The sequence below is a fragment of the Copidosoma floridanum genome, unplaced genomic scaffold (genome assembly GCF_036245765.1).
Source record: "Copidosoma floridanum isolate Cflo_tuat_1 unplaced genomic scaffold, Cflo_Japanese_pri ptg000040l, whole genome shotgun sequence".
In the NCBI taxonomy this organism is placed as follows: Eukaryota; Metazoa; Arthropoda; class Insecta; order Hymenoptera; family Encyrtidae; genus Copidosoma; species Copidosoma floridanum.
The window spans coordinates 3,340,444-3,915,440 of NW_028321917.1; the positions used below are offsets into that span (position 1 = coordinate 3,340,444).

At 34.4% G+C, this 574,997-nt stretch overlaps 8 protein-coding genes and 1 long non-coding RNA gene across 13 annotated transcripts; 3 read left to right on the forward strand and 6 right to left on the reverse strand.

The window, feature by feature from the left end:
• Nucleotides 1–2,260: 2,260 nt before the first annotated feature.
• Nucleotides 2,261–296,948, reverse strand: dpy (fibrillin-like protein dumpy). The gene is given in 117 exon segments (XM_089597931.1): nt 2,261–3,116; nt 3,208–3,403; nt 3,494–3,732; nt 3,843–4,113; nt 4,204–4,427; nt 4,649–4,792; nt 4,878–5,072; nt 5,158–5,532; nt 5,639–6,060; nt 6,377–6,902; nt 7,004–7,591; nt 7,732–7,914; nt 7,999–8,211; nt 8,356–8,544; nt 8,627–8,838; nt 19,055–19,427; nt 31,384–31,578; nt 31,662–31,859; nt 32,010–32,210; nt 34,907–35,272; nt 35,420–35,608; nt 36,665–36,928; nt 39,457–39,468; nt 67,481–67,804; nt 68,740–69,060; nt 70,612–70,922; nt 71,138–71,441; nt 71,574–71,894; nt 72,050–72,367; nt 73,154–73,444; nt 73,547–73,885; nt 74,087–74,404; nt 74,487–74,792; nt 74,868–75,167; nt 75,459–75,782; nt 75,862–76,161; nt 76,241–76,561; nt 76,646–76,975; nt 77,057–77,362; nt 77,518–77,820; nt 77,911–78,240; nt 78,315–78,629; nt 78,708–79,031; nt 79,155–79,472; nt 80,048–80,356; nt 80,491–80,790; nt 85,707–86,030; nt 86,111–86,422; nt 86,487–86,785; nt 86,869–87,187; nt 87,283–87,600; nt 88,661–88,969; nt 89,054–89,383; nt 89,458–89,763; nt 90,172–90,501; nt 94,677–94,994; nt 95,542–95,847; nt 95,978–96,283; nt 96,662–96,985; nt 112,542–112,841; nt 112,951–113,571; nt 113,708–114,325; nt 114,435–114,758; nt 114,859–115,161; nt 115,370–115,696; nt 124,358–125,644; nt 128,097–128,411; nt 128,647–128,961; nt 130,060–130,076; nt 133,454–133,766; nt 133,844–134,146; nt 134,541–134,858; nt 134,935–135,234; nt 135,317–135,628; nt 135,732–136,040; nt 136,160–136,492; nt 136,611–137,369; nt 137,490–137,870; nt 137,965–138,285; nt 138,449–138,631; nt 139,056–139,136; nt 139,477–139,620; nt 142,442–143,236; nt 145,020–145,148; nt 145,352–145,495; nt 145,595–145,997; nt 146,164–146,432; nt 146,519–146,896; nt 147,012–147,653; nt 147,730–147,912; nt 148,018–148,206; nt 148,287–148,809; nt 148,910–149,624; nt 149,698–149,848; nt 150,057–150,472; nt 150,559–150,940; nt 152,615–152,803; nt 155,022–156,785; nt 157,409–157,657; nt 158,289–158,582; nt 158,690–159,124; nt 159,196–159,633; nt 160,399–160,920; nt 161,055–161,288; nt 161,372–161,509; nt 161,595–161,717; nt 161,818–162,055; nt 162,138–162,271; nt 162,648–162,767; nt 162,895–163,143; nt 164,244–164,493; nt 165,070–165,317; nt 167,551–167,667; nt 168,783–168,887; nt 191,961–192,165; nt 193,690–193,745; nt 296,898–296,948. Coding segments are annotated over 117 exon segments (37,254 nt in total). The 5' UTR covers nt 296,914–296,948; the 3' UTR covers nt 2,261–2,898.
• A 73,890-nt stretch (nt 296,949–370,838) lies between these two features.
• On the forward strand, nt 370,839–385,573 carry slim (scruin like at the midline). Its single transcript, XM_089597932.1, has 3 exons — nt 370,839–372,251; nt 372,464–372,790; nt 385,496–385,573. The coding sequence occupies exons 1-3, from the start codon at nt 371,574–371,576 to the stop codon at nt 385,571–385,573; spliced, it is 1,083 nt and encodes a 360-aa protein (XP_089454058.1). The 5' UTR covers nt 370,839–371,573.
• An 11,435-nt stretch (nt 385,574–397,008) lies between these two features.
• Ttd14 (TRPL translocation defect 14) lies at nt 397,009–479,712 on the forward strand. 4 transcript variants are annotated; one of them, XM_089597917.1, is made up of 9 exons: nt 397,009–398,053; nt 416,171–416,238; nt 422,994–423,031; nt 424,725–424,762; nt 470,524–470,652; nt 475,201–475,674; nt 478,515–478,722; nt 478,850–479,031; nt 479,145–479,712. In XM_089597917.1, the coding sequence occupies exons 1-9, from the start codon at nt 398,014–398,016 to the stop codon at nt 479,279–479,281; spliced, it is 1,314 nt and encodes a 437-aa protein (XP_089454043.1). In that variant the 5' UTR covers nt 397,009–398,013; the 3' UTR covers nt 479,282–479,712. The 4 variants fall into 4 exon arrangements, with proteins under 4 accessions (XP_089454043.1, XP_089454044.1, XP_023247827.2 ...); XM_023392059.2 differs by lacking the exons at nt 397,009–398,053; nt 422,994–423,031 and having other exon boundaries at nt 416,207–416,238; XM_089597918.1 differs by lacking the exons at nt 397,009–398,053; nt 422,994–423,031; nt 424,725–424,762 and having other exon boundaries at nt 416,177–416,238.
• Nucleotides 479,713–482,233: 2,521 nt separating this feature from the next.
• Nucleotides 482,234–485,893, reverse strand: LOC106645150 (uncharacterized). Its single transcript, XM_014360936.2, has 2 exons — nt 485,562–485,893; nt 482,234–484,736 (listed from the first exon to the last, which is right to left on the reverse strand). The coding sequence occupies exons 1-2, from the start codon at nt 485,636–485,638 to the stop codon at nt 484,181–484,183; spliced, it is 633 nt and encodes a 210-aa protein (XP_014216422.2). The 5' UTR covers nt 485,639–485,893; the 3' UTR covers nt 482,234–484,180.
• A 25,797-nt stretch (nt 485,894–511,690) lies between these two features.
• Nucleotides 511,691–515,252, reverse strand: LOC149373124 (uncharacterized). The gene is made up of 4 exons (XM_089597933.1): nt 514,788–515,252; nt 513,884–514,094; nt 513,412–513,796; nt 511,691–511,817 (listed from the first exon to the last, which is right to left on the reverse strand). Exons 1-4 carry the CDS (start codon nt 515,250–515,252, stop codon nt 511,691–511,693), a joined length of 1,188 nt encoding a protein of 395 aa, XP_089454059.1.
• A 9,580-nt stretch (nt 515,253–524,832) lies between these two features.
• On the forward strand, nt 524,833–532,532 carry LOC106640183 (ribosomal protein S6 kinase beta-1). Its single transcript, XM_014354127.2, has 13 exons — nt 524,833–525,535; nt 525,821–525,864; nt 526,410–526,584; nt 526,763–526,846; nt 526,929–527,062; nt 527,144–527,206; nt 527,278–527,406; nt 527,486–527,576; nt 527,646–527,762; nt 527,927–528,058; nt 528,137–528,244; nt 528,369–528,550; nt 528,633–532,532. Exons 1-13 carry the CDS (start codon nt 525,437–525,439, stop codon nt 528,706–528,708), a joined length of 1,434 nt encoding a protein of 477 aa, XP_014209613.1. The 5' UTR covers nt 524,833–525,436; the 3' UTR covers nt 528,709–532,532.
• Nucleotides 532,533–543,327: 10,795 nt separating this feature from the next.
• Nucleotides 543,328–546,930, reverse strand: LOC106640168 (corepressor of RBPJ and splicing regulator). 2 transcript variants are annotated; one of them, XM_089597825.1, is made up of 7 exons: nt 546,460–546,930; nt 546,221–546,315; nt 544,677–544,927; nt 544,464–544,599; nt 544,244–544,375; nt 544,110–544,166; nt 543,328–543,935 (listed from the first exon to the last, which is right to left on the reverse strand). In XM_089597825.1, the coding sequence occupies exons 1-7, from the start codon at nt 546,529–546,531 to the stop codon at nt 543,587–543,589; spliced, it is 1,092 nt and encodes a 363-aa protein (XP_089453951.1). In that variant the 5' UTR covers nt 546,532–546,930; the 3' UTR covers nt 543,328–543,586. The 2 variants fall into 2 exon arrangements, with proteins under 2 accessions (XP_089453951.1, XP_089453950.1); XM_089597824.1 differs by having other exon boundaries at nt 543,328–544,166.
• A 1,408-nt stretch (nt 546,931–548,338) lies between these two features.
• On the reverse strand, nt 548,339–552,963 carry Etl1 (SWI/SNF-related, matrix-associated actin-dependent regulator of chromatin, subfamily a, containing DEAD/H box 1). Its single transcript, XM_014354120.2, has 12 exons — nt 552,380–552,963; nt 551,834–552,021; nt 551,558–551,757; nt 551,244–551,475; nt 550,832–551,165; nt 550,470–550,744; nt 550,258–550,395; nt 549,864–550,187; nt 549,494–549,795; nt 549,194–549,406; nt 549,010–549,116; nt 548,339–548,927 (listed from the first exon to the last, which is right to left on the reverse strand). The coding sequence occupies exons 1-12, from the start codon at nt 552,501–552,503 to the stop codon at nt 548,764–548,766; spliced, it is 2,601 nt and encodes an 866-aa protein (XP_014209606.2). The 5' UTR covers nt 552,504–552,963; the 3' UTR covers nt 548,339–548,763.
• Nucleotides 552,964–554,742: 1,779 nt separating this feature from the next.
• Nucleotides 554,743–562,112, reverse strand: LOC149373125 (uncharacterized). Its single transcript, XR_016293450.1, has 3 exons — nt 561,944–562,112; nt 554,944–555,053; nt 554,743–554,788 (listed from the first exon to the last, which is right to left on the reverse strand). It is a non-coding gene; the product is annotated as an uncharacterized LOC149373125 (long non-coding RNA).
• Nucleotides 562,113–574,997: the final 12,885 nt, after the last annotated feature.

Sequence of the window (574,997 nt, forward strand, 5' to 3'; positions counted from 1 at the left end):
TTAGTTTATCAGATAGTTTATCAGTTACATTTTTTACAATTACTTGTATAATCTCTTAATATATCTTAAATATTTGCCATTTCAGTTTTTTCATCAAATCTGGATGAATTTGATGCAACTGATCGTTGCTGTAATTGCTGGAAGCGAAATATTAGTAAAATGTCAGCTCAAATTAAATTTATGTTTAAAATGAGAAACAGTACGAACAATTTGATGTTATTGTTACTAAATTAAAAAAAAAATACAAGCTAGGCTTTCAGATTCAGAAAGTCACGTCTAATTGAAGAGCTTCTTACTAACAACCTTTCTATGGCATTACATTTTTGCCATGACTTTCACCAATTTTAAAACTTCGTAACTTACCATATACTACCTGTTTGTGTCAGCGCCTCCTATTATAAGTAATTAAAATTTATCATTTCTTTAATGCATATCCAAGGTCACTACCACTTATTAACTAAATACATAAATAAATAAAAAACAATAAATTTATTTAAGTAGTCATATGTAAGAATCATGTTACCAGATTTACTGATCCAAGACTGAAGTTCTTATTTTTATGAGATTATCAGCTTAAAAATATTAATGTGTTATATTTTACATATTTATAAGTTTTTAGAGATTTTCAAATAGTTTTTGAATAATGCAAATAGGTGTATTGTAATTCGTGGCTACAATGTTTTAACTGAAATTCCAAAATAATTTAATATTCAAGAGCATGAAAATGGTTTTATTTTTTATCCTGAACTATTCTGATGGGTTCCGTTTTTTTCTTCAATTATAAAAATAGTACGACTTCAATAAAAAAAAAACTATGCTTTTAAAATGTGTCTAGTCTTAGTTATAAATTGTTTAAAATAATTTCTTTCTTATTCTTATTGTTGTCTGAAAATAAATTTAATGAAAGGTCTTGAACAATTTTTTGTATACTCACACTGATGCTGCCTTTTTTATTTTATTTTTGTTCTTCATACTGATAAGAATATTGATATTTAGTTATGTGCTGTAGACTCTGACTATTGGACTCTAATTTTAAATGCAAGCAATAAAAGATGTAAAAGAGTAGCTGCCTACCACAAATCTTATGATTTTTTATTTTTATTTGTGATTTTATTACCTATTATTTGTGATATTATTACAAATTTTCAATTTCAACACGAATTTATTTTATTACTTTTTTAAACGTAACAGTATGCAGCATTTAGCGCTTACACCTATCAGTTAAAACCTATACTATTATGTACGGAATCTAATATGACCATAAAAGCAAATAACTGTTATTGGCTCGGGGGCAAATTTGATCACAGACAGACAGTTAAACTTGGCACATTCATCAAAAATATTTTCCAATGATGCGTAACTCAATTAGTAGTTTTTTAGTTTACAAATTGTATTGACTGTTTTATTGTTACTTTTTCCGTCAGTTCTTAGTACTTAATTTTTATCTTACTTAAAAAAATACTGTGTAACGTACTTAACCTACATTGCGTTATAACTATTACCGTTACTTAACATATTACTTTTTGTCTGAACCAAGGATGGGCAAATAAAATTGTGATTTCAATTATATTTTGTAGAAACAAAAAATGGTTGTAGTAACAATTCTTAAACCATTTATTATTGACCAGAGAATTTTGTTTGAATCATAACCACGTAATCTCAGCTTGAACCAATAATATAACGAGTAAAAGACTTTATTTGAAATTTTTTTTTTTTTTTTAAAGAATGAAGTAATAAATTTTTCATCACTAAAAATTTTGCCTTTGAAAATTTTAATTCTGTATAAAAATAATAAAATAAGTGAAACTAACAGATTAAACTTTTTATAGGTCAAAAAAATTAACAGGAAAAAATATTTTTAGAAATTTTTGTGCTAATTCATAGACAACGATTTTTTTTCTTATTTTAGTTCATTGAAGAGAGAAAGTTTTTCGCTATAAGAGTATGAAAAAATATTGCTGTACACCTAAAACTTTGAAATTAACTTTATTTTATAGTCACAAATCTTCGCTGGAAGTACATCAAACCTCTAAAATTAATAAATAAGAATTAATTTGCCTCTTTGACACATGAGTGTAATTTGTTTTTATTGTTTCAATACACTTACTTGCTGGTTCGAAATTTCTGATTGTCTTTTTTAATTTTTTTTTGAAAAAAGGCTCAAGAAAAGATAAAACTTTATTATTATTAATTTAATTAATTTTTATTAAATAAAATGTACAAATATCACTAAAGTGACTATTATATATACGTTTGACAAGGCTACTAAATCGTTTAATTGTCTTTACACAGGAATGAAATTCTTGTACAAATATTTATACTTATTTATATTTATTAAACAAATCCTCCATTGACTAGAGTGTATTTATAAAAAGAGTTAATAGGTATACAGGAGCTGAATAAATTAACATTTTGTTAATAGACGAACTCGAAGACAGATAATGGAATGAAGGACCATCACCTAAAAAAAATGTACGCACTATATAATGATGGCTCGAATACGATGAAAAACACTTCGCCTGATAGTGCAAATCATCCATTCGTGCATTATGATGAAAAAATTTAAAGCGTTGTAGAAGTATTAATTTCCATGTTTGTCAGTCACGTTTCTCAATATTTGGTTTAAGAAAAAGTAACAAAAAAATATTGGAAACTAAGTACACCTTAAGAATGAACAGGCAAACTGGATTACAGAGTAAGGAGTTGGTTAAGTCACTGGAGGAGATGTGTCGGAAAATACTGATACTACAGCATCCTCAATCTTTAGGATGAATGAAAGCAGGTTCCGTAGCGCATTTTCCCCATATTCGTCTATTATCTTAATAGTTAAAGAATTCTATTAATTTAAAAAATAATGTATTAAATTCTAAAAAAGGATGGGAGGTAGACGAACTGCATTTATGAGAGGTAGTAGTCCGGCGAAGGCTCAGCTACCGACTCGGTTGTAAACAAGGGATTGGGAAATTCAGGTGGGTGTGGCAGTGGTCCGGCTGTCTTTGGCTGGCGTCGATATGCCATAAGCCAGCATGATACGGCAATAGCCACGGCGACTAGTGCTAGTAATGTCGTGATTATGAGTGATACAACGAAGCCAACCATGGAAACACAAATGTCATCTTCGGACAACCGTGGCGCAGGATCTAAAAAAGAAAAAATTTTTTTTTAGATTTAGCACTTCTTATATTTGTATTTTTGTACTTTTATAACTAATTAACATACCGTTCGGTTGATAAAGTGAATATTTGTCGTCTCGTCGATCTATTGTTACGATCATGTTGGAAGTGACATTAATGTTTCCACGCTCGTCTCCTATAACGTTTTCAGGTAAGTTTCTTGAACTGTTATTGGCGCTCGATGTATCTCTACGTCTTCGACCGAAGGCATTATAACCTCTACAGTTAACCTTCAAAATACATAGAGAGGTAAATATCATATACTGCATGTTTGTAATTTATTTTGATTTATTCGAATAGTTATAATTCACGAAACTTACCGGTTGACATCTACCAAAGCAGACGCGAATGTTACATTGGAAGCGAATATTATCACTGCTGGGGAATTTGAATGCATTAAAATTAGCCATGAGTGTTTGAGTTTCAGTATCTTGTTCCCATTCACCAAAGATCGTTGGATCTGTGGCACATCCGTTTTCATCAGTTACCACGTACTCATTTTCTACGCCGTCATCAGTTGTTTTGGCGACACAAGAACGTGCAAAACCGCCGTAAATTGCTGTAAATTATATTTTCAAATATAGTCGAGAATAAATAATGTCTACACTATAATGTAAGATTTGCCAATGACTGATATTTTATTTTAAAGTAATTTTTATGTCAACTTACACGTTGGACTGACGTCTACTTCGAGTTTCAGACCATCTCCAATTTCGGCTTGGCTTATCTCATTTCCACTCTGACTAACAATCTTCATTCTACAAGTAGGTGGGGGTCCAGTGTTGGCAATTGTACCAGCAGTAGTCATCATTGACACGTTAAATCCAAGCGTAATATTTTGTTCTCCGATTTGGTACAAGCACTTAATGCTGTAAGCTTGGGCGTTGTACGTCATGAGTTTTTTGTGCCTCTGTATGACTAAAGTGAAACTGGCTACGCCCTATGAGTAGAATAAATTAATTTTTACGTTTTATTTATTCTGTATTTATTTAAGTCAATAAATAATGTGAAATTATTTTTAGATACATACATTTACGTGGGTTAATCCGCAAGTACCAAAAGTCACCTTGAATTCTTCAATAACTATTTTTTCCTTGGGGAAAATCAAGTCTCGTCTACATTGTTCATCGGAACTGTAATATTTCACGTAAATTATGCCATTGAAAGCTTCTCCTTGTCCAACTAATGTAACTAACACTCCGTCTGAGAGACATTTCACGCTCATGGATTTCTTGAAATCTTCAATCTTTTTAGCTATTGATTATGTAATTGTAAATAAATAAATAAATTGTTTGTTAAAAAACGTAGATGTAATCACAGAGAAGCAATATATTTTTTCTGTGTTGCATATATTGTATGAGAAATACATTAGGCATGATAATTCAAAAGTGTATAAATGAGAAAGTGAAATAAAAGATGCTAAAAGTCTTTACTGCAAAGATCATACGTAAGTTGAAGGTTACTTTCAAACAAACCTCGACATATGCCGTTTTCATCAATCATAACTCCAGCTTCCGGGTAACATGGTATGCAAATTTCTTTGTCATTTTTTGCATGGTTCGGTGGACAGACACATTCACCGTATTGATTTCGGATCTGGCCTTTTTCGAGTTGACAAACTGAAAACATAATCGTATCATATTATATTACGAATGCAAAGGTGAATATTTCTGCATTATTAGGTTTTATAATTTAAAAACTTACTTGGTTCACATTGTTCAACAGCATTACCACGGTAATCTGGTAGGCAATCACAAGTCATGGTTTTTACTGGATGTGTATCCAAAACCGTACATATGGCATTAATGCCACAAGGTCTTATTTCATTGCATGGATTTACGCACTTCCTGTTGACACAGGCTTGCTGTAATGGGCATTCATCATCGCTTTTGCAACCCACTGAGTGAGAGTAACGTAATCAAGACAAATTCTTATATAATTCTTGTATTTAAATATAGAAAGTGAGCAAATATTTTTGTTTTACCCGGTATACAGCTAGAAATTTTGGTGTCTATATATCCTGATGGACAAGTGCACTCGACAATATGGTTATAGACGCTGCACTCAGCATTCCTTTCACAAGGATTTTCAGTCAAACACGGGTTTTTGCATTTTTCATTGATACAAGCTTCAGTAGACGGGCAGTCACTATTCTTCCGACAGCCGATTATTGGGACACAAGCTACAGTTGGATTGTCTGTATATCCTGGTGGGCATTCGCAAACGGCTCGATGATTAAGACCGTTACATTCAGCATCCTTACCACAGGCTTCCAGAGACGGTGAGCATACAAGCACGCAGTTATGCTGTAAACAAGCATGAGTGCCAGGACATTCGTGATTCGATCGACATACGCCCACTGTGAAAACATCGTCAGTAAAATTATTGAATCATGAAGATGACTTATTACGAGGTGTAAATATAGTTCTAAAATTATGATAATTGGAGATGAGCACGTTATTAACCTGGTATACATTCGACATCAGGATTTCCATAATAACCAGTTATACAAGAGCAAATTGGTTTATGGTCAATGACGTTGCAAATAGCATTAGTACCACATGCGCAAGGATCTTTGCAAATGGCATTTACGCATGAACGTTCGGATGGACAATCACTGTCACTCTTACATTCAACTCTGAAGATCGATGAAATAATTTCACATGTGCCACTCCCACTACTAATGTAACCTGATGGACAAACACAGACCATCGTCCTCACGGGAAGGCTTGGTAGAACCTTGCATTTTGATGGCTCGTAACATGGTTCAATAACTTCGCAAGGATTTTGACAGTGGTTATTTAGACATGCCATTTGGTCTAGGCAATCACAATCTTCATGGCACTCTGGCTGTTCTTCAGGCTGGCAGGCTATGTAGGGATTACCCCTGTAATTAAAAGAAGTGACATAACCCGGCCAAAAAAAATCACGTTATTTATTACGTGACGTTATTGAATTGTAACAAATCACGTTATAAATCACGCAAATAATCACGTGATGTGCAAAAATCACGCTATTTATCACGTAATAATTAACGTGACATTATCGATTTTGAGCTGGGAAGTAGTTTCAAAGTTTAATCATATTTTAATACTGACATGAGTATAAGCTAGACAAGTGTTTAAGAAAAACAAAAATAAATCTCAATGTATTATTGATTGCCTTGAAGCATATACATATTTATGGATTAATTAATAACATACATGTATCCTGGTGGACATCTACAGACGGGTAGATGATTTCTAACGTGGCATTCAGCCCTGTGAGCGCAATTATTATCTCTCAAACAAGGATCAACACAAAGCATGTTAACACAAGCGTGTTTACTTGGACAGTCGCTATTGCTGTAACATCCAATAATTCGACAACTGAGTTGTACATCACCATAATAGCCAGAGCGACAGCGGCATTCAGTGATATGGTTCACCACGTAACATTCAGAATGAGGACCACACACATCTGATAATAGACACGGGCTGATACATTGTCCATTCACGCAGGATTTATCTGAGGCACATTCTGAGTCACGCTGGCACTCGGCACTTTGACAAGCTAGATCAGGATTGCCCTCATAGCCTGGTTGACATGAGCAGATAGCTCGATGATTTTTGACTTGACAAACAGCATTTTGTCCGCAACTGCATGGCTCACGACATTGACGATTAATACATGACTCATGATCGACACAGTCATCATCTGAGGTACAGGCTTCGCGACTCTGCAGTTGAACTAAAATAAATTTTAACATGATTTGTTAACTACATCTTTAGTATCTGACTGTAAATTTCATTTAAATTCAAAATTTTCTTGATAAAAATAATTTAACGTACTTGGTTTACATACTCCATCAGAGTTGGTGATCCAACCAGTAGGGCAGGTACAAATCATGGTTCTTACAGGCACAGTATCAAGAACTGTACAACGTCCACTTTCTGTGCATGGCCTAATTGTCGAACAAGGATCAACGCATACTTCATTCATACAAGCCAGTTTAGTTGTGCAGTCAGAGTCCCTTTTGCATTCTGGCTGAGGTACTTCTTCGACCAATGGACGTTCACAGTATGAATAAGGGTTGCCCATGGAAAGATTTTCCGGACAATGACAGGCTGCTGCATGATTGGTCACATAACATATTGCGTTCTGGGCACATGGTGACTGAATAGCACATGGGTTGATGCAAAGATTATTTTGACATGATAAGCTAGATGGGCAATCATAGTCAGTAGTGCACTCAGTACGCTCGCATTGAAGTTCTGGATTGCCGACGTAGCCGACCCGACACTTGCAGTTAGCTCGATGATTCTGACCATAGCATTCAGCATTTATAGTGCAGTGATTTTCCAAAATACATGGATTGATGCACTGGTTGTTAAAACATGTATCTATGTATGGACAGTCCGTGTCTGACTCGCATTCAACTGTTATTTAAATAAAAAATGTTTACTTATTTTATGGTATGAAAATAATCAGATAAAAATAACATATTAGAATAAAATAATACATCATTAACAATTCTGTGAACTGTGAAAAGTTTAAAATGATGTTTTAGTAAGCTTACGTTGTATACATCCGATTTGCGGATTACCAGAGTATCCTGGTAAGCAAACGCATGATGGGTAGTGATCAGTGACTGTACATTTGGCATTTGGCCCACAATTACACGGATTAATACATAAATTATTGAAACAAGATTCAGTTCCCGTACAGTCCTTGTTTGATCGACATTCAGCAACAATGGCAGCTAGAATGAGAAAGTCATAATTTAAACATGTCTTTCTTTGTGTGCGTTACTCAACTATTATTGAAATTTTATTAGTCAACTTACGTGGTATACATTTAAACTTGGCATCCCCCATATAGTTGTCAGGGCATTTACAAACTGGGAAGTGCTTATTAACATGACACAAAGCGTTTAATCCACAGACATTACTCACCACACATGGGTTCGTGCACAACGAGTTTGTACACTGTCTGTCATCGCTACATTCGTCATTAGAATAACATTCTGGTTGCATTGGTTGGACTGACGTGATTGGAACTGTGATCAATGATAATAGATTTTATACTTTCGTGATAAGAATTACATATTTTATAACTTTGAAATCGATGCTAATCATTGAATGCAGGCAGGTATAATGTACACCTTTTATCACTGCTGTGAAGAAAAAAAAAAAAAAAATACCTGAAGAACACTCAATATGTGGATTTCCAGTGTAGTCTTTAGGGCAGAAACATTGTCCGACATGATTTAAGGGTTTACAGAGTGCATTATAGCCACACTGAGTAATATGACAGGCACCAATACATGTACCTTTGAAGCATTTGTCATTATCGTGGCATTTGTCATCTGATGTGCATTGTGGGGTATATTCTGTATTTAAAAAATTTTTTTAAATTACTTTTATTGGAAAACATGAGGTAATATCTATTTTCGATGAACAGAATAAGCGTACCGATCCGTTTGCATTTGCCGCTAATATCGATGACTGTGTCTGGGGGACATTGGCAGATCATTGTGCGTACTGGCACTGTACCAAGAACTCGACACTCTTGTTCTTCACTACATATGTTAGATAGAGCACACGGATCCTGACAAATGGCGTTGATGCAGGCTTGGTTTGATTGACATTGGCCATCAGTAGAACATTGTGGTTTTGGTAGTTCACTCTTACCATCTAAAAAATATTTTTTCGATAACAATTGAACACGAAATATAAAAAACCAAATTAGTTGGTAATCAGTAAATTTTATTAAAAAAACACCCGTTGTCAAATGTGTAGTTCATTCCAGTAATAACAAGGAAAGCTGTGTGGATTACTTATTGATGCAATAATTTAATTATAAAACATAAAAACAACAATTTTATCTGATAAAAAAATAACAAACATTAATTTTATATTCGTTTTACGTACAACTTTCTTTTTTAAATTTCAGCTATTAATCAATCATCTCAAATCATAATATTATCTTCATGCATTGGCATAAAACATGTCATTTGTTTTACGATAGGGTACAAGTTATCGAACGAGCTCACCTTATAACCAAGTATCTATGAAACATACCCTTTCTAATAACAGCAACTACTTGACCTGATAATTTTTGGGTTAAAATTTTATTAAATACTTTTGTTGCACAAAAATTAAATCAGAAAAGTAATTTATAACTAACGAAGTTTGTACTATCTACATAATATGTCAAAAATCCATAGTGTTTAATTTTTCTTGGTCTGTTTTTACTACAGAATTCTTTTATTTCACCTTTTAACAATGGTGTAACTACCGAAACAACTGTCAAGCTATTATTATTGATAAAGTAACTGTAAAACTGCAAAAAGTTGTAATTATTATTGATAAGTTAATTACACATTGAATCTAAGGGTATGAGTACGGTATGAGGGAAAACAAGGGAAAACAATTTATATTTATTTATTATATTATTTATAATTATTATATATTTATAATTATTTATAATTAATTTAGTCTAATTTGACGAATTTCACAAAACCCGACTGACATCAGATTTTTATTTCACATCTTTGCAAAATTTTATTTCAAATCATGTAACTCATTGCCTCTTTTAAAGATTTGATAAAACTAACTGAAATATTTACTTTTAACGCACTCAACTTGTCTGACTTCAAGTTTTTGCTGCATGATGATTTAAAGAAGATCGGTTTGCAATGAAAAGGTTATAATAGTTATTTTATTTGACTATCAAATTAAATTTTTAGTTTAAGGAATTATGAATCATTGATAAAATATATTTGTTTATTATAGTAACAATTAATAAGGGGCTGAATTTTAATTTTGTATTATAACAATTGAATCATCAATTTAATTCAACCCCAAGAAAAAAACTTTTAACAAAATTAGAAAGAAAACATGTTTCTTATGCTTACAATTACTAATACATATACTTTTTATCAACAAAGTTAATGGTTATTTAATTAAAAAAAGAAGTTACACCTAAAATGTATCTATAAAATTGTCGGCTAACAAATTCATGAAATTAACAGAACACTGGCATGTTTCATTCGTTACAATTTGATCATAGAAAACTTAAGAATAAGTTACTATTATAATTGATTACAAATACTTAACTATGTTTTTTATTTGAGTAACTGATACACATTAAATAATTTAAAAAAACCTTATCTATAAAATGTTTGGCTAGTAAAGTCATGAAATCGATAAAAAAACTGACATTTTCTATTCGTTACAATTTTATCGTTCACAACTACTTATACAATTAACCATTTTATTACAAACACTCATCAATATTTTTTTTCATGAAGTAATAAATATGTAGATTCATAAAGTCGAAGTAGACGGTAAAAATATTGCAAATGTTATATTTATCAACACAATTTAAAAAATGTGCATATTTTAGAGATCTAAATAAAGAAACAATCAATGCCGAAAGATACATTTTCATTTAACATAACAATCAGTAATTTGTCCAGTAACATCAATATAGATATTATAGAAGTATATCTGTGTTGGTGGGGGATGTGAGAGACAGGTCCGACTTTTTGTCTCTTTTAAAGTATCTTCTGTTTATTCTTTGGAATATATATTAATTACTATCGCATTATCATATGTTTAAGGTCTATATGAATTTTCGAATAAGTTTTGACACTACAGCTACAGAACTTGATGATTTGAAATTTAATTTTGTTTATCGACATCAACCTTCATTATTTTTAATAATACAAATACACACATAGACTGGAAGTCACTGATTGTTATTTAGGAAAAAATTATTTAATATAATAAATAAAAATTTTTTAATATAAAATAATTATTTAATATTGACTGTTTAACAGAGTAACTTATGAGATAACGTGGTTACATTACCTTTAATTGTAATTAGGGTATGTTATAAATGTGCTCAAAAAAAAAAAAAAAAATGTTTTTTTAGATACCTTAGTACTAATGTAGGATGCTTGACAAAAAAATAAAACCGTGTCAGACATTTTTCAAAAATATAATCAATTACATTCGTCCAGTTTCAAGCTTGTTGAGTGCAAGAGGAGGTGCGCGGAAAAGAGGGTACATCTGCACGGGCCGGGGGAACTCCCCGTTTCTCGATTCTCTAAATGATACTCCCAAACCTCCTTAATTTGTGTTGATAAAAAAAAACATTTGCAATATTTGTAACTTTTACTAGAACTTTATAATTATAAATCTACATATATGTTACTTCATTAAAAAAAAAATATAGATGAGTGTTTGTAATGAAATGGTTAATTGTATTATTAGTTGTGTACGATTAAGTTGTAACAAATAGTTTATGTCAGTTTTTTTATTGATTTCATTGCTTTGCTCGCCAAAAATTTCATAGATAAGATTTTTGTTTAATTTTGTTACTTACTCTTTATGAGTTAACGTATTTGTAACTCAAATAAAAAAATGTAGTTGAGTATTTGTAATCAAATATAATAGTTACTTATTTTTAAGTTTTCTATGATAAAATTGTATCGAATAAAAAATGCCAGTTTGCTGTTGATTTCATAGATACGTTTTTGGTATAATTTTTGTTCAATTAAACAACTGTTAACTTTGTCAATAATAATTATAGATACTAGTAGTTATAAGCACAAGAAACATGTTTTAAGGGAGTTGGATCGCTCCCGCGGGGAGGTGAAGGGGAGCACGAGTGTGGCTTCTCACATCTCTCGCGCTTCAGGCTCTACTTGCCAGGTGGCCAAGCCCCTAATAGTTCGCTCCCGTCAAGCGGCGAAATTCACGCACGATTACTATATAAGCGCGATCGAGTCAGACTAAGCCCACACCTCTTCTGTGTCTAAGGCAGGAAGCACGTCATCAGCCTTACTGATGAGTCCTGGCGTGCTCTCGGGACGAAACACCTTTTTCTCTCTCTTATAGATGACCTCTCGATCTCTATACGTGTATGTTCACGAGGCACCGTGCTAAAGTCTGCTGTACTAACCTAGCCTAAAAACATCCGCCCTTTCGATTACGGAAAATGCATTTGTGTTCCACTCGCCAGTACTCGTTAACGTTTAAATAAAATACTTCAAAAAAATTACAGAATATTCTTCAAGGTATCTCGTTTCTTATGGTATTAATCAAATAGCCTAAATACTTTCTCTATGAGAGATAAAAAATAAGGAGTAAACGGTATAGTCAATCTGATCTTCTTTTAATAAAAATGTGCTGTAAATTTTCGAAATTAGAGGTTTTAATGGTATATCATTAAAGTATAAAGTCTCATTAAGGCCTATACCAAGTTTGAGATCATAATTTTGAGTAGAACGGCTTCTAGAAGTGATATTGTGAAAAGCTATCGCGCCACGTAAAAAGTCGAGCTGACAGCAAACAGTGTACTCAGTGCGTCCTTGTCTGCCACGTGAATGAAGCATACAAGCAGGAAACAAATTTGTTGATGTTTGTGCAAATATCTCCATAACTGCAGACGCGATTTTATTAAAACTTTGCTCGTATACGAATGAAGTTGTCATAAATAACATATCAGTTTTTCAAAACATTCTCATCGCTGTGTCAAGAGTAATAGGTATTTTTTTTTTTTTTTTACAACTTTTTTAATAACTTACATTTGAGCCCATGTTAATGACGACAAAAAAAGGACACTTCATGAATTTTTTTCTCGAAATCTGTAGACGCGATTGTGCTCAAATTTGGTGACTACATCCACGCAATGTTTCTTTACAACATATATTTAAAAAAAAAAATTTTCATTGTTAAGTGAATTGCAACCCAACTCCCTTGAATTTCATTTAAATGGTATGCGATTATAATTTTTCAACTATGATTTTTTTTTTTTTACCACTTACAATATTTCTTCTGGATTGTTCCAGCTATCATCAAGTCTACGAAGGAGACAAAAATGGAAAAAATTCAGAAAATAAAATTCATACAACTTTATTGTTTTGAGTTGAATAAAAAGTATAACAATTTCGAGTAGTATGTAAAAATTTTTGATAGTTGTAAAGTCCAGAAAAACCATTTTACGTGTTGAAAAAAATCAACTCAGGTTAAAAAATTAAAATTCCATGCTAGCGGCACCTGTTAACTCAAAAATTTCATGGTACGAATTTTTATTTTGGAATTAAATAAAGAGCTTTAAGAGGGTATATGGCAAAAGTAAATTTATCAGTATTCATGTTGTAAATAGATTAAAGTTAAAATTAATATACTATTAACAAGTACAATGATTAAAATATCAGATATTTTCGTTCGTATTTTTTTGCATTCTTAAATTTTTTAAACAAGTTTCTGTTACATTATGATAAATGTAATTTTTACTTTTTCATTAATCAAAACGTTAACTAAACAAGGTTAAGATTATTTTACTTTCTTATACAGGACGCTTGGTAATAAACGAATTATTACATGGTACAATAACTTGATATAAATGAAATTATAAGGTTTTGAATAAAGATAAAGTATTCTAACAAAAGTATTTGTCTATTTCTGTCTTTCTCTTTCTGCGTGTCTGTGAATGTGCGTATGTGTGTGATAAGTCATAACTCGGAATTTCCACGACCAATTTTGACAAACTTTGCACATTTTTTTGTTTTTTTATACCTATCACCGCTGCAAAATAGAAATTAAATTTTATCAGTCGATTTATTTTTCATTTATTTTGGGTTAATCGACTTCAGAAAATAAATTTTGTTAGTAAAATTGATAATTTTTTTTTTTTATCGTAGTTTTGTGATGTTTATGATAAATAATTCATAAAAGTGGTGAATTTCATACCAAAAATGTTACTAAGATAAGAATAATATACAGATGAATGTGGTTGTGCGTAGAAAATGCATAAGTTTATACGTATAAAACTGACCACTAAAGATTTTCTCGACCGATTTTTTTTAATTTTCATGAGTTCACTGTACACATTACTGCGTGGACACACGGGATTTTACATTCAAAGTATATATTTCGTCATTCTTTCGGTAATGATTTATTCTTTAGTGTCATTATGCCCTTTCTTTACATGTATAAATTTTTTTGTTATTTTTTATGTCCTGATATTTCTTACGATTTTTCAATGTGTTTTTAAGTTCATGAAATAAGCTTGTCTGGAAGCTAGTGTATTTTTCGTAGCCAATGGGGGTCCATGGCTGCACCAAAGTTTTTTTACGTATTTTGGTATACTGAATCTGATTATTAAAGGCACTTGGCTGTAAAATTGGCCAATTCATTATTATATATATTTATTCTAAACAAATGAGAAGTTTTTATTTCATTGACTTAAAACAATTTTTTGGATAGTTTTAAAAGTAAAAGTATTCTTCTTTCGATTTTTTACGAAATTTGTTAGGTATTGCACAGTCATTAATGCACAGTTTCAATCCAACAAAGTTTAGAAGTTTCGTATGACATAGTACTATAATAATGTGGCACGAGCCATTTCATGATTTAAATTAGATTTTTATTTAGAAACCCCTCATCGTTAGGCCTATTTTGTCACTTACGTGGTAAGTATGTATTGAAAGCCATACATAAGACTTTGTTATGCTTATTTATAAATAGCTGCATTCAAAATTTTTTTCGGTATTTCCACTTCTTACTCTAATGTATGAGGGTGCACATCATGAAAATTGTCAGCTAGAAAAGTTTGAAGCAATTTACATGAACAAAATTTTTGAAGTGAGAACTTCTTTAGACACGCCTTGGTTGGGGACCAAAACGCTAGAAACGTACGTACACCAGGGATGAGTGTGTCATTTATGTCATGTCGTAAGTTCATGAGACATAAAACATCATATTTACAACGGGTCATGAAAAAATCAGTTTATTACATTTGGTGAATTTATGACACGTATTGCGTCGTTATCACAAAGAGGGTGTGTAGACATGCAAAAAAGTACTTAGAGTCATTACTCTAGTAGACAACAAAAAGGGAATCAAGTCGGACCAATCGGCCCAGTGCGCTTTTAGGCATCGTTAGAGAAGGGCTGTGTGATCTACGTACAGTATTATAACAAATATTTATGCAAAAATATCTGATCTTTCTGCATTAATTTTCTTAAAATTTGGGTGAAATTAAAACTTCATTTGACTAACGGACGTACCAGAAAAAGTACGTTATAATGAAAATATGCAATGTATTCATACTTCCTTAAAAAAGACGTCAGACAAAGAGGATATGTTTGAAATAAAACCTCTCTATTGCATATTTTTAAATGAATTTTAGAGTTGAGTGGCCTTCCTTGATTAATGTATCGTCGACTTGCGAAATTCCATTCGATTATACTTGGTAAAAAAAGGAGTAAATTGTGAAACAGTAAAACAACTTTTGATTTACATAACCTCTACATCCAACCTCTTTTTAAGACGATTAAAAAAAATAAGTTACTCGAGCGTGTCAGTATATTTTGTCATGATTCCATAACCAGAAAGTCCCGATTGCAGTAGATTACGAGTCATAATACCGGCTGGGAATCTTATTTATACATAAAGCAAAGTCGCTAAAACCGTTGTGATCGCTAACCGCAAAAACTACTGAACCGATTTTGCTGAAATTCTAGACACTGATTCTTGATGATTCCGAAATGGTTTTCGCATAGTTTTTTTCTTAAAAAAGTTCATAACAATAGCGATGAATAAGCTCAAAGTGTTGCTTAAATGAGCGAGATTTTCACTTTAGTTCAGTACGATCCACTAGGTGTCGTTGATGTAAAATTGAAGCCATCCGCAATCAAAGATCGTGAAGAGTGTTTATATAACATGCCCCATCAAGCTGTTAATTATCGTAGTCGTTCATCAGTGTGACCCAGAACAAAGTTGTTAGTCGTGCAGCTGGGCATCCCGGCTACCGATGACACTCCTCTTTCATGGGCAAGTAAAATAAGTCGGTTGTACTCCGGATCACCAAAATAACTAAGTGACACGGAAAAATATAGGGGTTCGGAACATCAACGTCTCCTGGAAAATACCAGGAGACGTGTCTAGCTAGAGCACAGTACAAACTGATCCATTACTTCAGAGTTCACGTTCAACCATCCGGCCTGGTGCCCGCAGAAAAATTTCTACTTCAAATGCTAGCCAAGGAAGACAGCACTGAAAAGTACGGGCAGCCACAACGGCTTCCTTCTAAGTGGTCGTCCCAACGGTATACCTACACAGAAAGTATCTTCCAGACCCACTTTGCCTACTAACGATGAGCGGTTGGTTATATGGGGAACGACCTAAAGACGAGATATTCTTTGGTTAGCGTCGTACCTCCAGTACGGTCTCCGGACACAAAGACTCTAAGGAAAAAAGTTAAGCTACCCGCTGCTGGCTTTCCATCATCAAAAACAATAATAAGGAATAACTGGAAATTTCACCACTGGCCTTTTTCAAGGCCATTAAAAGTATTTACGTTCCCTATACTGAACCATCAATCTCGTCGGTCCTTTTAAGGGCCACCTTAGATTAAACTAACTTGCCAACAAATACACAACAAATACATGTTTACTACCATTTTCGGAAGCGATTCGTTGACTAAAAGACTATGTAAAGCCGGATACTATTAAATCAAGTCAGTTATTTACTGGCAGTCGTCACGAGCGGAGTTGTTCGTCGCAAAACTGAGAACCCCGGTGACTGATAACCCTATATTACACTTTTGACTCTTAGTATTCAACTAGGAATCGCCAATCTTCTCCAAGATCTGCGCTAAGAGAACCTAACAGGTATGAAATAAAAATAAACTTGAGCCAATGGGACAGTCTTCAACGAGTAAGCATCACGAATCAATCTCTCCACCTTTTAGATTATCAAAACAACTGAGTCTGCAAAAAAAGAAGGTGCTTTAGACACTAACGTCTTCGACAGTATACCAGGAGACGTCGAGGAAGAGCTCTACAACTAGCTCCAAAGCTTCAAACGTTGTAGTTTTCCTCCCGATCAGTGTGATGCTACAATAATAGGCCAGAGAAGATCACCCTGAGGTATAGAGACAATCACGTTTTCTGGAAACTTCAAACAAAAAAGAGTTTACTTTAGAAGCTTACTGGTCCTTTTCAGGGTCATCAGACGTTGAACTACTTTAGCAAAAAATATATTACAACCTAATAAAGTTGAAAAAACATAGCCTTCAGGGCTCACAAAAGTCTCAACTATGCTAAAAGTTGCAAGAAGTCGGATTGGAAGGAAAACTTTGTATGCATCTAACGAATACAATTTTATGCGTCAAGAAAATGACGCTGAACATTTATTAAGATTAAAGCAACATCAAAATTTATCAATACAGAATTTAATAAATGAGAGATAAGCTTTCCACTATAACCCTCAGTAATCTCTTGAATTTTTCAGATTTTTAAATAGGTAGGATATGTATATTTGTATATTTGTATATATTGTATATTTGTGGCGATAAAAATTGTAGAGATTAAGTTCAATGATTTTGTTGCTATGGTAATCAAGTTGTGAGATAAGAGAAAACACATTTTTTTATTATATGTTTTTTGTGCGTTTTAAATCTTCACAGCTTCAAAAAACATCCCTGCTTATAAATTATACGGGAGAAACTGCAAGTCAACGGCCTCTTAGGGCCAACGATTATTTTGTGGCATAAGGAATGGATGGTACTAATCATAAATAAGAGTTCAATGAGGAGTACAAATTATATAAATTTTTGTGTCGAACTTTCGTCGGAGGTGTAAGGAAATAGTATATTATACGTACCACGGCCAAAAAGTGGAGCTACTATTGATGGCGTATTACTAGCCTCGCCGTTGGCTTGGCCGATAATATAGCGTGGTCAGTAATAGTCCCACTTTCTGGCCTAGGTACGTAATATACTATTTATGTCTGAAGCTTGTTTTTAATACCCGTGTACGCGTGTTTGCCTATGCTTATTTGTATGTCTCATGCTAGGGAATAGGAGAAGAAGATAGAGAAATACATCCGGTAAAATGAGCAAAGAGGAGAGCGAGAGTGGAAAGCGAGAATATAAAGAAGACACTTGTATGTAGGTGTGCGGGTGTGGGGGTATGAGTGCAGGAGTGTGTGTATAAATAGGTAGCGTCAGATTAATTATAATTCCTCACAATAGAAAAGTTAGTATAGTAGAAACTCCAACCGATGTACTGAATGCCCTTAAACCACATTTCATCCCTACAGTTGCAAACTGAATTTTCGTTTTAATCTTAGGTTAAAATAAGATCAGTGCGTTCAAATATCACGTCATATGGCGGTTTTTCTGATACTTTTTACTTATTTTTATTAGTGACCTTAGTTGGACAACTATTGATACGTGTATCTTACCATTTTGTATCTACTCAGCAAAAAGTGTTAATTGAATTAATTGTTATCTTATCACTATTTTGAGGATCGCCACATTTTATTCCTTGAGCGATGTGATCATCCTACTAACAAATATTTGCAGTCGTCACAACAATTTTAAGTACATTTTATCCGGTGCCGAATTCATAAGATTTACTTTACCTTAAATATCTATTTTACCGAGTCAATATTTAAAACTATTTGCTATTTTATTATCTGAGTGCTCCATGTATTGACCTTTATAGAAAAAAGCCCCTGAAATTCCAGACTATCATCCAAGAAATTTCAACAATATTTATCTTAAAAATCAGATGGGCCTTTGTCAGTGACCTCAGATTATTTTTTTTACCGTAAAAGACTAAGAAACAAATCTTAAATACTTTTAGGAAATAGTCAAATCTACAATCATTTGGTCTCTTTGACCAAGAGATTAGTACGGTACCACTAAGCTATAAAAGCTCCTTGTTTTTGTTCACTTCTTTTTCCATAATATTTTATTTGATAAACTAGCTTAATATATTATAATATTTTAAACGATACGTTATTTGGAACCTATCGGGAGGAAGTGTTAGTTACAAGAATAGTTAGAACTAAAAAATTAAACAAAAAGATTTTTACTTACCAATGCACTCAACATAAGGATTGCCATGAGTACCATATTTGCAATGACATTTTGGCTGGTGCGCTTGAGCCTCGCAAATAGCTCCCTCAGCACAGCTATTGTCGTCACAGACTGGTCGACATATCTTATTAAACCTTTCGCAAACCTCGTAATCTGCACAGTCTTCATTGTATTGGCAACGGGCCATAGTGCAGGCGATTTTGGCGTCACCTTGAGTTCCCGTAGGGCATGTACATTGAGCTTGGTGATCAACTGCGATGCATTCAGCACCCCGACCACAAATTATGTTATCAGCTAAGCATGGCGTTATACAGACATTGTTTTGGCAAGATTTATCATAAGGGCAATCGCTGTCCAAGTTACACTCAGCTGAAATGTAAAATAAGATTATAATACAAACAGTTACGTTTTTGTTTTTATTAAATTCATGATTCAATAATTATTATGATAAATTGAATTTCACCGTGGCGTAGGTGGCGGTGGCAACGAGATCTACTTAATGTAACAAGTAAATAAAATATGGGTGAAACTGTTGGTGAGTGCCAAATATACGTGTACGCAAGTCGATTATGCGCCCGAGCCGTATAACAATTAAAATAACCATTAATGTCGCTGTATTGGCAGAGATAGGCAGTATTTGACAGAGTTGAAATACTCTAAAATGATTCATTTCAGCTTTAATTCAAGTTTTTAAAAAATGTAATTACTTTATTTTAATTCAATATCTTATTTATATTGTTTAGTCGAACAAGACTAAAATCGAGTACTCGAGTAGAATTGAAGCTCACAGCACGTTCGTCCTCATCAACACATAAAAACGCGCTTAAATTCATTTACTTCACACACACACGCGTTACGCGCATTTCTTATTTTGCTCTAGATTCTCGTTCTCTCTCCCACTTCATAACCTACTTTTTAGCCTGTCTCGCCCATCTTCGGCATTGTTCTCGTCCCGACGCCCGATTGACACTCGAGTTGAATAACACCTCCACTAATTGGCGAGCATCATTAGAAAGGGGGGATGGGTTGAGGGAGAAAGAAAAGGTAGCGCCACTGGAAAAACTCGGTAGGCCTCGTCCAGTCCGATACTTGCTTTTTTACAGAGTTATCTCCAGTTTTTTTTCTGAGAAATTGTGTACGTAGCTTGTCTTGGGTAATTTGTGCTCGTTTGAGTTTAAGAGAAGTTTTTCGTTGCGCCGCGACACATTAACGTGTTTTTTGCATCAATTCGTCTTTGTTCATCTAAATCTAGAATACAGCCACGTGCCGCGTCAATATTCAACACGTGCTGTGAGCACCTACGGCGAAAATCCGCACTCGCCGAACCATGGTACCAAGACGAGAAGGAGAACAGTGTGGACACGTTCTTACACTCACCCTCTTACACATTTACACCTCCACATCTACACACCAATTCAAACCAGGTTATTTTTCTTTCTATTCAATTTTTTTTCGGTCGTTTTTTTCATCTTAGGGGGTTTTCTCGCAAGAGTTTCCTCCTTTGAGCCACAAATTATTTCTATACATTTTATCACATAACTATATCACTTGCACTCACACTCTTACACATTTACACCTCTACATCTACACACCAATTCAAACCAGGTGATTTTTCTTACTATTCAATTTTGTATCGGTCGTTTTTTCATCTTAGGGGGTTTTCTCGCAAGAGTTTCCTCCTTTGAGCCACAAATTATATCTTTATCAGTGGCTCATGAATAGTGTTTTTTATTTAGTACGACCCAACCTATCCTATCCCTCATCAATTAACGTAAAGGCTTTCACAATTAATTTCCTATGATTTTAGTAAAGTAGTTTCATATTTTAGTTGTTTAATTATTACCGTTAAATTTATAAGTTTGTCCTGGGCTTCCGCATCATAGTGTTACCTTTCTCGCGTTTTATATTATGTATTTTGTATTTGCTTCGTGGTTTCCCTATTTAATATCTTAGTAACAATTTAGATGGCTTCGTCGCTGAGACGCAGTCATTAGGGTGGCATAAGATCCCTGTGCCACAATACATGTATAACTTAATACATTATTTATAATTATATTTGAAATAGTAATTCAAACAAAGTACTTAAATAAATATCTTATTTCAAATAAAATGCTTCAATCATTAAAAAATGTTTAGAAGAATATTCATTATTTTTATTTAAAATATAGAAATTAAACTATTTTATTTCAAATAAAAATATAAACTACGTTTGTATTTTAAATGAATTTGTAATTAAATACAACAAATATTAAATACAATATTAAAATAGAAAGTAGTTCAAATACTTTATTTAAAATAAAGTGTACGAAATACATTTATATTTGAAATACATTGTTTCAGATATAATTGTATTTGATAAAGTATTTGAAATAATTTGCTTAAATACATTTGTATATTAATTATTTAAAATACCTTGATAAAATACAATTGTATTACAAATTGTATTTTAAATACAAATGCATAAAATTAAAGCCCTTCGGGGCCGCTCCAGTATGGGTTGTTCCCGAGTGATTTCCCCACTCACAACACATTCTCCTAAAAAATGCATAGCAGCTCCCTACATAATTTTAATAATTTATGTATGTACAAACGCTGAGGTTGATAAAGATTTTTTAATTAAATGATGTCTCACCAGGTACCAGAATTTTTTTTTACAGAACACAAAAGCTCTAGAACTAGAAGTAGCTCTATTCAATTTTCGGCTTAAAAACGCTTTATAATGATTTAAATTAAACTAAACTAAACAAAACAAAAATTTAATATAAAAATAAGAAATTAGAAATATTTATCCTCATGACTCAAGATCTTGCAATGAATTCACCTTAAGTTCTTTAACAAAAATTTTATATGGTTGGGTTTGGGTAATACTAATAGACATGATATAATAGTGTTGATTTTTCTTTGAATCATTATATATTACGTTTAGGTATATGGCCATCGAATAAGACAAAAATGTAAGCTTTGAATTTCATGGTAACGCAATTTGTCGTGTTCAATTATGTTTTCAATTCCAACACGTTGAAAAATGATACATGTATTTGCCTTCATTATTTCAATTACTTTATCAAATACAAATGTATTGAGTCAAGTATTTAATTTAAATATTTGAAATACAATTAATTAATGAAGTATTTCAAATAAAAAATTTGAAATACAATTGTATTTGTAGTGAATTATTTAAAATACGTATGTATTTACATAAATTAAAACACTTACATTAAATACAGTTGCATTTCAACTACATTATTTGAAATATATTGACCAAATATAATTGTACTTCAAGTTTTTTATATTTAAAATATTTTAGTTGGAATGTTCTATTTGAAATAAAGTATTAAGGTTTTTTGAAATTTGTTTAATGTATTTAAAATATTTTTATTACAACATCATTAGTATTTGTTAAAGTAATTTCAAATACTGTAATTACAGGTTTAAGTAATTGTTACTTTAGTTTGAACAAAATTTCATTTAATTAATATAACACTCTTTTTTTTCAAATAATAAATACGACCTTGTCCAAGTCTCTGTATTGGTGTGTTAATACATATGCATACTTTAAGAATATTTACAGGAACATTTTTTTAGTGTGCTAAGTATTTGATTTCCAATCAAAGGATCTTTTCAATTGGTATACCTATTGCTTTAAGTACTAAACTATGATTAACCATTTTACGTAATCGACTGATAGATTCAAACTGAAACATTCAATTAATACACCTTGTCATCTGTTGTTGAGTCAATAATCACAGAAGAGTCAAATTGCTCAGTGTTATATATTTAAATTGTTTTATAATTTTTTATTTTATTTTTAAATCCTTTTTTTCGGGTTTGGTAGACTTACATTACATACGTACAATAATACTTTGACAATTAGATTCAAATCATTGGTATCTTTTCATGTATGTTCTAATAGATTTTAGTAATAAATACAATTTAGCTGTAGCTAGCCAACGAACCTAGCTGACGTATTATATGGAGAGCTCCACGAAAAAAAATCAACTAAACGTACTAGAAGTCACTTATTCTGTTTTTAAAAGACTAAAATATACGTACAGTCAAACAATTAAACGAATTTAAACAACAAACAAATTAAAATTAAATATTTTGACTCAGTCTTAGTGATGTGGAGCATGGCTATTTATTCATGATTAAATTACATAATTCAATATTTCGCTGTCCCTCTGACAGCCTCTTCAGGATTAATATTCTACAATCATACAGTCAGTTTTCTTAATAGGCGGAAGAAAGGTGCACAGGAATCCTACTTTCAAAATCTCCATAATGCGATGCAAGAGGGGGTTCTGGGTTCTCGAATAGGTCTGGTTTAAACAGGAATGTGTTCCTTGCTGTTCCTTATTTCCGACCTATAAAAACATCTGTCCGTAAGGCCCTGTCCAAGTACAACATACGGGTGGTCTATACGGGTTCGGGTAACTTAACTCATATTATCTGATTGGGAAAGGACTCTATAAATAAGTGAGACATGAGTGGCATAGTCTATAAGATAACATGTGGGTGCGGGATGTGCTACACTGGCCAAAGTAAGAGATATTTACGTGTACGTTTGCACGAACACGAACGTTACATAAAAAACAAGGACCAAAGGTCGGCCCTCTGCTGTCATTGTCTGCAGTGCTTCGAATTCGAGAGAACAGTGATTCTTGAACGAGAGCCTAATAGGTACAAACACGAATTTTCTGAAATGATTTTTATAACATTAAATAATAATAATGTTGATAGACAATTAGATACACAAAAACTTAAAAATTTTTATAAAAACTTAATATTTCAAATAAAAAATAATATAAATATCAAATCATAGGTTACAAAAGTAAGTTTTTTTATAAAACAACCTAGAAATTCTCATATTTGTTATAATTAGGTTATATACAATTCCACATAACTTTCTACATCCTTGGCGGTGTTGCCTTCAGGGCTCATTGTTCTCTATGTGACGTATGATAAGTACTAGCAGCCCCCCGTCACGGCTTCACCCGAGACTTACTAAATAAAACACCATAGTGTGTTGACATGTAATGTGAAACATTTTCAGTTAGAAATTTTACACAATATTCCTGATACATCTCAGAACAAAAGTCTTCTTATTAAAAACATATTTTTTCGGAATCCATATAGTTTATTTGGTTAAATAATGAGGTGTAAAAATTAAAAAAAATAATGATGCTGAAAAGTACCGTGCGTTCTTTATGCCATAAAATAATCGGTGGCCATAAGAAGCCGTTGATTTACAGTTTCTCCCGTGGAATTCACGAAAAGGGCTAATTTTTAAAGCTGTTAAGATTTTAAACCCCCAAAAAATATATATTAAAAAAAATTTTTCTTCTCATATCTCACAACTTTATTACCAGAGCAACAAAGACCTGGACCTTAAACCCTACATTTTTATTGCCACAAAAACACAAATACAATATCTACTCATTAAAAAATCTGAAGTAGGATCTTTAAAGATTTCAGAGATTGCTGTGAGGGTACAATGAAATGCTGATCTCTCACGTAATGGACTCTTTAGTTGTTGATTTTGACGCTGCTGTTTTAATCTCGATAAATTTTCTGCGTCAGTTTCTTGATGCCTAAGTAAAATTGTATATATTAGATACACTTGAAGTTTGTCTTCCAATTCACCCTCTTGCGACTTTTGGCATGCTTAAAATTTTTGTAAACACTAAAAGCTGTTTTCTGTCAACTTTGTTAAATTCTAATATATTTGTTGGCAAGGTAGTTCGACGTCCGATGGCCCTAAAAAAGACCGCTGAGCTTCTTAAATTAACTCTTTCTTGACTGCAGTTAACAGCAATTGTGACTGCCTGAATACCTCAGGGTGATCTTCTCTAACTTGCTGTTGAAGATTCAGACTGATAGGGAGAAAAATTACAAAACCCGAAGCTTTGGGGCTAGTTGTAGTGCTCTTTCCCTTTCTTCAACGTTTTCCGGTATAACGTCGAAAACGTTGGTGTCTAAAGCACCTTTTTATTTGCAGATTCAGTTGTTTTGGTGATCTTAGATGGGGAGATTGGTTAGTAATACTTGTCCAGTGGAGGCTGTCCCGTTGGCTCAAGTTTTTTTTCCTTTATAGCTGTTATAGGTTTGCTCAGCGCAGTCTTTGGAGAGGATCAGTGATTCCTGGTTGAATGCTTAGAGTCGAGAGGGTAATATAGGGTCGTCGGTCACCGAGTTTTCCAGCCTTGTGAAGAACAACTCCACAGGTGACGTCTGCTAGTAAATGGCTGACTTGGTTTAATAGTGCCCGTCTTTAGTTAATATAAACCTTTAGTCGACGAATCGCTTCTGAAAATAGTAGTAAAAATGTATTTGTTGGCAAGGTAGTTAACACTAAAGTTGCCCCTAAAAAGAACCGATGAAATTGATGGTTAAGTAGGGAACGTAAATTCTTATAATGGCCCTAAAAAGCGCCAGTGGTGAAACTTCCAGGCTATTCTTTATTATTATTCCTGATGATGAAGAGCTGGCTACGGGTTGCTTGATTCTTACCCTAGGAGTCTCGATGTACGGAGACTGTGATGGAGGGAGGTACGCCGCTGACCAAAGAATATCTCGTCTTCGGGTCGTTCCCCGGATAACCAACCGCTCATCGTTGGACGGGAACATGTGGGTACGCGCGTTGGGGACGCGACGACCAAGAAGGTAGCCATTGTGGCTGCCCATGACCCTCAGAGCTGTTTTCCCTGGCTTACATTTGTAGTCAAAAATTCTCTAACTGCACCAGGTGGGATGGTGGGACTGCCACACAACTCTGAAGAGTTGGTGCAGATTGTGCTCTGGCTAGATATGTCTCCTGGTATTATGCCAGAGACGTCATCGGTTGAGTTATTTTTATTTTGATCGCACTCGTCGAGATTCAGGGTGAACGAACACCTAGGTCCCTTCCCCCTTACAGAAGAGTGTCGCCCGTAACCGGGATACTCAGCTGCAAGACTATCATCAGCATGCCTTGTACAGTTCGTTGAACTGCCAGAGTACAACTTCATGGATTTTGAGACGCTCCGGCTCATTATAACCACACTTATTCAATTCTGTTGCAGGTAGCCTTGATTTTATGTCGACGCCACCTAGCGGATTTTACTGAACTAAAGTGAAAAGCTGGCGTATTTTTACAAAATTTTGAGCACATTTATTTCTATTGTTATTAAATTTTCAATGATAAAAACTATACTAAAACCATCTAGGAAGTATCATGAATCAGTGTGCAAAATTTCAGCAAAATCGGTTTAGTAGTTTTCGCGGTTAGCGATTACAACGGTTTTAGCGACTTTGCTTTATATATTAGTAAGATGTGTACCGATCTTGATTGGCTTTTATATTTTACTTGTCAGCGCGGTCTCAGTATGACTTTTCTAAAAAGATTGTTATAGCATTAACTTAATTTTTAAGAACTTGACTGTTAGTACAACTAAGTAAAGAGTTGCGATATGTGGACGAAGGAATAGGCGCCATAGGTGTCCATAATGCGTGCTGTCTTGGCACCTGTCTGGTATATTATATTTATAAATATTATGTATATATCTTGTTTATCTTACGTATTAAATTTTCATTAAGTTTTATTCCTTATTCTGTATGATTGTAGATTATTAATACTGAAGAGGCTGTCAGAGGGACAGCGAAATATTGAATTATGTAATTTAATTATGAATAAATAATCATGCTTCACATTACCAAGATTGAGTCTAAATATCATTTGATGACAAAGGAGCAAGTAAAGGGAGTTTGCAGATATGTATAAAAATTAAAATTTGATTTTAGAATAAAAAAATAAAAAAATATTTATAGTCACTTTGTGAATTTCAATAAAATGTCGTTAGGTCTATACTATTATGTAATTGAATTTAATATTTAGTATTTAATATAATTTAATATAATTTAACCTTCTTTTCGTCTATATGTCTTTTAAACCATGCTACACTGCAGTTTATTAAGTGTATAACCTTCCACTTATATTCACTTTACTTTGACACTTACTATCCGCAACTCTTATTTTTTTTCTCATGCAAACTAATTCTCTTCTATGTTTTTTTCCAATTACTCTTTTTAGTATTTATATTCCTTTGGCAACTTCAAAAAATATTTTGTTTATTTCTTTTCCATTCTTAGATTTTTTACGCACCTTCAATATTAGTTAAAGGTTCCCTAGTTATAATTGCAAACTCTGCATTTTATATCCTCTTCTTTATGCTATTATTTTTCTTTACATTTACTTTTACAACGAAACTTTATGACTATTTTCCTGTCCTTCTGTGAAATTTCTGTTTTTAGGTTTATTAGTTCATGTTCTATTTTTATATACTTCGTTTGTAGCTGTTCTTAAATATTATTTCTCCTATACTCTATGCATTTATATAATATATCTCGAGTATCTTATTTCATCGATACCTTCTAATTTTCCACTTTTCTTGATTCTTTACAGTTTAATCGGTTCTTATGCTTTGTTTTCTTGAGTTTTTTAGCATAACTTCTTTTTCGTTTTGCCTTTCCGCTTTTCCATAAAATGTATTCATAAATCCTCTATTCCAATATTCTTGTTTATCAATTTTTTTTTTTTTTTTTCTAAATCTAATTATGCTCTTTTAAACTCCTTGTACTGATATTGCTTTTCTCAAATTTTCTTCTTTTATTGTTTCAAATCTCTTTTTTTTTGACTCGCACCAGTTTTCATACCCTCTTTTCTTGCTCATAAAATGATTTTTTCAATTTTTCTTTCTATATTCTCTTTATTTACTTTTTTTTCCAGAGTTTTGTCATTCTTTTAAGTTTCTTCTTTTTTATTTTTCTTTCCTTATCGTATCATTTCTTCCAGTTTTAACCGTTTTTGATAATTTAAAGTTTATCTTTTTTTAATTTTTTATTGATTGTGGGTTAGAAGGTGATTTTCTATATCTTTAAATGATAAATCAGATTTTTCATTTAAGGACAAAGTAACATTTGTTATCTTTTTTTATTTTCAAAATTTGGGGTTTTCTGGAAAATCAATTGATACTATGGATGTCTTTCTTACCAACCACTTCTAGTAGTTTTCCTATTGGAAATTAAGCCTAAACTTGGCTGCCAAGATCCCAATATTGGCCCAAGCTTGTCAGTGAAACGGTGCGTTGGTCAGGGTACAACTTGGCCTGACTCGGCTTGACTACTTCTAAGTTACTGCTAGAATTCGTTTGAATATATATGTAATATGAATAGATATTCAACACGAAAATAATGTCTGCATATGCCTCGCAAGAATTTTGGTGAATATATCTATTCATATTATAAACATGCGTGGACTAATATTGGTGATGGCTTGGAAGTAGTCAAGTCAAGTCAAGTCAGGTCAAGTTGCACCCTGACCGGTGCACCATTTTATTGCCAAACTTGGACCAATATTGGTTGCCTGGATTGAGCTCAGCGATCAAGCTTGGCAGCTTGATTTCTTTTCCAACCGGGTTGCTGTTTTCCTTCCTTCTTACTTCTTACAACTATTAGGGAATTTTAAACCTACTATACCAACTTGATTGCTGCTATCAAGTCCGGCTTCTTTATCGGTTTTACTCGCTATTTCTCTTTTTTTTTGCCAATTTCCTTCGTTTCTGACTTTACTTAGTTTTACTGAACTCATCACTTTTCTTAACTTTTTCACTAATTATGAACAGTTTTTTAGCACTAATAAGTTTATTTTTATCTTACTTTGTCTGTAATCTATTTAGTTAGCACTCGTTCTGTTTCTTTGGCAATCATTCTGTTTCTTTCACTAACTTGATGTTCAAAAACTTTACGTGCTCTCACTGTCCATCACTTTCGTGCCCTCTTATCTGTTATAATCTTTCGAAATATTTATAACTCTACTTTCATTGCCTATTTTTTATCACTTCCTACTAATTTATTTATTTCTCTATATATTGATACCTGTAATTAACTTCTGAACGCGTTACTATTTCTTAACAAACTCTCTGAGGCACGTCCACTCTCCTACACGTTGTAACGGGCGGTTAATACTCAAACGCCGTTTACACTTATCTAGACTGCGCGAGAAGAAAGGCCAGAGAGAGAGCGAGAGGAGAAGGGAGCGCGATAATGCGTGAGAAAGAGAGAGAGAAAGAAGAGACAAGCGTCTTGATATGAGTATTAGCGAGGGACGCTCTTGGCCAGTAGGCCAGAAGGGATTAGGTATAGGTAGGGAAAACACGTGTGCGTCTCTCGCCCGCTACGTTTGTCAAGCCACGAGAGGACAACCTCGCCATCGCCTCGCCCGCTCCTGCAGCCACGTTCCGTCGACGAAAAGGTTTACCGACTAGACACCAGGTCGATTATTCCTGCTGAGAGGCCAACTGCTAGGCGAGCAGGTGCAAATAAGAGGCTGCGAAAAGCCAGGTAAGCGCAGTGCGTGCGCGAGAATCATAATAGTCGCGTAATCTCTCTCTGTGCCCGGTCGAATTATCGCTGGCCGTCGGCCCCGAGAGGAAAGCCTTCCTCCACCGTACAGGCTTTGCCGTCAACGCGATCGAGCGAAATACACACACACACACGCGCGCGTATGCTTTTGTACTAGTGCAGACAATATAGTTTCCGTTCTTTTGATCAGTAAATGTTTGTTTTTCTTTGCGTGAGCCTTCCCTTGCACGAAGCCCTTCCGGCTACTCTTTCCTTACAGGTTTTATCCATAGCAATCTTGGCGTCCAGAAGGGAGCTGTAAGCCGGGCATCGGCCTTAACCTGCGGCCTCCGCGGGCTCACGCATAAACACCAACGCGCGAGAGTCCTGAGCTGAGCCAGAGCTGATCTGGCCCCTCAGCAAGCAGACGTGAACGAGGAAAAGCGGACTCGCTGTCCGCGTTGTAACGCGAGTGTGTCTCCGCGGGTGCCCGGAAAACACAGTTCCGGTCCGAGTATCCCTCGTATTAATTTGTTGCTATCAAGGCCATAAGTGAATACGGACACCCCGTTACAACGTTCACAACGAAAGTCTATTATTTTATATATTTATTTTCATATTGTTTTATTGATTCTTTAATCGATTGTTACAGTTAAAGAGGGGTAAGATTGTCAAAGTGAGCGTTCACTATGTGAAATGCTTATTATAAAATTTAATTTATCTATAAATACATATAATGGCTGCTTGTAATACTTGACGTGAACAAAAATAAAACTTTAACCAAATAATTTTATCATAACGTAATTGATAGTAGTCAAGTATGTCGATAATGTGATACTACCATCGTTATATCTTGAATCACGAGCAGGTTAAAAATTACTGTTAATGTAAATTTTCATTAAAATTTCAAAAGTCAAGACAAAAAATAAATCAGCTTAATTTTTTACTTTATAAGTTAGTACTGGGTAGACGAGTCAAAATTGTCGGCGTCGTGCTGGATCAATGGCAAAGGAATTCTTTTGCCTAAATATGTTCATAAGATCCCACAGATTAAGAAACTTCATGTTGCCACCGCGCAACCTGGTCACAATTTGTTTAAACTAACTTTTTTTTAAACAAATTAGTAAAAGTGATTTTTCCGATCTGAAAAAAATATATTCAGTTTCTTTGAGTCATTCTGAACAAAAAACCAATTTGGAGATATATATATATATATATATATATATATATATATATATATATATATATATATATATATATACCTAAACCCCACAGTTTTCGAGCAAAAAATTCCCAAAGATCTGAAAAGTGCGAATTTTTCAATTTTCAGAGCGTCGGTGAGGAATGAAAATAAAATATTTTTGGAAGGTACACTACGAAAACATGAAGTGTTAACCTTCCACTACAACTTCCAAAAAACGAAAATTAAAAAAAGTAATGGCAACATTGTTTTTTTACAATAAACATTTAAGCTATTTCCGCGCACGCCCGAGCTAGCTCCCAATACTAGTGTATGACTATATATTTCATCGACGTGGCCGGCGCACTGGGGCTCGATGACTCGATGATATATATAGTTATACACTAGTACTAGGAGTCAGCTCGGGCGTGCGCGGAAACAGCTTAAATGTTATAATATCCAAATTGGTTTTTTGTTCAGAATGACTCAAAGAAACTGGATATATTTTTTTCAGATCGAAAAAATCACTTTTACTAATTTGTTTAAAAAAAGTTAGTTTAAACAAATTGTGACCAGGTTGCGCGGTGGCAACATGAAGTTTCTCAATCTGTGGGATCTAATGAACATATTTATGCAAAAAAATTCCTTTGCCATTGATCCAGCACGACGCCGCCAATTTTGACCCGTCTAGGGAGGTGTATCCGCAGCCAATAACAAATGCACGATGTAAGTGTATATTTAAACAGTAATAATGATTTTTAAACTTACTTTCAAAACATTGAATTTGTGGGTTTCCAGCTAATCCTTGTTGGCAGTGGCAAGTTGGATGATGATGAATAGTAATACATTCAGCATTTAAACCGCACCGGTTGTTCATACATGGGTTTTGGCATAAGTTGTTAATGCAAGCTCTTTCAGCTGGACATTCCGAATTTGATGTACATTCTGGATGAGGTATTGTATCTGTAACTATAAAAATATAAGTACAGTTATCACTAAAATTATTGTCTATGACAAATTATTATTTTCAAGTAAAAATATAATACCTGGATAACAGTCGATGTATGGATCTCCAACAAAGCCGGGTGTGCATTCACATACGTGGCGATGATTTTTTACTTGACACTCAGCAGTGTGTGCGCAAGGATTGGCAAGGCAAGGACTGACACAATGTCTATTTAAACAAGCCTTATCGAATAGGCAATCGGAGTCTGATCGACAGTAATCATCTATCGATGTATCCACTAAGTAAAATATAACGTTATTATTCTTATTATTATTATTATTGTTATTATTATTATTATTGTTATTGACATTAATAAATTAAAACATGCAAATAAAAGTTTTAACATTTGACAAACATAAAGTGATAAAATGTAGATTGTTCTCCATACCCTTAACGCAAGATTTCGTTGCGTCTCCGATGAAATCAGATAAACATCCGCATATCATTGTTCTCATGGGTAAAGTGTCGATTACGGTGCATTTGGCATTTTTTATACATGGTTGCGACACCACACAAGGGTTTTTACAAATGCTATTGAAGCAGGCCAATTTGCTTGGGCAGTCTGCATCTACTTTGCATTCTGCGTATTCTGTAACTTCTGAAAATAATAGTTAAATATTTTTATAGTTTTGTAAACTCAAGATAAAGACAAATTAAATAAATTATAAGTTATCCGAACTTTCATGCGATGGTACAATAAATTCAGAGTAGTTACAGGAATATTAACAAAATTTTAAAAAACGCGTGTTGTGGGTGTAATTGTTCAGAAAGTTAAATGAGAGTTACACAATGGATTACATTTATGTTTTATATGAACTCAATGTATGACAACAGATTGTAGAAAAAAAAACTAAGGTGTGTGTCTTACGACCCTTCGAAGAAGTGACACTTTAAAACAGTTTGGTATGAGACTCAACGTAATAAAAACTGAAAATTGTGAAAATTGTCACTTTTGCCTATCTTGTTTTTCGTTTAAGATATAAATATTTTCTTTTTTATTTTAAAGGTAATATTGTCATGAAATTGATTAAAAATATTCTTTACAGGTTTGTATTAATATCATAGACGTGCTATAATTTTTTACTTCTATTTTATAAATAAACAAAAATTTTGATGTTACATTTTTTCATTGATCTATTCATTTTTATTTATGCATCTCAATGATCTTATAGCTCTTACGAAACTCGTAAAAATTGTTATATTTTACGTTTTTGGCTTTGACTTCTAGGCATGCCTTTTTTGTGTTCGGAAGGTTCTAAAGACAACTTTTGAAAGAAATTTATGCATATCTGTACTTATTTTTTCATCATATTATTTATATTTTTTGTAAGTTTTTTTTTAATTCTATGAATATTTTACTCAAACACAATGAATAAGAGGTTATATTTTTAAATTGACCTTCTGTCTCGGATACATGTATCTGATTGATATCTGTAACAGGTGATCAGTACAGGAGAGTCATTTGCGTTTGTCTAAACACTGCGCAAGCCACGAGGAAGAAGGTCTGGAAAGAGAGGGGAGCATCATAATGTATGCGAGAGAGAGAGAGAGAGAGAGAGAGAGAGAAGGAGAGACAACCCGAACAGAAATGAAAGTCGGTTGCCTCTCTAGTTCGTGAGGCCCTACTTAGGCAGCCTACTGAAGGCACAAGTAGGCGCGTCAGGGGGCGTGCGTGAGGTACTCATTAGGCAGCCTACATAACCCACCTTTATCTTATTTCTCGAGTAGTATATATAGTTGTATCAGCTACAGTTGCAGTGTAAACTGTAGCATAAAATTATACACAGGTACACAAGTTACAAGTCTCTTTCATTGAGTCCTATACAAATGATTAATGAGTAGTCTTATACATATGAGACTAACAAAATCAATCGACATTAACTTTGTTGTCAACTAAACAAAGTTTTCCAAAGTACTGAATTAGAAATAATAATTGTTGCTTCAAAAAGTATCAATAAAAACTATTTGAAAACCGTACTAAGATTGTGAAATTTAACATTCAACAGCTTGTACACTGTCATTTGGATGTCCACCGTCAAATCAAGTTCATCTGTCATTTCATTGAATCAATATGTTTTTGCATGAAAGAAAAGTGAACTGCAGTGTGAGCATTTAATATGTATTAGTTTCTTGGTGATTTTTTAATAGTTCCTCAGAATTAACTCACGAATCACATGTTCATATTGTAAACTTAATATCAATTGTGAATGAGATATTTTCAAGGTTACATTTAAATCTTCATTCACATAAAATTTTGTTTATCTTAGGGTTATATTTTTGTAAGTACACGTGATCAACAATACCGTGATGGAAAATTTTCATGAAGAAATTAAATATGATTCGTTTGAAATAAAGCATGACTTTTGTTCAATTATAATACACTGTGTATTCTCATATGTACATATCTATATTCATCGATTGAAAGGTGTGGTTATGTTACGTCAATGGAGGCAGCCTACTTAGGGCCTACCAAACGCCACCTGACGTTGCCAATGTAGGACCTCAGTTGGCAAGAGAGGCAGCCTAAGTAGGCCCTACTGATCGCCTACTTACAATTTCCGTTCGGGAAGCGTCTTGATATGCATATTAGCGCGAGATGCTCTTGGCTATTAAGTCTGAAGAGATTAGGTATAGCTATTTGGAAAGAAGTTGTAAGCCGAGCGCTGGCCTTATCCTGTCACCTCTATGGGCTCGTGCATAAACACCGACGTGAGAGCATCCTGAGTTAGTCTAGGGTTAAGCTGGCCACTGAGCAAGCAGACGTGACCGAGGGTTAAACAAACTCTCTGTCCACGTTGTAACGTGAGTATGTCACCGTGGATACCCAGGAAACACAGTCTTGGTCATAGCACTTCAATTTTATTAATTAGTGGCTATGAGAGCCGTAAGCGAGTGTCGACACCCCATTACAATACATATACGCACGCTTATGGATGTACAAGTTATTTCTTATTACCAGCAATGTTCTCCGACGGGGATGTATTATGAAAAATGCACACATTATTTATAAATATATGGATATACAATATGTTTTAATATTATATATGTCATATAATATATGAGAGAGAGAAAGCGATACAGTAAGCATCTGATGTAAAATCGTACAAAACGTTGAGAAAAAAAAGTATCTTTCAGTTAATATTGGTTCGTTAAGTTATAAACTATCTGTTGCCAATTTTATTAGAGTTGTGCTATTACACTAACAGAGTACGGTGCTTTAAAAACAAGATAACATAGTTTAAACGAATGATTTAAAACAAGATCTATATATTAAGTTTCAAAAACGAGTTATTTTACCCTTGATACATCCAGAGTAAGCATCACCAGTATAACCAGGTGGACAGCGACAAACTGGTCTGTGGTTAACTACGAAACACTCAGCACCGTTAGGGCAATCACAGGGATCAACACAGCGCTGATCTCGACAGGCCAAGTTATAAGCACACTCTTGATCCATTGTGCACTGAGGTCTCTTACAATGCTCGTAAGGATTGCCAAAGTAGCCATCCTGGCAGTAGCATCGGCCTTTGTGGTAACCATCGACTTGGCAAAGTGCGTTTAGGCCACACTGAGTAACCAAACAGGAGTCGATACACTGGCTATTAATGCAGGACTGACTGAGAGGACATTCGTCATTGCTACGGCAGCCAACTGGAATGTAATTTAAAGTCAGTTTTTTAATTCTTTTACAATAATTGACTCGGTATGTTAGTATTCACAAAAACTTAATCTTTTAAATCGCAATAAAAATATATTTTTCCAACGTAGTTATCATTACATTTGAATAACGTTTCTTACGTTCTCTACAGTACTGATGCGGATTTCCAGTATATCCTTCTGAACAAATGCAAACAGCCCTGTGGAGTTGAACATGACACTGGCTGTTTTGTCCGCAGGTATCGAGTGAGCACGGACTGACGCACTTTTGATTGTAGCATGTCTTATCATTTATACAATCCGAGTTATCCCTACATTCCGGCTGTATCACTGAAAAATGAAATAATATTTTCGTTATACAGAGCTCCTTGTATTTTTACAAACGCTAAAAGTGTAAAATTTTATCACCTAGATTTTTGATCTGTGCATATAGCTCTAAACAATTGGATTACTTAGTATGTTACTTAATCTATTAATCTAATTAGCTAAAAACTGTAATTAAGTTAAGGCTTTTTATTAAGTACCATATTCACAGTACACGAGAAAAAAGGCTCCATTATTAAAAAAAAGAAAAATAGTTTTTAAAATAGCTACAATTGAGATAAATTATAAAAAATAAGGATATGTTCACGATTACAAAACAGTTTTACTTAAATTAAACAGAATTACTTGTATCATTTAAAATGTCCCACTTTCACAAATGACTTTGCCGGGTTCCGGTTTTCCGCAAAAAACTACATTACTAATACAAATACAAAAGTTTAAGAATTTACGTCATTAGGCCAGAATAAAAACAAATACGATTTTTCTGCTCATTTAGTAGATATCCTACATAAATTTACGTTAGAGTATCTTTATCGTATAATTTCTCGCTACTTAGCATTATAAGTAATATATGTTGAAAAAAAGGTATGGATTAAAATTTAAGTATTGAAACATTAAATTCTTATAAACACTTTATCAGTGTATTTCATTTACAATATTAGTATATAAGCTTGAAACTTTATCAAAATAAAAATGTTATAATACTAAATACACGTGTCTATTTGAAGCACCATTCCTCGTATACTTACAAAACGACAGAACCGCAGGAGTACAATGAATTACTAATTTTTTTTTTATTCAAATCCGTAAGTATATTTAAATTTGAAGAATACTTTTCAATAGAAAAACTGATATTGTACAAATTATACAATTGTGCCTTGCATGCAGTAAGCTTGTCTATTACACTAATTAAACTGCTATATCATTTTCATTTCTATTGTATCATTAAATTATTGGTATATTTTTGCATTCAAAAATTTTTTATAAAAATGACAACCGCATCGATAGTTTCAAAATTTTTTCATCAAAAGAGAGTAATATGTGCGTGTTTAATACACTTACGTTGTTCGACTACAGCTCGACATTCTAAGAATGCATTACCCATGAATCCTGTTGAGCATGAGCAAATGGCCTTGTGATTGATGGTACGGCAAATCGCGTTGATACCGCAAGCACCGATACAAGGATCGTGACATTTTTGTAAAAAGCAAGCTCTGTCTCGTGAACAATCAGAGTTAACAACACACTCAGGATATGTGCAGTATGGTACTCCATTGCGCACAAGGCATTCTCCGTTGCTCGAGCATGGACTAGGATTACATGGATCTGGCTCTGTTATATGGAAAAATTATTTATTTTATATAGTGGTATGTGCTACTTAATTTTTTATTTTTCGTGATATAATGATTTTTATAAGAAACTAATACTAACATATTATTAGAATATAGTTTTCTAAAACTTTTTTTTGTTTTTATTAAAATACGTATTATAAGAGTTACTTACAAACGCACGAGAATTTTTTTTAAGTAAAAACAAGGTAAAGAATTTTTTAGTTTTGTTTTTAATAGAGTATTAAATACAAAATGAATTTAAAGACTTCACATTGAAAAGGAAGTTTATACGTACGATTTGTTTCTTGCTAAAAATTTAGGACACATTAGACATTGTTATGTACAATAAATAAAAAACTTTCTACGTTAATAAGGGTTTGAAATCGCTCTTGAAAAGTCACATACAAAAATTTTATTATGTATCAAATCAGCTAGCTCAGAAATATTGCTATTTAAATATTTAATATGCAGTAAGTAAGAAACTACACCTTGAACGTAGACCTAGACATTGATCATGAAATTAGTTATTACTGTACTATATGTTTATGTGATGTTTATAGTAAAAAAAACCCCAAGGTATCATACAAAACTTTTTTTTTTTATTCGGTTTTAATTGGTTACATGTAATTGCTTACACAACATACAATATTTTTCTTTCGATTGTATCAATCTTTATTTACTAAAACAAAATTGCTCATAACTTTTTTCCCAAACAATTTAAGAAGAAATCGTTTTAATGAGCTTATAACTAAATCATATATTTACAAAAAGACAAACTCGTAGTGAAAATTTAATGTGCCATCTTCTTACTTTTTCGCTAAATTTTTAAGTAATTTACCTGTCCAACCATACAATTACATTGTTTTATTATTATCTCCGATATTTTAACTGAATAGTAAATATTCTGACTCTTCAGTCTTCTGACAGAAACTTACTTTTTTTATTATGAAGTCAATAAGTTATGAAACTTAGTGAAAGAGTTTAATGTCCAAGGGTACGTATTTAGACAGAAATACAGAGGCAAAAATTTAGAAATGTGGAAATATATATATGAGTATTCTGACTTATGCTGACACTCTACAAACAAAAAGCTTATTTATGCAGACTTTTACTGACTTACGCTGACTGTCGGCATAAGTTTTGAATGTTATAAGTAAATATCTTAAAAGTGCGTAGAGTTTGCATAAGTCAGTTTTTACGTGTGCACGCACGCACATACCCATACTCACGCACATACCCACATGCACGCACACACACGCATATATATATACAAAGAGCGCGCGGTGGCTCAGTCAGCTAGGTCGTGGATTGGCACGCGGGAGACCGTGGTTCAATTCCCGGCCAGTGCGACTTTTCGGGCAAGTACCTCTGTGATTTTTCACATGTGCTTTTTCACCACGCAATGCTCCTCGAGGAGAGTTTAGGTGACCTTCTCGCAGCAATAATTGCCTAATCTTCCCCTACCAGTAATGGGAGGCCTCCCATCCCTTTCCTTGTCCCTTTCCCAAGTGCTAAGTGCCCATAGTAGTGCCCTTATTAAAAGGAGCCAGACGTAGAGCACTATAATATAAAAAAAAATATATATATATATACAAATAACAATATTAGTATAGACATGAGTTTATTAAAAAAATGTATGGGTCAGAACAAGAAAATAAAGGGTCTAACCTAGTAAGGGAGGAAGGGTTAAAGTGCCCTTAGCGACTTTTTGACTTGAGCTTTGTGGATCGAAAATTAGTATAAAAAGATTTTTTTTATGCCCAATTTGTGGTCTCTTGACCACTCTCGGGAGGTGTGATCAGTCAAAACGTGTTTTTTCGTTTTTTTAAAAATATTCTTAGCTAATCTGATATGAAAAATCGAAAAAAATTTAAAAAAAGGCACTTCACATAAAACATGTATAAAATTTTCCGAGAAATTTCAACACCAAATTAACATTTTTGGTTACGTTGAAATGCTAAAAATATTCAAGAAAAAACCCTTGGTATGGCAAAAAACAATTTTTGTTAAATATACATTTAGTTACATTATCGTAAATTTTTTCAGCTTTTTACAAATGGTGGAAGTGGACTAAAAAAATTAGCATGTAATTTTTCACGTTTGTTTATTATTACTACAGTATTTAAATACATTGAAAGGCTTTGTAACGCAATAATTAATATCCTATTTTAAGCAGTGTGGAGTAACCCAGCAGTAACCAAGAAGTTCTAGAACGCGGAGTATATATACAACATACATATAAAAACTAAGATCATCGTCTGTTACACAACAACCACTCACAAAAGGACTCATCATCAAATTGTTGACTAACGTTGTACTGACGCTCATCATTTCGTTCTTTGCCTGAAAGTAAGTAATATTTTTTTTTTATTTTACTCAAATATACCCTTATTGTCCTTCGGGGTTGTTTCGTACAGGGAGCAGCGCATTAATAAATTAATAAAAAAATAAATAAACTAAGTACCACTAGTTCCAATCAATCTAATAGACTAAAAAAACGAACTATAAAATGACAACGTTTACTCACGCTCTTCTCTCCGTACGTAAACTGATCTCGACTAATTTAATTAAGCACATACCAGTCCTACAACAACAGAAAAAACCGTGTGACCTCGAGAAAGAAATAGACAACATAAGAGCTGGTTTTAACGATGCGTTTTCGTGACAAAAATAATCAGATACAATGACGATGATGCTTAAACATTACCCTGAATCGTGTGCACTCTGGGAAAAGATAGATGGAAAAAATCAAATCCTTAAACTTAGAATTTTGAAAAAAATGAAACCTCAAACTTAATTTAAGAAAAATTCCATTGCGAGATCAGTGAAGGCAATAAATGAAACAGCAGTAATAGAGGTGTTGGAAAGTGGTTCAGAAAAATTAGAATTAAAGAAGAATGCGATCACAAAAAAAATAAGTGTAGATAGGAAACTTAATCAAGTAAATATGGAAGGGCTAGACCAAACAAGTTGGCAGAAAAAGTGTACCATAATGCTAGAGAAAGAAAATACGAATTTTAAACAAGCTTTTGTCCCATTCTGCAATTGGTCACCTCCGTATTCAAAGGACAAAAATTATAACTATCATACATAAAAAAATAAGACAGATAAGCTAAGGTTTAGATAAGAAGAAAATTACCAAAACATGTGTAAAAATAGGGAAAATCCTTTTCCCTTGTTTGACTGACTAACCACTTCGATCAATAAACAGTCGTAATTTTTTCACCAGATACAAAGTATCATACGGGAAAATCCCCAGCATCAAGCTATGCAATTTGTCTCTAGTACTAGGCAGCAAACAAAAACACCGTTGGCTCCAAAGCCGAATTTCAATACATTAGGATACTTAAACAACGCAGCAAAAGGTACCCTACATTGAACGGAGACCCCACACATTTTCCGTTGTTCAAAAAAATAATCAATATGACAAATTAGGCGGTCCCCTATCAATACAAAAAATATTTTATCGGAATTTCAGGAAGCAGATTAAGAGGGTAGTGTCACAAAATAAAAAAATTTAGGAAACCTTTGAAAAAGTTTGTACAAGCTAACAATTATATGTAGAATTAGCGCCCCCCCCCCGTTCACTAAATGGAACACCGTGATGTGTTGAAATGTAATGTGAAACATTTTCAGTTAAAAATTTTACATCTATTTCTGACACTTCTCAGAACAAAAATTTTCTTATTAAAAACATGTTTGTTTGGAATCCATATAGCTTATTTGATCAAGTAAAAAGCTGTAAGAAAGTGAAAAAAATATAATTGTGCAGAAAAGTACCGCGTACTCCTTATGCCTCAAAATAATCGTTGGCCCTAAAAGGCCGTTGATTTGCAGTTTCTCCCGTATAATTTATAAACAGGGCTGTTTTTTAAAGCTGCAAGGATTTAAAACGCACAAAAAATATATACTAAAAAGATGTGTTTTCTCTTATTTCACAACTTGATTACCACAGCAACAAAGTCATAGAACTTAATCTCTACAATTTTTATAGCCACAAATATACAAATACATATCCTCCCTATTTAAAAATCTGGAAAATTCAAGAGAATACTGAGGGTTATAGTGGAAAGCTTATCTTTCATTTATTAAATTCTGTATTGATCAATTTTGATGCTGCTTTAATCTTAATAAATTTTCAGCGTCATTTTCTTGACACACAAAATTGTATTTGTGAGATGCATGTAAAGTTTTCCTTCCAATTCGACTTCTTGCGACTTTTAAGACTTTTGTGAGCCCTGAAGGCTATTTTTTTCAACTTTTTTAGGTTGCAATATATTTGTTGCTGAAGTAGTTCGACGTCTAATGACCCTAAAAAGGTCCGGTAAGCTTCTAAAGTAAACTCTTTTTTAGGAAATTTAAATGAAAAAACTTGGAATCTTGGAGCATGGCTATTTAAGTAGCCATGCTCCAAGATTCCAAGTTTTTTCATTTAAATTTCCTTAATTATGGCAAAGGAGCAAGAAGACAGTAGTTTTATTATCAAATTAAACTCTTTTTTGTTTGAAGTTTCCAGCAAACGTGATTGTCTCTATTGGGATTGTGCCTCTACCACGTGACCTCAGTATATATATGACTAATATAGAGGAGAAATAACACCGGTCTTATGGGAGGAATCTTGTTTTTATTTTTTTTCGCACTTAAAAAGATATTGAGCTTAAAAAGATTGTTAATTCCATGTTACTGACATAATGAGAGTTACGTAGTTATTTTTTTCCTTTGGTGAATTCGTTCATGAAGGTTGAAACAGCGTTTTGAACGTATATGGAGTGCCGTTTAACCCTACTTTGAGCTGTTTGTTTATCTCTGAGCATCAGCAGCAGTAGCGCAGCAGCAGCAACAGCTGAAACAAACAGCTCAAAGTAGGGTTAAACGGCACTCCGTATACGTTCAAAACGCTGTTTCAACCTTCATGAACGAATTCACCAAAGGAAAAAAATAACTACGTAACTCTCATTATATCTATACGTATACGTTTAGATACACAGAGAGTTTTCTCCTCATACGGTACATTTTTATTTTATTATTTTAGTTGCCACATTTATTTTCACTTGTCTGTTTCGGAACACATAATGTATTTCAGAACACGCATTGACTGTACACAATGACACTACCTTCTTAAGAGGACTAACAGAAAATCAGTGCGGCACATGTTTATCTCTATTTAATATTTTAATCATACAGACTAATTTTTATCAGCCCTCTTCAGAAAACTCAGCAACACAGAAGGAATCAACAACTTACTGTCTCAGATTAAAACAATAACGCAATGTGAATAAGAGTCGGTTGTGAATTATTGCGGATGCGTCCAACGGCTTTATAACAGTATCATGATGTCACACGAGGTAAGCCCCTTATATGTCACAGACTGAAAAAGTTGCGGCAAAAACAAAGCCAGATAAAAAGGCATTGTGACACTTTATTTGTGGCTTAAGTACTCCCTGTAGCTAAAATGTACTGGGCTGTAAGCCAGACCCATTAGAGAAAGCCATTTAGGCAGCTATCACTATAGATAATGAAATGAGTCTGTGGAGGGAAACAATAGGCAATCAGGAAAGAAAATATAATGCGAACTATCTTAAAAGACAACGAAATGTAATGGTAGGCCTCATCAATAGCAAACCACCGATAGCAATAGCGGATATAGATGAATGAAGTGACACCCGTAAAGACAAATATTGGTACACGCTCTATCAGCAGGTACGAACAATCATGGCAAGACATGGAGAAAAAATCTAAAACTTTCTGAGGAAATAAAGAAAGAAATCAGTTATGAGAAGCATTACAATAAAAATAATGATTGTTACGAATGAAACTCTTTTCAATTAAAAAAGTAAGGACCTATATAGCTAAGGGCTAGAGTTATAGGGACTTAGCTATATACGATAGTCAGTGAAAAAAAGTATGTTCTATTTTTTAACTTATATGTAACTTAAGTTGTACACGAGTGACGGACTAGAAACTGGAATAAAGCACGAGAAAATTTAGCAAAGCACCGGGATAGTGTGCCGACCAACAGGGTAGAGTAAAGTCTTTGCTTGCTGTTACGTCATAAGTTAAAATTATGAGTTCCTGCGCCCTAAAGCGGCTAGTTAATTAGGAACGAAACCTGGATAGGAATGTCATAGACAGACTATGCCGTGTAGGTGACAGGTACTCTACCTCAGATTTAAGGTAATGTAAAATACACGGGTGCGCCGGTCTCAGTCCGTTTCTCGTATGGTAATATAAAATAAATGTAAGTGTGTATTGTAGTTAAGTGTGCTGGCGTCGACAGATAGGTAATTTTGTATAAGCGAGGGTAGAGGGAAAAGGGAGAGTTCAGTGGCGTGCGGGGATGAGGAGGCGTGCGAGCGAAACGAGCAGTTGCTCACTGACTGCGGTCTAGAAAGGTAGGTGTTGGCGTCAGCCCCATTTAATAATCTAACATGAATAAAAGAAATTCGTTGATACTAGTTAACTCCTTTGGTTTAGTTTTTTTGTTTTAATTCACGCATGTTCTATCACTTCCCTCGGTCCTGTCGTCAATAATGATCATGATAATTAGAACTGCCAAAGGGCCAATGACCATAGAAGTTTTGGCGTGTACCGAGGGCAATATAATAGAGGTACTTATAGAAGGGATAATTATGATAAACATAACGACAGAAGAAATGATAATTTTGGCAAGGGAGGAGGTCACAGCCCTTATGGGATCGGTAATAATAATTACTATGATGAACATTATATAAATAAGCAGGATACTAGGTGGAACGGCTCCAAGAATAAGCATTTAAACTCTCAGGATATTTGACGTGTTCTTTAACAGTCGAACATAACAGCGCAATAAATAAAGAATTTAACGAGAGAGTTAAGTGCATTCAAAAAGAGTGTAATTAAGAGTAAGCATAATGTATTGGAGACTTATACTATGTGGTGTACAGTTGGGGTAGTCGCTGACAACATAAATCAATTGATGCACGATTGGGAAGCAAAGGAAAAGACATGCGCTGTTCACAATGTGAGCCCGCCTGTTGTGCCGCCCTCGTGACAATCAGTGAAACTGACTAGAGGCAGGTGAACAAACTGAAACAACATAGGAGCCGTTGGAGAAAAAGTTGAATCTCTAATAAAAAAACAGCCGAGAACAGCCTACACATTGGTGCAGTGTTCTCCAGTATAAATTTAAAAGAGGATCCTACGTACATCGATTTTCAAAAGATAAAAAACAATGCCAGAAGTGGATAGTTGCTTGTAAGATGGGCAAACGCATAACCTCTAAAATGATAGTGTGTGGCTGACAGTGGCATCAGGCCATGTTATTTTGGTTTGTTTACCTGCCTCTCGTCAGTTTCATCGATTGTCACGAGGGCGGTGCAACAGGTGGGTTCACATCGCAGATATGTCGCGTCACATAAAATACAGGGAGAAAATATGTATGGAGCTCGAACGTAATGAAAAAGCTATAATGAAATGACTTACGAGTGAAGGAAAAAATTCTAAGTCTCAGAAAAACGATAAGCACCAGTTATTTTGCACATCAAGAATAAATTGATCTAAGATAGGGTGTACACCACCTACAGTAATTTTAAAAAGCCCTTCTAAATAAAAGGTGCTTCATTTTATATGTGGACGTGGATATCTCAATAATTTAAAGAAATTTTTTTGATTTCAGAGTAGCGTTAGACAGTAGGGAAAAATTAAGAAAAAAAGGCGTAACACTTGGAGCTTACCAAATGTTAGGATCTATAAAGTTTTTCCTTGAAAATTTTTTGTGTACCCTACATGTGGTCCCCCATGACTTCTTTTTTACCAGTACAAAAGAATGCCTATGGGTTAAACCAACTCTCCAAACACGTTTTTACGAGCAATAACACTAGTACTAGCAGGACTGCAAATCCACGAGGTAAAATTATATCTAGACGATATAAATGCGAAAAAGATTGAACAATTTTTCAGATTTGCTGGTTATTATAGAAGATTAATTAAAACTTATGCACAATTGCCCAACCTCTATCCATGCTCTTGAAGAATGGAACAGATTTGAACTGGTGGAACAACAAGATCAAGCATTTAATATACTAGTGGACGCTCTTTTCAACAAACCTGTTTTTACAGCTCCTGACTTATAAAAAACATTCATCGTAACAATAGATGTGTCAGATTACGCAAAAGGGACAATCTTCAGCCAAGGTGAAGTATGTAAATATCACCCACGTGAGTATGCATCAAGATGCTTGAAGGGTAGCGAGCTCCGGTACCCAACATATGAAAAGGAATGATTAGAAATAGTATTTGCAAAGGAATAATTCAGATCCTATCTGTTGGACAGCAGATTTACTGTAATTACAGACCACGAGCCGCTTAAACATTTTTTTACTTAAAAAAAATCTGAAATAAGATTTAATAGATTAAAAACAGAGTTGCGAGGCTACGAGTTTGATGTAATAAATCGTCCAGGTATTTCAAATAGATCACCGGATGCACACTCTCGAAATCCTGTAATAGAAGAAGGACAGAAAAATTCGTAACTGTCGCACCGAGAATTGTATGAACTGGCGGAAGAGCAAAAGAAAGAGGGATGTTGCGACGTGAGTGCACCACCCGCACGAATATTCAAATTACGGACAAAAAGGGACAAAGACGGTAGGTACAGATGTTATAAAAATAAATGTAAATAAAGATAGGCGCTGGGGTCATCACCTGGCACTCTGGCTGCAGAGTTGGTCGACAAGAAAGAGAGAATCCTCGACCCTACAGATACCTAGAGAAGACAAGTGTGGGCGCAGGTATGTCAAGTGAGAATGAAAAAAAAAAAAGAGAAAGAGAATAACCGAAAGGCCTAAGCTTACGTACAAGGTGTGCTCCAACAAAATTACAAACAGCATCCAACTATACCGAGTACGGTCAGATCGAGCCGACAAATACCGAAAAGAAGGGTGTAGAGTGAGCCACCTGGTAAGAGTGTAAGTGAGAAACAGATAAATAAGATACGACGGTGTATACGTGAAAAATAAAGCCCAGAAAATGGTGCCAAGTTAAACGAAAACATTGGTGTGATACTTGACGACTCAATAGACAATTTTCAGATGAAAGTTAGCCTATATGTTTGGTGCCAAGATTTTAAAGGTTTCCAGAATAGATGCTTGGGAATCTGATACTACCTCCAATCAACTTCTGAGCTATCTGACGGAAAGTACGGCTATTAATTCAAACAGGCCTGGACGGATTTCGAAGGAATTAAAGAACAAGCTCAGGAGATAAAGATAATTACGTAAGCAATGAAAATATTCTACATGAGCTATTACAAGTAAATATGAACACATCGGGAGACGAAAATATAATAAATGATATAATGGAAGGACATAAGAAAAAAAGAAAATAAAATAAAAGGTGAAAATACAACCACGCTTAATTTGAGATAGAATTTCGTGGAGTCTAAATACTATTTTGAAACCTATCGAGGAATTTCCAGTAGTAATACCGGGTAACTGCCTGTTTGACTCACTTATTGTTTTCTGCAACTTGCTATTGAGAGCACAAAAACTGCGAGATATGCAACGGTATTTAAAGTGGAATAATACGTGTGTTGACTTGGAGAAGGAAGAAAAAATCTTGCAATCTGATATACAATGTAATAACAATGACTGTATATTTCTGTTCACGTAGGAATTTAGAAAAATGTTTGTATACATCTGCAGGGTTACTAAGAAGGGGTTGAAATGGTAAATTTTCAAAAGTCTTACAGTAAATGTCTATGAGGAGTATGAACACTTGCATCTCCTTAATAATCACTTCAGGCCACTCGTTGCCGTAAATGAGCAAAGTGAAGAAGAACAAAATCCAAATGGGACGGGATCGCTGGTCAGTGATAAACCAGACGTTGAGATGAATTGAGAAATCGAGATAAACAAGCCACTAGAGAAAAAAGAGAAAAGGGATAAGAAAACTGAGTAACGTAAAAATAGCTCCATACACGAGGGTATTCACGAAGATGGGGACACGCCCCCACCCAATCTACCACCACCCCCTGTCTCCTTGAGTAGCTCAGACTCACTAAACAATGAAAGTGTACTATCGAACGTTTTAGGGCTTAAGAAGTACACAGTGTGCAGAACAGAGTTACCACACGAAAAACCACCATGGCTACCGAGAGACGATTTAAATATTTCATTATGTAGATAATCTAGTATTCATGACGATGACAGAAAGCGTGCTTGATACAAAAAAGATAGTATGCACCATGTCCTAACAAAATACTTGGAAGCTTACATCAGTGAGACCGAAAAATGGGACGATCTACTGCCATTGTGTATGATTGCTTACAATACGTCAGAGCACAGGATACAAACGTTGCAAACTTATATTTGGTCAGCAGACAAAACTCCCATCAAGCCTAGAGACCAGAGGCAAGCCCAACATACACAGAGTTATTGCAAAAAATAGCGAGAATACTCACAATATCACGAACATTAGAAGGAATGACCCAAAGACAAAACAAATACCGGTCGAAGTACTACCATGACAGGACGCTGAATACAAATTTTCTTATGAAAGACAAAATGGTATATAGCATATTAAAAGAGCTATCTAAAGAGAAATACGACGATCAGTACAGAGGCCCGTATAAGACAGTCATTACAGGAACCATAATGTGAAATTACAGAGAAACGAGGAAATACGAATAAAATTAAAAAGGCCTGTACATTAAAAGAATTTGCTCTTCACCTTAACGTTAACTTACAGATAGTATAATTATAGAAAATTATAGGGCAAGAATAGACTTGAAAATAAGCACTTCTGCTCTCGAGAACTTTTTCTCTTCCATGGACCTCGGACGCGCCACGAAATTTGATAATTGATTTAGAAAAATGAGAGTCACAAAAAAATAGTGCATACGTATTTGTAAAAAGGAAAGAAAACACATGTAACCTACCTTTTAGTATCCATGGCCCTCGAACGCGCCACGTAAAATAAAAAAAAATGGAAATTGAAATTTAAGAATATGTATAAATGTATAAATGTATAAAATGCAGAAATAATAATAAACAATTGCAATACAAAAAAAATGAAATTAAAAAGTATGCTAAATGAAACATACATGCGATTTATTTTTATTATACGATACCCCAGTCATCCCCTATTAAGTGCATTCAAAAAAGAGAAAAAAGAGAAGAATACGTAAGTCAAAAATTTTTATAAGGTAATTGGCTGTATAAAACATTCGGAGAGATAGATCATTGTACAAATAATTGGTTGTCATATTTTGCAACCCTTAAAAATGAATTGTTGAAACTATTGTATTCCCATGTAAAAAAAAAATTTTGGAAAAAATAGCAACAAATGAAAGGAAAATGCAACTGTCAAAAAAAAAAAAAAAACAAATTAAACAACGTATTTAAAAATACACTTACGGATAAATGGTGTCCACTCATGGGCCCAAACTGCAACTGCCGCTTTGCACCCTCGGGTCACACTTTGCGCCCTTGGAATTACTTTGGGTCCACGGGCAAAAAAGTTATTTGCGCCCCCCGGGCCCAAAAGTTATTTACCGGGCGCAAAGTATGCCCACGGGCACAAAATTTCACTTTGCGCCCTTGGTAAGAAAAACATCATACGCGACTCGGGCACCAACATACAACAATCGCGCCCTTCGGGCGCTCATATTTGTACTTGTGCCCTAGTGACGTAATGTACCGTTATGCCACTAGAGCACAAAGTTGCACTTTGCGCATGTGGGTGAACTTTACCAAGTCCTTTGGGCCTGGAGGGCGGAAAAGTACTTTGCGCCCAAGGGCCCAAAGTAGTCGAAGGGCGCAAAGTTCGCACAAGGGTGCAAAAGCTTGCGCCCGAGTAGTGTATAATGTTTTTCTCCTCAAGGATGCAAAGTGAGGTTTAATTCAAGCATGAGAAGCTTGAAGTAAATTATACGATACTCATATGTATAATTTTTTTTTTTTCATATTAATTAAAGAAAAACAATAATTTGCGATTGACGCATACTAGTGGTGAAAATTGACAAGAATGAATGTGTGATATAAGTTTGATTACGTCCGCAGGAGTTACGTACAAGATTTAACGTAACATGTGCGACAAACATTGTTATACAGTTTAAAGTAATTAATTTAAAGAACGCGTTGAAGGCTTGTGCACCTGGTATTATTTGCACGTACATGAGCTAAACTTAGTAAATAATGGATGTAAAGAACGTTTTTCCGTTGTTTAAAGTTGCGTGTACTCAAATTGAGGTGGTAAATGTATGATTCGCAAGAAAGGTTGTACGGGGTCCAGGGACGGCAGCCCATGGTAGGGGATCAGGAGGCAAAGCCCCCCGACTACAGAACAATGAAGTGATTGTTCTCAAAAAAAAAAAATCAATTTCAATTTGTTAAAAGCTATCATCAAACTCAATTTTATTAAATCCAAAAAATTTTATTTTGACATTTATAAGATAGTATAAATTAAATGTTTTTTACACTCATTATATTGCTTTGAATGACTAAAACTGTTATATTTCACTTGTGTGTATTAGCAAATTTACTTCTTTAACTGTCTGATTACTTTACATTGAAAATAAACTGATTTTAATTTACCACAGTTCAAAAAGTAAAGAGTCAGACTCCACGAGTTATTTGTATTAGATTCTCCATCTCTATGTATGCATTCATGATTTGCTAGTTATTTTTTGTTTGAAGTTACTACAGTTCTACAAAAAAAAGGAATTTTCGATATGATAAATCCTTTGTCACACAAGTAAAAATTTTTTCCACACACTTTTTAGGAAATCAATGTGGGAATTTTAATTTTCTGCACAGAAAATAATATAGAAACCACCTATTATATTAGCTATACAGTGTTAGGAAAAAAATTATCGACACTTATTATTTTACTGCGTCTACATCACGAAAAAATACATTTCTGTGCTTAAAAAATTGAGATTACTTTGCACCCAGAGGGCAGAAAAGTTCCACTTTAGGCCCGTTACGAAAGCACAAAAAGTACTTTAGGCCCTCACTTTGCACCCGATAAGGAGAAAAAAAAATTTTTCAAGTATTTTGATTTAAATTATGAAGAAGTACAGTTGCAATTAGAAATTTTTACTAATCGGGCACTCAGCTATATTCCCTCAATGATTTTGTGCATAAAGATCCTAATAATCCTCACCCACCAACAAAATAAGCGTCAATAAAAATGTATTATTGTTCAACTTAAAAAATCGTCTGCTTTGCAAAAAAAGTTATGATTGCGTGGGATCGATGTGACGCAACGGTAGAGTTGCAGTTCCATCGATCTCCAAGGTTAAGCAGCATTTAGCGCGGTTAGTACTTGGATGGGTGACCGTTCAAGTCTCGCCATTTCGCCTGTGCTGTTGATTCTCGTGGGTCGATTAACTGTTTCTCTGATGCTTCATCTACGTGATCATAGGTATGACTGTATTGGCCCTCGTGTTTGTACGTGTTTATACTTATAAACATCTGGTTATAACTCAGGTGTACCGATGGCTAATAAACACTATGCTTGTGTTAAAGCCTATGGGCGATGATGAATAAAAAAAAAAAAGTTATGAATGCGTAATTGATTATGATATTAAACTTAACAGTGATTGACGAGTAATAACTACTAAGATTTGTGGAAAAATAAAAATAGTTGTATACAATAAATCTGGAATTAATCTAAACAAAAACGTATATGTACACATACATACATATCTGCAAAGAAAATAGTACATCCGTCTCACAAACAAACTCAGAAAATTTTAAGAGCAGACGCAGTTCCAGTGAAGTTCTGAAAAACCTGCAGCAACCATAAGCTTTAAATTACCAGAATAATTTAGCAAAACTACTACTGAAACAGCAAATCCCATCGTCAGTGAATGTCAGACAAACCATGTCAGGAAAAGAAACATACATACCAGTGCAAAAAAAAAAATAGCTTGCTAAATGATGCCGTGAAAGGAGATCCGAAACCCCAGCATTGAAATGTTGTTGAACAAGAGGGAAAAAATAAGAGGTGCCCAACGTAAACCTTTCATCCTGGATTGAAAACAAATAACCAACAAATTTTCAACTTAAAATTTTAACAAACTGCCTATAAATTTCTAATCCAAAAATACACACAGTTAAAGGTAAAAAAAAAACTAGATAGCAGTGAGTGCTTGGATAGCCAAGTCTCAAGTTATACTTCTATGAAATTGTATAATTATAAATATACCTTATATAAAACGATATTGTGTACAAAGATGCTGCAATTATCGTTGGAATTAGTATACTTACGTTAGTTGGGTGTAGTTCCAATAAATATTATAATATTTAATAACTGAACAATTATAAGCAATATATTATGGCACAATACAATATAAACAATATGCAGGCTGGCCCGTATAAGTCTTGCAGTTTCATCGAATCTTTCGATAATTTAAAAACAACTTTCTACCGCCTATAATGCTCATTAGATCTCTAAATTCATATCTGTAACATACGCTCATACACTTTTTTCATATTTGGTACCCAAAATATAATTGTATCTAAAAATTTAAGACAAACCATACTGTAGTACCGTTTTCTTCAATAGTATGGTATTACATGCTAGTGAATATCCCTTTAGGACGTTCATCACACATAGGTTTTTTTGACGGATATTGTTCAAACATTAAACGTATACTCAAAATAGGATAATACCTAAAAAATTGCAGATCATTCAAGTGTACCCTTTTTTACATGTTTAATTTTTAAAAATTGCAATTCAACGTGCAACAAACTCATAGAAAATCACTTAAAATTGCATTTATAAAATTTGTATGAATCTTCCAATTTTTGTTTGTATAAAAGAATACTTTTAGATACACCCGTTTCGTTTTCAAATAGATGTCTACCTTTTTTTTCTTAATAACACAAGAAAAAAGGAGTCAAATATGCGTATAAGCGTGTATTCAAGTACATCCATGTAAGAAAAATAATTTCCAGCGTTGCTGTATATATTTGCGCTCCTCCTACCTCTCTGAACTTTGAGCTAAACTTTTCCTTTTCTAAAGATGTGATAGACGTCTTTAAGTGAAAAAATCACCTTAATCACAAAGGAAAACTTGGGAAAGAAGAAAACGCAATTACAATCAAATGCTGTATTTGTACAGTACAAAAAATTTTTTTTCTAATTTTTTAAAATTTTGAAAAAATGTAAAAAGATTTTATAAGCAATCATTTAATAATTTATTTTAAGGTAACAAATTAATGATAAGTTTATTTATACATTGGAAAGCTGCTCTGCTAAAATATACTAATCTCCAAGTTTTCGAAAAAAACGGTTAACTAAAAAAACTAGTTCATTAAATAAATTATTTATTTATTACTGTTATTCAAAATCAAACCAAATTAATTAATAAACAGTAAATAAAAATTGACACTAAAAATAAGTTGTGAACCATACCATAAGAATAAGTCATCGAATTTATTATGTCATGACCGCTCATGGCAGAGTGGATAAGGTATTCGGCTCGTGTACAGAAGATCGGGGGTTCAATTTCGAGAATCGGTTAAAGAATAAGAAAATAAGAAATGAAAAAAAAATTTGTTGAAATTCAAAATAAATAGTGTAGTACGGTGTGGAGGAGAAAGAACTGGCGCGAAACAGAAGGTCGGGGTGCAGTGCGGGGTGATGTTGAGGAGACTACATTGCTCACTATACTGGTGTAGCACTGCAGCACGATGAGACGGGGTGGCGTACAGGGGACTGGTGGGACGAGGTGAGGGGAAAGATAAGAAATTCACCTACGTTACACATTTTCTCAAGGTCACTCATCTAAAATCGTTTATTTACTTTGCAATGCAGAACGCGCCTATAGAAGTATAATTTTTAAAAAATCGTTTGAAATAGCTATGAGACCACCGTTATTTGATATCCAACAAAGAAATTAACGCACGTAAATGTGATTTAACCACTAATAGAACTAACACATCCTTTATGGTCCACTAAAGTATGTAACGTAAATTGTGACTTTACAATGATACGTAATGAGAAAACTAGTGTAAGCATTGTTAGTACACAAAAAAAGTTGGCTATGGAAAAATTTGAATTTAATGTACGCCAAGCAAAACATATGTGTAAGAGAGGTGAAAAAAATAATAACCTAATGAAAGAAATCCATTAACATAATAAGTAATCAACAGTTGATTTTTACCCTAGTACGTTGGATGCAAAGATTCAGTCTGGTTATTCTACACACCTTCGCTTTCTTCATTTCAACGTTTCTTATCAAGGTATTTTTTTAAAGAAGGGGGGGGCTCTGATTATACTAAACTTATCTATAATGTATGCAAGTACAAGAAACAAAAACAACAACTTGAGAAACAAAAATACAATAAATTCTATGGCGCTGCGACAAATACTCATTTAAATACGGGGTAATCGGCAATAGGAAGATCAGTTGGCCAACAGTAACAAACAACTATCTAAGTAAATAATAATACTGTAGCTAAAATGATTGCTAGGCCTTGATACCAGAGCATAAATAATAATTTTTTTTAACAAAATAAAAGAAGAAAAAACCAGGTGTGGGTCTCGGGAGTTCGAGCTGAACTAAAACTTCAAACTTAAATGTTATTAAACTTGGTAAAATAGTAACAAAGAAAATTAAAGTACACCTAATTTATACAGGTTTTTAAGAATCCTATATTAAAACAGTGCGAAAATTTTAGTATTAATGTGTATTCAAGTACGCGCGTGCGTATAGAATACATTTACCTTAATATACTACTTATGTTATGATTCGTGCATTCTAAGTACTTCCATGTTTGTTATGATATATGTAATATATGTACGAGTTGTTGGTTATGAAATGCAGAATGAATCAAAAATTTTCACCATACTGCGCCAAAAGACGGTACTTTTGTCCCATTACGTGGAACAAAAATTCATTTCATTTAAAATTGATAATCGTGCATTTGATGTGACATCATGTATGTACAATAAATTCTTGTTGGAGTCTTTGTATCAGACAAATAAAAGTTTTTTTAATTTTGGCTGCCATAAAAGTAAAATAGTCCACTGCACCTAATTGAGATTAAGGAAAACAATAGACACATAGCTATTCTTTATTGTAAAATTGTAAATTTTTGTTCTATTCGTTTTCTATGATAACTTACAATTTAATATTGAAATTCACCCATGCTTAACTAATTTCTACTAATCTCAAAATTAACAAAAAGAATATAGGTTTTAGTCAAGTGACAATTTTTCTTATAATACATTATAGAAAGCAGCAAATAAATCAATTTATAGATAGGATATAAAGGTTGTAGCTTTGCCTTTGAGATTTAACTCATTATTTTTAGAATTATTACGATTACTTGTATGGATCTGTGTAACATATTATTGAACGTCAATAATTATTTTCTATACGTGAAATTATTTTTGGCCTATCTGGCTTCCTTTTCGAGATACGACTGTTTTCCTAATTTTGGGAGGTTATGTTGAAACAAAAATATTTCGAAGATTTCGTCAACGTCCGTGTTAACTTTCCAAACATGCCATACAAATAAAAAAATTGTTTTGACTTGTTCTTTTCAAGATACAGTCGCAAAACCAAAAAATTAAAGTTATGTTTGTGTATAGTCTAACCCCTCTCTATTTGTGTGGGTCGATCATGTAGATCCCCTTTAGGAAATCCGTAAAAATTGTTATTCTTAGGCAGTTTTGCTTCCCTTTCGAGATGCAGCTTTTTTTCTTGTTTTCAAAAGTTAAGTTGTTGTATTATACTTGATATTTTACGTACTTTTTCACATACATATATAGATATGAAAAGATAAATAGGAAAAAAATGATTTTTACTATGTTTTTCGAAAACTTCAAAGAGATCAAGCAATGTTTTGTGTCAGACATTATTTACCTGACAGTACCTTAACTGTAACAGAGGCCCAGTTTAACCCGTAGTACAGCCCTGTTATGATTTCCACCATGCAGCAGTAGGTATATCTACTGTATATATAGAGTATATAGAGCACTATTAAGAGAGAAGCTATATCGTATAAATATATATATTTATATTATAGTGCTTTACGTCCGGCTCCTTTAATAAGGGCACTACTGAGGGCACTTAGCACTTGGGTGAAGGAAGGGAAAAGGGATGGGAGGCCTCCCATTACTGGGAGGGGGGTAGGGGGAAATTAGGCAATTATGCTGCGAGAAGGTCGCCTAAACCCTCAAGAGTAAGAGATCTACCTGCTGTGGACCCCATTCTGAAAACTCACAGATACTGCAGAAAAAAAAATTTATTCATACACAAGAAACTTAGACTTTTCAATATCCGTCTTCCGGAACAGCTGATTTTTAGTGAAACATTGTTAAAAAAATTCGGATAGTAGCAAAAAATACCAAATTTGATATCGCGTGAAAACTTTAAATCATACAAAAAAGTGGTTCAGACAAAAAATTTAGCTCTTAAAAAGACCTACAAGAAAAAAAAAATAAAATAAAATCGGTTATTTCATTCGTCCGCAAAGTTAAAAAAACCACTAAAAATAGCGTTTTTTTCGAATGTTAATAACGAGTACCCCCTTAGATAAAATGTTTCCAAAATAATTGAAAGTTGTGCGCCTTAATAATGTTAATAAGCCCTGAAAATTTCAAATCGATCGACTCAATAGTTTTTGCAAAAAGTCAATTGTTTATTAAAAAGGTGCTTTGGTAGAATCGCTCTCATTTTTTTTTAAATAACTTACACTACTGATTTTGATTTGATTCTCTCCCTTAAGAGTTACTTTATCAACTAGAAAGTGGATTTTATTGATTTTTACATATTTTATTGTTGTAAAACGCTACTGAAAAACAGGTACGTTTTGACAGTATAAATAAATGAAATAACTGTTGCATTTTTAGTCATACAACAACAGGAGTAGGCGCATATTGTAGCTGCTATTTTTTGGCATTTTAACATTTGTCGGCGAACGCAGACATCGTTTTTCTCGCTTTAAACTTATCTGACAATTACAATTGGGCAAAAAATTTCCTTTTACTTGTAAAAAATTACATACATTGTTATTATTATATAGTGCACATACAATTCGCCGACAAATGTTAATTGTTAAATAAATAATTTGCAATAAAATTTTGAAAATTGACATTATGTTCAATGTTATTATTTTGACGAACTACCCCAAATTAAAAAAAAAAGGTGTTCTATGACCTATGGTTCCGGAGATATCGCTAATTTTTTCGGCCGCTGCTGTTTTGAAGCTGATAGAAAGATCTCTGCGTGCCGCAAGAGTGCGGTTGTGACGTCATCACTCGAAAATCCGCCTTTATCGATTGAAAAATCATTGCTTTTGAATAGGCCGTTATGCAACAATAGCCGATTTTATCAATCTGTAATTTTAATATAAGAAAGATGAGCATTCAATGCATGCACTGTGTAAATTTAAAAAGAAAAAATTTATTTTTCACCGAGATACAATAAAAACAAAATAAAAAATGATCTCAGCTTCTACGTTACGTAGAGCGACTTTTTTTTTGTAAATTTGTAGAAAAATAGCAGCTACAATATGCGCCTACTCCTGTTGTTGTACGACTGAAAATGCAACAGTTATTTCATTTATTTATACTGTCAAAACGTACCTGTTTTTCAGTAGCGTTTTACAACAATAAAATGTGGAAAAATCAATAAAATCCACTTTCTACTTGATAAAGTAACTCTTAAGGGAGAGAATCCAATCAAAATCAGTAGTGTAAGTTATTTAAAAAAAAATGAGAGCGATTCTACCAAAGCACCTTTTGAATAAACAATTGACTTTTTGCAAAAACTATTGAGTCGATCGATTTGAAATTTTCAGGGCTTATTAACATTATTAAGGCGCACAACTTCCAATTATTTTGGAAACATTTTCTCTAAGGGGGTACTCGTTATTAACATTCGAAAAAAACGCTATTTTTAGTGGTTTTTTTAACTTTGCGGACGAATGAAATAACCGATTTCATTTTATTTTTTTTTCTTGTAGGTCTTTTTAAGAGTTAAATTTTTTGTCTGAACCACTTTTTTGTATGATTTAAAGTTTTCACGCGATATCAAATTTGGTGTTTTTTGCTACTATCCGAATTTTTTTAACAATGTTGCACTAAAAATCAGCTGTTCCGGAAGACGGATATTGAAAAGTCTAAGTTTCTTGTGTATGAATAAATTTTTTTTTCTGCAGTATCTGTGAGTTTTCTGAATGGGGTCCGCAGCAGGTAGATCTCTTACTCTTGAGGGTTTAGGCGACCTTCTCGCAGCATAATTGCCTAATTTCCCCCTACCCCCCTCCCAGTAATGGGAGGCCTCCCATCCCTTTTCCCTTCCTTCACCCAAGTGCTAAGTGCCCTCAGTAGTGCCCTTATTAAAGGAGCCGGACGTAAAGCACTGTAATATATATATATATATATATATATATATATATATATATATATATATATATATATATATACACGATATAGCTTCTTTCTTAATAGTGCTCTATATACTCTATATATACAGTAGATATACCTACTGCTGCATGGTGGAAATCATAACAGGGCTGTACTACGGGTTAAACTGGGCCTCTGTTACAGTTAAGGTACTGTCAGGTAAATAGTGTCTGACACAAAACATTGCTTGATCTCTTTGAAGTTTTCGAAAAACATAGTAAAAATCATTTTTTTTCCTATTTATCTTTTCATATCTATGTATATATGTAAATAAATTTTTTCTCTGCAGTATCTGTAAGTTTGTGTCAAAACCGTAGATCTCTTACTCTACTCCTCGAGGAGCATTGCGTGGTGAAAAAGCACATGAGAAAGTCACAGAGGTACTTGCCCGAAAGTCGCACTGGCCAGGAATCGGACTATATATAGAAAAAAAAATATAGATATATAAATACATAAATATAGTAATTGCGGCGTACTTTTGTGCGCACGCGAGAGAGAGGGAGAGAGAGGAAGAGAGACAGACAAACAGATCCCCTACCTGCGGCGCAGTCAGTGCTGGCTGATATACGTACAGATAATATACATAGATACTTTTGTGAACTGCAGTGTTCGTTGGCTCTCTCGTTCGTTTTACGGGTTAACTCCCCATGTAAGGCACGCCTAAAGAAGTTTCATTAAAAAAAAACATGTGTGATTTGGAGCCCCCTGGTAAGAACAAAGTATCTGTATGTAGAAATCACATGTATACTATAAAATACAAGGTTCGTAAATACATGTAAGTTCAATATGTATTTTTTTTTCGTGGGTTACGACGGTATATGTCCTCCCTGTACATTTGTCTTTTATGAAAGGCTCGAAAATCCATCAGCCAGAAAGCATTAACTTCTATTTTCTTAACCGAGTTATAATTCTACTGGTCTACTAAAAGTAACGATTACTGATTATAAAATATATTATTTGGTTAATAAAAACGAGAAACAAATAATGAAATTCATAAGAAGTAATTTGTTAAAAATATTGTTAACTTTAATTATAAATTATAAACAACAAGTCGCGTGTTGTGTGTCGGTAAAACTTGAAATCGATGAAGTATATCGTTTACCAAAATCAATCTCCTGGTAGTACACTGGAGGCAGTTTAATTCGTTCATAAGTGGGAAGTATAAAATTTACCAATGAAAGAGGTTATTTGATGGAATCAGCCAATGGGAATCGAATATTTGAATTTCCCGCTCAACGAATTAAGCGGCCTCCACTGTACTTGTTCCTCTACCAGCGATTGCGCAGAAGTATATGCTCATTGCGTAATAATGTTTACCCAGCAACGTGAGGGTGCCAATACATATACACACATTCAGTCTCCTTAAACACCTTTTTATGGGTCGCTTAGTATGTGCGTACACGCGTATTCTATGCTTGATCTCTCTATTTATGTTTTTAATTTTAATATTCAAATTTGCCACCAATTTCCTGTTGGTTATGTGACTGTGGCACCTGGGCTTGGACGGGTATGATTGTTGTGTGTATACATGTGAAACAAAAATTGCTCCCATTTAATCTCCTCAATTTGGCTTTTTTTTCTTTTTTTTTTTTTTAAGCCAGCGGAAATAGGGGTGCATACTTTTTTCTTACACTTTCTGGTGGATAGGTTACTGCGCTGGCTGGCTTTCTCTGTTTCCGCTACTACTTTGCTAATCTGTGCTTCTCCCTTCCCTAAAAGTGCTCGCTTTTTTCTTACAGTTTCTGGCTGATGGGTCTCCACTCCTAATCGTCCTTATACACAGGAAACACACGGGAAGTATACATCCCATCGTAACCTGTGATAACGAATCTCGTTCTAAAAAAAAAAGAAAAGAAAAGAAAAAGTGCCTTTCTTGACAAAAACATACATACATATGGAGAGCAATAAATAGATAAAGAACTAATTAGTAGATACGTACATAAGAATCCCTGGTATACTTTGTGTTTTTTAGGGGATGCGTTCAGTAAATAAACGTTTGGAAAAGAATACATATGTATAAATAATAGAGGAAAGAAAATTTTTAGTTATGGGGTGTAATAGATTCTATGTAGGAATAAATAAATAGAGTAGTACGAAACAAAAAAACGGGAGAAAAAATATACGAATGTACGAAACATCTATTAGAGTTAATATAATACCGCACGTGAAACGAACGTAATAATAATAATTAAAATTATACACATATATCATGAATATGTGAGGAACTATTCAGAAAACGGCATGTAAGTAAATGTTGAGTTAGGATAAGAGCGATACATCATAATCAAATAATTATAAAATTTAAGACCCACAAGGGCATATCTATCATGTTACTTTCTAAGAGGAAGAACGAAAACACGAACAAGATATGTAATAATACAATTATAAACTTGCGGAAAACTAATGAAAACCTGGAAAGAAAAGAATAGTTACATCTATATCATACATTCGTGGGAAACGATTCATAAAACGGCTTGTAAGTAAATATTTAGTTCGGGTAAAGGCGATACATTGTAATCAAATAATTATACATAAAATTTCAGACCCACAAGGACATATATAAGACATATTATAAAGAACCTCGGATGTACATAAAAACACGTCATTAATTTTCTTAGATGATTAATATATGTTACAACACGAACAATATAACACAAACACTACTTAAACAATCACACTAAAGATGGTAGAAAAAACAACGCCGTCAAGGACGACGACGTAGCGATCTTGGATGTATCACGTACAGTATGGCACATATTACGTGGGATGAGCCACGTCTTATTAGTAGAAGAAAGGTGGATAAGTGGAGGGAGGAAGAGCATAAAAATACCCGCAGCAGTGGCTTGGAGACTCTAGAACGTAGGGACTAGAAGGAGAGTGGTTGCAATAAGTAAATCGGGACCACCAAGCGCCTTCCCTCAAGGAAATATAACAATTAAGTAATTTATTTCTTTTCAATTTTCTTGTTGTTATTAACAATCCCAAGTCATCAGAATCCTACGCAACAAAGGGTTTTACAGAGAATTTTTTCCATTTATTTGTCGTAGTGACAATGCAAAAAATAGCCAATAATAGCAGTTTTTTATTTTTTTAGACTTATTCTACTATTTTCTAAATTTTAAAGAAATGCTCTGTGATAGAAAAGAATGTATGTTTGGGGTAAAAATTTTATTATTAGGGTGGGCTTAGTTACATATTTCAAATGGGTTTTTTCTAGAATTCTTTTATAATTATGAATGTCTTCTTTCATAGCAATTTTTACATATTTTTCATTGACAAGTGCCTTTTTGTTAAAATTTTTCGCCTTTCTTTGCTTACTGGTCCAAAAAAAAAAATAAAAAATAAAAAATTCTTAAAATTATGTTATGGCTGATCACACTTACCTAGAGTTGTCAAGAGACCTGAAATTTGTTATAAAACGTCTTTTATAGTACCTTTCAATCTAAAAAATTTAAGTGAAAAAATCTTTTATATCAGAGTAACAGAAATTTAAGTATGGTAACAACTAAATTTATCAAAGATACTGACAAAACAAAAAGTTGGCATCAGAAATTTGTGACGAAGAAAAAAAAGATACACTTCCACTAATAGAGAGATAAAAGTTAAAACTTATAATAATAAATCATAGACCAGTAGTCAGATAATATTGAGCAGAAATATAGAAACACAGATATTGACAGGAGTATGAGGAATTAAAGATTAAATAACAGAAACTGGGTTCTGAATGGTTAAAATTTACATGCAAAAAACATTTCGTAAAAACTATTTTCGATTATTTTTCTGAATATTATACTGGCTCAGATTTTGATGGAAACTAATATTTCTTAAAGTTTCTATCAAACTACAACACATTGCGACGTAATAATAAACGTTATGATAGTGTTTGTTATAGAAATAACCGTTATATTTACTTATTATTTGTAATATTTTCATGTTACCTAGAAATTCGATATGCATTACAATTTGTCATTATATATAATGGCACAAAAAGTTACACTTAAAAAAAATTAAGTGAAGAAAGAAGAAAAGACAAGGGCAAATATTTTCAGGGATGGAAATAAACAGCTTAAATCACAAAAAAGCTAGCTCAAAACGAGGTCAATAAGTGAAAATAGAAAGTTATAGAAAGAGAGTACAGAGTACAGGAGACAATCAGTAATTAAACGGGATGAAGATGTTAAACTATGTATTTTTGCTGAGAAGACATGTGTATGGATGTAGAAAAAGTATAGATATAGATACACACATAATAGTGAACAATAAAAATACCTAACATCAAGTAAACAAGCAAAGCCATGAACTGAGATTAATGAAAAGCATGATCTGGTGATGCACGAGCTCTCATTCTGTTGGTGTTACTATACTGACTATACTGATTTTTTTTGCTTTTGGTTGGTAACTGATTGGTTGAATGAGAATCTGTAGTGATCTATAAGCTCTTCACTCAGATACTGTGTATCTGTTAGTGTGTCTCGAGGATGGTTTTTTTTCAAAACATAGCTGTTTCCTAGTGTGACTCATGTACCCTGTAAATAATATTAACTAATGTCCATCTTATATCAAAAATCTTGTGGTTATTAAAATTATACATCTATTATGCGTGATAGTAAATCAACGATTTTAGAATTCTGACCATGAGAAAATAAGTGAAGCAGCACAGCACAGTACACTTGTTAAATTTTATTTCTTTTTCGTTAATTAATTACAAAAAAAAAAAAATTTCTTCCAGATTAAATCCGGAAACCCCTCAACACGAGTCCAGTACCTTACCCACTCTGCTGTGAGCGCTCATGACATTAGAAATCTGGTTACTTCTTGTTAGAGTGTGATTTGTAACTTATTTCCAATCTCAAAATTCATTTACTATTTGTTAATGAGTTTGATTTAAATATAAATAGCAGTTAATACTAAATTATTTATTTAGTATACTAATTTTTTTTATTCAGTAATTGTTTTCAAAACTTGAAAATTAGTATATTTCAGCACAGCAGATTTCCTATATTTTAATTAGTATTTATTTATTCATCATTGGTTTGTTACTTTTGCAATAAGTAAATAATTGTTCATACAATGCTTTGATTTTTTTTTAAATTTTCAAAAATTAAAAAGAAATTTATTCTGTATTGCATAAAAATACTATAACTGATTGTTATTGCGTTTTATTCTTTCATATTTGTTCTATTCGTGATTGACGTGATTCTTTGACTTGAGGACATTCATCACAGTAAGCGAAAAAAAGTTCAGAAAAACGAGAGGAGCACAAAAATATTTAGTAACGCTGGCAATTATTTTATATATATATATATACTTACATACACGCTTTACACGCATTAGTGGACAGTGGGGGCTTGGGTACCCAAGTATAAAGTTATACTTCTATGAAATTCTATGGCAGACAATATATGAATATGAATATACCTCCAATTAAACAATATTTTGTACGAAGTAGATGGTGCAATTATTGATTATAAACACAATACTACATGAATAAGAAAAGTTTTAATTGTAGTTATGGCACGACGTGCTACCACGATCACCAGTACAAGACTGTGTGCTTTCATCGAATCTTTTGATAATTTTAAAAGAACTTTCTACCACCTACGCTGATTACATCTCTAACTTCATGCTCACATCTGTAAGATACGCATATACACTTATTCCTAGTCCATATTCAATATCCAAAATATGATTGTATCTTTAGATTTTTCTGTAAGGTTAAGAAGAACTATCCTGTAGTACCGCCTCATCTTCAATAGAGAATAGTATTTATTTCATGCTGGTAAATATCACTGCCGGACGTTCATCACACATAGGTTTTTTGAAAAGTAGGCAGCTCGTTTAACTATACCCTTTTTTTATACATGTCTCCTTTTAAAAAATCTCAATTTTAAATGTAACATTATGAATGGATCAGGTAAAATTTCATTTATATGATCTGTAGAAATCTTCCAATTTTTTTTCCATGAAAGATTACTTTGAAATAAACCTATTAAATTTTTAAATACATTCACAGTTATTATTTTTTAATAAAACAAGAAAGAACGTGTCGAGTATGCGTGAAAGCATACATGTAAGTATATCTATGCAGGAAAAATAATTGCCAGCATTGCTCCATATATTTGCGCTCCACTCACCTCTCCAAACTTTTCTTCCGCTAACTTTGATAAACATCTATAAGTCAAAAAATCATCTTAGTCACAGATAAAGAAATTGTGAAAGAATAAAGCACAATAAAAATTACCTAATAAATTCATAGAATACAAAAAAGAAATGTACAGTAAATAAATATTGGCATTCAAAATAAGTAACAAACCATATCATGACAAGAAGTAGGGTAGGATGGGGCATTCGGATCACTTTTTCACAGCCTCATTATTTAAACACTATTACTGGAAAGATATTTCATTTATGATTGCTACACGAAAGCCGCTCCGATAGCCCCTTTTTTTAAATTTTAAATTTTGAAAAAATTGTTGAAATTTTTACGAGTAATTGAATTTATTGACATTTCCCACCCAATACACGGTTGCAAAGGCAACTAAAATTTTTCAGTTAAAAACTACAGTTTTTATAAACATTGTCATATTTAGCAATTGAAAAAAAGTGCCACCTCAACCAGGACTTGAACTTGGAACTTTTTTCTTGCCAGGATAGCGCGTTACCAATTTCGACATCGAGGTCTCGGCGACTCCTCTTCTCAATTGCTACACTTTATACTTTTTCGGCGATTTTTTCAGTCTGACGCTTTGCTCATATGGTATGTAAGAATATTAGAATTAGAATTAGAATTACACGAACTAATTCATCGATCGCACTCCTGATGGACTCTATTGACGACTCTTGTACTTTATCTCATAGCTGCAGAAGATATCCTAACTTGAGTTTATTACTAAGAAAAATAAAAGTAGATGCAACGCTACATTGTTTGAAGGCATAAAAAAGTCGATTAGCGACTTCTTAGAATCTGATAACTAGAATATCTCAATTAAACGATATCTTTTACAAGTTTAGTATCGACTAGTTCACTAAAGCAAATGTCATCAAATCGAATCTCCAACAACAATTTACTCTTATCTGTCTGGTGTAGCTTCTGAGGACAGGCTGATTATATAATATTCTAGATACTAAAAGCCGTATGCATCAGGCTGTTACGTTTCTTATACCAAGAGTGTATACTAATATCAGAGCTTATTTAAAAAAAAGCAGTCTCCATTTTTAGTGCTTCATTAATTACGGCTCAGGACAAAACCAAATTTCTCCCTCTTAAAGCCTTAATGTGGTATCAGCTACTTTACGATAGAGCTGTACTTCTCGCCAAGCACTTTCGAATCTTTTTCTTTCAGCATTCCTCCACCGCATTTCTCCTTCTGTTTTTAGCCAAAATACTAATATTGTCTTTTTCGATGTTTTTCGAATCATGTCTCATCTGACAATGTATTCTTAATTTGGATTCTATCTATATTTTTCAAAAACCGCTCAACGTGTTTATATCCACCACTAGGATGATTATTCAATGAATCTTTAGAAAAAGAAACTTTTTATGATGCCTTGAAATTTTCAGTTATCTATTTCCTACTTAAATCTGGTGAGCCTTAACTAGTCAGTGACTAACGACCTATCACAATTCTTAGTTGCATACTAAACATTTTTAATTGTCTCGTTTACCAAAGACTCTTTTGCATATTATACCCTTTGATCTGCCTTGAACGACATGGTTTTATAAAAGGGTGCTCTATAATTACAAATCTTCTATTATTTACTACCCATGCAAGTTGATTCTACTTTCTTAGATATGACAAAGGCCTTCGATAGTATCGCTCACCATGCTAATACATCTGGAATGACAAACTCGAACTGGGCAGGCCAGAACATCACTGGAAATAGTTCTATTTCTCTTCCTACGTCTCATACTTCATCAAAGAGCTTTATTTTCATTGACGACATCAAACTGTTAAAAATGATTTTCTTTTCTGATAATGTACTAGTCAGGATTCCACTTGTACCCAGATAAGCGCGTTTCAATTTCTATTTCTAGGGAGAAATCACAGCAACTTACTTACTATATCATAGAAAACATACCGTTATGTAATGTTAGCTCTATCTAACTTGGACGTTACTCTTGATTTCGAATAGTCCATACATCAAATCATCTAGACACGATGACAGCTACTACCTTCAGAATACTTGGCTTCACCCATGGAACCACTCGAAATTTCACGAAATAAGAATAAAAAATATACACTTTTAAATATTAATGTATGCCACATCTTACATATTCATCTACAATTTAGTCTTCCCTAATAATAGTCCAATATCTCCCAACCCAAAAGTATACTATACCGAGTCCTTCACTGGTTAAAATGGCTATTTCTCCGATTGTATCGACCACAATCGTACTACTCTAATGTCATGTATCTCTTTCCTAGATGCTCGTACGTTGCATACCTATTACGATTGTGTATTTATATTTAAACTCAAAAACAGTTTTGTATACTGTCCAAAACTTTTATCTCTTTTATCTTCTAAACTTATTGAAAAAACTCACTCTTTGAACTACACTTATTATGCCCCAATCCTTCATCTAAGAAGATTTTAAAACTCCACAATCCAGAACTCACCTAAAATTCACAACATAAAAGTTTAGAATTAAATCTTTATACATGTTTGCTAGCTGTTTAGTTTTCATACTCAATGTTAGAAGCACTCTTCCAATCTATATAAATTCTACATTTTTATAGCTTTATACGTATTTGTTTTGATATTTGAATTACGTAATAAAATTTGCGAAAACTTTTTTACTTTATTTTTAATTTTTCAACTATGTAACCATGATATGTTAGCATGTGCGTCTCCAAGCGAAACGCTTACTTTTTCTTCAATATGCAATCGGACTCATGAGCCGTTAATAAGTAAGTAAATAAATAAATAACTGACATGAAGGTATAGTAACTTACAATAAGAAATAGACATAGATAAACGCTGGGATTATTTTGGAATGTGAAAAGAGAATCCAAACATCTTTGAACCAGAGTCTGTATCTTAATTTCAGCAAAGATTGTTTCTAACACTTAAGGAGGCTTGGGCCATTTCGAATTAAATGCTGGCTAGGTCTGAAATTCAGAGATTATATAGATAAAGTTTTCTAGATTTTTTTAGGAAAACAAAATAGGTAGGTCAACACATTTATTTTCGAGAAAATCGCTTGTGAAAATTCGTCATTTTAACACGCAACCTTACGGAACCCGAAATTCAATAGACTACCGTACCGCAATAAAAAGCTGTGGGCCTACACATTTAATTGGTACATGTACTTGAAAGTGTAAAGAATCTATTATTTAAAAAAAAGAATAGGATCAACACGTTAAATTTTGAGAAAATAGCGAGGAAAGCATCGAACATGAGAATTGTTTTGTTCAGGTACTGTAAGTGCGCATGCGCTGTACATTCATAAACATACAAGCATGAAAATTTAAGTCTAACACAAGTATAGGTATATAATAGCAGATGAGAGCAAGAGAGTACAGTGTTGTCAGCTTTATCGTGGCAGGGCTGTCATCTTTACACAAGGTACCTCGGGAAAACTAATAAATTTTTTAAAATCGATTTTCCCAATGACTTTTCCGCGTATTATTGCTATTTTGTTCACACATGTGTATAATCAAAATGATTATAAAAAAAATATTACAAAGAATCATTTGTATGACAAGTACCCCACAGCGGCCCCTCAAGAGATACGACACTATACGCCCAAGCCTCCTTAAAAGACATGTAAAGAACGATCTTGGAATACATATAAATATATGTATGTATGTATGTATGTGTTTCATATATAATATATGTAATTATGTGTGCATGTGTGAACTGAGACCTATAGATGTAAGTTTTACTTTCAAAGATCGTCTAATACAAATGTTTCAAATAATGCTATATGCAAAGTTTTCCTCTTTGAAGTTAGTAAAAGATTGATCAGTAGATCAATTGTTTTAATGAGCATAAATGATTAGATTCTTATCATTATATGTTCTAGGTGATGAATGCATAAGTAATTATAACTTTAAAACAAAAGAAACACTATGAACAACGTCAAAACAGAATTTTAAGCAAATTGTAAATATTAAAATAATAAGTCAAGACGACATACCTTCTTTCAGATAACACTCAATGAATGGATTGCCAATATGTGATGTTGGACAGCTACATAGTGGACTGTGATTGACAGCTTTACAGACGGCCTTTACTCCACAGACGTTCTTCTGACAGGGATCTTTGCACCTGTAGTTCACACAAGTTTTGTCACTCGGGCAGTCAGAACTAAGTACGCATTCTGGATGACAGCCAGCCACATCTGCTGGATCGCCCTGCATCCCGGGTAAGCAGTGACATATTGCTTTGCCATTGTCATTCTCGCATGTTGTTTGAGGTCCACATATGTTCGGAAGGCATGGGCTTGTCAATACTGTGAATTCTTAAATATTTATCTCAATGCTAACAATTTATAAAATTTTCTAAGAAAATAATTTCACACTTTTCTTTTAAGTATTTCATGATTTGCTTTCGATAACTTTTACTAGTTTCATGGTTAAATAATTGTTTCAATAATTTTGACTTCTAACGATTCTAATTAATTATAATGGAGTCAAGAGCACATATACTAATTTAAGAACTTGAGTCTTTAAATTTTTTAAATAAGTTGAAACTACCTAATGCCTACGGCTCTCTTCTGACTTGAAGGAGTACCTAAAAATGTGAGCTGCTAAATTATCCTAACAGTTTATAATTAAATTTCATCTAATGGATTAGTTGCCAATAACATTTATTATTATTCAATTGTGGAGGAATTCTTAGTACTACAAATGAGAGAAAGCTGAGCACGAAGTGACTAGTACGGCATGGTTTGGTGTGAGTGCTCGGCTAAATCCAACGCAACTAATATCTCTTTAACGATATGGCTGGATCTTTTCATTTTAATAGAATTCTTTATGTATTATTAACCATAACATACTTTTTTTTTTAAATAAATTTGATACAGTAAAGACTTCATGTCTCATGATAGCGTTTCCGTAAGATCCTGTGTATAAGCATTGAACCTTACGATTGATTTTTCGAAAATCATGTGGCTAGCCACTCTCAAATTTTAATGTTAAAGGAGGCTTCAAATTATAAGTGTTATATTTTTTGAGCCATCAAGAATTTATTTTTGCTCCAACCCTCTGATTAATTCATTACAATGAACTTTAAAGTTTTAATTAATTTAAGGCAAAATTTGTTTTTGACCTCGATTTTATAAAGTTAATCAGCTTATAATTTAAAGTTGGTATATTTTCTTTGACTAAATAACCTTACTCTTTTAGAATTTCTAATGAATCGTTGAAAGTAAGTAATGAAAATGTTTGAAATTACCTTGAATTGGAGTAATGCAAGCATTAAACGGATCCCCAACTTTGGGGTAAGGACAGCTGCATATAGGCTCATGATTCGAAATGCTACAAATAGCGTCAATGCCGCACGTTCCATCGCATGGATCCTGGCACTTGTGTCGGAGACAAGCTTGAGAGTTTGGACAATCGCTGTTGACCAGGCATTCAGGGTAGCAGCCAACATAAGGGTCCCCTCTATGATTGGGTAGGCATTCACACAATGCCAAGTCGTGCTGTTCGCGGCAATAGGTATTAGATCCACAGGGTGATGGTGAGCAAGGTCGTTGTAACGTTGTCTGTTGTCCTGGTTCTGTAAAATTTTAGCAATGGAGTTTAAGATCTATTCAGAATTTAAATGTTTACAAGCAGTATCATGCATGCTAAACATGAAGGATCAACGCAATAGTTTTTATGTACACAAAAATTTGATGTATGTGCACCTTAATGAATTAAAAAAAACTTTTTTGTTTAAAAATTTTTTATCTGTTTACTTTCAAGAATCTTTGATAAGCATTGTTTCAAGTCTTTAATAGAATAACAATTCATCGTTATAGCAGGTAAAACAAAGTGACCGAAGCGCCTATGGTGAAAGAAGAGCGTAATTTCGAGACATTAAAAGCCTTAATGCATTATAGGCTGTATATAATATGATTTTTAAACTTATTTAAGTTGCTGAAGATAAATATAGTAAAAATCATGTGAAGCGTATGTTTTACAGCTCCTTTGTTGAGAATAAATTGAAGTGGATAATGAAATATATAAAACAATTAGTAAACAAAGTAAAGCCGACATGAAATCTTACACTAATATGACTGAGAAGTATGTCATTTACAGTAATATCAACTCGCGTTACTTTTCAGTAGTGATCAGTGCGTACTACTGCAACCCTAAAAAATAGAATTTATGTTACTAACTTTGAACTTATCTTCTTTTCTTTGTAATGTATCATAGTGTTAGTTTATTTTACATTAAAACTAAGGGATAATTAAATCATTTGCTTCAATTATGATTCTCATAGTTTTTACGTTAAGTAGAGTTATTAAGTAATCTACTTTTATTTTTTTTTAATCTATACCCAATACATTAGGTCCTCAAATGTCTCGAAACTACTCACTGTTCTGGAATTAGATAGCGCCAATATACTCGCCAATATACTCGCACACAACAAATACATTGTAGAAGTTATTCATAACAAGAAAAGGTTTTTCTCTAAATTTAATAACTTTTTGAGTTTATACTAAAATCTATGTTCTATTATGTCTTACTTTAGGATCCGTCTTACAATTATAAGTAATTAATAGTTATTTTTAAGTGGATAAATTTGGGTGTAAAAGAATATCTTTTCTGATAAACAATTATAATACAATCATGTAAAATATGAGGAAATTCTAGAATGCTTATTTTAACAATCTTCTATCGTCAGTATGAGCAATTCTTAGTACGCTATTATGGACATAAATGAACATCATTTTTATATACAAATAATACACTTTTAAATAAATTTTAATACAACTTAACTATAAACATGCAAATATGTGCAGTTGACATTTATATAAATATGAAACAAGGAAAAATTGTTGTGTTTAAAAAAGTTACATGCAAAGATAGAAGAGAAAAAAGTCATATATTTACAAAACGTAAAGCTGTATATTTGTTTTTAAAATTAAGGAAAGTATGTGTAAAAGTGCGCTTAATTTATATGATAATTAGATTCATGAATATCTGAAACATTGAAGGTATATTTTCGGGAGTAAAGATACATACTTAATATGCATATAAATTCTTATCAAATTTTATAAAAAATAAAAAAAATAAAAAGAGTGTTTAAATTGATGGATATTAGTTTAAATCTTACTTCTCATTGGACTACAGACAGTAAAGGGATCGCCTTCAAATCCTTTGGGGCAATAGCAGCGGGCTTGGTGGAGTACGGCTGTGCAGAAAGCTTGAATGCCACACTGGCCGGGACAAGGGTCACGGCATTTTAGTTGGATGCAGGCACGATTATTAGGGCAGTCGCTATTGACAGAACATTCAGATCGACAGTCTTGATAGCCTGAACCAAAGTAATCAGCTAAGCATGAGCAAAGGGGCTTCGTGTCATCGGGTGTTAGCCTACACTGACTGTTCGCCCCACAGGGAGAAGGTTTGCATGGGTTTGCAGGTCTTGGGTACTCCGGTGCTTCTGGACAGGATAAAAACATTTTTTTGTACTAACACTATCGTTTTGAGAACGATTGTATTATTTTTTTACTATTTGCAATTTTTTACAAAGTAATGAAAAATATCATAGGTTTTTCTAATTGTCATTAAAAAAAAAAAAAACTTTTTTCCAGGATTAAATGAATGGGGTTGGGATCAAAGCGTATACAATAAATTACTTACTGATGAGATAGCAATTAAGGAAGGGGTCCCCAGTGTATTCAGATGGACAGCTGCATATGGGATTATGATTGCGTACAACGCATAATGAGTTTGGGGCACAAGAATTGACGCAAGGATTTTGGCAACGCTGGCTTATACAAGCACGTGACTGTTCGCAATCTGAACTTATAAGACATTCAGGTCTACAATTTGGTGGAACACCAAAGAAGTTAGGTAAGCAAGAGCACGATGCTTGCTCAGAAACTTCGCGACATACGCTGTTTGGTCCGCACGGTGATGGTGTACAAGGCTTGGTTTTTGCTCTTTCTGTAGGTCGTAATAAAAAAATATAAATTGAATCGCCATTTTCTAGCTCGTTTTTCATTGAAATAAAAATGTTAACTCGATTTAACGTAATGTAATCTTTTAAAACAGAGGAAACTGTAAACTTACTAATAATTAATTCACACAATGTGAGAGGATCGCCCTCATAATTATCAATACAACTGCAAGTTAGTATGTGATTAATAACATTGCATTGAGCGTTTTGTCCACAAATTCCAGGACAAGGATCAACACACTTGTAATTGATGCAAGTTTTGTTTGAAAGACAATCGGAATTTTGGATACATTCAGGTCGGCAACCTTGATTAGGGTTACCAAAATATCCAGGGATGCATGTACATATTCCATTATTGCAAAGAGTATTAGATCCACATGGTGAAGAGTAACATTTGTCTTCTTTGACGGGATCAACTACAAAATTAGGAAGGGCTTAGCTAAAAAAGTACTTGTAATAAAAAATTATACATGTGTTTATGCATTATAAGTGGAATAAGTTAGTAAGAATCCAATTTATTTATTATCTTTGCTGGAGTTATAATGCTCAACAAACAACTCATTGAACTATAAAAATTCACCAAACTTACACTGGGGTTGTCTCATTTGACAGTTAGTAAATGGATCACCGGTGTAACCATCGAAACAAATACAAATAGGATTGTGATTGACAACATAGCAGTTAGAGTTGAAACCACACGACCCGGGACATGGGTCTTTACATTGTCCTCGTACACAAGCTTGATTACTATTACATTCTGAGTTTATTTGACATTCTGGTCGACAGTTTGGTGGTGATCCTATGTATTTTAGAGAGCAAGAACAGAATGGATATCCACCTGTATCTCGACATATCGAAAATGGTCCACATGGGTTGGGAATACATGAGTTCACTTTTTCCACGGAAGCTAAGATGCACATTAAATTAGTAAAATTATTTAACATGGCGTAAAAATATCATACATATGTATTAGTTGACATAGTATTTCAAGGATGTTATCGTAAATCCCTACTTATAATTTCTTCATTAAATAACCTTTGCCATAATTTTTGTATTTAATTTTGGAAAATCGTTAAATTAGGTGTTGAAATATCTTACTACTGTACATTTGAGGGGCGTTAATTCCATTCTATTTTATCTCAAAAAAGCAAAGATTATAATAAAAAATTCTAATATAAAGTTGCAACCTATGGTACATCTCATATCTCTGGCATTACCCTTTTCCGCTGCGTATATACCAGAATTCGTTCTTACGGGTACATTGTTTAAAACTAAAAAAATGCATGTGACAATTCTAGGTAACTGTTTTTTTCCACTTTCTAACCTCAAAATAGCACCTTTGCTTTTAGATTTTTATGGGGAAAAATAGTATACGAAACTCGTTTGAAAAGGCTTCTTCTCGTTACGAGGCTCACCTTTGGCTCATGCCGTAAGCCTTTTGACTTTTAAATCAAGGCCTTTTCAAACTTGTACGTAATATAAAATATATGTTTTATTAAAGTCTCAATGTATATTTAGGTACAACTTTCCAATACGATGTAAAGTTACCATAATCAAGTAAATCAAAAACTCAAACGACTAACGAGTAATATTTAATCTTGACCATTAAACTGTTACTTGAACAAATGTTACATAAGTTTTATTATATCAAGTAAATGTCAAGTTCATGTGTAAAACAATTTCAGAAACTTACTAGTTTGATTAAAGCATTGTACAAATGGATCGCCGGTTTCATTAAGCATACAGCTACAAATTGGGCTGTGATTAATAACTTCGCATCGAGCGTTTTTACCACAAACTTTAAAACATGGATCTATGCATTTTTTGTTAACACAAGCACGATTTGAGAGACATTCTGCGCTCACAATACATTCTGGTCTACATCCATTAGGCCCTTCACGATAAGGTGGTAAACATGTGCAACTTGCTTTACTCCCATTATTGCGGCACAAACTATTAGGCCCACATGGTGATGGAATGCATGGGCTTGGTATAAAAGTAGCTGTGTATAAAAAAATAAGTTGAAAAAAAAAGATTTACAGCGAAATAAGCAAAACATAAAAAAAATTTTTTTTAACTTAAAAAAAATCAAGCTTACGCCGTAGTGCAGTTTCAACGCAATGAATGAAAGGATCTCCACTGTAACCGGTAATACAATTACATAGGGGCAAATGATTAACAACTTGGCAAACTGCATTTATTCCACAGCTTCCAGGGCATGGATCTTGGCATTTCATTCTACTACAAACTAAATTGATGGGACAATCCGAATCAACAGTACATTCAGGTTTGCATCCTTCGTATGGATTCCCGTAATAATTAGAAAAACATGAACAGATGGCCACACCGTGAGTTTCACGGCACATGGCATTGGCACCACACGTTGATGAAAGACACACTTGTTTACCATTTAGAAATGGAGTTACTAAAATAACAGGAAAAAATAAATTATTACTTCTTGTACTTGAATAACCATTAATGTCTATAGTATCAATAAGTAAAAAAGTGTGCTATTATTAAAAAAATCTTCAGGCTTTGAATAGCACTATATCTTTTTAAAAATTTATAAATAAGTTAAACTCAATTTTTATTTAACAGAAATCACTATTATTTGTTTAATGCTCACTTGTTTCCTTAACGCATTGTATGAAAGGATCTCCAGTGTAACTATTTATGCACGTACAACTTGGTGTATGACTAATTACTGTACATTCAGTATTAATACCACAAGAGCCAGAGCAGGGATTCTTACATTTATAATTAATACAAGCTAATTGACTAGGGCAGTCACTATTGCTAACACATTCAGGTCGACAATTTGGTGGCATTCCAATAAAGTTGGGTAAACAAGAACACGATGGCAGATTGTTCACTACCTGACACTGTGCTTTTGGACCACAAGGGGAAAATTCACAGGGATTTTCTAGTACATCAGTTATGATTGCTGAAATATAAATAACTTAGTTTCCTAACAAGGATTTTAACAAAATGGTTTAACACAAATTTCATAACACTTATATCCTTACGCAGTAGTAGACAATGTATAAAGGGATCACCAGTATATTTAGGAGGGCAGCGACAAATTGGAGAATAATTAACCACAGTACATACAGCTAATAAGCCACAAGATCCTGGACATGGGTCAGTGCATTTTAAATTAAGGCAAGCTTTGTTCCTTGGGCAATCTGAATTCACAACACATTCTGGCCTACAGTAGGGTGGAATACCTACATAACCTGATATACAGGTACATATAGGTTGGTTATTAACTTGTCTACAATGACTATTTGGTCCACAAGTCGAAGGATAACAGACATTTGGTACATCAGGAACTAAAAATTGTATTTCATAACTAATAACAATTATGTGAACATTTAAATGTAACCCAATAGTATATCTAAGCAAACCTTCAGTAGGTATACACTTCAAAAATGCATTGCCAGTCATATATTTTGGACAACTGCACATTGGTAAATGATTTAAAACTATACATTCTGCATTTGATGCGCATATACCAATGCAAGGATTTGTACATTTGTTACGTATGCACGCTTTGTCATGTGTACACTCATTATTGTGAACGCATTCTGGACGGCAAATTTCGTATGGATTACCGTTAAATTCAGGTAGACATAAGCAAATTCCATTATGACATTGTGCATTTATTCCACAAGGATAATGATAACATTTATTTTCAAGAACAGTTGCTATAATCACAAGTATATTTATTAATTGTATGGATTTTTATTCTTGTATGAGGCTGTATCTTTGGTTGTATAATTATATATTTTATGTTTAATGTAATAAGCAGAAACTGTGCAATTGAATACGTGTTGAAAACATTATTATGAAATTATGAATCATGCCACAAAAATGTGTATTAATATCTTCTCGAACACGTCTTTATGACTAATTAGTCATAAAGCTTGTAGCAAAAAAAATATTTTTAATAAATTCAAGTTAATAGTTTGGTTGCTTGTATGTTATTTAATACTTACATTCTTGATACGGTTTGATGTGGCAACTAGTAAATGGATCGCCAGTGTAGCCGTCTAGGCACATACAATTAGGTGTATGGTTTACTACAGAGCAGTGAGCACTCAAGCCACATGAACTGGGACAAGGATCTCTACATTTTTCTCTGATACATGCTTTATTGCTAGTGCAATCTGAATTGATTGAGCATTGTGGCCGACAGTTTGGTGGCATACCAATATAATTTTCAATACATGTACAAATTAGCCTATCACCAAGTACTTTACACAGTGCATTAGGTCCACAAGGGGATGGAATGCATAAATCTTTATTAAATTCGGGTTTAACTACACAGAAAACATTAATTTAGAATCATTATTTGTTTAATGTAAGAGTAAAAATTAATTACACATAGTTGGAGTTTACCGATGAGTTCATAACAATTCCTGAATGGATCACCAGTCATGCCATTTGGACAAATGCAAATTGGACTATGATCGATGACTTTGCATTGAGCATTAATGCCACACGTTCCTACACAAACATCCTTGCATCTCTGATCAATACAAGCTAACTCTGCATTACATTCTGAGTTTAAAATACACTCTGGCCTACAGTTTGGAGGACTGCCACTGAATTCTGGTCGACATGTACAAACTACTTGACCATTATTTTCATGACACATGCTATTAGGTCCACAAGGAGATGGATTACAGGGATTGCTGACTTCAGCTGTCGTTGTTAAAACAGTTTAATCCAACATCGGTTATTAGGAACTTTTAATTGAACACTATTGTATACTTACGTTCATTATACATTTCAAAAGTACATTGCGTATATGGGTTTCCAGTGTAACCTGGCATGCATGTACAAAGAGGAAAATGATTGACAACTTGACACACTGCACTTATTCCACATCGACCTATACATGGATCTTGGCATTTAAATCGAATGCAAGCCAAATTTGCTAAACAGTCAAAATCTCCTATGCACTCTGGACGGCAGATCTCGTAAGGGTTTCCAATATAGTCAGGTAAGCATGAACAAGAACCAACAGCAGCATTGTTTTCTTTGCAAACTGCATTTATTCCGCAAGGTGAAGGCTCACAAGGTTGAGAGGGATGTACTAAAATTTAAGGATATTTGTAAAAGTATTTTAAATTGTAGAACGACAAATCGATAGATTTATACGTATGCTAAACTTTCTTACATTGGTTTTTGGTACATTCTATGAAGGGATCACCGTTTAAGCCATTGAAACAAGTACATGATGGAATGTGATTTACTACCCGACATTCAGTATTTTTTCCACACGAATTAGGACAAGGATCTTGACATTTTTTATTAATGCAACTGAAATCTAAGTCACAATCATCATTATTTATACATTCTGGCTTACAGTTTGGTGGAGAGCCAATAAATTGTGGAATGCAAGAGCATAAATAACCGGCTTCATCATTTGTCACTTGACATAGTGAATTTGGACCGCATGGTGATGGTGTACACGAATCTTTTGTATCTGAAGGAGAGATTTTGACAGCTAAAATAATAGTAAAAATGACTAACAAAGTAATGAAGTGCATTACAGTAAAAAGAAAAAAAATTTAAGTAATTGGCTTACGTTTTGGTTGACATCGGACGAACGGGTCACCTGTAAATTTTGGTAAACAGCTACAAATAGGATTGTGATTGATGACTTGACATTGGGCAAAAACTCCGCATGCTCCTATGCATGGATCTCCACATTTTTTATTGATACAAGCTTGACTTTGAGAACATTCAGAGCTTATAAGACACTCAGGCCGACAAGATGGAGGACTACCAATAAAACTAGGTGCACATGAACAAACAGCCTGTTGATTATTTTCTCGGCATATACTGTTAGGACCGCAAGGTGATGGCAAACATGGATTTGTTATATCTGGAGCTGCAATAACATTTATCGGTAATCATATTGTTTAAAATAAATAATCTAGTAGTGTTTTAATTATTTTAAATAATAAATTTTCATAACACAAATGTTTGGCGTTGGGTGATATAAGCATTTTGATTACCTTATCAATATTTAAAAAAAAAATTTACCTGTAAATTTAGTACAAGATAAAAAAGCATTTCCCGTTGTACCATCAGAACAACTACATATAGGTATATGTTTATAAACTGTGCAATCAGCATTATCAGCACATACTCCAGAACATGGATCTTTACATTTTCTTTTGATGCAAGCTTCATTGAATGGGCAATCCGAATTTTGAGCACATTCAGGTCGACATTCAACATACGGATTGCCTAAATATTCTGTGGCACATGTACAAATGCCATCTTTGCACTCTGCATTTAGTCCACATGGTGATGAATTACAGAAATCATTTATGCTTGGTTGAACTATAAGCATTAAATAAAAAAAAAAGATAACATCGTCAGGTTTTTAATCATTGAGCCATCTTTGATTACAAAAGTCGAAAAAAGTCTTACTTTCCAATGGTTGTGGGACACAATTCGAAAATGCGTCTCCAGTATATCGTTCAGGACATGTGCAAACTGGTATGTGATTTATTGCTGTACATTTAGCTTGTAAACCACAAGAACCTGGGCAAGGATCTCCACACTTTCCTCTTATACAAGCTAAATTGCTAATACATTCAGAGTTAATGATACATTCTGGCCGACAGTTAGGTGGAGAACCAATATAATTATCTAAGCAAGTGCAAGCAGGAACACCCCTGATATTTTGACATGTGGCAAATAAACCGCATGGCGAAGGTAAACAAGGATCAGTTGACTGATATATTATCATTTCTGGACCTGATAATTAAAATGAATAGCTCATTAAATTTATCCAGCTTATATTAATAAGTAAGTATTAGACTTTTACTTACGAGAAAATTCAGAGCACACTGTAAACGGGTCTCCAGTAAAACCGTTTTTGCAACTACAAATGGGACTGTGATTTATAACATTACATTTTGAATTTGCACCACATAAGTTTGGACAAGGGTCTGTGCATTTTTTATTTATGCATGCCATATTTGTAGGACATTCTGAGCTAACAGTACATTCAGGTCTACAGAAAGGGGGAGAGCCAATGAATGATGCCAAACAAGTACAAGCAGCTTGCCCATCAAAATCACGGCATTTACTATTGGAACCACATGGTGATGGACTACATGGATTTGAAGGAATTGCAGTATCAACTGTAATAAGAATAAAGCTTATACATTTTTTTCATGATTTAATTGCATTTATATTAGTTCACAAAACAGTTGAATTACAATCTTTATTGAGTGTACAAAGACGGAAAGGATCACCACTATAGTTTGTATGGCAGATACAAGTTGGCAAATGATTTATAACATGGCACAAAGCATTTTGACCGCAAGCTCCTAGACAAGGATTTTGGCATTTTAACCGAATGCAAGCTCTATCAGATGGACAATCTGTATTAATGACACAATCTGGTCTACACCCTTCGTAGGGATTTCCAATGTAGTCTTGTGAACAAATGCAAGCTCCTACTCCATTTTGATCACGACAAATTGCATTTGAGCCACAAGGTGAAGGTATGCATGGTGTTCTTGGAATTGATGTGTCAAAAACTACAATATCAATGCAAAATGTTTTAAAAAATTTCAAATAAAAATTTTTTTAGTGGAAAAATAATTAGTGTAAAATTTTTCAGTGTTAATAAAAAAGAAAATAAATGACTAAACATTCCTCACTTGGTTGAATTGTGCATTGTGTAAATGGATCTCCGGTGTATCCTATGGGGCACATGCACATGGGTGTGTGACTAACGACTCGACATTCAGCTGAAGATCCACAGGATCCTGGACAAGGGTCTCGGCACTTTTGATTAATACATGCTAACTGATTGGAGCAGTCATTGTTATTTGTGCATTCAGGTCGACAATACGGGGGAAATCCTCTGAATTCTGGTAAACACGAACATGATGGTATATTGTTTATTACTTGACATTCTGAATTAGGACCACAAAGTGTAGAGGTGCAAGAATTTTCAGTTGGTTTTTGTTGAACAGCTGGGAGTAGAAAAAGATTTAGATTACTGTTAGCTATTTAATGAAAATATTTCATTTGTTTTTAAGGTGCTTTGCACTGAAGAGGTGGCCCATCTAGTGATAGTTTTATAAAATCTACTCTTGTTATAAAAAATTTCATATCTCTTGGATGTAAAAGAGTTGAAAACATCATGTAATACACTTCTATTTTAGATTTCTTACTACTTTACAGTTAAAATTTCTTGTAGAAGAAGACGTACGAATTTATTGAAAATTAATTAAAAGATTTCCGAAACTTTTATAACGAAGAAGAAAGTTTGTGATTCGTAGAAAATAAATTTTTTTGCTAACAATCTTTAAAACAGGGCAGCAAGCTCAAAGCTGCTTTTATAATAAGACACCGACTTTGAGACAAGAATGCACATATGATTTTATCGGATTTTGGAAAGTTTTTTCTATAAAACTAAATGCATAATTGATTTCATGTTTATAAAAAGTGTGTATTGGTACGTAATCTATCGATAAAAAAATTTACAAAAAAATCCACAAAAATTGACTTTTAGGGCAAAGCATCTTAAGGTTATATTATTGCTTACGTATTGGGCTGCATAAAATGAATGGATCGCCGGTTAAATCATCCGAACAACTGCATATTGGATTATGATTAACAACGTGACAGACAGAATTGATGCCACAAGTTCCACGACAAGGATCAATACATTTTTGATTATTACAAGCTCGATTTAAAAGACAATCTGAGCTCAAAATACATTCAGATCTACAATTTGGTGGAGTGCCTAAATATCCAGAAACGCAGGAACATATTGCTTGTTTGTTCATAACACGACATTGACTATTGGATCCACATGGTGATGGCTTACATGGATCTTTTAGTGTTATAATTTCTATAAAACGGATATTGATAAAAGTAGGTTTTATTGTTATAATTATTATTATTATTATTACTATGACTTTTATTATTACTCTTATTATCAATGGTATTGTTTTTATTCGTGAATAGTTTAAAAAATTTTAATACCTTGGTCTGAATTGCATGCTATAAATGCATTTCCAAACATACCAGTACGACAAGTGCATGTTGGAATATGATTTACTACTGTACATAAAGCGTTTTGTCCACAAATGCTAATACATGGATCAGTACATTTTTTCCTGATACATGCTCGATTTCGTTGACAATCTGAATTCATAATACACTCTGGACGACAGCCAATGTACGGGTCACCATGATAATCAGGTAAACAGACACAGGCATTATTTATGCAAACAGTATTTGAACCACAGTTAGTACATGGATCATTTGGACGTTTTGTAATACCTAACAAAAAAACGTATGTAACTAACAAAAAGAAACGAATATTATTTGTCTTAACATTAACTTGAAATCAGTTTCCATTGCAAGCGTCATGAAAGTATTTTTGATGTGAAACATCTTGTGGCGGGCAGTGAACAGCCGCGTGAAGGGAAATATGCAACGAAAAGTCTGGTTCGCTCCTCCGTTGCTGTTCACCCGACCACTGAGCAGTCCTCTCTCTCTCTCTCTAAATGTATACATGCAAAAAAAATGCTAGCTCTCAAAGCCTGTTTGCATACGCTACCAGTGTTCAATTGACGCTAGGGCTCTTACTGCATGATTATTTGGATCTGCTTGCGCCAAAGATCGTTTCGTACGGGCACAAATAGGTGTTGAGCTGCCATAACACAACGATAAGTATGTCGGAAGATATATTTCGGATGTGTACAGCGCGCCATAGCGGTGAGCTATTAAAGCTTGTTAGGAAGAGCTGCGAAAGCCGGCTGATTGGGCTTCCACAGCACAATGTCAAAGTTCAATGTGCAGGCTGCTTCTCAAAGCTTCCAAGTTCTTAACTTTGGTCTCTAATATTCATTGTTATTTTTGAAATGTGATTCCTTAAAAGGCTTTCAGAATTTTAAAAATTATGTGTACATAAAAAAATTATATAAATACATAATTGATAATTGCTAAGTCGTAAATTTTTTGATTTATTTAATGAAGAGGCTATAAATTTGGCAATTACAGGCTTTGAGAGCTAGCATTTTTTTTTCGTTTACATACGGTAGAACTTATATATATATATATATATATATATATATATATATATATATATATATATATATATATATATACTATATATGTGTATAAATGGTAACTACATAACTATTGACGTGTGTATATAGCCTTTGAGTCTCACATGTGCTTTTTCACCACGCAATGCTCCTCGAGGAGGGTCTAGGCAACCTTCTCGCAGCAAAAATTGCCTAATTTCCCCCTACCCCCTCCCAGTAATGGGAGGCCTCCCATCCCTTTTCTTGTCCCTTTCCCCAGTGCTAAGTGCCCATAGTAATGCCCTTATTAAAGGAGCCGGACGTATAGCACTATAATATAACAAAAAAAAGTATATAGCCTTTTTCATATTAAAGTGACCGAACAGAAATGGAAGTCAGTTGCCTCTCTAGTTCGTGAGGCCCTACTTAGGCAGCCTACTGAGGGCACACGTAGGTGCGTCAGGAGGTGTGCGTCAGGTACTGATTAGGCAGCCTACATAACCTACCTTTATCTTATCTCTCGAATTGTATATACAGTTGTATCAGTTATAGTTGCAGTGTAAACTGTACCGTAAAATTATACATTGCTACACAAGTTACAAGTATTTTCCATTGAGTCCTATTAAAATAATTAATAAGCGTTCTTATACATAAATATGAGACTGACAAAATCAATCGACATTAAATTCGTTGTCAACTAAACAAAGTTTCTCAAAGTACCGAATTAGAAACAATAGTTGTTGCTTAAAAAAATTTCAATAAAAACTATTTAATTTAAAAACCGTACTAAGATTATAAAATTTTTACATCTAACAGTTTGCACACTGTCATTTAGATGTCCACCATCAAGTCAAGTTCATCTGTCATTCAATTAAGTCAATATGTTTTTGTATGAAAAAAAAAAAATCTGCAGTGTGAGCACTTAATTTGTATTCATTACTTGGTTATTATTTTACAGTTTCTCAGAGTTAACTCACGAATCATATGTTCATATTGTTAACTTGATATCAATTGTAAATGAGTAATATTTTTAAGGTTACATTTATATCTTCATTCACATAAAATTTTACTTATCTTAGGATTAGATTTTTGTAATTATTACACGTGATCAACAATACCGTGATGAAAAATTTTCATGAAGAAATTAAATATGATTCGTTTGAAATGAAACATGACTTTTGTTCAATTATAATGCAATGTGTATTCTCATATGTACATATCTATATTCATCGATTGAAAGGTGCGGTTATGTTACATCAATGGAGGCAGCCTACTTAGGGCCTACCAAACGCCTCCTGACGCTGCCAACGTAGGACCGTTCAGTTGGCTAAAGATGCAGCCTAAGTAGGCCCTACTGATCGCCCACTTATAATTTCTGTTCGGGTGTACTATTGTGTACTAACCGTATATCACGTATATACAGCTATAGCTGTATAGAAGTGTGTGTGTGTGTGTATATATCACGGAGGGAAAAATCATGGAGCTAACGCTTAGCGGCGATGGAAGTGCCCCCCCTTTTTTGAACCTATGTGATTGGCTCATGACGCGTGTGCCTTTAACGCATGTAAGCTATAGCCCACAAGCATAAGCGCTAGGCCCAAAGCAAACGCATAAAGGCACTGGCTTTTTTCCATCGTGCTTATGCGTTTTCGGGAGAGAGGGGATACCGCCCTATAATCAGCTATAGTGCGTAGCAGACAAGAAGTGTATACGTATCTACCTATACAGACCGCTATATAGAACGGTATCCCCTCTCTCCCGAAAACGCATAAGCACGATGGAAAAAAAGCCAGTGCCTTTATGCGTTTGCTTTGGGCCTAGCGCTTATGCTTGTGGGCTATAGCTTACATGCGTTAAAGGCACACGCGTCATGAGCCAATCACATAGGTTAAAAAAAGGGGGGGCACTTCCATCGTCGCTAAGCGTTAGCTCCATGATTTTTCCCTCCGTGATACATATATTTATATTGCTTTACGTCTGGCTCCTATAAAGGGCACTACTCTGGGCACTTAGCACTTGGGAGAAGGACGGGAAGAGAGATTGGAGGCCTCCCATTAATGGAAGAGGGGTAGGAAAAAATTAGGCAATTATGCTGCGAGAAGGTTGCTTAAACCCTCCTTCGAGAAGTATTGCGTGGTGAAAAAGCACATGTAAAAATTTACAGAGGTACTTGTCCGAAAAAGTCGCTCTCGCCAGGAATCGAATCGCAGTCTCCCGCGTGTAGACCCACGACCTAGCTGACTGAGCCACCGCGAGCTTATATATATATATAGTGAGCACATATTATATACATATATTTATGTTGGAAAAATTTTCAAATTTTTTCGACTCCGAGAATCGAACCCCCAAATTTCGGATTGGTAGTCAGGGACCTTATCCGTTATGCATCACGCAAATCTGATTTCTGTTCTTCTGCTTATATATGGATACCAATCGAGAAACTTCTGAGTTAGAAAATTGATCGATAATTCGGCGTTTTTTATATAATATGTAATTCAGCCCACTAATGGCGAATAAAATAGTTATAATTATTTTTAAGTGGTCGAATAAAGTTAAAATCGTGTTTAAAAGTTCATTTTGCTTATATCTGATGACGGTTTGAGATGCAAAAAAAAATAAAAATACCAGCGTTTAGGGCAAACAATTTTTTATCAACAAGCACTTTTTTTTTGTTTTGACAAGTGCAAAATCTTAAGAAAAAAAATTAAAAATGCATTTTGGCAGTACCTGTAAGAGTAAGATAGAAAGAGCCATTTATCGTCTCCTGTCGTGGGCTCTCTCTCTCTATCATCATCATCTCTAGTGGGATTCCAAAAGGTCACGTGACTCTCGTGGTATATATAGTCACTTGGGGGAAAAATAACACAGGCCTTATGGGTGCAATTCTAATTTAATTTTTTTTACACGTTCAACGATTGTAATACGATAAAAGCCTTTCCATAACATATTTTTGAGGAGATGACAATACCTTAGCTATTTTTTCCCAACTCAATTAGTTTTTTGCAGCTTAAAACTTTCCTTCGAAAGTGCGAAAACGCACATTTAACCTGTCCAAAGTTCTCTCGTTCCCGACTATGTATAGGAAAACAAGCAGGATTTTGGTAAGGTTAAATATGCGTTTTCGCACTTTTAAAGGAAAGTCTTAAGCTGCAAAAGACTAATTGAGTTAGGAAAAAATAGCTGAGGTGTTGTCATCTCTTCCAAAATATTTTATTGAAAGGTTTTTATCGTATTACAATCGTTGAACGTGTAAAAAAAATAAAAATAGAATTGCACCCATAAGGCCTGTGTTATTTTTCCACCAAGTGACTACATATATAGCGAGAGTCACGTGACCTTTTGGAATTCCAATTGTACTCATACAGGTATACCTATTGGCCCTTTTCATTGCTTTTGTCAATTTTGCATTTGTAGAAAACGATGAATTAATTTTAAAATTAGTCATATTTTTTCATCACTTCTTAAAAATTGCTTCTTGGTGAATATGATTATTTTAAAATATGAAAATTTAACCACAATTCAAAGTTTTTCCGGAATCTTTCAATTCTGTTCACTCAATTCCTGCATGTTTATCCGTTTTTAGTAAGGAGCCAAGGATGCTCGTGCACGTGCACAATTACGTACAGGTATCCAAAAAAAGACAGAGAGGAGAGAGACAGAAAGAAGTACACATGAATGTACTGTTAAACATATGTATGTACCTGTGTGTTGGTAGGTAGTTTAGATACTATTACCATATACTGTTAATTAATAAACAAATTGTAACATAATTTATAATTAAATAATGAAATTTTAACACAATTATTTTTTATTCGATTTTTCCTAACGTATAATATTTACTGATAAAAACGCATATTCGTAAACAAACTGTCTTTTTAATATAAAATTGAAATTATTTAGGGTAAAAAAAATGAATACTTTTTTATCATAGCCAATTAAATATCATCGATATCAATCACGTATTCTTTGATGTTTCACATCCGTCGGGGTCCCGAGACCCACACCTGGTTTTTTTACACCTTATGCATATGTTATGCGTATATCTGGAATCGACACTATCTCTTGTTTAGTACGAATTAAAAGTGTAAAAATATGAACTTGTTAAGGGCACTATTAAAGACTGAAATTATTGTTTTTAAGCATTAACATTCACACATTAAATCTTACTTATTTGAGGTTGCAAGTAACACCCAGAAAATGCGTCTCCTGTATGTCCTTCTGGACAGCTACAAAGTGGTATATGATTGAGAACATTACAGTTTGCGTTAAGCCCACAAGATCCCAGACAAGGATCCCTGCATTTATTTTGAAGACATGCTTGATTGCTAGAACAGTCTGAATGAATTGTACATTCCAACCTACAGTTTGGTGGCAATCCAAGATACGTAGACAAACAAGTGCAAGATGCTTGATCATTTATAACTTTACATTCGGAGTATGGACCACATGGCGAGAGTGTACAAGGATTACTTTTTGATATCTCTGATTGAGCTGGGTGGAATCAACAATAGTTTGTATTTTATACTGTTAATTTTAGGAAATTATTTATTTTAGAGTTAATTTTATTTTACTTGGCACTTTGAAGCAGTGTGAAAATGGATCTCCTGAAAAACCTATTTTACAATAACAAATAGGGCTATGATTAATAGTTTCACATCTTGAATTTGTTCCACAAATTTCTGGACAAGGATCCACACATTTTTTATTCACACAAGCTTTATTCATAGGGCATTCAGAGCTGACACTACATTCTGGTCTGCAATTTGGAGGTGAACCAATGTAGTCTAATAAACAAGTGCAAACAGGTTGCTCATTAACAACACGACATCGACTATTTGGTCCACAAGGTGATGGATCGCAAGGACTTCTAGATGGTTCAGAATCTAAAAAAGTGTATTTTTTAAATTATATTGTGAACACATTTAGAATGGCAAAAAATTGTTCTACCTAGTTGCTTAAGTGTACAATAAGTAAATGGATTTCCAGTGTATCCTGATGAACAAGAACATATTGGAATATGATTAATAACTTGACATTCTGCATTCTTTCCACAAAATCCAGGACAAGGATCCTTGCACTTGTTATTAATGCAAGCCAAATGTGATAAGCAGTCTGAATTGACAATACATTCTGGACGACATACTTCATATGGGTTACCAAAATAATCAGAAATACAAGTACAAGACCCTATTCCATTTTGCTCTCTGCAAATTGCATTTGATCCACATGGGTTTGGCTGACATGGACTTATAAGTATATGTTGTACTACAAAACATAACATAAATATATAATGACTAAACTTCATATAAAGTTGAATTTAATCGTTTACTTGCCAGTACTTATAGGACTGCATAGAATAAATGGATCACCACTATACGACGCAATGCAAGTACACATTGGAGTATGGCTGACAACATAACAATTAGTATTTCTACCACAAGAACCTATACAAGGATCTTGACATCTCTGATTCACACAAGCTAACTGACTAGGGCATTCTCCATTACTGATACACTGAGGTCTACAGTTTGGTGGACTTCCGATGAATTTAGATAAACAAGCACAAAAAGGAGAGTTATTTAAAACCTTACACTGAGAATTAGGACCACAAGGTGACGGTTGACAAAAATTTTGGGAAACCTGAGTTTCTTTAATCACTAAAAAATAGGATTATTATAGTGTTCAGAATAGTTCTGTATAGCAATAAAATAATTATATAGTGCATAATAATGATTCCTAAAACCCTGATACTTACAAATAGGACGACAATGTACAAAAGGATTCCCTGTGTATCGTATAGGGCAAGTACAAATCGGATTATGGTTTATAACTTCGCAATTTGCACTAATTCCACAGCTTCCCAGGCATGGATCAATACATTTTTGATTACTGCAAGCTTCATGCTGCAGACAGTCAGTGCTAACTATGCACTCGGGTCGACATGTTGGAGGATTTCCTAAGTATCCTCTGACACATGTGCACACTGCTAGACCATATATAGGTCGGCACTCACTATTAGAACCACAAGGCGATTGTGTGCAAGGGTTTATTGCAGACTCAGCTAGTGTAAAAAAGAGTTATAGTGTGACTGTCACAATGTTATTGATCGCTATGTTATTTATCCAACTACATACATATTTTGTAATAAGATTGGTAAATAGTCTGAAATTTACTCATTTTCTTACCACGGGCGCAAAGTGTAACTGCCGCTTTGCGCCCTCGGGTCACACTTTGCGGCCTTGTAATCACTTTGGGCCCACGGGCAGAAAAGTTTTTTGCACCCTCCGGGCCCAAAGTACTTTTCTGCTCTAGGGCCCAAAGTGATTTTCTGGGCACAATTTTGTGCCCGTGGACACACTTTGCGCCCTCGGTAAGAAAAACATTATACACGACTCCAGCACCCCTTCGGGCGCTCATGTTTGTACTTTGTGCCCTAGTGACGTAACGTACCATTTAATGTGAAAACAAATAAAATTCATACAAAAATATTGTTAAAAACATGTAATAGTTTCTGAGACAAAAATATAACTAGTTTAGTCTCCTTAAGTATTATACTAAACATCAATTTTACCAGTTTGCACACTTATGGCAAAAAAAACTTCAATATAAAAAATTGGGTGTCAATACAGATTGCATGCACAATTGAAAATTCATCAATATTTTTTTAAATTTAAGATTCTTAAGTAAGCTAGTAATAAAACATTTCTTCTATCTTAAGTAAAGTGATGGTCATAAAATCGTAAAGTAATATTCACTGTTGAACATAAGCATCTTTTTTTAGGTATAAGAACTCAATTTTGAAAATGACTCGGTCCAAAGATGCTATTATAAACTTACTTCTAACTTTATTGAATGATTTACTTGTTTTTTTAAGGTTTTGCCTACGATTACTTTTTTAGGTTAGGTCATATACATATATACTGAAAACTACATCAAAGATTTTTTTATCAGTATACAAAAAAAAATTTTGAACAAAAGAAAATTAAAAAGATTTTTAGAAAACTGAAGAAGTCTTGAAAATTGTATTAAATTTTAAAAAATTGTGATTTGTCTAGCAGAAGGTTTTTTTTTATTATGTATGTAGATGAACATATTATCATGGAAAATTGAAAAATATATACTTGGCATAGGAACACATTGACTAAATGCATTTCCTGTCATTCCATCAGGACAACTACACATCGGTATGTGATTGTTGACAGTACATAAAGCATTTGTAGCACAGGCTTCATGGCAGGGGTCTTGACATTTTCTTCGTGAACAAGCACGATTTTGTGTACAATCAGAATTCAAAATACATTCAGGACGGCATGATACATATGGATCTCCTCTGAATTCTGGCAAACAACTGCACACCCCATCAGAACAAACAGCATTTGCACCACAGGGTGATAGATTACACTTATCGGTATCATTAAAAGGATTGTATGCTAGAATAATTCATACATGTTTAAAAAATATTTACTCCTAATACCAGCAAATTTTAGCATGTTTCATAAAGAATAATGTCTTACTTATAGGTTCTTGCACATTGCATTGTGTAAATGGATTCCCGGTATATCCTTGAGGACACGTACAAATGGGAATATGGTTAACTACAGAACATATTGCAACTGCTCCGCATGATCCCGGGCATGGATCAAGACATTTAAAATTCATGCATGTCTGATCGCTGGGGCATTCTGAGTTAATGGAGCACTCAGGTCTACAATTTGGTGGCTGACCAATATAATTTTTATTACATGAACATGCAGATACTCCATTGATGTTGTTGCACTCAGCATTGTTGCCGCAAGGTGAAGGAACACAAGGATCAGAAGAAATTTGAGTAATAACTTGAGGTACTAAAAATACAATAGTTCCAGTATTTTTTAGAATATCTACCACAAAGATGAAGATTTTAGGATAAGAATCTTACATAAAAGAGGTAAGCATTTAGTGAATGGATTTCCGGTATATCCTGTTTTACAAGTACAAATTGGACTGTGATTAACAACAATGCAATCAGTGTCAATTCCACATGGGTTAGGGCATGGATCAATACATTTTTGATCTTCACAAGCTAAACTTGAAGCACATTCTGTACTTGTAATACATTCAGGTCTGCAGTCAGGTGGGCTGCCTATGTATGATGGCAAACAAGAGCATATGGCTTGTCCGTTTATTTGCTGACATTGACTGTTTCGTCCACAAGGTGTTGGAGAGCAAACGTTTTTAATTACAGCTGATAATAAATATTAAAAATAAAGCTTAAAAATTTCAACAGATAGTGTATGAATCAAAAAATTTTATTTTATTTGGCAAATTACTCCATTGTAAAAAGTGGTATCATTGAGATTTTGTCGCATTAAATAATGTATCGTGTACTTGAAAATTTAGAATAATGAGTTTACTTTCAAATTTTTTAGAGCTCAAACAAATGTATCATTTCGATACATTTTTTTTATTTTGAAATTTTAGAATTTAATACTCAAGAATAATATTTCAGGTAGCAGAAGAGTTTATTGGTGATAAGATAATTTTTCCAAGATTATAAATTTCTCATTTTAGATTTTCCAAACTCATATACGTAAACAATCACAAATTTTTCATAAGAAAAAAAATGGAATAGTAATATTTCGTGTTCACTTACTGATATTTACAGTAACTGAACAATATGTGAAAGGATCTCCTGTGTATCCTGGACGACATGAACAAGAAGGTAAATGGTTAACAGTAATGCAACCAGCGTTTTGACCGCAAGCGCCAGGACAGGGATCACGGCATTTTTTCTGTACACAGCTTAAGTTAGATGAGCAGTCAGAGTTGAAGATACATTCTGGCCTACAGCTATCATAAGGGTTTCCAAAATAGTCTTGTATGCATGTACAGGATCCAACATTGTTCTGTTCTTTACATTCAGCATTAGCACCGCAAGGTGAGGGAGTACATGGTCTAATCACTTCTTGGATTGGGAGCTCAGCTAAAATTGTAATATCGCACCAGTTAAACGGATACTGCATAGCAAATCAGTAAGAACAGTAAGCTGGTCAAAGACTGTTTATTTAATGTAGCTGATATGAATGCTTACTAATTATGGTAAAACATTTTTAAAATTTATGTAATTGTAATATTAGTTTTAAATAATTGAATGACAACGTATCTAGAAAGAATTACAGCTCAGATAACGTAAGATACCATTGTAAAAATGGAAATTCACTGTAGGAATTGTCACATACATAAATTGCTAAGTGACTAACAACACTACGTATTGCATTTGATCCATAAGGGTCTTTATGTGGAATTTTGTATTATCTATTAATGCATGCCTCTTGTGTAAAACATTAGAATTTATTAACCTATTCAGATCTGCAGTTTTTTAAGGAGTCAAGATAATCTGACTCACAAGAGCATGAGAGCAGGTCGCTAACAATTTGGTAAATCGCATATAAACCATAGCGAGAGAACTATAACAATGCTTATAACTCGAATTTAATTGGCACTCTGATTGAGAAATCCCAGTTTAAAAAAGCTATTAATAGTATGTTATATCCAGCGTCTGTCAAAGAAAAGAAATTTTATAATTCTGTCACATATTTTGGAAAACTCTCAGAAACTATTGCAAAAAGATTGAAGATACTTAACATATAAATAGAATTTATGATGACAATAACATTACAATTATTAATTAAAAATAATAAAAGCAAAATCAAAAAAGGTAAAAAATCGGGTTGATATCGTTTGAAATGCGACTTATGCGAGAAAGAGTATTTTAGAAAAACAGGTAGAAATTTTGATGTACGTATTCACGAGCATTATAAAACTTTAATACAAAAAAGTTTTTTAATTAGTAACAAATGTATATAGTGCTAATTACATGTATTATACATGCTTTTATTGCCGTAGTGTTTATGCACTTATGATCATTTGTATCATATGGATGACGTGTAAAGCCGAATACGTTCAGTTTGTGATCTTTTACGTCTGATGAAGGTATAGTGCACTGAAACAGCTATTACGTGTTTATGTTCTACATAAATAAAAATGTAAAGATTTTTTGAATAGTAAATGTTACGTTGTTGTGTTTAGTATTTCCTTTACCATCATTTTATAACGAGAGGATTGACATAGACTTACTAGTGGCAAATTTTTCTGATGGATCTGTGCATACAAATTTCTGATCAGTATTATTATTTTTTGAAAAGAAAAATTTCAGGGATGGATGATACGTACCAAGGGACGAAAACACGGCATTCTTTCTCGGGAGATGATGCCGCGCTTTCTTACTGAGGCCTGTATATTATTTTTTCTTTTCCTCCACCAAAAATATAACATTTTACTGTGATTACCGGGAGAAAAATGCAACGTAACTTCTCAAGTAAAAATCGCATTTACTGCTTATTAGGAAAAGTTTTTTGGCATCCTCTGTGAAGAAATTGTCTCCCGAGCAAGCGAGTCAAGTTATTTTTTTACGATTTATTGTGTATTGTATACATGGTTTTTCTACTCATTTTTTGTGCAAAAACATATGGGTTTACCATTTCATAAAGCACATTAATTCTGCATAATGTAGGATACGGATCAACGGGCTCATACATTTTTGATTACGCAGTAGTATAGTAGTTGTTGCAGAGTAATATTTGTAATGCAATCGCTTACTAATTTTAATTGAAGTTTCAATCTCGAAAGCTACTCTTACACGAACCTGGAAGGCTGTGTTATGACCGGTCAAATGAAGGCCGGGCGGGGGCACCTGTTTCTTTTTACCAAACTTACTTGTAGCTAAAAAAAGAGGAAAGTTACGGAACGAGAGGAAAAAACGGTTCTCTCGTAGACAGTTGGCCAAGAGTTAGATTTCAAGATAAAAATTAATCTTGTTATCTAGAGAAACCGTGATTTTCTTATTAATTTTTCTAGTTGATGTAGCTGAGTGAACAAGCGCTACCTACCAATAGTAGTTGTTAAAAAACTAAATCTTGTAAGAATATAAACAAAGCTCGTACTGAGTTATGAAGCCATTGACAAACTGCCTAGAATTTTTTGACAAGAAACAAAAGCTTTGCAATTAGTACCAACTGAGCAGTTACATGCTACAATATACTGTAAAACTGTAATATGTGAAATTCAGTTATAGGTGAGCATTTTGGTCACACGCTCCAGGGCAAGGACTTTAAAATTTCATTTAAGTGCAGACCATTTGAGTATGATACGCTGTAAGAATACAGTATACATTGAGGGTAGTACTTTTTAGAGAGCTTCCTAAAATAATCTAGTAGGCATTTGCAAAAACCTTAATACTTCTGCTCTTTGAAAATGGTATTTAATTCACACAGGGACGGTATACAGGATGGAACTTGAATTTATAAGCCTGAGGTATCCAGGTACCGAGATACAAGAGTCACAGCCTTAACTACTATGTTATCGTGAATACTAACAATTTGTTATCAACTAGTATTCTAGTTAATAATCTGATCATTCATACGTTCTTATTTCTTTCTACCCGACTGACGGTAAGTTGTTACTCTCAAAAAGAAGAATTATAAGTTGGCGTTATTAAACAAGAGCGTGCAAATCCATTTTAAAAACTTTCATCTTCAAAATTAACCATGTAAATATTGAACAGAAAACATCTTTGATAAAGAGTTTGACATCGAATTAGATCTTAATTTTTGTAAATGATAAAATGATAATTACAGACTTGGAGTAAACAAAAAATCTTTAAAAAACTAAAATCTTCCACTTTACCTAGGAACTTAAAAAATTTAAATTTTGTATTTTTATCATCCTCCCAATTTTATATTATTTAAAAAATCATTGAGTAAATTGTTACTAACAATTTTATCGTTAATTACTATTGCACTCTAAAGTACAACTTTGAGAATGTGCTGAAATATTTTAATTAAAATTATCATCATCTTGTACAGCAAAAAACAATTTTAGTATTTATACATAATTTAGTAAAATTTTTCGTTATAAATGATTTTAACGATTTAAAAAAAAATTACTCTTCTACTGGTAAAAAACTCATTAGAAAAGAGCTTCTAACGAAAAAAATATTTTTTGCTTATATTTAAAGTTAAAAAAACATTCAAGGTAAAAAATCCGTGGGCCGAGTTAATCAGGCGAGTGAAGTGCGCCATTTATCGTATTATTAGTCTCATAGGTTATGCCTGTATGCTTTTGTAATGGGAAAAGTATTAATCAATAAACTTATTTTTATTTCATGCTGACATACCATAGTTTAAATAAAGTACAAATTTCGGTGGTTTGTACAGCATGTTTTATAAAACAGTTTGATTTGTTACATATGGCTTTAAAGCTGTCATTGCTATACCTTATTACAGCCCATGTCAATACAAGAAAAGTTTGATTTGTTAGTGGTGATGAATTTTCTACCTTAAGTTAAACTATATTTTTATTTCATTATTTTATTTCGTTTAGTACCCCCTGCAAAAGTTGTAGCTGTTTAAGGGGGAGTGATAAAAATCACTAGAAACGAGATTTCGTAGATTTTTGCCAAAAATTCATAATTTAAGAAAAAATTCTTAAAACTTTTGATTGATGCCACCAAATTCAATAAATTCTTTTGTATTCGATAAAGCTTCGTTGCAGCAGTTATTTGAGCCTATTTTAGACCACCTACATAAGTGCATTCCTTCGCTACTAGTGTTGAAAGTGGAATCGATATTCATCGATATATCTTACGAAAAAGGGCCGATTAGACTAAACGCCGAGACACGTGTTTCATATTTTTCCCAACATTAATGGAGAAAAAGTTTCGTAAATTTCCGATGCATAAAAGCTAGAAAAAGAGATACTTTTACCATTAAGAGGTACGGAAGTGACATTTCGAGCTTTGGAGTACTATTGAAGTTCGTAGACTTGATATAATTGATTTTCCGCTTACAAAACAGCTTTTGTCAATAAATAATACAACAAAAATATAAATATAACAGTAGAAGAGTAGTAGAAACACAATTCAACAGAATAGTAGACAGAATTTTATGTTTTCCTGGTTCTTACCTACCTCATGCAAAGAAGCATGCAAAAATAAACGAAAAATAATGAAAGAGCGAGAAATACCATGCCTTACAGACACCACAAGAAAAATAATGTCGACCACTGCAAAATGAAGGGCTGATATAGTTGCGTACTTACTCGTTGTAATAAGTTGACAGAAAGAGAATGGATCTCCCTCATAGTTTTCATTGCAAGAACAGACGGCATTATGATTAACAACGCTACATTGAGCATTGATACCACATACTCCGTCACAGGGATTGAGGCAGCGTTGTTGCATACAAGCAAGATGAGGTTGGCATTCCGGATTTATGGTACATTCAGGTCTACAATTAGGTGGCACGCCGATGTAATTTGATGAGCACGAACAAGCAAAGGATTCGTCACGCACTTGACAATCAGCGTTGGGACCACAAGGAGATGGTAAGCATGGATTTTCTGGTTTTCCTGGTTCGACTGAAATTATATAAATACATTTAATAGCCAGACAAAAAACTAATTAAAAGTGGAAATGACAATATTTCAAACGAAAGCAGAATGAACTTTATTTAAATTAAATGAAAGATACGATTATTTTGGAGTTCTTAACAGTGGTTACAAACTTAGAGAGCATGAATCAAAAGTTTTTAGACTGCATGTACATCATCTTCCAAGTTATTGTTAACGGGCGTTAAACATACAATTGAGAGCTTTTTTAATGGCTTATATGGTATGTATACTGGTTTTTGCCTACCTTGACTAATGTACAACATTACTATATGCATGCATGTGTGTTGCTAATAAATCATTCAGTTAAAACGTAATTTAAAAAATTTAAAACTTCAAATAGATACCATGATGTCTTCTTAACTATCAGTTATTATTATTCTGGTTTTAAGATACATGGATAGGACAAAACAATTTTTAAATATGAACCGTCTGAAGATAGTGTGAAATTAAAACTACTAAAAAAATATTTACTGAGAATAAAAAATACATATAGCTGAAATAAAATAAGACTTACTTGGAGTAAGATAACAGTTTGTAAAAGGGTCGCCAGTAAATCTTTCGTCGCAACTACAAATTGGATTATGATTTATAACTTGGCATTTGGCATTCCGACCACAAGAACCAGGACAAGGATCTTGACACTTATTATTTAAACAAGCTTGTTCTAAAGGACATTCAGCACTGACCACGCACTCGGGTCTACATGTAGGTGGACTTCCTGTAAATGAAGCCTGACAAGAACAAACCGCATGATTTTCTACAACTTTACAAAAACTATTCGGTCCACATGGTGAAGGCGAGCATGGTTGAGTAACTGGTACTGCAATGAGTTTTTTTTTACATTAAAAGAAAATTTAATTTCTAGATATGGTATCATTATGATTATAATAAAGAGTTTCATTTATATCTTAATTTTAACTGAAATGTAAAATGTGAGAAAACATTTCTACCTTTGATAATTAGTTTACATTGTGAAAAAGGATTGCCCGTCATATCAGGAGAACAGCTGCACATTGGAATATGATTGACAACATTGCATCTTGCATTGTTACCACAGGTCCCTATGCAAGGATCGCGGCAACGCTGGTTCATACAAGCTTTGTTCCTCGAACAATCTGAATTCATTGTACATTCTGGTCGACAAAATATGTACGGATTTCCAAGATAATTTGGTAAACATTTGCAGATGCCATTCTCACATTCAGCATTTGTACCGCATTGACATGAGTCATCAGACTTTGGTGGAAGTTGTATAACTAAAATAACAAGTACTGTATAAACATTGTAAATTGAAGTCATTCGATCACTTAGGAAAACAACAACACATGATCAGTGCAATATGTTCTTTTTATGGGGTGCTAATTCCAAATTTAAAACTCATACTGATCCACCAAATCATAATCTTGCTCGTATATTTGTATATGAGCTTATTACAGTGGAGATAAATAATAATGTCAAAGCATTACCATATACGAACGTGTTTTGTTGATTAAAAAAAAAAAAAAAATTTACACAAGGTATCAATGTGAGCCTTATACTTGTCTTTAGTGACCCAAAAAATTTTTTTTCATATTAGGCTATTCTTGAAATCTTTTTTTGCGATCCTGTGTTATGATATTTTTTGAAATTCGTACCATCGGTTGGAGAACAAAGAGTGAATGGATCTCCTGTGTAGTCTGGTTGACAACCACATGTTGGGATGTGATTTTGCACGTGGCAGTCTGCATTTTTCCCACAAGAACCAATACATGGGTCTCTACATTTTTCTGAAATACATGCTTGGTTGGAAGGACAGTCTGTGTTAACAACACATTCTGGGCGACAATTTGGTGGTGATCCTATGTAATTAGCCTTGCAAAAGCATGCAGCTTGAGTACTGATTTTTCTACATTCAGAATAAAGTCCACAAGGATTTGGAATACACGGGTCGCTAGCTGGTGCTGGTAGTACTGGTGTAGCTGAAACAAAAAAAATGTTACAATTTCTTAACTAATGTTACATCCGGAGTTGATACAGTTAAATCATATTGTAAGTAAAAACGCAATTAATCCGTAAAATTCATACAAGACGTGATGTGTATATACATAAGCTCATATGACAAATTAATGCATGTATGCATTAAAATTGTACGTTACATGTACGAATGCATAAATTGTACGAATGTACGAATGCATAAATTGTATTGTATGTATGAATGAATAGTTTACTTGCGAATTGATTGTCCATTTCCAATAACGTATACTAACTTAAAAGTTTTAATTAGCACATTATTTCATTATATGCAGAATTTATAGTAAAATTTTCAAAAGGATTACTTGCGAAATGTGTAAACATATTTGTCACACTTCAACTTGTATTTGGTGTTTCTATTATTGCTGATGCGAATTGCGAGCTTGCATCATCAGTGATCCAAAAATTTCAATCGCACTTGTCAGGAAAATGTGATTAGTACTGTTGTATTGTTTTTTCCTAATATATGAAATCATAACATATAACATTATCGTGCAAGCCCACTATTTTGCTGTTAACGCAGTATGCAAGAACATCGCTCATTGGTCGACCTAATTCAACCAAAGGTCTCTTTCACTTGCTCTGATACTATAAAAATGTACCATCAAGAGAAACAATCGCTCTTTTTACGTCTGTCACCTGTTCTCTAAAATTTTAATCAACTCTTGACTCTCACGTCCCGTGAATACATTATACACGTGAGGCATAACTTGTTAGCTGAGGTAACTTGGGTATATTTAAAGGACATCAATAGTGTCAGACTACGCGAAGGAGTGAGGTACAGCGAAGGAGGCCCGTCAGAAGTGATTTCGGCGATAACAGAAAAAGCAGAAACCGCAACATCTACCCGGCCACGAACTCATTCGTGTACTTTAAGGGTCCACTGAAAATTACTGCACCAATCATTAGAGAAGTCTGAAGCAGGAGTAATAATAATCAGTGATAGATGTAAGTTATTAATCAGTAATATAATTAATACCAAACCTTGTTAAAGTGAGCCGAGTAAATTGTGTTTAAAAGAATAACTTTTAAATTGTTTCAATAAAAGAATACATTAATTAAAACTATTCATATCATTAGGCACGACTGATACTCAGGAGTGCCTTATATTTTTACCAGAGCAAAAAGTATAAGTACCTGTAAAATTAATTGTTTTTGTGTAAAAAAAGTATTGGTACAAAAAAAATTGCGATCGCGGACCTCAGCGTCAGGCGTGTTATATGTATGTATGGGCGTAATCAAGTTTTTTGATTAACTTATGCAGTTTTTGTTGGATTGGGCTGAAATTTGACAAATAGCTTCGTCTTTTATATCTTACGTGATGGTTTAAAATCCATAAGGTTTCCTCTTTTAGAAAAAAATGGCAGTTGTTTTAAGATGGTACTTTCAGTGAAAAAAAAAGTTTTTTGGCTATAACTTTATAACGTGATATTTTCAAGGTTCACTGTGAAAGACAAAGTTGTAGATATACTGGAAATACAACTTTTTCGTATTTAAAATTTTCGTCTATGATGTAACCCAAACGTTCTGCGAGCCAAAAAGTGCTCAAAAATCGCAAAAACGTATTTTTTTCCTATCTAACTTATTTGTTTTGTACTTTAAATTGTGATATTAAAAGTAAAAATTGTAGATCTTATTAAAATACAACTTTTTTGTGTAAAAAAATTTTACCTAGGATGTAACGCACACGTTCTATGAGCCAAAAAGTGCTTGTAAAATGAATAAAAAGTTGTATTCCCCTATCCAACTTTTTTGTTTTGCACTTGAGATAATAAATTAAACATGATAATTCAAAGTCTCATCTAAATACATCATTTTTGTATTCAACATATTTAATTATAATATTAAATTTGGTATCTAAATCGCAAAAATGCTGAAAAATTGTAAATTTATCGTTTTCCCCTATCTAACTTACTCGTTTTTTTTATTTACATTTTAGATTAGAAAGTTAACGTAAAATTTGTAGATCTTGAAAAAATATATCTTTTTTTTAACTAAAATGTATGCCTGTAATATAAAATTAACGCCATAAATCGCAAAAAATGATATAATACTAGTTTGTTCAAAATACATACGATTGACACTCAATCCAAAGTTAAGGGCGATTATCATTGTGTTCTAAGGCTTTTTTTTTCCTTCCATGGGAATGTGTACATTTTTTTACCAACCCTACATCGAACAGTACCAGCTTTTTACACAGTGTAGTAATAAAAGTTTAATGTTCTCTTGTATCAGTCGTGCCTTAAATGCAAAAACTGGGTTTTTGCATAAATTTAGCCGCTTGTTCAAATAAAGTTTTTTACCCAACTAAGAAGAACAAATAAAGCTCACGAGCTGAACCCTAACAGACCCACGAATGACACTAAAATAAAACGGTTAAGATCATACTCTGAACAAGTCCGGTCATAACACTAACATTAACGACATCCACATTTCTTTGAGCAAGACCAACTTTACTTCATAAATTTTTAACGAAAACTATTAACACTCTACTGAAAAAACTTCGATGAAAAATATCAGTCTTACTTTATTGCATGAACCATGCAACTTCGTGACAGAACAATTTCTCAGCTTATTATGACTTGCACTGCCCTTTAGATTTAGATTTAAACTATTACAGTGTTTAGTATGTGCAAATCGTTATTTTTTTAAAATATATATTTAGCAACAATTGTCAATTAAATTTTATTACTATAACCTTATTGTTAAAACTTTAGTATACTTCTCACTACATTTATATACATTTGTATTTTGTTCATCATAACTGTTGATTTAGTAGAATTTTTCGAAACTATAATAAATATATTAATACTCTTGTCAGTACTGCATTTATATTTACATTTTCTAAGTCTGCTTCTAATGTTATTTTTATACACTACGAGTCTGTTTTATACCTAAATCTCCAAACTAATAGTGCTTAGTAACTAAGTAATGTAGAAAAATATAGATAAAAATCTTGGCAGAACAAAAATTAATTAAAATGTATGTATGAATTTTAAAAGTCTATTTTTTAATCAGTATTGGTTTATATAAAACTTATTAATATAAAATTATATAATAACAATAATAATAATACATAGATTTACACTACTTGATTTTATTTATTTAATTATAATTTTTTTTTTTTTAATAAGAAAAGACTTTCCTAAATCAACATAAATTTAAATCACACTTCATACACAGTTGTAATTTCATAGCATTGGAGATACATTTTTATTAGAAAATTTTTTTACATTCTTTATTTGTATAGAAAAAAAGTATCGTGATTGATAGCAGCAAAAGAATTATTAACGATGTACGTAGTACGTTTGTTTGTAGAGACAAAAAAGTTACTGTGCTTAGAATACCTCAATTGGGATGTTTAAGTTGTATTAAATATTATCTTACTATTATTTACAGAGAAAGAGTTTGAAAATTAGGTGTATGTACGGCAATAAGAAACTTGTGTTTGTGTAATGGCGGTCAGAGATGACGAGTGTACTAAGTATGCATTACGCAAAAGCTTATTTCGTTAGCATTCAAAAAAATTAGAAGATATAACAGCAATCAATTCAAAATTAAATATTGAAATCAGCAAGTTAAAAATAGAACTCAATGCAATGGTTAGGCAAGGCATAGTTGCAACCATGGAACCATTTAACGATAAAGAAAACAGCTGAGAGCTATGGATTGATCAACTGGAGCTGTATTTTGGAGCTGATTCGATAAACGAAACTAAGAAGGTGACCCAAATAACTCTATTCTTGATATTTCTTGGTAAATAAGGTTACACTTTGTTAATAAATATATGCGTGCCAGACAAGCAGGCTTCGAAGAAGTTTAAGGCCTTGGTGGATTTGATGCAAAAACATTTACAGCTAGTACCTAAAGAAATGATCGAGCGCTTTAAGTTTAAGAAAAATATCGCAAAAAGAAGGAGAAGGGATGAGTGAATTTTGCTCGAGGCAATTAGCAGAGCATTGTAATTTTGCAGTAGAACTCAACAGTCACCTGTGTGATCAATTTGTATGGGGAATGAGTTGTGATTATACTGAGAAAATTCTCTTACGTGAGGGAAATTTGACTTTCGATTTATCAGTGAAAAAGGCTTTGGCCATAGAAGCAGCGACTCGTCACGTAACCAACATGCTGCGAGTGGAAAATTCTGTAAACTTTGTAAAGTTAACTAAGCCGCAGAAGAAAGCAAACAAAGGCCAACTAAATTCAAAACAACAAACGTTCCAAGGGAAGTCAAGTTCCAGTAAGGTAAACTAGAAAGAATCAGGCATCAAGTGTTTTTGTTGCGGATATACAATTTAATGGAATTTTCCGTTTGTATTTTATTAAAACCTTTTACAAAATCTATACAGTTAAAATCATTATCCACACGTAAAATTACTCCTACATATTATTTGACATCACGTGATTGTAACAAAGCGAAGCGTTGAGCACTCGACAATCGGCAGGGCAAAGTAGTATCGACGGATGATAGATATAAAGTGGTTGAGTTTGTATCCCCCCCCTTAAGTATCTCTGTCATGGCTCTGCCATAAGTCCGAAAATATCAAAAGATTGGAATTCGATAATTTTTACTTTGTAATAAAATTCGTTGTATTTACAATCTTAATAAATCTATATCTATTGAAACTTAGATCAGAAAGTATTTTAATTATTTAAAAGGGTTATGGTACAAACATATGTAGAACGTCGTAGAATCAAATTTTGGTCTTGAACATTAAAGTGCGATTCTCTGTTCATCCTTATCCCTCTCATTTCAGTAATAAAAGGATGAGAGACCATCGCACGAAGAAGGATTTAATTATCTCGACAACGAAGTGTATACGGTTACATATGCTGCGATAAAGCATATTTAGTCAGTACACAAACAGGAGAGGGAGATTTCTTACCTGACTGGTGGGTGTCGCTTGCAAACACTAATATCGTGAACACTAAGATACCATAATTTCTTCCTTATTCCTACCTCATCTTGGTGAACCATAGAAAGGGGTGAGATTATAGATATCGTATTAAAAATGGATCTTACACCAATGTTTCAAATTAATCACTTTTCACAATAAAAACATCGAATGACAAGTGACCGAAAGCGTCTTTATATCTACGGATTTGGAAGGCAAACCAATATATTATTATCTTAGACTATCATCATTCCAAGTATAGCGATGTATTTATATATGCATACATATAATAGAAACAGATATATTTCAGACTACTGCATTGTTAAAAATCTTATAACAAACTATGTAACGTCAAATTGTAGAGGCTGTAAGTATGTATGTCGTATAAGTTATCAAATAGAGCACTTGCCTCGCATGTGTGAAGTTGATCGCAACAACGTTAAATGTAGGAGGAGCCGCTCGAGTGTCAGGCGAAAAAAATATTATGCACCGGATAATGCGTCAAGTGAAAGTGAGGATTACGTAAGTGATAATTTGCATTCAATTTCGAACTATATTAATGCTAATACAAAATCCCTTACGATAACTTTGAATATTAGAAGTTTTATGGATAAATTCGAAATTGATACAGCTTTGGTAATTTCAGCGGTACCAGAAGATTTTTATTCCAAAAATATGGCTCACTATTGTAAGCTAAGCTCATCCTCACGCACCGCAGTGGGGCTGATCATCAAAAAGCAGGTCAAAAATAGAAGAAAAAGTTTTTCGTTTGGTTTTTTTCTGTTGGGTTGGCTGCAAGAATACCCTATGCATCATAAAATTCATAAAAAAGTGTCAATCTACCTCTACCTGTTTTGGAATTTCAGTTACAAGATACCTTTACTTGATGACCAGTCATTAGATACAATTGTTACAAAATTATAGTAGTGCCAAATTTAGTGTAAAATTTAAGAATCTTATTGCACTGAGTAATGAAGTAAATGAATCAGACTTCTGGAGTTCTGGATATTAAAAATTGAGGATTGATTAGCCGAGCAACAGCGAAATCCGAACAAAATTTTTTTTCCACATTTTTTTAGTCATGTAATCTTAAAATAATAATTCTATTTTCCTAGATGTATAGCTACAATACATACATATCTGAGTTACATGAATGGATTTGCATGGGTTATTTCACAAAAATTAAAAAACTTTTTTTAGTTTCATAATAATGTAAGAATTATTTTTTTCCAATAATTTATTTCTAAAACAAATGTACACTCAAACATAAAATTGAGCATTTACTTATTAACTCTTTTTTAACAGTTGCTTTATGGAATGTTAAAGTTTATATGGAATTACCCATGTACATACATATTGAGCCGGTATCCCATGCGTTAGATGTAAGATAAGCAGAAAATTTAAATTTGAATTTGAATTTTTGTAATAAATATGCTACAGTTAGGTATAAAATAAATAAATAATCTTAATCATTTTTCTTAATTTTAATGAAAACATTTATGTCAATAAAAATTAAATTTTTAATACGTAATATTCAATGACAGTAAAATTTTTTACAGGGTTCAGTGAGGCCGAGTCAAATTAATCTGGTAGCTTTTCAAGAAAAAAAATTTTTTATGTTACAAAAAATCATTTTTCCGAAGATACGTATGCGAAGATTGAAGAATTAATGGCCCACAAACTTAAGTCTCCATGTACTCTCCCTGATTCTATTCAGCAAACAGTGAGAAAACTATTTTTCGATTTTAAAGAGAAATGACAGAAAAGTAATAGAACAGAAATAAGGTTCCTCATAAAGAATGGTGATTGGCTACAAGTATTTGTCCCTGTGATGCCTGATAAACAAAAAATAAGTTTTACACGCAAAAAAAGGTAGGTCTACTGTCGATTTTGAAAGTAGTACTGAGAGAAGTAAGCGCTGAAAAACTGAAAATTTGCGTTCGCTAACAAGTACTAACGAATTAACTTATGTGACGCAAATGAAACTTAGATCAGAAGGAAAACAAGATGCTGCAGCACTATTATAAGAGTTTGTTGCAGGATACCCCACAAAAGCCAAAAAAAGCCGGTAAGTCCTTAAAATTAGACAGCAGTTATGAAAAATTTACGGCTGATAAAGCTATTTCGTTCTACATAGAATTGCAATTTTTAAAAAGCAAATATCAGCAACTAAGAAATGCTGTTTTCTAGAAAAAAATAATTTCTATTCCCTCCTTACAAATTAGTGTTTGTATACAAAAGTGTGCTATCCGAACATTCCTATTATTTCAAGTGATATTTCCGCTGACATACAATTACAAACTCCTGATAACACTGTACGTCAAATATCAGACTTTCAATGAGATGTGATTAACACTTTGAGTGCTGAGCAGTTAGGAAACTTAGTTTTGATTAGAAAATGGGAATAAATTCAAGACCTTCGTCCCCAAGATTTTTCAGACCAATTAAAACGCTGTTTGTATGCGAGGCTACAGAAATAATTTGGGAAGAAACCAATAAAGTAAAAAGAGAACGCGATTCACTTGTCCCTTTTAAAATCAACGTGAAAGGAAATGATACCGTCGTTAATTATCAATTATAATTAGCATTGACCATGATTGATCACAAATTTGCAACTCTATAACAAGTACTTTATCAGCCTAATGTTGTTATTTAGATGGCATAATATCAAAAGATTTCAATAATATAGATTATATTATGTGTAAGCAACTAAATAAAAAAAATTAAGAATTTGGAATTTCCTCTTTCCATGCTTGGATTAGAATCCTCGAACGTTGCTTACATTTATCTTATAAATTAGACAAACGAAAAGGTAAGTTTATTCTGATGATGATAAAAAGTCTGAACAAAAAAAAAAGAAAGTATTCAAAAGGTTTTCAAAACAGAGTTGGGCCTTATAGTCGGCAGACCAAAACAAGGGTACGGAAGTACCAATGATGGTAATACCGCTCGTCGCTTGTTTGAAAATTACAAGGTTTCTGCAAGAATAACTGGTGTTGACCAAACTATAATTTACAAGTTTTACGTCCTTTTATATGTCTTATCGTCTGGACATAACGTTGATATTGAGGAGTTCGAAAAATACTGTTCATTACAGTTCATTTGTATGAGTGGTGCTACATGCTACAGCTCACAAATCTTAATCCATGGTCCGGGGATCATATCTTACTCCCTTCTAACAATAGGACAAATGTCCGAAGATGCTCAAGAGTCATGCAATAAATTCTTCAAAAAATCCCGTGAAAACTTTTTTCGCAAGTCTTCATGAGCAAAAACTATGCAAGACTTCTTAAACAGATTTTTAATTTCTTCAAATCTATTCATTTCGAGTTGTTGGAGATTTCCTGCAAAGCTAATGAAATTTTTATCAGAAGATGTTGTACATCTATTATTACTGCCATCCGTTATTATACAAGATGAAAGTGTATTATATGAGGATTTACCAACCATTGAAGATGTTACAACAGATGCAACTGAAAATTCCACTGATAATGAAACAACATTCTTTTTATAATAAGATGTTAAACGGAGTTATGAATAAATAAATAAATAAACGAATAATTCTTATTTGCCAACTATATCGTTTATTGAAGATACGACATTTAATTCGTAATCAGTGCCCACAAAAATCTTGAAAATGATATATCACTTGGTTGCACTATGAAACAAGGGATATTTTATGCAAGGGGGTGGTAATTCAGGGCTCAAGTAGATGAATTTCCGTGAATACGACATCAAATTCGTAATCAGTAACCCCAAAAATGTTCGAGTTAAGAATAAAAGATAAATTACTTGATTTTTGGATTTTTGGCCAGCTTTTCAGCCGACAGACCCATTGCGCGCCGGTTTAAAAGTTATACAAGCACGGTGATGCCGCCATTAGGCACCGTTAATGTGATTGTCACTCATAAATTTAGTGTTTTTAGAAAGCAATAAAAAGGATAGCAATTTGGGTGGTATTTGCATAAATAAAATTGATGAAGTATCATTGAAGTCAGAGTTTTCAAAAAGTTTTTTTAAAAAGTTAGGATTATACAATGTAAAAAAGTTTGAAATTTTATTAAAGGAAAAAGCCAGACTGATTTAAAAAAAAAAACTCGCACCGTACTATCTATGGTAAGACCATTAGTTGAAAAAGAGTTAGATCGTTTAGTAAACAAAAGAATATTGGTACCAGTGCAATCTGGCGAATGAGCTACTCCTATTGTTCCTTTTTTAAAAAAAAAGATCGAATAAGAATTTTTTAGTGAATTTATAGTCACACTGAACTATTTCATGAAAGACAGTCATCCACCTCGCATTCAAAATGTTTTAGCAACCCTACAAGGTCACACAGTACAATCAAAATTAGATCTGAAGCAAGCGTATCAACAAATTGAGCTTCATGCCACGTTACAAGCGTTAACTACCATCACCACACCCAAAGATTTATTTCATTATACTCATTTGGTTTATGGTATCGTATCGGCGCCTGTCTGGTTTCAGAAGGTGATGAAAACGATTTTATCAGATATTCCAGGGGTGGTACATGTCTTTTTTTATGATATTGGCGTAGGAGGGAGTGACCAAGCGAAACACAACAATAGATTCAGACAGGTTCTACTTAAATTACAAGAGGTAGTATTGACGTTAGCTATAAGGAAATTTGAGCTGAGTAAAGCTAAAATCAATTTTTCAGTTTATGGCTTAGATTTTAAGGATGTACATATAATTAATAAAAAATAGAGGCGATTGTATAAATTTCAAGACCAAAAAACGTTCAAGAATTACAAAGTTTTTTGGGCATGATGAATTTTCATTCTATGTTTATAAAAAATTATGCTTTGTTGGTAAGCCCTTTATATGATTTGGTAAAAAAATATAAAAAATGGTTCTGGTGAAGAGATTGTGAAAATGCTTTTAGCAATGCAAAATGTAGATTAGCGTCCTATAAAGTGTTGATGCATTTTGACGCCAAATTACCTATTAAGGTAACGTGCGATGTGTCACCAACAGGTATTGGTGCTGTTCATTCACATGTAATGTCCGATAGCTCTGAAAGGCTAGTTGCATTCAAATTACGTACGATTACCAAAGCTGAGAAAAATTACGCATAACTAGATCATGAAACGTTAGCAATTGTATTCGCAGTTCATGAATTCCATTAATTTTTTTTCGGCTTTGGTTTCTTTCTTAAGACGGATTATAAACTTCTTTTTTTTATTTTCTGGAACAAGTACGGTAATCCGCAAATATCTGTAAAGGTGGGCAGTTTCCTTATTGAGTTACAATGATGAAATTCGACACATTATGGGGGAAAACAACAAACATGCTGATTGCTTATTAAGATTTAGTTCAAGCAGTTCAATTGACAGATACACGGATTGTTACTCTAACTTAAATTTTGTCTCGGAGATAATTGATCTTTGATCTCTGTCAATGATTTGCGAGCCGCATATAATGATTGTCCAGTGCTCAAAATTGTTCAAAAATACTTTAGAATTGGTTGGCCAGATGTGGTCAGTGATGTATTTAAAGTTTTTAAAAAACAGAGCGTCTGAATTGTTGTTAGAAAACAATTGTATTTTATAGGGATCGATTAATTTTACCAACATCCGTGCGTGATACGGTTTTATCCGGATAACATAATGGCCATATGGATAGATAAGATAAAAGCGCTGGCCTGATCCTATGTGTGGTGACCCGAGATTGGCACATACATTGAAAACGTAACTAAAAGGTGTGAACTATGCTTACGACATGGTAGTGATCCACCGAAGGCTAAGCTGCATGTCTGGGAATGGCCAGATTCCCCTAATGAACGTATTCATGCGGATTTTTTAGGTCCAGTTCAGCGCTTTATGTACATGATTATTACTGATGCTCATTCTAAATAAGTAGATGTAAAAGATGCGTGACATTACGGCTAAATCTACAATCTCGGCTATGCCATGTCCAATAGAAGTGTTAAACCTAAGTATTCCTGCTGCATCGGCTAGTCTCGATTCCGTTGCGACTCATAAAAGTACAGTTAAGTCACTACCCAAAAAAATCGTCGTTTCAAATTCTGAAGGGTCAAATAAAGATAGCGAAAATGTATCGAAAAAAGCGAAACCACCGGACAATATTGAACCGCTAACGCGAATTATAGCTAATTATAACTAAAGTCAATTGAAATGACATTTCTCTTCTAGGGGAAAAGGATTGTAGTATACGTAACTATCGCCATTTAGTGGCTAAAGTGAACGTTGGCACTGTAATGAGCGAGCAACAGCAAGCGAAAGTCTCTGCGCATTTCATGTTTGACTGCACATACAGTCAGGCGTAGTTGTCTCGACGTTACTCTGTACATAAATATACTGGCCATTATAAGTAACAATAAACGTTTGCCTCAAACTAGCGTGTTTATTTCTTAACCTTAATACATTACACTTATGTTGCTGGAAATTATAAAAAAAGAGAAAAAAAGACTTCTGATACTAAAAATGTATCGAAAACTTTTAGAACAAAAAATTAAAAACCACAAAAAATCGCGTTTTTTGCCATTGTTTTTCTAAGTCCTCATGGTGCTTTAAAAAAGGCCGTACGGAATCGACAAAAAAAATTCAGCAGTAAAATTAAAAAAAAAAAAAAATCTGATTTACAAAGAGTTACTTTACAACCTCTGTATAAAAGTCGATAGTGCATAACGATGCAAAAACAGTCTCCACGCCCGTGAGACGCCCTTGTTAATGCAACATATATACATTTTACATAGCGGATAGGCATCTCCGATTTTGATTTTTTTTTCGGGGACTGTTATATACGCTAAGAGGAGAAAAAGACGATAGCTGAGGTTGAGTTGCTTCCTGTAATATAACGCTGATGACTGCAATGGTCGAGTTGCATCCCAAAGAGATGTAAACTTGCGTTCTGTTCTTTAAGGATGATGGTCAAATGGCGTCCATGGAGATAATGTACATAAAGTAGGGCAGCTAGTTCTACTCGTGTACGGTTGGTAAAGAAAAAAAGAAAACGAGTGGCATTGCATCTCTCTCTGCCCTCTACGGTGATTGGTTAAGGTGGCTTCCTTGTCTACTGCTCTAGTCAAGTAGGAGAATTTGACTCTTGTATTATCTAATATCATATATTATATAAACAAATATCCAAAAGATATTTGTCTAGAAAAACGGGAAAATCAGTTTCACGTTTAGAAAATATATATATGTACATACGTACAAAAGTGTCGGTATACTGCTACCGTCTGACACATAACCATGAAATTGATTTTCACGTTTTTCTCGACAAATATCTTTTAAAAATGACTGATTACCAGCATTTTCCAAAACAGAATTAAAAAGAATGGAATTTTTTCTACAAGTACATTATAAAATGTCTGCTCAGGTTTTTGATTTTGAGTCGAAAAATGCTTGTACAGCTGATTTTTTAATGCTCTTCCATTTAAGGTCGTATTAAGGTGGCTCCTCACTATAAATCCCACAAGAAGAGTAAGCATACTGCAACACAGCTTTTCATTGGCTGTGGAGGTTCTTGACTAAAAATGGATAGGTATCTATAGTCCCTTCAAAAAAAGTTTAGTCACATCTACACCATTGACCTATATCGTACAATACAGTGACCCAAGCAGACGTGTGTATGCAAATCTGACAACATAACCCTTGTATGTAAATAATAATAAGCTGACGATAAGTACCTAACAAAAAAGACAATGCCCCCGATAAATCGTCGTGCTCGTCGTACGAGAGGAAAAAAAGGACAATTTGCGGAAAAAAAAGTAATAATAGCCCGAGAGAAGTTGTTAAAAGCTGACGTACAACTTTCTGACCAATTCAAACTACGCGGCCTACCGCTCTTCGGTGTAGCAGACGCCCCACACTTTTCATATGTTCCGTGACTTGCACAGTTATTTACTATTTTCACAAAATATCCTATTAAACCCATGGTAATGTCCAAGTACCTGAATGTCGTTGAAAATATTCTGATTTCTTCTATCTGCTACATAGTTTTCTATTAAGAAATACAGTATCTTTGCTGAAATATCATACAACCTGCGCCACCAATTTGATGACCCTCCATACGAGGCTATGTTACAGAGTCTATTTTCCAGTTAGTTTTTTTCAACAATTTTGGTGGTGACGAGGTCTAAAATTTTGAGAAAAGACTCCTTGCACCTTCAAGAATCATCCTTTAAAATATCATTTAATACTCCAGTGTTTTGATTTAGTGAGGAGCCACCTTAAACGGTTTAACTTTGAGCTGAAATTTCTCGAGATTTTGTCCGATTTGAAGTATAAACAGAGTTACCATTGGATTCAGCAGATTTCAATCTACCAAATTTAACATATTTTGTTTCTCAGGTTTTCGCAAGGGAGCTACCTTAAGTAAATCATTAACTAGGCAAGGGGGAGCAGACTGCAAAGGAGAATAGAAAGAAATGTAATGCCAATACTAATTTGGAAAAATTACAAGCATTGGTACAAGCTGAACTGTTACATGTTGAATTCAAAACAATAAGCGTAAGTACTACAGATTTACGAATTTACATTTAGCAGTGGTCTGTACAAGGTGTAACTAAAAAATTCGTATGGATCACCCTAATGATGAGACGCAACTCAACTATGGCCGTTAATGACTGGGACGCAACTCGGACAACCTATTGAATTACCGGGACACAGGTCGAGTCTTTTTATTAAAACGGGATGCAACTCGACAACTGCAAAGAGGATGCCAATAAGAGAGAGTTTTTGAGAAGGTGCATAGAGTGTTGATGACTAGAGATGAAGAGAGAGAGAGAGAGAGAGGATAGTGTGTGTGTGAAAGTTTAGCAGTGATCGCGTTTTCTTGAGTCGAGAATCTATCCAATAGTTGAAGGCAACGGAAGTGGCCAGGACCAGGAATAGGGTAAGAAAGCAAGTGAGGTAAGAGAAGCCAGAGGATGGACGATAATCTAGAGGACCTTGGAAGTTACCACGTTATTACGACTTATGGGCGTTTTGTCAGAAGATCAGGCTAGCTAGAGTAAAAGAGGTTTGGCATGTGTGGACGTAATGAGGAAGAGTACGAGGGATCGCGAAGTGCATGCATGTGAGTGTCGCCATTACTGTGTCCTGCTGTGTAAGTGTGTAGGGACAGAGGGAGAGAAAATAGAGAAATTGAGAAAACAAGATAATAAAATTTAGGTAGAACATGAGAGAGAGGGATAGGTAGAGTAGTTTAGAGTAGAACCAATAAGTAGAGTAGTGTACAGTAGTTATCGAAGTGCAGCAAAATGACGTAGAGTATTTGAGAGCAGTGTAGAGTAAAAATTGGAAGAGATAGCGAAGACGAGAGAGAGAGACAGAAAGGGTAGTATAGAGTATTAATGAGCAGTGGAAAGCAGTTATAGACGAGCGAGAAAGAAAGAGATTTTTAAAATTGTTTAGATACTTATAGTGCCTTGGGGAAGATGCTCATTTAGACAAAGTTGAATTATAAAAGTAATAAACAGCTTACAAACAGTGATTACATGATAAAAACAACAGTGAAGAATTTAAATTAAAAGTAAAGATATAACTAGTGATCTTAAACGAGAGCTAATTTGATGCAATTGAAAGCGAATAGAAGGCTACGTGATTGTGAAGGCTAGAGCAGGCTAATGAGGTAGGTGAGCTGGATGTAGAGATGGCAAACGCGAGATTAGAGTGGTGAGCAGATGGTAGTGAAAATGACGCGTGACAGAGTTGATAAAATAGCAGAGCTCAGAATGAAGATTGGTAAGATGTATGAGGGTGTCGAAGAGAGAAAAGAAGACCAATCAGAAGATGAGTAAGGAAAAGGACAGAGAGAATGAGGTTGAATGAGTCGAGGGCAAAGGGTGAAGAAGAGGAATGAGACTAAGAGTAAGGGTACCTCTGGCCTAAGTGGACCAAGTGGTGCATGATAGCCAACAAGGAGGCGACCATATCACCAAGACACCCACACTTCTGGGGAGGCAGACAGAGGGGCAGCCACTAATATGCCTTCGCTCTCTATACACTGGTTCCACTCGGTCCAATCGCGTTAAAGGAGGACATTTTGAAGCATGGATTTGAATGTTGAGTATGTCAAGTTGAAGAGGTTGATGGGTGCAAAAAAATTGAGAAGGTCAAAGGCCAGTAACCGATTGAATCACGCGTAAAAACTAGAACGAATATCATTACTCGTAGTGGTATTTGTATAGATTCTAGACCCTTCGCGAATTAAAATACAATCGGCTCCTTTTACGTAACCTCTAAAAACGATACCTTTACTCATAACGGTACTTGTTGTTCTTAGATCACGAACGAGACTTCATTCAATAAGCCCGCGCTGCTCCGAGTAGCATTGATAAACCTTCGGTGTGCCGCGAGTGAGTGCATCGAGATACTGCACAACAGCCACTTTGAGTCGTTTCATCTTGATTCCCTTCACTCGAATATAGTCGTACCCCTTTGCAAATACCCTCTCGCCTAATTTAACTATCCTATAGCCTCGCGTCTCACCTACGCGCTCAGTGTGAGTCTCGAGTTGTTAAGAGAAAGCTTAGACTCAAATAAATCGTCGCACCGACGTAACAGTAGAATTAAAATTAGAAAATTTTTAATTTTAATGACAATAGTTGAATAATCTTTACCTTTTTCCTCATAGCATCTTGAAAATGGATCTCCTGTTGAGCCAGAAGGACAACTACAGAGTGGATTGTGGTTAATCACTCGGCACTGTGCTCCAAGACCACAAGTTCCAGGACACGGATCATTGCACTTATTTTTATAACAAGCTCTATTTTGTGGGCATTCTGAATTGACCAAACATTCAGGTTTACAGTTTGGTGGTGAACCAAAGTAAGAGTCTTGGCAGCTACATACAGCCTGGTCATAAATTTGTTTACAAATGCTGTACGGGCCACAAGGAGATGGATTACACAGCTCAGTGGCTCTAGTTGGTTCTGTGACTGAAACAAATAATAAGGTATACATTTAAATTACACTAAAGATTTAGATAATGTACTAAAGTAAAGACAAACGTATATGGACCATATTTACCTGGTTCATAAATACACCCTGAAAATGGTTCACCAATATATCCAGGTTGACACGTACACGTTGGTATATGATTAACAACCGAACACTGAGCTTGGGGGCCGCATATTCCTGGACAAGGATCTACACATTTGTTCCTCAAACAAGCTTTATTGGTTTGACAATCTGAGCTGTGAGTACATTCAGGTTGACATCCTTCATATGGGTTGCCATGATAGTCTTCAATGCAAGTACATGCGCCGGCGTTATCTTTACGTTGGCAAATAGCATTTGAACCACACGGAGAAGGTTCGCAAGGATTGAGGGTTACTTCTACCAGTTGAACACATTGTATAAAAGGATTACCAGTAAATCCAGTTGAACATGTGCAAATCGCTGCATGATTTATCACTGAACATTCTGCGTTTTCTCCGCATGAACCAACACATGGATCTTGACATTTTTTATTGATGCAAGCACGACTTGAATGACAATCAGGATTAATTAAACATTCTGGGCGGCAGTTAGGCGGAGTTCCCACATAATTATTCTGACAAGAGCAAACTGGGCCATCATTAACATTTTGACAAATAGAATGTGGCCCACAAGGTGATGGATCACAAGGTGATTCTATTTTTGGTTTCACTGTTGCTAAAAAATAATAACTTATATTACAGATTATTGCATAAGATCATTAAGAATCTTATTTAAACGTCTATGAAAATGTTATTTTACAAATTACTGTTAAATTAGATTTATTTAAACATTAGACTACAGTCACCTGAAAATTCAAAGCAGCTTTCAAATGGATCTCCAGTTTGTCCAGGTAAGCAGCTACAGATGGGAGAATGATTAATAACCTCACAACGGGCATTAAGACCACAAGAGCCAAGACATGGATCAGTACACTTGTAATTTACACATGATCTTTTTGCGGAGCATTCTGAACTAACAACACATTCTGGTCTACACGATGGTGGTGTACCAATATATCCAGAAATACAAGAGCAAACGGCATGACTTTTAATGCTTTTGCAAATACTGTTAGTTCCACATGGAGAAGGGTTGCATGGGTCTAGCGAAGGTTTAGATCCCTTACGTAGTACTCGACAAGTAATAAAAGGATCTCCTGTGTATCCAGTTGGGCATGAACAAACTGGAATATGATTTATCATATCACACTGAGAATGTTGGCCACAAGTACCAGGGCAAGGATTTCTACACTTATTTCTTATGCACATCTTATCACGTGAACATTCTGAACTGATTGTGCATTCTGGGCGACATGCTTCAAAAGGATTGCCTATGTATTCAGGTAGGCACTCACAATCGCCATTATTACATATCGCGTTCGGTCCACATGGTGATGGATTGCATGGATTTTTTGGTATAGAGGGAGCTATGATAAAAATTAATTATTATTCTTAAGGAATCACAATATTTTGAAGTGTACAAAAAACAACAGTATGAAAAAAATAGACTTTGATTAAATATTAAAAACCTACTACTTAGTTCTGGAGAGCATTGAGAAAATGGATCACCAGTAAAACTTTCAATACATGTACAAACTGGAATGTGATTTAAAACATGACACTGAGCGTAAAGACCGCAAGAACCACTACATGGATCATGGCATTTGTTTTTTATACAAGCTTGCTCGCTCTTGCACTCAGAGTTAAGGATGCATTCAGGTCTACAGTCTGGTGGTATACCAATATAGTTTGGTAAGCAGGAGCACGCTGGATTTCCAGATATTACTTGACACAAAGAATTTGGTCCACAAGGCGATGGGGTACACGATGGTGGTTTTTCTGTTATCGTATCATCCCGAGCTGAAAGGTTAATAAAACCGTAGTAATATTTTGTACTATTTATATTCAGATTTAATTGCGCGCAAATGCTAACAGTAGTTTTGCAAGATCTAAAAACTACCTTGTTCAAGGCATTGTGAAAATGGATCTCCAGTGTAACCAGGTGGACACGTACAAATAGGACTATGATTTTTTACAGCACATTGAGCTCTTAAACCACAAGTATTAGGACATGGATCAGCACACTTGTTATTTATGCAAGCCAAATTGATAGGGCATTCAGCGCTAACTCGACACTCAGGTTTGCATTGTGGTGGTTCACCAACATAATTAGGTAAGCATGTACAAACAGGTTGGCCGTTGGCTGCTCGACATTTACTGTTAGGTCCACAAGGTGATGGTGAACATGGATCTGTTGGTGGAGCTGGTGCTGAAAAAATATGGCAAAAAAGTGTAATGTAAAATACAGACTATGTTGGTGTATACAATCATAAAAATTGTATTATTACTAGTTCATTTATATATATAAAAAAATTTAGTATGAATATGTAAAAAGATTTTTGTTAGTGCAATCTAGAAAATAATGAGAGAGAATAATTTTTATTTGTTTTATTAGAAAAATCTGTATTTACTTCGTCCTTCTTCACACGCATAATATGGATCACCAATAAATCCATTGGGGCAACTGCAGGTTGGTATATGAAGTTGCACAATACAATTGGCAAAAATTCCGCAAGTGCCTGGACATGGATCAATACACTTATAACCTGTACAAGCCAAATGTGGTAGGCAGTCAGTATTAATTTCACACTCTCGTTGACATCCTAACTGAATATCATATGGATCGCCAAAGAAATCCGCAAGGCAGGCACAAGCACCTGCTCCATTTTTCTCGCGACATTGTGCATTAGGCCCGCATGGATTTGGTACGCACGGGTTTGGTGGTGGCTCTTCCGTTGCTGAAAGTGTTATCATATTCATTAGTATTACTGTCAGCATTACTGTTTATTTTTTTATTACTATTATTTTAAATATTATTATTATTAATATTAATTTTCTTATTATTGTTCTTATGATTATGATTATAATTATTATGTTTATTATCATTGTTATCGGTACCATTATTATTATAATTATTTTTACTATTACTATTATCATTATTATTATTTTTATTTTTACTATTTTAACCATAATTAATTGGTAGATGTACTATATGTAATAATAAAGCTTTTTTTAGTCCAAAAAAGCAACCTGAATGATACCTTCACAAAATCTTTACGTATATAATGCTCATAATTTTGTTTTTCAATTCTTAAATTTATTATATATTTATAACAAATGATAGTCATGTAATTAATTATGCAACACTACAAACTCACATAATAAATCACGGGATTCATCATGTCAACCCACTAGTAGCGCTGCGTGGGAGATTGAAATATAATCCTAGTGTGCCGCGTATTCGTATTTTGAATTGTTTAGGAAGTAAATTTTAATTTTAAAATGAACAATTGCCAAAAACGAGCTTATAAATACACGCGCAGTGTCAATGGTTGTGGTAAACAATCAATAATATTTTTATTTTTAACAATACTGTCAGAACTATATCCAAGCCATGGTAAGGCTGAATTAAATAATAAGCCACACTGGTGTACCATCTCTCCAGTGATCTTTTCATACAGTTCTTTTGCTTTGTGTTCCATCTGGATTCCATGAATGATGCTTGAGTTTCTGCGGAATGAACTATTTAAATATTTGACCATTTTGTTTTTTAAATAAGGACTTTTAAAATGAATCAAGTACATAATTGAATTTTCTTTGATTAGGAAGTAATATTGCAACTTAATATCGTTTAACAATAGTCTTTTTCAATACATGGAAAAACTGAAAGAGTAACTGTTAAAGGATGTAAGGTTCTATATCCCATTTGAAGTTATGAAATTATACTATTCTATAAAATTTTGATCGCTTATGAAAAACATGTAGTGAAGTTTATTAAAAGCTTATCTAAAAAATTTTTCTTGTAAATGAGTATACTTTCCAATAGTATTAAGCTAGCTTAACTAATGTTTTGGAACTTATTCCTGGAAATTTGGAGATTGCATCTATAATTTGTAATTCTTTCACGTCAAAATTTTTTGAAAGGAACAATTTCATACATAGACTTTGTTTCTTTTTCAGACTTTTTTCTACACACTTGCTTTACATCAGTTCATGCTGCAGTTTAAATATGGTACTCTTCAGTTCTATACCATATAAAGATGTTAAAACAAATGTAGGTTTGAAAATTAATTTAAGATAACATGTATACCTCGTTAAAAACATTAGTACTGCGAAACTGTATTTGCATGTTCGATTCAACCCACCTTTGCAACTACGTACAAAATGTAGTTGTTTGCCCTTTTTTCCACAAGCTAAGATAATTTTTACTTCATAAGGGCTTCATACATATCACTTGATTTTAAAACAAGAGACATTATTCGGATCTTATTTTTAGTTTTAGAGGTTATGCCACAAAATAAAACATGAAATTTTGTTTTACCATCACCTACATAATTAGTTAAATCAAAAAAAGATATCGAATAAGATATATTGGAGGTTGATCGAGCTATATATTTTAACACATGATTGCAGCCCATTAGGGTTCTATTTTACTCCACCTTGATGGCGCTAGTAATGGGATAACATAATGAATATTGTTTTATTTCCTGAATTATTTGCGTGATTTTATTGATTTGTCCACGAGTCAATAGACTATCCAGTTCAATAAAGTTCAAACCACTGGGTAATAATTGTGATGAATAAGTTTTCCTTACATTTAAAGGTAAAAGGTTAGAACATTTAAAATATTTGGTAAATGTAAAGCTATTACGTAACGTAAAAGTAGCAGTGATAGAAAAATTTTTGAAAAGGTTCTATCGCTAACTAAAATAAATACATGGATTCAAATTTTTTTAATTTCAACTGATATTTTAAAACTCAACAGTGAAGTATTGCTATAGAATGCTCACTTTTGTTTTAATTTTCAATAAGCTTATCAGTTGTGTAATAAAATGTTAATAAAAATATCATATGGTGAAATGATAATGACTAAAAGAAAAAAAAAAATTATTTCAGAATATTTCTACCGTGAATCTCGTCACTATCCCTATACAAGACGTAAAAATCATCTCTCCCTTTTAAGTGAAATATATTTATTGTATATAAGAATTTTTTAAATCAAGTTTAACCATTTGTCATCAACTGATGATTTTTTCATAGTCGTAGAAAACGTAAATATTAAAGAAAATTGTGTTCTATACAAAATCAAAGGTAATGAAGATGCACTTTTTGTATTTATAGTCATTTCTGGTTTGAAAACTTCCGTTCTAATTATTTATATGTTTATAATTTTTGATGGATTGAAAAAAAAAATCGTATAGTAAAAAAAGGAAAATAATTTAAATTTGAAGAAAACATATGTGGTTAGTAAAAATTTTCCAGTAAAATATACGTAACACTATTTTTTTATTTTCTATTTTTGGTAGTGAAAATCGTTTATTTTAGTATGCGTAGAACTAACTTTATAGTTATAGCTTATCTCAAAGATTGTCGTTTCTCAATTATTTTGAATTTGGAAAAATAATTTTTTATTACAGCAAATATCAACATTTAGTTCTAAAATACAAAAATAAAACCAACAAAATAGTTGCAAAATAGATTTTTATGACCATGCTTCGATTAATTCTTCTCAAATTGAGAAGCATTCACGATAAATGATGCCCTTAAACTATTAATTTGTTTCTTAAAAATCACGTAAAGTCTTATATATTTAAAGCTTTTGTGGAATCAAAGGAGCCTTATTCCATATCATACAATATCCTTCTTCTCACTTGTGTAGTTCTGATACTTTTACAACGGTTTTCCTATTTGTTAAATCTCGAACTAAATGAAAAATTCTATTGTTGGTCACACTTTTTGGAAGTTCAAAGGATGCAATGCCAGTCCAAGCCATGGGTACATTTTTTTCTTGAGAGTAAGAAAATAATTTTTTGCAATAGTGTGCGAAAAATATGTGTATTCCGCTCTATATTTAGTGTGAAAAATAGATTTTTCCACGTAGTATGCGAAAAACATGTGCGGAAAAAGTATGTGGCAAAGATTTTTCTACACACCTGAAATAAATTTTCTACCCACCGGATATCTCTGTCATAAGCTCTACAATTTTCTCAAAAAATACTTTGATGCTATTTTGAATAGCTTTCCAAATATTTTACTATCGAGCTTCATTACTGGCACGCAATAAGCACCAAATAACATTTCTTATGATAAGTAGTAAACTCTATACACGTTGATATACAACTATTATAACCCTACTTGGTGTAAGTTTTAATTCTTAACTAAAATTCCTTCCATATGACTTTTTTTTTTAATTCCATTATACATTGTATAATTTTTTTGTTCCTTTGATTTCGTTACAATCATATATAAGAAGGAACTCTCCAGGAACCCACGTGTCTCCAAATTTTAACAGTACCATTTTCATGACTTTATTCATTTGTAGATAATTTTTTATCAATTTCTCATTGTTAATTCTGTAACCGATAGAACTTTGTTAAGTAATTTAAAGTTTATTCTGTATCATCAACATTTTTAAAATAAAAGTTCAATTAAATCAAATTTTTGCTTCTACATTTGAGGCATAAAAACACATTTTTTTTTAAGAACAATCATTAGGTATTTTTGCAGTGAGAGGGGTTCACCCCCCTCCCCATATCCCCAACAAGTGTCCCATTAGCTAGAAGCATTTATATAAAATCCAATAGCTATTCATACATGAGCTATAAGATTTATATAAATACTTTTACCTGATTATTCAGGTCCGTCTGTAATTAAAGTTTTGTCATTCTGTTCACACATAATTAAAAAAATTCTTTTCAGTTACTATATCATTAAATAAACATTATATAAGAAGTTCATCCATAGAATATCACTAACATAGTGTTTTTACGTTATTATGAGGTATCTACTTTAGGCATTCATATGTTAAATCAGTGACGAAATGTATCTTCTAATGAAAAAATTTCATTTATACAGAAAAGCTTACACCATTTGTTAATTATATGAAAATCTTCCGCAAAATAATTGCTATAGTTTTTTCAACTAAAAACGAAACAAAAATTATATCAACTTAAAAAAAAAATCTACCGTCATATAATTTTCTTTAAAGGTTTTGTTAGTAATATTATTACATATTCTCTAACTTTTAAACGATGATGCTCCTCTTATGATCATGATTATGTAGTAAGAGAATCAAAAAAAATTTTTTTTATAAAGTTGAAGAAATAAAATTATAGTTTGTTACTAAAAACAAAGTTTACCTATTATTTAAAATGACATATAATAGAAACATTGTTTATTTGTAGATTCTAAATGTCAAAGTTGAGGGTATTTTGTCATTTTTCATAAAAAAATCAAAATTGTATGATTTAGTTAAGATATTGTAATTTAAAGAAAATGTTATTTATTATATTTAATCATAATATGATAGTTATTCATTATATTCAATCAGTACATGGTAGTTGTTCAATCATTATCTGGTAGTGGGAGCTTTGCGTGCGGAGTATGGGGGTGGTAAAGCCCCACAAGTATATGTATAATACAATAGCATGTAACTATATTCTATCGTATGCAGCACAACTTTTTATTTTGGATATGTTGACAGTATAATACTGTGTAATTTTTTTTATTACTTACTGGTTTCAAAAATCTCAAGTACCTGAAAGAACTCTCTCTCTATCCATCTGCAGAACTTAAAAATAAACATTGTTTATGATTTGGAAGACCACGCAATACACATTTCCAATAAATTTTCTTACAGTGAAAATGTTGCAGGTATTACAAAACTTTAGCTAGAAAATGATTACCCAATAGATATTATTAATAAAAACACACACTTTTAACTGCACAACCTCAAATTTTAGAAAAATTACAAAGATTTAAACAGAATCTTATTGGCAGTATATTTAAGTATTCCATGTAATAATAATTATTTGAAAAAACTACCACCTTTTTAAATCCTTGCAGGATTTGCACTGTACCCCCTATTAATAACAAATTAAACACTATAGTCTACTTGAACTGGAAGAACTTTAAAGATGTGGATTCAGGAATACGTAAAAATTAAAAGTGTAAATTTGATAGTTATGGCTCATCAACGCGAGTTTAACCACACATTTACCTAAAATAATCCAAAAATCGTGGGTAGAAAATCCAATTATCATAAAAGATAAATTTCAGAAATCATGCATATCAAATATAATACTAATAACATTAATAAATAAGAAGACATTCATTTACTCGCTTCGTCTTATTTTCCGCTATTTAGAAAATTCTAGAATGGTCAGAGCTCATTGGTTAATGGACTTAATTTATAAGTTTATTGCCCTTACTCTCTGTTTGAGAAATCATTTTCATTTTGCCTCTAATTAATTGCTTGATATGTGTCATCTTCACATTAGAATGGAGGGAACGGATACCCATACAATAATTGCTATTGATATTTTGATACATCAATTGTATGGGTATCGATCCCCTTCATTGTTATGTCAAGATGACAAATATCAAGCAACTAATTAGAAGCCGTCTTATACCTATAATGATATCTATAGAAAAATACACTGAAAAAATGGTAAGGGAGTAGTGATTTAATCAATTATTTTGTCAGGGACAACGACAAGTTTCTGGGATTGTCCCCGACAAAGTAATTGATTAAATCACTGCTTCCTTACCACTTTTTTAGTGTAGTTTTATTCTATGGATATCATTATAGGTATAAGGGTGGCTTAATTAAGTATAGTAGAAAACATAAAAGCTAAGAAAAAGTGTTAAAAACGAATGCTGAATTTTAGATGTCCTCTTGAAAAAACGTTGAGAATACGATTTTAAAAAATAAGTATTTTTGCTAGTACATCACGAATTTTCATTAGAACGTCATGAAAAACGTTGTTAATTGCTAAGTTTAATGAAACATAAAATATAGCCAGGTTGCTAAATGGATTCAACCCAAGCAACACTTCAAAAAAGTTGCGATTATCTTTTAGAGTAAACCGTACTTTTATTTCAAATTTTAAAAAATTTTTAACTTTTTCTGATAGCAAATAAACATAATTCTACAAGAGATTTTTGTTCTTAAAATTGACAAATTATTAAAAAAATATAATTTAAACTTAAGTTAATATATTTTTGTATTCGTTTTAACATCTGTATCTTAAACAAATCATACGATTCTGGCGAGTTTTTAACATGTAAATTAAGTTGATGATACATAGAAAAAAAAAAAAAATAATAATAATAGTTTATACGTTCATGTTTTCTCTTAAGCTAGTTTATAGAACAAGTAAAAAAGTTAGACACTTGCAAGTATTATTATTTAATTGTTGCAAAAGTTTTATTTTTTAACCTTGAGTGGGACGGAAAACTAATATGTTGGCAAAAAAAAATTCCTAAATTTTTAGTTTTTGATAAAACTATTATATTTTTGATATTTCTACGTGTTTTAGTATAATTTAATGCAAATTAACCACTTTCTACCGTTTTTAACCCACTCCTTACCCCGTTACTTTCTAATTTAAACTTTTTTTAAATATTACTTTAGTTTATTTGCGTAAAGATGTAATTAAAAATAAATTTCTATTATAGGAAGTTTTTAATGTTCCTATTGATGAAGTATAGACTAGTTTACCCTTCCTCCACACCCCTAACCTCTCCAATCCCCACCCCTCATTTTTAGCGTGGACTATTTATAAAAAATATTGTTTTGCTTGCATGAAAATGTAAAAAGATATATAATTTAGAATAATTTAGAATACTTAAAAAACATATATCTTTACTAATACATTAAAAATCATTTAATTTTCCTACAAAAAGGGTCGTTTTCACCCCATTTTAAGGGTTGTTTTAGTGTTTATAATATTTTCGCCACCAAATTCGAAGTCAGCGTCGAAAATTACATAGAAAACGTACATCTGCACTTAAAAAAAAAAATTTTTTTTAATTCGAAATTTTGAATACAGACGAGCAGTTTCCGAGCGGGCCGGAAAGCTACTATATTGACAAAAACCGAGATCGACACTTCGTCTATGACCAATCATTGATATAGGGTATCTCTTATACCACTTTCCTAAGGGCAAAATGCCCCCTGAAATCCTGGCCCTCTAAAGGTTAATGTCATCCTGATAGTTTTCAAAAATTTATTACAAACAATTATCACTAACACGAATAACAAAAAGGTTTTGTGACAGAGTATTGGTTGTAAAAGTTTTAGATCTTGGTAATTACAATTTAAGTGTCTTAAGATCGAAAAAAACAAATTTTTTTCGTGAACGTTGTGAACATAAATAATAGTACAAAATAGTAGAAACTATTTAATTAACGTTTATTATCGTCTTTTATAAAAATTTATAACTCCTTTAGCAAGTTTAACAAAAATGATAATCAATTAATTTAATTATTCATCATATAATTTCATATTTACGTTTTTTGATGGATATGCTGTATAAATTGAGCTAATTATTGTTCGTATCCTTACATTAATAGCAAATAGACAACCAAGAAGGAAAAAGACCGTTCGGAAAATATTTCTTAGCAGCGATGGCAGTTCCAATTTTCGATTTTAAAACTAGATGAAGTTTGCTGTCAAATTGAAATTATGTTAGTTAAACTATTTTTGTACTGCATGTCTTTTATCACAGTCAAAAAATTTGTCTCAGTTTCACTAATTAGAATGATTTTTTTAGTACCTATATTTAAAGTAATTTTCAAACTGTTCTAGCTCTATCTCCACTGACCTAAACGATTATATTAAACTGAGAAATTCACAACTTTTTTTATTATTACTTTAGAAAAAAATTTCAAGAGATTTTTTTCTCAAAATAATTAAAACAAAACAAAAAAAATTTCTGAATCAAAATTGCAAAAAATTTTTTTTTCATTGAAATAACTGCTTATAACTTTTGAAGCACTTAATTTAATATGATAAACATTAGTTTATTTGATAACGGACTTTATGACAAGACTTAGGAGATTTTTATTTTCTTGATTAAAATAAGTTTCTGAGATACATCTTTTTTAAATAGAGTCTACACAACAGTACGGGTATGGAAACAATGGTATAACGAAAAAATTTTGTTTTGTGAAAAAACTGAAGATCAAGTATTTTCGTAATTTATTAAAACAAATACTGTTTTTATCGTCTTGAATTAATTTTTTTCGAATGCAAATCATTAAAACTTGTTTTTGTAGCTGTTCCAACAATTAGGGAATAATTTCCAAGTTGTTTCTAGACTGATGCTTTTACCTTACTAGTCTTTATACTTTGAGCATAGATTTTGTGTTTTTACTTATATATGTTTTATTACTGTTCAAACACAGTAACGTGATTTATAGCTTTAACTTGAAAAGGGTTGTCTACTATGTAACAAAAAAGTAGTCGAATTATTTGTTCCTAAACACTCTTTAGAATGGATTTTTATGTGAATGTATTTGAGTTATAATTTAATTATAACAGTAAAAAAGTATTTTTGTTAATAAGTATGAACTAGACTCCGCACGAATTGAATTTATATCAGCTTAATACTCACTTGTGATTAAAGATGGAGTACACTGTATTTGGGCATCTCCGACGTAGCCTTCAGGACAACTGCAGATGGGTACATGATTATGTACTGCACATCTAGCAGACTCTCCACAAGCTTCTTGACAAGGATTTTTACATTTTTTATTGATACAAGCAGCATTGTTAGAACATTCTGTATTATCTATACACTCAGGTCTACAGTTAGGAGGTCTACCTATATAGTTCAGCAAACAAGAGCAGGCTGGCTGAGAATTTATTTTCTTACACTGAGAGTTTAGCCCACATGGATTTGGTGTACAAGGATCACCACGTTCCTCAGGTGTGATGACAATTTTCGTACAAAATTTAAATGGATCACCACTATAACCACTAGTACAGCTACATATTGGATTATGGTTGAGAACAGTGCATTTTGCATTTCGACCACAGTTACCAGGACAAGGATCATTGCATTTATTGTCCATACAAGCTTTATTTTGTGGGCATTCAGTACTAACAGTACATTCTGGACGACAAGTTGGCGGTGATCCTATAAATCCTGACTGACAGGAACAAACTGCATGTCCATTAAGTGTTCGACAAGCACTGTTTGGTCCACAAGGTGATGGATCACAAGCATCGATGATTGGTTGCTCTGTTACTCTACCTCTTAAATTACATCCTATAATCGGGTCTCCAGTATATTCAGGTAGGCAAGCACACGAAGGTGCATGAATAATGACCCGACATGTCGCCATAGGCCCGCAAGCATTATTACAAGGATTTACGCACTTGTTATTTAAGCAGGCAGTGTTACGATCGCAGTCTGAATTCGTTACACATTCAGGCTTGCAGCCTATATAAGGATCGCCAAAGTATTCTGGTAAGCAAGCACATGCACCTACGCCATTTCTCGCATTACAAACGGCATTAGCACCACAGGGTGAAGGATTACATGGTGTTGGATGCTCGGTTATTATTGGCTGCTCATAAACAGCAGTGCATTCACGGAATGGATCTCCAGTAAAACCTTCTTTACAAATGCACACAGGATTATGTTGGACAACGTTGCATAGTGTGTTACTACCACATGATCCTGGACATGGATCAATACAGCGTTCATTTTGACATGCGAGATTTCCTGGACATTCTTCGTTAATAAGACATTCTGGGCGGCAGTTCGGCGGTCTACCAACAAAATTTGGTAAACATGAGCAAGCAGGTACTCCATCAACAGTTCGGCATTGAGAATTCGGACCACAAATTGATGTTGAGCAAGGATTTTCTGGTGGTAAATATGTTGGTGTTTTGCCTGAAACCAGAAAAAAATTTTAAAATAAGACTTTAAAATACATTTAAGTGAGAAATAACATTTTTATCAAGCTTGATTTTTTATTGGTATTTTTAATCCTTGGAAATCACAAACAAAACGTTCAAATATTTTACAATTTTTTTTGTGTAAAGACTATTTGTATTAAAATATTAGGCTTGTTTCAGACTGTTTTAGAAATTCTGATGATTAGTAATCCTAATTTGGGGACGATTCCGATTTCTGCGGCACTGAGCTGTATACAGATATATTTGGTTATTGGATAGTAAAAGACAGAAATATTGGTCGCCACAGAAATCGTAATCATGCCCTAATTTATTTTCCTTATTTAAGGTGATTAATTTTAAACGATAGCGAGCAAGAAAATATAATTTTTTTATGGCAGTGGCTTGGCAGTTTGCTGCGCAGGCAGGGATATTCACTTTTTGCCGGCTGGGGTTTGAAAAATCGTATACACAAGGTTCAAAATAAAAGAAGCCTCGAACTGTCTGTTCATCATCTTCGGCTTCATCTTAGAGGACAATACACAGATGATCTGAGACTTTCTTGACTTTTCTTGCGTAGAGGCGTAATATTCTACTATGCTTGCTAATAAAGCAAAGAGCTACATTTTCTCTGTGTTGTGAAGTTTAAATCGTATGAGGTCCCTACGGACTAAAAAATTATCATAGATGGCGTTCTGTAGCTAAGAGAAAAATGGTGTTACATTGACAAAAATGGACTAGCCGTGATCTCCTGACGTCAGCGTGACGGATATGTTGTCACATAAGTAAGTCCACATCATTGTCTAATAAATACATAAGGTGGGCTCTTCAGGCACCGTACCGATCTGCCAATCAGAAGGCTTGGAAAAGCGACCTTCCATATTGTATTTTCCACCAATGAGTGCAGAGAACACGTTGTTCAACTACTGCTACACGTAAACAAGAGTTCAGGGTAAAAAATTTCCTTGATAAATAATATGATTAAAATTTGTTAGGTGCAATACTTTATATATAAATATAATTCTATGTAATCATCTGAATAGTTGTGAGATATACAATGAACACAGTAGATTAAATATTTCCACAAACAAATTTTACAATTTTTTTTTTCTTTTTATAAGAATTTTTAACATCAATAATCAGTTGTTTTGTTCATCTCTTGCATCTTATTCACGTTATTGTACGTACGAGGCTTTTAATTTAATTTTGCTTTTCGAGGTAAGTTGTATTTATTTTTAGCAATAAAGTGTAAGTAGTAAAACAACGCGCTTTCTGTACTCATTAGTGGAAAATAAAATATGGAAGGTCGCTTGTTCCGAGCTTTCTCATTGGCTGATCGGTACGGTGGCTGAAGAGCCTACCTTATGTATTTATAACACCATGGCCCACATTACCGTATATTGTCGTCACTTACAGTAACAGTGTGTTAGTAACGCCATTTTTCTCTTAGCTACAGTACGCCATCTATGCTGAGATTGCTTATAGTAGCGACCTCATACGGATCATGCCTGGAAATAAAGAAGTTTCAATAACTACGGATACCGTCGTTTCATGTGTTTCATTTTTCCAGCCTAGGTGCGAAATACATTATTATTCTATGATATAAGTTGAAATTATACGTAAAATATACTGTAACTGTACGATTGTATTTCTATATCAGAGAGTTATAAGCGTGCAGTCATCCTGAGAAAGAAAAACAAGGACCTGAGAAAATTTGTTGTGATTGTATGTAACTACTGTCTTAGTTAAATCTCATCTTACTTAAAATATATGATTGAGTCGTCTATAAAAAAATCGTAAAACTTTAAAATACACCAAATCTAGTTAACGTAAGCTTTAAATCTATTAGAAAAATTGGAAATTAATTGCAAGTACATTTAACAATTATTGCCACATTACTTGAAAGAAGTGTGTACATTTTGTGTTTCGATGCAGTAAAAATATTTAAAATTTGTTAGATCTTCAGTAAAAATTCTTGCCAAAAATGTTTATTGCAAAAAAGTCGTTTGTGATTGCAATGTTGAATACATTTAATGAATACGTAAATCTTTTAAAGGTTTAAAAATTATAGCTCCATTTAAAATAATAAAAGACTTTTCCATAATATTTTTTTAGAAAAAGTTTTACAAAAAAAAAAATCAGAAGTTGTATTTTCCAATAACTACTAGATCTTTTCAAATGGGGTTTGGAGATTTATGGTTTATCTTTCAAAAGAAGCCAATACTTAGTCAACTTAGGTGGTAAGACCATTGATAGTTTGTATGGTTTTTTAAAGGAATACTATGCTAAAATTAGTCAAGAAAAGAGTTAAATGTGTAAAAGGAATGTGGAGCTGGGATGAATATCCTTATCTGAAAGATTTATGAAGTATCCATGAATCCTATTGGTGGGGTAGAGTAAAGGCGAAAAAAGAGAATTGAACATTTTGTGAGATTAATATTAAAAGTTACCTTCAGCAGCTACGCAGTTAAATAATGGGTTCCCGGTGTAACCTTCTGGACAAGTACAAACTGGATTATGATTAATTACTTGGCACAGAGCACCAGCACCACAAGTCTGTGTGCAAGGATCTTCACAGCGCTGTACTATGCAAGCTCTATTCTGTGGACAATCAGCGCTAACAAGGCATTCCGGCCGACATGTGGGTGGTGTTCCAATATACGGTTGTTTACAAGTACAAGCTGCATGACCGTCAACTACGCGGCAGTTACTATATGGCCCACAAGGTGATGGATCGCATGGTTTTGAATCAGGTTCTTTAGGTACTAAATATACAATTTTCATTAGTGAATACCATTGAAAACATATAAATACAAATCGTACGATTACGATTTATGTGGCCCCAATAATCCATACATACGATCTAAATAAGTGAGGCCACAGGAGTCGTAATCTCCAGCAAATTTAATTATGTATATAACAGTAAAATGAATATCGCTATTCAGTATTGATAACGTAAAAATATTGTATAGAAGTATTTTTACTTTGTTGTAATCTTACTTTGTTGCGGAACGTGACAAGCGCTTAATGGATCTCCAGTGTAACCAGATAAACAAGTACACGTTGGTTGATGATTGAACACATTACACTCAGCGTTTAATCCACATGTACCAGTACAGGGATTTTTACATTTATTGTTGATACATGCTTTTGAGTATGGACAATCTGAGTTCTGTATACACTCTGGTCGACAGCTAACATATGGATCTCCAATATAATCAGGTGGACATGTGCATGAACCAGCTCCATTTCTTTCAGTACAAATGGCATTTGAACCGCAAGGAGATGGATTACAAGGCAAGTTTGGTATTTCGGCTATAATTGCTAAAACCAAAAAAGTTATTTAACTTGATTATGAGAATAATATTCAAAAAACAAAAAGATAAACTTAAAAAATTACTAGTCCGAAAAAAATTGTAGCAAAATTGTGACTGGTATACTTAAAAATTTAAAAATCTCACTCTACATCCATAAAGTGGCAATTACTACACAAATTTTTTTGAAATTTTCAACGTTTTTTTTTGCATAAATTTAATCATGAAATTAAAAAAAACATATTTATAAATTTTGTTTAGAATTATTCTTCATAAAGTTTAGAGCAGTGGTGTCATCTGATAGTATATAAAGATACCAAATAACTTTATGAAAATAAAGTATGATGTTTTTTAGGAACTATTGTTAAGATTTTATAAATGTCCCTTATAATTTTGTTAAAGGTTGTATGTTAAAAAAAACTTAAAAAGATTCAACAAAAACTACTTAAAATTAAGAAAAAATGGAAAGGGGACCTTGTTGAAGAATACAAAAGAGAATATATTCTACAGAGTAAGTTAAGTTATGTAGAATCAATTATAATGATGAATTCAACTGTAATAGCGAATATATTCATAAAAATATGATTACAATTTAAAGCATATACTATTTGGCTGTGTATTGTAAATGGGGAAGAGACAAGTTTGCAATGTTAGCCTTTAGTTAGCCTCAATTTTTATCGAGTCGTACTTGATGTATGCAAAAAGAGTTTCAGTATTATCAATAGCAAGAAATAAAAATATATTAATATACATAAGTAAATAAAAATTGCATTTTATATAAATAAACAATCTGAAATATAAGAGTTCAATGATCAAGAAATTTTTTAAAGCGTTTCCAACTATAGAAAGTTTTATGATATGATAACGATATTGAAATTTAAGAGTTGAATTATTTTTTGTTTCGATACCAATAGATTTTTTACACTTTCTCTTTCCTTCTTCCAAATGATCATCTCAAATTATAAATCCCTACTCGAAGGGATCGTTTGTAGTGAGCAATCGGAGCTGCCACTGCAGAGAGCAACAGCTAGTCGCAGCCTCACGTACAGTTTGTGTATACATCTAGCCTATACAAATAAGCTATAGATTGAGCTACCACTACCTGCAGTGGCGGCTCTGACTGCAGTGACTGCTCACTTTCAGAAGTATGAGCCCCGTTAGATAGCGCTGATGCTGATTTTAAAGTACAGAAGGGACAGTGTGGCAGATGTGAGAGCTTCTCCTGATTGGCTCTGCTACATGCAGGACCAACACGCACACAATCCTAATCAACCAATCACTAGCTCGGAATCTCATATCTATGAGCTTTATAAGTTGAGTGTTGAGTGATATACATCAATATGTGTGAGTAATATACGTAATTTTTTTTTATATATATACATTATAGTGCTCTACGTCCAGCTCCTTTAATAAGGGCACTATACTATGGGCACTTAGCACTTGGGAAAGGGACAAGGAAAGGGATGGGAGGCCTCCCATTACAGGAGGTGGGTAGGGGAAAATTAGAAAATTTTTGCTGTGAGAAGGTCGCCTAAACCCTCCTCGAGGAGCATTGCGTGGTAAAAAAGCACATGTGAAAAATCACAGAGGTACATGCCCGAAAAGTCGCACTAGCTGGGAATCGAACCACGGTCTCCCGCGTGCCAATCCACGACCTAGCCGACTGAGCCACCACATGCTGAATAATATACATAAATAAACAGTTTTTAAAAAGAGTCATGAATATGGCGGCCCATCTGCCACACTGTCCCTTGACCCTCTGTATCTCAAAGTTATACTAACACCACGTAATACAGAGCGGCAAGTACAAACTTGTTTACAATATTGGTAGGTTAATATTATATTATTGATGTTTACCAAATTTCATGTCCTATAATAGAAATATGTAAGTGAATTGAATATGTTAATGGTGGAGTTAGGCCTTTTAAAGAATGCAGCAGAATTTTAAATTCGAATCATGTTTTACTATGTGGTCATTATGAAAAAACTAAAACAGGATCAGATAAATACTTTGCTTTGTGTTTGCAATCGTCTTTTTAAATAATTACCCCCACGAAATCGTTATTGATATTATAACTGACAATAAGAAAGAAATTAATGCAGTGTGCAGTTGTAAAACAGGGAATTCTGGTTCTTGTTAACATATTGTGGGATTATGGGTGCATGTTTATATTCAAACAGGTAAGTATTTAATATTAATTAATAGGGTGTTGTATCATTAATAAAATTAATATTAATAGGGAAACGAAGGATGCCGTAGAGACATTGAGTTGCATACATTTAAAGTAGCAATGGGATCATATTGAACAAAAAATTAGCAATGTATACGTAGCAACACCATTTGAGAAATTTTGCCATGGATCAAAAATCCACCTAAAATATGACATCTCCTGCGCAGTAAAAAGTTGAATATTTAAAATGCGAAGCACCGCAGATGTTATAAGTGAGTTTTTATATGATACATGTTTTGTACAAGTTAGCGTACACTACTGTCATCTGCTTTGTTTAGTATAACTTCGATGTCAGCATCAGTGCCACCTGACGGGACTCGAACTTCCGGATAAAAAATTTTATCTCAGTTAGACAATACTTTATCAATCGTATAAGCTCTATTTAATTTTGCATATCATTCATGCTTTGTATTAAATTTATTTGTAATTTTAATCCAAATCTCAAAGACCTAGTTCATTGATCTGAATCAATAATATGAAACTTATGTCGTTTGTTGAACATGTCGTTCTGTTCTCAGTTGTTTCCATAATGACTTGAGGGTCAGTCCCTAAGCACACGATTAGTAAGAGCTAATTTTGGGAGTACGAATAAAAACTCTAAAAAATCAGGTGTTAGTTTAAGCAACGTTTCGTTGGTCTTAACGCCAACCTCATCAGGCTCACTTTATTAACAAAGAAAACAAAAATAAAAAACACAACAATTTTTGTAAATTACGTTGTAGGGCCACACTTTATAAATATTAATAATAGATACTCACGTCTATATCGTTAAGACGATCGTTACAGACTGTTGGTCCCCTTAAACGAATAACGTAAGTGTCGAAAATGTATGTATTTCTATATATACATATAAACGATAAATGTACTGTTCTTTTCTTTTTGTCTATTTGGTTCATGGTCTAGAATTTTGGTTTAAGAAAAATTAAAGTTATGGTTGAATTCTTTCATGTGTGAAACAACAACAAGTTCATCTTTCTTTGTACTTTTGTGTTTGTTTAGCCGTTTTTTCAATGCTCTCTTTGTCTCACCTACGTATGATGCAGAGCACAAATCGCAAGAGAAATGATACACGACATTGGTTTGATTGAGCTTATCAATTTTATCCTTTCCAAGAATGATAACACTCTAAAATTTGTTTTGTCCACAAATCTTCTTGTGGAAGGATTTATTAGATAAAAGAATGGAATTGACAGGAAGAATGTTCTCATGGCTAAAAGAATTTTACGCGATGATGACTATACTGAACTTTTTATACAAAAATACATCAAGAAATGACTTCACTAAATTAACAATACTAGTAATGATAATAACTTTTTACTAAATGACAATCTAAGTGCTAGAATAAAAATTTCTATCTCTTACAACCCGTTATTTTTTAAATTTTGTTAAAAAACTTTGAAAAAATTAAATATACAATTTTACACAACTATTCAAAACAAATTTTAGAGTGTTATCATTCTTGGAAAGGATAAAATTGATAAGCTCAATCAAAGCAATGTCGTGTATCATTTCTCTTGCGATTCGTGCTCTGCATCATACGTAGGTGAGACAAAGAGAGCATAGAAAAAACGGCTAAACAAACACAAAAGTACAAAGAAAGATGAACTTGTTGTTGGTTCACACATGAAAGAATTTAACCATAACTTTAATTTTTCTTAAACCAAAATTCTAGACCATGAACCAAATAGACAAAAAATATTAATATCAGAAATGCTACACATACACTCGACTAAGCAAACAATAAATAAAAAAGAGGATACCTTACTTCTCAATAACATACATAAAGTTTTTATAAGTAATCTCTTTTACATACGTACACACGTTATCTATATTTGTAAGAAAAGTACATTTATCGTTTATATGTATATATAGAAATACATACATTTTCGACACTTACGTTATTCGTTTAAGGGGACCAACAGTCTGTAACGATCGTCTTAACGATATAGACGTGAGTATCTATTATTAATATTTATAAAGTGTGGCCCTACAACGTAATTTACAAAAATTGTTGTGTTTTTTATTTTTGTTTTCTTTGTTAATAAAGTGAGCCTGATGAGGTTGGCGTTAAGACCAACGAAACGTTGCTTAAACTAACACCTGATTTTTTAGAGTTTTTATTCGTACTCCCAAAATTAGCTCTTACTAATCGTGTGCTTACGTACTGACCCTCAAGTGATAATATGAAACTATTACAGTTCTCCAATATTATATAAAATCAAGATTATCTATAATTATGAACGACTGTGATGAAAAAAAAACCTACGTTTTAAAATACATCCAGAGAAAGGATCCCCTTCAAATCCTTCATAACATTGACATTCGGGTCGGTGATTGTGTACACTACATTTTGCATTAAATCCACAAGATCCTTTACATGGATCAGAACATTTATTATTCTGCCCACAAGCTAAGTAACTAGGACAGTCTTGATCAATTGAACATTCTGGTCGACAGTTTGGAGGAGCACCAATCATGTCTTGGTTACATGTACAAATCGCTCTGTTATCTTGAATACGACAAATGGCATTTGTACCACATGGTGATGGTCGACATGGTTCAACACGTTTGGTTTCTTGAAATGTATTAGATATAAAATAGCCTTTCTGTGGTTTTGAATTTGAAAATTTTGAAGTTACAATATATAAATACCTTCTTTGATACATTGGGTAAACGGATCTCCAGCAAAGCCTGTCGGGCAGCTGCATATTGGGTTGTGATTGCTTACTATGCAGTTAGCATTCAAACCACATGCACTGCGACATGGATCACTACATTTCTGGTCAATGCACGCCATATGTGGTAAACATTCAGAACTAACCAAGCATTCTGGTCGACAACTTGGAGGGGATCCTTGATATCCAGGGCTGCAAGAACATACAGCACGATCACTTTGTATGTGGCATATGCTGTAAGGTCCACAAGGACTTGGGGAACAAGGTGAAGAGCTGTCGTCTACAAATGAAATCAATACTTTAGAATTTTGAGTTTTAGTCACTATAAAATAACAATTTTAACACTAAACCACAAAAATGTTAATGGCATCTTATTTCTTAATTATTTTTGAGAGAACTCAATTACTTTTATTAAAACAACAAATTGTTTTACTAAATCATAGTTTTTTTAAATTGGATAGTATGTGGTTTTATGGTCTTAGAGCTGAATTGATGCAGTTGAAATGTTTTTATTTATAGACATATATTATTTTTTAAAAAATGTTAAGATGGCAGAGTAGTACAAGCGTAGGATTTGAGCTCATCATCTAATACAATATCCTTTACAAGGTATAATGTTGTTATGTATTTGACTGTTTTGTGGTTCTGAATGATTGTTGAAAAAATTAAGGTACTTGTTTTTTCTGCAGTACATGACTGGAATGGCTCTCCTGTATAACCTGGCATACAAGAACAACTTGGTACATGGTTTATAACTTCACAAACTGAATTAATGCCACAAATTCCTTGACATGGATCACGACAATATTGATTTATACAAGCCATATTACTGACACAGTCGGAATTCATCATACATTCTGGTCTGCATCCACTATATGGATTACCAATGTACGGTGGTATGCATGAACATTTTGGTACTCCATTATTTATTGTACAAATAGCATTGTTTCCACATGTTGTAGTATCACAAGGATTATCTACTATAGGTGGTGCTGCAAAAATTATGCACTTAATACTTATATAAACGACATATAAATGTGTTTTCATTTAAATAGATTTTAACCATACCAAGCTTCGGAGTACAACCGACGAATGCATCACCTTCAAATCCAAGTTTGCAAGAACAGTAAGGAGTGTGATTTATAACAGCACATTCGGAATTAGGTCCACAACTATTTGGACATGGATGAATACATTTAAATGATACGCAAGCCATATCAATAGAACATTCTTGACTAATTAAACATTCAGGTCTACAATTTGGTGAGCTACCAATAAAATTACTCTGACAAGAACACACAGGTCTACCCATTTTTACTTGACAAACTGAATGCGGTCCGCATGGACTTGGATTGCAGGGTGTTAATACTTCAGATTCTTTGGATAAAAATAATAGCTTATCAGAACTTTTTTCTGAATCAATTGATGATCATCAGAATTTGTTACTTACTTTTTTCATCTTGATAGCATTTGAAGAAAGGATCACCTGTTGTCTCACTTGGACAACTACATATAGGATTATGATTAACTACTGAGCAGACTGCACCATGTCCGCAAACTCCATTACAAGGATTTACACATTTCATATTAATGCAAGTCTGAATTTGTAAACAATCAGAGCTTACTACACACTCAGGATTACATGCAGGTGGAGATCCTCTGAAGCCAGGCATACAAGAGCATATTGCATACCCTTGAGGTGTGACTATACATCTACTGTTAGGTCCACATGGCGATGGATCACACTGAATAGGAATTGCGGCTGGTGGACCTTATATTTGTAGTTCAAAATAGAAAAAAGGCATGTGAAATTAATAATTATTTCAATGTTTTTCAAATAAGTAAGCATGTATCTCAGAAAATACCGTAGGGGATATATGTGCAGTGAACGAACGGATTTCCTGTGTACCCTACTCCGCAATAGCAAATCGGTAAATGATTAATGACATCGCAAGATGCTGCATTACCGCATGCACCATCACAAGGATTTACGCATTTGTGGTTTACGCAAGCTTGATTTAAATTACAATCAGTATTTTGTATGCATTCTAAGCGGCAAGCCATGTATGGATTTCCGTAATAATGTGATTCACACTGGCAAGTAGTAACTCCATTTTGTTCAACACATTTTGCATTAGCTCCACACTGAGATAAACTACAGGGATCAGCGTTGACTGAAACAAAAATTTTGGTTATTATTAAAGTTAATATTTTTAATGTAATGAAATTTTGATACTAATTGAAAAATGGTACGATACATATCGTTAATACTTTGAAAATAAAAATAATCAACCTGAAGTTTCATAGCATCCTTTATATGGATCTCCATTCAATCCAATTGGACAGCTACACACTGGAGTATGCAAGACAACGTGACAAAGAGCATTCTCACCACATGAACCAAGACATGGGTCCGCACATTTCCAGCCTATGCAAGCATGATCAAAAGGACAATCTGCATTACACAAACATTCTGGCCTGCAGTACGGATTATTAAGGTTTTCTGATGAGTTGCAGCTACCACACATTGCAACTGAACCACTAAAGTCTATACACGTATTGTAATCTCCACATGGCGACTTCTGACAGGGTCGAGTAACGTTTCGACCACTAGTCGTGATGGATGCTGTAATTTGATTATTTAAAGTAAAAATTTACGAGGTTATTTTTGTAAACATGGTTTTTAAATATATCTAAATAGAATATTCTGAAAACGATGTACATTAGTAGTTTATTCAACTTACGTTTTGGTGTGCATCTAATGTAAGGGTTACCGAAAAAGTTATCATTGCACTCACAAAATGGAGTATGATAAGAAACTCTGCAATGTGCATTTAGACCACAAACTGTTCCTAGTGAACAAGGATTAACACATTTATTGTTGAGACAAGTTTCACCGAGTAAGCAATCTGTATTTATGGTACATTCTTGTTTGCATCCTGCATGTGGATCTCCTAAGAACTCAGGTAAGCAAGAGCATACAGCTCTGTTATCGATAACTTGACATACTGTATTTAAACCACAGGGGCTTGGCATGCAAGAATTTTCTTTTTCAATTATCGGTCCATAAGGCTCCGAACATCTATACAATGGATTCCCTTCAAAACCTTGTCGACAACTACATAATGGATGATGATCTTTTACTTGACATTCGGTATTAATGCCACAAGCACCCAAACAAGCATCTTTACACTTGTAAGCAATACAAGATTCATTTGTAGAGCACTCGTCATTCGAAAGACATTCAGGTCTATCGCACCCACTTGGACTAGTAGGATCACCAGCTGTCCCGGGTAAACATTCGCACAATGCTTGGTTGTCTTCAGTTATTTTACACTCAGCGCTTCGCCCACAAGGATTTGGTTGGCAGGGTGTACGAGGTGGTTCATGACAACCCTGATAAGGGTCACCGTAAAATCCATATTTGCAGTAACAATGCTCTCTATTGTCAGAAATGTAGCAATCTGAATTTACTCCGCATGGTCCAGGTTGGCATAGTGATTCTCTTGGGGCTGAAAAATCAATAAAGTATAAAAAAAAGCAATAGCTAATATAAGGTATCATACATTATACTAAAATGTATAATACTAAATGTAATAATAATAAGCTCAAATAAATTGTACCAGAACAACTTTTGTATGGATTTCCGACCGTTCCAATTGGACAGAAACAAGGTGGCATTCTGAAGGTATCACAAATAGCTCCAGATCCACAAATATTAGGTTCACATGGATTTGATTGTAGTATACACCCTCTGACCGTATTAGGACTTTCAACAAATCCGGGTAAACAAGTACATTTAGAAAAGCCACTATCGAGGACTGTACATAGCGTATTTGGACCACATGGTGACGGATTACATGGATGGTTCTTGAGTTTACACGGTGTTGCAGGTGGATGACCTTCATAACCTGGCAAACAGAAACATGTTGTTTGACCAGTTATAATTCGGCATCCGGTATTCAGGCCGCATGGATTGTTTTGGCATTGATCTCCTTCAGGAACTAAAACAATAAGTATTTTTTATTTATTTTTTTTTTTTTTTAAACTATTTATTTATTTTTTTTTTATTTCTATACAATGATAAATTTCACTCACTACATTGCTCAAAAGGATTTCCAGTTAATCCCTTTGGACAATAACAAATCGGGCTTCCATTGTCTACTTCGCAAAGTGCACTTATACCACAAGGATTCAAAGAGCATGGATTGTGTGAAACTTTACGACAAGCAATTTGAGGACTACCATCATATCCTGGCAGACATTTACATTGCGCTTGGTGATTTTCGTAGTAACATTCTGCATTTTTACCACAAGTATCTGGTGAACAAACATTCACGCATCGTCTGTTCAATCGATCACAGAGTTTATCTGGAGGACAGTCCTCATTATATTGGCACACATTTTTTGGTCCTTCAACTGCAAACATAACAATGAATAAAATTGCTGTAATCTTTTATACCTAAAAATTCTTCACTCTTGGAATAAACTACTGTTGTATATAAAGATTAGATACGTAACTGACGTATTCTTCATGAAGAAATATTAAAAACCTTACAATGGTCTTTTAACTATTTATTACCTGGAGAACAATCTATAAAACCATTTCCATGATATCCTTCCTCACAATTACAATCTGTTGCATGATTTTTATTGATACAAACAGCGTGAGTGACACATGGGTTTCTAATGTGACAAGGCTCTTGGCAGTTGCGTTCAATGCAGGTCTTCGTCAATGGACAATCTCTATCACTTGTGCAACCCACTAAAGAAAAGACAGGGAGAAAAGCCATACAGCCCCAAAGAAAGGTGCATAAGAATGAAGTGTGTGAGAGTACCAATAGATTTCATGGCAAGCGAATATAATTCATTTTTCAGAAACACGTGGCTCTATAATGTATACAAAGCGTGGCCAATAAAAGGTTCTTGATTTTAAGATTCATGAAACGTTGCGGTAAATGTGTCATTTTAAAACGTCTATTCAATAAAAACAGATATGTGCGAAAGATTCTTAAACTACACGAGTGCTTTCAAAAACTGTATTTCAAAAGTAGTTAAATGGTTTCGTTGTAAAATTCTTGTATATTACAATATTTACAAATATGAACCAAAATTATTAACAAATGTTCATTACTATACGATGTGAATTGTGTTGTGTAACATTTGATTCTAGTATTTATAATACAAACCTTTAACGCACGTATTTTGAGTAGGATGGCACTCTGTTCCTGTTGGACAATAAGGGCATCCAGTGTCGTTTCTTACTGAAACTATATAAAAAAAACCATATTCCATCAATACTTCCGTAAGTTTAGGAATAAACTAATAATTGAGAGTATTTACTGTTAGCTATTAAAATTGCTAAAGCAATCATGAAATTTTTAGTTTTTAAATGAATAGCTATAAGAAGGTGGTATTCTTATAGGAAAAGATAATTGTAACCGATGTGAAATATTCTTAGATATCCGACTTTTTCTTTGAAGAATTTTTATATTTAACCTGTGGCTAAAATTCATAACATCGTACTCAATATAAAATAGTACATTTTAAAATTCACATCTGTAATAAGGAAACGTTTACATAAATGAACAATGATATTTATAAATTTACCTGTATAACATAAGGCTCTGTGAGCTTCAACGGTACAGTCATTAGTATCGGAGCATGGGCTACCAATAATGCAAGGGTTCATGCATTGGTGATCCACACAGGCCAGTTGTGTTGGACATTCGTCGTCGGATGTACATGTTACATCTAATCAGAAAATGGTGACTTAAGATAATTTTAATTTTTTCTGCCGCAAAGATTGCATTATATAAAATTAATTGCAATCTTAATGAGCACTTTAAAAAAATTTTCTTTATTGAGCTTTATACTAAGTTTTAAATAAATCAAAAAATTTGTAATAATAAGAAATACATATTTATAATGGTAATTTTTTTTTTTTTTTTTAATATTTTATTTAATAAATGTTAAATAAGCTGTTAGTGCATTTATTCTCGTTAAAAAGGTAAAGCATTAGTTACACCATTTTCTCACCCTACGAAAAGCTTTTTTAATAACATTGAACTTCAGTAATTTTTATAGTTTGCAAAATAATACATATAGAAAAGCAACTTAAGATATTGAAATTTTTAATAAAATAAATATTTTTGTACTACTTTTAGGTTAATGTATACTATATAATAGGTAATAAAAAAATAGCATGCAATTTGAAATAAGAGAAGACGAATATTATTGAAAAATAAAAAAGTTTTCTACGTACAAAGTGTACACATAATAAATTAATACTTTGATTCAACATTCTTCAAAAAAAAATTTCCATTCGGAATTCTGTACATCAATTTGTATTACATTCACACATTTAATATTTACATATGTATTATTTACATAGAATATAATTTTAAGTACGATTTTTGCTATACACTAAAAAAATTCATTAATTGTAACATTTAAAACAATTTAAAGGGCTGTAAGGCTCCATTTCAACTTATAGCAAATATATCTTGTCAGTATACGTCCTTTTGCTTCATCATAACAGGTGTTTTGAATATAAAATTCAGTATGATTTACATAATACAAAATATAAAAGCCCTCGACAAAAATTGTTTATTAGAATAGAGACAGATGTAACGGAAAAATCATTTAGTATATAGTGAAGGTAAATAATTTCATACTACACTCAGAGAATATAAAGATAGAGTATACATTATGATAAAAAAAAGGGAAAGTGTCTCTTATATAGGTGAATAACATAGTATGTGTGTTAATTTTCGAACGCTAGAGATTATAATACGTATAGTTAAAGAAAATTGTAGAGAGCATAGGATAGTATAAAATTGCCAAGTACAGGAGTTTAGATAAAATAGTAGAATTTTTTTACAAATAATTTAAATATAGGTCTGTACTATCAAGTAATCTAAAGTATAATACATATTAATTAGATTCATTAGCTAAGAAGTCTTAAGCGCTTCAAGACCATGAACATAAGTATACATTTTAACAGCTAAGGAACACTTGGTGTGCTATAAGAACTTTTTAATCAGACCATTGTATTAAACAAACTCTTATTTTATTTAACTATAATATTATTTTCAAATCTACAATCAACACGAAAAAAAAAAAAACATTAGACTTCATTATTAAAAACACTAATTAAAAATTAAATACCGTTTTCAGAGAGGCAATAATCTTTTTTCTTTATAAAGTAAACTTAGTTTACAATATCATTTTCATAACACATGCGCGCGCGTAGACACATACAAACACGCACACACAATGATTTTCAAAAATCGATACTTTTAAATATCATATTTGAGTTATATTTTTTTTGTCATTTCTGTCGAGTGTCTAAGTATCATGATAGAATGTTGCTGTTGTCATTGAAAATTATGTAAAAGTCAATATTATTAGTATTATTCTTAGTAGTCTAAGTAATAAAAAGCTCATATTTAATGGAAATTAATTATTCATCAAATAAATAATTGACAGCCTTTTGGTACGTACTGTTTTTGCTCCATATTTAATACACAGTTGTTTCAATAATTCTGTTTTATTAACCAGATCTTTTTTTTCTTTCTGCAAAAATTACTAGTTTCTGTTATGTAACTTTGAACATCTCCTCTTGGACATTATGTGTAAACTAAGTATGATTTATCGATTAAGTAGATGAAAATGTCTGTAACAAGTTAACTGTACAGTTTTTTCAATAGAAATTTCCATAATTATTATCCCATGTAACAAGTCTACTCAAAAGTATCAATACAAGAAAAAGGAATTTCATTGCATGAAAACTAATTTACTGTGAATTTCATAACGTTGAAATATTATAACAATAATCATAGTAATAAGAATAATAATAAAAATAATAAAAACACCAACAATAAAAATGATAAGAATTATAATAATAACAATAATAATAATAATAATAATAATAACAACAAAATAATGGTAAAAACTAAAATACAAGTATAAAATACTTTAACAAAAATTAACGTCCTTTTCATTGATAATTACTTAATAAATAAAGCCCCAAAATAAAGTTTCATTGACTTCATCCACACGTCAATTAAGACTAATAATACGCAGAATATTATAAAATCTTTACAGAATAAAAGAACAACCCATGTACAACTGGCGGTTATTATATGGTAACGTACGAACTGTATAGTATATTTGTACCACAAACTATAATAACGTAAAATATTTGCATAGTCATGGAGATGAACAATTACGCTGGGATACAAAGAGCGCAAACAATAGGTAGGACTACAGAGCAGTGGATAGCAATAGAACTTAATGGTAAAGCAACTAGCGCTACATCAGTAACAGAGAAAAAACGCTAGAGGCAGAGTATACAATACTTTAAAAGTAGCTTAAAGGAGAAAAAAAATTGTAATAGATGCAGATAAACCAGCAAACAAACCTATGAAGAGCAAGTACACATAACTATATGAAGAGTAGAAAGAAAGAAAGAGGAAGTACTAGAACAAGTCCGGTCTCACTTGGAGAGCTGTTTTTTTTTTTTTTTTTTTTTTTTTATGATGGTGCTTTGATGGCTCTGCTGCTTCATTACCTTTTATACATCCATATTTCGTGTCTGAAATAAAGCCATTGGGACAGAACTTGCAGATAGGTTTGTGCTCTTCGACGTAACAAGGTGCATCAGCGGGACAGATGGCTCCTTCGCAAGGGTCAATGCAGCGATAGTTGCGGCAGGCTAAATCGGCTGAACAGCCACTATCTCGCAGACAGATCGACAGCGTAGGACTGCAATTGCGCAGACAGACGCAGATTGGCTGATGATCAAGAACCTCGCAACTTTTATCTTCAGGACAGAGCTTGTCCCGGTTGGCACGCGCACTGCAAGGGTTCTGGCATTTACCACCGATGCAGGCCTCGTTGGACGGACAGTCCACGTCCTTGTAACAACTTGGCATGTCTGGGGCACAGTTCAGCTCACCCAACTCATTGACAACGAAGCCGTGCTTGCAGACGCACAACGGCCGATGGTTGCGTACTTGGCAGCGTTTGTTTACCTCACAGCTGTGCTTAAAATCGGCACATGGGTCACGACACTCACGTGTCTGTGCGTGACAGGCCAGCCCGGCTGAGCAATCGTGATCCGATGAACAACCGATACTCGGGATCTGTGGCCGCGAGCTGATCGAGTCGCATCTGGGGTCGGGGTTGCAGGCTGTCTGTGGCATACCAATATAGCACTGCGGACATGAGCAGCGCGGCTTGTGCAGGACAACGTGGCACAGGGAATTGATACCACAGGCCCCACGCAGAGTGCATGGGTCCAGGCACTGGGCGTTTATGCAAGCTTTTTCGCTCAGGCACTCGATGTCACTTGTGCACTCTTGTTCTGAGTTGATTGGTATTTGTTTAATTTTCATGATTTTCGTCGTCATTATGATTTCCAGTATTTTTTTCATTTTCGTTGATATCATTTTATTCGTTTCCATAGATACGTTGGATGTCATTGTGATGGGTGTTGGGAAGATTCATAGGATATCAAAAAATTAAAATCAAAAGAATAAAAGCTTACATGAGAACTGTGAAAGGAAACGTTCTCAAAGTAAACAAATAACCACATGCTTTGTTTGGAAATAGACCTTTGCATTATCATAGAATTGTAGCAAGATATTTCAGACTTACAAAATTGATATACACAAACTGAAGCTACGGTAAAAAAGATTTTATGTATGATGACCACGTCCGTAATGTGCTATTGGGATTCCAAAAGGTCAAGTGACTCTCGTGATATAATTATATAGCCAACTGGGAGAAAAATAAGACAGGTCTTATGGGTGCAATTCTGTTTTTATTTTTTTTAAACGTTCAACGATTGTAATTAGACAAAACCTTTTAAATAATATGTTTTTCAGGAGATGACGATATCTTAGCTATTTTTTCTCAACTCAATTAGTCTTTTGCAGCTTAAAACTTTTCTTTGAAAGTGCGAAAACGCACATTTAACCTTACCGAAACCCTACTTGTTTTCCTATAAATAGTTGGGAACGGGAGAACTTTGTACAGGTTAAATGTGCGTTTCCGCACTTTCAAAGGAAAGTTTTTTGATACGATCTCAAAAATGCATTTAGGAAAAATTGGTTTACACTGTTTAAAAAAAGTTATTACTCGAAATAATTCGACCCGTTATTTTTAAACATAGGCTTCATGGAATATCACATTTTTTGTAAAATGATCCATGTATATTTTTATCAAGTTGTTTCCGAATATAAATTTCAGACATGATTTAGTTAGCTGTTGAGGTAAATAACAGGAAACTCAAGAAACATATCATGATTCTTGGACGGTCTTTTATAAAACATTTTAATCTAGAGATTAAATATTAAAAGAAAAATAAAATCAATTCAAGCTGCAATATTTACATAAAGCCATTAGAAATTTTACGTATAAATACAGAAAAATGTATGTAAAAAAAAACAAGCTCTGACATAAAACATTCCAGTAGTAATCAAGCATGGGTATATGAGAATGTCCCTTTTGCAGCTCCCAATCTGTTATTTTCAAAACGCTTAAACCTAAAACCGCAGAGAGGTATCATGTTAGCTGGGACTAGATGGGTGTACCCTATTTTAGAAAGGTACTTTAAATAAAAAATTAAGAAAAAAAAAAAAAAAAAGAAAAAAAAATGTAACACACAAAACTAAATGATAAAAAAACAGATTGGATACTGAAATAAACATTCTGCATGTGTATAAACGTGTCAAATGAATTTGAGGGGGTTGTATTTAAACTATTTACAGTATATGTTTATATTGAAATGCAATTTTTTTGCGTATATATACAAATGTTTAAGTGACTTTTTTTTATTTGCAAATAGTGCAATGAGTTTGTATGTGCAGAACATTAGATTTACATTAGCTCCAATCACATCTGTCTCTCATTGTTAACAATTAAACGCATTAAATTAAATTATAAAATGTTGTAGCAGTGGCTACTTTTAACGAAACACAATGGTTATTTTCGACAGAGCGATATTTTCTGGCGTTTTTTTTTTTTTTTGAGTAATACTAATGAATATTCATTTTTTATTTTCGATATACTAGTCACAGTTTATGCACATGTAAGAGTTTAAAAACTAATGCTGTTGGGCTTAAATGAGTTGTTGCATATCTTACCTGTCGTGCACTCAATATCTGGGGATCCAGTTGTACCAGGAGGACATCTACATACAAAAAGAGTGCCGTCACGTATGCATTCTGCATTTTTTCCACAACCAACTGTTCGACAATCAGGAGCAGATTTTTCTGGTTTACCTGACATTCAAATTTATATCACAGTTATAAGATTTTTTCTATTTTGCTTTAAGTGATTAATGGTTTTAACTTTCATGATATCTAACTCATTATTCTTTACTTACAAACATGGTAAGGATCTCCAGATGGATAATTTGGAGGGCAATAGCACTGTGGTTGATTTTGATGTATACGGCACACAGCGTTAATTCCACATTTTGCATCCTTGCAAATATCGCAAGTGCATCCTTCATAACCATTTCCATTACAATTGGGTTCACAAATACATTCAAAACCACTTGATGTTTCTCTACATTTTGCGTTGTTACCACATGGCCGTCTTAAACATTCGTCTCCACCTGCAATTGGAGGAAATTTATTTTTACAAATAATGAGCTGAATATTTATCTTAAGTATTAAAAACTTGTTTATGAATATCAAATGAATTGATAAAATACCTTTTTTACAGTTTATTTTCGAATTTCCAAAGTGCCCTGGAGGACATGAACATTCTGCTTTGCGATCAACAACGCGGCATTGGGCGTTAAAACCACATACTCCGTGTTGTAAGCATGGATTAGTACAGACACCAGACTCGCTACATTGTTTATTTGACTCACAGTCTTCATCGTCATGACATTCAAGTTGATAACATTCTTTGCTAGGTTCACCTTGAAAACCATCCGGACATAGACATACAGTTCTATGGTTTGAAATTTTACATAATGCATTTATGCCACATGGCGAGTGGCTTGAAGCGCATGGATCAGTGCACTGGCCATTTGTGCACGACAAAACGGCTGGACAATCAGAGTGGCTGCGACAGCCAATCAGGCACAAACCTCCATTGCAAAAGTAACCCTAGAATAATCAGTTATTTGGTAATTTAAAGATAACTAAGCTTTCAAAAGAAATATACGTCATATGCTAGTCAGCGTACTATAAAGTTTAAACAATTTTTTTAGCTTTTTCATGGTAGAGTCCACTATACTTTCGTTACTAGAATAGTTTTTTAAAATATACTAACCTTAGGGCATTCGTTGTTAACGTCACATTTAACACGACATTTTCCTTCGTGACATTGTTCCCCACAAGAACAATGATCTTGTGCTAGGCAACTATTCACGCAAAAACCTGTTTCATCACATTCACACGATCCATCACATGAAGTCATAGTTTTTGCACAACTAATTAAGGCGTTGCCGTAATAGTTTTGTGGGCAGCTGCATTGCGCAGTATGATTTACAACACGACAGCCAGCACATTCTCCGCAAGCTCTTCCACCTTCACAGGGATCTAAAAATGAAATATTTTATGCTAGATTCTAATTGCAAACGTATGATTTATTTAAAACTATTGTAAACAGTAGCTATTTTACTTACTTTTACATTTATTGTTAATACAAGATTCGTCAGATGGACACGAATTATCACTTCGGCATCCAATATCACACAGTCGGTTCTGACATACTTCATTAACGGAGCACTCTGCATCACTGTTACATATTAATTTGCATACACCATTATCACAATGTTCGTCATTCATGCAATTAGATTCACTTCGACAAGTTGTATAACAAGAATTTCCGTAACATATCTGTCCAGGTAAGCATTCAGAATCTAATGAGCACGGTAGGAAAGATTGTTTGCAATTGTTAAGCGGATCTCCAATTAGTGGTGCAGGACAGCTGCACAGTTTGATGTGATTCGATACAGTACATTGAGCATTTGTTCCACAAGCGTTAGTGAGAGAACATAAATCTGTTAGGAATATTCATTTATTATTATAATTTTTTTTATTTTATCAGTTTAACAATTTAGATTCAATTCTATAAAATTAATTTTTAATAAAAAAAAGTTGTAGAAACCTTATTACCTGTACATTGATTATTAAAGCATCCAAAATTGTCTTGACATTCAATATCAGATCGACAACCACTCGTGCACATTAAACCTTCACATATTTCGCCACTTCGACAATCTTCATCTTTCCTACATAGAGCTCTACATATTCCAGATTCACAGCGTTCATTACTTAAGCAATTAGAGTTCGAGGAGCATACAGGTTTACAGTAGTTGGCAATACAAGAAAAACCAGTTGAACAGTCCCTGTTAGCAAGGCAACTGGGTCCTGGTGCTCTCAAACATGCAATTTTAGCTGTAGGGTTTGGTATAAAGCCTATTGAACATGAACAAGTTGCTCGTTGATTGATAACTGTGCATTTTGCATTAGGTCCACATGGTGTTACTTCACACGGATTGGCACATTTGTTAGCCACGCAAGCTTGATTAGAATTGCAGTCTTCATCACCAATGCAACCATCTGTGCAAATACTTTCGAGACAAATATCACCAAGGAAACAATCGTTGTTAACTTTACAAGTTAAAAGACAGTTTCCACCCATGCACTTTTCATTGTACGCGCATTCACTGTCATTTGAACAAGTTGGTAGACAAACGTTATTACGACATGTATTACCTTGATTACAATCATCCATATTGCTACACGATACAGGTACTATAAAGAAAAGTTTTAACCATAAGTATGAATGTTTAGAATAAAATTTTTTTATAGCAATTATTGAACAACTTACATCTTACACATTCGTGCTCTGAATTTCCTGTGAAGTTTGGTGGACAACTACAATGTTTCATGTGATTTTTTACTTGACAATATGCATTGATTCCACACGCATTTCTTAATTTGCAAGGATCTAAACATTCACCGTTCGAACAAATATCTGATAAATTACATTCTTCATTTGAATTACAGGGTGCTTCAATAAAACGTTATCATTAGTTATTACATGTATTGATATAGTTTTATTCCAGTAATGTATTGATATAGTTTTATTCCAGTAATATATAAATAATGCTCTTACGTCGACAAATATTTTCATAACAATTTCCAACGCATTCAGCCGATGATGTGCAATACTTTGGCTTAGGCCTGCAACCAATGATCAAATCATGAGCGTCTCCTTCATAATCAACTAAACACTGACAATCTCCCCCATGAGCATTGGTGACACAATCCGAATTTGGTCCACATTGTAAATCAGCACAAACATCTGTGATATAAGTGTAAATAGAATACTTAATTTCCATTCTTTATATGACCCTAATATCCAAGGCATGATTATATACGTACCAAAACATTTGTGTCGATTATTTATGTTCACACACTTTGCTGAAAGTGGACAGTCTTCGTCAATTAGACACTTTTCTGGCTCATGACAGCCACTATTATATGGATCTCCAACAGTTCCTTGTTTGCATTGGCACCTGAATGTTCCTCGTGAATTTTCACAGACCGCACCTGGTGCACATGGTAATACAGCGCAATGATCAATCAGATAGCACCCTTCTGTGGCATCACCAGTATAACCAGGTTGACAACTGCATATTTGTGAATGATGTTTGGCAGAGCAAATAGCATGCTTTCCACAAGGGTTGCGTGCAAGACAAGCGATTCGGCATCTATGTGATTCGCATAATTTTTCATCAGTACAATCTTCATGTGAACTACATTCAATAGGCTGGCATCCAATTTTGTCATTTCTAGGATCACCAAAAAATCCTTTTTTGCAGGAACAATACGCATCGTGGTTTTCTGCTTTACATTCAGAATTTCGGCCACAAAGTATCAAATTACATGCTTTTTGACATTCCGACTAAAAAAATCATTTAAATAAATTGTAACCGAAATAAATATGCTAAAAATATATGTAACTTTAAATAATATCTTACAAATACTAATATTTTACTACTCACTTGCCCTACGTTATTATTAATACATTTCTCATCCTGATTACATTCACTATCGGAGAGACAACGATGCTCTTGTACACAAATATTATTTAAACAGTACTGATATTCTGGACAACTTGAGTTATGTCTGCAGGTTGGTTGACACAAACCTCTTATACATAATTGATCACCAATACAATCCCTAGTACTTGTACATAACGCCGTACATATTCCGCCATTACAAGAGGATCCAATTGGACACTGATGGTCAACTTTGCAATATTGCACTGGCGTACAACCGAGATTTGGATCTCCAGTACCTCCAGGTTGACAAGTACAAACATAACTATGATTAAGTGGAGAACAGTCTGCCCCGATTCCACAAGCATTTGGTACAGAGCATGGATCTATACACTTGTGATCATAACAAGTACTAGATGATCCGCATTCACTGTGGTGATTACATTCAAATTGTATGCACTCTATTTTAGGATTTCCAAAAGTATGTCCAGGACATTTACAAGTTGGTGTGTGGTCACGCATTTCGCATTCAGCGTTGTGACCACAGGTTTCAGAAATGGAGCATGGATCACGACAAGTATTATCTATACAAGCTGCAGTATTAGGACAATCAGTATCTGTAAAACAGTCACCTGGCTGTTTGCATCCTTGTTTGAATGGATCTCCAACTAATCCACGAGGGCATGAACAAGTAAACGAGCCTTCATTATTGTGACAACTAAAACAAAACATATCACCATCATGTTTTAATCATTAGTGAATAAATAATTCTTTGGCAATGTTTAACGTACGTGGCAGTATTATGACAAGGTTTTTGTAAGCATTCATTGATATCAACGCAGGATCCTCCAATAAGTTCATATCCCTCGTAACATTTACATATTGCGTCATGATTTGCTGTTGTACAATTTCCGTAGCCACAATTAATTTGATTACAAGGACCTATAAAAAAATGTTTTTTTATTCGTTTTAACGTAATTGAAATCGTAGTTGTACATAGGATTTAAAATATGCATTAACAATCATGAAAGAAAAATTTAATTTTTTCCATCAAAACATTTTTTTTAAGTTTTCAATTAAAATATGTAAATAAGCCATAAGCACAAATAGAAAAATGTCAAACGTTAAATATTATATAAATAGTTCTTACTTGTACATTTATTTGTATCAATGTTGCAATACTTGTCAGTAGGACAGTCATTATTTGATGAACATTCAACTTTAAAGCATCCAGAAGCATCGCCAATATAACCAGGTTGACATTGGCAGGTAGCGACGTGATCGATCACAGAACATATAGCATTAGCGCCACAATCGGCAAAAGAGCATGTATCAGCGCAACTATGCTTTACACATGCTTGTGTATCAGGGCAATCTTGATCAGTGTTACATTGGTATGGTGTAGAACAACCTGTTTCTACGGAATCACCAGCTGAACCAGTGGGACAGACACATCTATAGCTCCCATGTAGATTAATGCATTTTGCTGATGGATGGCAAGGATTGTCCTCACATTCATCAATATCAAAACATTTTTCTAAATTTTTTAAGAATCCCTGAGCACATCTATTTGAAAAAAAGTTAACTTTTAATAAATTGCATTCAGGTACAAAATCATAAGTTATTTTCTCTGAGTTAATTATCATATTAACCTGCACTTGTTATTAATACAGACTTTGTCAGTATTACAGCCAGTATCTGAAGTACATCCAATTTCACATTTTCCGTCAACACAAAGTTCACCAGGTAAGCAGTTACTATCACCATAACAAAGTTTTATACAAATTTCGTTATGACAACGTTCACCTTGAGCACAACTGTTGTGTTCTTTGCATTTGAGTTGGCATTGTCCTGATACGCATAGGTGTTGGTTGGAACAATCGCTAATACTTTTGCAGCTATTTGGTACTCGAACACAACCTTGTTGAGCAGTTGGATTACCTTGGAAGCCAATTGGACAAGTACAAGTAGTAGCATGATCAAAGCAATTGCAGATAGCATTCGGACCACACACATTTTCCGTTTTGCAAGGATCTAGAGAGAGAGAGGTATTTACGTCATCTAATTTCTGAGAAACTGTTGTCTGACAAGTAAACCTACCCAAGTGTCAGTCACCGATTTTGATGAAACTTTGCATAGTGGTAGAAAATCAAAAAATAAATAACACGTGTTTTTTTTTCGGTGGAGAACGGTTCCTAAGGGGTGAAATCTACCATTAAGTTTTTACCCTTAAAACACATATTCTGTAATATTTTCTTTTAAACTCAATGTTTTTCAAAAAAATTATGTAAAAATTGTTCCCATCAAAAAGTACTTATAATTTAAGAAATATTTTACAGTCAGGGTTGCATCCCCTATATTTTAAGGGTTGAAACTATGTTCTCTATAGTAAGTTTTTTTTCCGAAAATTCTGAAATTCGTTGAAAATTAATCAAAAAAATTTTTTTGCATGTTACATAACATGTGCAGCTAACCAATATTTGTATTTTTCTTAAAACAACCCCCTATAGGGTTAAACAACCCCTATTCAAAATAAATTACTAAAGCCGTTGAAGATAACAAGTTAAGCATAAAAATTTATGTACAGGGTTTTTTCGGGTCGCTGATTGCGTATTCGTTGTCAGATTTTGGAAATTAAAAATAATAAATCCAATATGGTGGAACACAGATAAAAATTCAACACATCAAGGACAGCAAGGGTTTCAAAATTAGAATTTTTAACAGATTTTTATACTTTTCAATAATTTATTGATGAATTCTCTTGGTAAATACAAAATACATAAGAAATGTTTTTTATTAAGAACCTAATTTTTTTCTTCGTGGTTTAATTTACTGAACTATATCTTTCTTCAAAATACCTTCCGTATTCTTTTTTTAACATTTTTTTTACTTTACTTTTATTTTAAAACGTATGGAAGCTCTTTTTTTGCTGTACAACTAGATAACGGATAACTTTACATAAATGTTTAATGAGTCAATTAAACTAGAATTTTCAAAATTCATTTTGGAAAAGAGATATTCATTGTCAGAAACGACTCAAATTTATATACTGTCACTTAAGTGTGTACTGATATCCTATAAAATTACTCCTAACTGAAAAATAACTACATATAAAATTCTAATGTATTATTTTATTGACGATACTAATGTACGCTGAAAAAAGCATTGGCACATAAATCGTCTAGGTTCTCCGCAAAAATTCACAAAATTTTGTTGGGTTGTTTTAAGAAAAATACAAATATTGGTTAACTACACATGTTATGTAACATGCGAATGTTATGTAACATGCAAATGTTATGTAACATGCAACAACATTTTTTTGATTAATTTTCAACGAATTTCAGAATTTTCAGAAAAAAACTTACTAAAGAAAACATCGTTTCAACCCTTAAAATATAGGGGATGCAACCCTGACTGTAAAATATTTCTTAAATTATAAGTACTTTTTGATGGAAACAATTTTCATATAATTTTTTTTAAAAATATTGAGTTTAAAAGAAAATATTACAGAATATGTGTTTTAAGGGTAAAAACTTAAGGGTAGATTTTACCCCTTAGGAACCGTTATCTACCGATAAAAAAAACACGTGTTATTTATTTTTTGATTCTCTACCACTATGAAAAGTTTCATCAAAATCGGTGACTGACACTTGGGTAGGTTTACTTGTGAGATATATCTGTAAATAATTCACATAGGAGATATAGTACCTTTGCATTTGTTATTAATGCACGATTCAGATGAGTGACAATCTCGATTGCTTCTACAACCCAAGACACAAATATTGTTTGTACATGCTTGGTTAATTTGGCATTGATTATGATTCGTACAAGGTATCACGCATTTTTTATCAATACACTTTTCTCCCTCTGCACAATCAGATAATGAGCGACACACAGCTAAAAAATATTGAGATATGAATTTTTAAATCATTGTATTTACTATATTTTCAAACAATATTAGTTTCTATGATTTTGTCAATACTATTAAAAATGTTATTAAAACATACACATGTTATTAAATTTCAGTTATCAACAAAATGATGGATTCTAATAAGATATTAACATTATAAGTCCAATAATTTAAGTTAAAGTGTACATATAGTTTTTTTACGTTCTGATATGTTTAGTTTAAGTGTGAAAAAATTAATTAATAGCATTAAAGAATACAAAAATTAAGATGGTTCGATAGTAAACCCAAATGTCTCATGAACTGCATGAAATTGTATGAAGTTGTTATTGTTGTCCCAATGTACCTACTACACTGAAAATTTCAGACCCGCTTAATGTGGAAAATTTTGCGAAATTACTGTATGTATACACCTTACTTACGAATTCTACAAATTTACATACCTAGCTGGTCGGTCATGTCCCTAATTACAGATGACTGGTTAATTTTTCTGCATAAATAACCATGTCATCTATTTGGAAAATTCATTTTCACGTTTATTGAAATAAATCATTGTAAAATTTTGCGACAATGACTTTAACCTCTCACTTTGCCGCTTTGTCCCCGATTTGGACCAACTGGTCAGATGTTTCAGAATGTTTTGAAGAAATCTTCCAATTAAACGTAGCATTAGTCTTAACGATATCGGCACCAAAATTTGGACGTGACCTCCCGTACTACAGGAAGAATTTGCGATGCTTACACTACCTTACAGCTGAACTGTGTACCATAATGGTAATAAAAATGCAGTAATTTAATCCTATTTAAAGTAGTTTTTTCTAATCACGAAAGTACAACGTTCCGATGGATTAACTACGTATCTAGAAATCGCAATAAGCGTACCTTCAGCATCATATTTTATTCAGTGTGAGGGGGTGCTCTGATAACTCACCTGGTGCAATTTTCAACGTTAGTTGCGTGTCCATGAGATAGATTTAGTTCAATGAGTAAGCTTGTGGTATTTGAATATGCAATTTCACTCGTATGAACATGTGATAAAGAAGTAAAAATGGGTTTTGTTACTCATAAAATATCCTCTAACGCTGATAAAATGTCATTTTAAAGTGATTCTTTTATGACTCCCGAGTAAAAAGTGCCACTATCAAAATGATATTTATTAATACTGCTTAAATTTCAAACGGCTATTAGTAAATATTATATATGGAGTCGAATTAAGTACTGATTCAAAATTTTAGATCATGATATCTGATATTAAAGTTCGTAGGAATAATTATGTAAAATCGGCGCTTAACCTCAAAATACCAGCAGTTGATGCTTGCCTATGCTTTCAACATGGGAAACGAAAATGTAGGACTGTGTTTATTTTAACATCTTTTGATTAAGTCCGTGAACATATATATTTCTAGACGGCAGTATTTTTAGTATAACGTAAGCTTTATTGTGTCAATTTTTACTTAATAATGTTCAGTAAATAAATAATTAGGCTACAACTTACAGTGAAGAAAAACTTAGTTGCACATATTTAGGATTTAATTCTCATTCACCATTTTCTTGCGCTTATATTCGTCAGCCTACTCTACAATTTTGAGAGGTAGTGTACTGTAACTGAATAAATTATTCCTCAAGATTTCATGTTATTCTGTTTATAATGATCTCATGAAAGAACCACCTTAAAGGTACATTAATAAAGTTTCTTGAAAAAATCCATCAAGAATATCTTTTATTTGACCGACCCAATGCAAAGGTAAATAGTGTTGAAATATGCATTAAATATAATTGTTAGCAAATTAGATTGTGTTGCTTGTAATAATAAAAGAAATGCTAGAATTTTACTGATTATTTTAAATTGATATTTTTTGAAATTTATGATAGTTATGTGTGTGTGAAGGCAAGTTATAAGCTCTTACATATTTATAAATTAGATTATTATAAAATATAACGAAAAATATTCTTTTGTTAAAAAATTTTTTTTTCCAAGTAAACGTGTATTGTTGTGGTACTCAACATACACATATTTTTTTTAATTAAATGAAATCGTATTTTTTTGTATGTAATAAATTAAATATTTGAAAACAGACATATAAAGCAAGAAATAGTATTACTTTACTAGTTTCAATAAAATACTTACACACTTCATAACTTTGTAAAAAATACACTTGAGCTTAAATTTTTATAAAAATTATTTTATTAGAAAAATGTATCACTTACCTTTACATTGTCCATCTAGACAAACACTGTCATCACATTCATCATCAACCGTACACTGGTTTGTTAATCTAACGCAGCCATCCTTTATGCCTTTGGTTGAGGGGATAAATCTATGCATACACTTGCAAATTGGCTCGCTGTTAATAATTTCACAAATGGCGTTATGGCCACACGCGTTTTCACAAGGGTTAATGCAACGCCGATTTTGACAGATCGAGTGCACCGGACAGTCTCGGCTAGTATTACAATAACCCTCAAGTTGACAGCCTTTACCGCCTGCGTATGGATCGCCCACCTGATTCAGTGGACATTGACAGACAGGACTGTTAGAGGCATCAGTAATGCAAATAGCTGTTGAGTGACAAGTATTGGATTGACAAATGTCGATAGCTGCACATTCGATGTCAGCTACAGGATTAGGCTTAAAACCTGGTGGGCATTGACAAATTGATTTATGGTCATCGGCTATACAAACGGCATTAAGACCACAAGAATTTACGTCACAGGCATCATAGCAAGTGTGCTTCTGCAAATTACAAAGCTGCGTTGGTGGACAATCAATGTTGTAAACGCAGGGTACGCTCTGACAGCCTTTATTTGAGTCATTAGGATCACCAATGTATAGACCAGGTAGACATTCACAGTTAGCTACATGATTATTTACAACGCATAAGGCATTTGGACCACAGGACAAGAAATTGCAGACTGGTTGACAAGATAAAACGCCATCGTTACTAGACTTACAAGTTTCATATTCTGGACAATCAATGTCACTTATACACTGATCTTTACTAGAGCTTATACAGCCATAGCGGTCATTCGGATTTCCAGTAAATCCTGGCAAACATTCGCATCTGGCCTGATGATTATTAGCTATACATTGGGAATTAGCTGTGCAAGTGAAGCTCTTGCAGATTGATTTACATTTGAGTACACCTAGAGCATCTGGATGACAGACTTCTGTGTTGCGGCAATCACTGTCGTTAGTACAATCAGGTACAGAGGGTTTTTCGCAAGAAGAGCTTACTGGATTCCATTTATAGCTATTAAGACATTTGCAAGCGGCTCGCCCGTTCTTATCAGTTTCACATTTTTGATGGGACCCACACGAAATTTTACTGCAAGGATTTATGCATTCTCTGATACCATTTGGAGCTAGTAAGCAGAAATAGTCAGCTTCACAATCGTTATTATCATGACAAGCAATGTCACCAACTGTTTTTCCAGGTTGGCAACCTTCACTGAGATTACTTGGGTTCCCAGAGAAACCATCAACACAGAGACATGATGATATATGATTTTCTGAAACGCAAAGGGCATTTGGTCCACATTGCAGCTTACTGCAACCATCAACACATTTTCGGGTACCCTTTCCAATTTGAAAACAAATTTGTTGTGCTTCGCAATCAAGATCATTAGAGCAGTGGCCACGTTGTTGACATCCACGTCGTTGGTCGTTGGGATTTCCATAATAACCGGGTGGGCAAACACACGTACCATCTTGGCAGATGGAGCGTGGACCGCACTTGACATTGCTACATTTGTTGACACATTTGTCAGAAATACAAGTGTAGTCTAAGGGACAATGCAACTCTTGGTTGCAAGAGCAAGAATTTGGATCTTTGCAAGTGCCAATTTCCACGCGTTGGCAGCTGGTGAATGGATTTCCGAAGTAACCATCTTTACAACGGCAGTCATAACTACCAATAGTATTAATACACACTGCATTGTTGCCACATGCGTTTCCATTACACTCGTTAATGTCTATAATATGTGGGGGAACAAAAGATAAAAAAAAGTTATTAGTGGGATTTTATTTGACTATGAACCGTCAGTATCCCAAGAAACGAACTGCTACTATTAGTGATGTTAGTATCGGATTCACATTAAAACTAAATATATACTGCCATTCAATTAAAAAATTTTCAAATAAAGTGCATAAATTTGTTTCCGTGTATTACGTGTTAAAATGCAAAGTCTAAGGCAGTTTCTCAGCTTTTAAGATTCTTAATGAAATTTTCTTGTCAGTAAAAACTACGTGTCTAAATATTTATGTTTAAAAAGTATGTTATAAAATTAATTAAAAGCCTTTTTTTCATGTAAAAATCTCCAATTCTTATGAAATTTGAAGAAATATAAAAACGAAATACTCAAATTAAACTTTATGGTGGAGAATAATATGAATCTTAAACATAGAGACTCTAGTGCATGTGTGACGTTTTAATGGTTCACCTCTTACCACTTATATAACAGGTCGTTGTCCTGGTACTGGCAAATAGGGTTAGTTTAGCAAATATTGGTTTACTATTATTAATTAGTGTTTGTTGATAAACACAGAGTTATTAAGCTTAAAGCTTTAGTTAACAAAGCTGGATTAGTATACTTGCCAGAACACTGAATGTATGGATTTCCGGCATAACCTTGAGGACAAACACATTCAGCGACGTTAGGTCCAGTGTTACATTGTGCTCCAACGCCACAGTGAGTTCTAGAACAGTCTGGTTTTTCTTGAATGCCACAACTCAAGTAAGGATTGCCATTGGTGCCTGGATTACATACACACTTTGATTCCATCAGGCCATACTCGCAGTGTGCATTAGAACCGCATAAGGGATCACATTTGGGTGGTTCAATTGCTGTGTAATCATACATTTTTTATCTTACTCTAATTCCATGAAAGTATCTTTCGTTTGCAAACTTTTTGTAAATTTAATCACATAAAAAATATTATTTGGCTGATGATTTAAGTATGTTTGTAATGTTAGTTAGAATGACAAAAATTGTTTCATAAAAGTAATCTTGGGAATGAAATCGAGCAAAAATCTGTGTAAAAAGTATCCAGAGGATCCTTGAAACCTTGAGATTTGAACTTATCGAAGTTTTTTTTGTAAATTTCCAAAATTTTAAATCTTTTAGCCATAAGTATATCATTGTTGCTTATAATTATACTTTTAATGTAATGGAAGTGAAACAGTCTTTATAAATCATTAAAATTATGAAATTTTTCATTTTTTTTTTTTTATCACAGTAAAATTTAAAAATACAATAATTCAGAGTATCATACATAAAAAAAAGTGTCAGCAAAAGTTTATTTGTAGTACAAGATACCCACGGAAAAAATTGTTACTTTAAAACAAATTAAGAAATTTCGTGGAATTTTTGTCTTAAAAATATCTGTCAATTTCATTATTTTTATAAATTATAAGTAGATAAATAACTATAAGAAGGTACAGTTCTTCAATTAAGGTAATAATGTGTTTTACTTACGTGGCATGCATAAAAAATCAGGATTTCCCACAAAATAAGGATTGCAAATGCATTTATTGGTATTGGGATCACACATGGCTCCAACACCGCATACGACACCTTCACATCGTCGTTTACAACGACCTCCAATGCAAATACTAGGCTCAGCACATGGTACTTCAGGCGAGCAGACGTCTGGAAAACACTGACCACCTGGAAACGGATTGCCCATAAAGCCTTCAATGCATTTACATGTTGGGCCATCGTAACTGACGATGCATTGGGCTCCAGCACCACATACGAAACCATCACATTCTACAAAATATAATCGGTATGATCAAATAGATATTAAAATAAGTTAGAAAATACTTGTATAAGTATTTTTTACGTTAAATATTAAAAATCTTTAAAAAAGGACTTACGAGAAACACATTCATTGTTTTTGCCATCAACGAAACCAATGACACAACGACACCAAGCTGCGTGCTTATCAGGCTCACAATAAGCATTGGGGCCACAAGGTACGTCATCGCAAGGATTAACACAACTTCCTTGAATGCATGCCAAGTAATTATCACAATCGTCATTAGCTGAACATTCTTGTTTGGCCATAGGACCTCCACCGGCACATCCACTTTCATACGGATCACCTGATGATCCACGAGGACATTCGCATACAAAGCCACCTTTTGTATTGAAACAATAAGCTCCTCGACCACATGGATTATTGATACACTCATTTACATCGACACAACCATGTTGAGGATCACCTTCGTATCCTGCTATGCACATACATTTAGGGGGGTCGCTTGGTGTACATTTTGCATTCATTCCACACGGAAACCGATCACAGGGGTCTAAAAAAGTTATTTATAAGTAAATAAGTCAATTCAACTGCTAAAGAAGCATATTTATAAAAGTGTCTAACTTTTGCAAAGGTTTCCATCCAAAGAATCCGTGTAGAATGGCGGTGGACAAATACACTCTCCTGGTTGTACACATTTTTCGTTGGCTTTACATTCGTTATCATTCGTGCATCGCTTCTGTGCTGGAGAACACAGACCATTGTATGGATCACCACCATACCCGTGAGGACATACGCATCGATATGAGCCAGGCTGATTGATGCACTCTGCTCCATAACCACAAACCTCACGGCCTTCAGTACATTCGTCAATATCTTCGCAAGATCCATCTAATTTAGTTCCATAACCTTTGGGACACGCACAGTAGCTCACTCCACCTGCGATCTTTATACATTCAGCACCTTGTGGACATCTCTCTCCTTTCGAACAGTCAGCCAATATACATTTTCCATCAACAATTTTGTATGGTGGCTGACATTGACATTCAATACTATTACATTCTGCAAATCGTGTAATAAAAAAACAGTTTCGTGGAGTAAAACGTAAAAAGTAAAGTAAAATACATCAAATTCCACGTTTAGTTCAGTTGAAGTCAGTTAACTAGTGGAAAATTTTCTATTCAAATAGTCCATATAAATTGGTAGAGAGTGTGCTTACTAAAAGTAAGAAGTAAAAAATGTTTAGATGGTGTGATCAACATGATTATGATGGTGCATACTGCCACCCGAGGTATAAAGCCTCACTTAAGTAATCAGAAAATAAAAGTGTCAATGCACATGTGATGAATCCTCTACTTTCCTATCTCTAAAAATATGTACTATATTATTTCGTATTTCTCTGATTGACAACTACAATATAAAGGTTTAAACAAGAAACAAGATGTATAGGGGTGTATACATACATTCAAGATGTCATTGCACACGTATTGAAGTATACAACTTTTACGTATTTTTAATCGTTAACTGGAGTATTATTAGTTTAAAGACTTCAAAAAAAAAGAACAAAAAAAAATCAAATCTTAAAAAAATTATAAGAAAGTTTCTCCATTTTGCACAGAAAACAAAATTCTTACGAAACCAAAATTTGGGTTTTAAATTTTGTTTAAAGATTATTATATACGTAATAGCGACCACATTTTCGAATGTCAAATAATAATTTTGAATTAAGTGAAACATTTAGTATGAGAGTATATCAAAAACTTCTATACAAACATCCTCCTCTTAGCCACTGATTTCAATCAGACTAATATTAGTTATTTCACATACCTTCGCAAAGAGAAAATGGATTTCCATTAAAACCAGGTGGACACTGACACTCATAGCTGCCTGGTAGATTCTTACAAATAGCATTAATTCCACAGGCAGGTTTATCTCTAGATTCTAAGCATTCATCAATGTCACGACATTTTCCAGACTCCAAATCGTGACTACGAGCATATCCTCTTTGACAAATACAAACGCTACCCCCGATGAACTCATCTTTGATGCACTGTTCGCCCAATGGACAAGGTGTATTAGGTCCACAGACATGAGGTAATCTTGATTGTTCGCAACCACCGGCGTACGGATCGCCGATCATTCCACTCGGGCACTCGCATGAGAAGGAGCCTGGTTCGTTGTGGCAAATAGCTCTCTCAGGACAAGGATTGACTACACACTCGTCGATATCTTGACAACCATCCTTTACTCCTGGCCTTCCAGTAAACCCATTTTTACACAGGCACGCAGCCACATCGTTCAGCAGCATGCAGTGTGCGTTCGGTCCGCATGACAAGTCTTCACAAGGATCTAATCAGACAGAAATTTCTATTGGATCGTTTCGTACTTAAGTTATTCGCAGTACGTACCACATTTTGTATTTGATTGAAAAATTAAAAAAAGATATCGAGTAGCAAGTAAAAAAAAACTAAATATTCGCTCACGTCTACAATCGTTTCCAACGTTTGGTTCTGGACACAAGCATCGTTTTTGGACATCGCACACGGCATTCCCTGGACAATCGCTATCCGTGTCGCACGTAACAACTCCAACGCACTTAATATAGGGATCGGGGTCGGGAATAGTTTCTTCTGGACAGGAGCAAGAGTACGAACCTTCGGTGTTTGTACAAATCGCTCCCTGTCCACACGCATCAGGCCTAGTGCACTCATTAATATCTGTCACGCCAAATACAAACAATGTTATGTATGATCACGGAAGAAATATTGATTAAAAATCAATTTACAAAAGTTCAACGTACCTAAACATTGTTTGAAGGCATTACCAGAGTAGCCTGATTTACACTGGCAATTAAATCCACCAGGGGCGTTTGAACATATCGCATTATTACCACAACGCCCTGATGGTCCGTTTATCGTCGGATCACATTCATTTATATCTACAAATTCAAGAGTACAAATGATAATCTGATTCTTATTTTATGAAAAAACGTCGCAAACGTTTATCCAATTTCGAGTACAAACCAACACATCCAGCAGCTATATCGTTTGGATTGAACGTCCATCCATCTTCGCAAATACAGTAAGCTTCATGTCCGTCAGCTTTACAATAAGCATGCTCACTACAGATCACATCGTCACATGGTGCTAATGATGTAGAGGATAAAAATTTTATTCAAAACCATCATTCCAACGTGTCTATGTATATATATATATATGCGATGATTCATTTAAAAGCTGCAATTACCCTTGCAAGGAACGTGTGGTGGAGTTCCAGCAAATCCGATTTCACAGGCACACTTGAAGCCACCCTTTGTGTTCGTACAAATAGATGACGATCCACATGGGTCCGATGCACACTCATTTACGTCTTCACATACAGCACCTATAGCTTTGAAGCCATCTTTGCAAAAGCACTGGCCATCGGTACACTCAGCGTCATTAACGCAGTCGAAATTCGATTTACACAATGTCGTAACGTCCGTCTGAAAAATAAACATCACTTTTTTTGTCACCTATGGTTTTTCAAAACAAATAAACAAAATGCGTTTAAAATCGATGGTTTACCTGATCACAAGCAACTTTAGGACTAGGGTTGGCACTGTAACCCGGAGGACAGTCACATGTATACCCGGGATCAGTGTTCCTGCATATCGCGTTTGAACCGCACGGATTTTTGTATGCCATACATTCGTCGATATCTAAAATTTTAATACAATTAATAGTGTGCTTTCATGTCATCGCTGATACATCCTAAGCTCTACTAATATGTTTGTTTTCATCCAGCTGGATTATCGTTTTTATTAGAATTCATTCTTTTGGTTTAACATTTGAAAAAATAAAATATTAATGTGTGAGCAATATTGTCGATAAAATAGTTTAAAATATTGTTATCTAAGCATCATTGGTTATTAACAAATTATTATGAAAGGCCCGTGTTTTTCCATTGCAAATTACCTGTATGCTTAAAAAAAGCAATGAATTTTTGAAAGCTCATGTAAGTATAGTGTTACGATTGATAAACTTAATATACGCTACTTAAATAATTACGAATGATGAATGTTAAGGTATGCTAACCAGAGCAGCCTTTGAATGGATCGCCAGTATAATCTGCCTTACAGTTACAACTGAAACTGCCGACAGTGTCGGTGCACTCAGCATTCTTACCACAAGGTTTTGTCTCACATTCATTAACATCTGTTAATATAGTAAATTTGAGTAATTGCACGTGATTATTAATTAAAAATAACAAGAGATTAGTATTAGTTAAAAATCGGGTGTGGAAATTAAACGGAAGAGGATATAAAGCGTGCAAGCAACTAACTTTCACACTGAGTGAGTCCTTGGCCCACGAAGCCCGGCAGGCATATACACTTGAACGAGCCTGGGATGTTGATGCATTTGGCGTTAGTGGCGCAAGCGTTAGGCCGTGAGCACTCGTTTACATCGATGCAACCATGCACCAGGTTCAGCTCGTAACCCAGTAAACACGAGCACTCGTAGCTACCCACGGTGTTAATGCACTGGGCAGCCACATCGCATGGGCTTTTGGCCGACTTGCACTCGTTTATATCTACAATGATTGTGACAATGTTTTCTTTTTTTTTTTTTTTTTTTTTTTTAATGCCATGAGTTAGTTTTAGTAGTTGCTCGTATATATTATAATAGTGGCTTTTATGAATTAGTGCATCTCACACGTTGTATGATGTATGATGATGCGTACAATAGATTATTTATTTTTAAGCTCTAATGAATTGCTAGTTATTTTTACTGCATGGTTAAGTATTTCTATAATTATTATTCGAGTGTAGTATTACCACATACCTTTTTTTATTTCCAATTAATTATCAAACAATTAACAGAAATAGCATCCTTTGTATTAATTTGTTTTATTTGTAAAAATATTAGCAAAAAAACTATGATAAATTTGTGTAATGCAGTATAAAAAATATCTAAAAAGTCTGTAGTAACAATAGTATTTAATCTCCATGTATGCGGTCCTCAATGGTAAAAAAGTTTAACCTTTGCATAAAGATGTGAGTACGGCAAAACTTTTTTACGTTCTAAAGGTTTTCAATTATCCATTTCCACTGTCTTCCCGAATTTTATGTTTATAGCCCACTTCTTGGAAATAATTTTTTTCCAACCATGTACTAAGTCATCATCATTACTTTGATTTTACCAATACATACGATTTTCTCATGTCAGATGAATTTTACAATACTATTGTTTTTATACTGTAGCAACAGTCTATGCAATCATGAGATTTTATTAGAATTTTTTGCAAACGACCATACTTTGTAATGAAAGTCATACAATGATCGGCTGTCTCTGAATTTAACTTTCACATCATTGAGGGTTTTAGACATATGTATAATTTATACTTTACATTTATGATATAACTTAAGTTTGTCATTATGTTCTGAGATAACAGTACGCAATTTCATCGACTATGTGAGTTCAGTGTTTATTTGGGATCTCTGTTTCAATTAATATGATACTTTGTTATATTTTATTTGCTTGACATGTAGACTTTTTCTAAATGTATTGTGCATTTTGAAATAACTTTTTTCAATTTGCAGCATGCCACGACGTATGCTATACTAACGTTTTTTGGACATAATGTTTGCTCATAGTTTTTTAGTCATATTATACATGCAAATAGTCACTTACCCTGGCAACCTGTGACTGGATCGCCTTCCATGCCTTGGGGACAGGTACATCTGTAGCTGCCCTCGAGGTTGCTGCAGAGAGCGGCCCGTCCACATGGGCTTTTCAGGCACTCGTTGACGTCGGTGCACTCGATTTCAGGATTTCCTTCATAGCCCTCGGGGCAGATGCACTTGTGACCACCTGGCAAATTAATGCAAAGAGCCTCTCGTCCACAGGCTCCCAGGTAATTGCATTCATTCACGTCGATACACTGAGAATGGCACAAAAACAGTTCACTCAATGTCATCGTTGAATACTTGAAGCTTATGACTTTATTTCCATCACTCTTTGATCTCACGATTCGATATATAAACTTGAAAAAAAATTTAAGACGTCTTATCGTCTCGTATAAGTTGCAGGTTTTTCATGCCCTCGATTTTCTGGACTTTCTTACTTTTTAAAACCAACGTAACAACAGCCTAAATATTATTGCAGTGTCTGTTTTTAAGCGGATAAAGTCGTATACACGATCTACCTTACCAACAATCGTAAGTTTTCCAATAGAATCGAACATGTGTATAAATAACAGCATTAAAAAATACTCAACTCGAGCAATGCATGTCCCATTAGTGAATATTTTTAATTGACAGATGAGTAAGAAAAAAAATAATGAACTACTCCAGCATTTCGTACCTCATTTCAATCGTTGTACGATATTTACAATGAACGCGATGGATATCGACTATAAATACATAGTACATGTTACTCGTGAAACTGTTTGAAGCTTTGAAGTTACGACAGTCCAAGAGAAATTAATTAACGTAGTCGTTCCTTGAATTATATTCACCTGGTTGAATGGGTCTCCTGTAAAACCAGCTGGACAGGCACAGGTGTGGTTGCCAGGAGTGTTAAGACAGAGTGCACCCTCACCACAGGCGTTGGCTAGGGCGCACTCGTCAACATCCTCGCAGTGAACCTCACCGTCACCGGTAAAGCCGGGGTTGCATTTGCACAGGAAGTTAGCCGGCAAATTGCAGCACTCGGCATTCTCGACGCAGCGCGAGGCAAGTGTCAGGTCGTCGCACTCGTTGATATCTGCAAAGAAGTAATATATCTTTCGTTATATATATTTAAGGTAAGTATGCGTAATACCCATCAAACAGTCATAACCAATCGTTCCTTTGGCTTCGTGCTTTTGCACAGGTACACTCATTAAAATTGGCAACTATTGTGATCTTTAACGTACACTTCAAACCCAAAAATCTAAAGATTTAACCCGAAAAGTGTACATTTTCCAAGAACGTTTACACATTTCAAAAGTGTAGTTTTCGTAACTTACGCTTTACGAAAAAAGAAAGTTCATAAATGCACATGTTTAACATTGGACATAACTCTTACGTATTAATTGTTATTTTCACCACACTTCTCTCAAAGTAGTAACTTTCTATCCATTTCGCAAGAATAAAATTTCTTCTCTCGGTTCAAGATTGGTGAAAAATCGTATACAACCCGCGGGATGAAAGAAAGAAAGTCTTGGATCACATGTTACCGAATGCTTGAAATTTGAGATTTTCTCTATTTTTCCTGACTAAGTGAGTTATGTCCTATTAATATCATACATTAAGGTACATAATGCGCTAGAGTAAGTCAACAATCTCAGAATTCTGAGCTTGAGAAAATATCTATTAATATTATAAAAATATATAATAAAGAAAGTATAAGAACACCATCCCGTGCCCCTCCCCTCCACACCGCACTTTACCGCTTGACTACACCACGCTACCACAGTACATATTTAAAAACGTGATTCAATTTAATATCATATTCTTTAACTAATTGTGAAAAAAACTTTGATCAAGATTAGAGCCGGCAATCATCTCCTGTACCATCGACCCCTCGACCCCTTCTTTCTTGTTTTATTAAAAAAAAAACAACTTGTAAATATATTTGAAAATTTAATTGGTTTATCTAAAATACATACAATCTTTTATACTACAAAAATTATGAGATTTCTACAGATCATATAATTGCAGTTGTAGGTGATTTTTCCAAAACGTTACATGTGAAATTGAAATTTTTTAAAGTACAAAAAAAAGCATAGAGTTAATCGATTTGCAATTTCATGTAGGTGTTTTTTATGCTACTGCGAATGTACATTCGATGTTTGAATAATATCTATCGAAAAAATCTATGTATCATAAGAAAAATGAAGCGTTTCGAGCTTTTGAACAATCGTCAAAAAATCGAAATTGTGACTCACCAATTGAAAATTAAACTTAGCCTTTGAACTGATATCATATACATAATAGCTGTATTTTAAGTCACCACCTTCCGAGTCTATAATTAAATGCCACGCAAAGATACTCATCTTCTAGCATTACGGGCTCTTTATTTTTATTTTGGGAAGACAGAATTTACAAATTTGCGAGTCTGTAGCACTTATAGTTTATCAAGATGTAAAAATCGGAAAAAATTTATGTAACATCTTCAACCTCCGTAAAATATGAAACGTCCAAGAATCAACGCCCAAATTTAATTGTTTGTATTTGTGATAACATTTTTCATAGAAATATTCAATTTAGCAGGTTTTGGTGCCGCAACTTTAACACCATCAAAGTCTTAGATACATTTTTTTGGTTTTTTTTTAAATGCATAAAAATGTCATTTACGTTAATACTTTTGAGGTTCTATGCCAAAAAAAATAAGAAGTCTATATTTCGTTTTCAGGTACTGGAAAAACTATGTATTTTTCAGTGAGATACGAGCCTATAACGCTAATTTAGCTTTTTTTTCATTGAAAACTAAAGCCGTACTTTTTTAAAATCTAGATTGTGTTATACCTTCAGCCAAAAAACTTTCTTAAGTATTTGAAAAAGTTTTTAGGTCAATGTCTCTTTACACAACGTTTTAATAGACTGGGACATACAATATATTTAAGTTCAGATATACGACGAGTAACATCTCTGGATTAAATTTTTGATGCATACATTTGGTTTACAGAAATAAGACAAACATCTAATAAGTTTTTTATAGGTATCATTATGTGCTTATTTTGTTTTGTTTTTATTTATTCATTTTTTGTATTCGTCAAAATTTCATTTTAAAAGAAAAAATATATATATATATAGAACTGCCAAAATTACACTTGTAAAAGTATAAATTATGAAAAGTCCACATATTTCAAGTTTAGTTTAAACACTTTTAGGGTTTAGGGTATAGCGACAGAAGCTTGTATCGGCTGTTTTTTCAAAACTTTTTTATACATCATTAGACAAAATAGAAGACAAAAAATAAAATTAACAGTAACTAACTGTAACAGTAGGCTTACCTTCGCAGTGAAAACCATCTCCACGATATCCAGGATAGCAGGAACATTGAAAACTGCCGAGGGTATTTGTGCAGTGGGCAAAAATATCACAGGGGCGGTATTTGCATTCATTCTCGTCTGCAAAAAATAGAAACATTGCGTTTAATTTCGGCTTCGTTATACCATTACCGTGTATAGTTCGCCTGCATTTATCGGTCGATAAAAAGCTCTATACTCATTACCAGAAAAAATATAGTTTTGAATAGAAATAGCTGTAGAAGATAATGAAATAAAAACTAGCTGAAATAGTCTAATTAAAGTTTAACATTTAAGAGAGAGGGAAAAACAAGACTGGACGTAAAAAAGGCTCGTGACAATCTTGGTAATGAGACATCCAGGCAGAAAGAAGAGGAGGAGTCATTGGTGTTGTTGCACCAACTTGGAAGAACAATGAGTCCGTTTCGTTATCTGGCGCTATCCGTCTTTCCTCTCCTCCCGGTGTAAGGTAAAAGTACTACTACGAGAACACTTCATAAAATTGTACCAATAGCTTTAACAGCTTGAAAAACTATTTTCAACGTAAATTAAATTAAAAACAAAAAATTAAAAAAAAAAATTTTTTTAAAAACTTTTTCTTATATCTTTCGATCTTTTTTTGGATAAAACAAATTTTATTTTTGGATGAGTCTTTATAGTCAATAAAAAAAAATTATTCATTCGAGCGACGTGTAGCTTGTGGGACTATTTAGGTACTGGTACCATTAGGTTTTACCGGTGCCTAGTACTCGAACACATTCAAATGATTAAAATCACTGTTAATCAATAATGATAGTATGTCAAGCCTGTCATTAAAGTTTTATAAGACACAACAAACAAAATTTGAAACAAATTTTCCGATTTTATTATCTGCAATGTATGATAAAAAAAAAAACTTTAATGTTAATTACTACTTGTATGCATGACCTAGAAAAGGTTTCATGTTTTCCCATTACTAGGGGAAAATATAAACTTATTAGTGCAATGAGTATTTTGATTTTTTGCAATGAAGAAATTCATTAAAAATCAAGAAAAAAAAAGACTTTCCGAAAAGTGTTCGAGCACTGGTACTTTCACCTTATCGGCTTTCCACGTTCTTGTCGCACGCAGGAAGAAAAGAGGAAATATGTACATATATACATGTATCTATCTACATGAAAGAGCATAGAGGCATCATCCATAAGATAACAATTTCAAGCTACAGCTCATGCACGAACCTGGAACCTGGCAGTTGCATCCACCAAAGCCATCGTTGCAGTGACAGACCGAGTCGAGGCATACTCCATTCTGGCATGCGGTCCCATCTTCTTTCATGCAGTCATCTGTGGAAAGTACAACAATAATAACAGTAATTAGGTACATATACAGGTAGGTAGTATTGCTCTTCCGAGCTTGACGCCTATAAGCATATTATATAGATGTACAAATAGAGTCAAATGGACACTAATCGGTAGTGATGATATTGGCGCAAGCAATATGTATAAAAATACGCACAACTGAACTATTAAAATGAATAACAGAAATCCACACTCACGATGAACCGAACAGTATCGTCATTGTCATCATCATTATTATCATCATCATTGACGTCGTAATGAGTTTATGATAGATGATTTGGGCTTGCATTGCACCATGGACAACGAAAATAGAGAAATTCTTTTTTTCCTAGCTGTACTCTGTTTTTTTTTCTTTTTTTTTGTTTTGACGTTACAGATTGCTTTGGTTGCAAGCATACGTATACAGTGAAAGTTTTAAGGACGTTCGGTAGATATAGCGGGGGGAAACCACTTGCGGGGCAAGGGGGAAGTAGCGATAAATGAAGACTTGGCATCGCCGCATGGGTCTCCAATGTGTGAGTGTTCATGTACACACATATCACACATCAGGTGGTGTACACTCTGCAGTGTCTGCAGTATGTCTGCTGCATCGGTTACGGCAGCGAATATGTATATTTGTAATGTATTTGTGCTCAAGATGTGAGTATTTGATTTTTATTCGTTATCACAATGTAATAAAAATAAGTAAATAATTAAAAAGACTTCTGACAGTTATATGTACATAGAATTATATTCGTAGCTAATGTAAATAAAATTCTTGAATTTTTATGTGACTTGAAAAGTCTCATTGAAAGTGATATGTTAAATAATTAGGACAGACTCTAGTCTCTGCGATTACTACAAGCATGTGATTTTGTTATCTTGTGTAAAAAAATTGTATTGTATAAAAATAACAAATTAAAAATTTTACGAAGAAAAATAAATATGTGTTATTATAATACATTGTTTTGTTATGGGTACGGGTGGAACCTATGTACATACACTCACACACATATATGAGCTTATGTTGTATACAGAAATACATAAATATCTACCATAACATTCAAATATTTACTAATTTACGTCCTGGAACATTTTGAATTACCCGCTTCTTGCGACGTTGCCGTTGCGTTTCGTCGAGCAATTATTTAATTTTTTTATTCATAAACTAATCAGACGATCGTCGCGAAACTTTGTGTACATATAGTAAATAACATTATCTGTGACATATAAAAAAATTGGAGACATTCATCACTCCAATTTTTTTAAACTGAGTTTTTATAAGTTTCCCCATAAGCGATCGTGTTAAAATGATTGAACTTTGAAATTCAATATCTCGGAAACGAAACAGACGAACCTCTTGAAATTTTAACAGCTATATTGTAACAACAATTAGAACGTCTGGTTAAAATTTTAAAAAGATTCATCACAGGGTTCTATCTCTACCAAACGTCCTTAAGTTGAGAGAGGCAAGACGATTCGAGTTCTATGCGCGAACCTTTTTACAATTACATACTTTATACTGTACTGGTAGTTGGTTTTTACGGATATAGATGAAACAGGAATTTATCTATAGTAAATCTCATCTGCTTGAATATATGCTGATTTAGAGTTTTCTTGGTTGAACATTCAAATTACCTATGCGTATTTTCATCATCAAAGTGCTTTTAATGTAGGTAAATTTTGAATCGGCAATTAACTGATCAATGGTTATTACCATATTTAGTGTGCGCAGCTCAAACTCTTTGTAATCACAGAGTTGCAGTATGCCATTTTTATTTTTAATCAACTTGTTAATTAACAACGAATTATGATCCTTATACCCAAGCAAAACTATGATTGAATCCAAAAGTTACGTACTCTCATCGTGATTAATCCCCAGTACTTGAATTACGTAGATCAGTTAAAGTGACATCAATTTCTCGCCCTCCTTTCAAAGATACAAATAAAATGGAAATCAATATTCCCCATACTATCCCCTTTGTATTACAACAAAAGGTCCGATTTATCATCTGAGTACAATAAAATCGAGCTCATTAGTTATCTTCACTTTTTACAAGATCTGAAATAACTATGATGTGCATCGTGACACGAGCAGGTGTCGTGAGTGGCCACTTTATAGACATTAGAACACGTGTTTTCGTGAGATCAAATATATTATACTGTAATCTCGAGCTAGTCGAGGGATTCCACTTCCAGTAACGGCACCTCTCGCACTCAACTCGTAACACATAATAAAACGATCTCAAATTTTACACATGACTTTCTAACATCATTACGAATATCTTGTTAAAATTTCAGAAAAATTATACATAATACACTACGTGTAATGAACGTCCTTAACACGCAATTTTATGGAAATGAGGGCCTAAGTTTGCCAGTGGCAGTCATCGAACTAATTTTTCCTTCGTAAGAATTTAAGTGGGCTTGTGGACCCAGGTGAGGGCAGCACTTTACTTGTACCCAGCCAATAGATTGATTTACAAGATTTTTATGAAAATATTACCTCAGGTTAATTTAAGTACACAAATACTCACTGTAAAGTTTCAAGACCTTGGGGTTCCTTGCAGACGAGAAATGATGAAAAAAAATTTTAAGTTTTCGTATTATCTCTTATAAGAAATCGTCGAAATTTAGATTGACCTACAAGTTTTCGATGAAAACGTGGCTAATGATCAAAATAATGCTTTGGTATATGTATGTAAAATATTTTAATCGATTAGGTAGCTCTACAGAAAAATGTTAATTAATGTTCACAATACTTCTTCATTCATACAACAGTACTACCTTAATTCGGTAAATCTGCTTAGTCACAATTGTTAGGAGGAGTAGAGAAATTAATCAATTTTTGTGCTCCAAAACGCTTCTTGAAGACAGAATAAAATTTGTTTAGCTATAGTTCTTATTACAGGACAAGACCACAACCTATTATATTACCACAAGTATGATGGAGGCCTTATTAAATCTGTTTTTGAGCTTACATGTCATGTTTTCATGCTATTTTTTACTGTACAATAATACTTCTATAGTCTTGAAATGATTTTGATCCCCCAAGGAAGAATTTTTTCCGGTGATAGAATGGCATCAGATTGTTTTGAGTAGAAGGCTTTAGCAAGCAGCGTCTCTCTTAAACAGTGCACCAATACCTTGTTACGGGGTGCCAGAGGGAAAATGACGCAGGGAACAGAACATGTCCTTATGTCCTACCTTATGTGATTTCAGCCGGGCTTATCAGGCCTGGAAACCCTCGACATCACTCCTCGTATTTTGTACAGGTCAAACGACCTGTAGACCTTACCTAATGTCACTGTAGTCAAGCCCAGGCGTCGGATGCTTCGCTGGCTTATAACTCAAGGCCACGTAAGTCTTGGATACGTGGAGTAGCTAGATATTCAATTACAGGTATAGGATTGGGATCGCGGAACTGTTAAAATTGACGACACACACATAAACATGCATTAATAAAGAAAGATTCTCAACATTATGAATAAAAGAAAAGTATATTGAATCTAAAGTATTAATTGAACAATAAGAAGTCGTGTGTGTGTGTATGTGTCTGTAATTAATAATAGAGTACGTTATAATAAGCCTCGGTGAGGACACCGCTGTTGCCCGTAAATTTATAACTATAATAGGTGTACAACTTCCGCGTCCTACGCAGCGGGCAGACCTCGCGAGCTAATACATAAACCTTACACAATTAATAAGGAGCGGACTTCTTTTATTTCCCAACGGCTACAGAGTGTGAATTCAGGGTCGAAATGCGCATCCTGAAGATGTGAGAACTGGTGGGCGTCCCCACCAGCCAAGTATCCTTTCGGATTCGATTGGTAGCGCTGACCCGGGGACTCAATACCCAATATCGGCAACGCGTATCCTCACTGTTCGGGCTCCTGGTGACACGTTCATCCAGGCCCCTAACCTCTTCGCGCCTTTCACCGCTTCCCAACTCTCTTCGCACGTCCCGCTCGCTCGCAATCCTCAGCTGGTCTCTCTAACTCATCGCTCTCTTTCCACTCCATCGCGTCCCTTCTCTTTTCTACCAAAACTCCCGCGAACCCCAAACGGCGGCGCCGTTACAACCTTCTAAAGCTTCTTTACCATGAGCTATAGCATGGCAGTACTACTCAGCTGGTATTCCAAATTCTCTTTTGTGATACACCAAATTGATCATTTGTTTATTTGTTCTTGGAGTGCAGTCCCACGGCACGTAATAGAGCTGCTAAATAGACTCCGCGCAATAAAACGAGCCAATCAGAGCTATAGCGTGTCTTTCCATTCTGCTCAGACAAAGCTCGCCCCATTCACATGGGCAGAAAAAACCGATGCGCAACCCGGTTAAGCCCGTGATTGAAAGTGAGTTAAAAGTACATCCAACCTCTCACTTGCACTTACGGGCTTAAATAAGTTGCGCATCGGTCTTTCCTGTCCATTTGAACAGGACGAGCTTTGGCTGAGCAGAACAGAAAGGCGCGCAATATATTTGATTAGTGATCCTCAAGGGATCACTAGCTCTGACTGGCTTGTTTTATTACGTGGAGTCTATTTCGCGCAATCGAACTACTGCACCCTTAAAGTGTTGCTTTGCTCCGTCACTAAAGTAGATGACCCTTTTTGCGCGAACACATTTTTAAAGTGTGATAAGCATTTGTTGTATTGTGTATACTGCTGCTCTATCATGTCAGATACTGTCTGACAAAAATATGGAACTTTGATGTTTTAACAGAATTTTTCTCATAATAGTTAACTACAAGGAAAGCTATATATTGAGTAGTGTTCAAATGAAATCCTTGTGAAGCTTCCTGTACAAAGTTTTAATAATTTTCAGCAAAATCTAACAGGACAAGCATATTTCTATCGTTTGAAGTATTTTTTTTTTTTGTATTCGAAAAACTTAGACTGTTCTTTTGCGATGACTCTGTGTGGTCTTAAGAGCAGTAGCTTTTCTTTAATTCTTCTAAAAATTCCTCAGTTGGTAAAACTCTCGTCAGCAATGTCAAACTGATTTCAACTGTCAAATTCATTCAACTGATCCACCGAGGGGCATTTACCACACTCGCTTAGATTAAACTTTTCGGTAGGAATTTCCCAAGTCATCAGCTTCAAGCAGTTTTTATGGTCATGAATTTTAGTGCTGAAATCATTTTTTTACTCTTGAATATGTATTGAATTCAAAAGGAGCTTACAATTTTTATGGATGGTACAAACGCATACAGAATGTGTGCCACTTAAACCTACTAAAGCACAACGCTTAGGTCGGAGTTGAGCAAACAAATGAAATTGATTGATCGCTGAGGAAAACTTTCTTCATACAGTCCATAAAATCCTCTTAAATTTTCTTACAAAAGTCTTCTTTGAAGTAATTTACGACTTTCATCAGTTTTTACTGTCACATCTCGCTTGCCAGGTATTATCTTACTATTTTAGTCATTGGTGTAAAACTTTGTACTTTGAATGATCGTTTCTTTAGGAATTTTTGTTTCTGCTGAATAATTATATGTACACAACACACCCTCTTATTCCCGTAAATCCTTGGATTTTTGTGGGAAGGCCCAGCTGCACCCGAACTCTGTTGCAATTTTTTTCGCTGACCATGATGGAGAAGGTATCGTAAGAATACTGATTCTTTGCGGATCTTTTATCGGTAAGCTTAAAAATGTCTCTTATATTCCAAAAAGCATTGCTTCTAATTCAATTTCTCTATCAGATCGTGTCATGGATTAATCTGAAGGAATTACATAATCATCGTTAAAATTTCGTGTGGGATCAAAGACGTCAGCGTTGCATTTATTTTTATCATTAATGGTCTCACGAAAAACTGAGCTCTGATAATCGGTACGAGCATGTTTACGACAATCATTGCAAATCTTTGCTGTTGGTGGAAGAAAAGGAAGTTTTCTCTTAAAATTTTTAGATAAAGACCTTACATTTTTCCCCTTATGACCATCTGTATAAAAAGGACTACAATACTGATCAGCGTGTATCATTGTTATATCAGACATATCTAAAAGTTACGCGTAGAATCTTTTATTTACCTTTAAAGGAATACGCAAACACCAACGTTTGGCTACACGTATGAAATTTATTTAGGTCATAAAAAAATGTATTTTTTGTAGCTACAACGCTATACTCTTTTACAAATCGTTATTTATTACTATGAATTTTTATTACTAACTTTGTTATACACTTATATTGACGGTGCTATGGTTATTATAAAAAAAAGATATATTACATATAATAATTCCATAAGATCTGCCAAATATTCTCTTATTATGAAGTTAAATTAATAAACTTAACAAATTATGCTATATAACTGTTATACCAAACTTATAGGTATATTACTCAAATTAATGTATCATATAATATCATTATTATGGTATAGCATTAAATATAAGCTGATAATTAAAAAAAAGAACTGATTGCGTCCTAAGCCACATACGTATACTAATACTAAAATTTACTATAATATTAAATGACTGACACCACGCTAACAGCATAAAATATTATAGTAGCGTAGTGTCGGTTTTGGCACTTTTTTGTTGGTCATTAAAAATTTTTTACTTCTTCTTAAGTTTATGGCTTTTAAAATGACAGATACGAATGGGAAAAAATTTGTAGTGCCATTAATCAAAATTATATTTTAAAAAATATTACAAATTTAAAAAAGATAAATACTGTATTAAGGGTCTGCCATTTTATCGTATTACCGTTCATACTTTATCAGGAAGGCCTGTGATCGAAAGGGTTGAGCCTTACAGTTTACAACTTTTTCTCAATTAAAAATGTCTAATTTTTATTTAAAAACCGGATTCAACATCAAATTTTGATAAAAAAAAGTCTCCTGCAGTTTTTTCATAAGATGCGTAGTTTTAAAATATAAAATCCACTAAATTCTTTTGGTTATAAAAAAAAACTTTACTTCTTTTTGTTTTGAAAACTATACATTTTATGAAAAAATTACCAAACAAATCTTTTTGTTAAAATTTTGAGTAGAATCAGATACTACAATGAAAATTAAAAGTTCCCATTAAAAAATAGTTAATAACCATAGGGACCAAACTGGGGCCCAAACCAGGTACCGCACTGCACAGTCAGGTGGCCCCTTTCCAGCCTAATAACTTTTCCTATGGTCAGCTTGAGATTGGAGGCTTTTCGGAAAAATATTAAAGGTGATATGTTAAAATAAGATACCCTTTATAATACATTTACACATATAGCTAAAATTTTAGGTTGATACAGTCGTCATAATATTCACCCCTTTTTTTCATAAAAGCTAATTCAAAGTATTGTTTGCGCTGGAAAGTAATGCTGAGATGGTAATTGTCGTGAGTACGAATCGAGATCAGCAGGTTATAGTATATTACGTACCTAGGCCAGAAAGTGGGGCTATTACTGACCGCGCTATATTATCGGCCGAACCGAATGCGAGGCCGGTAATGCGCGGTCAGATGTAGCCCCACTTTTTGGCCGTGGTACGTATACTTTTTTTCCTTACACCTCCGCCGAAAGTTCGTCACCACGGTTTTAGTTTTGTTAAAAATGATGGTTTAAAGATCCAGTCAAAGATTTAGTGCATTATGCATTATTGTTGATCGATCGGTCGCTCGAACAATACCACTTAAATGCACGTAGATGAGTGAACATGTGTATAGGTATATCTATATATATACGCTCGCCGAGACTGTAGTATATTATATAGAATCAGATTGGGCCGAGGATTTGTGCAGGTTGGTCGTGCTGGCAAAACGAGAGGAAGAGAAATCCGTTTAAATTTGAATCATGAATCCTATAAAGATCATTTTAAAAATCCTAATGTTTATATCCGTAAGTGCAAAATAAATCAGGTTATTATCAATTACTATTATAATTTTGATAAGCATAATTCGATTAAATAAAAGATTTCATAGTTTATTTTTGTAATATGACATGTATATACTACATTTATATACTAAATAAATCATTAAAGTGAAAGTAACTGATCAAAAAACATTAATTTGGTAGTTTTAATTTTGTGTTGTGTACTCTGTTCATATGAAATTAATAAATTTATATATACATGTAAATTGTGCAAATATATATATATATATATATATATATATATATGTATATATATATATCCAACAATTTATGTAAATAAATATCCAATGATTTTCTGTGTTGTATAAACTATAAAGGTTATAACTCCGTTAGCCGTATATATATATATGTAGTGTATAACTACTGCTGCTTCTCGGTGCTGAATATATAACTATATATATCTGCGCACTTCATTCTGCGCACATATGGCAGGACTGATATGAGGCTTTTTCTAGCTCAAAATCGGGTCAGATGGAACGAACTTTCGGCGGAGGTGTAAGGAAAATAAATTATAACGTTGCTTAAAACTATGTACGAATTTACTAACAAAAAAAATTAATTATTAATGCTCGCTGTGAGAAGAGCGTTCTCAACAGCGGCCGTGAGCTGACTGACTATTGCGCAGAACAGTTGAATTCGAATGTCTTGAGCATTTTGGGCTTGTACTTTCAAATAATAGAGTGAAAATAGCTAGCGATTGAGCATGATGTAAGAATATAAGGTGTGGCTTTGCGCATATATTTTGATTGACCAATCAGGAACGCTTCCATCGCGTCGCCATGTCTGTCTGCGAATTTCAAAAGCTTTTAAAATATAAAGCATATGAACATCAAGAAACTCGTGAAACAGTAAGTGTTTTTTATTTCAATATTTTCATTCCAGTTGTTTCAGTGACCAAACGTAAAATTCGTGAATATTCACACGGAAAAACTAACTAAATAGGTAATCATTCATTAATTGACGTACATGTATATTCATCCGTATGTCTATATCTATCTATATATATATGTGTGTGTGTCTGACTTCAAGGTGGATGTGGGGAATAGATCTTAGTTTCAATTTTAGCCACTTCGTTTCATTGTACAGGCTCTTCGGCACTGTGATAGTCACATCTCCCTCAAATATGGAGTCGTGTTGGAAGGCGCAGAACAGCACAAAAATGAGACCTCGGAACGCCACATCTTATATATATTCTTACATCATGTGATTAAGGACGTTCATCGCAGTTAGCAGGAGGACCTCATAGAAAGGTAAGGGGAGTGCTAGCACGTGGCAACGTTGTTTGTTTCTGTCATCTGTCACTTCTATATATATACTAGCAGCCCACCGTCTCGGCTTCGCCCGACACTTACTAAATAAAACACCGTAGTGTGTTGACATGTAATGTGAAACGTTTTCAGTTAGAAATTTTACACATATTCCTGACGCAACTCAGAACAAAAATCTTCTTATTAAAAACATATTTTTTCGGAATCCATAAAGTTTATTTAGTCAAATAATAAGGTGTAAGAATTCAAAAAAATAATTATGCTGAAAAGTACCGTGCGTTGTTTATGCCATAAAATAATCGGTGGCCATAAAAAGCCGTTAATTTACATGCAGTTTCTCCCTTGTAATTCACGAAAAGGGCTATTTTTTAAAGCTGTTAAGATTTTAAACTCCCAAAAAATTTTTTTTCTCATATCTCACAACTTTATTACCAGAGCAACAAAGTCCTGGACCTTAAACCCTACATTTTTATTGCCACGAAAACACAAATACATTTTCTACTTATTTAAAAATCTGAAGTAGGATCTTTAAAGATTTCAGAGATTGCTGTGAGGGTACAATGAAAAGCTGATCTCTCACGTAATGGATTCTTTATTTGTCGATTTTGACGCTGCTGTTCCAATTTCGATAAATTTTCTGCGTAAGTTTCTTGACGCCTAAGTAAAATTATATTTATTAGATACATTTGAAGTTTTTCTTCCAATTCACCTCTTGCGCCTTTTTGCATGCTTAAAATTTTTGTGACCCCTAAAAGCTGTTTTCTGTCAACTTTGTTAAGTTCTAATATATTTGTTGGCAAGGTAATTCGACGTCCGATGGCCCTAAAAAAGACTGGTAAGCTTCTTAAGTTAACTCTTTCTTGACTGCAGTTAACAGCAATTGTGACTGCCTGGATACCTTAAGGTGATCTTCTCTAGCCTGCTGTTGAAAATCCAGACTGATCGGGAGAAAAATTACAAAGTCCGAAGCTTTGGGGCTAGTTGTAGTGCTCTTTCCCAACGTCTCCCGGTATAACGTCGAAGACGTTGGTGTCCAAAGCACCTTTTTTATTTGTAGATTCAGTTGTTTTGGTGATCTTGGATCGGGAGATTGGTTAGTGATACTAGTCCAGTGGAAGCTGTCCCGTTGGCTCAAGTGTTTTTTCCTTCATAGCTGTTATAGGTTTGCCCAACGCAGACCTTGAAGAGGATCAGTGATTCCTGGTTGAATGCTTAGAGTCGAGAGGGTTATACAGGGTCGTCGGTCACCAGATTTTCTAGCCTTGCGAAGAACAACTCCGCAGGTGACGTCTGCTAGTGAATGGCTGATTTGGTTTAATAGTGCCCGTCTTTAGTTAATATAGTCTTTTAGTAGACGAATCGCTTTCGGAAATGGTAGTGAAAATGTATTTGTTGGCAAGGTAGTTTACACTTAGGTGGCCCCTAAAAAGAACCAATCAAATTGATAATTAAGTGTTTCCTATAGGGAACGTAAATATACTTATAATGGCCCTAAAAAGCGCCAGTGGTGAAACTTCCAGGCTATTCTTTATTATTATTCCTGATGAGTAAGAGCTGGCTACGGGTAGCTTGATTCTTACCCTGGGAGTCTCTGTGTATAGAGACTGTGATGGAGGGAGGTACACTGATATTCAAGGATATCTAGTCTTCAGGTCGTTCCCCTACTAACCAACCGCTCATCGTTAGACAGGAACATGTGGGTAAGCGCATTGAGGACGCGACTACTAAGAAGGTAGCTGTTGTGGCTGCCTGTGCCCCTCAGAGCTGTTTTCCCTGGCTTACATTTGTAGCTAAAAATTCTCTGACTGCACCAAGCAGGATGGTGGGACTGCCACACAACTCTGAAGAGTTGGCGCAGATTGTGCACTGGCTAGATATGTCTCCTGGTATTATGCCGGAGACGTCATCGGTTGGAATGTCTGTTTTTTATCGCACTCGTCGAGATTCAGGGTGAATGGAAACGTAGATCCCTTTCCCCTTACAGAAGAGTGTCGTCCGTAACCGGGATACCCAGCTGCAAGACTATCATCAGCATTCTCTATGCAGCTCGTTGAACTGCCGAAGTACAACTGCATCAGTATCGAGACGCTCCGGCGTATTATAACCACACTTATTTAATTCTGTTGCAGGTAGCCTCGATTTTATGTCGACGCCACCTAGCGGATTTTACTGAAGTAAAAAGAAAAGCTGGCATATTTTTGCAAAACTTCGAGCTCATTTATTGCTATTGTTATTAAATTTTTTTAAGATAAAAACTATACTAAAACCATCTAGGAAGTATCATAAATCAGTGTGCAAAATTTCAGCAAAATCGGTTCAGTAGTTTTCGCGATTAGCGATTACAACGGTTTTAGCAACTTTGCTTTATATATTAGTAAGATGTGTATACGTATATGCCGTGCAGTCCGTGCATTGAAAAGTGTATGGTGTAAAAGGTGTTGTTTACAATTATCGTGACAAGGTAAGTAAGTATATTGTTCATAATATATGTACTATAATAGTACAAATGTCATATGTGTTTTAACTCTCAATTAAATTGAAAACTATTGTTTACCCGGTATTGTATTTCTTTATAGAAAACGAGGATGACAAAACCGAAGAAAAAAAGTAATCTCAGAATATCAGAAAAAGATGGTAAAGAAATTATTCGATTTAGAGGAACAATTTCTAAATAATCAACGATTGAAAACTATTTCAAAGGAAAAACATTAAATAAAATCAAGTTAACTAAAAAGAAGGATGAAAATGATGCCAAAGTAGATATTCCAATTACTGGTGAAAGAGCTGTATATCTAAATTATATGGCTCAACATGTGTTTTGTCATCAATGTAAAAATGAATTAGCTCTGAGTAGCATCACTGGAGAAACAATACATGGTTTAGGTTCCATTTTGAAAGTTAAATATTCAAATTATCAGTGTTTAACTAACGTTGATTCTAGTCAAAAGTATCGTTATTCTTCATCCAAAGGAAAATTGTTATAAATAAACACCAAAGTTGCATTTGGTAAGTAACTTTTTTTTATCAGATTTATTCCTAAAGTGATTGTCTCAAATGTTAATATTTTATAGGAGCACTGCATTCAGGGTTTGGATCGATAAAAATAAAAAAATTTTTTAATTTACTTGGCCTTCCTGGTGTAAGTAACAATATATTTAAGGTACATGAACGACTAGTCGGACCAGTAATTGAGCAGGTTGCTAAAGACTCTTGCATTGCAGCAGTAGTTGAAGAAAAGGAGTTAAGAGAAAAAAACATTAATGAGTTAAAACTGTGTCTGTAAGTTTTGTTGTCTTTTGAGTGATGAAGAGTTTTAATATATACAGAATACATCTGTATATGAAAATTTTTCAAACTTTTTTTGCAATTGTACGTACATATTTACTGTAGACCCAATTTTTTTGTGGAATTTTATATATACATGTATTCTTTAACCATACTTCATTTACATTTTACTGCATTTACATGAACTGTTATAAAATGTATAAGTAACAAATAATACTTGATTTTTTTGAGAAGTATTGTGTAGACTAATGTTATTTTACCATCTCTTGTCTTTCATAGCCCATCCAATCTCCAAGATAATTTTTTAATCACGACTATTACAGCTGACAATGAACCTGATAAGAAAATTACTCGACTTTTTGCAAGTTACGATATTGGTTGGAGTCAGAGATCTATAGGTTTTATGTATGATAGCCTGAATGGTTTTTTTAGTCTAATAGGATACAACACTGGTAAAGTATTAGATTTTTGTACCAAGAATACATTGTACCGCATATGTGAGTACAACAAAAAGAAAAAAAATGCAAGTAGAACATGACTGTAGACTTAATCATTTTGGTACAGCAAAGTCGATGGAAGCCGACGGCACAGTGCAACTTGTAGCAAGAAGCCAAATTTTGAAAAAATGCAACGCTCAAATAGGTGTATTTATTGGGGATAACGATAGTTCTTGTATGCATGCTATTGAAGAAGCTACAGACTATTCCATTATAAAATAGTCTGATCTTAATCATTCAAAAAAGGGGGTAGGCAATGCTTTGTATAAATTAAGAGAAAATGAGAGTATTGATGTTGACCAAGAATTGTCTCACGATACAATAGCTTACTTGAAGGATACTTTTGCCGTTATAGTTAAAAAAAAAAAAAAATAATAATAAGCCAACACCTGAGTCTGATTTAAGAAATTTACCTTATCACGTTTTTGATATGCATGATAACTGTGGGAGTTTTTGTTAATGCCATTCAGATAAAGAGAATTACGATAACAGTAGACACATGAAAAATCCCATACTTTTTGAACACGTGAAGAACCTGTTTTCTAATTTAGCTGATAATGCCAACAAATTCGTCCTTGCTGGTTCATCTCAAGCGAACGAAAGTCTTAACAACGTTATGGCTAGTTATTGCCCTAAATCACATTCTTATAGTACGTCTGAGTCGGCTGATTGTAAATATGCATGCGCTGTCGCGCACAAAAATATTGGTAGCGAATTTCCGTTAAGAGTTCTCGAAAAAGTTATGTTTTGTTATGATGAAATCTCGTTTAATTTTATCGTAGCGCTGAGAAAAAATTGATAAAAAGGTTGGCAAGAGAGAGTAATCCCCAAATTAAACTATTAAGACGATACAACAAGATAAAAAAGAACAGGTGAGAAATCAAAGAGAAAAAAATTCTGTAGATAATTATTTATCAAATATGACACTAATGGAAATTTCTTCCAATGAAAATGACATAATAAAAGACATTGAAAATAACTTATCCTATTATTAACAACACTGATAGAGAAGCATATATTTTTTTCGATCTTGAAACCGGAGGCTTTTCTCTTACTAAAGATATGCTTCAAATTGCCATGAAAAGTGAAAAAACTGCACTTTCAGTGTATCTGACCCCATGTAAAAATATTGATAAGATAGTGCGGATAAGCTAGTGCGGTAAATGGTTTAACAAGTACTGGCCGGCAACTTTTTTTACATGGAAAACAAGTTCCAACTTCTCCCAAGGGAATCGCTGTTGCAAAATTGGAGTATTTTAAACGATTTGAAAAAAAAGTTATTTTGCTTGCTCATAATTGTAATTTTGATTCAACCCGGTTTATTACATTTATTGATAGTTTTTCAATGCTCAGTAATTTTGAAAATATTATTTCTGGTTTTGTGAATACTCTTCCCTTATTTAGAGAAAAATTCCCAAAGAGAAAAAGTTACAAATTGGAAAGTCTTGCTCAAGATTTGTTAAATCTTTCAGTTGAAAATGCACATAATTCTATATATTTGATATTGAAACTTTGGAAAAATTAACAACGAAATGCATTTTATGGAACAATATCTCCAATAGACAATTTTCTGTTAGAGAAGTATTTCAAGAAATAAACATGTGTACTAACGAAAAAAAATTATCACCGACTTATGAGCCCATCTCATCTGTCATGTCCAAACAACTCATTAAAACCTTGAGTCGTCAAGGCATTGATTTTAATGATATCATTGACAAGTGTATTCAAGAAAAAGTAAATTTAAAACTATTTTTTATGAGCGGCAAAAATCCTTTTATAACAAAAGATAGTATAGCAGAGAATATTATAGAATTTTTAGACACTTTACTAGATATCGTTCAATACGGTATAGCAATGTAAATATGTTAAAAATATAAATTGTGATATTTCACTTTTATAATTGTTATTAATAATTTTTAACATGTGATATTAATGTTCTTTGCTTATGTGATTTTTAACCGATATATTTATGTTATAAGATTAAAAAATAAAGCTTATTTGATTCTTTTCATTTCATATGTTTTTGAATTTCGCGCCTCCTACAGCGTTGCCGTGCATACAGTTCTGCCCCTTTTTTATTATTTTATTGTAAAAGTAACTTGTGGATCTCTTTGAAAATTTGATATAATGTCAATGTCATAGTAACCTATTATAGTAGGTTTTTAATGATATTATCAAAATATCTAACTTATGTTCGTTGTAGCATAAAAAATATCCACAAAAATTGCAGATCGCTTAACTGTACAGTTTTTTATACGTTTAAATTTAAAAAATCTCAATCGAATATGTACCTTTCTGGAAGAATCACATAAAGTTGCCTTTGTAAGGAAATGATCCGTAGAAATTTTTCAATTTTTTTGCATGATAGATTACCATGAGATAATCTAATTAAATTTTTAAATAGATCCATAAGTTTTTATTTTAATAAAATAAAAAAGAAGGGGTCGAGTGTTCATAAACGCGTATATATAGGTATATCCGTTTGACGAAAGTAATTGCCAGTATTGCTGTATATTAAAGCTCTTCTCACGTCTCTGAACATTCACTCTGATAATTGTAATCAACATCCTAAAGTTAACAAATCACGTTAGTCCTGAATCAAAGACTGTAAAAAATAATGGTAATGGAAATGATATTTTTATTTCTAGGACCCTTTTTGACTTTCGCTATACCAGAGATCTTTTTGTTTTCAACTGTTTGCCCTGACCTTACAGTAAGCAAGTCTTTCGAGTGGGCCGTTAAAAAATTCCCCTCTGACGACTCAGTCATCCATCTCAGTGAGTACTATTTACAGAGCGCAGCGATTGTCTCAAGCACACCCCAGCTATTATCAAATTAAATGGAAGTATCTTTTTTCCAACAAACCATGTAACTTGATGTACCGACCTTTTTATAAGGGACAGTGACTTTACACGATGAGCTGACCATTGATTATACATAATTGAGTTTTTCAACCACTTTGAGTCGAATATAGTGATAACGATAACTATTGTGAATGTAAGCTGCACAGTTTTTTTTTTAAAGAAATTAAAATTTACAGTCCTAAATTTGAGTAAGAATTAATGAAACAAAGCCAGTGAAGACTATATTTACGGTCTCCAACGTCATACTTGCATCACTTTACAGGCCAGCTCAGTTCGCTCTGCTTCGATACTACCGAACAAAGGTTGAGCTCATCATTGGCTCAGTTGGTTACCATGCTAGTCATTGAAACAACATAGCTCGAAGGGTCGTAGGTTTCAGTCCCGATGCAGCACTCAGATTTTTTCTGATGGCCTTTACGGGAATTTCATCCACGACACCGACTTGGGATTAAGGATTAGTTTTAAGTCAAGTTCTCACCCATATTATCTCAACCCAATGTCATTTAAAAATGTAATTCTAATTGTAATATTAATTGAGCTATAAAATCCTTTAAGGACTTCCCAATGCTTCAAAATATGCAAGTAGGTATTTATTGAAAAAAAAACAAAAACAAAGGGTATGTTACCAAATTTGGTGTTGTTTTTACTTCGTTAACATGGATGTTGGTATTATTCTTTGCTTCTGAGTTCTACTCTATATTTTACTAGAACTATTATACTAATTAACATTCTCATAGTTTTTATTTCACTTATTATTATAATTAGTCAGTAATATATGGCTGACAATGCATTAAGCCCCAAATCATGTTGCAAGCCCACGCTATTTTGGTATGTATAGAGAGTATAGGGTACTCGGCTTGTGTGCAGATATCTGGTTCAATTCTCATGGAAAGTGGTTTTTTTTAACACTAAATGATTTCACTCATTCCATCAGCAGTTTAATAAAAAAAGTTTAAGAACTTTATTGAGTCATTTTTCTATTCAATAGTTTATGGGATGGGCTGATAGGGTGGCACAGGGTGGCAAAGGGCAAAGCGAGACGACTATAGTAGGCATGGACCTAAAAACAACTCTACAATGTAGGGAGATATGTATATATATGTTTATAAATAGTGACTTATGCGGACTTCACGTGCTTCTAACATATCTATTAATAACATAATAGAATTATGCTGACATCCATATAATTCCACTTTTGTCCTCATAATAACCATTACATACATGTGATTGTCACCTCTCACATGAGTCACCTCTTGATAAACATATATATACATCTTATATTATATAGTTGTAAGGGCAGAAATAGAGTCCAACCCCCACCCCCTCTCCCCTCTCAAAATTTTCAAATGTTTTTCGAGCCCTCCCCCCCTCAAAATAAGGTGAAAATCCCCATATTTCTCCCTTTTTTCAACCCAATAAAAAATATCCTATTTCTCTTCAGACGCCCTCACCCCCCCCCCTCTGTATGAATATTTTAAGTATATTGGAACATTAGAAACATTATTAAGAAAAGTAAACAGAATAACACTTGATTATTTATCTAACAAGTCCATCATTTTGTAGATATTAAATTTAAATCAAATGTAGTTATTAAATTTTCAAGTTTTAAAAAATTGTATGCAAGGGGAATTTAATAATTACTTTTGAAAATTTAATAACTACTTTTGATTTAAATTTATTAAATACAAAATAATAGAGTTGTTAAATAAATAATCAAGTGTTAGCCAGTTTGTTTATATTAGTAGGGCTTATATATATATTAGTGGGGCTCCCCCCCTACACACTTCGCGTTCCAACCCCCAAGAATATTTAAAACTTGAAAATTTAATAACAATATATGATTTAGATTTAACACCTACAAAATGATGGGCTTGTTAGATCAATAATCAATTATTACTCAGTTTGCTCACTTTTCTTAACGATGTTTCTTATATTCCAGTATACCTAAATTATACATACAACATATGGTTTGGTATCAAAATATTTTATTATATGATAAATACAACTTATATTTGGAGTTAAAGTATTCAAAGATAAAAATTTTATCAGAAACGCTTTTTTGTTAAAGAAAAATTTACATATCTGACCCTTCGTATGAATTGAAATATTTATTTATCAACATTTACTATTATTAAAACATACCAGTGAAATGATATTTGGCACAAAACATAAAAGTATAAAATTTTTATAATTATGAAATTAGTGATTAAAAATATACGACGTTTTTTGTCATTGTTAGAAGTTTGTAATGTGAGCATGTCTATTTTTTTAATGTAAGAATTTAAAAATATAGTACATTAATATATAAGCTTTTTTTTATGCTTTCACTTATTAAAATTTTAATTTCCAAGATGTATTCTATACATTTAAAAAACTCAATTTCTAAGAGAAAAAAAAATTATAAGGAGTAAACTTTGACAAACAAATAATAAAATTGTTAGTGATCAAAAATTTCTTGCCATACAATATTTTCAATGTTTGTTTTGTTCTCTGAATCATTTTGTATAAATGTATTCTCAGAACTTTCACATCTTGATACCAATACGTATAGTTGACCATGAGAAAACAAAGGCCTTTTGTAGTAAAATACTAATTTATCAAAAGTTTTACCTTGTAGTTTATTGATTGTCATGAAAAAAACTAGAACTATTGGAAATTTTTTTCTGTATATAATAGTTTTTTACGAATTACACCAGATTTTTCACCAGTTATTATTTCTGCTTCTAAATTATAGTTAAATAATTTTTTTATACGTTATCTAGTACAATTGCACAATCCATTAAATATACTCGAGTTTTTTATCAACATAACAATAGCATCTACTTTAAAATTTGAAACATGTGGCTGTAATCCTTCATGTATACTATATACAGTTTCTATAGAAAAATGTATGTTTATATTTTAATCAGTGCGATCACTACCTTTATATTTTGCATAACCTGTACTGCAACACGTATGTTCTTTTTCTTTAATGAAACTAAAAATTGTATTACTTGAAATGTACGAAAGTTCGTTATCAACTGTTAGGATTACTTTGTATAAGCAGCTATTTATACCATATCTATAAAGATTTTCAGAAACATCATCAGTTTTCCATCCCTGTGGAATTTCAAAAGACTTGATTGTTCCGTTTGCACTGTCTATTAACAATAATAAAAATTTCAAATCCTTATACCGCATGTTACTTTTTAATTTCATAATTTGACAGTGTTTTCATAGAAATAAATACCTTATAGTTTCACTAATTATAAAACTTTCACACTCATGCTTTATCACCAGAGGTATTTGTCTAAAATTACCTCCTGAGATAAATAATTTTCTACCAAATGAAATATCATTATCACATAAATCAAAGTTTTATCTCCTATTTCAAAAGCTTTTTAGGGCTTATGAAAGCTTCCTCCCAAATAATGACATTTACTTCTCATAATTTTTTCTATCAGCTTTATATTCTAAGAAAGAAGTTTCAATGTTATTGACATCTAATGGTAATCAAAACTTTCTGTGACTTGTCATTCTTTAGGTAATAAAATTAAAGCACTTCCTATCGAAGCCATGGATATAACCTTTTTTTTTTGAACAAAAAAAAAATTAATGTTTTGTATAGAAGTGTTTTATCCAGAACCTCCTGGACTATCAATAAAATGAATATTTGTATCACTGTTAATATTTATATAAAATGTTATTTTTTGATCACTATTTAGGTTAGCAAATAAATCTTTAAAATTTGTTTCTAAATCAATAACAGTTTTATTGTCCTCCATATTTTTAGACTTTACTGTTTCATTTGGTTCTGGTAATCCATAATTTTTACATGAATTTCTTTCGAATTCGAAGATTTCATTTAAATGTAATAAAGCATTATTTTATTTATCGTCTGTTGAATCTTCAATAAAAATTTTTTAGAGTGATTCCCAAATAGACATACCACAAACATCTTTAGATATTAAAAACCATGCGAAAAGTTTTCTCAGTTAATATGGCAGCATAACTTAACAAGCTTCTTTAAATATTTTATATATTTTAGAGTCGTGTTTAACTTAACCTTAAGCAATAGCAGTACATCTAAACGTATTGTAATGTATGCTATCAACTCTTTTCAAACTTTCAAAAGATTTAGCTCCACTCACCCAATTTAAAATTAATTTAAAAAAAAAATGTTCAAAGTCCTTAGGTGACACTATATTTAGTCGCCTTATTGTTAAACTACGTCTAACTCTTTCTTTTCTAACTCAAGTTGTTACTGTAGAATTGAAACAGTAATATTCTGGAATACTCACGTATCTAATTTTTTTGCGAAACCATCTATTTTATTCAATTTAAACCAAGCCATTAATGCCTTTTCAGAGTTTTCTATTGCTTTAAAAATTGTTTTCTTGAAAAATTATTTTTTGTTTATTTTCTATACGTACTGGTAAATTAAGTACAGAACGACTACGTCCAAACAAAGGGAACTCTTGCAATCGCCATGCTGCTTTCATGGGGCTAAAATAGTGGCTATCTACGTACTCTGATATTTCATCAAAAATTTCTACATCGTCTTTTTTATCACTCGTATCTGTTTTCGTTATTTTACGTAATGCCCTATCTACTCCTTCATGAATGTAATCTAAAATATACTTTATACTTTGAATAGATGAACAATACTCAACATTAATGTGGCAATTATATTTCGTTGATAAAAATAGATTGTATGGTAATACCATTGAATTATCAACTAAAAAATTTTCAGTACTATTTTTGATTCTAGACATGTGATTATCACATCTTTTGTCACTGCTTTTGTAATTTAGGTATTCATTTTTTGTAAAAAAAAGTATGATTAGTGAATTTTTTTGGAAACTCTTTTGTATAAATTTTTTGATGACTAGTAAGATATGGACTATCTTTACCATGAGGTCAATAAAGCATATTTTTAATAACTGATTTTTGTATTTGTGAATCAAGTGGAAGTACCGCTAAAATATATTTATCTCTGTCTGTAGTAGTAAATAATTTATTGTTGAGATGCAATGTTACAATAATATAAAAATGAGGTAATTCTCTTTTTTGAAATTCGATGGTAAAAGTAAGTAATGACTTTTCTAAAAATATTGTGTTTAGTTCTATTGTCTACAATTAATTTTAAATTTTTATGAAATAATCTAACAGTTATATTCGGTATATAATTCGGAGTGGTACCTTTGGAAAAGTTTTTTAAAATTTCCTTTATTTATTTTCAGTTAGGGTTAAATGTTACGGTGATAAAAAAATCAGATTGTCCAAACTTTCGCATTATAGCCATTGCATCTTGATAATGTTGCTGCATATACGTAGTACCATCGATGTATGTTGAAGGCAAAATGAGCATATTTCCAACTTTATTATTTTCAAAACTTTTAGAGTTATTTGAGGCACTACGCATTACGTGATCTATTAAACCTTGATAACATTCAATTCTTAGAATTTTTTAGTTATTGTGAAAGAAGTTTATTCTATTGCTTTCTATCATAATATATGCGTGGGAAAAAATTGTTGTATTAATCTTCCCAGCATACCGTATGGAACTAAAAGTTTTACTATTTGGTCGATAAGAAGTTCGGTATAAGTAATATTGAAGCAACGTAAGATTTTCTGCTCTTGTTAAAAGTTTCTGTCATTCGTATGTACTCCATCCTACATTTTCAACTGGAAATAATAAAGGAAATACCATTAGATCGACATGCTGTATTCGGTATATAGCATCGATAATGCAACCTATAAAGGTGTTAATAAATCAGATGATAATATTCATATAAATTTTACTGTAGGAATGTGAAACAATATTCTTGAAGGATTGCCACCTCATGAACTTAAATTTAAAATAGGTACAATAGTAGCATTCATTCGAAATTTTGGTATATCAGACGGCTTATGTAACGGTACACGATTGCGAATTACTAAATTGTTGAAGTATAAGATAGAAGGCAAAATAGTTATAGAAGAAAAATTGGTAATAAAGTTTTTATTCCAAAAATTACATTAAACACAAAAAATACTTTATCATTACCTTTTATTTTATACAGAAAACAATTCCCATTAGTTGTAGCATTTGCTATGACTGTAAAGAAGTCTCAAGGTCAAAGTTTTGATAATGTGTAATTGTTCTTGAAAAAATCTTTATTTTCTCATGGTCAATTGTACGTGGCTTTATTGAGATGCAAGAATAAAAATGAAATTTTGGTTTGAATCGATAGAAAAAACATTTTAGATATTAAAAATATAGTTTAAAAATAAGTTTTTGACTATAAGTTATAACGTATCTAATAATAACAACATCGTTTGAATATTCTTATATATATGGACAAAATTTACTACCTAATAATACATCCCATGAATGTTTATTGTATTCATCTATTGTACAAACTTCAGCATTAATTAAAAACAGAATAGGAATAGACTTAAGTCTTTATTATTTGATAGGGCTATCTAAATAACTATATAATGTAACAGTGAACTTCATAATTTAATATATAATTATAATAACGTTTTGCGTAACGACCCCCTATAAATCAATCATAACTTTACATTTGTTGTTGACGATGAGATAAATCATGTCGATGGGACAGCTTTGTTTTTGAGTAATTTAATAATAAAGCAGTTTAAAAATAATTGATTAATCCATATACGACATATACACGTCTGTATACACATCAAGGACCGAGAAAAACTGTATGATCCCTGTCAGGTTCCCCAAAAGTAGTGTGGGGGGGGGCGGTGGGGGGTTCACGAAAAATGCGTGGAGGTCTGTGGAGGGGCTGTGGAAGATTTTGGAAAAAACTGCGATGTGTTAAAATAAGCGTGAAAATGACGGGTTTTTACCTTATTTTGTGGGGGGGGGGGGAATAGGGGGTTATAACCATATATAGGGGGTTATAACCCATAGGGGGTTATTCCACATATATGTGGAATGCCCCACCGATTGAATTAGTATTCATCGTTGTACTTAGTTTTTCAAAAAAGTTAGTCGAGGCAGCGAGCTGCTATGAAATTCAAAAACAGTTTCAAGACGTTTCACGACTGACTAAGGTAGAAATAATACTTTTCCTACCTCGGGCGTTTTTGAAAGGCTAGTGTGCCTTCAGTAGGGAAAGTAGGATTCGCCACAAAAGTGCCATCGCTCCGTGGTTACATTACGTCGCAAAATAACCCCAGAGACGTTGGCACTCATCAGTCGAAAACTACCATTAAGATAACTGTAAGGTCTTTCACAGTCTTTTAAAAAGTTAAAAAGGTTCTTACTGTTGAAAAATAATACAAATAAAGTAAAAAAACTGCATGTGAACGTACTCGTGCATTTAAGCCTGTCCCGAAGTTCATCACTGCCTTGAAAGCAATCAACATTGTTGTCACAAAGCTTCGAAAGCTGAAGCAGTTGCAGGACATCAGTGGAGGCATTCACCTGACAGCCAAAGTACCCATCTTCTAAATTCAAGAAAAATACTTCCCGCCTCGTTTGCCCGCGGCTGAATCCTAGGTGTTGAGATTCGGTGAGCTGAAATCATCGGGTACGGTTATTTTTTATTGCTGTTTTCAAAAGTACATTTTTTTGTTTCAATACTAATGTATGAGTTGTTATCCATACCAAACTTTTAGTTTAGAGCATAGAGATATTAGAATGGAGTATGCCAGCGGCCAAATCTTGCGATATGCGCTAAGAGAGAGATTGCTGCTAGCAAGATCCCCTGTGTCCTTGTCTAACAAGTGCATACGTAGAAAGATGTCATAACGCATGCGTTAATTGGACTAGGCTACATGGGGACTCATGGACAGCCTTTTCCCTCACTCCGCATATCGTTACCACTTATAGGCTATCATAACCCTGACGTGCTCTATTTTAATACCTCTATGGTTCAGAGCTGAAAAATATTAATGGTACAATAACTGTGAATTTCACCTTTATAAGGTAAGAATTTTTTCCGCTTTCTAACATAAAAATAGCACCTTCACCACTTAGTTCGGAGTTTTCAGGCGGAAAAATAGTGTACTCAATTCGTTCGCAAAAAGGCTTCCTTACGAACCTCATCACGGCCTTCGCGTTCGGCTCGTGCCATAAATCTCTCGGTTCATAAATCGAAGTCTTTACAAACTTGTAGGTAACATACTATTTTCTTAGAATTTTAAAAATTATAACGAAAAATTTCCTCTAAGAATTGTGAATTTATATTTTTTCTAATTGATTAATAAAATAAAATCTCTTTCATGTCACACATACACTAATCGTACAATTATAAACTTATTCTTATTTATTCCAACCATTTATAAAGGCAGTGAAACAACTTTTGCCATTTTGTAAGAAAAATAAAATTTTCAATAAACTTTATTATTTCTATTATTTTCTGGTGTTGATTAAATTTTTTTTAAATAATTTTACTTCAACCAATCTGATATAATTCAAAAATGTGTCTTTTTTATCCAAAGTGAAATGACGATACTCTCTCACACACGCACACACTCATACATACAAACTATTGTTTTCATATAAAAGGTACTAGTTATATAATCATAATCTGACTAGGGCTCCGAAAAAAAAGTAATGACGCCCTGATAGAGGCCCATACCTTTTATAAATTGAGTACTAATAAAATGGAATTTATTTATAAATATGGTTTATTAGAGAGTCAGGAACCATGATTAATTATCTAAACATTTTTTAAATTTTTAAATAATTTTTTGGTAAATACAATAATTAAGTCAGAAATCACTATATAAGCAGATCTTATGGCATGCTATATTTTTGTTTACCTTTTTGAAACAAAAAATAGATAAAATGGAGTGTAAAATTCGTGAAAAACTTTTGCAAGAAGTTTTTACACGTAAATAAAAAATTAAAACATGAATAAAAAATGAACTGTTCTAACGCCTAGCTCCTTAATACAGTGAGTTAGAAAAAACATTGTTTGAAGGCGATATTCTCGAAAATAAGGTCATTAACCATGCTACTTTTTTTGCTGTTAAATCTGGAGTTAAATTACAACATTACTAATTTTCATATCACGTCATAAAGCTTAATACTCACTGGATATAGAAATGACAGTATCCATACCACCACCAGCCAGGGATGTTTCATCTTTGCTGGAAAATAAAAAGAAGAAAAATTGTACATCATCGAAAAATTGTAACAACTATTATATGCATGTGTGACAATTCTTGTGGTTTTTGGTGCGTTTGCGTGTAAGTGTAAGTTTTTATTAAAAGTATCAGTTCATTAATTAAGAAGTAAAGATTTCTATACTAAAAAACCTCTGCTGTCCAAAGAAATCGACACTTCACCATCTTTCTTATAAGTAGACAGGTTGACGGAGAAGTGCGAGATGGTTTCCACTCACTCGACTATCGCTGACGATCATCTATAAAAGTTTGTGGTTGTACATGCAATGGTATCCTGCAACCCCATCGCCTTAATAAAAAAGTAGCGTAGTCACATAGAGTTTGAGTTTTTATTATCATGATTTAAACGAGGAAGAACAAAAACAAGGCATTTAAGATCTTATACATGTGTTCGATGTAACCATGGATATGGTGACTCGTGAAAACGGGAGATATGGAGTTTCTTTCTTTAAAAACATCTCCTTTAAAGGTCAATTATCAGAGAGCTCAATTTTTTGTTGGAAGTTTTGTGTGGCTTCATCACTGGTATAACAAAAGTAAAATTTTTGATACATATGTACCATCAAATTCATTAGACTAAGAGCTGAGGCCTGGGAGGACATTGTTTGGAACCAGATGTGAATCTCACCGATATTGAGAAAACTTATGATTCGTGGACATCTAAAGTATTTTTTCGCAATAGTGTGCGGAAAGTAGGTGTTTTCCGCACTGATTCTTTTTTTTGCGGAAAGTATTTTTCGCACACCTTTTCCGCAAACTACGTGGGAAAATTGATTTTTCACACTAATATCGGTTGTATGTCGGTTCCAATGTAGGTTCATGTACAGATGGAGGTGCTGTTTCAAGTACTCTCAGTCTATCTATGTCCTTTTATGCTGACAAATAATTTTCCAATTGAATTAATGAAAAATTGAAAATTATAAATTTGAAGAAATTTTAAACTATTCTCAAAAGTGAAAAAATCTTTTCCGGATGTGGATCGAACACACAACCTCCTGTTTTCTAGAAAGTTTCTCTACTACTTGAGCTACCAAGGAGTCGTGCACTCAGCTTAGCTCAGATTTTAGTCTAACTGATAGTTTTGTGACGTTCCCTTTTGTATACATATGGTTCTTTACTGGTAAGAGAGACACTATATTGACTAATTATAAGGTCGCGGGATCACGGTGAACTCTTGTACATGTGTATAAAACTCTCTGCTTTGTTTAAAGCATAGTTTTGGACAATAATTTCCCGCCCTTCTAATATCCCGCATAAACGTGACAAGGTAGGAAGTTATGAAAGGATTAGGTGTCTGTCATTACTCAATAATATATGTAAATCAAACGACTTAGGATAAGGTTACGGCACAGTATTTATTTGTTTACTTATTTATTTATTTATAGAATTTACGGGCCTTGAAATCAATTACAATGAATTAACAAAGTGTATTACCGAGCATAGCACATAACAAATTAAATAGTGTAGTAACATAATTATAGAATAAAAATGACTAAATTGAAATAATGAAGGATACTATATAACGAATAAGTTAAATAAATGTACAATGTGTACACATAATTGGTAATTGAAAGTAGTGTATAATATTGAGATCAAGTAAGGTGTTTGTTCACGAGGGAAGGGGTTTTATGCTGCTCCCAATCCAGTTCAGTCGTGTAGAGGTGGAAGTGGTTTACGGCGGAAAATGAATGTAACGCAAATGTGCAATAAAAATTTATACAATATATTTACAGTGCTTAAATTATGAAAATGTGCGCAAGTGAAGGCAAGCGGAGAGAAGCTTTCTCTGCCGCCGCGGCACGCTAACTAACATACTATGCTCGCAGAGCAATATTTATAGAGACAAAAGTTAAAGTAGAAATTCTAGTACATTGATAAATAAAGGTACAAGAGTAAAGGTAAAACGGTCTCTTGGGCATTGCAAATGTACGCGATGATAAAGGCGTATGATCGGAAAATTACTTCAACTTTAATATAAGAATAACGAACGTGACGCAATTTGAATTTAGAAAAGGTTTGTCGGCAAATATTCAGGTACAAAACTGAACAGTGTTAAAATATTAATTATCAAGTATTAAATGTTAAGCATTAAATATTAAATAGTGCAACATTAGTTGAGTGAGCAGGCTGGATATTAGGAATATTAATAGATAAATTAGAGAAAAATGTTATGAAATCAGAGTCAGCGAAAAAAAAAAGAATTGAGAAGGCCGGAAAGTGATGGTGTAGAGAGAAACAAGCTATTGATTAGACAGTAGGATTTGATGGAGATTATTTTTGAAAAAATGTATACTATCAGTTTCAGGCAGATTTTGGATAACGGTATTGAATAAACGTTTGAGGCGAGGTATGAGGGAGTGGAAAAGGAAGTTAGTATTGTGGGTCTGTTCTGTGATATATTGGGAATTTCTGAGATTATGTTGAGTGTATCTGACAGACATTAGTGCAAGCAGGTTAGGGCATTTGATGAGATTATGGGTAAGCCTAAGGATGCACAATGCATCATGTTATTTATGTAAATTTTTACAGATATAAGACGAGTAATTAGATAGATAAGGAGAAAAATGATGATCAGTGTATGCTGTGCGAAAATCTGTTTTATATAGGAGGCAAGTCTAAGAGTACGATGTAATATACTGTTGAGCTAAGAAAAACTTTGGAGAGTGTAAAGGGACCAAACAACCGAGGTATAAGTTATATGTAGAAGTACTGAAGACTTAAATAAGTGTGTAATGGGCTCTGGTAGTGAGAAATCACGTGTAGTTCGTTGTATGTTGCTGACATGGTATTTGAAGGACCAAAAGGAATCAAGAGTAACACTCAGATTAGATAGAGACTCCACTCGTTTCAACTCACTGCTATTAATCGAACAATTGTAAGATTATGTGTTTTGGCTTTTGTTAACCGATAGCATCCTGCACTTATTTTCATGGACCGTGAATCCGCTGTCGGAGCACCACAGGGCCGCATTAAAAAGATCTGACTGTAAAAGTAGAGAATCTGTATATGACGAAATGCGCTTACCGATTTTTATGTCGTTGGTATAGATTAAACAAAGTGATTTAGGGGAGAGTGCAGAGAAAAGGTTGTTCATAACAAGAGTAAATAGTAATGGACCAATGTGCGAACCCTGCGGTACCCCCAGAGGTGTCGACGAATTTATCCGACGAGGCGTCAAGGAGGCCGACTCTAAGTGTTCTGTCCATAAGAGAGGAGGCCAGCCATCTATAAAGTGCTCCACCTATGCCGAAAGAACTAGCCCGAGCAAGTAGTATATTATGAGAAACGCTATCAAAGGCTTTAGCCATATCCAGGAAGATAATGTTTACCTGTGCACCTATTTCAAAAGAAGATGAGACATAGTGGCTTAGTGTCAGGAGGTTTGTAACTGTAGAGTGGCCCCCAGTAAATCCGTGTTGATGTGGTGAGATAGATGAGGAGAGAGATGCTGAAAGTCTTATGTTTATGAGTATTTATGAAATAAATAAATAAATTAAATACATAAATGATATACGTGGAAGATAATCATATATTCTGTTTTTCAATGTACAAAAGAGCGCATGGGCTTGGAATCATAAAAACATCAACATCATAAAATGCTTATTCGCATATAGATTTATAATAGAATACTTTAATAATCGTCGTGTTACGTGGTACGATTTTTAAAGTAACGGCTGAAAATTATAATTGTTAGTTATTAATTATAAATAAATTATTTGAATTTTCAATAGTAGTTTAACGAACAATATATAAGTACTAGCGTAATGCTCACACGAAAGGTTTGGACACAATGCCTTACCAAGCACATTGCTATAGTAGTAAAAGTATGAGATCAATCTAGAGGTCCGAGAAGCAAGGTACCTTTGACCTGCTAGGCAGACAATCTCGAGCTAGAATCTAACGTTACTGCTTCTTGCTTGTATAGCAGACCTTGATTTTTCGGCGGCTCTATAATTGCTTCATGCGGAGGAGATTCGCAGACTTTCTTCATTGGTTGAATTTCGGTGGTATAATGTTGTCTACTATACTTTTGGCCTTTTGGATGCGCTTTATCGTTATCCCACCTACTATCTTACGTCTCCCAAAAACGACCAGTAAAACTTTATAAAATTTTAATTTGGTCAACTTGATGATCTTAACAAGTCGTTAACTGAATTTTATTCTCACAAACTCGACACATTTTTAGCGAGGCATTCATCTTGATCATAGTATTTTTACAAACTGAAAAAAAAAATTGTATACGCATACTTCTAAAAATAAAAATGGTAAAGCATAAATAACTTGGACACGCTGATGACACAGTTGAAGATAATCAGACAGCAAAACCAGGAATCGATAGAGGACGACGGCGGAAGAGTACAAGAACTGTATGACATGGTTGACGATGCTACATGATTCGAATCCAAACCTACTATTCAGAAGTACTCCCTATTCAGAAGCAGGTTCTGAAAGAAAGTACAGAGGCAGAGGCGGTTAAGCAATTAACATATGGCTTGCACCCAACATACAGATGTAAAATTACATGTTTGAATCCAAGGACCCTCTGCGACGCAATTATAGAAGCGCTGAAAATAGAGAGTGACCTTAGTTGACGGCATGCAATACTAGTAAGTGCACTACCCGTACACAATAAAGCAACAACCGAGTGGGGGCAACTAGTAAACTTGGCAAATATGGGAGAAAGAACAACAAAAATCACCAATGGGGCACAAGGAGCAGCAGCAAACGTAAAACGCTGTGTATACTGCGACGGCCAAACCGGTGATTCAGTCGAGGAATGCCAAAAACTGCTAGTGGTGATAAACAACAGAAAAATGCCAAGAGATAACATGAGGGTACCAAGGAAAAACTGCAATTATTGTCAGAGACCGGAACACTATGCAAAAGACTGTCGCTCACGTAAGCAAGACAGGAAGGAAGAGAAGATACAGTGAAACAAGGGGCATAACCAACCCGTAGATAACACCAATACCAACAGAAACGCCTATAATTACAATACAGAAATAACAATTATAATGAAAGGAATTATCACGATAACAGGTACAATAACTACAACCCCACAGGCAGTAATTATTACACCAACCGCCGATACGGTGACCCGTATAATAACAATAACGAGGAAATATTCGACCGCTATGGAAACAACTATAGAAATCAAGACAGCAGAGACAGCTATAATAGGGATCCAGTTAGAAACGGGCCACCACAGGACAGGGGCCCACAGCAGCGAAAAAATGGCACATGCAGCCCTGACAACAGGAGAGACGCATCCACAGCTGTAAACTCGCAAGATGTTTGGCGTGATCTCCAAACGTTGAACATGAACTAGAGAAAGAGACGGAGAATAGCGTATCCGGCGAAGGAGAATGTGCGAGGGAGAGAGAGAGGCCGTAGAAGGCGGAGCTAGAAATAGTGGGGATGGAAACACACTACAAAAGCCCGAGTACTGACTTAGAGCAGGGAAGAGTAGAACATAATAAAGTAGAAAACGAAGGTACTTCTACTCAACAAGGGGGGGGGCAGACGCACAAGGAAAGGCAGGAGGGCCCGCAAAAAGAATAATCGAACAAAGGCACCAGACACACATACAGAGAATAATAAACCCAATATTTCAGAGTGTGACAAAGAAATAAGACAGCTTCCCTAAATAACTATCATACTTACAAGAACATGGCATAGGCCTCCATCGGTCCAGTTACGGGGATCACAGTTAAAGAATGGGAAAGCGGCGTGACCCCCGAAGCACGAAAAACATTGGGCACAGTACAGGCTCAGTTGCATGGATTGTAGTGTACATTACATGTCGTCCCCCATGACTTCTCAATTGACGTGGAAGAAATAATTGGGTGGGATACTTTTAAGCGACACCGGGGCCAGATAAGTGCCGCCGAGAATATGAATAAACTAAATGACGTAGAGATAACACTGTTGAAGCCGGAGTGTTTTAGAATACCTGCAAGATCGAAACAAATTATTTATGCGCGAGTAAAAAAGAGTGGACATAATGCAGAAAATGGCTGGATACCCCTCCAAGAGATGGAGGAAGGAATATTATTTAGAACCTTTATAGTCAGAAATATTAAAGGGAAATTAGTCACAGAATGCATTAATATGAGTGAAAAGATAAAATACGTGCCTGTTCTGAAAGTAGAGCTGCTAGTTTACGAAGAAATTTACCGGGAGCACTCAGAAAACGTTGAAAGGGGCAATGGCGAAAGCTTGGGGGAAGCGGTAATAAGGTTATTCAATAAAGAAATAGGTGATGATGAAGAAAAAACAGAAAATTTTACAGAAGATAAAGAAGAGTTAGAGAAACAAAAACGGGTAGATAAGATAATGCAACTCATAGACACAGCTGGTTGCAACCGTGAAAAAAAAATATGTGAGAAATCTAATCGAGTCTGTGACCGACTAGTCTATCTCGTTAATTTATAATAATGGGTGTAGCGATGTGTAATTGGTGGTCTTTATTTATATCTTTTTTATATAGGTAGGAATATTTTTGTTGTCATTTTATGTTATGAGCTAACGCCGTGCTTGCTACTAATTCTGTTACAAATAGGGTGACGCAGGGTGAAGAGAGGGTAGATCGCCGCGCGCAGCCAGTGCTTGCGGGGCTTCAATGGATGGCCCATCACTGCAAGCTACCAATCAGCTTATAGGAAATGGGTTTCGGCAGCACCTACCGCAAGCGGTCCGACAGCACCACCCGAGCATGGCGAGAGCACGACGAGGGGCCTTCTTCCTCTGGTACTGGCTTGTTCGAGACACTTGATCTTTCTGGTGCCAACGGGGAATCCGCCATACATCCGTGTCGCGCTTCAATGCACCAAGGCACTTAGCTTCAATACTTGACTTAGAATAGCTTAAATGTGCCACGATTATTTGCTTCAATGCATCACATTAATTATTATTTCAAATACATTACCATTTTGGCTTAGGTACATATTTGTTATCGCTTAAGCGCTAACAAATTTTCTTTCTTTGCTATTCGCTTACTTCGTAAGCCTTTATTCAAATATCATATTTTGGTTGATGTAATGATTTGTGTGCATTATTCAAAAATATGTATTGTTAAGTTCGCAACATTAACGCCTTGGTACTTAAATGAAATCCTGTCGCACTCGTTTCTTTGAATTTTTGCATCTCTGCGTGCAATTATCATTTCATTTTCAGCTTTCAGCGAACTTCTAAGGAAGCATCGGATGGCGGTGGAGCTCTCTCTCGCTTATTCCGATTCTGCAATAACGCCAAGGTCGTAAGTACAAGGACGGGAATATCGCATTATTCCGGGCCTCCTCAATCTATGACTTAGCCACAGTGACGAATGCCCGTTCCTCATCCTTTATCCTCCCTAATCACTCAATGTTTCATTTGGCTGAGGAGAGGGACATACGCACAGTGCGTGCTAGTATTTTTAAATACGTGGATAATTCGTAATATATGTAATCACGACACCCATCGCTTCATCGCACACACGCAGAGAAATTTTTCTCCCTCTTCATCTTGACTCTCCCTTTCAGGCAAAGTCCCGCATTATTTATTTCAGTCGTTCTCAAAGAACATTGTGATGCAAAAAGGAACGTCACAAGTCAAACCCTTACGTATTTAGCCTCAACGGTGAGCCTCTTAAGGCAACACACCTGATAAAGCCCTGAATTATAACGACGTTGGATAAACCCATCGTGGCAAAAAGATTCAGGTATCCTACAGCAATAAGAGATCAAACGAAAATCGAAAAAAAGAAAATTCGCGAACAAGGGATAATTGAACCCTCCACCTCCCCATATAGCTCAAATACTTGGATAGTGGTAAAACAAGCGGAGGCAAACAATGAAAAAAGGGTGAGAGTAGTCACAGATTTTTGACTACTAAACGAAGTTACAGTGGGTTCATGTTACCTGCTATCGTTTCAGAGCAACATCTTAGAAAATCTAGTGTGAGCACGGTACATCACATTAGTGGACTTCAAATCAGAATTTTTTCAGGTAGAAATATACGAAGATGATGCACATAAAACGGCATTTTCGGGCCCAGATGGGCACTACCAATATAAAAGGATGCCAATGAGATGCAAAGACTCGCCCAACACATTTCTAAGAGCTATCGCACTAGCACTCGTGGGATTACAAGGCCATGAAATAGAAGTGTATCTGGACGATATAAGGATCTTTGCCCCTGATCTTGAGGAACATGGGAGACGATTTACCAAACTGTTAAAACGACTGGCAACGGAAAATCTTACGACTGAACCTAAGAAATACCAATTCTTGAAAACAGAAGCAAAAGTGCTAGGTCACATTATAGGCAACAGACAGATAATGACTGAGCCAAAGAAACTCGAAGTGGCTAGAAATTACTCTCGATCACCAAACGCAAAAAAAGTAAAACAGTTTTTAGGATTCGTTGGCTTCCATAGGCGATTCATCAAAAATCATGCACGAGTTTCCCAGCCTATATCAAGTCTCCTAAAAGCGAACACTGCATTTGAATGGGACGACCAAGAGGAGCAGGCATTTAAAACTCTCGTGGATACACTGTGCAGTGGGCCTGTACTCATCGCCCCAGACTTAAAAAAACCTTTTATTGTCACGACAGATGCATCAGACTACGCGATTGGAGCGATTCTTAGTCCAGGAGACATCGGAAAAGATGGACCGTGTGAGTACGCGTCTCGCTGTCTTAACGGAAGCGAGTTCCGCTACCCGAACTACGACAAGGAACTATTGGCTATTATATTTACAAAAGAGATTTAGACCATATTCATACAGATGCAAGTTTACGGTGGTTACAGACCACGAGCCACTCAATCACTTTCATTCATCTAAAAAACGAGACATTCGTTTTAACATACTTGTGCAACATCAGTAAAATTATACTGATGTAAATAGAAGATTTAGTTTATGAGATTTGAAATCTCGCGCTTTAGGATATTCTCTTACCTATAAGGGCCAATCATAAGCGTGCGCGCGTCTATTAATACACCAATAGACTCTGTTTATACTTACCTTTGTCCAGCAGCTTGCTGCTGCTGCGGTTATTTCGGTAAGTCGCTTTGCGCTCGTGTTTATAATTTTCACGTATATCGTTTTATGTAAGATTATTGTAACGAAAACGATTCACAATTTCGATTGACACGTAATTTCTCCGTCTGGCTCAAAAATTAGTTCTGCCTTTTTTTATCTTGCATGTAAGCAAGTATTATGACTTGTTAAAGTAGAATTAAATAGAGAGATTGTTTTTTATAATAAACGGCTAAAGTGTTTAAAAGTGTGTTGTGCATTTATTATTGTGTCCTTTTATTACATCCTTTTTTCACGCTTCCCCAAATCCGGCGTGCGATACAAAAAATATACAGTCCACTATCTTACTGAGTTCGATTTCGAACAATACTCAAAGTGGAACTGAGAGGGTATGAGTTCAAAGTTATTTACCGCCCGGGCGTAAACAACAGACCACCCAACGTAATATCACGAAACCCAGTACTACAAGAGGGGGAAGTGAGTCCCGAACGGCCACGCCAAGAGCCATATCAGCTTACGCATGAACAAGAGACTGAAGAACCGCCCAATAGCGACAGACTACTGGCGGGCATAGTTAAAGTACGGGCAACTCGTAAGAAGAGAATTTAAGGTAATCTGAAAGAAATAAAAATCCATGGCACCGACTCCGAAAACTCGAACGGTAAAATACGAAGAAAAAAAACACAATATCGTGGTGAGAATAGTGGAAAAGGTTCAGATATCAATACAGAAGGTCAACAAAACGGTGATGTGGACTCTGAATCAGAGGAGCCTAACGAAAATTATTTGCCACTGCAGCAAGCACTAAGGAATCAAAACGAGTGGAAAGTACGAGATGTTACAGACAAAGGAGAATTAATTTCACAAAGGACAGCAGAAGGAAAATTAGGCTACATAAAGAAAGAGCCAGGCGTTTTTCAGATACGCAACTGACGCCAAATTCGTCAAAGGAAATAATAATAGCTAATTGTGAAACACCATTACATAATACTACTAGTAAAAATCAAGAATTAATTACAGAAGAAGAGGGAACTGATACAGTAGGAGAAAATGGAAGCATAAAACAAGCAAAGGAATTTTCAACAAATAAACAAGAAGAGCCGAACATACATGATTTATTAGATGAAAGGTCCGACGAATTACGGGCTCTAGTAATGATTGACATCAAATAGCGAGATGTAGAAGGCAGACCAGAAATGAGGATAAATATGTGGGAACCTATCTAGATAAAAACGACAGGCGAAACAGCATTACAGACGTCAACAGACGTAAACAAAAACTCCCATGACTGGGGGAATATGGTCCAGTCAGAAGAAAATGAGAACGCGGCACGAAACAAACGTAATGAGCACTAAGAAGTTGCACCCCCAGATAAATGGCTAGATTATTTAAAGGACAAAATGCCAAGGAAAACTTGTGAATGCGCACAACCTGGTAGCATCCTGACAAAAAATTGGAAATATCATCCAACCCATCCAGAAACTGTTTGTTTCACAGCCTTATATGGTTGCACGGAATCAATATCTCAACTGCTGAGTTACGAACAATTTTGCGTAACTTTCATGTGTTACAAAAATGCATTTGTGTGCATTTCGTATTAATCAATAGAAGTTATATTTACACTCATTGTATTGCTAAGACAGAGGTGAATTTGGTCATTTATATATAGAAGGTGTGGGTGAAAATGCACATTATACGCCTCTCATACAGGCCTCTAGCGCAATAAACACGGAACATAAGTCAGGGACAGAGCCACTGAAAGACCATAGCAGTAGTGAGAGGAGTGAGGAGAGTAAGCATGGGTCCGGACTAGAAGAAAGAGTAAACAGAGGCAAGCGGGGGACGGAGAACGAAAGTCATTTAGAAAAGGAGCGAAGCACTCCCGAAAGAGCAGCAGATACAAGTAAGCATATGGAAAAACGGGGAGAGAATCAATAGCAAACGAGCAGCAACAACAAAAGCAACAAAAGTACAGTAGAGGAAGAAAGAGAGCAAGCCAACGAGTTGGATAACGTGCTATGCGAGACAGAGAGAAGCCAACACGATCATACACTCACTATCAACGGAAAAATATAGTGTCCAGAACACGCCTACCAACGGAAATATCACCATGGGCACCAAAAGAGGAAGAAGACCTACCCCTACTACAAAAACTGAACAGGATCGAGGGCCACCCATTCAAGTACTTAGACAATCTAGCGTTTATGACAATAACAGAGGCAGTACCTAACACAGAAGTCATAGATGCGCTGCATGAGAGAGGATACATTAATCCGACACGCAGAAACAACGAAGAGAGAAGCGTAGGAGATACTAAAATGATAAACGCAAGAAGAATAAAAATTATGCACGCGTATGCAAAAGAGCATTTTGAAGAAACGGCGCTTAAATCTAACATTAAAAAGTGTATTAAGGCCCTTCAAGATGTAATAGTAGCACATAAAATAAAAACGATTGGGATCATGAGGGACCTAGCGATCCTTAATCTAACCCAGTGAGGATACTTTGTTGATACCTTTCAGGAAATATCTAAAGATATTAGACTAGCAGCGATGCTCTACACGAATACCCTAGTAATCTCACTAACAGACCAAAGGTTTAAAATTATTAGAGAATACCACGAGGCAGCAATAGGCGGACATAGGGGAATGAATAAGACATATAAGACATATAACAGGATCGCCAAAGACTTCTACTAGAGGAACATGCATCCAGGTGTTAGACAAGTCGTTCTGGGATGCGCATCATGCAAAGCAACAAAACTTGTCCAAATTAAAATGAAACAAGCCATGCTCATCACCGATACACCGAGTAGACCGTTCGAAAAAATTTTATAGACTTCTAAGGGCCTATCAGTAAACCTTCAGCAAATTAGTACCCACACATACTATTCATGCAAGACTGGCTGACAAAATGTATTGTCCTCGCACCCGTGAAAAGAGCGACAGCCGAAGAAACGGTAAAAGTGATAACAGATGAGTTTATAGCGTATTTTGGGCCGCCAGAACATTTGTTATCTGACCAAGGCACTCATTTTATGAACAAAAGCATGGAAGAACTTGCAAAATTATTTAAAATAGACAAAATAGGCAGTACAGCTTGCACCCACAAACAAACGGCATCATCGTACGTATGCATCATTCTCTCACGGAGTATATCAAGGCCTACGTAGAGCAAAATGATCACTAAGACGAACATTTACCGATGTGTATGCACTCATACAACACAACGGACCATTAGAGCACGGGATACCCACCGAACGAACTCGTTTTTGGGTAAAGAGCAAAAACACCATCCAGTATCAAACTGCCACCTAAGGGCCAAACTTCAAATGAATATCTCAAGGAGCTAGCTCAGACTCTGACGGGAATGAGAGCAATGAACCAAGTTCAGGCGAAGTATCGATCAACGTATTACTTTAACCGCAAACTGAATACAAGATGTTTCTTGGAGGGAGAAATGGTTTATGTAATTATATGATCCACATTACGAGGGCTCGTATGGAATAACAGATATAGACTATATCAACAAAAACGTCAAATTACAAAGAGGCGACGAAATAAGAGTGTCACACGTAGATAAGATCAAAAAAACGTGTATGGTGAAGGCACCACCAGAGAATGCAAACAGGATGAGGCACGCGAAGGAACTTCCTTAAACATTTAACTGCACTTAAAATTTTCGCAGCCCTCGGACGAAGCGTGAAAATATGACAGAAGAGAGGGACTTAGAGCATATACATATGGGGGAAGCACGTAATGAGATAATGTGTAGGCAACTGAAGAGAGAGAAAGCAGTAGGTTTGGGGTACCCCACTTTTTAACCCTTTTCTCCTTGTTCATTCGCGATTGGCTATCCGTTGACTTTATACATAGGTTTAGTAGTATTTTACTTTGAGTAAGTGCCATTTGCTCATAATATTTACATCAGTCGAGTCAAAAGTTTAATTATTGTAAGTATCACAGTGGATAGCTAATATAAGCGTGAGTTTGCAAAAGTTTTGGTTAAAAAAAAATAATATGAAAACGTGTTGCGTGCCAACGTGTAAACTCAAAAGTTACGATTTAGCAGCTAAAAATATAATCTTTCACAGGTAAATACTTATGTATACTTTCTTCAGAAGTTTTAGTATTATACTTTATAGAAAAATAGAGTTGCAAATGAAGTATATGTTATTATATGTATAATATTTTAGTGCTGGCAAAGATAAAAAGAGAAGAGAACAGTGGGCAAATAGTCTAGCTATTCGTTGGCAAATAAAAATGACGAACAACTCTTTTATTTGCAGTCATCATTTTGAACCAATATACTTTTATACTTGTAGGCTTCGCAAAAATTTTAGACTAGTATCATTAAAAATCACGCTTATACTAGCTGTTTACTGTGATACTTACAATAATTAAACTTTTGACTCAACTGATGTTAATATTATGAGCAGACGCCACTTACTCAGAGTGAAATACTACTATAACTATACATAGAGTCAACAGATAGCCAATCGCGAGCGAACAAGGAGAAAAGGGTTAAAAAGTGTGGTACCCCAAACCAATTGCTTTCTCTCTCTTCAGTTGCCTACACGTTATCCCATTACGTGCTTCCTCCATATGTATATGCTCTAAGGAGAGGGATTAATTAGGTTAACGGATTTTTCGCGGCCCCCAGACGCACCACGAATTAAATATTTATGGGGAGGTACGCATGAACAAAGCATCAATAACATTAATCAATAGTAGAATTTACATAACGTAAATAGGAAAAAAAACAAAGCGAATTAGGGGCGCGTATGGCACTCTAGTGAGGAGACGTACTTAATAGGTGTAGAATTAACTCATAGGCCAAATGTACAAATTATAGATAGTAAAGACAAATAAAAAGAAAATATATACTCATAGGCTGACGTATACTTGTAAATTCAAATAAGTTTATGCAAGGAGTACACAAGGCAAAGTTAATATGAAATCAGCAAACAGAAAAAAGTATGAAAAAATAAAAATGTTTTTCTAGTAACCCATTGACTTCATTATTATTTAAGAAAAAATCATTTTAGCAATTATTCTTTGGTAGAAAGGAGCATAGAGGAATAATGAAAAATAAATAAAGCAATCACAGGAAAAATACATTTTTTTAAGAGCCCACGTGGAGTATAAGAGATTGAACCTTCCCTTTTTCCTCCTTTGTGTCGTCCTCTATAAGAAACAATTCCACTCCTACCATCATGATATGCTGATAACCACAACACTTGATACGACACACATAACCGTTACGAGATATAGAATTGACTGACATCTCCAGGACAACGAACAGCCCGTTCGTCGGACCGTCCACCTCAAACACCTGGATCACCGGTCAGATATCAAGAGGAATAATCGATCCCACCCAGCCTGTGGCAGTGCTTCCTCAGGACTTAGACGTCGAAGAACAGCCGGAAAGCCCTCATAGGATCCTAGAACACCTCCAGGACAACAATACCACGTTACCAGCACACCCCGTTAAAATAGTGGCGTCAGTACTGGAAAGAAGGCATGGAGATCTACAAGAACCCGTAGGCTTAAATGGAGAAAATAAAGGGTGCTTGTAATTACATAAGCCACTACTTACACAACAACATTCTGCAATAGTGTACGCGGGCTGCTCCTGCAGAGGTGCGTCCATGAGGACAGCACACGGAGATTCTCCTGGTGCGAGAAATCATGTTGTCACATGAGCAGTGTTAAAGCTTAGCTTCGGAAACTCAGACAATGGTACGAACACCTTAGAAAGTGCACTTTCTCCAGACACCAAAAAAAAGAGAAGAATAGAAGTATTGTTGTTTAGGGGAAAAAGAGTGAAAGAGCAAGGAACGAAATCAGCAAATACGTCTACGGTGTTGAGAGTAAAAGCAAACAAGAAATATCCACCTTATCCCTATCCTAAACCTCATCATGTTAGAGAAGAAAGAGGAGAAGTAGCAGAAAAACATAGTATCAAAAAATGTAAGGATGGAAAACACTAGAAAAATATACGACACAGATCTGAATGTAAATGCGGAATGCACCACCGTAAAATGGTTTTTTTAATTTATACCTCCAAGCTCGTTTCTACCAAAATACAAGTCAAATGTAAGATAACCGATCGTCAAACTATCTGACTAAACAGTCTTCTCGAATATGTTATATGACTCCGCAGGCAAGATGGGGCACACAATATTATAACCGAACATTCACATACTCAATAACCGACTCATACGTGCACGCAAAGCCGATGTAAAATAAGTAATGAAAAAAAAAGAAAAATAAATAAATAAAAAATTAAAAAAAAAACATATTTGCAATAGAAAATTGTGAAACATACAAAAAGTACTGACATGAATGAAAAATAATAAAAAAGCAATAAAATTTGTTCAAAATGTAAAGCAAAATGATTAAAAGATACGATCATTATTGTGGCTTCGCCCAAGACTTACTGCATAAAACACCGTAGTGTGTTGACATGTAATGTAAAACATTTTTAGTTAAAAAATTTTACACATATTCCCGATACATCTTAGAACAAAGATCTTCTTATTGAAAACATATTTTTTCGGAATCCATATAGTTTATTTGGTCAAATAATAAGGTGTAAAAATTAAAAAAAAATAATTATGCTGAAAAGTACCGTGCGTTCTTTATGCCATAAAATAATCGATGGCTATAAGAAGTTGTTGATTTACAGTTTCTTCTGTATAATTCACGAAAAGGGCTATTTTTTAAAGTTGTTAAGATTTTAAACCCCCAAAAAATTTTTTTTTCTCATATCTCACAATTTTATTACCAGAGCAACAAAGTCCTGGACCTTAAACCCAACATTTTTATTGCCACAAAAACAGAAATACATTTTCAACTTATTTAAAAATCTGAAGTAGGATCTTTCAAGATTTCAGAAATTGCTGTGAGGGTACAATGAAAAGCTGATCTCTCACGTAATGGACTCTTTATTTGTCGATTTTGACGCTGCTGTTTCAATCTCGATAAATTTTCTGCGTCAGTTTCTTGACGCCTCAAATTGTATTCATTAGATACATTTGAAGTTTTCTTTCCAATATACCCTTTTGCGACTATTGGCATGCTTACGACTTTTATGACCCCTAAAGGCTATTTTCAGTCAACTTTGTTAATTTTAATACATTTGTTGGCTAGGTAGTTCGACGTCCGATAGCACTAAAAAAGACCGGTGAGCTTCTTAAGTTAACTCTTTCTTGACTGCAGTTAACAGCAACTGTGACTGCCTGGATACCTCAGAATGATCTTCTCTGGCTTACTGTTGAAGACCCAGACTGATTGGGAGAAAAATTACAAAGTCCGAAGCTTTGGGGCTAGATGTAGTGCTCTTTCCCAACATCTCCCGGTATAACGTCGAAGACGTTGGAGTCTAAAGCACCTTTTTTATTTGCAGATTCAGTTGTTTTGGTGATCTTAGATGGGGAGATTGGTTAGTGATACTTGTCTAGTGGAGGCTGTCCCGTTGGCTCAAGTTTTTTTTCCTTCATAGCTGTTATAGGTTTGCCCAACGCAGACCTTGGAGAGGATTAGTGATTCCCGGTTGAATGCTTAGAGTCGAGAGGGTAATATATAGTCATCGGTCACCGGGTTTCCCAGCCTTGCAAAGAACAACTCCACAGGTGACGTCTGCTAGTGAATAGCTGTCTTTGTTTAATAGTGCCCGTCTTTAGTTAATATAGTCTTTTAGTCGACGAATCGCTTCCGGAAATGGTAGTAAAAATGTATTTGGTGGCAAGGTAGTTTACACTTAAGTGGCCCCTAAAAAGAACCGATGAAATTAATGGTTAAGTAGGGAACGTAAATACTTATAATGGCCCTAAAAAGCACCAGTGGTGAGACTTCCAGGCTATTCTTTATTATTATTTCTGATGATGAAGAGCTGGCTACGGGTTGCTTGATTCTTACCCTGGGAGTCTCGATGTACGGAGACTGTGATGGAGGGAGGTACGCCGCTGACCAAAGAATATTTCGTCTCGGGTCGTTCCCCGGATAACCAACTGCTCACCTTTAGACGGGAACATGTGGGTAAGCGCGTTGGGGACGCGACGACCAAGAAGGTAGCCGTTGTGGCTTCCCGTGCCCCTCAGAGCTGTTTTCCCTTGCTTACATTTGTAGCCACAAATTCTCTAACTACACCAGGTGGGATGGTGGGACTGCCACACAACTCTGAAGAGTTGGTGCAGATTGTGCTCTGGCTAGATATATCTCCTGGTATTGTGGCAGAATTTTTTTTTTTGATCGCACTCGTTGAGATTCAGGATGAAGGGACACCTAGGTCCCTTCCCCTTTAGAGAAGAGTGTCGTTCGTAACCGGGATACCCAGCTGCAGGACTATCACCAGCATTCTCTATACAGCTTGTTGAACTGCCGAAGCTTGACTATACCACTATTGATGCGCTCTGGCCTATTATAACCACACTTATTTAATTTTGTTGCAAGTAGCCTCGATTTTATGTCGACGCCACCTACCGGATTTTACTGAACTAAAGTGAAAAGCTGGTGTATTTTTGCAAAACTTTGAGCTTATTTATTGCTATTGTTATTAAATTTTTTAAGATAAAAGCTATACTAAAACTATCTAGGAAGTATCATGAATCAGTGTGCAAAATTTCAGCAAAATCGGTTCAGTAGTTTTTGCGGTTAGCGATTACAATGGTTTCAGCGACTTTGCTTTATATATTAGTAAGATATGTAAAGAGAGAGCCACATTCGCAGCTCAACGCTGACCAAATAAAGGGGAAATATGAGAGAAAGGATATGGGACATATGGTAATACACTTAAATAAATAGCTATCGATGGGGTACAAATAGTGTTAAGATAAATATTTACCACAGAGACGCGGGCCCTTAGGCAGTAACTAGGGTGCGCAATGTATAGCTAACAGCTTTATGTATTGCAGGGCACAATTGGAGGTACTAGAACAGCTACAGTGGTCGATAACATAAATACAAAATAACTCAGGATTAATCGAGGAAAAGATTTCCCCGTTGGCTACAACCAGTACGAATTAAAAAATCCTATAAAAAATAGACTTATAATTTCACCTCTCACTGAGACCCAAATTAAGATTGACAAACCTACTATAGGGAATGTACAACCACCGTAAAAGAGCAACGATGCCCTGGAGGGGAACAATTCTAAAATTTCTATTCGGAACATTGGACAGTGACGATCATGAAGCATTAACAGATGCGCTCGACTTAAATAAAAAAACAGTACACATAATATATTTATATAATACATGGCCAGAGCACGAATACATGGCCATAAATAAAAAAATCAATATATACATGGCAATAACGGCTCTCAAAGTCTTCAGCTGTAAGAAATTACGAAAGTTATTTATCTGCGACCATACGGAACCGATAAGAGTAATAAGGCAACATCATTCATGCGAAACACAGCTTATAGTACAGCACAGCATAAGCAATTGGAAAGAACGTTCGGTTAAAATCGTTGAACTGCAAGATACGTACTGGGCCCGATTCCATGCACTAAACCTAAACCTTTGGGCTTTTACAGCAGTACAAGAGCAGCCACTGTTAATAGAGTTATATGGCTCAAACCATAGAACAATTTCACTGAAAGGCACGGTCATTCTACAGCTTAATACAGGCTATGCTGCTCACAACATGAATGTGCGCATAGCTGCTCCATCAAATATAGAGGAAAGGCCAAATACCACCTACTTTGGGATGGCAAACATGAATATCAACGGAATATTAGAAGAACTAGACGGAACATTGAAAAATAAGGGGGTTTTAGATGATGTTAGCACACTATTAGCACGAGGGCAACTTAAATTACTTAATAAACAAGGGCACTCCAAGACCAACCCAACAGCCGATGGGACACCCTTAGGGGAGATTATTAAAAAGGCCCACGGGCTCGCAGAAATTCGACAAACACGAAAAGAAGTTACAAATTTTAAATGGCTCGTTTACCTAATGGCAGGACTGATAATCGCGGAAATAGGATTTCTTTTTCTTGTGTATAAGTGCCTTCTCCATCGGGGGGCCCTAGTAGGATTGCCCTACTACTAATATGTTATAGAATTTTGACAGGAAAACAAAGAACTCAATGTATGAGTTCTTGTATCGGGGGGCGCCATCCGTAGGACGAGACTAAGAAAGAATTAACTTTTTTCAAAGTATGTAAAAAAAAGTACAAGGTAATTGTAGCTATAATAATAACAATTATAAGAATGATAATAACAATAATAAGCATACGGACATGAGCGCCAGGAGTCGCTCGACTGTATCGGGGGGCGCAGTTCGTAGGACAAAGATAAGAAAAAATTTTCTTTTCTCTTAAATACTGATAATAAGAAACTTGTATAGAATTTTTTTTGATGAATAAACAAATGACAAATAAGCGTATGTGAAATTGTAGAATAAATATCCATGTAAAATAACGTTATGTATAATTCCAATATAATGTCGTAGTATACGTCGTATGTGAAACAATACTTAATGTAAAATACTTTGCCTACTTCATGGAAATTTCATATATGATTGTTTTATAAGGCAAAGTGCATTCACAAACAATATTGGTATACACTTAGCATACGATGAAAGCAATCTAAATGATTGGAAGAGCAAAAATATAAATGTAAAGAGAACAGCGGTTCCCTATAATTGAATAGAAGAATGAGTGTAAAATACTAAACTACATAAACAACAGAACAGTACACACACACACACACACACACACACACACATACATATATATATAATTGCAAACAAGTATACAGACTCTATAATTATAAAGTAAAAAGTCAGCGTCGTCGAGGGTGACGACGTCGCAGCCTCGGACGTGTAACCTACGATAGTATAGGTGAGACTCTACGCTCCCTCTCTTTAAATCTCGTAACAAAGGACCCTATAGGGCCAAGAGAGGAAAAGAGCAAACAAGGAGAGAGTTTTTTGGGGGAGTACACGACGAGCCTTTGAGAGAAACACACGCGCTACTTTGCCTATGATTACGGTATCTTGAATAAAGGTCTTTGAAATAACAAGTGTTGGTCATTCTCGCGACGCACCTCCTTACCAATATCTTCCCTAATAGGATTTTTTCGATCGATCGACGTCAAATTCACACCTTGAGGAAAAAAAGTTGTATCTCCGCCATTTGTGATACGATTTCGACCTTTTTTTTATTTGGGGTAGCGTGATGAAATATGAACAACTACCGTATTGCTATTGTTGATAATTTGTTAGTTAATTTATTATAAACAAATTTTTTTTAGGGTGGCGCTCCAAATGAGAGTTCTGATGTCGAAATGAACATTGGCAATTGTTTAAATAGATCCGTTTTAACAACAAAATACACAACAGCAAGCTGGAGAGCAGGATGAAAAAAATTAAACCATTTTTGTATTGTACAAAAATTGTGTTGTGGTACTTTATTATTCGTCATTTATTTTTCAATCGTTTTGGTATACATTTAAGTACTTAGTAGGTCTTTCTCTACCTTTCGAAATTTCCGCTGCGTTTCTGAAAAAGGGATTAAGGAAAGAGGAAGAAAAGGAGACGAAGACCAAAAAAAGGAGCACAAATTTCGCGGGAAGAACACGTCTTCATTTTTATGTATTTGCCAATCTCCATGCCAAAAGACAAAAGAAATTGTTTGTTTATAATAAATTAATTAGCAAATTATCAACAATAGCAATACAGTGGTTGTTAATATTTCATCACGCTACCCCAAATGAAAAAAAAGGTCAAAATTGGATCACAAATGGCCGAGATACAACCTTTTTTTCTCAAGGAGTGAATTTGAAGTCGTTTGATCAAAAAAATTCTAGTTAAAAATAACAAGTGTGTCTTTGTGACTCGATTAGATAGTTGCCTATCAAAATTAAAATTATCTCTTAAAACCATCGTAAAAAAAAAAAAAAAAAAAAAAAAAAAAAAAAAAAAAAATACAAGATGTAAATATTAAACTATTGAGCTACCCACATTCCAAATTCAAAACGTCTGTGTTGCCAATCAAACAAATGGCGAAAAAAACAATTTAAAAATATCTCGGCTTGTTAACACTTTACAACAATATTTTTTTTTTTAATTCGTGAGGAATTTCAGCTTTTAAAATATACCAGTTTTATGCCGATATATTAACTTGTTAGTAAAATATTTCAAAAAAACCATTCGCAAAAAATTCGTGCTTTTGTGAAGACCATTTTGTTGATGAAAAATAGCAAAAATCGTTATGCCATTGCCATTAGTGAATTCATAAACTATAGACGTTACAGAAAAAAATGAGCTCCTGTTGGCCCCTGTGAGATAACAGCAACTTGATCAGATTGAAGTAAACATTTGACACCTTTTTAATAAATAGTTGCATTTTCTCAAAAAGTTAAGAATATCTTTTTGTTCGAAAAAATTCAAGTAGTTTTATGCTTACGAAAGACACATTTTTACTAAGTTTCAGAGCTGTTAAAAATTTTTTGACGGAGTAAAAAAATAACGAGATTTTCGATTTTTTTGGGCGTTACATGTTGATCATTTTAACTAATTATAAATCGATTTTCATACTTCTGGTAGCAAATCGTTCGTTCTAACAATACTGACAAACGGCATACCACAAAATATGGTTTTTATTGATTGACTTAAAGATATAATTAAAAAACATGACCATACAGCATTTTTTGCATAAAGTCGTTAATAAAAAAAAAGGATTCTGAACAGGCGCTCTTTTAAATAAGCCTTCCTGATCACCGAATACATCAAATAATCCATGTGAGATTTAGTAAGGAATGTCATCCTGCGAATTTGCTAACTCCATCAGCCTATAGGGCTTCGTGAAATGTGAAAAATTTTCAAATTGAAAAAAAGGACTTTAAAGACGTAAGTATACCAATGCTCTCTCAACATTATTCGGATTGTATTCCTATTGCCTGTCCCTTCAAATAAAGAGAGCCAAAAATTGTTTTTTAAATTTAAACCACGCACTCGCTCATGATCATTTTAGTATATCCTAAGCTCTACATTATTTACTGTAGTTCGAATATAAACATAATAGTGTTATCAAAAACTAAGCGAAACGTGCGATATCTCGAGTATAAGGGTCTATAGAAGGTTTATCATCTTTTATCGCAAGGTACCGAAAATCTACTCCTACAGGACCTACGTAAGTTTGACAGGGCTGTAACACACGAACCTACAACTGAGTAAATTATACTCGCAAGGCACCAGGAAATCGGTAACTTGGTCAAATGGCAAGGCTTCGTACGCTGAATTAGTATATTACACACCTTGTGAGCGAGGTTAAGAATGTCTTAGATTTTGCGTGAATAAACGCCTGAGGTAAAGCCGAGAAAAAAAAGCCTCATATCAGTCCTGCCATATGTGTGCAGAACCAAGTGCGCGGTTGTACATGGTTATGTATTAAGTGACAAAGAGCAGCAGAAGATTTTATTCGCTCCAAGCCGATGCAGAGACTGCACCCTCTCTATCATATATTTGACAAAAGTTCTTGCATACAAACAGACAATTAAGAGCATATACACATGCATATTGTTGCTTGTGATTGGCAGATTCACTGAAAGAGACAGCAGGACCGGATCTTCGTTCTCTCTCTAGCCTATCAATTACAAGCAGCCTCATGGTATAAGACCTTTGTTTACACTGCAGAACTTTTGTCAAATATCTAATACAGAGGACGCAGCCTCTGCATCGGTTTGGAGCGAATACTGTACAAATTTGATGAATCTACCGTAAGATAGAAATGAAAGTTAAAACAAAATCATCTATGTATTTTGCAAGAAATCGAATGTAAAACTTACACAAAACAACTGATGCAAAAACTGCTAAAGTAATCAGTCACAAACTCTTATACAGATAAAAAATTTATTGCAAAAGCTCAAAATGGATCTATATAAACCTTGCAAGTACCATCATTATACATAAAAAACTTACTGGAGAAGTTACCGCAACATAATCCATAAGTATACAAGAGTCGAAAGTGGCTATAAGATTCAAAACTATCTTTTATGTTGCTAAACTATAATTATTCATTTAACCACACATAATTTAATTATACAGAAAGATGAGAAAAAATGTATAAATAAAATTTTTATTACCTTAGCGTTCATACTGTATATTTACTCTCTAGTAAATTTTTACTCATTAAAAAATCTGAAGTAGAATCTTTGAAGATTTCAAAGATTGCTGTGAGGGTACAATGAAAAGCTGATCTCTCACGTAATGGACTCTTTATTTGTCGATTTTGACGCTACCGTTTCAATCTCGATAAATTTTCCGCGTCAGTTTATTGACGCCTAAGTAAAATTATATTTATTAGATACATTTGGAGTTTTTCTTCCACTTCACCCTCTTGAGACTTTTGGCACGCTTAAAATTTTTGTGACCCCTAAAAGCTGTTTTCTGTCAACTTTGTTAAGTTCTAATATATTTGTTGGCAAGGTAGTTCGACGTCCGATGGCCCTAAAAAAGATCGGTGAGCTTCTTAAGTTAATTTTTTTTTGACTGCAGTTAAGAGCAATTGTGACTGCCTGGATACCTAAGGGTGATCTTCTCCGGCTTGCTGTTGAAAACCCAGACTGATCAGCAGAAAAATTACAAAGTCCGGAGCTTTGGGGCTAGTTGTAAAGATCTTTCCCAACGTCTCCTGGGATAACATCGAAGACGTTGGTGTCTAAAGCACCTTTTTTTTGCAGATTCAGTTGTTTTGGTGATCTTAGATGGGGAGATCGGTTAGTGATACTTGCTCAGTGGAAGCAGTCTCGTTGGCTCAAGTTTTTTTTCCTTCATAGCTGTTATAGGTTTGCCCAGCGCAGACCTTGAAGTGGATCAGTGATTCCTGGTTGAATGCTTAGAGTCGAGAGGGTAATATATATAGGGTCGTCGGTCACCGAGTTTTCCAGCCTTGCAAAGAACAACTCCGCAGGTGACGTCTGCTAGTGAATGGCTGACTTGGTTTAATAGTGCCCGTCTTTAGTTAATATAGTATTCTAGTCGTCGAATCGCTTAACTTAAGTAGGGAACGTAAATAGTTTTAATGGCCCTAAAAAGCGCCAGTGGTGAGACTTCCAGGCTATTCTTGATTATTATTCCTGATGATGAAGAGCTGGCTACGGGTAGCTTGATTCTTACTCTGGGAGTCTCGATGTACGGAGACTGTGATGGAGGGAGGTACGCCGCTCACCAATGAATATCTTGTCTTCGGGTCATTCCCCGGATAACCAATTGCTCAACGTTAGACGGGAACATGTGGGTAAGCGCGTTGGGGACGTGACGACCAAGAAGGTAGCCGTTGTGGCTGCCCGTGCCCCTCAGAGCTGTTTTCCCTGGCTTACATTTGTAGCCAAAAGTTCTCAGACTGCATTAGGCGGGATGGTGGGACTGTCACACAACTCTGAAGAGTAGGTACAGATTGTGCTATGGCTAGATATGTCCCCTGGTATTATGCCAGAGATGTCATCGGTTAGAATGAATTTTTTTTTTTATCGCACTCGTCAACATTCAGGGTGATTGGACTCCTAGGTCCCTTCCCCCTAACAGAAGAGTGTCGTCCGTAACCGGGATATCCAGCTGCAAGACTATCATAAGCATTCTCTATACAGCTCGTTGAACTGTCGAAGAACGACTCTCAGTATCGAGACGCTTCGGCGTATTATAACCACACTTATTTAATTCTGTTGCAGGTAGCGTTGATTTTATGTCGACGCCACCTAGCGGATTTTACTGAACTAAAGTGAAAAGCTGGTGTATTTTTGCAAAACTTTGAGCTCTTTTAGTGCTATTGTTATTAAATTTTTCAAGATAAAAACTATACTAAAACCATCTAGGAAGTATCATGAATCAGTGTGCGAAATTTCAGCAAAATCGGTTCAGTAGTTCTCGCGATTAGCGATTACAACGGTTTTAGCGACTTTGCTTTATATAATAGTGAGATGTACGAATTATTGGTCATGTACTGGAGAACGAAACAAGTATTTTTACCATACTGCCCCGAAATAAGTACTTTTTTGTTGTTACACGGGAGAAAAATTCCTTTTATTTAAAATTACTGTTCGTGCATTTATTTGATATGATACCATATATGTACAATTAATTCTTGTTTAAAGCATTGTGTCCAACAAATAAAATTTTTTTTTTATTTTGGCTACCAGAAAAGTAAAATAATTCACTTTATTTGATGAGATTAAGACAAACAATAGATATTTAGCTATTTTTTATTGTAAAGTTAAAATTTGTTACGTAACTCGTTTTCTATGGTTATTTATAATTAATAAATTAATATTAAAATTTACCGTGCTTATAACTGATTTTTACTAATCTCAAATTTTTTTTTTTTTTTTACCGGGTTACCGTGACAGCTCTTAGGCCAAGTCGCCGGGGCCACCCACTCACCACCTATGTGTGGAAGAGTATTGCCGCACCCATTTTCCAACTCTTTTACTGATGTTATACCTTATCAATGGGCACAGTGTGGAGTATCTCCGGTGAAACACGTTGCCAGTTAAGCTGACACTCTGTGCACAAGGTGCATCGGGCTCACTCACCACTGTGTAGCCTTTTTCTGGAGAGAACTCCATATTTCAGGACGCCTACTCCTCACCAGTTAAGCCGGCGCTCTCTGGCGAACCATCGGATTCAGGATAATTAGCATCCCCAGAGAAACCCCGTGTTTCAGGAACCACTCCACTGGTAAGGCCGGCGATCCCTACCTGGCGCATCTGATCCGCTAATCCCTACCTCCTAACACTGTTTCGCATTTACCCAGGCCCGAAAACCTGTGGGGCAAGGAAAAACCCTGGAATTACAGTGAAGGAAAATTCCACAGAAAAAACCGCACCGAAACAGCTGGGGTTACATACGAACTTTTCCCGATAAAAACAGTTTTTGAAAAAAATCTGCATTCACTGGGAATCGAACCCACAACCCCTAGATTAGCGTTGTATCAGTAACAAGCACGTTTACCACTGAGCGAACGCCGCTCCTTACTAATCTCAAAATTAATAATAAGAATATAGGTTCTGGTCACGTGACAATTATTTTTATAATACATGATAGACATTCGAAAATAAATCAATGTAGCTAGAATATGTAGGATGTAGCTTTGCCTTTGAGAATTAACTCATTACTTTTAGAATTATTACGATTGTTTGTATGAATCCATGTAACATATATTCTTGCACCTTAATAATTATTTTCTATACGTGAAATTATTTTTGACCTATGTGGCTTTCCTTTCGAGATATGACTGTTTTTCTGATTTTGAAAGGTTATGTTGTGCCAAAAATTTTTCGAAGATTTTGTAAATGTCTATATTAATTTTTTAAACACAGCATAAAAAAGAGAATATTTGGGATATCAGATAGAAGGGACTCAGACATGGCTATTTTGACACTATAAAGTGTATTTAGCCATACGTTGGTTAATTAACGGTAGGTATGAAATGGTAGGAAAATCGGTAGGTTTTTAATGAAGCTCAAATCCCCCCCAGAAAAAACCTCATTTATTAATGAAAAATTTTTGTCCAGAGTGGGATTTGAACTCCGGCCATCAAGATGTATATACATATTTAGGTATAGTAGCAGCGTTGGGGAAGTGAGCGCGCGGCGTACATTCGAGAGAGAGAGAGAGAGAGAGAGAGAGAGACGGAGCAGGAGGGAGTGTGTAAGAGAGGAGATTGAGGAGAGGGCTTGGGCCGCAGAGTGGGTGGCTACGTTTTTTCGTAACGCAATTTCCCTCACGTGGCTGTTCACGGCCCAACATACAAAGTTTCACTTAAAAAAATGTATATTAAATTCGCTTTTATTTTTGTAACTGTCATGAATGCACTTAACAGAATAGATACATGATTTTCGTTAAAAAAAACTTATTTAACAATTTTGAGTAAGGTTGGTTTTACTCGTATGATATAATTATATACTCATAAATGCGTCACAACTTTAAGCACACGTGTTCCTTGCCACACGCAAGTAAGTTGCATCATATGAATTCAAGCTCCCCTATTATGCAAAGTACTTACCGCCAGTGCATCTCATGAACATTGTGTGCACCTTGTATAGAAATAACAAAAAGACACTATAGGTGAGTATAAAAAAATAAATGTGATGTTATACTGCAACTGATCGAGAGATTAATAATAAGTGTCTGATGTAACAACGCCGCGCTATTTCCGTAAGAGATTCCAATGCACACAAGAAATTATCAACGTTACGATTCAGTTTTATAAAAATACCATGACGTTATGGGCTCTCGGAAATGATTGTATCAATTACTGTTTCATACAGATATTTTGAGATAACGAAAACCTACAATCCAGCCTCCTCCGAACAGAGATGTTGCGATCAATGTAGCTAACATATTCCACCACCCTATGGTGAGCATTAAATCACTCGAGCTAAGTAAGCGTTGATACATAAATACACCCACCCGATGAACCAGCACTTGGATTGTACTATAAGTTTGTTCGTCAAGTGACACATAAGGTGCACTTGCATTATAGAGCCTGCCGAAAGAGCTCGTGTTATGCCATTAGTCACGGTGATTATCCGTATAAGTGTAAGGTCTCTGTCCGTCATTGAATCAGATGTGCATTACAAACTTCATAAATCATTTTCTTAGCTTCACGTGAACGACCTTTAGTTTTAATGGCCTGTCAGAAAAAAATTTTCATGTATTAAAAACATGCACTTATAGGTGTACAGAAAATCTCCACTAACAGAGCGTGCGAATGTAAATCCGTAAATACTCACAGTCTCCAAGGATTTAAAAGCGTGAGGAGGAAAGAGAGATTGTTTTACACGGCGTGCACATATGCGTTTAAGTGAAACGCTACCCACACGCTAGCGCGATTTTTAAGAAAGTCCATATACCCTGCCCATACGTAATGCCGACGCATGTGTGAAAGTTTACCGCGAACGGTTTAGATCGTAGTGCGTGGTGGGAGAGAAAGACGCAGCAACATATCATAAGATTCATGTCGTCGTTGTTGTTGTCCTACGGAGTGCGTGGTTTATTGTAATAAGCCAGCTGGCGCTGGCGTGTGCGTCAAATCAAGGACACATGCGCCGATTCGTCGAATCGAAAGTGACGACGATTTGACGCCTCCACGATTCTCTTCTCGTTGATTGTAAAATGTTGTGGGCCGCATTGGTGCGTTATTGCCAAATGTTTTTTAGATGGTTTCTCGATTTTTTGACGAGAAAAAAACTGCTTTAATGGACGGAAATAAATCATGTTATTTTTTTGTGGGGGAGTTCGAAAAATGTCGATAGTATACATGTTCTATTAAAATTCACACCTCTCTCTCTCTCTCTCTCTCTCTCTCTCTCTCTCTCTCTCTCTCTGGAAGAATTTTTTGTTACTCGATGACGCAGAGAGTATCGACGCTTTCGTAAGGAATACCCGTGTGCGTACAATGTTTTAAGTCTTTGTCAATGGAGTAGAAATTTAACTCAAACCAAACGTACGCTACGACACGTTTGAACTAGCTGTTTTGGTAGAAAGTTGGCACTCTTGAGTCCGCAGTTTCCAAATCATACGCGATTAACCGTGTACCCTAGACTGAAATGGGCATTACTAAAATCACAAAACAAATTCAAAACAGGTGAAATAATTCAGAATGTCAGCCATCGTCGATCAAACAAAATACTCAATTTACACCGTTGATCGGTCCTTTGAGCTCAAAAGCTGCACCTATACGTATATTCCCCTTAAAACCACAAACCTAGAGCTAATTCTCCACGTAAGCATACCCTTGGGGGCTCGATCAAGACGCAGCCGATCCGGGATGCTCGTATACGGGTCCTGTACAACTGTGCTGTACACGCAAGGCTTCAATGCTCCACAGTTCTGCTTAGACCAGCTTCTTATATCTGTGCGGCGTATCAGCAAGGCCACAGGTCTTGCATAATCCGTAACTCAGCACAACAGTGAGAATTAACTGGTACCTTTAACCCTTGACAATAAAAGCTCGAAACCAAATATTATCCTGATACTTGCGGTACATATTGTCCATAGGTTCATATACCTATCATGAAAGATGCAAGTACAAACAGTAGATACCCATCTTGGATGTACAGTGATAATTTTATGGGTGCAGGATGGATGGGTATGCACGTTTCGTTGCTCCTCTTGCGCTTCCATACCATGAGATACTACGGTTGCTGGAGTTCTGTTGGATAAAAATAATTTTCCTTCCACCGCGCGTACCTATGCCTTTAAATCAAAATTCCGAGTGCCTGAAGGACGCATAGGGGCAAGCTACATCAAGGTAGCTACGTTAAGTCTGAGCTCACGCGTGGGAGTGAGGGGCACGGCTCACCGGTTATCATATGTTTTACTCACAAAACGATGGTGTACTATTCGCTGTGAGGATGAAGACCAGCAGTGTCCAGCGGATTTTTCCCAAGATCTGAACATGTTGAGAGCTAATTGTTGTGCCATGATACATACGGACTTGGCGATATAAATATTTATTGAAACTAATTGAGAACTCGTGGCACTTTGCACTTTTAATATATGAAAGTTCTTTAGTTAGTGCAATAAGTTATTCATGAAAAATTTAATAATTGGCTGACAGTAACTCTAGTATACCTTTTCTTTAGTTGCAAAAAGCAAAGTGTACACTGTGTGCAGTCGTTGCCGTCATGGGCACAGCGGCTGCAGTCGACAACCACACACAGAGAGACACAGGCGTATATACACATGTATATATACCCATAACCTTTTTGTGTCATCCGCATCATTGCCCTTTATATTTGTTGGTGATACACAGCACTGTGATAGATTAAAAAAATTTTTATGGATAACTTATTACACGAACTTTTATATATAAGTGCAGAGTACCACAAGCTCTCAATTTGTTGCAATTAATACTTATGTCACCGAGTCCGTATGTATCACGGCACAACAATCTACTTACGACACGTTCAGGTCTTGGAAAAAATCAGCTAGAGCGCTGCTGGTCTTCATCCTCACAGCGAATAGTACATGCACATATCGACGGCTCGTATGAAAAGAATCACACTGCAGATATTATATATGAAAACTATAACATCTAAAAGCTTCTCACGAAGTCTATCATAGTTTACGAAGTCTGGCGAAGACCAATTTACACACTCGCGCTCCACCGAAGACAATCACGCATAGCAACACTCTTACGAAAGAAAGCATAGCATGCGTAGTCGGACGAAAAATATCACAGCTAAGTGCAATATGACGAAAACAATCACGGCTTACTATACTCCGACGAAGAAAATCACACCTCCTAAAGTCTAACGAAAAATATCAAGACTTACTACGCTCTAACGAAAACTATTACGGATAGCAACACTCTTACGAAATATATCACAGTTCGTAGAGTTAAACAAAAAATATTACTACTAACAGCTATCCAACGAAGACCGTCACGGTATCTTTTAGCTAACCGAAAAGCTTTACAACTCGTACAGTTGAACAAAAAATAGAGCACCTCTTACTACGCTTCAAGGAAGAAAGACATATTAATATTGAAGATATTCTTTGCCATTATTATAAATATTATGTTAAAAGGGTACAATTAAATGTTGAACATGCCAGTTATTCAATGGGAAATCTACGAATCAACTTGCTAAACAGCACACCCCACAGGTAATCTATTTTTATACAGAAAACGTTATTTTTACCTAATATTTAGAGGTATACTTACATAAATTTTAAAATATATACAAATATAAGCAACTAAATTAATTTATCGATGAGTAAGTATTAATGCGAGTAATTTAAAATTAAAATACAAGGTGACATTTTTTTAATTGCTGCGCATGACAATTTTTCGACAAACTAGTCGTTTAAACTAAAAAAAAAAAAATAAAATAAAGTTGCCTGTGCATACTTGTCTTTTATAGAAATTTTGCTAAATTAAATAACTCACATTAGAACAAAAAAATAATCTTGAAATAATTTTGAGAACCTAGTACAATAAAAATATTTTTTTTACAGAATTACTCTTTCACATATCAAGCACACGTGTATAGATTTTCAGATTTGATAATTCGCACAAAGCAAAACGTTACACAATAATAGTCAGCATATGCAATAGCAGGCGATGCGAGTTTTATATTATACCGAAGGTTTCAAATAATTTAAGTCAATCTTAATCCGTAAATGGCAATAAAACGTTAAATTTTCGTTTCATTTGCTTGTTATTTAAATAGCAATTTAATTCAGGTTTAAATTAAATAGTTTTCTTTAAAAATTTCATTTTTTTGTTAATTAAAATTAGTTTCGGTTAATAATTGAATTGTGAATGAAAATGTTTGATTAAATCTTATCGATAAAGTATTTTTATTTTATATATTATGACACTTTAAACTAAATATTTGTTATTACTGGACTCTGCAGACTATAAATTCTTCTTAAGATTAATGAAATTGTGAATAGGTGAGAAAATAAAAGTGATATAACATTTATTTTTTAATATAATTATTATTGCAATTGTTTTGCATGAGAAATTAAAAATTTAAGTCTATTGAGTTTACCAAAAAAAAGAAAATTTTTATTCTTGACCATGAAATCATACGAAAAAAAAAATAAAAAACAAAATGAAACTTATTCAAGAAGATTAAAAATAATGCTGTAACACGGGAAGACGGTCTCATGTTGGCACCTGCTGATTCATCAATCGTCAAGTAATGCAGTACTTTTTTACCTTAGTGTTCAATCTCAAATTGAATTCTTGGCATAGATTTTTGCTTAAAAATGTAATATTACTTAAATAAAATCGTCTAAATATTTTTGTAAGTCACTCGTTTTTATAACGTTATTATCATAAAGTCTTACAATTTTGAACTTGCTCTTATTCAACGGAAAATCTACGAATCAACTCTTTAAAGAGAATATCCCACAAGTAATCTAGTTCCGTACAGAATACCTCACATATTTAAGACTTCAAACGATACTTAGAAAAATTATAATCTTTAATTTATTATTTTAATTGAAATTACATTGAGAACTTAGTAAAATCGTAATACTTTTGTACAGGAATACTCTTTTACGTAGAGAGAAAACGTGTATAGATTTTGAGATTTTATATTGAGTATAAACAAATCTTGAAATCAATCTTGTGAAGATGATCCGTGCTATACAAAATGATGTTTAAGTATATTAGTAAAAATTACGTTTGTAGTTCAATCTCTGCCGTTTATTGATTCTATCTAATAGTTCAAATATAATAGTTTTAATAATTAAATTGGGAAATTGTCAAGCCAAAAATACACAGTACACTTGTTCATAAAACAATTTTGTCCATCCTTATTTGTATCATGGGCACATGATTTTTTATACCGTAGTATAATATACTGTATATAATATATTATATTCGGCATTTAACATTCCAGCCTTTTATTAATATAAAAAAAATGGTAAGTCAAAATGGAATATTAGAAAAGCTGTTATCATTATATCTCTATACCACTTGTTTTAATGTAAAGTAAATATAAGAATTTTTACAAATTAGGGGGGTAGGAGTTTATAAGAAGCTTAAAAGATTAAGAAACTTTGTTTTAAAACTTTTTGTTTCACAAAAATCTCATAATGTTATTTTACGTCAGAAAGGTTTTGATAAAAGTACTTATTTGCTTGTAAACATCTAAATATTTCGAAGCAACTTTTTTAAAAATAATTTTTCCTTGTCGAATAAATAATAAATATTTGTAATATTGTATAAAAAATATTATTTATTATTCTTTTATGCATAAAAATATACAGTATCTGTATATAATTATTATGCAGACACGAAATTTTTTTTCACATTTTTTAAATTCACATTTTCATGGCTTCTTAGAGACTTTTTAACGGAATAAGACCCTTTTCAAACATTTTCTTTAAATCAGAAACCTTTCTTTCCTTCAACGGGATTTTCTTTTGATAGGCTTGTTCCAATGTATGCAAGCAAATATCATTGATATTATATGTGTGTACGTAAGACGCTCGGCCAAAGCAGGGTAAAAAAAACTCGATTACTCGTCGTGGCTTTCTCCGTGTTTATAGCCCCCTTTTTTCCCAAGAGGCGAGCAACGGAGAGAATTTTTGGGTGATTCCTCGTCGGTAGGTTGAGTAAAAATATTAAGATAGCTTGTCAAGATAGTTATGTGCTCTGTTCAGATAGAGAAAGAGAGAGCGAGCTGTTTTGTTTTCACTTCGCGATAGAAACGAGTTTTTGAGGCGTAGATTTCAACGTGGACTTTTTGAACGAGTGACTCCAACGTTAGTTAGAAGTTACTTGTTTTACTGGTTTAGGATACCTTTGAAGGCAGTTGGAGCAGGTTTTTTTTCAGTGCGAATCTTCAGATTGCGTGGTTTTTTATCTTTTTTCATCACTTAAAGTTCAAGATGATCTAGAGAAAGCTCCTTCCATGCTGATAATAAGTGCATTGAGGGAAAAAAATCATAATTTTTACCGTGATTGTCCTTACAAAAATTACCGTGCAGACAGTAATCGTGGGACAAAGCGCCATCTTGGGACTTTTTGACCTAACTTAGTTAATTTTTACCTTGCTGACAGTAAAAATAGTCGGGTGCCCAACCAAATTTCCCCCCACTGCTCTTATATATCCATGTATATAAATAGATTATTGCAATGTAGCATCAACTTTTCAACTCATCCATACTCAGAGATAAAATTATCAAATGATTTTAAAAAATTACACACGTTCCTTATAGTGTCTATTAATAACAGTATCCATCCGATAATCAAAAACATTATCATTAATGCAAAAATAATCCTAACCTAAAAACTTGCAACAAACACATTCAGTCAATAAAAGTCTGTTATAAATTTTTGAAATTTAAATTTTTCTTCGTACAAAATTGTTCAATTAGGTCTCAAGAATAGGTGCATTAATTTTCAGGTTATAATATTGAACAAAAAACATTTAAGGAGCTATTTTGCTCAAGACGTAAACAACAGAGTCAGTGTATTTTATTAAATAGCTCGCTAACTGTTTTCGTTTAATTTGATGACCTAAAAATTTGAAAACCTTTTCCTGAAATCCGAGTGAAAAATGTCGTACAAAGAAAAATGTAAATTTCGATAATTGATAACAGACTTTTTTTGACTGAATGTGTTTATTGCAAGTTTTTAGGTTAGGATTATTTTTGCATTGATGATAATGTTTTTGATTATCGGATGGATACTGTTATTACATAGACACTATAAGGAACGTGTGTAATTTTTTTCAAATCATTTGATGATTTTATCTCTGAGTACGGACGAGTTGAACAATTGATGCTACATTGCAATAATCTATCTATATACATCTGTGTATAAGAGCAGTGGGCCGAAATTTTGTTAGGCACCTGACGATTTTTACTGTTTAGCACGGTAAAAATAGACTAAGTTAGGTCAAAAAGTCTCAAGATGTCGCTTTGTCCCACGATTACCGTCTGCACAGTAATTTTTGTAAGGACAATTACGGTAAAAATTATGGTTTTTTTCTCTCAGTGTGTTAGACTATAACTATTTATGAAAAAGTTCATATTGTGTTTGAACCTCGATCCATTTTCATGTTTATAGTTGGAGAAGAAACATCTCAAGGAAAATATTCCAAGCTTATCTCTCGTAGTTCGAGCATTTCGTAGGAAAATGGGAAAAGTGTTTTTCATTATTTCTTTACGGGCTTTTTAAATTTTTTACTTATAGCATATTGGGCGATGGATTTTATTATTTAAATCGATTGGAATTTAGTAAATGATGACGAAGGATTTTGAGATACTAAAATACTCTTCGTGTGAGAGGCAATGTTCAAACGTAAAACTCTTAAAAGTGAAATATATTCAGCTCAAGCGTTGACCTACGATGGTATAAATATTGAATAAACTTTTCTAAAGTACTGTAACATTTTAATTCTTTTAGGCCAGTATACGGCCCAAAACTACCAATGACACGGTATTAGAATTTTTGCCTACATCAGTCAATGGTCAAACCTAGCAAACAACCAACTTATGCTAATTTATTAAAAATATATGTATTTCTTATTTTTCATACTAGATTTTCGTAAATAAATTAAATGAAAATGCTAACGAAAGCGTAGTATCCATGGACAATAATAACAGCGATAATAATAATAGTAATAATAATAGTAATAATAATAATAATAATAATAATAATAATAATAATAATAATAATAATGGTAATAACAATACTGATAAGAAAAAAAGTTGGCATTTAAACGATGAACGGTTTTTATTAAAAGACTTTTAAGATCTACTAAATTAGCTTATGAATAAAGATTTCACAAATAGATTTATTAGTAGCATTAAGTTGGTAGGGTTAACTTTATTAAAAATTATTTGCATCCAAATGGACCGCGTTCATGATTTATTGATTAATTACATCGAGTCGGGATATCAATAAATCAATTTAAAAAATATACCCCACGTGGCTTTAATAAAAACTCCGAAAAAAATAAGTAAATAAATACGATTTAAATACCAAAAACTCATCTCCTCCATCAACATATTTCTTCCGAGATCAAAAAACATACATCAAAAATCCCTGTAGTCTCAGCTCCTCAGATCTCAAGGATGACACTGTATACATTCTACCCGAGTTTTCTTCCCGTATGATAATATGAATAAGTATAGTATGAATTTACTCTGGTCAGCCATTCACGCGAGTTCGTCAGCTGTGTTGGTCTCATCATCGCGAGTATCGCGACTACGTTTAATGTTGGGTGAATCAAAAAGGGGGCCAATGCACGGTATATAGGTATCCCTAAATATTGAGCCAACTTCCTCTGTTCTTTGTTCCTGCTGCTATGGCACAAAAGACGTATTTACGAATAAGTAAAAAAGAAGAAGAGATGAATGACGACAAATGAAGACAAACTTTGTAGGCACAATCACTCAGTGGTTATTACACCCCAAGTACCTACATTGGTTCACGGGGGTATTGGAAATCAATTTCTTCTTTCGAACTCGATCTGTTGCAAAAAATTGTACATACTGTACACATGTTTATACATGTTTTAGGCGGTAGAAGTACTGTTGTAGTCCAATTACGCATTAAAAAAATTAGTATCTGCTTTATGAATCTGATGTGTATGAAAAAAAAACCATAATATGTTCATGAAAACGTACGTACGGGCGTATATTCGTGCACATATGCAGTAAACGATGGTACATTGGCTTAGCGATGAAAATTGTAATAATCAACATTATTAAAAAAGAACGAAAACTAATTACTTACGATGAAAGTGTACGAATACCGCATTTTCGTTTAAACACATCTTTGTTTACTAACGCTTGCTTGTATAAGAATGTATACCTATCGATGTAATACGCCAGTCAATAACTCCTATTAATCGATCGATCGTGGTATTATATTATCTCAGTTATATAGGCGTACGGTCACGTCTCGCATCCTTGGCCACTGTCATGATAGATACATGTCGAATAAAATTATCTCATCCACCAAACCGAATCGAGTGCGCTTTAACAACAGTCGCATATATATATATATATTTTTTTTTTCAATATTATAGTGCTTTACGTTTGGCTCTCTTGTAGAGGCACTACTTAGGGCACTTAGCCTTGAGATTGGGAAGGAATTGAGATGGGATTGGAAGGAGCGGGGGACCTAATAAACTGCTCCGAATTCGCCCATGACAATTGTCATGTGGACCAGGAAAACCCTGGAAAATCTCCCGTAGGAAAAACCTGATCCGGAACTGCCCGGTGTATCAGCCTCGTTTCTAACATGGTGCCTAAGCTGCAGACTTAGTTTATATATATATCGTTCGAGTGGCGCTGATGTTCATGTGCAAGCGTAGCGTGTTGTAAGAACAAGAATGATTGTAACAATAATAATAATAGTGATGAATAGAACGTTAAGTCGAATGCCTAACCAAATTATCCTTTTTGTCTGTACCCGTAAGAATCTCGCTTTTGTACGACCCTACTTTTTTACCGTCCTAATCATAAGCAGTATAAAAAAATGTGTGTGGTTTCTTTCGATCTTTCGATGATTCTCACAGAATCTGAAAAAATATCGCTCTTTCGAAGCCCATAATCGACAATTATTGTCCTCAGAAAGACATTGACACGATTAAGGTTTTGATTCGTCATCTGGAGTAAAACTCGTGGGCGTAATACATGTAGTAACTGTTTATTATAGCCACACAGCTTTAAAGATCTACCAGTCTCGAGTGACACAGATTTTAGCCACCCACACGTCGATGTCTTATATACATCGACGTGAATCTTTGCATTGTCAATATGCACATGAATATGCATGCGTGTAATGTGACTGCATATATTCTACAATTTCTTGAGAAATATAGAGATAGACAGAAAGAGAGAAAGAGAAAGATATGTTAATGAATACTCGTAAAAAACCGATGCGACACCAAATGCATGACAAGACAGTCGTATGGAAATAAATGATAGTAAAGAGATATCGCGGCTACATTAAGCAAGTTAAACAATGCGATTGAGATCGCTCGCTATCTGTGAAGCAATAAACACTGAGACCTAACTTAGTTAATTTTTACCGTGCTGAAAAGTAAAATTCGTCAGGTGCCCAACAAAATTTCGGCCCACTGCTCTTATACACAGATGTATATAGATAGATTATTGCAATGTAGCATCAATTGTTCAACTCGTCCGTACTCAGAGATAAAATCATCAAATGATTTGAAAAAAATTACACACGTTCCTTATAGTGTCTATGTAATAACAGTATCCATCCGATAATCAAAAAAATTATCATTAATGCAAAAATAATCCCAACCTAAAAACTTGCAATGAACACATTCAGTCAAAAAAAGTCTGTTATCAATTATCGAAATTAACATTTTTCTTTGTACGACATTTTTCACTCGGATTTCAGGAAAAGGTTTTCAAATTTTTAGGTCATCATATTAAACAGAAACAGTTATGGAGCTATTTAGTAGAATACACTGACTCTGTTGTTTACGTCTTGAGCAAAATAGCTCCTTAAATGTTTTTTGTTCAATGTTATAACCTGAAAATTGATACACGTATTCTTGAGACCTAATGAAACAATTTTGTACGAAGAAAAATGTAAATTTCGAAAATTTATAATAGACTTTTTTTGACCGAATGTGTATGTTTGCATGTTTTTAGGTTAGAATTTTTTTTTATTTTTATTATTAAACTATTTTTTTATTGATGATAACGTTTTTGATTATCAGATGGATACTATTGTTACATAGACACTGTGAGGAACGTGTGTAATTTTCTCAAATCATTTCATGCTCTGAGTACGAACGAGTTGAACAATTGATGCTACATTACAATAATCTATCTATACACATCTATATATAAGAGCTGTGGGGAAAATTTTGATGGGCACGGTAAAAATTGCCTAAGTTAGGTCAAAAAGTTCCGAGATGTTCCTTTGTCCCACGATTACCGTCTGCACAGTAATTTTTGTGAGGACAACCACAGTAAAAATTATGGTTTTTTTCTTTGAGTGAACATACTTACATTCTGTTTTGTTTTTTCATTCATCGAGGCACGCACGTCCTGCTCATCATTTTCTACTTAGGAGCTCTAATCATGGCTGGCAGACATCAGATTTTTATCTCCGTTTGTTTACAGTTGGGAGATACGTGCTTCTGATTATGCTTGGATTGTAAGACAATATATCATTTAATGCGGCTCTACAGTTGAGAAAAAGATGGATGTGTTGAATCAGTTTAATGTTTACAAACATCATTATGTTGGTGAATGTACTGTATATTCAAACGACCCGTGCTCTATAGAAATTTGCAGTGAAAAGTTGTATAAAGATAATACTTATAATTATAATGAATGTTGGCATCCATTGCACGATCAGAGTAGTAGTCCAAGCTCCAAGCTCACTGTCATTGAATGATTTTGAAAACGTCTTGAAAACTAATTTTTGTTCTTACGGGGGAATACATATGTCAAGATTCTGTATAAAATTACAAAAACTTTATAAAAAATTGTCCTAGCGGAGAATAAACTAATTGTTGGTAACGAATATTGAATAAAAACAGGTAGTTTAAAAGGATTAGACAAAACTCTAGAACGTAAACCATAAAAACTTTTAAATCGTTGTTTCAAACAAAAGTCAAGATTTGACTAAAACCTGCACAGAAATATCTTGAAATCCGGAATAAAAAATGACACAAAATTTAATTTCCATAAAAAATTCAATATGCTGTATAGTCTGACCAAATTGACTCATCTTATGACCCACCCCGAATGTATTTTATAAGCTATTTTTTTGAAAAGATTTTGAATACTCGGACGTGGGAGTTCCAAAGTTAATTATAAAAACAAGACATGACAGATCCAAGTGTTTTTTTTTGAAATAGCGAGTCACTCGGTCGAACACAAACACAAATTTAAATAATGCGCTCTACGCATTCGACCATCGAAGACCAGCAAGATCTCAAAGGAGGATTTTTTCTTTCGTTTTAGCAGTGTCTCTTTTTTTCAACTAAACTGTTCCAAGTTTCACTCCTTTTGCGAAAAGTGCTTATTCATTCTTTCATTCAAGCAACAATAAAAGGTAGACAGAGGAAAGTCCAATAAATTTTCTCCCAATAGTCACAGCTCCTGGGTGTATTGTGGTATTTTACGCACACTAGATCCTATGTAAGTCAGTATAAATAAGAGAGTAAAAGTTAGTTCGATATGATCAAAGATAGATAGACTGGGTTACAGCGAAGGAGAGAAAAGGGGGTGTAGTGAAAGGAAAAAAGTGCACCAGCCATTTAAATCGTGATGGGCTCATCCAAGAGTCTCGTCAGGCTCTCGACTGTATTAAGTATGCATTTCACGGTATTCGGATGGTCGTTCAATCGGCTGGGCAAGAATGTCGCGCCCCTATTGCTAGCGTTGTTAGCGAATGTGCGCCTCCCTATCATTTACAAGTCAAGTGAAAGAGAAGAAAAAACAAAGGGAGGACGACTTCTTTTACCCACGTCATATACATCCGGCTTACGAATCAACACGTAAGCGCATACGTGAGAGTTGGTTCTTGTCTGAGAAACCTTCATAACATCGAGGAAGGAGAGGGCGGGTTGGCAATTTGCTGAGATTTTGGCACTGCAAATTCGTGGTATTAAGCGACAAGTAGCACTGCCCCAATAGTTGGAATCTGAACCAATTCTACTACTAAGTACGTAGTTCAGTGTTCACACGGTATTGGTGGCGAAGAGTAGTAAACAAAAGCACCAACTTTCTTCGTTTTAAAATAAGTAAGCAACAGTCCTAACGTTTTTCTTGTAGTGTGTCTGGTTGCGATGATAATTTATTTGTTAATGAAATCATTTTTCATAGTATACCGAATAATACTAGGATTCGAATGCAATGAATTAGGGCGTGTAACATAACCAAAAAAGTCACGACTTGAACATTTATTTTCAGTGAACATTTAAGGAAAGACAACCACTTTCAAACTAATTTGATTATAATATACGATGTATAGTATGTGAAAATTAATGATCTTTGGTGTCAGATGTTGTTTACAATTCATAACCTTTATACCTCAACAAACGTATTAAGACACCTAAAATATGCTTACAGCTTCCTCCAGAGCTAGTTGGGCAAGAAAAGCTATAATATAATTACCTTCTCTGAGAGCCTATAGGGCTTTTTTTAGTCTCCAGCTCCTGAGTAGTTTTTCAAACAAATTATTCGATTTCAAACATAAACAGATCACGTTTGTTTGGTATGACGTTTTTGATTTTATGGTGCACTAAAAGATATGCTTTGCATTTGCTACATTTTTTCCGTCAACGTTTTTCCGGGATTCTTCACTTACATAATTAAATAAATCCAATAAAGTTATTTATAAAACACCTAACTCATATTTTGATTATATTCGGCCGTTTACAGTTTAAATTACATACTTAGTAGTATAATTGGTTCAGCTTTTAACCATCAGGATGGCGCTAATTATCACTTGATCACTTGACACCACGAATACTTCCACTGGGATTGAGTGACGGATAATATTAGCATGAGACTATGGTAGAGATTGATTTGGCGTTTTTCGTTTGTTCTAATGACACTTTGAAATTTTGTCTGCAACGCGAACGAGCCCTTGACCGAAGCATATGTTTTTGAATTTGTCCCGAAACATTTATTCATTTCCTAGCCACTAGAAAATCTTGGTATCAAATCAATGCGTACTATTTTTAATTTAAATCTTCTAAAAACATTTTATTTTGATTTGAGTTTTCATAAAATATTACGTACATGTATACCAAGAAAAGGCATTTGCAACTTTGGAAGTTACAATTTGTATAAAAATTAATATTGTAAAATTTTATTAAAACGACGTAACTGATTGTCTGCTTACAGTCACAGTAGAAAACGATCGTAAACAATGTGTGTAAGACTACTCATCCCGTATATATATATACATCCCAAACGTAACTTGTCCACATAAAGCTATTATCAGAGCAGTAGCATACAGTTCTTCTAGCAACGATATTTATTTTAATTATCAGGCTTGCAACATTCGGAAAAAACCTCATACTTACTTTCGGATTTGGCGTAAAACAAATTTTTAGAAAAAAATTAGTGTGTTTCCAGTTGGCACTATGCTGTATGTTATGTGGTACGTATGTATTCAAACACGTTGGTTAAAACCTTGACAATCATACAACCAGTTTCAAGACTGAAGGACTGCAAGAAAATATTAGTTTCTTACATGCAACGTTTCAAGTTGTAATTTAAAGTCTATAAACAGTCGAGAAAAATTGTAGGTCTCAAAAACAAAACTTTTTACCCTTATTAATGAACTTCAAAAATAATTTTTATGTGGTGACTGTGGAAAAAGTGATTTGAGGAAAACATGAATTTTTTTACCTACCATTTGAAACACAAAAATCAACAAAAACTAATAATTAAGAACCATTGAAAAACATTTTAAAAATCGGCATGTTTGCTAATTTCGATAGTTTACTTTAGGTGCATGTGTAAATGAAAAAAGTAGAAGATTTCATCGAAATAAAATTTTTTTGTACAAAATAAAATCCTGATAGCCTTGAAAGCAAAAAAAAAAATAATAATAATAAAAGAGATATTTTTTTCCTGTTATAAAACGAAATCAACAAACTATTTTACTTGCCCTGGCTGAAAAACAATTATAATAATTCTACAAAAAAAAAGATAAAAAATAAGTAACAATCAGGAATCACTTAAAAGAAATGTGGAAGGAATAAAATAAATTTCCAAAACATTAATATTAGAATGAAATTCGCTATACTTTCCCTCATTATAATCGTATCAGCTGAACCGTACGTGCAAAAATCTAGCTTTTTTTATACATTTAGCAACTTGTCCTTAACTTAACAAGGTACTAAAATATCACCAATATTTTCTTACTCTTATGAATAAAAACATAAGACAAGTCGGAAAGAAAGCAAAATGTGCATACATATAAAAATAATTTTACAGTGGTCAAAAAAGGACTGGATTCGAAGCTTCCTCTCAGCACAACTTCAGGTTCGAATATCGAAAAGTGAAAGTAACTAGTGCACTAAAAGTGTACGTGTACACACACGTGAACGTGGGTGAGGGATCGGTATGGCCCACTTACCGATTTTTGAGCCACACTGTTACAGTAGGTATACCGATCCGGTCGTTTAACCGGCCATCACTCGTGAACGTGGGTGAGAGATCGGTATGGCCCACTTACCGATTTTTGAGCCACACTGTTACAGTATACCCATCCGGTCGTTTAACCGGTCATCACTCTCTTTCTCTCTTGCAACTCTCGAATCACCGATAACTCAAAGATATTGCTCAATTCTTGTTTTCTCTGAAAAATGAGCAGGAATACGGTTCAACGGATATACGGGTCATTAAAACGGCATATTTCATGTCCCAGTCGACTACAATGTTGTTTAAAGAAATATCGACCTGGAAACTTTTTAAATTATTTAAGGGATGTTTACTGCTAAAGGTACAACAGAATTCAAATCATGAGTATTCCTTTAGTTTGAGATGCAAAAAGAGACTAAATTAGCGTTATGAACCCATGTCTCATTCGAAAATTTGCAGTTTTGACGACGCCTGGAATCAAAACACAGAGTTTTTAATTTTTTTACTCTTTAAGATCTTAAAATATTTAAGAAACTAACGCACGCAATTGAATTTAGGCATTCTAATTAGGGCGTTTTGTATTGTACAAAAGTCGAGGATGTTGCAGGAATTTTTTCCAATTTTACCGTTATAACAAGCCAGTACTACAGGCTCTTGAATTTGAAGATTCTGTCTTCCCAAAATAAATACTAAGAGCCCGTAACGCTAAGGAATGTCATGTAACTTTTTGACGCGATTGGTTATCGATTTGGAAGATAGTTTGTTGAAGTATAGCTGTTTTGTGTATGATATAAGTGCAACGGAAAAGTTTAGTTGACGTATTTATAAAAGCCCGTAACGCCCTTTTTTCAGCTAAGAGCCCGTCACACTATCCCGTAACCATACAAAACGCATTATATTTTTGTTTAATGTTGGATTATTGACTCAGATGGTGACTTGTATAAGTGTTTAAAATAAGTACATAATATGAATGTGAGAATAAAATCAAATTTTTATTTATAGTGCCGTTATCTTAATTATAATACGATTTTATAATAGCCCGTAACGCTTTTTTTGTTGAACGAATCGTATTATATCTTTGTGCAGTGTTTTAATAGTGACTCGCATAGTATAGTATAGATAGTATAGTATGGTAGGTACTCAGTACATCATACAAGTGCAAGTATACAGATATACACAAGGATACATTAAATTTTCATTGTGAGTAGTATAATTATGATCTTAAGATGACTTTTCCAACCCCTAACGCCACTATTTTTGAAAAATACAATAAAGTGCAGATGCAGCAGGGCCCAAAAAAATTTTAGCTTATTTTGGTCACGGACAGTACAAAAAATTTTTAGAAAGTTTAAAAACCCGTTTTAAGAGTTTGTCCATTATGGCCCTCGAAATATGCCGTTTTCAGTAGAATGACCCTCGTAATTGTACACGTACCAATATATATATATATATATATATATATATATATATATATATATATGTATGTATATATATATATAACGAGCGTATAAAATATTATGTTAAAGTGTTATATAAACTGGTTTCTAGTAGAAAATGATAAGGGATATCAAGAAAACAAATTATTTTGTTGATCTCTCTTAACAAATAAAACGAAGCATGCTTAGCTTCTAAAAATATTGGATAGTTTTTACTTATACTGCCACCTTGTTAATCATGATAAAAAAAATTCTAATTTTAAATGTAAGTTACAAGGTATTGAAATTTTCTCAGTATTCGATTTGAATTCGATAGATCGCCAGAATGCACAGAGCCTTATAGAAAATTTTTTTAATAAATTAAAAAAAAAGTTATTAAGATGGAATTGACCAAATAAATTAGTGATTTGAGTGATATTATGTTGTACTACAAGATTGGAAAAAATAAAAAACCTGGATTACGACTGTGATAACACAACATGTATACGTGCATACGCATGCTTACACTTGTGTGAAACTTGAGAAACAGAAGTACTGCTTACATTTATAGATTTGTCATGACAGTGTTTAATAAACATAAGCTTTGACACGTTTACATATTACATTTTCATGGATTACTTGTGTCCTTTAAGCTTTTTGAAAGCGTAAGCTATATATATGTTACCGGCAAATTATGAAATTCAGGCATTCTATAGAATGCCGGGCTGTTTTAGGCAAAGTATGAAATACTAGATTCTTTCAACACTTTGCCTAGGCATTCTATGAAACGTCTGGGCATTCAATAGAATGCCTAAGAGGTATCCGGCAAAGTAATAATTAAGGATAATCTGTTAATAGTAAATTTATTTGAGGCTCGGAATTTGCATTTGCATCGAAAAAATGCATTTATTCTAATTACAAAAGTATTTACAGACGATCTATTTAAATTAATATGGTTAAAAAAGACTTATTTGTTACAACACGATAAACTTTTATGACATCGCGAATTACACAGTCTGTTATTTTTAAAACATGTACATTTTTTTGTCGTACACCGCGATTTGCAAGAAGACTTTTATTTTTCATAAACTGAACGAATTTTAGTCCAGCACTCCATCGAGTACATTTATTCTCTTGCATCCAAGTCGTTAAGATATTTTGTATATCTTGATTGGCGCGCTCGACACTTCCTTGGCTCTGATTTTGTCGGGGCTTACCGTGAATAATATTTAAGCCAGGCCATACGACCTGTAACAATAACAATAACATAATGATAATCTTACAACATAATAGGAAGAAGTGTTTATTTTTGTACTATCTTTATTTACATTTAGTTCATCAATAATTTTGTTTACAAATTCGCGTCCGTTGTCGCTTTCCAGAATACAGGGAGCTCCAAAGAGAAGGAATGTATCTAAAACCTGTGATGCAACCTCCTCGGCCGTTTTGGTTTTAAGTGCACTTAAAACAACAAATTTCGTCATGTGGTCTTGATAGACGAAAATAAACTTATATTCGCCGTCAGGCTGAGGCTGAAAATCAATCAAGTCTATTTGGCATCTGGAGTTAAAATGGTGTGAAATTATTGGTTTCACCACAATTCCCTTCTTGATTCCCTTTTTCTTCTGTTGACATGGTTCACACAAATTCAAAAATAATTGAATTTGATTACGTGTTATGTTCTTATACTTTTTACTTATTTCATAGATCATTCGATCTCGTCCGCCGTATCCGATTGACGATTGACCATCATACAGTACGTCAAATAAATCTTCCATGGCACAATAATACTTAATATCAGCATTCGCTTCACTAATTGGCAAAATTAACTTTTCGCGTCCTTCAACATTTAGCACATCGTAGTGTTGCAGCAACCAATAATGTCGTGAATATTTACCAGTCTCCTTGCACTTTTCTTCTTTAACTTCTTTTATTAGATCTAAGATTTTCACATTACTTAGTATAACCGAATTCGATTTGCTGTCTACTGATTTCAGTTTATTCTAAAAACGCTGCCTCATGATTTCTTTCGCTTCCTGAGCCATTTCTAAGCCAGTCCTCAAACTACGACCGTGTACGTCAAAAGTAAACAGCAAACTGAGAAGTAATTCGCTAATCAACGAGTATTTGTTGATAATTTCATACTTTGCCGGGTATCTCTAAGGCATTCTGTAGAATGCCTAGGCAAAGTGTGAAATATATAGACTTATTCTATACTTTGCCTAACTCTGTTAGGCATTCTATAGAATGCCTGATTATACACTTTGCCGGTAACATATACACATATATTTCTTCTCTTACTTTGATATAAAAATTATTTTTTACCAAAGTAAAAACAACTACGTCAAATAAAAAATTTTAATATAATCTGGTTTCAGTGTGTAGCATAGTAATTTTTATAATATGGTGAGTATACCTCAGCTGTCCTACACAATATAGTAATTTTTATTATAGTTGTAACACTTTTTCTAACATCACTTTTCTCAGCGTCTGAGGAAAAAGTTTTGAATACGGATTTAAATGAGGGAGACACCCTTTTTCCGCTATTTACATGTTAAAATTATATCTATATGTGTGATAGCTATAGATATAATTTTAATACGTAAATCGCAGAAAAAAGGTTTCACCTTCACTAAAACCCACTTTCAAAAGTTTTTTCTTAGTACATGACACTACGAATAAAATTAGCCCTGTATCTTAGATGAACCTCAAAATAATTTTTTTTATTAAAAGGGGGAGAGACAGAAACAGGCTATTTTTTGTGGACTCACTCATATACATACGGTGATTAACCGCACGTCCGTACATATGTATGTTTGATCCGCCTCCTCTTGGATCGATCGTCCTATTGCACATGGGTATACTTAAAATACGCAACAGTGCACTGGCGACAGAGGCGCGGTCGTCTGCGTTGCCGATTATAGGCATTCGTCCACAAACTCCTTTACCTACAGGTATTATCTATATATACCTTTGCTTCGCGATTGACTCTCACATGGTTTGTACATGTACGTTGTATGTATCTATATATACAACTGTAGCTTTTCCTTGCTGTGTGCCTCTCTCCTCTCAATTTTGAGAGCAAATGTAACGTCGTTGGATACAATGACATATACCTACAACTCTACTTAAATGTGAAGATAAGGCAACGTTTACTGTTGCACATCCCTGTTTATATAGCTGCAGCTTCTGCATCGCCCATGAGATTTCTCTTTTCTTGGGTGCTCCCGATTGCCCCGCAAGTATTAAGGTACATGATCTCTTCAACATCTCTCTCTCTCTCCCTCTCTTTCTCTTAAAAGCAACTTCGACAGCAACAGCTCGTAACAGTAGGTAGTGGTGAGTCATTTTCTTCTATTTACTTTTTTTTTTTTCGCTGCTGGGTGCCGTTTGCGGTACACTCGATTTCCTCAAGAAAGCGCACGGAGACCTTTGTCCCCCTCAACCCCCCTCCCCAACACTATCCTGTTTAATTAACATTGTGTAATGCGCCAAAGGTCGCTAATGACATTTAATTCTCGCTTTATCTGCTAGCGTTTGGTGGTCCATTGATAGAAAGTTTTCTCGATATGTAAATTTTCCATTGGATTCAGCGAGTATCCAATTACGTTAGGAAGCATGAGTGAGAACGCTACCGCAATTGGGTGAGGAAAGCGAGAGAAAATCCGATTGTTTTGAAAAATCAAAAAATCGTAGAGTGCTAGCTGTTGGAACGAGACGAAACAATTAACTTGCACCGAAATCTTCTGAGAAAAGTGGCTATAACAACGGCATTTCGAGCGACAATTTTCACTTTGGAATTCGTCAACTCTACTCCCTCCCTGCCGTTAATTCAGGCAGGAGGAGGAGAGTGCGAGAAAACGGTCGAAAAATCAAAAACCACCTTCTTTAGAGCTAACAGAGAAGGTGTATTGGTAAGTAAACACGTGTGATACGTGCTTGAGTAGGTAAGTGAAAAATTCCTCAGCGGCAGATAGTCGCACTAGTCGCAGTCATCATTTCTATATATTCGGGAAGAGTAGGCTCGAGGAAGAAAGGAAGAAAGAATCACAGTAACGATGACTCGTTTCAAGTGCGAGCGAATTTTCATACTTGTAACATACATGTATTGCACACAACTACGTATGCGTGCACTGCAGGCTTTTCCCGATCGGAAATCGTACCGTGACCGTAACGGGGGCCTAACTGGGCGTAATGCTCTACTAGCTAGGCCCCCGTTACAGCCAAGGTACGATTTGCGATCGGGTTTTCTTTGTATTCCAATTTTTAAATAGCGCCACCTGTATGAGAAAAGACGAAGTACTACCTATCGTAATTTACTAGCTGATTATTGCCTTTTTTAAGGATATTTTTTTTTCACGTTATGGTATCTTTGACTAATAAAATCGGTTGTCAATTATTTCTGTTAAAAAACCGTAGGAAAATATGTACTTTGTAAATAAGTATTGACTTTCTTTACCATTGGTAGCAATGCGAATACCCTGCATCTCAACCTCCTGCGTCAACACATATACTTCATAAATAAGTGTATGTAGCTACACGTTCACTGTGCAAATGCAGGGAGCGAGGGCCTTAGGCACCATTGCATCCTTCTCCTCCTTCTTACATACCAAGCAGCAAGAGCAAGTGAAGCATACCCTTCCAGTTTTCCCTCCTTTTTTCCTGATACATACTCCGATTACTCCAATTTCTCATCTTGCTTCCTCTGCAGTAGCACTAGCAGCTGTGCAACACTCGCATTGCCTCGCTCGCTTGGCTATTACGTACTGTTTTCTTTTTTTCCCTCTCTTTGCTTTCTCTCTCTCTCTCTCACACACACACATACTAACTCACTTTGTGTAGTATAGCGCTTACTGCAGCAGTAAGTACACCGTGCATCGGAGCCACGGGTAGAGTATCAGAGTAGCTGTGCCCCCATGGCATATTCGCTACGTGCACAATTTTGAAGCAGCGCCAATCAAGGAAAAACGAGCACTATTGGCCTTGCATAGCAGGAGGCAATATTCGCGATACATGCTACATATATACAACGTTTGTTTTCGTTTTCGAAGTCAGAGCTTCTGCATCTTTGGAGGTTACACCAGCTAGTAGCTCTAAAAGGTACTCAGTATAAGATATATTTCATTGCATTTTAATCAAGATGTTTCAATAAACATGCATAAGTAAAATGTGTATTTACTACTCATAATTTTAGTAAAAATGCAATCCTTAGAAATATTGTAGATGTATAAAAACACAATTTTTTTTATTTTAGTAATGCTTAGCAATCTGCTAGCAGAAGACAAATATATCGTTTAGTTTCACATATTATCACAGGTATTGCTGCGATCGCTTTTTCAGATTGTGCACGTAGCGAATAGGCTCTCTCCCTCTCTGTACAGTGAGCTCTGCAGGAGGAGACCAAGAGAGTGCTTACCTCGACCAGCTAGCTACGAAGTCAAGGACCGTTCTCAAGGAGGTTGCGGACCAAAGCACGTATACCTATCTATATCCTTAGTATTTACTACACAGTACCTGATGCTATATACGGAGGAGGAGGAGGAGGAGGAGGAAGAGAAGGAAGAGAAGAAAATCTACCTGTAGCGAGTGAGCTCGTAGGGCCCAAAAAAAAAGGATAACCGAGATAGAGCGAGATGGAAGAGGAAATTGGAAGATAGAGACGCAAAAAGATCGGGAGGACGGAAGATGGAATTACCTTAGTATTTGTTTATACATTTGAATCAGTACACCTTTATCTGCTTGTATGAAAAAAAATAATAATAATAATAAAAAACGGCAGTAGGAGTTAGCCACAGCACCATGTGTTTAAGAAGAGAAATTTGTTGTACAGGCATTCCTACTCATAATATTCCGATTTTTTTTTAGTCTTTAGGTACAATTACACAAATTTATACGTATGCTGAGTTTTGATACCTGCAAGCTGGAATTTATGCATACAAACTTAAAACATACATGAAAAGGTATACTGAACACGAAAATAGATTTTAAAATCTTGAAATTTTGAGATAAAAGTCACAACGGTAAGTACGATAGACTAGATAGTCAAAAAAAATTTTTTCTTTGGTATGGTATGTTTGGAAAATTAATACAGACGTTGACAAAATCTTCGAAAAAGTTTTGTTACAACATAACCTCCCAAAATTAGAAAAACAGTCGTATCTCGAAAAGGAAGCCAGGTAAGCCAAAAATAATTCCACGTATAGAAAATAACTATTAAGGTGCAAAAATGATTCACACAAATAATCGTAATAATCCTGAAAATAATAAGTCATATCTCAAAGGCAAAGCTACAACCTACATATCCTACCTATAAATTGATTTATTTTCTGTTCTCTATAATGTATTACAAGAAAAATTGTCACTTGACCAAAACCAATATTCTTTTTATTCATTTTGAGATCAGTAGAAATTAGTTAAGCACGGGTGAATTTGAATATTTAATTATAAGTTACTGTAGAAAATGAATAAAATAAAAAATTACAATTTTATAATGAAAAATAGCTATACGTCTATTGTTTTCCTTAATCTCCATAAGATATTGTGGACAATTTTACTTTTATGGTAGCCAAAATTAAAAAAAATTTTTATTTGTCAGATACAAAGATTCTAACAAGAATTTATTGTAGACATATGCTGTCACACCAAATACATTAATTTTAATTTTAAATAAAAGGAATGTTTGTCTCGCGTAATGAGACAAAATTACCTTCTTTTCGCGTAGTACAGTAAGAAATTTTGTTTCATTCTGCATTACGTGACCAACAATCATAACAAGTAATGTATTAAGGCATATGTATTATATCCAGGTGCGAGCTCGAATACGTAATAATATTAAAATTTTGAATACTTTAATATGGGATTCTTAAGGATCTATTAAAATTAGGTATACTCTAATTTTCTTAGTTTTTATTATACTGAGTTTAATAACATTTGAGTTAGAAGTTTCACTTCTGCCAGGGGTCCCGAGACCCACACCTGGTGTGTATGAATCTGGTGATTGTGGGAACATTGGGATTGAGTTTTGATCTGAAAATGTGATAAATAACTGACAATTTTAACGTCATTATATACTTATTCGTTGAATCTACAGAATTACAACAACAACAAAACTTTTGCCTCCGAAGCAAAGACGTGCATACAACCAACAAAGGACTGCTTTTGTACACGTTGACCAATTGAAAAGTGATCTTCTGACCTTTGACAAAAAAATTGTGTTGGAAAATAAATAATGTTATTATTCTTAAACGAAATTTATACGGCCACACGCAGCAGCAAACAAATGCCCGCTCTCTTGCATACATTAGTGGCGATATCCATTGCGATCCTATCCTCAGCATTATTATAATTTCTATACAGGCTATTCAAAAGCACAATACAACGTATAACACCAAAGAGAAGAAGAAGAAGAAGAAGAATAAAAAGAAGGAGAAAAATGTTCTGCAGGTATACTTATGCCATCAAACATTAGATCGATTTGAAACATGCCACATGTGCGTCTCGTGGCTTTTTCTTCCAAAAAGCGCACCTCTTATTTGTGAGTTTATATAGCCCATCACATACATACAGCAGTTGCATACGACAGCATGGAAAAATAAAAAGTAAAAAGCTGCTGAAGGTAGAGGAGCACAAAGGCCTTAGTTCACGTTGTACATATATACATCAGGAGTGATCTAGAAATTGTATAAGGTGGTGCGAGATCCCATTGCGGCATCCCTCTTCTTCTGCAATCATTATTCATAATTATATCATATTTTTTCAAGTAGCAAATCCTATTTTTCTTATTAAGAGAGCAAATAATAATAGAAAATAAAAAAAATAAAAATATTTGTTAAAAATGTTTTATTTAAACAAATAAAAAACACTCAATAGCATTCCGAACTCATCCCGCAAGATATATGCGTGTTTATAAACGCCAAACTGATGATCTAGGTTCGGAAAAAGGAAGAAATCGGGCGGCACACGTACAAATAGAACTATAATAAGTGATGCAATACATTGTGTATCAATCAACAGAAAAAAGCTTAGAGTGCTATGTGGTTTGCGAGGGATCTCTGGTGGTTCGAAATATATAATATTGTATATAATGTAAACCGAATGAAACAGTGGTTCACTAAAAGTTAGTGTTAGATCATCATAATTTTTTTGCCATGCAAAACGTCTGCGCAGATTTCGAGTAGTGAATGAAAAACCAAAAACAAAAGTTATACCACCTATAAACCTCTTCAAATTTGAAGAAATTATTATTTACCATCTTCACATTTTGCAAAAAATTACTAAATATTTATATTTAGTCATTCTTGAGAAATAAATGTTTAAGATCGCGAAAGAGGAGATTTTCGGAGTTGGGTAGACAAATTCATGCAAAACATATTAAAAATTGTTTGAAGCGTTTGGCAACGCTGTTATAGCTTTCTGAGATCTCCTAAAGTAACCCATATTAATTCCATACGTTTCCAATAATATTTCACCCCATTATAACCCCTCAAATACTTTCAACTTTAAGTATCCAAACAAACAAATGCCGTCAACCTTAAGTAGCCGAAGGGGAGTTTCCATGACGTCATTTATTACTGTTAGGATACTTAGAGTTGACAGTATTTGGGGGGTTGAAATGGGGTAAAATTTTATTGCAAACGTATAGTGTTAATATGGGTTGCTTTAATAGACCTCAGGAAACTATAACACCATTGCCAAATGCTTCACACAGTTTTTTATGTCATGCATAACTTTATTTTCACCGAACTCCCTTTTTTCTGCGATTTTGAACGCTGTTTTTCAAGAATGACTAAATATGAACGTGTGACAATTTTTTTGGCGTAATGAGGAGATGGTAAATAATAATTTCTTTGAATTTCAATTGGCTTACAGGTGGTACAACTTTTGTTTTTGATTTACTACTCGAAATCTGCGCAGATGTTTCGTACGGCAAAAAAATTATGATGTACAAATCGTACATGTACTTTCAGTAAGCCGCTGTTTTGTTCGCTTTACAAGTGGTAAAAAAACGTTGTTTTCACCACTTCACATCTTGGTTCATGCCCATTTGGGGACACAAGTTTACAGTGTGTTGGAAGGAGGTATAAGAGAAGAAATGTTAAAGCAATAGGAAAATGAGCCGTGACTAGGTCATTGACTCGACAAATTTATAGTGAAATAATCATATCACCTCTTTTATTCTAAGTTTCTTAAAAATATAAAGATATTAGAAATTAGTAACAACCTTGCAGATACATGATAAGTAAGTGCGTAAAGAGCAAGTATCAGTCGTATTTGTCTACGGCTAAGATCACTAGCACACCGTACTAATAAGTTTAGTTGGTGGTCGAGAACGGAGCGAATTCAATGCCTTTTCCTTCCATTCTTTCATTTTTTTTTATTCTTTAATACATATGCATGATAAGGCGTTATACATGCGTGCACAATGTATTATATGTGAAAGAGTAATTTATATGTATCCTATACAAGTGTAAATACCTCATGAGAGGTGAAACGCTATAATATGAAAAAAAATATATGTATCCCATATGATCAATAACCAAACAGTTATCGAAAAAGTGCTTACGTTATCGATAGTCGTTATAAAGCTCCTCTGCTGCGATGTAGTATTGACTACGAGCACATCTCAGATGGTACCGCTAAAAATGCCGCAGTTCAGTACCAAATTTTTCATCATAAAAACATTGAATTTTACGGGAACAGTTCTATTTTAATTAACTACAATTCTATTTTCATGTGGAAATTTATGGAACTTACTTATTACAAGATATTGGAATAGGTTATAGAAAAAAAATCATTCAAGAAAAAACACATCAACAGAAGAACAAGAAAAAATGGGTTACGGAGCTGATCACTCACCTGAGATGTGCTCGTAGTCAATAAATTGAGTTGTTTTTTTTTTCATGTAGTATACGTCCAGATGCACAAAAGTCTACGTACTTAAGACACTCGACACTTTTGAAAAGGACAATGAAAGTGATGGGAGGTCTCACAGTATCAGGGAGGAGAGTATAAGAAAAATAGGCGATTTTGCTGCGAGTAGGTCGCCTAAAACCCTCCTCGAGGAGCATTGCATGGTGAAAAAGCACATGTGAAAATTCACAGAATTACTTGCTCGAAAAGGTCGCACTGGCCGGGAATCGAACCACAGTCTCCCGCGTGTCAATCCACGACCTAGCCGACTGAGCCACTGCATGCTTTAGTGTAGACAATTATAAACTGTGTACAATGTTGTACACGATTATCCCTGCCAAAAATATCAATGCTAAAATCAGTCATACATTACATCGTTGATTGTGTATTGATTCCCTGTTAAAAGTATGTTAATTCAGTGTTGAATCACAGTTGATTGAAGTTGATAATAGTTATTGACTTGCTTGATCAGCGTTGATTCAACATTGAATTAGCATATATTATAATCAACGATATAATTTTCGACTGATTTCAGCGTTGATTAAGCATTAATATTTTTGATAGGGATAACTGTATATACTCAGGCTAGCGCAGGGGCTGCGCAGTCGTAGAATGACCTCCATGGATGGCACGAACGCAGTACATACTTAGACGCAAATAAAAGTGTTGACTGCCGAAGTTGGTCCTACAGCTGGCCAAATGTGGTTTGCCCCAAGGATGTGGGATATGCGAAACGCACCCTTCATGGCCTTAATTAGAGTTGACGGGATTTAATTGATTATCAAACTAACAATATAAGTATAGTATTGAACTTTGTTAAATATTTCTTAAGCTTTCAAACTAACTCACTCTACAAATTTTTACCTTTATAACATTTCTAGTAGCAATTTTTACGTGCTTCCTATTGCTCACTAGAAAAAATATTTGAGAACATCTTAATAAATCAAGTTAGTGACATATGAGTGATGACCACCTCAACATAAGTTTTCTAAAGTTAAAATGAATCTATTGAATATTATAATATTATTTTTACTCAATACTCGATAAATTAGGTTGATTTTTGGTAGCTTGACAAAAAAAAATGCTCCTAGCAGTACCGCTCACACTCGTCAGATGGCGTATGAGTAACAAAGGCCCAATATATAAATATATTAATTGCGTCATGGCTGTATAACTCAAAGTTTTGCCAATAAAAATCATTACTATATATAGATATAAAAACTATGTAATGTAATCGTAACTCTATTTATTTACAAATTATACAGTCTACTACTAATCCGTAGAATAAGATACAATGGAGGCAATAAATTAATAAATTAAAAATTAGGTTGAAACCGATTTCGACAATTTTTTTTTTCTCTCTACTTTCTTTTAAAACATCCTTATTTTGTATGTTAACGTACTGTCTCATTCTCATGCTAGTGTAATAATAGATGGATTTGGATGTTGCGTCCTCTTTATATAGTTTACAAGGGAATTAAAACTTATAATTGCGCAAAAGATTTTCAACAACATATTCGCAAACATTGACAAGTTGATTATTTATGGCTTCCCTAAAATATTTTTCTATTTTATCAAAGAGTTCGTAAAAAAGAGTATTTGCATGGATGAGTCCTCCCCTGTTTTTTAAGTTAAATAATAATGCTTCTGGTTTAACAGAGTTTCCAGGATTACTATTCAAAGTAATTTGACATGTGGTGAATTTTCAAATTTTTTTCGTAGTTTCCAACAAATAAATCCAGTGACGTAATAAGTAATACAACTTATCGTAAACAATATTGTGAGACATGTTAGAGTTTGTATTTACATTTTGGTGCACCTTTTACGTTACAATTTTTTTCTCGTCTGCTACTACCTTTTCGACACTGATCCTCTTAGTGGTCAACTTTGGTACTGCTACAAAATTGCAACAAACCGCACAAAGCATAGAGATGGTACTTCGTACCACCTATCTTATCGTACACTGTGGTGCAGTCGCACCGCTTGTACTGCCCAAGATCCGCCCCTGATATACTTATAGGTACTCAACTACGTGGAGGACAGCAGTGTGTAAATAATTATGTATATATTTTTTTTTTTTTTTATATTATTGGGATTATGCTTCTACCACGTGACCTCAGTATATATATGACTAATATAGAGGCAAAATAACACAGGTCTTATGGGAGGAATCTTGTTTTTATTTTTTTTCGCACTTAAAAAGATATTGAACTTAAAAAGGTTGTTGATTCCATGTTACTGACATAATGAGAGTTACGTAGTTATTTTTTTCCTTTGGTGAATTCGTTCATGAAGGTTGAAACAGCGTTTTGAACGTATACGGAGTGCCGTTTAACCCTACTTTGAGCTGTTTGTTTCAGCTGTTGCTGCTGCTGCGCCACTGCTGCTGATGCTCAGAGGTAAACAAACAGCTCAAAGTAGGGTTAAACGGCACTCCGTATACGTTCAAAACGCTGTTTCAACCTTCATGAACGAATTCACCAAAGGAAAAAATTAACTACGTAACTCTCATTATGTCAGTAACATGGAATTAACAATCTTTTTAAGCTCAATATCTTTTTAAGTGCGAAAAAAATAAAAACAAGATTCCTCCCATAAGACCTGTGTTATTTCGCCTCTATATTAGTCATATATGTGGCGTCTCACATCTCTCGCGCTTCAGGCTCTACTCGCTAGGTGGCCAAGCCCCTAATAGTTAACTCCCGTCAAGCGGCGAAATTCCCGCACGATTACTATGTAAGCGCGATCGAGTTAATCTGAGCCCACACCTTTTCTGTGTCTAAGGCAGGGAGCACGTCATCAGCCTTACTGATGAGTCCTGGCGTGCTCTCGGGACGAAACACCTTTTTCTCTCTCAAATAGTTGACCACATTTCCTACATTGGTGACCCCGACAAAGAACAAACCGCAACCTTCTGATACTCTTACGCATCTCCGCATCCTCCACGCCGGGTACACGCAAATCGCAGCTAATCCCCACACACTTCGCTCATCGCACATCAGTTGCTCATACACGGCAACGTGCGTCACATCGTGGCTAGAGCATCATCTGCTCGCCTCTCTCTAGGACTCTCGCAACAGAGCGTGGAAGACGCGGAGGTCCAACGAGAACTTCTCAACATCTTTCTCCCTCTCAGGCCTTTACACACTCGTCATTCATATTCGTCACTTCCTCCTGTTACACCATCATCGTGACTGGGTGGAGAGTGATGTGGCGTCTCACATCTCTCGCGCTTCAGGCTCTACTCGCCAGGTGGCCAAGCCCCTAATAGTTAACTCCCGTCAAGCGGCGAAATTCCCGCACGATTACTATATAAGCGCGATCGAGTTAATCTGAGCCCACACCTTTTCTGTGTCTAAGGCAGGGAGCACGTCATCAGCCTTACTGATGAGTCCTGGCGTGCTCTCGGGACGAAACACCTTTTTCTCTCTCAAGTAGTTGACCACATTTCCTACATATATATACTGAGGTCACGTGGTAGAGGCATAATCCTAATAGTGCTCTACGTCCGGCTCTTTTAATAAGGGCACTACTATGGGCACTTAGCACTTGGGAGAGGGACAAGGAAAGGGATGGTAGGTCTCCCATTACTGAGAGGGGGGTAGGAGGAATTAGGCAATTTTTGCTGCGAGGAGGTCGCCTAAGACTCTCCTCGAGGAGCATTACGTGTTCAAAAAGCACGTGTGAAAAATCACAGAGGTACTTGCCCGAAAAGTCGCACCAGCCGGGAATCGAACCACGGTCTCCCGCGTGCCAATCCACGACCTAGCCGACTGAGCCACCGCGCACTCCATGTATAAGTATATTTACGCGACAGGTAGAAATGAAGTGTCCTCCCTTTTTTCCCTTCTCCTCTTCTCTCTGTCCCTGAACTATCGTCGTAGCATACCTATATGTATACACGCACGCACGCATGTTCGCTGCAGTATACTCTTTGTTCGATTGCCGTAGCTTCTTCTTCTTCTCTTCCTACCTTTTGTTGCGTTTTTTTTTATCACACACACACACACACATGATGCGATTTCTCTCTCTCTCGCTTCGCTCTGTTGCTCTCTTCTTCTGCTGTACCATCTATACTTACCTACACGTAAGTGTATATAGATATTCATGCACGTGCAGGTAACAGAGAGCGCAGGCATCACGGATCACCATTATGTGCATTCCCCGGGACGAAAGTTTCTCGCAGGGCCCTCAGCCTTATACTCTTATATCCTATCTCCTCTTCTTTGAGCTGCCTGGTTTCCTCTGCCAATTCTACTTCTGCAAATTTATCCTTGAGCTCTGCAGTGATGCTGAATATTGTTTTTCTTCCTGCTTGTAAAACTATACATACTCGTGTATAATGTACAGGTAATGATTTCGAGAGAAAGCTGTGTTATTGTATGTAGAGATTTGCACTCACGAATTCTCCTTCGTGTACTTGTAGCAACGTAGGTATAAGTTTTTGTACCAATTTAGACTATACCAGTACATAGTATTACATCTCAAATATGTCACAATGCAGAGCAACCCCATTCTAATGTCTTACGCGTACCAACTTGTGGATCACTTTTGTTCTCATAAGGCTGGGAAGTCCTGCGTATTAATTGTATCCATTTATCTTTTCCAAGTTAGCTCTATAATGGCCTCTCATGATGGAACGGGACTTATTAGCATTGTCAGACGTATGTATAAATCTCTGCGAGACAATGGTTGGCCAAAGCAGAGTACGTGCAGTCTATATGTTTTTACGTGTTCATCGCACTGAGCAGGAGTCACTATAATGATGGATTTTCTTTTGTTTTTTGTTTCTTGAAGTACAACGAGATCTTTTCTTCATCTGTCTGTTCTGCATTGGCTGGTACTACTTGGAAACTTTGTGAGAGTCGAAATAAGTAAACAGTTTTCACTGTAAGTAGAAAATACATATTGTAAAACCAGGTGTTTCTGATGCTGTCCTTGCTCTTATTACTGTTATGATTATGTTTGTTATTATTATTATTATCATTATTACTGTTATTATTATTATTATTATTATTATTATTATTATAATGATTATTATTATTATTATAATGATTATTATTATTATAATGATTATTATTATTATTATTATTATTATTATTATTATTATTATTATTATTATTATTATTATTATTATTATTACATACGTGTTGTTAAAAACGAAGAAAACTATTCTAACGTTTGATGATAACACGAAAAGGTTTTAAAATTGAATAAAAATTCCAAGGTCCTTATAAGAATCGAAACTCATCAAAAGTCTAAAACATTCACATAAAAATAATGCTACTAATAATTTATCCATACGATCTTAAATTATACCAATGTTAAAACAATACAATAGGTCAAAATCACACGGAATCTACAATGATAACTCGCTACAATATTTTAGAAAAGCTGCTTTTATTATTTTCAAAACAACCGTAGAATCTGAATTTCGCGTATTAATACAGCAGTAATTTTCCACGGCAAAAAATACAATTCAAGCAAAGAAAACAGTAAACAAGCAGTTAGTCGGTTTCAAAGGCGGTGACGCGAAAACCGATTGTGTGTGAATGTAAAAAAAATTGCAGATAATGGTTTTTGAGAATTGAAAGTGAATTTAGGCAAGATGGCTGATACCACAAAGACGTCAGAGAGGTGTGTGTTCTTCATGATACACAAACATTTTCATGAAATTATTCATAACTATAAAGTAATATTACGCAACGTGTATACCGTATATACAAGTACAACTCGATAACCGTGATAATTTCTTAGTACAGGGTGTTTATTAAAAAAACGAAAATAAAGCGCAAAATACATAGTATAATGTGTGGTTGTTTCGCTCGTCTTTTGAAAATTTTTATTTTTATTTTTGACGTAGAAATACCTAGTTTAGAGCTTTTAAGCGTACCCGGCCTTTTGATGTAAGTATTTCTCGTATCTGTTGCATTTTTCATTTACGTTCGAAAGTATTTTTTTTTTTTTTTTTTTAAGTACCCATGCACCTTAGCAAAAACTATAAATCCCTAAATATTCCAGAAAAGAGCGTATCCAAATTAGTGCGAGAAATAGAAACGCCATCCAAGTTTCACAAGATATGGTAACAAAAATAAAAACTTAAGGTGTGAGCTTGCCATCTGACTCTGGCCCCAAAAAATCTTAACTAGTCAGAAGATCCCGGATTCACGCTTCTCAGGAAATACGAAGAAGACAAAGTAGGGGGGAGTAACAAACGAGCTATTAAAGTCACGTACACTTCGAAACATCGTTCCGCAAACTCTTACATCCTCCCACTCATTTAGCCTTCAAGAGAAGGATAACTGTATGTAAGGCTATAGCCTTATTCTTTTTCGGCAGCTCAGCAGAGCCACGCATGCTCTGTGAATAAAAACAGATCGCGGAAGTCACGAGAGGACTTTCCAAAAGGAAAGAGATAAAAAATAAGAGGAAAAATAATGTATGTATACATAAACGTATACATACGTGTAAATGGTCACCATGGCTTGATTCAACCGTCTTCGGTCCACGAACGTTTGGTTATATCTATGTATACGCTGACCTGCTTTTCAGGACTTTCTGCCTCGAGGAGACGCATCTTCGGGGCTCTTACTTGTGCAGGATTAAACATTAACGGCCTAAAGATGACTGTCAATGCCTCATATTAATTTTTCTTGTTGTTTTTCAAGCCCAAAATCAATTCGCGTAGGTACCTTTTTTTTACTTTTAATCCTTCGACCATCAAACTGATGAGATCATCAGCTTCGGTACAGCAGTTTTAGGAGCAATCCGTTGAGTTAATCTCTGATATTTATATAGTGTATCGTGGTTGTTCGTAGATGTAAAAGATTATGCACGAAAGTATAATAACGGTTGCGCAAAACACCACATTTTCGGAGATGATGTCAAATTGACGTTCGGTTATAAAAGAAAAAAGAATATATTTACCATGAAGCCCATATAATGTACATAATGGTTAGATTTTGCGGTAACTAATTAAAAATCGTTGTGCAGCCAAGCGTGTGGGAGGGAAAAAAAACAAACTTATAACAACAACAAGAACCATAATACAAAAAAAGCCATTTACATTCATGTTGCTAAGATAAATCAGATGAACACATGTATAGACGCCCATGGGTGCAAAAAAAAGAGTATACAAGAAAGGAATTAAGTAAAGGAAAAAAAAATAAGATTCCAAACAGCCTACGTGGGTCTAAACTTCTTAGGTTGCACTGAAGATATTAAATTGTAGGCACACTTCCGCACCTGTTATTTAATCGCCGTTTCCTCTGATTATTACAGAACGAATATTATCCCTTTAATACCGTTTCTTTCTCTAAACTAAAAGAGGAATGATTTATTTTTAAATTTAGACATTGTAAAAAAAAAAAAACTCGAACGTCCTTCAAGTCGCGTCTACGGCAGATTAAATTATTCATTAATTATCGTCAAATATAGCTATACACACATAGCCGCAGCGTCAAGCAACCACGAGCTAGCCCACACTATTTCATTATATAACTCCTCGAATCATCGAACTCATCCTTGCTCGTAACGCACATACTTTTATTGTACGCGTATACATATGGATTATTCTACGAAAACCGGCATATTTCAAGGGCCAGAATAAACAAGAATTCTAAATGGGGTGTTAATTGTTAAAAAAATTTTTTTGTATTGGCCGTGAGTAGAATAAGTTAAAACTTTTTGGACCCTGCTGGATCTGGACGAAAAAAATTTTAACAACGAATTCTTTTGTTTCAAAAAAATAAGAGCATGACGGGCTACTATAAGATCTTATTATAATTAAGATAACGGCTCCATAAATGAAAATTCGACTTTATTGTCACATTTATGTTGTGTACTTACTTTAAACACTTATACAAGTCACCATCTGAGTCAATAATCCAACATTAAACAAAGACGTAATGCGTTTTGTATGGTTACGGGATAGTGTGACGGGCTCTTAACGAAAAAAGGAGCGTTAAGGGCTCTTATAATACGTCAAAAAATCGAGATTATAACGCACCAAATGAAAATGAAACTTTGCCCTTGCACTTATATCATGTACAAAACAGCTATATTTCAACAAACCATCTGAGCACGCAGTGGCTCGGTCGGCTGGTTTGTGGGTCGGCACGCGGAAAACCACGGTTCGATTCCCGGCCAGTACGACTTTTTCGAGCAAGTACTTCTGTGAATTTTTACACGCTGTGCTTTTTCACCACACAATGCTCCTCATGAAGGGATGGGCGATCTTCTCGCAACAAAATTTCCCATTACTTAGATTTTCCACTGAAGTGGTGTATGATAGCATCAACCAATTGAAAAAACTGTATTCAACATTGTATAATATATGTACCCAATAACGTAACACGTAACCAAGTCTGTATTACATGAACCAATAATGTAACAATGTGTCTTACTGTAACAAGGTTATAATATATGTACTCGTTTACAATAAAAGCCTAAAAAGAAATACACAACGTTAGTAAGTATTTATTAAAAAAAAAAAAACAAAGAAACAAACAAACCGACTTCCAAAATCGATAACCAAACATTTCGGTAAGTTCCGTAACATTCCTTAGTGTTACGGTCTCTTAGTATTTATTTTGAGATGACAAAATCTTTAAATTTACAAGCCCGTAGCACTGGTTTATTTGAGTAGAAAAATCAGAAAAAATTCCAACAACATCCTCGACTTTTGTAGAACACAAAAGGCTCTAATTGGAATACCCAAATTCAATTAGATGCATTTGTGGGAGCATTTTCCATTGAAATGTTAAATTTTAACGATTAACTTTAACAGCATCTAAGTCTTGGTTACATTTTCTGTTTGGCTGTCTAAAATGCGTGAAAATGTTGTTTACATTCATAGCTTTAAATAACCGTGCCGGAGAATAATTAAAAAAAAACGTATTTAAATTCCAGGTATCGTCAAAACTATAATTTTATGAGTGAGACACGAGCCCGTAACGATAATTTAGTCCCTTTTTTTGTGTCTCAAACGAAATAAGTACTTTTTAATGGTCTAAATTCTGTTGTACTTTCAGTAGTAAGCGTTTCCTTGAATAATTAAAAAATTTTTCAAATCAATATATCCTTAAACGACGTCGTAATCGGCTGGGACATAAAACATACAATTTTTGGTAGAATGAGATATACACCAGGTACGTTCATAATAGCTGGAATCACCTGACAAATGAAATATGCTCATATACTTAAGTGCACAGCACACTTGCTAGGACAATTTTTGGTTCATTTTTAACCCTGTTAACTCCCTTGAGAACTCGTATATATATGTGTGCGCGCAGGTAATAAATCTCTTGAGCTCTATCTCGCCCTCGCATCTTATCTAATACGCTTGTTCTGCAGCCCCCCGCGCATGCGCTTGAGCGAAAAACACGGAACGAAAAAAAGAAAAAAAAGATAACGACGAAAAAAAAGGGCAGCACTCTAAAAATCTCTCAGAGGTTAATAGTCACCTCCAATCGATGAATCAAATTGACGCGTACCTCATGTGGTAGCGAAAACAAAAAGCACTCGAAGAAGGTAGAGTGACTTGAAGGAGGGGGGAATCTAAATACACACAGACGAACGCTCATGCGATCTCGATGCCGCTTTGCCTTATCGGCCCCGTTCTCTCAGATTCCTCCGTAGCTTCACTAGCCGTACAACGTGCTAGTATCTAATGTCCTTATGCATAGGTATATGAAGAAATCCACAAAAAACATCCCGTTTTTGTCCTACATTTTAATAAAAATAAATGGGTCATGGGACCCACGGTAAGAACGAAGTTCTTTAAACATGAGATGAGTATAAAGACACACAATTTCTCAGGTAACAAGGGGGTCACCAGACCCATAGGAAGAATAAAGCTCTATAAAAATAAGAACTGTAGTACTGTACGTGAGTACGTCATGCATAAATACAGTACTCACGAAGCTGAACTATCGTGAGGACTGAACTAAATTTTCTTATTTTTTTTATTCGTTTTTCAAGTTTTTGTTCCAGTGAACTACATGAATGCAACTTATTTTTATAGAGCTTCATTCTTCCTATGGGTCTGGTAACCCCCTTGTTACCTGAGAAATTGTGTGTCTTTATACTCATGTCATGTTTAAAGAACTTCGTTGTTACCGTGGGTCCCATGACCCATTTATACCCCCTGGTTTGTTTCTTTTAATTTTTTTTTCTTCATTTTTTTTTTTTTTTTTTCATTTCTTGTTTAATTTTTTTTCATATTTCATTTCATTATTTTTCTTTTCATTGCTTTTTTTATTTTTATTTTTTTTTCATTTCTTGGTTTATTTTTTTTCATATTTCGTTTCATTATTTTTTCATATTTTATTTCATTATTTTTTCATATTTTATTTCATTACTTTTTAAAAAAACTTTTTTTTTTATTTCTTGTTTTACTTTGTTTTTTTAAATTTATTATTTAGAAAAAAAATTTTTTTTAGAAGCAACAGATTTCTAGTAAGCAACTTCTGTTTTATGGAAATCTGTCGTTTTTAAAATTTCAGCCCCCCAAGCACGTGACATGAAGAACTTCGTTTTAAAAAATAATTAAATAAACAATTTATCATTAGTTGAATGTATTATCAGTGAATGCATATGAAACTGAAAAATAAGTTACAAACCACACGATAAGTACAAGAAACCGAATTTCTGAAGTCGGCCGCGCTCGTAGCAAAGTAGGTAAGGTACTGAAGTCATATGCAGGAGGTCGAGGTTCAAATTTCTGTGGTGGAAAGTGTTTTAATTTTATTTATTTATTTTTTTCTTTTAGAATTGTAAAAGAAAAAAATTCAAAGTCAAATAAAAACTATTGTTGGAAAATAAAATTAAAATTCGTTTGAAAATTAATTGCTTTGGAGTGTGAAGGGGAATGGTGGGCTAAGGTGTGGAGGAGAGTAGTGCGGCACGTTTAGAAGATATAGGGTGGGGTGAGGGGAAGTGTGTAGGGGACTGATGGTGAGGGCGACAGGGTAAGGGGGGCAACTTAGGAGGAAGAGACTTCCAGTAAGCCACTTCCGTTTCATCAAGTCTTTCGTTTTTAAAATTCCAGCCCCCGAGTACACGACATAAAGAACTTCGTTCTAAAAATTTTTTTGAGACGCACCTTCAAGATAGGGCTCATTTTACTCGTAATGCCATGTACTATGAGGAAAAAATTTTTAACACGAGGTTAAATGAGAGTGAAACCTTTTTTTCGCCATTTTCGTGTTAAAATTATATCTATATATGTGATAGCTATAGATATAATTTTAACATGTAAAACGCGAAAAAAGGTGTTACCCTCACTGAAACTCATGTTGAAAAATTTTTCCTGATAGTACATGAGATTAAGAGTAAAATGAGCCCTATCTCGAAAGTTTGTCCCTCAATTTGATAAAAAAAATTTTTTTGTGGATATTTTTTGTGGATTTTCTCATGTACATAAGAACGCTTATGTACTCGTCTCGGCACTGAAAATTCGCGGAACTAATTTTTTTGTTTATTTCTTTTTTTTTTTGTTGCATACTTACAAATCGATCCCCTGCTTTCTATCATTCTCTTATTTTTCCGAGAAATGCTGTTTTGTAATGACCGAGCTTTGTTATAGCTCAGGATAGGAAAATAGGGGAAAGTGTCACACTTTTTCTTGCCCCTTCGCCCCTGTTCATCCCACCCTCCCATCGCATGCTCTCTCGACAGCGAGAGTAGTGTAAATGTACTATACTGTAGCAGAGGTGAGCGCCCGCTCTCTCTCTCTTTCTTTCTCTCAGCATCACTGAATGGCGCAAAAATTTAAAAGTAAAATTAGACAAGAAACTTCAAAATAAAACAGGTAAGGTACAAATTTTTAAGATAAAAAGTGTGCCAGAAAAATATTGAAAACCCCCGATCGGAAATTTTCTACGTTAGCACCTTAGCTAGTATACATTGGTCCTTGCGTGGCAAATGCATTGCGTCAGATTGTGGCGTGATGTTACAAGGGTAGAGCTCGGCCCTACTTAGAAATTAATTTATCTACATATATAAATGTAGTAATTGCAACTCCCTATAGAAGTACAGTTGACAGAATAATATTCCATACAATTTTCAGAGCTTTTCGAAATTTAAAAAAAACAGCTATCGATTAAAGAAATTAAATGATTAATTGTGTAATGGGTGGATAAAACTTTGATTGTTTTAAAAAATATCTACTTTAAAAACACTTAAATTCCTCATTGACTTTAAAAATTTGTTAAGTACGATATGATTATGCATTTTTTGCTAGTTAAGGACGTTGCCTACTTGTATAAAATAATAAAGTAATATTTAGACTATTTTTAACCCACTCATATTTTCTTAGAATGTGTTATATTATCAAATATTGAGAAATAACACGATGAGAAATCGTGTTTAACATGGGCTCTTATGGGATGGCTGCCGATTCAGTATGAAAAACTATGATAGAAATAATATATGTCAACAATACTTACAGGACTGATACAAAACTATTCAAGGAGTAATCGTGCAAAGTCTCAACCCACCTTATAATACTTTTTACAGATTTAAGCATTACAGTTATGAAAATCCCTTTAAAAATCACTTGTCAGGTTAATATTTTGCTACGATTATCCATTTTATTAAACGTACCTGTAATGTAGTTTGTACCAACAAAAAAAATATGTTCATGTCATTTTGTTCGTCTTTTTGCCACACATACTCCTATATTTTTTATTTTTCATTTTAAGGCTTATTATTCATTTCTGACGCTAAAAACCGTGTTTTACAATTTTTGCCATTTTTTTAAGCCTCAGCAGAAAATATTGTTTGTTCGAGTTTATTACAATTAATTGGCATTGTTTAATTCTCTACAACGTATTTTTTTCGAGCAAATCTGAATTTCCATTGCCGAAAACTTAGGTCGATCTTACTAAAAGTAAACTATTCTGCAATTATTTCTAAATGACAAATTTTTTGTTTTTTTTTTCAATTTGTAATTCCATATGTTTTTTCATACGGCATTACATATGGCATCACTAATCCAAAACCTCTTTTGTAAAACCATATGTAAAACCACATAAAATGTCGTACGGCTTTCCCGAAGTAATTACACATGGAATTCTCTCATCCTTTATAATTTATTACTCATTCCATAAGCCATGAGTGAAGATGAGACTATAGCTACTTAATCACCAATTTTTCAGCAATTTTCAAAAAAAATTCCATTCAAATCTTGACGTCGATTATCCAGACATTGCAGCTTATGTATCAGAACAGTACTGATTCTCATAAGACTGCACGTTAAAAGTTCAATAATAACATTATCAATATCTCACTTTATAAGCCATAAAGGGATTTGAAATTTGAATCTAAGGTTTTTCATACACTAATTAATCTCTGTTCAAAGTATTATCAATAAATTGACGTTAGTTTTCTTAGCGAGTGGACTCCCTTAAGAAGGTTTGGAAGAAAAGTTCAAAATGGAGAAACGTGCCAAAAAAATGTATATTATATTTGAGCATATTAGGAGTGCACATGAATTTTTTCAGATTTTTCACCAGGGAAAATTTTTTAGAAAAAGATTATGAAGTATTGACAGTTCAACACGGTCTTTTATAAGATAAAAAGGTTAGGTTTGCCTTTTAATTAAAATTAAGGTATGTTCTAAATGTGTTGTAATAAAAAAAAACGTTTTTATAGATACTTTGGTACAAAAAGAAGATGCTCGACAAAAAAAATCAAGCCTTGCCAGGCGTTTTTCAAAAATATAAGTAGTCACACTTGTACAGTTTGTACAGTTTCGTCAAGTTTGTAGAGTGCAAGAGGAGGTGCGCGATAATGGGGGCCTAGCTGCGCGGGCAGGGGGCAGTGATGCCAAACGGGACGGTATTCCCCTCAAAGTAGAGTTCAGCACTCTAGAGGCTCGCAAGCTATAAGCTGGTGCAAGTATAGTACAGCTCGAAAGAGTCTCTACCCCAGTTTCCCTACTCCTACTTTCCTTCTCCCTGTGGTACATATATAGTTAACCCAAGCCTGCTTCACAGCTTATATATAACAGCTTATATATATTTTTTACATCTGTAGTTCCCCTACAAATTTTTCACACCAATGCTTTGACAAAAGAAATAACTGTTGTATGGAAAAATCCAAGAACATCGTCAACAAGATATTGTTGACCTGATTCAATTGAATGTACTATTTCTGGGAAATAAGTATCTATTAAATACAATTTGAGGTTGACGATGATAGATACTAAAGTTTGTAATTCAATAACTGATACAACATCTGCGATGCGTTGCTATATATGTAATTGTACATTTAGTCATTTTAACGATATAGATAAAATGCTAGAACAGAAAATTGAAGAAGCTTATTTACAATTTGGCCTATCAACTTTACATTGTTGGATTCAATGCTTTGAGTTTTTATTACATTTATCTTACAAACTTGACATTGGAAAATGGCAAGCTCGAACAAAAGAAGAAAAAGAATCATGATCAAAAAAAAAGGTAATATTCAAGCAGCCTTTAAAAAAGAATAAGGCTTAATAGTTGATGTACCAAAAGCTGGTAGTGGAACTTCAAACGACGGAAATACGGCTCGAGGTTTTTTTGAGAACTATCAAAAATCTGCAAAAATAACAGGAATTGATCAAGATATCATACATCGTTTTTATAGTATTTTGTAAACTATCGCTTGTGGTCATGGCATGCACGAAGAAAATTTCCGCGAGTATGCTGTCAAATTAGCAAAAAATATTGTACAAAAATATCCCTGGTATTACATGCCCACATTAGTTCACAAACTTTTGATTCATGGCCCAATAATAATAAAATATTCAGTGTTGCCTCTTGGTCACATGTCTGAAGATGTGCAGGAAGCCTGCAATAAATTTTTTAAAATTTATCGCGCAAATTTTGCAAGAAAGAATTCGTCAAAAGACAATGGAGGATATCTTCAAACGATTTTTGATTGCATCTGATCCACAAATATCTAGTTACCAAAAATTACCTTTGAAACTACTCAAATCTTCTAAAGATTGTATTAGTTTGCTAGCACCTCCAAATGTTAATAATAGAATAGAAAATAAACAATCTTATGACAGTTCTTCCGCTTCTGAAACAGACATGGATGAAGATGACGGTGACGGATATAAGATAGGTAATGAAAATTTTTTCCTGTAATATTTAATAAGTTATACGTATTTTATTAACTCAAATTTTATACTGCACTTCTTAACTAAAAATTCGTAAACTCTTTGATTTCAATAAAAATATATCAATACATGAGAAAAAAAAATTTTTTTTATTATACAACATCACCATATTGCTTTTCACCATTTTAAATTTTTTATAAATTTTCAGCTACTTAGCTTAAAAATCTCGAAAAAAAAAGTTTTTATTCAATTGTCAAAGTTCTGTGATTTTTATAAGTTTTTTCATATTACATAACGCCATATAAGGTCGGTCATTTGGAATTCAGTATTTCTGATAACAGATTCATGTTAAACGACCCTAAAAACCCCTATATACCAATTTATAGATCATTATAAGTTATAAATCATCATCAAATTCGTAATCAGTGACCCCTAAAACCTATAAATTGACATGCATCTTGATTATGTTGAATAACATACGTTATTTCATGCGAGGGAGTAGTCAATAGGAGAGGAAGGGGATGGCCAAATTGTGCGTACGATAGGTACCTAGTAGAGGGGGAAGGAATATGTGCGTATACACGGGTATAGCTATATATGTTTTGTTTTCTAGCTGCCTCGGCTCTCGACTAGTGTTGTAAAGCCGTCATTGTGACGGACCGATTTTGGTCCCTGGACCGTAAAATGACCGTCCGATGACCAACTTAAAATTTGTGACGAGCGTCTTTTTTGGGCAGTCCCGCATGGTGCGTATTAGAAGTGTGAAATATACTTTGCGCAGTACGGAAGAACCAATCGCAGTGTAAAGAACCAATCAGATGATCAGATCTATTGTGTATTTGTTTACTTTATTGTAATTGGTTCTTTCTATTTTACAGCTCTATATATGCGCTGTGGGGTATGTGGAAGAAGCCTAAGAAATCTTTTTCATTCACGCAGTCTCGCGCTGCAGTTAGATAGCTTTTGATAAGTGAACAAGTCACAAGTCTTCTCCAAGGTTAGTACAAAAAAAAAAAAAAAAAAAAAAAAAAAACGGAGATCAAGGTTAGGTTGTTCTTTAAACAAAGAGATTTCTTTCTTTCCACTTGAGATGCACATGATTTTTTACTCAAGTTAGGAAACAATCAATTAAATATGACATGTTTTATAAATTAAATTTTTTTTTGTTTCAGCAACCGAGATGGGCAAACTAAAAAAACTAGTTTTACAGAATTTCACCGAAAGTACAACAGACCCTAACAAAAAGCTCGTGTCATATAAATGCAACTTTTGTACTCAAAAATATTGTTTTCATATTACAAGAATGAGTGATCATTTATTAAACTCTTGCAGTGGATGTCCAGATAATGTCAAAGAATCTATAAATTCAAGAAACAAAAATAAAAAAAGAAAAAGAAACAGTCTAAACAAGAGAAATAACGTTTCTAGTGATGATTCTAATAACAGTATTGATTCAACTATATTACAAGATGTATCAGTTGCAAATAGTGAAAATGCCACAGTTAACGAATCTCAAGCTGCTGAATCGACTGTAATCATAAATTCTAAAAGAAATGCAGATAAATTTTTTGATACCATGTCTGATAGTGACCAAATGAAGGCAAGCAAGTTGTTGGCAAAAGCGATTTATGCATCTGGCACACCATTGCATATAGTTGAAAATCCTTATTGGCGTGATTTTTTGAAATTTTTACGACCTTCTTTCAAAATACCAACTAGACATGATGTTTCGAATAAACTTCTAGATGATGTTTTTTCTGATGTAGAAGTAGAAGTCAAAAGAAAAATTGAAAAGGCGCAAAGTTTGTGTTTAGAAAATGATAGCTGGTCTAATATTCGAAATGAAGGTATAATCAATTTTGTTGTTAAAACACCAGAGCCTGTATTTTACAAAAGTGTCGAGTTAAAAATGAATGTCGAAAATGCTGACTATTTATGTCATCAAATGTCACAAGTCATGGAAGAGGTTGGAATACATAAAATAATAGGTGTTTGCACGGACAACGCTTCAGTGAATAAAGCTGCCTGGAGATTATTGGATTCTAAATATTCAGATAAGTGTATAAGCTTTCACGGCTGTGCAGCACACGGATTAAATCTATTACTTAAAGATATTTTCCAGCAACAATCAATTAAAAAAATACTTCAGAGCTCAGTTGCAATGGTAAAAGAAATAAAAAAGAGCCATCTCTTGCACGCAACACTTACACATTTGCAAAAAAACAACATGGAAAAAAAACTTTACAGTTCTTTAAAATATCCTGTCAAAACAAGATGGGGATCCAGTCTTTATTGTTTGGAAAGCATCCAAGAAAATAAATCTAACTTACAAAAGCTAGCAATAGCTGAAAATGTGCAAAAAAAAATCGATAAACTGACAAAATCTTTATTGTTAGATGAATCTTATTGGACAATGATAACAAAGGTAATTGATTTATTGAAGCCTATTACTAAATGGATAACAATTTTAGAATCAGACAAAGCAAGAATCCATCTTGTTGTAGAAGCTTTTTATGAAATTGAGAATAATGTCAACAAAGTTGTTACATCTTCTTTATCGCCACTGACTGCTATTGAACAAAATGGTATCAAGAATAATTTGAAGTCCCGCCGTGATATGATTATTAAGCCAATTCATTTGGCGAGTAATATTTTGGCTCCAAATTTCAAAGGAGACAAGTTGACTCAAGTAGAAATTCACACTGGGAGTGCATACATATTAAAGTTAGCCCGAAAGTTGAATTTGGATCAAGTTCAAGTTACTCGTGAATTAACTGAACTCAACGACGAATCTAGCATATTTGGAAGTGAATTCTCTATAACAACAGCAAAGTTTTTGGAGCCTGTAAAGTGGTGGGCAAATTTAAAAAAGACGGCGCTGGCTAAAATAGCCATTCCCATTCTCAATGCATCACCAACCTCTGCAGCTACAGAGAGAACTTTTAGTACGCAAGGTTGGATTCACTGTAGTAAACGGAACAGGTTAACTACGTCGCGCTCGATAAAAATAACTTACATATCACATAACTTGAAACTTTTACGAGAAAAAGATTATATAAAACAAAAAGAGTCAGAAGATATCATAAGTGAACCTGATGATGAGGTTATTGAAGACTTTGAAATGTCTGATAACGAAAACCTTAATACAGAAGCGGATGTTGCTCAAATTTTGTTAAATATTGGTTCTAATTTTAGTTACCCAGTAGAGACTGACTTAGATTATTGATATTTAGAAACTTGAAAGATTCCAAAGAAATAAGATATAAAACAAAGTATTTTTAAGAAAAAACTGTTAAGCCATTGTGATAAGTCGAAAATGACTATAAAAATTTGTGTTCTAATGCAATAAGTATATGTTGGTATCATATAAATGGTACAAAATGTTCAATTTGTTTCAATAAAAATTTTTAATTAACTGAAATAACTGAGTAAATTTAAAAAAATAATAAAGTTTATGAATAAATCGTCTCTTTTTTCTTTAAACCTATTCCTAAATATTTATTTACTTTAATACACCTAACTACAAACCCATTATTATTATTATTATGAAATAAATAAATTAAAAAATTGTCCATTCTACTATATAGTTGTAAAATGACCGTCATTTGACGGTCCGTCCAAGAGACCGGACCATTTTTAAAATGACGGTCATTTTACATAGAAAAAGTTGGGAAAATTTTTCGGACGGACATTGACGGTCTTTTTCCGTCATTTTTTTTGTGACATGACCAAAAATAAAAAAGACGGTCATTTTACAACACTACTCTCGACTCCCGGCTCCCGGCTCTCGCAGCTCGCAGCTCTCGCATGCATGCGTATACCTATATCTATTCCTGATGTGATGTTCCCTCAACAGCGGTTTTGAATGTTGGACAGTTATTATATAATATATGTCCGGTCATATATTACTCATTTAATGTGTATTAAATACTTGTACAGCTAAATACTGAGTTTTCCTCTCATAAAATAAAAATTGAGTAATAAAAACGTAAGCCCCGATATTTAATGTAACTTCTTGAAACTTGATCTCTATAAAATAATCATTTTAACAACTTGAATAATTTATGTTTTTATAGATTTATAAAAGTTTAGCACATTAAAAATATCAGAATAATATACACACGCTTCACTTTAATTTTTAAGTTTATTCAATAGAGAATGACTTTTCTGTAATTCGAATGTCATTCTTCAACACATGTAACTTTTCTAATAAGAATAAGTAATTGTGAAAATATTTAGAAAAATAATAATTCTATTTGTAGGTAAACTTTAACACAATTATCAATATAAAGAAAAAATAAACTAATACTGGAACTTACACCCTGGAGCTTCACGATAAACATATGTCACTTTAAGTGCTTAGGGAAACAGTGCGTTGGTAGTCGAGGTAGCTAAGTACCGCATCGTGTACTTTTGCTATGAGCATTCTGGGGTTTAGAATCTCGCCCGCAGCAGAATTTTTTTTTTTACGATTTTTTTTTTTTTTTTTTTTTTGATGGTAGTACAAAACTTTTTTTCGATATTAGTATTTAATTTTTATGTATATGTTGCGTAACGACTACAAGTTGTAAATTCATTCCTTGTAAAGTTGGGTGATTTTGTTAGATATTTAAATTTTTTAATAGAATTATAATATCAATAGTGGGGAAAATGCTAATTACCATTTCATCCTTTTGAGATGGCTATAAAACTATTATTAATAAAGTTGAAAATCATCCAAAAGTAATTTAATAGTACTAAGTTATTTTACACTATTCTAACAAAATGCTTATGGTCTCACTTCGATGAGGATCACACCTTTTACTACCTAATTAATAATTGTGTAAAACTTATTCAAACAATTAATTAAACTATTAGAAACCAGGAAATTTTTGTAAACACTTTTTATCAAATGATTTTTCTGTGCTATTCCAAATTAAACACGAGTTTATTGATAAAACGCTCAGTTAACTGGAGAGCAAAGTATGGCATTGCTTAGCATAAAGGAAACCATAAAAACATTAGTAAAACAAAAGGCAAGGTATTAAATATTGAGGACTTAAAAATTTTTTCCCTATAAAAGAAATAAATTTTTTCTATTATATAGATATAACTTATGTTGTACAAGTTTTTAGACTAATTTTGATGATTCAGATCAAAAAATTGTTTTCAAATCTATACGGCATTTACCAAAAAAAAATTTATAGTACCTTATAATTTTTTTAGAGCCATAATTGTGACCACTTATTGATCGTCTATATTTTGTTTAAAAATTTTTTAATGTAATAAGAGGGTAGTCTGAGTATGTCTCATGGTGTATACATGTCATAAAATGTATGTAAAAAAACGTATTGCGGGAAAACTGGTTTTTTTTTTGTCTATGAGCACTGCACTAAAAATGCTCTCAAAATTTTACGCTTTGATCAAACTTGTCCGATTGTCAACCCTCAGCTGAGACATTCAGCCCAAATCCAACAACAAAATTGCGGCCTATTTAGATCATAACTACTTAAGTTAATCTTAAAACTTGATAACATGTATATGCGTCCGCGTTCACAGACAGAGTTCTATTTCTCGTCAAAATTCAACTTTTTTGTACTGTACGTTTTGCTGCAGATAGCAATTAATGCAGACGCTTTATAATGCAAAATAAAAACATAAAAACAGTTAAAAAAGATTTTGTATCTGTTACAGAAATAAATTTAAATTCTACAACAAAGTGTTGAATACAAATTTTGTAGAGCTTATAAAAGAGAAACTTTTGAAAGTATTTTTTTTTTTTTTTTTAATATCTTCTGAACGATTTAATCGCCAATCGTTTTTCACCATTCAATTAAAAAAAAGCAGTGATGTTTTTCTGTGTTTATTTTCTAGAAACAATACTTAAATAAGACTACCACCTAAAAAATGAAATATAATACGGTCAACAAACGTGGTCTTTAGATATCTTTAGTATAAAAAGTATTAGTTTGATTCCTGGGATAAATAATGATGATAATATTCATAATAATAATAATAACAATGATAATTAAAAATATTTCGAGTGGAATTTCTATAAAATCATTTAATAGTCTGCTGAGAAACTAGTGATTTCTCAAATGAATCGTAGTAGGTATTGAAAAAAAAAATCTCTACCAATTACTTAGCTCTTAACTTTTCACTATTACTTTTTATTTCTTAATTTTCATGTTGCACTAAATTAGTTATTCTAATATTTATTAAATCCAGGTATAATCATACTCACTTTAAAAATATGGTTTAGTCCTATAATTTTTGTTGGATAATATTTAATATTTGTCATTTAAAATATTTACAAAATATCATATGATTGTTAATTTAAAAATGATAAAGATATCGAAAAAAGTTCAGCGACTTCAGGTACGGGATAAGAAACAACTAGGCTTACTAAATATTTTCAAAATATTGTAGAGATATAAGTATTGATGCATACGTACACCCGAATTTACCTATATAAAATTTTATTTTCATTTTTATTTATTTATTTATTAAATTTTATTGATCATGCTTTTAGTCAGGAACTTAATGTTGCTGTAAAGTTTTAATCATAAAATATTACACTAAAAAAAATAATTTAGAACAAACAGCAAAACTTTTTTTATTTTAACATTGATCTTTAAAGGTTCATATGTTTTGATAAAAAACAAATTGACCGATCACATTGGTTTTATTTAGCTTTAGAACGTATAATAAAACAAAATCATAAGCTAAGGTTTATGAGAACTGATCATGAGAATCCTTATTATAGATACAAAAAATTATAGAGGTATGTACTCAGAGATTAAAACTTACCAACATATTAACATTGAAATTAAAAAAATATATAAGTAAAATTAAAATTTCGTCTGTCGATGGTAGTACTAATTTTAAGATAAAACTTTAAAGTTTTTTCAAATTCATTCAAAAAGTTCCAAAGTGTGACTTGTACCATATTAATGTGTGTACATACACATACACATACGCTTATTATATGCATCAATTGATGGGTATTTTTGTGAGATAAAGGTAAATTATTCGAGAATTAATTCAAAAAATAGTATTATTACAGTACAAAAAAGTTGAATTTTGACGAGAAATAGAACTCTGTCTGTGAACGAGGACGCATATACATGTTATCGAGTTTTAAGATTAACTTAAGTAGTTATGATCTAAATAAGCCGCAATTTTGTTGTTAGATTTGGGCTGAATGTCTCAGCTGAGGGTTGACAATCGGACAAGTTTGATCAAAGCGTAAAATTTTGAGAGCATTTTTAGTGCAGTGCTCATAGACAAAAAAAACCAGTTTTCCCGCAATACGTTTTTTTACATACATTTTATGACATGTATACACCATGAGACATACTCAGACTACCCTTTTATTAGATTCAAAAATTTTTAAACAAAATATAGACGATTAATAAGTGGTCACAATTATGGCTCTGAAAAAATTATAAGTTACTATAAATTTAATTTTTTTGGTAAATGCCGTATGGATTGAAAAACAATTTTATGATCTGAATCATCAAAATTAGTCTAAAAACTTGTACAACATAAGTTATATCTATATAATAGAAAAAATTTATTTTTTTTATAGGGAAAAAATTTTTAAGTCCTCAATATTTAATACCTTGCCTTTTGTTTTACGAATGTTTTTATGGTTTCCTTTATGCTAAGCGATGCCATACTTTGCTCTCCAGTTAACTGAGCGTTTTATCAATAAACTCGTGTTTAATTTGGAATAGCACAGAAAAATCATTTGATAAAAAGTGTTTTCAAAAATTTCCTGGTTTCTAATAGTTTAATTAATTGTTTAAATAAGTTTTATACAATTATTAATTAGGTAGTAAAAGGTGTGATCCTCATCGAAGTGAGACCATAAGCATTTTGTTAGAATAGTGTAAAATAACTTAGTACTATTAAATTACTTTTGGATGATTTTCAACTTTATTAATAATAGTTTTATAGCTACCTCAAAAAGGATGAAATGATAATTAGCATTTTCCCCACTATTGATATTATATTTCTATTAAAAAATTTAAATATCTAACAAAATCACCCAACTTTACAAGGAATGAATTTACAAATCGTAGTCGTTACGCAACATATACATAAAAATTAAATACTATTATCGAAAAAAAGTTTTGTACTCCCATCAAAAAAAAAAAAAAAAGTCGTAAAAAAAAAAAAAAATTCTGCTGCGGGCGAGATTTGAACCCCAAAATGCTCATAGCAAAAGTACACGATGCAGTTCTTAGCTACTTCGACTACCAACGCACTTTTTCCTTAAGCACTTAAAGTGACATATGTTTATCGTGAAGCTCCAGGGTTTAAGTTACAGTATTAGTTTATTTTTTCTTTATACTGATTTTTTTACGAAATATTTTCGAAAACAAGAATTTTTTACAGCCTCTCATCCCTCTGAGTGAATTGTTTGATTTATATATTTAAAAAATCGACATCTTCAATCCACTCATTTGTAAACATAATGCTATAATTTATAAAAATGCATTGTCATTTGACACTCTTCCACATTTAATAATATGCCCTGCATGAAGAACTCTTTCTCCCTCAATGGAATTTCTGCTTGACGGGGAAGAGTTACCCGTAACAAAATTTCTCCGCGATATCGTGCAAGATATCCTACACAATATCTTACAAGATATCCTACACGAAATCTTGTAGGATATCTTGTAAGACTGCTTGCAAGAGAGTCTACATGATATCCTACACGACATTAAGCAAGATTTTCGGCAACAAAAAAATAAAAAAGTATAAACTGTAACCCATGTAATTTTGAATTTTTTTCGCTCAAAAGCTGTTATAAAAGCTCATGTAAGTAGTAAAAAAAAAAAAAGCATTTGTTAGCTCCAGTTAGGAAATTTGAACCTGGTCCGCAGGGATTGTAGTCGAGTGTCTTACGCACTTGGCCAGAGTGGATTAGACACGCGGAAAAGAATTTACGTCCTTATGAGGTACATCTAAACCTTATGTTTATTCTTTCATTATTTCGTGAATAGTATTTATCACCTTGGTTACCTAATTGATCATAACCATCTTACAAATGTACATTTTATATTGTTTCGTGTCTCTTAACACGTACGTCAACAATAAGTCTAGAAATTGATTTTACAACTACTTTCCGTGCACGTATTTTACTTATACTTTACATATACTTTTCATTTCAAGGAAAAATTAGTCGGTATTTAAAAGTGTAATAAATTTATTGTTATTGTCACAACAAAGTTGTAGTACCTTTCTCTCTTTAGTACTTTAATCTGGGTATCGAATACCGGCAGGAAAAATAATTTTTCACTTATTTATACAGTACTTGGATAAATTATATTAATTCTTACAACATAAGATTATACATAAAATGAAGTATTCTTAAAAACTATTAGATTTGAATAAAAATTAGGAAAATTGTTTCTCAACTAGAATGAGAGACTGTAACAAAGCAATATCCTTAAGACATAATAACATTATTAAATGTTATTTTCTAAAGTTTTGTTAAATTTATAAAGAACTAGCAGCCCCCCGTCTCAACTTCGCCCGAGATTTACTAAATAAAACACCGTAGTGTGTTGACATGTAATGTGAAACATTTTTAGTTAGAAATTTTACACATATTCCTTATACATCTCAGAACAAAAATCTTCTTATTAAAAACATATTTTTTCGGAATCCATTTAGTTTATTTGGTCAAATAATAAGGTGTAAGAATTCAAAAAAATAATTATGCTGAAAAGTACCATGCGTTCTTTATGCCATAAAATAATCAGTGGCCATAAGAAGCCGTTGATTTACAGTTTCTCCCGTGTAATTTGCGAAAAGGGCTATTTTTTTAAGCTGTTAAGATTGTAAGCCCCCAAAAAATTTATATTAAAGAAAAATTTTTTTTCTCATATCTCACAACTTTATTACCAGAGCAAGAAAGTCCTGGATCTTAAACCCTACGTTTCTATTGCCACAAAAACACAAATACTTTTTTTACTCATTAAAAAATCTGAAGTAGGATCTTTGAAGATTTCAGAGATTGCTGTGAGGGTACAATGAAAAGCTGATCTCTCACGTAATGGACTCTTTAGTTGTCGATTTTGACGCTGCTGTTTCAATCTCGATAAATTTTCTGCGTCAGTTTCTTGACGCCTAAGTAAAATTGTATTCATTATATACACTTGAAGTTTTTCTTCCAATTCACCCTCTTGCGATTTTTGGCATGCTTAAAATTTTTGTGACCCCTGAAAGCTGTTTTCTGTCAACTTTGTTAAGTTCTAATATATTTGTTGGCAAGGAAGTTCGACGTCCGATGGCCCTAAAAAAGACCGGTGAGCTTCTTAAGTTAACTCTTTCTTGACTGCAGTTAACAGCAATTGTGACTGCCTGAATACCTCAGGGTGGTCTTCTCTGACTTGCTGTTGAAGACCCAGACTGATCAGGAGAAAAATTACAAAGTCTGAAGCTTTGGGGCTAGTTTTAGTGCTCTTTCCCAACGTCTCCCGGTATAACGTCGAAGACGTTGGTGTCTAAAGCACCTTTTTTTTGCAGATTCAGTTGTTTTGGTGATCTTAGATGGGGAGATCGGTTAGTGATACTTGCCCAGTGGAAGCGGTCTCGTTGGCTCAAGTTTTTTTTCCTTCATAGCTGTTATAGGTTTTCCCAGCGCAGACCTTGGAGAAGATCAGTGATTCCTGGTTAATGCTTAGAGTCGGGACTGTAGTATAGGGTCGTCGGTCACCAGATTTTCCAGCCTTGCGAAGAATAACTCCGCAGGTGACGTCTGCTAGTGAATGGCTGACGTGGTTAAATAGTGCCCACCTTAAGTTAATATAGTCTTTTAATCGACGAATCACTTCCGAAAATGGTAATAAAAATGTATTTGTTGGCAAGGTAGTTTACTTAGGTGGATCCTAAAAAGAACCGATGAAATTGATGGTTAAGTAGGGAACGTAAATACTTATAATGGCCCTAAAAAGTGCCAGTGGTGAAACTTCCAGGCTATTTTTTATTATTATTCCTGATGATAAAGAGCTGGCTACGGGTTGCTTGATTCTTACCCTGGGAGTCTCGATGTATGGAGACTGTAATGGAGGGAGGTACGCCACTGACCATAAAATATCTCGTCTTCGGGTCGTTCCCTGGATAACCAACCGCTCATTGTTGGACGGGAACATGTGGGTAAGCGCGTTGGGGACGCGACGACCAAGAAGGTAGCCGTTGTGGCTGCCTGTGCCCCTCAGAGCTGTTTTTCATGGCTTACATTTGTCGCCAAAAATTCTCTAACTGCACCAAGTGAGATGGTGGGACTGCCACACAACTCTGAAGAGATGGTGGAGATTTTGCTCTTGCTAGATATGACTCCTGGTATTATGCTGGAGACGTCATCGGTTGGAATTAATTTTTTTCTTCGATCACACTCGTCGAGATTCAGGGTGAATGGCAACCTAGGTCTCTTCCCCCTTACATAAGAGTGTCGTCCGTAACCGGGATACCCAGCTGCAAGACTATCATCTACATTCTCTATGCAGCTCGTTGAACTGTCGAAGTACGAATGCATCAGATACCTGAACGCTCCGGCGTAATATAACCACACTTATTTAATCCTGTTGCAGGTAGCCTTGATTTTATGTCGACGCCACCTAGCGGATTTAACTGAACTAAAGTGAAAAGCTAGCGTATTTTTGCAAAACTTTGAGCTCATTTACAGCTATTGTTATTAAACTTTTGAAGATAAAAACTATACTAAAACCATCGAGGAAGTATCATGAATCAGTGTGCAAAATTTCAACAAAATCGGTTCAGTAGTTTTCGCGGTTAGCGATTACAACGGTTTTAGCGAATTTGCTTTATATATTAGTAAGATAAGATTTTTTCTAAAAACTGTTCGATTTCGTAAGAACATAGAAACTTTATTAAATGTTGTTTCATGTGAAACTCAATTCAAATAATTTTATTTTTCATAAATTTAATCATAATAATTCTGTTTACATAGTTTAGTAAAAATAAATTATTAAAATTATAAAGATAGATTATATTCATTTTGTTTTACTTTTTCAATAATAAAGATTTAGTTTTACCAGCATAACAAAATTTTGTTTTTAATAGTTATGAAAGTTTATTCAGTGCTACAGTTTTGCTGCAGTGCAAAAAGCAAATAATTCACAGCTTTAGTACTAAGGATTAAATTTCAATACGTTTAAATAATGTATGTCAAACAAAAGTTCTAATTTCACTCATAATATATGATACCATTGACTATCAAAGTTAAATAATCAACCTCAAATAATTAAAAAATATAAAGAGTATACGGAACTTTTTATGCTAACGCTATAAGATCACAAGTCTAGCACCGTCAGCTAGACTATTAGTTTTAGATCCAGATTTATCGGGCTTTAGACACAGATATTTCCAATTTTTTTTCTAATTAACTGACTTATTCAATTGTTAGTTTCTATTTCTTGGAACATTTCATACATCTATAATAGACTGAAAATTTTTTGTTTAATGTATGATGGCTTGAAAAGGTTTACATAAGGTCAAAATATCATTTCTTTGCTTTTTCAAGGAAAACTTGTGAATGTAAGATTATTTAAAATAAAACAAGAATACCATTTTCTTTAAAGATCTAAAAAATATGTGACAAAAAATTTCGATTTTCATTCTTATTACAAGCAGTATTAACAACATTTTTAGGGCAGAATAGAGATGTGCAAACTATCTTCAATAAATATGTTATATACACCACACAACTTTTACCGCTTGCGCTACCTACGAATATTCACCGTTTCCATCAATGAGATTAATTTTTATGATTATACATACAGGTGTATTTAAAGAGAGTAGTAAAGCAGGTAACTATAATATTCTAAGTAAAAACAATTTAAAAATTTGAGTCTGAGAACCAAAACACAGTATTTGGTTGATACTTCTTGAAAATTATTATTGTCGCTGTCATGATTCATGAACAGTACCTTTAAAATTGTTAAATATGTGTATAAATATGTATGTCTTTACTTTGTGTAGTAGTATTAAAAAGATCTCAATCCCATTACATTTCAGCATACTAAAGTGAGACAACTTACACAATTTCTAAATAATATAAATTATTGAGAAGCATCACTTGTTGACGGTTTTTTTGTTGTAAACATAAGTTTTGTGTTTTCAAAAGTATAAATCTAAATAAACTTTACATGAATATTTTTAATACTTTTTTGTTTTGCTATTTTAATTCAACATGCATTAATAAGAATGCAAAGTAAACCCTACATGATACTTCTTCACCACATTTCACAATGTCTTTCTTCAACAAAACGATGAAAAAAGAATTATTATTATTAAAACTATAAAATATACAATAAATTAAACAAAACTACATAAAATAAAATTTGATGATGTTATTATGTCTTTTAAATAATGTTTTTTTACAGTCTCTAATTCAAGTTGAAAAAAAATTTTATTAATTTTTGTTTGAATCTAATAGTTGGTAAAAAAACTTTATTTTATGTATAAACTTATGTTGTAAGAATTTATGTAATTTATCTGAGTACTGTATAAATAAGTGAAAAATATTATCTTTCCTGCTGTAATCGATACCTGGATAAATGTGTTAAAGAGGAAAAGGTTATTTACAACTCTGTTGTGATGATAACAATAAATTCATTAGACCCTAGCGGGAATTTACGATCGTAACAAAATGAAAGAAAAAGTAAACATGTGTGATAATACGCTGTGACCCGTAAGAAAACATAAGAAGATGTAAGGAACTATTATTCTCATGGAATTTAGACGTTTCTTACATTTTATTACGTTGTGTTACGTTTTCTTACATTTTCGTTACGTTTTGATATGATTTACCACATACTATTACACTAATAATTTTTCATAATAATTACTCAATTTTTTTTCGTTAAAACTAATTTTTATTCAAAAAAGTAAGAAAATATGTCTAAAAGTTATCAATCATTACAAAATATAAAACAGTGTAATAAACTGCCAAAAACTGTAAGCTGTTATAAAATATTACACATGACAACATTTCTTGACGTTTAAATAGAGTTTATTACAGTTGCTTTTTCACGAGATTCAAGTGGCTTTTTAGAATCATAATAGTAAACGTTATGAGTCGTAAGGTAATATATTAAGTTGTACTCGACTGTAAGTAAATGTAACAAAACGTAACAAACTGTAACTGCGGTACAAAATCTAACCAAACCTGTCATTACATCACAGAAAGTTTGTTAAGTTTTCTTACATTATTTTTTCCGTTGCACTTTTAAACGTGGACTAATTTTTCCTTGGAATGAAAAGTATACGTAAAGTATAAGTAAAATCCGTGAACAAAAAGTAGTAGTAAAATCAATTACTAGATTTATTGTTGACGACCGTGTTAAGAGACACGAAACAGTATAAAATGTACATTTATAAGATGTTAATTATCAATTAGGTAACCAAGGTGGTAAATACTATTCACGAAATAATGAAATAATAAACATGAGTTTCAGATGTACCTTATAAGGACGTAAATTCTTTTCCGAGTATCTAATCCACTCTGACCAAGGGGGTAAGACACTCGACCGTGAGTCCTCTGGACCAGGTTCTAACCCCCTAACTAAAGCAAATAGATTTTTTTTTTTTTTACTACTTACATTGGCTTTTCTAACTGCTTTTAAGCAGAAAAAATTCAAAATTACATGGGTTACAGTTTACACTTTTTTATTTTTTAGTTGACGAAAATCTTGCTCAATATCGTGTAGAATATCATGTAGACTATCGTGCAAGCAGTCTTACACGATATCCTATAAGATTTCGTGTAGGATATCTTGCACGATATTGCGCTGAAATTTTGTTACAGGTTTCCAAATAAACATGTATCTACTTCTTCAAGCTTGTGATACATGTTTTTAATTTTATAACCTATAAAGACAAGACTATTTTAATTTTGTCATACGCTGCTTGGGATAGAAAGAATTACAAAACTTCCTTATAAACATTTATACATCTAGCAAAACAATAAATATTTATCAAAATAATTAATATAATTTAATAATTACTTTCTATATTAAATGTTTGCATACACCTATTTATCACGTACTATAAACAGAGAAGTGGATGAGAGCCTCCTCTCCCAGCTTCGCATATTTTCCACGAGAATGCATACTGCCAGAGTTTAAATCCCAATACACGCAATAACATTTAAAAATCAGTTAAATTTAGTTCCATACAATCACTTTGAATATTTAACTTTTAGCATAGTCACTTTTTCTTCAGAAGTGATCAAAACTACCTTAAGAACTTCAATTGTTGTCGTGTTGAATTGTTCGAATGGTTCTAAATTATTTCGTACAGAAAAATAATAGAAGTAGACCAAAACAATTTTTTCCGTTACATTTAAAAATTGTAAGAATAACTTAAACCAAATTACAAGTATTACAACATTAGTATTAAACATGCATGGAAATTCTGAATCATAATATATTTATGTTCTACAAAACACATGATTGTACGACGCTGTACACAGATATTTTAAAATGGCAACAATATCATACATTTTTAAAACATTATTACTAAAATCTTTACCTCTGAAAAATACAGAGGGTCAACAGGCAGTGTGGCAGATGCAGGAGCTTCTCCTGACTGGCTCTGCCATCTTCAGGACTAACACACACATAATCCTAATCAACAAATCACTGGCTCAGAATCTCATGTCTGTGAGCTTCATAAGTTTGAGTGGCACATATCAGTGTGTAAGCAATATACATAAATATACAGTTTCGGTGTAGAGTTCTGAACATGGCAGCCCATCTCCTACGCTGCTGCGTGACCCTCTGTACTGAAAAAACTAAAATTGAGCCATCTTGTGAAAAACCAGTTTCTACGTAAAATTAAGGTAGCTTGGGTGTTAGATGCCGTACCAAGCGAGAGGCGCCTTAAGGTTCTATGGATTAATGGTTGCGTTCGAATAAACCGTATTCATATCCCAATCATATTCTCGACTGTAACGCCATCTCTGCAAGTATCAGATATTTAATATCATCTTATCTATTATATATCAGCACGTATACAGTGTATGTACTTTAATCAAAATGACAAAGAAGAAAACGCTTAACATGCACAGTGTTTTGATTATAACTTTTTTACATCAAAATAGCTCTTCAGTTCTTTGATCTTTTACACCATTTTTCACGTGGGAAAAAGTAACGTATTCCTTACGTTACACCACTAAAATATCTACTTAAAAGTGCACAATCTTATAAAAGAGAAGTTGAAAACATGGACTGTAAATGTGAGTAATTTGTATTTGAGTAAAAAATAACGTAAAGAAAACCAAAAATCAATTAGTTTGTATTTTATCTACAATTTTGATTTAGGTACATACACATATTTTATGATTGTATACGTGCCGATAGATAAGATGATATTATAAATATCTGATACTTGCAGAGATGGCATTACAGTCGAGAATACGATTGGAATACGAAATCGGTTTATTCGAACGCAACCATTAAATACCAGCAGCCACCCCACCTCGACTTCGCCCAAAACTCACTGAATGAAGCACCGTAGAGTGCTGACATATAGTGTAAAACTTTTTCAGATAAAAATCTTACATGTATTTTTGACACTTCTCAGAACAAAAAATCAGTGGGCAGTGATGGGACTGCCGATAGGAGTGAAAACTTCAAACTATGAACTATATTTTTTTACTTAAGTTCTGAAATAAATTTGTAGCTATCCAAATCGTTTACTGTTTTTGAAATAAGTAATCTAAAATTATGACATTCATATAAATATGTAGGTTGTGATAATACATATAATAACATGCATATCTCTTCATTATACATACTTTGAATAATGAATCATAAAGTTTATTAAATAAGGCTGTATAGTTATTTATCTATAAAAATACATATAGTGCCACCTTCAAAACAGAGGAAAAAAATTTTTGTTAACTGTATATGATTTACGCACTGTCAAAAAATTTTGGTAACTATTTCTGAAAAATTACAATAACAATTTACTGTAGGTAAAAAGTTAATTGGTAAAAGGTTAATTGTTTATACAAAATACAACTTTTTTTTTTATCCATACTTCGAGTTATAAGTGGTAGAAACTGAATGAAAAAAGCTTAGTTCAGTTTCTGTTAGACTCTTTAATCTAAAATACGCACTATTTATAAGGACTAAAGAATCTACTTTCATGTTTGTATGTATATATGTAGTACGAATTTTGTCAATGCAATAACCACAAGGTATTGATAAGGAATGTAAATACAAGCTCAAAAATATAATATATGTACGTAGATAAATATTCACGTATAATTGGATGTAAGTTGTACTTTACTGGTATTGATCATATTTAATATAATCGCAGTAAAAGTATGAGTTTTCTTCTGCTTTCGGCTTTTTTTTGTCGTGAAAAGAATGTTCATAATTTCTTAAGAGTTTTAAAATACACAAATTATGTTAAAATCCTTAAAAGTTATTTTAGCATTATAAAATTATAGAATTGCCTTGCTAACAAGAAGTATCAAAATAAAAATATTAATTTATTTTGATGTATCCGAAAAAAAATGTTGACGTCATATATATATATATATATATATATACACATTTTTTTTTTAACGAAACATAAATAAAAGAAATGAAGACAAAATGATAAATTGAATAAAAAAAAAAAAAAAAAAAAAAAAAGTATCTACCGTAAAGTGGATTTGAACCCTTAAGTGCAAAACAATCTATGAAGGGGCATAAGCCTTAACCATCTTAGCTATCCGAAGAACGAGAGGTTTCTCTTTCGAAGTCACATATGTTCATGGATATCCTCCGGAGCTTGTCCTACAGTTTACAACAGTTAGGATGTGTAAAATTAATAAATTAATGGTTAAAGCTGTACTGAAAACCTTAAAAAATAATTGAAGCTACATATTTTTTCAAAACATAAATGGATTTAGGAACGTTAAAAGTACGGGAGAGTTAAAAAATAATGTATTGAAATCAATAGTCTGTGTATATATTTAATGAGCATTTAGTTCAACGATTTAATTGAATGAGATTTACCTACATAGCATGTACTCGGTTGCAGAGTCAAAAGACTCTCAAAAGAGAAAAACTCGTGTCGTCGCTTAATTTGGCTGTGTGCTCAGATATATACAGCTATACAGCCGACATTTCCACTCCTCTCCTCGTAGGCGCAAATTCGGTATACCCCTTCCACGCGTCTCCAAAATGTGCGCCTACATGGACATTTCCACGCGAATCCACTTTTCTCATACCCCTACTGTGCTTCTCAAATAAAAAAAAAAATGTGTGCCTGGTTCGGCCGCTTGGCCGCGGCGGGGCGCTCGAACCACTGGAAAAAAGTGGGCACACTCCGTAGCATGGCAGTCAGCAATCTCCCTACTAGGCTACTAATCTCTGCATATGTGTACGGAAATACAGTTTATAGGAGCTTAGTCACTAGTAGTGACTCACTTCTAGTGACTTACGAGTCACGCATATACACCACAAATCACCGCGCATGTGTGCAACAGTGCAACTACGCAGTTGAAGTTCAACTGTTGAACTTGGATATACATACGTTATTGGATAACTATTGGATATACACTAGTACATTATACACTTATACAGTAATACTGTAACATGCACTGTACAGTGTATACAGTTTACAGTATACACATTGACACATGGCAAAAAAGCTGTATACCAATATAGTACGTAGTTACACTAGTAAGGTAGTTACGTAAATACAACTATACGTACACCATTAACCCACACGTATAAGGTCTGATTCGAAATTTAAATGCGCATTATTATGCGCTTTGCGCAGCGGCTGCCGTTAGACAAGGAGAGAGTACCACCCCGCCACCAAGATACTCTCTCTTTATCCACGGCCAGCCAATACCGAGCGAGCTCTCCCTCTCCTTCCACTCCCCTCACCAACACTTCATTCTTTCGCGCTCACATACAACTCTCTGCAGGGATCACCTTGCTTTTAAATGAGAGCGATCTGATGCGAAACCAAGAGTTCTTCCCCATCCAAAATCGTCCAATGTGCCTAAAGAAGTTTTCACATCAAAAAGTTCCTACTAAAAACATTTTTGTTTGAAACCTATGCAATTTATTTGGTCAAATAATGAGCATTTTATGTACATAATTTCAAAATTTCAGAGATTTTTATCATTTCAATAAAAATCACCCAAGCCACCTTAATGTTTATAATAAGGACGTTTTAATCATCTTAGAAACTTCCTAAAAGGCACAAGGACGGGAAGTAATCATGTGATGCAATCAGCAGATCAGTATAATTTCCCGCACACATAAAACAACTTATGTCAAAAATGCAAGTGAGCACTTATTTTTTCTTCGCCTGGCAAGCTTACAGCTATGGTCACGTGATTATTTACCACCTCGGGCGTTTTCGAGAGGCCGGTGTCCCCTCGGTAGGAAAAATAGGACTCGCCACATATATATTGGTACGGTGACATGTAGTTTTTGTTAGATAGTAAGTTCCATCGTCTCTGGGGCTATTTTGCGCAAGTACTGTAACAACAGAGCGATGGCACTTATGTAGCGAATCATATTTTTCCTACCGAGGGCACACCAGCCTCTCATAAGCGCCCGAGCGCCCGAGGTGGGAAATCTACTATTTTTCATGCGTACAGTTGTTTGTCACCTATTCGTTTCTCTTGAATATAATTTTTAGATACATCAAATAAGTGTTGTAGTGTTTTTGAAAATTATTAAAAATATATAAATTATATCTTGATTTTGCGTTTTATGGTTATCGTTTGAAATTTTTTTAAGGTCATTTTAACATTTTTAGAACAGCAACAGGTGTTTTGAGTTCATTTATAAATTTTATTTTTCAAATGTCAACTTTCTTCTTTGCAATGCAAATTTATGAAGGAATCAGTTTATTAAATACATGGTCAATAAGCTTAAGTCTTACAATATATAACACTGATCTGTAATATGTGTATGATTTTTATTACTTTCAACTCAACTGATTAAGCTTTACTTGGAAAATAGAACATTATGTATCTACTGCAGTAAAGTTGAAAAAGTCTCAGATCGACCTTGTATTGTCGTTTGAGGCGAAGCCGAGGGTGATGTACGGACGAACTGAGGCTCCTTTACTTCTGCCCGTCCGAGAGGTAAAAATATGATGTAAAAATTGTCACTAAAGTATACGCTAGGTAACTACCTTTGATGTGAAACACCCGTACTATCTCACGGATGTATTTTTCAATTTCAATAGAGAGGTGAGAGAAGCTGAATAGGTATGTGATAACCATTTAAATAGAGCAATTTTGTTAATGAGTTTTACGTAATTACAGGACGTTTCAAGCTGTAGAAATGTTTGTGACAGTGAAATTAGTAATCAAAAAATTCAATACGAGAACATTTTAAAAAGACAGTTTTTCTACGAAGTCAGAATTTTATGAGCTGTGAGGATCTATTTGATTCGAGCACGTGTGAGAGCGAGAGAGAGAGAGAGAGACGAGCAGACCTGACCTCTCTTTTGCTCTTATATGCTTAAATTTATTCCGTACAGTCAGTTTATTTCATAAAATTTCAGCTGTGTAGATTACTTGTTTTGTAAAAACACACTTGTTTTTACTACTTGGGTACCAAATTCAACCATCACAAACATTCATACCCCTTTCAGCATCCCATAATCACGTGAAATTTGAAAACAAAGTAATTCTTTGTACATGGTTATCACATTTAGTTTTTCTCACCCCCCTATTAAGGTGTTTTGACAACTGATGTCGCTGTCAGCGGTAGTTACCTAGCGTATAATTATTTTTACACTTACAAAAAGTAAAAAAATAGTAAATTTAAACAACACACGATACGAGACAAGATCAAGAAGGAAATTAAAATTCCTTAGGTCTTACTTGCTGCTCGTCGAATAATAACAAATACGGCATAGATTTGTTTTCATTATATTTCTTACTTTTTTACAATGATGCTTAATATTTTTACACTAAGTTAGCTCACTCCAAAACCTGTCAGCCATTAATCATAAATAGCTATTAAATTTAAATTTTATATTTGAACAAAAATATAGAACAACAATGTATAGAACTGCAGAAAATAAACCGAGAAAAAAATGACCTACGAATGGTGTGGTAATCACCATATTCTTTTTCCCTTTTACATCTTAGTAGTGAGATTATAAATGATAGTGAATACATACGTTGCAAAATAATTTTCTACACAGCATGAAACATCCAAAAAGAGAAGCAAATACCAAGGATTCTTCAAAAGAGAATGAAAAAAGGAGACAAAAGGCTTAACTTACAGCCCACGCCCTTAGAGATGATCAGCAGTAGAGGAACTTGTCCAATTCTCTGGAAACAATAATCTCCGAAAGTTATTTTCCAAACACAACCACAAAATGAGAAAAAGGTCAAATCTCGGACGGAACACCTCTTGAACGATTCGGCTTCGCCTCGGGGGGCAACTTTACCGCCAAGAGCGGGTCATCGAGTTTCATCCCTTGTAATGTAATATACTATTTCCATGAAAGTTTCTATCGAATAATTTAATAATAACATGGTTGTTCTCTCGCACCAAACAAGAAGTGTGTCAGCTGTTCTGTAGTTGGTAAGGTATCTAACCTAATGCACTGGTATCGTTGATGCCCTACTTTTGGGAACACTGCGGTCCCAAACGGGAAAGCAGCTCTCCCAAGCTGCGAGGGCACTGCAGATCCAAAGCAAGGTATCGTAACCGTTCCGGTCGGGACTGCAGCGTCACCAATATTTTCTCAGTAAGGTCAATGTTTCTAACTGCAGTGGATTAAGCAGGGATGGGCGTGTCATTTATGTCATGTCACAAATGTAATTGACGTCACGTAAGATATTTTATTTACGATGTGTCATTAGAAATTAATTTATTAAACTTGGTGCATTTACAACACATATTGCATTGTTGTCGCAAAGAGGGTGTGTAGAGTGTGTAGACATGCAAAAAAGTACTTAGAGTCAGTACTACAAGATAATAAAAAGGGACTTAAGTCAGCTGACTGGCCTAGGCCATTCGGCCCAGTGCGCTTATAGGTAACATAAGAAGAGGGCTTTGCGGATTACGTATAGTGTTATATTAAATATTTATGCAAAAATATCTTTTACCTTTCTAAATCAAGTTTCTTAAAATGTGGACAAAACTAAAATTTGATTTGACTAGCAGATGTATCAGAAAAATTACTTTATAATAAAAGTATAAGATATATTCACCATTCCTTAAGATGTCAGATAAAGAGGTCACGTTTGGAATAAAGTTCCTCTATTTCGTATTTTTAGAAAAATCTAAGAGTTAAACGCCCTTCATTGATTAATTTATAGTTGATTTGCGAAATTCCGTTCGATTCCATTAGGCAAAAGAGGAGTAAAATGTAAATCGGTAAAACACCTTTTGATTGACATAACCTCTACCACTGACTTTCATTGAGACAACTACAAAATTTAAATAAGTTACTCGAGCATATAAATATATTTTGTCGTGATTCAATAACCGGAAATTCCCGATTGCAGTAAATTATGGATCATGATACTGGCAGGAAATAATATATCATACATAACTCACCTGGGGTAAAAAAAAGAATGCTTCAAATCGCAGGTATTAAGCATGCAATCTAAAGGATTCTTTGTTTCTTCTCATGATTTAAATACGATTCTACACCAATCCGCTGGGAAAAAAAATCTTCATTCGACGAAGCAGGACGAAAGTTCCTTATAGTTCGTATCGTTCTGTATAGTTTACAAAAAAGGCTATATTTAAAGCTATTAAGAGTTTAAGCTCCCAAAAAATATATGTTGAAAATTAATTTTTTTTTTTTTTCTCACAACTTCATTCCCAGAGCAACAAAGTCCTAGAGCTTAAACTCTACATTTTGTATTGCCACAAAAACACAAATACATTTTCTACTCATTTAAAAATCTGAAGTAGGATCTTTAAAGATTTCAGAGATTGCTGTGAGGGTACAATGAAAAGCTGATCTCTCACGTAATGGACTCTTAAGTTGACGATTTTGATGCTGCTCTTCTAATCTTGATAAATTTTCTACGTCAGTTTCTTGACGCCTGAAATTGTGTTTATGAGATACATTGGAAGTTTCTCTTCCAATTCATCCTCTTGTGACTTTTGGCATGCTTACGACTTTTGTGATCCCTAAAGGCTATTTTCTGTAAACTTTGTTAAGTTCTTATACATTTGTTGGCAAGGTACTTCGACGTCCGATGGCCCTAAAAAAAGACCGGTGAGCTTTTCAAGTAAACGCTTTCTTGACTGAAGTTAACAGCAATTGTGACTGTCTGGATACCTCAGGGTGATCTTCTCTGATCGGTGATTCCTGGTTGAATGCTGAGAGTCGAGAGGGTAATATAGGGTCGACGGTCACTGGGGTTCCCAGCCTTGCGAAAAACAACTCCGATCGTGACGACTGCCAGTAAATGACTGACGTGGTTTAAGGAGGCTCCATCACCTACTACGGTAGTCATATCAGTGACGATCGATGCGATGTCACTAGACGAAAGCTTCCTTATATGCTAGTAGTATGTTGGTAATGAAGTTTGTTTTATTTTCAACTGAATGCACCTAATATTATATGTAATATACCATACATTTTTACAGTCAGCTGTCGAATAATCTAATATTAATGATTGCCGGAATTTACTGCGTTATTACGCAACAAATAAATTTATTTGAAAAATCATTTAAAAATTTTCATGTTATTTTACAAATTCAAATTTTTTTTATTGCGCGCGCTCCTTAGACCAATATGGCCGTCAGTGTTTGTCACTGCATTTACAGAACGTAACTGCAAACCAAAATAGTATTTTAGCTATTTTATCAATTTTTTTATAGCCAACGCTTATAAAGTCACCCAATTTCTTAAAGATGAGAATGTCAGGGTTACGGTATGTATACTTTTTTTTCTTGTACATTCCATTTTAGTGGTTTAATTGATAGTCAAAAGTTTGCTTCAGGCCTTCAACCATAAGAGATTGTGTTAAGCGAACTCAAAAAGTGCTAACTTTGAATTGAATTATCTCTGGATTTTGCTCGCCAACCCATAAAAACAAAGATACCATTGGATTAAGCGTGGATAATTGTTCCCCGGATAACCAACCACTCATCGTTAGTCGGGAACATGTGGGTATGGCCGTTGGGAACATGACCACTGAGAAGGTAGCCATTGTAGCTGCTCGTGCCTCTCAGGGCTGTCTTACCTGGCTTACATTTGTAGCCTTAAATTATCTGACGGTACCAGGCGGGATAGTGGAACGGCCACACAACTCTGAAGTGTTGGTGCAGATTGTGCTCTAGCTAGATACGTCTCTTGGTATTACGCCGGAGACGTTATCGGTTGGAATAATTTTTTATTGGTGGCACTCGTCAATCCTGGAGATTTAGGATGCATGTAGACCTAGATCACTTGCCCATTAGAGGAGAGTGTCGTAGGTTACCGGGATACCCAGCTGCATGACTATCATCTACATTTTCGATGCAGCTCGATGGACTGCCGGTAGACGACTGCAAAAATTTTCGGGACGCTCCGGCCTATTATAACTACACTTATTTAATTATGTTGCAAGTAGCCTCGATTTTATGTCGACGCCACCTAGTGGATCCTACTAAACTAAAGTTAAAAGCTGGCGTATTTTTGCCAAACTTTGAGCTTATTTATTGCTATTGTTATTAAATTTTTCAAGATAAAAACTTTACTAAAACCATCTAGGAAGTGTCAAGAATCAGTCCGCAAAATTTCAGCAAAATCGGTTCAGTAGTTTTCGCGGTTAATGATTACAACGGTTTTAGCGACTTTGCTTTATATATTAGTAAGATAAGATTATTAATTTCTTAAGCAGCCAGTAAACGTTCTGGGTAACCTAGTGATAAGTGCTACCCCAGGTTACCTGGTGATTAATGCTTATGTTGTTTATAAATGCTTTACTAAATTATATACATATATAACAACTAGTAAGCACTCCGGGTCACCTGGTGATTGGCACTTATATTATTTATCGTTATTTTAGTCATTTATTAAGAGCCCATATAGCGCCCTAGATTGGCTGGTAATTGGCACTTGTGTTACTCATTTCTGTTTTTTATTTTTAACTTATTAGATGGCCAGTAGACGCGCTAGATTGTCTGGTAATTCGCGCTTATGTTATTTATTGTTTTTTTTTCTATTATTTATTTGAATAGCCTGTCAGCACCCCGAGTAACTTGGTGGTTGGTGCTTATGTTGTTCAATAATGTTTCACTAATCTTAACTATAATCAAGTGACCAGTCAACTCCCGTGGTTACTTGTTGATTAGCGCCTTTATTTTTTTTTTTTTAATTTCTTCAGTGGTCGTTAGGCACCTCGGTTTATCTGGTGAATGAAGCTTGTGGTATTAATTAATGCTTTAATGAGTTATAAAATGACAATAAGAACACCTTGGATTAAGTGATTGAATATGCTTTTATATTATTTATCAACAACACGAGCAAAGGTGAGTACACGGTAACTGCACATTAAAGTTCTTAGTTTATACGATTATTGGATTAAATAGTTTCGTCTTTAGTTGTTTGGTTTTCATATTTTTGAATCTCCCGCTTATATAATGACTCGTAATGTCACTATAGTCTATGAAATGCTGTTTATAGTTTAGTGTATTAAGTATCTTTCTCACTTCCTTGTAAAAACATAACGTTTAGTGATTTTTATTTTACTTATTGATTAATTTCTTCTCTTTTCAGTACCTTCAATATGTTACACAGCATTAAATACGATCATTAAATACTTTTTTGTCATAAGTAAAATTTTTATCAAAAGGACATTGTTAATATAAGATAAATGCAGTGGAAAGGTATAAAGGATGATAGCTCATAAGCCTACGAGTAAAAACTGGCTAAATAGTAATATTTATTACACCGCTCCTAGGCACTCTTGAGCCTTCAAATTTGGAAATCGTCATTTTCATGATTTAATAGACTTGTTCGATTAAAGTGCTCCGAACGCTACGAGAGACCCAAAAGTTATTGAGGTGTAAAAACTGTATTAATGGCCAAGACTGTAGATATAGATATCCACCTCAATGGCTCGTGGGTCGCTCGGAGCGCTTGGAGCACTTGAATCGAACAAGCCTGATTGACTGGTGAACATATTTTCATCAAATTCTGATTGTTGAATCTTGAAGCTAATAGAACCTTCTTATTAAAAAAAAAAATGTAAAAATAACAACCATGATTTTTATTTGTGTTAATAATTAAAATACTAAACCACAAATAGTGTTCGAAATTTCATAAAAATCAGGCACTTCTCATGCAACTTACACGCATCAACACACTGATATTTATTTTTTTCTAAATAATAGGAAGTTTAACCTTCTTTCATTTTTCTTAACAAATAATATAATAAGTCAAATAGAGTTAGAAAATAAAGTAGCTTTCCCAAAAAATCAAGTAATCTAAACTAAAAAATTATGTATTGTCTCAGCAGTGATAGGCAATCTTCTCATACAAAATAACATGCCAAGTTTTATCAAAATCGATTAATGAAATTCTCAGATGTACGTACAACCGATGATTTAGAATCGAACTCACCCACACACCCCTACATTAAGTTTTACTAACTTTCTATCCAAATAAAATTTTTTGTAGAAATTCATACATTTTCTAAGATTTTATAAAATAAAAAATCAGAAAATAAATTAAACTAACAAATTACTTTTTGAAATCGAAAGAATTTTTCTAACCACTATCAAATATTCTGCTATAAAAATTTTATTTAGTTATTTATTTTGTTTTATTTTTACATGAATAAATTATTTTACATAGAGAAGTGTAAAAACAATCGCATTATTTGACGTAAAATATCTTACAATAACAATAATCACTCGAAAATTTACTGTATTAAAAAAATCGATGAAAAAAAAACTGCAGGTGCTTGAGTACCCACAAATAAAGTTATACTTCTATGATGTTCTATAGCACACAATATATAAATATAAATATACTTTCTAAAAATCGACATTGTGTAGGAAAGTGCACCACTTTATTGTTAAAATGAGCACATTGATTGGGCGTGGTTTTATAAATATTTTAATATTCAATAAATGAACAATTACAAAAACTGTATTTCTTAGATAAAAAAAGTTTAAATTAAAGCTATGGCATGACGTGCTACTAAGCTGTCCAGTACAAGACTGTGCACTTTCATTGAATTTTTCGATGATTTCGAAACAACTGCCTACTCTGATAATATTTCTAACATCACGCTCGCATCTGTCACATATGCTGACTCACTCATCTCTAGTCCATATTTAACATCCAAAATTTATTTGTATCGAAAAGACTGAAAAATGTTATCCTATAGTACCATTTTATCTATAATAGGGTAATATTACATGCCCGTGAATGTAACTTCAGGACGTTCATCAGACATAGGTTTTTCGATAGAAATTAATCAAACATCAAACGTATATTCACAGTAGTAGAAAGATGCCACGTATAATTGCAGATCGTTTAATTGTACCCTGTTTTTATATGTTTAGTTTTAAAAAATCGCAAGGTAACATATAACCTTATGCAAAAATCACGTAAAATTGCATTGATACGATCTGTACAAATCTCTAAGCTTTTTTTTAATGAAAGATTACTCGTAGAAAAACCTGTTTGATTTTTAACAGATCTATAAGTTGTTGTTTTTTTTAATAGAATAAAAAAAAGGGGTTGAGTATATATAAACGCGTGTGTGTAAGTGTATCCATACGAGAAAAATAATTGCCAACGTTGCTGCATATTTGCGCTCCTCTCACATCTTTTAACTTTGACCCCACTAACTGTGATAAACTTCCTTAAATTGAAACATTACCTTAGTCACGAATTAAAAATTGTAATTGAATGAAACGCAATAAAAATTAATTAATATTGAAAAAAAGTAAAACTGCTTGAAAATTTTTTAAAATTTTTTTAATTCTATAAACAGTTGCTTAGTTATTGTAAAATTAACAAATTAATGATAAACAAAGAATAGTTTTTTTATTACAGAAGAAATATGCTGTTAAAAATACTATTTTATTAGTTTAAAAAAAATTATTTAATAAAAAAAACCAGGTATGGGCTTCGGGACCCCCAGCAGAAGTGAAATTTCCTACTTTAATGTTATTAAACTTGGTATAATAAAAACTGAGAAAATTAGAGTCTACCTAATTTTAATAGATCTTTAAGAATCCCATATTAAAGTACTGTAAATTTTAATATTATTACGTATTCGAGCAAGCACGTTCATAGAATACATATACCTCAATATACTACTTATGTTATGATTCGCGCATTCTAAGTACCTTCACGTTTGCTATGATGTATGTCATACATGTAAGAATTGTTGATCGTGTAATGCAGAATGAAACAAAAATTTTTACCATACTGCGCCAAAAGAAGGTACTTTTGTCCTATTACGTGGGACAAAACTTACTTTTATTTAAAATTAATACCAGTACATTTGATATGACAACATATGTGTACAATAAATTCTTGTTGTAATTTTCATATTCGACAAACAAAAATTTTTTTTAATTTTGGCTATCATAAAAGTAAAATAATCTACTGTACCTTATTGAGATTAAGGAAAACAATAGAGATACAGCTATTTTCCATTGTAAAATTGTAATTATTCATTTCATTCATTTTTTATAATAACTTATAATTTAATATTAAAATTCACCCATACTTAACTGATTTCTACTGATCTCAAAATTTATAAAAAGAATATAGGTTTTGGTCACGTGACAATTATTTTTATAATACATGATAGACAATCGAAAGTTTATAGCTAGAATATGTAGGATGTAGCTTTGTCTTTCAGATTTACCTCATTATTTTTAGAATAATTACGATTATTTGTATGGATCCTTGTAACATATTTTTGCCCCTCAATAATTATTCTGTATGCGTGAAATTATTTCTGGCCTATCTGGCTTCCTTTTCGAGATACGACTGTTTTTTAATGTTGGGAGGTTATGTTATAACAAAAATTTTTCGAAGATTTTGTCAACGTCCGTATTAACTTTCAAAATATGCCATTCAAGATACAGTCACAAAACCAAAAAATTGAAGTTATGTTTATGCATAGTACAACCCCTCTTTACTTGTGCACCTCGGTCATGAAGATCCCGTTTAGGAAACTCGTAGAAATTGTTATTTTTAGCTTATTTTGCTTCCCTTTCGAGGTAGAGTGTTTTTTCTTGTTTTCAAAAGTTAAGTTGTCGTATACCTAACAGTACCTTAGCTGTAACAGAGGCCTAGTTTAGCCCGTATTACAGCCACGTTACGATTTCCACCATGCAGGGGTCTGGTTGAGTTTTTCGATATTCGCTCTGTGCATAACATTGGAACAGCGCGCTCATCGTAACTACCCGAACGAAAATTGTAAGTAGGCGATCAGTAGGGCCTACTTAGGCTGCTTCTCTTGCCAACTGAGGTCCTACGTTGGCAGCGTCAGGTGGCGTTTGTTAGGCCCTTAGTATAGGCTGCCTACATTGACGTAACATAACCACCTTTCAATCGATAAATATAGATATGTACATATGAGAATACACATTGTATTATAATTGAACAAAAGTCATGCTTCATTTCAAACGAATCATATTTTATTTCTTTATGTAAATTTTTCATCACGGCATTGTTAATCACGTGTAGTTACAAAAATATAACCTTAAGATAAATAGAAATTTTACATAAATGAAGATATAAATGTCACCTTAAAAATATCCCTCATTCACAATTGATATCAAGTTTACCATATGAACATGTGATTCGTGAGTTGATTCTAAGGAACTGTTAAATAATCACCAAGGAATTAATACAAATTACGTGCTCACACTGCAGTTTACTTTTTTTTCATACAAAAACATATTGATTCAATTAAATGTTAGATGAACTTGATTTGACGGTGGACATCTAAATGACAGTGTACAAGCTGTTAAATGTTAAATTTCATATAATCTTAGTATGGTTTTTAAATAGTTTTTATTAAAATTTTTTGAAGCACCAATTATTATTTCTAATTCAGTACTTTAAGAAACTTTTTTTAGTTGACAACAAATTTAATGTAGAGTTATTTTGTCAGTCTCATTTATGTATAAGAATACTCATTAACCATTTGTGTAGGACTCAATGAAAGACACTTGTAACTTGTGGACCTGTGTGTAATTTTACGCGACAGTTTACACTGTAACTGTAGCTGATATAACTGTATAAACTATTCGAGAAGTAAGATAAAGGTAGGTTATGTAGGCTGCCTAATACGTATTCCTCACGTACGCCCCCTGACAACCCTACTTGTGCCTTCAGTAGGCTGCCTAAGTAAGGCCTCACGAACTAGAGAGGCGACCGACTTTCATTTCTATTCGGGTTGTCTCTTCATAAAAAATCCATTTCCATCATATTTTCTCAAAGTCAGAATTCTGAAATCGTTGATGTACTCTAGCGCATAACTTACCTATAGAAGTATAACTATAAAAATGTATTGATTAAATCATAAATTTTCATCAGATAATACAAATTTTTTCACAAGTAAAAAATGCTTGGTAATAATTTTTTTAGATTTCTTTTCATCAAAGCCACTGTGCACTATATCTACTTGTTGTATCACTATGTATATCGTAGTGGTATAATAATCTCTATGATAGATAAGGTAAAGTCATCTATTATGCGGCACTTTTGAAAGTGTCTTCTATTATCATATAGCCCTTTAATAAATAATAATTATAGCTTCAACTGTACAAAAAAATTGTTTTGTGAACCACCATAATATTACCTACATGAATCAACAAAAAATATTTGTTATTTTTGAGCACTATTATGTTTAAAAAAAAATTATTTTTGGAAAACCCTGTCTCATAATAGGTGCAATTGCAAACATAACCTCAAAAATGTGATACTCACATTATGAAACAAGTTTAATCACTCATATCACTAATAAAAGGGGTCAGTATATTTTTTTTATAAAATGTATGGATTTAATTGCATGCAATATACTTGATACTTTTAATATTATTTCGTGTCCACGATTGCACTTTTCAATAAAATGCGTGTCTTATGAATAGATGCTGTCTCATAATAAGAGAATCTAAATCAATTTTTTAGTTGTCTCATTATAGAAGCCGCTCCTAAGGTCAGTTTGGCAACTAATTTTACAACTAACTTGCAAGGATTCGCTTGAAGGTATACACCAAGAACACTGTACACGTACATATTGTAATACTATTACTACTACATTACAAATGACGCTTTTAACCAAATATTTCGAAAACAAGTGAAAATTGTGTGTCTGATAGTTTTAATAAACACTTAAAATTTCAAATCGTTATAATTAATAGTTGTTGCAAAAAGTCAATAGTTTATAACAAAGGCGATTTCGTAAAATCACTGTCTATTTTTTTTAACAACCCACACTAATGATTGCGATTGGATTCTCTTAGCAAGTTATTTTATCAAATACATGTTTATTCTGTTCATTTTCGCACATTGTATTATTTAAAAAAAATTTTTCCCTTGAGCAACTTAAGAGCTGAGATAATGTTTTGTTTTGTTTTAATGGCACCTCTTTGAAAAATAAATATTTTTCTTTAAAATTTTCACAGTATATAACATCGATTGTTCATCTTCCTAATACTGAAATAACATGTAAAACACGCCGGTCATTGTAGCACAACAGAATTGTAAATAGCAATAACTTTTCAATCGATGATGGGGGGGGATTCGTGCGTATGACGTCACTACTGCTTTATAGAGGCAAGGATATGTTTTTTCCGCCCTCTAACTTCAAAAGAAAAATTTCACCGCTAGATTTTGGGTTCTAAGGCAGAAATATAGAATACAAAACTTGTTTAAAAAGGCTTCTTTACGAACCTCGTTATGGCCCTCGCCTTCGACTCGTGCTGTAAACCTCTTGATTCGCAAATCCAAGCCATTGCAAACCGTAGGTTTTAAAGTGACGTTTTTTTTTATATAGAGTAGCTCGTAAAAATAATAACCGTCAACATGATTTCAACTTTCAAAAAATTAATGCAAAAAATTTATTTAACAATTAATGACTTTCAATGAACTTGGATATCATTTTTCCTGTTTTAAATTTATTTAAAAATTACAATCATTAAAAAAATTATTATTCTTTGTTTCATATTACGCTATTCATTGTGATTATGGTAAAGAGCATAAGAAATTTATAATTTACTATTGAAATAATTATTATAAAACGTTAGGTAGGGTGTACAAATTACATAGATTCACGTATTTGCGACTATATAAATATAAATAATCGTATGTTCACGATAATGACTATTATTCAAGCAAGTTTTTGAGTAATGATACTAAAAAATGATAGCATTGAAACTGTTGATCGAATAAAAAAAAGTGACGTTGGAATTTTCCGTTTGAAAAAGTTGTTTCCTCTGGAGACTAATTAAAAATCCTCTGATTCTGTTACTTATTATAGGTATATCTTTGCCCACCACACCACGTAAATAGAATGTATTTTCAATTGAAATTTGTTCTCAGCAGTTCGGAACGTTGATTTTCGAAACGGCATAAATCAAACGGTATAAAATAGATGTGACAATTCAATAACGCTCCTGAGATCATGAAAATACACATAAATTTGCATTTATTGTAATATTCAACATTATATTTTATACACATACATGCATAGGCTCGCGAGTAAAACGATTTAACCTAACATTTCATTTCAACCGAAGACAAAATGTATTATGAACAAGGTCTCAAGCTGGCCGGATTTGAAAGTATAGCTGTCGTCCAGATGGTATCACAAGCATTTTTCCAATATGATTTTAAACGATTCGACGCGCTCAAAAACTGCATGAAAAAGTATATAGACGGCAAGAACTAAGTAAAAACTTGTTTTTAATTCGATCAAGTGAAAAAAGAATTCAGTACTTAAAATTTAAGAGCCAAGATTCACCCCTGAAGAATAAAACGAAGTAAAATCAACACTGGCTGCTTCTTTTTAGTATTTATTTGTACTCTCAGTGAGTCAATTTTTGTTCAATTCAAGTTTATTGGTATGGCACTATATTATCACTCTTTCAAAGCACAACATTGTCACTTTGTATATATAAAGAGTATATTGCCCTGGTTCACTTTCATTATATCGCCTGTCTCAAACCAGTAATGGTTACATACTTTTGTGCGTTTAACTTTACGTTTAAACAATATAGTGTGTTTTATTAACCAACAAACAAAATTTATGCAACCTATAATACTGTGTCATATCGAGAAATATAAATTTCCACCGCAAACTCTTTTAACTGCATCGCTAACAGAGTTATAATTGTCAGTAAAATTTCTCCGAGAGAAAGTCGCTGGTTTTAACACCAACTAGTTCATACACTCCCAGAATTCGTTAAAAAGCAGTAATGAACGCTATCTTTCTCTTTCTGAAACATATTTAAAACCAGCTCGAACTGGCGTGTTATCACGCAAATCACGATAACAATGAGACCGATGCGAGGAATCGGCATTCGAAACAAAACAGAATAAAAAAAAGTAGGACTTGATAGGCATCGGTAAGAAGGTGTTTTGTATCTGGAGCTCAAACGCTCGTAATTTCAATGCTTCGAAGAAAGACAGAGTAAGTAGCAAGAGTAGCAGTAGCGAGAAAAAGAAAATTAGGCATACTTTTTCGGGGTACAGGGATGAATATCTCTTAGAACATTTTCTCTCTCAGATATCCATCATCTCATAGGAACGATGGATTCTCAGTAAGATCTTGATAACGATTCACAGCTTATGTCAGTTGCAGGATGATACTTTCATGGGTACACTGCTTAGTGGCACTGTTGAATAAAAAATCGTCCCGATCGCCATAGTTGCACGTACCCACGGATATCTGACGATCTTGCGGATTGTCATTGCTATCCCTCTTAATTATTATTTCATATTTTTCTGTCCTCCAAAAAACTGTACTGTACGTATTATACGTATTACATACGATTATTCGTGTTCATGGATATTGTAAGTAACACTTAAACCACAAAAAGAGTTTTAAAAAAAAATCGGCATCCTGAACAAATATAACTTACCTGTCCCCATGAGCATGGTCTTCAAAACAGCCCTACCAGGCACCAGGATAGGAGGATGGAGGATTGGGGCTATTCCCGTTTTACGGCACACTTCAGATCCCTAGATGACGACGATGGACCTGCTGCTGCTTCTGCGAGCTGTCACGGCCTCCAGCTGACCTCATCGAAACTATTTTACTGGATGCAGTTCATTTTTCTGTCAAACCACGAACAAACCAACAACAAATCATCAATAAAACTAACATAAAATGCAACGTCGTCAACTACAGTGGCTATACGGCTACGGCTCTGACGAATTACAAAATTAAAAGAAGCTTTCTTTGGGTCCTCTCCTCCAGCACTACTTGGACTGCACGCGTGACTTTTCACTTGTCTCTCCCGCACCAAGATCTAATTGTTGATATACATCAAATGAATCAAACGAGTGCCTATTATATTTAAGCCCGCGTTGCTGTACTGGCTTCGAAACGCGCCATGGACAGACTGACTTGTCGACGATTTTGTGGGACTGTAGAGAACCGAGCACTTTTTCTTTTTCTTTCTGCAGCCGTTATTACCCACGTATATAGATAGTAATCACCGTCGCCGCAAATACTCTTGGGGCCTCCTTCTCTCGCACCTTTCCTAGCCACTGTTACCTCTCTCCCTCTCTCTTGTTTCTTCTGGTGGAGGCGTGTAGATGTGCGCCTCCAAGTAGGAGTCAGTGTACTGAAAGAGAGGGAGACTTGAGAGGTTGCCTCTCACCTACTGCAGTATAATCCATAGCTTACCTACGTACGATTCCCTCCCACTCTTTTTTACTCACGGGGTCTCTTGTAATCTCTGCGTGTGAAATATATATACACACACACTGCAGAGCTAGGCCCAACACCTTTCCATCCTTCGCGTACTTGTTGCGCGACTGTTCGCTTCTAAGCTTGATAGGAAGAAGGTGGAGGGGAGGAATGACTAACTTCAAAACTGCACACATGCTCACTGTATTAACAACAGTATCTATACTTCAAGATAGGTGTATGCGTGTCTAAAGAAGGCTGGTGGAAGGGGATAGGGTTGTGGATACATAGGTAAAGCGCGAGCGAACCTCCCACGGGCCCAGCGACAGATCGGCGAGCTCGATGCCCGCGAAAAGCACCACCTGTATGTTTCTGTTAGCGCTTTCTCTCTCTCTCGTCTATTCCTATTCCTATCCGGTCACTCCAGCTACAGAGTACACAAGCTGATTCTTATTCTCCGTCCTCTAGCTGTACGATCTACACGAGCGTGGCTGCTGTCATGCCTGAACGTGCGTGTTGCTTAGAGCCTCTTCTACATGGGGACGTGCTTATTCTACATCGGGTGACTATCCCGTAAAACCATATCCTTATACTGCCTCACCTCATTGTCTCTGTTGACTCCAATGTCCGGAGAAAAAAATAATATAGTGCCCCATACACTCGAGAAGTAAGGGTGGTTACTACTAACTGTACGTATCTTCCCGTGCATCGACGTGTACTCTTGAATGAGCGAGAAAGTACTCAAAATATAAAATGGAAAATTTAGATTAACGCAGGTAGGTGAGCGTAAGGCTTAGGTTTAGTATCTGGCCGCATAAGTGTGGTGGGAAGAAGGAGGGGGAGGGGAAAAGTGATTAAATTACATCCTCATGTATTGTAGGGGTGCGAAAACGTGTAATTTTAAAAAAATTAAAGGGTTGATTTTTGAACGCAACACTATGTAAGTGGGCCTAATGTCTTATAGTAGTATATCTATATACATTTCAGATGCACGTAATTTTGCGATAGGCATACTAATTGCTCTCATTAGCTCTGTTTTGGCAGTATAGTTTGCACGATTCCTTGTATAATTTTGCATTTTAAAGTTTTACAAGACGTCAATCAGTGTTCATAAAGCCGATGGATCTGTGCCATGTTCTTCTCACGATTCTCCGCCTAGTATTAGTGATAATGAGTGTGTTGGTACAGATAGACGAGAGCAAGTTTGGAAAAAAAAGTACCACAAAGATAATTTTATATATATACAAAGTGACAATTTGACATTTTACACTCCTTTTAAACCTCTGTTAAGGCATGAATCATACTATAATTGGTACCTAGTAGGTAAAATTTAGCGGGGAATTTTTTGGTACTATCAAAACTTACGTATGATCAACAATTTATAAGATAAGAATCAAATACCGAAGAAAAATGAATTGTTGGTTGGAATTAGTTGGGTATTCAAATTCCTCGATCCTTGAAACATGTTAATCCACAATATTAGGTGAGTCATATTAGGATTATTTTTTATAAACTCATGTCTAAAATAGTAAATTATTGAATCTATCGGATTAACATTTCAAATCAGTGACCCAGCATAACATGACCACGGAAGCTAACTTCAGTCATGTAAATGGAATACCGTGTACCCATACAGCTCCATATGTCAAATCAGGTTAATACAACAGCCAGCCAATAATAAAACAGAATTTAAAAAATGCATTCAATTTGTAAAATCTGTATTGTTACATTAGAAAGAAGCGACATTATTATAAACAATGCTTTATCAGTCCCAACGATATGCCCCCAAAAGCTTGTTTCGGGCAGAACGTAAGTCCTATAGGCAAAGCGACTCTAACTAATGCGAAAATTCAACAGAACGACAATAAATATCTTATTAAATTATGTCTTCCAACATTTGACGACAGACAATCGTTCGATAGTCATTTTCTCGGTACAAATACTAGCAAATAAGAGTTTCGCCAGTACCCTGCCGATATCTCTGGTAAGCGTGACTCGTGGGCCAAGATCGAAGTTTCCCGAGCGGAAAATGTTGATAAACTGCTTCTTTAAAAGGGATACTGCCTAACAATATGAGTTACAACAGTGCATAGCTGATGTTTCTGGTAAGCTTGACTCGCAGGCCAAGATCGAAGTTTTCCGCGAAGAAAACGTTGAATAACTGCTCCTTTGGGAGAGACACTGCCAAATAATATGAATTTCACCAGTGCATAGCCAATATCTGTGGTAAGCTTGACTTGCGGGCCAAGATCGAAGTTTCCCGCGCGGAAAAAGTTGATAAACTGCTCCTTTGTGAGGGATACTGCCTAATAATATGAGTTTCACCAGTGGATAGCTGATATATGTGGTAAGCTTGACTCGTGGGGCAAGATCGAAGTTTCCCGCGCGAGAAACGTTGATAAACTGCTTCATTGTGAGAGATACTGCCAAATAATATGAATTTCACCAAAGCATAGCTGATATCACTGGTAAGCTCAACTCGTCGAGCAAAGTAGGAGTTTCCCGCGCGGGAAACGTTGATAAGCTGCTTTGTGATAACTCTGTGAGGGATACTGCCAAATTATATGAGTTTCACCAGCGCCCAGCTGATATCTGTTGTAAGCTTGACTCGCGGGCCAAGACCGAAGTTTCCCGCGCAGGAAACTTTGATAACTGCTCAGTCTGTAAAAACCATGGTAACGTGACTAGTTGATGTGGAAATCGATTAGAAGGGCTGCTCGTATTATTAATCGTAAAAGCTTGATTTGAGGTGAAATGACAAAATTTTCCGACCAGCAATTGTTTGGTAGTGATTCTCTATGTGAGAAATACTGCCAAAAAGTAGTATTAGGAGTGCCCTGCCGATATCTCCCGTAATATTAACTACCGAGCCGATGTCAATGTTTCCCGTGCGGGAATTTTAGATAACTCGTTTTTTTTGTTTATTTGCGAGAAACACTGCAAGGCGACAGTAGTTGTTGCATAAAGTTATCAAATTGGCAGGTGATACCTCGAAAAGCTCATTAAAGCTCGACTCGAGGGTTTCGCCACAATTCGACAAACGGAAGTTGATCGATTGACCATTTTAATAGAAATAACACTGACAAAAAAGAGTTTCGCAAGTGCCCTGCCAGTATCTCTAGTAAGCTTAATTTGTAGGTGAAAGTTCCCCGCGTGGTAATTTTTAATTACATTTTACTTTTAATGGTACACGGTAGGTGTATTTTATTTGGTGAGGTTTTTTTCAATCTCGACTTTTACAATTTACGGACGAGCAATCAATCGATATTTATTAAGAATAACATGTTCATAATATCTAATATTTTCGAGAAAAATATTTCACAGACATTTTTTGCAATCAACCATTATTGTTTCGTTCCATATTTTAAATTTCTCACGCTTCTGTATTGTATTGGTGTAGAATGTCATTGTATCTTGCGGCTGTCTGTTACGTCAGTTTTTTTAAAAACAATGTACTATCGGCAGCGGGGGCAGGCCGATGTTGCACCTATCTCATTTATTTATACAATGTCATGTTGTCATGTCATGTTGATCGTCGTTTGTTAAAAAAAAAAGTCTGATCAGCAGCGGGATCGGCCAGAAGTTGCATCTTTCTGTTGTCACTTCTCGAGAAGCAGTAAGGCGAAACGATCCTGAGCTTTAACCCCCTTGCTTGCAATCTTTTAATACGTTCTTGCGTGTTTGTAATCAGCGTGCCATCATTAAAACTTTCTTCTCTTTCCTATAAAGTTTTAATTGTTAAGTTTATATTTTTTGTTAGCGTAGTTTGATTTGTCTTTCTGGAGTTATTACGCGTGTTGACGGGATATTGCAGTCTTCGTTTGATGCCCAAGCGCTTGGCATCAAAGACTACTTTTTTTTATATAGTGCCACTTCTCGTTCCTCAACCTCACGTACCAAGCATAGAGCGTTTTATTGTGCGACTAGAGCCAAGAATTGATAGTGGTAAGTACCACAGGTCTTTAAACATTATTTACTAATATGCTTTATTATTTTTCTCGTACCTTGTCGTCGTTATTCATTTTTACTTTTCTTTGTTTAATTTTATGGTTTGGTTCGTAAATTAATTTTTACATTTGTATCTTTTTATATTAGTATTAAGCTGATTTTTCATTTTTATTTAATTTATCATTTTACCGGCTATGAGCTTATCGAATTTGACATCTTACAAACATCATACTAATTTTGTCTTGTTAAATTGATTATTTTCTGTGCTGAGACGCTGAGGATAAGATGGAGAACGCACGGAGACTGGAACGAGAGCGAAGACGTAATCGAATGTTGGAGTGCATTTTTGAAAGCCGAAAAAACGGCGTAAACAATTATATGGCAGCCGTCAGATTGTATCAAGTAAGGTTTCCGAACGAGTATTGCCCGACTCGCCAACGTTCATGAAGTAATGTATATTAATATGTACATTTCGTAGTATACATTATTACACTATTTTCTTAAAAACTACATTCTTTTTAAATATTATTTTTCCATACGACCGATTCCTAGTAAGGGCTCTTCTCTGGGCTTTGAGCCGTTGGGAGAGGGATTTGATTTTAACTAATTTATTAGTGCCAAGGGCAGTTCGCCCGAATGGCAAATTACGGCTACAAAAGCTGAAATGAGTACACAGGCTTAGAATTTACAGAATTAGCCGTACCATTTGAAGGGAGGGGGTAGGGGTAAGTAGGCAATTTTGTTTCAAGAAGGTCTTCCAACCCCTTTACGAGGAATATTGCTCGGTAATAATGCACATATTTAATAAATTTATTTAGCAGAGGCGTTTGTTCAAAGAAACTTCGCCCTCTCCGAAAATTGAAGCCGTGAAATTTCGTATACTAACCCTCAACTTACTCGATGTAACCAACGTGCGCTCTGACTCATATAAAAAAAATTTACATGTTGTTTCTGTAAAAATAATAGATGTAAGAACCACTTGCTAACTAGAGTTTATATTTGATTTTGTGGGTATTTTAATAGGAATCGACGATAATTTTAATTTATTGTTTAATCAATCAACACCTTATATTAATTATTATGCAAGTACGTTTCGGACGTACCAAGAGCATGGCGTGGTAAACAGGCCCAATGCGCCAAGGCAACGGCCTGTTAGAGATGGCTCTTTAAGAGAGGAAGTCGAGCGAAATCTCGAGGAGAACCCTGTTCAGAGTGTAAGAGCTCTTGCACGGCGATTGGATAAATATTTTCAATTTTAAAAATTTACTAAATTTATGTATCGATTGTTCTAAAAAAAATCTCTATTTGCGATTATCAATGCAGCCTATAATTTAATTTCCAATACTCAGGGGGTAATCGGGAGACAGTGAGGCAGATCGCGAAAGAGACGCGGTATCCGTACAAATTTAGAAAGGTGCAAAAACTACAAGACGGCGATGCAGAACGAAGACTGCGCTACAGTAGATGGTTGAAAAGACGGCTCAGAAACGACGCAAATTTTACACAACGAATATGTTTTACTGATGAATCAACGTTCACGCAAAGAGGAACCTTCAACAGCCAGAATAAAAAAAGTTGGTCCAGGCGAGGAGAGAATCCACGTATAATCCACGAGGTTGATGGCCAACGTTGCTGGAAGGTGAACATGTGGGCCGGAATAGTAGGTGACAGGATTGTTGGCCCGGTATTTTTTGAAAGGACCCTTGACGGAGCAACATATGCTGGATTTTTAAGAAGAGTTTTGCCGCGATTATTACGAGATAATCCAGTACGTCTTCAAAACATGTGGTGGCAGCAAGACGGTGCACCTGCACACAACAGCGCTGCTGCCACTGCATGTCTCCGCCTGTTTTTTGGCCAAAATTGGATAGGTACTCGAGGACCCAGGTTATGGCCACCACGATCACCAAATCTAACACCTCTGGATTATTGGTTATGGGGTGTGTTCAAGGAGAGGTGTTACCGAGATCCTCCCACCACGAGAGAAGATATGACGTTGAGAATCGAATGAGAATGTGCTGCCATCACTCCTCGACAAATTAGAAACGCTCGGCGATCCATTGTATCACGGTTAGATTGTTTAATTGAAGTTGATGGCTTTAATTTCGAGAAACTTTTATGAATTTTGGCCATAAGTATTTTGTGTAAATACGTTATAAAAAACAGTAATAAAAAAAAATTCATTGTTTGTTTGTTTCAAATGTGGAAGGATTAATTTTTTTACCTGCCTAATAAAAGAAATAAAAAAATGAATAATAGAAAAAAAATTGCTCTGCATGCTATTACAGTTGGCACTTTTGTTTTAAACCAACTCACAAGGAAAAAAATCAGTACAGATAATTTGGTTATTATCACGTGTATTAAACTACTGCTGGTCGGTATTTAAGTTTTTTACACTCTTATTTTTAAATAGAAAAAAGCACCCCTTATTTTTTATTAGTTGACGCTTTCAAAGTATACTTATTCGGATCATTTTGTTATTAGTGCCTATGCTAAATCAATGCTCGCATATAAAAAAAAGACCCAAACTTGATTGGTAAATGATGCATTGAAACCGAACCCACTCCACAGGAATTATATTTACCTCTACGAGCAATTTGGTGGTTGGCCCTTATTTTAAAACTTCACTAATCTCTAGGAAAATGTAAATAAATATAAATAAACACGTTATTAATGATTCCCACGTATTTAAACATTACCCTAAATAATTTTGACGTTTGGCGAGCTTTCTCCTTCAGCGTCAAAGTTTGCTCGCCAAAAAGTGTACTCTTTCTTCAAAGAAATGTAAAAAAGTTTAAATTTCGTCGTCAACAAACATAATCTTTGAAGTCAAATTTACAAAATCCAGACAGCTAGGTCCTTAAGCGCCGGTGCTCGCTTGCCGAAGAGCGTACTCTTGTAAAATAAATAAAAATGTTTTTGTAAGCTCATTCTGTTAATGCAAGGGCTCACCGAAAGTCGACTCTTACAAATAAATTAAAAATTTAGTCAGCTGGGTCCTTTTCGACCAAAGCTTGCTTGTCTAAAAGCTGAAATTTTAAGTATAAATTACAAAAAATGTAGAGAAAATTTTATTTCACTCTATTAATTTCACAATAATAAAAGCTTGAAAATAATTTTTTTTTAATTCAACATTATCAAATTACAACAACGGGTCAATTTTTTTAACAAGTTATTTTGTAATTAGTTTTTTATGTTTTTCCAAGCCGTTACAGGCCTGCATGAACTTTTTCGTATATTTAGGCTTAACATTTTTTAAATAATCATACATTTAAATAATCAATTGTTATAAATTTGAACGTTCTTCTTGGCTTTTATCACAAATCCGGCATCATTTTCTTTGAGAGGAAAAACTCGCGCTTTAATACATTTCTTTGATACGTGGGTAATAATAGCCGGCCAAAAAGCAAATATTCCATTTGTAGCCATAACATAGGAAACCGTGCTAAATTGAAAACGCCAAGATTTAGCACGGGACATGACAGTTCGGAAAACTGATGCATGAGGCAACATGAAAGTGTATCATGGGCGTGACGGGACAGCGCGCTTTCGTAACCCCCGAGATGAGAAAGAGGAGGCGCGTGGTCGTCGAGAGGGGCCAACAGGTTCTCGTAACCCTCGAGACGAGCCAGAGGCAGCGCGTGATCGTCGAGACGAGTCGGCGGGTGAAGGTGATCCTCGGGACGAGCCAGAGGAGGCACATGGTCGTAGAGAGGGGCCAACGGGTTCTCGTAACCCTCGAGACGAGCCAGAGGAGGCGCGTGATCTACGGGACTGGCTTGCTGGTGTTGGCAACTGGCTGGTCGAATTAGAGGCACCTGGTCGTCGAAGCGGGTCAGCGTGCGTTAGTGCGATTGTCGAGAGAAGCCTAAAATTTGCACTTTGTTATTTAAGCATTTTTTTTAATTACACGACTGGCACAATGATCCACATCTACAACATCTTGTCCATATTTCAGTAATGCGCTTCGCTGGGATATTTTCCAGCTTTTCTAATTTTTCTTCTTCTGATAACTCTTCTTCGTCTAAACTATCGTCCATATCAGATACTTTTATTTCTGAACTATTACCTGCACTTCCTCGAGGGCCTTCTGTCATACGTGGAGCTGGTATCTTCTCAATGTCTGCACCTTGCTCGACGTCATATCCACTAAAATATGATAGTAAAAATATAAAAATAATAGTAATAATATAAAAAGGCAAAAAATCACATGAATAACGAAAAAATATAAGAACCACTAAGGGCGTATGCTTCTATGCGAAAAATCAATACACATCAAAATAATATAAAAAGATATTTTTATCAGAAGCTGCACACTTACATTGTTTTTTAATCGACTAGTTGCATTCTCTTTCCATTCTTTAGAAGCATCTTTATAATATTTTGTAACGTGTTTCATGACTATTTGCTTGTCTTTCTTGGCAGCTGTCAGCAATCGTCTCACAGCTTTAATTTTTTCATTGCTGACAAAGCTCAGCTTTTAAATGCATTTCACCTGATTGGCGGGTATCCAGTGCTCTCCAAAGCCATGCAAAATGTTGAAAATTTTTGCTGACGTATGCTGGTTAGGATTTACACACGATGAAAACGGTATAGTTGGCGATACAACACTAAAACATTTTAAAAATCACTATTTAATAAAAAGTACTTTAATATCCATTCAACGTGTAACGTTTTTGGTAGAAAAATTACTATTCGATTCATATGAGCCATCCAACCAGTTATAGCCTACAGATCCTTAAGCCGCGAAGCAAAAACGGTGGCGATGACACTTATGCACTTCTTATATCTAAATTACTTTACAATGTAGTTGATACGTTACTTATACACTATACTCACGCAAAACTCCACGCTAAGGCCGGAATATTTGCATTCGAATAGTCTAATGCTACATCAACAATGTCAGCGAAATGCTGTGTGACGACAGTCTTAAAAGTAGTCAAGGCTAACACGCCAGCGTCTTTAACCTGGGCAATTGACTTTTCGTATGCTAGCCACACAATTTGTCTCCCCCTTCCTGTATCACTATTCCAAATATCAATGGATCGACCACGTTTTTGATCGACGATCGAAAACTGCGTAATAATGTATACAAGATAGTATATTTTTTACACCTTACGGGTTATTTATATAAGTGCAGCAGTAGGTTGTATTTCGCGTAAGCTTGCATTTCCTATCTAACCTATCTTAAAACTACGAATTTGTAAGCATGATTTCTTACACGGAAAATTGTTGTTACCAGAATAAGCTATATCAAAAGTGATGAGCATAGAAAAATAACGTACAGGTCTTGAGATTTCTGCAACCAGTCTTACATTTTTACATACTTATCTGGATTGGTACAGGATTTTTCTGTACCATGGATAGTCTATTAAATTTGTATACTGCGCATGGCTTTCTACTGTACCGTCTACCGCGCATAGTACGTGCGCTTATATATAGTGGAGATATATATGTATATATATGCATACTTGCATACATGTATGGGATTGTCATTGTTATTTTGGCTCAATATGTAAATTGTTCTTTGCGAGTGAAAACCAATTATTATACGCAACAGGAAAGTGACTACAAGTGCCTACTGCACTTATCATTATATCTTGTTAGATTCGTATCAATGTATTGAGCTTTATATTGTGTTATGGTGGATATACTGAAATCCTAACCCCTTTAACTTTTACAGCTACATATATGTATATATATATATATATATATATATATATATATATAGCTATATGGAAGAGTATATAATAATTTAATATCACATATGTATTGTACCCACAGCAAATACATACGTACGCTTATATAATATCTATTATGTGTTATAAATGTATAAATAAATTTTAAAATTTTACTGACTCCGAGAATTGAACCCTATCTTTTGGATTGGTAGTCAGGGACCTAATCGATTGTACTATGCAGCAAGCTGGTCCAATCTTTGTTGTTATTATTTATGGATACCAACAAGAAACTTCTAAATTAAAAAATAGATCTACAATTGGGTATTTTTTATAGTGTATATGATTGAGCCCACCAATTTCAAAAGAAATATTTATGATTATTTTTGAGTTGTCTAATAATGTTAAAATTGTATAAATTGTGTTATAAAGTTCGTTTTGATTATATCTTTTAACGATTTAATGTAAAAAAAAATAAAAATGCCAGCGTGTAGGGCGAAATTTTTTAAATTATTTAATACTTTTAATTTTGTTTCGACAAGCGAAAAATGTTTAAAAAAAATAAAATAAAAAAAGCATTTTGGCAGTGCCTGTAAAAGTAAGTGAGATAGAGAGAGCCATTGATCGTCTGCTGTCACGCTCGCTCTCTCTCTCTCTCTCTCTCTCTCTCTCTACCACCTCCTCTCTCAGTGGTGGTGAGTGTTGACAGTCGTGCTTTTTCGCGCTCTCAAAGGTCAGTACTTTGCTTTTTTTCTGCTGTGCGCTGTATTAACTTTGTTGCAGATTCGCTTACCAGTAGGCTCGTGCTTTTCCTGAGCAATAAACTACAGGCTTTATTATTTATTTGAGCCACGGTGAGACTGGATCTGCAACGGGAACATTTGGAGGTTAGACCACTCTACTGCCTCTCCCCCATAACACACACATGCAAACACCGCACACTTTGGATCTGCTAATTGGGTCAATCACCACGACTTATTCCCCACCAATCCGACGACAGCTGAGTCGCCAGTCGCTGTTTCGGAGTGCGACGCCTGCGCTGTGACAATATAAGCTATCTACTCACATCTTACACCTACGGCAGTTGAGAGAAAAGTTCCGAGGGAGACTTCGAAATTTGAATTCTGCCGCCTGGCTACCTTTTCGTCTGCAATCACACATTTACACACATACAAACACTGCCTGCTGCTTACTGCTTGCAGCCTGCTGTCGTTTGCTGTCTGCTGCCTGTTCGTCGCCTGCATGTTAGTTGTCAACAGCTCTCTATTTTTGCATCACATCCGTTACGTATCTGCTACTTGGCGTCCGCTGTTTGCTGCCTGCCGCTCGATGTCTGATGCCCTACGCTATTGAGTGATCTGCCTTATCGCATCATCTGTTTTTCAGTATTAACTGGCTGTAACGAGGACGACTTAACCACCTGCTGCATCACCTAGTTCTTTTATTTCTCTATTTTTATGCATGCCTAAATGCCTGGTGATTGCTTAATTTGCACTATATGCAGTTTACCCATTCTAGGAAGTCACACCAGAGCTGTCTGCACGCAGCGCTCGGGATCGTTCCACTCGTTCTGCCCGGTGACACCAATCTTTTCCGACAACAAGCGCCCAAGCTGCTGCATCGCTCAACAATTTTTACGTGTCTTCTACTCTCCCGCTATACAAGATCTGTCTATCAATACCACCGCATCCTTGACTTGTGCCCCCCCCCCCTCCCTCCGACTTCCTCGCTATTCCCAACATCAGCTTCTAAACATTTCATTTTGCCCCCCTCGCCTCTATTATCTCAGACCACGAAAGTTCCCAGGACCATTTAGTTCTCCAGCCCTCCTACATCTTTAAACTCATCCTTCACCTCAGATTCCTGCTCACTCAGCAACACTCGAATGCCTTTCACCCCAAACAATGTACCCTCACGCATCACCACCGCTCCCCCCACACTGCCGCAGGACACCCCGGCCTGGTTTAACAGTTTCTTTAAGATCTATTTTGATAACAACAGTGAGCTGATGACTAGAATGGGTAGTCATGAGTCCCACCTCAGTGCCCTTGAAGCTAGGGTAGCGCTACCAGATCCAATGGAGATCCGCTTCATGGGACTCCCCCCTCTCCTCCGGAGCAGTACCGTCCCAATGTAGCCAAAGTTCTTACAGGAATCGGACTGCTTGACTGCGCCAATCTTATCGTCCGAATCCGACCATGGATCGGCAAGGCCCCAGTCCCTACTACCACCCCAGCTAACACACCTGCAACTGGCAATGCACAGGCACTCTCGATGGTGGCTGAGTTTGCCACCGCTCGAGTTCGTGACCTGGTAGTCTCCCAGTCTTACCGTCTAAAAACCGTTAAAGCTCAGGACTTATTTGGGGTTGGCGGCAACACCTCGATTTTTTGCCGCCCCCTTTGGCCAGCGTCCTTACACACTCTTCTACTCAAAGCACGTGAAACTCAGCGCCACCTAAATTATTTGCCCCCGATTGTTCGTGACCTGCAGGTTTTCATGCGTCCTAACCGCACCGTCGACCTTATACCCATTGCAACTGAGGAAGACCTCGCCCGCCTATTACCTCAAACCCCTCAACTTGGACAATGACTAACTACGCCATCCCACCCGCACAATCTCTCCCATCAGACCATCAACTCCATTAACATCATACATACGAATATAAACCGACTCAATCATTCTCACCACGCACAGCTTGAACTCCTGGTCGCGGACAGGTCTCCAGATGTCATCACCATCACCGAAACTTTCCTTACTCCTGACACCCCAGATGCAGTGGTTGGCCTCCAGGGTTATTCTCTGTTCGGCGTTGATAGAGCGGGAAAGGAGGGGGGTGGCGTTGGTGCCTACATCCGTGACTCCTTTAAAACTATCATTCTCGCAAGCTTGGACCCAGACTATGACAACACACCAGAATTTCTCATCCTCAAAATATCAATAGCATCTCACAGAGCCCTAATAGCCATAGTTTACCGTCACCCTTCAGCTGCCCTCCCTCACCAATTCTTTGACGCACTTTAAGATCATCTTCCTGCTTATTCTAACATCATCATCACAGGCGACTTCAACATCAACATGCTCACCTCATCCTTCTCATCGCAATTTCTCTTCACTAAAATCTCAGAAAACTCACTCTACCTGGTTCCCTCTCATCCGACTCATCACGCCTTCTACCGTAACAACCCATCACGTACTTGGATCGACATCTTCATCTTAAAAGACCCCTCTGCGCTCATCCATTACAAACAGTCCACTACACCCTTCATCGTGGGGCACGACTGGATTGAGGTTGCCCTCCGTTTCATACAAGTTCCACGCACCTCTAAAATCATCTTATCATGCAATCTGAAGCACATCAACACTGAACTACTCTCATCTCACATCTCCACTTCACTCTCATTTCTTGCTACATCCATTTCTGACATAGATCCACAACAGCTAGACACCCTCACAACTAGTTTCTCAATATCGCTGCTAAAAGCATTTGACATCCTTGCCCCAATGAAACAAATCACCTTGTCATCCCGTAGAAAACCATTGGTTACCTCCCAAATCAAAGACATGATGTCAGATAGACAGAGTCTATCGTGATGCCCGGCTTTCCGGACTGCAGATGGACATAGAACGTTATCACCTTCTCCGCAACCGAGTCTCAAACTGCCTTTCTACCGCTAAAATTTCATATTTCGCTCAACTCATTGACTCATCCACAAACCCAAAAGAGAAATGGTCTGCTCTCCACAAACTAAACTTCACTGATCCTACACCACCATCACCTACACAGTTATTCCCCCCAGACACTCTCATAAACGCATACACTGCGGTTACCACCTCAGCATCACCGCTCGCCTCAAATGACATCAATCTGGTACTCAACAGCACATCTCCATCCAACCCATCTGCCTCCCCTTTTAGCTTCAAGCCTACTTCTTCAGAAGAAATCCATCAAGCAGTCATCACATCCACTTCAAAGGCAATAGGGCAGGATGGTATTTCCAACAAACTGCTACGCATCTCTCTCCTTTTCATCTTACCATTCCTAACTTTTTTATTCAATAGTCTCATACAGTACTCACACTTTCCTTCATTAAGAAAGAGGGCCCTCCTTCTCCCCCTAGCCAAAGTTCGCCAAATGACCTCCCCCGCAGACACTCGCCCCATAGCCTCTCTATGTAGAGTCTCTAAAACCTTTGAACGAATCCTGTTTCGTTAACTCTCAGATCATATTTTAGACAATAGCTTACTCGATCCACGTCAATCAGGCTTCAGGAGGGGACACAGCACTCAGACCGCCCTCCTTGGCGTGACTGAGGACATACGTGAGGCGATAAACCATCAGGAAGTCACCATCATGGTCCTACTTGACTTTTCAAAAGCCTTCGACACCGAGCTCCTATCACCAAATAACCCGGGGCTCTTACTGGCCGATCTGTTGAATAAATAATTAATAATAAATAACACAAGCACCCATCACTCAGTGACTTGGGGCGCTTACTGGCAACTCTGTTCAATTAATAAATATTGATAACACAAGCACCTATCACCTAACGACCCAGGGTGCTTACTGACCACTCTGTTAAATAAATAATTATTAATAACACAAGCGCCTATCACCTAATGACCCGGGGCTCTTACTGGACACTCTTTTAAATAAATAATTATTAATAAATAACACAAGCGCCTATCACCAAATAATTCGGGGCGCTAACTGGCCGATCTGTTAAATAAATAATTAATAATAAATAACACAAGCACCCATCACTCAGTGATTTGAGGCGCTTACTGGCAACTCTGTTACATAAATAATTATTAATAACACAAGCACCTATCACCTAATGACCCGGGGTGCTTACTGGCCACTCTGTTAAATAAATAATTATTAATAACACAAGCGCCTATCACCTAATGACCCGGGGCTCTTACTGGACACTCTTTTAAATTAATAATTATTAATGAATAACACAAGCGCCTATCACCCAATGACCCAGGGCACTTACTGGCACCTCTGTTGCATAAATAATCATTAATAAAACAAGCGCCTATCACCCAATAACCCGGAGTGCTTACTGGCCGACCTGTTAAATAAATAATTAATAATAAATAACACAAGCACCCATTACTCAATGACTTGGGGCGCTTAGTGGCAACTCTGTTAAATAAATAATTATTAATAACACAAGCACCTATCACCTAATGACCCGGGGTGCTTACTGGCCACTCTGTTAAATAAATAATTATTAATAACACAAGCGCCTATCACCTAATGACCCGGGGCGCTTACTGGCCACTCTGTTGAATAAATAATTATTAATAATACAAGCACCTATCACCAAATAACCCGGGGTGCTTACTGGCCGACCTGTTAAATAAATAATTAATAATAAATAACACAAGCACCCATTACTCAGTGACTTGGGGCGCTTAGTAGCAACTCTGTTAAATAAATAATTATTAATAACACAAGCGCCTATCACCGAAAGACCCGGGGCGCTTACTGGCCATTCTTTTAAATAAATAATTATTAATAAATAACACAAGTGCCTATCACCCAATGACCCAGGGCACTTACTGGCAACTCTGTTAAGTAAATAATCATTAATAAAACAAGCGCCTATCACCCAATAACCCGGAGTGCTTACTGGCCGACCTGTTAAATAAATCATTAATAATAAATAACACAAGCACCCATTACTCAATGACTTGGGGCGCTTAGTGGCAACTCTGTTAAATAAATAATTATTAATAACACAAGCACCTATCACCTAATGACCCGGGGTGCTTACTGGCCACTCTGTTAAATAAATAATTATTAATAACACAAGCGCCTATCACCTAATGACCCGGGGCGCTTACTGGCCACTCTGTTGAATAAATAATTATTAATAATACAAGCACCTATCACCAAATAACCCGGGGTGCTTACTGGCCGACCTGTTAAATAAATAATTAATAATAAATAACACAAGCACCCATTACTCAGTGACTTGGGGCGCTTAGTAGCAACTCTGTTAAATAAATAATTATTAATAACACAAGCGCCTATCACCGAATGACCCGGGGCGCTTACTGGCCATTCTTTTAAATAAATAATTATTAATAAATAACACAAGTGCCTATCACCCAATGACCCAGGGCACTTACTGGCAACTCTGTTAAGTAAATAATCATTAATAAAACAAGCGCCTATCACCCAATAACCCGGAGTGCTTACTGGCCGACCTGTTAAATAAATCATTAATAATAAATAACACAAGCACCCATTACTCAATGACTTGGGGCGCTTAGTGGCAACTCTGTTAAATAAATAATTATTAATAACACAAGCACCTATCACCTAATGACCCGGGGTGCTTACTGGCCACTCTGTTAAATAAATAATTATTAATAACACAAGCGCCTATCACCTAATGACCTGGGGCTCTTACTGGACACTCTTTTAAATAAATAATTATTAATAAATAACACAAGCGCCTATCACCTAATGACCCGAAGTCCTTACTGGGCACTCTTTTAAACAAATAATTATTAATAAATAACACAAGCGCCTTTCACCTAATGACCCGGGGTGCTTACTGGCCACTCTGTTGAATAAATAATTATTAATAATACAAGCACCTATCACCAAATAACCCGGGGCGCTTACTGGCAGATCTGTTAAATAAATAATTAATAATAAATAACACAAGCACCCATCACTCAGTGACTTGGGGCGCTTACTGGCAACTCTGTTAAATGAATAATTATTAATAACACAAGCGCCTATCACCTAATGACCTGGGGTGCTTACTGGCCACTCTGTTAAATGAATAATTATTAATAACACAAGCGCCTATCACCCAATGACCCAGGGCGCTTACTGGCAAATCTGTTGAATAAATAATTATTAATAAAACAAGCACCTATCACCCAATAACCCGGGGTGCTTACTTGCCGACCTGTTAAATAAATAATTAATATTAAATAACACAAGCACCCATAACTCAGTGACTTGGGGCGCTTAGTGGCAACTCTGTTAAATAAATAATTATTAATAACACAAGCGCCTATCACCGAATGACCCGGGGCGCTTACTGGCCATCCTTTTAAATAAATAATTATTAATAAATAACACAAGCACCTATCACCTAATGACCCGGGGTGCTTACTGGCCACTTTGTTAAATAAATAATTATTTATAACACAAGCGCCTATCTCCTAATGACCCAGGGTTTTACTGGCCGACCTGTTAAATAAATAATTAATAATGTATAACACAAGCACCCATTACTCAGTGACTTGGGGCGCTTAGTGGCAACTCTGTTAAATAAATAATTATCATTAACACAAGCGCCTATCACCGAGTGATTCGGGGTGCTTACTGGCCACCCTTTTAAATAAATAATTATTAATAAATAACACAAGCGCCTATCATCGAATGACCCGGGGTACTTACTGGCTACTATTGAATAATAAATTATCAAGTAATTAGAAGAGCGTTAATTGAAAAGATCTTTGTCGTACTAGATAAGCAATCAAAATTGTGATATGTTAACTTATATTGTCGATCAATTTTGTATTATTTAATAGTGTTGCAAATAAGTGTCCTGGATTATCAGGAAAAAGGTGTTTGACATATTTATTAATGATTATTCATTTACTAGATTTGCAATAGTGCCCCAGGTGATGCAGTTATAGGCGCTTGTGTTATTTCAATAATTATTTATTTGATAGAGTTGCCAGTAAGCGCCCCGGGTCATTAGCAGTGTTTCTAACAACCAAGAGTTCTCGCGCATGCGCACAATGGTTTTACCCTGTCTCCGACCAAGCTAGCAGTTCAGGAAGAGCTCCCCCTACCTTTACCTTTAACCCAAGCTCCCCTCGCACTAACACCTTAAATATAATCTTATATCTTAAAGGGGTATACTCGTCGTTGGTCGAGCGGGATACGTCTTTTGCCCGCATATAGAATCTGACCAATATGCCGTCGATTCTTCATCAATGCACTTTTTTTTTTTTTGTTACTTTTATCATTTATTCAAGTGTTATTTTTTACAATAGTCATTTTATTTATTAAATACTTTTTTGAAAAGCATCACATTTTTTGTTAAAAAATAATCTTTAGATCCCTTTAAATTCGATTTATAATTTAAATAATGTAATGTTAAACACAAAATATTTTTTGGTATGTTTATAACAATATTTTTGACTTGTTTATAAACATTCTGTTCAAGTAAAAAATGTTTTTTATTATGTATTTACATGCTTGTGCAGCAAATAATATTTTTTCCATACCACCTTGCCGTGAGTATCTTGGTGTGTTGTTTTTTAAAGAAAAAATTCAAATTCCGCAACAATCCTTAGTTTGAAAAAAACTAGATAATGTGCCATAGAATTAAGTAAAATTTAATAAAAAATACCTTTAGCACTGTAATTATCTTTGCTGATTTATTTTTTCTTCAAGTGGTTTCCTACGCCTAATTCCACTCATTATCAATATTTTATATAATAAATATTTTTATTACTAAAGGAGACTAGTTAAGAGTTTAATTATTTAAAAAGTTTTTAAGTTTACTGTGAATGGTAAATATTAAAAAAAAAGCTATTTCAGTAGTGCTAAGCATAACTTTAAATAAATTTTACTAAATTCTATGGCACATTATCTAGTTTTCTTTAAAACTAAGGATTGTTGCGGAATTTGAATTTTTTCTTTAAAAAACAACACACCAAGATACTTACGGCAAGGTGGTATGGAAAAAATATTATTTGCTGCACAAGCATGTAAATACATGATAAAAAAGATTTTTTACTTGAAGAGAATGTTTATAAACAAGTCAAAAATATTGTTATAAACATACCAAAAAATATTTTGTGTTTAACATTACATTATTTTAATTATAAATCGAATTTAAAGGGATCTAAAGATTATTATTTAACAAAAAATGTGATGCTTTTCGGAAAATTATTTAATAAATAAAATGACTATTGTAAAAAATGACACTTGAATGAATGATAAAAGTAAAAAAAAAAAAAAAGTGCATTGATGAAGAATCGATGGCATATTGGTCAGAGTCTATACGCGGGCGAAAGACATAGCCCGCTCAACCAACGACGAGTATACCCCTCTAAGATATAAGATTATATTTAAGGTGTTAGAGCGAGGCGAGCTTGGGTTAAAGATAAAGGTAGGGGGAGCTCTCCCTCCACTGCTAGCTTGGTCGGAGAGAGAGTAAAACCGTTTTGCGCATGCGCGAGAACTCTTAATTGTTAGAAATACTGGTCATTAGGTAAAAGGCGCTTGTGTTATTTATTATTAATTATTTATTTAACAGGTCGGCCAGTAAGCGCCCCGGGTTATCCGGTGATAGGCGCTTGTGTTATTCATTATTAATTATTTATTTAAAAGAGTTGCCAGTAAGCACCTCGGGTCATTAAGTGATAGGCGCTTGTGTTATTAATAATTATTTATTTAACTGGTCGGCCAGTAAGCGCCCCGGATCATTCGGTGATAGGCGCTTGTGTTATTCATTATTAATTATTTATTTAACAGAGTTGCCAGTAAGCACCTCGGGTCATTAGGTGATAGGCGCTTGTGATATTAATAATTATTTATTTAACAGAGTGGCCAGTAAGCGCCCCAAGTCACTGAGTGATGGGTGCTTGTGTTATTTATTATTAATTATTTATTTAACAGATCGGCCAGTAAGCGCCCCGGGTTATTCGGTGATAGGCGCTTGTGTTATTTATTATTAATTATTTATTTAACAGAGTTGCCAGTAAGCGCCCTGGGTCATTCGTTGATAGGCGCTTGTCTTATTAATAATTATTTATTTAACAGAGTTGCCTGTAAGCGCCCCAAGTCACTGAGTGATGGGTGCTTGTGTTATTTATTATTAGTTATTTATTTAACAGGTCGGCCAGTAAGCGCCCTGGGTTATTGGGTGATAGGCGTTTGTTTTATTAATAATTATTTATTTAACAGAGTTGCCAGTAAGCGCCCTGGGTCATTGGGTGATAGGCGCTTGTTTTATTGGAGCTTTTTTGAATTTAGCGCGTCACCTTCGGTACTATTTTTTTTTTTTTTATCTAGTGATTTCCTACGTCAGAGGGGTTGGGTCCTAGAGAATTCCCAAATCCGGCCGGAACTATATGTGTGCGCTTGCTACCTCCCACGGGCTGACGGGCTCGCTCACGCGCGCGTTCGTTGCTTCTATAGGACCCCTGGTGCCGGGCCGCGGGCACTATGGCGACCGCGGCGGCCATGTTTATGCTTTGTTTGTCACTTATACTTACATTGCTTCGAATAATATGGAATCACCGGCTGTCCTATGGGCTGCTGGTTGCTGGTTATCTCTGCGGAATCCGGCTCTCAAAGGACCAATGTTTGGTAAAATACTTTATTAGATATTGTTTACAAGAGGGTTAATTACAGCGTGAGAGGCGTCGTGAGTGTAAGCGGGACAGGCGTCTGGTCGTCTCGGAGAGCAGTGCTCAAGTGCCTGAACGCAGAGGCGGCTCCCGGCAAGGCGGAAGCCCGTGAGCATGGCGGAAGTGAACGCAGCGCCTCGCTCGGCTGTCGCGCTCGGGCGCGAAACTAAACAATAATAAATATTATAATATCATAATCGCCAAATCCCACACAACTTGGGGCCCTTACTGGTTGCTTACTTATTTTACAATAAATAAAGAAATAAGGCTCGTGCCAATCTTCGCACAACCTGGGGCGCTTACTGGTCTTTTTGATTGTTCATAATGAATATAATTAAGTCATAAGCGCCAATTCCCACATAACTCAAGGCACTTAATGGTAGCTTACTTATTTCACAATTAATAAAGTAAGACGGCGAGCGGCAATCACTAGGCAATTAGGGGCGCTTACTAGTTTTTTTAATTATTTATAATACAGATGATAAAAAGACGAGCGCCCAACCCAACACAACACGGGACACTCACTGGTCACTTACTTATTCCACAATGAATGAAGTAATGAGGCAAGCGCCAATCTCCACACGACCTGGAACTCTTACTCGTTGCTTACTTATTGTTCAATACATAATATATAGTAATTAGGCAAGTGCCAATCACCACGCAACTCGGGGCGCTTACTGGTCGCTTACTTATTTTACAATAAATAAAGAAATAAGGCTCGTGCCAATCTTCGCACAACCTGGGGCGCTTACTGGTCTTTTTGATTGTTCATAATGAATATAATTAAATCATAAGCGCCAATTCCTACATAACTCAAGGCACTTAATGGTAGCTTACTTATTTCACAATTAATAAAGTAAGACGGCGAGCGGCAATCACTAGGCAATTAGGGGCGCTTACTAGTTTTTTTAATTATTTATAATACAGATGATAAAAAGACGAGCGCCCAACCCAACACAACACGGGACACTCACTGGTCACTTACTTATTCCACAATGAATGAAGTAATGAGGCAAGCGCCAATCTCCACACGACCTGGAACTCTTACTCGTTGCTTACTTATTGTTCAATACATAATATATAGTAATTAGGCAAGTGCCAATCACCACGCAACTCGGGGCGCTTACTGGTCGCTTACTTATTTTACAATTGATAAAGTAATACTGCAAGCGACAGTTAAAAGGCAACTTGGGGCGCTTTCTAGTTTCTTTAATTATTGATAATACAGATAATAAAAAGACAAGCGCCAATCCCCGCAAAACCCGAGGAGCTTACTGATCCCGTTATTTATTCATCTCATTAATAGAAAGCAAAGTCGCTCAAACCGTTGTAATCGCTAACCGCAAAAACCACGGAACCGATTTTGCTGAAGATTTGTATACCAATTCTTGACACCTCCTAGATGGTTTGAGTATAGTTTTTATCTTGAAAAAGTTAATAACATTAGCAATAAATAAGCTCAAAGTGTTACAAAAATACGCTACTTTTTTACGTTAGTTCAGTATTATCTTCTAGGTGGCGTCGAGGTTAAATTGAAGCCACCCGCAATCAAGGATAGTGAAGAGTGGTTATAATTTGCCCTACCGAGTCGTCAATTATCGTAGTCGTTTTTCGGCAGTCCACTAAGAACAAAGGTGTTTGTCGTGAAGTCGGGCATCCCGGCTACCGCTGACACGCTTCGTTTATGGGCAAGCGAAATAAATCGGTTTTTACCCCGGATCGCTAAAATAACCGAGTGCCACGGAAAAATAGGCGTTCGGAACATCAACGTTTCAGGCGTAATACCAGGAGACGTCCAGCTAGAGCTCAACCTGCTTCTCCAACACTTCAGGGTTCGGAAGCCCGTCTTCCATCTGACCTGGTCCTACAAGAGCAAGCCTGGCAGAACAACCATAAGGAGCGTAAGCAGACACATCAGCTGGAAGTTTTACTAGCCTCCTCCTTAGTAGTTGGTTGCGAGAGAAACTCCACGAAGACGGTATTCTTCAGGCCCACTACCCTGACTAACAGTCAGCAGATAGTGATCCGGGGAATAACCCGGAAACGAAATTTTCTTCGGCCAGCTACATACCTTTCTCCAGCGCGTTCTCCATTTGCAGAGACTTCAAGGGCAAGGACCAAGCAACCTTGGGTCCAGATACTTGAGTTCCGCGATCCCCGTCGACTGAGCAGAGTTAAGCGGCAAATATTTGCCGTTTACCGAACGCCTGATACAGTGTGTCAAATCATTGATCCTCGTCAGCTCACCATCATTAGGAAAAAAAAATAAAGATCACAACCGGCCCTTTTCAGGCCATCAATAAATTCTATCGCAAAGTAACTGCCTTCAATCTCATCAGTCCTTTGGAGGGGCATTAAACGTTGAACCACTTTCCCAAAAAAACATATATTTATTAAGACTGCTGTTTCAGACTAATAACTTACAGCAACATACAGCTTGTCATTTTTTTTTTTTTTTTTTTTTTTTTTTTATTGAGCGGGGAGGGGAAAATCTTCATAGACACCCCAGCTAATCCGGTGGTAGTGTCGGATTCACCCGGTGTGCCTACCGACTAAAAACTAATCTCCCCGCATGGGACAGGTCCGTGAGGACCACTCCCCTAGAAGACAAAAAGGCATAAGAGGAGAAAGAAGAAGGAAAAAGGAAAATAACGGAGAATTTCGGAGGCCGACTCGCTCTCGAAGAGATGAGAGGAGGGGGCACTTACGCATCTGGGCGAAGCTCGAATACAGCTCGTCAAGGATCTGCCCTTTGCTGGCAGACATCGAGAGCAGAGTTGTTCGTCGTAAGTCTGAGAACTTCGGCCACTGACGACTTTCTACACTCGAAGTACATAGGCTAGAAATTATTTTTCCTCCAAAATTAGCGTTCAGCTCACTTGGTCAATCTTATTGGCCCTTTCCAGGGCCATTAATCAATGAACTACTTTGCCGAAAATAATTTTATTTGTACTTTTAGACAAATGTCTTTAAGCGAATTGCAACTATTCGTTCAACAGGGATCTTTATAAAGACAGCTGATTCCAAAACTAAGTCAGTCATTTACTGGCAGACATCGAGAGCAGAGCTGTTCGTCGTGAGTCTGGGAACCCCGGCCACCAACGACTTTCTACATTCGAAGTACACAGGCCAGAAATTACTTTTCCTCCAAGATTAGCGCTCAGCTAACTTGGTCAATCTCATTGGCCCTTTTCAGGGCTATTTAACGTTGAACAACTGCCAAAGTATATATTGTAATTGACAAAGTGTACGAAACACAGCCCTTTTTAGGGCGCGCAAAAGTTTTTAACAATTCCTCGAATTGCAAGAGGGCGCATCGGGAGGATAACTTACAATGCTTTAAATGTTTACAACTCAAGGAGTAGAGAAACTGATGCAGAACATTCATGGAGAGTAGAACAGCAGCGGTAAAATCGACGACTGAATAACCATTTAAGTGACAGATCTGCTTTCTATTACAATCCTGACATTGGTTACTTGAATCTTCCATCAATTCAAATTGGCGAAATGGTTTCTATTTGCACTCGTTGTGGCGCTAAAAAATGGAAAGATGAAGCTCCAGGGCTCTGTTGTTCTAGTGGTAAAGTTTCTTTTGATCCGTTGGAAAATCCTCCTGATTTGGTAAGATGTCTGTTAATGGACGAACTCCAACTATCAAAACATTTCCTTGATAACGTCAGACGTTACAATACGCAATTCCAAATGACATCATTTGGAGGGAAAGAGATCAGAGAAGAAAACTTTATGCCAACTTTCAAAATCCAAGGTCAAGTAAACCACTTAATAGGTGGCTTACTTTCTGAATAGAACAAAAGTCCACAGTGCTTACAAATCTATTTCATGTCTGAAGCAGAAAAAATTTCTATTCAGTCAGATAATGCCCTAAAAGAAACTTTGATTGAATCATTACAAAAAATAATGCATGATTGCAATCCTCTTATAAAAACTTTTAAATCCAATTATGACTCTCGAACAGTAGATGAACTTGAAAACTTGAAATTGATTATTCATGCCGATCAAACCCCTGTTGGGAAGCATTGAGGACGATACAATGCGCCCAGAGTAAATGAAGTTGCTGCACTAATAGTTAATGAGGAAAAAGGCCCCAGAGACATTATTCTACATGGTCGACATGGGCGGTTGGAGCGAGTTTCTGAGCTCCACCGATTCTATGACTCCTTGCAATATTCTCTTATGTTTGTTTTCGAAGAAAATGCATATTCTATTGATGTACCACTTCACGGTCTTCCAAACAAAACGGTTTGTTGCATGCAATTCTACTCTTAAAGGTTTATGTTAAAAAATGATCATATAAATTTCCTACTTTATTATAAGAACTTACTCAATCAATTTGTTGTGGATATGATGGCAAAAATGATCACAGAGCGTTTACTTTACTTGCGAACACATCAAAAACAACTGCGTGCTGAAAGTTACATTCATCTACGAGATGCAATAAACATCACAGCCTGTAATTTTACCATCCTCATTCACTGGCTTACTGCGATATATGCATGAAAAAACTCAAGATGCAATAGCTTACGTACGTGCGATTGAGCGTCCATGTTTATTTATCACTTTCACGTGTAACCCTGAGTGGTCGGAAATAAAAAATGAATTACACAAAAATCAAAGCTCTTCAGACAGACATGACATTGTTTCAAGGGTTTTTCACTTGAAATTAAGAAAACTTATAAATGTCCTCACTAAGAAAGCAATTTACGGCAAAGTTGATGCTTGGATCTATAGTGTCGAATGGCAAAAACGAGGGCTACCTCATGTTCACATACTTGTACGGCTTGAAACAAAAATTCAGCCGGATGAAATAGACAAGATCATTTCAGCTGAATTACCAGATCCTCAACAAGATCCCTTGCTATTCAATATCATTTCTCATGGACCTTGCGGCGAATTCAACATGACTTCGACATGTATGGATAATGGAAAATGTACAAAAAAGTTTCCTCGAAATTTTGTTAAAGAAACCCTAACTTCAGATAAAGGCTACCTAACCTATCGTAGAAGAGCCCCTGCAGATAGAGGTCATATTTTTGTACTTACAATTCGTGGCAAAGAAGTACAAATTGATAACCGTTGGGTTGTACCGCACGGAAGATTGTTGTTACCAGAATAAGCTATACCAAAAGTGATGAGCATAGAAAAATAACGTACAGGTCTTGAGATTTCTGCAACCAGTCTCACATTTTTACATACTTATCTGGATTGGTACAGGATTTTTCTGTACCATGGATAGTCTATTAAATTTGTATACTGCGCATGGCTTTCTACTGTACCGTCTACCGCGCATAGTACGTGCGCTAATATATAGTGGAGATATGTATGTATATATATGCATACTTGCATACATGTATGGGATTGTCATTGTTATTTTGGCTCAATATGTAAATTGTTCTTTGCGAGTAAAAACCAATTATTATACGCAACAGGAAAGTGACTACAAGTGCCTACTGCACTTATCATTATATCTTGTTAGATTCGTATCAATGTATTGAACTTTATATTGTGTTGTGGTGGATATACTGAAATCCTAACCCCTTTAACTTTTACAGCTACGTATGTATACATATATATATATATATATATATATATATATATATATATATACTGACATTCTGAATGCTCCCACTGGCCGACTAACTTTCTGTACTGGTACAGGAAAAACCCGTACCACGTATCGGATTTTGACGTACTAAGCATAAGGTTTAGCTATAGTCAATAAGGTACTTTAAAGTATACAACCGTACCAAATATACCTGTACTAGTACACATTTTTCTTGTACAGAGTATCGAAAATACTTGTACTAACATATAGTACCTGTTTTTCTGGTAACAACAATCTTCCGTGCGTACTCACCCGTCTTATCTCGATATTTCAATGCACACATTAACATCGAAGTTTGTCATTCAGTGCAAGCAATTAAATATATTTGCAAATATATCAACAAAAGATCGGACCGTACCACTTTTTCAGTTGGAAATGTTGACGAAATTGCAAACTATGCCAATGGACGCTATATTTGTTCCTCTGAGGGATTTTGGCGTTTTTTTGACTTTGAGATTCACGCACGGTATTCTACAGTCTTACATTTATATGTTCACCTTGAAAATTATCAAAGAATTTACTTAAATCAGCAAAACATTTAACAGATTCTCGAAAATCCGAGAAAAACAACGTTGATAGCGTTTTTTGAACTTTGCCCAATAGATGATTTTGCTAAAACTCTTTTGTATTCCGAAGTTGCCGCCTATTACCGATGGGGCAGTAATAAATTTGTGAAAAGAAAAGAGGGAAAAGATGTTCCAGGCTGTCCAGGAGTATAAAAAGATTCAGCTATAAGTAGAGTTTATATGATTCATTCCACCCAGTCGGAGTGCTCCCATCTTCGAATGTTACTCCAATATGTTCGAGGCCCAACTTCATTTGAGTACTTAAAAACCGTTGATGGTTTACTTACGCAACTTTCAAAGCTGCCTGTTACGCACTTGGTTTATTGGAAAATGATGATTAATGAAAAAAAAACACTCGGAGATGCTGCTTTGTCTGAGAATCCATCTAAATTACGTGACTTATTTGCAATTATTTTAGTTCTTTGTGAGCTATCGCAACCTCAAATTTCGTGGGATATGTTTAAACAACAATTATGCGAAGAAATTCTTCAATCTCGACGAATTCGACTCAACGATTTTGAAGTTAAATACTCTGAAGAAGTGTTCAACAGAGGTTTAATTGAAGTTGACGACAAGATCATCTCTCTTTCAGAAAAAAGTTTGACTTCATTTGGGCTAAATTCACCGGTTCGAGATGAACTCTGTACTAATGATCCTTTTGAACATTCCATCAGACATGGTTATGATTATGACTATTTATATAACTACGTTGAGCAAAATCTTCCAAAGTTGGTTCCAGACCAACGACAAGCTTTTGATCGTATAATTGATAGTGTCTTGAATAGTAGTGGAAAAGTCTTTTTTCTAGATGCTTCTGGAGGCGCTGGAAAAACATTCTTAATTAATCTTATGTTGGTCCAAGCAAGATCGGCTGGAAAAATGTCCCTTGCTGTCGCATTTTCTGGTACTGCTGCCACTCTCTTGAATGGAGGTAGAAAAGCTCACTCCACTTTTAAACTTACATGATGTGTTTTTACCGCAGAAGATTACACATGCCCGATACGAAAAAATGGCCCACTCACAAAAATTCTTCAAGATACAACATTTATTGTATGGGATAAGTGCACAATGAGTCACAGAGCTCACATTAAAGCAATTAATAGAACATTGCAAGATTTAAGATCAAACCAGAATTTAATGGGTGGCATTAAATTTGTTTTTGCTGGTGATTTTAGGCAGACGTTACCAGGAATTCCGAGAGAAACTAGAGCTGATATTATTTATGCCTATTTAGAATCATTATTTCTCCGGCATTATGTAGAGTCTCTTCATTTATGTACTAATGTGAGAGCACATCTCTGCGGAAGAAACACGGAATTTCCAACACAGCTATTAAAAATCGGCGATGGCACGATGGAAAATAAAAACGGTTTTATCACCCTAGATCAATCCATTGGAAAACTGGTTACAACTGTCGATAATCTTATTTCTGAAGTTTACCCGGACATTGAAAATTTATCAAACAAATCATACCAATGGTTATGTGAGAGAGCGATAATTTTACCAAGAAATTCTACGGCAGAAGAAATTAACAAAATTATTCTTCAAAAGTTTTTAGCTGATTCTCGAGATTACCTCTCTATTGATTCAGTCATCGCATCTAAAGATGTTGTTAATTATCCTCAGGAATTTTTAAACTCCTTAACTATATCAGGATTTCCACCCCATAAGTGGAGTTTGAAAGTTTGAGCTCCGATTATGCTACTACGTAATCTTCAACCCCCGAACCTGTGTAATGGAACCAGACTGCAAATTAAAACTCTGTAAAATAATGTTATAGAAGCTACTATTTTGACAGGTCCAGCATCAGGACAAATAGCTTTTATTCCAAGAATTCGGATGATGCCAACTGATTTACCTTTTCAGTTCAAGCGTTTACAGTTTCCTGTCAAAGTTTTTTTTGCCATGACAATTAACAAGTCACAAGGACAGACTTATAATTTTGAGGGGGTAGATTAACGATTAAACTGCTTTTCACATCGACAATTGTGTGTCAGGCTTTCAAAAACTGGTGATCCACATCATCAGATTGTTTTAATTCCTTCTAGAAAAAAAACTAAAATTGTCACATATACTCAAATTTTGTTATTGGAAAAATAGTTTTAAATTATATATTTGTAGCTTTACAGCTTTAATAAATAACCCTTTGTTATATCATAACGTTAATATGTACAAATCAACGGCCCTTTTCAGGGCCAATACCTGTTTTATGGCGAAAAGAATGCACGATACTTTTTACCATCATTATTTTCTTTCCATAAGAAGTTATTTGTTCCAAGAAGTATCAAAAGAAGATGACAAGTTTTTTACTGAAAGCGTCCTATGTTATTTGTCAACACTCATGTGCTTCATTCAGCGAGTCTCGGGCGAAGCCGAGACGGAAGGCTGCTACTCATAAATATAATAATACCATAAGCGCCAATCCCCACATAACTCGGAAAACTTTATAATCAATTACTTATTTGACAAAGAATAAATTGATACGGCAAGTGACAATTACCAGGCAATTTAGGGCGCTTACTGGTCGCTTACTTATTTTACAATATATAAAGTAATACGGCAAGCCACAAGCACCAGGCAATTTAAGGCGCTTACTGGTCGATTCAACTACTTATAATAAATATAATAGTAAGGCAAGAGCCGAACCGCACACTTCGGAGCGCTTACTGGTCGCTTACCTATTTTACAATAATTGAAGTTATAAGGCAAGCAACAACCACTTGGCAATTTGAGGCGCTATTTAGTCACTTAATTATTTATAATAAGAATAATGAAAATATGAGCGCCAATCCCCGCATACTCGGACACTTACTGGTCCCTTAAATTATTTATAATGAATATAATAAAATCATTAGCGCCCATCACCGCACAACCCGACGGGCTTAGTGGTCACGTACTTATTCGACAATAAATGAAGTAACACGGCAAGCGACTATCAACAGGCATTTTGGGGCGCTTACTGGTCGCTTACTAATTCTACAATAAAATAAGTAATAAGGGAAGCGACAATCACCAGGCAATTTGGGGCGCTTACTAGTCCCTTTAATTAGTCATAATAACCATGATAAAAGACAAGCGCGGACCCCGGCACCACCAGGGACATTTACTGGTTTCTTTAATTATTTATGGTAAATATAATAATATCTTAAGCGTTAATCCCCGCAAAACCCGGGGCGCTTACTGGTAGCTTACATATTTGACAATAAAAAAGTGATAAGGCACGCGACAATCACCGGGCAAATCAGGGCGCTTACTGATCCCTTCTATTATTTATAGTAAATAGAATAAAGTCATAAGCGTCAATCCCCGCACATTCTGGGGCGCTTACTGGTCGCTTACTTATTTTAAAATCAATAAAGTAATACGGCAAGCGACAGTCACAAGGCAATTTGAAGCGTTTACTGGTTGCTTACTTATTTTACAATAAATAAAACTACAATTACTAGACAATTGGGGGCCCTCACTTGTTCTTTTAATTATTTATAATAACGATATTAAAAAGACAATTGACAATCTCCGTACAACCCATGGCATGTACTGGTCCCTTTAATTATTTATAATGAATATAATAATATCATAAGCGCAAATCCCCAAACAACGTGGGGTGCTTACTAGTCACTTATTTATTTTACAGTAAAGAAAGTAATAAGGCAAGCGACAATCACCAGACAATTTTGGGCGCTTACTGGTCACTCACTTATTTTACATTAAATAAAGTAATAAGGCAAGCGACAACCACAAGGAAATATGGAGCGTTTACTGGTTGCTTACTTATTTTAGAATAAATAAAGCTACAATCATGAGGCAATTTGGGGCCCTTACTGGTCTTTTACTTATTTGACAATAAATAAAATGATAAGGCAGGCGACAATAACCTGGCAACTCGGGGCGCTTACGGGTCCCTTTAATCGCTTATAATAAATAAAATAATATCATAAGCACCACCTTATTCCTTTATTTATTTTAAAATAAGTTTGCGACAAGTAAGCGCCCTAGGTTGTGTGGGGATTCACGCTTGCCTTATCACTTTACTTATTCTCAAATAATAAAGCGACTAGTAAGCCCCCTTAATTGCCTGGTGATTATCGCTTGCCGTATCACTTTATTTATTGTAAAACAAGTAAGCGACCAGTAAGCACCCCAGGTTGTGTGGGGATTGGCGCTAATGATATAATTGTATTTATTATAAATTTATAAATGATTGGAGAAACCAGTAAACGCTTTGGATTATACGGGGATTGTTGCTTGAATTATCACTTTATTTTTTGTCAAATCATAAGGCCATAAATGAGCGCCACGGGTTGAGCGGGAACTGACGCTTGTGATATTATTATATTCACTATAAATGATCAAAGGGACCAGTAAACACCACGATTGGTGTGGGAATCGGCCCTTGTCTTTTTATTATTTTCATTCCGAATAAATGAAGGGACTAGTAAGGGCCCCCAATTGTCTAGTGGTTGTCACTTACCTTATTACTTTATTTATTGTAAAATAAGAAAGCGACCAGTCAGCACCCCGGGTTGTGCAAGAATTAGCGCTTAAGATATTATTATTATTGCACCCAAAACAGGCATGCGGCGCGACCAAGAAAGTGAGTGCACGGCGTGACTGTATTCGATGGCGCAGGGCGACCAACTTTTTTCCAGTGCAATCCCTAAACAATCCGGGGCGCTCACTGGTTACTTACTTATTTTACTGTAAATAAAGTAATAAGGCAAGCAACCATTCTCTGGCAACTCGGGGCACCTACTAATCGCTTAAATTATTTATGATAAATATAATAATATCTTAAGCGTTAATTCTTGCACAACCCGGGGCGCTGACTGGTCACTTTCTTATTTTACAATAAATAAAGTAATAAGGTAAGTGACAATCACTAGACAATTTGGGGCCCTTACTAGTCCCTTCATTTATTCGGAATGAAAATAATAAAAAGACAAGGGCCGATTCCCACACGAATCGTGGTGGTTACTGGTCCCTTTAATCATTTATAGTAAATATAATAATATCACAAGCGTCAGTTCCCGCTCAACCCGTGGCGCTCATTCATGGCCTTATGATTTGACAAAAAATAAAGTGATAATTCAAGCAACAATCCCCGTATAATCCAGAGCGTTTACTGGTTCCTCCAATCATTTATAATAAATATAATTATATCATTAGCGCCAATCCCCACACAACCTGGGGTGCTTACTGGTCGCTTACTTATTTTAAAATAAATAAAGGAATAAGGCAAGCATCAATTTCCGCACAACCTAGGGCACTATCAGGTCCCTTTAATTGATTATAATAAATAAAATAATATTATAAGCACCAATCCCCACACAACCCAGGGCACTTAGTGATTGCTTACTTATTTAACAATAAATAAAGGAACAAGGCAAGCAACAATCACCAGGCAACTCGAGGCGCCTACTGATCGCTTTAATCATTTATTATGGATATAATTATATCATAAGCGCCCATCCTCGCACAACGCAGGTTGCTTACTGGTCAATTACTTATTGTATTTTGAATAAACTATTTAGGTAAGTTACAATCGCCAGTCAATTAAGGGCACTGACAAGTCCATTTAATAATTAATAATAAATATAATAAAAAGACAAGGGCCAATCCCCATGAAACCTTGGGCGCTTACTCGTCCTTTATATTATTATTAATAAATATAATATAATCATAAGCGCCAATTCTTGAACAACCCGTGGCACTCAGTGGTCGCTTACTTATTTTACAATAAATGAAGTAACAAGGTAAGCAACAATCACCTGGCAACTCGGGGCGCTTACTAGTTACTTTAATCATTTCTATTAAATATAATATCATAAGCACCAATCTCTGCACAACCCGGGGCTCTCACTGGCCACTTACTTCTTTTACAGTAAATAAAGTAATATGGCAAGCGACAATCAATAGGCAATTCGGGGCGTTTACTGGTCGCTTTAATTATTTATAATAAATATAATCATATCATAAGCGCTTATTTTCACACGACCTGGGCCACTTACTGGTCGCTTACTTTTTTTACAGTAAATAAAGTAATAAGGCAAGCGGCAATTACCAGGCAACTTGGAGCCCTTACTGGTCGCTTACTTATTTTACAATAAAGAAAGTAATAAGGCAAGCAACAATTACCAGGCAACTCGGGGCGCTTACTGGTCGTTTAAATTATTTATATAAAATAAAATAATCACATGTCCGTCAATCTCCGCACGATCCGGCGCTCTTATTGGTCTCTTTAATTATTCACATTAAATAAAATAATAACATGAGCCCCAATCCCCGCACAACACGGATCGCTTACTGCTAGCATTAATTATCATTAAAAAGCATCAAATAGGAATTCAAGTGCAAATTAATCGTAACCAGTAGTGAGCAGTGAGTATTCTGGATAGTCAGGTCATAAGCACTCGCGTTGTTACTGAATAAATTTTATTAATCACTACAGCGACCATAAGCTCCCCTTGTTATGCGGGGATTGGCGCTAGTCTTATGATTACATTTATCATAATCAATTAAAGCGACCAGTAAGCGCCCCAGGTTGTGTAGGGATTGGCACTTATGATATTATTATATTTTTTATGAATAATTAAAGGGACCTGTAAGCGCCCCAGGTTGTGCGGGGGTTGGCGCTTGCCTCATTACTTTATTTTTTGTAAGTCATTGAAGCGACCAGTAACCGCCTTAAATTGCCTGGTGATTGTCGCTTGCCGTATTACTTTATTTATTGTAAAATAAGTAAGCGTCCAGTAAGCTCCCTGTGTTGTGCGGGGATTGGTGCTCATATTATTATTTTATTTAATATAAATAATGAAAGCGACTAGTAAGCGCTCCGAGTCGCCAGGTGATTATCGCTTGCCTTATCACTTCATTTATTGTTAAATAAGTAAGCGACCAGCAAGCGCCCCGGGTTGTGTGCATGGGGATTGGCGCTTTTTTTATTATTATTATACTTACCATAAATAATTACAGGTTCCAGTAAGCGTCCCGGGTTATGTGGTGATTCGCGCTTGTGTTATTGCTTACATGTTTGCCAGTCACATTTGTGTGCACCAGTGAGAACCTCTCGAATGCTTCCTCCTTCTCTGCCTATTCGCTTCCCTAACACTCTATTGATTGGTATGTTAGTGACAGTAACTTTCATGTTACTGACCGTAACTTTCACTGCGAGAATCCTCTTCACCCAACGCTGTAGCAGATATTTTAAATATTATTAGTCAAGTAAAATTTCACTCCTACATTAATAGAAACTATAACTTTTATAACAGTTTATTATTTAAAAATTTATAATAACGTTACTTTTTTACGGTGAAAAATTTAATATATGTAATTTTAATATAAATACCAAAAGACAATGGAGAACAAGATGCCACCAACGAAGAAGACGATCGAAGATTCAAATGCAGATGAGACTGCAGAATTAGGAAGAGAACTTGACATGGACCCTTGAAGCATTATGATTTAAAAAACAGAAAAATCTGATTTGTTCAATGTAACAACTTGGATGTATTACTTATATATGTGTTAATTGTTGACGAAGGTTAATTATTTTTAAATAAATAATTTATTTCTCATAGTTAAAAAGTATTTTATATTTACTAATGAAATTAAAATAATTATTTGCACACATGTAACTTTTGGGTGAGAGCACGTATGCATTTTGCATGGTCCCACAACGGCCAAAAAACTTTGAGCTCAAAGGATGCATCTTGCCAGTACACTGTGCCGTCACACCATGACGGCATCATGACATATGTGAACGCATTTGGACGTCTAAGTGACAACATGTTCTGACGAGCGTGACCGCATTATGTCAGCATTGTGCCGTCACGTTGTTTGTTGGTTCAAGCTAGTTGCGGGTAGCTTGGCTCTCAGCCTCGAAGTCTCTGTGTACGGAGACCGTAACGGAGGGAGAACGCTGCTGACCAAAGAATATCTCGCCTTCGGATCGTTACCTGTAGAACCAACCACTTTTCGTTAGTCGGGAAAGTGGGCCTGGAGAATACCTTCTCTGTAGGTATGCCCTCGGGAGGACCACTATGAAGGAAGCCATTGAGGCTATCCGTACTCTTCAGGGCTGTCTTTCCGGGCTTGCATTTTAAGTAGAAAATTCTCTGTCAGCACCAGGCCAGATGGTTGAACGGCCACAAAGCTATGAAGTGTTGGAGCAGATTGTGCTCTAGCTAGACGCATCTCTTATTGTTCCGCCGGAGACGTTGACTGTCCAAACGCCTATTTTTCCGTGGCACTTGGTTATCTTGGTGATCCGGGGTAAAAAGTGATTTATTTCGTTTGCCAGGACGGTAGCCAGGATGCCCAGCTGCACGGCTAACAACTCTGTACTGCTGATGAACGACTACGACAATCGACATCTCGATGGGGCATCTTACAACTACTCTTCACTATCTTTGATTGCGGGTGGCTTCAATTTTACCTCGACACCACCTAGCAGATCCATTTTAACCAAAACGCAAAGCTATCTTATTTTAGCAAAACTTTGAGCCTGTTTATCGCTATTGTTTATTAACTATTTCAAGAAAAAAACTATGTAAAAACCATCTCGGAATTATCAACAATAAGTATGCAAAAGTTTAGCAAAATCGGTTCAGTAGTTTTCGCGGTTATCGATTAAAACGGTTTTAGCGACTTTTCTTTATGTATTAAGTAGTAAGATAGGATGATTTTTGTAACTATTGGTTGACTAATTTTAAAAAAATTATTGTTTTCAACCTCCTGTTAATTACGAATTAATTTATCATTTCACAATCTTCCGAAATCTTATTTCTGAATCCTTGACCGCTTGGCTACGTTATGTATCTGAACCAATTACTTAAGAAATGAGAGGCTTGACTTACGTAATACTTTTTTTAGAATACAAATTATCACAAAAAAGTTGATGTTTTGAAAAAAGAAATTTTCTATAAATTTTTTTTTCCTATAAACACATATTCTTGTATGAAAATAATTAAACTCTCACATCTTACTTATAAATAGTATATTTCGTACCTGGGCCAGAAAGTGGAGCTATTAGTGACCGCGCTATATTACCGGCCTCACTTTGGCTTGGCCGGTAAAGCGCGGTCAATAGTAGCCCCACTTTTTGGCCATGGTACATATACTTTTTTTCCTTACTTTTATTCTATTTTAGAGCTTCAGCATTGTTAATCAAAAATTGATTCTATTTATTTAGACCTTTAACATTTTCATGCACATTTTTTATTTCCTCATTTCTAAACTGCCAAACAAATATGTACGTGTGCATGCTGAACTTTTACGTGAGTTTATGCCGTGCTTACTGCTTTACTTTCTACGCGTAAGTTTCAAGGATAAAATTCATTGCTCTTATAAGTGCGATTATAATGTGAACGTGTATGTTATTGGTTGTATATTAATATTTTTACAATTTGCCGTTTGAACATTTTAAAATAAAAAATTAATATTATTTATTACATAAATTGTTAGCAGTATGGATGTGTGGGTACGTGATCGGGTAATAAAATGTACAACACTGTCGATTTTATTATAAAACACGGACACGTTTATTATCATTATCTTCAGTTTATGCTATCTTTAGTCTTTACAATCAAGGATACAATCGTAAGCTGAACTGAAATAAAGCAAGATTAAATCAAAAGAAAAATACGAAAAGCAGGGAGGGCGTATCGACAGACTGACTGACCGCGCGAGAGTGAGTAAACTATAGGTATTAGACGCTGAAGTGCAGCGTCACGGCATCTCGTCTTCTTGCTATTGCGCATGCGTTAGAATTCAGTTACGAGCGCCAAATATACATCTAACACTCGCTCCCGTTCGTATCTGAATTTAACAAAACAATATAAAATAAAGAAAGGAAGGACATATTGGATTATTAACACTGAGTAATCATATTTAGATGAATAAGTAATCAGCTGAAGATGTGGAACAGGCCGGCTTCTTGATCACTCATTGGGGTTGGTTGTGACGAGCTAAAACATACACAGAGAGATACATTAATCGGCATGTCTACTATCATTATCTATCTATTATCAATTTATTAATGTAGAGGTGTGAGTAAAGGGGGTGCGCGAAATAATAAAAACTAGTATTACAAGATAAACAAAAAGTTTATTTAATAAAAACTGCCGACCGACGTAGAACACAACAGATACAATTCACAGACTTTACAGACTTATAACCGACTTATCAGACAAAGACAATGAATCTAGAAACGACGAGAGGTGTGGAAGGCACGGTGGCTTACACTGTACTGACTACAGGGCCCGCAAGTATCACCTTGCCTGTGGCGCTGTCTCACATACTATATATACAGCCTATTGAAAAGTCGTACATGCCAACACTTCCTCCCGACTTAAGATAGCTAAGTATATTAGAAAAAAATTGTAATTTAAAATGGATAAATAGACAAATAAATGTGTGTTCTTGACTCGGCTCCACGGCTCTGGGAATGCACCCAAGTAATCCATGGCTCCTTTATCGCCTATCTGAAACAGAGACAACTTATTAGTTACCAGTCAGATTCGCAAAAGCTGTTCGCGATTCTGCTAGCAAATTTTTCATGGAGCTCGATCGGTAGAGGTTTTGTGAATATGTCGGCCATCTGTTCTTTAGTATTCAGCCATCTGACGTTTACTCTACCATAATTTACACATTCTTTAACATAATGCTCATGAATTTCTGTCATATGTCTTAATTTACCACTGCCTATAATTTTAGCATTTTGCTCAGCTGCCTTATTGTCGCACCATAGATCTGCCGGACACAAAGTATTGTTCAGTATGATTTTAATCGAATTATCAACTGCCATCATTTCTCTACATGCTTCACTGAGCGACACATACTCTGCCTGACATGTTGACAAAGACACATACGTTTGTTTGTGAGTTCTCCATGCCACTGAGTCTCCAAAGATTTTAATTACGTAACCGCTTGTGGTTAGAGACCCTTTACAGTCGCCAAAACTGGCATCGGAGAATGCTTCCAGCCCTTGCTGCCTTCCACAATATCTTAGACCATAAGATTTGGTCCCTGCCAGATACCGAAACACTCTTTTAACCATATTCCAGTCTTCGTTAGTCGGACTTATTTGATGCCTACTCAGCACATTCACTGCATAGCTTATATCCGGACGTACAGTATTGGCAGCATATAATAAGCTCCCAACAGCCTCCCGGTAGGGAACGCTTTCAGTCGATCTGGACTCATTCAAGTCAATCTGCCTTTCTGATTGCTCTCTTTGTTTTCTTTGTTGATTTAACACGTGACCTGTGACCATAGGAGTTTTCACTGGCTTAGAATCATCAAACCCAAACTTTTTAAGTATCTTATTTATGTAATTGGTCTGGGTTAAAGTTAGAACTTGTTTTTCTCTGTCTCTTCTGACTTCAATGCCTAAAAACGATTTAACTTCTCCTAGGTCAGTCATTTCAAACTCACTTTGCAGTCTTTCCTTCACAGACTTCAATTTGCCAGAATCATTACTTGCTATAAGCATGTCATCAACATAGAGAACCAATATCAGGATTTTGTCTGCCTCATGCCAAGTAAACAGGCAAGGTTCCAAGATATGAGATCTCAGACCTATTTTCGTTGCTGCCTCAGAGAATCTTTCATGCCATTTTTTCGGACTGACTTTAAGGCCGTAGAGGGCTCTCTGAAGCTTGCATACCTTGCTTTGTTTTTCCAGATCGGAACAGACCAAACCTTCTGGTAACTCCATATATATCTCGTCGTCAAGAGTACCATTTAAAAATGCCGTTTTAACGTCAAGCTGACATGTATCTAAATTTAATTTATTGATTACAGCCAAAGCAGTCCTTATTAAAGTCAGTCTTGACACCGGGGCGTAAGTCTCCGTAAGATCATACTCATTTTTATCTTTAAAACCCCGTATTACCAGCCGTGCTTTGTGTTTCTCACATCCTTGAGCATCTACCTTTTTCTTAAGAACCCATCGAGAATCGATGATATTCGGACGTTTACCATTTACCAGTCCTGCAGGTCTGTTTACCAACTTCCAGACTTGATTCTTTGCCATTGAGTCAAGTTCTTCTTGGATGGCTTGATTCCAGCCTTCTTTATCCACAGCCTTCATTGCTTCTTTATATGAAGCTGGATCTTTATTTATTTCTGCCAGCAAAGAGTGGTAAACTAGATCTTCCGCATAAATGGCATTATTTCCTGACGTTTCAGTATCACCGTTCTTAAAAATTAGGTCTTTTGTTAATTCTTCCCCGAGAGCTAAGCCCGCAAAGCTGACGTCCTTTACACGACTTTCTTGGACCAAGTTGGCCTCCATTGTTTCTATCAGCCTTTTCGGCCTTCCTCTTTTCCGTTGTACCACCGGGGGCGCTTCCTCCGATGACACTGTCTCTTCTCTTTCCTTTTCAAATTTTAAAAATCACTCGTCTAATTTAATATCTACAGTCACAGTTTCCCAGTTTTTAATTGAATTTTTACCAAAAACGTCTCCATACACAAAACGCTCGTTAAATCTGACGTCCCGACTTTCATAAAACTTTCCTTCGTCCGGACAAAGCAGACGATACCCTGTCGGCGTGTATCCTACCATAACTGCTCGTTTCCCTTTTGCATGGAATTTAGTTTCAGTGTTTCTCTGAACTCTCAAATACGCGATGCAGCCGAATCTTTTCATCTGACTTAGGTCTGTCCTTTTATTCGGAGCCAGCTTCATTAAAGGGATTTCCATGTTATTTGAGCGATGCGGAGTACGATTGTACGCAAATACAGCTGCGTTTAGTGCCAAGTCCCACATGTTTTCCGGGAGTCCCGAATCACATATCAGAGCTCGGACTTTCATTTGAATTGTTTTGTTCAGCCTTTCTGACGTGCCATTATGTTCAGGGGTATCCGGACAACTCAGTTGGAGTTCAGCTCCAAGGTCATTTAATATTTTTCGCACGGAGCCTCCCGTGTACTCGGTACCCTGATCAGACCTCAGATAACACACTTTAGCTTCAAACCCAAGAAGATTTCTACAGCCTTTAACAAAATTATCTAAACATTCACCCGTATCACTTTTGTTTTTCATCGGGTAAGCAATTGCAAATTTGGAATAATTATCAATAAATACCGAAATAAATCTGTATCTTTTTGGGTAAGAGGGTGGACTAATAATTCCCATTGTATCTGAATGAATTATTTGTAGAGGTTGGGATGCTCGTTCGCGTACCGAAGGGAAAGGCAGTTTTTGGGATTTTGTTCTTAAACACACATCACAAGTCTTAATCACATCATCAAATATGGCTTCTTTCAGACTTTTTACTTCCGGATAGTTTTTCTGCAGTTCCCTTAGATACCCCAACGAAGCATGGCCCAGTCTGACATGCCACAGCATGGCCCCGTTGTTATCTTTGAATTTTTTATAATTCTCGCTAAACGGACTTTGAATGTCTTTTATTTCTTCGGTCAGGACTTTTCCGACTTCATGAAATTTTCTGTCATTTATTAAAAATACATCTTCAAAACTGTCATTATTTAACTTACCGACCGAGCTCTCTGAATTTTCCGACGTATTATTTAATTTTATATCTGCAGTTGAATTTTCAGAAATAGTGTGTGCTTTTGACTCAGCCATCAAGACTTTCATTCTTTTGTTGTCCGACTTAACAAATTCAACCTTCCAATAGGGTTTTTCATATATTCCCGATATCCAGACATTTTCCGTATTAGGATCGAAAATACTAATCTCCTTGTCATCTAAATAGATTGACAAGCCCATATCAGCAAATTTCCGAAGTGACAATAAATTCCCGATCAAGTCGCGAGCACACACCACTCCCTGCAACTCAACGTCGTTATTGCAATTTTTAAGCAGCAAATTTCCCACTCCCTCCGTTTTCAAGTCTGCGGATAAGTCTGAGTTTGCACATTTTATTTACCAATTTTGTTTCTGTCAATATTTGTAAATAATTTTTCTGACTTCGCAAAATGATCAGTAGCTCCCGAATCAGCGATAAATTTAATTTTATTTTCTCCATCCGATTCTGAATTATTTACCCAACCTGCAGAACTTGAAAACAGAGTATTGGGGGGCTCGATCACCGTCAGAGACTCACCTTTATTTGACCCTGAAGCATCTCGTTTTCCCTTCGTCTCCCGGCCCTGGTCAGAAACTTTCTGCCTTTTGGGATCTTTTTCGTCCCTGACGTTGCTAGAGTCCCTTTTCTGCCCAAAGTTTCGGGAATTGGAGCGGCCTCGGCCACTGCCACGGCCACCGCCGCGGCCACCTCGATTCCCTCGACTTCTACGGCCCTGCCTTTTAAAATCCCATGAATCAGACTTATTTTGCTCACCACATCTCGGGCTGCTTCTCTTGTGAGCCGGGATGTCATACACGAACGTGCCACACGTGTAACACTTCTTGAGTCCGGTACCTGCCTTCGGACACTTGTCAGCCATGTGGTCCCAGTCATCACAGTTGAAGCAACGGAGACGGTCCTGGGGCCAAGAGGCAGTCAAAGCTGCCCTCGTGGGGCGACCTCCAGTGGCTTCTGCTAGGCCTTCTGACTCGACCTTTAACATGTATGACATGAGGTTTTCATATGTCATACCCTTTCCATCTCTGCTTTGCATTTTAAGCGTAAAGTCTGTCACCTGCACGCTAGGTACCGCTCCGATTACGGCAGTATAAAAAGCATCTCGCTTTTCTTCTTCAGAAAAGGGACCAGACGTACTTACAGTCTCATAATTTCTGACCAGTTCCTCAAATTTTTCTATGAATTTAGCAACGGATTCTTTCCCTTTGTAAAATTTAATTTCATGCAATTTTTTACGAATCGCGGCCGTTGTAAGGGGCGTCTCCCCCTTTTTAAGTTCTTTCAGACTTTCTAATATTACAACCGGATCTTGCAGATGAAAAGTTCTTAAATGATATTTTTCTGTTACTCTATTTAATAAAATATCTCTGACTTTTAATTTGTCTTCTTTGATCATGTCTTCGTTAGTAAATTCCGTATTTTTAATCGAAGAATCAATGACATATAATAATCCTTTAGACCGGAGTTCAGACTTAAATTTATCGAGAAAAACTTCGAACTTCATATCTTTAGACAGATGGTAATTGTATATGTGTTGAGTATCACGGCCGAATTTATGTATTTGACTGATGGTTGTCGCGAGAAGTTCCGCGCTGCCTTTTGACAGATTCTCATTTTTTGTGTCATTCAAGAACATTTTCAATTTGTCTTGCAGACTCACCCGTCTTCTGTCGTTGCGAGGAGTTGATGACTGCAGGGGTGCCCCGGTTGACGATTGGGCCTCGGATGACTCGACCCTGTTCACCCGCTCGCCCAACCGGGACAACCTCTGGTCAAAATTGCGCATGACCATAAATATCTCCTCCCTTGTTCTCTCAGCCTCCTGCCTTTCTTCCTCTGCCTTCCTTGCCCGTTCTTCCTCTGCCTTCCTTGCCTCCTCGTTTGCTTTCTCCTGCCTTTCGATCATCTGACTAATCGCGGCCAACATTGAGTCGAACCTGGCCAGCATGGTGTTTTCTGAAAAATTTTCATTTTTCTGTTTATCTGCCATATGCAACTTCGTTTTGCTGACGTTTATCCATTTATATTTGTTTTCAATGGTTTGCACTTTCTTTATTTTAAGTTGGGTATTTTCCGGTGTGCGCGACGGGGAAGAGGGGGGTGCTTCGTGTACAGACTCATTTCCGCCTAATTTCTGCCAAAGATTTTCACTGTCTACATTTATCTCATCAAAGTTTGGGACTTCTGACATTTCGGACTTTTTCTCATCTGACATTTTAAACACATCGACCGACTTTTCAAATAACCCGGGTTTATCACGAGCAGGTTCCTCGCATTCCCCGTCTTCCCTGAATAGATTTTCTGGCAACGTCACTTTGCCTCCCTTTTTACAAAGGAATTCAACGATGTGTTTGTAATCGTCACCGATCAGGTAATCTAAAACAAAAGACGGACATTGTTTTCAGGGAGTCAACTAGAAATCGACCGAACGCAAGCCGAATCTAGTCAACGTGGCCCGAAGCGTGTTCTCGTGCTCGAACACAAAGCACGATTGCACGCTGGGCACTCACACAGCCGCGCGCGACCGAACACAAGTCTAACGTGACTGTGCGAGTCACACGGAAAATAATTTCGTTTACACACCTTTGGCGGGAATATCCCTTTGCCCGACACATGCCATTATTCCCCTTTTATCCACCAACAAGATAGCAGCTTGTTGTCGCCCCTCTGACTTGACTTGGGATGAAATTCCCCGACATATTCTCGACAGAGCATCGATAGTTTGCTCGTCTAAAAGAAAATGTAAACTTTTAAAATATCAGCCTTTTCTGACTAAATCTGAAAACCGCCTTGAATATTTATTGCCTAAAGTTCAATCAATTAAAAACACCGGGAAAGGCCATATATAATTTTCTGCCAACACACGTTCAAACTTTCCCAGTTCAGACATTTATATTGTAACGCGCACACAACAGTCGAGGCGACAAGAACAAGAGACGCGAGAAAGCACGAAAACAAAACACAAACGGCCTCGTAATATGCCTTCAGTCAAAAAGCCTCGCGTCATCACGAGAGGGAGAGAGAGAGACCGAACTCTTTCCTCAGCTGCCTTATGTTGTCCCCCTCTCGATCCACCCCGCTCTTGCATGCGCGTGTCGCGCTACCGACGCCACGTGTTTTTTTTTTTTTTTTTGGAATCCCGCGCATTTCTCAGAATGCACAAGAAATCCCCTTTTTTACCTGACGTCGTAGCGTCCAACCTAGGCATCACTCAAGAAAAAGATAAAGTGTTGACCTACCGCTGATCTCGGTTCCAACGTCCAAATTTGCTCCCCTTTCCTCGACCGGCGTCGACAACGCCTGGTCGACAACGGACTCGGTCTGGTCACCAGGAGTCACTCTCTCGGCCGCTTCCTCGATCGGACTCTCCCGTCCATCTCTTGCTGTTTCAGCCCTTTCCGCCATCCTCCCTTTTATCACTTTCGCCCACACAAAACAAAGATCACGCGCGGTGGAAGCGAGTCTGGGCCCATAACCTGTAGAGGTGTGAGTAAAGGGGGTGCGCGAAATAATAAAAACTAGTATTACAAGATAAACAAAAAGTTTATTTAATAAAAACTGCCGACCGACGTAGAACACAACAGATACAATTCACAGACTTTACAGACTTATAACCGACTTATCAGACAAAGACAATGAATCTAGAAACGACGAGAGGTGTGGAAGGCACGGTGGCTTACACTGTACTGACTACAGGGCCCGCAAGTATCACCTTGCCTGTGGCGCTGTCTCACATACTATATATACAGCCTATTGAAAAGTCGTACATGCCAACAATTAATTTTATTATCTCAAGTTCAAGTTTAATTATCATGCAATTCACACTGATTAACATTCAAAATTTCTTTCGTTAGTCTTTCATGCAGTTGAAACGGTAGGGGTTTTGTAAAAATATCTGCTAGTTGTTCCTTGAATGGAATCCATTTAACGATTAACTTTCCTCTGGATACACATTCCTTAACGTAGTGAGCATTGATCTCGGTCATGTATCTCAGTCTTTTGCCACCATCTATATTAGCACTTGCTCCGGCGGCTTTGTTGTCACACCAAAGTTCCATAAGCAACAGAATGTATGACAGTATTAAGCTGGTTGAGTGTTCCAATCCTATCAGCTCCTGCCTTGCATCACACATCGCCACGTATTCTGCCTCGCAGGTTGAGATTGCAACGTAACTCTGTTTTCTCGTCTTCCAAGCAACTGTATCGCAATACAATCTTATGAGGTATCCACCTGTCGTAATTGAGCCTTTACAGTCTGCCAAACTCGCATCTGAAAAGATTTCCAGCTTTGATTTTATGCATCGATTCCAATTTTTTGTAGACTGCTTTGAAGTTTTCCTGACCAAGCTCTTTATTCTTCCTCGGTCGTCCTCATTTTATTTTTACTCCTTGTTCTCCCTCCGTTTCTAATAATACTTCAAGACTATCTTTACTAAACTTAATGAACCATTCATCTTATTTAATGTCTGTCTTATGATTATTTCAGTTTGCTATCTTATCATTTCCCCAGACAGTTCTAAATACAAGTCTTTCATGAAATCTTACACCCAGAACCACATAAAATTTGCATCCTCTGGTCTTAGAAAAAAGTAGCCGGTAATAGTATATCCAACCAGTACTACTCGTATACCTTGTGGGCTGTATTTAGTTCCAGTGTTCCTTTGTATCTTAATAAAGGTCACACGAACAAATCTTATTTGATTTATTTCTATCTTTAAATTGGGGGTAAAATTTCCTAAGGGAGCTGTTGTTTTGTTGGACAGGTGCGGTGTGCGATTATATGTATATACTGCAGCACCTAAGGTTAGATCCAACATGTTCTCCCTAAACCTTGAGTCATATATGTAGGTTCACACTTTGTCCTGCAATGGGCGATTAATTCATTCTGAAACGCCATTGTATTAAAGATTGTCTGGACAGACCAGTTGAGACTCAGCTCCCAATCTCTGGAGAATTTCCACTGTTCGACCTCCTGCAAACTCTGTGCCTTGGTCAGTTCTGTAATAGCACATCTTTGCATTAAAGTCCAGTAGATTTCGTGCACTGGTCGCAAATTTGTCCTTACAATTTCTTGCTTTACTTTTCACTTTCACAGGGTATGCCATCGTCAATATTAAGTAGTCGCCTGTGTATACTATCATGAATTTGTATCTTTTAGGATGAGTTGTTTCGATGCCCTTTCTCCTCTAGTGTTCAAAGGCAATCTTTAAATTTTAGCAATATGACACACCTTGCATAATGCAATGAAGTGATCGAACACAGACTTATTCAAATCTTTATTGTCCAAAAACTTTCTTTGCAATCCTTAAGATATTCCAACGATAAATGCCCGAATCTTGCGTTTCAGAGCATGGCTCTGCTATTTCTTCTAAGTATTTTATACCTTTATATAAAGGGACTTTAAGCCTCTGAAACCTCACCGATCATTAGTTCTTTACTATCATTAATTTTTCTATCTTTAATGATTTTCTCAAACCCATTTTGTTAAGTGGTATCTAAACAATCGTTTTCAGATCCATTGTTTGGGATTATAGGTCAGCTCTTACTATAATTGGTACTGACTTCCTGAACCTTCTCAGCCATTGCCACAGAGGCACATTCTATCATTAAGCAATCTATAAATTCTTTACGCTTCTTGTTGTTGCTTGTACTCTGACCATCTTGCACCAGTTCCACTATCCAATGAAGACTCTGTAGGCATCGAAAATTAACGTCTCGTTAGAGCGTGGGTCAAATATATCTATCTTAAGGTTATCTAAATAGATACATATGCATCTATTAACAAGCTGATGAAGCGACATCAAGTTTCCAGCGAGTATATTGGTGCATATTACTCTATCTAGGACCATTTTGTCTTTGTTATTACTACCCGAAACCCACCTTTCTTCCTCTGCTCTCAAGTTCACGGAGGAATTTTTATTCGCGCATTTAACCAATTTTCTTTCATAGATTTTTGGTTCCCTCCGTGCGCGTAGAGAGCAAAGTTTCGGGTCCAACAACAAACATACTACTCGATGCTTTAGATCTAAGCAATTGTATAGTACTTTAACCTTCTTTACACTTGACTTAAATATTTAAAGGACAAGCCATTCTCGCTTTTAAACAGTGTATTAGAATCTGCAATTTTCACATCTGGTACTTTATTGACAATCTTATGGTAAAAGCCATCTCTTTTCTCATCTTCAAGAAAACTCTGAGTTTTACTGACAAGTTCGAAATCGATCAAAATCCATTCAAAATCTATCTTAATCCATCGAGGAGCTCACAACATTTAGTATCACTTTGCTTTGCAGGATCAAATCTAACAGTGTGAATTTTGTTGTATATTTGATACGCCTTCATCTGTATATCACTTCTTTTCATATCATTAATTTTTTCACTATTACCGTAGGATAAGTAAAAAAAAAATACTCTGTTTTAATAATCTAAGGATAATCTATCTAGTATTAAATTTAAAGTCTGCTCTTTATCTTCAATCAACTTTTAAATCCCCTAAATATCTTTCTTGTAGGCTCCTGGCTCCTTTAGTCAATTCTATCTTAAGATCATTATTTCTGCCTGCCATTTTCTTATGCAAATTATCTATCTGTTTCTTTAAATTACCTTTTCTATCGTTCAGATCCTTTAACATGCTATCTATAGTTTATGTATTATTCGAATCTTTTTTTTTTTTTTTTTTTTTTTTTTTTTTTTTTTTTTTTTTTTTTTTTTTTTTTTTTTTTAAATATTAAATGTGTTATCTTGTTAGGATAATCTTGTGTTAATTAAATCTATCTTTCTATTTTTTTTTAAAGCTTTAATTTGCTTTCTTAATAAAATAATCTTGTATCAATTAAATCTATCTTTCTATTTTTCAAAGCTTTAATTTGCTTTCCTGTTAAAATAATCTTGTATCAATCAAGCCTATCTTTCTATTTTCAAATCTTTGCTATTTTTAGTTGAGGTATCATCAGAACTATCTTTCCAATTTTGTATCATTAATTTATTTATTTTTCTATCTCTCAAATCGTTATTCTTATCTTTAGATGACGTATCAATCAAATTTATTTTTCTATCTCTCAAATCGTTGTTCTTATCTTTAGATGACGTATCAATCAAATTCATTTTTCTATCTCTCAAATCTTTATTCTTGTCTTTAGATGACGTATCAATCAAATTTATTTTTCTATCTCTCAAATCTTTATTCTTGTCTTTAGATGAGGTATCAATCAAATTTATTTTTCTATCTCTCAAATCTTTAGTTTGCTATCTTGTTAAAGGTTCCCTTTGTTTGTGTCTATCCTAAATTTTGTTTGCACGTGACTGATTGTATTCAAATCTTCTATCTTTAATCTATCTAAAGAACCTTTAACTGGAATGTGCTGCTTGTGTTGAGGAATAGTGTAAATTATACCTCCACATTTTTCCATTAAGTTAAACTGATCTTCTGTATCGTAATCGTCACTTATATCTCCTATAATAACGTAGATCAAGTTATCTATATAACTTCCCAGTGACCATTTTAACCCCATTTGTGTCACCGGAAAACATGAGCAAGTACGCACACACGAGCTCAATGCATGCGCACTACTCATGGGACGAGATACATCAGATGACTTAAACATGCAAACGTAACATGTCTATAGTCATACACAATAGCAGCACGATTCCAATGCCATTGAGCACAATCGTATGCCTGTTATTACGATGTGCTGACGCGTATTACGCCAAAATTAGAAATTTTAAATTTCTGCATTTTGGTTTGAGTCGGCATTTACTTCTAGTCTGAGCGTGAAAATCCACGAAGAGGATCGAGGCCGCACTGTACGGGGACTTGGAAAAGTAAACAAGTCTATCTAAGATGGCTGCTCTGTGCGCGCCATCAGCTACCAAGCCTACTGAAAGGAATACATACGCCCGGTCTGACCGAACGCAAGTCATGGCCGAAACGAAAGTCCCTCTCCCCGCTTTGAGGCGTCCCACTCAGCGGTAGCTATAGCTGTAGCAGCTAAATGAAAATCCTCGTACCCCAATGCAAGCCTGCCTCACGCGAGGAAAAACACGTGCCGACTCTTGACCTTTAAGAATTACAGAGTACTAGCTTTATAAAACGCTTCACAGATCCTATCTACTGTCATATTTATCATATCTATAACATATATTATTACCACTCTTATACAATTTCGGTTTCGAACCATCAAAAAATAAAACACATTATGTCAACATAACGACCGATAAAGACATCATAAGTATCATTATCAGTTACTTACTTTCTTTCTTCTGTAAATTTTTCACAATCTTTCTCACCTCGCCAGCTGTCACCTCCCCGATCTGCTCAGCCTCACTAGTGGCTGATGTCAATCTCTACGCCACCTCGTCGATGGCCTGTAAGAAAAGAGGGCGCAAGAAAGCGCGGAGGGCACAAAGAATGCGAGTAAACGCGAGATGGGCTCGATCACAGAGAAAAAAATGGCGGCTAGCGGAGGTCTTGAATACACAACCACACTACACTTTTTAAGGCCCATAACCTGTTAGCAGTATGGATGTGTGGGTATGTGATCGGGCAATAAAATGTACAATACTGTCGGTTTTATTATAAAACACGGACACGTTTATTATCATTATCTTCAGTTTATGCTATCCTTAGTCTTTACAATCAAGGATACAATCGTAAGCTGAACTGAAATAAAGCAAGATCAAATCAAAAGGAAAATACGGAAAGCAGGGAGTGCGTATCGACAGACTGACTGACCGCGCGAGAGTGAGTAAACTATAGGTATTAGACGCTGAAGTGCAGCGTCACGGCGTTTCGTCTTCTTGCTATTGCGCATGCGTTAGAATTCAGTTACGAGCGCCAAATATACATCTAACATAAATTAAAGACTACGAGCGATACTTGCGGAAGCTCTTCGTATTGCCGAATGGCCGTCCTATTTACCCAGATCATACTGCACAAGGTAAATAAGTTAGTTTATATGATTTCAAAACGACAATTTGTCGTCTTAGCAGTAAATACTGTTTCAAATAAGATTTTATAATTTTCTTTTAAGTACAGACTCTGCGTATCTACGAAATCTGAGAACGAAAATTGCACCAGTACATCATCAGCCCGTGCAAAGTAACTAACTTATATATTCAAGTATATTCTCATTTTATATTCTTCTATAATTAATGTTTTTATTCAGCTCATACTAATGCTAATCTAGAAGCACAAGAAGCTACAAGTAATTTCTATTTTAGATATCTTTATTGCTACTCTTAATAAACTTTGTAACATTACTTAGTAAATTACACATACTTACTCATTTTTCATTGCAGATTCTGTTGAGTCTGTAGAAGAAAATACTTCAACAAAGGACCAGCATGCACCCTTAGTTAACGATTTTTAGATTCTAGGGACATCTGGATGTGGTAAATAATAAAATAATCATAATTACAAAAGTATTTTTATAAGATGTTTACAAACAATTTTACACTCTTTTAGAAATGGTATCAGAGGAACAAAAAGTTGTGGCTAATTTTCAATCTGCCTTTAAAACGGAAGATAATAACGTAAGAAAACTTGGTCACAAAAAATTGTAAATATCATTAAATGCAATAAAAATAATACAAAACGTTTTAGGTTAAGCTGTATAAGTCACATGACATTCATATATCTGACGATGAGCTAGATCATGTTCTGAGAAGGGCTCAGGATACTAACGACTTGATCCGAGGACTGATGAAGTCGATAATTAGGGTTGACAAATTGAAACTTATGCCCCCAAGTCTTAAGTTTCCTTAAGCCCCCTCAAGACCACTCAAACCTGCTTGAGTCCCCTTAAGTCCTTTTGATTCCTCTCAAATCCCCTAAAGTCTCCTTAAGTCCTTTTGAGTCCTCTCAAATCCCCCAAAGTCTCCTTAAGTCCTCTCAAGTCCTCTCAAGTCCCCGAAGTTCTTTAAAGCCCCTCAAAATTCTCTCAAATCCCCCGAAGTCTTCGCAAGTCCTTCAGAGCTCCCAATGGTTCTCTCAAGTCCCCTCAAATCCCCTTAAATCTTCTCAAGTTCACTTAAGTCCGCATGAGTCCCCCTAAATCCCCCAAAGGCCCATAAACTCTCTCATGCTCCCTGAAGTCTGCTTAAGTCCTCTTAAGTCCCCTTAAGTCCTTTCGAGTACACCAAAGTCCTTTTCAATCCCACAAAGTCTCTTCGAAACCTCTCAAGTCCCCCGAAGTTCTTCCAAGTCCCCTTAAGTTCTTTCAAAATTTCCGAAATCGTCTTAAGTCCCCTGAAGTCCTCTCAAGTCCCCCAAAGTCCTCTCAAGTCCCCCTAAGTCCTCTCAAGTCCCCCAATGTCCTCTCAAATCCCTCGAAGTCTTCGCAAGTCCCTCAGAGCTCCCAATTGTCCTCTCAAGTTCCCTCGAATCCCTTCAAGTCATCTCAAGTCCACTTAAGACCTCTCAAGTCCACCAAAGTTTTTTTGAATCTTCCAAAGTCTTTTTAAATCCTCTCAAGACCCCTGAAGTCCATTCAAATCCCCCAAAGTCCTCTCAAATCTTCTTAAGTCCTCTCAAGTCCACCGAAGGCCTTTTAAATCTCCCAAAGTCTCTTTAAGTCCTCTTACGTCTCCCGAAGTCCTTCTCAGTCCCTCAAAGTCCTCAAGTCCTCTTAAGTCCTTTAAAGTCATTGGAAGTCCTCTCAAGTCCTCTGAAATCCTTTTAAGTCTCCTGTAAGTCCTCTTAAGTCCCCAAGTCTTCTCAAATCCTCTAAACTCCTCGCAAGTCCCTCAGAACTTCCAATGGTTTTCTCAAGTCCCCTTAAATTCCCTTTTGTTTTCTCAAGTCCACTGAAGACCCTATAAATCCGCATGAACTCCCCAAACGCCTTATAAACTCTCTCACATCCCCTGAAGTCCCTTTAAGTCCTCTCAAGTTCCCTGAAGTCTTCTCAAATTCCTCAAAGTCTCCTCAAGTCCTATTTAGTCTCCCAAAGTTCCCCCGGGTATACTCCAATACCTTTAAGTCTTTTTAAATCCTTTTGAGTTTTCTCAAGTCTGTCGTAACCTCTCGTATCGTCTTAAGTGTCCTGAAGACTCCTTGAATTTACCAAAATCCTTGTAAGTCCTTCCAAGTCTCCTTGAGTAGCCTTTAGTACCCCGAAGTTTCCTTAGGTCTCCTTAAGTCCTTTACAGTAACTTACAGCTCCCAATGGTCTTTCTAAGTCCACCAAAGTCCCCTTAAGCCCCCTTAAGTCCTCCGAAGTGCCCTTAAGTCTTCTTAAGCCTCCCAAAGGCCCCTCGTGTACCTTCCAGTCCCCTTCAGGTTCATTGAGTCTCTCAAAGTCCCTTGTAGTGTCTGAAAGTCCTCTTAAGTCTTTTAAAGTCTTCTAAAGTCCCCTTGAATTCTTTGGATCCTCTCAAGTCCCCTAAAGCTCTCTTAAGTCTTTTTAAGTCACCCAAGTCTTTTTAAGTACCCCAGAGTCCTGTTAAGTCTCCTTATTTTCTTCGAATTCTCTCAGGTTACTCGAATTTCATTAGTATCCTCTCATGTTTCCCAAAGACTCCTTAAATCCTCTGAAGTCCCCTTAAGTCTTGCAAAGTCACCTTAATATTTTCCTTACAAAGTTTCCTTAAGAATCCTTCAGTCCCCTAAAGTCTTTTTAAGTCTTCCAAAGCCCTCTTAAGTCCTCTCAAGTCCTTTGAAGTCCTCTCAAAAACCCTTAAGTTCCTTAAAGTCCCCCAAAGTCTCTTCAAGTCCCATGGAGTCTTTTCAAACCTCCTTATATATATATCCTTCGAGTTCTCTTAATTTCCTCAAAGTCCCTTAATATATTCTCACGTTCCTCAAAGATTTCTTAGATCCTCCGAAGTCCCTTTAAGTCTCCTAAAGTTTCCTTGAGTACCCTTAAGTACCCCAAAGTCACCAGAATTTCTCTTAAGCTTCTTGAAGAGCTTACAAGTTTCTTAAAGTCCCTTTTAGTACCTCTAAGTCTCGTGAAGACTCCTAAAATCTACCAAAGTCTCTTCTAATTCCTTTAGAGTTCCCTAAAGTCTTCTTGAGTCCTTTCAAGTTGTCCGAAGTCCCCTTAATTTCTTTAAAGTCTCCTATAAGCCCTATTTAGTCTCATCGCCTTATCGCAAGTCTCCTCGAGTCCTCTTAAGACAACCAAGTCTAAAAAAGTCTCAGATAGATCCCAATAAAGTATTAAGTCTTACGAAACTCTTGAATTTCTCTTATAATTTTCCAAGTCTTAAATAAGAATGTTATAGTACTTCTCTGAAAGATCCGTAAGCTCTTATCATGTAAGTACACTGTATCTAGAAAATTATTCAACTATCAAACATAAATAATTCAATATCATAATAATAAGTTATTTTTAAAAAGTATCAGTTGTTTTGTGTCATTGTTTTATTATTATTTTCATATTTATTACATGGGTACAGTGCTGCATAGATAATGAAGGTGGCCACTTTGAACAGTATATTATACTGTTCAAAGTGGCCACCTTCATTATCTATGCAGCACTGTACCCGACGTTAAAAATTAATAATTGCTGCTCCTACCATTTCCGAAGTAATATTATCTATTGCAGCTTGAATGCACTGTTCTAGGTGATCTAAGTCTTTTATTTTTATGCCGTCAATACAGTCCTTGACAGCCCCCCAAAGCAAAAAGTCAAGAGGTATCAGCAGAGATTAGTAGGGAGATTGCCAGCGCCTATGGTAGAGAGTGTATCACTTATTTTCCACTGTTTTGAGCGCCCCGTCGCGGCAAATCATCCGAACTATACGCACGTTTCACCAGCGGAGGAGAAGACCAAATTTTGCGTACGATAGGTACCTAGTAGAGGGGGAAGGAATATGTGCGTATACACGGGTATAGCTATATATGTTTTGTATTCTAGCTGCCTCGGCTCCCGGCTCTCGCAGCTCGCAGCTCTCGCATGCATGCGTATACCTATATCTATTCCCGATGTGATATTCCCTCAAAAGCGGTTTTGAATGTTGGACAGTTATTATTTGTCCGGTCATATGTTACTCATTAAATGTGTATTAAATACTTGTACAGCTAAATACTGAGTTTTCCTCGTATGAAATAAAAAATTGAGTAATAAAAACTTAAGCCCCGATATTTAATGTAACTTCTTGAAACTTGATCTCTATAAAATAATCATTTTTACAGCTTGAATAATTTATGTTTTTATAGATTTATAAAAATTTAGCACATTGAAAATTTCAGAATAATAAACACATGCTTCACTTTGATTTTTGAGTTTATTCAATAGAGAATAACTTTTCTGTAATTCAAATGTCATTCTTCAACACATGTAACTTTTCTAATAAGAATAAGTAATTGTGAAAACATTTTAAAAAATAATAATTCTACTTGTAGGTCAAACTTTAACACAATTATCAATATAAAGAAAAAATAAACTAATACTTAAACTCAAACTCTGGAGCTTCACGATAAACATGTGTCACTTTAAGTGCTTAGGAAAACCGTGCGTTGGTAGTCGAGGTAACTAAGTACCGCGTCGTGTAGTTTTGCTTTGAGAATTCTGGGGTTCAAATCTCGCCCGCAGCAGGATTTTTTTTTTACGATTTCTTTTTTTTTTATTTTTATGGTAGTACAAAACTTTTTTTCGATAATAGTATTTAATTTTTATGTATATGTTGCGTAACGACTACGCTTTGTAAATTTATTCCTTGTAAAGTTGGGTGATTTTGTTATATATTTAAATTTTTTAATAAAAATATAATATCAACAGTGGGAAATATGCTAATTACCATTTCATCCTTTTTTAGATGGCTATAAAACTATTATTAATGAAGTTGAAAATCATCCAAAAGTAATTTAATAGTACTAAGTTATTTTACACTATTCTAATAAAATGGTTATGATCTCACTTCGATGAGGATCACACCTTTTACAACCTAATTAATAATTGTGTAAAACTTATTCAAACAATTAATTAAACTATTAGAAACCAGGAAAATTTTTGAAAACACTTTTTATCCAATGATTTTTCATTGCTATTCCAAGTTAAACACGAGTTTATTGATAAAACGCTCAGTTAACTGGAGAGCAAAGTATGGCATTGCTTAGCATAAAGGAAACCATAAAAACATTAGTAAAACAAAAGGCAAGGTATTAAATATTGAGGACTTAAAAATTTTTTCCCTATAAAAGAAATAAATTTTTTCTATTATATAGATATAACTTATGTTGTACAAGTTTTTAGACTAATTTTGATGATTCAGATCAAAAAATTGTTTTTAAATCCATACGGCATTTACCAAAAAAAAATTTATAGTACCTTATAATTTTTTCAGAGCCATAATTGTGACCACTTATTGATCGTCTATATTTTGTTTAAAAATTTTTTAATCTAATAAGAGGGTAGTCTGAGTATGTCTCATGGTGTATACATGTCATAAAATGTATGTAAAAAAACGTATTGCGGGAAAACTGAGTTTTTTTGTCTATGAGCACTGCACTAAAAATGCTCTCAAAATTTTACGCTTTGATCAAACTTGTCTGATTGTAAACCCTCAGCTGAGACATTCAGCCCAAATCTAACAACAAAATTGCGGCCTATTTAGATCATAACTACTTAAGTTAATCTTGAAACTTGATACCATGTATATGCGTCCGCGTCCCGGAACCCAGTTTTCCCGCAATACGTTTTTTTACATACATTTTATGATATGTATACACCATGAGACATACTCAGACTACCCTTTTATTAGATTAAAAATTTTTTAAACAAAATGTAGACGATTAATAAGTGGTCACAATTATGGCTCCGAACAAATTATAAGGTACTATAAATTTAATTTTTTTGATAAATGCCGTATGGATTTAAAAACAGTTTTTTGATCTGAATCATCAAAATTAGTCTAAGAACTTGTACAACTATATAATAGGCAAAATTTAGTTCTAAAATAAAAAAAAGATTTTTAAGTCCTAAATATTTAATACCTTGCCTTTTATTTTACTATTGTTTTCATGGTTTCCTTTATGTTAAGCGATGCCATACTTTGCTCTCCAGTTAACTGAGCGTTTTATCAATAAACTCGTGTTTAACTTGGAATAGCAATGAAAAATCATTGGATAAAAAGTGTTTTCAAAAATTTTCCTGGTTTCTAATAGTTTAATTAATTGTTTGAATAAGTTTTACACAATTATTAATTAGGTTGTAAAAGGTGTGATCCTCATCGAAGTGAGATCATAACCATTTTATTAGAATAGTGTAAAATAACTTAGTACTATTAAATTACTTTTGGATGATTTTCAACTTCATTAATAATAGTTTTATAGCCATCTAAAAAAGGATGAAATGGTAATTAGCATATTTCCCACTGTTGATATTATATTTTTATTAAAAAATTTAAATATATAACAAAATCACCCAACTTTACAAGGAATAAATTTACAAAGCGTAGTCGTTACGCAACATATACATAAAAATTAAATACTATTATCGAAAAAAAGTTTTGTACTACCATAAAAAAAAAAAAAAAAGAAATCGTAAAAAAAAAAATCCTGCTGCGGGCGAGATTTGAACCCCAGAATTCTCAAAGCAAAACTACACGACGCGGTACTTAGTTACCTTGACTACCAACGCACGGTTTTCCTAAGCACTTAAAGTGACACATGTTTATCGTGAAGCTCCAGAGTTTGAGTCTAAGTATTAGTTTATTTTTTCTTTATATTGATAATTGTGTTAAAGTTTGACCTACAAGTAGAATTATTATTTTTTAAAATGTTTTCACAATTACTTATTCTTATTAGAAAAGTTACATGTGTTGAAGAATGACATTTGAATTACAAAAAAGTTATTATCTATTAAATAAACTCAAAAATCAAAGTGAAGCATGTGTTTATTATTCTGAAATTTTTAATGTGCTAAATTTTTATAAATCTATAAAAACATAAATTATTCAAGCTGTAAAAATGATTATTTTATAGAGATCAAGTTTCAAGAAGTTACATTAAATATCGGGGCTTAAGTTTTTATTACTCAATTTTTTATTTCATACGAGGAAAACTCAGTATTTAGCTGTACAAGTATTTAATACACATTTAATGAGTAACATATGACCGGACAAATAATAACTGTCCAACATTCAAAACCGCTTTTGAGGGAATATCACATCGGGAATAGATATAGGTATACGCATGCATGCGAGAGCTGCGAGCTGCGAGAGCCGGGAGCCGAGAGCCGAGAGCCGAGGCAGCTAGAATACAAAACATATATAGCTATACCCGTGTATACGCACATATTCCTTCCCCCTCTACTAGGTACCTATCGTACGCACAATTTGGTCTTCTCCTCTGCTGCTGGGTCCGTACCATATAACTTTTTTTCGGTATACTGGCCTATGTTATAACATAGGCCCGTGAAGCAAAAAAAAGTTACATGGTATGGCCCCTGAAACGTGCGTATAGTTTGGCTGATTTGCCGCGACGGGGTGCTCAAAATAGTGGAAAATAAGCGACACACTCTCTACCATAGACGCTGGCAATCTCCCTACTAATCTCTGGTATCAGGTCAGGTGATCGTGCAAGCCAATGGATCCCTCCTACACAAGTAGTTAGGATGGGAACGTGAATGGATTAGAAAGAGGCAGATGTAACCAAAAGTGTTGCGAAGCATTTTGAATAAATGTTTAACTTTAATCTTAAAGATGTTTTTACGAAAAACAAATTACTATGCTTTGCATGTAAAGCACAACCAATAATGTACATGGGACTAGAGCAATAAATATTACTTTAATAACAGCGTTTAATTATATTTTGGATATTATTCCGTAATGATATTTAACTGAGTTTTAGTATCAATATGCTCACTTTGAAATGAAAACTAATAAACGCTTTTTTATCCATTTTAAAACTATTTTCGATATTAAGTGTAGTATGATAACACTATCAATAAAACCAGTCAATACAAACAAGAATATTTTTAGGTGATCTACAATTTTTTTTATTAAACATCACGCTTACAAATGTGATGTAAAACAGTAAGATAGCATAAAACGATTTTTTTGCCATTTTTGAACAATTTTTGTCGATTGACTTGTTAAGAGGGCACTGTAGAGTAAAACTTACTCAACAAAAGTTTTATTTTTATGAGCTCTACAACTTTAGTGTTTAACACTTTGTTATAGAATTGGAATTTATTTCTGTAACGTATAGTTGCGGACGATTATTTAAATGAAAACATGAACGATCAAGTTAAAAAAGAACATGCCACGTATCTTGTAACTAAAGACAATTTTCGATTTTACGCTGAAGCATACAGCGATCCCATTGCATATTGGAAATACGTTGGACGTAAACTGAGTACTTTGTCAAAATTTGTGGTAAGAATAATTACTTTACCAGCTTCAACGGCTCTACTCGAATCCCTGTTTTCCAACTGGGCGTACATATACACTTTATCTATAAATAGATTGCATAACGTTAAATCTTCCTACATGGTAGAAATATACCATTATTTTTCATAAAGATTGACTTTTATGTTTAAAAGGAAGCTTATTAAATAGTCTGATTGTCGAAACCCTCCACCACCTAGACAAATTTTTTAAATCATATTTTATTTCTTTAATCTCTGAGGAAAAGGGTTTTAATTTGTTTTCACCATTACCGTGAATCGCCAGTAGGTTTGTAAGCTGAAGCCCCTCACCACCTTGGTATCAGAGTAGTGTCCAATTCTTCTGTTTCTAATCGTGTCAGCAATCGTTAATTTTAACTCCTTCATTTTTGTTTTTCTTTACCTGCATTTTTTTCTTTTTTTTTGAATGCGGTGTTTATTTTTATACTTCTTTTCCTTATTTTTATCATTTTTATCACTACTTTATGTATATTAATGTGCCTTATTATTTTTATGTCGTTACAACTCTGTAGATCTTGTATTAAAAGTGACTTTTATGTGTCCTTGCAACCAATTTTGCCCTTAAGTTACCCGATTAAATTATTTTCCTTACTCAAATCAATCAGACACAGAATTTTTACGTTACCTACCACTGTTACACATTTAACAAGTCTTTTTACACCTGCGAGGCAATGGAAAACTCGAATCGGCACTAAAGGAAAATTTTTAGGAAAAATCTGCCTCGAAACAGACAGAATCAAGGGTAAGTTTCCCGATGAGCACTGCTTATTAAAAATCAGAGGTGCACTCACTGAAAATCGAATTTTAAACACTAAAGAACAGTGTTGTCTCCACACTTAGAATGCTAAACACTTAGAGATCAATCTTGAACAGTGTTTTGTATAATTTACAAACGAAATAGCAGCTATGCACTTGTGCTTTTTTCATTTTTAAAAATGTACTATCAGAAAGCCGATTATTTTTAGTTTTTTTAATTCACTTGTACAATGATACAATACTTAAATGATAATTTAGAATAGCAAACCTAAAGTGAATGTTATTGCCATAGACAGATTTTTTAGATTTTTGTGGATGATACTAATAATAGAAAAATTTTTTATGTAAAACATTCTCAAACTTTGGAATAAGAAATTATTGTGGTACCATGTGCGAAAGAGTAAAATTGTTTACTTACGCGTAATAGTCCACAAGTGTTTTCTCTACTCTTGTATTAAAACTTTGCACAATAGTAGAGAATCAAAAAATAACAGATACATGTTTTATATGAGTGGTAACACTTATTTATTAAAACTTTAATCATCAAAACTAACTTATTAACAACTTATTCATCCCTTCCTTTTCTGCTGAGCACAAACCAGTTTTAACATGTTTCATATGTACGAAGATGTATATAAAAAAACTAATTAATTATCAAGTTTTTTCAAACAAACTTATAAAATAGTGTTCACCTAATTTTGGGTCACACTTCATCTCCATTTTGTCCATTTACTGTTACTTGTCACATGAATATTTAGTATTTACAGCAGTTATTTTGCAGTTGGTGAACCAAGTACTTATATGTAAAATTAGTTTTGTATGTGTTAAATAATAAAACTTGTATCGTTTCTGTTGAATAATCATTAAATGAGTATTTCGAGGAGTATTTGGAATTCGCTTTATCTATGTAATTGTTTGTTAGGAGAAGGTGTACAAATTAAAATAAAATATTTTTTTATGCAGTAAAAAAGTCAAATTTACAATTACTCGAACCCATTACAAATTCTTTCATATTTTTTTACTACTGGGATAGCCAGTTCAATTTTAGAATCATTATGTGAGATCTCTTTTAAAAGTGGAATGTAAAAATACGATTACGGGGCTCATTAATACTATTACTTGTTCAGTAGTAGTTTTGCGTAACTTACACTTTCATAGTTTAAAAAGAGCGTCACATTTAAACAAATATTTTTTAGTAGTTTTTGCAATCGGGCTACCGGTAGTTATAAGCATGAGAATGAAACAAATTCGTTTAGTTATATTATTCAATAGTTATATTTCTTGTCTGAGTATTCGAAAGGGGGTGAGGAAGGCCGTTTTGATTAAATTGATGCGGTTGTCGAGCAATAGTGCGATGCACTTGTTCGCGGCGCGCCTCGGATTTATCGAGAATACCCGGTGCGATGTGTCGAAGAGTATCCCGTTCGCGATCTAGAGGTTACCAATACCATAACGAGCAAAGGTAGTTACACTCTAGAGATTACGCAAGGGGGTGAAATGGTTTAAGTTCGCGACAGGTCCAGGAACCACCAGTACCATCCGGAGTAAATGTGATTGCTCTAGACTTTACGTGAAGAATAATTCCTTTAGTTGATCTCGTAGTGTGGTATTTTACCGGCACCGTATTTCGAACTCTAAAAAACACGTCCGCGTTGAAACTGAGAGGAAAAATAGATTTGTCCCTTTAGTATTTAAACTTGATTTACTTTTATTTTCGGTATGGAACGTACACGTGCCGAACCAGCGCGAAGTGTCCGGAATCGAAGATTTAAAACCGCACTCGTGGAGGAGAAGCGGACTCTAACTATCCACCCAGCTGAAAATTTGTCATAAGGTCTTACATGAGTTCTTGCGTAATTTCTTATGTAATATCTTATGTAAGTTCTCATATTAGTTCGTTTAACAGAACTTGTGTCAGAACTTGTACACGAACTTGCATTTGCTTTTCAACCAAGAACTTACATAAGATCTTATGTAATTTCTTATAAAAGTTCGTGTATCAGTCGTTTCAACGTATTTCATTACTACCTATCTAGATACATAAATGGTGAATTTAAAAATGTTTCTGCATAAAAGCTGTTAGAATTGCTAATATAATTAGTCAATCCAAAAAAAAACATTTCTTACCTTCACTAAGGGGATGTGAACCTGGTCCAGGGACTCTCTAGGTAAGTGTCTTACCCACTTGGCCAGAGTGGATTCGATACATGGGAAAGAATTGACGTCCTCATAAGGTACATCTGATACTAACATCGATGTTATTAAGTCCTCAATTTATTGCTTTTTACAATCTCTGATACTTGTTAAGAAACGTTTTTCCACTTTTTATTTCAATCAAATACTTCCTTAAAAAACTTTATTTCATGTACAAACTTATATTTTAAGAATTTATATCATTTTTTGAGTAATGTATAAATAAGAGAGAAATTATTTTTGCAGCTGGTTTTTGATACCAACATTAAAGTATTGAAGAGAAAAAGTTAGTCCTCAACTTTGTTGTAGCAATTACAATAAATTTATTACACTTTTAAAAATAGATTATTTTTTCCTTAGAACAAAAAGTATACATAGGTATGTTTAAATAAAATCTGTGAACGAAAAGTAGTTGTGAAATCAATTACTATAGATTTATTGTCGAGAAATGCATTATCAGACTTAAAAAAATTTTATATGTGTATTTATAAAATGTTTATTAGCCAATGAGGTAACCAAGGTGGTAAATGTTATCCACAAAATAAAAAAATTAATATTAGTTTTAGAAGTACGTTATTAGGACGTCAATTCTTTCCCACGTATCGTATCCACTCTGGTCAAGTGGTTAACACACTTGGCTGAAGATTCTCGAAAACAGGTTCAAAACCCCATAGTGAAGGTAAGAGATGCTTTTTTTTGGTATTTACTAATTTATGTTAGCTATTCTAACAGTTTTTATGCAGAAAAAATTTTAAAATTCACTGTGTATGTATGTAGATAGTAATTAAATGCATTTGAACGACTGGTTCACGAACTCTTATGAGAACTTACATAAGAACCTACATAAGAAATTACAAAAGATCTTATGCAAGTTCTTGGTTGATAAGCAAATGTAAGATCGTGGGCAAGTTCTGACACAGGTTCTGTTTAAAGAACTTGTATGAGAACTTACATAAGAACACATGTAAGAAATTACATAAGAAACTATAAAAGAACTTGTATAAGAACTTATGACAAATTTTTAGCTGGGCAGTCAACCATTCGAGGGTGAAATTGAACTGTAATCATGCCTCACTGTGCCTCCAGGCTCTTTTTATAAGGAGTAGCGGACCTCGACCACGCACTGGCTGGAAAACGACGCAGAAAAGCTTGTCACCAAAAATTTTGGGAGGAAAGACAATAGCCGAAGATCTAATTGGCTGAAGTTGCTCTAGTTTAGCCACTCAAAATTGGCACTTCCCACTTCTGGCTAGCTTTCCTACATGTGTCAAGAGAGGGGAAGGTGATTCACTCACTTGCACCCTTCCTTTCTCTTTTACATCAAGATATTACAGATTTTCCATGTTATTTAATATTAACATTAGGATGACATATTGCTAAAATTTACTTAGACTAAGCATTGTTCGTTTATTCAATCAAATTTATTGCAACAAGGGCGGTGAAAATCGCCCAATATTTCATGTAGGTATTGACTGAATAATCGTTATTTACTGCGTTGCTCTATTAATAATAGTGTTAGTAATAGTAATTTCTACACATTAATAACTATAATAGTTGCTAGAGTTGCCAGATACATTAATCGAACAAGTTGATAGTCGGAAAGAGTAATTGCTAATAGCGGCCCAACCATTTATCTCTGAAGCAGCTGTAGTTGTGGTCCAAACACTTATCGGGTGTTTGTCGCGACCTATTGATTGTTAACTTAACTAAGCTTGTCGATTATTGTTAGCTACCGATTTATTTCGAAATGTTAGTAGCATGATCAATTCTCATTTTTCCTTTTGCTTACTCGTCGGAGAGGACGTCGGCATGTGGTGCCCTGGGGATTTGAAAATTCCGTTACTTATATTGGATCGGTCGTACAAACTCTCTCTCGACATATCGAAGTCATGAAAAGGGGAAGGATTGTTGACTGTTGGCTCAACTTTTCCGCTTTCCTTTACATATTGAAAAGTAGCAACGTTTGTCCGGATTACAAAAATTAGATTTTTGCAAATGGTATAAGAATTCTATGGTGAAAGAGGGTAGCTTGGCAACTCATGTATCAAAAACGAGCGAAAAACTAATAATGTCGCTTTGTTAGGTTTACAGTAGTTAACATTGTTGCTCATATTGTGGTTGCTTATTACCTATACATTAACTCTATCTTAGTCTACTTGTCTTAATTCTTATTTACCGGCGCAACTGTTCCTAGCTAACATTTTGCATCTGTTAGTTCTTCAAAGTTATTTTATTATTTTACGCTTGGAAAAGAATTTCATTTGATTTCTTTTCCGGTCAGCATGGGCCAGCGTGCAGGTATGTGAGTCATGCATGGTCGTAGTACCTTAGCTACGAGCAATCTTGTAGGTGATTCACCTCTTTTTAGATGTATATTGGCCCCTGCGTTTATTGTTCTAAAATAGGCACGGAAAGTTTTGAAGAAAGGGGAAAAAAATTAATGTGGATACACGGATGTTAGAAAGTATAAGAACATGACGTTATATTTATTTGTTATTTAAATAACAGTGCAAGAATATTTCGGATTATTTCATTTTTTTTCCAATGTAAAGAAATTAAATTTTTTTTATATGCTTTAGATTAGTTATTGTCAGAAATTTCTTTCCAAACACTATTTTCTATTTCTAAATTATTATCACATTTCATTTTAATATATATTACATTTTTACTTTTACATCTTGATAACGTGACGTATAATTGACCATGCGAAAACAGTGATTTTTTAAAATATAATCCAATTTTATTAAAATTTTTACCTTGAGATTTGTTAATAGTCATGGAAAACGCCCAGACCAATGGAAATAATGGTATTCTGTATTAAATAAAAGGTGATAAGGTTACACGTTCTATATTTATAAAGTTATTTTTGGTAAAAAAAACTTCCTCCAATTTTATCTTTAATACTGTATTTTAGTAATTATGTAATTTGTTATATTGTACTGTTACATAAACCATCAGCTATACTTGAATTTTGTATCAACATAACAATTGTTGTAATTTTTAAATTAAGCTCATGTGGAGGTAAGCCTTCACGAATACTGTTTAGCATTTAAATTGGAAAATTTATATTAACATCACTATCAGATTTATATTAACACCCTTGTAAGTAACATGATCTATGCAGTCACATGTTCATGTCTCAATTTATATAAATAAATAACAGACAATAAACACTACAGCAGATGATAAATTAAAATAATATAAAGACACCACTGCTGAAAATAATCAGCTGATTTCTGATGCCAAATCGTCAGCTGATCTTTTGACTGTGCGAAAAAATACAAGTCCCATCAGTGCGAAAAAATACAAGTTCCGAAGAAAAATTTTTTTTTGGCCATCATTAAAATTATGCATTATGGGACTTGTACATTAGAATGAGATAGGTCACACTTGTGAGTTTTAAAAATTTTTCGATAGCCAAAATTACAAGTTCCGTGCACTGAAAAAGTATAAGTCCCGTCAGTGTGACAAAATACAAGTTCCGACGGAAATTTTTTTTCTTTTGCCATCATCAAAACAATGCGTTCTGGAACATTCACAGTAAAATTGAATGGGTAAAAATTGAGAGGTTTAAAAAATGTTCACCCGTCACATTCTATTGTAAATGTTTCAAAATACAGACTTTTGATGTTCCTAAATGTATTTTCTTTTTCTTTGGAACTTGTATTTTTTGGCACTAAAGAGACTTAAACTTTATTTAGCGCACGAAACTTGTAACTTTTGCTATCGAAAATTTTCCAAACCTCTCGATTTTCACCTATTTCATTTGACTGGAAATGCCCCAAAGCGCATTGTTTAGATAGACAAAAAAAAATGTTTTTGTCGGAACTTGTATTTTATTACACTGATGGGACTTGAGGTAGCTAGTTGTATCCCACGATATTGTCAATGATTACAAAAATTACAAGTTCCGTGGGACTTACAAAACTCACAAGTGTCACCTATCTCATTCTACTGTATAAGTCCCATAATGCATAGTTTTAATGATGGTAAAAAAAAAAATTTTCCCTTGGAACTTGTATTTTTTTACACTGATGGGACTTGCAGTTTTTCGCCCAGTCAAAAAATCAGCTGACGATTTGGCATCAGAAATCAACTGATTTATCAGCCGACAAATCAGCTGATTTTTTTTAACAGTGGCGGCACTCAAAACAATTTAAATAAAGTTTAAGTCAGACAACACAACATGTACAGGGTCCTTGTGACACCACTCAGTTATATAAAACAATTTGAAACGCTCGACTTTACCTTAAAACATTAAATATATGTAACGCAACACGCTCGTCAAAATTTTAAAAATCCGAGGGTGGCGAAGAAGGCACGGTGGCAACATTGGCTCTGTAAATAATACATTGGTTGAGTTTTTAGTTGGTACTTACCCCCACCCCGGCTTAACTAACCGACGTTATGGTCACACGTGTAAGCAATAGTTAATCAGCTGATTACGTTTTGGCGCACTTTATGCGCTTTAAAGTCCTCTCTTTAACCACAAAAGTATTCAAAGTGCGCTAAAACGTGATCAGCTGATTAACTATTGTTTGCATGTGCGAACACACGGTCGGTTAGTTGAGCCAGGATGGGGGTAGGTACGTAAGTACCAACTTAATACTTCACAAACGCATCATTTCCGAACAGAGCCATTGCCGATATTAGACTTGTTCGATTCAAGTGCTCCGAGCGCTCCGAGCGATCCAAGCATAGAAATATAAGAATAGAGTACGCTATCCCTACACAGGGATGGGTAAATCTGGTCAGGAGGTATTTACGACACGTCACGTATAATTCATGTATTTTATATAATTTTACGTCATTTATGTAATTTATGTCATTTATTACATAAATAACACGGGTTTCACAAAAGTGAATTTTTGATTATGAGAACTTAATAAAACATATGTATATGCTCGTGTACTAATTTAAAATTTATAGTTGCTTTTAAAAGAAGTATAAAATCGATCATTCACTTCCAATACAACGTTTTTTTTCTGCTACGTCTGCTAGTAAAGTTTAAATGGTACCCAGATTTTAGGATAATAAATCCAGAAAGGTACATTACTTTAAAATAAATATTTATTATCACATTTATACGTCAACCAGGAAGCGTTTTTGTAATTTTCCCGAAATTAATTTGTTTGCCATTGAGAAAAAGTAGTATTTTTGCGGTACGTGTCGTAAATTCCCTAAATGTAATAAACTCATTTAGATGACGTGTGTAAACATAATAAATGACAAGTCGTAAATTGAATTTTCTCTCTTGTACGTGGCATCATTGCACAGTAGAGGGTTAAATGGGGATAGCTCACTCTATTCTTATATCTCTATGGATCCAAGAGTCATTAAGGTATATATTTGTATTTATGGCCAAGACTGAAAATATAGATATACACCACAATGACTTTTGGGTTGCTCAGAGCGCTTGGAGCACTTGCAGAGATGAGTAGAGAAATTGCTAACGCCAACGCCAATCAGCGTTGGGTTAGGCGGATTCAATATCGGAACTTTTTCCCTAGATCGTATATATAGCTATACGATCTAGGGAGAATGCTCCGTCGAGCAGACAGCACAGCAGTGAAGGGGCATTGCCAAAGACACGCGAAAATTAAAAATTATAGTATTATTAACACAAGACACAAGTGACTAACTGGCCTCTTTATTAAATAATAAGGTATTAATTGTTAACGCAAGCGCCTATCACCCGATGACCCGGGGTGCTTACTGGCCTCTCTATTAAATAATAAAGTATTAATTTTTAACACAAACGCCTAACACCTAGTGACCCAGGGCGCTTACTGGCCACTCTGTCAAATAATAAAATATTAATTATTAACACAAGCGCCTATCACCCGATGACCTGGGGCGCTTACTAGTCGCTTTATTAAACGATATATATTATTAATTAATAGCACAACGGTCATCAGGTGATAGATGCTTGTGCTGTTAATTGATATTTTATTATTTAATAGAGAGGCCAGTCAGCACCCTGGGTCATCGGGTGACAGACACTTGTGCTATAAATTAATAATATAAATCGTTTAATAAAGCGACCAGTAAGCGCCCTGGGTCACTTGGTGATAGGCCCTTGTGTTATGATATTACAATTTTTAATTTCTGCGTGTCTTTGGGCAATTCCCTTTCACTGCTGTGCTGTCTGCTCGACGGAACATTCTCCCTAGATCGTATAGCTATATATACGATCTAGGGAAAAAGTTCCGATATTGCATCCGCCTAACCCAACGCTGACCCTATAGTCGCAACTAAGAACACAGTATAGGTCTGTTCAGTCTGCTCACTCAATTTGAGTTTAGCGGAACAGTGGAACCCCCTTTTCAACATGAACGTTCACAATAGATTCGTTCACCTTACAATCCAGGGACGGTCGGGGACAGTCTGGGCGAGTCGGAGACGAAAGTGAACAAGTGCTCTTCTCTGGGGCCGTACCATATAACTATTTTTCTGTACATCGGCCTATGTTATAACATAGGCCCGCGAAGCTAAAAAAAGTTATATGGTACGATTGGTACCAGCGATGGGATATAGTTCCGGCCAGATTTGGGAATTCTCTAGGACCCAACCTCTCTGACGTGGGAAATCACTAGATCAAAAAAAAAATAGTACCGAAGGTGACGCGCGAGATTCAAATAAGGTCCAATAACACAAGCATCCATCACCTGATGACCCAGGGCGCTTACTGGCAACTCTGTTAAATAAATAATTATTAATAACACAAGCGCCTATCACCCAATAACCCGGGGCGCTTACTGGCCACTCTGTTTAATAAATAATTATTAATAAATAACACAAGCGCCTATCACCTGATGACCCACGGCGCTTACTGGCCACTCTTTTAAATAAATAATTATTAATAACACAAGCGCCTATCACCTGATGACCCGGGGCGCTTACTGGCCACTCTGTTAAATAAATAATTATTAATAACACAAGCGCCTATCACCTATTGACCCGGGGCGCTTACTGGCAACTCTGTTAAATAAATAATTATTAATAAATAACACAAGCGCCTATCACCTAATGACCCGGGGCGCTTACTGGCCACTCTGTTAAATAAATAATTATTAATAACACAAGCGCCTATCACCTATTGACCCGGGGCGCTTACTGGCCACTCTTTTAAATAAATAATTATTAATAACACAAGCGCCTATCACCTGATGACCCGGGGCGCTTACTGGCAACTCTGTTAAATAAATAATTATTAGTAAATTACACAAGCGCCTATCACCGTATTACCTGGGGCGCTAATTGCAAATCTAGTGAATAAATAATTATTCATAAGTATGGCAAGCACCTTCTTCCTGATGATCCAGGACACTTGTTTGCAACACTATTAAATGATAAAAAGTTGATCGATAACATATTAAACATATCACAATTTATTTTGATTGCCTATCTAGTACAACAAAGATCTTTTTAATTGGCGCTCTTGTAATTACTTGATAACTTATGATTCAATAGTAGCCAGTAAGTACCCCGGGTCATTAGGTGATAGGCGCTTGTGTTATTAATAATTATTTATTTAAAAGAGTGGCCAGTAAGCGCCCCGGGTTATTGGGTGATAGGCGCTTGTGTTATTAATAATTATTTATTTAACAGAGTGGCCAGTAAGCGCCCCGGGTCATTAGGTGATAGGCGCTTGTGTTATTTATTAATAATTATTTATTAAACAGAGTGGCCAGTAAGCGCCCCGGGTTATTGGGTGATAGGCGCTTGTGTTATTAATAATTATTTATTTAACAGAGTGGCCAGTAAGCGCCCCGGGTCATTAGGTGATAGGCGCTTGTGTTATTTATTAATAATTATTTATTAAACAGAGTGGCCAGTAAGCGCCCCGGGTTATTGGGTGATAGGCGCTTGTGTTATTAATAATTATTTATTTAACAAAGTTGCCAGTAAGCGCCCTGGGTCATCAGGTGATGGATGCTTGTGTTATTGGACCTTATTTGAATCTCGCGCGTCACCTTCGGTACTATTTTTTTTTTGATCTAGTGATTTCCCACGTCAGAGAGGTTGGGTCCTAGAGAATTCCCAAATCTGGCCGGAACTATATCCCATCGCTGATTGGTACTGGTACGGCTCCCGATCGTCCCAGCGCTCCCAAAAGTGGCTACCGAACTTGGGGGGAAATTCAAATTGGCTATATGGAGCAAGACGCAAAACCTCAGATAACTCGACAACATTCCATACACCATAACTTGATCAATTAATCCTAAGCTATTTAACCCAATAACCCAACGCGCCCATACGCAGTATCACGAGCATTAATAATTAATAAAATAAATTAAACAATAACGCAAGCGCCAATCCCCACACAACCCGGGGCGCTTACTGGTCACTTTAATTATTAAGAAAATTAATAAAGTAGAGCAAGCGCCAATCCCCACACAACCCGGGGCGCTTTCTGGTTACTTTGTTAACTAATATAAAAAAAAAATAACACAAGCGCCAATCACCAAACAACCCGGGGCACTTTCTGGTCACTTTGTTAAATGGTGTAATAAATAAAATAACACAAGTGCCAATCCCCACACAACCCGGGACGCCTACTGGTCGCTTTAATTATTAATAAAATAACACAAGTGCCAATCACCACACAACCTAAGGCACTTACTGGTCACTTTAATTATTAACAAAGTTAATATAGTAGAGCAAGCGCCAATCCCCACAAAACCTGGGGCCCTTTCTGGTCGCTTTAATTATTAATAAAATAAGTAAAAAAATAACACAAAAGCCAATCCCCACACGACCCGGGGCACTTACTGGTCACTTTGTTAATTAATATAAAAAAAATAACACAAGTGCCAATCCCCACACAACCCGAGACGCCTACTGGTCGCTTTAATTATTAATAAAATAACACAAGCGCCAATCCCCACACAACCCAGGGCGCTTACTAGTCACTTTAATTATTAACAAAATTATCAAAGTAGAGTAAGCGCCAATCCCCACACAACCCGGGGCGCTAACTGGTCACTTTAATTATGAATAAAATAAGTTACATAACACAAGCGCCAATCCCCACACAACCCGGGGCACTTTCTGGTCACTTTGTTAATTGGTGTAATAAATAAAATAACACAAGCGCCAATCCCCACAAAACCTGGGGCCCTTTCTGGTCGCTTTAATTATTAATAAAATAAGTAAAAAAATAACACAAAAGCCAATCCCCACACGACCCGGGGCACTTTCTGGTCACTTTGTTAATTGGTGTAATAAATAAAATAACACAAGCGCCAATCCCCACACAACCCAGGGCGCTTACTGGTTACTTTAATTATTAACAAACTTAATAATGTAGAGCAAGCGCCGATCCCCACACAACCCAGGGCGCTTACTGGTCACTTTAATTATTAACAAAGTTAATAAAGTAGAGCAAGCGCCAATCCCCACACAATCTGCGAAGCTTTCTGGTCGCTTTAATTATTAACAAAGTTGATAAAGTAGAGCAATCGCCAATCCCCACACAACCAGTAAGCTCCCCGGGTTGTGTGGGGATTGGCGCTTATGTTATTTTATTAATTATATCAATTAACAAAGTGACCAGAAAGTGCCCCGGGTTGTGTGGGGATTTGTACTTGTGCTATTTTATTAATAATTAAAGTGACCAGTAGGCGTCCCGGGTTGTGTGTGGATCGGGGCTTGTGTTATTTTATTTATTATATTAATTAACAAAATGATCAGAAAGCGCCCCGGGTTGTTTGGTGATTGGCGCTTGCTCTACTTTATTAATTTTATTAATAATTAAAGTGACCAGTAGGCGTCCCGGGTTGTGTGTGGATTGGCGCTTGTGTTATTTTATTAATAATTAAAGCGACCAGTAGGCGTTCCGGGTTGTGTGGGGATTAGCACTTATGATATTTTATTTGATATATTCATTAACAAAGTGATCAGAAAGCGCCCCGGGTTGTGTGAGAATTGGCGCTATTGTTATTTTACTTATTTTATTAATAATTAAAGCGACCAGAAAGCGCCCCAGGTTGTGTGGTGATTGGCGCTTGCTCTACTTTATTAATTTTATTAATAATTAAAGTGACCAGTAAGCGCCCCGGGTTGCGTGGGGATTGGCGCTTGTGTTATTTTATTTATTACATCAATTAACAAAGTGACCAGAAAGTGCCCCGGGTTGTGTGGGGATTAAGGCTTGTGTTATGTTACTTATTTTATTCATAATTAAAGTGACCAGCAAGTGCCCCAGGTTTTGTGGGGATTGGCGCTTACTCTACTTTGATAATTTTGTTAATAATTAAAGTGACTAGTAAGCGCCTCAGGTTGTGTGGGGATTGGCGCTTGTGTTATTTTATTAATAATTAAAGCGACCAGTAGGCGTCCCGGGTGGTGTGGGGATTGGCACTTGTGTTATTTTATTTAATATATTCATTAAAAAAGTGATCAGAAAGCACCCCGGGTTGTGTGGGGATTGGCACTTGCTCTACTTTATTAACTTTGTTAATAATTAAAGTGACCAGTAAGCGCCCTGGGTTGTGTGGGGATTGGCGCTTGTGTTATTTTATTTATTACACCAATTAACAAAGTGACCAGAAAGCGCCCCGGGTTTGTGTGGATTGGCGCTTACTCTACTTTGATAATTTTGTTAATAATTAAAGTGACTAGTAAGCGCCCTGGGTTGTGTGGGGATTGGCGCTTGTGTTATTTTATTAATAATTAAAGCGACCAGTAGGCGTCTCGGGTTGTGTGGGGATTGGCACTTGTGTTATTTTTTTTATATTAATTAACAAAGTGACCAGTAAGTGCCCCGGGTCGTGTGGGGATTGGCTTTTGTGTTATTTTTTTACTAATTCTATTAATAATTAAAGCGACCAGAAAGGGCCCCAGGTTGTGTGGGGATTGGCGCTTGCTCTACTATATTAACTTTGTTAATAATTAAAGTGACCAGTAAGTGCCTTAGGTTGTGTGGTGATTGGCACTTGTGTTATTTTATTAATAATTAAAGCGACCAGTAGGCGTCCCGGGTTGTGTGGGGATTGGCGCTTACTCTACTTTGATAATTTTGTTAATAATTAAAGTGACTAGTAAGCGCCCTGGGTTGTGTGGGGATTGGCGCTTGTGTTATTTTATTAATAATTAAAGCGACCAGTAGGCGTCTCGGGTTGTGTGGGGATTGGCACTTGTGTTATTTTTTTTATATTAATTAACAAAGTGACCAGTAAGTGCCCCGGGTCGTGTGGGGATTGGCTTTTGTGTTATTTTTTTACTAATTCTATTAATAATTAAAGCGACCAGAAAGGGCCCCAGGTTGTGTGGGGATTGGCGCTTGCTCTACTATATTAACTTTGTTAATAATTAAAGTGACCAGTAAGTGCCTTAGGTTGTGTGGTGATTGGCACTTGTGTTATTTTATTAATAATTAAAGCGACCAGTAGGCGTCCCGGGTTGTGTGGGGATTGGCACTTGTGTTATTTTATTTATTACACCAATTAACAAAGTGACCAGAAAGTGCCCCGGGTTGTTTGGTGATTGGCGCTTGTGTTATTTTTTTTTTATATTAGTTAACAAAGTAACCAGAAAGCGCCCCGGGTTGTGTGGGGATTGGCGCTTGCTCTACTTTATTAATTTTCTTAATAATTAAAGTGACCAGTAAGCGCCCCGGGTTGTGTGGGGATTGGCACTTGTGTTATTTTATTTATTACACCAATTAACAAAGTGACCAGAAAGTGCCCCGGGTTGTGTGGTGATTGGCACTTGTGTTATTTTATTAATAATTAAAGCGACCAGTAGGCGTCCCGGGTTGTGTGGGGATTGGCACTTGTGTTATTTTATTTATTACACCAATTAACAAAGTGACCAGAAAGTGCCCCGGGTTGTTTGGTGATTGGCGCTTGTGTTATTTTTTTTTTATATTAGTTAACAAAGTAACCAGAAAGCGCCCCGGGTTGTGTGGGGATTGGCGCTTGCTCTACTTTATTAATTTTCTTAATAATTAAAGTGACCAGTAAGCGCCCCGGGTTGTGTGGGGATTGGCGTTTGTGTTATTTTATTTATTACACCAATTAACAAAGTGACCAGAAAGTGCCCCGGGTTGTGTGGTGATTGGCACTTGTGTTATTTTATTAATAATTAAAGCGACCAGTAGGCGTCCCGGGTTGTGTGGGGATTGGCACTTGTGTTATTTTATTTATTACACCAAGTAACAAAGTGACCAGAAAGTGCCCCGGGTTGTTTGGTGATTGGCGCTTGTGTTATTTTTTTTTTATATTAGTTAACAAAGTAACCAGAAAGCGCCCCGGGTTGTGTGGGGATTGGCGCTTGCTCTACTTTATTAATTTTCTTAATAATTAAAGTGACCAGTAAGCGCCCCGGGTTGTGTGGGGATTGGCACTTGTGTTATTTTATTTATTACACCAATTAACAAAGTGACCAGAAAGTGCCCCGGGTTGTGTGGTGATTGGCACTTGTGTTATTTTATTAATAATTAAAGCGACCAGTAGGCGTCCCGGGTTGTGTGGGGATTGGCACTTGTGTTATTTTATTTATTACACCAATTAACAAAGTGACCAGAAAGTGCCCCGGGTTGTTTGGTGATTGGCGCTTGTGTTATTTTTTTTATATTAGTTAACAAAGTAACCAGAAAGCGCCCCGGGTTGTGTGGGGATTGGCGCTTGCTCTACTTTATTAATTTTCTTAATAATTAAAGTGACCAGTAAGCGCCCCGGGTTGTGTGGGGATTGGCGCTTGCGTTATTGTTTAATTTATTTTATTAATTATTAATGCTCGTGATACTGCGTATGGGCGCGTTGGGTTATTGGGTTAAATAGCTTAGGATTAATTGATCAAGTTATGGTGTATGGAATGTTGTCGAGTTATCTGAGGTTTTGCGTCTTGCTCCATATAGCCAATTTGAATTTCCCCCCAAGTTCGGTAGCCACTTTTGGGAGCGCTGGATCGTCCCTGACCGTACACGATGCGCAGTTGTACACGTTAGGTTAGGTTAATGCAAAAAGTAAACAAACTTGTTTGTATTTGCACTTCTTTATTTACAAACTATTGTTTACATACAGCATTAACCTAACCTAACGTGTACAACTACGCATCGCGTACGGTCAGGGACGATCGGGGACGATCGGAAAAGAGCACTTGTTCACTTTCGTCTCCGACTCGCCCACACTGTCCCCGACCGTCCCTGGATCGTAAGGTGAACGAATCTAATGAAATAAGCAAAAAATGTCTATGTGAATAGCTCCTTGCTACGGTCTATAGATACAAAGGGAAAAAAATAATTTCGGAGAGATCTCTAAAAAAGAAGCAGTCGGTCGAAAACACTGTACCTATATAAGCAAGAAAGCGCCATCATCATGAAAAATTGTTAAGAACCTTCTGTTGCACAACAACAAAACACAGATTCGGAGTGGCTGCAGATAACGGAGAAGGCGGAAAAAGTATATAGTAAGCAAGTGCGACAGTATAAACACTATCCTATCTTGCGTTTGCAAACGTATATACAGTGCGAGAACACAACATAAGTATCGAGCGCAATTATGCGTAAGCTCCGGGGCATCAACATCGTCGCCGAGGACGCGCTGTCTCTTCCTGTCTAGTCTAACCCTATAATACACCAAGGCACCACATCAAAACCTACTGTAAGGGTATACCCACTTGCATGCAAACTTAAAAGACAGCAGTCCCCAGACACTGACTCTGTTTATTTCTACTTCCTGTGCTGCTGCATGAAAGCTCCGACAACAGCCAGCCAGCCTCTGTACTACTCTGACCTTTGTCTCGTTCGTTAACCTCTGGCAGCAGCAGTATCACAACAACACCACCCTAGCAAACGTCATTAACAACAGCGACGATGATGTATGCACTCAAGCCGTTCACCTTTGTGCAGCACGAGGTGAAAAGCGCGGAGAAGCCAAAAGCACGCAGCGGCCATAGGGTAGTCTGCGATGAGCGCAACCTCTACTCCTATGGAGGCTTCAACCCGAGCATCACAGCCAATGACCCAGATATGCAGAACGACCAGAGCTGGACCATTAGTCGGCCCCTCTTCAAGGAGCTGTGGAAGTACAATTTCGCGACCAAACGCTGGAAACGGCTGCCCTGTCAGAAGACGATGCCTAATGAGCTCGCCTCGAACGCAGTCATCCTTCGCGGTGTCACCCTTCTCGTACACGGTGGTACGGGGGTACCCTTCGGCGACAATTGCAACAACAATGTGTACGTTTGCAATGTCAATGACGGCCAAATGCAGGTGGTACCAGCCACTGGCGAGCTACCCGATCCCCAGTATGGTCAGGCGGTCATCTGCCACGGCCCATATTTGTATACAGTTGGTGGTACCACTGGCCTCGAGTATACCTGTGACATTCACAGGTTCGATATGAGAACTCAGATTTGGGAGTCTGTGTACATTTGTGCTGGCAGGGATCAGTGCGAGCCCAAGGGCAGATACAGACACGAACTTGCGTTTGATGGGAGGATTATTTATGTGCTTGGTGGTGGTACTGCATCAGAAGCTTTTGGCTTTGCGGTAGGCATACTCACAAGATTATGTCTATTTGTCTTTTCTCTGATTGTCCCTCTCTCTATCTATCCATTCTTTTACAGTTAACATTCGTATGACTAAGTACTGGAATGTTTGTTCTCATAACTGTTTTATTTTTTATCCGTCAATTACATTGTTACTGTTTTGGTATCCTTGCCTGAGATATAGGATTAAATTTTATCTATTGTTATCCTTAGGAACTTCCAGCTTTCGACACTTTGACAAGAAGGTGGATGACTCTGGGCACTCAAGGTGATATTGAAAAAACTTATCCTGCTCCAAGACGATGTCATGGCTTAGTTCAGTTCAAAGATGAGAAAACAGACTCAACATTGGCTGTCATATCTGGCGGCTACAATGGTACACATGTTTTTAGCGACATTTGGAGGCTTGATCTGGGGCTTTTGCAGTGGACTTGTCTAAAAACGTGTGTTTTACCACAACCGACATATTTTCACTCCACAGCTTTAACTCCAGCAGGACAAATGTTTACTTTTGGTGGCATCGTTAAGCAGGACAACGAAGTAAGCTTGTTTTTTTCTTGCCTCATCTTGATGTTAGTATAACGTGTGGTAAAATTATCCTCAGTTTAGCTGACACGTAAGATAATGATGAATAATTTATTATCAGGTTGCCAGAACAGATGAAATCCATTCAGTTTGGTTAACAGTCCCAAAACTTTCCGAAATTTGTTGGGAAGCACTGGACTTTTATTTTCCAAAATTAAAAGAAAAGGCACAATCAGATTTATTGCGCATTGGGGTACCCTTCAAATTTCTTCATAGGTTATAAAACGATTACTTACAATTATAAATTTTTTTAGTCTCATTTTCGTCATAGGGTGCTAACAATATGAACATTGTTACCAGTTAATGATAGAGAAAAAATATCAATGTTATTAATGCAAATGATAAATTATACTTATATTTTTGTATTAGCATGGTGTCTACATTGTGATAAAAAATCAATCTTATTCGTTGTATTGATTGGTGATATTATATTTTCGTGAAAAGACAATGCAAATTTGATTTAACGTATGTTTCAATTTTTTGAACGTTTAAACACCATTTTAATATTTGTAAAAAATGTGTACATTTCACCTATAATTGAAATTACTTAAACCAAAATATAGTTAAAGTGCTATTAGATTTATATAAAGTATATAGTAAATTATTCGAAAATCTTGCATCAAGCAAACTTATTTATGTGTGAGTCTAAAACAAAGATCAAATAAAACTTGCATCAGGAGAAATTTCTTAAATACTTCTTAAATTTTTTACATATTCAATGCTTGAAACTGATTTTTGTCACAAAAAACACTTTTCGGAGTGTTAATCCTACTTAACTTTTTTTTTTTCGTTGTTGTTAACTACTTATTTTCCAGACGATTCGCCGACATGGATGTTTTTTAATTTTACTGATGTCATAAATTACACAGATTTTAAAACAAGATTATTTATCTTCTTTGCTTCTGAAGAACTCAAAAAATTATTTTTTAACCGCAATAAAAAAATGTGTTAGATGTTAGTAGTAGTGTTTATACCTGGTAAAGCACATGTTTAGCAGAACAATAAGACGAGAGGGTCATGTGATAACTGATGCGCACCAGGTGTGAAACGCTGTTTCTTGTACCTCGAGAGTTTTTCGTGACTGTTGCACATTTGTTGAGCTCTTGGTAGAAATAAATAAAGTTCGTCACTGATGTACAGTAGGCGAGAACGATCACCAAGGAATTTTTGAAGATGTGTGTCTGTGACAAAATCTACTATCTCGTACCTACTGAAGGCGCAACAAACCTTCAAAAGTCATGAAAAACTTCCGAGATAGGAAAAAAGATTTTTAAACGGAAGTTCATATTATGATGTGAACCTTTGAAGACGATTTTTAGTTGTAAAATTTATAATAAGAGGCTACATTTACGAAAGAGACTATAATTTTTCATCTAAATCGCGACTCATGCATGCATTATCAGGGTAGAACGTTTTATTATAACATAATATACATACAAAAATATATTCCGAAAGACAATTTTTTGGCAAATTGTAAGAAATTGTAGTTGTGTAGCACACAATGTATTTCTTCATGAATACTGGTTCATTATATTACTTATGTTGTATCATACTTTTCATATATAAGTATCATTGAAATTTTTTCCTACTCAACTCAATTACATTTTAATTATGTGAAAATTATATTTTCGCTGTACTGCTTTGATAAAAATTATGTTTTAAATCTGCAAAATTACTTGAATAGTTACAATTCAATTAACATAATGAAAAATTTACACTTAAAATTAAAATAAACATTTGTACTTTAATAGTTGAAAAGTTATAAAAAAAATTAACTTGGGTAACAAGATATGGTAAGAAATTTCATTGACAAGGCAAAAATAGCAACTTTTTTGAATAAAAAAAAGTTAAAGATAAACACATTGTTGTGAAATATATTTTAAAATTGCTTCATTTTTTAATGAAAAAAAGGTAATTGATTGATATATTCCGCTGTGCACTTCTGAAAATAATTATCTTTTACTGATATTATATATACACATATTATAAAAAATGAACAGATTTTTTATAAATAACAAGTAGAATATCTATATTTGGTATTATTGTAGTTTCGATACATAAAAATTTTAATCTGCAATGTAAAATTTATTTATTTCAATTAGAATTAATGTTGACGAATCGTCAAAATAACGTGATTTACTCTCATGTAACATACAAATTAGTGAATCGTGTACCTAACGTGTGATTTTAACAGATAACAGTAAATTTTATTTTTATATAAAATGAAAATATACGAATATACATATATATATATATATACCAGCTTATATCGACGCGACACGCCGCCTCGTACGAAGTCTAGCCTTATTCACATTTTCTCATTTAAATTAACATTGGAAAATCTGAATAAGGATAGACTTCGTACGAGGCGTCGATATAGGTAAATGCGGCTCTATATATTTAAAAATGAAATATTCATTGGAGTAACAAAAATATTTGTTTTCATGAAAAATAGTATAACTTAAAAATACGTTAGGAATCAATTCACAAGACTCGTTTATTTAAATTATTCTATTCTTAATAGTATTTGTGCTTGAAAACTGCATATACGTATTATATATATTACATTCAATGCTTCTATTCTTATGTACCCTGAAAGCCATTTTTAATAATAAACACTGTTAATAATTTATCTAATAATACCCTTAGAAGTTATGTCAATCACGTAATACTATGTAAAAAAAATACATCTTGAAAGATATAAAGTTACACGACCCCCAACGACTCGACTAGAAGCATTAATAAGACATATGAAATACTTTAATTTATTGAATATTATATAAGATGACTTACGAAGACAAATTTTTACAAGTTACAAGCATACTATCTTCTTCATGTACATCAGACTCGTTTGTAATTAATTGAACAAAAATATAAATTGTTAAATAATATTATGAAATATTAAATGAAAATTATAAAAATCATTAACCATTCCAAAGCGAAAATAGGCAAATTCCAAGGAAAAAATGAGAGGCAAAAATATGATCACAGCTTCGTAAATCAAAAGAAATAAATATGTTACTATTCTAGCCGTTTTGAGTGTAGTAAACTACTTGATTCTTTGAATTAAGGAATCTGAAAAAAGCATCAATGAATTTTTTCTTCAACTATCTATCATGTAAAGTAAAGAACTTTATCATAATTATGTTAAAAATAAAATAATTGTTTAGAAATAGAAGAAAAAAAATTCACTACGACATCGTACTACAAGTAAAAAAAAAAACCCCTAAAAGTTCATTGAAATGTAAGAAATTAATTGCAAAGGTGTAATAGCTGATGAATATTACGACTAAAAGTATTAATATTCAATGGAATCTCCGGTAACGCTTCAATTTTTATTGTAATCGTCGATAAACATGAAAGAAATCAGCCAGAAAGTGTTGTAATTACATGAACAAAATGAGGCATATTATGTTTTTTGATAGCGCAGATAGTAAAAGAAAAGGCGGTAATTACTGAGTGCTTTAGTTTCCACTATTTAACCACACAATTACTTGTATCATCTCTGTGCGACATTGAAATTGCAATAACGAAAAAATAAATAAAAAATGTATATTTTAGCCATAATAATGTTTGAAGAAAGCAATGCGCAACTGTAAATAAGTATACATACGCAAATACATATGTTTACTTACTGCAGCGAGTGCTATAAACATATGAATTATCAGAAAGCGATTTTATATCTTTAATAAAAATTAAGATGTATATAGAGATATATTGGCAACGAACACTTTCTTCCATTCATTTCCAGCAATTCTCACAAGCATCGTATCATCGTATGTTTCAAACATTATCGCACCATTTCTTCTCTTTGAGGTAAAAGCATAGAGGTATAAGAATAGAGGAGAAAAGGGGGCGTAATATGCGACAGCAGAATTCGCTACGTAACGGGGCATCTGTCTTTGTCTGGCAGTTATGTTATTGGTTGAGTTCTACATGAGATTGAATCAACTGTAGGATTTAGGACGAAGAAGTAGCCAATAACGTGCCTTTGGCAACAAGGACAGATGCCCTGTTACACTTAATTATACTGTCACTGCCGCTAATGGGCTAGTATAGCGCTTTTCTCCTCTATTCTTATAAGGTAAAAGTACGTATTATGGATACAAATTTCGATTGTTACGTTTCATCGACCAATATTAAATAAAAAAATAGTCATATGTCCATAATTTTTGGTTTTAATAGAAGCGCTATGCTCTTCTGAACAAATTGACATTTTTGAAATGAAATTTAGATGTAAAAAAATAATTTTATAAGCAAATATTGACACGATCAAAATGTCCATAACTATGGAATAGCTAAAAAGTTGTGTCCATATTTATGAGACACAAGTCCCAATTATGAAATTTACATGTTAATTAAATGGGCTCGTGCGTTTCATAAATAGGAACATCACATATTGCAGGTTATGTTTCAAACTGTCCGTATTATGAAAACCGGATTCGTAATAATATATTTTTCAATATAATAATGTTTGAAATTGTTTACTATTTTTGTTAATTTGATACGGTAGTATTATAGAGATTCTTCAGTATATTTTATTTTTATTATTAGAATTTTCATGATTATTTAATCTTGAGTTTTCATAATATGGGCACGTTTCATATTACGTACTTTTACCTTACCTCTATGGGTAAAAGAGTAGTTTACGACTTCTTTCCTAACTTTCCTTACGAGAAGTTGGCTTCAGAACTTGCAGTGTTAACAATCTAATACAGCGCGGGAAATTCAAAATCACTAACGCGGTAAATTTGAATGTTAATAACAAATCAAAAGAAAACTCCACCACCACCTGCAAAACTTTTTTTTCTTGTTCACCCACAGTAATAGTTTGGTAATGGCTCTCTTGCGAACTTCGCTCGCTCGAGAGCTGTGTTGAAAATAAACAAATCCTATTAAGTACTGACAGAAGAATTACCGACCGCATATTTATGTTCAAATTTACTGCCTTAATAATTTAGAATTTTCTGCGTTGTCATGTTGGCAGCATTGCGAGTTCTGCAGTCAACTTCTCGTAAGGAGTCGTAAAGTACACATCCGCCCAAGGATTTATCACGCTACCTTTTTTTCATTCAGGCTTGTAATACTTTATATACTTGTAACGTTCATATCAACCACGAAGAATTGTGCTTCAAAGTGTGTATATTCATATACTGTTCTGAAATTGTAAAACAATCTAGGTATATACTTAAGTGGTCGCCGTGGCGCAACGGTATAGAGTTGCAGTTCTGGGGTCGTACCATGTAACTATTTTTCAGTACATCGGCCTATGTTATAACATAGGCCTGCAAAGCAAAAAAAAGTTATATGGTACGGACCCTGTCGATCTCCGATCCGAGGTTAAGCTGCATTTGGGGCGGTTAGTACTTGGATGGGTGATCGTCTGGTCACCATTCGAGTCTCACCTTTTTGCATGTGCTCTCGATTATCGAAGGTCGATTAACTGTTTCTCTAACGCTTCGTCTATACGTGATCATAGGTGTGACTGAGTTGGTCCAGATGTTTATATATACATACAAACATCTGGTCATAACTCAGGTGCACCGATGGCTAATTAACACTATGCTTGTGAAAGAGAATGCCATGTCTGAGCCTATGGGCGATGATGAATAAAAAAAAAAAAGTATATACTCTTAGTACGATTAAAAAAAGCGTACGTGCTCGTATTCCTACTACATTAGTCAAAGCCCTTTGTTATTCTCTTAAAATTGAAGTGTAATAAAAATAGCTCAATGCGTTGACGGTCTAAGAAAAAAAAACTTGTTCGTGCTCTTGTAACAGTAGATTTAAAAAATTATACGAAACGTACCCGAAAACAAAACTACTTACAACTATGGCTGTGTTCGCATAAGGCTCCGTTAGTGAAGTCAGTTAAGGTCACGTGATCATTTATCATGAGTGCGAGTGAGACGAGGAAATCATTTTGTCTCCCACTTTCTGCGTACGCCCGTGACGCATCGCTCTTACTCAGACTTGAGTTCTCTCTACACGGCCCTTTTTAGGGCTACCTCTATTTCTTTCTTCGTAACTGCGACTTAGTCGCGCCGCGCAACTGTGTTTCCACTAAATCCTACACCCGCGTACACGCCGCCCTCAGGGGTGGCCCAACTGACTAGTCCTTCACTAGGGCACAGCCAAACAATCAACACTGTGGATAATTCTGGAATCTGGAAAAAATGGTGAGTGAGTACTCAGTTCAGCTGAAAAATTCCATCCAGCAACTTAACGTGCTTAAGCGCTCCAACGAGGAGAAAGATGCGACCATCGCGGCACTCCTTGCAAAGTCCCCCCTTACAGCGAAAATTCCGCTTATAAAGTGCCCGGGCCTTATAAATCCGTCACCAGGAAATCGTGACCCCCTGAACCTTAAAAATGTTTCCACTGAGGAAGATGAGCAATTCATCGCCCTACCAAAATCGGTAAACACCCCTACAAATTCCCCAAGTATAAAGCCACCCCAGAAAAAACGGCACACGCGTGATCCTGATGCAGAAAATTCCGCAGCCAACTTCTCCGACATGGAGATTGAAAAATCCCCAAACCAAGTGCCACCACTCAGCTCTCCCCAGACAGGGAAAAACGCTTTCGACGGTCATCTTAAGGACCAAGCCCAATTTGACACGGAAGAAGTCAACAGCACCCCCATAAAGAAAGCGCCTCCACCGATCACTATCTTGGACCAAAAATTATGGACCAAGATAACCAAAGCTCTCATCGTGGAAAATATCCCCGTCCGCCACGTCATTACGACCTCCGAAAGAACACGCGTGTACCCTGACAACGTCGACGGCTTTCGACGAATCGTCCACGACCTTGGTATACCTGGATGCGTCAGATGTCAGATCCCACGACATCTACAACATCAGGTCTCTCGGGGGTACTAAGGTACTTCTGTCAGAGTGGAACAGAAGCGCAAGTCAAACGACATTCCCCAGTGCCATCGCTGCCAAAAATTTAATCACACGGCGGCCTACTGCCATGCGGCCTTTGTTTGTGGTTTCTGTAGCTCAAACCACGCCACCGCAACCTGTCTAAAAAAGGACAAGGGCCAAGTCACCCGTCGCTGCGCTAACTGCAATGGCGAACACCGCGCCTTCTACCGGAGTTATCCGAAAATCCTCCAAAAAGGAGTTCACGCTCCCAAGAAAAGCACGCCCCTCCTTCTCCCCCTTTTGGGAAAGCCACCCCTCGGACAACAGCCCAAAGCTCGAACACTATTCGCCCGGGGATGTCATACGCGAATGTGGCATCCTCTCAACAGTACCGAACAGGAGCTCAACCCTTGACTCCTCTGCTCAACACACTCCCAACCACCAAGACAATCCTCCACTCCATACTGACCCTGCTGACTCGCCTTGACCAAAGAGGGTCCGGTCTCGAGGGCAACAAAACAGCAGCATGCTAGACAGAGACTTTGCACTGCTCAACTGGAACGCGAACAGCATTACACACAAAACAACCGAACTCACACACATACTTCAGACGAAGAACATCGACATTGCATGCATCACTGAAACACACCTAGACAACACGAAAACACTCTACATACCAAACTACACGGTACACAGACGTGACAGACGCGAAAAATCCCGTGGCGGAGTGGCTATCCTTGTACGCAAAGGCATCCGCCATCGAGTCATAAGTACGGACGCTGCCAACTGCGAAGCAATCAGCATCGAAGTACACACCACCTCATCTACCTCCATCAGAATCATATCCCTCTATTCTCCTCCTACGGATGATCCAAACCTCCAATGCATAATCCAGCTGTTTAACTCCAACATCCCTCTCAGTCAAAAATTTATAGCTATAATTATGCCTATAAATTATAGCTATAAATTATAGGCATATTAATAGCTATAAATTTTTGACTGAACTACGATAGTTGCTGGTGACTTAAATGCTAAGCACAAATCGTGGGGATGCAAACACGAAAATCTTAAGGGTCGTTCCCTCCTCAAACACTTGCGCAACCTCAACACCAACATTGAGGGTCCGAGTGAACCGACTCACTACCCCAGCTCACCAGACCAAGACCCAGACATCTTAGACATATTCCTGACGAAAAACTTTACCATCCGTACGGAACCACGAACCTTCCCAGAACTCCCTTGCAACCATAACCCAGTTTATCTGGAGATCCCAAAATTTCTTCTAACCACACCCGTTACCACCAGCCGCATAGACTGGGTCCACCTTGCGTATAACCTCGAATCCTCCCCATTTAAATGTCGTCCCATCAGGTCCCAAACAGAACTCGACATAGCAGTAGACGAATTCACTGACGAACTCAACAGATGCACACAAGAAGCCACCACAACAACCGCAGCTCCCCAACCCACACATAAACTCCCTCGCGACCTCCTGCGTCTCATCAAGGAGAAGAAAAGAGTCCAAAAACTCTGGCAAAAAAGGAGAACCCCCGAACTTAAAGTTCATCTTAACTCCCTTGAAAGGAAAGTCAAATCCAATGTCTTCGAATTCCGAAACAAGGAATTTAACAAATACATAGCCGAAGCAGAGTCCCACCCAAGGAATGCTTGGAAGGTCGTTAAAAAAACTCTATAACAAACGGCCTTGCCTCCCCCCCTTTAACAAGGGAACAAACTTTACTTGCTAGATTAGGACAAAGCGGAGGTCTTTACAGATTCGCTGCAAAATCAAAGTCCCTGGCAGAGACGGTATTTCCAATAGCGTCCTGTAAATCCTTCCTCTTAAATTCGTCATGGCGATTTGCAACACTACCGGATTAGCTGGGGTATCTATAAAGGGTTTCTCCTCCCCGCTTCATCAAAAAAAAAAAAAAAAAAAAAACCCAGAAGCCTCGGACCTAAAAATAGCTCCCACAGCGTCGGCTCGGGCTCCCACTCAGCCACTACGAGTAAACCTAGCCTCCGGGTCTTCCTTAGCCCGACCAGCACAAGCTAACCCCTAGTCACCCAGGAAACAAATCTAGGTGCTCAGGCTTCAGTGGTAGCAGAAACTCGGGACGCTGACGGACCGTCAGGAATAAGGAAACCGACTCAGCCTAGTCTTCATCTTCCTCCGGCACGCCACCCATACGCCGAAACACCTCAAAGTAGACCCCGGTCGCTCAGGGTGGGGCTCCTCGAACTAAGAGACCCTCGGCGTTTTGACCAAGTGAATAGGCAGTTACTCGCAAGGGCACCGATGCCCTCCCGTGGAACCATCATACTGCCATAATTTGACGCTACATTATCAATCGGCCCTTGTCAGAGCCATAACTGAGTCGACGTATTAGAGCTCCCTTCCGGCCCAACCAGTCCAGGAAGGGCCAGCCACGTTCCTTCGTAACAATGTAATGATGATCTTTGAAGTCGAATAAACTATACTATAGAAAGCAGACACTAGCTGTGTCGTCTGCTTGTTTATCTGGACGATTTGGAAAAGTTATAAATAATAAGGTTATACGTACAACTGTCAACTAACAAATGATTAGAAAATGAACGAAAAAGAAGTTAATTCTAATTCTAACTGGTACAAGTCCTGTTTTGTGCCAGAATATACAAATTTTTTTTTTTATATTAAAGTGTACTGACCCAGACGGTATGTACAAGAATGTAAAAATTTTATAGCGACTTCCATAGCACTCGTTGGAACGCCAAGTGTCAACAACTCTCTCAGTAAACAAAAACAGTCTGCTGTCTGCTTTGAATGAAGCGTATTCCAATGAAGAACAATGACGTCTCAAAGTAAAACCTGACGTCATTAATCGCAAGTCGAGTAAACCTTAAAAATTCAGAAGTTCTTACGTCACTGTCACGTGATATCGATTTGAATGAGAGCTTGAATAACGTGCTCGGAAAATATTTAATTTCTTGATCCATGCACTATTTATTGGTGATATAACTCATACATGTTCAATTGACATTACGCTTGCGATATAAAGTATTAGCTTATTGAATCCTGATGCATGCAAGTTCTGTGTTGTGAAAATTGGGAGACGTTGCGAGGCAAGCCAGATTAACATTTCATACTTTTCTTCTGATTTTCTCTTTAGTTAAGTCGTTGACCCTATATTTTTAAGAATTTAATAGATTCTTTGTAAAAAAAATACACAAGAACTATTTTAAATTTTTGAGGTTAATCAAAGATTTCCAAAGATATAGTCGATTTTGTGACCACTGTCCATAAGAGTAGGTGTTAAATTGGTGAATTTTCAGCAGCGATTTGTGAAAAAATGAAGTCGTTGACCCCAGTATTTTTTCATAGCAAATACGTTTAGCATACTTTATATACGTAATTGCTGAATCTCAGAGGTTTTGATCAAGCTGATAAAAATCGCCTAAGCCACCTTAATTGTCACCCTTGGATACGCTCGGGCGACTGTATACGTGATATCTGAGACTTACTTTACTTTCGCTCCCTATATTTAAGTGAGTAATGTACTATTTGCTCATTTGATATGACATCACATCGACACCCCATTCGAATCTATTTCGAAACCTGGATGAAGACTATGCCCTTTTCCGGAGTTCAGACGAAAACTATACCTTTTTTTCTAGTTCGGACAAAAACGATGCCCTTTCTTTAGTTTGGGAGAAGATTATTCTATTTTCTCTGAATCTGGACTAAGATAATGACCTTTTCTGAACCACAGATGAAGTGAAATTCATTTAAGCTCACTCTACATTCGTGTTTGTAATTAGATATATAGTAAAATAAATTTATATGGTGGTTGTTGCCTACAGTTATTATAATGCTCACTTTACAAAATCTTTTAGAAAAGCTCATTCTCTTTTTTTTCAAACACTTATTAAATTCCAAATACTGAAGCCGCTAGACCTGCTAAGAATAATGAATGCGTGTTTTTTTTTTACAAAGGCATCTGTATAAATACTTGGATACAGTAATTACGAAACCTTATTATAAAATGTTGAATCGTTTTCGGAAGCTTCGTTTTCGTGAGCTTCTTTCAGTGTACTAGTGGCTGTTAGCCGCCAAAAGCATAGCAAATTTGGAGGGTTTTTTTTGTTTTAGGGGAAGTACAACACAAGAGGGGTCAGTAACTGATACTTGAATGTTTTTTATATAAGTTTCCGTCCAGACACGGGCATAGTTTTTAGCCCAGACTCGAAAAAAATGGTATAGTTTAAGTCTGGACTAGATAAAAGGGCGTAGTCTTCGTCTGAACACGAGAAAAGGGCAAAGTTTTTGTCTGGACTAGAAAAGAGGGTATAATCTTCGCCCGGGACGTTGAAAGGGTGTAGTTTTGATCCAGGGCCAATCTGGGCGTAGTCTTCGTCCGGAGCGTCGATATATGTACAATCAATTTTCGTTAGAATCTTTGTATCCGACAAATAAATATTTTTTTTTTATTTTGGCTACCATTAAAGTAAAATAATCTACTCTATCTGATTAAGATGAAGTAAAAGAATAAACATAGCTTTTTTCTATCGTCAAGTTGTAATTTTTCATTCAACTCGGTTAATATAATTATCTTTAAAACTTAAAATTTACCCATACTTTACTAGTTTCTGCTAATCTCAAAATCTATAATAAGAATGGGTTTCGGTCACGTAATAATTATTCTCATAACTCATGATAGAGAATAAAAAATAAATTAATTTATGGGTAGGATGTGAAAGATGTAGCTTTGTCTTTGAGGTATAACTTTTATTATTTTTAGAATTATTATGATAGTTTGAATGAATCTATGTAACATACATTTTTGTATCTCAATACTTATTTTCTATACGTGGAATTATTTTTGGCCTATCTGGCTCCTCTTTTGAGATACGACTGTTTTTCTAATTTTAAGAGGTAATGTTGTAACAAAAATTTTTCGAAGATTTTGTCAACGTCCGTATTCATTTTCCAAACATGTCTTGCGAGATAAAAATTTTTTTTGACTAGTTTTTTTCAAGATACAGTCGAAAAACGAGAAAATTGAGGTTATATTTATGCATAGTCCAATCACTCTATTTGAGCGCGTCGATCATGTAGTTCCCTTTTAAAAAACCCAAAAAATTGTTAGTTTTAGCCAATTTTTCTTACCTTTCGAGTTTTTTCTTGTTTTACAAGGTTAGGTTGTCACATTATACATATGTAATACTTCACACACGTTTATTTACGTACATATGTATGTATGAAAGAATAAATAGGAAAGGTGAACGATTTTTACTATATGTATGTTTTTTTGAAGACTTCGAAGAGATCAAGCGGCATTTAGTGTCAGATATAACAGAGGCCCAGCTTAGCCTTTATTACAGCCATGTTACGATTTACGAGAGAGAGAGAAAGACTCCCTTCGATCAGAAATTGTAGCTCGTTGGACTGGAGGTCCGTTCGATTGCCGAAGTATTGAAGGTGGACCTACGACCTACGGTGGTAGCCTGAAGGGACAAACGGTAGGTCCGAGATTAGTTGCCGAACTAGTGAAGACCTAACCAAACACGAAGCTTTTTTTGATAGCATATATATATATATATATATATATATATATATATATATATATATATATATATATAGCTGGTTTTACCCACCACTAGATTTCCAATACTTACGTGGCTTTAATAGTTTCACTTAAAAAAAATTTTCTGGCTCTGCATGATAATTGTACCACTGTTCATGTGCATAAATTAATTAAAATCTGGAAATTATTCGTAGGAATTTGATACAAATCTTTATATTTTACAGCGACGGCGATTTTTACCTGGATCCTTTGGATTGGGATTGATGAGAACTGCATTTAATTTGATTTTTGTTTACATTTGAAAAAAAAAATTTTTAATACGTGCCAGTGTGGTTTGTACTTAAATCAATCGAATTTAATAGTCAAAAGTAGCATTAAAGCCAATCGTCTTGAATCGGCAGTCTCTATCAGACCAAATCAATCGACTTTTAATTTAATAAGCCATAGTGAAATTGAAGTCAATCAACTTTAATCGGCGTTTTGGATTTGGGCAAGTCAATCATCTATATATAATAGTAAAAAGTTGCATTGAAATTAATCGAATTGAATTGGCACATTGAACTTAAATCAATCGACTTTAAGATAAAAACTTTTCCTTCTTTTATTGAATTAATAAAATGAAAATTTTCAAGTTTACTATTTATTTTAATCGTTTTATACTTTTTTTTTGGTCGATTGAAAATGAAAGTATCTAATAAAAGTTCCTTTAAAGTCGATTCATGTCGATTGACCAAATCATTCGAGCCGATTGGACCTATTCAAGACGATTCGAAATATCTTTCATACTTTCATAGCAGGGTACAGCCATTCTGATGAACTGTTATATAATTACTCTGCCATGCAGAGTATGCAACATTTGCTGTGGCCCTTGGCCGTAAGTAGTGAAAAACCCGGAAAACCCGCCTCAGATTTTACATTAGCGATCCAGTGGCCGTGATTCAACGGTGAACCCGGTAGTCTCCATGTCACTTTGCTTCTTTTTGATTGTGGCTGAAAGTCTTGTGTGAAAAAGATCAACGTCACATCGGCTTACATCGAAAGAAAGCTGCCTCGGTAAGAAGAATCAGTCGTTTAATTAATAAATTGATACGCTGAACAAATAAATCCAGTAATGTCTGTATCATTTTTTACCTTAAGGGCCATTTGTGTTCAATTGGTACTTAAGATATTTCAAATAGTAGAACTGGTACGATATACAATAGAGCCGACGCTACAAAGTTCGAGTAAACAAAACACAGTCGCTTCAAAGATAGCACTTTAATAAACTCTGTTTACATACTCACAAGAAGAAAAAAAAAAAAAAAAAAAAAAAAAAAACCAGGGGGGATAAATGGGTCATGGGACCCACGGTAAGAACGAAGTTCTTTAAACATGAGATGAGTATAGACACAATTTCCCAGGTAACAAGGGGGTCGCCAGACCCACGGGAAGAACGAAGCTCTGTAAACGTTAGTACTACATTCATGTTGTTTACTAAAACAAACACTTGAAAAACGAATAGAAAAAATAAAAAAATAAAAATAGTTTACTACTCACGATGGTTGAACTTCGTGCATACTGTATTTATGCACGACGTTCTCACGAAGTTCAACCATCGTGAGTAGTAAACTATTTTTTTTTTTTTTTTTTATTCGTTTTTCAAGTGTTTGTTTTAGTAAACAACATGAATGCAGTACTAACGTTTACAGAGCTTCGTTCTTCCCGTGGGTCTGGCGACCCCCTTGTTACCTGGGAAATTGTGTCTATACTCATCTCATGTTTAAAGAACTTCGTTCTTACCGTGGGTCCCATGACCCATTTATCCCCCCTGGTTTTTTTTTTTTTTTTTTTTTTTATTTCTTGTTTTATTTCTTTTTTTATTTTTTGTTTTTTTTTTTTTTCATATTTTATTTTATTACATTTTTTTTCATTTTTTTCTTTATTTCTTGTTTTATTTTTTTTTTCTATTTCTTGTTTTATTTTTTTTCATATTTCATTTTATTACATTTTTTTTCATTTTTTTGTATTTCCTTTATTTAATTTCTTTCTTATTTTCATATTTAATCTTTTTTTTTTATTCCCTTTTTTTTTTTTTTTTTAATTTATATAATTATGTGACATTGTAACATAATTAGTTAGTCGAATTCAAAATCTTAAAAACCATTGATACGTTGTGCAACTCTATCGTATATGTTTATTGTAATAATTTATTTATAAAATAATGTATTTATAACAGTAATTATTAGCATTACTGTAATGCCAAAAAAAACCTCAGGTTTAATAAAAATCGGTCGGTATTTTATGCATCAAATGCATAAAATACAAATATTTAATGCGTAATAACGCGCCTTATTATGTTTAATCTTCATTACCATATTTATGCTAATTAAATAATTTTTTTTTTTTTTTTTTTTTTTTTTTTTTTTTTTTTTTTTTTAGAATTGTAAAAGAAAAAATTCAAAGTGAAATAAAAATTATTGTGGGAAAATAAAATTAAAATTTGTTAAAAAATTAATTGCTTGGGAGTGTGAGGGGGAATGGTGGGTAAAGGTGTGCAGAAGAGTAACACGGCACGGTTGGCAGATATAGGTACACATATAGAGGGGAGAGGGGAAGTGTATGGAGAACAGTAGGTGCGGGGAACGGGGTAAGGGGGGAAACTTGAAAGGAAGAGACTGTGGGTGAAACCACTTTCGTTTCCAAAAAAAAAAAAAATCTGTGTTTTAAAATTCTAGCCCCCCGAGTAACGCGACATAAAGAACTTCGTTCTAAAAAATAACCGTAATTTTTACCGTGAAAGCAACTCTAAAAGTGTGACACTAAGACAGGCACTATACTTTTTACCGTAGTTTAGGGATAATTTTTATGCACATTTGATTAATCGCTTTTGGTCGAGCACAAACATTAAAAATTTGGAAGATACTTAAAAGATTGTTGATACAATTAAATTGATACATTATCCCGTATGCTTCAACTATTCATTTAAGTATAATACAGATGAAATGAATGGTTACTGCATTAATCAAATTTATTTTCCGATAACTTTTTTTTTATGGCCATACTGGATCAGTGGTGCAAGAATAAAAGAATCAACCATCTTCAGTATCTTGGAAAGGCGTAACTTTTTTTTTTTTTTTTTTTTTGTTGAGTTATTTGTAGTGCTTCGCCCAGATGCGTAAGTGTCTCTCCTCTCACTTCTTTGAAAGCGAGCAAGCCTCCTAAATTCTCCGTTATTTTCTTTCTTCTTTCTCCTCTTATACCCTTTTGTCTTCTAGGGTAGTGGTCCTCACGGTCCTTGTCCCATGCGGGGAGGTAAGTTTTTGGTCGGTATAGGCACACCAGATGAATCCGACACTACCACCGGATTAGCTGGGGTGTCTATGAAGATTTTCTCCTCCCCGCTCCATCAAAAAAAAAAAAAAAAAAGGTATTTGTTGTGTGATATTGTATACATAAAATGCTCCGTAAGATCTAAGTATACTCTAGCGAACTGATGCATGTACCTAATAAAAGTATGATCAGGAACCATGAGTGTGCAACGTTAGCATCTTTGGGGCTCGACGATCCCTATACGATGATGCTTGTTATATCCACGTGTTCCAAGACACAACTGTGATAAGTGAACATCGTTACGCAGAGCTACTTTTGCATTTTCTTATATAGTTACACAGTGCCGTAATTTTCGAGGTAATTTTTCTCGAAGTATTGAAAATAATGTATCATTATACGATTCTGAGAATGTTGCTGACTTACTGCCTTCAATTGAAAGATTAAGAGAGTTGCACAGACAATTTGGATTAGCGTTGCAGCCTCTACCAGTATTTGTTAGAAATCTTCAATCAATAGATGCAGCCTACGTGTCCGTCAACAATACACTATACAAAGTGGAATCTGCATTAAAAGCAATTAATTTATGTTTTAAAATTTTTCACTCTCTAGATTGTGAGTATTCAGAGAAAACATCAACAATCTGGACGTTTATCAAAAAGCTATTTTTAATATATCTCTAGAGAGTGCCATTGATAACATATCTGTTTTTGGCTTGATTAGCGAAGTACAACAAATACTTTTAAAAATCGATAGTATTTCATATAAAAAATGTTAATTTGTTTTAAATGCCACAGCAAATTTTACAATACTCAACCCTTTTTTTTAAACATATTAAGTACGGTTACTAGTATAACCCGTATAATAGTTGTACGTGTGATAGGTTGTGTAGTAAAGCTTACAATAATTTAGAGGCACTACGGAAGCATTTAGATAAAAGAAATTCCAGTATCAACAATGCCATCAATACAGATAAATTACGTGAAAATGCTACTATAACTTTGATCAGTAAAAATAATAAGCTCAGCGATGACAGTGTAAATTATGAAACGTTAGAGTTATATCGATTTATTTATGTTGCAAAATTAAATTTTATAATTCATTGGAATCAAAATTAGGAAAAAAAATTTTTTTTTCTTTCATACTGAAGTTTTTAGTATCCAAAACAAAATCCATTTTGAAAATTGAATCTAGCCATACTGTGAGGTTCAGGGCAGCCAAGTCAATTTTTAAATTATTAATCGTTTTGTGACGTCATTTTAAATGTTACACAAAAATCGTTGCGCGCGGTTAAAGATCCCCATGAAAAGTATAGAATTTTGAATTTTAAGGAATGTTGATGTTAAAAAATGTCCAAGTTAATAATGTTGAAAAATTGACATTTTTAATGGCGATTTTAACACTAGTCATTTTGCTATGTAACTTCGTGAACAATGGGTTACAGATAACTAACTTCGATTCGTTTAACTAACATCGATCGGTACATGGTACAATAAAACGTATGTAACGCGCATGTGTGCATACGTATATAGATGTATATATGTATATTATTGAATGCGTTTGTATGTATGCACGTTTATGAATCGTGTTGGTTTAAAATATATTAAAAATAATACAGTATGTTTTAAGGTTGATCAATTTATTCGAGGAGTAACATATTCTGTATTATTATTTACCACTTATTACGTTATTGTAAATGACACTGGTAACTTATACATTATAATAATTTACAATCTAGTTTTATGTAAACTAAATATCATAAAAATAAAAAATTAAAACTTGTTTTTTATAATAGTTTGTTTGAATAAAAAATTTTATTTTACAGTTTGGAGAGATAATTTTTTCTTATAAAATACAGTTATAAGGTTAATATGTATAAAAGTTTTAAGAAATAATATAAAAAATTTTGAATTTTCGTTACTTCAAAAATCAATTTTTTTAAATCGACACCTTTTTAGCTTTTTTTTGCTTTTGTTTTCGATTTCGCAGACTAAAAAAATTATTACACAAAAAATGAACTATTCAGGGAGCTTGTACATGGGAGACTTGCACTTGCAGGTTCAGGTCAGATCACCAGAAGCCCGTGTGAGTGCGAGAGAGAGAACATATATTCTTGCATCTCTCTTGCACTCGCACGGGCTTATGGCGATCTGATCTGAACCTGCAAGTGCAAGTCTCTCATGTACAGTCTCTCTTTGGATCTTCATAAATACGTATAAATACATACATACTTATAATATACACGTGGCTGTAGTTGTTATTTTTGGGACAGAGTAACGCACAGGTAGCACCTATACAGTGAATAGTATCTATAGATATGTCCAGTACTAATGTGCTATATATCATGTATATACATTACTAGCAGCCCCCCGTCTCGGCTTCGCCCGAGACTTACTAAATAAAACACCGTAGTGTGTTGACACGTAATGTGAAACATTTTTAGTTAGAAAATTTTACACATATTCCCGATACATCTCAGAACAAAAATCTTCTTATTAAAAACATATTTTTTCGGAATCCATATAGTTTATTTGGTCAAATAATAAGGTGTACAAATTCAAAAAAATAATTATGCTGAAAAGTACTGTGCGTTCTTTATGCCATAAAATAATCGATGGCTATAAGAAGTTGTTGATTTGGTTTCTTCTGTGTAATTCACGAAAAGGGCTATTTTTTAAATCTGTTAAGATTTAAAACCCCCAAAAAATTTATATTAAAAAAAAATTGTTTTTTCTCATATCTCACAATTTTATTACCAGAGCAACAAAGTCCTGGACCTTAAACCCAACATTTTTATTGCCACAAAAACACAAATACATTTTCTACTCATTAAAAAATCTGAAGTAGGATCTTTAAAGATTTCAGAGATTGCTGTGAGGGTACAATGAAAAGCTGATCTCTCACGTAATGGACTCTTAAGTTGACGATTTTGACGCTGCTGTTTCAATCTCGATAAATTTTCTGCGTCAGTTTCTTGACGCCTCAAATTGTATTCATTAGATACATTTGAGGTTTTCTTTCCAATATACCCTTTTGCGACTATTGGTATGCTTACGACTTTTATGACCCCTAAAGGCTATTTTCAGTCAACTTTGTTAATTTTAATACATTTGTTGGCAAAGTAGTTCGACGTCCGATGGCCCTAAAAAAGACCGGTGAGCTTCTTAAGTTAACTCTTTTTTGACTGCAGTTAACAGCAATTGTGACTGCCTGGATATCTCAGGGTGATCTTCTCTGGCTTACTGTTGAAGACCCAGACTGATTGGGAGAAAAATTACAAAGTCCGAAGCTTTGGGGCTAGTTGTAGTGCTCTTTCCCAACGTCTCCAGGTATAACGTCAAAGACGTTGGTGTCTAAAGCACCTTTTTTATTTTGCAGATTTAGTTGTTTTGGTGATCTTAGATGGGGAGATTGGTTAGTGATACTTGTCCAGTGGAGGCTGTCCCGTTGGCTCAAGTTTTTTTTTCCTTTATAGCTGTTATAGGTTTGCCCAGCGCAGACCTTGGTAAGGATCAGTGATTCCTGGTTGAATGCTTAGAGTCGAGAGGGTAATATAGAGTCGTCGGTCACCGGGTTTCCCAGCCTTGCGAAGAACAACTCCGCAGGTGACGTCTGCCAGTGAATAGCTGACTTGGTTTAATAGTGCCCGTCTTTAGTTAATATAGTCTTTTAGTTGACGAATCGCTTCCGGAAATGGTAATAAAAATGTATTTGTTGGCAAGGTAGTTTACACTAAGGTGGCCCCTAAAAAGAACCGATGAAATTGATGGTTATGTAGGGAACGTAAATACTTATAATGGCCCTAAAAAGCGCCAGTGGTGAAACTTCCAAGCTATTCTTTATTATTATTCCTGATGATGAAGAGCTGGCTACGGGTTGCTTGATTCTTACCCTGGGAGTCTCGATGTACGGAGACTGTGATGGAGGGAGGTACGCCGCTGACCAAAGAATATCTCGTCTCGGGTCGTTCCCCGGATAACCAACTGCTCAATTCCTCATCTTTAGACGGGAACATGTGGGTAAGCGCGTTGGGGACGCGACTACCAAGAAGGTAGCCGTTGTGGTTTCCTGTGCCCATCAGAGCTGTTTTTCCTTGCTTACATTTGTAGCCACAAATTCTTTAACTACACCAGATGGGATGGTGGGACTGCCACACAACTCTAAAGAGTTGGTGCAGATTGTGCTCTGGCTAGATATGTCTCCTGGTATTCAGGCAGAGACGGCATCGGTTGGAATTAATTTATTTTTCTTTGATCGCACTCGTCGAGATTCAGGGTGAAGGGACACTTTGGTCCCTTCCCCCTTAGAGAAGAGTGTCGTCCGTAACCGGGATACGCAGCTGCAGGACTATCAGCAGCATTCTCTGAACAGCTTGATGATTTGCCGAAGCTCGACTATAGAACTAACGATACGCTCCGGCCTATTATAACCACACTTATTTCATTATGTTGCAGGTAGCTTCGATTTTATGTCGACGCCACCTAGCGGATTTTACTGAACTAAAGTGAAAAGCTGGCGTATTTTTGCAAAACTTTGAGCTCATTTATTGCTATTGTTATTAAATTTTTTAAGACAAAAACTATACTCAAACCATCTAGGAAGTATCATGAATCAGTGTGCAAAATTTCAGCAAAATCGGTTCAGTAGTTTTCGCGGTTAGCGATTACAACGGTTTTAGCGACTTTGCTTTATATATTAGTAAGATTATCTATAAGTTACAAGTAACTTATGTATTAGATAGTAATGCTCTCAAATGTTTGTTGTTGAGAGTTGTTGACACTTAGCGTTTCAGCGAGCGTTATGGAAGCATGGAAATGCGTTGCGTAAAAACTCAAAGGTTTTGTCGTATTTTGGCATCTTGGATTAATTTAAGTTTATACAAATTTACTATAACATGAAGTATTGTAAATGATTTTGCAACTAAGTTGTTAGAAAAGGTTAAATTTTTCTATAACTATGGATACTCAGAAAATCAAAAAATTCTTTCAAAATACTTGTGCTTGCATACATACATCAAAGTGATCCTCAAACAGTGACTAATTTTTCTCAATTTTTTTTAACGGGTTGTTTGAGACGACTAAACAAAATCTTTGATTGATTCTTCGCTGTAGTATTTGTACATCCTAGCACAAAACAGTACTTGTACCAGTTAGAATTAGAATTAACTTCTTTTTCGTTCATTTTCCAATCATTTGTTAGTTGACAGTTGTACGTATAACCTTATTTAAATACCTCGTATCAAATCATCCAGATAAACAAGCAGACGACACAGCTGGTGTCTGCTTTCTATAGTACAGTTTATTCGACTTCAAAGATCTAGAAATGTGCCGTAGCTTGCCTGACTGCCTGTGCAGGTCCTTCACAGGCAAGATAGGCATTTTCTGCATATGTGAGTTCAGGCTGTGCACAGTTCTTGTACAGGTCTACAGGTCCGGTGCTCTTGCCTGAACTGACATCAACTGTCTGCTACTACAGTATAGTCTTAACCTTTTTTTCGGAAAAAAGAAAACCAAACGGATTTAACGGAAATAATGAAAAAAAGCTAAACTTACAGATAATATTAGTGAAAACTCAGCTGTACAGTTTGATAAGCAAGAAATTCAGAGCGATATTCGATTTATATATTCGTGATATATTGATATATTCGTGATTTGTATGTACAACTTCGGAAATGGAAAAGAGAGTGTTTTATTGCAAATAGCCACATGGATAAACTTTAAAAAATATTGCAATATCACATTCCCAGCTTACCTGTTTCCCATAAAACTTTACTGAAATCAACTTCTCTGTTTAAAAACATTTTTTTATGTAACATCACCTTACTATTTAACTGTGTAAAAGTCAGTTCAGGACTAGATTATATTTGTCCAGGTTGCCTGAGCTGAGGCTGCCTGTGCAGGAGCCTGAGCAGGTCATGTGCACATCGTTGGATAAAATTCCATTAATGCCTGAGCAGGTCCTACGCAGGCAGCTCAGGCACCTGTCCAGGACCTGTTCAGTGCCTGAACTCAATTTCTGTTCGGGTCTGCATCATTATATAACGAACGATCCCACATAATTCAGAAGTTCCTACGTCATGATCACGTGACATCGATTTAAATTAGGTGTGAAATTTCAATAAATTATTGTACATATTTCAAAGCCTTAAAAAAAAAAAAAAAAAAAAAAAAACTGTCTGGCAAGTTTACTCGGGGCATTTTCAGCTATTGAAAAAAAATTAAATCAGAGAACATGTAAAAAAAAAAAAGAACTATACATGTACAATAATAGTTATGTGCCGCTTAAGGAGTGCCCTGATCTTATTATGTGAAATGTATAGACTGATTTATGCATGTACACAGGTTAATGATTTTTCGCTACAATTGTATTAAACAAAATGCAAAATTATTTTTGTATTATTTTGTTCAGTTCCTTTTCAGAAACATACGTTGTTTTTACTTAAAACATTTTGTGCTGATTGAAGTTTTTTTGAATCGACTTGATTCAACCTTTTATAGCAGGGTATATATATATAATCTATATAGATTTTCTGTGCTCTCGTATCTTGTACACTTATAGAAGCGCGGATACTCGCTCGTCTCAAACGTTGTGTTTCATGTACTACTGAATGACGTCCTCTACTTACGAAAGAAGCTGATTAAAACTATCGACCTTGATCTATGAGCACACCACAACACTCTCTGATTCTCATAGATTTCCTTCCCCCGCATTTATTACAAGTTACTATGTATAATAAAGCTTTTACTCAACAACTACACCCGACTACACCAACACATTAATGAAATAGAGTTAATAAATCGTGAATAAACGGAGAGATCTGAGAGAGTTGTTATTGACATTGATACATAAGTCAGCTGGTAAGTATATATAGGCAGTAAAAAATCTAAACGGTTGAATTGAGCTGCGCTGCAATCTGCAATATGCAATATTGGAAAAATAAATACCTCCTCAGTGCGCCAGCGTATAATGAATGCATTCGTCACAATCGTCACAGCAATTTATTATTGCGTAAAAAATATTCATATATATATATGTGTGTATATATATATATATATATATATATATATATATATATATATATATATATATATATATATATTATATACACCAACAAAATTTGAGTGATACAATATTTAGTTGTATATTTTACAGTAACCTAAAATTTTTTTTCACATGTACCGGCCTTCTGTATATAATATTTATACGCTCGTTTACGCTATTTAGTACTGCCAAGAGCATCGCTTGTAGATGTATTTTTCGATTTTATTCATACCTCTTCTTGCAATATTCAGATATAATTTGTTATAAGTAACAATTAATTTATGTTTATGTATAGACAAATTGATTCTTACGAACCGTGTACATTGCTCACAGATAATTTTTTGACCTTTCGTACCCAATTAACTATTGCAACATTTGGCCAATTGACTTGAAAATAGATATTTACCTAGCGTATAGAAAAGTCCGTTAAAATCAAACGAAGTTTTCAAGTAAAGGAAAAAAATACATTTATTGAAAATATGTACACTCACCGTACCTTGATTCGCAAACCGCGAAGTTTGAAGTCTTAAATTTTTTTATGACAAATAAATATGAAATATGATTTTAACATTGTTCAATAGTTGTTATTATAATAGTTGTTTATCGTTATATTTTTATTTTATTGTTATGGTTGTTCCTTGTGTTTTAATACGATAAATTACTTCAAAAATTCAAACTTCGCGGTTTGTGAACCAAGGTACGGGTGAGTGTACCTTTTTTTTTTATTACAAAGTACTGAGTACTGACTTACTGTGGGTATGTACACTTTCTTTATTCATTTCACATTTATATTGATACTTTACATGTATATCTCCCCGGTCGCGCAGGAACGTTAATCGATAACTCTTTACAATTCGTATTTATCAATCGTTTATTTCTTCTTATATATATTTTTTCATCTTAGATCTAAAAGCATTATCCTAAGTCGGTTTCATCGATTCGATACCCATGCAGCAAGAACGATTAGAAAAAATCTGAGGGCCCCGACTGCCAATAACTCATGACCCCTTGAACTGTGTTAATCGTATACTTTCTCATGGACGCTCTTCTCTTTTTTTGTTATTTTTCGAGCGCTCATGTGAAAAGTGGGCAACAAACGCAAAAGATAATAATAGTCATTAGTATAGATATAGATGTACATACATACACGATAGTGAATAAGACTCGGAGTTAATATGAGTAACAACTTTTCCGTACCATACAGTTCGCGAATCGTAATATTATAAGATGTATGTATATAGATATTATCAATTATCGCGACATTCACGACTCGCAAAGTCGCAACTTGCGCGCGCACGAGTGTGGTAGAGTACCGTGGCCATAGCAGTATAGCAGCGGTGGCATATCCACGGTGAGTGTGAGTGGGCAATGGGCAATGTACATGTTCGCGCCGGCGCGACCAGTCACCCGAGAACCCGAGCTTATAAGAAAGATTGCGCACGAGCTTAGCTCACGAGAGAGCTTTTCGACGTTTTCGTTGTCCTTTGTCAGTTATAATTCTCGTGCGCACTGTGATTGTCGTTCGAATCATCCCACCGTGTCGTATGTAATTACGTATTATAGATAAATTTGTGGTTGTCATTTCCGTGGTGTCAACGCAACGACAGATTCCTAAACGATAATCGGCTCCGAGATAAGGTATATCGTGCGAGTATCTTGGGTATACCTCATACAATATATACATTTTTTTTTCTTTGAGTTTCGGGTGAAGCTGACTTACTGTAGATTTACGGTCACGAGTGTGTCAATCATAGCACAAAAAAAACCTGCGTAGAGTAAAATATTGTTACGAATACACAGGTAATTACGGCAGTCAAATGCAGCGTACTAGAAACAACAATACTAGCTCCACCAGTAGCAGTAAAAACCACAATAAAAGCAATAGTGACAGCAGCACGTGCAGACAACAACAGCAGCAGCAGCAGGTTTTAGAGCATCGTCGTCATCGTCGTTGTGGTCCAGCCGTTTACTCTTAGAACTGACCCCTGCTGCTTCAGCTCTGGAAAAACGAGAACGAGTATAGTTTTACTGTTCAGGAAATATAGATTATTGAGCTGTTATATACGCTCATTAAACTATACATTTTGACGTCGTCGTCTGCTCCATCACATAAGCTGCGTGCGAAGAGTTGAATGTTGTTAAGGCCACAGCTCGGACGACGGCTGCATGTGTTTTCCGGAGCACAGCTGAGCAATTCACGCGCTATTACTTGCAGTAAATCAAGAGGGAAAGAGAGCGACAGGGATAGTGTGAGAGTCAAAGCAGTAAAAGACAGCAAAACATATTAGAAAAAGAGAGCGCGCGCGGGTGAAATTTTTCCTCTCTATACTCTATACTTGAGCATTCCGTCCCGCATACTGCAACAGCGCAGAGCAGCAACAGCCACCCCAGCAAAATGGAGCAGAAGAGAATCTACAAACTCGTGCTCACTGGAGGTCAGTCTTTTATTTGTATTTGTAATTTTTTTTTTTTCTTCTTATCTTCAATTCTTTGATTTGACATAATTATGATCATAAAGATTCACATTTTTTTGGGAGCTATAAAACAGCCCTCTGTAAATAGTACATCTACGTGTAACCTCAAAGGAAAAGTCTTGTATTACGGGCAAAGGAAATACGAGAGCGCTCTGTGTTTCTCTCCCACGTGCTTCGCGCGCACACACACAACTTTTATGTGTACAGATGTGTAATGTACCTATTAAAAATCGCTACTGTAGAACTGCAACAGCATAAGGAAGCAATACGGTAAATCTTCTCCCTTCTTATTTGTCATTTAGCTCAAGAGACATAAACACTTTTTTTATGGTTAATCATAGCCCTAGGGTTCAGGCGTAGCTATTTTGACACATCATAGTGAATTTAGCCATGCGGTGTAGTAACTCGCGAGAAATTATATTGATGAGGGTTCGAACCGTGGGAGTTAACGTTGGGTTATTGAAGAATCCAATTCTCACTTGAAAAAGAACCTCATATTATTTATTAGTGGAAATTTTTGTCTAGCTGCTTATGAGATATACTAGTATCGTTCATACCTCTCATGAGGTCAGAACCTTAAATACAAACAAAAAAAAATATACTAGTGCCATAAAACTTTTTATATTATAGTGCACTGATTTCGGAAAGGTATATACACTGCTATGTACCGTACAACTAGTAGGTATTTTCGCTCGAGCTGATTTTTTCCGGGAGAACGTGATATGGGATATGGGTATTCCGTCAACCCGGTATCACGACACTCCCGACTGACATAAGACGGAGGTCAAATAGCTTAGCATATTGATTTTTGCCGCATCTCTTGTAGATAATAATAAGTGTGTAGATGGGTGGACACCAGTAGAAGCTCATTATACGCAGTTAAATCTCTTTGCAGAACGTGCCTATACCTTTTCCGGCTGAACAGGCTAAGATTGGATTGGTGATGTAGTAATGTTGCTGTGCAATTATATGGCGTTTTCCAATAAATCAAATAAATCCTCTTGACGTGTTTGCAATCACGAAACGTGTGTATATATAGATCATCCTACGAAAACTGCATATTTTGAGGGCCAGAATGGACAAACACTTAAAATGGATTTTTAATTTTTAAAAAATTTCTTTGTGTTTTCCTTGACCAAAACAAGCAAAAACTAATAAATCTCATTACACTAAGATAAAGGCGCTAGACTTTATTCTCAAATTTATATTATTTACTTAGCATTAACATTTGTGTAAGTCTCTATCCAAGTCGATAATCCAACATTACACAAAGATACAATGCGTTTTGCATCGTTACGAGATACCGTTGCGGGTCGCGGGCTCTTATCAAAAAAAGGAGCGTTACTTAAAAGCTCTTACAAATTTGCTGAAAAATAAAGATTGTAACGCACCAAATGTAAATTAAACTTCTTTTACACTTATATTGTGTACTAAATATCTACATTTTAACCTGCCATGTTCCGAGTCGATAACCAAACGCTTCGAAAAGGTACGTGGCATTCCTTACGGGTTTTTTTGAAAAAGAAGCGTTAGAAGTAGTTATAAATGCATCGAAAAATTGATATTGTAACGCACCAAATGAAACTTCACCACTGCACTTATAATTATTATATACAAAATAGCTATATTTTAATCCACCACCTTCCCAGTCGATAACCGAACGCTTCACAAAGATAAATGATTTTCTTTAGTGTTACGTACTCTTGGTTTTTATTTTAGGAAGTTCAAATTTACAAATTTGCGAACCTGTAACACTGGCTTATCGGAAATGGAAAAATTGGATAAAATTCCTGCAACATCCTCGACCTCTTTAAAATACAAAACGTCTTAATTGGAACGCCAAAATTTAATGGCGCGATTTCGTGAGAGCATTTTCCGTTGAAATGTTAAGTTTGTCAGTTTCGGTCCCGCCACATATTTAAACAGTACCCGAATCTTCAATAAAAATTTTTTTTTGGTTCTCTAAAATACGTAAAAATCTTATTTACGTTAATAACTTTGAGATTTCATGTCTTGGAAAATTAAAAAATTTACCCATTTACCCCTCTGACAATGGAAAATTTCAAGATATTTGCTCTCAAAGTTTGCACATTATACACAACCTCTACCAAAGCAACGTGAAAATATTATATTTTGTTACATATTAGAACATAACTTTCCAAAATATACATAACCCTGGAAAAATTCGAGATTTTCTGTACAGTATTGATCAAATCGTTGTATTAGCATACAGTTATACACATACATACATAATAGTGCTTGCACATTACACTTATAGTAGTGATACCAACCAACCCAATTATTTTCGGGCTGATACCAGTGCTTGCTGGAACCCCCTTAAACTGAAGCAATAGTTTTTAAAGATCTGAATTCTGTTGTATAAAATAATATTATTAATGTAATTTTTCGAAAAATTATTAACAATAATTAGAATTTGATGAATATCCGGGAGTTGGCGCGTGAAGCGCGTAAGGGACAAAGACCCCTAAATATAAAGAAAGGGTTGTTTTCAACAGCCTTAGCTAGGTTACTTGGTCAGCTTACGAAAGACCTCCGATACCCCCTATGATGCGCTTGGTAACTAGGTAGCTTAGTGGGGACCTCATTAACTAACGTAGTTAACCTATCAGATTTCTGATCTTTTCTTCCTAGCACCTTCTGAGGCGAGCTTGCCGACTCGACAGCCCTATTCGCAATGTGAATTGCTGCTAGCGACCTGTAATGGTTCCAAACGGGGTGAGCTCTCGGAAAAATCATATAGTTTTGTACATAAAGAAGGCAAAAACCGTACAACTTATTTTGCTAAAATCTTAAAGTCAAAGTTTACTCATACGGTCATATTTGATAAGGATGTATTCAGTAATTATAATTTTATACATGATGATTCATGTAACCACAAAAATGCCTGCAGGGCTTTAAACTGATATGCATTGCGCTTGCGCGGCAGATGACTAAGAGAATACAACGTGTTATTTTACTTGTTCTACTATGTATACCATAATCACTCATAACATTGCTGTTATTTTCGAAAATATTTTTATCAAATATAGTCACATGGATTCCATATTTCATAATCTACAACTTTTACGCATATAACAGATCAAAATAGTATCAAGTTTTAAGAGTCAAGAGAAAAACAGTAATCGTACATAGAATTTAGTGCTTTAGTGTTCCGAGAGCTAACAATATTTTCGCCACCATGGGCGCTTCAATCGATTTTCTTATCCCCTTAAAACCAACTCACGTAGCGAATAGGGATTATATGGACGTGGCTCGATAGTTAGGTCATCTGTACTATATATATTCTTGGTCTAGTTAATTTAGTTTTCCTTGCAAGATGTCCTTAATTTTACTCTACTATTTGAAAAGGTAAGAAAAATAGTTAGTAAAAATCACGTCTGTAATTTTTTAGTTTAAGTATATTCTGTTTAGGAATAATAAAGAACATTAGCTCTGAAATTGATTCAAAGGGCTTTAAAAAAAATCTTTTGTAAATTATCAAATGTTTATCAGATTGTTGCGTCCTCAGTTGAAAAAAAAAAAAAAAAAAAAAAAAAAAAAAATCATGAAATAAAGCATAACTGCATGAGTCCAATAGGTACCTAAAGACATTTAAAAAATAAGACAAAACATAACAATACCACGTCACCACGGCTGTATATATTGCTATCTTGCGGGAAAATGTTACAATCCTTAAGGTGGAAATCTAGTTCATATTTTTTTTATATTGAAAAGATGTTGATCGGAAAAATTATGTGAGCTAATCTTTCTAACGTAATAAAAGTTAAGTTGCTATTTTTGAACTTTGATTAAATTGTCCATTAAAGCCAAAACTAACTAACATCGTTTTGACGGTACGAAGTACAATCAACACTACATTGTAATTGAGCTGTTTGTATCTGCTGCTGATGCTGCTACTATATACTGTTCAGAGATAAACAAACAGCTCGATGTAAGGTTAAGTAACTGTACTTCGTACTTTCAAATGCTGTTTTCGGCCTTAATAAACGATTTAATCAAAGTTAAAAAAAAGCAGTTTTACTGTTACTAGTTATTTTATACGCTCTTCGCACACTTTGACTTTTTGTGGCTACTTTTATACTCACTTTTACTAAACAATTTTGCTCTTTTTCTAATCTCAATTAACGTATACATCTACTTTTTAAATCTTACATTTGTAAACATTTAGATTGCTAATAATTACACAAATCTTTTTTTGAAGACTATTAGTTTAAATACCGCATATAACCATATAAATGATTAAGTAATAAATTAAAAATATTCTTTCCAATAAAAATTTATGATGCATCATATGATCAATGTAATAAATTTTAAAAATTATGTGTAATTTTATTTGGTTTTAATTTCAATCCAACCAAGTTTTTCTAAAAAATGTTTTTTTTTTTAAGTACAAACAATTTACGTAAAGTTGTTCTGGATTATATTTGTATCACAAAATTATTTTATTTTTATTTTTTCAGCAATTAAATGCAATTGATTTTTGAAGAATCCTGCCAAACAAGACACTCGAAACCTGTTTAAACCAATCTCACAACGAATAAAAAAGCTTCATTTGCAAGACAATCATTAGGTTAGGAGATTATATTCAAAAAATTAATGAAAATAACTTTGTACATTCATCATCTTTTTCACTACAAAAAGAAATATATGAACTAGATTTCTTCCGTAAGGCCTGTAGCATTTTTCCGCGATATAGCTATATATGTATAAAAGGTGACTTATGCGGGCAATTACATGCATAAGGGCGGGGGGTAATTATGATGACAGTAAAAGAGTTATGCAGACGTCCGCATAATAGTCCATGGCCCGAAGGAGTTTTCAATCTTATGGTTGTCCAGTAGAGAAAAAATTGGTCATTTCCTTGCAGAACTTTCTTAGGAACTTATTATAAAAAAATTAACGTACAAAAAACTAACAATTATTTTGTAACTTTACAAATAGCTATTTGTTGTATAACTTCATATCTATATCTTCTTACGGTTTTGTTTAAGTGAACATATTTTTTTTTTCATTAGTTGAAAGGTTTTCGATATCAAAAAATTTTTTCTGCACTTTCTTGCCATTAATATGTTATTAACAATAAGTAATGTATTTGCAAAAGTATCTATTTCATAGGAAATTTATTGACGAAGAGATTGGCGATCGGAAGCTTTCTCTAATAGCAATAAAAGCGGAGATATAAGCAGAAAACTAAATAAAAAATTGGCATTTTTTGATAAATTGTTGAATAAATAAATTAAGCCGACTTTTGATTTGGACTATACTATTTTTTCCGTATTCCTAGGAAAGTTTTGTAGGGGAATGACCAAATTTTCTCTACTGGAAAACATAAGATTCAATTGCATTTTTTTAATCTCCGGGTAATGGACTATAATTCCACCATGTTAATAATATAAATGTTAGAAGCACGTAAAGTCTACATAAGATACTTTCTCCACACACACACACACATCTACATACATACATACTAGTAGGGTTTCGCTTTGAAGGCCCTTATGAGGCTCTTTTACAGTCAAGCTTGAATCAGATGGCGCCAGGGTACGTCGCGGCTGTCATGGCCGTCTCACTCACACAACATTACTTTTCAGTATTGTATGTATACAGAAAATTAAAGTGTAGTGGTAAAGCGCAATATTTGAAATTTTGAAATGAATAAGGAAGACAAGAAAGAATATTATGGGAGCTTAAAAGTTTTAGAATGGAAAAAGCTTTTAAAAGGGAAAGGAGCAAGAGTCAGTGGAAGACAAGCAGAACTAGTGGACAGGTAAGTGTACATTTTAGGTTATATTTACAAGGCTATTTATGTATTTGTTTACTAATGATTGGTCTCCCAATTGCTTCGAGCCACTTTTTTTTATCACACTATCAGAAGAAAATTTTAATTTTACTTTCTTATCGCAGGATATTACACTGCACTTCATTTTTCCTACTATCTTTGAACGTAAATGCAAACAAAAATTGTCTGCAAACAACTGCAATCATTTACAAAGGTTATGTCTTCTGCTTTGCTCATCACACAGATAGGCTCACGTACACAATACACAGCTGTCAATTTGACGGTGTGTAAGTACAACGGCCATGACAGCCGCGACGTGCCCTGGCGCCATCTGATTCAAGCTTGACTGTAAAAGAGCCTCATTAGAGCATATATGCTGTATATATACATATGGAGGAAACACGTAATGGGATAACGTGTAGGCAACTGAAGAGAGAGAAAGCAATATAGGTTTGGGGTACCCCACTTTTTGACCCTTTTCTCCTTGTTCGTTCGCGATTGGCTATCCGTTTACTATATATATAGGTATAGTAGTATTTCACTTTGAGTAAGTGCCATCTGCTCATAATATTTACATCAGTCGAGTCAAAAGTTTAATTATTGTAAGTATTACAGTGAAAAGCTAATGTAAGCGTGATTTTGCAAAAGTTTTGTTTAATAGAAAATAACATGAAAACGTGTTGCGTGTCAACGTGTTAACTCAAAAGTTAAGACTTAGCAGCTAAAAATATAACCTTTCACAGGTAAATACTTATGTACACTTTCTTCAGAAGTTTTAGTATTGTACTTTATAGAAAAATAGAGTTGCATATGAAATATATGGTATTATATGTATAATATTTTAGTGCTGGCAAAGATGAAACGAGAAGAGAGCAATGGGCAAATAGTCTAGCTATTCGTTGTCAAATAAAAATAACGAACAACTCTTTTCTCTGCAGTCATCATTTTGAACCAATGTACTTTTATACTTGTGGGCTTCGCAAAAATGTTAGACTAGTATCATTAAAAATCACACTTATATTAGCTATTCACTGTGATACTTACAATAATTAAACTTTTGACTCGACTGATGTAAATATTATGAGCAGATGGCACTTACTCGAAGTGAAGTACTACTATACCTATACGTAGAGTCAACGGATAGCCAATCGCGAGCGAACAAGGAGAAAAGGGTTAAAAAGTGGGGTTCTCCAAACCTATTGCTTTCTTTCTCTTCAGTTGCCTACACATTATCCCAGTATCCCACTACTTACGTGCTTCCTCCATATATGTATATGCTCTAAATGCAGGCCAGCTCCCTAGAAATCGATCATAACTTCAAGTTTTTAAAATGATTCCATTTTAGATTTTAATTACCTTATTCACTATCGTTCTAGTGTTTTAATTATATTATTTATAAATTGTAAATTACGAAATTTGTATTTGAATAAAATTTTAATCCTATTTTTGTTGTACTTTATTATACAAATTAATCTTTATTACTCTACACTAGGCTTGTGCGATACTGACTTTGAGACGAGACGAGACGGCCTCGACAAAAAATTCCGAGACCAAATGAGACAAGACTTGACAAAGTCTCGTCTAGTCTCAGTTTTGTCTCGAAGTCTCGAAAAAATTCCCGAGACTCTCGAAAGTCTCGAAAACATTTTCGAGACCTTGGAGATTTTTTGGGAAGTCTCTGAGGTCTCAAGAAAGGTTCTCGAGATTTTCGAATTCCTTCAATGATTATTGGAAAGCTTTAACTGTGGTCACATACGTGTATACGTGGATTGCGAAAAAGTTAACGCGATACAAGTAAACGGGTTCACTGAGCGAAAAAAATCAGAAATTTTATAGTGACAGTACGGCGGACAAAAATTACCGTGCAGTTCGGTAATCGTGGGACAAAACGTCGCGTCGGACTATTTACCGAGCCACCACTAAATTTTACCGTGCAACACGGTAAAAATTGTCGTCTGCACCTATAAAAATTGTCGTCCGCACGACAAAATTTCCCTGTACAAGTCGACAAATCCCAATGCTATTCCATATCGTATTATTTTTAATCAGATTTATTGTATAACACTCTTACCACAAAGACTTGACTTGCTAAATACGAAATAAATTCTACTTCTTTATCATACAATTATCTATACGTAAGTACCAATGCACGTATTGCGTTGAAACATATACATGGGTATGTACATACGTATATAGTTGTAGTATAGAGAAGGCAAAAACATACACGCAACCTCAAAAAATTCACGATAAAATGAAAAAAATTTTCGGGTACAACTTTTCATATTGAGATTATGGTGGGTACCTACATGTACGTAAACATATGTTTTGAGAAAAGTTTGTTAATTTGTATGAAACAAATACGTCATTGTACGCACCTTCGTTTTACGACTATGATGTTGGCTCGTGAAATCTTCGAAAAATAATTACGTCCTCCAACAAGTATGAAAGAACTTTGCCATCGGCTTCCGGCTACACTGACAACAGACCGCATCTGCGCTTCAACTTTTATGTCCCTCTTGTCACCTCTCATGCACCTTTTCTATACTACAACTATACGTATGTACATACCTATGTATATTGTTTCAACGCAATACGTGCATTGGTACTTGCGTATAGATAATTGTATGATAAAGAAGTAGAATTTATTTCGTATTTAGCAAGTCAAGTCTTTGTGGTAAGAGTGTTATACAATAAATCTGATTAAAAATAATACGATATGGAATAGCATTGGGATTTGTCGACTTGTACAGGGAAATTTTGTCGTGCGGACGACAATTTTTATAGGTGCAGACGACAATTTTTACCGTGCTGCACGGTAAAATTTAGTGGTGGCTCGGTAAATAGTCCGACGCGACGTTTTGTCCCACGATTACCGAACTGCACGGTAATTTTTGTCCGTACTGTCACTATAAAATTTCTGGTTTTTTTCGCTCAGTGTTTAAGTTTTTTTTTGGTATGCATTACATGTATTTTTACAATTTTTGTGACCACAGTTACAGGCCGCGATCTGACGGAGCGACAATCAACGGGACGTTTAAACCTGTGAGAGGGAGTGAGATGTGCTCGGCAAAGGTGGTAGGCCACGGGTTACATGATGCATCAATGCTTCGTTGCGTCATGTGTTAAGTCCATGAGACATTTGAAAGCGAGGAAAAGGTGCGTGAAAAATGAAATCCTCTGATCTTTTTCTCACTTTCACGATTTTATTTAAGCTATACGCAGCTTAGTAACTCAATGACGCACCATGCAACACATGAACTACTATCTCCGTCAAAACGCGACCTAAGACTGTGGTCACAAACATTGTAAAAATATATGTAATGCGTACCAAAAAAAGCTCAAACCCGTGTAACTATATCGTATAAGCTTTTTTGCAGTTCACATAATGTATGTGACCACAGTTCAAGTTTTCCGCTAATCACTGAATAAATTGGAAAATCTCGAAAATCTTCCTCGAGACCTTCGAGACTCCCCAAAAAGTCTTGAAGGACTCGAAAATTTTCTTTAAAATTAGACCAAGACGAGACGATACTTAAAAAAAATTTCGAGACGGAGACCCGACAATTTTAAGACGAGACGAGAAGGTCTCGTTGCATAACTCGGTATCGCCCATGCCTACTCTATACATGCTGTATTTTTCTAGCAAAAGTCTTAAAGTAGTGAACTTAGCTGTATACACAAATCATTTATTTTATTAAATCATGAGAGTACGTGCATGTTTCAGAAATTATATTTTTAATAATAACCTCAAAATTTGATAAAAAAAAAAAAAAACATGAAAAAATATAGCAATAGCGGATTGAATATTATATCTCCTGATCACAAACAATTTTTGTGAAAGTTATTTTTAAATAACAAGCACTGATAAATTAAAAACATCATTCAAAGATTTAAAAATACTGAAATAGCTACGGATTTAATTAAGAATAATACTTAAATTGATAAAACTTTGAGTAAGCTAGCACAATTATGCTTCCTATACAATTACGACAATTTTTTTGCATGGGTTTTAATTTAAGAAAACATTTATGGCGATGATTTATGGAAAAAAAATATAAAACTTTTTTTACTAAAGATTTTATTTATGGTAAAAAAATCGTGCTTTCCTTCACGTAAATCAAATTTTATGAATCCAGGGATAAATTATATTTGTCGTTTAATTTATTCATCCCAAAAAAATGAAACGGAAACGATAACACTAATCAATTTGCATTCTGAAAACATACGATCAATTCAATGTACCTTCAGTTAAATGATCAGGAGGACCAGCAAAAAATTTTTTGTATAAAACAATAATTAATTACTGCATTTCTTGAGGTATGAAACTTCAATGGCTTCAACTGACATCATATTAATATTGCTTTCAAATGGAATAATTATAGTCATAGATCCTTCGTTTACCTTTGAACTTAAACAATATAGAGAGTGTATTTTTTGATATGGGATCCGAAAAAAAGTATAACTCGAAATCAATTTAATAATTTGGAATGCGCCCTAGAGGATTCTAAAAAAGCCTTAGAAATAGTCCACAGGACTTTGTGTGATCAATGGAATACAAATTGAACATGCAAAATCGATGTTATATAGCGAAGTGGTCGCACCGCTGGCGTCGCCCTAAATAAATTGTTTTAGGTGAAAATTTTCGCCAAAGGCTGCCTATCATGAATAATAACAGAAAAATTATCTATAAATATTCGTTAAATAGATATAAATTTTGCAAAATTGTTGTTAGAGATTTGAAAAGGAAAAATTAAAATATTTGAAATTCTTAGACAATGGAAAACTAATTACAAAATTTGCCATTAATAAAGTCATGTATACCGACTTCTCATTATATATATATATATATATATATATATATATATATATATATATATATATATATATATATATATATATATATATATATTAAACACACACACTTATTTAGCGGTGGGGCCAAAAAGTTGGGCAGGGGGGGTGTAAAGCCCCGCCAAAAGAACTATATAATATAGAAAGATATATCGCCATGGTCACGTTGTACTATTATGATCTCAAAGTACTTAAGGAGGTTGACAGCCTCAAGAAATTGACAGTCAGTTTTTAACTAAAATTTGTGCAGGCTTTAAAAATGTATGTTTCAAATGGAAAGTTTCAACAACTCTGGGTACTTATAAAATGAAGAATTATTGAAGCAAATTTTGTAAATTTTACATGCGTTCTTATGTGAGATCGTCAAAAACAAAAATTTTAATACAATTAACAATCAGATTTGGTCAAAACTGTAGTCGACATTAAATGAATATCTGCTTAATAATTATGTAAAATAATCACGTCGATTAGTTGCATGTAAAAAAAGTCATTAATGAATAATCTGGAATGTAAATACAACTCAATATTGAATTACCGCGCATCCACACGCATTTCTAACCTACAAAAAGCACTAAGTCAGACCTCTATCTCGCACTCGCCTCTGAAGGAAGTCAATCACCTTAAATATATTAGATTCGTTATAATTTTGAAATTTGGTGACCAGGGGGCACAATACTAACTTTTGTATGCCAAAAATACACAGTCGTTGTATATCTATATTGGTATTTCGGGCGACCCGTTATAGCCCAATCTTGATCTTGCGAACAAATCTATTATCAAGTTACACAATGTTACATACTGTAAATAGCAGTACAGTTTTTGCTCTTTGCAGTTTGCCTAGTGCGATATTTATGATTTACTGGCTTACAGTAGAAATGATGTCTTAATTTATGCTAGTAGTATTCGTTTTATGTTTTGCACGTCATCTTTAAAAAATTTTATAGATATTGGAATGCACATTGGGGATATCTCATATACAACCAATAATCAAACTTAAATTTTAGTAATTACAAGTGTTTAAAGGAGTTGAGGTGTAGTTCACTTCACCATAAAAATTTTAAAGAAATGACGTAATTTCAATCATTCTGACTTGAAAAATATGTCATTATTAGAAACGGTCAGAAGTCAGATGAAAATGCACAGATCACCGTAAAACTTGAAAACTTATTTCTTAAAGTGTCTTGAATTAACTTAATTGAATCCATCCAGTATTTTATATGTCATTCTTAATGAATAAAAATCAAAGCTAAGCTTATCTTTACCACACGATCTTATATCATCTTAAGTCACTACTTTATTTAACATAAACGAAAATTAATTTTTAAAAACGCAAAAATGTTGACAAAATATATTTTTTGATAAATTAACACCACCCTGTTAAAAAAAAACTTAGAAAAATATAGTTCTTATTCTCTTGAATAACTATGCAGACTTTTGAAAGTACAGGACCTAACTTAAACGTATGTCTTCTGCAACAAAATGTTTTTTCTCGAAATATCAATATTATTTTACCATCAATAAACAAATGCTGTTAAAAAGTTTTATCGTCGCAAAGGGCATACGAAGTTAAAAAAAAATTTACTGAATCTAAAAATGGCACAAAGTATGTAGATTTTCGAGTAGATTTTTGTAACTTCGTGTTTAACTTATGAAGTTTAAAAACCACTTCAACGACAAACATTTGGATAGACCAAAACCATTATAACTCTAAAGTTCTCTTGAGGTCTGAATACTTTAGAATGTATACATTTTTTATGATGTTCGAAAAGAGTATTATTCCAGGTGTATCTTTGTCCGTTCTGTAATATTCCTAGAATGTAACTGCCTTATATTTATATGTATTTTTAAATAAACTTAAATATTCGTTCACATAAACATTTATGACGCTAACAAAATGACGATTAGAGATTTTCATCGAAATTAATAAACTAAACAAACTGACAATTGAGAAGCAAATTAATTCTCATTCGAAGATAACTAATGGCAGCTCAACCCATTAATAAATCTAAAAATTACATATTTCATCACTTCTCACATGTGCAAAAGGTGTACACATGCCTGGGATAAAGACGAAAAACAATTGAGGCAAGATGCTGCCACGTCATCTAAATTTGTCATTCAATTGGTTTAAAAAAAGGAGATGCTGTGGTAGGCTCCATCCAAAGTGTCGCGACATGTGATTGTCTTTTATGTGAGTTCCCAATAAGTAGTGACAGTAGCATATCGAAACTGCTGAAATTTTAAGCAACTGTCTAGACGTCAGCCAGCTGGACGTGGGAACTTTCGCTTGGACGCAAAGTCTCACGTCTGCCCCCTCCCCTCCCCCCATGTCATTTGGCGAGTTTGCTGAAAATTATAGCAAGCACGTGAGCTCTCATTACATGAATGATGAAGTTCTAAAATTATAATCTTAGTTCAAATGTATGTCTATAATTACTTTTATCTTGTTTCGCAATTTAGTAAAAACGGACACGCGCGTATAATCATCAAACTCGGATAAGGTGTCGCTATACATATAATCAATAGACTTGCTCAATTCAAGTGCTGCGAACACTCCGACCGACCCAAGAGTCATTGAGGTGTATATCTACTATATTTACAGTCTTGGCCATAAATACAGATATACACTTCAATGACTCTTGCGTCGCTCGGAGCACTTGAATCGAACAAGTCTAGTGTTTGCACAATAGGTTCTGTGTAGGTATTTTGATTTAAATAGTAACGTTTAACTTACTCTTTTCACTCCTACATTTACTATACAACATTCATGAGCTATGTATCATTTTTAAACAAGAAAAACTTCAGATTTTATAACTTTGCATTGATTCTATATAGAAAAAATGTAGTTCATGATTTTTGTACAAATTAATGACAAGCGCTAATGATCTTGAACAGTTTTTTGTTCATTAGTTTTTATATATTTTTAAAATCAATTGTTTTTGAATAGTAATTACGAAAAGCATGTACGAGGGTCGTTCAGTAAGCAGTGATTTTAAAATGAAAACATTTATGTATTAAAAATTTCAATTTATTCTTCAAAAATCTCCTTGCAACTCTATACATTTATTATAACAGTATTCAATTTTCTTGATGGCCTTCGAAACAGTAGTTTTCGCTACTCATTTAATGTTTTTTACCTCTAATTCAAGTTTTCAAATTTCGAAACAAAAAATAATCAGAGCGGTTGGATCTAAAAAATGAGATGGATGATTTAGCCGTTGCAATGCATAGAGATTTATAATATCTCTATGTTGCAATGTCACTCGTGCGGGCAGAAGCATTGTAAAAGAGTATTTTTTTTTCGCCAAATGTGCTAAGGCCACTTTTTCTTAAGTAAGATATAAAATCGATCTAAGAACGAATCATCATACGCTTCTGTAGTAGTTTTCTCCTTCTGTAGATAACTGATATATCACGTGAGACCTAAAAAATTGTAGCCATGACCTTACCAGCTGATAAAATGGTCTTAGCATTTTTTTTGGCGCAGGTTCTTTAGGCTGAGTCCAAATTTTCGACTGATTTTTTTATTTATCGCGTATAATAATAGGTTCGTTCATAACTAGGTTCCGTTTGGTTCTGCACTTATGTATACTTTTCCCCACCAAACACACCTATTCGTAGCAGAACTGAAAAAACTCGGGACGTTTAATTTTGCCATTAGGTAAATTGGTAGGTTTTGTAGAAACAAATGTATCTATACGTATAGTACAGAACCGGGACTAAACCAAAGAAGGGTATGAACGAACCTAATAAATCCACCCACACGAGCCCGCTTATGATCAGCTGGGAGCTTATGATCGGCACTGAAAAAAAAAAATGATGCACTGACTTAAAACTTCGAATATATACTAATATTAGATGTTTATATTGCAGAATAATAAAATATTTATGATACCATGGTAGCAGCATCTTTTCAGAAGTCAAAGTTAAGGAGAATTAAAAGGAAACTTCAAAATATAGAATCTTGAAAAAACATAGAGATAATGTTTTTGAGCACGTATAGTGTATACATGGAAGTTTTCTCAGAATTTGTAACAAAATTTTGGAGAAAAAAATTCAAAAATAGGCAATTTAATATAGGCTCTTATAGAAAAACAAAGATAGGTTGTTTCATGATAAAGTTATGGTATGATGGAAACATGTTACAAAGTGTTAAACTTAAACTCTTTATATATTATTACAGGAGATAACATCTTTTATTACATTGTCAAAAAATTTGTAAAAATTCACTTATTAAAAAAAAAAAAAAAAAATTTATTAATACATTTTTATGATCAGAGAGAAAATGTGGTTTACTATCGTGAATTTTAAAGAAAATAAATATAAAACTAGAACAAAATATTGAGTTCATTGGTTATTTTAATAGATGCGGAATAATCACACTCAGAAAAGTGGTGCTAAAAAAATAACATAACTATACTAAAAATTACTATATTTTATAAGAAAGCTGAGATATACTCACCTGAGGACGCAAAATATTACTTTTATAGTAATTTTTATTATATTTTATATACTCATCTATGTAGCAGCCCTACAAAAATTATTACAGAGCATAATAAAAATTACTATGTCTAACGTAGTAAAACTCGTGATGGTATAATGTTTACCATACAACATAGTAATTTTTATTGTAATCATTTTAAAACGCCCCACATTCAAAAGTAGAACTTAATATGTGACAGTAAAATTTCAAATTTTACTGCATGTAGTAAAATTTGCAATGCAGTAAAATTTGAAATTTTACTGCATTGCTATTCAGTATAGCAAAAATTGTTATTTTCGAAAGTAATTTTATACGACATTGTCGTTGATTGAGTGAGATAGTAGATCACCTATAGGTATACACGTCTATTGAGTTTTAAGTTTAAGATCATACTGTCAGCATTACGAGTAACATATTATTTGATTTATCAGGGTTAAAAATTGATACGTGCCGACAATTAATTTTGAATCGACTAACTATCCGTTGTTAACACCGTGGTCCTCAGGAATCCTTTAGATTTTCAACTTTATTGTGTGTATCATAAACAGTGCACGTTTCCATATGTGCTCCATCGATGCTGAAGCGGACATATACCGTAGTTAAGTGGTTACGGGGCCTGATTAGAATGCCGAAGGACAAAGGTTCAGTTCCCAGTCAGTGCTGATGTTTTATATAATAAAAATATTTTTTTAACACATCTATATCTATAATCGAAAAAAAAATCTCTATATAAATATAAAACCATATACATATATCTTAATCTGCATAGTTACATATATATTCCCTATACAATGAAAATATATAGTTTCCCTCTCTTACTTAAGTAGAAAAATTATTTCTGAACAAAAGCAAAAATTACTGTGTTAAATAGCAAATCTTAATACAATCTGGTTTTACTATGTAGCATAGTAACTTTTATAATATGGCGAGTATATCTCAGCTTTCCAAAAAAATATAGTAATTTTTATTAATAGTTATAATACTTGTTCTAACACAACTTTTCTTAGTACAGGGTATTGCTGCAGCGGATATTAATGTGTATGATCAGAATAGCTCTTATATTTGTCCTTGTATCACGTGACTCCTGATGATTATCCTTAAGACAAGTGGAAGTAGTTTGGAGTCGAGGTATCATACAATATCAAATATATTTTTAACTTTACATCGTATCAAAGGTACGTCACTATTGCGATTTTATGATACTTTATCTAAATCCCAAATTTTCATTAGACATCAAGAGTTAAAAAATTTCAAACAATTATCATTGAAATTATTTATAATAATTGATCATATACTCTGCTTAAGGAGAGATCAACCATATACATTTCATAATAGTAGTTTTTGTACCTGTCGGCGCATGTCGCCAGGGCAAGAATCAGGTCAGTGGGTCTAGAGGGGGGGGGGAGTGACCAACATTTTTCTACACACAAAAAATTGAAAATCAAATTACGTATCAATTAAAGAGATTTAAAGTTTTTAAAGTTTTGGCTTGTATAGTTGTCTTATTATGATGTGAGATTGGAAAAGTGATCACTTTAAGGTGTTAAAAAATACAACAGTGTGTTTTTCAAAGTGATTTCCGCTATCATTGACATTTTAGTTGAAATCGTGGGACGTGTGAAATGTGATGAAAACTCTTGCTTACAGATAAAAAATTAATATTATTATGGCATAAATGTAACTTACGATGTCTATACTTGATAATGTATGTGGAAGGACATGGCGGAAAAGCTTATTTTTTCCAGGTGAGAGCTTTTAGGTGTGAAATTGAAATTGACAGGGTACGAAAGTGAAATTTTGACTATATTTTTTAAATTATCTTATTGAGGAGTCAAGATATCGGCTTGAAAGTTTTTTCCGAAAAAGCTTAACACTTTAAACATAATTTCATGTGTTTAGAATATTATGTTTAATTTTCATTTTGAGCCGCTGACGGTAGAATCACCAATGTATAACGTATACGATTTAGTGGTGTTATATATGTGGTTAAACAGACGCAACGAACAGTTTTTGCTTGAATTTATCAAACTGTAAATGGCTGTAATAATAGAACGCCAGCACTGATTTATATGGGATAAAAAGGCGCTAACCAATAATTAAATTTACTGCATGTTTTACGCTTTCTGTATGATCATAAAATGCTTACTTTTTTAGATATTTAAAGATGTCTACGTACAACGTGCATTCAATGTCACTGGCATCCAGTGCCGGCCTTTGGGGGGGGGGCGAGGTCGGGCGGCGCCCGGGGGCGCCGAGCTCTGAGAGGCGCCAAAAGAGTCATGCCCTAGTAAATTTTGAAATATATTTATTGTTTTTATCTGGTGCAATACGAATATAGACAAAATAAAATACTAAATATAGACAAAATAAAATTATGTAATACTCACGTTTATGCCAGTGGCATCCCCATACGTTTCTCTCAATCAACGCCATGGGCGCTGGTACATATCGTTTTATCCCCTCCAGGTTCATTCTCAAACCGAATAAAAGCCTGTCTCAAATAGCTAATAATTGCTTATTATCACACTTAAAAAGACTCCATAAATACTCATTTGTCTAGCGAGTAAAAATGTTTAAAAAATGATTTTAATTACTGTTAGACAAACAGTACAAAACCAACTATCAATTTTAATTCAAGTTTACAATTAGATACGAAAGACTTGGCTCATGCATTTGCCAAAATGAAACGAAATTGCATGATTGACATTACTAGCGTAATTGTACATATATTTTTTTATGATGTGCTTGAAACGGACATGGCCACTATTTAAGAAGTTAATTGTTTAAATTTCTTAAGTACATCTTTATGGTCATTAATGTGGTTATTTAATTAATTCACAAATTATATGGTATTATCAAATCTAATTTTTTTTTCTACTTTTATGTTTAAAATAACAAATATTTAAAAACGAAATTGAGTGGTTATTATTATTTTTTTTTTTTTCAGGACCATGTGGAGGCAAAACAACTGGACAAACCCGACTGTGTACATTTTTTGAGAACTTAGGCTGGAAGGTAAGCATTTGTTGAGTACTTGACGCAATTTCAATAGAATTTTCTTTTAAAAGAAGTTTTGCGTTAAAACGATGAAATGTAACGATTACATAGTTTTTTTTTTCCTGCAATTTCAACATCCAATTGAATTTGTAAAAAGTAAAATTTTATACTCGTTGAAATTAAGATTAGTTAAAATTTTTTTATTTTACACTGCCAATTTTGTCAATAATATACTCACTTAAATAAAAAAAATTTTTGTCTCTGAGGGGTTACACTTGAAAGGTCTGAAAGATTTACCATGGTTTGATTTAAGGTGGCTTGGCGGTAGGTACCATACCTAGGGTAGGGTGCCATAAGGGCCCCTAAAAAATCAACGCTTTGCGACGGTAAATTTTTTTAATAAATATAGTTATTTCGATAAAACCAAAGTACAAGATCAAGAAATTGCCAGAAAAGTACCGTAAAATTGTAATTGTGAAAATTGGGAGATGTTGCAAGACAAGCTGGATTAATATTTAATACTTTTCTTCTCATTTTCTCTTAAGTCGTTGACCCTATATTTTGAAGAATTTCATAGATTTTTTGTAAAAAAAATACACAAGAACTTTTTTAAATTTTTGAGGTTAATTAAAGATTTCCGAAGAAATAGTCGATTTTGTGACCACTGTCCATAAGAGTAGGTGTTAAATTGGTGGATTTCCAGTAGCGATTGGCAAAAAAATTAAGTTGTTGACCCCAGTATTTTCTTATCGCAAATGAATTTGGCATACATTATTTACATAATTCCAGAATTTTAGAGGTTTTGATCAAGCCGATAAAAAATGCCCAAGCCACCTTAATTTTATTTTTAATTTTGTCATTATTGGTAAAATGATATTAAGGGAGTTCACTCGTACCTAACCTTTTTGACGCATAAAATAAACAGTATTGTAACCTGCATGACTATGTATATACATGTATAATGCGACGTACTAACGGTAGCTGTCGAAGGAGAATTGTTTTATTCACTAATTTATTGCTCATTCCATAAGCCATGAGTGAGGATTAGACTATAGCTACGTAATCACCAAGTTTTCAGCTATTTCCAAAAAAATTTCCAATCAAATCTTGACGTCGATTATCCAGACATTGCAGCTTATGTATCAGAACAGTACTGATTCTCATAAGACTGCACGTTAAAAGTTCAAAAATAAAATCATCAATATCTTACTTTATAAGCCATAAAGGGACTTGAAATTTAAAACGAAGGTTTTTTGTACACTAATCAATCTCTGTTTAAAGTATTATCAATATATTGACGTTAATTCTCTTAACGAGTGAACTCCCTTAAATACACCGCATAAACCAACAAGTTATGTATGAGTACTGCGACATCGATTTAGTAATAATAATAATTACAATAATTATTATATTTACATTTTAAGGTATAAAATAAAACTACAGTAAAAAAAAATTTGCAATATTGGAAATATTGAGTAGATCATTAGCCACGTGACATCTATACTAAATATGTTAATTATTTTATTAAACGATAATCACCTACATTGTATATTATTTTTTAGTAAAAACTTTATAATTTAAAAAAATTTTAATACAAAAATCATTACTTTGAAAATATAACTATTGTAAGTATTAACAAGCGGATAAATTTATGTACAAAAAATGTAATATGAGCTACGGGCTTTGTTTTAACATTAGTCTTATAGTTTAGTATCATAGCCAAACAGTTTCATACTAATATTTTGTCAACAAATGTCAAATAATAAAATTACCCATAACAAAACGACTTTCAGCCATTTTAAAACAGTTTTCATTGAATCCTGTTTTAAGACAACACTATGTATAGAAAAAAGGCCAAAAAAAAAGTGTATTTGAAAAAGATCTATAAATTTTGTATTAAATATTTTATTCACAAATGACATGTGAAAAAATATGCTATAAAACCATTTTTGGCTATTGTAAAACAATTTTTTTTGCTTCAAGGGATTGGACAGCAATATGGACTAAAATAGTCAATACAAAAAATGTTTATGTTCATGAGATCTACAACTTTTATATCGAAAATTTTGTCTAAAAATGTAATATAGAAAAGTTAGATACTACAATGTGAGTTATTGGCTTTTTTGTCTTTGAACGTTCACTTGTAAAATGTATGTAAAATAAGTAATTGCAAACAAACTGCTTTTTACTTCTTGAAATGTTGCAGTAAATATACTAACAAAGTTTTTTTCTCAAATGAAAACTGCTTCAATACAAACCATCAACTTCGACATTGGACCCCAATCTACCTACAAAAATCTGAGCCTATTCGGATACTAATTGCTTGAGGTAGTCAAAAAACTTGATTACACTATCTCTCTCTTTTTCTCTCTCCGTCAATAGCTGGTCTACCTATCACTACCTCTGCAGCCTCAGTTCATGCCACCCCCACGTCCTCTTCAGTATTCACAACTTCAGCAACAAAACATCGCATATCGCCCCTCTCTTCATTATCATCTCAAATTCTAAAAGCTCCCAGGACCATTCCCTTCACCAGCACGCCGACCTTATCAGATTCTTCTTTCGCCTCAGACACCTGCTCATCTAATCTATTCGGATATCAATCGCGAGCTCATGACCAGATTGGGCAATTATGACTCCCACCTTAGCGCCCTCGAATCTAGATTTAAAACTAATGATCCAATGGAAATTCGCTTCATTGGTCTCCCTCCTTCCCCCCCCCCTTGAACAGCACCGATCCCTTATAATCAAGATTCTTGTTGCCATCGGATTGCCTGACTGTTCCAATCTCATTGTCCGGATTCGGCCATGGATTAAGAAAGCTACAACCACCAAAACCGTCTCGGCTACCGCCATGGCGTCAACCAGCGGTAACCTGTCGGTATTGCTAATGGTTGAGTTTGCCACCGCTCGGGTTCGCGACCTGGTGGTCTCCCAGTCCTACCGCTTAAAGAACGTCAAAGCTCGGGATCTGTTTTGAACAGGTGTCAATAACTCCATCTTCTGCCGCCCACTTTAGCCAGAGCATCTTCACAAGCTCTTACTAAAAGCTAGATAGGCACAGCGTCGTCTCAACTACCTGCCTCCAATTGTCAAAGACTTTCAGGTCTTTATGCGGTCAAATAGAGCTACCATCCTAATACCCATACTATCAGAGGATGACCTGGCCCACCTATCGCCACAAACCCTACAACCACGCCAATGACTAGCTTCACCCCATCCCACCAACCCCAGTCGTCAAACCACAAATTCTATTAGTATCATCCATGCCAACCTAAAACGACTCAATCATCCTCATCATGCGCAACTAGAGCTCCTAGCTGTCGATAGGTCCCCAGATATTATCGCAGTCACCGAAACCTTTCTCACACAGGACACTCCGGATACTGTGGTTGGCCTCCGAGAGACGGGGTATCTCTTTATCGTGTTGATAGGGTGGGAAAAGAGGGAGACGGCGTGGGTGCGTACATACGAGATTCTTTTAAGACCACCATCCTGGTGAGCTCAGACCCTGACTTTGATAACACGCCTGAATTTATTATTCTTAAAACTTCCATAGAATCGCACAAAACCCTATTAGCCATAGTCTACCGTCGCCCCACTGCTGCCCTCCCTCACCAGTTCTTCGGCACACTCTCAGACCATCATCCCGCCTACTCAAACATTATCATCACAGGCGACTTTAATATCAACATGCTCATCTCATTTTCATCACAGTTCCTTGTCACTAAAATCACCGAAAATTCACTCTATTTAGTTCCCTCTAAGCCAACTCACCATGCCTTCTACCGCAATAATTCCATCGCATACCTGGATTGATATATTCATCATCAAAGACCTCTCTGCGCTCATTAACTACCAAAAGTCATCCTCACCCTTCATCGATGGGCATGATTGGGTTGAAGTCGTCCTTCGCTTCATTCAGGTCCCACGCATCACAAAAATCATCCCATTACGCGACTTGAAACACATCAATACTGAATTACTCTCGTCTCATACCTCTGCCTCTCTCGCATCACTTACTACACCCATTATCTCTGTTAATCCTCAATCGCTGGACATCCTTACAGCACGTTTTTCAACGGTTCTGCTGGATGTTTTTGATAATCTTGCCCCTATCAGACAAATCACCCTGTCGTCTCGCAGAAATCCCTGGATCACTTCCCAAATAAGAGACTTGATGTCGTCTCAAGATCAAGCCTACCTGGACGCCCAGCAATCAGGACTGTCATCTGACATAGATCGTTACCGCTACCTCCGCAGCAAGGTCTCGAACAGCCTTTCCACCGCCAAAACACGTACTTCGCTCATCTCATTGACTAAGCTTCAAACCTAAAAGAGAAATAGTCAGCTCTCCACAATATCAACTTCACTGGCACTTCACTACCTTCGCCTGCACAGTTCTTCGCCCCGAACACTTTGATCGACACTTACTCTTCAACCACAGCCTCACAATCACCGCTCACCTCAAACGATCTAAACTCACTACTCGACAGCACTCCACCACTCAATTCTCTTGCCCCCATTCAGTTTCAAACCCACATCTTCAGACGAAATTCATCAATCAATCCTCTCATCCACATCAAAGGCAATAGGTCATAATAGTCTCACCGACAAAATGCTTCGCCTTTCGCTTCTCGTCATCTTACTATTTCTCACTTTTCTTTTCAACAGCCATCTAACCATTTCTTACTTTTCTTTTCAACAGCCATCTAACCATCTATTCTTTAGCATTAGATCTAAGTATTTGCATACAATTGTAAATCATAAGCCTTAGTTATAAGTTTGCCAGCAATTATGTAATTAAACTTTGGCCAGATGGGGATCTTCCCCAAGGCATAATAAACTTCTAAACACACTCTCTTTCTCTCTCTCTCTCTCTCTCTCTCTCTCTCTCTCTCTCTCTCTCTCTCTCTGCAATCAACCCGAATCACTCTTAAACTAGGTTCAAAATTTTTTTTAAATCAAAAATAGACAACTTATAAGTGGTTACTTTTTTTGCTCTGTTCAAAATATAAGGCACTCCCACAAATTTGTCATACCTAAAAGTACAGTAATTCTCCAAGAAAGGTTTTTTTTTTTTTTTTTTAATACTTGTTGGTTTTTATTGATAATTTATAAATAAAAAATCGATTATTTTTTAACGCTAGGTTAAAGTAATGCTTTCCTTACACCTCCACCGAAAGTTCATTTCATCTGACCCGATTTTGAGCTAGAAAAAGCCTCGTATCAATCCTGCTATAAGTGCACAAAACCATGAGCATAGAAATAAATGTATAGTTATGTATTAAGTGGCGAGGATCAGCAGCAGCAGCTATATATCTCCCTGTATTATATAGTTGTATTGACGAAATTGAGTCTCAGCCCCCCCACTCCCCCTCGATTTACATAGTTATTTGCTTGTTTTTACGTCATTTTTGATCAAATTTTTTGATCAGATTTGTTGATAAACATAAAAAATGCTAATACAAAGGGAAACTGTTTTCTATAGAAGACAAAAGGTAATGATGATGAGGTGACAGTATTCAATGTTATTGTAGGAATATAAACTTTGCTCCCTTTTATTTCCGTTATTATTTCTGCTTCTATATTATACTTAAATAATTTTGTTATTTTTAATCTTGTGCCATTACAGAGACCGTCTGATACACTTAAATTTCTCATTAACATTACTTTAGAATTTATTTTTAATTTTAATTCGTGTGGTGGAAGACCTTCTCTGATATTATTTAAAAATTCTATTGGAAAATTAATATTTATGTTATCATCTGTTTTATCAACTCCTTTGTGAGTCGCGTATTCTGCTGTTGTGAACTCATTCTCAGCCTGCGTTGATAACTACAAGAGTAATGTCGTTATTTTGTCTACTCAATCTGTTAGTGGGGGGTTGGCGCGCGGAGCGTGCAGGGGGGCGTCAGCCTCACTAGTGTATATGTATATGTTTGAATGGAGCATTCCACATAAACCCCTCAAAGCCCCCCACATATATGAGGTAAAATTCGACCACTTCACCGTTAATTTGAATTAAAAAACTCAGTAATTCCCATGCCTGGCGGATTTTCACGGCTTGGGAAACCTATAGGCATGGTGTGTGGGAGTAATAGAAACGTATTTTATTCATTTCCAACATTACACAAGAGATTAAAAAAAATTTATAATTTATTTCTCACACTTTTTTCGATGTTATATGACTACTTATTGACATTTGGTATTCAAGACTTTTCTTACTGATAGGAATGACTAATTTCATAAAAATACACAATGAAAACGTCACTTAAGATCTGATAATAAAAATATAATATAACACGAAAGAGGGGTATTTAAAAAGTTGCAAACAAGTTAATGATCACAATTTGTCATATTTAGTGAATTTAAATTTTGTAATTATTTAAAATTTTTAAACATGCAAATCGATTTCACTGGCAATTAATTTGGATTTATTGATTCTTCAATATGTGGATACTTCATATTGTACTATTTTTTTTTTTTTTTTTTTTTTTTAATACTTGGAAAGTAAAAAATCAGCTTTGATTATGGTACATTCTCGCTCTCTTACAACTAAACTATTACTAAAAATGTGCTTATACTATACTTATTGGTTTATGCATTACTTAATTCGGGCGATATTTTGGTGTCCTATTCTGTTAAAAATATCTTCGACATTGTTTGTTTCGATCTTTTTTTAACTGAAAAATTTACGATTAAAAAAATATTGATTTTTGGGGTTATCTTCGCTGTGGATTCGATAGAGTGGTGGTTGTCTTCTTTTTCAGGTGTTCCGTGTCCCCGAGACAGCGACCGTGCTGCTCAGGTATGCCACAACTACAGGATAACTTCACATTTTAAATAAAACGAAAAAATTTTGTTCAACCCATATTTTTTTATGAATTCCTTTTCATTATGACAAATTAAATCTTCAAAATTACAAATTAATTATTACAAATCAGACGTACAATATTTTTTAAACTCCCCAATTTTCTTCTGACTATTGACTTCTCATACACTAAGAAAAGTGGTGTTAGAAAAAGTGTTACAACTATAATAAAAATTAGTATATTTTATAGGAAAGCTAAGACATACTCGCCAAATTATAAACATTACTATGGTGCATAGTAAAACCAGATTATATTAATAATTTGCTATTTCGACATAGTAATTTTTACTTAACTCAGAAAGAATTTTTATATTCAAGTAAGAGAAGAAAAAAGTATTATATATATATATATATATATATATATATATATATATATATATATATTGCCTAGTGAATATATATGTTTATCAGAAGATTAATATATATAGATTTAAATGTATATAGATGTGTTTTTCTTATTGTACATAGATATTGATGTATTTTAAAAATATTTTTATTTTAAAAAAGATCTGTAGCGACTGGGATATGAGCCTTCATCCTTGAGCTTCCGAGTCAGGCTCCGCAACCACTAGACCACGGGACATGATGTCCGTGCGAGTGTGAATAGAGTACATGTGGGAACGTGTACTGTTTATCATACACACAATAAAGTTAAAAAATCAAAAGGTTTTCTGTGGAGCACGGTATTAACAACGGATAGTTAGTCGATTCAAAATTAATTGTCGGCACGTATCAATTTTTAACCCTGATAAATCAAATAATATGTTTCTCTGAATATTTGCATTCGTATAACCTCAAATTTGAAACTCAATAGGCGTATATACTTATATACATCGTACAAAATTACTTTCGAACATAGTAATTTTTACTATACTGAATAGCAATGCAGTGGAATGAGAAATTTTACTATGTCACATAGCAAATTCTACTTTAGAATGTAGTGCGTTTTAAAACGATTACTATAAAATTTATTATGTCGTGTCGCAAAAATTGTACTGTCACAATTTTTACTATGTTAGACATAGTAATTTTTATTATGCCGTGAAATAATTTTTGTAGGGCTACTGCATAGTAAAAATTACTTAACATGTAATCAAAATTATCTTAAACGTAATAACTTTGCGTCATCAGGTGAGTATAGCTTAGCTTACGTAAAAATATAGTAATTTTTAATACAGTTATAATACTTTTTTTAACACTACTTTCCTCAGTGTATAGTATAAAGTTTATTGTTTGTAACAAAAATTATCGAAAAAGTATGTATATCTACATGTAATTTAAAACACAACTTCATTGGTTGCTGAGCTAACAACTAATACTAGCATAAAAACCGTACTATGATAATATTGACATAGTATTATGAAATCTTTATTTTAATAATTATTGATTATCATCGTTCATTACGGTTATAACATTACAGTAACTAAATTGAGTGTTGTTTAATTCATTAAAAAAAAAAAATGCTCATCTAAAATTTTTTATTCATACACACCTATACTTTGATACAAATTATGTGAAACAATTGGATATACCCATAGTGATGTGGATCCTAAGGGTTCAAAAACTTGCAGTTAGGGACGTTCAATCATTAGACATCAAATTTATCCACAGTCTGCTTTTTGAATTTCAGTGGCGGCATCAAATTTTCAGACCTGAATGCAGAACAGGGTGAGTTTATTTCTTTTTCATTCTATGATTGTTGTAAAAAATGAACTATATGGAAAATTTTCTACAAGGTTGATTTGTTACACAAAAATTTACTTATAGTATTCATTAAAATAAAGATAAATAAGTACAATTTTACCATGCATTACAGTCTATATGTATTTTTATACCAAATATTATTGATTTTCAAATTGAAAATGTAACAGTAATCATTGATTTTATTTAGTCCAACGACAGCATTGCATAGTAAAGTTGTTTAAAAAAATTTTTTTTTATGGTTACATCTATGTATGTATAGTTGTCAGATAACGTAACGGAACCACATATCCATAAAAGCTTTTAATATGTTACTTAGTGTTTATGTAATTTGCAAAAATGTTTTTAATTTACACACTCATTGGTATTTATTTAAGGTAGCGAGGTGGAGTATATTCAGTTGCCATTCACTTATAAACTATTGCTTACTTAGGCAAGCATTTTTCTTTTTTGTTCCTGCGTAAAGAAATTGTCTAGAAGGAATAAATGAGTTAAAATTATAATACAGATTTATTTAAATAAAAAAAAAACCTTATTCGAACACCAATTATTTAATTATACTTTCGTTTACATGTATGGTAAGCAACCAATTTTACAAAGGACATATATTCATTTTTTAATTTGTATACTCAATATATTAAATAAATTAATCCTAGCTTGACAAAATTGTCATTAAATCGATATTTTTTTCCTTGTAATAATAGGAAAAAGTAGAACAATACTTTCTAATAAAGAATTGTATTCATGCTTGATACAAAAATATTTAACAATCCTATATGTGTTTGCTACTTTTGCTTTGACATCTCAGAGTATATTTGAATACTTTCATAGTAAAAACGATTATGATTTTTTCCGAACACAAATTAATTGAGAATACCTCCTTCATTAGCAAGGACCTCAACACGTCAATAAGTCCTCTTTAGGTATCCTTACGGGCAGTCCGAAGATGGTTAAAGTTTCTAACCCTATCTGTAAGGTTACTTTGATTGCATTGTTTTTTAACATTTTTTATTGAACACCTAGCTATTTTAGTTAAAAAGTATGAATAAACGCACATTTATGACACTTTAAAGAATAAATTAAACCTAACTTGACAGGAGTGATTGAGAATTCCAGGCAAAATGTGAAAAGTCAGATGTTGGACTAATTTATTTATTTAGAGTAACATCTTATTCCTAATTCCGTTATTGCGTCAGTAACTTTGCTTAACATAATTTTTCAAAGAAAAGAAGAGTTGCACATATTTCAATCTGTAAGGAATAAATGTGGCTTTTTTTCATTGAGATTCATTAAAATATGAAGAAAAGTGAAAAAACAATCAAAGTAACCTCACCGATGAAAGAGGTAACTTCAACTATCTCCGGACTACACATAACGGTGTACCCAACTAAACTTGAAGCACCTCTCCTATATATATATATATATGTGTGTGTGTGTGTGTGTGTGTATTATCGATTATACATATCGATAGGAGAGGTGCTTCAAGTTTAGTTAGGTACACCGTTATGTGTAGTCTGGAGATAGTTGAAGTTACCTCTTTCATCGGTGAGGTTACTTTGATTGTTTTTTCACTTTTCTTCATGTTTTAATGAATCTCAATGAAAAAAAGCCACATTTATTCCTTACAGATTCAAATATGTGCAACTCTTCTTTTCTTCGAAAAATTATGTTAAGCAAAGTTACTGACGCAATAACGGAATTAGGAATAAGATGTTACTCTAAATAAATAAATTAGTCCAACATCTGACTTTTCACATTTTGCCTGGAATTCTCAATCACTCCTGTCAAGTTAGGTTTAATTTATTCTTTAAAGTGTCATAACTGTGCGTTTATTTATACTTTTTAACTAAAATAGCTAGGTGTTCAATAAAAAATGTTAAAAACAATGCAATCAAAGTAACCCTACAGATAAGGTAAGAAACCAAGATAAGGTGTCAAGAAAAATCGTTCTTTCCTTTATTATTTTATATCGTGTAAAAATTAATGAAACAAGTATATTTTATTACACAGATCGGTTTTCATGCTGTTAGGTGAAAGTTGGTGCTTGCGCACACGTATTAGCGAACGCGGAAGAGTATGTGCGTGCGGGTCTGTGTATCGTATAGCGTAGAAGTGTAAAGAATGCAGGTCACAAGTCGAGAGTATTAGACCGGGCTCAAACAGTGATGAACCGGGATCAATTGTTCGCACCCAATTTTTTTGTTCTTTCTCGTTCAAAATATAGTTATGCACCTGAAAGTTTATCTTGCCACCCAAGAATGTGGTCAGGTATTGTTTAAACAATTTTTTGTAAACAATTTCGTCAAAGTTGTTTTTTCGACCTGAAAAAAATATTCTCAGATTCTTTGGCACATTTAGAACAAAAAACCAATTGGAATGTATGTACCTACTTAAACCCCACAGTTTTCGAGTAAAAAATTTCCAAAGTTTCGAAAAATGCATTTTGTCCGATTTTTAGGGCTCCACGAAAGAGCTAAATAAAAATATTTTCATATATTACAACACACGATCATAAACTACAAACCTTATTCTACAATCTCCAAAAAAGAAAATGTCGAAAAGTTGAGTGGCAAAATTGTTTTTTGCAATAAGCATTCAGGGCGTTTCAGCGCGCGCTCATTATGTGAGTGTATAACTATGTATACGTTTCGTAGATCTGCTTGTAGTGAACATTTACAGATATACATTACATGTGAGCACGTTATAAAACGCCTTTAATGTTTATTGCAACGGGTAAGCATCACGAACTAATCTCCCCACCTTAAATCATCACTAAAATAACTGAGCTCTGAAAAAAAAAAAAGGAAGGTGCTTTGGACACAAACATCTTCGGCATAACACCAGGAGACGTTAGAAAAGAGCTCTACAAATTGGTCCAACGCTCAGACGTTGTAGTTTTCCTCCTAATTAGTCTGGTGCTACAACAGCAGGCCAGAAAATATTATCCTGAGGTATTCAGGTAGTCATGTTTGCTGGGCCTTTTGAGGTCACAAAAGTTTTAGCCATGCTTAAAGTCGCAAGAGGTCAAATTGGAAGGAAAACTTCAAAGGCTTTAAATGTATACAATTTAAGGCATCAAAAAACTAACGCAGAACATTTATCGAGCTTGAAACAGCAGCGTCAAAATCAGCAAATAAAGAATTACAACGTCAGAAAATGCAACGACTCTTAAGGGCCAACAACTATTTTATAGCTTAAGAAACGCACGGACTTTTCAGTATTATATCTTTTCAAACTTTCTTACAGCTGAGTGTTCGTCCAAAACTGCATGGAATCCAAACAAAATTTTTTTATATTAGAATTACGTGCTAACACACTACAATACTCCACTCAGTGATTGGATGTGGTTTAAATAAATATTTGAATATGTAATAAATGAACGATTATAAACAATATATTACGGCGCAATACAATATAATCAAAATGTAGGCTGGCCAGTATAAGACTGTACGCTTTCATCGAATCTTCCGATGATTTCAAAACAACTTCCTACCGCATAAGCTGATTACATCTCTAACGTCACGCTCACATCTGTCACATACGCTCACCCATTAATTTCTAGTCCATATTTAATACCCAAAGTATAATTGTATTTAAAAGGTGAAGGAAAACCATTCCGTAGTACCGCTTTTTTTAATAAGGTAGTATTACATACCAGTGAATATCCCTTCAGAATATTTATCACACATACGTTTTTTTAACAGGTATTATTCAAACTTCTGACATACATCTGAAATACCACTAAAAAATACCCTCAAAAAATTCAGATCGTTAAACTGTACTTTTTTTTCAATACGTTTAATCGCAATATAACATGCAATCTTATGAAAAAATCACGTAAAACTACATTAATATTATCTGTAGAAATCTGTAGAAGTTTCGTTTATGTAAGAGATTACTTTCAGATAAACCTATTGAATTTTCTAAGAAATCCACAAATTTTTTTTTTAATAACACAAGAAAGAAGGGGTCAAGTATGCGTAAAAGCGTGTATGTAAGAACATCCATATTAAAAAAATAATTTCCAGCGTTGTTTCATGATTGCACTCCTCTCACCTCTCTCAACTTTCACCCCGCTAACTGTGATAAACGTCCTTAAGTAAAAAAAACCACCTTAATTATGAATAGAAAAATTAAAAAAGAATAAAACACAATAAAAATCAATTAATGTGTATGGATTACAAATTTTTTTTTGAAAATTCTAAAAAATGAAAAAATTGTTTAAACAATAATTTATTTATCATTAAAGTAACAAATCAATGATAAATTAATAAATATTTATTAACACATCAAAAAGCTACTTTATTACAATATACTAATTTATAAGTTTTCGAAAAAAACATTTAATTAAAAAAATTAGTTTGCTAAATGAATAATTTATTTATAAATCAAACAAAATTAATTAATAAACAGTAAATGAACATTTTAAATAAAAGTAAGTTACCTGTACCACAAGAAGTAAGTAATTGAGTTTCTAAAATCGGGACCGCTCATAGAAGAGTGGATAAGGGCCTCGGTTTGTGTGCTGAAGATCGTGGGTTCAACTATCGAGGAAAGTTTTATTTTTTTTTGGATAGAGAATTGATTTAAAAACACTTAGTAATTACCTAAAATTCTATCAAATTCAAAATGTGTGCTATGCTGTGGTAACGAGGCGTGGCGTGGTGTTGTGTGGTGGTGACCAGAGTGGGGCGGTACGACAAGGAAGGCGCGGCGAAGGGGAGGTAACATGTAAAATCCACTTCTGTTACATATTCTCTGAAGGTTAGAATTCTGGAATTGTTGACTTACTCTCGCGCATAACGCACCTATGGAAGTATAACTTCAAAAATGACAGTAATCGTTTCTTAACATAGTTCTGTCAATAACTATTGTATGCTTGTATTATTATTCATGAGTTGCAGACAATATGAACGATAATTTATACTGATAACTGAATTGTTGCGATTTTAAGGAGGTTTGGGAGTATCATTCAGAGAGGCGAGGAACGGAGAGTATCCCGTGCCCACGCAGATGTACCCCCTTTATCACGCACCTCCTCTTGCACTCTACAAACTTGAATCCATACGACTGTAGATAGTTATATTTCTGAAAAATCCCTGGCGAATCGTGATTTTTGCTGTTAAGCGTCTTCCTTTTGTACTAAGGTCAGAGATTAGTATACTATCTCCTATAGGAAGATTTCTGACTGCCATGCTACGGAGTGTGCCCACTTTTTTCCAGTGGTTCGAGCGCCCCGCCGCGGCCGAACCAGGCCCACATTTTTTTTTTTATTTGAGAAGCACGGTAGGGGTATGAGAAGAGTGGATTCGCGTGGAAATGTCCATAAAGGCGCATTTCTTGGAGACGCGTGGAAGGGGTATATCGAATGTGCGCCTACGAGGAGAGTGGAAATGTCGGCTTCACAAAAGGAAAAATCATGGAGCAAACGCATAGCGGCGATGGAAATTCCCCCTCTTTTTTGACCCTATGCGATCGGCTCATGACGTCTACGCTTTCAACGCATGTGAGTCTATAGCTCTTAAGCATAAGCGTTCGCCATGGAGCAAACGCAAGAAGGCCGCTGGCTTTTTCCCATAATGCCTATGCATTTCCGGGAGAGAGGGGATACCGTCCTATAGTCAGTTATAGTGTGTAGTAAGCTAGTAGTATAAAAGTGTAAAAGTATCTATACTGACTGCTATAAGACGGTATCCCCTCTCTCCTGGAAACGCATAGGTACGATGGAAAAAAGCTAGCGGCCTTCTTGCGTTTGCTCCATGGCTAACGCTTATGCTTAAGGGCTATTGACGCACATGCATTGAAAGCACAGACGTCGTGAACCAATCGCAAAGGGTCAAAAATGGGGGCATTTCCATAGCCGCTATGCGTTTCCTCTATGATTTTTCTCTCTGTGTATATAGCTGTATAGCTGAGCGCACAGCCAAAGCAAGCGACGACACGAGTTTTTCTCTTTTGAGTCTTTTGACTCTGCAACCGAGTATATTTAACGGACTTGCTCTCGCTCTGGCTTCAATGTTAAATCTATAAATCTTCTTTAATTAAATCGTAGAACTGAATGCTTATTAATTATATGCACAGACTTTTGATTTGAATGCATTAATTTTTAACTCTCCCGTACTCTTAATATTCCCAAATCCATTTATTTAAAAAAAAAATAGCTTTAACTATTTTTTAAGGTTTTCAATACAGCTTTAACCACTAATTTATTAATTTTACACATTTTAACTGCTGTGTACTATAGGACAAGCTCCGGAGGATATCCATAAACATATATGCGACTTCGAAAGGGATATCTCTCGTTCTTCGGATAGCTAAGATGGTTAAGGCTTATGCCCCTTCGTAGATTTTTTTGCACTTAAGGGTTCTAATCCACATCATGATAGATTATTTTATTCAATTTATCATTTTGTCTTCATTTCTTTTATTTATGTTTCGTTAAAAAATATATATGTGTCGTTAACATTTTTTTTTCGGATACATCAAAATAAATATTGTTACTTTGATACTTCTTGTTAGCAAGGCAATTCCATAACTTTATAATACTAAAATAACTTTTAAGGATTTCAACATAATTTGTGCATTTTAAAACTCCTAAGAAATTATGATATCCTATTTACGACAAAAAAAAGCCGAAGGCAGAAATTTAAATTAGAGTACATGCATCAGCGCCCGTCTACTGCTATTTACTTAATGTTGTAATTTTAATCAGTAAATGAATTTGATGAACACAATAGAAAATTTTTTTGAAGAGTTTTGTAAAAAATTTTAAATTGTTTGCAAATCTTTAATAAGGTGTGCTACTTTTATTCATTTTTAGACTGTTAGAAGAATAATAATAAATGAAACAGTTCGATGAATAAGTAATACAAATTATTCGGCAAGATTCTGAGACAAAATGTTTTTTATAATACCGCAGTATTTTGTTGAAAAAAAAAAAAAAAAAAAAAAAAAAAAAAAATGAATGATCTTTAAGGGTGATGATTAAAATAAAGCTATTTTTAGGCTGTAGATTATTAAGGAAGTTTAATCATTTATATTAAATGCAGAAAAAAATATCGTAATACTTTTAACAATGATACTATCGGGTGAGTGCAAGAAAGAGTATTTTTAGAGTGAAAGTCAAGAAAGAGCCTATTTAAAATTTCGGGCAGAAAAAAGTCTTTTTAAACTAAAAGAAAAAGACTTTTTATACAGAGGTACACTCGCACTGAGGTGTATTAAGCCGTCGTCGATTGGTATAATTAAGCCCAACGAAACGGTTGGTCATGTACCTCTGTACGAATCCAAACATTTATTATATACTGGAGAGCAAAACGAGAAGTTTAACAAAAAGACTTAAATGCCTTTTTAACCAATTTTTTTACTTTCATTTTAAGGTGATATTGTATATATTTTTATAGATCAATTATATGAATACACACATAAATGTAGCACCAACTTAAAATCGGAAAAATAAAAATTAAAAGCTTTTTCTTATATTTAGTTTGAAAAAGCTCTTTTGCGCCTATTACTTTGAAAAGACTCTTTATTATGCTAACCTAACAAATTATTTAGAGTCGGGAATTGTGTGAACTAAAAAAAATTTTTAACTACAAACTTATATATTAATAAAAACCGAGTCTGGGTCTATTTCTGCTAGCAAAAACTTCGATTAAAAGTTAAGGGGCATGTTGTAATATAACGTTGTTTTAAAAAATTTCTGAAAAAACTTGTATAGGTATGTTTCAGTATCATTAATAACATATTAAAATTTTAAAGAGCCTAGATTCACCGTTTTGGAAAAATAAAATCGTGAAGTTGGCCACTTATACACATGCTCTTAAGAAGGACTTGTCGGAAAATGCACGTTTTTACTCATAACTCTTGAAATTTTCTCAAGAATCTTTTAAAAAACCAATATGTTAGTGTTTATTATAGTTGAAATACGTATACTAAAATTGGGGAAGCCTAGCTTTACCGTTTTTAAAATATAACAGTTTAAAGTCCAGTTACAACATTACTAGAATACCTATGTAGTGGCACAGTCTGAGACAAAAGTTAGGTTGATTTGGTATTTAACGTTTGTGCTTACTTTCCTGGGCAGTTTTCTGTTCTATACATTTAATTTTCAAATTATTTACCTGTTTTGTTAAGAACAATCACAACAAAGACATTTTTAATACGAAAATTCAATTTTGAAGTTGACTGTACCACGACAACCCCCTTAAAATAGTATCAACATATACATTTGTAGTGCAAAATCTTTAAAAAATTTACAGTTTTCTGAAAAAATCGACCAATTATTTATCCTAGTTTTCCATTTTTTTCTTAAAATCGTGAAGTATTCAAACTATTGTTTCCTGTATTTAAGTGCTTACTTCTTTATGATAAAATAATTAAGCTATGATTCTCAAAAATTAATATGTAGAACTAAAAAAAGCCATTTTAAAGATTTTAAAGTTAAGCTACTCGTCGTGAGAGTTCCACGAGCTTTTTAATAAAAGAAACCTGTGTCACATGGTTGAAGATACCAATAATACGACTGTGCTAATATAACTACAAAAAAAAATTTGCTGCCTTGCGTTGTATGGTTAGAGGTGCTTTTTGATGGTCGATCTTATTAACCACGAATAATCGAATAAATTTATGAAACTCATTGTGTGTTGCATATAATGTAAAATTAATTGACTGATTGCGAGCATTAAAAGTGCAATTTAAATTGTGAAATTCTAATATTTTTTATAGTTATTAATCTATAAAAATATATATAGTACCACTTCCAAAACAGAGGAAAAAATTTTTGTTAACTGTATATGATTTACGCGCTGTCAAAAAATTTTGGTAACTATTTCTGAGAAATTACAATAAAAATTTATTGGAGGTAAAAAGGTTAATTGTTTATACACAATACAACTTTTTTTAAAATCCATACTCCGAGTTACAAGTAGTTGAAACTAATATGTCTTGAATGAAAAAAGCTTTGTTCAGTCTCTGTAAGACTGTTAAATCTAAAATACGCACTTCTTATAAAGACTAAATAATCTGCTTTCATGTTTGTACATGTATGTAGTACGAATTTTTGTCAATGCAATAACCACAAGGTATTGATAAGAAATGTAAATGTAAGCTAAAAAATAATATACAAATAATATATAACCGTAGATAAATATTCACGTATAATTGGATGTAGGTTGTACTTTGCTAGTAATAATCATATTTGATATAATCGTAGTAAAAGTATGAGTTTTCTTCTGCATTAGCCTTTTTTTTTGTCGTAAATAGGATGTTCATAATTTTTTGGGAGTTTTAAAATGCACAAATTATGTTAAAATCCATAAAAGTTATTTTAGTATTATAAAACTATGGAATTGCCTTGCTAACAAGAAGTATCAAAAAAACAATATTTATTTTGATGTATCCGAAAAAAAATGTTGACGACATATATATATTTTTTAACGAAACATAATTAAAAGAAATGAAGACAAAATTATAAATTGAATAAAATAAATAAATAAATAAATAAAATAATCTACCATAATGCGGATTTGAACCCTTAAGTGCAAAAAAATCTACGAAGGGGCATAAGCCTTAACCATCTTAGCTATCCGAAGAACGAGAGATATCCCTTTCGAAGTCACATATATGTTTATGGATATCCTCCGGAGCTTGTCCTATAGTTCACAGCAGTTAAAATGTGTAAAATTAATAAATTAGTGGTTAAAGCTGTACTGAAAACCTTAAAAAATAGTTAAAGCTATACACACTATAACTGACTATAGGACGGTATCCCCTCTCTCCCGGAAATGCATAGGCATTATGGGGAAAAGCCAGCGGCCTTCTTGCGTTTGCTCCATGGCGAACGCTTATGCTTAAGGTGGCTCCTCACTAAATCAAAACACTGGAGTATTAAATGATATTTTAAGGGATGATTCTTGAAGGTGCAAGGAGTCTTTTCCCAAAATTTTAGACCTCGTCACCACCAAAATTGTTGAAAAAAACTAACTGGAAAATAGACTCTGTAACATAGCCTCTTATGGAGGGTCGTCAAATTGGTGGCGCAGGTTGTATGATATCTCAGCAAAGATACTGTAGTTCTTAATAGAAAACTGTGTAGCAGACAGAAGAAATTAGAATTTTTCCAACGACATTCAGGTACTTGGACATTACCATGGGTTTTATAGGATATTTTGTGAAAATAGTAGATAACTGTGCAAGTCACGGAACAGATGAAAAGTGTGGGGCGTCTGCTACACCGAAGAGCGGTAGCCCGCGTAGTTTGAATTGGTCAGAAAGTTGTACGTCAGCTTTTAACAACTTTTCTCGGGCTATTACTACTTTTTTATTCACAAATTGTCCTTTTTTTTCCTCTCGTACGACGAGCAGGACGATTTGTCGGGGGCATTATCTTTTTTGTTAGGTACTTATCGTCAGCTTATTATTATTTACATACAAGGGTTATGTTGTCGGATTTGTATACATACGTCTGCTCGGGTCACTGTATTGTACGATATAGGTCAACGGTGTAGATGTGACTAAACTTTTTTTGAAGGGACTATAGGTACCTATCCATTTTTAGTCAAGAACCTCCACAGCCAATGAAAAGCTGTGTTGCAGTATGCTTACTCTTCTTGTGGGATTTATAGTGAGGAGCCACCTTAAGAGCTATAGACTCACATGCGTTGAAAGCGTAGACGTCATGAGCCGATCGCATAGGGTCAAAAAAGAGGGGGAATTTTCATCGCCGCTATGCGTTTGCTCCATCATTTTTTCTTTTGTGTAGCCGACATTTCCACTTCTCTCCTCGTAGGTGCACATTCAGTACACCCCTTCCACGCGTCTCCAAGAAATGCACCTGTATGGACATTACCACGCGAATCCACTCCTCTCATACCCCTACCGTGCTTCTCAAATAAAAAAAAAATGTGGGCCTGGTTCGGCTGCTTGGCCGCGGCGGGGCGCTCGAACCACTGGAAAAAAGAAGGCCCAGCGTTGGGTGAAGAAGATTCCCGCAGTGAAAATTACGGTCAGTAACATGAAAGTTACTGTCACTAACATACCAATCTATAGAGTGGTGGAGAAGCGAATAGGCAGAGAAGGAGGGGGCATTCCAGAGGTTCTCACCAGTGCTCCCAAATGTGACTGGCGAACATGTGAGAAATAACACAAGCGCCAATCACCACATAACCCGGGACGCTTACTGGTCCCTCTAATTATTTATAATAAATATAATAATAGGAAAAGCGCCAATCCTCACACAACCTGGGGCGCTTACTGGTCGCTTACTTATTTTACAATAAATAAAGTAATAAGGCAAGCGACAATCACCAGGCAATTTGGGGCGCTTACTGGTCGCTTCAATTACTTATAATAAATATAATAATAAGACAAGCTCCAATCCCCACACAACCCGGGGCGCTTACTGGACGCTTACTTATTTTACAACAAATAAAGTAATAAGGCAAGCGACAATCACCAGGCAATTTGGGGCGCCTACTGGTCGCTTCAATTACTTATAATAAATATAGTAATAAGACAAGCTCCAATCCCCACACAACCCGGGGCGCTTACTGGTCGCTTACTTATTTTACAATAAATAAAGTAATAAGGCAAGCGACAATCACCAGGCAATTTGGGGTGCTTACTGGTCGCTTCAATTACTTATAATAAATATAATAATAAGACAAGCTTCAATCCCCACACAACTCGGGGCGCTTACTGGACGCTTACTTATTTTACAACAAATAAAGTAATAAGGCAAGCGACAATCACCAGGCAACTCGGGGTGCTTACTGGTCGCTTCAATTATTTATATCAAATAAAATAATAACATGAGCGCCAATCCCCACACAACCCGGAGCGCTTACTGGTAGTATTAATTATTATAAAAAAGCATCAAATAACAATTCAAGCGCAAATTAATCGCAACCAGTAGTGAGCGACCAGTAAGCGACCAGTAAGCGCCCCGGGTTGTGTGGGGATTGGCGCATTGCATGAGAAACATAATCGAACTTTATATTCCTAGTTTTGCGTACAAACCTTACTAAACACAAGTACCATCAATTCCTCTACAATGTTTAATAAAAACAACATATAATGAAAAACATAATCGGTCAAAGTGTATTCGTAGTGGACAAAAGTCAAGCTTGTAATCTTGTGACACTAAGTTTAAGTAATGACGTTTATTATGTTATAAGTATAAATACAATCTGATTTAAAATTATTTTGCGTTTATAATGACGAACGATTACAAAAAAAAATTAAGAGTGAAAGTATCCTTTTCTAACCAAAAACTGATCCGGAAAATCAGCATGCATAATGGGTTTCTGTGTTAAACTTTTTGAGATTTTTAAAAAAATTTTAAAAGATTTGAACGCTCAAACTAAACTGAAAGCCGAATTTTGATGTATATGACAAAGACTTAATACATGACTGTGTCGTATTGCTAACAAGAAAACAAGTTATTTAAAAGATTATTATGAATAGTACAACACAATAGTAATTACAATAAACTTTTTACTAGCTCTCATACGTTTATGTAAGAGGTACTAGACGTTCGAGACTAATAAAAAATTGCAACCTTGAATACATAAAACTCTGTACTTAACACTCATCAGGTTTCTGATTGAATGGATTTTTTCCATTGGCTTCTTTTCCGTCATACTAATTATATACGTAGCACTACGTGGCAATACGAAGTGCTGGCTCGTAAAAAACTACATTTTAAATTAAGAAATAAATGTGGTGCTATACTTAAATTAGTAAGAATCATATCATTTCAAAACTGTTTTTGTTATTTGCTGTATAAGAAAAGCATAAGCATCCATAAAGAAATCGTATAAATTTATGCTTTCATAATGTTAATTATTAATCTAAAATTTTTCGGAAATTATCATTCACAAATATGTTCTGTATTATATATAGTGATACTTTCGATTGATTATTAATTCATCATTCATTTGTTTAAAAAATATTATTAAATAACCAAGTCCAAAAAGAGTATTAAAATTTCTATGAGCTGACTCATAAGAAACGAAAATATTTCATGACTTGAATTCATAGATTCATGCTTTATCACTTTCATCTAAAATATAATTTTGATAGAAGCACTATTAATTTTTTAACTGTGTCTGTTTTCTGTGAGTTAAAATTTTTTAAATTTATATTTATGTAGGCACGTTATGCGCGAGGGTAAATCAACGATTTCAGATTCTGACCTTGAGAAAAAGTGTGACGGAAGTGGATTTTGCTTAGTTCTCCCCCCTTTCTCTCGACCCCGAGACGTATTTCTAGTTCCCTCAAAAAAAAAAAAAAAGAAAAAACCGATACTAGACATTCTGTGCACTAGCTGAGGCCCTTAACCATTCTGCTACGAACGGTCCCAATATTGAAAATTCGATTAATGCATGTTATCGTGTAATTCGTAACTTATTTTTTATGTAAATTTTTATTTAATCTGTATTAATTCATGTGGTCTCATTATGAATTCAATTAATACATAATTTATTAAATAGAATAATTAAAAAAAAAAATGTTTTTCGGAAAACTTTTAAATTAGTGTATTTTATCAGAGCAGCTTTCCAATCTATTGATAAATATTTATTTGTACATGATTAATTTGTTACTTTCACGATAAATAAATAATTGTTTATACAACTTTTCATATTTTTTCAAAATTTTCAAAAATTAAAAAAAAATTTTTTTGTACTGTACAAATACAATTGATTATTATTGTGTTTAATTCTTTTACAATTTTTTTTTCTCATGTGAATGTATTTACATACATGCACTTACGCACACTTCATCCCCTCTTTCTAAATTCATTTAAAACAAACTAGTGGGTCTACATGAAAATTTGATAGGTTTATCTAAAAGTAATCTTTTGTACCCAAAAATTTGGGAGATTCCTGCAAACTGTATAAATGAAATTTAACGTGATTTTTTCATAAGGTTACATGTTAAAAATCGATTTTTTAATATTTAATATATGTAAAATACTGGTAGTCAAACAAGCTGCGATTTTTATAGGTATTTTTTATGCTATTTCAATATACGTTTGATATTTGAATGATATCTGTCAAAAAAACCTATGAGTGATGAACGTCCTGAAGGAACATTCACTAGCCGGTAATACTACCCTATTGAAGAAAGCGATACTACAGGACGATTTGTCTTAATTTTCTAGATACAATTATGTTATTGGTATTAAATGTGGACTTGCAATAAGTGTGTGAGCGTATGTGATATATGTGAGCGTGGCGTTACATATGTAATCAGCGTAGGCAGTAGGAAGTTGTTTTTAAATAATCGTAAGATTCGATGAAAGCGCACAGTCTTGTACTGGCCAGCCTATATATTATTTTTGTTGTATTGTACCATAACATATTGTTTATAACCGTTAGATTATTAAATATTCAAATATTTATTTAAACCACACCCAAGAAACGTAGGTATACTCATTCTTACGATAATTGCACCGCCTTTGTGTACAATATCGTTTCATAGAAGGTATATTAATATTTATGATTATATTATCTGCCATATAATTTGATAAAAGTATAACTTCTTACTTGGGTACCCAAGCACCCACTGTCCACTGGTTTTATTCAAAATAATCTTAAACTATTTACCATCTTTGACGTGTTCGTTAATTAGTGAAAAACAACGCGATAATTTTTAAATAGTATTTTAGCGTCATAGTAGCAGTCTTTCATTTATTCACTATATGGCTAAAATAGTTAAAATTATTTATGATATAACCTAATATAGTATGATAAAATGAAAAAAATCATTTATTCATAAATTTGTTACACAAATATACAAATCTGTCTTTTTTTCTGCTGCCCAAAATTCTGCTTTCATACAATAGGTAAAAAATTTTATAATTCATTGCAACGAAGAAATATTGAATTATATCAATAATTTTTAGATTTATATATGGTATATTGTGTTATACAATATTTACTTTATAAAGAAATAATATTTACTAAAAATTTATTAATTCATGTTAATTATGCGCTAAGAGCATGAGTAGCTTATAAAAAAGTGTTAAAAATTTGATGAGAATAAAAAAATCGAAGATTCATTGTCATCGATACGAAATGAATTTTAACAACTGAGTAATTCAATTAGCTATTCCATATAGTAAATAAGTGTAGTATTAATGAATGTCAGGTTTCGAAACACAGGTGTAACAAAATTAGCAGTTATTGTTACCTCGATTTTCTTCATTGGCCGTGATCCAGACATTTATCGCTCCTCGCGCAAGGTCAGCTGTTTGACAGTGAATAATAATTTAAAGCAGATATCAGAGAGAGAGAGCGAGAGAGAGTATATGTATGTATATATATATATACATATATATAGACTACTTGGTGCGAGCGATGCAAGTTTGCACGATTGAAAATTTTTGGGCTGATTCCAAAACGTTGGAGAGTCAGGAATAGGTTGGAAGCACGTTTAATGTTAGCTACGAGGGAGGACTGCATTGTTATTTTAAATTTCAACAGGAACTAGACTTATTGACCGTGGAATGCCATTATAACCCTGGATAATTTTGTCTTCACATCACATTAGTTTTTCCCTGACGTCGAACCTGGCACACCTGGTATTTAATATTTATGCTACGTGACCATTCATTAAGATGATGAAAATGAATGACTACGTTATTTGTAGTAGTATACCCATTTTTAGTTGCTATTTACTCTTGTTTTTTTTGGATTGTATACTTAAAAAATAACAATCTATCTTAGTGACGAAATAGCTTTTTTTTAGTTGTATTAGTAACTGTATTTCAGATGATTTCAGAAGCAGAAAATACTGAGGTATGATACTGAGACATAATTCATCATTTAGTTAAGTATTAAGTAATAATTTTAATGGCAAATTTAATCATATGTTTTTTAAATAGGTAGAATATGTATTTGTATTTTTGTTGCGATAAAAAATGTAGAGATTAAGCTCGAGGACTTAGTTGCTGTGGCAATTTTTTTAATGACATATTTTTTGTGAGTTTTAAATCTTTACAGCTTAAAAAAATAGCCGAGTCCATAGATTAAACGGGAGAAACTGCAAATGAACGGCCTTTTAAGACCAACGGTTGTTTTATGGCATAAGGAGTGCACGATAGTTTTCAGCATAATTTTATTTTTTTCAGTTTTTACAGCTTTTTACATGACCAAATAAACTCTATTGATTCCGAAGAAATGTGTTTTTAATAAGAAGATTTCTATTCTGAGAAGTGTCAGGAATAGATGTGAAATTTCTAACTGAAAACGTTTCACATTACATGTCCATACACTACGGTGTTCCATTTAGTGGGTATCGGGCAAAGCCAAGACGGGGGGGGGGCCTAGTACATTTTATAATTAAGAAGAGTTTTTATAGAAATCTCAAACCAATACTAAATAATTTAATACTAATTATACTAAATGAAATAAGGTAACTCAAGACAAAAAATTGTAAAGCACTTTCTTACAGTAGCGTTGATTGAGAGACCAATTGCTTTTTCTCAGTTATAAAATTTTTTTCAACCTAGGTTTTATATAGTTATCAAATAAACTAAAATGTCCAAACTTACTTGTGTTACTTCAAAAAAAAATAGAAATTAAATTGTGTTTCATGCAATAATAAAACAGATTCTAACAAGTGTACAATAATAAAACCAGTTCACAGTGGGTGCTTGGGTACCTAAGTAAGAAGTTATACTTCTATAAAATTATATGGCAAATAATCTAATTATAAATATAAGTATACCTCGTGTAAAACGATATTATGTACTAAGGTGGTGCAATTATCGTTGGGGCCAGTGTCGAATTAGGGCTGAACAATTATCACCTTTCTAATCAGTGTCGAATTGGGGCTCGGGCCATTATCTCCTTTTTTAAATACTGTCGAACTGGGGCCGAGTTTTTTATCGCATTTGTTAATCAGTGTCGAATTGTGGCCCAGGCAATTTGTTGACACGTTTTTCCGTCACACTTCACCCAGGCTTCGGACTGGCAGTTTTATAAAATAACTGGCGTGTTTAAAAAATGTGTTTGAAAGTTTAATTGATCCGTCGTTATTGTAAAACATATTCTCGTCATTCAACATAATAGATTTTCGTTAGTATAGTAAAACATATTTATGATCGATTAATGTACGGGCAAAAATTTTTATGAAACATTTTGAATGAAATTTAGTCGAGTGATCGTTCCTTGTTGATGATACAGCATTTGTTCTCTTAAGAATTTTTCTTTTTCTTGCGTCTCTTTGGATTGTTTACCTCTACTGCGCATTTTAATATATACTTCTATTTTTACATTTTGAAGAACTTCTACAAAAGTAAATACATTTGGACTCGACGAATATAGTTCGCTATTTATATGTGAGTGAAATGATTCGCAATTGTTAGTTGTGCGACACACACTACTGGAAAAATTAGCCCAAATAGTCGGAGGATACAATGAACTTTCAAGAATGTAATTGTGTAATATATAATCGCTAAAGTCCTCAACTGCAGAAATCATAGGCATAATGCTAATTAAGTCATCTGTAAAACAGTCTTCAACTTCACTGGGGTCTAAGAATGGCAGTACAAAAAAGTATTTAAGAAAATTACCTGTGTCAGATTTTTTTGTTTTATACAACTTAGTCCAAGTTGTTGAATTTTTTGCCACCAGCTCTGTCCTAAATAGAATCTACAGCCCCATATATTAGCTGTGGGCAAAACAGTGCGAATAGCAACGTGAATACCTGATTCAAAATCAACGTACACTATTTGCGGTTGGAATAGTAGCTGTAGTTTTGCACACTCACTGCGCAAAATCGTAAAAACATTAGCGTAAGACTCGATTTTTTTTGTTGGAAGTAAAAAAAATGCCAATGGTACGTACAAGTCATGACTAAGACCATGCACTGTAAACAACTGACTGAAAAATTTTGGGCAACTGTAAAAAGTTCCATCGACAAAAATTTTTGGCAATTTTGCCAAGTACCGTAGATTTGTGGCGGTAGAAAACATTATCGTATTACTTGCTTTGTCGTTTACCAGTACAAATCTTTCACCAGTTTGCGTCATAAACTGCAGTTTATCCACAGCATCGTGAAATTCTGAAACCGATTTTGGTAGCTTTGGTAAAGCCTTACGACGAGCAGCACCAGTATTCCGCCTCACTCTATCAATGTCTTGCACTGTAAAGGTTGAATTCTGTTGTTTCACTATTTCACTGCACTGAGAAAGATTTGGCACCGTCAGAGTACCACCGGTAGTACAGTGCTAGTTCGGAAGTTTAGTGCATCAGCAATACCAGTTGAGACGAGAGCTGCACAAGACCTATATTTGCGATGCACCTTACCTATGATACATACGTCGAACCACACTATAGGTAACGCTACTATACTTGGGCTCGTACGTACGCTGTTTCGACTGGGATACCTGCTATCCCAGTAGTCAGAGACAGCAGACTAATATTGATTTGGTATAGCTGCTGTAGGGGGAGGGACAACTGCAGCACCAAATCTTTCTCAGTGTGCGTATCAATTTTGATGGGCGAATCGAAATGTCATCAACTGCTTTTCGTTTCACAGCATTGCTGATCGTCCTTCGATTTAAAGTAGTTTCCAATATTGGATCATGATTATGGCTTGGCACGTGTTCAAAAATAGCATTACTCGAATTAAGCTTTACGTAACTATTGCACTTTTTATTCGAGCAAATCCATCGCTGCACCTCGTTGCGCAAATTCGCCTTAAATGAGTACGTGTACATGTCAAGATATAACAGTTGCTTGCCACGTTCACCCATACGAAATTCCATTGCCGTAACGTATGTTGGCTGTCGTTATTACAGAAGGACTAAGAGGGACTAAAGGTCTAGTAGAAGATATCCCGCTTAGAGTCAAATGTACGAGCGAATGAATATGTATACATTAGTTATGTTTACAGTTCTTCAATGTACAAATAGATGTGTTTACAGTGTAGATGTAGAAGTGTATATTAAAATGTAATTAGGAGATAATAGCCCGGGCCCCAATTCGACACTGATTAAGGAGGCTTGGGCGATTTTGAATTAAATGCTGGCTAGGTCTGAAATTCAGAGATTATATAGATAAAGTTTGCTAGATTTTTTTAGGAAAACAAAATAGGTAGGTCAACACATTTATTTTCGAGAAAATCGCTTGTGAAAATTCGTCATTTTAACACGCAACCTAACGGAACCCGAAATTCAATAGACTACCGTACCGCAATAAAAAGCTGTGGGCCCACACATTAAATTGGTACATGTACTTGAAAGTATAAAGAATCTATTATTTAAAAAAAAGAATAGGATCAACACGTTAAATTTTGAGAAAATAGCCAGGAAAACATCGAACATGAGAATTGTTTTGTTCAGGTACTTTAAGTACGCATGCGCTGTACATTCATAAACATACAAGCATGAAAATTTGAGTCTAACACAAGTATAGGTATATAATAGCAGATGAGAGCAAGAGAGTACAGTGCTGTCAGCTTTGTCGTGGCAGGGCCGTCATCTTTACACAAGGTACCTCGGGAAAACTAATAAATTTTTTAATATCAATTTTCCCAATGACTTTTCCGCGTATTATTGCTATTTTGTTAACACATATGTATAATCAAAATGATTATAAAAAAAATATTACAAAGGATCATTTGTATGACAAATACCCCACAGGGGCCCCTCAATAGATACGACACCAAACGCCCAAGCCCCCTTAAAACATACAATAAAAAGCCCGGCCCCAGTTCGACACTATTTTAAAAAAGAGATAACAGCCTGGCCCCAATTTGACCATTTCTCTTTTTTTCAGCCCCAATTCGACATTTTCCATCGTTGGAATGAGTATACCTACGTTAGTTGGGTGTGGTTTTAATAAATATTTTAATATTTATCAACTAAACAATTATAAACAATATGGCGGCTGGCCAGTATAAGACTGTGTACTTTCATCAAATCTTCCGATCGTTTCAATACAAATTCCTAAGAAATAAGAAATACCCTTATAAAATAGCAGATCGTTCAACTGTACCCTTTTTCACATGTTTAATTTTAAAAATTTGCAATTTAACATGTAACCTTATGAAAAAGTCACTTTAAATAGTAATTATAAGATCTATATAAAGCTCCCATTTTTTGTTTGTATGAAAGATTACTATTCGATAAACCTGTTTCATTTTCAAATAGATCTGTAATTTTTTTTTTTTTTTTCCTAATGACACGAAAAGATGGGGCCAAGTATGCGTAAAACCGTGTATGTAAGTTCATCCTTATGAGAAAAATAATTTCCAGTGTTGCAGCATATATTTGCGCTCCTCCCACCTCTCTGAATTTTGTTCTCAATCACAAACGAAGAATTGTGAAAGAAGAAAACGTAATAAAAATCAAATATTGTATTTATGTAGTACGGAAATTTTTTATTTATTTATGAAAATTCTACAAAAATGTGAAAAATTGTATAAACAATAATTTATTTATTTTAAAAGTAACAAATGAATGATAAATAAATAAATGTTTCAAATTAAAAAAAAAACCTATACCAAAAAAATATGTTTTATTAAATAACTTATTCATTTGATGAAAAATTAAACCAAATGAATAAATATACAATAAATAAAAATTTACACTGAAAATAATTAACATTGGAAACAATGTACATTGAAAATAAGTTACGAACTGTAAAATTAATAAAGTAATCGGTGTGCCTGTATCAGGCCCGATCACAGCAGAGTGCATGGGTAAAGGGCTTGCCTCAGAGTGCACGAGGACGTCGGTTCAAATCTCTATGAAAACTTTTTTTTTTTTTTTTTTTTTAGATATTGGTTAAAAGAAATAATTAGTAAAATTCAAAATGTGTGGTGTGATGGGATGATGTTGTGTGGTGCTATGACGTTGTGTGGTGTACTGGGGACCGGAAGTACGTCAAGGGGGGTAGGGCGAAGGGGGAGAATCAAAGGAAAATCCACTTCCTTTACACTTTTTCTCAAGGTCACCAATCTGAAATCGTTAATTCACTACCTAGGGCAGAACGCGCCTATAGAAGTATAACTTCAAAAACTAAACAATGTAAAGTACAAATGTTGCAACAATAAATACGAGATAATCTAAATACTGCTGTATTTTAACTTTCTACTTTGCTCCTAACAGATCACTGATTCCTTTATATTTTAATATACAATACAATAACTTCCCTCTCTACATCTTTTAGAAACAAAAAAAAACTGATTTTTGTTGATAGTCCTGTGCCATTTTGACAATCCCCATGTACACAGCGTTTTCCTCCGTCTTTTTTCCCATTCTTGCTTTTGCTGTCTGTTATTATCTAATAATGATTCTTTTTAACTTTGATTTTTAGCGTACAACGCACGTGCAACGAGAGAAATGTAAACAAGCAGACCAAGTTACGTGCATAAACGGTCGACTACCATGTTGCCGGCCGCGCTGTGCAGTGGAAAATTCCAAACACTTTATTACCATAGAGAGGCGCAACTATATAAACTGTGCTTACGCCTTATGAAACATGATAAATTGTTTACCAACAGGGATATATTTTTTCCTTTGTGAGAAGACGAGCAAAGTAGATAAAAAACTACAGGTGTGTAGTACGTGTAATGATTTACACTGTAGTATTCAAAGTCTCACAACTTCTTTAAAGATATTAGTGCTTCAAAGTTACATTTCTCAGGTTATAAAGCCATTGTATACATGGACGAGCAGGTGAGCACACGTAACACAGCAGAACTGTTTATAAGTGTGTGCATTACGTTGTTTGAAATTTCTGCCTTACTTTACCTTTTTGACGGTAATTTTTTTTATAATGTAAGGAATTGAAGCTTATATTAAAATTTTATGAAGTCTTTAACGGCAACAACTTAATTTTTGCCATTTATTAAGAGATTCAAAATAGAATCCGATTAGATGGATCAATAATCGAGCGATACATTTCTTAACACTTGAACTGATTAGCACTTTAAAAATCATACGTTCACGGTATTTACGAAAATTTATGAAAAAAAAAATACAAAACAATACGTGACGTGGGGTGACATTTTTTATTAAATCACTTTTCTATTTTTTTTTAAATTAATATTGAGGTCTGGAATTTTGTATGTATACTTTCCGAACTCAATAAAAAAATACACAATGAAAAAAAGCGCACAATTGGAAAACTTTATGCATGTAATTTTAACGTTATTTTATCATTAAAACTTATACCACAGCCTTTTCTCTTTATACAATCCCGTGTTTTGACGCAGCGTGATAGCACGTTAAGCTGACCCCATTTTTTAAAATTAAGAAAGAAAAAAATGAAGAATAAACGTTCATGAAGTCACCAGAGTCAAATGACCGTGACTGAAAAAAATTATCTTAAGAAGCTCGTCTGGATAATATCACCGATTCTCGTTCATTAAACTTGTACACGCCATCGACTCCGGCATGCGATAATCGGAGCCACATCACCTTCTCTTCAGATTACAATATCTGTACACGACTACGTCGCACGGAAGTATAAATATATTTATTCCTTTTATTGTGCGCGCTTTTTATTGATGAGTCAATCAAAATGTAAATAAAATTCTGGCTTTGGTTAATCATAGCACGATACTAACGGTAGCACAAACCTATATTACTTTTGGACAGTACAGTTCACACAATAAGTGTTTTTTCTGGTAATAAGTTCAACATTACTATTCAAATAGCGGTGAACATTTGGAAGTAGGTTATTTTTTTTATTCTTGTGATGATTTTTCTTTTGCGAAGAAGTACGCTGGATACGGTTGTAACAAATTTTCTGGGTACGATTGTGACTGGATACACATAAATAACAATTTCCCCTGTCAGCGTTTCTGATATAGCTTTTTTAATATTTGTTTAGTATTTTAACGCAATTATAATAACGGATAAATAGGAATGTTTAGTTGTTTTTTTAACCAATTGTATTATAATGACGTACAACAATAAGTCCTACAGTTCCTTATAGGTAAGGAGCGATTCAAAGGTCCCAGATTTTATCTCTTATGTTATATTCGTATTAAATTATTTAAAAAGAATATTACTTTGCGTTATGTGAGATATTCCTTGCAATAAAAGTAATATGAAACCATTTTAATGCATTTTTAACTTGTCACAACCATCCCTAGGTAAAAAAAAAGACATGAAAAAGTACAATAAAACAAAAAAAAATAACAAATAAAAAAAGTAATGAAAAAAAAGAGATTAAATAGAAAAATGAATAAAATAAAAAAAAAAATAAAGAAAATTAAAAATCAAATAGAAAAATAAAAAATAGAAAAAAAATGAAATGAAGGAAATTAAAAATAAAGAATCAAATTAAAAGAAACAAACCAGGGGGTATAAATGGGTCATGGAACCCACAGTAAGAACGAAGTTCTTTAAACATGAGATGAGTATAGAGACACACAGTTTCTCAGGTAACAAGGGGGTCACCAGACCCATAGGAAGAACGAAGTTCTATAAAAATAAGTACTGCATTCATGTAGTTCACTAAAACAAAAACTTGAAAAACGAATTAAAAAAAAAAAATAAGAAAATTTAGTTCAGTACTCACGAGATGCTAATTCACCTAAATTTTTTTTTTAAATTGAAAATATAGGTCTTTACTTAAGGAAACAATATTTATTGACTGTGCTTATCATTATCCGTTCAATAAAATAATTTTTCAAATAAATCGTGAAATCTGCAGTAGTGGGACATAGTCTTTGAGGATTACGGCAGTAGTAAGACACTGTATGTGAATGTGGTGGGACAGTATATGACATTCTTATTTGCATATGTAAGAACACAATTTTTTATTTATAAGAGGTGAATTATCACTTTTGAGAGTATATAAATATTAAAAATAATAGATTAATAGGGATTTCTCTTTTATGTATATTTTTTTTAACGATTTCACAAAATCCCTACTTACTATATCCGTTAATAATAAAGGAAAAAATATTATCTAATACAACATAAACTAAATAATATAATTATTAATAATACAAACTACGAAAATGATAGAGAACACAAGTTTAAAATAAATATTAGTTTCTAAGGTCTTAAAATTTTTCTTTTTATTTTGCTCTGCAAAAAAAGAACTTCACACGCACTTAATGCTTTTTCATTGTCTTCTAGTTTAGATAAACATTTTTTTATTTTCTGTACTATTGAGTCATTATTCGCATTCCGCTTTTCTTACTTAAAAATTTTTTTTTAATTTTTAATTTTCAAGTTAATTTCTTTTTTTGTTACTAACAGTTTTTTTACTCTCTTGAACTTCTTGTCAGTTATCCTTAGCTGCTTCCTTCTTGATCTTAAAATTAAGATTGGTTACAGAAAATATATTTTTTAAAGGAGAATTATTTAATTATTCTGTGGAGATAAGAAGCAAGTTTTAAAGGCTGAAATACCAAATGAAAATATATTGTTAGTAAACTTATACCTGTATTTTTCCGTTGACAATTTTCAGAGGTATTGATTTTGTTCAGTTGTTTTTTCAATATTAGTATACTGAAAATTAATAATTGAAAATATATATCATTTTCTGCAAAGTTGATTTTTTTACATTGGGTAGGATGGATTGATACAGATTGCATTGAGGTTAGGTTTCCGATTATGTCTATTTACCAGTTAACAATGCTCTTATTCATTTAACTACTAATCCTACAAATATATTTGAGTTTAATTTTACTATTGAAGATTAGACTGATGACACTCGCACGATTACTATAGTAAAAAGCATGAAATCACAGTCGTTAAAAATATAATTTGGTATTGTCAAATACTTGTCCTACTACTACTTAGTTTTTAAAAAAAAGGATGCAGTAGTGGGACAGCAATGATAAACCTCGTCCCACTTCTACATGGTGTTTGCAGAAAATAAGGGTATACTAGGACAGGCTATATTTTATGACGAAGTAATTATTTTTAAGATTTAATTAATAAAACTTGTTCTTTAGTGTCATATTATTACGTATAAATAGTTGGAACGTACGAAAAAAGTTTTATTTTCGGTATATCATCTTGATAGTCAACTTTAGTGTCACATCTAAAATGGGCAAAATTCCTCGTTTAAGACGTATGCATTAAACGAGTACTTGGACAGCTTGATAAAATATTTTTTTCATTCTCCCTTGAACGTTTACCACAATCAATTTTGGGAGTCTTATTTAGCTAAAAGATAAAGGAATATTAGGAAATTTTGTTAAGGATATTTATTGTCAAATGAATTTACCAGTCATGATTTTCTCCTCCTGTCCCACTATACCCTGCAATTTCTGCGTTGTCCCACTATACCCCATTTTACCTTACGTGACATAAAGAACTTCGTTCTAACAAAAAAAAAAAACGAAAAAAAAAAAAAAATGGCACAACCGACTTTGGGTTGGGTTGGTTGTACTATTTTTTTTTTTTTTTTTTTTTTTTTTTTTTTTTCTAATAAGCTCTCACGTGCAAATAGTCTACTTTAAATCAAAAAATTTTTATACACATGTAGAGAGGAATATTCAATTTATCATATCTAGCAATTTTCATCCCACTAAGTAGCATAATTTCCAAGTTATGCATTTTAGAGTATTAAATGGCACAACTTTCGTCGTTCTTGGTATCGAAATAAAAAAATTTTTTTTCGTAATTGTATTAGTTTGATATTTTTTCAATATATGTTTTTCGAGTTTCTTGAGAAATAAAAATAACGTAAGGTCATGATTAAACTTAGTGATTAACAGACACTTATTTTCTTGTTGGAAATGTGACTTATAAAAGGTAATGGAAACGGATGAATCTAATGATAATGTTGTTTAACTTTGTATAATATATCAACCTACCAAAAACATACATTTTTCAATTGGCCCAATATTCTTGATTGCTTTTATTTTTAGGATACTTGACCAGCTTCGGAAGATTTTCAATTACAAATCGTTAATAGGATTAGTAAAAATAAGTTGTGCCGATGAACTGTGCACAATACGGTTGAGCCTTGGACAATATAATGAATACACATAGAGGAGAAATAGGATAGAATCAGATTAAAAAATTGCAGAATACTATTTTTATAGTTTCGGGCGCATTTGGAGTACTCTAAATAGTACTGAGAATAGTCAAACCAATATATTATGCAATGTAAAGAAAAAAAGTGTCATGTCGATATTAAACGACCCTCAATGCAATAAAATAATTACTTGACTACACGATTCCGTTGATAATTTTAACACTGACGCCGAAGATAAACAAAACGTACTTAGCATTTTTATGCGCAGCTTGAAGTTCATTTAATATTAATAACCATCCTGGGTTAGCCTTATATTTAGACATGTTTTATTGGTCAAAGTAAGTGTTAAATTAATTAACAGCACATCGGTAAAATATTGCAGATTTAAAATGGACTAAATATTAGGAAAATTCAAGAATTGATGTAATTTCTTCATAAATATTAATAAAGATTTGAAATTACTTTTTATTAAAAAAATGTAATCACACTCCAGGTAAAAACTTTTGAATTTTATTTTTCAATTAGTGCATCTTAAGTATCTTACATCATAATCAATTCAATCATGGGATTTAGAGATCTATACTTATACTTAGAATTATATTGTGGCTGGCTACAAAAAATTTTTTTTATTTGGTTAAACATTATTTCCAACATTGTTTCCACGAATGAAATATATCATGTTATTCCAATTTTTGAATAAGCATTTTATGAGTATAAAATTATAGAATGTGGTACATAACATCTTGGTACACAACTTTTTGCAAATGTATAGGCTTATGGGATCAAATAACGAAATAAGAACATAAGAATCCGATGGAGAAATGCACAGGACTTACTTAATGTGGTGTCAAGTTTGTTTATTTGTTAGAAGCGGAGATATGGTCTAAGTTGGTCTTATGTGTGCATGTATGTTATACGTAATCAAGTTTTCAGACAAACGAGACAAACCAAATCTCACTTTACAAATTATTATAGTTGTGTTGGACTATTATCGTTCATTATTACATCATTTTATTCGGTTGCTCATGTTTGCTATAGTACAGTTATAGTTAGAGCATATCAATGTTACGATTAAAAAATATTGCGTTGTAAAATACTCGTAAAATAGTAGTTTTCGCACCTGAGAGCGCATGTTTCCAGGGTAAGCACCTCCTTTTGCTTTCCCCGGTTGGATTCTCTACCTTTCCTACTAAGTACTGAGGGTGCAGTAAACGTACAAACATAAAAAAATTCCGGAGTAGGAAAACACCCTTATTTTCGAAAATTTTATAACGTAAAGTATAACATTCATAACATTCTAAATTTTCTTAGCGAAAAATATTAGATTTGTTTCTATTAAAAAGCTCGAAGTTACACTTTGATAGTTTTGAGAAAGCTAAATGCTTAAAAGCTTTACTCTCGAACCAATCTATCATTTTCCGAGTTTTAAATAAAAAACGAGGAAAACACCTCGGAAAACAAAACAATACATACCAATTTAAATCAACTTATCAAGTACTTTTTAAAATCCTTTTCTTTCGTGATTAGTCCATATCGATCAAATTTCAATAAAGAAACATTTTCATGTAACATGGAATTTTTACAATTTTTACTTACGAGAATTTCGAAATTTAAGATGTAAATCTACTGTTTTTCGTTAGAGTATTTTTGAATTTAATTTTTTTCATGAAAAATTTCACGTAATGGTTTTTGTCTATGGCATAAATACAACGTACATGTACTATACTAATAATAGTAAAAGCAACACAACTATTAGCAAGCGATACACAAATGTTACGATGTGAAACTATAATAACTTGTTTTTCAAATGATTTCTGAAAGAATAAATTTATCATTTTTATATTCGTGGGCTTTTTAATTTATTAAAAACAATAGCGGCCCCCCGTCTCGTCTTCGCCCGAGACTTACTAAATGGAACACCGTAGTGTATGGACATGTAATGTGAAACGTTTTCAGTTAGAAATTTCACATCTATTCCTGACACTTCTCAGAATAGAAATCTTCTTATTAAAAACATATTTGTTCAGAATCCATAGTTTATTTGGTCAAATAATAAGCTGTAAGAATTAAAAAAATAATATTACTATGCAGAAAAGTACCGTGCGTTCCTTATGCCATAAAATAATCGTTGGCCATAATGGGGCCGTTAATTTACAGTTTCTCCCGTATAATTTACAAAAAGGGCTATTTTTTAAAGTTGTTAAGATCTAAAACTCCCAAAAAATAGATGTTAAAAAAAAAATTTTTTTCTCTTATTTTACAACTTTATTACCAGAGCAACAAAGTCCTTGAGTTTAATCTCTACATTTTTTTATTGCCTCAAAAATACAAGTACATTTTTTACTTATTTAAAAATCTGAATTCAGATATTTACAGATTTAAGAGATTACTGTGAGGGTACAATGAAAAGCCGATCTCTCACGTAATGAATCCTTTATTTGTCGATTTTGAAGCTACTATTCCAATCTCGATAAATTTTCCGCGTCAGTTTCTTGACGCCTAAGATCAAATTCATTCGAAACATTTGAAGTTTTCCTTCCAATTCACCCTCTTGCGACTATTGGCATGCTTACGACTTTTGTGACCCCTAAAGGCTGTTTTCTGTCAACTTTGTTGAGTTCTTATATATATATTTGTTGGCAAGGTAGTTCGACGTCCGATTACCCTAAAAAAAATGGTGAGCTTCTTAAGTAAACTCTATCTTGACTAAAGTTTACAGCAATGTTACCGCCTGGATACCTCAGGGTGATCTTCTTTGGCCTACTGTTGAAGCCGAGACTGATCGGGAGAAAAATTACCAAGTCTGAAGCTTTGGAGCTAGTTGCAGAGATCTTTCCTAACGTCTTCTGGTATAACGTCGAAGACGTTGGTGTCTAAAGCACCTTTTTTTGCAGACTCAGTTGTTTTCATGATCTAAGGTGGAGAGATCGGTTCGTGATGCTTGCCCGTTGGAGACTCCCGTTGGCTCAAGTTTGTTTTTTCCTTCATAGCTGTTAGGTTTGCCCAGCGCAAACCTTAGAGAAGATCGGTAATTCCTGGTTACATGCTCAGAGTCGAGGGCGTAATATAGGGTCTTCGGTGGCCGGGGTTCCCAGCCTTACGACGAACAACTTCGCTCGTGACGTCTGCCAGTAAATGACTGACTTGGTTTAATAGTGGCCGTCTTGGTTTAATAGCGGATCCTACTGACTAAAGTGAAAGGCTGGCGTATTTTTAAAAAACTTTGAGCTCATTTATTGCTATTTTTATTAAATTTTTCAAGATAAAAACTAAACTAAAACTATCTAGAAAGTGTCAAGAATCGGTATGCGAAATTTCAGCAAAATCAGTTCAGTAGTTTTCGCGGTTAACGATTACAACAGTTTGAGCGAATTTGCTTTATACATTAGTAAGATAAGATACAAAAAGAAAGATAGCTTACACCAATAATTCTTTGGTCATTGGAACGTAAAAACAAATAAAATTACCTTATCGGGTCTGCGTACTGCCGCTAAAGTTAGAACTTTCAAAACGTGTCAGGTGAAAGTATTAATGATTCCTTATACTTAGCCTCTTTTTCTATTTCCTACGTAGGTAATTAATTGTCTTCAAACATATATTTAGGTGTAGTACATTATATATATATATATATATATATATATATATATATATATATATATATATATATATATATATATATATAGGAGCGCGCGGTGGCTCAGTGGGCTAGGTCGTGAATTGGCACGCGGGAGACCGTGGTTCGATTCTCGGCCAGTGCGAATTTTTGGGCAAGTACCTCTGTGTATTTGCACATGTGCTTTTTCACCACGCAATGCTTCTCAAGGAGGGTTTAGGCGATCTCCTCGCAGCATAATTGCCTAATTTCTCCCTACCCCCTCCCAGACATGGGGGAGGCTCCCATTCCTCTTCCCTTCCTTCTCCCAAATGCTAAGTGCCCTGTATAGGGGCCGGAGGTAAAGCACTATTATATATATATAGGCCAGAAAAGTACCAAGAAAGTCTCGGGCAGTTTATAAATTAAAGTGTTATTAAAAGCCTTACAAGTTTAAAATGTGCACCACAGCCATTTATTTCAATTTTTCAATATTTACCAAAAATTTAATTATTAAAGAATTCAATGAACTACGTAGCATTGATTATTTTTAAATTGTTACACCAACTTCACTAAATAAAAAAACAATCTTTAGCAGAAAAAGTTGAAAACTAAAATTTAATGAACGTAAAATATCCAGTCACTGATCAACCACGCTTATGAGTGTATCAAAATCACATAAATGTTTTTTGCACTACTATACAGTATGCAGCCTTATTGCGTCAGTCGCTTTAGAATAATATTATCCTGCAATTTATAGTAGATCTTTCAAAGTAGGTGTTGAATCATTGATTTCGTTGTTTTTTTTTCTTTTTTTTTTTTTTTTTTTTTTTTCTTAAAAGCTATTAACATTAATGTACCTAACACGCTGTACTGCAACAAACTTCTTAAAAGTTGTAGCCTCACGATTTAAATGCATGTTTTTATTGTAAAACTTGGTATTTTTATGTTAAATTCAATCCTTAATAAAACTTTCTAATATTACAATTTATAGATCAATTGTAATCAGTATTTAGCAAACTTTGTTTTTCTGAGATCTTCGATACGATGTAAGCGTGGACGGATACCTCGATATTGGTACACAAAAAAGCTTAACATGCGTCAAACTCAATCACCAACGTACTATCTACATTTAAAATAGTAAAAATTTAACTATTTAAGAAATGAACAAGATTTTCACTGGCAAAATAGTTAAAAATTACAGGATCATTTATTTGCACCCGGTCGATATAAATTTTAATCCTTAATATTTATCTGTAATCCAATAAATGATCTTAACCAAAATGAAGAGAATTGTACAGAACAAAAACATCATCCCGAGCTGTGCCAATAATAAATTTACCAGTTAATCGAAATAGGGAAACCGTTAACTTAGTAGAAATAGTAAATATTTATTAAGTTGTAAACTCATAACTTTCAAATTTAGAAAGAATGTATTTACATCCATAAAGCGTGAAAAAAAAAAGAGAAAAAATATGTCAATACCCCAAGCGCCGCTTTAACACGTCTATAGCTAACAATTGTGTAGGTACAGAATGTGCGCATCATGCAGCAATTTCCGATTTCCCTGGATTCTCAAGCGTCAACGTTATCCCTCTTTTTCTACGAGAGCAGCAAGCAGAGCTCAGGCGATCAAGGTTGCTATACAATGACGTCGTATCCGTCAAGCGCGCTAGAAGAGCTTACCTTTCAGCCTGACCGAAATTTTCTCTGTCCCCCGTTAGAAATTTTTTTTCCCCGAAAGCTATGTTTGCACGTACGATTGTAACATAATACATCTGTCTTATTGGTGCTTATGACATTCGCGGAAAAGTGTGGCTCGTTTTTTTTCGTCCACGTCCATATACTCGAATATGAGAACGACTCAACTATAATATATAATCAGGTTTATATACTCGCACTCTATGTACGGACACCCTCGTGACTTACTGGAGCCCTCCTACTACTTCGTGCTATGTATTATACGTTGTAGACTTGTTGTTTTATTCTTGGCCACTTTTTTTTTTTTTTTTTTTTTTTTTTTACTGACACACGTAGAAAAAAAACACATCAAGATTAGAGGACGTGATACCATCTCACTGAATTCTACAAACTTTTGTCTTACCCTGGTACGAGCAGGGGAAGATAGCGCAAAATGATCCGTCTCAGATTTCAGCGGTTCCACCATGGCATCACAGAGTTGTGTGTGTGAAAATAACTTGATATATTTGGTACTGACAGTAACAGCTAACCTTTGACGCGTGTTCACATACAAATACTAAAGAAATAGTAAAAATCGTCAATTTTATGTGGTTTTCAGCACTTTTTCAAGAATCGTAATTTTGTTGTTTGTATAATAGAAGACTTTAAATGTATGAGTCTATAAGAAAGTAGTATGCGTTTTTTCCAAACCTAGCGTGACCATTTTTTTTTTTTTTTAAGTAAAAACGGGACACCTTATCTGAATTGTGCTAGCCTTCGTCATAGACTTTTTTTAGAAAACAAATTTCGAAAAAACTAGTAAACGTATATATAATATTTATTGTTAATTTATTGTAATGAGCATGTATAGTGCACTGGACATAGTATGTATATTTTAATAAAAACACCTCTAGACCATATACGAGATTTTAAATAATTCTAAAACTCTTGACAACTTTTATTAAAATTCAATTTCGTTTTCATTAACATGGCTTTAAGAATAGACACTTGTAGTTGAGTTTTTTCCAACGTCCATAGTTTTTTCATTGAAGAAAATATATTCAACTAAAATGCTTATATTGGTGTGGCTTAGATTATGAGTGCGAAAATGTGTGAATACTTCTACCCAACGGTTGTTAGTCAATACATTTTGTTCATTCCAGTGAGACACTTTTTGAGATGTTACGTAAGCAGAAAATACTGCGAATTCGTCAAATAATACTAGATCCTCGTTTACATAAACAAATTCTCTTTCAATCAAAACATCTATTGATTTTTGAACATCTTCCCACTTGAGCACTTTTCTTAAATTTGCCCAATAAAATACATTTAACTCTTTATTAGATACAGTCATACATTTTTAAAATTCTTTTGAGCGCAGATATAAGGGCAAGCCATCTAGTGTTGCTGTAACCCAGTAATTTTTTATATTCAGTGTCTACTTCACAGCAAAATTCCTTCAGCCCCTCAACTCGAACTGTATAAATATAATAAAACGAATAAATTTTCACAATTATACATTCTACATCCACAGGTAAACCATCTGCAGCTGATTTGATAGCATTTTCAATTATATGCGCTCCGCACCCTATACTTATTAAAGGCTTTTGAAGGGACGATTTTAATTTAGCGAATACGTTATTGACACCTCGTCTAGCTTTGCCTCCAAAATTACAGTTAGTGTTATCACCACAAAATGCCACAACATTTGAAGATAATTTATTTTCTGTCAATACTCGAATCAAGAATCAACAATAATATCAGAACTTTCACCGGGCTGATCTTGGAAATCTAAGATTTTTACCTGTATTCCTTCATATAGTTTGAAATACCGTACTATGATTGGAAAAATTTTTGTGCTAACGTGATTTGATGCATCGGTTGAAATTGTTATACAGTGAGATTTGTCAAGATCGGCTTTCAACTGTTCTATCCCTGCACATAATAAAACGTTAACAACGATAGCTTTTGTTTTCGTTCGTGCGCATTTAGATTTTTGTCTGAAACATGTTTGAATCAACTTTGAAGCACAATCATTAGATCAAAAGCTGTGATTCTCTCGTATTGTGTGGTAAGACCACGCGCCTTCTGCTGCAGCAATATCCAAATCATGTCGAGTTGGCACATCTGAATTCTTAAAGAAATTTAACATAGACCTACTTAAAGCAGCTACCCGGTCAGCATTTTTACGTTTTTCTGATTATAAATGTTTTTCTATATCACAAGCGCCACCATGAGAAACACTAAATTCTGTGCAACACTTTTCGCAGCTTACATGCGAGGGGTCGATTTTTTTACTTATAAAGGGGTACTTTGCTTGTGATTTATCGCTAAACGTGATACGCGTAACTTTTATAACAATCATTTACAAACTTAAGACTGTTTTGATATGGATCAAAAGTTTGAATTCGAAGAAATATAGAATCTAGAGACAAGACATACCCTACATTAAAAGTTTAACTTCCAATAAAGATTAAATCTACAGAGTTGAAAGTTTCAGTTCAAAGAAATGTAGAATCCAAAACAAAAGGTAAATTAATAGTTTAAGTTTCAAGAAACATTTAATCTAGAAATACGAACTTGCACATTTTTTTGAAAAACGGGACTTTAACGGGACATCATCAGGAAAACGGGACAAATCGGTGTCCCCAGGTATTCGTCGGGGACATTGGGACGGCATCGCGGCACCCCAAAAAATGGGACAGTCCCGGACAAAACGTGACGTATGGTCACGTTATCCATACCCCAAAGATCATGTTATCTTCACATGTGTATAAAATAATTTTTCGCATGTACTGAAATATATGTGTATAAGTATAATTAAATTGATACATCGAAACAAATTGTTCTGAAAAATTGTAGTTAAGTTAGTATAGCTTCACTGCACATCATGAAAAAAGTACTTCAGCTCACATTAAAAAATAATTTTTCCTGAAAAGGGTCATTTTGCACCGTGTCACACGAGCGTTTGTTGCTATTTTTCTTTCTCTTTGTCTCCCGACATGTCTTCCGTTTAACATTCAATATCTAAGCGTAAATGTAAACATCCGTTTCATTACAACCTATCGAGTTCTCTTCAACTGCAGTATTGTATTGGGAAAACATTCATATACCCACTATATAAACGTGATGTTGAAAAAATTGTACTCAAAGGTGAAAATTTACTCCAATAGCCGAGTCGTCAGCTCGAGATCGGAGATCTGCGATACAGGAACGACGAGTAAAGTGACCCATCGTGTTCGCTACTGCCATATCTAGTGAGGGTGAGTTCAGTCGTCACCATCTAACTAAACAAGACGAAATCCCCCTTTACGTTGCTAAATATTGAAGCATTCGTTTTTTTTTTTTTTTTTTTTTTTTTTTCTAATATTTACTTTTGGGGGCATGTTTTCATATCAAAATTATGCCAGATGAAAATTTAGCCCGAATTTTCATTAATTATTTTTTATCCAAAATAAACTCCCATTCCTACATTTACTCAAATTTTTTTTTTTTTTTTCAACCATTTGTAAAAATTGATTTTTTTGGGTCACTAGAATCAAAAAGGATTTTTTTTATATAGCTTACTGTTTCGGACTTTTACAGTCATCAACAATTTAATGTGTTATTTATTATCACTAGCCTCGAATTAAAACCAAATTTTTAGCAAATCCTTATTCGAGAACATGCTTCAAAAGTAGTACATAAACAAAATGGTAGTTTTTGTACCTGGTAGCGCATGTCTCCAGGGCAAGCGCCAGGCCCGAAGAACTCCTTGTTCTTGTCCTGGTTGAATGCACACCATGTGCGAACTGTATTTTTCCTACTGAGGGCACTCTAAACGTGCAAAATGCCCAAAGTTAGAAAAAAAAGATTTTGCCTTGTCTGATCAGTCTTTAATCTCTAATAAGTCTCTAATTGTAATTTTTTTTCTAAGATTAAATTTTTCTAGCTGAATACAGGCTTTTTAATAGTTATAGTGCTGAATCAGAGTAATTATGTATTACCCATTATGAATCGGCTTTATTAATAAATGTTCTCTTTTCATGTTGTATTCTTTCAAAATAGTAAGCAATGCATCATGGTAAATCGTAGATAACACATTCATCTCGTAATTACTGTTTAAATAACCAAGATAGTTTCATTCGTAAATCTATATATGGACTCTGGTTGGTCGTTCAATATCATACTATAAATATCGAAAGATCACTGCTGCTGTAGAAATTGTATACTTGATACATGTTTCTATTAACCAAAGTTTTCGCATTTTATTCGTTGAACAACACTTTAGGCATCATTGTGGCGTAGTATATTACTAAGGTAAAGTACCCAGAGTTGGACACTTTAGACAGTCGAAATTTTCTTTGCTGATTTATAAAAAAACTAACAAAAAATGATGTTAAAAAAACATTGCATTAATTATTAAAAAATTTTTTTTATTTATTAGAAAAAAAATGTCAGGTTAATAAACAAAGAAAAAATTAATATCAAAGAAAAATCATCAAGACCCAGTAATTAGAGGATTAATCATGAGATACCAACTGATTCTATAGTATATGCACACGCTATGTGTATGTACGCGGGTTGTGATCGCCATTTATATTGTATATAGTGGTCGCGTTGGCGCAACGGTAGAGTTGCAGTTCCGTCGATCTCCGAGGTTAAGCTGCATTTGGCGCGGTCAGTACTTGGATGGGTGACCGTTTGGTCACCATTCGAGTCTCGCCGTTTCACCTGTGCTCTTGATTCTCGAAGGTCGATTAACTGTTTCTCTGACGCTTCGTCTACGTGATCATAGGTGTGACTGAGTTGGTCCAGATGTTTCTGTATGTATATGTATATAAACATCTGGTCATAACTCTGGTGCACCGGTGGCTAATTAACACTATGCTTGTGTAAAAAAAATGCCATGTCTGAGCCTACGGGCGATGATGAATGAAAAAAAAAAAAAAATTTATATTGTATTGTGTCACCAGTTATATTATATTGTGCTCTTGATGGTTTTAAAACAACAATAATGACGTAGAGTATACGAGTCATTTAACAAAAAACTGCGTTATCTAACTGATATTTTTTTTTTTTTTGGTAGTGTATAAAATTTCTTAACACGTGTTTTGAGATGAGACCGAAAAAAATTGTTGCGCGAGCTTAAGGGAGATCTATCGGTTACAGAATTAACAATGAGAAATTAATGGAAATTTATTTATAAATGAATAAAGTCATAAAAATGGCACTGTCAAAATTTGAAAGCACAGGATTTTTTAAGAGCGGAGTTATTAATATTCATATTTAGCTAATTTTTACATGTAGGTTTATGATTGTCGTCTTTTTAAGCGCTTCTGCTGCATTTACCTCGCTTATTAACAATGAACTTTAGATACAAATTTTATCAATGACAAAAAAATATCTTATTATTCAATTAATTTAATTGAACATCTCGAGGGTACTGGTGAGAGAAGAAATTAATTAATTAGCATGGTAAAAACTACTCAAAGTTATGTTTTCACAGGAGAGCAAGAAAAACAGACGACATACCAAACTGTAGAGGGCGTCGCATGGACTATAGCGAGGGATTGAACCTCCTTAGGATGAAAAAATATGCCTATAATTGCTAAGGGCCTGTAACATCTTGTATCTTTGTTTATGTTGCAATATCGGCTCGGATAGTGGCTTGTACATGCATATATTAATGGTAAGGATGATATTAAAGAATGATATTAATATAATAATAAAGTCAAACTTCCCTTGAAAGAGTAGTCATCTTAGTTATGATAAGATTCTGTAAAATCCGGAACGCTCCTATTTTTCGTAAATAAAAGTTAAAAAATTGTAAAAAATTTTCTCACGCAGATGCAGCAGACCCCAAGAAATTTCAGCTTATTTTCGTCAGTACAAATATGTATACAATACAAAAAAAATATATTTACAAATATTAAAAATCTATTTGAAGCGTTTGTCAACATATGTGTATGAAGCGTTCTGTTATTTTTATTTTACTACCGTGAGCGTAATTTAAGTTATTTTTATATGGATTCTGTAGTAATGAGTAAGGGGGTATGAAATTTTGAGAGTAAGTACTTTGAGACTTCAAAAACAAACTCTCAAAATTTCATCAAGTTCGTGAGACTTTAGTTTACTGGCGAACCTCCTTAAAGTTTTCGCGTTGTTGGCGGACTCTCAACTCTGTTATAAAAACTTTGTAATGATTGTTTATAATTTTTTTCTATGATATATTTCTTTTATTTTTATTCTAAAATACTCACATGATTTTTAACCATTATTTTATTCTAAGTTAATGTTTTTTAATGATTGTAATATCACTATAAATGTATAACTGAATTGTTACTTTGAATCACTAAAGTAAAAAGTAATAATATGACAATCTTGACCTTGTTGTTTTAAACTACAAATGATTTTTTTTGCAATACTGTCGCATTAAGTGTTGCAAAACCAACCTGCCGCGAGCTTGCAGGCCGTCCTACCGCTTCTCGATCGTATTTTGTTTTTTCGACGGTGCTTCGTTTCAACTCTTGCATACACATACAAATACAAATACATACACACATATGTAAATGAATGTTTTGATTTCAAAAACGCATTACGAATTCTTTGATAACACTTACTGACATTTTTTACTTTTATATGTGTTGTATGTTTTTAACAATCACGATTAGGTAAGGTAGAAAACCATTTACAGCTGCCGTAACAGCTCAAAACTACTAAAGACGACGGGAAATGATCCCTCAGCCTGTCGGTCTCAGATCTACCGACACATGTGGATCTGTATACGCTACACTAAGAAAAGTAGTGTTCAAAAAAATATTATAACTGTATTAAAAACTACTATATTTACAAGTGAGCTATACTCACCTGATGACGCAAAATTATTACGTTTAAAATAATTTTTATTATATTTTAAATAATTTTTATCATGCAGTAGCCCTAGAAAAATTACTTCACGTCGTAATAAAAATTACTATGTCTAAAATAGTAAAAATTGTGGTAGTACAATTTTTGCTACACAATATAATAAATTTTGTTGTAATCGTTTTAAAACGTACCACATTCTAACGTAGGATTTGCTATGTGACATAGTAAAATTTCTCATTCCACTACATTGCTATTGGAGGTGTAAACCGACTCCTAGCACCCCTAGCGTATTTTATCTGAACTCGAGTTAGGTCCTGCCGCCAATGATTTGAACATATGAAAACTGTCTAAGTTAAATTTAATGTTTGGTTTTTATTATTCTCCGGTCAAATAATGTTATAAGACTGATTTAATAATGACGAGTGTTAGTAAATATGGTGTTCCCAACTGTTGTCAAAGAAAAAATCCCGAAGTAAGTAGGAATAATCTTACATAAATCTTCAAAATCTGTTGATCGAAAAATGAGTGGATACGAAGGTGTAATATAAACAAGCAGATTGGATCCAAGTCTGCTGTACGCAGCGCACACTTTTTGGTATCAAATTACTTACCAAGACGATTCACTTTAAATTTCAATCATTGGTGGCTTGACCCAACTCGAGTTCAGATTAAATACGCTAGGGGAGCTAGGAGTCGGTTTACACCTCCAATTCAGTATAGTAAAAATTACTATGTTCGAAAGTAATTTCGTACGATGTATATAGGTACATACGTCTATTGAGTTTCAAATTTGAAGTTATACGAATGTAAATATTCAGAGAAACATATTATTTAATTTATCAGGGTTAAAAATTGATACGTGCCGACAATTAATTTTGAATCGACTAACTATCCGTTGTTAATACCGTGGCCCACAGAAAACCCTTTGATTTTTTAACTTTAGTGTGTGTATGATAAACAGTACACGTTCCCACATGTACTTTATCCATACTCGCGTGGACGTCATGTCCCGTGGTCTAGTGGTTGCGGAGCCTGACTCGGAAGCTCAAGGATGAAGGTTCAAATCCCAGTCGCTGCAAATCTGTTTTAAAATAAAAATATGTTTCAAATTCAACAGTATCAATATACTTACTATAAGAAAAAAAAATCTATATTTATCTGAATTTATGTATTTGTTAAAGGTATTATTATTATTATTCTCGATGTATGCAAGGCGGTGATGTGATGTATGGGTGTAATCCGCGCATGAGTCATCACAGATATGTGTTGCTCCTTGCGATAGATCATAAACTATCTGTTTGAGTCGTATGTTTAGCTTTTGTCTCTTGATTCGCGATCTGTGAGCATATATATTACGTGAGTTCACGAAGACGAATGTATTTACCGATTGATAACTGTATCAATAATTTATTGTGTGTTAAATAAACCTTTGTTGAAATAAGTACAAAAAAAATAGTCTTGATTTAGTTAATAATAATTGTGTGAGTGAATTTTCTAAATACACAGAAAACACGCAATGCGCAGATTGTTCGTTGGATTTACGCTCTGTCCGAATACGATTATGAGATTGTTCATCGCGAAGGGGTGAAAATGGCTCATGTAGACGCGCTAAGTAGAAATTATCACCCCGAAGATAAAAAATGATGTAAATTCTTGTGAACCAACCCAGCCAACTACAAATAGAAGTAATAATGCGTGGGTAGCTCTGAGTGAAGGAAGCGTGTTGCAAACGTTAAACGAAGTAGAAGACTTCTCCGCGTATCAATATCAAGATGAGGATATTTTAAATTAAAGAAATATACTTATTAAAAGTCCGAACACTCGAACAAGGCGTGAAAATGGGGAAGTTGATCAATATGCACTGGAAAACGGAATTTTGTACAAGAAAAAAAAGGGAAATTACTATATGTGCTTCCTAAAGCTTTGCGCAAGGGGCTACTAGTACATTTTCATGATCTAAATGGTCATCCAGGATTGGAAAGAACGATTAAATTAATTTCACAAAAGTATTATTTCTCTGGTTTACGTCGTTACTCAAAAGGGCACTTACATACATGTTTTTAATGTATAGCAAACAAAACTAAACCCGGTAGACAACCTGGAGAACTTCATCCTATCCCCCCCCCCCAGAAAAAGACCGTTCGAAACAATGCACGTTGATCACGTTGGTTCATTTATACGTTCAAGAAGGGAAATAAATTGATGTTTGCGTTAATTGATAATTTAACAAAGTTTGTTGTACTTAAGGCAGTGCGTGATACAAAAGCAACAAATGTCGTCAAGTGTATGGAAGATATTATCTTGGATTTTGGTGCGCCTTCGCGAATAATATCCGATAGAAGTACGTGTTTTATTTCCAAACTTTTTGATCACTTCTGCTCGGTGCACGGTATTAAGCACGTATTGATTTCACCACGACATGCTCAATCTAACGGACAAGTTGAAAGGATAAACGCTGTATTCATTCCTCTAATACAAGCAAGCATCGAGCGAAGGGATCAAAGGGATTGGGATGTTTCTTTAAAATGTGTACAGCGAGGTTTAAACGAGTTTCAAAACGCAGCTACAAATAAAAGTCCTTTCGAATCATTATATGGTTACACTCCAAGTCATAACGAAGGTTGGTTAAGACTGCTAACAAAAACAGATGACCATTACGACAAAAATCATAGCGAACGTCATGCAGATATAAGCGATAAAATTTTAAAGGTCCAAGCACAAACTAAAAATCGTTATGACTTTAACCGGGCTAAAAATCTAATGTTTGCGGAAGGGGACCTTGTATATTTAACTGTTAACCCAGTGGCTACAGGCGATTCGACAAAATTACAATCCAAATATCGAGGACCTCTAGTAGTACTACTACAGTAGTACTTTTCTCAGTGTAGTGACCTTCATCCCAGAAGTAATCTCAGCGTGGTCCATGAGTTCAATAGGTGGCTTGACGACCACACACGGAGAGGCAAAAGATGAGCTCGGTGCTCGGAGAGTTCCGTGACTTCCCTCCATCAGGTGTCTCTAGCGTCGGAAGCATGACTATCACGTCTCTGACGTTAGTGGTTACTTGCGCCGCTAGCGTAAAACGGTCGACGGTATACACACGCGAATCGTATGAGTGGGGAGCATGAAGCTCTATAACCCGAGTATTCGAGTGATTCCGAGCGTCTGAAGCTAGACCATCATGCATCCCGTACATCACGGCTCTTGAGTCTCGTACACCACGGCTTTTTTGTCATAGCAGATACGATATTATGTAATTTCTTAAGCATTTTAATTTTATGTTTGTTACTTTCATAATGTAAATTCTCTTAAGATAATTTAATGAAGGATTTTATACTGTATGGAGAGTACTTACCTGATGGAGGGAACTCACGGTACTCTCCGAGCACCGAGCTCATCTTTTGCCTCTCCGTGCAGGGTTACCTCCGCGCCGGATAGAGGCTCACCCCCTCCCCTCCCGCGGTCGCACATGCAGTACATGTCATGTACTACATGAGCTCTCTATTGCTTTCGCACATGTCCACGCCAACCCGCCTGTACACTCTTACTTAGAAGTTAAATTCCGTCACTTACACAAACAATCTATAATGTAACTTAATTAACTGTTGAAATTTTTCATCCAAAAATAACGACTGCAAAATGCGTTTTTTGTATTAACCTACAGGTGATAACATCATTTTACCTTAGCAAAAACAATTACTCTTAATCTTTTTCCGACTATAATAAACTGCTGACTATAAAAACACTCAAAATTGTTGTACGTGGTAAAATAAAGAAAAAAACATTCGTAATTTATGTTTCTGAAATAATTAAATACCCATTCGTTGGAAAGATTTGTTTTATTGTTGATATACTGTATTTGAATATTATTTTTTTTTTCGAATAGTAATAGGATAAAAAAACCAGGTGTGGGTCTCGGGACCCCCGGCAGAAGTGAAACTTCCAACTCAAATAATATTAAACTTGGTCTAACAGAAACTTAGAAAATTAGATGACACCTAATTTGAATAGTTCTTTAAGAATCCGATATTAAATTAGTAAAAATTTTACCATTACGTATTCGAGTACGCAAGTGCATAAAATACATATACTTATGTTACATGTGATTCATGAATCCTAAGTACTTCCATGTTTGCTATGATATATGTATTAACATGTGTACGAATTGTTGGTCATGCGATGCAGAACGAAACAAAAATTTTGCCCATAACGCCCCGAAAAAAGATACTTTTGTCCAGTTACGCGGGAAAAAAGTTCCTTTTATTTAAAACTACTATTCGTGCATTTGATATGACATCATGTATGTGTACAATCGATTTTTGTTTTAATCATTGTATCCGACAAATAAATTTTTTTTTTAATTTTGGCTACCATAAAAGTAAAATAATCCACTCTATCTGATTGAGATTAAGGAAAACAATATACATACAGCTATTTTCTTGTTTTCAAAGGTAAGATTGTCGTATTATACATTTTTAATACTTTATCCACGCTTTTTTACACACATGTATACGTATAAACATGTATGTAAAGACCGGGATGTGCAACACGTATATATGTATACGAAATACATACGTATACTTTGCCTCTAGTATAAGTACAGCTGTTGCTTTTCTCTTTTCTTCATAAGTACCTACTTATGCCTTGGATTGAGCAAGTTTGGTTCAGTATTAACTTAAAAACACATATACTAATCTATATGTATACATGTATAGGTATAGTACCAGTGTGAGAGGAAGGGAGCAAGCGGCGTACATGAGAGAGAAAGAGAGACGGAACGATAGAAAGTAAGGGCGCGCTGCGAAAGAGAGAGATGGAGCGAGAGGGAGAGTATGTAAGAGAGGAGATTAAGGAGAGGGCTTGGGCTGCAGGGTGGGTGGCTACGTTTTTTTGTCACACTTTTCCTCTCACGCGGCTGTTCACGGCCCAACATAAGGAGTTTCACTTCAAAAATTGAAGCATCTACTGTTCTTGAGTGATATAGATTTAAAGTTATACAAACATGCACAAATAACTTTAAAAAAAATTTTTAGAGGAAAACAAAAATTGTTGATTAACATCTCATTAATTATTTGCAAACATTGTTTGGGTTACATTTTTCGAAACATTGGATAACTTTTTTTTTATTCCGAGCGACTTATACTGTTGGCAAATTATATTTTTGTAAGCTAATCTATGAGAAAAGCAATGGGGCTATATATTATGATACTGTTAATAATTATTTCCATCATAATAACAATTGAAATGGTGATGATAATATTTGTAGTAATAATAGTAATAATAATAATAATAATAATAATAGTAATAATAATAATAATAATAATAGTATGCAGTGATGATAATAATAATAACAGTAACCATAATAAAGCTAATGATCATGATGATGGTCTTAATGATAAAGAGAATGATAATAATTATTGATGATTTTCTAAATATTTCTTATCATTCTTGCAAACAGAGTAACTATAATTCTTTTAAGATACTAAATATCAATTAAAATGTGTTTCAATTTTTTTTATGACAAATAATGTACAGCTCAAGGTGAATATTTTTCGTCTTTCTTTTTTTTTTACTTATTTTTCATCATTCTCAGAGGTTCATTGCATCGAAAATATTAAATTTGTCTGAAAATTTTGAACAAATTTTTTATCTGCAAAAATCATAAGATAGTTAACACTAAGAAGTTAATAAATCTTTTTAAAAAATTATGTCTGATAACTGACGTTCCTTTCTAATAAACAATGTGCTAAAACGGATAAATTTTACTTAAGTGCATATTTTGTTTGTATTTTAGAAATTGCTTTATAATTAAATGTTAATAAACTTTTTTCTCGTGTTAAATATATTTTGATATTTTGAATTATACTACCCTTGATCTTTTGGTTGATTCACGATAAGAATGTTGTAATGAAGCTTATATCAATATGAGTCACGTTTGACATATTAAGATTCTTAGTATTTTATACCAAAATAATTAATACTTAATAATTTTCTCTGTTATTCACACAAATTTCAATTACAATCTTAGAAACAAGCTAAAACTATCAGTTAGTATTAAATTACTAAAACAAATTTTATTTATCCCCCCCAAAAAAACAATAGAAATCATGTGTAGAATAACTCCCCCAATTTACTACACAATATAGGTAGATGTATATACATATAATCTTTGTTTTTCAGCTTGATTGTTTTAGTCAATTAAAGAATATGGTTTTAAAAACTTTGTTGAGTTTTTAATAAATCGAAAATTTTATTTTTGGAGACGGTAAAGATGGATTAGGAAAATATTGCCCAAATGAGGGGGAGGTCAAGGGGGAGCTGAGGGTGAACGCGGGAACTTGTTCGAATATACTGAGATCAAAAATCACGTGAAAATAAGCAAATAACTGTTAATAAATTTAAGAGGGAGCTGGGATTTACTTGTGTCTATACAAATATACAATATAGGGATGTATATAATTATAATATATATACTTAGGGACGCCCGGTAGCTCAGCCGGCTAGGTTGCGGGTTGGAACGTAAGAGACCGTGGTTCGATTTCCGGCCAAATGCGACTCTTTTGAGCAAGCACCTCTGTAAATTTTCGCATCTGCTTTTTCACCACGCAATGCTCTTTGGGAAGGAATGGGCGACCTTCTCGCAGCAAAACTGCCTATCACTAAGATTCTTAGAAGTGGGCTTGGTGACATCACATATAAATACATGACATTGCTTTCGTTGAAATTTAGTAGTCACGTAGGTGAATGACTTACTCGCTTGTACATTTCTACAACGCGCATCACTCGGATGGATTTTCATTATTCTTCATAAACATTTTTTAAACAAATTTCGTCGCAATGCGTAAATTAAAAAACACCAGTATTATTAATACCTATCAATAAGATATCTTTTATGTAATTATATGTAAGGAAATATACGTAAAGGGAGTACCAATCGGTAAATAAAACACGTTGGGAAATCCAGTGAATAATATACAATGTATATTATCTTGTACTTGTTTGCGTCTTCGACTTTACGTCATCAATAATTAAGATTTATTATCATCAAGAGATAATAATAACTTATAATACGCAATCATTTTCCGATCTAATAATTAATTCGTTGATCCAAAATCCTCCTCGCTGACGATAAACTTCGTATTTACTGTCTTGTGATGCTTTGAGTCACCGAAAAAGGGATTTTTTGACCAAGATATCTACGATTTATTTTAAAACAATCGTTAAAATATCGAGAAAAATATCTCCTTCTACTTCGGCATCAGAGGCAAAACCACTGTTCTCGCTTAAGACGGTCAATCCACATTACGTAAGCCTTGCGTAGAAAGAGCCAACTATTATAAAGCCAACAAAATATGAATAACATCAAAAAACGTCACATCCTAGCTACATGTACTGATACATACTATACTTGTACATTAGGTTCATGTGTGTTGTAAAACAACCAATCAGATTGTAAAGCTATATGATTGCTATCGTTATTTTTTTCTGGTTTCTGCGCCTATACATACATATTTTCATAACCAATGAAAGGCTGTGAAATATATGTGTGTATATATATATACATATATATATACATAAATTTAAAAAATGAAACTAAATTATGGAAGTAACGAACGATCGTTGTTTGGCTCTGTTTGCAGCATTTAAGTTCCAAGAGAACTTGCTGAGAACGATGCTCCAAATTGAGAACACCTTCTTCCAGCTAGGCGAGAGCATATCGCGGAATTGCCTTATTATCTGTGATCGTGGTGCCATGGACGCCTCTGCATGTGAGTACTAATTTTATATATATATACATCTTTTGCCTTTGCGATTGCTATTAGGATTTGAACTTAGCCATCAGTGCCACGCTCAGGCTGCTTTTGTAAGCTCAGAGGGAAGGCTGTGACACGGCTGTCACATAAAGTAAACACATCATCACTTAATTGTTTTTTACCTATGAAGTATTATGGAGCTGATGTTTTGTAGATGTTTATACAATAATTTGTAACAAAATGAATATTCAAAAAGGAGAAGCAGTGTGGTCTCTCAGAAAATATCGTATTTATTGTTGAGGGTTGTTCTAGTCGACCCATGTTCAACCAAAATTTATCATTCTATGCTTTTCCGGGTGATAAAAAATATATGTTCATAAAAAATATACGTGGGCAATATGAGAAAGTTGTGGCTTAAAAAATCGTGGGCCAAGGCCATTGGTGTGAACAAATATGTGAGCAAAACTATGCAGGTATGCTCCAAATATTTTTGAAAACAAGATTTTTTCACAGCTTCTCTTCCCAGTGAGTGAATTGTTTGATTTATATACTTAAAATATCAACATCCTCAATCCACTCGTTTGTAAACATAATGCTATAATTTTCACAAATGCATTCGACACTAGTCCACACTTAATAATATGCCCTGCATGAAGAACTCTTTCTCCCTCAATGAAATTTCGGCTTGCCGGGGAAGAGTTTCCAAATAAACATATACTTACCCGAACGGAAATTGTAAGTAGGCGATCAGTAGGGCTTATTTAGGCTGTCTCTCTTGCCAACTGAGGTCCTACGTTGGCAGCGTCAGGTGGCGTTTGGTAGGCCCTAAGTAGGCTGCCTCCATTGACGTAACATAACCACAAATAGAGATATGTTCATATGAGAATACACATTGTATTATAATTGAACAAAAGTCATGCTTCATTTCAAACGAATCATATTTTCTTCATGAAAATTTTTCATCACAGCATTGTTGATCACGTGTAGTTACAAAAATATAACCCTAAGATAAATAGAAATTTTACATAAATGAAGATATATATCTCACCTTAAAAATATCTCTCATTCACAATTGATTTCAAGTTTACAACATGAACATGTGATTCGCGAGTTAATTCTGAGGAACTATTAAATAATCACTAAGGAATTAATACAAATTACATGCTCACACTGCAGTTTACTTTTTTTCATACAAAAACATATTGATTCGATTAAATGATAGATGAACTTGATTTGACGGTGGACATCTAAATGACAGTGTACAAGCTGTTAAATGTTAAATTTCATAATCTTAGTACGGATTTTAAATAGTTTTTATTGGAATTTTTTGAAGCACCAATTATTATTTCTAATTGAGTACTTTGAGAAACTTTGTTTAGTTGACAACAAATTTAATGTCGATTAATATTGTCAGTCTCACATATATATAAGAATACTCATTAATCATTTGTATAGGACTCAATGAAAGACGCTTGTAACTTGTGTACCTGTGTGTAATTTTACGCTACAGTTTACACTACAACTGTAGCTGACATAACTATATATACTATTCGAGAAGTAAGATAAGGGTAGGTTATGTAGGCTGCCTAATGAGTACCTCACGCCCGCCCCCTGACGCGCCTATACTTGTGCCCTCAGTAGGCTGCCTAGGTAGGGCCTCATGAACTAGAGAGGCAACCGACTTTCATTTCTGTTCAGGTACTTCTTCAAGCTTGAGATACATGTTTTTAATTTTATAACCTATAAAGACAAGACTATTTTAATTTCATCATACGCTGCTTGCGATAGAAATAATTACAAAACTTCCTCATAAACATGTATACATCTAACAAAACAATAAATATTTATCCAAATAATTAATATAATTTAATATTCACTTTCTATGACAAACGTTTGCATACACCTATTTACCACGTACTATAAATGGAGCAGTGGATGAGAGCCTCCTCTCCCAGCTTCGCATATTTTCCACGAGGGTGCGTACTGCCAGAGTTCAAATCCTAATACATTTTATACTCTCTAAAAATGATCCAGTGAAATTCCACTGAATGGGGTAGTAAAAATCGATCCACTAGAGTTCACTGAAATTTCACTGATTCAAAAAGTGAAATGTTCACTACTTCGAAACAGTAGAATTTTCATCCCCGATTTACTGAATGAACAGTGAAAATTTTCACTGAATGAATCCGGATGACTAAGCCTCGCTTGATGGTACCGCAAATACAGCCGGATCGTAGACAAGCAGAAGACAAACACAACTCTGTATGCGTATATATACATATAAATATGTCTTTCAATCTTATTGGTTATTCAAAATGCATACTTTCGTATTTATGGGGTCGTTGAATTATTTTGAATTAATAATATTTTGGGTACATTTTATAATTTTATCTGAACTGATATATAATGAATTATTTTTAATAAATGTCATACATATTGCGTAACAATATTATTTATACAATTATTTAAGTGTAGTACTTAATCAATACAAATATATTAACGACTTTAATTGGAAACAGAAAATTATTTCTAAAAAGTTTTGACGCTATGGGAATCGAACTCTCAGTCTGCGGCACTCTTGTCAGATGTTTTACCATTGAGCTACCTGTATAGTGACTCAAAAATGTAAAAAACTTATACTAATCGTTCCAGAACGAATTTAAATACAGGGTATGATTACCTCAATAAACTAAGACAACATAATTTTTTTAAATAAGCATTGTGGTTAAACTCGTCTACTGTAAATATACATATGTCTCCTACAATACATATTATCCTACAAGCTTCGCGTCTCCGCAATTATAACTGACGGATTAATTTATGCAAATCGTAACGTTTTACGTGTAAGTCACGACCAATACACAGATTGTCAAAGTAGTAAGTGTAATTTTAGCTGTACGATTATAGTTAGAGATAATTATTGATGTTTAATACAGCATAATCGAGTGAATGGTATATTATGTCACTAAATCTCAAAAAATAAAATAAATTAATAAAAGTAATTAAGCTTATACACAATAAAAATAAATTTTTATTTGTACATAATAAATTTTGTTACGTACATTGATAATCCGCACTTCACTGTCGGCGTTTGATGTGGAAAATAACATACATGTAGACACGTAAACTTACTTATAAGTTTAAAATCACTGCTTAAATAAGTGACGTTTCCACTAATTTTTCAGTGAAATTTTTTCCATTTGATCAAATAGTGAAATTTCCATTGGATGATATTTAGAGAGTAGATATTTACCTACTCAACATCGATGTCCTGAATGAAGAATGTATCGCCTCTGTATTTGAAATTATGGTATTTTTTTCGTGAAATGAATCTCATCATTTTTCAAATTAAACATAGCTATTATTTTACTATAATTGGAGTTGACAATATTAGTTTAATTGACCAACAAGTATTAATTTATTTGCCTGATATTCAACAAAATAATATCAACATATTTTTCTCAAAAAATTTAGTACAAAAATAAAAAACATCTTTCATGGAAGAAATTGAAAAGATTACGTTTTTGGTCCTCAAAGCATGAAAAGGCGAGATGTCGATAGTGATATGAATAAGTACTTATCGACTTTGAGTGGCAATTTGTCGCTCGGGCAATAAATAACAGATAAAGTATACCCTGCATCTGTTAATTATTTCGACCAATGAACTCGTGCAATCTTGACAACTCCAACCTACATGTTATTGATCTTGCAACAAATACGAATGGGTGAATCATTTAATCGTTCAAATGATGCGTCGATAACACGCGGTTTGTCACGTTTACTATACATTATAAGTCTAAGTGTCCAGTTAAAGTACACGTTTGGATGGTGTAATTGAAATATCTTGTTTTTATGTATATGGTTAACAGTTGATAAGCGTTAAAAAAACAAGATCTATAATATTCATCACCAATGTGACTAGCTCTTGACGAAACAATGAATTTTTTCCGTTCAAAATCCTGCGATGAGTTTCATTAAGACCTATACAAGAATGAAAACTACTTAACGCACTTTGGCGAAATCAAGAAAGAAAGAAAGAAAGAAAGAAAAAAAAAAAAAAAAAAAACAGTACTTAAAAGCTTGGGCCCACGTAACGCCGACAATCACGAACAAACTATGGTCATTGCACGGGGAACAGGTCGGGAGCTCTCTCTCTCTCTCTCTCTCTTTGAAGGAAAAAAAGCTACATACAGTTCTTGCTCGCGATAATCTAATTACTTTTTGCACGCCAACTACTATCGCGTTCCTCGCTAATTCCACATACACGAATAGCAGGAGCAACAACTAGATTTCCTAGGCAACTTTTTTTTTCCCATATCAAGCGTACCTACTTAGTTGCACTGAGTTGTAGCTTCACTTGACCATAAATCTCGTCTCAATTAACTCCGACAACTACTACGGCTTGTCACACACCAAGAGAGAGAAAGAGAGAGAGAGAGAGGAGAAAAAACAAAACAAAAAGCTAATACACGACGCGTACAGCAAGGTTATCCCACTTGAAATGATTCACGTCCCGCTTGTCGTGCTTTTTGTTTCTTCCTCGTTGTCTCATCGTCGGCTCAGTTATATCAAAGGACAAGTGGGAACTGATGATGGCCTCGAACGGGTGGAACAACGTTGAGTTGCGAGACAATCGCTACAATCAGATAATCCACATGGTCTCGGCAGCCAACGGGGCCGAGGAGTTTTACTCGACGGAGGACCACAATTGCCGTTCCGAGGGCATCGAGCTGGCCCAGGAGCTCGACTACAAGGCTGCTTCAGCCTGGGTCGGGCATCCCTACTTCGACGTGATCGACAACTCCCAGGACTTTGAGAGCAAGATCTGCCGGATGATCGAGGCCGTGTGCCAAAAACTCGGGATCGACACCGGGGACCGGCTCCGGGCTAGCAGTACCAAGGTCAAGTTTCTCGTTCGGGGACCTTTGCCTCCCGATTCCGAATTTCCGCCCTTCCAGGACTTTGACGTTGTGCACAATTACCTACAAAGCAAGAATCCCAAGACTCAAGCGCGGCTGCGCAAACGCGGGCAAAAAGGTGAGTAATACTTACACCTTGATGTTTGCACTGTTTATCTATACATATACTTATACCTACCATGTGTTTTTTTTTGTGGGACGGGCGGTGAGGAAGGGAGAGCGATGGAATGGAGTATGTTACAAATATGTACAATGCGAGTCATTTCAAAAAATGACCGTATGGTAATTATGAACTGGCTGGAAACATTTGGGCTCGGTTTTATCGACGATTTTTTGAAAATCCAGGCTCATTTGAGTGGAATTTTTGAAAGACTAAAAAATACTCAGGAATACCAAACAATCCGTTCCAAGTGTCCAATAATTTATCACTCGAGTCATTTGTCGCGTTCAACTTCAAATTTTAAAGCCGTTAGGTGTAGGTACGACTAAAAAATCTTGTAATTTTTCAAAAAAAAAAAAAAAATTTTGTATTGTTCCAATCTTCAAGGAAATAAGCTTTAAAACTCACACTTGCAATTGAATTTTATTTTACTCTGCATTATACGGTGCTAAGACTTTGGCCTGTTTTTTATTTTTTCATCTTATAATCACGCAAAAAATTATTTCGACTTGATGTCAAAAATGTAATTGACTTAATACATAAACATAAACTGTGATTGAACCAAGACTTGTTCTGCGATAACTTATGGCGAAATTAATTTGCCAAGAAAAAAAGGCTGGGGAAAATGGAGTTCTCTTACAAATCCTTGACCAAGGGCAGTGCTACGGTGGTTTCCCCGGTAAAACAATAAAAACTCAAATTACGCTCAATTAACTCGCTCGTACTTACCGGCTGAAAGACTTGTGGCCATAAAATGACTCTGTGTTGAAGAAAATAAATACACTTGGAGGGAACCACTGCAAACCCAGAACACGTTTTTTTTCTATTCTTCTAAAATATTTTATTCGCAAAGAAAAATACATTTTTCTTCCAAGAGAGTTGTACGATTGGCGCTATCGATTAAAAAAATACTTCCTTAAATCTTTATATATTTTAATGCGTATAATTTTACACTCGGGTACACTCAAATATACTCAAAGGTCATTGTACGTGCCACGATGGGATTTATAAATAAACGACAATGGTCCAGTATAACCAACAGCCGAGTAACTAAACAAAAGTAATTATATAAGCCATAATAGTCAACAAAAATGTGCCATGGTGAACGTGGACTATCGTATAGTTTTAAGCGGATTCTCGTGATTGTTTTTGTTATTTTTATTAACTTTGTTCATCAACGTGCCACAATTTCCGAGTTAAATATTCATAACTAACTAAATAACCATCAAACTCGAGTTGTCTTTTTTTTTTTTTTTTTTTTGTTAATTTAACAATGCTATTAATAGCATCACATTTTTTATGTTATATAACTAACAGTAGGTATTGTTCAGTGAGAAAGGTGACACTATTGATACAATTATTTATAAAAAATTGTCGGGTAGCGTACGAATTTTTACTTCAGCGTAAACTTAAAAGCCCAAACACTAGCTGTGTTTTCTGCTTGTTTATCTGTATGATTTAATACAAGGTATATAAATAATATTATACGTACAACTGTCAACTAACAAATGATTGGAAAATGAACAAAAGAAAAGTTGATTCTAATTCTAACTAGTACAAGTACTGTTTAATTTGACGCTACATACTGCCATAATTTGACGCTACATCATCAATCGGCCCTTGTCAGAGCCATAACTGAGTCGACGTATTAGAGCTCCCTTCCGGCCCAACCAGTCCAGGAAGGGCCAGCCACGTTCCTTCGTAACAATGTAATGATGATCTTTGAAGTCGAATAAACTATACTATAGAAAGCAGACACTAGCTGTGTCGTCTGCTTGTTTATCTGGACGATTTGGAAAAGTTATAAATAATAAGGTTATACGTACAACTGTCAACTAACAAATGATTAGAAAATGAACGAAAAAGAAGGTAATTCTAATTCTAACTGGTACAAGTCCTGTTTCGTGCCAGAATATACAAATTTTTTTTTTTAAATTAAAGTGTACTGACCCAGAAGGTATGTACAAGAATGTAAAAATTTTATAGCAACTTCCATAGCACTCGTTGGAACGCCAAGTGTCAACAACTCTCTCAGTAAACAAAAACAATCTGCTGTCTGCTTTGAATGAAGCGTATTCCAATGAAGAGCAATGACTTCTCCAAGTAAAACCTGACGTCATTAATCGCAAGTCGAGTAAACCTTAAAAATTCAGAAGTTCTTACGTCACTGTCACGTGATATCGATTTGAATAAAAGCTTGAATAACGTGCTCGGAAAATATTTAATTTCTTGATCTATGCTCTATTTATTGGTGATATTATAACTCATACATGTTCAATTGACATTACGCTTGCGATATAAAGTATTAGCTGATTGAATCCTGATGCATGCAAGTTCTGTGTTGTGAAAATTGGGAGACGTTGCGAGGCAAGCCAGATTAACATTTCATACTTTTCTTCTGATTTTCTTTTTAGTTAAGTCGTTGACCCTATATTTTTAAGAATTTAATAGATTCTTTGTAAAAAAAATACACAAGAACTATTTTAAATTCTTGAGGTTAATCAAAGATTTCCAAAGATATAGTCGATTTTGTGACCACTGTCCATAAGAGTAGGTGTTAAATTGGTGAATTTTCAGCAGCGACTTGTGAAAAAATTAAGTCGTTGACCCCAGTATTTTCTTATCGCAAATGAGTTTGGCATACTTTATTTACATAATTGCAGAATCGCAGAGGTTTTGATCAAGCCGATAAAAATCGCCCAAGCCACCTTAAATCTTTAAAAAATGGCTGATTGAGACAAAAAACGTTCTTTTTTCCAATAAAATAATTATTACCTCGTAATGAACATCGTTAACAGGTCACTGGTCGTATATACACACGATAAGACGGCCAAAGATGTGCGGCCAGGTGATCGAGGTCAAGACCCAACTGACCCACAGAGACTACCTCAACATGCTCGCTCAGCGCGACGACTCGCACTTTACCATATTCAAGCGCAGGCGCTGCTTCCTCATCAACAACCAGTACTTTCAATTGGACATATACAGAGAACCGGCGCATCCTAGGTAAGCTTACTCGACTGATCACCACGATGTAAAATAAACAAATATACGCGAATATATTTATTATATAATATCACCCCATCATATATCATATATCACCCCAATGCTCGCATTTGCTGCGCATGTGCAGGTGCAAGGGACTAATGCTCCTGGAGACTTACACCGCTCTGCCGAGCGACAAGCTGCAGAACATCCTACCTCAGTTTTTGACGATCGAGAAGGAGGTCACCGACAATCCCGACTACAGCATGTTCAACTTGAGCCTGCGCGCGGAGTGGAACACCAAAAATAAATACTGTCACAATTTGAAAAGTACGTATCACATTTGTACGATTTTAATATGTGTCGGAAAAGTTTTTTTTTCCTTTTTTTTCGATATGCAACAAAAAAAGAATACTACTGACTTTAAGAGTCATCTGTTTCAGGTGCAATAAGCACGAGGAGCACCGGCGATCCCAACAAGAGTGCCTCCTGCAATGATAACTGGGACCATCTTTTCACGGAAGATCAGCTCGAAGAATTAAACAAATCGGATCTCATCAACGGCTTCAAGCAGCTATAGGGCCATAGTGTAAGCCTATAGTGAATAATGTACACGATAAGTTTTTTTCCATTCTTTTTTTTTCTCTTTATTTTTTTGTTGTTCAATCGATTTTCTCACGAATCAAAGTTTCGTCTCAAGTGTTGAGGAAATTTCTTTCTCAGACTCCACATAGATAAGCAAAAACCATTGTAAGCTTGATCGAAGTATTTTTGGAACTTTCACTGATTAATCTTCCGCCCCTCTCCCCCCCTCTCTTATTACACGACAGAATGTGGACTTGTTGATTAGACTTTTGTACATGTGTACCCTCGATTAATGGAAGTATATTGAGCAACAACGTTTTACAATTTGGATATTGTATAAAAAATTCTATTTGGTCCTTCTTGTAGATTGTAAAAAATTATTGGACACGTATTTTTTTTTTTTTTTTTTCATATAATCATGAATTGACAGAGATAGAGCACGTCAAAGTTTAAGAGTGGGGGTAAAATACGTCATAGGGACACAACAATTGTATGTCTTTATGGCATCATAAGCTCCCACTCGTGAACTTCAACTTGCTCTATCTTTTTCAATTTATATTTACTTATATGAAAAAATACGTGTCCAATAATTTTTTATAATCTACAAAACGGACCAAATAGAATTGTTCATGCAAGATCCCAATTGCAGAAAATCTAATCTGCTCTACATTTCATAGCGAAACCTCGTCAGTAAATTAGTACAGTATTATGGTATATTGAGATGTCATGAAAAAAATAAAATATAATAAATAAATAAATAAAAATAATAAAAAATGAAAATGAAAATCATTTATAGTTTTGTTTTTAAATTTTGATTACTCTAATGACTGATCACTTTTCTTGCCATCACCCGCGACAAATGGTAGTAATAGCTTATGATTACACCAATAGTTTATGTGTTCCGATATGTCTCATCGTATACTTCAAGACTCAGGACATAACTGAAAAAAATCAATACTTTTAAATTCACGGGAGAAAAAATTTATCTGAAATACATATCTTGGCACTATTTTAGACTCAATTGTTAGACGTATAGTTATATAGATATTGTCCCTGAAAACGTCGAAAAAAAAATTTAAATTCAGATTATTGAGAAACGAATCGTAAAATTATATTTACATCTTCAAACATCTTACAAAAAACTATAATTACGTATACACTCGTACAAAAAAGCAAATCCTATTTATTAATGTAAAGTCGACTAGGTATGTACAATTAGTCAAATTTTACTTAAAAATAGAGTTGTGTCGTTTAGTAAAATTTTGATGGTAAAAAGTATCAGCAGCTTTTTTTATTTATTATCATTAGATATTAGGTAACTTTGCCAAATTAAGAAACCTGATAAGATTGAAAATTGTTTGCGCCGGTTTGAAGGTATCACAGGGACATATATAGCGACGCGCTAATACATTAAAGATGCATGTGTAACAAGACAAATCCTCAATTGTGTAACTTTAGATAAGTTGAGTAGGTTATTAGACATTCTTTCAAAATCGCTCAAATTTTACATAATTTATTTTACGTTTTACAAAATCTGCAATAATGAAAAGCCAACCTTTAATTGCAAATAAGGTACATAAGTTAGTTTACGTGAACGTGTATCAAATTATCGTTTGTTAATCCTTGGAATCGTTACACCTATGAATTATTTTACCAAAAAATTTTTTTTAATAATTGTCACTCATGAAGTTACTAAAATACGAATGATTTTTTCATATTTAATTCTATAAAAGTAAAGTGACGTATAACATCGTAATAAATATGTGTTGTCCGAGGAAAAATCAATTTTGTACTAATTCTGGGAACTCTGCGATTTTTACCTCAAATACTTTTATCAACTGCGTGACAATGAAATGTATGATTAACAAGTTTTCTCAGTAAACTCGCAACTATGTTATTTTGTGCCGTAGATTGTTGAATTAATAATTAATAATAAGTATGAAGTATTGAAATAACATTAATTTAGGTGTACTTAACACTAGCATTATTAGATTTTTGAAGCATTAATTTTATAAGCAGGTCTTGAGAAGAAAAAATACATGTAATTGTGTCAATACAGATTTTTTATTTGTATTGGAAAAACTTAACTATTTGCTTTACTAACGTCAAATGGTCATACCGCAAGTATTGATACTTATTTTAAAGATTTGTAAACACTTATTTTTATACTTCAAAAAAAATTACATACAGCAACTGATTTTACAGCAAACGTAATTCAATAAGAGGTACAAAAATTAAATTTTGATGTTAATATATTGTAAAAGTTGTGGATTATTTAAGTTTTATGGTTTTGTACAAACTTGAATGACTAAGGAAGTTTTTCAATAACTATTATTGCTTCTAAAACGATTATTCGTGAAAAAATCAATTCTTTTCATTTCGTACTGTGAAACGAAAGCCGCCACTTGAGAATGGCCATTTGAAGAAAAATGTGCTGTGATTTATTTCATAGAAGTTATTAAATATTTTTAAGAGAGAGTGTAATAATACACGGGCACCAAAAAGCAAAATAAATACTTTTTCTTTAGTGTGTTTTACTGTGATGATCAAATCTGATGTATGCTAAAGTAAGTAATGACCTATCACAGACTCTTCAACTTAATCTGGCAGAGACAACTGACAAAGTGCCTGTGAAGCAAAAAAAACAAAAAAACAAAAAAATAAAAACAAAAACAAAAACAAATAAAAACGAGAGAAAGAGAAACACTCGAGGAATAATTATATTTTCAAGAATGTTGTATTAAATATATCACTTGTCAAAATATGTATGTGCACTACAATGTGCGTACTATCTGACTTTATATTGTACTTACAATTAATAAATAAAATGTCGTTTGTCTGCTGAAAATTATGTCTGAAAAAATTTATTTTAAACAGATTGGACAGCAAAAAACAGAAACTCTACTAATTTGAATTATATTTATTGATAAATCTTTGAAAAGATGCATACAGAGCAGATCATAAATATATTTACATCTGTCATCAACTACGCCACTCTTAGCTCCCTTCTCATTGCTTACCAATTAATGTAACATATAAACATTAATTTTTAAAGACTCTCTACAGAGAATTCGTAAAAATTAGTCCTCATCTAAGTAGGTATACAATAATTGAAACTGACTCGAGCATAAAAACAACATTAGAGTCCGTCTGCGTTGTACCGAATTATCGCAATTACCGGTTTCTCTCATCGTATGAAAACAGAAGTAAAATCGTTATGCTTAAGTTAAATCTTAACAGTGTGCCACAGTAGATTGTACAGTATAAAGTAGAATATCACTAACTTTGTTTCCTGATAGAAGTGTAAATAAATCTGAGCAAACTATTGTCCTTTGTACAAATAACTTTTAGTGAACAATTCATTGAAAGACAGCCACGTGATTTTCTAACGACTAGTATTTAACATATATACTTTATTGATGAAAAATAAAATTAAAAGTAAAGTTTTTCTAGTTGGGTGTGAAAAAAATGTAAACTAACAATGCCTATAAAAAAAGGTAAAGTGAAAGAGCAAAACAAAAATATGTTAGCTCATTGAATTGACTATTTTGTAATTAAAGAAAGAATACATTTTTCACATTATAGACAATTTACACAATTAGTAACATATAGATTTCGACAACAGTGCTTTTATTGTTGATAACAAAAAACCATACTCTATAAAATCACACTATGCTGTCCTTGTTCATTGTGTCAACAATTTTTTTATGTACAAAAGTATTAATACATTAATGAAAGTTTAACTTATAAAGTACACGAGTATTAAATCACATGAAGTATTAACGTAGTAATCTATAAAAATATTGAGATTATTTTGTTCTTCCTAATTTCAACCCTGCAATGATGGAAGCAAAATTTTTTACAGGAATAAATATAAAATGAAAGCTCTATTTAGAAAAAAAAAAAATATCTTTTGCTAAGCTTACATCTAATCACAATAGTTTGTAAATAATATTAATTTACAGAGTATATTGTACAAGACGTGGGAAGCGATAAGTGTCGGATCCATTTAAAATGAAGTACAAAAAAACCTTGGACCCAAAATTTAGCTGCATAAACATAAAGCACTCTCTATCATAGACAGATTACAGTAAGAATGATCAACTATTTAAGATTAATTTTTATGTTTTATAAGACAGTTCTACACTGCTTCATCAGTCTAAGAAGTCATTTGCTTCAACTTTGAGTATTGAAGAAATAGAAGGTTCAATATATTTTAATGCTTTCACAATAATTTGCCAGTAAGTATTTTAGAAATATGGGTATACAAATGCGCTTGTCAGTTTGGTATTTTTGTGTGTAAATCACTAATGACATTATTATTTCGGTTCATTAAAAAATGTTTTGTAAGTAGTTAGCTTTCATTATTACTATTTTTGTAATTCTTATCAACAACAGAATTTAGATATAATAAAAGTTTCAATAATGAAAGATTAACTTGTAATTAACAAAGCATTTTTGCTAATGCATGATAAATATAATCTGGAAAACTGATTTTTACTATCTAGAATATATTAATATTGTAATGGAAAACATGTCACTATCAACACCAGACGAGTACACCTTTTGCAACTTGGCAAATTTTGTTTTGATTTATGTTTACTATTACAACTCCTTAGCAATGATTAAAATCATCACATCCATAGCTAACTACAGTATTTTGAAACACTTATAAAAAAGCTGAACTGTGAGACTTTAATATTTTTACAAAATCTTTCATAGTCAATCTAATGGTTATAGTCATATTGCTTTATTTATTTGAACTTTCATATGATTAGAAACATTTATACCATTCTAAAGTAAAAAAGTGTGTTCAAGTATATCAGTGACATAGTTGTTTTACAACGTAATAATAAATATTGAAAGAGAAGTTTTATGATAAATGCCTAAAAATTTACCTACTTATTGCCTTTGCTTGATGCACTTTGTACATTTTCATCACTTTTTTGCCAGGTATGAGGGTCTGGCTCAGGCCCGGCCTTTTTTTACGCTTGACCATCTGGTTATTCTCTTGATCCACCTCTTCCTCGTCATTTATGTCTATCTGAGCATTGTACTGCGTCTGACATATGACAGTTTCTTGAGGAGCTCGAAGAGCCTCTAGCTCGGCAGCTGACCGGTGCAAATCCGAATCATGTGCAAAGGTACAGTTGTGGCCAAACCGGCACCTACCTTTGCGATAGTTCCAGCAAATTTTTCTGCCATTGATCATTTTCGTGTCACCCAAGGTGGGAGTCATTTTGACATGTTTTTCGAGAATAGCACTTTTGGCTCTCTCAGCTTCAGCAAAGGGATTCGTGAAGACTGAAGTTTTGACGGCAGGTGAGCCATTGAAATCTGGTGTGGGTAATGGAAGCTTAATATTGGAAGCAGTGTCATTCTGGTTGTCGTCATTGTTACCGTTTTTTGATTCTTCTTCTCCCTCGTCTTCCTCAATCTCGCCCTTTGAACTAATAGTTAGGCAAGATCAGATTACACAGAACCAGCTTGATCTTACGTGTTATAATGAATGTTCGGGAACAAATACAATGATTTCTTTTAACCTAGAGAATTCAAATAAAATAAAAAAAAACTGATTTTTACTTAAAAGGGCAACGTCAACATTTCCTTTCATTTATAATAATAATATTTTACTTTGGGTCATTATATAATTGTGAAATGGTTTATGCAATAACAGAGGAACTTTCATATGAATAATGCATATCATGTTATTAATTATGGTTCATCAGTAGTGCCTGCATCCATTCATACTCCTTCACGTAAATAAATCATAGTTCTCGCATATAATCCGCATGTGTCAGCAGGGAACAATGTAGGCCGACTTTAAACCAAGCAATCATCAAGTAATCCAAAGATGGATAAATCATTAACAGAAAGTAAAGAGAAAAAGCACACGCCACATCGCAGTTACTAATAAAATGCGCGTGCTTGAAAAACATTTTAATTAAAATATAAAAATGTAGTTAGAAAGTAAGCTAATAGTTAGTGACAGGCGTAAAAAAAGAAAAAAAAAGAAGTACACCTGTATACAAACGCTAGATATAGAAATTTGGATTATTTTGACAGAGACGCTTGGGAAAGATGTTACAAGTGAGATACTAGTTGTTTTTATTATTACTATGATTATTTCTACATCATTTAAAAGTTCGTCTTTGGTTAAAAAAGGCAAGCTGATTGCGCGTGCAGGCAATGAATCTGTTGAGCTTGTCTACTAATTTAGGGATTTATATTGCATACTTGAACCAAGATTACACCAAGGTACAGACGAGACTTACGATTCGAAGGCCGAAAGCACGTCGGAGTCGTCGTCCGAGCCCGAGGAAGTCCCGTAATCCGCAACTAAGGAAGCCATTCTCCTCGTTGTCACCACCACAGCTCTTGGAAGCGTGCGCGCAAGGTAATAGTCGTACTTAATACATGAATTAAATACACTAAATTGTAAGCGATGTCAACAGATGTATGGGGGACGGAATTAGGGACAAGTAATACGGAGAACACAATAAAAAGAATTCAGAAGACAAATATTATGTGCGCAGCAGGACGGCGCCTCGGCCTCGACGAGGCGCGAAGACTGCGATATGCGATTGCCCGAGTTGTTCTCGTCGGCCTCGTCTCGTCCTCGTACTCCTCGTGGATGGAGCGATTGGAGCGACGCTTCACGTTATGTCTAGGGGTGTATTCCGCTACTGCTGCCAGCAGTTAAGTTACGTAGGTCGTGGTAACGCCGCATGGTCGGGCAGCGCTAGCGTCAACCTGTACTAACTGTCGGTGGGTTCCGCATGTCAACAAACTTCGATATTTTTTACTGTTTTCACACTCCTATGCCCTATGCCATCTGATATTTCGGAGTTTGTTAGACTCTAGTCTATATGTGTTTTGTGCTGCTGCATGGACGCAATTGGGAATTGGGATTTGAACTTAGCCATCAGCGCCACGCTCAGGCTGCTTTTGTAAGCTCAAAGGGAACAATAATTTGTAACAAAATGAATATTCAAAAAGGAGAAGCAGTGTGGTCTCTCAGAAAATATCGTATTTATTGTTGAGGGTTGTTCTAGTCGACCCATGTTCAACCAAAATTTATCATTCTATGCTTTTCCGGGTGATAAAAAATATATGTTCATAAAAAATATACGTGGGCAATACGAGAAAGTTGTGGCTTAAAAAATCGTGGGCCAAGGCCATTGGTGTGAACAAATATGTGAGCAAAACTATGCAGGTATGCTCCAAATATTTTTGAAAACAAGATTTTTTCACAGCTTTTCTTCCCAGTGAGTGAATTGTTTGATTTATATACTTAAAATATCAACATCCTCAATCCACTCGTTAGTAAACATAATGCTATAATGTTCACAAATGCATTCGACACTAGTCCACACTTAATAATATGCCCTGCATGAAGAACTCTTTCTCCCTCAATGAAATTTCGGCTTGCCGGGGAAGAGTTTCCAAATAAACATAATATATACCTATATTGTTTTTATGTACGGCGCTGAAGCACAAGTAGAAAGAGACACAATATCGAACGTGTAAATCTGTCTCTCTCGCACGTAGCCAACAGTAAGGTGGTGTGGTAGCACTGGTAGCATCACTTGAGTCCTACATGAGATTGAATCAACTGTAGCCTATGGAATAGAATCGCAAACTGGAGTCGTACTTATAACCTATAACCTTACCTCTCAACTGAAACCTTGACTCTTACTAAAAAAATTGTGTGAACTATTTTTGACATTTTATTGTCTTTTATATTTATTTGTTTATCAGAGAAAAAAATAATAACTGTTATAAAAAATTTTTTTTTTTTTTGTTAAAAAAAAAAAAATATTGGAATAATTGAAATATTATATATTTTATGAGAAAGGACAACGCATTTTTTATAAAAATACATTTTTCATTGTCATATTGGACGGAGCAGATGCTAAATTGAATGATTAATACAAATCTTAAGCTAAGTGGATAAGATATTATGTACTTATAACAATCACAAACTTATTAATCAATGCATACATGCAATCGATCACTGACCAGAGAAGATAGTTACTTTATTGTTTTTCAATCTTATATGCTGACTGTTGTCATTTAACATACGACTTTCATGGCTCATTCTAATATTTGTGTAACGCTGTATTATTATAAAGAGATTATGTGGTTTCTATGATTGATCAAGGGATCTTGTTCTAAAAAATGTTTATCATTAAATATGATATTTGGTAAACTGCGCATAGTTTTAGTCACAATCATTGGACAAATATTTTTAGAGAATAAATTATCTGATTCACGTATGACTTTTTCTGTACATTTACACAGAGTTATAACACTATTTGATGCAAAATTTAGTCCACCTCGGTTCCTCAGCATTATTAATTTTGTATCAGCGTCAGAACCTTGTAGGATATTAAAGCATTGGCTACAGTGAACAACTTTTTTTTATTACTTTTTTTTCTATTACTTTTTTCTATAACTACTGAACCAGCAACGTAAGAAATTATGTGATTGGAGTATTCACTTCCAAACCACTGAGACTGAGCTGGACAGTAATTATGCTCAAACATTAAACATTTTTTTTGTGAATCTGGAGAGTTATCCTTTGTAATACAGGGTTGTAAAAAATTACCAACAATTTCAGACGTCTTTGTCATAACTCCAGCACCACCTATCTGGAGGCTGCCTTATTTATCAGAACCACTGTCAAGAGTAATCATTAAAGAGTGTCTAATGGTGAACAATTTGCTGATGGAGACACACTAACGTTTATCTTATATATTGCACATAATTTTCTTGATGACAGAAAGGTATGAGTTGTCGTGTGATTATTATTGAACCCATTCATTCTGCGAATAATTGAGAACATCTTTTTCTATATGGTCTTGCGACAACTTGTTACTCAACTAGTAATCAATATATTTATTTTCAAATAAACTTTGTGCCAAATTAACAAGATTTTTTAAACATATTATAAGCCCAGTAAAACCAGTAAACGTTCCTGGACAAGCAGTGACTTTCATTAAAACAAGTTTGCTGTTTTTCATACCTTTGTTTTTACCTCTTGAACAATCATAGTATACTGTCAAATTTTAAATGTATAAAATAAATTCTTCTGTTTTTTGTTTCAAGTCTTTTACAGAACTACTAGTTATTGCAGACCTTCCTGGAGTTTTGCCAAATTTACTTCTAACATTTAGAACATCAAAAATGTCATTTAAATTTTTACAGAAGACAGCAGTTGCTGATGCTCCACTAAATTTTTCATCTTTTAAATGTTATTCAAGGAAATTTAAAGCCTTTTAGCTGTACTATTACTTAATACTTGAACTGCTAAAAAAACTCTGATCTTTTCATTATGAAAATTTATGTGTCTGTTTTTAATTGCTGTTGCACAATGTAATTTTTCTTCTTGCTGCTTTGCGTTCAACTTTTCAATAAAACTCCAAGTAATGTTATCCCTGCTATTATACATCAAAGGACCTTTGAGAGCAAAATAATTTCGACAGAGCTTCATGCAGTGACAGGGATCATAAAAAATATACATGGGTCACCCTGTCTGTGGATGAAGAAAATATGGTGTAAAATTTTCTTTATCAGCGTAACTCAAATTGGCACCTAAACGTTCACACGCTGTTCTATGTGCCTTATCTCCATCAAATGTCAGACTAGAAATAGTTATATTATGGCTCTCCAGTTTTATTAACAAATCTTTGATCAAAATTGATTTTTCCAAACCGTTGAGCGAATGTATGAGACAATGAGCAACAGGTGCTTTAAAAGCACCATTGATACAAACAAGCATGAAAACGAGGGCCTTTGTAGCTATTTGGGGTTCACCATTACTTTCAATTTCATTTAATTGACCCCCCAAATCAACTAATCCCTTCCACGTATGACTAAGTAGATGCTTCCCACTCTTTGTACTGCAGGATGCTCATCTCATCAAACGTTAAATTAAAAATCAAGTTGCAACCTTTTATACGCTCTTCCTCCACTAGTTTTGAAACTTTATCTATCGTCTGCTCAGAAACTCCAGGTCGATGATCATACGAATTTAACCAAGTGTTCAAACATTTTACTGATGGCAAGCACTGTAGAAAACTTCTTTGTACCATTTCGTATGCAGATGGTGAGTGAAAGTGAAGACTTCTGGCGAAATTTTTTAGATTAGATGGGAATGCAGCTGATTTATTTTTCTTCTTCATTCGTTGAATCAGATCTCGAACGTGTGCTCGCAATTCCTGTTAAAAAAAGAACCTCTCATTTTAGTAAAAATCAAAGAAGGCTGAAGAAAAAAGTAAAAAAATTTTATAAAAAAACCTTATTCAGTGTAAAAATTGATTTTTCGCAATAGTGTGCGAAAAAACTTGTACGCAACTCGTGCGGGACGATTTCCCGCACTTGTTACGTAAATAACTATTGTATGTATGGAAGCGGTAATCTCCGCACAACCTCAGGTGCTTACTAGTCGATGTAATTGTAAGTAATGAATGAAAAAACAAGGCCAGTGCCAATCTCCGCAAAACCTGAGGCACCTACTATGTGTTTTAATTATTACTTATAAATAAAGTAATAAGGCAAGCGCCAATCTCCGCGAAACCCAGGGCGCTTACTTGTCACTTACTTTCTTAACAATAAATAAAGAAATATGTCAAGCGCCGATCTCCGCACAACCCCAGGGGCTTACTGGTTGATTGAATTACAAGTAACAAACAAAAAAATAAGGCCTTCGCCAATTCTTACACAACCCGGGGCGCTTACTGGTCAATATATTTATTAGTAATGATTAAAAAAATAAGGCAATTGCTAATCTTCGCCCAACCCAGGGTGCTTATTAATCGCTTACAGACTTAACAGTAAATAAAAAAAATAGGGCAAGTTTAAATCTCCACACAACCTGGGGCCGTTACTGGTCGCTTACTTACTTAACAATAAAAAAAAAAAAAATAAGGCAAGTGCCAATTTCCACACAACCCAGGGCGCTTAATGGTCGCTTACTTACTTAACAATAAACAAAAAAATGAGGCAAGCGGTAATCCCCACACTACCTGGTGCGCTTACTGGTAGATTAAATTATTTCTCATGAATAAAAAAATAAGGCAAGTACCAATCCCTACACAACCCAAGGCACTTACTAGTCAATTTATTTATCAGTAATGTATAAAAAAATAAGACAAGCGCCATTCTCTACACAACCCAGGGCGCTTACTGGTCACTTGGTTACTTAACAATAATAAAAAAAATAGTCAAGTGCCAATCTCTGCACAACCCAGGACTTTTACTAGTCGATTATTTTATTAGTAATAAACAAAAAAATAAGGCATAAGGCAATTACCAATCCCTACACAACCCAAGGCACTTGCTGGTCCATTTATTTATCAGTAATGTATAAAAAATAAGACAAGCGCCAACCCTCATACAACCTGAGACGCTTACTGGTCGCTTTAATTATGAGAAATAAAAAAAAAAATAACGCCAGCGCCAATTTTTACATAACCCAGGGGGCTTACTAGTCGCTTTGATAATTATTCATGAATAATAACTTAAAGCAGTTACAATCTCCGCACACTTCTGGGTGCTTACTGGTCACATTAATTAGTAAAGAAAATAATTAGAATAGCGCCAATCTGCGCACAACCCAGGACGCTCAATTGCCAATTTAAATATTATTAATAAATAAAATACTAATGCAATCGCCAATCCTCGCACAACTCAAGGCGCTTACTAGTCACTTACTTACTTAACAATAAATAAAAAAATAATGCAATCGCCAATTCCCACAAAACCCGGGGCGCTTACTAGTCACTTCGATTATCATTTATAAATAAAATATTTAGGCCAAAGCCAATCTCCATACAACCCAGGGCACTTACTGGTCGATCTAATAATTAGTAATAAATGAAAAAAAGGGCAAGCGCCAATTTTTGCACAACTTAGGAAGCTTACTGGCCAATTCAATTACGAGTAATCAGTAAAAAAATTATGCAAGCACCCATTCCCACACAACCCGGGGCACAAACTGGTCAATTTTATTATTATTAATAAACAAAATAATTAGACCAGCGCCAATCTTCACACAACCTGGGATGCTTACTGGTCGCTTACTTACTTAACCTTAAAAAAAAAAAAGGAAGGCATGTGCCAATCGCCGCACAGTGGGCAAAAACGGGTTTTTTCGTTCCAAAATCGTAGAACTCGCGAACGGAAATAGATAGATTGATAATTCTTTTTGGATGTTGTAGTTCACTTAATGCAGAATGATTTTTTAAACAAAGTAGCATATTTTTATTTCATGCGTGTATTGAGGTTATGTTGAGTCAGTATAAGAAATAAAATCAGTATAAAATTAATATTCGGGTATAATGGCATCAATGTATTTACTTTTACATGTTTTTCAGTTGTTACTTTTTTTTTGAGCCTGTTTCTTGATTTTTCTGGAAAATAACCAAGAATCGGACTTTTTTTTGAGGTTAGAACAATGTATGTTATACTCCCCCATAATTTTCCTATATTCTGCATTAAGTGAACTACAACATCCAAAAAGAATTATCAATCTATCTATTTCCGTTCGCGAGTTCTACTATTTTGGAACGAAAAAACCCGTTTTTGCCCACTGTGCGCCGCACAACCCAGGACGCTTACTGATCGCTTTAATTATTAGTAATAAATTGAAAAATTAGGCCATCGCCAATTTGCGCACAACCCGGGGCGCTTACTTGTCGATTTCAATATTATCAATAAATAAAGTAATAACGCAATCGCCACTTCTCACACAAATCAAGGCACTTACCACTCACTTACTTACTTGACAATAAATACAAAAGTAATGCAATTGACAATTTTTACAGAACCTGGGGCACTCACTAGTCACTTCGATTATTATTCATAAATAAAACATTTAGGCTAAAGCCAATCTCCGTACAACCCGGGGTGCTTACTGGTCAATTTTATTATTATTAAGAAACAATATAATTAGGTCAGCGCCAATCTCCGCACAACCCTGGATGCTTACTGGTCGCTTACTTACTTAACAATGAATAAAATAATGAGGCATGCGCCAATCACCACACAACCCAGGGCGCTTACTGATCGCTTAAACTATTAGTAATCAATTGAAAAATTAGGCCAGCACCAATTTGCGCATAACCCGGGCGCTTACAAGTCACTTTGATAATTATTAATAAATAAAATTAGGCGAGAGCCAATCTGCGCACAACCCGGGACGCTCACTCGTCGATTTCAATATTATCAATAAATAAAATAATAACGCAAGCTCCAATCCTCACACAAATATAGGCACTTATCAGTCACTTACTTACTTAACAATAAATAAAAAAATAATGCAAGTGGCAATTCCCACACAACCCGGGGCGCTTACTAGTCAATTTGATTATTTTTAATAAATAAAATAATTAGGCCAGCGCCAATCTCCCCACAACTTGGGATGCTAACTGGTCGCTTACTTGATTAACAATAAATAAAATAATAAGGCCAGCACAAATCACCGCACAACCCAGGGCGCTCACTGGTTGATTTAATAATTAGTGATAAATACAAAAATAAGGCCACTGCCCATCTCCTCACAACTCGGGACGCTTACTAGTCGCTCACTTACTTAACAATGAATGAAATAATAAGTCAAGCTCCAATCTCTACACAACCTGGGGTACTTATTAGTTTTTTACTTGCTTAACCTTAAAAAAAAAAATTAGGCCAGCGCAAATTACCGCACAACCGTGGGCGCTTACTGATTGCTTTAATTATCAGTAATGAATTAAAATATTATACCAGCGCCAATTGGCACACAACCTTGGGTTCTTAGTAGTTACTTTAATGATTATTAATGAATAAAGGAATTTGGCAAGCGCCAATCTGCGCACAACCAGGTACGATCACTTGTCGATTTCAATATTATCAATAAATAAAATAATAACGCAAGCGCCAATACTCGCACAACTCAAGGCGCTTACTAGTCACTTACTACTTAACAATGAATAAAAAAATAATGCATGTGCCCATTCCCACACAACCCGGGTTGCTTGCTGTTTACTTCACCAGTAAGCCCCCTGGGTTGTGTGGGTTTTGGCAGTTTCCTTATTATTTTACTTATCACTAATAATTAGATCCACCAGTAAGCGTCCTCGGTGGAGGGGAGATTGGCGCATGCCTAATTTTTTTTATTTATTGTTAAGTGACCTAACGACCAGTAAGCGCTTTGGGTTGTGCGGTGATTGGCGTTTGCCTTATTTCGTTATTTATTGTTAAGTAAGTAAGTAACCTATTAGTGCCCCGGATTGTGTGGCGATTGGCGCTTACCTAATTTTTTTTTTTTTTTTTGTTAAGTAAGGCAGCGACAGTAAGCGTCCTAGGTTGTGCTGGGATTGGCACTTGCCTTATTATTTTGCTTAATAATCATAATTAAATCGACCAGTTTGTGCCCCGGGTTGTGTGGGAATGGGTGCTTGCATAATTTTTATATTTATTACTAATAAATAATTCGACCAGTAAGCATCTCGAGTTGTGTGGAGTAACGCTTGCCTTATTTTTTAATTTATTTTTAAGTAAGTAAGTGACCAGTAAGGGCCCCTGTTTGTGCGGGGATTGGCGCTTGTTTTATTATTTCGCTCATTAATAATAATTAAATCGACCAGTAACTTTCCAGTGTTGTGCAAGAATTGGCATTCGCTTTATTATTTTGCTTTATAATATTAACTAAATCGACCAGTAAGCGCCCGGGGTTGTGCGGGGTTTTGCGCTTGCCTTATATTTCTATTTATTACAAATAATTTAATCGACCAGTAAGCATCCAAGGTTGTGTGGGATTGGCGCTTGCCTTTTTTTTAATTTGCTGTTAAGTAAGTAAGTGATCAGTAAGCGCCCTGGGTTGTGCGGGGTTTCGTGCGCGCCTTATTATTTTATTCATTCATAATAATTAAATTTACTAGTAACCGTTCCGGGTTATGCGGAGATTGGTGCTTGCCTTATTATTTTATTTATTGTTAAGTAAGCCACTTGCGTTATTTCCCGCAAGTCTGCCAGTCACATTTGGGAGTACCGATGAGAACCTCTGGAATATCCCCTCCTTCTCTGCCTATTCGCTTCTCTAACACTCTATAGATTGTTATGTTAGTGACAGTAACTTTCATGTTACTGACCGTAACTTCCACTGCGGGAATCCTCTTTACCCAACTAGTCGGGGTGCCAGAGGTTCAAAAAATGGGTTATTTCGTTGTTGGACGGAATTTGATGAAACCTGGCGAAAAGGGAAGGTCATTGCCCGTACAGTGACCCATTAAAAAAGTTATAGAATGAGCGATGTCGGGAAGGTACTTTGTTATTACAAAATAACTTTGATAACCTGTTTTTTTCAGTTTTCTTGGAATAACTCGAAAACAAAGCGTTTCAGCGAAAAATGTCATACAGAAGTTGTTCAGCTGACAATTTTACGTAGGAATATGGTTGTTTGATTAGTTAAAAAATTGTTTTTCCGACCGAAAACCAGCAGAAAAGTAACAAAACATGCAAAAACAATAAGCATTAAAAAATAAAGGAAAAAATTATTTCCATCGTTGATATTTAGGTTATTGATAGGTATTGGTATTGTTAACCAAATGCACCCGGTCCGGTTTTTCAAAAACAATATGGCGACCTATTGCAAAATTGTTAAGTTGAAACTTTGGAACGCTGTAAATTCTGACTGAACAAACGGATCTTGATGAAACAAATAAAATGAACAGCTGCAATAAATGTTGGGTCTGTTATCATTTATAGAGCAATCCCATGGGGCCTCCTTAGCAAGACATCCTACAGTGGTGACTAAAAACGCGAAAATAGCGAGTTTTGATGATTTTTCCTATTTTTTTGACCCTTGTATGTCTTTTAGCGTAAAACTAAGAACTGCATCGTAAAGATCGGGAAAAAACACGCAATTTAAAAAAAAATCAATCATCGTACGTGCCTTTGTTGTCGAGTAATTCATTTTGCAATTAACGATGAAAACGACGGCTACGCGGGCCGCATGTAGGTACGGCGCACATCCTCATCGACGCAGCAGAGCGCCCGCGCACTCAAGCCGCCCAAACAGACTGAGTGAAATAAACGATTTCTCAACAAATACTGCAACAATTAATGTCGCACTATTTTTGCCGTGTAGCTGGAACTTTTGAAAAATACATATCCAAGTTTGAATTGCCTACGTTCAATAGATCGGGTAGTACAAGCAAAAATGTAAAAGTATCGTGTCTCGGCTTCTAGACATCCTACAATAATATTTTTTTTTGTAAATTCATTAAAAATTAAGAGTAATCAAATGCATTTGGTTACAAAGCTTAATGTTGTAAATTGACGAAATTACGAAGCACAAAAAATGGTTTTTGGTTAATAACAAAAAAATCAATGGTTGAAAAATTTTGAAATTTGGCACACTCAAAGATGCCGTTAATACCTACCGATTCCAATTGGTTTCATCAAGATCCGTTTGTTCAGTCAGAATTTACAGCGTTCCAAAGTTTCAACTTAACAATTTTGCAATAGGTCGCCATATTGTTTTTGAAAAACCGGACCGGGTGCATTTGGTTAACAATACCAATACCTATCAACAACCTAAATATCAACGATGGAAATCATTTTTTCCTTTATTTTTTAATGCTTATTGTTTTTGCATGTTTTGTTACTTTTCTGCTGGTTTTCGGTCGGAAAAACAATTTTTTAACTAATCAAACAACCATATTCCTACGTAAAATCGTCAGCTGAACAACTTCTGTATGACATTTTTCGCTGAAACGCTTTGTTTTCGAGTTATTCCAAGAAAACTGAAAAAAACAGGTTATCAAAGTTATTTTGCAATAACAAAGTACCTTCCTAACATCGCTCATTCTATATCTTTTTTAATGGGTCACTGTACGGGCAATGACCTTCCCTTTTCGCCAGGTTTCATCAAATTCCGTCCAACAACGAAATAACCCATTTTTTGAACCTCTGGCACCCCGACTAAACGCTGATGCCACTGCCTGCAAGTGTATTGGCTCCATTTGATGCCAAAATAGCGCGGACTGCCGGACTATTTGCAGGATTATTTGAGATTTTAAGCCTCAATAAATAATTATAATTATAATTCTAGTAAAACAGTGTAAAGTCAAAGAATAATACATCCATGTTAACGAAGTAAAGACGATACCAAATCTCGTTACGCTTTTTTTTGTTCAAATAATATTACAATTAAGAATTACATTAAAATTATATCGGAATAGGGTACTGTGGGTTTTTAACTTAAGGAGGTTCGGTCATTATCCACGGAAGGTTGAACGGGTGTGCGGGGGCTCCTATCAGACACCGTGTTAAAGTTAGTTGTACTTACCGTGCATGAAAACGTCTACCTACTGCATCACGGTTAATTTAACTGTGTTCAACTCGTCAGTGCTCAAAAGTAAAACCATTAAATGTTATGAACAAATTATGATACATACTTTAAAGGAGCTTGTTTCCGGTAGCTTGAGTAAAAAAACTTGAAAACGTTATTTGCACGATAAAAAAATAATGTAAAAAAACTAAGAGACTCAACTTTCGTCAACAAAAATGCGTTATGAATTTTCGAAAAACAAACTTTATTTGCACAGAATTATAGTTTGGAGTCTTAAGAAAGGCTGGGCCAAGTTTCAGATCATGATTTCCAGTTTAACAAACTCTAGAAGCAGTTTTGTAAAGACGTTTCGCTCCGTGTGAAAAGACCAGCTGACAGCCGACGATGCTCGGTTTTCTTCCGTACACTCAGCATAAAACCTGCTCGCGACTTTGCTTACGTTTGCTCAGATGTTTCTTCCAAATGCCTGATAAGGTGCACATTTTTTGATTCGAGAGTCTTCCTTAGAAATTAAGCTATCCATTAAAACTTTTTTCACATCATAAATAAATCTCTGGCCTTGAAATTTATGCAACAAAGGTTGAATAATCGCTCTTGGCCGTAAGAGGTATGTTAAATCACGCAATTTCGAGAATTTCTTTCTTGACAATTTGGCTGATAAAAAATATTGAAAAAATTTATATGTATACTTACAGCATGTTAAAGTACAACATTAATTTTTTTCAGCAAGTGAATAAATCTTCTCAAAAACGACCGAACCTTCTTAAAACTCATCTTAATTCTAAGTCGGTGTCGTAGATTAAATTCCAGTAAAGATCATCAGAAAACATCTGAGTGCCTCAGCGGTAATCGATCCTACGACCCCTTGAGCACCTGTTTGTTGTTTTAATGACTAGCACGCTAATCAACTGAGCTAATGACAAGCTCAAAAACAACCTTTTTTTTTTAAATACCTACTTTCACAGTGTATTTATTTTAAAGCTTTATGAAGTCCTTAAAGGCTTTTATAGCTATAGTATTATTACATTATGAGGTACATTGGGTTGTGAACTTTGGGTTAGAACTTAAAACTAATCCTTAATCCTAAGCTGGTGTCGTGGATTGGATTCCGGAAAAGACCATGAGAAAAAATCTGAGTGCCCCAACCGGGAATCGAACCCACGATCCCTTGAGCTGTGTTGTATCAATGGCTAGCACACTAACCAACTGAGCCAAAGACAAGCTCAACCTTAATCTTTTTTGTAGTATCGAAGCAAAACGAACTGAGCTGGCCCATGAGGTGACGTGAGTAAAACGTTAGTGACTACAAATATATTCTTCACTGGATTTGTTTCATTAACTCTTACTCGAATATAAAACTATCAATCAAAGACGTTTTATAGGATAGACCCGGCACGCTTATGGAGGCGGCTGAATCGCACACTGAGAGAGACAGCAATAGAGTTAGAAGACGGACCTAGCCGACAGACTATATCAAGCGTTCCCTAGAAAACTGAAAAAAAATTTTTTTTTAATAAGCTTAACTGGCGCTTTTGATGCTTTATATGCAGAATATCTGCATTAAACACATTTCAGAAGGAAACAATTGATTAAAAATAACATTAAATTAACAAACCAACTTTACAAAAAGAGAATCAGGTATACTGATGAAAAAATCATAACTTTTCTCACAGAAATAGGATTACTTCCAAACTTGGTACAGATCATCTCTATATGCACACAAATGAAAGCAAATTACTTTTGGGTCGGCCGGAAAGAAATTAACGACAATATTAAATAAACACTTAGAGCTTACGTACGTGAGACCGCGCATTTCTTTAAAAAAAGTCCTATAACTTTTCTTACAGAAATAGGATTGCTTCCAAACTTGGTACAGATTATCTCTATATGCACATAAATGAAAGCAAATTACTTTTGGGTCGGCCGGAAAGAAATTAACGACAATATTAAATAAACAATTAGAGCTTACGTACATGAGACCGCGCATTTCTTTAAAAAAAGTCCTATATCTTTTCTTACAGAAATAGGATTGCTTCCAAACTTGGTACAGATCATCTCTATATGCACACAAATGAAAGCAAAATACTTTTGGGTTGCCGGAAAAAAATTAACGACAGTATTAAATAAACAATTAGAGCTTACGTACGTGAGACCGCGGATTTCTTTAACAAAAGTCTTATAACTTTTCTTACAAAAATAGTATATTACGTATTAAGTTAGAAAAGGCTGAATTTACAAACCAAGAGCTTTAAGGCACGAGCCGAAGGCAAGGGCCGTAACGAGGTTCATAAAAAAGCCTTTTCGAACGATTTACGTTTAATATTTGTTTGCCTGAGAATCAAAAATCAAGCGCCGAAGGTGTTATTTTGAGGTTAGAAGGTGGAAATAGGAATTGTTCAACCTGCCGAATAGTTATGAATAATTTCATTTAATAAATTATCATCGATTATTTAGGAGAAGTAGAGTATTTTGAACAAAAAATTGGTATCTCTTCTAACGAATATAAAAGTGGCTTAAATTAGTTTTCTTCGTAGAATTGTCTGTATCCAGCAAACCTGCAATGTTTTTTTGGTGGCTGACAAGAAGGTGTAATTAATTATATTCAATACATAATTATTAGTCATATTAGCGTTATTATTTATTTTGATAACAGAATAATCATACATTTTTTAATAAATTGTTGAGTTTTCTGTTGTCGTTCAACCTAATCATACTTGTAATAGAAAAACCATTTTTCGTACAATGGTATTTTTACCGAAACAGTAATTATTTTTTAATTAATACAAATATTTTCACATTACATAGTTATTACAATTTTTAATTATTTATATAATTTTATTTTTGCAACCTGTTCTTGATTTAATTTAAATTTTAAATAACTGCCTGCTTCTGCATTATATACGTATATCTTATTTTCTTCCGCGCATTTCTAATTATATTAATTATATAAAACATATATAAATTAAATTTTTTTCTCTCTCACTAATGCATATTAATCCTTTTTTACAATTGAATTAAAGGAATTGCATTTTATTTTGCTCATGCGTCGTGTGGAGATTCGATTAACATTAAATTAACGATTTCAATTATTCTTTTCATTCGTAGCGTTTTGCATTTACGATTGTGTATAACAGTAACACTTGTTTTCTCAAGAATTAAGACTTAGTAAAATTTTACTTTTTAATACTGGGTTTACCTCTCAACTGTAGTTGGCAGTTTTCCTTGAAGGTTTAAACTTTTCCGGTAGAAGCAATGGCAAGACTTGGCAAAATTCAAGTGTACTCTCAAAACCCATCGGTGGCGAACTGGATTTTTTTATGTTTGAACTTACGTCAATATTGCACATTACGTCGTTTATTTTATCTTTACTTTGAAATAAAGACTCACGTCCTTCTATAACTTTCTGAGCTACCGCTTCTTCTGTTTTCGAAAAATACAAAATATTGGCAATAGCAATTCTTATTTTTCTCATATCATCTTCACAAAATGAAGTAGATGAAGATGAAACTATAGTGGCACCCCATGTGCACACGTGAACACCACAGTTGCCACTAAAGTTACCCATCTTATTTTTTTGTTGTGAAATATCGGTCGGAGAATAAATTTTCCACTCGCTCCATTCAACTTTTTTTTTCATGACGCTTGCTATAAACGCACAAATTCCATTTATAATAAGCGGCTGTGGCTCCCCATGAGTCGAGTTAAAATATACCATGACTTGTAGATCTAAGATTACAATTAGTAAAGTCCAATGGTCTAAATAATTAATCGGAATAAGCCAAACATCTTTTCTCAGTACATCTTGTAACTTCGTCCAATTCATGAAACCTTTAGTAATGTGCTCGCATTGCAAGATTTTTACAAAAAAAAAAAGAATCAAAGCATTGCACAGAGATGTTCTTTTCTTTGGCAATATTAGGTAAAAGACTAAAAAATCCATTAATCATACCGTCATCCAAATATTGATTTTCATTTACGTATGGTTTTAATTTTGCAAAACTAACACTATCAATTATGAATCCATTGAAATTTACTCTAATATCCGGAAAACCGTTTGGATACTGATCAAATGTAAACAGAGACTTTGCATTAGAAAATATGAAATTCTCCGAAATTTTACTTGTGTCTGTTTTTTGGTTGACATTAATTTTTTTTCTAGAAGTATCATTAGACTTTTTTGATGACTGTTGTTTTTCAAGTTCTTCTATTTTTATTACAGTTTTCTTTATACTATCGGCCATGTCATTAATATGATTTTGTACATTTTCAATATTCTCGTTGTTTTTGTTGATAGTTTTTGAATGTGTTAGGTATCGGCTTGGACCTCTTTTTTTTTTTTCCTCTCCCATACTTCGACTTCGACTTCCTCTTTTTTTGTTGGTATTGTACAAAAAGAGTTCACGTAATTCGTAACGTTTTTTTTATCGGTGGAAACTTTTTTATCGGTCGCTTTTCTTTTATTTTGTATCTATCTCGTAGTTTTTAAAGGAAATTTTCTCTCTTGTATTTTGCCTTGAATCATTTTTTCATTTTTTTTTATTATTCTAGGTATGGAAATATGTTCCTTTTTATTAAACACCTCTTCTTTCATTATCTTGTACCCATTTTCAGCGGTAGCGTTACTGTCCCTAGCTAACCCAAATCGTGATATTCCGACTGCCGACCAAAGAGGGAAATAAACTAATAAGTATTCAACAACATAATTAATAAGGTCTTCACTATAATATTTATTTTGAATTTTGTTTGTCGGAAATTTGACTAGAATATCGTCTTTGGCTTGTAAAAATAGTTGAAAGTACAGTGATGACGATTTTATCGATTTACTATCTACTTCGTCGAAGTCGTCACATTGTGATTCACCCACAGGCTGACTGTTATCAATGTCGTCTGTTTCACGTTGTTCAACAATTGTCATTTCAATAATGTTTTAAAGATCTTTGTCTTCATATAAGTTACCAAAAATTCGTACAAATTTCTCGAAAGGTACAAGTGCTTCAGACGAATTAGACGTGTGTATTAAATCGCTCAACAAACTACTTGCAATCAATCGCTCTTGGGTTTGAGATTTATGGGGAAAGTTTTTTTTTATTTTTTCCCTCATATTCTTTATCATGTGTGAAGAGCACGAGTGGATGATGGTCAAGCTTGTGTTGGTTTTCCTTCTTATCTCAATATCATGGTACAACATGTTCATGTACTCACAAAGACTTAAATTATTAAAAGTGTAACAAGCGGCTTTCATCAATACAAACGAAAAATCTGTTTTGATTTTTTCAATTCTTTTTTTTGTTATTTTTTTCCAGTTATCTGCGAACAACCGTAAAAAAAACAGTACAGCAGTTTCTGTATGAAAACTTAAAAAGGCCTCGGCTACTTCTAAAGGTGCAAAGTCCTGATATCCAGGTAAAAAGAGAGCGTAGTAATATATAGTTACTTTTTCATCGATGTAACCAGGCTGGACCGCGATTGTTCCCGTTGCATCAAGGTTCAGAAAGATTTGATCCACCCCTTTCAAAAACTGTAACTGTTTCTCAGTGAATAATATAACAAACAGTGGTTTAACAGCATGAAACTGCATTTACCCTTTTACTTTGTCTCCGTATGATTGTTCATACAATTTTTGTAATTTTTCCATATGAACGTAGTAATTTTCATCCAAATCATCTTTAGCGCGACTTTCGCTTTTTACCTTTTGAAGAATGGTAGAGCTTGGAGCATCATTTAAATTTCCTTGAGTTAAAATCTCTTCCGAGACATTTTGCACTTTAGACCATTTAACACAGGCTGCATAATTCTTTTCGAGAAGGTCTGACAACTGTGCTCTGTTCTCACCTTTTATGAAACGACGATGTGTTTCTTTTTTTTCAGGATTATGATAAATGTTTAGCGAGGTAAATACTTTGACGACATAATTCGAAAACGGTTGGTTAATAGGCTCGTTAATAGTAAATTTGTACGATGTACAAGTAGAATATTTACATACGTCTGAAACCCAAAAATAATTACTATTTCTTTTTTTTTTATCTTTGTATAGTCGACTGTCTTTTATCGCTAAAATGCAGTACTTGTAATGTTCTCGTTAGTCTCAGTACTTGGAAAACTCTTCGTTAAAGTTGTAATAAGCTAAATTGTAATAAAGTTTTGGCAAAATCAACAGTATTTTGATTGGTATTTATGCAATACAAACTAATTGCTTTGACTATACTGTCGGGTGATATGGAAATTTTTTTTAAAATCATGCTTGATAACCAACCAATACTTTAAGGTGATACAATACACACTACCTGCTTAGTAACTCAATTAGATGTTTCCATTACAGTATTTGCAACCGTACAACACGACACGTATTTGTAGAAATAAAAACGGACACATTATACTTTTGAGCAAGAACAATTAACTGCAACGACGGACAGAAGACAGTTTGGTTATGGTTATGTTTTTAAATCGCGAATTCCCATGCACGTGCCAATAAATACTACGATAATCAAATTGTGACGTGTCGACTGCTTGGCAATCTTTGGCATAGCTGCTACATACATTGTAAAGAGAATATACAAGCAGGGTATCACCATACGAAATGTAGCTTTTTGATCTCGTATGAATAAAAATTTTTAAAAAATAAAGTTACGACGATCTGTAATCATAAACAGTAGTGCAGAGCAACATGACCGTGGAACGAATGCTCTGAGACGAGTAAATTTGATGGCGGTAACACTTTCACCCGAGGCCGAAGTAAAGGTTCTCCCACTCTCAAAAGCAGAAGACTGCCAAACTATGTGCACGTAGCTACGCGTAGGTTACAGGGTAATCTATATTACCGGTGCGAGGTAATAACACATTTTACATAGCGCGGACGATTCAAGCACAAAACAAAAGAAACTCGTCCCAGAAATGAAACAAACAAGATCGTTATGTACAATAAATTTAAGAGTTAATTTCTATTAGACAACACTATGAATAATAAAGACAACAAATAACAATAACTGTAAGTTTAAAATAAAATCGGTCACGACAACAAATCAGATATCTTGACCAAGAGATTATACTAAAATAAAAATGTTTGATCCCTCGTAAATAATCGATGGGTGTTTATTAAATGAAATTATGTATGACTATACGGCCAACTCAACAATTGTTTAAGGTTGTTATAAATAACAAGAATATAAAGTGAAGATAAATTTCAAGGCATCCTAATTTTTAAAAAAAATCAGTCAGATTTACGTTTGAAATACTCGATTTCCGGTAAAAAATCGATTATAATTTATTAAATAAAATTAAGTTCTAACCATTCGGCCGGTTCAAAACATAATTAGGGTTGTTGCTAATGGAAATGAGATCAAGTAGTAGTAATGTGAAGGTATTTCTATTTTTAAGAACGCAGTAAAGTTTTATGCTCGAAGAACTCAATTTCTTGTAAATAATCGGTTATTATTTATTGATTATTAATATTATTAAGAACTACACTGCCGGCACATAACGTTATGGTTGTTACTTATAATATGGTGATTGAATAGTATTAATTTGAAGTCATTCCTATTTTTGTAAGGGAATAAGTTAGTTTTATCGTCGAAATATTCGATTTTGCAAAAAAGGTTTTCAATGCATGTATGACCGGAACGTTGTCATATTATCCTTTAATAATTTTCGGCCGACCCAAAACTGAATCAAACTAATTCGTGTGCAAAAAAAATGAAATCTACTAAATAAAGAGGCAATCCTATATTTGTACGAAAAGTGATAAGACTCTTTCTAAAGAAATACTTAATTTCACATACGTGAGCTCCAATTGTTTATTTAATATTGTCATTTATTTCTTTCCGGCCGAATTAAAACTACTTCCATTGCATTTTTTTGCATGTAGAGATGATGTGCGCCAAGTTTAGAGGAAATCCTATTTATATGAGTAAAGTTATAAGACTTTGTTTAAAAGAATACTTGGTTTCACGTACGTAAGCTCTAACTGTTTATTTAATGTTGTCGTTAATTTCTTTCCGGCCGACCCAAAAGTAATTTGCTTTCGTTTGTGTGCATATAGAGATAATCTGTACCAAGTTTGGAAGCAATCCTATTTCTGTAAGAAAAGTTATAGGACTTTTTTTAAAGAAATGCTCGGTCTCACGTACGTAAGCTCTAATTGTTTATTCAATATTGTCGTTAATTTCTTTCCGGCCAACCCAAAAGTAATTTGCTTTCATTTGTGTGCATATAGATTTTTTTTTTTTATATTATAGTGTACTGACTACTATGGTATGTACACTTTCTTTATTCATTCAACATTTTCCATTGTCTTTTTTAACATGTCGCTTTTACATCGTGTCATTATACATTTCTCTTATTTTCGCTTGTCATTACATTTTCGTTCTTTATTATTCGCATATATCATATCTTTTTTATCTCCCCGGTCACGCAGGACCGGTTATCGAGAGCTCGTCACAATTCTTTATTTTTCAATCGCTTTATTGTTGAGTATTCTTTTCATCTTAAGAACTAAATCTTAATCCTAAGTCGGTTTCATGAATTCGATACCTGACAAGAACCATCAGAAAAAATCTGAGTACCCCGACCGGGACATAGATATAATCTGTACCAAGTTTGGAAGCAATCCTATTTCTGTAAGAAAAGTTATAGGACTTTTTTAAAAGAAATACGCGGTCTCACGTACGTAAGCTCTAATTGTTTATTTAATATTGTCGTTAATTTTTTTCCGACCGACCCGAAAGTAATTTGCTTTTATTTGCGTCCATATAGAGATGATCTGTACCAAGTTTGAAAGCAATCCTATTTCTGTAAGAAAAGTTATAGGACTTTTTTTAAATAAATCCGGAGTCTCACGTACGTAAGCTCTAATTGTTTATTTAATATTGTCGTTAATTTCTTTCCGGCCGACCCGAAAGTAATTTGCTTTCATTTGTGTGCATATAGAGATGATCTGTACCAAGTTTGGAAGCAATCCTATTTCTGTGAGAAAAGTTATGATTTTTTTATCAGTATACCTGATTCTCTTTTCGTAAACTTGGTTTGTTAATTTAATGTTATTATTAATCAATTGTTTCTTTCTGAAAGGTGTTTAATGCAGATGTACTGCATATAAAGCATCAAAAGCGCCAGTTAGGCTTATTTAAAAAAAAAAAAAATTTCAGTTTCCTATGGTGCACTCCATATAGTCTGTCGGCTAGGTCATGAAGCTGAAGCTAGCCGACGGACTTAGCTAACCTACTATATGGAGCGTCCTTCAAAAATTTTTTTTTTTCAAACGATGCAAAGATTGAGAACAAGTAGCTTTTTCTGCATCATCAATATCAAAAACCAATAACTATTTCATGGCAGATACTTAATACAATTGTGAACAATGATATTCACTGAATAAACCATCAGAAACGTGCAGAAAAGGATCGTGTTCTATTGATAGATCTCTTACAACTTCCTTCCAGATTATAGGATTACCTTGTAAATTAGCGAAGCTTATCTCTGTGTACTTACCAACACTCTCTTATCAGTTTCCTGGCGGTAGAAAATTTAACAATAATATTATTAAATAAATAAATAGACGAAATCTTCGAAAAAATCCAAATCTTCGTAAAATTTCGTCTATCAATTTGTTTCGAGAAGTAGGATTACGTTTAAAACTCACACAGCTGATCTTAGTAGACTTATAAACATTATCTTATCATTTTTTTGTAGGCAGACAGGTTAATAATAACTCTACAAAATAAATAAATAAACGACATCTGTAGAAAAACCTAAATTTTTGTGAAAAAACGTCCATACTTTTCAATATAAATATAGGATTACGTTTAAAACTTACACATATTTTTTCTGTGTACCTACAAACATTATCATACCAGTTGGACGTAGGTAGAAAAGTTAAGAATAATTTTATTACATATATAAGTATATATTACGATTGCTTTCACCCAAAAAATTTAATCTATCTCGAAGAACAACATAACAATACAAAAACTAAAGCAAAGTGTTAAAAAACGTTTATCAAGTAAGTGTATTAAAGGAGTGTGTTATGAATTTAATTTATTTTTTTTTATAAAGACAAACTCAAAATTTATTCATTATTTTGTGTTAATATTATCATATATTTATCTTAATAATAGCTGTGCCATTAGTAAAAACAATGTTATTGATCTAATCAAAGTACCAAAACATAATTAATAAAACATAAGTTTCGAAAACAAAGATTAAAAAAGTATTTGTTCAATATTGGTTATTTTTCTACTGTCATAAAAATCGTAAAATACTTTTTAAAGGTACAAAAAAATAATGAGTCAGATGTTACAATTATCCTTTAATTTGTACCAATACACATGAATTAAGACTTTTTAAATAATATTTTTATTAATTTATTCAATGAAAATGTAATTAATCATTTTACATGCATACAACTTATAAGGTACTGTTAGTTAGTGCAGAAACATAAGTTGTGATAAATTATACAGTAATCCTAAGATGTAAGAAAAATTTATGTATGATATTTAACGAAAATCCTCATTTTCTCGTGCATTTTATCCGTTTGTTAACTTTTTTGTAACAACACTGATTTATGTACTGATAAAACTCATTTAATATTATTATGGCTGCACAATGATAAGTTGTGCTAAATTTTAAAGTAATTCTATAATCTGATAAAAGAAATGTACCGTATCTTGAGATAATCTTAATTTACAAAAAAATGTCGTTCATTCGTTTATTTATGCTATTTACTATTAAATTTTTTTTAAAACATAAAACTCATTGCATACTATTCGTAGTTACACAAAAATAAGTTGTGCTAATTTTTTCAGTTGTCCTATAATTTTCATAAAAGTTATGTCGGATTTTTCAGAAAAATTGTGAATTTTTCGTGCATTTCATTTATTGATTTATTTATTAGCAATAGCATGAATTTTTCAGACCGTAATAAAACTCATTTTGTACCATGATTATTCACACAGAAGTAAGCTGTGCTAAATTTTGCAGTAATCCTATTCGCTACGTGCACAAGCTGAAAAAGCGATCGCAGCAATACCTGTGCTAATATGTGAAACTAAACGATAGGTTTGTCTTCTGCTAGCAGACTGCTAAGCATTACTATCATTAGAAAGTTATATGTTTATACATCGACAACCATTCTAAGGGTTAAATTTTTAATAAAATTATGAGTAGTATGTACATATTTTACTCATGCATGTTCACTTTAAAAACGCAATGAAATACATCGTATACTGTGTATTTCTTAGAGTTTTTAGCTGGAGCCTGATCCTCTTAGCGTATCGTATGAACGTGTGTACATACTGTGTGAACACGCCGGTATAGGGCTAACGGAGCTCTCTGATTGATCAGAGGAGGTCTGTGTTGACTACATTGCAAACTAATAAAACGTATCACGTATCACACAGTATACACGGACTAGTGTTAAAGTAATACTCAACCGCTTATAGTGCTTGTAGTACAAATTTTGTCTTTAGTTATTTATATAGGATTGTACCACTTGAGACATTGTATTAAGGGGGCTCCAGCGAGCACTGGTACCAACCCGAAAACTATTCGGTTAGTTGGTATTACTTCTGTGAGTATATATCTATATATACGTGTATATATAAGCGAGCACCATCATCTATATATATGATGTGTCCGTACCTATGGTAAACAAACAGCAGCTTCTGTCACGTACAGAGCGTTTTATTTAGAATTAGTTTTTTTGTGTTATAAAAAATGAAAGAAATCACACATCACTGTAAGAGTCATCAAGACTTGCAGGATGCTGAAATGATTTTGCAACAGCAAAAAAGAAATAAAAAAGTAATTGATGATAACAAACAAAAATTAATTGTATTAAAATGTATTATTAATGATAAGATAATTTATAAAATGGCCAAAGAATCGATATCAATAGAAGTATTAGTAGATGCATATAAAAAAGATCCTACAAATGGCATCACCTCATTATTATCTATGAGTGTAAATAATAAAGTAAGAGTTATTTCAAATAAAAAAATTATTGACGCAATTTTTGATAAAATAAAAAATAATTGCAGTTAAAATTTTTCAATGTTCTATTTTATTTAAAAAAAAAAATATGTGTAAGTAATCCATAGGAGAACACGATTAAAAAAGAGTTACAAATGACATGAAACTTATGTAAGTACTTGCAGTGTAATTCTGAAATATTCAAAAGCGCGCGCCTTACAAACAACAAGATGGCATCCCGTCATGACCCTGCTAATTCAATGACTTGATCAATACTTTACAAAATATCTCAAATATTTCCAGGGTTACCTATATTTTTGAAGGTACCATCTGAAAGCTGAGATGTTTTTCTATAAAACAGTTACAGTCCTGACATGTAACTCCTCAATTATTGTTAGAAAATACCGATGTTTTCACGTTGCTCTATGAGAGGCTATGTATAATGTACGAACTTTGAGAGCAAATATCTCAAAATTTTCCAGGGTTAGAGGGGTAAATTAGGACACCGTTGGAATCAGCGTGTTTTTATCTATCAATTAAGCTACCTGTGACCTCCTAACTCCTCCCGCTGGAGCCCCCTTAATTCGTGATATAATAAACACAGAACCTTTTGGGTATCTATCGAGGTACTGTGTTCCTATAGGTATCAAGCACAAATCGCGAATATTGCCTTCTGCTGTGCCAGACCAATAGTTCTCGTTTTTCCCTAGGATGGCGCTGCTTCAAAATTGTGCACGTAGCGTATGATCTGACAGTATTTATTTTATTTTTTTTTACCCGGTTACCACGACAGCCTATTAGCCAAGTCGCAGGGGCCACCCACTCACCACCTATGTGTGGTAGTGTGTATTGCCACACCCATTTATCACAATCCTCTCTACTTATTACCATACATATTATAACATGGGCACAGTAGAAGTATCAGGTATCACCGGTGTAATACACCTTTCCAGTTAAGCTGGCACTTTGCACCGGAGGGAAGTACATCGGGTCAACTCGCCACTGTGTAGCCTTTCCCCGCAGAAGACTCCGTATTTTAGGACATCCACTCCTCGCTGGTTAAGCCAGCGCTTTCTGCCGAAGCATAGGGTCCAGGCTAATTAACATCTCCGGAGAAGCCCCATGTTTCAGGGACCGCTACTCCTCGCCGGTAAGCCCGACGATCTCTGCCTGGCGCCTGTCATCGGGTCCGCTAATTCCTACCTAATCTTACCTCACATAAGCCCTAACACTGTTTCGCATTCACCCAGGCCTGAAGACCTATGAAGCAAGGAAAAAACCCTGGAATTACTCTAAAGGAAAATTCCACGGAAAAGCCCGCCTCGAAACAGCCGGGGTTGTATAGGAACTTTTTCCGGTAGAAACAGTTTTTGAAAAAATCTGCACTCACCGGGAATCGAACCCACGACCCCTAGAACAGCGTTGTATCAGTAGCAAGCATGCTTACCACTGAGCCAACGCCGCTCCTATGATCTGACAGTAATTTAGGTACAACTTTCCACGACAATCTTAACTTTCTAGTAGATTTCATCCTATAACTCATTTATTGACAAGCTTATTGTTTTTTTACCAATATAAAACTTATTATTTACTGTGAGTGCTTAGAAAAAAATGAGCTGTACCTGATGAGCAAGTAGTTTTATTTTTGAAATCATCTAAAAAGAATTTCACGTAGACCAATATGTCTCAAAAATTAAAGAAATTTTTTTTGCCAAGTTTAATTAGCAAGTCCCACTCAAGTAAGAAAATTCAAGTCCCACTGCACCGAAAAAATACAAGTCCTGATTAGCAAAAAACTTACTGCTTATATAAGATATTACTGCTAATTTTTTTAACTTGGTTACCAGTTACCTTAAAAATGTCTTAGTCATCTTGAATTACTTCGTAGAGCACGCATTTTTCATTTCAAAAGAAAGTTTTTTGCTTATTAGGACTTTAACTTTTCGTTGTAGTGGCACTTATGAGGATGCAACCACCAGAGGGCAGCAGGACAAGGTGCAACGTGGTGCAACCTAGAAATATAGATATATTATTTGAATGCGGTTTCTATTATGGCGTCTCACCAATACACTTTCATTGTTACTTGTATGTGAGAGAGCGGAAAATTTAAAATGTAAAGGATGAATGAGAATTTCTAAAGAGAACTATTGTGGTACTTGAAGTATAAGTCAATTTAAGAAACTGCTAAAAGCAACAATGTGAATAATTTTTACGAATTTTTTTATGAAAAAATGTAAATAAAACATATTCAAATAATATATCTATATATATCTTGGTCGCACCTTCGAATTCGAATTTCAAAAGTGAGTTTTTTGCCGACCAGGACTCGTATATTTTCAATTTAGGGGGACTTGTATTTTTTAACTTAAATGGAATTTGCAAATTGTTATTGGCAAAAATGAAAAAAAAAAATTTTTTCAAAAAGTTTTAGTCAACTCGAATTATAATTGTCGGCTAGCCTTAGCTTCATAAAAATAATCATACACAGACAGTAATTAACAGACAAACAATTATGGTTGAACTAAGAGTTTAACATGGTGAGTGTTTTGAAAAGTGTAAGGACTAGAAGAAAAATGTTTGCGAGGTATCCCGGTAGCAGAGTTCTTCTTTTAAATATCCATGTACAAAGCAGTAAATTTTCTTATTCAATAGAAAATTATGGAAGAACAGAGTAGTAAACCGTTTTGTAATGAAAAACGTGTCACAGGCAAAACAATGAACTGCCTTCATTGTTGAAGCTATTGTGTACGTGTTTTAAGTGTATAATTATTTTAGAATTGTTAACAAGGACCATGTGCAGGGGGACACAAATATGGATCTGCAACCTTGACTCCTGTACTTAATGTACTAGTGCAATCAACAATATTGCAGATCGCAAAAACTCACTGTTTCAATAACATTGTTTGCATACGTACAATAATCAATGTATGACACAGGACTAATTAAAACAAAATCTCTCCCGTATGATTTAACGATCGTTTGTTAAAAAACATTTAGCAATAATTGAATACAGTCATAGCAAGGAAGAGCTGCTTGCATGAAATTCAGCAAGAGAACACAACAACAATGTATTCTCGGAATTATAACATGCACATACCTTATAGCTTACAGGTAAATTAATCCTGGGTGTTGCAGGAACAAAGGATGCTGGCTGTGAACTGCTGTTGCTGTAGAGTGTAGCTGCTGCTGCTGCTGCTGCTCCTGCGTATGATTTTGAAAGAAAACTGCTAATCTGCTTACTTGAGAAATTTAAGAACCTGTTAAAAACCACAAAAAGATAAACAGTGTGGTTGGAAAAATGTTGCTTCAATAAAATACCGTTTCTCACTGTAACGTTCTGAAGGAAACCACAGGAAAATCTCAATTTAAAAGAAGCACGAGTATATCAACTGCTGGACACATGGACGTTCTTCAATCTCACAATACGTACTGAAAAAAGTATACTGATTGCTACTGCGCATAAAGAAACAAAAGTGGTTATCAGAGCCACAGCAGACGCGGATTGATGGACACTTTGAGCCAATGAGCATCAAGGTATTTCAAATCAACCAATGATACTACGAAGTCGTAGGCTTTGTGAAAATTGCGCAGTAAAAGTGTAGAAAGTAACAGACGGACAAACAACGTCAGTCTGATGGTAAGATACTTGTTGCATATCAGACCTAAAAGTGTGAAATCCATGTTTCACACTTATCGTTAACATCTCAAAAATTGTACATTAAAGAAAAGAAAAAGTATTTTGAAAATTTTTTGTCAAATAAATTGCTACTATCTATTCTTTGTTTCTGAATATTATACAATTAGTATTAAATATTATATAAAATAACAAGCTATCTTAGATGTAATAAGTACATCAAAAATGTTTTGTCAATTACTAAGTTATTAATCTATGTGAAAAAGCAAAAGGTGCTGGTTATCATAGAATGTATGTCTAAGCTTTTAACACTAAATAATTTGAATCATTATTCGTTGAAGCTGCTAAATGAGCATCTTCCCTACCAATAGATATAAAAGGTAAGGTGAAATAAATGCCATTGTGTCCATATCAATATTAATTTTATTAATTACACAGTACCCTATTAATTAATATTAATTACTTAGCTATTTAAGAACATGATTTGAATTTAAAATTATGCTTACTTCTTCAAAAGGCTTGGCTCCACCATTAAGATATATATTTAATTGACTCAATAATTTTAATTCTAGGACACGACATTTTTATAAACATTAATAATATAATATTAACCTACCAACAATATAAACAAAGTTTTACTTGCCGCCCGTATCATGCGGTCTCAGTATTTAGAATTTTAAAATTTTTTATTGGCAAAACTTAGTAGTTATTACAGCCATAGCGCTATTTCAGTAATTTAAAAATAATTTTATACATAATTATAATCATAAATAGTCCAACTTGTGTTGTGTACACTTTCACTTAATAATGTAAATACATATAATCAAATGAATAAATACTCTTACAAAAGAAAGATAACTCTTTTCTATTTTTATTTTTTTTTTTTGTTTTTGTTATAATATAAATTAATCAATATTGATAATAGCAATAATTATTGAACTTGCCAAGATTTTCTGTTCTTCTTTCTTGGTTAAAGAGTTGACATTGCCAGAATATGTGGTTAACTGTATCTGAGTAACCGCTATTGCAAGCGCACCTATCACTATCAACAATTTTGTATTTAATGAGACTAGAGTTCAAGGACGTACGGCCATTTCTGATTCTATTTAAGGAGACAATAGCTCTCCTAGGAATATCAAGGCAATAGTACCAAGGCTTTTTGTAGTGATTATGATAAAATTTAAAGTAGTACGTTCCTTTAGTGGTAGCTAATTCTTGGAGGTATTTTTCATTTTTATCCCAGCATACATTTTTGAAGGTTTTAACAAGATCTGAAGGAGGAATCAGCTCTTCCAGTGGAGTACCATTTTTTGCAGCTTCTTTGGCTGATGAGTCTGCCTTTTCATTGCCAGAAACTCCTACATGAGAAGGAATCCAGGCTATTTTGATGTTTTTACCTTTTCTCAATGCTAGGTGGAGTTTGCTCCTTAGCTGAGATATCAAGTGTGACTCTGGGTTCAGTCCCTTGACGTGTTTTAAAGAGTTCAAGGCACTTTGTGAATCAGATAACATCACAAAGTCCTTTTCTTCGCTATTTAGTATCAATTTGACAGCATAAATAAGTGCTAACGATTCGGCTGTGAAAATAGAAGCATATTCAGAGATTTTGTATGAAACTCTAAAAAACAGATTTTCCGACCAGACTGCAAAGCCACAACGTGTACCATCCGTGTTATTTTGGACAGATCCATTAGTGAAGATTTTAATTTCTTTGCCTGTAAATTGATGTTCGAATTCCAGGTTGATGTTGTAAGATTCCAATATTTTTCCTCCTTTCTGGAGTTCTAGTTTTGGGGTGAAAAAATTATCGAAGAATGGGTAATCAAATTTGAAGTATGAGTTAGTTTGGATAATGTGCTTCTGAAAATGTTGGACCTGTTCATAGCAATCGACCAGTAGTGATTTTTGGAAATTGTGGTTGAGAATATTCCAATCAGAGTACATTGACAGACGTTATAGGATTTCTATTAAAGGGTTTTGGATATGAGAGATTTTTTTTAGTAAGAATTTGAATGCTAAATATTGAAATCTGAATTTTAATTAAGGGATTTTGGATTCAGCTGCTAAAACATTGGTTGGGGTGCTATTTCGGAGTCCTAAGGCAATTCTATTACAATGATTCTGAATAGTTTGTAGTTTTTTGAGATTGGATTCTGCACATGGTGAAAGAAGGAATCCACCATATTCTATAATTGGTCGAATAAGCGAATTATATAACATCATGAGTAGGGTAAGATCTACGACCCACCATGTTTTCCTAAGACAACTGGTGATTTTAGTCGGGAATATGCACTTTGTACGAATATACTCAATATGTTTGTTCCATTTGAGATGATTATCTAGGTGCATCCCTAAAAACTTTGCACTCTTAGTGGGTAAAATTTCATTTCCACAGATTTTTAGAGAAAAGGGTTTAAGACTGATGTTGTTTTTACTAAATATCATGAATTCACATTTTTTGAATTCAATTTTCAAATTTCTTTTATCAAGGTATTCGAAGTGCAATTGTGTGTCATTTTCCAAGATGTCAATGGCCTGTTTAGTGTCATCTAGGGAGATGAAAAGCACCTCATCATCAGCGAATTGAAGTCTGTGTGTTAATCCACTGAGGGCTAGGTTTGATTTTGCAGTGTAGAGTGCATATAAAATCGGGCTAGATGTGAGGCCTTGTGGGAGACCTTCATTAGCTTTCAATTGATTAGTATCATCATGAACATTAATGGGTACAATATTTCTTTCATAGATGAGATTTTTAATAAAAGTAATAAATTTTTTGGGTGGATTTAATTCAATAAGATCTTTCAGAAGAATATCTGGGATCACATTGTCGAAGGCCCCCTGTACATCCAAAAAGTTTTTCCTTTCGTAGAAGGCTTCGTGTATTCTTGAGGTAAAGATAGAAAGACTGTCCATGCAGCCCTTCCCTTTGCAAAAACCAAATTGTGACGGTGGTAAGATATTGTTTGTCTCCATCCACCAGACAAATCTATTACAAATAATTTTTTCAAACAATTTAAGAATAGAAGAAGCCATTGCTATAGGTCTGGCCTTGTTTTGGTCACTTTTGAGTATAAAGACTACCAAATATGTCTCCCAATCCTTGGGAAAGAAACCTTCGCAATAAATATCATTAAACAAGTCTAATAGTACTCTTTTGTAAAATTCTGGTAAGAATTGTATGATGTTATTTGTGATTTTATCCACACCTGGCGCAGAGTCTGGTTTCAAACTATTGCACGCTGATGTAAGTTCTTCTAAAGAAAAAGGTAAGTTCAAGATATGATTTTCATTTTCAATTATATTATTTAATTCTTGTGGATCATAATTAAAATCTGTTTCTTTAGGATCACAGAGTTTTTTGAGGTAACTAGCTGCATTTTCAAAAAAGTTTTTGTTTCCATTGACACTGACCGGTTTATTAGATCCATTTTTAAAAGATTTTATTTTTTTCCAAGCATCAGATATTTTAGTATTGTGATTTATTGATTCACAAAATTTTTCAAAAGATTTTTTTTTTCTTGTCTGGGAGTATTTTTAGTTTGTGCTACTATTTTTTTGTAATTGATGAACGATTCTTGGTCGCATCTATATTTGATAGATTTGAGAGTATCTTTCCGTATTCTAATTGCTTTCTCACATGTCTCGTTTCACCAGATGGTTTGTTTTTTATAGCTATTATTTTTAGATTTTTTTTTATTTGTTCTCATAAGATTGTTGTTATTGGAGGGTGAGAGTCGGGGTTTATAGCTGAGAGAATTTAATATACAATTGTTTAAAAAGTTCATAAATTTATCATTTGTTGCTAGTGTCAAGGTTTAAATAGTCAATAGAAGAGAATATATTTCGGCTTTTTTCAAGTTCGTTTTCCAATTCATTCCAATTAAGTTTTCTCAAATTGTATTTGTAGTCCATTTTAGGGATATACTGAGGTGATGTATTGACTTCGATTAAAATGGGATAATGATTGCTGCCCCACAGATCATCAAGTACTGTCCAGTTGCATTGAAGGGCTAAGTTAGTGGAGATGAATGAGAGGTCGATGCACGATGTTTTATAGCCAGAATTAGTTATTGTCACATGCGTGGGACTTTCATCGTTAAGGAGAAAGAAATATTCTGTGTCCAGTCCTTCTACGATGACTTTACCATTAGGGCAGTCGTCTATACTACCCCACAATCTATGATGAGAGTTAAAGTCTCCTAATAAAAGAAAGGATCCATATTTACTGATACAATTAGTCAAGTTGGACCATTGCTGTTTGGTGAAATTGTGCTCATGTTCAGGGACTCTATAAAGACCAACCAAAACAATATCTCCAAATGTGGTATTAATAATAATAGATCCAATTTCTAGATTTCCCAGGTTAAGACCTAAATCCACTGTATTAAAGAGAATATTTTGTTTAATAAAAAGAGCGATCCCACCTCCTCTGATCTCTTCCCTGTCAAATCTGACGCAATTAAAGTTTTTGATATTAAAATAATCTTTTGGCTTAAGCCAGGTTTCGATAGGAGAGTTTCTTATTCCTGGGGTAGTATTACATTTTCCTTGGCTCGAAGTTATCAATTGGTTAAGGTTTGTGTAAGACAGTTGTCTTTTCTCGTTTTTTTTTCATAGAATTTATTGTGACTTTCATTTTTGGTATCGATTCCTTTGGATTTTCCTTATTTATTTTGTTTTCAATTGGTGACTCTAGGTTTTTGTTATTTGAGAGTGTATTGTATGCTGCTAAAGAATAGGAGTCTTTTGTTTTAGTAAAGAACTTGGTGATTCTTGTTTGGTTCTTTTCAATTTCTGTCCGGGTGTCTAAAGGAGGATAATTTTCTTTTGTTTTGTCGGGGATGGATTTCCTATCAAAAACCTGTTTTTTTGCATCAATAAAAGGTATGTTGTCAAGAGCCATGATTTCGTTGACTTGTTTGTATTTTTGGTATATTAGGCAACTGGCGTCAATACTTTTGTGATTTTATCCACAGTTAGCACATTTTGGTACATTTTCGTTACACTTACCTTCATGCACGAGTTGACCGCACATGATGCACTTCTTATATTTAACATCACATGTTTTAGCAGTATGCCCAAAACGGAAGCAAGAGAAGCATTGCATCGGCTTTGGTATATATGGTTTCACTTTGCTTTTAACGTGCATGATGATAACTTTTCGAGGTAAATCTTGTTCGATAAAGGTGACCAATAATGATTTGCTGGGGATTCACCTGTCATTTTCAGATGTGGAGTTTGTATTCCTTTTGTTCATCCTGCTTACCTCATGGACTTTTACGTGGCATCCCTACTGAAAAGCATTTTGTAGTTACATTTGTAATTACATTTGTAATTACACTTGTCAAGCCATTTGTAGTGCTACTTGCAATTCCACATAGGGTTTTAGAATGGAAATTCCAAATGGAATGCCAAGTGTTATTCCAAGTAGAATTACAAATAACAATTAGAGATGAATTTTTTTCTTTTTAAAATAGTTTAAAATAGAATCGTACGCAGCGTAATGGTCATAATTGGTGTGATCATCAGAATAGTAATTAGTATTAATTAATTAATTAATTAATTAATACAGAGTTTGGCAAAACATTTTAAGGTCAATCCCTCTCACACCCATCACTCTTTCCTATCCCCCTATAGTTTATCCCGGTCTCAGTATTACTTTGAGATCAGCATTAGCGCCATGTAACAGAAAAAAAAGGAAACGAGAACGCGGAACGGACTACGCAGGCCCTCCGCAAATGCATAGAGATTGAGAGATATATTACAGATAGCCTCGATAGAAAAAGATGCATGAACAAAATACCTGTCTATCTCTCTCTGACGGTTTACGATAATTGGCTCTGGCTTTCCATATACATAGATAAGTGTACTTCGTACCACCTCTATGCTTAGTGCGGTCTGTTGCAATTTTATAGCAGTACCGAAGTTGATCACTATTAGGATCGGTGTCGAAAAGGCAGTAGCAGACGAGAAAACAATTGTAACGTAAAAGGTGTACCAAAGTGTAAATACAAACTCTAACATTTCTCACAGTATTGTTTGCGATAAGTTGTATTACTTATTACGTCACTGGCTTTATTTGTCGAAAACTACGAAAAAAATTTGAAAAATGCACCGCATGTCAAATTACTTTAAATGGTAATCCCGGAAATTCTGTTCAACTAGAAGCATTATTAAATAACTTAAAAAATAGGGGAGGACTCATCCATGCAAATAAGTACTCTTTTTTACAAACTCTTTGATAAAATAGGAAAATATTTTAGGGAAGCCATAAATAATCAGCTTGTCAATGTTTACGAATATGTTGTTGAAAATCTTTTGCGCAATTATAAATTTCAGTTCCCCTGTAAACTACATAAAGAGGATGCAGTATCCAAATCTATCTTTTATCACACTAGAATGAGAATGAGATAGTACGTTAACATACAAAATAAGGATGTTTTAAAAGAAAGTAGAGAGAAAAAAAAATTATCGAAATTGGTTTCAAACTAATTTTTAATTCATTAATTTATTGCCTCCATTGTATCTTATTCTACGTATTAAAAGTAGATTGTAAAATTTGTAAATAAACAGAGTTACGATTATATGATATAGTTTATATATATATATATATATATATATATATATATATTGTGCCTTTGTAGGGGCTTACCCCCACTCTTATACTAGTCGTGCGGTGTAACCGCTTACTGACGACTTCAGTTCTTGCTGAGCTCGAGTCCGAGCCACACATGTAATCACAGTAAATAAAACACACACTCATATACAAAGTCTCTGATCATTCCAGCACCTTCTCCCACGACGACATATATATATATATATAGTAGGACATAAACCCTACACCTTTCTTACTCATACGCCATCTGACGAGTGTGATCGGTACTGCTACAAAACTGCAACCCGTTGGAGGTGGTACTTCGTATCACCTGTCTTATCTTACACCGTGGCTAGTACTCATCTCCCTCCTACTTTAGGCCTACGCAGTCAAATTGACATAAGGTGCACAGTGCACAGTGCACAAGAATAACATTGGTTGGTATATCTATATATGTAAAAACGTAAAGCACAACACGCTGTGCATTATGTATATAGGTATACCAACCAATGTTATTCTTGCGCACTGTGCACTGTGCACCTTAAGTATGTCAATTTGACTACGTAGGCCTTTTAACTTTATACAAGTTAAAGTAGGAGGGAGAAGAGTACTAGCAGAACACCTACGGTATTTTGACAGAGAGAATATTCCTCCCCACCACGTATAGGTTACAATATACTTTCTACTATCAGTTTGTTGTTATTTTTATCAAACAAATACCTACTGTTACGTGGGATTCTCGGTGCAGGAATAAATATAAGTGTGACTTGTTGTTACTTATGCTTTATTAGAATTACTTATCATTGAGGGAAGTTGTGCATGTATTATCGTTTCGCGGACTTCGTCCTTACCCTCTCGCGTCTCTAGCTGATCTCCCTGTCCCTTCCCTCTACCTTTCCTATCACCTCTCTTCTCTATTCCCCTACCTTTCAGGCCCAAGCCAGCAGAGGCGCACGCACGCATAGCTATATGCTATCGTACGTAAAACACTACATTCTAATTTTAATATTTTAGAACATGATTATGCTGAATCTAATGCAGACCTATGAAGTTGGCGCCCGTAAATATTAAATATTAATATTTTGCACCCATTCAGGGCCTCAACGATTCCTCCTTACTTGCGGATTTATCCTCCACTTGAATTTTTATTTGTGGATCAATAGTTCGCGAGATATTTGCAAAATAAAAAGTCGAAAATGGGCGCGGCGCTGAAGTATAAAAAACTTTGTTTTAAGTGCTAAATTGAATTGAAATCCAATTCTACCTGTACGATTCGATTCCTCCTCACTTGCGGATTACGGAGGTATATAAATTAATGTAATTAAATGTCACAAAGTTTGTAAATAATGAATTTAATTATTAAGTGAGAGAATCTAGTAACTTTTATCTAGTGACTTTTGGTCCAGTGTTCCGTTCCTGTTGTTCGGTATATGTCGTTTCCTTCATACAGCGGATCCTACAAAATATTTCTCAGAATAGAAAACCTTAGTAGGTATTAATCTATTATTTATTAGTTATAAGTTATTCAGCCTTTGGGTCAATACACACATACATATTTATTATTATTATTAGAACGAAGTACTTTATGTCACATTACTCGGGGGGGCTGGAATTTTAAAACCGACAGATTTTTTTTTTGAATCAGAAGTCTCTTCCTCTCAAGTTTCTCCCCTTACCCCGTCCCCCTCACCAACTGTTCTCTACACACTTCCCCTCTCCTCACTATATATGTATATCTGCCAACCGTGCCGTGTTACTCTTCTGCACACCTTTACCCACAATTCCCCCTCACACTCCCAAACAATCAATTTTTAAACAAATTTTAATTTTATTTTCTCACAATAATTTTTCTTTGACTTAGAAATTTCTTCTTTTACAATTCTTAATAAAAAAAAAAAAATTTTTTAAAAATTAAAAAAAAATTAAATTAGCATAAATATGGTTATGTAGATTAAATATAATAAGGCGCGTTATTACGCATTAAATATTTATATTTTATCCATTTTATGCATAAAATACCGACCAATTTTTATTAAACCTAAGGTTTTTTTGGCATTACAGTAATACTAATAATTACTGTTATAAATAAAAAAAAGTAATGAAATTGAATATGAAAAAAAAAAAGAAACGAAATATGAAAAAAAATGATAATGAAATTAAATGAAATTTGAACAAACAAAATTTTGTATTAAAAAATAATGAAATGAAACACGAAAAAAAAATGAAATAAAGGAAATACAATAGAATGAATATCAATAAAAAAATAAAAAAAAGAAATAAAGGAAATACAAAAGAATAAAAAAAAATTTAATGAAATTAAATATGAAAAAAAAAGGAATGATATATGAAAAAAAAAAAAAGGGAATGAAAAAAAAAAGATTAATTATGAAAATAAGAAAGAAATTAAATAAAGGAAATACAAAAAAATGAAAAAAAATGTAATACAATAAAATATGAAAAATAATAAAACAAGAAATGAAAAAAATTAAATTAAACAAGAAATAAAGAAAAAAATGAAAAAAAATGTAATAAAATGAAATATGAAAAAAAAAAAAACAAGAAATAAAGAAAAAAAAACAACAAAAAACTACAAAAAAAAAAAAAAAAAAAAACAAACCAGGGAGGATAAATGGGTCATGGGACCCACGGTAAGAACGAAGTTCTTAAACATGACATGAGTATAAAAACACAATTTCTCAGGTAACAAAGGGGTCGCCAGACCCGTAGGAAGAACGAAGCTCTATAAACGTTAGTACTGCATTCATGTAGTTTACTAAACAAAAACTTGAAAAACGAATAAAAAAATAAAAATAAAAAAAATAGTTCGTGAGTACTGTATTTATGCACGACGTTCTCACGAAGTTCAACCATCGTGAGTACTGAAATATTTTTTTTTATTTTTTTTTTTTATTCGTTTTTCAAGTTTTTGTTTAGTGAACTACATGAATGCAGTACTAACGTTTATAGAGCTTCGTTCTTCCTACGGGTCTGGCGACCCCCTTGTTACCTTAGAAATTGTGTTTTTATACTCATGTCATGTTTAAAGAACTTCGTTCTTACCGTGGGTCCCATGACCCATTTATCTCCCCTGGTTTGTTGTTTTTTTTTTTATTTTTTGTTTTTTTTTTCTTTGTTTCTTGTTTTTTTTTTTTTCATTTCTTGTTTTTTTTTTTCATATTTCATTTTATTACATTTTTTTTCATTTTTTTCTTTATTTCTTGTTTAATTTAATTTTTTTCATTTCTTGTTTTATTATTTTTCATATTTTATTGTATTACATTTTTTTTCATTTTTTTTTATTAAGAGAAAGAGAGAAATAGAGCTGTTATACCTCTGATGTAAGAATTTAAGGTGTGACGTTCCGAGGTCTCGCAGCTATTCACATACAGATTTTTTGCTTATTTCATTGTGAACGTTCATATTGAAAAGGGGGTTCCACTGTTCCGCTAAACTCAAATTGAGTGAACAGACTGAGCATACCTGTGCTGTGTTCTCTGTCAGTCAACGTAGTTGCGACCATGCTTTGTTGCCTGATGGAAAAAGAGGTATAGGTCTGTTCAGTCTGTTCACTCACTTTAAGTTTAGCGGAACAGTGGAACCCCCTTTTCAATATGAACGTTCACAATGAAATTCGTCGTGTTAACCCACGGGGGTCGTACCATGTAACTATTTTTCAGTACATTGGCCTATGTTATAACATAGGCCTGCAAAGCAAAAAAAAGTTATATGGTACGGACCCTGGTGGAGCCCGCCTATTGGATCTTATAGGAACCCGAATCTGTGGACAGGTATCAGTTTTAAGTTGTCGCGGGAGCGTATGCTGTCATGAGTAATTATTTTTTAAATGTTAGTGATTTATTTAAATATGCAGGGAATGGGGTGCGAAAGTACGAAGAGGGTGAAAATATTATGAACGCTAATCACCTGATGTATTGTGGAGTCACATTGGAAAGCTTAGAAGAGACAAATTTGATTTTTTCATGTTTAAAATCCAGTGATCTGTTTGGCACACCGCACAAGTTAAACGTCAATATTATGAAAAAGGACTCAGAAAATTGCATTACATGCGTTTGTTCTTGTAAAGCTGGGCAGAGTGGACATTGCCAACACATCATTGGTTCACTTATATATTTAACAAGGTACTTAGAGGTTAACAAAATGTAAACAAATATTGTTTAATTGTCTATCGTTTAACTTGTGCGGTGTGCCAAACAGATCACTGGATTTTAAACATAAAAAAATCAAATTTGTCTCTTCTAAGCTTTCCAATGTGACTCCACAATACATCAGGTGATTAGCGTTCATAATATTTTCACCCTCTTCGTACTTTCGCACCCCATTCCCTGCATATTTAAATAAATCACTAACATTTAAAAAATAATTACTCATGACAGCCTACGCTCCCGCGACAACTTTAATCTGATACCTGTCCACAGGTTAGGGTTCCTATAAGATCCAACAGGGGGGCGCCACCAGTGGGTCAACACGACGAATAAGCAAAAAATGTCTATGTGAATAGCTCCCTCATTTTCGTGCCGTTTTGCGCTTTCCATCACGACTTCCGTTCTGCACGTTGCATCACGACGCCATATTTAAGGGAGATGTGACTACTACAGCGCCAAAGAGCCTGTACAATGAAACGAAGTGGCCAAAGTTGAAACTAAAATCTATCCCCCGCATCCACCTCGAAGTGAGACATACATATATATATAGACAAACGTATGAATATACATGTACGTTAATTGATGAATGATTACCTAGTCAGTTTTTCTGTGTGAATATTCACGATTTGTACGTTTGGTCACTGAAACAACTGGAATGAAAATATTGAAATAAAAAATATATATTGTTTCACGAGTTTCTTGATGTTAATATGCTTTATATTTTAAAAGCTTTTGAAATTTGCAGACAGACATGGCAGCGCGATGGAAGCGTTCCTGATTGGTCAATCAAAATGGATGCGCAACGCCACACCTTATTGACCTTATATTCTTACATCATGGTTGGAGCATTCGGGCCCATAGAGATATTATATTATCTCTATGTTCGGGCCGCCTTCGGGCAGTCTTTGGTAACTGACCCTTCGGATGCCGAAGGTGGCCCGAAGGCTAGCCTGTGCTCATGCCGTATAAGTACGGCCCGCTGTCTGTTAATAGCGTACGGCCCGTAGGGTCCCGATCAGAACCCTTAATACGGTGCTGATGGGGTCCACACTAGGCTGCCAAATTAACCACATGTGGTCCTAGAATGGCATCGTCACGGGGCGTAGATGTGGTCCTCTCTAGTGTGCTCCAATAGGAAAGAAAGTTTACCTAACCCTTTGTATTTTTTGTGTAGGTGCATCATTACATTTAATACAATTATCATAAGAGCATGTGCCTGATTTACCATGCGTGCTATGCAGATTATGGAGTTTATCGGCCGTGCAGATAAGGAAGAATTAAATTACGGTTACATATATTTAACCCAAACACAGAAATATATAATGTTTTCAACAGTTTTAGCTAGGTTATTGGGGCAGCCTACGATGGACCCTCAGTTCGCCCCGTGACCCGTGACGCGCCTAATGGGGTACCAACTAGGCAGCCTAAGGGGGACCCCATTAACTAAGGTGGCAAACCCATTAAATTTCTGATCGGGCGTAAGTATACCATTCGGTTAGCCGAAGACTTTTTATAACTCGGGTCCTTAGATTCGTTCACCTTACAATCCAGGGACGGTCGGGGACAGTGTGAGCGAGTCGGAGACGAAAGTGAACAAGTGCTCTTCTCCGATCGTCCGCGATCGTCCCTGACCGTGTGACTGAACGCGATGCGCAGTTGTACACGTTAGGTTAGGTTAATGCTGTATGATGTAAACAACAGTTTGTAAATAAAGAAGTGCAAATACAAAAAAGTTTGTTTACTTTTTGCAATAACCTAACCTAACGTGTACAACTGCGCATCGCGTACGGTCAGGGACGATCGCGGACGATCGGACATCGGAGAAGAGCACTTGTTCACTTTCGTCTCCGACTCGCCCACACTGTCCCCGACCGTCCCTGGATTGTAAGGTGAACGAATCTTCTATAGGTATGGAACTCTCAGTCTCTCACGTCTCACGTGTATATAGTCACTCTCTCTCGTCAAGTCATCGCAGTCATCACGTATCACGTCTGTCGGTCTGTCCGTCTGTCGACTGCTCCTTCTCAACAACAAACTTGCTTACTCGCGTATACATGCATATACAATGTGTATATAATAAATATATACCTATGAGGGCTATCAGGCGTACATGAAACGCAACACGCAACGTAATCGTCGCGATCCTCTTTGCGAACGTGCAGAATATATACTTACCTTATTTAATCAGTATTTCGTTTACGTCTGACACTCTGGCTCCATTGCAAGCTGGATAGAATTAAAGCCAACATCAAGAGCAAGAACGCCAGCGGGTAGCGAATACACCGTGCTTGTAGAATATACCAAGCTTGCAAGCGAATAAAAAACAGCTAGAGTCTGGGTTCACGTGACAGACGAGAAAGGCTCTTACATCTAATTATACACGGAGGAAGTGAGAAACCGAGGAGGTGAGCGAACAAGAAGTGCAGCAGCAACTCCTGCAGGGGGGAATCAACACAAGCATGGCAGGGGTCTTCGATATCGAGCTACCCGACGGTGACAACTTCAACACGGAGGACGAGTCCGACGACGATGACGCTCTCGAGGCCGACAACCTAACGGTACCCAAGTGCACCCAGTTACAATTTGTACCGCATCTATCTATCCTTGAGTTCCCCAGCTATGTAGTTACTTTATACATTGTATCCCATACGCTTTCATCTACAAGTTATAAAGTATCGTACATGCTGGCCTTCCGCGAAGGCCATGCCATCACACATGGCATGCACGCGCGCGAGTGTCAAGGTTATCGCTTTTCCCCTCGTTCTCTCATCGTTTGCTTTGTTTTGATGGACCACCTCGCCCAGTGTATTTAAAAATCCATATACATTTTTTTTATTTTGCAGGAGGACTATGATGACAGCCATCACGACGTCCACCACATGCTCGAGTAAGCAAATACTACCGCACCCGCTGACACTCTAAGTTTTGAACAAGCTTACATGACTTGATAGTACTAGAAATATTCTCTTGGATTGCTTTTCAAGCTTATAAAATTCTGTGTACCCTCACATACAAGCCCAATGAGTGCCAGTGCAATTAATACGTATACATATACTGTATGGCTCCAAGTGATATTACTTTGTATGCATGTCTTTTTTCAAATTTTGTCTTGCTCCTTCTGTGCTTTTCTAACGCAAAGTGCTCAAGCTTTCTTAGTTTAGGAAGGATTTTCCAACAGATAGTGCGTATTTATTGATATTGATAACAAGTAGGTAGCCCAATTGCACATTCTATACACATATGCATATGCGAGTGTCCATCCAATGACGATGTCGAGCGATGCACGTGTTGTGTCGAAAGCTCGTCCTTGGTGCCGACGACGTCGTTGGTCCTTCTACTAATCTTACCGATTCTTTGCATGATTTAGGAAATATAGCGGCGCTGCGTTGTGACCCTTGTTTCTCATTTTCTGTTATTTTCCTCTTTGTACAGGTCCGACAATATCGAGCAGGTACAGCTCAATGAGCAGAACGTTAATCCTGAACACGAAAAGACTGGACCTGAGGATTTTCATTTGTGCAAAATCCTGGGCGAGGGTGGCTATGGCAAAGTGTTCCAAGTCAGAAAAATCACAGGAAAAGACAAGGGCAGCATATTTGCCATGAAGGTTTGTAACAATAATTTCGCAACCTTATCATTTTGTTAACTTTTTTTGTCATTACTGTTTAGTTTACATGTTTTAAAGTTGTGTATTTCATGTATTGCATTGATTTGATGTTTTGTTAAAAAAAGTAGTAGTGGAATTATAAGGAAAAATCATTTAATTATGAATATTACGAATGTAGGTGCTAAAGAAAGCATCAATTATAAGAAATCAAAAAGACACAGCTCATACCAAAGCAGAGAGAAATATCTTGGAAGCAGTAAAAGTAAGTCAATGGCTGCCCTTTTTTTTAATGATTTGATGTTTTGTCACAATGCTTGCTACAATTGATTTATATTGTTTTACAGCATCCATTTATAGTGAATTTAATGTATGCCTTCCAAACTAATGGTAAATTATATCTCATATTAGAATACCTTTGTGGCGGAGAACTGTTTACTTATCTAGACAGGGAAGGAATTTTTTTGGAAGACACAACATGGTATGATAATAGTTTTACCCTCCATTCAGATAGATTTTTATGAAAAATTAATACCAATAATCGAATAAATTACTTTTATAGCTTTTATCTGTCAGAAATCATCCTTGCATTAAAACACTTGCACAAATTAGGGATTATATACAGGTAGAATATTAAGAAACTTTTTTTCTCATTTTATTCAAAATCGCATAAAAATTAATAGCTAATGTATTTAGGGATTTAAAACCTGAAAACATACTGTTGGACAGAGAAGGTCATGTAAAATTAACTGATTTTGGCCTCTGCAAAGAACACATTCAAGATGACACAGTTACACACACTTTTTGTGGAACTATTGAGTACATGTAAGTAAATACTAAAATACTTATTCCAACAAAATATTGAAACTTATTGTCTAAAAAGGCCTTTTTGTACATTCTAAAGGGCTCCCGAAATCTTATTAAGAAGCGGACATGGTAAAGCAGTTGATTGGTGGAGTCTGGGAGCACTAATGTATGACATGCTCACTGGAATGGTACGTTAATACTTGTGCGCTTTTTTGTAAAATAGAAGTATCGATTCAATATATCTATTTCTTTTTTAGGCTCCGTTTACTGGAGCTGATCGGAAGAAAACTATTGAACAGATTTTAAAGGGAAAGTTGACCCTCCCACAGTATCTTTCTCCTGATGCTAGAGATTTGATTCGCAAATTGTTAAAGGTACGATTCGATAAATCACTAATTCTCGTTAGTAAACTATAATAATGTCTTTTGTTTTATCTCAATTTCAATGTTAGTAAAGCAGTTCAGGAGGTTCAATGACTTTTTAAAAAGTGATGATTTATTTTTATGATGTCCTTCTTAATAATTCAAATATTAAACAGAGACAGGTACCACAAAGATTGGGTTCTGGTCCAGAAGACGCGGAGCAAATAATGAATCATCGTTTTTTTAATCATCTTAATTGGCAAGATGTTATTTTGCGCAAACTAGTACCTCCTTTCAAGCCTGCATTAGTAAGAAACAGTAGACCATTATACTTGGTGCTGTTTTTTTCTACTCATTGAATTCAATGTACCTTAATCGTTTTGTAGAAAAGTGCAGATGACACATCGCAATTTGATGAACAGTTCACCACCACAGTGCCTGTAGACTCGCCGGTTGAGAGTATGCTAAGTGAATCTGACAACATGATATTTCAAGTGAGCACTGATTTAATCTCATTGTTTACATAACTAGTAACTTTATACATTTTCAATTTAAAAGATTGATTATATTTTTTCAAGGGTGCAATTCATTAAATTTTTTTATACATACATTGTCTAGGGTTTTACTTACGTAGCTCCTAGCGTATTAGAAGAAATGTATAGCCAGCCCCGTGTTTTAACTCCTCGAAGCGAGTCAAGGACTCAGATCAGTAATAGTCATAATAGGCGTCACCATGGGTTTTCTCCAAGATCGCCTGAAATGAACCTACGGCCACTATCGCATTTCAATAATAGCATCGGGTGAGCGTATTTTTCATGTGTATTTTACTTTCATTGCTAAAATTTGAAAAAGAAGCTTGATGTTTTGGGTTTTACTTTCTAGGCTTACTGTACCAGACTATCACAGTGCTGATGACACTGAAATGATGGAAGTCGGACAGCTGGTTAGTCATGTATAGTATACAAAGCGTCATAGCAAAAGTTTCTAAGCAACTGCCAAGTTTTCACATTGTCATTAGAAATTAAATCGCAAAATTATTTGGCTTCTTTTGACATTGATGTACACAAGCACAGCCAGTGCATTATGAACGGCGTGTCACACGAAACCGTTAAATTTGGTGATTGCATCTAGTTAAATTACCCCAAATCCATTTTTTTTCTTTAACTGCAGATGAATAGCAAGTACACTAGTAATGCTAATTGTGCAACTTAAGGGAGAATGCGTTGCTTATTTGAAAGCAAACTATCACAAAAAGATGATTTTAGCAGCAGAGAAAAGCATACCACTGTATTAGGGTGCGATTACATGGAGGCGGATGGACGTCCCGCAAGTTCGGAAAAACTATGCGCGGATATTTTGATTTAAAATACGAAAAGCCCGCCTTGCATGTTGGTATTATTTATTTATTTTTTAAAATTAATCTAAACAGCTGAACGTATTTTTTTTCAGCTCCTCTACAACCTTTTTAATTATTTCCTTCCAGACTTCAATGTTTTTTCATGTTATTTGAAATAATTTTTAAAAAATTAATACCAACATGCAAGGCGGGCTTTTCGTATTTCAAATCAAAACAACCGCGCATCGTAATCCGCCTCCATGTAATCGCACCCTTAATTAGGTGACAAGAAAAGTTGTTTATGCTTCATCATCTTTACATATATAAATAATGTGAACACCCACAAAAAATTACAAAAAATCACGTGCAATCCAGTGAAACTTAAGAAATTTTCATCTTCCTAAGATTAAAGTTAAGATAATTTTTGTCTCCTACTTAACAGATAAAAGCGTTTGTTCTTATATTGCCAGAGGAATATTTGATGATAAAAATTTTGAGAATATTTTTTAAAAGTATTGTACATAGAAAATCTAATGAAAATTTAATGAAAATACCAATATAGTCTTAGGAAGGTGTAGCAATTGATTTTGATAATTAGTAAAGTTGCAATGAAGTACAGATAGTTATATTTATATGAATTTGGATTTGATGACTTATTTTGTTAGTTTTGATAGTTATCAAAGAATGAGAATACAATAGATTTATAAGACATTTTTTTGTGCAGTGAATGTTTTTTGCTGATGTAATACCACGTAAAATTTCTATATTACACATAAATTGACACTTATATAAAATTTTGCACAGCTATCACGTCAGAATTTCATAACATAAATAAGGCAGCAGTTACCAACCTATTTTTAGAAGTAGAATCAATTATTTTTAATACTTTAGTTAAATAATTGTTAAAGTAAAAAACCACATAAGTATCTAAAGCAAACAAATGATTTGTTTTATCATTAATCATTGATGATATTAAAAGAAAATTATGGATTATTATCTGCATCATATTTTACAAATATTCAAAATTGAGTTTTGATTTTTGTTTTACAATAAATTGAACAGTAAGATTAATTTTATTAACTTAGTATGATTTACCAAATTTTTATCAATGATTTACTTCTTTCAAAGAATAAACAGTGCGAAATATTTAGAAAATTGAAATAGTTACAGCTTTGTCATGATAATTATCAATATGGCCAATCTGATTCTAATATTCTATATAAAATAAGAGTGAAGAAAGCAGTAATAGCTCAAAGTTCAAACTACCCAAGTGTTCACCGCCATAATAGATGGCTGAATGAATTTTACATGGGGTGTATTTGGAAATAAGATTTGCGTAAGACCTTTGTGTGTACCCCCAATTAAATAAAATGACATGTTAAATTGTGGCTTGATTGTGGTGACGGTTGAAGTATAAAATGTTACAGATCTTATGTATGTATTGTCACCCGAGCCTATTAAGGCGAAGGTAATGAACATGACCATATGAATGGAGCAGTCTTTACTTCCACCTGTGGTGATATACAAAAGCCACTGAGGTGATACTCCGTAACTTTATGAACTTGCGCTAAACGCATATATTTATTATACGAATGAATACGTGCCATCAAATCCTTGCACACAACTCTATAAGTAGCTACAGCACTAGCTACATAGAAGTTATGGGAAATAATACCCCTGATGGCAGTGACACATTGTGGGCAATTATGAGTAATTTTCAAGCTGCATGATTGTATGGTGTAAAATGCCTTACCGCCCTAGGCAGTGGGCATATGTATTATGCATACTACTTCGTTAGCCTGTAAGTTATTGGTGTGCTGATATTATGTGCTCCCACTTTTCTAGCTATACCCGTGTGTTCAGTAGACCTAGGTTGTATTTTTCATATATACATTAAGGGTGTGTTCCGGGTAACTGACGATTTAAAAAAATCAAGTATTTCTTTAATTTCTTGATAAAACAACTTTTAATGGTACACGCATATACAATTATTACATAAGCCCTCCAACCATACCAATGGGGGCTTATTTGTTCCGCTAAAAATTTTTTTTTTTAATTTTTGAAGCAGAATTAAAAAAAATGAAGAAAAAATTTCTTTATGCTCGGTCAGCCAATAAAAATTTACTTAAATAGAAAATTACCAGATTTTAATCAAAAAGTGATTTAAGACCGTAATTGTTTTTAAATTTTAATTTTTTTTTTTCTTCTCTTAAAAAAGCATATGTTTTTAAGCTTGTATTACAACCATTTAGTTTAAAAAAAAAAAAAATTCATTTAAAAGTTTATTTGTATGGATTTATTATGACACACTGGTACTTGACTGGTACATGACTTGATAAAAAGTAACATTTCTTGAAAAATTTTGCTTTTCCACCGAAATCGAAAATAGTACAGAAAACAGTAAAAGTATTTGTGGCAATAACACTATTTCTGAATAAATTAATAGTAAAAAAAAAAAAATCAACGCACCACGAATGATTTTCGACCTCAAAAATTTTTTCCGACTCGTCTGTTTTTTTCGAATGAAAACAAAAGTAAGCCAAGGTTTCCGAGATATTTTTTAAACTTTTAAAGTTTTTTTTATTTGATTAGTTCTCTGTTAGATGCTGCGTTAGTTGAGTAAACGTCCCAACCAAAGATCTAAGTGAAATCTCATTTCCGAATACACAATGCATAGACTTTCCAACTATGAAAGAAAATTAACATTTTGCTAAAGATATACATACTACAAAGTAACTGTTGTAGTACACGATGCAGAAAATTAAAAAACTAGCAAAATTATAAACTACATTATTCAAAATTTTTCAAGATTGCAAATGTTAACTTTATTTCCTTATGATGAAAAAAAAAAAAAAATTTAACAACAAATATTTTTAATAATAAAGTTTGATCCATTAAATCCGTAAAATAAGTAGTGAATCGAAAAAGTACTTGAAAAGGATTTAAAGTTTTAATAACTGATTTAAAATGTGTTTTTTATTATTTTTGTTCCCATTAAACAACTTTTTTACAAAAACCAGAATCTTTTCAATATCTATGTAATAATTAACAATCGAATCTTGTACGTATTAGTATTTAAAGTGTGATGATGCAAAATTTCGCATAGAATGAAAAGAATTTTTCAATTAAATAATAATGTCGATTTTAGACAAAATTTATGATTTTGCATTCGATATCACTTAAGGAATCTAAATAAGTTTATTTATGGTATGTCGACCATTAAATTTATTTATACATTGAAAAAAAAATGAATTACATACCTACGGCTGAGATGTAATTTATCTATTAATTATTATTAATGCTTAAAAAGATTTATTGTAACAACTTTTTAATAGTTTAGGATTTTTATTATAAGATATATCTTTTCTTCAAACTTTTCGGTTATTTTACACCTTATGGATGTGTTTTTACATGCAATATATTAAAATAAAAGGTATTAATTATTACTTACACATTTCTTTCAAACCCAAAAACAAAAGATCATGTGCAAAATGAAACTGAAGTAGAGCGAGGTTAAGAATGTCGCTAGATTTCACGTGAATAAACGCCCGGGGCGAAGCCGAGGGCAGATAGCGTGAAATCTAGGACATTTCTTAACCTCCGAACGTGGTGCGTATACTGTTTTTCTGCATACCCTCACCGAAAGGGCTGATTATCTGTTTTGGAGCAGGTCAGATATGAAGCACTTTCGGCGGGGGTGCAGAAAATTTTTTTCCTTGCTCTTCTCTCCGAAAGTACGAACCTTCGTAGTAAGTAATTGTCGGTAACAAGGTGCTTGACCAAGGTTAGTTTGACATCTAATCTTACAACTAACTTTAATTCGATGTAATCGAACCTTCAATTCCATACTAATCGCTATCTCCCTTGTAAAGAGCCCCTCCGTGCATTATCGATCCAACTACCCAAAGGTGTACTGCTTCGACATATATAGCCATAGGATGGGCTTCTCACGATAATAACGCTGCTGATCATACCGACCTCAGGAGTCGAGCAATGTGCACCAAAATTAAAATACTACTTTTGTTATAGGTCAGATAATAAAATAGCAATAACAATGGCAGTAACAACGACAATAATGATATTAATAACAACAAATAAGATCAAATGACTTTAGTACCTATTAATATAAAACAAGCTGTACGAAACTCCTCGATTATTACAAATATTTTGGATTTTTGGGAGACGATATTTTATTTGTTCATATCAAATCACCCATACACATATATGTCATGGTTCAGTATACCGTAAATCGTTACACAAGCCTTGACTCATAAGTACCCATACCTTCCCAGTAAAGCCATAAGCTCTCATGCAAGATCTGACTCATTCGCATTCTTGCACGAAGCCACAACCCTCACACAATTAAGCTTTGACTCATGCACATCCCTTCCCAAAACCATAAAACCTCATACAAGCTGTGACTTAGTCACATTCCTGCACGTTCTGTCCAAGAAGCTGCAAGCCCTCGCACAGGCTCTGCATTCGCATTCCCTTCGCCATAGGTACCCATCATATCCCTATAGAGCCTGCACTGCATTGGGATTATGCCTCTACCACGTGACCTCAGTATATATATGACTAATATAGAGGAGAAATAACACAGGTCTTAAGGGAGGAATCTTGTTTTTATTCTTTTTCGCACTTAAAAAGATATTGAGCTTAAAAAGATTGTTAATTCCATGTTACTGACATAATGAGAGTTACGTAGTTATTTTTTTCCTTTGGTGAATTCGTTCATGAAGGTTGAAACAGCGTTTTGAACGTATACGGAGTGCCGTTTAACCCTACTTTGAGCTGTTTGTTTATCTCTGAGCATCAGCAGCAGTGGCGCAGCAGCAGCAACAGCTGAAACAAACAGCTCAAAGTAGGGTTAAACGGCACTCCGTATACGTTCAAAACGCTGTTTCAACCTTCATAAACGAATTCACCAAAGGAAAAAAATAACTACGTAACTCTTATAATGTCAGTAACATGGAATTAAAAACCTTTTAAAGCTCAATATCTTTTTAAGTGCGGAAAAAAAATAAAAACAAGATTCCTCCCATAAGACCTGTGTTATTTCTCCTCTATATTAGTCATATATATACTGAGGTCACGTGGTAGAAGCATAATCCCAATACAGGTCAACAAGGTGCGGCCCGCACCCCGAAGCAATCACGCAAGCTTGCAAGCTGACGCATAGTCCCCAGGACCCATACGATCTACGTAGCCAACACGCGAGACCCATATCACCGGACTCGGAGAAGCGTATAAAAAGGACAGACACCAGGAGGCAGGCAGAGAGTCGAACTTCAAGTTTCATTGAGGCCAGACTGTTCTAGAGCTTGCGACGCTCAGTTTGGCGCTCCCCTACAAATCAAAAGGCACGTACGCCTCTGTTTACTTTTTGCGCTTAGCCAGGGTATTCCGAAAGTCAAAAACGGCTTCCTAGGCCCAGGTTAATAACCTAGTCATCATCTCCACGAGTTCTTGGAGAAGAGCTTCCCATCAAGGGACCCAAAGATCGCCCAAGCACCAGGTGCTTACAAACACCTAGAGACCAACTTCCAGAGCAACAGAGATCTTCCTGATCGTGGCCTGGCACTTTCTGCCTCGCCGGGTAACGAACCCACCCTAACAACGCCATCAACAACTTCGTGCTCTACGCCTAAGGACTAGGTTATAACACCCTGTTTATAATAGGATAATTGAACCTTCAATTTGATACTCATCGCTATCTCCCTTTTCATAATAGGATTGAACGTACTTTCGGGGGAAGATCGAAAAAAATATTGTATAGCACACGTCCAGAACGTTGCATATGCTTGTGTATGTGGCATAATGCCCTCAGCTTCGCCTCGGACATTCGCCACGTACGTCAGAAAATCCAACGTTCGGGTCTTGTGTCGTAATATACTATTTTGCTATCATCAAAACTATGTGTTTTCGAACATTTACAGTAACATAAGACAGGTGAAAATTGAGAGATTTTTAACAGCAAAACTTACAAGTTCCGTGCTCTGAAAAAAGTTGGTGTCCCATTAGTGCCAAAAAATACAAGTCTCGAAAAAAATTACATTTACGATCGTTAAAAATATCTGTTTTGGGACATTTACAGTAGAATGAGACAGGTAAAAATGAACAGGTTTGGAAAATTTTAGGTTAAAAAATGTGCAAGTTGAGTGCTTGAAAAAAAAGAAGTCTCGCTGGTGCCAAAAAATACACCTCACATGCACAGATGTGAATCAGTACGAGTTCCGACTACCAAAAATGTAATTTTTATTGTGAAACGTATGCGTTTCGGAAAATTTGAAGTTGATTCAAAGGATGCAGAAATGTTATATATGTTGTATCTGATTTCAGAGGAGAAAATGCAACATTTTCTCACTGTTAAAAATAGCATTTACTGCCCATAGAAAAGTATTTTACCATCCTCCATGTGGTTGGCATCCCCGTATTTAGCTCAAGGGGCAATTTACACGTGGATTACGTTGTAATACTTTCCTAAATAATAGTAAAAGCTATTTGTAACAGAGGTTGATAATAAAATAGTAAGTCATACTTTCTTTACTAGTGGTGAAACGTACTATTTTTTTCAAACTTTAAAAAATAAGAATTCTGTTGGAGCGAAAAAATGTAAGTTCCGAAAACAAAAAATACTAGTTTTTATTGCAAAATTTTTTGCAGCTTAAGGAGTTTTATGTTGATAAAAAGGGTTCAAAAAGTAATGTTTTCTTGCATTTAATAATTACAAGTATCGTTGGTGCGAAAAAAAACACAGTCCTAACAGCGCGAAAAAATACCGAGTTCCGATATCTGAAAAAAATAAGTTCCAACCGCGAAAGATTTCTATTGTGAAATTTGTGCATTTCGAGGAATTCGACGCTGAATAATACGGTCCATGCGAGTAATTGTTTTTTCCATTTTGCAAATTGCAAGTTCCGTTGCAGCGAAAAAAGATTAATATAGGAAGCTATCTGTTATTAATTGAAATATAATAAATGAAATTAAGCTATCTGTTTAAAAAAATCAGTTGATAAATTAGCTGATTTGTGATGCCAAATTGTCAGCAAATTTTTTGTACTGTAACGTACGATATGCAAGGCATATCATACTGACTCTCCCACTCTCCCTGGTAAAAGCGAGGCTACTTTAGCCAGAAGGCATCGACAGGTGGTGCAATTGACGGGAGAAGGATCGATAACAAATAAGAGGTTGCCACAAAATACATTTTTGATGTTTTTTATTGGTAAGAATAACATTACAAGAACGAAACTCTCGCATCAGCAATTACCTCTACCGTGGTAAAATTCGCACTACTGCCTTGTACTATGAGGTCCCTACGGTCCGCAAACTCAGCATAGATGGCGTACTGAAGCTAAGAGAAAAATGGCGTCACATTGACACATATGTAGTATTCATGATCTCCTGACGTCAGCGTGACGGATATGTTGTCATCTAAGTAAGTCCACATTACCGTATACCGTCGTCACTTATAGCCGTAGTGTCGCCAGTGACGCCATTTTTCTTTTAGGTACAGAACGCCATCTATGCTGAGTTTTCTGATCGTAGCATTATAGGGACCAACGTTGGGTTAGGTGGATTCAATATCGGAACGTATATATATAGCTATACGATCTAGGGAGAATGTTCCACCGAGCAGACACCAGTAAAGGGGCATTGCCAAAAACGGTACCCACAACGCACGAAAATTAAAAATTGTAATATTAATAACACATACAAGTGCCTATCACCCAATGATCCAGGGTGCTCACTGGTCGCTCTATTAAATAAATAATTATTAAAAACACAAGCACCTATCACCAGATAACCTGGGGCGCTTATTGCGAATCTTGAAAATAAATAATTATCAATAAATAAGTAAAGCACCTATTTTCTGATGACCCCGAACACTTATTTGCCACACTATTGAATAATAAAAAGGTAACTGATAACATATGTAAACAATTCAAAATTTCGATTGATTGTCTAGTACGACAAAGATATTTTTAAGTGGTGCTCTTGTAAGTGATTGATAATTCATTATTTAATAGTGGCCAGTAAGCGCCCCAGGTCATTGGGTCATAGGCGTTTGTGTTAATAATTAATATTTTATTATTTAATACAGCGACGAGTGAGCGCCCCGGATCATTGGGTCATAGGCGTTTGTGTTAATAATTAATATTTTATTATTTAATACAGCGACGAGTGAGCGCCCCGGGTCATTGGGCGATAGGCGCTTGTGTTAATAATCAATATTTTATTATTTAATAGAGCGACCAGTGAACGCCCCGGGTCATTGGGTGATAGGCGCTTGTGTTGATAATCAATATTTCATTATTTAAAAATGCGACCGCTGACCTCTGCCGCTCGCTTTCTCTGTGGGGACCCTCTCACACACATGTACACTTTTTCTTCAACCATCCGCTAGGCGTCTAACCATGTAACTTGACCTTCTCGCAAGTGCCTGGATTTCATGTTGGTCAATATATAAGGGCGTTTAAGATTAAGCTAGGGCAGAGATTAGAAGGGAGATTGCCAGCGCCTATGGTAGAGAGTGTGTCGCTTTTTTTCCACTGTTTTGAGCGCCCCGTCGCGGCAAATCAGCCGAACTATACGCACGTTTCAGCAGCGGAGGAGAAGACTAAATTGTGCGTACGATGGTACGATAGGTACCTAGTAGAGGGGGAAGGAATATGTGCGTATACACGGGTATAGCTGTATATGTTTTGTATTCTAGCTGCCTCAGTGCCTCGGCTCTCGGCTCCCGGCTCTCGCAGCTCGCAGCTCTCGCATGCATGCGTATACCTATATCTATTCCTGATGTGATGTTCCCTCAAAAGCGGTTATGAATGTTGGACAGTTATTATATGTCCGGTCATATTTATTACTCATTAAATGAAAAATTGAGTAATAAAAACGTAAGCCCCGATATTTAATGTAATTTCTTGAAACTTGATCTCTATAAAATAATCATTTTTACAACTTGAATAATTTATGTTTTTATAGATTTATAAAAATTTAGCACATTAAAAATATCAGAATAATATACACACGCTTCACTTTGATTTTTAAGTTCATTCAATATAGAATGACTTTTTCTGTAATTCAAATGTCATTCTTCAACACATGTAACTTTTCTAATAAGAATCTAGAGTGTAACTACCTTTGCTCGTTATGGCACTGGTAACCTCTAGATCGCAAACGGGATACGGTTCGACACATCACACCAGGTATCCTCAATAAATCCGAGGCGCGCCGCGAACGAGTACATCGCATTATTGCTCGATAACCGCGTCCATTTAATTAAAACAGCCGCCCTCGCTCCCTTTCAAATACTTAGACAAGAAATATAATTACCTTTTAGCCCCGTGTCCCACCTATACGCGCCCAGTGCGAGTCCCGAGTTATTAAGCGAAAGCTTAGACTCAAATTCTCAAATAATACGTTGCGCCGACGTAACACACTTCTAGAAGCCGTTCTACTTAAAATTATGATCTCAAACTTGGTATAGGCCTTAATGAGACCTTATACTTTAATGATACACCATTAAAATCTCTTATTTCATAAATTTATAGCACACTTTTATCAAAAGAAGATCAGATTGACTATACCATTTTCTCCTTGTTTGTTATCTTCCATACAAAAAGCATTTATGCTGTTTGATTTATGCTATAAGAAACTAGGTACCTTAAAGAAAATTCTTAAATTTTTTTGAAGCATTTTATTAATACATTATTGAGTCCTGGCAAGTTTAATACTAATGCATTTTCCGTAATCGAGAGAGCGACGTTTTTAGGCTAGGTTAGTACAGCAGACTTTATCACGGTGTCTTAGGGTGAGATTACATGAAGCTCACAGTAAAAAATGACTTTAGTGGATTTACTATTCCTCTAGTAAAAATTCCTTCGTTCCGCGTTGTAAAAGTACTAGTTTGTAGTGTTCTCTTTAAACTTCTTGTAAATCTACTATTACTGTCATAATTTTACTATGCTTAGCATGGGAAATAATCCGACCTATGCCGAACGTAGTAATTGTACTACGCACAATAGTAACCAAATTTACTACCAAATAAGTAAAATTACAACTGTCTTATAGTTTATTACGCTTCGCTAAGTATAATACCTATTCACATAGTAAAGTTTACTATTGGAGTAGTAATTCGAAAAAGTGCAGATATTCATAACTCTCAAGCAAGTCATGCGGTAAAGAACCATGAGGTATTCTGTATTTGCTTTTTTACATTGTTCACAAATCAATCGGTGCTGTGATCGATCTCCTTAAATAAAAAGTAGCGCAGCAATAAATCTAAGCATTTACAAAAAATAAGTCATTCTTAGTATTAACAGTTACAAAATCTCATAAAACAAAAGACTTCAAACGTAATTTAAAAAAATTTAAATGTAATTTACATTATGCGCCAAAATTAAGTGTTAATTTGAGTATTTATAAGATTACATAAATTAAAAATATTTTTCTTCATTTTCATGTATGAAAGTACAATACTTTAAATTTAAGATTTCTTATTATGCGTATTGTTTAAATGGATTTTACTACGATTGCGGTTACGCCATCTACTGCATACGTTACATACTTACCACTACTTCAGTATATTTACTATTGGAATAGTAAAAAAACAACTCAGATACTACTCCCCCTTTTTAATTCTAGCCTTACAAAGAGGGAAGTAAATTTACTATCACAGTAGAATTTTTACTACTGCTGTAGTAAATATACCACGCTCAGCATAGGTCGGATTATTTCCTATGCTAAACGTAGTAATTTTACTACGATATTTTTTACTGTGAGTCTGGCAGTCTGCAGACTGGCAGAATCGCGCTAAGTTTAAAATATGTTTCAATATTAATATTTAAAACCTGTTACGTAAGCAAAGAAATAATTATCGTAATATATTTGCATTTCTGTATGAACTAATATTTATGAAATAAAAGGCGACGAAAAACGTTTTTTCACAGTTACATATTGTTATACATACCAGGTTACATCAGTGACCCTACTGACCGACTGTGCGATGTTAACATAAATCTATAAAAAAAGTTGTAAAATAATATTTGACACGTTTTATTGTAAATGAAATTGATTGTAACTAAGCCTTTATTCTGTTAAGGCAATAATTACAATTTATTCTTTATTTTACTAAATTATTCTGAGATGTTATAATTTAAACATAATTTAAACTTAGCGCGATTCTGCCAGTCTGCAGACTGCCAGACTCCATGTAATCTCACCCTTAGGCCGCAGTCACATGGAGCGCAATAGAGCAAACAGGATAGGAATTTCTCCATAAGCGGCTGTGTTAAATCTATTGCGCTGCAGGATAGCCCTATTGCGCGGCGCAATAGACGTAACACAGCCGCTTATGGAGAAATTCCTATCCTGCTCGGTCTATTGCGCTCCATGTGAACATAAGCTTATGGAGCTGTTCATATAGACATTTTTTGCTTAATTCAATGTGAACGTTCATATTGAAAAGGGGGTTCCACTGTTCCGCTAAACTCAAATTGAGTGAACAGACTGAACAGACCCATGCTGTGTTCTCTGTCAGTCAACGTAGTTGCGACCATAGGCTTTGTTGCCTGATGGAAAAAGAGGTATAGGTACGTCTGTTCAGTCTGTTCACTCAATTTGAGTTTAGAGGAACAGAGGAACCCCCTTTTCAATATGAACGTTTACATTGAATACAGGGGGCTCCTTCGCGAAAGTCCCCAAACAGAGATATATTATTTCTTGTAAATAAAAGTCTACTGAATTTAATGGTGGTCTAAATTATATTTCGAATGGGTCAAAATTTTGAGAAATCCGAGCTCAAAGTTGTAACTATTAGCACGTGTTCCTATGGGGCAGCGTGAAAAACAATTTGTTTTCGTTTATAATAAACCTAAATTAAATTTCCCAGCAGACTGAATATATACGTTTTGTAGATGAAGTCTTCCTCTGTAATATGCTGTATTAAAAATTGTGGATAAAGGACCATTTTAGCGAGATATTTGTGATGAAAATAAATATTTATTTATTACTATACTATTTAGTGTCCGGGAGGTCAGGAGGTCACGTGGATAGCAGACGTACTTGTTCACCTAATCGCACGAGTTTTCAAAAAGTTGAGATTCGTATAGCTTGAAGTTTGTATGTACCTAGCATTATTTTTATCGAATAAGGAGTATGGAATTGAATTAATATAAACTTATTGTATATTTTAACGCTTCTAAATATTTTTATATATTATTTTAACAATCCTGGAAATTATATATTTGCAATGACTACCTGGTATGACCTCTTGAGTGCCTTTTTTTTCTCATATTTTGTTACAAACTTTTTTTTCATGAACTTGCCTTTCCTCCATCCTCTTGAGACTCTATGTGCGTGGTATTCTTTTTTTTTTAGGTGGATTAGAAGGACCGTCATCCATTGTTTATCAATTAAATGATGTTAATGACTTACAGATACTAAACACTATAGAGGTAGAGTAATAGCAGAAAGGCATGCAAACACGACATATATATACCATATACCTATATATTACATCGCTATACTACACCAACACAGGTGGTGTACCACTGTACCCTCGTATGCACTAGACTGGTCAAAACAATAATTAATTTTTCGTACAAAGTTAAACTACACACATAAATATCATTTTTCCCACTTCATACGTTATTAAAAATATCATAATGATTTTCAGACACATTTGTTTATTGAAAAACAAAACTTTATTTTTCGTTTGTCTTTGACCTCAGCAGTAGTCGTAGGAGCCCCCTTAAGCAAAAAATGTCTATGTGAACAGCTCCTATGCACATACACGTGCTCCCCTTCATCTCCCCGCGGGAGCGACCCAACTCCCTATTACCACTGTAGTCAGGGAGCCAGGAGGTTTTCATTTCGTTGTTGGATAGAATTTAACGAAATCTCGCAAAAACTGTAGATTGTTGTCCATATAACGATCCTTTAAAAAAGTTAGAATGAACCTGGTCGGGAAAATCCTTGTTTATTGCAAAATAACTTTGAAAACCGATTTTTTTTTCAGTTATCTGAAAGACATCAATTGCCAGAATTTTTATTTAGAAATTGTTTGTTTCAGGCAATTTGTACAACGGCCAAAGTAATCAGTCGCTCTGCTGCGTCGATAAGGTCTAACACCGCACTCGTTTTGTACCGACATCGCGCTCATGCTTGGCCCCCTCGGGCGTCGCTGGAATGCTTAATTGCAATGTAAAAGTGTTATATCTAGGCTATTAATGGACCTGCAATGGATTTTTTTGTTTGTAAATTAATTAAAAAATAGGTATCATCGAATGCATTTCATTCCAAAGCTATATCTTGCAAATTGACAAAATTACGAACCACAAAAAGTGATTTGTTGTTAAAAACAAAAAAAAAAGAATTGTTAAAAATTTTGAAAATTAGCTTAATAATAGATAATATTATCGCCTACTGATTCCAATTGGTTTCATCAAGATCCGCTTGCTGTAACAGAATTTACAGCGTTCTAAACTTTTAGATTAACAATTTTGCAGTAGGTCGCCATATTGCTTTTGAGAAAGCGGACCTGGTGCATTTTGTTAACAATACTAATAACTACCTAATATCCAAATATTAACAATAAAAAACGATTTCTTCCCTCATTTTTTCATATCTCTCTGTATTTCACTTTTTACAACTTTACCGCATGTTTTCGGTAAGAATAAACAATTTTCAGCTCTTGAAAAAAAATTTCCATTACGTAAAATCATCAGTTCAACAACTTTTGTATTCAACTTTTTTCGATAAAACGCTTTATTTCCGAGATACTGTCAGAAAACTGAAAAAAAAATCGGTTTTCAAAGTTATTTTGCAATAAAAAAGGATTTTCCCGACCAGGTTCATTCTAACTTTTTTAAAGGATCATTATATGGACAACAATCTACAGTTTTTGCAAGATTTCGTTAAATTCCACCCAACAACAAAAAATCATGTTTTTTGAACCTCTGGCTCCCCGATTGCTGTGCCCATGATATAACATAGATATGATGTCAATTAAGGGATTCGTAAATGGGTGCAGGAAAACTCTCCCACACATAGGTGGTGAGTGGGTGACTCCGATGACTAGGCCAATGAGCTATCGCGGTATCCGGGTAGATTATCTACTAAAAAGTATAACTGTAAACGGTAGAAGTTTACCTAGTAATATGCTGTTTTACAAGTTATGTACAGATAGTTATATTTATCAGATAGGTTACGACAAATTAGGTAACTATTGTAATGTTGCATAGGAATAATTTATTTTCATAAAGATCTGTAAGTATAATTAAAATAATTATGAATATTATTGCTTCATTAACGATGAATAAATTAGAATTAAAAAAAAATTTTATGGTATTATCTATAAATACCTGAGGACAGCTTTAGAAAATTGAAAATTGAATATCTTAATGGTCCAGTTACGTGCCAATAAGTTAAACTTTATAACATAAACATGAGATAATTATCTGTTAGAAATTTTGGTTATAAACACAACAGTATTTTATCTTCTTCTGCGTTTTTCGTCTCTATTTTTATACTTTTCTTCATCATTCGACTCACTTGATCTTCTTTTTCTATTTTTTTCTTGGCTTGAACTTGAGTGATCTTTATTTTTTTTGTACTGTTCGGATTTTTGTTTGCTTAATTTTGAATCTAATCTATACCCGTAATTCTCTTTTTCATCTTTTCTTTCATTTTGTGATCTATGTTCACCTCTCGATTTACTAAATGATTTTGATTCTTTTTCTAGATTGTAGTATCTTTTTCTTTCCTTCTTTTTTTCTTCTTCTGAACTAGAAGAACTGGAACTACTATCACTGCTACTATCAATACTACTACTACTGCTGCTGCTGCTGATGTCATTTTTATCCCAACCACTTTTTTTTTTCTTTGAATTTTTGTTCTCATTGCTGTTTTTACTGCTAGCATGTTTTCTTTTCAAATTATTTCTTGTATAATCACTACTACTATCACGACTACTGTCACTACTTCTACTTTTTGAAGTATTCTTCTTTTTCTTTAGCGATTTTTTCATTTTCATTTTTTTCTTAAGTTTTTTTTCTTCTAATTTTTCGAGTTTTCTGTAAATATATGATTAGAATAACGATAAAATAGAAATACTGTTTGTGTAGTAGAAAACGAAGTCATATGCACTTACTTAAGTAGCTTTTTCTTTTCTTTCTTTGATAAAGATTTCAAAAATATTGCTTCTGGTGTTTCTTCATCTTCAGAGACCATTAGTTCTCGACTTTGTGGAACATTTAAATGTTGCTGAGCATTAAGTGCTGATCTATAGAGAGTAGATAAAAAATTTAGCAATTTAAATTAGTTGAATGCTACAAAAATTATTTTTGACATTATACTTGAATGATAAATACTTTTTTAATGCCAATCCGTCATCTCTCATTTGCTGAACAAGAGCAAAAGCATCAGGAGCTGGAGGAAGATCTTCGGTGGGATTATTGTTGGCTAACACAGAACTCATTGCCTGACTATATAAAGGGCACTCTTTGTCTGTAATGTTGGAAAACAATATGTTGTTTACTATAGTGAAAATACTTTAACAGTTTATCTCCAGAATATTATATTACCTGTATTGATGTGACCCCACTTGTGACATTTTATACAGCGTACATTACGTACTTGAATACCAAAAGGTTGATCTCTTATTTCACTGTCTCCTTTACAATAACTCTCTCTGGGTGCATTATACTTGCGCTGCCATTCAAACTTGTATTCTGGTTCATTGTCTTCTTTTTCTCTTTCTTTTTTAGCACCAGGAGGCGGTTCATACATAAAGTTAACACTTAATTTGTCTTTGCTTTCTTTACTCAACAAGGCTCTAAAAAAAAATATAGACATTTAAATTATGTACTTGTTTATTAAGCATCCATGTGGAAAAAATCAATTGGATATTGACAAAAACAATTGTAAAAAGTTGTTTTTAAGGAATTCCTTTAATTACTTTACCACTGTTACTAAAAAAGTAATTGCACTACACGTCCATAAATTAATAACTAAAAGTTTTGTTAATTCGTAATTTGTGTACTGGATCATTTCACAAAAACTGCGACATGCCATGAAGCGTACATTTAAAACCAACAGATTGAATTATTATAAGCTGGAACTTTTAAAAAATGGTGTAAACAAATTTTTCCTAAGTACGTTTTTGGTATGAGGTCAAAAAAATTTTTTGCGTGACTGTAATATTGAAAAAACAGGACAAAATGTCATCATTGTAATGTGAAACATTTAAAAACTTCACTTTTTGCAGCTTCTGGTGCCTAGACGTTGATTTATTTAGTTTTTTTACAATGTACTATTTGAAAATTTGAGGTGTCAAGCACCTCATCTCATAGTTTAGAACAAAAAAAAATTTATTTTCAAGTACGGGAAGTTTTATTCGTGAAGCCTAATTATGACACTTAAATTGAGCAGCACAAATAATTTGATTTGGCCAAGTGAATAATTTTCAGAGACTAGGAATGAATCGTTTTGTATTTTGGAGTGCACGAGAACACGGTCTATTTTATTCCAGATCCAAATCTAAATGTAGCTATTTGTAGTGTTGTTGCAAATACAGAAGAACGTTTACTCCGATAAAATAAGCGGCCATTAATGTAACTCCTTTAATCTCGGAGGGATTTAAAATTATCGACTTTATGACTATGGTGTACAAAAGGGCCTAGGGTGCAGATGTGACAAACGAAATTTCGTTGAAAAATTCCATCTTGGGGCTTCACAATCGCAAAAAAAGTACCGTGTAACGTATCATTGCTGTAACGCTTTTTTAAAATTAAAAAAAAATTGCATTTAAATTAACATGAGTTTTTAAAAAATGACCGTGGAATCCATCTAATTTGGACCTCGCATAACTTGGAAAAAATAATGAAAAAATTCTAAACATTAATTAAAGAGAAACTTAAGTAGAGCGTGAAAATATAGCAGTTTTTGTGAAATGACCCTACTATATTACTCTCACTTCTCAATACATGACAATACATTCACACTATTACATTTATCATACAAAACGTTTTTTGGTAGCTTATGGCACATCAAAGTTTCATTACAATTTCGTCCCTGATTGTTGAGCTATAACCTTAAAGACGTGCAGCATAAGATAATTTATATGTACTTATTATTGTGCAAATCCTGTTCTTTTTCATATTGCATACGTAATTCTTCTTGCTTCTTTTTGTAAGCTTCAGCTTGTTGTTCAGCCATCCATACCTGTAGAAAAATAATGAAAAAATTATCAGTATCTTTAAAAAAAAGACTTGAGCAATTAAATTAGCGTTCAAGATAAAGCACTTGTGGATGTATATATTTATTGAAGAGGTTTCATGATTCTCAGATGCAGAGAATTATACTCACTCGTTTGAGGTTGTCTCTGGAAGCTGGGTGAAAGAATTTTTTGCACATATAGTTATTGAAACCCTTACCCATCTTGGAGTCATATAATCAGAAGATTGTACAAGTACTATTTAATAATTATAAATTTATTCTAAAACCACTTTTGTTTCTGCGTTGACTATACTGACGATCAACTGCGTACATGCACATTGACAGAACTGAAAACCAGCTAATCTCATAAGATATAAAAGGATATAGAGTGCGCTAGAGCGGCTAGAGGCTAAATACAGCGATACGGTAAACAAAAGAGATGGTTGCCGAGTGTCCTCTCTGTCTCTTTCTACCCAAGCGCTGTGATTGGCTGATGCTCAAGATGCAATAACCTGGGGCCGTACCATATAACTTTTTTTTGCTTCACAGGCCTATGTTATAACATAGGCCGATGTACAGAAAAATAGTTATATGGTACGGATCCTGTGTCAGTAATTGGAACTGCCGCTGACGGCCAGAATACCCCCTTGAGCAGCAGCCATTCAGCCAATCACAGCGCTCAGCTAGAAAGAGATGGAGAGGACACTCGGCAACCATCTCTTTCTTTTACCGTATCGGCCAGTGTTGGGAGTTGGGAGCGCCATGGAGTTCGCCCCCAGAGCTGTTAAAATCTAAAACAAATTTGATGTATCGATTGCGTGTAGAAAATGCTGCAAAAAGTTACATTACAACTTTTTTGCGCGTGCAATTGTTTAAGAGTTATAAGGGAAAAACACTTGGGGGCTGCCCCCAAAACTCAGTGGCTAATTTCTATTGATTAATTATGACAACGAATTGTGTATTGTTGATAAAAGGATTGCGCGTAAGCTGCGCGTGCCGCCCCCAAACGAAATGATAGCTTAAAAACCTTGGATGGTAATTATTAATGCAATTCTGCTTTACGCAATAATTTCAGATAAAACCGCAGCCAACGCGCATGCGCACCTCTCTGACGTGGAATAAAAGGGGGGGGGGAGAAACAGTGTTGGGGGAGAAAGCCAGTGGTTCTCCCCAAATGTGACTGGCGAACTTGCGGGAAATTCAAATTGGCTATATGGAGCAAGGCGCAAATCCCCACATAACTCGACACAATTTCATGCACAATAACTTAATAAACTAATCCCAAGCTATTTAACCCAATAACCCAATGGGCCAATAAGCAGCCTTATAAGTTTGAATGACTAATAAGATTTATCAATTAACATAGCAAGCGCCAATCCCCACACGACCCAAGGCACTTACTGGTTGCTTTGATTATTTATGATTAATAAAATAATAATGCAAGCGCCTATCTCCACACAACACGGGGCACTTACTGGTCGTTTTAATTATTTATGATTAATCAAATAATAATGCAAGCGCCTATCCCCACACAACACGGGGCACTTACTGGTCGTTTTAATTATTTATGATTAATCAAATAATAACGCAAGCGCCTATCCCCACACAACCAGGGGTGGTTGCTGGTCACTTAATTATTTAAAATCAATTGAATAATGCAAGCCTGTTGGGTCTTGTGGGGATTAGTGTTCACATTATTCTATTTATTGTAAATAATCAAAGCAACCAGTAGGCGCCCCGGGTCATGTGGGAATAGGCGCTTGCATTATAATTTTATTTATAGTAAATTAAGTAAGCGACCAATAAGCGCCCCGTCTTGTGTGGGGATAGGCACTTGCGTTATTATTTTATTGATAGTAAATTAAGTAAGCGACCAAATTGAGGGAAAAATGAAGATTTGACGGAAAGAACGGAATAAAGAAAAAGCGTAATCGTTCTCAGCTTTCCACTAATCTTATATAATGTTAAAAATCTCTGCTATGTGCAATGAATGTCTCTGCGTTTACAGAAAAGGATATATGAGAACAGATCAAGTTTTACTTTTTTTCTTTAATTAATTTTTAATTAATTTTTTTATTTGAAGTAAATCGTGTTAAAATAATGATTAAATAAATATCAGATTGTAATACGTGTGTAAGTACTTTTCCTGATATCCTGAAAACAGGACACTTAAGACAATTCTGACATAAAAAAAAAAAAAAAAAAAAAATTCATTATTTATCAATTACATCGTAATCAACGATAGGTATGCGCTCATCCATGGTGTAAAAAATAAAATGTATTTAAAAAAAGGTACTTTGTACTAATAGGTCGTTGAATATCCAACGATTAGTATTCCACAATTACTTTACAACGCATATATACGTATTTGCTAGACAATAACATTCGAGTATAAAAGACATCACAAAAGTTTCATAAAAAAAATATTTAAAAAAACAAAAAAAAAAATTGTTCCTATAATTCTGGGTCCTTGTTTTTGTTATTGCAAACGTCGTTTTCAGAAAACCCATTAGCATCGCCATTTTTCGCAGGAGATAAATTTATTAGTTTATTTTGATCCAAGCCTAAGGTCATTTTTAACAATTTCAATAAGCTCTTTTTCTCTTTACTTTCGTTCTCTAAAAAAATAAGAAACAATTCGTTGCATCAAAAGAATCATCTGCAAATAAAATTTAAAAAAAGACTATTGAATATTCTTACCTTCATTGCCAGTTATTTTCTTTTCTAAATTTAATTTTTCTTGAGCGATTTTATACATTCCCTCCTCAATGGTGCCTTTACTCAACAACCTGATTATTCTTACCAGCCTAAAATAAAATGTGAATTGAAAAAAATTTCCCATTAAATTAGTTTTTTCGGGTAATTCACTATTTGGTTATTTTACTTTTTCTGTCCAACTCTGTGACAACGATCTTCCGCTTGTTTGTCATTATATGGATTGAAATCAATATCGTGAATGATGACGGTGTCGGCTGCAGTTAAATTAATACCTAGTCCACCAGCTCTCGTAGACAGTAAGAAAACAAATATATCAGTATCTTCTGTGAATTCATCTATCAAATCTTGCCTTTCCATTACTGGGGTTTGACCATCAAGTCTTAAAATATTGAGTATATTTTCGCATTATTCATAGTATAAATTTAACAGACCATCAATATATTTTATAAATAATTTATTTACTCACCTGAGATGTCTGTGATTTCTAATTGTTAAATACTCCTGTAAAATGTCCAAGACCATTGTAAATTGACTAAATATGAGAACTCTGTGTCCATCAGCATGTAATTCCTTCAACAATTCATCTAACTTTTTCAATTTTCCAGATTCTGGTATCAGATGGTGTGGCAAACCAAATCCAGCAAGGCTTTTATACGTTCGAGAAAGCTGGTTGATTTTATAATCAGACATCCATAACAAATCTTCAAATGTATATTGAGCATTTTTTTGTTTCCATCCAGACTCATTCACGAGTTTTTCAGAAATACGCTGATAAATAAAAGTCAAATTATGGAATGAATTAAATACAATATTTACCAAAAAACTGCTATGTAAACCTTTAATTTATCTTGAGTGTAGTAATTTTGAAGAAGAAGAGGATGGTTTGCGAGTTTACGTAGCTGCATCATCATTCCCATTCCATCCAGTTCATCAGTTTCTCTAGCTTCAACGGAAAACCTAGTAACTAAACTGTTGTACATGTCACATTGAGTTTTTATCATTTCGCATTCTATGACTTCTTCACTTTTAGTTGGCAAATCTTTCAAAACATCAGATTTTAGGCGACGCAACACAAAAGGTTTCATAATTTGTTTTGCATTATTAATTTGCTCCTCTTCAAAGAGTGGTTTAGCTTCGTCTGACTTGTTGGCATTAATTTTCTACGCAAATTTAATAATAAGCTTTTACGTGATTAACAAATTTTGTAATAAATTCATGTAATGTACTCACAGGATTTTTAGAAAAGAGATTTTTCAAATCATTTTGTTTACTGGCAAACATAGAAGGCATCACAAAAATAAGTAGAGACATTAATTCCAATAAATTATTTTGCAACGGTGTTCCGGTCAACAAAATTCTGTGCTGAGCCTGCAAAAACCAACATCCTTAGTTTTAATACGTTTCTACAAAGAAGATTTTGCAGAATGAACTACATGACTTACTTTTATCCTAACTAAATTTTCATATCTCACTGTACTCATGTTCTTTAACATGTGCGCTTCATCAAAAATTACGTATTTTACAGGCATAACACGGAACAAACGACGTTCCTCGGGCGTACTGCTAATGAGATTATATGTCGTTAAAATTATATCTACATCATCTAAATCACCATTACGCCATCCAAATCTCATTTCTCTACGCTCGTCTTGAGAGCCATAATACTTGGAAACTTTCAGTCCAGGAGACCAGCGTTCGAGCTCGTTACTCCAATTCTCTTAAAAACACATAAACAAAAGAATCTTTAAGCTGATAATGACATTGTTACTTTTATAATTTTCGTCATAATGAAAATTTTACAAACCTATTGTCGAACTTGGTACGATTATTAAATGTGGGCCATCTTTTTCGTCTATCAGATTGGCTTCTCTCAAGTAGGTAAGGAAAGCAATGACCTGTACAGTTTTACCTAATCCCATTTCATCAGCTAGGATTCCATTTACCTTTTGTGCATGCATCACAGCAAGCCAATTAAGCCCAACCATTTGATAAGGTGCTAATTTTAATCCTGGAGAAAGAGTTTTCGGCTGTTCCTGTATCATTGCTGAACCAGCAGCTACTGCCTTCTCCATGTTTGCAGACAATCCAAGACATTTTTTCATAAGATTATCTATCACTTGTCTTGTTTGTATCAAATCCTGAGGGGAAAATATGCTTTTTTAATGCTTTTACAATTTTTGCTGTTAATTTTAAAATTCGAGTTATTATTAACTAACTTGAGCAGCATTCAGAAGTTCGGTGTCTAAAAATTTTGTACACTGAAATTTGTAAACCAGATCTTTCCAACCTTCAAATGGTCTAGCTTCGATTATAGCATTGACCTTTTTTTGAGTACACTGATGCAGTAATAGTAACTCTGTTGGTAGCGCCTTTTGCAAAAAGTTCATTACTGCTTGCCTATCACCCGTCAAATCGTCTGTTACCTCATAATCAGACTCCTCATCTGACCTATGAAAATATAAATTTTAAATTCGACAATCAATTTTAATGACGATAGGAGCACGTGAGATTTTTCAACGTTAATATTTACATGTCAAAAACTTTATTGTTGCTATAGCCACAGTCATCTGAATCGATGTCTCTATCCTCATCATCACCGTAATTTCTCTTTTTGCGCTTGGTTTTCTTTGATTTCTTTGATTTCTCTAATCGCCTTTTTTTATTTCTTTCAAGTTTTTCTTTAGCTATTTTCGTATCCCAATTTGATTCACCAAGCACTTCTTCAATTTTCTGTAAAAATTGGTTAAATAATTGCATACATAACTGCATTTTGTGCCATCAAATGTTGTTATCGATTAATTATTACTTCTCTTTCAATATGAGAAAATAAATCGGTCAGATACTTGACTTTCTCCTCTTTGTCATCTTTAGGACTTTCTTCTGAATTAGAGGCAGTTGCTTTGGCAAGATTTTCCCCCTCGCTATCGCTGTCATCAATTCGATTGACAGGTTTTCTTCGTACCTCTGGAGCGGATAGATTACTGTCTTCGTCAGCTGCAAAAATAACATAATTGGCAAATCATTATATACATTAAAGAGAAAATAATTGGCACACCTATTAAATTAGACATAGAAAATTTTAATCAAACAAATGCTACATTCTTAAAACTAAATATGGTACAAATAAGTAACGCTCCAATGGAAGCCTGAGATCATAAGATATAAAAAATTCGAAAACCATACAGAGTCCTTGGAAGTACGATATGCGGCATGTTATATACTCCAACAAGATGCAAGTATATTATACTTCAAAGGCAGACTTGGAAGGTAAACAAAATTAAAAGGATCGATTACAAGACAGCGAGAACAATATTAAAAACGAAGAGTAAAGTAAAATCATGAAGTTCCTTACATGTGACCATCTTCTTGACACTTTTTTTCTGGAAGCGAAACTTGCGCAGATTCTCTAGCAGACTGGGGCTTTTCGAGACAGTGGTAGCAGCCAAGTCCGGTGAACAAGATTCAGAATCAGACATGGTGAATAAAAAACAATTCTCCAAAAAGAATTTCTTGTTTTTCCCCGATGCTCTCTCAAAACGCCTGCATCACCATAAACTGGATACGGCATATATATAGGTATTATCCTTTTTATTTTTTTTTCTCTCTCTGCTTCTGCAATTTTGCAGTGGCACTGTGCTCTACGTACGTGTGCTCTTCACACTATAAACTGCACTCCGCAGTCCGCACTCCCTCAAGTCAAGTCCTCCAGCTTTTAGTAAAGTTACAATCAAATAGTTTATTGCACTAGCCTGTACAGTTACATGAGTATAAACACAATTAGGTAACCGATAACCTAATGCTGTTGCTAGTGTGAGCACTGTGGGCTAGTCTAACAAGCCAGCATTGCCAGCAGCTTCACCTTCACCCGCGCGAAAAAGGAAAAAAAATCAACACATGCAGAAGAAATCTCACACCATCGTAAAAGTACCTACCTAATACCGTAATACCCCCCACTATTTGTATACCTTGCCCTCCAACAAGCCAGGCCGATCCTTGCCATTGCCAATGCCATTATACCGTCTTGTCGTGTTTCTAATATATGGGCCATTTCACAAAAACTGCGACATGCCAAGAAGCCTACGTTTAAAACCGACAGATTGAATTATTACAAGTTAGAACTTTTTTAAAAAGGTGTAAGCAAATTTTCTCTAAATACATTTTTGAGACGAGGTCAAAAAAAATTTTTACGGGATGTTTTATTCGTTAAGCCTAATTTTGACATTTTTTTAATGCGCGCCATAAATGTTTAGACCTCTCATAACTTGGAAAAAATATTGACAAATGTCTAAACGTAGAATTTGAAAGATCTCAATTAGGACATGAAAATATCGTTTTTGTGGAGTAACCCATGTTTACGTGTACCCTCCACCTTAAGCGACTAAAAATGCGTTGCTGTGTACTATGTGTACGGCTTTTCCACATTTTTCACTACTAATAAAATTAATTTTAATCATACTGATATTGCCAAAGCTGGTGTCGCTGGTTACGTATAGGTATCTCATGGATAATAATGTGAAAACATGATAAGCTCTCGCCCAAGTTTCTCATATCGATCAATGAACAGTTTACGTACTATGATTTTCTCCTTTTTCCTTTTGAGTTTCCTATCTCTCTCTCTGTAAAAGTGTGTGTAAGAACGAAAGGAAAAGAAAAACCAATACCTGTTTTCTACTTATATGTGTATAAATAACATGTTAAAATTACCTGAGAGTCTGTTTTTTACCTTGCAGCATATTAATTATTGGCAGATCTCTTACGATTCACAATATAACTCATTTTTGTTAAATTTTAACTAAATAATTCTATAGGTGCAATAAAGACTTGGTGGTAGATATGCTAAAGGCGTGCAGTAATTTAAATAATAGTTCATTTCGTGTATGCTATTTATTTCTTCATCTGCAAAAAGTAGACTATAAAATGATAATTTTGTTTAGGTATCTTTTTCTACTTCAAATATTGTTTCTTACATAGAGATGCTTATATCAATATGGTTTCTCGTCTTAATTAATAATTTTATTTACTTTAAACTACTACATTTTACTCTACATAGGTTACTGTTTAGTTAATAAGTAATTCAGCATAACTTTCGTATTTACTTGAAAACTAAGTACAACAAATTTTTCGATGTCTCAATTACAATTCATACAAATAAAAAGTAATTTACCCGAAGTCTGAAATCTCAAGCTTTTATATTTAAATTACATCATTTTTAATAAATTTATTGGCTGATCAACATTTTAAAATTTAAATCAACATTAAAATCTTTTACTTTTTATCGTAACGAGGTGATAAAGGTAAGTTATTTGAAATGAAGTTACATCGGTTGTATAATATGCAATGTTTATTTTACACGAAATCGTTAAATCCATAGTAAAATCTAGCTCACAAAATTTTCTTCATCTTCTTTTCAAACTAGTAAACTGGTAGTTTTCATATCTGAAACAAAAATACGTTATTACTCATAAAAAATAAAGGCACTTTTATCACATAAATAAGCAAGTTTTACCATTAACTTCTTTCAAAAGTTAAAGTTAGCTCAAAAAGTTTTCTTCATCTTTACGTGAAAATACTTTGCTCTGAAACAAAAAAAATTCAATTGGTACTTTTTAAATTAAAAAATGGAGTACTAATATCCCCGAATAATTTGCGATTAAATTGAAAGATTAGTAACTTACTTTTAAACTGTAATACGAAAAACTTTTTTTTAAAGTTTGACCCAATAATTTTTTTGTTTTTTCTCTTTGAATCAAAATGCTTGTATCTGAAACAAAAAGTTTACGAATTTTTTAATTATATAAAAATCATCTTAAAATTGATTTAAACAAATATTATTGTAAGACAAGAATTTTGTATTTATTGTGATTATTTTGCTAGAATGCTGTTGAGATTTTTGTACTTAAATAGTTAGATAAATACCTTGTTTATGTATATTAAATTCGAATTGACGAGACCTATCTATAGCGAAAACTTCTTGCCCATGTTTTTTCATGTTGATATGGTTGTTGAAGTAAACTTTAATCAGCAAACTTGAAAAAAAAAGCAATAAATTAATAATTGTAAATTTCATACAACGAAATAAAAGTTTTGCCGTGTAGATTTTCTAGCTTACACTAATAGACCAAATTTTGATATTTTTATTCGTTAAAACATGTTGGATATATGTTTAAAAAAAACTACTTAAATCTTCAATATTTAATTAACAATTTTTACAAATTTTCTAAATAAATCTATCATGATACATTAAAGAAAAAAAATTATTACGCTTTTTTCATAGCGTAGCAAATTATAGAATAGTAGCATGGGCTTGCAATAACAAAATAAAAACAGTACAAAGAAAACATAGTATTATAACCCTAAAATTAATTTTTTATTAGAAAATCCTTTAACCATAAAACAAAACTTTGCTTAAGAATATCTATGTACATACGACCAAGAGCTAAAAAAAACAGTATTTAAATTCAAAAAGCATAACCAGGAGAAAACTTATACAATTACCACAAATGTTGAAAACAATTACATTACAGCCATAAAACTATTGGGATTCCAAAAGGTCCCATGTTATATGAAGGTCGCGATGTATATTGCCAATTGGTGGAAAAATAAGACAGGCCTTATGGGTGTAATACTTTTTTTATATTTTTTTAACGTTTAACGATTCTAATTAGATAAAAGCCTTTGAGTAACATATTTTCGAGGAGATGACAGTACCATAGCTACTTTTTCCCAACTCAATAAGTCGTTTGCAGTTTAAAATTTTCTTCGAAAGTGCAAAAACGTACATTATTTAACCTTACAAAAGCCCGGCTTGTTTTTCTTTACATAGTCGAGAACGAGAGAGGTTTGTACAGGTTAACTGTGGCGTTTTGCATGTTCAAAGAAAAGTTTCAAGCTTAAAAAGACCGATTGAGTTGGAAAAGAGCTAAGGTATAAATATCTCAATTGGGATTCCAAAAGGTCACGTGATTCTGGCGCTATATATAGTCACTTGGGGGAAAAATAACACAGGCCTTGTAGGTGCAATTATATTTTTTTTTTTTTTTTCACGTTTAACGATTGTAATACGATAAAAGCCTTTCAATGACATATTTTTGAGGAGATGTTTAATACCTTAGCTATTTTTTCCCAACTCGATTAGTCTTTTGCAGCTTAAAACTTACCTTTGAAAGGGCGAAAATGCACATTTAACCTGTACAAAGTTCTCCCGTTCCCGACTATATATAAGACAACAAGCGGGATTTTGGTAAGGTTAAATGTGCGTTTTCGCCCTTTCAAAGGAAAGTTTTAAGCTGCAAAAGACTAATTGAGTTGGGAAAAAATAGCTACGGTATTCGCTACGTGCACAATTTTGAAGCAGCGCCATCCTAGGGAAAAACGAGAACTATTGGTCTGGCACAGCAGAAGGCAATATTCGCGATATGTGCTTCATACCTATTAGGCTAGACGGTAGGGAGTTTTGAGTGTATTTTTCGGGCACAGGCGAGATTATTGTTGACCTGTACGCCGTGCGACGTATATTACGCCGTCAGGAATTTTTATAAAAAAAAAATATATCTCGGCTCCTGTGCGTGCTAGGGTAACCTTTTTTTTTTTAAATTTATAAAAAAATACCAGCTTTACAGCTGTGTTATCGATAATAACCAATATTGATTATTATTAAAGTTAAATAGTTTTATACGTGTGTCTAAAACTAGCACCTCTAAAGAAATCGTGATAAAATCGGTTAGAATTGACTTTTTCCAAAAATTCCAACGGGATACTAAAGTTGAAAGGTTTTATGATTTTTTTGGCTTGGTCCGATCAGTTAAAACCGTTTGTGAAAAAAATGATGTAAGTTTCAATTAAGGAAATAAAAAAAAATTGATCGTTAATAACTCGAAGAGTAATTGACCAATAACGCTAAAAAAATTTAAGCATGTTTGGATCAATACAGACATCATTTTAGAGAATTTCAGTCGTCTACGTGCAGTCATTTTTTATTAAAAAATTAGTGAAAAAAGGCGTTTTTTGAACTTTTGAGGCTATTTGCAGGTTACCAATGGCACTTAGCGACCTCTATCAGTGCTCATTTTTTAGCAAATTTCATAAGAAACAACTTTCTAATTGCATATGCTATACTAAAAGTTAAGAGGAACGGAGATATTAAAGGAAATAGAGAAAAAAACACTTTTTTCGTCACTAATTGTTAATTATAAAATGAAGCACACCAACAATTTTGGCGCAAACTTAGGAGGTTCAACTGCACCCTAAAACGAAGCGATTTCAACAATAATCTCGCCTGTGCCCGAAAAATACACTTTTTAATGTTTTTACCTCCTCGCCGTCTAGCCTATATAGGAACACAGTACCTCGATGGATACACGAAAGGTTCGGTGTTTATTATATCACGAATTAATACAATGTCTCAAGTGGTACAATCCTACATGAATAACAGAAGACAAAATTTGTACTACAAGCACTATAAGCGGTTGAGTATTACTTCAACACAAGTCCGTGTACTGTGTGATACGTGATAAATTTTATTAGTTTGCAATGTAGTCAACGCAGACCTTCTCTGACCAATCAGAGAGCTTCGTTAGCCCTATACCGGTGTGTTCACACAGTATGTGCACACGTTCATACGATACGCTTAGAGGATCAGGCCCCAGCTAAAAACTCTAAGAAATACACAGTATACGATGTATTTCATTGCGTTTTTAAAATGAACATGCATGAGTAAAATATGTACATACTACTCATAATTTTATTAAAAATTTAACCCTTAGAATGGTTGTCGATGTATAAACACATAACTTTCTGATGATAGTAATGCTTAGCAGTCTGCTAGCAGAAGACAAACCTATCGTTTAGTTTCACATACTAGCACAGGTATTGCTGCGACCGCTTTTTCAGCTTGTGCACGTAACGAATTGTCATCTCCTCAAAAATATGTTATGGAAAGGCTTTTATCGTATTACAATCGTTGAACGGGTAAAAGAAATAAAAATATAATTGCACCTACAAGGCCTGTGTTATTTTCCCCCCAAGTGACTGTATATACCGCGAGAATCACGTGACCTTTTGGAATCCCAATACAACGAGTAGCCTATAAATCAAAAAACAATTGACAAACAAAACCATAGACACTAATGATGCACTAATATATAAACCAAAGAAAACTATGTGCTATGAGTAGATTAAGACGTATTCTGCAAAAATAATAGATACGAATAAAAATGTAATATCATAGTAGTATTAAGATTAGTACATAAGTAGTAGTAAATAAAATTTTATTAGAACGAAGTTCTTTATGTCGCGTGCTTAGAGGGCTGGAATTTTAAAAACGACAGATTTCCATGAAACAGAAGTCGCTTACTGGAAGTCTCTTCCTCCTTAAAAAAAAAAAAAAAAAAAAGACCGGGATTTCAATACACGACCTTTTGATTGATAGCCAAGCGTTTTAAGGAGTCTCAACATACCTACCTATCGAAGTACTTGGGAAATGGATTAAATTAAAGTCCACGGTCAATGAGCATGTTTTTTACCTTAGTGTAAAATTTCACCACAGGTTGCTCCGGAAAATTTTTATTAAAACGCTTTACAAGTGAGCGTCTTATACATAGCCTCTTATGAAGATGGCACTTTTTTCACCTGAAATGTCATTGTAACTCTCTTAAATCACTTCATGTACAAAAAACTAGACATATAGGTTAACTATCACTCCTTCAACTCAACATAAGAAATATATAGGTTGCTGCGGAGTTTATTGAGATATTTCCTTCTGAAGTACACTACTATTAGTGTACTTCGTGTCTATACACGATTAGAAAAATGTTGGTTACAATGTCGTCTGCCAAGAACGCGCCAAGTAGAAATGTATTCAGAAATTTATTGTGAATGAATCGAATAAATATATTTCTTTACTTCGGAACAAAGTAGTACAGTTTGATAAAAAAAAAACCATATGATTTAGAATATAAATAGTTATGCGTAATGCGTAAGCTTTTATTCAAAGTATTTATTAACTTATAATAGACATTTTGTGGACATTGTTTAGCAACTGATATTAACTATCTTTATGTACAATAAAAGGTTATATCTACGTAAACATCAACCACTACATGGAGCAGACAAAGCTTTTGTTCTGCTATGCAGTGGAAGTAATTATATATATGGCTAGAGCGCGCGGTGGCTCAGTTGGCTAGGTCGTGGATTGGCACAAGGGAGACCGTGGTTCGATTCCCGGCTAGTGCGACTTTCGGGCAAGTACCTCTCTGATTATCACATGTGCTTTTTCACCACGCAATGCTCCTCGAGGAGGGTTTAGACGACCTTCTCACAGCAAAAATTGCCTAACTCCCACTACCCCCCTCTCACTAATGGGAGGCCTCCCATCCCTTTCCTTGTCCCTTTCCCAAGTGCTAAGTGCCCATAGTAGGGCCCTTTATAGGAGCCGGACGTAGAGCACTATAATATTTAAAAAAATATATATATGGCTATGGTCATGACTATACCTACATATGTTGACTATTTATGGTGTGTTGAGCCTCCTTAACCGCAGGGCTATCGAGGTATTACAACTACTGAAATTCTTATTGTCTACATGAAGTATGCTACTGAAAACACAGTTTGAAATAATTAAATTGTTTAATTGGCTTTACAAGTGATAAATATATTTTCTAAATAATAAATTAAAAAAAAAAAAACTTTAATTAGCATAAATATGGTTACGTAGATAAAACCGGATAAGGCGCGTTATTCCGCATTAAATATTAGTATTTTATGCATTTGATGCATAAAATACCGACCGTTTTTTTTAAACTAAAGCTTTTTATGCAATAAAATAATGCTAATAATTACTGTTGTAAATAAATTATTTGATAAATAAATAAATTAATAAAATAAATATATACGATAGAGTTGCAGAATGTATCAATAGTTTTGAAGGGCTCTTATTTATAATTGGATAAACAAATTTTGTTGAAATGTCACATAATTATATAAAAACAATATATTAATTAATAATAAATAACTTATGTAAGATCATTATACATGTATATATCGAGAACGTATCGTTTTTTACGGTTTTTAAGGGCGCTTATTTCAAATTCGATAAACAAATTATGTCAAAATGTTAAATAATTATATAACTAATTTAACAAATTAATCAATAAATTACATAGGATCATTTTATATGTATATCGAGTTACATCTGATTTTAATGGTTTTTGAGGGTGCTTATTTCGAATTTGATAAGCAAATTATGTTAAAATGTTAAATAGTTATACTAATAATTATTAGTTCATAAATAAAGTATGTAGAATCATTATTTATGTATATTTTGAGTTACATATCGTTTTAATGGTTTTTAAGGCTGCTTATTTCGAATTTGATAGACAAATTATGTCAAAATTTTAAACAATTATATAAATAATTATTATTTAAAGTTAAAGAACGAAGCTCTGTAAGAATAAGTACTGCATTCAAGTTATTGTTTTACTAAGCTGCATGAATGCAGTACTTATTCTTAAAGAGCTTCGTTCTTGCTATGGGTCTCGCGACCTCCTTGTTACCTGAGAAATTGTGTTTCTTTATTTTATGATGTTTTTCGACACACATCTCATGTTTAATTATTTTTCGGCACTCATCTCATGTTTAACGAACTTCGTTCTTACCGTGGGTCTCATGACCCATTTATACCCCCTGGTTTGTTTCTTTTAATTTTGTTTATTTTTTTAAATTTTCTTTTTTTTTCTTCTTACATTCTACTAGCCATCAAACAGGTGAAAGCGTTACTTCTGCACAATGACAATTGCAATATCATTGCTAATGCTTTGCATTGTATAAACGGGACAAATAAATAAATAAATAAATAAATCAAGTGAAGGAAGTTTTATTTTGATTAAAAGAATTTCGATTTAAAAGATTTGTAAGATCTTGAGAATAGGTACAACTATTATGAAAGATGCATAAGTAAACGTATACTAAAAAAATTTTCTATTTTAAGATTTAGCTCAAGTAAAATACTTGATGTACAAAATATTACTGAAGACGAATAAAAAAATAAGTTGACAAATTATGTTGTAGCCTGATTCACGTAAGGTTTAGTAAAATACTATTTTTTGTGGAAAAAATTTGTAAAACTTCAGTGATTTTACTTATGCCAACTTAATAGAAACAGATGTCAAATGTAAGGAAATCGCATCAAAGTTTTGTTATTTTGAAGAATCCTTGAAAAATTACAAACCTTTATTTGGATGTAGTGTATATCTTAGCAGAGAAATTCAAGTAGTCTTTTGTGAAGAGCTGAAGTTACAGCACTAGTTTTACTTTTAATTATAAGCTGATTCAATACTAAGAGAAATTACTTCACATTAACATTAAAATAATACAAATTGTTTCAGTTGCATGTAAAAAGACTTTTTAAAGTTATTAGCAGAAACAAAAAATTTGCTGGAATTTTTATCAGATTGGTAATAGATTGGTACTATGAAAAACTAGTTAATAGGCCTGATAAAGTTATTAATATTAACATGTAGGTACAAGTTTACTTACACCATCAAAAGGTAAATCATTATTTTGAAAGTAGTAATAAATATACGTAATAACAAAGTTTACCACTGACATGAGCAGGTAATCATTTTTTGGAATGCTGGAAACCAGTGCCTAGCATGATAATTATGAATTGAGGTAGAAAATAGTTTTAAAGGGAGTAAGCAAAACTGAAAAGGTGATTTTTTACTAAATTTATTTACTTAAAATGTCATTTTGAGAAACTGCGAGAGTCAAGGGTATGAATTTACATTCTCACAAAATATGAAGTAGAAAGATAAACTTTTCGAGTACACTTATTATTAAAATTTTCGTGAATAGGTGGTTATTAATTCAATGAGCTACCGACATGCATAAAGGATATTTTTTAATATGACTATTTACACACCTAAGGCAGTTAGGTATAAAGAATGATCCAGGGGCAAATCCGAGGGTTACAAATACGAACACGACATCTGAGCATTCTGTACTTTCACCTATCGTGTGTACACAATAATTTAAAACCTCAACTGAACCGGAACGGAGGCGTAGCCGTCGGTAATGAATCAGTTTCGGGCTAGGTGTGGTAAAAGATAATAGTATATTACGCATCTAGTGAGTGAGGTTAATAATGACTTAGATTTCACGTGAATAAATGCCCGAGGCGAAGCCGAGGCTGGTTAACGTGAAATCGAAAGCATTTCTTAACCTCCAAACGTGGTGCGTGGTGCGTATTCTGTTTTTCATCAATCCTGCGCCGAGAGAAGGGATTTTCGTCCCGCGAAGCGAAACGAAAGTTCCTACTTTTGGCGCAGTATGATGAAAAAGAGTTATAGGTGGATGTGTACTTTACGACTCCTTACGAGAAGTTTATTGCAAAACTCGCAAAGCTGCCAACATGACAACGCCGGAAATTCTCAATTATTAAGGCGGTAAATTTGAATGAAAATATGCGGTCGGTGGTTTTTCGGTAGGATTTGTTTATTTTTTACACAGCTAATGCGGGTTCACCAAACTATTACTGGGGGTGAACCATGATCGAACAAGAAAAAAAATTTTACAGGTGGAGGTAGAGTTTTCTTTCGATTTGTCATTAACATTCAAATTTACCGCATTAGTGATTTTGAATTTCCCGCGCTGTATTAGACTGGTAGCACTGCAAGTTCTGAAGCTAACTTCTTGTAAGGAGTCGTTAACTACACTTTTACCAAATTTTCAGTGTAATTCTCATGCAAGTACTCATTTCATGAATAGTTAATCATACTACCGTTACCAGCCATACGATGTACACCTTGATTTAGAAAGTATTTTAAACGTTGAAAACTAATAAATTTTAACGAGTGGTTACGCCATATCTCGGAGCTAAGGCAATCACTGGCCACGTGCTTTGTAAAATATAATTTAACGAACTACAAAACAACAAGTAGGTACTTCGCAGCAGAACTGAAATAAATTTTTCAACACAAACAACCTAAAAAGTTTAATATTCAACTCACTAATTAAGTATCAGTTAAAAAAGCAGCTCTCCTGTCGATGGCCTCAACGCCATTTGAACACAATTAACGTTGAAAGTTGAAATTAATACCAAGATTGAGGTTGAGAGTACGTTACGAGTTGTGACTGCAGTGCACGACGACTGGTGTTGCTAAGTTGCTTCTTCTTCTTGTGAGGGGTTTTTGGCACCAGTTTATCTGCTTGGCAGCATGCTGAGTCGCTGTACTTCGCAAGCCTCGCTGACGTATGCTGCCGTATGCCGTTGCTGCTAATGCCGCGCATTTCATTTATGTATTTAAAAGGATAATGATAATGTAATGTATGGTCGGGGACCGAGATTAGGCGTATGCGCCAGGCAAGAATCAGAGAGCTGAGCCAACTAGGTTCGTTTGGGGCCCAGGGATGGGTAGTGAGACACGGAATTTGTGGAGCTGTTCACATAGACATTTTTTTCTTAATTCAATGTGAACGTTCATACCTCTTTTTCCATCAGGCAACAAAGCCTATATATATTCTAATATCTCTATGGTCGCAACTATATGTTGACTGTTGACTGACAGAGAACACAGTATGGGTCTGTTCAGTCTGTTCACTCAATTTAAGTTTAGCGGAACAGTGGAACCCCCTTTTCAATATGAACTTATGAACGTTCACATAGACTTGTGAAGTTGGCGCCCATAAATATTAAATATTAATATTTTGCACCCATTCAGGGCTTAAACGATTCCTCCTTACTTGCGGATTTATCCTCCACTTGAATTTTTATTTGCGGATCAATAGTTTGCGAGATATTTGCAAAATAAAAAGTAGAAAATGGGCGCGGCGCTGAAGCATAAAAAACTTTGTTTTAAGTGCTAAATTGGGTTAAAATCCAATTCTACCTGTACGATTCGATTCCTCCTTATTTGCGGATTACGGAGTTATATAAGTTAATGTAATTAAATGTCACAAAGTTTGTAAATAATGAATTTAATTAAGTGAGAGAATCTAGTAACTTTTGTCTAGTGACTTTTGGTCCAGTGCTCCGTTCCTGTTGTTCGGTACATGTCGTTTACTCCTTACAGAGGGTTCTACAAAATATTTATCGGAATAGAAAACTTTAGTAGGTATTGATTTATTAATTATCAGTTATAAGTTATTCAGCTTTTGGGTCAATACACACACACACACACATTTTTTGATGACTATGCAATCTAGTGTAATCCCATTTAATAAACATTTTTTTGAATTAGGTATTTGTTAATTTATTACTGGGGCTGTGTTTGCATAGGCTCCGTTTCCGTTTGTAGTATGTTAAGGTCACGTGATCATTTATGACAAGTGCAAGTGAGACGTTGATATCATGCTGTCTCCCTCGCACTTATGATGAATGATCACGTGACCTTAACAAATTTAATAACAAACAAAGCCTTAAGCGAACACAGCCTGTGTCACTTTGATCCGTTTCCACTGGTCGGTAACTTGATCTTCAATTTGCCTGATTGATCATTTACGCGCGAAATTTGAATGCTTAAGCTGTTTTCTAAAACTTGTCCAAATAATATTATTACTTGTGTGCTTAGCTGTGGCTTGTCTTGTGATGATTATAGCTGTACTGCTACTTTTTAGTTGTGTTGTTATTTGTTTCTTGAATAACAACAAATATTAAAATTTCGCGCGTAATGAATAAATATCAGTCCACAGTATTTGCCACAATAGATTCCAGATATTAGATTCTTAAGATGAAAAATCTGTATCTATTGACAAATAAATTTTTCCTTTAGCTTGAAGTATGTAATGTATGTGTGTGTGTATTGACCCGAAGGCTGAATAACTTATAACTGATAATTAATAGAATAATACCTACTAAAGTTTTCTATTCTGATAAATATTTTGTAGAACCCGCTGTAAGGAGTAAACGACATGTACCGAACAACAGGAACGGAGCACTAGACCAAAAGCCACTAGACAAAAGTTACTAGATTCTCTCACTTAATAATTAAATTCATCATTTACAAACTTTGTGACATTTAATTACATTAGTTTATATACCTCCGTAATCCGCAAATAAGGAGGAATTGAATTGTACAGGTAGAATTGGATTTTAACCCAATTTAGCACTTAAAACAAAGTTTTTTATACTTCAGCGCCGCGCCCATTTTCTACTTTTTATTTTGCAAATATCTCGCAAACTATTAATCCGCAAATAAAAATTCAAGTGGAGGATAAATCCGCAAGTAAGGAGGAATCGTTTAAGTCTTGAATGGGTGCAAAATATTAATATTTAATATTTAAGGGCGCCAACTTCACAAGTCTCGTTCACATTGAATTAAGGGGGCTCCAGCGAGCACTGGTACCAACCCGAAAACTATTCGGTTAGTTGGTATCACTTCTGTGAGTATATATCTATATATACGTGTATATATAAGCGAGCACCATCATCTATATATATGATGTGTCCGTACCTATGGTAAACAAACAGCAGCTTCTGTCACGTACAGAGCGTTTTATTTAGAATTAGTTTTTTTGTGTTATAAAAAATGAAAGAAATCACACATCACTGTAAGAGTCATCAAGACTTGCAGGATGCTGAAATGATTTTGCAACAGCAAAAAAGAAATAAAAAAGTAATTGATGATAACAAACAAAAATTAATTGTATTAAAATGTATTAATAATGATAAGATAATTTATAAAATGGCCAAAGAATCGATATCAATAGAAGTATTAGTAGATGCATATAAAAAAGATCCTACAAATGGCATCACCTCATTATTATCTATGAGTGTAAATAATAAAGTAAGAGTTATTTCAAATAAAAAAATTATTGACGCAATTTTTGATAAAATAAAAAATAATTGCAGTTAAAATTTTTCAATGTTCTATTTTATTTAAAAAAAAAAATATGTGTAAGTAATCCATAGGAGAACACGATTAAAAAAGAGTTACAAATGACATGAAACTTATGTAAGTACTTGCAGTGTAATTCTGAAATATTCAAAAGCGCGCGCCTTACAAACAACAAGATGGCATCCCGTCATGACCCTGCTAATTCAATGACTTGATCAATACTTTACAAAATATCTCAAATATTTCCAGGGTTACCTATATTTTTGAAGGTACCATCTGAAAGCTGAGATGTTTTTCTATAAAACAGTTACAGTCCTGACATGTAACTCCTCAATTATTGTTAGAAAATACCGATGTTTTCACGTTGCTCTATGAGAGGCTATGTATAATGTACGAACTTTGAGAGCAAATATCTCAAAATTTTCCAGGGTTAGAGGGGTAAATCAGAACACCTTTGGAATCAGCGTGTTTTTATCTATCAATTAAGCTACCTGTGACCTCCTAACTCCTCCCGCTGGAGCCCCCTTAAGCAAAAAATGTCTATGTGAACAGCTCCTGTATTTCTTACACAACACGTATAGTACGTATCATAAATATATATCATTTTGTTTTAATCAAAAAGTCATTAATTTCTAAGTCAATCACTCAGCAAAGAAATTTACTAAATAATAATAATAATAATAATAATAATAATAATAATAATAATAATATTAATAATAATAGTAATGATAATAGTAATAATAATAATAATAATAACAATAATAATAATAATTATTATTATTATAAAATTAAATTACTTAAAGCTGATACCCCCAGGTTATTCGTGTCACAATTTATGATATAAAAGACATAATTAGCATATACTTACATTAATGACACGTATTAATAGGTATGTTCGGGGACCGAGATTCGGCGCCCAATACTAACCTTCCTTTACCGAAAATACACAGTCGTTGTATATCATGGTATTTCGGGCGACCCGGGGTGGGCGATATATGGTCTTGCGAACAAATTTGTTATCAAGTTACATTAACAAAATATTTCAATTCCGTTTTCTACGTTTTCTACAGTTTTCTACGTTGTTATTAGTTTTTACAAATCTACCGTAGAAATCTGAAAATTTTGTAGAAAACCCATCCCTGGTCAAGGGATAGTGATAGTACGGCGGATAGGTCACGCGTCACGCGGTGCTGATTGGTTCCGCCATTTCAGCACTTCCCACTATTTTCCAGTGTATATAGATATACAGTTCTGTGTCTAAGGTCTATTATGATTGTGCTGCCCCTCCGCTCTAGCGCAGTGCAGGAGCCGTACCATATAACTTTTTTTAGCTTCGCGGGCCTATGTTATAACATAGGCCGATGTACATAAAAATAGTTATATGGTACGGCCCCTGAGAAAGCGTGATTGTAGAATGGCATTGTGGAATGGTGTGATGTGAAATGTTATTTACCATTTTAAATTAACCGCCACTGATATGTGCTGTAAATGGCGATTGTCCCGCCAGCAGTAAAGCAGACAACGTCGGTCTACTTGCTCTTTTTCGTGACATTTTTGCTGTGATCCCGCGCAATCCCGCTAGCAGTAAAGCTGTTATTTCCATTTTTCTTTTTGGCACTTAAAACTATTTTTTCTGGTCTGCGTGTTTGTTTACGTCTAGCACAATATTCTTTGTTTACAATCAGAAAATCGGGATTGCGGATCACATCACCAGTAAATCGACAGTAGCGCCCCCAACCACGCAACGTTATCACGTGTCACGTCTTACATATGTAACTGCTGGCGGCGATTGCGGATAACACCCACTGTCATTCAGTGATGGGTATGTATTTCACACCGTGTAATCAATACATTTCTTACAGGTAATTAATGTATGTAAAATGTGTATACTGTGATACGGCGCGTCATTAATGTAATTAATTCTCAGAGCTATTTTTTTACAAATTAAAATAGATGACAAATTGGTATCTGGATGTATAAACAAATTATTTTTGGTTCCGAAACAACTTAACTTGATTTTTTTATGTGTCCAAAGTCTGAAGTAAACTTGTTATTAATTTTTTAAGAAGTTAAGTATTTATTTGTGTCTTAATATTTGTCTTTAATTCCCTATTGCTAATTGTCACGTAGACATAGAGATATTAGAATTCTAAGATCTCTATGCACGTAGATATGTTACGTATTTGAAATAATGTAATTTGAAATATCTATGTGACAATTAGCAATAGGGTTGTCTTATTAGAGCATCTAATGTATTTGAGATATCGGTTCTCTGCATTCTTACACTTTCATGTAACTATACATAGGTACTTGCAAACGAAGCGCAAAAATGGGAAAAACAAATTTTGTCTACTGTTTCTGCGTACATCATTTTATCTGCTTATAATATATTTTTATACATGAACGTTATGTAGGGAATAGAAAAATTTAAACAAACCCAGGACACTAGGTGAAATTATAAAAAAAATGGAAAGTATAGTCCATTTTTTTCGAGAACGGTCGTGTACTTATTTGCGCGTATTCATACGTATATACCAGCGCCATGGAGTTCGCCCCCAGAGCTGTTAAAATCTAAAACAAATTTGATCTATCGATTGCGCGTAGAAAATGCTGCAAAAAGTTGCATTACAACTTTTTTGCGCGTGCAATTGTTTAAGAGTTAGGCAGCCCCCAAGTGTTTTTCCCTTATAACTCTTAAACAATTGCACGCGCAAAAAGTTGTAATGTAACTTTTTGCAGCATTTTCTACGCGCAATCGATAGATCAAATTTGTTTTAGATTTTAACAGCTCTGGGGGTGACTCCATGGCGCTGTATACACCTTGTAATGTTGTATTCACCTTGAGTAATTTATATATATATATTTATATATATATATATATATATATATATATATATATATATATATATATATATATATATATATATATATATATATATATAGAGAGAGAGAGAGATATACTAACCACAGAGAATTGAACGTAAACACTTTCTTCACGCCAAAATTCACAGACTTGTGAAGTTGGCGCCCGTAAATACTAAATATTAATATTTTGCACCCATTCAAGGCTTAAACGATTCCTCCTTACTTTCGGACTTATCCTCCACTTGAATTTTTATTTGCGGATCAATAGTTAGCGAGATATTTGCAAAATAAAAAGTTGAAAATGGGCGCGGTGCTAAAGTATAAAAAACTTTGTTTTAAGTGCTAAATTGGCTTAAAATCCAATTCTACCTGTACGATTCGATTCCTCCTCATTTGCGGATTACGGGAGTATATAAGTTAATGTAATTAAATGTCACAAAGTATGTAAATAATGAATTTAATTATTTAGTAAGAGAATCTAGTGACTTTTGTCTAGTGACTTTTGGTCCAGTGCTCCGTTTCTGTTGTTCGGTACATGTCGTTTACTCCGTACAGCGGGTTCTACAAAATATTAATCAGAATAGAAAACTTTCGTAGGTATTAATCTATTAATTAATAGTTATAAGTTATTCAGCTTTTGGATCAATACACACACACACACACACATACATTATATACTTCAAACTCAAGGAAAAGTTTATTTGTCAATAGGTACAGATTTTTCATCTTAAGAATCTAATATCTGGAATCTATTGTGGCAAACACTGTGGACTGACATTTATTCATTAGGCACGAAATTTGAATATTTGTTGTTATTCAAGAAACAAATAACAACACAACCAAAAAGTAGCAGTACAGCTATAATCATTACAAGACACGCCACAGCTAAGCACGCAAGTAATAATTTTTTTTTGGACAAGTTTTAGAAAACAGCTCAAGCATTCAAATTTCGCTCGTAAATGATCAATCAGGCGAATTGAAGATCAAGTTACTGACCAGTGGAAACGGATAAAAGTGACACAGGCTGTGTTTGCCTAAGGCTCTGTTTGTTATTGAGTCTGTTAAGGTCACGTGATCATTTATCATAAGTGCGAGGAAGACAGCATAATGTCACTGTCTCACTCGCACTTATCATAAATGATCACGTGACCTTAACAGACTACAAACGGAGCCTATGCAAACACAGCCCCAGTAATAAATTTACAAGTACTAAATTAAAAAAATGTTTATTAAATGGGTTTACACTAGATTGCATAGTAATCGAAAAATATGTGTGTGTGTGTGTCTGTGTGTGTGTGTGTGTGTGTGTGTATTGATCCAAAAGCTGAATAACTTATTACTCATAATTAATAGATTAATACCTACTAAAGTTTTCTATTCTGATTAATATTTTGTAAAACCCGCTGTACGGAGTCAACGACATGCACCGAACAACAGAAACGGAGCACTGGACCAAAAGTCACTAGACAAAAGTCACTAGATTCTCTTACTCAATAATTAAATTCATTATTTACAAACTTTGTGACATTTAATTACATTAACTTATATACTCCTCTAATCCGCAAATGAGGAGGAATCGAATCGTACAGGTAGAATTGGATTTTAAACCAATTTAGCACTTAAAACGAAGTTTTTTATACTTTAGCGCCGCGCCCATTTTCGACTTTTTATTTTGCAAATATCTCGCAAACTATTGATCCGCAAATAAAAATTCAAGTGGAGGATGAATCCGCAAGTAAGGAGGAATCGTTTAAGCCTTAAATGGGTGCAAAATATTAATATTTAGTATTTACGGGCGCCAACTTCACAAGTCTAAAATTCACCTTACTTTTCATATACAATCATCCAATTGATGATAAATATTTGGCTAAGACCCTAATTGATCTATCCTATTACTTTCTTGGACACAACACAGCCTTAATTATAGGTATTTTGCATAAATGTTTAGCTACCGTTGAATTATGAATGGATCAGCTGTTCGCATCACCGATGAGTGGCTTACCTATTTTCTCACCAAAGGCCGCACAAGCTTGCTGTTGAGTGCGAAATTGCGTATTATCGTGAAGAAAACTAGAAAAGTGATTAAAGCACTTACTTCTATGAGTTTAAAACAAATTTTAAAAAATCTCTTCTTACCTTCAGTAACTTAATAATGGAATCGGAACCAGGGCTTATTTATGCTCTATTGCACTTTCAGTTTTCTGTTTCTTGATCCGAGATCGGGGCATTCGATATCTCGCAAAAGTAAGCATTTTTGTCGATTTGTCGATTATCGCAGCGATGGGATATAGTTCCGGCCAGATTTGGGAATTCTCTAGGACCCAACCTCTCTGACGTGGGAAATCACTAGATCAAAAAAAAAATAGTACCGAAGGTGACGCGCGAGATTCAAATAAGGTCCAATAACACAAGCATCCATCACCTGATGACCCAGGGCGCTTACTGGCAACTCTGTTAAATAAATAATTATTAATAACACAAGCGCCTATCACCCAATAACCCGGGGCGCTTACTGGCCACTCTGTTAAATAAATAATTATTAATAAATAACACAAGCGCCTATCACCTAATGACCCGGGGCGCTTACTGGCCACTTTGTTAAATAAATAATTATTAATAACACAAGCGCCTATCACCCAATAACCCGGGGCGCTTACTGGCCACTCTGTTAAATAAATAATTATTAATAAATAACACAAGCGCCTATCACCTAATGACCCGGGGCGCTTACTGGCCACTCTGTTAAATAAATATTTATTAACAAATAACACAAGCGCCTATCACCTATTGACCCGGGGCGCCTACTGGCCACTCTGTTAAATAAATAATTATTAATAACACAAGCGCCTATCACCTATTGACCCGGGGCGCCTACTGGCCACTCTGTTAAATAAATAATTAATTATAACACAAGCGCCTATCACCCAATAACCTGGGGCGCTTACTGGCCACTCTGTTAAATAAATAGTTATTAACAAATAACACAAGCGCCTATCACCTATTGACCCGGGGCGCCTACTGGCCACTCTGTTAAATAAATAATTATTAATAACACAAGCGCCTATCATCTATTGACCCGGGGCCCCTACTGGCCACTCTGTTAAATAAATAATTATTAATAACACAAGCGCCTATCATCTATTGACCCGGGGCCCCTACTGGCCACTCTGTTAAATTAATAATTATCAATAACACGAGCGCCTATCACCTATTGACCCGGGGCGCTTACTGGCAACTCTGTTAAATAAATAATTATTAATAACACAAGCGCCTATCACCTAATAATCCGGGGCGCTTACTGGCCACTGTTTAAATAAATAATTATTAATAAATAACACAAGCGCCTATCACCTGATGACCCGGGGCGCTTACTGGCCACTCTGTTAAATAAATAATTATTAATAACACAAGCGCCTATCACCTAATAACCCGGGGCGCTTACTGGCCACTGTTTAAATAAATAATTATTAATAAATAACACAAGCGCCTATCACCTGATGACCCGGGGCGCTTACTGGCCACTCTGTTAAATAAATAATTATTAATAAATAACACAAGCGCCTATCACCTAATGACCCGGGGCGCTTACTGGCCACTCTTTTAAATAAATAATTATTAATAACACAAGCGCCTATCACCTAATGACCCGGGGTACTTACTGGCTACTATTGAATAATAAGTTATCAAGTAATTACAAGAGCGCCAATTAAAAAGATCTTTGTTGTACTAGATAGGCAATCAAAATAAATTGTGATATGTTTAATATGTTATCGATCAACTTTTTATCATTTAATAGTGTTGCAAACAAGTGTCCTGGATCATCAGGAAGAAGGTGCTTGACATACTTATGAATAGATATTTATTCACTAGATTTGCAATTAGCGCCCCAGGTAATACGGTGATAGGCGCTTGTGTTATTTATTAATAATTATTTATTTAAAAGAGTGGCCAGTAAGCGCCCGGGGTCATCAGGTGATAGGCGCTTGTGTTATTTATTAATAATTATTTATTTAAAAGAGTGGCCAGTAAGCGCCGTGGGTCATCAGGTGATAGGCGCTTGTGTTATTTACTAATAATTATTTATTTAACAGAGTTGCCAGTAAGCGCCCCGGGTCAATAGGTGATAGGCGCTTGTGTTATTAATAATTATTTATTTAAAAGAGTGGCCAGTAAGCGCCGTGGGTCATCAGGTGATAGGCGCTTGTGTTATTATTAATTGATTATTTAACAGAGTGGCCAGTAGGCGCCCCGGGTCAATAGGTGATAGGCGCTTGTGTTATTTATTAATAATTGTTTATTTAAAAGAGTGGCCAGTAAGCGCCACGGGTCATTAGGTGATAAGCGCTTGTGTTATAAATAATTATTTATTTAAAAGAGTGGCCAGTAAGCGCCCCGGGTCATCAGGTGATAGGCACTTGTGTTATTTATTAATAATTGTTTATTTAAAAGAGTGGCCAGTAAGCGCCCCGGGTCATTAGGTGATAGGCGCTTGTGTTATTATTAATTGATTATGTAACAGAGTGGCCAGTAGGCGCCCCGGGTCAATAGGTGATAGGCGCTTGTGTTATTTATTAATAATTATTTATTTAAAAGAGTGGCCAGTAAGCGCCCCGGGTCATCAGGTGATGGATGCTTGTGTTATTGGACCTTATTTGAATCTCGCGCGTCACCTTTGGTACTAATTTTTTTTTGATCTAGTGATTTCCCACGTCAGAGAGGTTGGGTCCTAGAGAATTCCCAAATCTGGCCGGAACCATAGAGATATTAGAATAGAGTGCGCAAGATATACTGCTGCCAGTAAGTTAGCCCGTCAGACGGTGCGAGAGAGACAGATGCGAGAATATCTCTCCGTCTCTCTCTAGCCGATCGCTGTGATTGGCAGACTTGTGAAGTTGGCGCCCGTAAATATTAAATATTAATATTTTGCACCCATTCAGGGCTTAAACGATTCCTCCTTACTTGCGGATTTATCCTCCACTCGAATTTTTATTTGCGGATCAATAGTTTGCGAGATATTTGCAAAATAAAAAGTCTAAAATGGGCGCGGCGCTGAAGTATAAAAAACTTTGTTGTAAGTGCTAAATTGGGTTAAAATCCAATTCTACCTGTACGATTCGATTCCTCCTCATTTGCGGATTACGTAGGTATATAAATTAATGTAATTCAATGTCACAAAGTTTGTAAATAATGAATTTAATTATAGAGTGAGAGAATCTAGTAACTTTTGTCTAGTGACTTTTGGTCCAGTGCTCCGTTCCTGTTGTTCGGTACATGTCGTTTACTCCGTACCGCGGGTTCTACAAAATATTTATCTGGAGCCGTACCATACAACTTTTTTTAGCTTCGCGGGCCTATATTATAACATAGGCCGATGTACAGAAAAATAGTTGTATGGTACGGCCCCAGAATAGAAAACTTTAGTAGGTATTAATCTATTAATTATTAGTTATAAGTTATTCAGCTTTTGGATCAATACACACACACATACATTGCATACTTCAAACTAAAGGAAAAATTTATTTGTCAATAGGTACAGATTTTTCATCTTAAGAATCTAATATCTGGAATCTATTGTGGCAAACACTGTGGACTGATATTTATTCATTACGCGCAAAATTTTAATATTTGTTGTTATTCAAGAAACAAATAACAACACAACCAAAAAGTAGCAGTACAGCTATAATCATTACAAGACACGCCACAGCTAAGCACGCAAGTAATAATTTTTTTTTGGACAAGTTTTAGAAAACAGCTCAAGCATTCAAATTTCGCTCGTAAATGATCGATCAGGCGAATTGAAGATCAAGTTACTGACCAGTGGAAACGGATAAAAGTGACACAGGCTGTGTTCGCCTAAGGCTCTGTTATTAAGTCTGTTAAGGTCACGTGATCATTTATCATAAGTGCGAGGGAGACAGCATGATGTCACCGTCTCACTCGCACTTATCATAAATGATCACGTGACCTTAACAGACTACAAACGGAGCCTATGTAAACACAGCCCCAGTAATAAATTTACAAGTACTTAATTTTAAAAAATGTTTATTAAATGGGCTTACACTAGATTGCATAGTCATCGAAAAATGTGTGTGTGTGTGTGTGTGTGTATTGATCCAAAAGCTGAATAACTTATAACTAATAATTAATAGATTAATACCTACTAAAGTTTTCTATTCTGGGGCCGTACCATACAACTATTTTTCTGTACATCGGCCTATGTTATAATATAGGCCCGCGAAGCTAAAAAAAGTTGTATGGTACGGCTCCAGATTAATA

Bases quoted from the DNA above. Each gene is read 5' to 3' on its own strand.
- Ttd14 (XM_089597917.1), top strand. From the start codon at position 398,014: ATGGAGCAGAAGAGAATCTACAAACTCGTGCTCACTGGAG. The intron at 423,032-424,724 runs GTATGCCACAAC...TTTGAATTTCAG, and splicing joins ACAGCGACCGTGCTGCTCAG to TGGCGGCATCAAATTTTCAG. The intron at 475,675-478,514 runs GTGAGTAATACT...CATCGTTAACAG, and splicing joins GCGCAAACGCGGGCAAAAAG to GTCACTGGTCGTATATACAC.
- slim (XM_089597932.1), top strand. From the start codon at position 371,574: ATGATGTATGCACTCAAGCCGTTCACCTTTGTGCAGCACGAGGTGAAA. The intron at 372,252-372,463 runs GTAGGCATACTC...TGTTATCCTTAG, and splicing joins CAGAAGCTTTTGGCTTTGCG to GAACTTCCAGCTTTCGACAC. The intron at 372,791-385,495 runs GTAAGCTTGTTT...TATATTTTACAG, and splicing joins TCGTTAAGCAGGACAACGAA to CGACGGCGATTTTTACCTGG.
- LOC106645150 (XM_014360936.2), bottom strand. From the start codon at position 485,638: ATGGCTTCCTTAGTTGCGGATTACGGGACTTCCTCGGGCTCGGACGAC. The intron at 484,737-485,561 runs GTAAGTCTCGTC...CCTAACTATTAG, and splicing joins GTGCTTTCGGCCTTCGAATC to TTCAAAGGGCGAGATTGAGG.
- LOC106640168 (XM_089597824.1), bottom strand. From the start codon at position 546,531: ATGGGTAAGGGTTTCAATAACTATATGTGCAAAAAATTCTTTCACCCA. The intron at 544,928-546,220 runs GTACATATAAAT...ATTTTTTTTTAG, and splicing joins CAGGATTTGCACAATAATAA to AGCCTTGTTGAGTAAAGAAA. The intron at 544,376-544,463 runs GTATTTATCATT...TACTCTCTATAG, and splicing joins GACGGATTGGCATTAAAAAA to ATCAGCACTTAATGCTCAGC.
- LOC149373124 (XM_089597933.1), bottom strand. From the start codon at position 515,252: ATGGCTTCTTCTATTCTTAAATTGTTTGAAAAAATTATTTGTAATAGA. The intron at 514,095-514,787 runs GTGCTTTTCATC...TGCTATGAACAG, and splicing joins TTCAATTCGCTGATGATGAG to GTCCAACATTTTCAGAAGCA. The intron at 513,797-513,883 runs GTACACGTTGTG...CTATTTTCACAG, and splicing joins TGTCCAAAATAACACGGATG to CCGAATCGTTAGCACTTATT.
- LOC106640183 (XM_014354127.2), top strand. From the start codon at position 525,437: ATGGCAGGGGTCTTCGATATCGAGCTACCCGACGGTGACAACTTCAAC. The intron at 525,865-526,409 runs GTAAGCAAATAC...CTCTTTGTACAG, and splicing joins GACGTCCACCACATGCTCGA to GTCCGACAATATCGAGCAGG. The intron at 528,551-528,632 runs GTGAGCGTATTT...TTTACTTTCTAG, and splicing joins CATTTCAATAATAGCATCGG to GCTTACTGTACCAGACTATC.
- Etl1 (XM_014354120.2), bottom strand. From the start codon at position 552,503: ATGTCTGATTCTGAATCTTGTTCACCGGACTTGGCTGCTACCACTGTC. The intron at 552,022-552,379 runs GTAAGGAACTTC...TTATTTTTGCAG, and splicing joins TGTCAAGAAGATGGTCACAT to CTGACGAAGACAGTAATCTA. The intron at 549,796-549,863 runs GTTTACATAGCA...TTTATTTATCAG, and splicing joins ACACTCAAGATAAATTAAAG to CGTATTTCTGAAAAACTCGT.